The 576716-nt window shown below is 41.2% G+C and overlaps 1 protein-coding gene across 3 annotated transcripts; it reads left to right on the top strand.

Annotated features, from left to right (window-relative positions):
• Nucleotides 1-307615: 307615 nt before the first annotated feature.
• Nucleotides 307616-541433, top strand: lrrn2 (leucine rich repeat neuronal 2). Of its 3 annotated transcripts, XM_008109644.3 has the most exons (3): nt 307616-307755; nt 308142-308231; nt 537958-541433. In XM_008109644.3, exon 3 carries the CDS (start codon nt 538213-538215, stop codon nt 540361-540363), a length of 2151 nt encoding a protein of 716 aa, XP_008107851.2. In that variant the 5' UTR covers nt 307616-307755; nt 308142-308231; nt 537958-538212; the 3' UTR covers nt 540364-541433. The 3 variants fall into 3 exon arrangements, with proteins under 3 accessions (XP_008107851.2, XP_062834603.1, XP_003220412.3); XM_062978533.1 differs by lacking the exon at nt 307616-307755 and having other exon boundaries at nt 307813-308231; XM_003220364.4 differs by lacking the exons at nt 307616-307755; nt 308142-308231 and adding an exon at nt 512891-513006.
• The last annotated feature ends 35283 nt before the right edge of the window (nt 541434-576716 follow it).

The following is a 576716-nucleotide window of genomic DNA, read 5'->3' as shown; positions in this document are numbered from 1 at the left end:
TTACCATTTTGATATACTTGTAGTCAGTGCAGTGATTCCAAAAGCCGGGTCACAGGATATTGTTGGACTACAGCTCTCAGAATCCATGCTATGCTGGTAGGGGCTTTTGGAAATGAAAGTCCAAACGTATTTGAGAACCACTGACTATCTATCTGAACATTAATACTGATTCCAAGATTTCCATAAGATCAAACTAACAGAATGATATCACTCAGTTTCCAATCTTAGCCAAATCTTACGTGAAGCCAGGGAGCAAAGATTTCCTCTTGCTGCCTCAACTTCTGCGAGAACCAAATAGTTTTCATCCTTCAATTCCCCCCCTAAAATGGACTAGCCTTCTTTGCCTAGGCCCCCTATTGGAGTCCATCTGGATAATGGAACAGTACCTAATACAGTTTGATATCACTTTAACTGCTATGGCACAATCATGGGAACTTTACTTTGGTGATACACCTGCACTCTTTGGCAGAGAAGGCTATATATCTTGTAAAACTACAACTCTCATGGTTCTATATCATAGTTAAAGTAATGTCAGACTGCATTAATTCTAAAATAGAGATGCACTTCGCCTCTGCTATATGAAATGATGCTTCACTCTGCTTTCTAGTAGGGCTAGCTCTGCAAATGAGACAAGATGCCTGTCACTTAGCACAGAAGGATAAAAAGTACAGGGTGGCAAGAAGCCCATGCAGTGACATTCAGTTTTCCGTGATCTCCAGCACTTTTAATATCAGCTGCTGGGAGGATAACAGGCAAGCTGCTATTTCACATGACCCCATCTCTTATCAAGTTATCAGTGTAGACAGTACAGAATGACAAGACTGCTTTGATTGTGTGTTCCTTCCTGGCAGGGAGCTGGACTGGATGCCCCTTGTGGCCTCTTTCAATTCTATGAGCCTATGATTCTAAGCTTGAGCCCCAATCAGTTCATTACTGCTAGCTAGCTAGCTCATCAGATCAAATAAAATGGGTTGGTGAGTGAACCTGATGTATTAACATCATTGAGATGGTTTCTCCAAAATTCTGCACACTATTTTTTATTATAGGGAATACCTACTTTGTTCTTGTTACATGCCTTCAAGTTGATTCCAATTTAACATGACAAGATTTACTCAGAAGATAATTGCTCTCATTTGCCTTTTTGGATGAGGTGACTTGTGCCAGATCACAATTAAGGATTTTAATCCTGGTCTTCACAGAGGGCTCATCTACACTGCACTATATGGTTAGTGTAGACTGATATAATGCAAATTAACTGCATTGAACTCATAAGCATACAGTAATCACACAATACAGTTTCAAATTGCAATATATAGCAGTGTAGATGGGGCCAGAATGGAGTCATAGCAATAAAAGTGGCATCAAACTACTCTGAGTAAAATTGACCCTCCACATTTGTGGGTTTAACTTTTGTTCTCCAGTGTGACTCTATGTGCAACATTTCTGGAAACATGTGCTGGAGGACATAGAGATTCCTAGAGAGGTATTCTCTTGTGTAAAAAAACCCCCCACCATGATTTTTATTCCCATTTCCCCACTTTTTACCTGAGCAAATATGGAGGGCTGGTTGTAGTGTAGACTCTCATGACACTTTGATCTTTAAGGCAAATATGACATTACCATTTGTTTTCCATCTTCTGCCTTATCACTGAATTTATTTAATTGGTTAACCTACTGCTCATTAACTTGTTATTGAAGATGGTAGTTTGGGTGATGGTCATGGGATTTACTAGGAGTAGATGTACACAACAATATTAATGCAGTTTGACACCACTATAATTGCCATGGCTCAATGCTATGGAAACATGGGAGTATTTGTTGTACAAGGTCTTTAGCCTTTTCTACCAAAGTGTGGTAGTGCACTACCAAATTACAGCAACCATAGTCACACCATAATAGTCAACATGGTGTCAAACTGCACTAATTGTAGCCATGTAGATTTACCCAAAGAATGGCACGGAAGGTATTACCCTTGGTCCTGGGGCCCCATTTTGTTATTCATCCCTTTGGAAGTGCTATTTTGGTCATTATGAAGTTGCTCCCATCCTGTCTTGACCCCTCCCCCCATGAAACTACTCTTAGCTTATAATACAGTCATTGCTGGTAGATGCTAAGTCTGAGAACTGTCAAGTATGGAATAGCTGTAATACAGTATATTGCCACCAGTCTTTATCGCTCTTTTTTCTGCCTTCACCCTTTTGTCAATATGTACATTGTTCACTAGCCTTTCAAATACCTTGTTTCCTAAAGGTTATTAAAAATTATTCTGAATGTCAATCAGAAATGATATGTGGATTTTTAGTAGAAGACACAGAAGCCCGGCAAGTCAACAATACATGGTTGGCTACAAAGATCAGTCAGTGAATCAAGGGTGGAGAATTCTTCACTACAAATGTTTAGAGTGCCTCTGAGCATATGCAGAACTATGCAAGGGATTTATTTCATGTTCTCTGCCTTCCCTACTCTATTCAGGATCTTCAAAGATAAGTGATAAAGCAGGTTTTTTTGCTACCTTATTTAACAGGGTGTCTTTCTTAGTAGATTTTTTTTAAAAAAATGAAAGCAATCATGAGGGATAGGAGGTGTGCATGGGTTTAAATAAATCATAACCCAGTCAAAATATTAATATATAATATTGTATCCTCTACAATCATAAGCAATAGGAACTAGAATCAAATCAATAGACGAATGGAAGAGAATCGCAATTCATACTCCTCCAAAACGTAGATAGGCATGTTTGTGTATATTGGGAAAAAAGAAAACAGTTAGAAAGAGAGCCTTAAAGGATGACATTCTGTAAGGACAAGTGCTGTTTATGGGCTGAGTGAACAAGTCATTCCCATGTCACTTTCATTCCTGCCTTTCCTTCTTTAGTTGCCACCAAATTCCAGCTCCTCATTTGCTTTACACTTCTCCTTTTGCTGATTTCTGCTGCCTTGCAACAGAGCAATAGGCAAATTTCTTCCAGTCCTATTTCTTCCTCAGTTTAGGCCCTCTTTTCTTAATGAATTTGGCAGAGGAAGGACCACCCACTCTAACAAATTCTAATGTTTCAAAAAAAAATCAATTACTACACTAAAGCATGAGTTTAGCTTTGGTGTTAATTAGGAAATCTAGGATGTTAAGTCATGCCACTAGAATACAGTGCATGGATAGCTTCATGAGTTAATTAGCTTGTGTTCCCACACCCCAACCAACCAAGCTACAGGACTTGCCCTATTAGGCAGACAGACATTGTAGGTCAGGGGTCCAATAATGTATTGGGAAACTGCTCTGGGTACTTCGTGAGTTATCGTTCACTCCCTAAAATAATTTGCTCTCCTCAATGAATGATATTGTCTTATTGGCAATGTTGAAACATGACCGATATATTACTGTACTTGCTTGGCAGAAATATCAGGTAAAGAAATTTCTTGGAGTTGGACATGATGTGATGTAGTGAACTTCTGAAAAGGAATACATCACCTCATAGGCTGGAAACAGAAAGAGGAATTGTACGGACATTCAGAATTTCTGCCAAGGCCATTAAAAAGGAGAATACTCCCACCCCACCCGCCAAACAATCACCATATGGTTTGTATGGTCATTATGTTGGAATGCAGCTTTCATAATTATTCAAAGCAAAGTAGACCAGATCTGACTGAAAAACTCAAACATAAGTTCCACTTTGTGTAGACACACTAAATAAATCAGATCATATTATCCCATTATCCATGGAAAATATGTTATAAGACTCCCTGTGGATACCTGAAATGATGGATAACAGTGAACTCTATATTTTGAGTATGCTTAGACCAGAAGAATATTCTAAAACTGCACTGTAGGGCCAAGAGAGCCTATAGACTCTTCTGGAAGAGGAAAAATGTGGGGGCGGGGGGAGTGAAATCATGGATATCAAATCCATGGATAAGGGGGCATACTGTATTTAATTATGTAATCACATCATTTTATTCAGTGGATATACTGTGCACATATTTAACATAGGCTTTAGACAGGATGTGAGTGACAGCCCACAAATGTTTTTGGACTGCAAACAGCAGTGGTCCTGGCCAATACACACTGATGAGGAAAGCTGGGAGCTGCCATTTTTGCAGCAGCTTCTGAAGGTTGTATGATTCCCAACCCTGATTCAACCAAAAGGACCTCAAGTCAAGTTAGAATAATCCCTCTCATGGGGTGATGACACTTTGACCATGGAACGTTCTTGCTTATGTGGTACCAGGCACTATTGGGGGGGGGGGGGGGGACTTAGCTGCAGATGATGCAAAAGTGCCTGTCAGAAGCCAGAGATGTTCAAAATTTAGACAAACTGAAAAGGTCCTTAAAAGGCAGCAGAGTTGGGAGGGACTACACAGAAAGCAATGAGGTAGACACTAGGATTGAAAAAATCCCTTCTGCAAGAAAACACTGCCAGCATTTCAAAGCCTGTTCTTTTTATTTTGAAAAATCTTCATTCTTAAGGAGAAGTGACAGCAGGTTGGAAAAATTGATACTGCTGCATAACATCATTTTTGCTGTCTATGCAAGGATATCTGTGTGTGTGTGTGTGTGTGTTGCGAATGTCTTCATGTATGGGAAAGCTAGAGCACGATTTCTCTATGCACTGACAAACATGTGGCCAGCACACTAGCCACCCAATTAAGTTACAGGGACTGGCTCCGAAGCCAACAACAGAGTACTGTATAGCTTAATAGAGTACTCTGGAATTACAGTTGTGCACATTCTTCTAATGTGCTATGTTTCTTCACCAAAATGTATTATAAGCCTTTGACATTTATGTATGTATGCCTCAATACAAAATGGACATTTCCATAGATAAATGCAAAACTTGACACATGGATTTTCCATGGCTGGTGTGCCCTGTTATTATCTGTGTGGAATAAGACAATTAGCATGTACTGCATGTGATTGAGAAGGATTGGAAAAAGTATTTTTGGACTACAGCTGTCACATCCTTTCAGCCAGCCTAGTCACTGAGTGTGTGCCATTGGAATGTGTGCTGATTATGGTGTGGCATCCATCCACTCTTGGCAGAGAGTGCTTCATGTGCCATTTTCCCCTCTGAGTTACACATGTCCAGTGATGAAGCTAGGTAATTTTAAATCCTGGACATAATGACATCACAGGGCTCTCTTCTAGATAGCTCACTGCATTCTTCAACTGTGAAACATGTCATTAGATGGCATGTGCACAAAAGATCCATGCTTGTAATTCAATGAGTGCCTTTCCCCAAGGTATAAACAAAAACCAAAGGGGCTGCTGCTCTGCCCATTAAATGGCCCTGGATGGAGAAAGTAAAGAAGGGGTTTGACTGGCCAGCTATCACTGGTTCTCATCTCTCTGCAGTTTGCAACACACACACACACACATACACCGCACAAAGATGGTAACTAAAAGTTATTTCTCTGTCTTTTTGTCTACAAGTGCATGGCAATGTGAGACCACCTTACTTGTTGTTGCTTATTCATTCAGCCACTTCGGACTCCTTGTGACCACATGGACCAGCCCATGCCAGAGCTCCCTATCAACTGTCACCATCCCCAGCTCCTTCAAGGTCAATCCAGTCACTTCAAGGATACCATCCATCCATCTTACCCTTGGTCAGCCCCACCTTACTACTCTGTTGAATCTTACCCACAGCAATGATGGTTTTGGATAGGGTCAAGAGATTGGGGGCCCTTCCACACAACTGAATAAAATCCCACATTATCTGCTTTGAACTGGAATATATGACTGTGTGGACACAGATAACCCAGTTCAAAGCAGATATTGTGAGATTTTCTGTCTTGATATTCTGAGTTATATGGCTGTGTGGAAGAGCTCTGGATAACAGTGTCTTATGGCTCATTCAAAAGAATCATATACATGCCTTTGTCTCTAGCAGGATGCTGGGAGGTCATTTACTGGTATTTTCCTGTTCCCACCATTTCACCTTTTCCAACTACTCTAAAATTCTGAATGTGTTAAAGAAAAATAACAACATAAAAATAAAAATAAAAACGTTGCTCAGAAAGGCTACTTTTGGGGGCTATAAATGCCCATTGTTGATTTTGGGAGGTAGCCCCAAGAAGAACACTTCCAAGCTATAAGGTTGTCACAGTGTTCACTGTGTAGTACAATGAACTGGGAAGGATGCCATTTTACCTCTTTTTAGGTTAACATAATTGGGTCTGGGTTAATCTTTTCCTTTTCCCTCTCTCCTTCTCGCCTCCCTCTGAAACCACTTCATTTCTTTTAAAGCCATCCTGCTTCTTTTCAGTGTGGGCACGGGCTGGGCTGTACACGCACGGTTGCATCTGATACAACCTTTATCAACACCTGCCCCAGCATTCATGGCCTCGGAACTGATTAAAAGTGGCAGCCGATTGTCTCTGAGCAAAGCATGCCATTTCCCTTCCCCTTGCACAAATAGGCGCTTTCACACCTCATTGAATTAGTGGCTGTTGTTTGATGGCGGAGTCTGAAGAGCCCTTGATGGATTGGAAGCTGCCAGAGAGGATGCTGACAATCAGGTCCTGGGCTTTATTTTGTTCCTTATCTTTTTTTGTTTTGTCCCCTATAATTCCTGATCTTTAACAACTAATGTGGCCCTTAACAGTTTCTAAATTCCAGATTGTGCGAGGTATGTTAAATTGCCTGTGCTTCAATTATTGCTGTTTATTATTCACAGCAGAACAAGACCCAGACAGCAAATTGCTTTGTTGATCCTGTGAAGAGAATCGATTCTCATATTCTTAGTACACCTGACATATTTATCATTGGGTTAGAAGCACAGAAAAGATCTCACTTCAGCTGTTAGTAATATAGAGCATCAACCAATATGGGAGAGCCCCTTGGGTTTAGGCTTCTGCTCTGCCTATTCTTGGCACTGAGCTTCCTCCAATATATCTTTCAGGGGTAGATAATCAAAGTAGTAAAAGAGCTCGATGCAATCAACTTGTCCAAGGAAAGATGGAAGGACTGAAACACAATGATTCCATGTTATAGGTTTCCCTGCTGGACACCAGTAGCAGATAAAGCCTTGTGTTGTCGAAGGCTTTCATGGCCGGGATCACAGGGTTGTTGTATGTCTTTCGGGCTGTGTGGCCATGTTCCAGAAGCATTCTCTCCTGACGTTTCGCCCACATCTATGGCAGGCATCATAGATGTGGGCGAAACGTCAGGAGAGAATGCTTCTGGAACATGGCCACACAGCCCGAAAGACATACAACAACCCAGATAAAGCCTTGCTTAGATTACCTTGCAGTAACAAACCTCAGACTACTTGTGTGATTAACTGACTGCAAATTGCTGTCTTGCAAAGGAAGCCCATAGCTCTGAACTAATTGTGAGTTAAGCCAAGCAATAAACAATCTTGTTGTATGTCTTTCGGGGTGTGTGGCCATGTTCTCTTCTGACGTTTCGCCCACATCTATGGCAGGCATCCTCAGAGGCTGTGAGGCATGGATAAACTTCTGAGGATGCCTGCCATAGATGTGGGCAAAACGTCAGGAATGAATACTTCTGAAACATGGCCACACAGCCCGAAAAACATACAACAACCCTGTGATCCCGGCCCTGAAAGCCTTCGACAACACAACAAACAATCTTGTCACATAAGTGGCTAGAGAGAGTACTCTATGGAACTTGTGGACTTGCTATACCCAGGAAACTTTTAACACTCCAAGGTCCCAGTAGGATAACTAAATTCCATGTTGGAACTGCATTTAGAGCTTCAACGCCATTTTAAAAATATTTTGGTTACCTGGGTTTCTGCGGAATCTTACATCCTAGTGAAACATCTTCTGTGCACACTTGAAAGCAATTCTGGAGGGGATTCTTATGCATAACATTCTTGTTTGAAAAGCAATGAAAGAAGACAAAGGCATTGGCTGCACTTATACAAGAATCTCTGAATACCCTGGTCAAAGTTAATAACTCTGAAATAAAAGCAAAACCTGATAGTCTAATTCAGTGGTTCTCAACCTGGGGTCCCAAGATGTTTATCAGCTGTTAGGATTTCTGGGAGGTGAAGGCCAAAAACATCTGGGGACCCTAGGTTGAGAACCACTGGTCTAATTCAACCAAAACATGTTAAAAGTCTCATGGATTTTCATAAGAGAAATAGATGAAAGGATTGGAGGAATGTAGCATTGTATATACTTGAATCTAATGCTCACCTTTTTTTGGCTAAATCACCTTGTCAAAATTAGAGTGTGCATTAGATTTGTGTCATATGGTCATCTTAGTGCTGAGCCAAAATAAAAGGGGAAGTTGCTTCAGGGCACCTGGAACTATTATTTGAGGGATGTCATATGTAATTTAATTGCCATAGCTCAATGCTATGTAATTCTGGGATTTGTAGTTTGTTCAGGCATCTGCCCTCTGGCAGAGAAGGCTCAAGGCCTTATAAAACTACAGCCCCCATGACTCCATAGCATTGAGCCAGGGCAGTTAAAGTGTATTCATTCTACAGCATAGACACACCTTTCAGTTACTGAAAGTTTTGGTCCTGTAACATTTTAGCTTTTAAAGAAGGAATTCTAAGCAGGAAGCAATTGTAATGACCATATTACAAAGGGTACACCTTTTGCTGCTGTGCATTACATTCATCAGGAAATACTTTTTTCAGTTTCAGGGTTCTGAAAACTGAGGTACGCATTAGATTTGATGGCGCATTAGACTTGAGTAAATGTGGGTATATAGTAGTCCTTAGTATCCACTAGGATTTGGTTCTAGGACTCCTGAAGATTCCAAAATCTGTGGATGCTCAAATCTCATGATACACTCAAATCTCATGATACACAATTGCATAGTAAAATGGCATCCCTCATATGGAGGGAGCCTAAAGATATGTGAAATGCCAAGAGGCTACGATAGGGTATGCCCTACAAACAAGAATATTGCTCAGAGCATGGCAAAATCAAGGTATGTTTTTTGAGTTTTCCCCTGAATATTTGCAAACTATAGATGGTTGAATTGGTGGATGTATAACCCATAGATGTAGAAGGCTCATTGTGCCTTAAACAAATAAGAACTGCAGAAAAATTCTTCAGTTTACCAGGAAAATAGTGATGTTTTCACTGCCTATCTAAAACCAGGTATAGATGAAATATATAATACTGAGAAAAGTAAAGGCAATATTTTAGTTAGCAAGATGTAGCACAGCAAAACCGATGGATGAGGATTTATCCACCATGGGTTCATCGGCCAGAAGAGCTCTGACAGCTGGATACACAAAGAATGCATCTATACTGTAGAATTAATGCAGTTTAACACTACTTTAATTGCTATGGCTCAATGCTATGGAATCATGGGAGCTATAGTTTGATGAGGCATCAGTACACTTTAGCAAATAAGGCTAAAGATCTTGTAAAACTGCACCTCCATGATTACATATGATTGAGCCATGGCAATTAAAGTGGTGCCAAACTGTATTTATTCTACATCGTAGATGCATCTTACATTTAAAACAGCATTAAAGACCAATCTCTTCTGGCAGCCCTATCCAGATGGTTTTTAAATTATGAGTTTTAAATTATGAATTGATTGTTTTAATATGTATGCTTTTCAAAGTGATGTTATGCTCTTTTAACTGATTATGTATTTTTAATTGGTGTTCATTTTAAAAACTGTATTATATGCCTATTTGTTGTGTTTTAATCTGTTCCCCGCCTTGTTCCATAGTGAGGAATAATAATGACGCCACACACTTTTTGAGCCACATTTTCTTCAATTCAATGTTTAAAATGTGTCAGCACAAAACAAATGTATATTCCCACTTTGTTGTTGAGAGGAGCCACAAAACAAGTGAAAAAGGACAGTGTGGTTGATCAAAAAGGCACAAAAAATATTCCAATATCACCAATTTTTAACAGACCCTGTAACAAGTCACCATTTATCACAGTTTAATTTTTGTCTGCTACCACAGAAAGTTGCAATAATCAATCTCGAAAATGTGCAAAATGTCTCCAACACTGACTGATCCCTACAAACAAACAAACATCCCAACAAAAACTCACCTTCAACAAAATCTCACTACTGCGGTGAGGATAATTTTCTATTTAATCATGAAAAGATGAACTAAGTCAATATATACACTCCTAAATATATATGAATCAAAACCTTACATAGGGCAGAGATCCATATCAGCCCTCCTGAAGCCTATGAGGTGGGAAAAGGGAAGGTGACAGTTAGGAGTAAGGCAATCCATTAACCCCCCCCCCCAGGGGTTCAATTAGCTCACTGCTAGCTAGCAATGCCCTTGGGTCATTTTTGGCAGCCTCTTCACCAGGGCTTCAGGGAGGACAGGTGTCTACAATTTGCCTTGGATTCTGCAGAACTAATTTTGCCCTGCAATTTGGGATGTATTAGAATCTGCTGCTGTGCATCAAGGAGCTTATTTTGGACTTTCTTGTGGCTTTCTTTAATGTACTGTTACTTCATTTACTCTATGCTGCAGCACACATTGGCAGCATGCATTTTGTAGTCACCGCAGCTTCAATTTGTCTTGAAGTGGCATTAAATGGTCAGTGTAGATAGGGCAACAATCTTCTGGGTTGCCAAAACACAAAGAAAATGGATAGTCAGGTGTTGGATCAGGATCAAGTGAAGTGATTCAAGGGTGGATCTGATCAATTTATTTTTGAAGGTCAAACACCAGACCCTCCAAGAAAGTTTTGGGGTACATCTATGCTAACCACTTGGATTGGATAGGCTACTGTATAATGGGTCAGTGAAGATCTGCCCTTGGTTTAGGTTTACCAACATGTACAATTCTTATTGGCATGCCTTTCTCCCCTTCTGATATCCTGAATTGTATAGAACAGGAATGGAGACTAGATGACTCTCTAAATGTTATGGCATTGCAGCTGTGAGCATTCCTTACTATTGGCTACAGTGACTAATGGTATCTTCAGTTCTGAAACATTTTAGGGTCTCATAGTTTCCACTTCTGCTGTTGTGTCAACATGACCATGTGTGTGTGCATCCTAACAACCCTATAGGGCTTTCTTAGAATTTCATCCCATGGTGGGGGGGGGGGTGTAGAGGAAACTGTTTCACCCCATTTACTCCTGTCTTTCCCTATCTTCTGGGATGGCCACCACATCCTTAGCACGTTGATGCCCGTCTTTCTCTCTCTTTCGCCTACTTTTCTCCTGAAGACAGGTTTAGAGCTCCATTTCCATGTACAATGGAAATGGAGCCCCATGGAGTCCCACCAGAAGTGCCCTTAGGTCATGTGATAGCTTCCATGGGACTCCCGTGGGGCTCTGTTTCCAAAGTGCAATGGAAATGGAGCCCTAAACCCGTGGGAAGAAGTCTTTAGACAAATAATATATGAAAGCAGCTTTGCCTGTTCCTTCTTTGAAGGAACTGGCAAAGGTATTCCTTAGCAGCATCAGTGTCAGGACTAGTGATGAGGATGAAGATGAAGAGATGCTTTGCTCAGCATCTGAGTCAGGGGAAAGCAGAAATTATGAATATGGGCAGCCTTTTGACTAAAAAATGGTGAGCTCCTGAAATAACAGATATTCTGTGCCAGATCCTTGACAACCGGGTATTCATTGGTAGTCTCCTACACAAATAATCAGGGCTGACCCTGCTTAGCTTCCATGATCATACAGAATCTGGGGTGCCTTTAGGATATCTCAACATAACCATAGCAGGTCTCAACATAACCATAGGGATGACTAAAATGTCAACATTATCATAGCAGTGTTACTTGAATTTCATGTCAGCTAGATTGAGACATCCTAAAATAAATAAATAAACAACATTAGAAGCAAAACCGATACATGCATTTCAGTTTGCACAGTTCTTCAGCTGCTGACAGGTTCAGGCAAAGGTCAATATTTTGTTAAGCAGAAAAGAAGCTGGCGACATCCTCTTCTTGTCTCCAGGTATCCTGTCATGGTATTGCCATTAGAGAATTTAAATCAACATGTGAGATGGAGGAAATGAGGGAAGAGAAAAATTGCAAAGGGAGAACAACTTTGGAAAGGAAGAGATTATTTGTTAATGGATCTGGCTGTGCACTGGGGAAAAGACCACCCCAATACCACTATTCAGTCAGTGTAACACACCCACCAGGAACTTCTGATACAAACCCTTAATGAAACATTACAGAGAATAACAGATCATAACGCTGTGGTGTGCACACATATCATTAATGCATAAGGGCAACTGATGCATACACAAGAAGACAAGCAACAAACACAGAGTGAGGATAGACTAACTCACTTGGGCAAGGCACAGCTTCCCTTTCCCATTATTATTACTTGAATGAAAAACAGTTGCAAAACAGTAATCAATCATGTATAACTGTAAGCCAAATGTTACCAATAAAGATTTAATTCACATAGTGTGCATTCGTGTGGTTTTCTACCCATGAACACAAGAATGGTGCGAGGTCATCACTCACAGATTTCAATTATAGATCCCCAGGAATATCACATGCAGTGCAACTAGAACTCACAGGGCCAAAATACTAAAAACATGTTTTGAATAGAGGAAATTAGGATGCTAAACCACACCATCCCACCCACATATCTACTCCAGTGGCAATTCCAAGTGATTGGGAATGGTGGTCTTGAATGGCCACTTGAATCAGCTGTACAGGTCAGGACAACTGACAATTTCCCGCAATATGTCACCCAATGTTCAGAGTGGATATTCAGAAAAACATAGTATATGTCCACCTAATGGCAATGGGGAAAAGTGCTAAATAAATTAATAGAGAAGTATGGATTACAAGCAGGGCCGGCCCAAGGTAATTTTCAAGTGTAAGCGAACAGAATTTTGGCGCCCCCCCAAAACAATCGGATATCGAATTGTTGGCAGTTGTGAGGCTACCCTGAGTCCTCTTCAGGGTGAGAAGGGCGGGACACAAGTATGGGAAATAAATAAATAAATAAATAAAACCAGGACAGTAAAAAAAGAACACTCAAAAACAGGGGAATTCCAGACATGAAACAATCAGGGCCAGCTAACACCACCCAACAAAGATTCCCTCAGGCAGGAAGCAGCCAGCTATGAATATGTGAGGGACATTCAATGCTAATCAAGGTGGCCAACTGCAACATTCACACTTGCCTCAACCTCACAACCTCTGAGGATGCCTGCCATAGATGTGGGTGAAATGTCAGGAGAGAATGCTTCTGGAGCATGGCCAGACAGCCCAGAAAATGCACAGCAACTCAATAATGATAATGATAATTTTATTTCTTACCCGCTCAAGACGGTTGACAACATTGCTAGAACACATAATAATTTAAAAACACTCCGTAAAATATACATATGGAAACATATTTCCATAAAATACACAAAACAAAAAGGAGCCCCGGTAGCGAAGTGTGTTAAAGCACTGAGCTGCTGAACTTGCAGACCGAAAGGTCCCAGGTTCAAATCCCGGGAGCGAAATGAGCGCCCGCTGTTAGCTCCAGCTTTTGCCAACCTAGTAGTTCGAAAACATGCCAATGTGAGTAGATCAATAGGTACCACTTCCGGTGGGAAGGTAACGGTGCTCCATGCAGTCATGCTGGCCACATGACCTTGGAGGTGTCTACGGACAACACTGGCTCTTTGGCTTAGAAATGGAGATGAGCACCAACCCCCAGAGTCAGACATGACTGGACTTAACGTCAGGGGAAACCTTTACCTTTACCTTACACAAAACAAAAATTAGACATAGAGTGGAAGTTTAAACAATATCATGAAAAGGGCGAGAAATCTGCCCCTCTCCATATGGTATGAATCAGGGGTCCCCAAACTAAGGCCCGGGGGCCGAATGCGGCCCATCGAAGCCATTTATCCAGCCCCACGGCACAAGGGCAGAAGGGGGTTGGGCTAAGTAACCCAAGGGGTCTCTTCTTCTCTTACAACCATTATTATTATTATTATTATTATTATTATTATTATTATTATTATTATTAATATTGAGGCTGGGTGGCCATCTATCAGGGATGCTTTGCTTGTGCTTTTGGTGCACAGAGACAGAAGGTAGTTGGACTAAATGGCCCAAGGGGTCTCTTCCAATCCTATTATTATTATTATTATTATTATTATTATTATTATTATTATTATTATTAAGGCTGGGCGGCCATCTATCAGGGATGCTTTGCTTGTGCTTTTGGTGCACACAGGCAGAAGGGGGTTGAACTAAATGGCCCAAGGGGTCTCTTCCAATCCTATTATTATTATTATTATTATTATTATTATTATTATTATTATTATTAAGGCTGGGTGGCCATCTATCAGGGATGCTTTGCTTGTGCTTTTGGTGCACACAGGCAGAAGGGGGTTGAACTAAATGGCCCAAGGGGTCTCTTCCAATCCTATTATTATTATTATTATTATTATTGAGGCTGGGTGGCCATCTATCAGGGATGCTTTGCTTGTGCTTTTGGTGCACACAGGCAGAAGGGGGTTGGACTAAATGGCCCAAGGGGTCTCTTCCAAACCTCTTTCTTCTTCTTCTTCTTCTTCTTCTTCTTCTTCTTCTTCTTCTTCTTCTTCTTCTTCACATTGACGCTGGGTGGTCATCTGTCAGGGGTGCTTTGTTTGTGCTTTCGATGCACAAAGCAGAAGGGGATTGGACTCAATGGCCCAAAGGGTGTCTTCCAACCCTCTTTTTTATTGTTATTGTTATTATTTATTTATTTATTTATTTAGATATTTATTTATTATTGCTCGGTGGCCAACTATAGTCTGGCCCTCCAACGGTCTGAAGGATCGTGAACTGGCCCCCTGTTTAAAAAGTTTGGGGACCCCTGGTATGAATAAAGAAATCCACTGGACTTAACTGGCACTTGTATCTTTATTTCTCCATTGGAAGAAGTGAGGCACCGTGGAATTAACATAGTTTGACTCCACTTTCACTGCCACGGCTCAATGCTATGGAATCCTGGGAGTTATAGTTCGGTGAGGCATCTAAACTATTTGGCAGAGAAGGTTTAAAGACCTTATAAAACTACAATTCCCAGGGTTTCATAGCATTGAGCCATGGCAATGAAATTGGAGTCAAACTGCATTAATTCCAAAGTGCAGCTGCCCTTTGGTGAGATATATGCATCCCTCTGAAGTACACCACTACAATATACACTACAATATACCCTTAGGCCCTTTCTGTATTGCCATATAAAATGCAGGTTATCTGCTTTGAACTGGATTATATGGGAGTGTAGACTCAGATAACCCAGTTCAAGGCAGATAATGTGGATTATCTGCGTTGATAATCTGAATTATATGGTTATGTAGAAGAACCCATACCCTGCCATATAAGATCCAGACTATCTGCTCTGAACTGGATTATATGGCTGTGTAGATGCATATAATCCGGTTCAGTACATATGACCTGGATTATCTGCCTTCATAATCTCAATTATATGGTTATGTAGAAGAACCCATACCCTGCCATATAAAATCCAGACTATCTGCTCTGAACTGGATTATATGGCTGTATGGATGCATGTAATCCGGTTCAGTGCATATGACCTGGATTATCTGCCTTCATAATCTCAATTATATGGTTATGTAGAAGAACCCATACCCTGCCATATAAAATCCAGACTATCTGCTCTGAACTGGATTATATGGCTGTGTGGATGCATATAATCTGGTTCAAAGCAGAAAATGTGGATTATCTGCCTTGATAATCTGTCTTCTATGGCTGTGAAGAAGGGGCCTTAGGAAACTATAAATCCTAGGAGTAGGCCCACATGTTCCAGCTTCTGGAACATGGCCAGGCAGCTGAAAAACCTGCAGCAACCCAGCCTCAGGCCCCTCCATTTCCCCCCTCAGTTGCCAAGTTGGCCCAGGCCTGCCCTGGAGACATGCCTGGCAAAATGCTGGGAACAGGGACGGTGTGATGAACCATGGGCCTTGTAGTCCTGCTCAGGACATTGTAATTCCTGATGAAGATGAAAACTTGGGTTTTTTACCTTCCCAGTCTGAACTGGATTCCTCTCAGCCAGATCTTTCCCAGGCAGATCTGGAAACCTTGCACCTGCAAGAAAGTTGTGCCCCAGAAGTATGTCAAACAACCCCAGAGCCTACTTCTCCCGTGTTCTTGCGCCGGGAGTTTTGTAAACAACAGAGAAGTTTGGATTCAGCTTCGCGCAGGAGTGCGAGGATAGCAGCTAAGAATGTTGCCAATTAACATTGGTTCTCGTGAGAATCTTTAAGGAGTTTAACATCTGGTCTCAGAGTTTAGCTTTCGTTTCTGATTCCCAGAGAATCGCTTTGGTGAGAAAGTTGGACTCTATATAGGTGTTTTGCCCGCGTAGCAACTTCGCGGAGTCAATTCGTCAGCCTACGGAGCGAGTTGTGTCTGGTCAGCGCGCTCCGATTCAAGCCTCGCTTCAGCTCAAGCCTTGCCTTGCTATCCAGCCTTCGCCTTGCTTCCCAGCCTTGTTTACCTACGGACTTTGCCTTGTTTCCCAGGACTAATCCTTGCCTTGTTTCACGGATTTTACCAAGTTATTCCACGGACCTTGTTCTTGTTCTTAGTTACCTTGTTCCACGTTCCAGCCTTGTTTCAAGTATCAAGTTATTTCCTAGCCACGCTCAAGTTTTATGGACTAAAGGACCTTGTCATCTCCCCTCACTTTGCTTGGCAAAGTGAGTGTTTCGGTTATTGGATTACAACTTTGGACCTTAATATTTCTTATTGGACATTGCTTTTTTGGACTAATTCTGACCTTTCCTGAAGGGTCTAATTCTGGACTATTTTCTACACTTGTTTTTATTAACTTTATATATTCCTTCAATAAAGATATTAGTTAGATTCTGGCCTCTGTGTATGGTTATTGGTGCCTCTGCTGCCTGGGTCGTGACAGTTTGACTCCGCCACCCATAAGCACCAACTAACCGAGGCCAGGATGTCTACCGGAGCCGCGCCGGCTGGACAGCCGCTCAGCTACACCATCAGCAAGGACGAAGTGGACCGCATCCGTGACAGACTCAACGCGCAGGATGGAGAAATAAAAGGGTTGAGGGAGCGCGGAGTTCGCCTCCCGGCCATGGCGTTGCCTACCAAGTTTTCTGGAGAAGCTGCTAAGGTTCATGTTTTCCGCCGCCAATGTCAAGCTTATCTAGAGGCCCGTGATGCCGAGTTTCCCCAAGAAGACATCAAGGTGGCGTGGGTCTACAGTCTTCTAGACGGACCAGCGGCTAGCTGGGCGACGGCCCTGTTTGATCAAGCCTCCCCCCACCTAAGTTCAGCACAACGCTTCTTGGATCACCTTAAGGAGACCTGGGGAATCGAGGACAATTTGGAGGCAGCCGGTCACAAACTCCGGCGCCTCCTTCAAGGAGACAGACCCATGTCTCAGTACATAGCCGAGTTCCGCGTGCTGGCCCACAACACCGGCTGGAACGATGTAGCCCTCAGAGGACAATTTCGGGAGGGTCTCAACATTGAAATGCTGGAAGAAATCTCCAAGGTGGATCCTCCCCAGACCCTCGAGGCACTCATTGATCAATGTTTACGGGCTGAAGTCATGATTGCCAACAGGAAACAATGGGTTCGAGGCCAGGGCGGTAGAGCCGGGGCAAAACCCCCCGCTCCCGCCAGTGTTCAGCCACGTCCGGTGTGGAGACCCCCACCGCCAACCCCATACCCTAGAGGAGGCGAGGAGGTGCCGATGCAGTTGGGCAATGTGCGTCCCAGACTAGATGCCGCCGAGAAGGCCCGTCGTCAACGCTTGAACCTCTGCTGGTACTGCGGGAACGGGGGCCACTTCGCCAGAGAGTGCCCAGCCAAAGGGAAGCCTGCCGCCCGTCTTGCGGCGGCGTCCTCCACGGAGTCGAAGGCGTCTGAGCCGACTGGCACACAGCCGGCGGGGGAAGCCAACGACCGGGTGTAGAGAGGCTCGCCAACCCGGTCAAAAAATCCATCCAAGAGCCGCCAACCGGGGTCCTGTTCCTTCTCGTGGTCACATTATGGTCAGCAAAAAGGGGACCCGTCATGATCCACGCCATGATAGACTCTGGAGCTACCAACAATTTCATCGATAGAGAGTATGCCGACTCTCTGGGATTACAATATCATGATTTCAAGAATGCCCGTGTGGTGCAAGCCATAGACGGCCGTCCCCTCAAGACGGGCCCCGTAAGCCAGTGGTCGGAGCCCACCAGGATGTGGATAAGGGAACATATGGAAGAGATTTCCTTCTTTGTTACCGAGGTTCCCCATTTCCCTGTGATTTTGGGAATTCCATGGCTGACACTCCACGACCCTAACATCTCCTGGTCCAACAGAGAACTGCAGTTTGCTTCACCGTACTGCCAAAACCATTGCCTCGTAGCCAAGGTATGCCATGCCACAGACTCCGAGCCCATCATCACCTTGCCAAAGAAGTACTCCGAGTATTGGGATGTATTCAATGAGAAAGAAGCCGAAAAATTACCCCCTCATAGACCTTATGACTGTGCCATTGACCTGGTGGAGGGGGCCCCGATCCCGCGAGGGCATCTCTACTCCCTGACTGAACCAGAGCAAGAAGCTCTCAGGGAATTCTTAGAGACAAACCTTCGCAAGGGGTTCATCAGACCCTCTCAATCCCCAGCCGCCTCCCCAGTGATGTTTGTGAAGAAGAAGTCAGGGGAATTACGCTTGGTGGTGGACTACAGAGCATTGAACAATATCACCAAGCGGAACAGCTATCCCCTGCCCTTAATCTCGGATCTACTGGACCGACTTCGAGGAGCCAAGGTCTACACCAAGCTGGATCTTCGGGGGGCTTATAATTTAGTTCGCATCAGAGAAGGGGACGAGTGGAAGACCGCCTTCCAGACTAAATTCGGATTATTCGAGTCCCGAGTTATGAATTTCGGTTTATGCGGAGCTCCCGCAACGTTCCAGCATTTTGTCAACGATATTTTTCAGGACTATCTAGACAGATTCTTGATAATCTACTTGGACGATTTTTTGGTGTTTTCCAGATCACAATCAGAACATGAGAACCACGTCAAAATGGTGTTGCAACGACTGCGGGATCATGGACTTTATGCCAAGCTAGAAAAATGCGCTTTTGATCTACAAGAGGTAGATTTCCTTGGCTACCGCATCTCGCCTCTAGGGCTTTCCATGGATCCAGCCAAAGTTTCAGCAGTATTGGAATGGCGGGCGCCAACTAACAAGAAGGAGGTGCAGCGTTTCTTGGGGTTCGCGAACTACTACCGCAAGTTCATTCCAGATTTTGCCCGCTGGTCCGACCCCATCACTAGCTGCATCCGTGGAAAGCAGCCTTTCCGCTGGACTGATCAAGCAGAGAAAGGGTTCCAGCAACTGAAGAAACTATTCACCTCCCAGCCAATTCTACAGCACCCAAATCCTGGAACCCCTTTTGTGGTGCAAGCGGACGCCTCTGATGTGGCAATTGGGGCTGTACTCTTACAACCGGTGGGAGATCACCTCCACCCCTGTGCCTTTTATTCTCGTCAACTAACCACACCAGAGAGGAATTACACCATTTGGGAAAAAGAACTACTGGCCATAAAGGCAGCCTTTGAAACTTGGAGACATTGGCTAGAAGGGGCCAAATTCCCCATTGAAGTCCACACTGATCATCGTAATCTAGAACATCTAAGAACTGCCCGCAAACTAAATCAGAGGCAGCAACGTTGGGCTTTATTCTTTGAACGTTTCAACTTCCAGATTCATTATGTGACCCCAGCTCAAACCAAGCAAGCAGACGCCCTGTCACGTAAACCGGAATACGCTGCAGGACGCAAGGAGACCTTTGAATCCCAACTGCTACAACCTGAGAACTTTGCCACGCTTACAGTGGGGAACACCAAATCCAGTCCCATTGGTTCAACTTCCCCTACTCCAGGACCCATCTGTGCTCAAGAAATCAGGGCTAGTCAGCAGGCAGATGCCTGGGCGCAGGACCAACTTCGCCAGGGTCTGCATTTTCCCTTTTCGCTTAAAGATGGGCTGCTCTGCTATAGAAATCATGTTTATATCCCACCCGGACCGGGCAGGGAAAAAGCGCTTCGTCTGTGTCATGACTGCAAACCAGCAGGACACTTCGGACTATTTAAAACCATGCATTTGATCCTAAGAGATTTTTGGTGGCCCAAGATCCGCAAGGATGTGGAAAAATATGTCAACACCTGCCCAGTATGCCAGCGCTCCAAGATACGAAGGGAGAAGCCCTCAGGGCTTTTGCACCCCCTTCCTACCCCATCTCGCCCATGGGAAATAATTTCCGCGGATTTCATCACTGACCTACCACCTTCCTGTGGATTCACCACGATCTTAGTGGTGGTGGACCTATTCACCAAGTTAGCCCATTTCATTCCCTGCGAAGGCCTCCCCACGGCCAAAGAAACTGCGGATCTATTTCTTCAGCATGTTTTCAGACTACATGGATTGCCCAAGAGTTTAGTCACAGACCGTGGATCTCAATTCACCTCTCGTTTTTGGAAGGCACTACAAAAACTATTGGGCATAGACTCTCGCTTATCTTCAGCTCATCATCCCCAAACAGATGGGCAAACGGAACGCACCAATGCCACTTTGGAGCAGTATCTTCGCTGTTATGTAAACTACCAACAGGACAATTGGGCTTCTCTGTTACCACTGTCTGAGTTTGCCTACAATAATGGAGTTCAAGCTTCTACAAAAGAAACGCCGTTCTTTGCAAACTACGGTTTCCATCCACGTTTCTTTCCCCCTGTCATTGAAACTTCAGAAGTTCCCGCAGCAGAGGATTGGCTGCAGGAACTCACAGCGGTGCAACAACTTTTACTCCAGCAACTGGACCAAGCCAAGGAGGACTATAAACGCCACGCTGACAAACACCGCCAGCCGGGCCCCGAAATCAAGGTAGGAGATCGGGTTTTCCTGTCCACTCGCTTTCTGCCCTCCCACCGCCCATGCCGGAAGTTAGATGCCCGCTTCATTGGCCCCTATCCAGTGGTGGCGCAATTAAACCCCGTGACTTTCAAACTCCAACTTCCGCGTTCAATGCGCATTCACCCAGTGGTTCACCGTTCCCTGCTCCTTCCGGCGGATGGTGTGCGTCCTGATACAGACCAACCGGCCCCCCCTCCTGTTTTGATGAATGGGGAGGAGGAGTTCGAGGTTGAGGACATTTTGGATTCTCGCTTTCATCGCCGCCGCCTACAATATCTCATTGACTGGGTGGGTTTTGGGCCTGAGGAACGCTCTTGGGAAGACGCCTCCACAGTCCATGCTCCTGATCTAACCCGTCGCTTCCATCTGACCTATCCCACCAAACCGCGACCTCGCGCCTCGGGGAGAGGACCCCAGTTTGGGAGGGGCCCTGAGGAGGGGGATAGTGTGATGAACCATGGGCCTTGTAGTCCTGCTCAGGACATTGTAATTCCTGATGAAGATGAAAACTTGGGTTTTTTACCTTCCCAGTCTGAACTGGATTCCTCTCAGCCAGATCTTTCCCAGGCAGATCTGGAAACCTTGCACCTGCAAGAAAGTTGTGCCCCAGAAGTATGTCAAACAACCCCAGAGCCTACTTCTCCCGTGTTCTTGCGCCGGGAGTTTTGTAAACAACAGAGAAGTTTGGATTCAGCTTCGCGCAGGAGTGCGAGGATAGCAGCTAAGAATGTTGCCAATTAACATTGGTTCTCGTGAGAATCTTTAAGGAGTTTAACATCTGGTCTCAGAGTTTAGCTTTCGTTTCTGATTCCCAGAGAATCGCTTTGGTGAGAAAGTTGGACTCTATATAGGTGTTTTGCCCGCGTAGCAACTTCGCGGAGTCAATTCGTCAGCCTACGGAGCGAGTTGTGTCTGGTCAGCGCGCTCCGATTCAAGCCTCGCTTCAGCTCAAGCCTTGCCTTGCTATCCAGCCTTCGCCTTGCTTCCCAGCCTTGTTTACCTACGGACTTTGCCTTGTTTCCCAGGACTAATCCTTGCCTTGTTTCACGGATTTTACCAAGTTATTCCACGGACCTTGTTCTTGTTCTTAGTTACCTTGTTCCACGTTCCAGCCTTGTTTCAAGTATCAAGTTATTTCCTAGCCACGCTCAAGTTTTATGGACTAAAGGACCTTGTCATCTCCCCTCACTTTGCTTGGCAAAGTGAGTGTTTCGGTTATTGGATTACAACTTTGGACCTTAATATTTCTTATTGGACATTGCTTTTTTGGACTAATTCTGACCTTTCCTGAAGGGTCTAATTCTGGACTATTTTCTACACTTGTTTTTATTAACTTTATATATTCCTTCAATAAAGATATTAGTTAGATTCTGGCCTCTGTGTATGGTTATTGGTGCCTCTGCTGCCTGGGTCGTGACAGACGGGTTCCTACCTGCCCCGTCTTCATGGCTGAGAGGGTCCCCAAGGAGGTGCATGGCAGGGGCACAGGCCTGCTCGACCTGCCAGAGCTCCTTCCAGCCTCGGAGGGCTGCCGGGCGTTGCGGGAGGAATCCAGGAAGGGTGCAGGTGGAGCAGCAGGCCCAGAGGCCTGGCCTCAGGTCTTGTTCAGGGGCAAGAGGGCTGCAAGGGCGAGAGGGCCGAGTGCGAGAGAGGCGTGAGTGGGCCAAGTGCGAGAGGGGCGTGAGTGGGCCGAGTGAGAGAGATGCGTGAGTGGGCCGAGTGCGAGAGGGGAGTGAGTGGGCCGAGTGCAAGAGGGGTGTGAGTGGGCTGAGTGAGAGAGAGGCGTGAGTGGGCCGAGTGAGAGAGAGGCGCGAGTGGGCCGAGTGCGAGAGAGGCGTGAGTGGGCCGAGTGCGAGAGGGGCGTGAGTGGGCCGAGTGCGAGAGGGGCGTGAGTGGGCCGAGTGCGAGAGAGGCGTGAGTGGGCCGAGTGCGAGAGGGGCGTGAGTGGGCCGAGTGAGAGAGAGGCGCGAGTGGGCCGAGTGAGAGAGAGGTGCGAGTGGGCCGAGTGCGAGAGAGGCGTGAGTGGGCCGAGTGCGAGAGGGGTGTGAGTGGGCCGAGTGAGAGAGAGGCGTGAGTGGGCCGAGTGAGAGAGAGGTGCGAGTGGGCCGAGTGCGAGAGAGGCGTGAGTGGGCCGAGTGCGAGAGGGGTGTGAGTGGGCCGAGTGAGAGAGAGGCGCGAGTGAGAGAGAGGTGCGAGTGGGCCGAGTGCGAGAGAGGCGTGAGTGGGCCGAGTGCAAGAGGGGTGTGAGTGGGCCGAGTGAGAGAGAGGCGCGAGTGGGCCGAGTGAGAGAGAGGCGCGAGTGGGCCGAGTGCAAGAGGGGTGTGAGTGGGCCGAGTGAGAGAGAGGCGCGAGTGGGCCGAGTGAGAGAGAGGTGCGAGTGGGCCGAGTGCGAGAGAGGCGTGAGTGGGCCGAGTGCGAGAGGGGCGTGAGTGGGCCGAGTGAGAGAGATGCGTGAGTGGGCCGAGTGCGAGAGGGGAGTGAGTGGGCCGAGTGAGAGAGAGGCGCGAGTGGGCCGAGTGAGAGAGAGGCGTGAGTGGGCCGAGTGCGAGAGGGGCGTGAGTGGGCCGAGTGAGAGAGATGCGTGAGTGGGCCGAGTGCGAGAGGGGCGTGAGTGGGCCGAGTGCGAGAGGGGAGTGAGTGGGCCGAGTGAGAGAGAGGCGCGAGTGGGCCGAGTGCGAGAGAGGCGTGAGTGGGCCGAGTGCGAGAGAGGCGTGAGTGGGCCGAGTGCGAGAGGGGCGTGAGTGGGCCGAGTGCAAGAGAGGCGTGAGTGGGCCAAGTGCGAGAGGGGCGCGAGTGGGCCGAGTGAGAGAGATGCGTGAGTGGGCCGAGTGCGAGAGGGGCGCGATTGAGCAGAGTGCGAGAGGGCCGCGAGTGGGACGAGTGCGAGAGATGCGCGAGTGGGCCGAGGAGTGCGAGAGGGAGCCTCAACAGCGCCCCCCTTGACGTGCGCCCGAAGCGGCCGCTTAAACGGCCTCCATTGTTGGACCGGCCCTGATTACAAGTTAGCCAATGCATCAAGCTTCAGATGCAAACTGGGTTCAAAGTACAAAAGTCACTTGTACTCAGTTAACTCAACAGAAAAGAGAGGAGATGGTGGAATTTTGCCCTTCTCAGCAGGCTCATTTGTTTTCCCCATCCCCAGGTTTTCCTAAACTCAATACAATTCCTGGCCTTCTATGCTTAAATAAATAATCTATCTATTTACATATTCATTCATTCATTGAATGTATAGCATATCCTTCTTCCCAAATAGGAATTTTCCTCATTAACATTTTTGCCTTCTTTGATTCCTTTATCTTTGCATCAAGTGAAACATTTAATATTCCAATGTGTCATCATTTCACAAGTTCCTCTTTCTTATCTGCCTCTGCCTTGAAACATTCTATTCTTTTCTTTTCTTTTCTCTCTCTGTCACCTTTTTCTTCCCCTGTCTACCTCAGTCTTTTTCTTCCTCTCCCTCAAGGCAACTCCTATCTACTTTCATTTTCTCCCATGTTCCTTAGTCCCGCTCTTTATCTCTTCCAAAGTAGAGTTTGGAAAAATTAAACTACAATTCCCATGTGTTATTTAAAAAGCAGTACTTGCAGAAAAGGTGAGGAGAAAACTGGGTCACTTCTTTTCAGTGCAGAATTTGGGAAACTGAATTTCCAATCAGATAAATATTTCCTAATTTGTTAGACTTTGTCCACACACCTGCCAGTGTGTTACCCTATTTGTAAGTTCTATAAAAGCAATTGGCCAATTTCTGTCCCATGTCAAATGTTCACATTCAGTTCAAGATTGTAGAAGTGGAGTTGCTGATTCTCACAGACATGCATGGAGGGACATGGATGTTCATGTAGATAGATACATATTCTATTGTGCAGACATGTTTGGCTGGACATTCATTTATGGTGTGTAGTCAGTTGCACAGCATTGTCATTCAGCCAAAGGGTTTCACTGTATAAATATGAATGCAGAGATTTATGCAATGCAGTCCCAAAGTAGGATTTTGGCTTTTGTGATCTCAACAGCTATGGTTAATGCTTAACAAATTTTGCTTAATGACATCACTAAGACCCATTTGTTACAATGTCATCTCAGTTAGCCCCCTTTGACATCACTAGAGTCCCATTTCTAGTTCCCAAGTTTCGGCCCTGAAATCTGAGAGTCTGAGATGCTTGAAACCTTGCATCTATACATGGTAGATTTTTGTAAAACCTGGTGCTACTTCAGCCAAAGGCACCATGTTCTGAAAGGAAACTGAAGGTCCACCTACACTGTAGAATTAATACAATGAAACACCACTTTTAACTGCCATGGTTCAATGCTATGGAATGCTGGGAGTTATAGTTTGGTGAGGCACCATCACTGTTTGGCAGAGAAGACTAAAGACCTTGTGAAATTACAACTTACATGATTTCATAGCATTGAGCTATGGCAGTTAAAGTGGTGTCAAACTGCACCCTCTCATTAGGCAGAGTGAGTCAATAACCTCAAGTTATAGATGGTGGAAAGTAGCAGCAAGTTGCTGGAAGAGGCAAGGATCTGCACCATGCTTCCTACCATGTGCATGAGAAGTACTTCTTCATTAATTTTGTAGTGTAAGGAAACAATAAGTAATTTTAGCAATTTTCCTCCCACTGTGAGACAATTTTCAAAAATGGAACAGCTACCGCAGTTCGCAACCTATTTTGTGCAAAATTCACCCATGTCATATTTGCAAAGAAAATAACATTTTCTGCATAAGAAGCAGTGTTCCTGTGAAGAAACCAAGAATTCTGTGATGTTTGCTTTGCAAAAAGACCGCATGTGAATTTTCAATGGAATAAATCGTAATCTGTGAAGATTCTCAATGGTCCAGAATTCTATTCATGAGGATTTCCCAGTCCTTGGGAAATTTATTTCTCAACCATTTTCAAAATGTACTAGGCGTTCCTTCCATCAGTACCCTAAGGCTTTTAGGTACTTTGTAGGATGTTATCATACCATCATATTAGTTCAGTCTGCTTTACTATGTGCAGTGAGAGACTGCAATGTCTTGTTGTTTGCCTCAGGCAGCAAGATGTTTTGAGCTGGCCCTGAAAAGCAATCAATGGATTACCTAGACGCAAACTAGGTCCCCAAATCAATTCCTTTCCAGGGATGCAGGGCATCTTAACCTGTAGATGAGACTGAAATTATCTTTTTTCTTATTTTTCTTTCTTTCTCTTTCTCTCCTACACAGCAAACAGGATTGAATATTTTCCTCCTGCTCCTAAATTGGAAAAAAAAAACCCAACAACAGCAGCAACAGGAACAGCCTAACAATAAATATCTTGGAGGGAAAAAAATAACTGGAGCATCAAAGATAAAAGAACGGCTGTTAAATGAAAATGTTTGGGCAGAAAGGCATTAGACGGTGCTAGTAATTGTTAATTTGTACTCGGTTTGGGCATGGAAGGCCTTTTATTACTTCAAATATGCATTTATTCTGTTTTTCCATTTAGAGAAGTAACATAGAGATGAACTTCTAAACCCCCAAGGTATTGGGTGAAAAAAAGTAAAATAAAATAAGTCCCCTAATGGATTTCAAGCTTCTCTGAGCCCAGCCACCAAGCCACCTTATTTTAAACTGCCTCATTGTAATGGTTAAAACACACACACAAATCCAATCATACTGGCAATTTTCTCAGTAGACGTGCAATTAATTTATTGTGATTAGCAGAAAGCAAGAAACTCATGGCTCCCAGATTCTTGCATATATGTATAGAGATGTCATCCTGAACTAGGCACTTAGGAGGATAGATCAGCCCATAGTGGGGAACTTTTCGCCTCCCAGATGTTGATGAACCCATACTGTCCCCATCCCTCCCAATTGAGCAGTCTGATTTGTGCTAATAACAACAGGAGTTCAAAAACATCAGGAGAGCCATATGTTCCCCAATAATAGCTTATTTCATGTACGCACAGCTGTGTGTATACATGAGAGTGCATATGTACCACATAGCTATAGCAGTTCAATACTACTTCCACTGTTATGATTCCTGTTAAGGCAGTGGTTCCCATCCTGGGTGTCCCCAGGTGTTTTGGCCTACAACTCCCAGAAACCCCAGCCAGCTGTTAGGATTTCTGGGAGTTGAAGGCCAAAACATCTGGGGACCCACAGGTTGAGAATAACGGTGTTAAAGGATCACTAAGAACAAAAACATAAGAAGGATAGAAGATGAAGGAGTCTCAAAGAAAATATTTATTCTAAGCAAATAATGATCATATTTATATATCATACAATATGTGCACATATAGTGCATTTTTTCAATAGGCCTAACTTGAAAAGTTCCAAAGTTTCAAAAACAATCTCAAATCATGTGTTGTCGAAGGCTTTCATGACTGGAATCACAGGGTTATTGTATGTTTTCTGGGCTGTATGGCCATGTTCCAGAAGTATTCTCTCCTGACGTTTCAGCCACATCTATGGCAGGCATCCTCACAACCTCTGAAGATGCCTGCCATAGATGTGGGTGAAATGTCAGGAGAGAATACTCCTGGAGCATGGCCATACAGCCCAGAAAACATACAACAACCTAATCTTAAATTATATTCAGCCATGTATAAAAAGAAACCTAACACCCCTAATGCATCTAGCTTTCCTGTTCTACTCATGATAAAATTGAAAATGGGATCTTCTGATGTTCATTAGGGAAACAAGAAATCTGGACCTCATTGTCCAGCCTATGATCATGGTTGGGCAAAATCATCACAAGTTCAATTTGAACAGAATAAATCCTAAATTGTGTAGTTTTTGAAGACTTTCTTGCAGCAGAAAATTGTTAAGGTTTTGACCGCAGATTGTTTTGGGATGCTTTGGGAAACATCTCGCTCGGAAAAGCAGAATCTGAGAAGAAGCGCTAGATTAGCGGAGAGAGCAAGCGTTAATTAAGCCGGTTCCCTTGAGAGTTTCCCGGGAGGATTGCATCTCGCAAGTTGTTGACTTAGTCCACTTTCCCTTGGGAAAGAGTGTTCAGACACCTGGCTGGAGTGGAGAGTGTAGTCCCATAAAAGTTCTGGGCGCCGACTGACCTTGTGGTGTTCAACGTGTCAGTTGAGGAATTCACATCGACTCTAGTTCTGCAGTGCGCTACTCTCGAGTAGACCGGCATTGCATCTCGTCTCCCTGTCAAGCCTGGACAGCGATTCAGCTTTACCACGACTAATTTTGCCTTGCCTTGTATCCTGGCCTCGGAATTGAACCCTGGAGCTCTTTGACAGATCTTGCTTTAATCCCCACTCAAACAGCCTAAAGGTTTGAGTGTGTTTCAGTTTTTGGATTTAAAACTTTGAACTCTAATACTGGACATCTACTTTCACATTACTGGACTATATTTGACCTTTTCTGAAAGGACTATTGCTGGACTATATACTCTGCTTATTTTTAGTTGTCTCCTTTATTTCCTTAATAAAGATATTAGATTGTTTATTGGCCTCCGTGTCTGGTTCTCAGTGCTCACGCTGGCCTGAGGCGTCACAAATAGCCATTTCACATAGTTACCCATTGTCTTCCAAAGAAAGGTTTTTACTTGCTTCATGAAAGATAACAGGGAGAGAGCCATTCTGATGTCCCTAGGGAGGGCATTCCAGAGCTGGGGAGCCATTGCTGAGAAGACCCTCTTTATTGTTCCCACCAACTGCACCTGAGATGGGGTGGGACCAAGAATAGGGCCTCCCTGACATATTGTAGAGTTCAAGCAAGCTCATATCGGGAGATGTGGTTGGGTATGTAAGTTGGGCCTGAACTGTTCAGGGCTTTAAAGGTTAACACCAGCACCTTGAATTGCACCTGGAAGCAAACTGGTAGCCAGTAGAGCTGCACAACATGAGGGTTGACTGCTCCCTGTATGGCACTCTAGTAAGCAGCCTGGCTGCAGATCTTTGGACCAGCTGAATCTTCTGAATGGTCTTCAAGGGCAGCCCTACATATAGTGCAGTTTCAATTTGTTTGCCTTCATCCAGTCCATTACTGCCACCAGGAACTGGTTTAGGATTGGAATGGCTTCCTTGGAATTAGGTGGAAAAGAGTAGTAGAGTTGTGTATCATTTGGGTAGAGGTGACACCACACTCCAAAACTCTGGATAATTTCACCCAGGAGTTTCATGTAGATGTTAAAGAGCATGGGTGATAGAACAGACCTCTACAGAACCCCACAGGACAAAGGCCAGGGGTTCAAGCAGGAATCCCCCAGCACTACCTTCTGGGACCAGCCCTCTGGGAAAGACTGGAGCCACTGTAAAATAGTACCCTCTAGCCTTATCCTGGCAAGCTGGCCCATAATAGATGATATCAAAATTTCACTATGTCCAAGAGAACCAATAGGGACACACTCCCCGTGATAAGCTTTTTGCGGAAGTCATCTACCAAGGCAATTAAAGCCGTTTCTGTTCCATGGCCAGGCCTGAAGCTGGACTTCATTTCTTCCAAGAATCCCGGGAGCTGCAAGGCCACCATGTGCTCCAGAACCTTGCCCAGAAATGGGAGATTTGATATTGGCTGATAATTATTTAGTTGGGTGGGATCCAGTGATGGCTTTTTTTAGTAATGGCCTCACTACTGCCTCTTTCAGGCTTATTGGAATTTTTCATTCTTTTAGAAAGGTATTTTTCATCACTTTCACCCACTCCACCAGTCCCTCTCTGGCTCATCTAATCAGCCAAAAAAGGGCAAAGGTCCAGAACTTACTTGGTGGGCCTCACATCTCCTAGGATCTTGTTCACATCTTCTATCTGGACAAACTGAAAGAAATCCATCAAAACTGGACAAGCAAAAACCTGAGTCGTATCCATGGAAACTGTATTCAAATTCATGTCCAAGTTGGAATGGATCTGAGTTACTTTATCTGCAAAGTACTGAGCAAAAGCTTCACAGTGAGCTGCCAACTGGTCAGGGATCCCATTTGAAGAATTAGGATTCAAAAGTCCTCTGAGTACACAAAACAGTTCAGCTGAACGGTTCTCTGCAGATGCAATGTTGGCAGCATTATAGATTTTTTGCTGCTTTCATTGCTGCAGAGTAGGCTTTAGTATAAACACTAACCCATGTTCGGTCAGACTCGCTCTGAGTCATTCGCCAGCAGTGCTCTAGTCCCCTCCTCACTCACTTCATCTCTGCCAGCTCCCTGAAATCGACCAGAGCTTTGAGAGGATCACCTACGGAGGTGGCAGGAAACTCCTCAAGAGCCATCAAGAACCCATCTGGGTTCATCAGTCTCCTGGGGTGGACAAACTTAATTGGTCTGCCACCCCTACAGAGGTTAGAAGTTGCAGTGAACTTAAACCAGCTCCATGACAATGGAACTGTAGACAAAAGCAGAGTTAAGGTATCAGTCAAGGCACCACTTTTTTCTGGGGTCATTTGCCCTCAGTACCCTACAACTACAGCAGAGTTAAGGAATCAGTCTTAAGGAACCACTTTTTTGGGCTTGTTTGACCTCAAAATCCTTCAATTACAGCACAACTAAGGCATCAGTCTAAGGAAACCATTTTTTCTGAAGTTGTTTGCTCTCAACACCCTTCCAATGAAGCTGAGTTAAAGCACCCTTTTAAAACACTTATTTCAGTGGGAGCCACACCACCTGAAGAGGAATAGCCATTGTTCAAAAAGGATATAAATTACCTTCTCAGTTCTAAATATTATGGTGAAAGAAAAGATTCTATACTGCCTATCTTGGCTCCTCCTCCCATGATGACACCACTGTTTTTATTTACAAATGGATAAAAAGGGATTCCCATCACATGTTTTGATGTTTTGCTTTTTGTCCAATATAACAGGTTGCATTTTTAATTTAATTATAGATGTTAAGTCATAATTTGTTTTTATATGTTGGGAGGTCAATTTTCCTTATTATGGGTGTATTATTGTTATGTTCGGGCATTGAATGTTTGCATTTTATGTTTGGAATCTGCCCTGAGTCCCTCCAGGGAGATAGAGCAGAATATAAATAATGTATTATTATTATTATTATTATTATTATTATTATTATTATTATTATTATTATTATATGTTAAATTGGGTGTTTTACACATCTCTATGCATGGAATTGAAAAATAAGTTGATTGCAAATTGATTTAGGAATCATGGGAAAACCCCACACCTTAGAAATGGTGAAATACCCACAGTTGAAGCTTGCATCATCTGATGGGCTCTGTGGCTTGCCAATTCTTAAGTAGCTAGAAATGTTGATTTTATTGCATGTGATGAAGTCCCATATGTTCAGAAATGACATGACAGCCCACAATTGCAATAAATAATATTATTTGGGATGAGCTGCAATGAAAGCCTTTGTAACCTCATTTGTAACCTGTAATGCACTTAGAGAATGAAATGAAAGTTTTTCTCCAAACCCAACTTCAATTTCATTTTAATGCCCCTTTCTTTCTCTCTTTCTCTTTCTCTTTCTCTTTCTCTCTCCCCCCCTCTCCTTCCCATTCTATTTTCTACTTACCCCTCTTTTTTCTTTTTCTTCTGGTGCAGAAAAGAGTGGGCTGTGTTAGATACCTGAACATTACAATGAAGGTGCCACAGACTGAATCTGAAGCATGTGCTTTATCTCGATAGGCCGCATTTGATATGGAACAAGAAGGAGAAAAGGTGCAATGCTTCAGCAGAGCAAAAAAAATGTTCTGCATATCCTCAGAAACTCTCAAAACATTTCTGATTAAAAGTTCCATTTCCTTGATTCACTGACTGATCTTTTAGCTATGCACTAGTGCCTGCATGCATGGGGGATCACTGTACTCAAAATGAAATATATCATTCTATATCAACTTATAACAAAAAAAAGCAATTTGTCAGGGCAAAAAGAAAAGCGTGGCTCAGATGAGGGACCAACTGAATTGAAAAAGTTTTCAGATGCTTTAAGGTAGCTATTGCTAACCTTCACATCCCAAGATCTGAGTGAAGTTGAGTGTCTGAGTGCCTGCTTAATATACATAAGTCCCAGTTTTAGTCCCCATAGTTTTTAAGCAGGACCAGGAAAGATTACTCTTTGAAACATGAAGGGAGAGTTATTATCAGTTGGTGAAGATAAAATACAGTATGGTCCCCATATCCATGGGGGATATGTTCCCAGACTTCATGTGGATACATGAAACTGTGAATAATAGTGAATCCTATAATTTTCACTGGGGTGAATGATGGAAGTACCAAGAAGAGGCTTAGTTTGTACCAGACAGCTCTAAACAAATAAGTGAAATCATGTATATTGTTTCCATGGATATGGAGCCGTTCTGTATGTACAAGATGTCCAGATGTTTTTTATACTGGCTTCTTAGATTCCTAAGAAGGCTGTTGTGGCCCAAAACCTGGAAAAATGTACTTTTTTGGTCTAAAACCCTGAGAATACCTCAGAATGTATGGAACCTGGCTGTGCTAGTTGAGGAAAACAAAATTTCCAGACCCCAAGAGCTATGTCATTTTCAAGTAGAACAGTAACAGCAAAGATATACCATCCTGTCCAGAAAGTGTTTTAATAACTAAATTGAGACTTTACATATCCAGATCTGTCTAAGGGCCAGAGCAGAATATATCTGGAATACAAAACTGGGCACAGTAGCCGCATTGACTAAAAACATGAATGTTAATGGGCTTACATGGGAAACTTTTTCAGTGGTGGATAGATTACCAGTTGGGTGCAGTGGTACAAGATGAAGTGATAGTAGTCATCATTACTTTCCCCATACCCCATAGCTATGTTCCCAAGGGAGGCCCACAATTCAGTAATTTCTCATGATCCATGTAACAACCTGTTGGTAGAGCTCTATCAGCTAGATCAGGTATAGGAATTTAAGACACTAGTGAAGACCTATCTCTTCTGGCAGGCCTACCCAAGACAGTTTTAATGATGAATTTTAAACTTCCATTCTATGTCTAATTTTTGTTTTGTGTAGTTTAATATCTATTTTATGGAAATATGCTTTAATATGTGTATTCTACTCAGTTTTTAAAAAATGATTATGTGCTTTGATTATGTGTTTTAGCAATGTTGTAAGCCGCCTCAAGCTGTGAGGAGAGGCAGGTAAAAAATAAAATTGTTGTTATTATTATTATTATTATTATTATTATTATTATTATTATTATTATTATTAAATCCGTTGTGGTAGTTTTCCTTTCCATTAGAAACAAGTCCTTCATAAAACAAATGGTTGCCCATGCAAAAGATATCACAATTGATGTTGCTGGATGTGTTCTAGAAATTTCTGACTTACGGTGATTCTAAAACAAATCTAGCATGTGAGTTTTTGGGCAAGATTTATTCAGACCTTTACTTTCCTTTGAGGTGCAAAGATTATGACTTGTCCAAGGTCACCCTGTGGACTTTCATAGCTGAGTGGGGATTCTCCAAAGTTGCTGTCTAATGCTCAAACCATTACACCGTGCTGGCTGTCACAGCAGGTGAGAGTCAGCATTAATCATATACTGTTGTTGGAAAAGTTAATTTCCGTCCCCACTACAATGAGAACTGCTGCTCAGCAAAAAGAGAAATGTGACGCTGGGAAAAGGAGATGACATTATTATTCTTGTCAGCCAAAATGTCTGGGTGGTTCAACCTTGTGAGCCTTAGATGCACTACAAGTGATGCTCCTGGGGATTGGTAATTGCCGGTCTGTGACTGATGACCTCACATTCTTCTTGTGCATTGTGCTCAAAGGTTGAAAACCATATGAATACATAGTATGTGCATTAATTATTTTCCTCTGTGAGGAAAGCTGGGGAACTGCTGTACAGAGATATCTTACTGATTATCTGGAAATCCTATTCAGTGTTTCCATTAGGGATAGCATTGAAACTATATCTGAATAGCAACAGCTGCTCTTTGGACCTCGGATGTCTCTGAATTGAGCACCAATATGGCGAGATGTTGTGAACATCTTCAAAAGGAGCATTCAGTCCCATCAGGAATAGCAAACAGTTGCTGGGCTGCAAATCCATTTTGATCATGCAGAGAGAGGAAACAATTCTTTTGAGTGAAAGAAGGGAAGAAAAGAAAGTCAATATTAGCCTTTCTTTTATGAAAGAAATCTCCCTATGCAAATGTCAGCCATATGGTTCCAACCTGCCAAAAATCCTAGCACAGCACAATGGTCTTTATAGCTTGGGAGCAAATCCAAGAGAACCTGCTGCAGTGGCAAGGGAAAACTGGAATTATGCAGTAACAATTTCCCCAACAGTTATAGCATTGATTTTGCAAGAGGCATGCCATTTAAGGAACCCTGTTTGTATGAGTTGTTCACTCACAGGGGAATAATAAATTAGCTAGATCAAAAAGAAAAGGCCCACAAAGCTTCCAGTTAGTATTTGGTGGGTGCAATGTCATGGATACAATTGTCCATGATTAAAATGTTTCTTAATGAGAGGAATATATTAAAAGAACAGCATTTAAATCTGGGAATGCCACAGATTTCACATTCTGATGGCATGTACAGTCGTCTTGTAGAATTCACATGAGAAATGGATTTGAAGCTGAGCTGTTCTCAGTGAGTCACACTTCAAAGATTCTCAGGGCTTCCAGAACCAAAGTGAAGCTAAAAGCTCCTGACCAATTTGAAACCCAATATATCTTTATTTTCTCATTACTGGTATTACAGTAGAGTCTCACTTATCCAACATAAACGGGCTGGCAGAACGTTGGATAAGCGAATATGTTGGATAATAAGGAGGGATTAAGGAAAAGCCTATTACACATCAAATTAGGTTATGATTTTACAAATTAAGCACCAAAACGTCATGTTTAACTACAAATCTGACAGAAAAAGTAGTTCAATATGCAGTAATGCTATGTAGTAATTAGTGTATTTACGAATTTAGCACCAAAATATCACCTGAGAGTTACCTGAGAGTCTTAAATATGTGGATGAAAGTGACTCTGCAGATACTATTTACCTGCTTCTCAAAGCTTTTGTCAAAATCCCTAACTCTTGAGTAGGCATAGAAAGAGTATTCATTTTTTTAAAAAAATATTTAAAATGGGTTTCTGGTGTATTAGGAAACTCTGATGTGGATAATCCTAGATAAGTGAGAATCTTTATGGTTCCAATCATAATATGCATGAAAAATGCAAATTTTCCCACAAAAACAAGTTTCTTGCATGGAGTATGCTATTTTTGGCTCAAAAAACCCCCAAAAAACCCCAATGTGGGTTGTTGGGTTTATTTATTTGATTTATTTGATAACTGCAAAGTTCAATGATTTTTTCACAGCAAGGAGGAAAATGATAAATTATTCATTCTTGTCTGTGAGATTAAGATTTAAAGAGAATTTACACCATTTCTCTTGAGCAAATGTAGGTAATCATAGGAGAAGAGGTGAAATTCTCTTTTGGATGTCTGTCTGGTTAAAGGACAGAAATCAGAGAGTGCAAGTAAAATAGAGAGATGAACACAGATGCATCTCTCAGGGATCTGTACTAGAACAAATGCTTTGAAACATTTTCAGAAATAAGATGGAGTTAGAGGCAAACAGTGGCCAAAGGAAACTAAGGGTCTTATCACAAAATAATATATCTCGTCTCTGATGTCTTTTGCATACTGTTTCCCATGGGTCCTTATCACATGGTCCATTTCTTCTATTACCCATAGGCACTTATATGCAAAGAATCTGCAGTGCATACCTTTTATAAGATGGGATTCCAATAATCTTCATTTGTTGTTTATTTCTCTATGTGTGTCAGAGGTGCAGCTTTGGATGTGTGATCGTACATCTAGAATCATAGAATCAGGGAGCCACAAGACAATCCAGTCCAACTCCCTGCCATGCAGGAAAAGCACAATCAAAGCACCCCCAACAAATGGCCATCCAGCCTGTTTAAAGGCCTCTGAAGGAGCCTTCACCACACTCCGAGACAGAGGGTTCCACTGTTGAACCCGTCTTATGCTCAAAATGTTCTTCTTAATGTTCAGGTGGAATTTCTTTTCCTGTAATTTGAACCCATTGCTCTGAATCCTAGTCTCCAGGGAAGTAGAAAACAAGCATCTATAGCTCATCTGTTATGTCCTTTGGGATATGTTTTGGGGGTGGTCTTTTTCTACTGCCTGATTCTCCTTTGTTGAATCTGCTGACAGTACACTTTTAGTGGCAGTCAGAGTAAAGTAATACATATTTTCCACTTTCCCATTATCGATTCCTTTTTTAAAAAGAGGACACACGGGGGACAGGACAGAAAGCAGCACTGGTGACAGAAGGAAAGGTAGAAAGGCTGGCACATGCTCGGGAGACAAGGTGCAGGGGGATAGTTACGGTTACCCCATTTGGAACCCTAACTGAGAAACCTGTAATATAGGGAAACATCAGATGGATTGGGAGGATTAATCTCTGTGCATGTGAAAAGTCAAAACACATTATTTTATTAGATCCGGCAAGGAGAGAAATGCAAGTGTGGTGGGGTTTGTATGTATCCAGTCCCCATCAAGCTTTCAAGAATCACAGGTTGCTTACTTAAAAGGCATTTCCCGTGGTGTGTGTGATAAGATCCTAAATTGTGTAGGATGCTTAAAATGAAAAAAAATACACCAAAGAGCTCCAAAAGGATCTTCCTACATGAGCAAGTGGAATTAAAATAGCAAGTGTAAAGTGATGTACAATCAGGCTAAAACCCCTATCTGCACTTCTGCAGTGATGGGTTCAGGGTTTCAAATAGTGAAAGAAAGGGATTGGTGGTACATAGATGAATGAGAAACTCAATGAAGATGACATCCCTGTGTATGGCTGCTATAAAGAAAGGCAAATTCTATCTTGGGAATTTATCTTGTATATTCTGGAAATGACTGAGAGGTGGTATGATAGTCATTTTCAATCTTTGAAGGTCATGTGGAAAATGGAGCAAGCATTTATCTGCTTCTCTAGAGGGTAGGACCCAAATAGCCGAAATTATATGAAAGGAGATTCTGAATAAGCACTAGAAAGAATGTCCAAATGCTGAGGGATGTTCAGAAATGGAATTGACTGCCTTGAAAAATAGTAAATGAATGTTCATTGGAAGTTCTTAAAGATATGCTGGACAGCCACCTGAGATGTTTTAACTATAGATTCCTACGTTGTCTGGCAGTTAGATGAGATGAGTCATTTCCCACTTGATAGGTTTGTGATTCTAACTTGGACCTCATCTACACTGACTATTTAATGCAGTTTCAAAATGTTATTGAAGAAAGTGGGTTTGTCTGTGCCAATGATTGCATAGGAAATTGTGGAATCAGTTTGAGATCCAGATGGTGATTACCCAAAGCATTAAGAGCTTGTGTATTAAGAGCTTTTTTTAGTGCTTTTGTGTGTGTTTGTTGTCTTGCCATCGCAATTTGAAGCTAGCTTTGAAGTGCATTAAATGGTCAGTGCAGATGAGCCTCAGATGATTTTGAAAGTGGATTCTACACATTAATGAAGGATAAGGCTAGTAATGGCTACTAGATAGTATAGTAATGTATCTCCTGCTAGAGGGTTGTTGTGTGTTTTCTGGGCTGTATGGCCATGTTCCAGAAGTATTCCCTCCTGATGTTTCAGCCACATCTATGGCAGGCATCCTCAGAGGCTGTGAGATCACAACCTTTGAGGATGCCTGCCATAGATGTGGCCGAAATGTCAGGAAAGAATACTTCTGGAACATGGCCATACAGCCCGGAAAACACACAACAACCCTGTGAAAGCCTTCGACAACATATCTGCTGCTAGAGTTTATATAATATGGTTCTGATTTTCAGTTGCTAGGGAACACAAGCAGAAGTATGCTGTTACATCCTTCTATTTAATTGTATTTTTGCTATTGGAATCTTCTTAGCCCATGTGGGAATGAGAATGCAAAACAAGATGGTCCTCAGTTGTGACCTAGCACAGTTCATCCTATATTTTTACACTGATATTATAATAATATAATAAATAATAAAACTTTATTTATACCCCGCCACCATCTCCCCAACGGGGACTCGGGGCAGCTTACATGGGGCCATGCCCAGAACAATACAATATAACAACATATAAAACAACACATCATAACACAATTAAACAATACAATAGATAATAATATACATAATACAGCACAAAATCAGAAAAGCAATAAAAACCAGGGTGGGCCACATGAACATTAAGTTAAATCTCGGGGTGAGAAAGAAATAAGAATAAAAACCATGGGGAACAGGATCATAAGATAGTGGTACAGTCTAGATATTGGAGGGGAGCAACAAAAAAGAAGTATATGACAGTTACTCTCCAAAAGCACAACGGAAGAGCCATGTTTTTAAATCTTTCTTGAAGGCTAGTAATGTGAGGGCTTGCCTAATCTCAATGGGCAGTGAATTCCACAGTTGGGGGGCCACAGAAGAGAAGGCCCTCTCCCTTGTTCCCACAAGGCGGGCCTGAGATATAGGTAGTGGCGACAGGAGAGCCTCCTCTGATGATCGAAGAGATCGGGCAGGTTTATGATAGGAGATACGGTCACGAAGGTAAGTGGGTCCCAAACCGTTTAGGGCTTTATAGGTGATGGTCTGCACCTAGAATTGGGACCGGAAAATGAATGGCAAATGAACGGCATGTGCCCATTACCATGGTTCTCTGCATGGTTTACATAAAAAAAGAAAATGTAATGCAATCCACTCATTCTCAGTGATGCCCTCAAAAAAAAAAATCACAAAGCCAATTCAGTAGAAAGAAAGCACTTATTTATTGGCAGTTATGACAATATAAGTAAGGTAAGGTTTTCCCCTGACATTAAGTCTAGTCAAGTCCAACTCTGGGGGTTGGTGCTCATCTTCATTTCTAAGCCAAAGAGCCCACGTTGTCCGTGGACACCTCCAATATTGCTTCAGTTTTATCTCAGTGCCTATTGCTTGATTACTCATAGATGTATATACAGGATAGCTGAGATGCTTAAATAAATAAGCAGAAGTTTTCAGTGAAATAGCTGATATCTAGGCTGTTTGCACAACAGATGCCTGATACTACAGTGATTTGTGGCTGCTGTTTTAGGAACAAATACTCTATATACTCATGTCTAAGTCTAGAATGTTTAGTTACAAAATCTGTCACAAAATCTGGATTGACTTCTCCATTGACTCATGAGTCAATGTAAGTTTTGTACCTTAATTGATATAACAAAAAGAAACTTTCTCCTTCTCTGAGTAGAGATGTTATAGGTGACAGTTTAGTTCATTCTGGGAGAACCTAGAAGAAGCAGTCCCCCCTCTATTGTCTATGCCACACAATCACGACTTTTGTCCTTTTTGAATGCGTGGCAGAAAAGGGAGATGGATCAGAGCAAAATCCATAATTTTGCCCCCAAACCTCTCCCTCAATTTATATGTGAAGTTGACTTATAAATGAGTATATACTGTAGATAATATAAGGAAAAAGAATTCATCATTATGTCATTTTCCTCTTTCAGTTTATTAGCATGTAGTTTAATACATTTCTTGCGAACCAAAATACATAGATTCCTTTCTACAGCATTGCTTTTGTTCAATTTCTTATTATAACCATTTTCTGAAACTAATTAGCACAATGAGCCAGAGGATTTTAATGTGCTTTCTGCTGCATATAGATGTTTCCCACTGTAGACCTAGTGCATATGAAATATTATAGAGATATAAGTAGTATAATCCAAGTTTCACATACTGTTTTTCAAAGAAGCTACTGAGGTTTTGGTGGATAGATAACAGGCCAAATGTTATTTAGCACAGAAAAAGGGGAGACAGGATAGAAGTGTATATAAAATTATAAAGTGGAAACTTTGTCCTAATATTTTATCTTGGAGTCATCCAGTGAATGTGATTCAATGTGAGATTCAGTACAGACATACAGAAATACTTTTTCAGCCAACAAGAAGCCAAATTGTCGAATTCATTGCCACAAAATACAGTGATATTCACCAACTTATGGCTTTAAAAACAGAAAGAGGATAAGGCCAGTAGGGGTTATGCATCATGGTGATTACATATATCTTCTAGTATATGAAACAATATACCTCTGAATCCAAGCTTCTAGAGTACCATTGCTCTCATGTGCTGCTGTGGTCTCAGGGACACCATGTTGGTCACTGTATGAGCAGAATACTGGATTAGATAGGCCTTTCAACTGACCCAACATTACTCTTCTTAGGCTTTCCAGAGTTAAAGCTTCTTTGCTTTCAAATGAAAGTTTATATTGCCAGTTTCCATAGTAATGTTACTCTTTTGAATATGTAGTGAAGCCTTCCAGATGTTCTAGGCTGCAACTCATGAAATTCCATAAGTTGTCTAACAAATCCAAATGGCACCAGATTTCCTTTATGGGGAGAAGTAAGAGTTGTCTATATTTTAGGATTAACTTGCAGTCATTGGAATCTTAAATGTCTCTACTATTTGGTGTGATAGGCTTGAAATAAATCTTCAAAGACAAAGAAAAGAAAGCATCTATTTGCATTTTTGAGTGCTTTAGTAGGAGATGCTCCCTGTGTGCATTCTTCTCTCACAGCAGGAATGGCATTCTCTTTGATCCAATTCTTGAAATTGTCAACAAAGCAGAGTGCCAACATCTAGGAGGTATCAGGGGGATTGTGGTATAGAGCAACACCCACACTGTCTCGAATCAATCTGCCTTCACAGATTCCCCCATGAGAACACAGACAGCAAGAACATTGTTAAGAATCTTCTGCCACCTGCTTTCCTATGACCAGTAGCAGCCAAAAATCCCATGGATCACTTAGACAATAAACATGATAGTAAACCCTTCAAAAATAATAATGATGATGATGAGTTCTAATGTCCCCTCCAGTTCTGAATAGATGGAAGGGAACTTGTTTTACATTGAGTGGATCAACAATCCAACTAAGAGTTGCTATAAAAAAAAGGAAAAAAAAGAAAACATAGTTCCAAGGAGGAGTAAAGTGGTCTATTCAAGCAACAGATGACAAGTGATACAGCAGAACCAGGGAGTGTTGCGTGCCTTTGTTCCTTATAAGCTAGATGGCTATCCTTGGGAGTGGTGGAAGTGGCTGTCTCATCATTCATGTTGAAAAAAGATTAACAGTCCCTGGCCAGCACTGAATTGGTTTGGGAACCTATTGCTGTGAGGGCAGGAAAGAGGGGAAATAGAGAAGGGCACACACCATGTGTGATAGACCCAAGGCCATGTATGCCATGGTAAGGCCCCTTTCTCTGCAGTAGCTCACAGAGAAGACACATTGAGGGGTGCTCTTCCAGTCCTTTGGGGCAGTGGTTTAGAGAGCTATGGGGTTTATGGGCAGAGGTTTACTTTACTTCTTACTGTAGTTTAAATTATAATATTTAGGGCAGGTGGGAAGAGAAATGGAAGCTCCGTAGAGATGGGATAACAAACAGTTTCCATGCCCCCTGCAAGACAGCAGGCAGGTTTCATTTAATTTACAATTGATGTTACCTAGTGGGAGGAATCAGAAAAGTTCTGTGGAATTGTGTTAAGTTTGAGGTTTTTTTAACAGTGCTGTCTCTATGTTGCATACTTGTGGAAAAGCTGCTTTGATGGCAAGATATGTCACTAGGGCCATGTTCTGCCTCCTATTCATCTATCCTGGTTATTTTGACTTATTGGAATTTTCCTTTTAATATTTTTTTCAGAGTCCACTCTAAGGAATATGCCATGTCAAGTTGTACTTTTGAGGCAGCCTGCGGTTATGGGTTGAGCCTTTGCTGATTTCTCCTTATTGTCCTGGTATGACTCATTTTCATGCTAAATTCAAAGGTAATGGCATGAGTAAGAATGTTTGTTGGTTGTGTTATGAGTAAGAATGTTGTTGGTTGTGTTATGTGATTCAGAACCAGACTCATTAGAAGTTTAAAATGACGCAGTCTGTTACGTAATCAAATAGACCACTGCTGCCAGTTGGCTCCTTAGGTGAGAACTTCCTCAGACCCAAGGTCTTAAGTGCTCTCAGGGCACTTCCACATAGCCATATAACGCAGAATATCAAGACAGATAATCCACAATATCTGCTTTGAACTGGGTTATCTGACTACACACTGCCATATAATCCAGTTCAATGTGGATTTTATACAGCTGTATAGAAGGGGCCTCACAGAGTGGAGACAACTCTGTCAAAGAAAACAATATGGTTGAAAGCCCAGTCCTCATTTTGGATGGAGGGAGGGAGGGAGGGAGGGAGGGAGGGAGGGAGGGAGGGAGGGAGGGAGGGAGGGAGGGAGGGAGAGAGAGAGAGAGAGAGAGAGAGAGAGAGAGAGAGAGAGAGAGAGAGAGAGAGAGAGAGGTATCAATGCTGTTAGAGACTTTACAATTGTTTTAAAAAGCAGGTTCTCCTGAAGGCTTCCAGAAGAGGTGATTCACCCTTTTGGAGGTGTCAGAAAAACAGAGAACATGGAAAGGTTGAAGGGTCACAAAAGCAGTCAAGGGTAGTGCACAAGAGGTCCCAAAGCTGCACTTCATTCTCCCCAGCCTACATGCAATCAGAGGAATTGCTGCATAAGCATATGTGGCTTGTTAATGGGAGGAGGTAGATATCAAATCTTTCCTTCTATGAATTGTAGCCACTGGTACCAGAGCTTGTCTTTTTTCTTCCCTCCTCACTTCCCCTTTCCTTGTCTGTCATGTCTTTCGATTGCAAGCCTGGGGGCAGGGACTGACCTATTGCAAGTTTATATAAGCAATTCTGTGAGCCTTTTCAGCTAAAAAGTCAGGCAAAAAGGCATTAAAGAAAAAAGCAAACCACATGTAGCTTACCTTACCTGAGTCATTTGGAATAAATATTTTTGCAATTCATTGTACAATGTTGATAGTATCCTGAGCTCTCATCGTATACTTTGATCTTAGTGGAACTTGTGGGTGGGTAGATGTTTGGGAGGCTTTTTGGGAGGCACAAGAGTTAAATGGATTTTCAGAATTTTCATGCTTCAGACAGTGTGATATTTCTCCAACAATTCTTGACCATGCTCTGGGAATCACACAGTTCTCCAGACTGACATTTCTAGCATTCTTTACTATTGCCACCAGCTAGGGCTGTTTTGCTAAAGTCCACCACCATGTGGAAGCGTGCATAATTCCCATTCCTGTTCTAGATACAAAGTTAAAATAAAAGAGGTCCATGACCATGAATAACATTTTTTAAAAAAAAAATACCATAACTGGGTAATACTTTTATTAAGAACAAGCAAATGATAGCAAAAGCATGTGAGCTTTTGACCTCTAGATGTAGTGGCTGTAGATGTGACAATCTGTGAACTATAAATGATGAACCAATTACTTTTGTGAGCAGGTGATACTCTGTTCCTCATAGCCCTTCAGGCCATTCTTGCTGCTTCTCTTTCTCTGCCACATTTGTGGCTTGAGTTAAATCTTCAATGAAGCGTGAGATGGTTCATGAATGTAGTCTCTTATGAAACTGTTCCAAACTCTAAAATACAAAGTAAGATGCCCTTCAGACATAATTTGTTCACTTGGCAGGTTGCTCATTTTTTTTCCCAACTGGAGAAGAACTCTTTTACAAAGTTTTCTTGTCCTTCTTTCAAACTTTTTTTGGGATGTAGCTTGTGGATGGTTACTTATATATCACTAAAGAAGATCTATATATCTATATATATGTTTGCATGAGCTAATATAAATGCCAGTTTTTTTAAGTGGACAAGATTGTACATTTTAAAAATGGGCAATTGGAAAACTGATAACATATAGCTGGAAAAATCTATCAAATGGTGAAGTTTTGTAGAAGTACTAGTTTTAGCAGTACAAACTGATAGATCAAACAGACTACCTGAAATTGAGAATTTTCAGGTTTTTTCTTTGTATTTGCAAATTCCTAGGTTTTCTCACTTCTATGTAGTCCTTTTCTAAAATATTCCAATTTTCTTCTCTCCTTTGTGTTCTCCCTCCTCCCATTGCATATGTCATATCCAGCTATCTTGAAACATGTCAGAACTTGATTTTCATCATTTCCACTGAATCTTTTTAAATTAGTCAGGAATTATAATTATTATATGAAAGTGCTTTCACAATAATATTGTAGTTAACCATGAGGATCTTTTTTTCCTTTGGGGCTGAGAGACTGTGACTTGCCAAAGGCTACCCAGTGGGTTTCCATGACTGAGCTCAAGTAAGTTGGGTATAGGCTTGAGGATTTAATTATGGTTTTCTACAGGGTATGTTGCCTTGGGGTGCATCTATACTGCAGAATTAAGGTGGTTTGGTATCACTTTAACTGTCACAGCTCAGTGCTATGAAACTATGGGATTTGTAGTTTTACAAATCCCAGGATTCCATAGCATTGAGATAAGGAAGTTAAAGTGGGGACAAACTGCACTAATTCTACAGTGTACATGCACCCTTAGTCAGTAGAGGCCAAAAAGAGAGGAAAAAATAGAGAGTGCTATAACAACTAAAAGACTAAACGTACTTTGCCCAAACTCTAAGGAAGGATCTTTCTTAAGTCCTCAAAACGTATGCCAAATAAAACTTGGTAGCCTTTTAAGGGAGTGTCATCAGGCACTTTGTCAGCTTTAATTTTGGATGGAAAGCAAAGTTAAGATAAAACTTAGGATCTGCAGAAACAGCCCAGTTTTCACACCTGGTTATCTTCATAGTGTGGTGCTATGGAGAAGTGTGTTCGGATTTTTCTAGTGCTCTCCTTCCTCTCTCTGGGGGACATTTTATTATTCCCTCAGCAGTGCCACAGCAGACTTTGAAATGTAATGCAGTGCAATCAGCGGCAGGACTGGAAGCAAATGGACTCCATCGAGAAAGCAGGGGATGGTGTCTCAGTTAATAAGATAACAATTTAATATGTTTCCCCTTTCCCCCCTATTTCTTAGTCCCCACTTTAAAGAGACTAGCAAATGTTCAGAGTTGCCTTTAAGTAATTTAGTGGAAAGGCTGCTATGATTTCAAATTCCCATCTGCCCTGCTTCCCATCCAGCAATGTTTCTTGTCACCAGCTAACAGCATTTAAAATATTTACAGCCCTGCCTTTGCCCTGGGGAAGGATTCGAATAAATCATCTTTGCTGACGATAAATCAAAAATTAATCTCCCGAAAGCGCAATGCCTGTCCGATACCTCAAATAACAAGCAGCAGAATTTATCAAGTAAATTGGTGCTGGTGTCTCCCCTGTGCCACGGAAGGGTGTAATGGATGGGGTGGAAGGGCAGGCAGCACAACTAAACCAAGGTGCTTAGTTGGGATGAGAAAAATGGCCAGGCATGGAAATTAGCATCATTAAAACGCTGCCTTACATCTCTGCCAACGTAACCTTCATTCATCTCTCCCATTTCAGGAGTCATTTTTCACCATTCTCCATTCCTGATCCCTCCTCTTTGAAATCTTTGCCTTTGCTTTGATTTTAAGGACAGTATGTTATAGCAAACAAAAATATCTTGCTGTCTATCACCCCTCTCATATTATGACAATGCTCAGTAAGAATTAGTTCTCTTTTAAAACAGAGAAAAATTGTCCCAGTTCCCTGGGATTTGTTCCAGAATATTTTGAATCAGACTAACCATAGTGCATTATGGAGTATGTAGTTCCAACTCCATTTCCTTCAAAGACTTCTCAATAAGTCTGTTCCCAGGATGTGTTTTGGCAACTCAGCAGTGTGCTGAAATTGAAGCAATGAGGAAAATTATTTGGCAAAAAGAAAATATTTGCAGATGCAACACACCCTTTGGGAATTGACTTTTCCCACAGAATATGTTATGTTTACTATCTCTTGGTATTGCTGTTGGATGTACATCTCAAGAGATAATTCTAACTAGCTCTCCTAAAAGGGATATGAGCATGTTTTATTTTAGTTTTTAATAGTCCACAAAAATCTCACGCTATTGCAATTCCTTAATCTTTCTAATTATACAGAGCACTGTAGTTTTTGATGCAAAAATAGATACATTGCCAAAGGCTTTCATGGCCGGAATCATTGGGTTGCTGTGAGTCTTTCGGGCTGTACGGCCATGTTGCAGAAGCTTTCTCTCCTGACATTTCACCCACATCTGTGGCAGGCATCCTTAGAGGTTGTGACGTATGACATTTCACCCACATACCTCATAACCTCTGAGGATGCTTGCCACAGATGTTGTCGAAACATCAGGAGAGAAAGCTTCTGGAACATGGCCATACAGCCCGAAAGACTCACAGGAACCCAAAAATAGATACCTCGATGTTGCATGTATGTATATCTTTCTCTAGACTTAGATTCCTTCCAATCGACAAAAAATCAGGAATTCTCATGGCTCAATATTGTTTGGTGAAGTTACTCTAAGTTCTTTTTCACCTGTGTATCCAGAATTAAGTGACAAGATACTTGATGGACTGAAATCTGCCCTTTAGTTCTTGGATCCTTTACAATCCTTTGTCAGCTGATTCAAATTTGTCATTAAATTGTGTAGTATAAATAGTGTGCCTTCTGGAAGCCTTTGTTATATAGCCTAAAAATGGCTCATTTAGAAACATCACAGTCTGAATTGTGGCCTTCGTTTAGGCGAAAACTTTGATTGTCGACACAACTTTGTATGCTTTCTGTGTGTAGCTGCATCAGTTTTTCAGGACTTGCTCCTGAGTATTATCAACCATGGCCATGATGGGATTTGGAAGCATGATATTGTAGTAACTCTGGTCCTTTCAGGGTGATGGGTCCAGGGGATCGTGTATGCAGACTTGCCTATTGAACTTTGAGATAACATAACTTATCGTTTCTCATATTTTTGAAAAAACTACATATCTAGGGATGGTAATTCACAGCCAGAGCCATAGGTACTTCCCGAATCCCTATTTGTTGCCAGTGCCACCACCTAATTTCTTACTAAATTGCCTGCCACCTGCTGGTAAACACCTCTTCTCTTCCATTTTACTTCTTCAGTGGGAACTGGTAAGAAGATTTGGTGGACTTTCTTCCATTTCTCTAAGGTGTGGAAGGATAATTTGGAAATCTTCTGCACCATAGAGTCCTGACTATTGGATTTTGTCAGTAGCTTTGCCAGTTGCTACTACAGTGAGGGCATGCTGTGGTCTGTGTAGGGTTATAGACTAGAAATGTACCCCAAATTCACCTGCCAAAGTTGTCCTCCACAATATCATTAGAGTGCTGGATGCCTGAGCTGCAGCACTGCTATTATAAAGTTGGCCAGAGAACCATGCAGGCAAGTGCCCTTCTTCATTGCTTTCCTCCAACTTCCAAGCCAATGGCAGATTTTTATTTATCTGTGCTTTTACCCTTTCAAATTCCCAGTCAACCACCAATCTTCTCCAATGTTCCAAACACATTCTCCTGTGCTAATGTTACAGGCCACTTACCATAAACCATCTTATATGCTTACATGTCCATTTATGCAGCATCATAAAATACAATACCTTGGTGTAATTCATGTAATACATACACAATAATATTTATACAAACTGTAGAACATCACAGTCACCACCCACAGTACAGGGATGACAAACAGCTCTACATCTCTTCATTGATCTGTAATGCATAATGCATGGATTGCCTTTAAAGATGACTCAAACTTTCAGTTGCAGCAGCAGGTACTCTTGTCAGGGGCTGAATGGTCAGAATATATCTCATGTATTTGGCTGCTTGTTTGTTTCTCAGGCCAATGTAACATTCTAAGAAGTTTGGGACTAGATTATATGTTGGACTGACTGAATCTTTATGTTTGAGTGTTAATATTATCTTCTGAGGCTCCACTTTATTGTTCATCTCTCAATGTTTAGTAAATTTGAGTTCCTAGAGTGAAACTTGGAAAGGGATTTTGTGTCTTTAATGGTTGTGTAGAATAAGGAATTTCAACACAAGTAGCAAGCAATAGGTAAAGGTAAAGGTTTTCCCCTGACATTATGTCTAGTCATGTCCAACTCTGGGGGATGGTGCTCTTCTCCATTTCTGAACTGAAGAGCCCGCGTTGTCCATAGACACCTCTAAGGTCATGTGGCCAGCATGACTGCATGGAGCGCCGTTACCTTCCCACTGTAACGGTACCTATTGATCTACTCACATTTGCATGTTTTCAAACTGCTAGGTCGGCAGAAGTAAGCAAGAAGTAGCAAGCAATATTCACTGAAATTCCCTCTTCTACACAACCATCTTTCTCTAGTTTGTATTCAGTCTACCCTAAGGATTTATCAGTGCTGCCCAGGATTAAGAAAAGTTACTTATTTGGGCTATACTCCCAGAACCCCACAGCAGATATAACTGCTCTTCTAGCCAAGGGATTTGGGTACTGGTACTCTTAACAAGTGACTTCACCAAGCTCTAGTGATGGCACTGCACTTGTGGAATTATCTTCTCTCATAAATATTGTGTATTTAAAAAATAACTTTGAAAACACGTTTATTTCAGTCCTGTTTCTTTTATTGGTTGTGTTTAGATGCTTTATTGCTTATGTTTAAAGAGGGGGTATAATATGGCTTTTAACTTTTTTAAAAATATATGTTTTATTGTGCAATTGTTTTGCTCTCCACTTAACTAGAGCAATTGTGTCGAAACAGTGGATTTATAAATGTTTTTAAAAACTAGGAAGTAAATACATGTTCAACACTGGCATCCCTGCTGAATTTGAAGCATCTTTTCACAGGGTCAGTAACTCGGCAGTGGAAAGCAATTCAGCAGAAGAAGCACTACATTCACACCAACCTCATAAAGAACCCTGAGACAAATCCATGAAGGTAAACAAAGAGTTATTTGGAATGTGGGCATCCAAGCTGCTTACAATTGGGTTGTTGACTACCTTATGATGGAACTGAAAACAGGCTTAAATCTTGCTTTAATTGTTGCACTATAGTACAATATCTAAGCCATGTCAATTAATCGTCCAATTATTTCAAATTTGTCTAGTGTGCAAACTGAAAGATATTTCAGCAAAGACCCTGTTTAGTGCAAGTGTAGCAAGAAGTTTGGATTCTGTACATGAACGAATCAGGATGAAGCAGGCAACAACAATATCCCAGTTGCTGTTCATGGCTCTTCCAACACAGTGCCCAAAAGCTAAGGTTATGCTTTTGGGTCCAGAGACAGTAAGCTCATAAATGGTTAAAATTACAAGGTGTTATTGAAAAACAGGCAAAGCATCAAAGAGAGAATATATGAACTTAGCATGTTTATCCCCTAATGAACCTGTCATGAACTCCCAACTGGAATGATAGCATGTGATGCACCATGGCCAAGTCTGCAGCACCTTTACTGGTCTCAGACTGCAGTGAAGTTCAAATGTAAAGCTGAATTGTCCTGATTTATATAGAAACCTTAATTAATTAACTGCTTTCTTTTACTTAGGAGTCTTATCACCCAGGTGTGTGAAAATGCAACAATTCTGGTACCATTTAATTACTAAAATCAAAATATACCAAAAGTCGGTTGCTGTGAGTTTTCTGGCTGTATGGCCATGTTCCAGAAGCATTTTCTCCTGACGTTTTACCCACATCTATGGCAGCCATCCTGAGAGGTTGTGAGGCCTGTTGAAAACTAGGGGTTTATATATCTGTGGAAAGTCCAGGTTGGGAGAAAGAACTCTTACCTGTTTGAGGCAAGTGAAAAGGTTGCAATTGATCCCCTTGATTAGCATTTAATGGCCTTGCAGATCCCAAACATGGCTGCTTCCTGCCTGGAGCAATCCTTTGTTGGGAGGTGTTAGCTGGACCTGATTGTTTTATGTCTGGATTTCCCTTGTTTTCGCAGTGTTCTTTATTTACTGTCTTGATTTTAGAGTTTTTTAATACTACTAGCCAGATTTTGTTCATTTTCATGGTTTCCTCCTTTCTGTTGCAATTGTCCACATGCTTGTGGGTTTCAGTAGCTTCTCTGCGTAGTCTAACATGCTGCTTGTTAGAGTGGTCCAACATTTCTGTGTTCTCAAATAATATGCTGTGTCCAGGTTGGTTTATCAAGTGCTCTGCTATGGCTGACTTCTCTGGTTGAATGAATCTGCAGTGCCTTTCATGTTCCTTGATCCGTGTTTGGGCATGTTGTGTTTGGTGGTCCCTATGTAGACTTGTCCACTGCTGCATGGTATACAGTAGACTCCTGCAGAGATAAGAGGATCCCTCTTGTCCTTTGCTGAACATAGCATTAGTTGGATTTTCTTCGTGGGTCTGTAGTTCATTTGTAGGTTGTGTTTCTTTATCAGCTTCCCTGCGGTCAGTGGTTCCCTTGATGTATGGTAATCACATTTTTCCTCTGAATAGATCTTTATCTTTTCTCTTGTGGCTTGTTCTTGGTCTTGCAGCTCTTCTGATGTCTGTGGTGGAGTATCCATTGGCCTGTAGAGCCCAGTTTAGGTGGTTCAGTTCACCTTGGAGAAGGTGAGGTTTGCATATTCTTTTTGCATGATCTTTAATTGTGCTTCTTTTTTTACTCAAGTGATGATTGGGGTTTTTATGTAGGTATCTATCCATGTGTGTAGGATTTCTGTAAACTGTGTGGCCCAATTGTTGATTGGGTTTGCGGATGACTGGGACATCTAGAAATGGCAGTTTTCCTTCATTTTCTTTTTCCAAGGTGAATTGGATGTTTGGGTGGATGTTGTTGAATGGTCCAGGAAATTGTTTTGTTCTTCCTTTCCATGGCTCCAAAGCTTTCCCTCCATGGCAAAACATCAGGAGAGAATGCTTTTGGAACATGTCCATACAGCCCAGAAAACTCACAGCAACCCAGTGATACTGGCCATGGAAGCCTTCGATAGCAAATGTCTTCCATAAATAAGCTTTAACTCTTAAGGTCTTTCAGGAAAATTGACAGAATAATTGTGATGCGTCAGACGTATCCCCTCAATATACAAAGCTCTTTGACAAGGTTTTCCCTACAAAGCTAAATGCTATGGAATCATAGGGTTGTAGTTTGGTGGGACACCAGCACTCTTTGGTAAAGATGACTAAATACCTTGTAAAACTATAATGCCAATGATTCCATAGACTTAAGCCATGGCAGTTAAAGTGGTGCCAAAGTCAATTAATTCTAAACTGTAGATGCACCCTGAAATAGCTCATGCACTGTCCCTTGGTTGTTACCTACAGAGGCATTTCTAATATTTTAAGGCCAGATTATGCCAAATCTTGAAATTTCCTTTTCTTTGCTCTTAGATTCTCCTATATTTTTTATGCATTTTGCATATTTCTATATTTCTGTCCTTTGGTTTTACTACTTTGTTTTATAAATAACACCACTGCTTATGTCATCAATGTAACTGGTATAACACCCTTGAATATATTCTTTTTAATTGCTTTGTTACTTGGAGGGACATGATGTTAGCTAGAAAATCAGACATCATTCTGTGTCTTTATGCTGGGCAAATGTTAAGACAGAAGGTTAAGTGAAAACAAAGCTGCTTGAGAGATATTATCTGACAAATGGGAAAATAGCTTGAAGCCTCAGAGGTTGAAAAAGAAACACCTTTCAAAAGGCTGATTTAGGTCAATGAGATTGAGTGAAGATATAAGTGTGTGTATTTGTTGAATGAATGAATGTCTAGGAATCTCAGTGAGACAGATTGCAGTCTGACTAGAAGGCAGAAGAAGGTGATTCCTGCAGGTTGAAGAATAAATTCCAACCCAGAAGTTTATCTCTGAAATATCTGACTCCAAAAACAATCATCACTGGCATTCTCAGAAAATATATTCTGAATAAAGGTGTGAGATTCACATAACCACACTAAAACCATGACATGTACCCTTAATGATAAATGAATAAAACATAACCTACTCAGATGCATTTCAGCATATTGTCATGTCCATGTGTTCTTATCTGCTCAGTCATCTGTAGAGTACTCTTTTCAGATTCCCACCATGCTATTAGATTTTGGTGAAAAATAATATGCAAGATAATATGCATATTTCAACAACCCACACTGATACAAAGTCACTTTTATGCATTAGTATATGCAGAAACTGCCTATTTCTCCTATCTCTTTTACTTGCATCTCTTTCATCATAATCAATTACTTTTAAAAGTAATTCAGTATCCCCCCCCCCCACACACACAAACATCTTAAATTTTAAGCCCAGTGGATATATCCTGTTTAGGTACAGATTTAATTCAGACAAATCAGTGAGACTTGACAAGAATGGTTCCCTTTTCTAACTAAGAAAATATGGTGACAGAAAATTTCATGACAGAATTTGACAACATTTTGACATCTAATGAACTCCACTACCAAAGGAAATAGCACATCTGGATTGAAACTGATGAGTTATCAAGGCAAAGGATCTGAGGAAGACAGAAGAAGCATCTCAGATGGGTCAAAATGATTAGAAGACCTTTCACATGGGACTTAACACTCTCAGCTTCCCCATCTATACATTTTTTTCTCTTTCTCAGGCTGGCCACGTCCTGTGTGAGATTTCTTCTGTGTATTCTGTGGTGGCCGCACAACTCCAGGCATTCTTGGTAGATACCGATTATCTGGATCCGGCACAGTCTGGCTTCAGGCCGGGGCATGGTACCGAGACAGCCTTGGTCGCCTTAGTCGATGATCTACGCTGCGAGCTGGACAGGGGGAGTGTGTCCCTGCTGGTTCTGCTGGACCTCTCAGCGGCCTTCGATACCGTCGATCACGGTATCCTTCTGGGGCGCCTTGCCGGGGTGGGGCTCAGAGGTACTGTTTTGCAGTGGCTCCGGTCCTTCCTGGAGGGTCGGTCCCAGATGGTGTCCTTGGGGGACACCTGCTCGGCCCCACAACCATTGACTTGTGGGGTCCCGCAGGGTTCAGTACTGTCCCCCATGTTGTTTAACATTTACATGAAGCTGCTGGGAGAGATTATCCGGAGTTTCGGGGTGAGGTGTCATCTGTACGCAGATGATGTCCAGCTCTGTCACTCCTTCCCACCTGTCACTAAGGAGGCTGTTCAGGTCCTGAACCGGTGTCTGGCCGCTGTGTCGGACTGGATGAGGGCGAACAGATTGAAACTGAATCCAGACAAGACAGAGGTCCTCCTGGTCAGTCGCAGGGCTGAACAGGGAATAGGGTTACAGCCTGTGCTGGACGGGGTCGCACTCCCCCTGAAGACGCAGGTTCGCAGTCTGGGGGTTCTCCTGGACTCATCGCTGAGCCTGGAACCCCAGGTCTCGGTGGTGGCCAGGGGAGCCTTCGCACAACTAAGACTTGTGCGCCAGCTGCGCCCGTTCCTTGGGAGGTCTGACTTGGCCACGGTGGTCCATGCTCTGGTTACATCCCGTTTGGACTACTGCAACGCTCTCTACGTGGGGTTGCCTCTGAAGATGGTCCGGAAGCTCCAACTAGTACAACGGGCGGCAGCCAGACTAATAACTGGGGCAGCTTACAGGGAGCGTACCACCCCCTTGTTAAGCCAGCTCCACTGGCTGCCGATATGCTACCGAGCCCAATTCAAAGTGCTGGTTTTGACCTATAAAGCCCTAAACGGTTCTGGCCCAATCTACTTGTCCGAACGTATCTCCTCCTATGAGCCAGGAAGATCCCTGAGGTCATCTGGAGAGGCCCTGCTCTCGGTCCCGCCTGCCTCACAAGTGCGGTTGGTGGGAACAAGGGACAGGGCCTTCTCGGTGGTGGCTCCCCGGCTGTGGAACACCCTCCCCAGAGATATACGGCAAGCCCCAACCCTTTTGAGTTTTAGAAAAGCCTTAAAAACATGGCTATGTGCCCAGGCTTTTAACGAATAAATGATAAAGACGACCCAGATTGTTATATGGATAAAGTTGGAGGATACTGGACGAACGGATTTTAAGCATATGTTTTATGTTTTATATTTTATACTGTATTTAATTGGTTGTAATATATTTTTATATGTTGCTGTTTTTAATGATGTATCGGCATCGAATTGTTGCCAATTGTACGCCGCCCTGAGTCCCTCTGGGTGAGAAGGGCGGGATAGAAATATTTGAAATAAATAAATAAATAAATAAATACTTAGGAACATGCTTTGTTATTCTGTTTGTTATGCTGAGGCAAAGATTTCCCTCTTCACCCACCCTCCCTGCCATTGTTAAGGCTGTATTCTTTCTTCATAACTTTCCTCTTTACTTCAGCTTACAACTCCACTAAATCCTTCTCTTTCAATCTCACTCGCCTCTAAAAAATAACTTGCCAATTACCCTTCTCCTGGCCTTATCTGGATTTTTTCCCCATACATCAGAAGCCTAAATGCCTGCTCCCCTTCCTTCCTTCCTTCCACTTCTTTCTAAGTCATTGTTTGTATTTGTCAGGCAAACGCTAAGAATGGGGCAGGTACACGGGGCAAGAAAGAAATAGCTCCAGGACTATTTCTTCCCTGGAGCTGCCCTGGATCCAACACATACCTTGTTGATTCTGGGGCCAGTTTCCAGATGATCTAGCCTGAACAATCAGCAAAGAGGGGGTAGATTGACAGCCTATGTCTTGCTGGTCATGTGAGTGCCTCATTCTGACATCAGGAGATATGACTGTATGATTGCACTAGCCAGGCTCTCATGGGGAGCTTTGCGGCTAGCAAGGAGTGTTGGTGAAATGAAAATGATCCATGCCCTTCCCCTGCACTGATCAGCACAGATAAAGGGTGAAGGTGTGTGTGTCCTGGGGCTTTGCAGCTCTTGCATGTCCTTTGACTTTGCAGGCATCCTGACAGCTGGATTGGGTACAAAGATCTAGGATACCAGCATAAAGGCACAGAATATCTGATTTGCTTTTCAGGAAACTCTGAAGTAGTCCTTCAACTTTGGCTACACCTACACTGCCAAATAATGTAGTGTAAAATCAGATCAGTTTGCATGCATCCACACAACATACCCAGGCTACACCCTGGGTTAAAAAAATACTGGGGAAGATCTGAATCCTGTTCCAGGATTTGGATCTTCCCCCATATTGGGGCAGTGGGGACAGCCATCCTGGTTCCTAATACAGGATTGTATTCCCATACCCTGTTTCCCTTAAAATAAGACATCCCCAGAAAATAAGACCTAGTAGAGGTTTTGCTGAATTGCTAAATATAAGGCCTCCACCAAAAGTAAGACCTAGCAAAGTTTTTGTTTGGAAGCATGCCCGCCTAACAGAACACCAGAGCATGCAGGATCAGTAAATGTACATAGCATAGAGTGTTGTGCATGGAAATATTGGTAATAACAAGAAATTCTTGATAGGATTCATAGTTTGTCTGGTTATGCTGGTTTGTGATGACAACTACTGTACAGTATATAATAAATGTTCATTTTTTGTTCAACAATAAATGTGAATTCTTCTTCATGGAAAAATAAGACATCCCCTGAAAAGAAGACCTAGCGCATCTCTGGGAGCAAAAATTAATATGAGACACTGTCTTATTTTCGGGAAAACATTGTAGCTATCACACGCTCCCTGAGGATAGACAGCCCTGGGAGGTGGGATGGCAGCCCCTTTCTGCCCCTACGCACCCCTATTTCTCTCCCAAAAGAAATTTCCACTTATTGGTGCTCCACACTCTATTTTCTTTTTTGTCATCATTGAGAAAAGTGACTTGAGAGGAAAGGGGGGGGGGCGGGGTAGGTCAATCCTCCTAAGTAACTTTGGCCACAGAATGATGACAAAAGAAGAAATAAATTGTGGAGCATCAATGAGTGGATATTTTGTTTCTTTTTGGATGGGAATTTGGGTGCTGTGGGGGAAGCTTGTATTCTGTCCCTATTCTCAGTCATGATAAAACCAGTTTCAGCACAGCTGGGCTGTGGGGTCAGTGTCCTGCCTTCAAGGCAACTCAGGACATCCTGCCTGGCCATTATGCAGCTTGGAACCCGCATTTTTCTAGTTCGCTCTGAGTGCTTTAGTGCCTGTGTAGAAGGGACCTTTACCTAAAATGATAGAAAGTTGGAATACTCAGCAGAATTCCCCATTTGTGATGAAGACAGCCGGTGTTGAATTAGAAGTGAGTTCAGGTTTTTTATTCATGTAGACAAGCCTAGTCTGTTTGTTTGGGTAGCCAAGCAAAATGATATTGTAGCACTCAGTTGAAATCACAAGAAAGTAAGTGGCATCTTTCTGCAGCAAGCTTCAGGAATTACTTGGCTGCTTCTCATTCTCCCACATCCTGCCCAGACCCTGAATGTCCACCCAGAAAGCAGGTAGATTAAATGTGGGGCTGAGATGTAACTATGCCTGGCAGAATGTTGAGATCCACCAACGCAATGTGGAACCTTGGGCAGTGAGAGCTATAGTCACCACGTGAAAACCTGATCAGGGAATATGGGCAAGGAATCTTTTATGAAATTTATGATGACCACATACTTTTCCAGAGCCCAGTCAAAATCTTCAGGGATTACTAGATAACCTATAGTCATCAGTATGTTCCTGAAGATAAATGGTTTAACCAACACAATACCAAATAGAAACTTTTATGATCTTCCAAATGGGAGTTACATGCAGCAAAGTTCAAACCAAAGAACATTTGCCAGTTTTTGCATCAAGCTGTACATTAGTCAATTATCAATTCAAATCTGCATTTGGCGGGTCCTGAATAAATAGAGGAATCAGAATCCACAACAGCACACTTCAGCATGGAACAGCCTTTAAAAGTAGTGGAGTGCAAGCAGAGCAGGAGCAGCATGGACTGTCTTTTTTATAGCCCTTGACTTAGCTATAAATCACTGACTTCAACTAGTGCTATTATTTCCCGTGCCCTGATTGACTCAGAGCAACTCTTGACAGTATAACTTTGCTCTGTCAGTCAGTGAGCGTTGATCTGTTTATAACCCTAGTAACCTTGAATTGGTGTCTGTGTGTTCTGCTTTTTGTTCTGCTGTTTTCTTTTATTGAAAAAAACATTTGATCCAGCCCATGTTTCATTTTACTGATTCTGCCTTAGGTACTATTACCAGAAAGAAATAAAAGAATACTGATTTAAAAGCAAAGTTGGCTTGCATGAATTCTTTCTTAGGATTGATTATTTTAGAGATCCAGCATGGCGTGGCAGTTTGAACATTGGCCTATGACTCTGGAGACCAGGTTCAATTCTCCACTTGGTCATGGAAACCCACTGGATGTCTCTGGATGAGTCACACATTAAATGCCCCAGAAAAACCTGTGATAGGGTTGCCTTGGGTTGGAAATGACTTAAAAGACACACAACAGGGTAGATGTCAATTCTTCAAGCTGATTCAATTCATGATAAAGCGTGGGCATTTGTACAAATCTGAGAGGAGGGAGAGGGAATATATCACCAAAAAAGTAAAATAAAGAAGAAGCGTTCCATGGATTCATCAGAAAACTAAATGCTGCCTCGGGAAGCAGTATGATTAGAACAAAACACAGAGCCAAATTCTGGTGGTGTGTGTGAGACTGACCTGCCCCCTTTTCAGTATTTCGCTAGGGCAGGCTGTAAACAAGTGGGCTGGAAGCTGTGCTTGGGCCTGCTCTCCCTTCTTGATGTCACTGGGGCTTGTGAAGCTTAGACAGAAGCTCCAGAAGAGTGGATGTGGCCAAGGAGCCCTGGCACTCAGCCATCACCTCTATGGACATGCCTTCTTCTGGCACTGCCACCCACGTGCATGAGGAAGGAGAAGTTGGGTGGTGAAGGATGGACGGGTGCTGCTTTAGGTTCAGGTATCTCCCTGCAAAGAAGAGATCCTCTGTGGCCCGGTTAGCGGGAGAGGGCTGGTTTGGGGAGACAGGAGACAATGTATAGTAGTCATGGGCGATTTCCTAATATCTGCTGGAAAACAAACTTGGCCAAGAGTTCAAAGTCCAACAAATTCCTCGCTTGCCTTGCAGACAATTTTATGTTCCAGAAGATAGAAGATGCAACGAGGAGATCGGCTAGTCTCGATCTCATCCTAACAAACGCAGAAGACCTGATCAATGCAGTTGAAGTAGTCGGATCCTAAGCTGAAACTAAGACAAGTCAAACACACATTCTGGACTTCAGGTGAGCTGACTTCCAAAACATGAAGGAAATACTGGGCGACATTCCATGGACACCAATACTAAAAAAACAAGGGAGTTAAGGATGAATGGGAGTTTTTCAAAAGTGAAATACTCAACGCGCAAATGCAAACAGTACCAACAAAGAAAAGAAGTGAAAAAGGGGAGAAATCACCAAAGGAGAATTCAAATGAATAACCAACTCCTGTAGGGAAAAGGTTTGCAAGGCCAAAGCGCAAAATGAGCTCAGGTTTGCCAGAGACATTAAAAACAACAAAAAAGGCTTTTTTGCTTACGTCGGTAGAAAAAGGAAGAACAAGGAGGTGATAGGGCCTCTGCAAGGAGAAGATGGTGACAGGGGACAGGGAAAAGGCAAAACTACTTAATGCCTTTTTTGCCTCAGTCTTCCCAGAAAAAGAAAGCCATCCTCTCCCTCAGAAACATGGAGTGGACAAAGGATTAGGGGAAATCCAACCCCAAATAACTGATACTACAGACAAACCCAGAACTGGGAGGACGATCCCAGTAATCATCGGGAGAGGGATATATGAGAATGATAGCATGCTGGTCTCTAAAAAGAGACAAAGTCAGCGACAGATTCGGCCTCCATCTGTCCTACATGATATTCCCAAGTATGATAACAAGAACCCCTCTCCTTCGTCCCCTTTGACCTTGCAATTGATCAACGCTAGGTCAGTGGTGAACAAAACCTTCGAGACTTTATTCTTGATCAGAAGACAGATGTGGTATGCATTACAGAAACCTGGATACGAGAAGGAGATAATATTCCCTTGCATGAACTAACACCGTCAGGTTTCCAGATGTTTCAAAGATCTTGAAAGGGGGGTCGAGGAGGGGTGGGGGTGGGAATAGTGGCTGGCGATCATTTCTCCATTAGAACGATTCCTACCCCTGATATTATGGGTATCGAATGTATAAGTTTGACACTGGATATTAGGGATAGTGTGACTATCCTCTTAGTTTATTGGGCCTCTGGGGCCCCAAACGAGAACATCCCCAAGTTATTAGGCCTTGTGGCGGACTGGGCCTTGAAGTTCCCAAGTCTCATTGTATTGGGAGACTTTAATGTACATGCAGATAGGTTGCAGTCTTCTTCGATAGCAAGAGACTAGTACAATCTATGGAAACAATAGGTTTCTCATTAATGGTGACCGGTGCTACTCATCGAGCTGGACACACCCTGGACTTGATTTTTAGTATTGGAATACAAGTGACTTTATCTTCAGTTTTAGAGATTCTTTGGTCTGATCATTACATCCTGAACATTCAAATAAAGAGTTCACCACCACAACGTCCGGAGACTGAACAAATTTTCGTGCGGCTGAGGAAGCTGATGGATCCTATTAGACTTTCGAGTGTCCTTAAAGAACTGGATTACACAGCCGATTCTCTACATGAACGAGTGGAAAATTGGAATAAAAATCTATCAACTGCCTTAGATATAGTTGCCCCTAAATGTGCTTTTCGCCCTCGCCGGAATAGATCTCCGTGGTTCACAGATGCATTACGTCAGCTGAAACTTGAGCGGAAGAGATTAGAACATAAAAGAAACCTGATGAAACATTGAAGTCGGCTCTCGAAACACATCAGAAAATCTACGAAGCAGGCACCTGTGATGCCCCATGGGCCTTGTAGTCCTGTTCCTAGTGCCATCGTGCCATCACCTCCGTACCCTACCAAGCTGCGGCCCCGCGACTCTCGGGGATGGGCCCTGAATGAGGGGGGCCTTGGGAGAGGGGATAGTGTGATGCCCCATGGGCCTTGTAGTCCTGTTCCTAGTGCCATCGTGGCAGATGAAGACGAAAACATGGGGTTTTTGCCGGTTCAACAAGAGCCGGAGTCCTTTCACCTGCCGGATGTTGATGTTTGTCCCCAAGAATTCAGTAAAACAGACCTTGGACATTCCTCGCCTCCGTTCCCTAGAAAAGAATCCTACTGTGCTGACAGAGGAGTCAGGGAACAGAATCGCAGGAGTTTACGGATTGCTGCCAAACAACAGGCTGATTAGACCTGCTTCCCTTGGGAAATTCTAAGGAGTCTTGCATCTGGACAGAGTTGGGTTTCGCTTCTCGTTCTCTAGGGAAAGAGATTGTTGGCGGGAAAACGAGACCCAATATAGGTGTTTGGCGCGGGAGATTCTTTGCGGAGTCAACAGATCAGCTTCAGGAGTGAGATCGTGTGTGGACTTCGTAACCCCAGTTCCTTGCCTCCTGGATCAAGTATTCAAGATTTTGCATCGCTTTGCTTTTAACCACGGACCTTGTTCCAGGATTCACTGGTTACCTTGTACCTAGTCACGGACCTTGTTAAAGAACCAAGTTATATCCAGCCTTGTTCCAGCCTTGTTGTCAAGCTACCTTGGATTCTTAAGACTCTGACATTTCCCCACGCTATTGCTTGGCAATAGTGTGTGTTTCGGTATTGGATAAAGAACTTTGAACTCTAATATCATTTATTGGACTATACATTTTTGAACTATATTTGACCTCATTTGAAAGGTCTGCTTCTGAACTATATTCTTCACTTGTTTTTATTGCTTTTATATATTTCTTTAATAAAGATATTAGATAGAGACTGGCCTCCGTGTATGGTTCTTGGTGCCCAGCTGCCAGGGGTCTGACAGTTTGACTCCGCCCCCCACAGCACCAAGCAACCTAAGGCCAGTATGTCTGTCACACCAGGAGCCGGAGCGGGCGCCCCTACCCCACCACCCAGTTACACCATTTCCCAGGACGAATTCAACCGGATCCGGGACAAACTCTGAGAGCAGGAGGGAGAAATACGGGGCTTGAAGGAACGTGGAGCCCGTCTCCCTGCCCTAGCGCTTTCCGGAGAAGCCTCCAAGGTTCATGTCTTCCGTCGCCAGTGCCAGGCGTACTTAGAAGCCCGCCACGCCGAGTTTGCCCAAGAAGATGTCAAGGTAATGTGGATTTTCAGTCTCCTAAATGGGCCTGCGGCCACTTGGGCGACAGCGTTGTACGATGCGGGTTCCACGCACCTAAACACCGCACAGCAATTCCTAGCCGATCTTCGAAAAACCTGGGGGATCGAGGACGATGAAGAGGCGGCCGGCCACAAACTCCGGTGCCTCTTCCAAGGGGACAGACCGTTGTCCCGGTACATAGCCGAGTTCCGGGTGCTGGCTCAAAACACCGGTTGGAACGATGTAGCCCTCAGGGGACAGTTTCGCGAGGGCCTCAACCTCGAGATGCAGGAAGAAATCTCTAAGGTGGATCCCCCTGGGACTCTTGAAAGACTCATCGCCCAATGTTTACGGGCTGAAATCCTGCTTGCCAATAAGAAACAGTGGCTCCGAGGCCAGAGTGGAAGAGCCGGAGTAAAGCCCTCCACTTCTACCAGTGTCCAGCCTCGTCCAGTATGGAGACCCCCACTGCCAGCCCCAAGCCCCATGGGAAGCGAGGAGGAGCCGATGCAGTTGGGCAACGTGCGCCCCAGGCTGGATGTTGCTGAAAAGGCCTGCCGCCAACGCTTGAATCTGTGCTGGTATTGTGGGAATGGGGGCCACTTCGCCAGGGAGTGCCCAGCCAAGAAGAAGCCCCCCACCCGTCTGGCGGCGGCGGCCTCCACGGAGGCGGAGGCTGCCGAGGCGGCTGGAACAAAGCCGGCGGGGGAAGCCAGCGACCGGGCGTAGAAGGGCTCGCCAACCCGGTCAAAAACTCCACTCAAGAGCCACAAACGGGGGTCCTATTTCTCCTGGTGGTCACACTGTGGTCAGTAAAAAAGGGACCCGTCATGATCCATGCCATGATAGACTCTGGGGAAACAAACAATTTCATCGATAGAGACTATGCTAACTCTCTGGGACTACAATATCATGATTTCAAGAACGCCCGGGTGGTGCAGGCCATAGACGGCCGACCCCTGAAGACAGGTCCAGTAAGCCAATGGGCCGAGCCCACCAGAATGTGGATAAGGGAACACATGGAAGAAATCTCCTTCTTTGTTACCGAGGTTCCTCATTTCCCTGTGATCTTGGGTATCCCGTGGCTGACACTCCATGACCCAAACATCTCCTGGTCCAACAGAGAACTGCAGTTCGCCTCAAGGTATTGCCAAAATCATTGTCTAGTAGCCAAGGTCTGCCATGCCACAGATGCAGAACCCATCATCACCTTGCCCAAGAAATATTCGGACTTTTGGGATGTCTTCAATGAAAAAGAAGCCGAGAAACTACCCCCACATAGACCCTATGACTGTGCCATTGACCTGGTGGAGGGGGCCCCAATTCCACGAGGACACCTCTACTCCCTGACTGAACCAGAGCAGGAAGCTCTCAGGGAGTTTATAGAGTCAAACCTCCGCAAGGGGTTCATCAGACCCTCTCAATCCCCAGCCGCTTCCCCAGTGATGTTTGTGAAAAAGAAGTCAGGGGACCTAGGCTTGGTTGTGGACTATCAGGCACTGAACAACATCACGAAGTGGAACCGCTACCCATTGCCACTGATCTCGGACCTATTGGACCGACTCCGAGGGGCCAAGGTTTACACCAAACTGGATCTTCGCGGGGCTTACAATCTGGTTCGCATAAGAGAGGGGGACGAATGGAAAACCGCCTTCCAGACCAAATTCGGATTATACGAGTCCCTAGTCATGAATTTCGGATTATCTGGAGCCCCCGCAACATTCCAGCATTTTGTCAACGATATTTTCCAAGACTATCTAGATCGGTTCTTGATCATATACTTGGACGACTTTTTGGTGTTCTCGAAATCACAGACGGAACACGACCAGCACGTCAGAATGGTGCTACAACGATTGCGGGATCATGGACTATATGCCAAGTTAGAGAAATGCGCCTTTGATTTGCAAGAGGTAGACTTCCTGGGATACCGCGTCTCGCCACTAGGACTATCCATGGACCCGGCAAAGGTTTCAGCAGTATTGGAATGGCGGGCGCCAACTAACAAAAAGGAAGTACAGCGCTTCTTGGGGTTTGCAAACTACTACCGCAAATTCATCCCAAACTTCGCTCGCTGGTCTGACCCAATCACCAGCTGCATCCGAGGGAAACAGCCTTTCTGCTGGACAGAACAAGCTGAGAAAGGCTTCCAGCAGCTAAAGCAATTATTCACGACCCAGCCAATTCTACAGCACCCTGATCCTAAAACCCCTTTTGTTGTGCAGGCTGATGCCTCTGATGTGGCAATAGGGGCTGTGCTGATGCAACCAGTGGGAGAACATCTCCATCCTTGTGCCTATTACTCACGACAACTAACAGCCCCAGAGAGAAACTATACCATTTGGGTAAAGGAACTCTTAGCCATAAAGGCAGCCTTTGAAAATTGGAGACCTTGGTTAGAAGGGGCCAAATTCCCCATTGAAGTTCATACTGACCATCGGAATTCGGAGCATCTAAGAACCGCACGAAAGCTAAACCAAAGGCAACAACGCTGGGCTTTGTTCTTTGAACGTTTTGACTTCCGGATCCATTATGTGACTCCCGCCTAGACCAAGCAAGCAGATGCCCTATCACGGAAACCAGAGTATGCAGCAGGGCGCAAAGACACCTCAGAATCTTGATTGCTGCAACCCGAGAACTTTGCCACGCTCACAGTGGGAAACACCAAATCCACTTCAATTGAGCCAGCTCCTCCTAATCCAGAATCCCTTTTCACTCAAGAGATTAGGGCCAGTCAACAGACAGATGCCTGGGCTCAAGAACAGATTCACCAAGGACTACGTTTCCCTTTCTCACTCAAGAACGATCTATTATGCTACAGGAACCATGTTTACATCCCTCCAGGCCCCGGCAGAGAAAAGGCACTTCGTTTGTGCCATGACAGCAAGCCGGCCGGACATTTTGGGTTATTTAAAACCATGCACTTAATTCTGCGAGACTTCTGGTGGCCCAAGATTCGCAAAGACGTGGAGAATTATGTCAACACCTGCCCTGTATGCCAGCGTTCCAAGACGCGAAGGGAGAAGCCATCAGGGCTACTGCATCCCCTTCCCACTCCTTCTCGCCCATGGGAGATAATTTCCGTGGATTTTATCACTGATCTACCACCCTCCCTTGGATTCACCACGATTCTAGTAGTGGTAGACCTTTTCACCAAGTTGGCCCATTTCATTCCCTGCGATGGCCTTCCCATGGCCAAAGACACCGCAGATTTATTCGTTCAGCATGTATTCCAACTACATGGATTGCCCAAGAGCTTGGTCACTGACCGTGGATCCCAATTCACCTCTTGTTTTTGGAAAGCCCTGCAAAAACTATTGGGCATAGACTCCCGTTTATCCTCAGCTCATCATCCCCAAACAGATGGACAAACCGAGCGCACCAATGCTACTTTGGAACAATATCCTCGCTGTTATGTAAACTACCAACAGGACAATTGGGCTTCCCTATTACCTCTGTCAGAGTTTGCATACAACAATGGTGTCCAGAATTCAACTAAGGAAACTCCGTTTTTTGCAAATTATGGTTTTCATCCTCGTTTCTTTCCTCCCATCATGGAGACCTCAGTCCCTGCAGCAGAGGATTGGCTACAGGAACTCACAGCGGTGCAAGAGCTCTTGCACCAACAACTTGATCAAGCCAAGGAGGACTACAAACGCCACGCTGACAGCCATCGCCAGCCTGGTCCCGAGATCAAGGTAGGAGATCGGGTTCTGTTGTCCACTCGCTTTTTGCCCTCTCACCGTCCCTGCCGGAAGTTAGATGCCCGTTTCATTGGTCCCTACCCAGTGGTGGCGCAACTTAACCCCGTGACTTTCAAACTCCAACTTCCGCGCTCCATGCGCATTCATCCGGTGTTCCACCGTTCCCTGCTCCTTCCGGCGGATGGTGTATGCCCCGACGCGAGCCGGCCGCCCCCCGCCCCTGTTTTAGTGGACGGAGGGGAGGAATTCGAGGTTCAGGACATTTTGGATTCTCGCTTCCATCGCCGCCGCCTTCAGTATCTCATTGATTGGGTGGGGTTTGGCCCAGAAGAACGCTCCTGGGAAGACGCTTCCACAGTCCACGCCCCTGATTTGGTCCGCCGCTTCCATCAGGCCTACCCTACCAAGCTGCGGCCCCGCGACTCTCGGGGATGGGCCCTGAATGAGGGGGGCCTTGGGAGAGGGGATAGTGTGATGCCCCATGGGCCTTGTAGTCCTGTTCCTAGTGCCATCGTGGCAGATGAAGACGAAAACATGGGGTTTTTGCCGGTTCAACAAGAGCCGGAGTCCTTTCACCTGCCGGATGTTGATGTTTGTCCCCAAGAATTCAGTAAAACAGACCTTGGACATTCCTCGCCTCCGTTCCCTAGAAAAGAATCCTACTGTGCTGACAGAGGAGTCAGGGAACAGAATCGCAGGAGTTTACGGATTGCTGCCAAACAACAGGCTGATTAGACCTGCTTCCCTTGGGAAATTCTAAGGAGTCTTGCATCTGGACAGAGTTGGGTTTCGCTTCTCGTTCTCTAGGGAAAGAGATTGTTGGCGGGAAAACGAGACCCAATATAGGTGTTTGGCGCGGGAGATTCTTTGCGGAGTCAACAGATCAGCTTCAGGAGTGAGATCGTGTGTGGACTTCGTAACCCCAGTTCCTTGCCTCCTGGATCAAGTATTCAAGATTTTGCATCGCTTTGCTTTTAACCACGGACCTTGTTCCAGGATTCACTGGTTACCTTGTACCTAGTCACGGACCTTGTTAAAGAACCAAGTTATATCCAGCCTTGTTCCAGCCTTGTTGTCAAGCTACCTTGGATTCTTAAGACTCTGACATTTCCCCACGCTATTGCTTGGCAATAGTGTGTGTTTCGGTATTGGATAAAGAACTTTGAACTCTAATATCATTTATTGGACTATACATTTTTGAACTATATTTGACCTCATTTGAAAGGTCTGCTTCTGAACTATATTCTTCACTTGTTTTTATTGCTTTTATATATTTCTTTAATAAAGATATTAGATAGAGACTGGCCTCCGTGTATGGTTCTTGGTGCCCAGCTGCCAGGGGTCTGACAGCACCAGAGAGGCCAAAAAGAATATAATTCCTCACTGATAGCTCCCGCCAGATCTCAACCTGCACAAATATTTAAGAATGTTCGTAACATCATAAATCCAACCCACCCAGCCAAAGATATGGCCAGTCAAGATATTACAGAAGAGACCTTTCAGAGCTACTTCATAAATAAGATCAATCTGCTTCGTGAAGGGCTACCTCCCACAGAGGACACATTGAGGAAACTAGAAGCTTTCTGGCCATCTAGTGACAAACCTCTAGAACTTTTTGTGCCATTAGAAATGGAAGATCTGGAAAAGACTCTAGCTGCAGCAAGACCAACTACCTGCTCCCTCGACCCTTGCCCCTTCCGGTTGGTTAAGGAGTGCTGGGAAGTACGAGATCCCTTAAGGAACATAATTAACAGCTCCTTGGAACAAGGAATTTTCCCAGAGTGTCTTAAAGAAGCAGTGGTTCACCCTCTTCTGAAAAAACCAAGTCTAGACGCCACCATACCTAGTAACTACTGTCCAGTTTCAAAACTTCCATTTTTGAGCAAGGTGATTGAACGGACAGTGGCAGGATAGCTACAGCAATTATTAGATGAGACTGTGGGCCTAGACCCCTTTCAATCAGGCTTTTGTCCAGGTCATGGGACAGAGACTGTCTTGGTAGCTATTACTGATGAAATTAATCGTCAGTTAGACCGGGGCAGATTAGCACTATTGGTACTCTTGGACCTTATAGCTGCATTTGACACCGTGGACCATGACTTGCCGATCCATCGATTGGCTATGTCTGGTGTACGAGGTTTAGCTCTTAAATGGTTCAATTCATTTCTCCAGGACCAGAGACAGAGAGTGGAGTGGTTAGGCCAAAGTTCTGACAGCTCCTGCCTTTGCTGTGGAGTTTCCCAGGGTGCTATCCTTTCGCCCCTGTTATTTAACATCTACGTCCGACCACTTGCTGGACTAGTGCGGAGCTTTGGCATAGAGTGCTACCAGTATGCAGATGATACCCAGCTACTCTTGCGTCTCGAACCTGGGACAACCACGATTCCTGAGAACTTTAAGCTGTGTTTGGAAGCAGTGATGAGTTGGCTGCGAGTGAGTAGACTAAAAGTGAATCCCGCAAAAACTGAGATACTCTGGCCCGGCCAGCCACCAGAGTTAATCCAGTCACTGCCTAATTTTGATGGGGAAGTTCTGGTTCCGTCTGCTACTGTTAAAAGCCTTGGGGTTGTTTTGGATTCATCGCTGACAATGGAGGCCCAGATCACTGCCATAAGTAAGCAGGCCTTTTTTCATCTTCACCAGGGAAGGAAATTGGCATCCTACCTTTCGACAGAAACATTGGCAACGGTAATCCATGCAACAATCACCACTAGGTTGGATTATTGTAACGCCTTATATGCCGGCCTTCCGAAGACAAAAACCCAGAAGATCCGAATGGTTCAACATGCTAGCGGGATCATCTATATGCTAGCGGGATCAGGCTGCTAGCGGGATCATCTATAAGATCCCATATTACACTGATTCTGACAACTGCATTGGCTACCAATAGAACATCAGATCTCTTACAAGATACTGATCCTGACATTTAAAGCTCGAAATGGCCAAGGACCATTATATCTTAGGGACCGCCTCATTCCTTTTTTTCCATCAGTGGTCACCTCAATCCTCCCAGGAAAATCTCCTTTACGTACTGGGCCCTAAACGGTTTGGGACCCGCCTACCTTCGTGACCGTATCTCCTATCATAAACCTGCCCGACCTCTCCGATCATCAGGGGAGGCCCTCCTGTCGCCACTACCTATATCTCAGGCTCGCCTTGTAGGAACAAGGGAGAGGGCCTTCTCTGCGGTGGCCCCTCGCTTGTGGAACTCGCTGCCCATTGAAATCAGGCAAGCCCCCACCCTTTTAGCCTTCAGGAAAGATTTAAAAACATGGCTCTTCCGGTGTGCTTTCGGAGAGTAAATGTTCTATGCTACTCCCCCCCGATATTTATCCTCTAGACTGGTTCACTATCTGATGTCCCGTCCCTCGAGGTTTTATTCTGATCCCTTTCTCACCCAGAGTTTTAATTTTTAATCTAGTTTTTAAATGTAGTATTCATGCGGCCCGCTCGTGTTATATTGCTGTTTTGATCTTATGTTGTACTGTTTATTTTATGTAATGTATTATTTAATTGTATTATGTTATGGTTTATTGTATTGTCTTGGGCATGGCCCCATGTAAGCCGCCCCGAGTCCCCGTTGGGGAGATGGTGGCGGGGTATAAATAAAGTTTTATTATTATTATTATTATTAGGGAGGTACACCTGGAAGCTACAAGGCGTAGAGCCTTTTCGACCTATGCTCCAATTCTGTGGAACTCATTGCCTCCATATGTTAGAGCAATGTCGGAGTTGCGACCTTTTGTAAAAGTGCTCAAGACTTGGCTGTTTGGTTATGCATTTAAGTAATTCAGATCTAATTTGCCAAATAGTCACTGTTGAATGTTTTTATGTTGAATGTTTTTATATTGTGGAATGATATTTTAAATTGTAAGTCACTCAGAGCACTCTGGTGGAGAGCGACTAATTAAGAAATAAAGTGAAGTGAAGTGAAGTGAAGAAATGAATTGCAAGTCATTCAGCAATACCTAGCCGCTCTAAACAAATTTAAGTTCCCCAGGGCCAGATCAACTACATCCAAGAGTATTGCAGGAACTAGCGGAAGTTATTTTGGAACCACTGGCAACCATCTTTGAGAGTTCTTGGAGAACAGGAGAAGTCCCAGCAGATTGGAGGAGGGCGAATGTGGTCTCTATCTTCAAGAAGCGAAAAAAGGATGACCCAAACAATTACTGTCCAGTCAGCCTCACGTCAATACCAGGCAAGATGCTTGATAAGACTGTTAAGGAAGTGGTCTGCAAACACTTAGAAACAAATCCAGTCATTGCTAATAGTCAACACCGAGTTACCAAAAACAAGTCATGCCAGACTAATCTGATCTCTTCTTTTGATAGAGCTGGGTAGATGCAGGGAATGCCGTGGATGTAGAGTACCTGGATTTCAGTAAGGCCTTCTCCCCATGACCTTCTGGCAAACAAACTAGTAGAATTTGGGTAGGCAAAACTACGATTAGGTGGATCTGTAATTGGCTAAGGGAATGAACCTAAAGAGTGCTCACCAATACATCTTCTTCATCCTGGAAAGAAGTCACGAGTGGAGTGCCGCAGGGTTCCGTCCTGGGCCCGGCTCTGTTTAACATTTTTATTAACGACTTAGACGAAGGCTTAGAAGATATGATCAACAAGTTTGCAGATGACACCAAACTGGGAGAGATAGCTAATACTCCAGAAGACAGGAGCAGAATTCAAAACAATCTTAACAGATTAGAGAGATGGGCCGAAACTAACAAAATGAAGTTCAACAGGGACAAATGCAAGATACTCCACTTAGGCAGAAAAAAATGGAATGCAAAGATACAGAATGGGGGATGCCTGGCTCGACAGCAGTACATGTGAAAAAGACCTCGGAGTCCTTGTGGACAACAAGTTAAACATGAGCCAACAATGTGATGTGGCAGCTAAAAAGGCCAAAGGGATTTTGGCCTGCATCAATAAGAGCATAGTGTTTAGATTCAGGGAAGTCATGCTACTCCTCTATTTTGCCTTGGTCAGACTACACCTGGAATACTGTGTCCAATTCTGGGCATAGCAATTTAAGGGAGATGTTGATAATCTGGAATGTATCCAGAGGAGGGCGACTAAAATGATCAACGGTCTGGAAAACAAGCCCTATGAGGAGCGGTTTAAAGAGCCAAGCATGTTTAGCCTGAAGAAGAGAAGGCTGAGAGGAGACATGATAACCATGTATAAATATGTGAGGGGAAGTCATAGGGAGGAGGGAGCAAGCTTGTTTTCTGCTTCCCTGGAGACTAGGACGCGGAACAATGGCTTCAAACTACAGGAAAGGAGATTCCACCTGAACATCAGGGAGAACTTCCTCACAGTGAGAGCTGTTTGGCAGTGGAACTCTCTGCCCCAGAGTGTGGTGGAGGCTCCTTCTCTGGAGGCTTTTAAGCAGAAGCTGGATGGCCATCTATCGGGGATGCTTTGAATGCCATTGCCTGCTTCTTGGCAGAGGGTTGGACTGGATGGCCCATGAGGTCTCTCCCAATTCTATTATTCTATGATTCTATGTATTCTATTTCCACTACTGCCCTACATTTTCGGTAGGGACCCACAAGTCTCATCACATGTTCACAATCTCCCTCAATCTTGTGAGGCTTGCAATCCCTATGTAGGGTAGTACCAGAAGCAACAGCAAATATTCAGTGAATAATCAGATTCACTAAAGTGATACCCACAAATGTGGAGGGTCTAATGTACAGTTTATTAATAGCTGAAGGTCCATGAGTTGCCTATCCCTGATGGTAGGTATTAAAATAATAAAATAGGAATTAGTGTTAAACCAGTAACATTAATTCACAGTTAACAGTTTTAAGGTTGTCTGCAATGGTGGTCTTGTGTAGATCACATTGCAGGTGTTAAATCAGAAAATTATGGTAACATTGCATGGATTTCTATAGTTAAATTGACCATGTCCAGGAAAGATTCTAACTGGTGGATCTGTTGAAGGCCAGCCCTAGGCACTCAGAGTGACTGAACCCAACTCTGTTTCTACAAGTAGGAATAGATCTTGTAGTATTTCCAAGTTACGTATCTGCTTCTTCCCAGGGAATGCAATCCAATCCATAGCAAATCCTGAACTCAATGAGCACCTATCCACAGTATTTTCAAGTCATTGTTATTCAGTTTCAGTTTATTAGCTCCCATCCAACCTATTGTTCATTGAGGCACTGGTCCAGCATCTGCATGGTTTCAACTGAACCTGAAATCAAGGAGAGCTGAATGTCATCTGCATTAAACCACTTGTACACCCCTTTCCCTTACACATCCCTCTGCCTCCATAATACATACGCATAAGCTTGCTTCTTGCTTCTACACAAACTGAAATTCAAATAACTGAATCAGTTGTCATTCATATCCTTAATTTGTCTGATGGTGGTTTGTGTGTGAATGCACTTATTGCCGATTAAGAACATCCTGTTTTGATTTAGCTTAATAGACTGAAAGCATTGGCTATAATTAACATAAAGAGTGATTCTTCATTGAAGCTACTAGTGCAAGCAGTCTATGATGCACAGCTCTCAACTGCACAGCTCTCAACATTTCAAGATCTTTCAATTTTACAACAAAGAATCTTCTGTTTTAGGACAGATGACTTTGGCATTAATTTGTTTGCAAACATATGGCATGAAATCATCCACCTACATTTTTGTAATCAGGGAATATCAAATCTGCGTAATTTAATGAAATGAGGCAAAGCCATAGAGTAATCAAATCATTCAGTGAATTTAGACTATTCAATGTAAATAGCATGCAATATGAAATACAAAGTAAAAGAAAAAGACGGACAAGAACATGCAGATTGAAAGCCATCATGTACAGAGAAAAAAAGAACTAGAACCATGGAACGATATACAGCAAAAATTTCCATTTGTAATTCCAACATTAGTACTGTCAATACAGGGGTGAAGTATGCATTTTAAACTTAAGGTAGATCCATGGCCACTCTGTGTATGCTGAAATGGCACTGCGGTGGTCCTGTGAAATGCTCCTGATCACTCCCTTTGGTTGCCATAGCTCAATGGTCTGGAATCCTAGGGGTTTTCATTTGGTGAGGCAACCAGCAGTCTTTGGCAGAGAAGACCTTTTAAAACAATAACTCCCATGATCCCATTGCATTGAGCCATGCAGCTAGTGGTGTCATTAATTCTAATAACTGTATTAATTCTGCAGTGTAGATGGACCCTAAATTGATCTGACCCATCACATAAAAATGTGTCCGAATGGCATCTCTTTAACACTCTAAAAGAGAACATTTTATCCTTTTATGTAATACATTCTAATACTGTCTTTCAGTAAATTTTAAAGAAAAAAAATCCACATTGATCTTAACACATAAAATGACTTTCAATCTGTCTGCCAAATAACTTGTAGTCACTTTTCAGTAACAATATTGTCCGGTCAAAGTCAAATCCTGGTCTTTCTTTTTTGCTTTTTCCCAACTCTCAAAGATCTTCCCAGCTCACAGAACTTACGATTGTCTGCAGCAATGGTATTAGAAGGACTACTTCAAAGCATCTAAAATGTTATGGGTAATCCATCTGGTCCTGGCATCTTCTCTGTAGCAGTTTTATTTATAACAATCACATATTTCTCATACCATAATAGGTGCATTTATAGATCATTTCTGTTGTTTTGTGATCTTGGAAAAACCTGGTTAGTCATATATTCTGCTAATTTCATCTAGAGAAGAGTTAAATCAATGGAACACTCTCTGCTTTTCTCATTATCCACAATCACAACATTAGCTTTTTATATTTTCATAATCATTTTCTTCTCTTTTTCTTTACATGTTTATATGCTAATGGTCTCCCTGTTTTTTCACAAATTCAAAATTTCTTTGCTTTTGTAGATTTCAGCTGTATCTCATTGACCATTAATGCTGATAATTGCCTCTGTAAGCTTTCATCTGTCCATCAATTATAATCTTTAAAAGAGTTTTGTAAAACTAGTTCTCTTTTTAAAATATATCATCCAAAATCAATTGAATCACCTCTTTCCTCTTTTTTAAATATCACTACTACACTGAATAAAACATCCTCTCACAATATGCTTTATTCACATTTCTAACTGCTCTGATGTCAGTTCTCTTATCCAAATTGTCCTCAGAAAATTCTCTGATTTCTTTCATACATTTCTCCACAACCTTTTCATGGTGGTCCATGTCCTGGTTACCTCTAGATTGGATTATTGCAATGCTCTCTACGTGGGGCTGCCCTTAAAAATGGCCCGGAAACTCCAACTGGTCCAGCGTTCGGCAGCCAGAATTCTAAGTGGAATGAATTATAGGGAGCGGTCAATCCCCTTGTTTAAGGAGCTCCATTGGCTGCCGTTTATCTTCCAAGCCTAATTCAAGATGCAGATTATCACCTATAAAGCCCTAAATGGTTCAGGACCCACCTACCTCCATGACCGCATCTCCCCCTATGAACCTGCATGGCCCCTTCGATCGTCGGGGGGAGGCCCTCCTCTCGCTCCTACCACCATCACAATCACGGCTGGTGGGGACGAGGGAGAGGGCCTTCTATGTGGTGGCCCCCCGGCTCTGGAACACATTCCCCAGGGAGATTAGGCAAGCTCCTACCCTTCAAAATTTTAGGAAGAGTCTAAAAACTTGGCTCTTCCAACAAGCCTTTGGTCAATGATCCTTGCCCTCATAACAGGGTGACCACTTTATTCTACTCCTTCTGCTGGAAATAGCTCCTATGTTTACCTCACGCCATGTCCCTTGCCAGTTATAGCAGTTTGGGTTACCTACTTCCTTTTCAGTTGACATTTCTCACTTTATGCACTTTCATTGGCCCAGTACGCTTTTATGAGTCTTCTTAAGTTTTTAACTAATTGTGTAATTTGACGTGATTTTATTATGTTTTATATGGATTTGCTTTTATTTATTTACATCACTTTTACCCCGCCTTTCTCCCCAAGGGGACTCAAAGCGGCTTACAATAAATAGGCAAAAATTCAATGCCTAGAAACAATGTAAAAACAACAATTCATATAAAATAATCTACAGAACAACAATTCATATAAAACAGATACCATTACAAAATAAAATCACATTATATAAAAATTTACTTGGATATATTTTCTATTATTGTAACCACCTGGCCCTGGCCCCATGTAAGCCGCCCCAAGTCCATTCGGGGAGATGGAAGAGGGGTACAAAAATAAAGTTATTATTATTATTTTGAAAAATCAACTCATCAAGTGTACATTGTACTGGAAGCTGATATCTTGTAATACTGTGTTCAAAGTTCTGTCTGCTGTCTCTGGCAGAAGTCTCTTCTAGCTGATGCTAAAAATTTAGCCTGGAATTTTCTACATGACCTAAGCTTATGGTTTCTTACATGTATATGTTGAGCATCAAGGGATCTCTGTTCCCATCAACTACACTGCGGATCATCTTCCTACAGGAGTACCACCATTTTTCCATCTAAAACTGTAGAACTAGACTGATTTTTTATGTACACGGTGACTGATCTTTGTTATTTTTTATGTACATGGTGATTGACCTTTGTTATAAACAGAGATAACAACAACAACAACAACAACAACAACAACAACAACTTTATTTTTGTACCCCGCCTCCATCTCCACTAAGGGACTCAGGATAGCTTACATATGGCTAAAACAATACATAAAATAAACAAACAATACAATACAAAATAAAACCAACAGTATATAAAACAACAATTTGAGCTCCTCTACACTGTCATTAAAATGCAGGCTTACTCCGAGTCTTCTCCTATCTGTCCTCATGATGTTTCTCCACATCTGCTAAATATTGTGTATTAATCAAGTCTTAGGCCCCTTCTACACTGCCATGTAAAATCCAGATTATCTGCTTTTAAATGGATTATATGTCAGTGTAGACTATATCTTTACCTTACCTTTTTACTATGGCAGTGTAGACTCATATAATCCAGTTCAAAGTAGATAATGTGGATTATCTACTTTGATAATCTAGATTACATGGCAGTGTAGAAGGAGCCATAGTCTCATGATACTAAAAGTTGATGGATGCTGTCACAGACAGAACGCCACCAAATAAGGTTCAACACAGTTTATTAAAGTTACAGAACAAAAAATGCCCGTAAGAAACAAAGGACTAGGCAAACACTTGCCTTCAATGTGAAAAGATACAAAAAAGACTCCGCTGGTACTAAAAACGGTTCAAAAGATAAACCGGATTAAACAGGAGTTTAATCCGGGTTGAATCAAAAAATGCTTACTTCAGCCTGGCAATTTAAACAAACAAAAGTTGGTAAACAAAGATTCAATGAAACACAAATAACTGGCAGCAGATTCCTCTCTGCTACTCAAAAGCTACAATTGAGTAACTAAGGTTGTTACTCCTCCATGCAACGAGCGAACTCCGGGTCCAGACACATCAATCAGGGTAGCAGCGGTCAGCAGGGTCCCAATCCGGTCCAAGGTCGAAAGCCAGGTACAGACGTCTTTAGTTCACAAGTTCCACCGATAGCCACAGAAGGGATAGTCCGAGGTCGTAGTCAGTCAGTCAGTCCAGCGTCAATCCAGAGTAGGCAATTAATGTCCGTCAAAAAGACGACGGAGGTCCAAGCTATCAAGATTAAACACAAGTTGCACAGAAAAAGCCCACACAGTTCCTCCCGCCGTCTATGCCCAGTGTCCTTGGTAACTTACGTATTCAGCAAACGAATCACACCCGTCTTCAGGAAGTTCCCCAACAAGAGCCCAAGCGTTCGTCCAGATTACCTTGCCCAACGCAATTAGCCATTGATTCTAGACCCCATTTTATGCCAGTTCATAACTCCTCATCGCTATCAGCTGCTATCCTAATTCCAGGTGCCTCATCATCATCCTCATCAGAGCTAAAACACCTTTGACTACGCCCCACAGCATCCCCAGCTGTGGATCCCGTTCCATCCCTCCAGCCCGTCCACGGGTCCGATCCTGCAACCCGCCAGTCGCCTCCCATGCTAACATTGCCGGTGACACCCAAATCCTCCCTCACACGAGTCCATTCCATGTCATCCTCCTCTGAGCTAACCATCTCTTCCTCCATTCCCTCGGTAAAACCCTCAAAGGAGTCTTCGTCTGTTGGTTCTGCAAATAAGTCCCGGAGCCGTTTCCTTTCGCGCTCCTCAAGAGAGTCTGACTCTCGAGGAGTCTTACGACCTCGTCTCCCAGTATCGGAGCCATAAGGCTCAACCATAACAGATGTTGTGGAGCAAGAGTCCTCAAACATTTTTAGTAGAGGGCCGGTTCATGGTCTCTCAGACTGTTGGGGAGCCAGACTATGATGAAATGGTCCAAAATTAGGATTGCTGTTGTTGTGTGCCTTCAAGGCATTTCAGACTTAGGTCAACCCTAAGTCCAAAGTTTAGGACAGGGGTCAGAGAAATGACCTTTGAGGGTCGCATATGGCCCTTGGGCCTTAGTTTGGGGACCCCTGCTCTAGAGTTTGCTTGAATGTCCAGAGTATCCCCGTGGCTTGGGGCAGTGTGGACAGCAAGACTGGTTCCAATTCAGATGGATTCACTACCCACAAGGGGGCACTGCCACTATTCTTATTTCTCTGAACTCAACAGCATGGGGGAAAGTGGATAGATTTTTTTTTGCTGCCCCAAGCCAGCTGTAATGCTCCTTATAAACTCATGATGCTTCATCACATTAGAGCATGAATTCACTTTAAATCCGGTTTCTGCCTTCTGCAGAATTCTGGGGTTTGCAGTTTGGTGAGGCCCAGGACCTGTCTGGATGTTTAAAGCCCCCTCCCTAAAGTGGATTTAAAGTGGATCCAAGCTCTAGTGTGATGATTGTCATCATGGGCACCCAATGCAGATATCCTTCTTCCTGGACAGGCATGCATCTCTATTGATGCCAGTGCAGAGCATCTGTGACAACCAGGGGTTCACATGGAGCTCTGTAGCCAGCTGGCAGCAGTAATGGCAATATGGATGGTGAGGTGACAGTCTAGCAAGTTTATGTGAACTTGCTCTGTTGGTCCATGTGGATTCCAACCAGCTGCCAAACTGGCCCTGGAATTACTGGCAAATGTAAACATTGCCTGTTTTTCTGATTCTGCACAAACCTAGCAGCATTTGCCTTAGAATGGAGATGTTCACTGAAAGTGTTATGAATATAACTATAATAGTAAAAATCATGTCACTCTTGACTAATTTTATAACATCGTGCTCTGCTTTTGGAGTCTTCCCGCATAAGAAGCCCTATTGGGTTTTATATTTCTACATAAAATCCTCTCAATTTTGGAATATGAATACCAATTCAGTCATTGATTTCTTAAATAACACGTGAGTGCTGATGTACCACAGAGACATTTAAATCTTTGTCACATGTGTGCGAGAATGCATATCTGTATGTTAAAATGAGAAACTGTGTATAATTGTGAGAGGGTGCCAGGGACTGTAATACTGTGGCATTTTCTTCTGATGCTTTTCACAGATGGAGAAAGCTGCCAGATGCTAGGCTGACTACTGAGGAGGAGAAAGCAAATAGTTTTCCAGATCAGTGGAGACTCTAGAAACTCAGGCCCCTTCTACACCGGCCCTATATCCCAGGATCTGATTCCAGATCATTTGCTTATTGATTAGCCTGCAAAAGAGAAGGCTGAGAGGAGACATGATAACCATATGTATAAATATGTGAGGCGAAGTCATAGGGAGGAGGGAGCAAGCTTGTTTTCTGCTGCCCTGGAGACTAGGACACAGAACAATGGCTTCAATCTACAGGAAAGGAGATTCCACCTGAACATCAGGAAGAACTTCCTCACTGTGAGAGCTGTTGTTCAGCAGTGGAACTCTCTGCCCTGAAGTGTGGTGGAGGCTCCTTCTTTTGAGGCTTTTAAACAGAGGCTGAATGGCCATCTGTCAGGGGTGCTTTGAATGTGATTTTCCTGCTTTTTGGTAGGGGATTGGACTGGATGGCCCATGAGTTCTCTTCCAACTCTATGATTCTACACTGCCATATAAAATCCAGATTATCTGCTTTGAACTGGATTATATGGCAGTGTAGACTCATACAATCCAAATCAGATAAAGTGGATCATCTGATTTGATAGAAGGTGGGACAATTCAGCATTAAAAGCTTGTGCTGTAGCTATGGAGGAGAAGGTAATAGAATCATAGAATCGTAGAGTTGGAAGAGACCTCACGGGCCATCCAGTCTAACCCCCCTGCAAGAAGCAGGAAAATCTCATTCAAAGCACCCCCAACAGATGGCCATCCAGCCTCTGCTTAAAAGCCTCCAAAGAAGGAGCCTCCACCACAGGGCAGAGAGTTCCACTGCCGAACAGCTCTCACAGTGAGGAAGTTCTTCCTGATATTCAGGTGGAATCTCCTTTCCTGTAGTTTGAAGCCATTGTTCCACGTCCTAATCTCCAGGGAAGCAGCAAAAAAGCTTGCTCCCTCCTCCCTATGACTCCCTACAGACTGAGTATCGCTTATCCATAATGTTTGGTACCAGAAATGTTTTGGATTTTCGAATTTTTCAGATTTTGAAATATTTGCATATACATAATGAATTATCTTGGAAATGACACTCAAGCCTTAACACAAAATTAATTAAACAATTGCCACTATCTTGCCAGCCATGTGGAAAGTCTGTGGTCATTTCAGATTTTGAAGTACAGGCAATCCCTGAGTTACAGACATACAACTTACAAATGGCTCGTGGTTACACACAGAGGTGGGACAACAGGAAGTGAGAGAAATCTACCCCTTAGAAGCGAAATTCACTCCTGGAAGAGATATCACGGGGAAAAGGTGTCTCCACTGAAACTTTATCACCAATCCTTGTTTCCACTACAAGGCAATTTTTTCAAAATCCAATCATTACAGGGACTGAAAGTGAGGTGAATTCTTCTGAAAAGGGGCACATACAGCAAACAAACATCACAAGGGTGTTAACTCTTCCTTATGCCATCCAAAGCATAAAAAATACATGTTTGGCTGGAGTTACACTAACAAATGTACCTGTTCTGACTTACAAACAATGCAGCTTTAGAACAAACCTACAGAACCTAACTTGTTTATAATTTGGGGACTGTCTGTATTTTGGAATTATCAGCCTGTGTTAATTAGAAGCCAGAGTTAAGAGAAGTTATTTAATTTTTCCCTTATTGGGAAGATATAGAGCGATAAAAAATGTTTATACCAAAGTGGCAAATCAAGAAGAGGATGAGAAAAATAAAAGTGGGGCTTGATAGCAGAATCTTCCCAGAGGTTTGGCTACTAACCTTTAAAAAATTATAGTTGGGTTAGCTTTTTCCATACACTCTTTAAACAAAGCCAAAACATTTGGAGGAAGCCCACTTTCCGCTTCAAAGGGCCTGTCTGACTTCTCTGCTGTCCCAGTAGTGGTGCGTTATCATGTGGGTCTAAACCTGCATAAACTTACTCACCTTCATGGAACTGCCCACATGTAATGTTGGATATGGAAAGAGGTTAATCCTGTGCAGATATACTTATTTAATTTATATGCCACTTTTCTCCCAAAATGGGAGTGCCAAATAAATAAAGGTGGCTTATAAAACATACCCTTCAGGTCTCTGACCTGGCAGTGATAGGGACTGAAATAACAGGAGGGGACTGGGTTGCCTGAGCCTGGGAAGCATGGAATGGCTGTTGGGACACACAAAGCTAAGGCCACATAGAAAGTAGTTGTTGCTATCCACACAGACAGAACACAGGGGATAGCCGAAATCACGCTGCAGTGTTTGGGTTTTCCCCTGTGTTTTTTTTTTTAACCTGGGGTGCAGTAGCATTTAAAGGCTTTCCTCTGGTTAATCCGAATCAGCCCATGTGCATTTTGTAGCTGCCTGTACAACCCCACACTGACTTAAATGCTCACAGTAGATGGGGGTCTATAACTCAGGGCAGTGGAATTATGGCTGGAATTCCCTTTGTGGCCTGAAAGCTATAATATGCTCCTCCCAACCGGGGGGTGAGGTGGGGTGGGTGGAGTCACAGTAATTCGCAGGCTCTCATCAGTTGTCTTTTTTTCTTTCAAGTTCATGAAAAGCAAAATAAGGCATGTATACTTAGTGTTGGAGGGAGCCCCCAGTGGCGCAGTAGGTTAAACACTGTGCTGCTGAACTTGCTGACTGAAAGGTTAGCAGTTTGAATCTGGGGAGCAGGTGAGCTCCTGCTGTGAGCCCCAGCTTCTGCCAACCTAGCAGTTTGAAAACATGCAAATGTGAGTAGATCAATAGTACCACTCTGGCGGGAAGGTAACAGTGCTCCATGCAGTCGGCTCTTTGGCTTAGACTTAATGTCAGGGGAAAACCTTTACCTTTATCTTTACCTTACTTACTGTTGGATTTATACACAATGCAACAGATCATGACAGACCTTTAAATAAAATTAAATAGAAGCATCATAAATAAAGAAAGCAACAATAACAAAAACAACAATATATCCATTAACATTATATTGTGTCATAGTGTTTGTGGGAATGTACAAAATGGGGACTTTTAAACATCTTTAGATGGTCTCATTTATACTTTCCACACAAGAGAATGTTTCTGAGGATGGACTGAAATAAACCCAAAATAATGTTCATGGGAATTCAGGAAATGTTACAAAAGGAGAAGCTGTTATTTTAAAAAATAGGACCTTGAAATTCAAAGTTCACCACAATTATATGAATTAGAAATGACATATTAGTAGTCTTTGCATTTCATAGACAATTATTGTTTCATCCTTACTTGTGCTAAGGAAATGGTTGCATTTCTGTCAAAAGGCAGGAAATGGGAGATAAATGGGGGAGTTATAAGGAAAGGTCAGAAGAGAGGCTTGTAATTCCTGCATAGCATTAATAAATCTGGTTATACAAAGCTTATACTGACACAAGTAATTGATCCATCTAGCCAGAGTAGAATTGTCTACTTTTATATTCGGTAGCTCTCCAAATCCTGTTTGGATTTGGTCTCTACAAGAGCGGAGCTTTGTATTCCTAGGGAGAAAGTTGAGAACACAATAACAAAACAGTGAAAGGTCTGTGTGAAGGCTGGCAACACATTATTGGGTACAGCTGCCATAGATTTGACAAGGCAGAGGCTAAGAATCAGCCATCAGGCATCTTGACTCTGGACTACTTCTTAGAATCGAGCAGGGACTAATAGCAATATTAGCCCAAACATGGTAGTCATTGGTCACACTGACCTTTTGCACCATCTGGGTTAGGATCCCTTATAAGAAAACACTTATCTCCCAAACTGCAGCTTTGCAGCTTGGGAGTGATCCTAGAATCATAATTGAGCCTGGAACCCCAGGTCTCGGCGGTGACTAGGGGAGCTTTTGCACAACTGAGACTTATGTGCCAGTTGCGCCCGTACCTTGGGAAGCCTGACTTGGCCACAGTGGTCCACACTCTGGTTACATCCCGAATAGACTACTGTAACACGCTCAGAAGCTTCAGCTGGTCCAATGGGCAGCAGCCAGGTTGCTCACCGGAGCGGCATAAAGGGAGCACACAACTCCCTTGCTACGCCAGCTCCACTGGCTACCAGTCTGCAACTGAGCACAATTCAAAGTGCTGGCTTTAGCCTATAAAACCCTAAAAGGTTCCAATCCAGTTTACCTGTCTGGATGTATCTCCCCCGATGAATAACCTTGGAGACTAAGTTCATCTGCAGAGGCCCTGCTCTCGGTCCTGCCTGCCTCGCAAGTGTGGCTGGCAGGGACGAGAGACAGGGCCTTCTCAGTGGTGGCCCCTTGGTAGTAGAACTCCCGCCCCAGCGAAATCAGATCAGCCCCCTCCCTTCTAGCCCTCAGAAGGAATGTAAAAACATGGCTTTGGGATCAGGCTTTCAGTAATTAGTATAGTGCAATAATAGACTTGGAATTATGTATAATTGATGACAGAATGGCCTTGGACTATGATTTTTGGATGATGTGATTTTAATTTTGAATTTAAAATTTTTAAATAATTAATATGTATTATTTTTTAAAAAAATTTAATTGTTTTTTAGTCTCTGTATGTATTTTAAGGCATCTAATGGTTGCCACATGTAAGCCACCTTGAGACCCTTTGGGGTAGAGAAAGGCAGGGTAGAAATAAGGTAAATAAATAAATATCTATTTGGGAGGGAGACTTAGGGTCAAGTTAGGGCATTGGATGCTACTGTGTGTTGTGGAGACAGACAGTGAAAGATTTGCAATAAGTCCTGGTTTTCTTGTTAGTGCAGGCAAACCCTGCATATCATATGATACATTGGGCTGATATAATTGATTGGACATTCTAATTATAAACACTCACTATATGTCTTAGTGACTCAGATACCATTTTTAGCAGAGTGAAGTAGCTGGAGGTGGCTTTTTGCTGGGACACTGAGTGCAGCTTTGCCTTAGACTTTTGGGAAATGCATTCAAAAACTGTCATGAAGCTGAATGATGACAGCAATGTTGAGCACTCTGACTAAAAGATTCGTACAAAAATGAAAAGTATGATTAATAGCAACATGAAGTGCAGATGCACAGAAATAAAATAATGAGATTAATGTAACAAGAGTACCTTGGGATACTTCAGACTTTCAGCCTGGCTAGCTTTTATTTGATCTGAGATCTGAGTTTCATTTAAATACTGTTCAGCCTAGATTGCTCTGCTAAATGCCACCATCCTGGGGATTTCTGCTTTGGGAGTTGATCTCCCAAGAAAGAGTGACTTGAGAATGAAGAAATGAGGGAGAAGTGGGCTTACAAATTCCCCAGCTTGTCAGAAAGCAAAGAGCTAAAATTGGTGCCTACCTGACATTCAGAAAGGATCCTGAGGCTGCAGCACAATTACGCTTCAAAATTCATTGATGTTTATCCTGTAGCAATTTTTAGTAATTACCCTGACGGTACCTGACAGGCCCATGTCATCAGCAGGAGGAACAAAGTCGGAGCCAGCTGATGTATTGATATTCCTGGATTGCGACTGCCTGCTTGCTTGTGGTTCCCCCCTTTTTTTCTAAAAGAGCTTTCTCCAGATTGCTTTTACCTTTTTTTGTCTGACCTATGGAAATCGATTTCAGTTCTTTTGTTTATGAATTTGAGACTGGGATAACTATCCTTTTTAAAATTAGTTTAGGCCCATGCCAAGAGAATGACAGGATAGAAATATGTGTATAAATAATTTTCCACAGAATTTCACCATTCCATACAGGAGCCAGATTTTCCAGCTTTCTGTTTGCTTTTATTATAAACAATGATATTGTTATCACACAGACATGGGAGATAGTCTGTTCCCATTGCCTCTAAAGCCCACAAGATATCCTTTTCTGTTAAAATTCAATTTTGATTACTACAGGCATTATATCAAATTGATGTAGTTTCACCCCACTTTAACTGCCATGGCTCAGTGCTATGGAGTCTTGGGAGTTGTAGTTTTATGAGGTCTTTAGCCTTCTCTGACAAAGAAAGCTAGTGCCTCACCAAACATCAAATCCCAGAATTCCATAGTATTGGTCTATGGCAGTTAAGGTAGTGTCAAACAGCATTAGATACACCCCTATCCTCCAGCAACAGCCAATAACGTGTTATAATTGAAGTGTGGCAGAAGCACAACAATTTTGGGTTGCTCTATCTGTCCTTTTGTTATCTACATACATTTCCCATAAATTCAAAGTTCAAGTACATTGTGGTCCCAAAGGCCATGTTCTCAGAAGACCACTTTGATGCAGTGGAAAGGAGAGATCTTGATCCCTATGTGGTCCACATTGAACTGTGATGTTCAAGATGAAGTTGACGGGTCCCTTATTCTTGAGAACATCACAAGATGGCTGTTGCAAGAACAAAGACATATTCCCACATATGCTGTTTATGTCAGAACGAAGTGTAGTTAGAATACAAGTGTGCCTTTTCTTTTTAAAGGCTGTCAAATTAGCTAGCAATCTCTTTCATTTTCAAGAACGTGTCCTTACATCATATGATGGAAGTGAACTGCCAAATTTCTTTCAAACTACATATCAAAAGTCTTGTACTATAGTTAAGACAGTGAGCATGTAACATTTTGACAGTGACTTTAGAGATACATATCTTACTTAAATTCTGGGTCTGTATACATTTAGAGCCAAAGCTTTGTAAACTTATTCATTTGGACTCCAGCTTCCAGAATCACCAAATCATGATCAGCATTGGGTATATCCTGGCTTCAGGATTCTGACAATTATAATTCAAAGCAGTATCATTTTCAAAGTTGTATAGGGCAACATTCAAAAATGTCTGTCACTCAATTGAGTGTCAATGAAGCTGACTGATTTAATCAGTGTGAATGTTGCCGTTTGCTATACAGGGGACACAAGGCAGCTCATAAAGATTAAGCAAGATCAGTACCATAGTAATACAAATGAAAAATACAATGACAAATAATCATATTAAACCTGTTAACTTAAAAAAAACATAGAAAAACAGAATCAAGTTACTAAGAAAACACGCAAATGCAACTAAAGGTCAATATATCTTCCAAAAGGTGAGAGCAGCCTATAAAAGACTTTCTCCCATGTCCTTATCAGATAAGCCTTTGTTTGTGGTGCAACCCAAAGAAAGCACTCCACTGAAAATTTCAAAACTCTAGCAGGTTCGTATAGGGAGGTGCTATCTTTTGGATGGGCTGGATATGTGGATCAGAGCATGAGCAGTATACTGTGCAAAGACCTGGTTGCCTGGTACATCTGTCAAATATCCTTGGCAATTTTTGAAAAAATCTTCATTCTTCATTCAGTGATGCTACTGTCTCCCTTGAAAGGAAACTTAAGTGAGTTGAATTGTTATTGTTGTATGCAGGGCAGGCACACCTGGTAAACTCAAAATGGGCAGAGAGAGTCCCTGTAATGCATTTCCTTTCATTAGGTTGACCTTCCTTTCCCCATCTCTCTTCTATGCAGCCACTGAAGTACAAATACATCACTTGGCCAAGCTGTATACTTCCCTTCTGTCTTGAAGGTGAAGTGAGGGGTTATACTCTAAATTTCCTTTTTGTTAACCAAACCTTCCTGTTCAATTCAATGGACTAGATTTCCCTTTCTTTTTTCCTTCTTTTCTTCCCCATTTAAAAAAACACACACATGTATTTGTGATTGCCCTTGTTCCCCCCTAAACTATATATATGCTGCATGCATACTATCAGCTGGATGCTCCATTATATTGAGTACCTCAATGATTGACTCATTGGGGAATTACATTTTTGTTGGGAAGAGCTTATTTACCGAAGCGACACTCTTGAAGAAGTGGAGTAGTAGATGGAGTGATGGGCAATCATGAACTCATTAAAGCAGATTCATGTTCAGACTAAACCATGAAGCTTATTTCCTGCCTTATCATACGGGACGATATTCGGCGGCAAACAGTGATCTGGGACCAGTCACCCACGGAACAAACCAGCTCCAATAACTCGACTTCATGCCAGCTCCGTGGGTGGAGAGGGGCAGAATACTGTCAGAGATGTGAAAATATGAAGTCACAAAAGGCATTCATGTATCATAGATGAAGCCATGCTTGCTAATGCTTTAGTTGGGTTGGGTTAAAAATCAAAATGGAGTTTTGCTAGTGACCACAAACCTTTCACCGAAATACAAATGTAAAGCTTGTTGCTGAAGTTGGAAGAATATCCTTAAAAATCTAATTTTTTCCTGACAGGAACTTTGAACTAGATAAAATAGTACACTTTTTTGCAGGGTATTATAGTGGGTAGGATGTGACTCTTCTAAGTCTTCTTGGAAGTGGCAATGCAACTCCTTGACCTTTCACTGATGCCCATCCCTGCTGCAAGATGTCTGAATTCAAATATCAAATAGCTCAGAGGAATTTAGTCCATATAACAATCCTAGGGATTTGTCCCTAGTGGATCATAGAGCTTGCAGCCTGAGCCAGGTTTCCCTCTAGAATCCAACTATCAATCGTGAGATGAACCCAGGTGATAGGATGAGGCTGAGGTGCTTTTGTGGGCATAGCAATCATGGTAAGCTTGAAGGTCAAGGCAAATAAAAAGAAAGAATTACTTTGCACTGCCTCTGATCATTTTGGCACTCCATGCAGAGTGAAAACAAATGCTCCAACTGTTCTCTGATGAAAAGTGGAACACCTGTGGCCAGGTACCATGAAGATGTGGTCAAAATGGCAAAAGTGATGAATGAGCTAGGATAAGCTGGAGCAGTTTTCTTTTGCCTGAGGCTCCTGGGAAGGGTTAGTGTCGACCTCCTCCTCTTCTCTTCCCTCCTGCTGAGTGTTCAGTTAACTGAGTGGAGCACTTTGAACACAGTTTGCACTGATGAGCGTAAGCTAAGGATGAAAGGAAAAATGTCAGAAGAGGAGAAAGAGAGTGAAGCATTTTAAAAACAGTTGAAAAAATTGGATTCATTGGGACAGTCTCTTCCAAAATGAAAATGACAGCACTGTTGAGGTAGCAGACTCTTGTTTGGCATGTCAACCCACTTTTTGGAGTGGGTTCTGGGCCAGAGGCAGGCTATAAAGAAATATAATGCTTTGGATTACAGAAATACAGTAAAAAAGTACCTTGCAATTCCCACCCCCACGTAGTATATTTTGTTTTATACAGATTTGACTTTGGGGAACTTTACAGGTCATCTCCTCTGTGTAAGGTAAAACTCTATTTGAGCAAATGTTTTATACTCCATTGTTTCTTTTTAAATAATATCAGTTTGTAAAATATATGTATTTTAAAATATAAAAGTCAAATGAGCAACTTTAGAGAATTTGGGAGTCAATTCACACCAAAAGTTTGTGTTTGTTCGTTTTTTAAAAATTCACTTAAAAAGGCATGGTGCGCTTTTCCATTTTTAATGTTTGTTTATGTATTTTCGAGAGAAGGAGGAATGATAGGATTCCAAGAATAAATGGTGGGGGCTGTATATGGTAAAGGGTCCACATGTTACCCATTGCTGATGTAGTCTGATACAATCTCTTTAAAATACACACCCACACTCTTACACCTCTCTAAATATTGATTGTAGAAAGAAACTAGCAAAAAAAAAAACTTGGCCTAATAAGGCACATTGTCTCTTTTGCTGCTCCGGCTGTCAGAAAAAAAAAAGGATTAAGACTTGAAAGTAATGTACCCTAGATACAAAGGCATACAGAAATATGGATATCTACTCCCTCTGGCAGGATGATTATGTGGTGATATGGGCTAAAGCATTCGACAGCACAAGATGTGAAGGGGCTTTCACCTGCCAAAGGCACCAGAGTCTTTCATATTAGCTATTCCATCAGTAGTTCCAAGTTGGGGTTTTGTGTCTTTGCTCAAGACAGAGAAGATCCAAATCCAAACCAAAGGAACTTCATGTCTGACAACCCCAACTGAGCTTAGCCCTGAGATCAAAGTAACAACTAGCTTAAGGCAATTCCACCCCTTTTTGATGTCTAGCACATTTCTCACATGAAACAGGGCCAGGTCTTGTCACTGCAAGTCAGAGAAGCCTAAAATGACATAAGAAGTTGCTTTTAGATTAATCAGCAGCCTTGACTCTTTCTGCTGGGCTGGGACTGAACCTCCTGTCAGTTCTCGAAACACAAGTAAAGTGTGATACTGGAGGTCACAGGGATCTTTGGAAAGAGAAAAATAAAGCAAAAAGATAGCCTTACCTTTATTAAGTCAACCCCAAAGCCCAAAATACATCATAATAGCTTCTGAAGTTTCACTGGCTTCTTCATCAGGTGAAGCTGTTAAAAACCATATAGGAGAAGAAAAGTGATGACCTTAGAGTCACAGGTCTAGATGTTTCAGATGTTACTTCTGTTGTCAGTTAAAATGATATAAAGCAATGATTCCTAAACTTTGGCCCTCAAGATATTTTGGAGTTCAACTCCCAGAAGCCCTAGCTGACTTGGCAGTCAAGATCAAAGTTTGGGAACCACTGGTCTAGTGGGATATCAGTGCAGATAGAGGCCATTTCTCTTCTTGGCCATATGAGGACCAGGGACAAAGGGTAGTAAATGACAGGCAATAAAATTGCAAATCTATTAGCAACAGCAAAGTAAATTTGTTACTTTAACTTCAGTCTTGAATGCCAAGTGTTAGATGGTTCCTATAACTCACAAGAAATTGGCTTACAAGCACTATAGGATCTGCTACTAATGGATTTGAAGTTCTATTGCCTGTGTTTTATTGTCCCGAATCCCCACAGGGCCAAGAAGGTGAATGGCCTTTCTACCTGCATTGATATCACTCCAAACTATCTTCACTGACAACAGAAGCAATATCTGAGACAAAATGTAGGCCGGTGACTCTAATATTGCAATTTTTCTTCTCTTGTATGGTTTTTAATATCTTTGCCTGTTGAACAAGGCAGTGAAACCTTGAAAGGTTGTGTGACATATTTTGCGCTTTTCAGCTGGTCCAGTAAAAATATCCCTGTTTTGTGGATTTAGTTGCATCTTACTGTGTGGCCAACATGGCTCTCACTGAACATGCTGCATGGAGAAAAGAATGTTTTAAAACTCCATTGCTCTACTAACAATGAGCACGTGCTAGAACACCCTTATGTACTTTTAACTGCTTTGCTAGATCACAGGATTACCAATGACAGGTGAAGATACTACTTTGGTCCATGTGCAGTCTTCACAGAATCAAATGTCTAGAGCTACATTTTGAAGCTGTCACATTCCTGTCAGGTTTACTTAATATAGAATGCAAAATTTTCTTTGATCTGTGCTATTCTTCCATAGAAACAAGGGAGCATCAAATACTGCATAGGTGCAACCCAGAAGAACCCATAATGTAAAAGTTATTTTAGTGTGTGAGTCAGAAAACTAGCTCATTTATTACAAATTCCATGCCCCTTACCCCTACACCAGCATCAAATGCTGTGGATCAGAGGTCTTTTCACACTATAATTATAGCATTTTGGTTCCTATTTAGATCTCCAGCTGAAAGTTCTAAACTGTTCTAATCCCTTAAACTGTAAGTTCCAGGATTCCACAGGATATTGCCATAGTAATTAAAGTTGAATAATAGCGCTACAACTATGTAGGGTGAATTCTCCAATTGGCAGGATCTGAAAATAAATAGGGAAGGTAGTGAATTCAGAAATAGAAGCAAAACAGCAATCATGTTTTTCTCTGCCAAAGTTCAGTTTCCAAGTTGACAAAAGCTGATTTGCTTCAGGAGGAATGCTAGCTCACATCTTTAAGCATCTGGGTGCCTCCCTTTAATCAGTCCAGTCCAGTCTTGAATGCCAAGTCTTAGATGGCCTCTACAACTCACAGCGGATTGGCTCATAAACACTACAGGGCCTAGTCACCATGGCCAATGGTGAAGGATTAAACAGATTGCAGTCTCAAAACTTCTAGAGTTGCTTAGCATGGTATAGAGCAAAGGTTCCCAATCTTTGTTCCTCCAGGTGTTTTTGACTCTAATTCCCCCAAGTCCCAGCCATTTTGACAGTCAAAAACTCTGGGAGCTTACGTCCAAAACATATGGAGGAGCAAAGGTTGGGAAGCACTGCTAGAGGAAAGCAGAGTGCTGCTAGCAAATGATTCAGCCACCACTGGCATATATTTGTGGACTTCAGAAGCTAAAGTAATATATTTAGTAACTAAGTTCAGAAACTGTGGATCACAACCTATAGGACGGCTGAAACACTAGTAAACAAATATAGTGCACCACAGGAGCCCTGCTGGTTCACACTAAAGCTCTATTTAATTCAGTTATTTTCTTTGCACAATGGACAATCAGATGTTCATAGGAAACTCACAAGCAGAACAAACAGTGATACAGACAGTGATACAAGCTCATGAATAATCCACACAATGAGCATGAAACCTCTGAAAGTGGAGGAATGACTGTATTACCACCAGGCAGCAGAAAACACACATTTGGGGTTCCATTTTTCAGTGGCATTTTGGGGGGAGAGAAAGTGTACCATGTATTTTCATTATTAGATTTCTTGCTCATATAGAATGATACTTACAAGGAATACAATTTAGGTAATTTGTTTTTTAAAAAGAAATCTTCACAAGTTAGGTAAAGGTAAAGGTTCCCCCTTGACATTAAGTCTAGTCGAGTCTGACTCTGGGAGGTGATGCTCATCTCCATTTTTAAGCCAAAGAGCCGGCGTTGTCTGTAGATGCCTCCTATGTCATGTGGCCGGCATGACTGCATGGAGCGCTGTTATCTTCCTGCCAAAGTGGTACCTATTGATCTACTCACATTTGCATGTTTTCGAACTGCTAGATTGGCAGACGTTGGGGCTAACAATAGGAGCTCACTCCGTCCTGTGAATTCGAACTGCCAGCCTTCTGGTCAGCAAGTTTTGTAGCTTAACAGTGTAACCCGCTGTGTCACTGCAGCCTCCTTTACTTCACAAGTTTTGTTTTGTTTCTCGGGAAAATGTTACGTCTTTGTTTTATTGTCTAGAATACTTGCAAAGCAGCCTAGATAATCCAAACATATAGATATAATAAATGAGAAGAATAATTACATCAGTGGCAGCATGAAATAGAAGGAAAATACAATATCAAATTAAACCTCCCTGTGCCTCCCCACGCACTATGAGATTTAAAAAGTCTTGGCAAATAAACGAGTCTTTCCCAGTCCCCTTCAGAGATAGTAGAGTTGTGGATTTGGAGAGAGACAACTGAATCATCTTAATAAACAGGTTCATTGGGGCAATAGTGGGAAATCCAACAGTTCTTTGGGTCCTAGAAAGAAGTGAGACAAAAGTCAGAGGTATACAAGAAATAAAATTGAATACTGTCAAAAATGTCATTTCTGTGATTAGTCTCCTACACCCTTTCACATAGAGCTGAAATACTTGGCATGGCACATTATGTTCTATAGTATACCATGCTTCTGTCAGCAGTAGATGGAACCCTGGAGAACTGTAATGTGATATGACATATCCATGTAATAAACTGTTCTAAATAGCATGGGACATTAAAGAATTCACCATGGGGATGCATTTTTCAGAGGCATGTTTCTATAGCAAATGCAATGTGCCCCAGTATTTAAAACACATCTTCTGAAAGGGTATTTGAAAATCCTATTTGGAGAGGGGGCAGGATATAAATAAAGTATATTATTATTATTATTATTATTATTATTATTATTATTATTATTATTATTATTATTATTTTGGACAATAATTGCTTGGTGAATTGCCCCCCTTCTCCTGTGACACAAATTGGGTCTTTCAAATTATCAAATTAAAAGGGGGAATTATAAGATGTTGCATTTTATGATTTTAGCACAGAAATTCCTTTATGCTAAAATGGAAGAATATTAATCTTCAATTTTTTAAAAAATTAGATTTTTGAAACTTTTGAAATGACAAAGTCTGAGAAATTGTTTTTGATCAGACATTTCTATTCTGTATAAAAAAGAAATAACATCATTCATGGGAATTTGAGGTTCAGATACATTGTTTTATTTTTAGCCGAAGTCTAAATTTAATTACGTCATAATGAGAAGTTGATTGTAGTTTTTTCATTGATGTCTTTGACTGATCAGTTGGGAAGTCAAGTTTTAATATGTTTAGGTTTATGTGGGGGGATTTGGCGACAGGAGGGAGAATAGTGATTGTTTGGGGGTTTGTATTTTAGTAATTTCTTTTTTCTGCCCCTGCTCCTTTACTGTAGTGTTTATTTTGCCGTTATTAAAATGCAATAGAAATTCTATGAAAATACAGCTAGGCAGTATCTGTCTTTAGAAAATAGCAGTAATGATTTATGAATTTTATAGATTAATTAGCATGGGAGAAAATATTTCCCTGAATTCTTTTGATCCCATCAACCTTAATTGCATATGTTAAGAAATCTGGTTTCATGATCTGCAATGCTTTGAGAACAGACTTGAATACCAAATGTCAAATTGTTCCTTCCTTCCTAGAACAACCGTTCGTGTACCCAAGTGAATGATCTACCAAATTTTTAAAAAATTGCACAAAGGACTGTTGCCTAAAATTCCTGATAGGAGAGATACGGAATGTGTTTCTGATCTGTTCATTATCTAAAGCACATTGCTTTTACACACCAGTAATATCTCTCAAAACAATCTGTTTTATAGTCATAGAGACTCTTGTGTGCTTTTGCTGGAGCATGCTACCACTTCTCGCAAGGAAGGATCTGTGGATTTTGGAGTACTAATTCATCACTGTCATTAGTTGAGAATTTCAGTTAAGCATCTCTGATCCTCTCCTAAAGCCAAATAAAGAGAAATCTAAACCCTATGATATTATATTTATATTTATATGATAGTCATAAACTGACAGAAGACTTGGGGTGTATATACATGCATCTCCATTAGTATAAGGTAGCATTGCTTCTTGGTCTTTTCATTTCCAACTTAAATTGTGGAGTGATTAATAGAGTTGCACTCTTTCCTACTTTATAGAAGACAATTCATTTTTAATGGACATCCAATTCTTGCCAGGTTTAAAAACATGAGAGGGTAAAGTGACTGCCCCATAGATACATGGCTATTGCTTAGCCACATTTCTTCCTCTTTTGTCAAGGGTTTGCAGAAGGGAGAAGACCTGTACTAACCGCTCTGAGTCCCCCCCCCCCCCCCGGATTCTGGACCAGTGTCTGGCCGCTGTGTTGGCCTGGATGAGGGTGAACAAACTGAGACTTAATCCCGACAAGACAGAGGTCCTCCAGGTCAGTCGTGCGGCCGATCGGGGTATTGGGTAGCAACCTGTGCTTGACGGGGTCGCACTCCCCCTGAAGGCGCAGGTCCGTAGCTTGGGGGTCCTCCTGGATTCGGGGCTGACGCTTGAGGCTCAGGTGTCAGCCGTGGCCGGGAGGGCCTTTGCACAACTAAAACTTGTGCGCCAGCTGCGACCATACCTCGAGAAGTCTGATCTGACCATGGTGGTCCATGCCTTAGTTACCTCTAGACTGGACTATTGCAATGCGCTCTACGTGGGGCTGCCTTTGAAGACGGCCCGGAAATTACAACTAGTACAGCGATCGGCAGCCAGGCTTCTAACTGGAGCGAATTACAGGGCACGTTCAACGCCTCTGTTTAAGGAGCTCCACTGGCTGCCGTTTACTTTCCGGGCCCAATTCAAGGTGCAGGTTATCACCTACAAAGCCCTAAACGGTTTGGGACCCACCTACCTTAGAGACCGCATCTCTCCCTACGAACCCGCATGTTCTCTTCGCTCGTCGGGGGAGGCCCTCCTCTCGCTCCCACCACCCTCGCAGTCACGGTTGGTGAGGACGAGAGAGAGGGCCTTCTCCGTCGTGGCCCCCCGGCTTTGGAACTCGCTTCCTAGAGAGATCAGGCAGGCCCCCACCCTCCTCTCCTTCCGTAGGAGCTTAAAAACCTGGCTCTTTCAAAAGGCCTTTGATACTTAATCTGGTGTTGGACTGATCGATCTGCCCATTTTATAATAGCCTCATTCTTGAGGTGTTGCCAATGCTATATTACACTTTGTCCATTTTAACTGTGAAATTACCTTCCCCATTTCGGCACATTTCGGCACATGTTGCACGTTGCCTGGGTTCTATGAATTAGTCTCCAGTGTTAATATTGTATGTTTTATGTTGATTTTAACGATTGTTTTTACTGTAATTGATGTTTTTATTGGATAACTGTTTTATTGCTGTGTTTTGATATTTGATTGTTTTATCGGGCAAGGCCCCATGTAAGCTGCCCCGAGTCCCTTCGGGGAGATGGGGCGGGGTATAAAAATAAAGTTATTATTATTATATTATTATTATGGGAGGGATATAAATAAAAATTTGATGTTTGTTGTTGCATTCTTAGAGTTTATTGTCCAAATGGCCTAGTTTTCTAGGTCAAATTTGGTTTCATGATAGGAGGCTTCCTGGTCCTAATTTAAAATACAGTAGAGTCTCACTTATCCAACACTCACTTATCCAACGTTCTGGATTATCCAATGCATTTTTGTAGTCAATGTTTTCAATACATCATGATATTTTGGTGCTAAATTCAAAAATACAGTAATTACTACATAGCATTACTGCGTATTGAACTACTTTTTCTGCCAAATTTGTTGTATAACCTGATGTTTTGGTGCTTAATATGTAAAATCATAACTTAATTTGATGTTTAATAGGCTTTTCCTTAATGCCTCCCTATTATCCAACAAATTCGCTTATCCAACATTCTGCTGGCCCATTTATGTTGGATAAGTGAGACTCTACTGTATAACTACACAGCATCTCACCATAGTTGGGGAGATTGTGACCAGGTGTTGAATGTTGGTGGGCAACCCGATGTTTCTTGGTTTCCCTTATTATGGCTCTTTTATCTTTAAAAATAGACTTGAACTGGACTGACATTAAAACAGAGAAGTGTTTTTTTTGACAACCTTTTAAGAATAGGAGTGTTCTATCTAATCTAATCTAATCTAATCTAATCTAATCTAAATCTAAATCTAAATGTAAATGTAAATCCATAATAAAAGTGAAAACCCGTTTGTGTGTATGTGGCACAGGTGTCTGCTTACACATACAGCCTCCGGCCTCCACAAACAGGCTATACTTCCCACTCCTGAGACCAGCAAGTCACTCCTTTGCACTGACATTGAGGTTACAGCGAGCACCATGAACATGTAGCCCAAACCCTGCCAATGTCCTCCCCAAGCACTACGGTCCACCACCCAAGGAATGCTTTCATTTGGGGACCGTTTCATCCTAGATTTTGCTTTTTCTTCCACCACAGGCAGGCACCCCAGGGTCCTCCATTTCTGTGAAATTTGCATGACCCCGCCTACTACCCTTACACCACAGGCAGGCATCCCAGGGTTCTCCATTTCTGTGGAGTTTGCATGACCCCGCCTACTGTCCTTTCCTTTCAAATCTGTCTGCATAACAAACAGAGCAGAACTGAGCTGCAACTACATTTACTGGAGGAGTTTGGGGGATTGACGCCACATGGTGGAAGTTGTAGTTCAGCCCGCACCAAGTCAGACCACTGTGACTCGTACTGGGGGATGTAGAGGAGTTATAGTCCACCTACACCTAGAACACTATGAACCCAAACAGTGATGAGTCTGGACCAAACTTGCCATGCATACCTGATATGCCCACATTTCAATACTGGGGGGTTTGGAGGGCAATTGACCTGGACTTTTGTAAGTTGTACGTACTGGGATTTATAGTTCACCTGCAATGAATGAGCACTCTTAACCCTACCGATGATGGACCAGGGCCAAATTTGGCACACAGAACCCCCATAACCAATAGAACATATTGGACAAGTTTGGGGAAAAGGGAGATATAGTTCACCTACATCCAGAGAAACAGTGACCCCCACCAACAATGCACCAGGACCACACTTCGCACAGAGAATCCTCATGACCAACTGAACACAATGCAGGTGTTTTTGGAAATGGGCTTTTATTTTGGGAGTTGTAGTTCACCTACATCCAAAGACCACTGAACCCACCCAATGACGGATCTGGACCAAACTTGCCACACAGACCCAAAAAGGCCAACTTTGAATACTGGCAGGGTTTGGGAGGATTTACCCACAATTCTGGGAATTGTAGTTCACCCACTCCAAACAGAATAGAAAACATTCAAAGACAAATCATGCCTTTTTCAAATAACCCGGGCATCGCTGGGTCCCCAAGCTAGTATTAAATAAAATAATAGGTCATCCTACTCATGACTTCATAAACATTTTTTTCGTTATTGTTTGTGTTTATTTGGCAAAGGCTTATGAGATTTCTTTTGACAAATCCTTCTATTTCACAAAGCATTGTGATATTAATACAAATAACATCTTCAGATATGAGAGACTCTCTGCATACAATCAGACATACTTAAGTTGGTGAAAAAGAGCCACAACAGTATTTAATTACAGCTGTAGACAAGGACTGTCCCATACATAGATCTGCATCCAAACATTGACAAACCCAACTGTTTATCCATGAGCTAGTGTTGAATCTTCTAGATACGGCATGAAGTTCCTGTTGGGCTATTTCAGCCATGGTTGCTCAGCCATCAGGGATGTGGGGCAGCATTCACCCCTCACTAAGCAAGACCAACTCCAGACTCCCCAATGCCTGGAATACACTGGTCACCTAATCCTGGATCCTCAACCCATGCCAACTGCACCATAAAGTTGTGAGAGATAATTATATATAAATACCTCACAAGTTAAAACTTATACTTAGTCACCCAACTGGAGTAGAAACCACATCTGGGTCACTTTGGCCTGGGTAATTGTTTTCATGCTAGCCAATGGGCATGCAGCAAACAGATACAAACCCATTGGCTGGCCAAATGGATGGCAGCCAATGAGACTTCTCCAGCTATCAAGGGCCCCAGAAGAAGCAAGTTCTGCACTAACCAGAACCTCAAACTCACTACCTGGTGAGTTGGGCTATGCTCCAATTATGCAAGCAAGGAAATATAACATTAAGGTAGCAAATAATATGACCACCATCATTGTACATTACTAGCATGTATTGTGACTTTATAGATGCTACTAGTGGCTGGAAACTGAACAGAGCAACTTTGGGTTTTATGTAAAGTTGCATTACCACTGTGCATAATTAAGCTTCTTGACAGGGAACCCCAGAGTTCAGTAAATGGAACATTTATTTCGCAGTATTACTTTTCATGTTGCTGTGAATTTTCTGAGAAAGAAAGCCATTGTGAAGAAAATGCAGCTGCTTTCACGGTAGGTGCAGGAAGAGTGCCTGTGGGCTGACAGTGCAACATTGCATAAAAATAAGGCTAAATGTAATAGGCTCCTAAAGCAATGACAGCATGCATAAACCACAGAGATGCCCATATTACTCAGTAACTACTGAATAGTCTTGACTTGAAGTTCTGAGCATTCTGATTTCAAATAACAATTTCTGACAGCTTTTTAAAAAAGATACTTAAATATTTTAAAGTGATATCCAGATGGTAGCTTCCTGCTAGGAACACAATGCTGGGGATTGGGAAAGTATCACCATTATTATCATCATCTTATTTATTTATATTCTGACATTTTCCTTAGCCTAAGAACTCAATGTGAAATGTATAACTTACAATACATATATCTAAAATTACCTACTACTGTATTCAAGAAGTTAAAATATACAGTAGATACTGCACTTTTGTGGGGGTTAGGGGTGAGAGTAAAAAAAATTGAATAGAATTTATATATAATAAAAAAAGTCTGCAAAAGTGTAACCCACAGGGCTGACTGTAGTTCAAATATTAATTGAATTAAAAACATGCAATGGAAAAGAAAAACAGTAAGTATAGACAACAGAAAACATTATTAAAGCCCCTTTCCCCATGAACAATCCATTCTTAAAGGTCTTCTCTATCTTGGGTAGAAGATCTACGCTTTTTACCTTATGTCCTTTATGCATAGAATAGTCATTGCAATTTTAGGTTTCCTGATTATGCTTCTTTAACATGATTTCATGAGCTAGGGTTATTCAGTATATTTAAATAGCCCCCATTCTCTGACTCAAGGGATAGCCTGCCCCAAACTCAACTTTGTTATGTAATGCAATTTCAAAGTCATGTAACGTACTGCATTGAACTGCTTTATATGGCAGTGTAGATGGGGCTTTCATCCCTGTCTACAAAAAAGCAGTTCTGGAAAAATTTGACATGGAGTGGCCATGTAGCTATATGAAATTGACTACCTATATGAAAGTGAGCGATGCCTTATTAATTCTCAGGCCCAAGGAATGGAGATCAACATTTACCTTAAGGACAAATAAAGACAGTCAATTCAGACTAACACAAATAAAGAGTAACAGCCTACCAGAGAGCCTAATGTTACAGAATTGTTGTTTTTATTACTCGTCTGCCCCTCTTTCCCCTCAACAGTTTCTGAAAGCAAGAACAAAAAAGCACTTTGAAGGAAAAGCTGTTCCTCTAGTTTCTGCCTATTGATGTGATCATTTCTGTATTGTTTCGGAAAAACAGGCATTTCATTTTAGCAGTGAGGAAGCCAAGGGGAGAATGCCAAATGAAGAATTACTTGATGTTTTTGAATGCAGAAATATTTGCATTTGGCTTTATAATAGTAAAGCAGGGAAAACACAAGGCTATATGAAACAATTTATGCAGGTTTGTAGAAGACCCATATCTGAATAATTAACTACTAAACAAGAGCAAAGTTGTATGAAGTGCTTACTCTTTTGCTCACACAGCACTTTCTCTTGCAATTTTGTCTTGTCTTTTCAATTTTCTTTTCAGTTTCCTTTTAAAAATAGAAAATTAAAAGAACGGATTAGTCAGCATGGTGCAGTGCTTGGGTATTGGGCAAGGAATCTGGAGACCAGGGTTGAAATCCCTGCTTAGCTATCAAAACTCACTAGGTGACCTATTCTGCTTTGGTCAGATCTTACCTGGAATACTGTGTCCAGTTCTGGGCACCACAATTCAAGAAAGAAATTGACAAGCTGGAAGATGTCCAGCGGAGGATGATTAAAATACTAAAAGATCTGTAAACTTCATTTTATGAAGGAGCTTGGAGAAGATAAAGTTAATAGGGGTCAAGATAACCATGTTTAAATGTTTCCCAGGATATCATATTGAAGAGGGAGCAAGCTTATTTTCTGCTGGTCTTGAGACTAGAACATGGAGCACTGATTTCAAAAATGATTCTGCCTAAACTTCCTGAAGGTAAGAGCAGTCTGACAGTGAGATATGCTGCTTCTCCTTCTCAGAGTCGCCTTCTCTGGAGGTTGTTAAACAGAGGCTTAGTGACAATCTATTGTGTATTCCTGCATGACAGATGATCAAAGGCGGTTCACCCGTTAGGCCAACTGGGTGGTTGCCGAAGGTGCCATGTTCTGGGGGGCGCAGTTGAGGTGCCTCTTGTGGCACCTTCAAGTAGAGCAGCTTCTTGTCTTTTTTTCTTTTCCCCCCTCCCCGCTGGGAGGGGGAATGCCCTCCCGCATGCGTCCATGCATGCATGCATGCACATGCACCCCCGCCTCCTCCTCCCAGACTCGCTGGAGGAGGGAGGCGCCCTCTGAGGGACAACAAGAGAGACCTTCACTGGCGGACAATGGCAAGGTAGGGATGCCACTGGCGCGAGAAGGAGATGGGGACGGGACTGGCTGGAAGTGGGCCGAGCCAGGCCCCTAGGCCCTATGGTGGCCCAGCAGGGCAATCGTAGGGCCTAAGGGCCTGGCGCTGCCCACTCCCAGCTGGCCCCGCCCCTTCCTCCTCCTCGCACCGCAGCGTCCCTACCTTGCCATTGTCTGCACCGGGCTTCATAGGAGGAGGAGGAGGAGGGGGCGGGGCGGCTTGGGGGGTGCCAAAATTCTGTTCGCCTACACATGAAAATTACCTAGGGCTGGCCCTGCAGATGATGCAACTAAATAGCCATTGTAATCTCTTCCACCTTTATTATTCTGTGACTTAAAGCAAGTCACACTGCCTCAGAGGAAGACCATGTCAAACCCTCTCTGAACATTTTTTTTCAAGAAAACCCTGTGGGTCACTATTACAGGTGACTTGAACACCTGTAATGCTAAAACTGCACATAAGGTGGATGTCATGGAAGCCCCACACTGAACAGCCAAAGGTCTGATGTTGGGTCGGTAACTGCATTTGGATGAACATGATTCATAGGAGATTTATAACTATGTTCAGATTGGCATTGTTACACAGCTCTCTTCTGACCTTGATACTCAATGAGCAAAGGTCTAACTTATTTGCACAGTTTTGCACCAAAAAATTGGGCCAGAGAACTCATTATCCAAAGAAGCCATGGCTAAGGCTAAAGCTTTACTGATATTAAAAGAGAGAGCAGAAACCTTTTTAAATCAGAAGATTCAGAAAAGTGAAGATATAGTCAAAGGTACACCATTTCTTAGAACTTTGAAAGAATTGATAGTTACAATTTGTACAGATATCAGCTATTGAATTCCCATACTAATAGTTCAGAGACTGCTTTGAGTTATGTACATAGTATTTGTTTTATTGTTTCTTATGATCTACTTTATTCTATCTTCAGTCCAACATGTAAAAAGAGTTCAAAACCAGCCTTTTGTCAAGCAAAAGAAGGAAAGAAAAATCTTTCTTTAAAAATAATGATGTGAAGCGTTTTTCCTTTAAATGATTTATGACAAAATCTGGAATCTGAAGACTTCTCTAGGCCAAATATTTAAACTAGGGATATGTTTTAAATGTGCTACAAATGACCCCCTCCCAATTTTTGTATTCCAAATCCCCTGAAACTGTTGAATTCAATGTACACTGGTGAAATTTGGTGTCAGAAATAATTTAAACAACTTTGGCCCTAAAAATAACATGTGCAGAAAGCAAAGTTCTCCTTTAAAATGGGGAACATCATTACTTAAAGTTTTGCTTTAAGAAGGAGTCAGGTTTTCTCCCTCTACTTTGAAAGTATTTGTTAAAGTATTGACACAGTAGAAGATTGAATCTAAGTCACTTCCATGTGGCAGTGGCATTTATATGAACCTTGAACAGTACAACACCCCTTATCTGCAGGCATATGTTCCAAGATATGTTCTTCATGGATTTCTGAAACTGTGGACAATAGTGATCCCTCTATTTTGAATATACCTGGGCCACTAATATACCAGGAAATCACACTGGGCCATATAGAGAGGCCAATAAACAATTCCTGGACTGTGGGTGAGAACTTCATTCCATGTGAGAAGTAAAGTGTGAGGGGAAGCCATAGGGAGGAGGGAGCAAGCTTATTTTCTGCTGCCCTGCAGACTAGGACACGGAACAATGGCTTCAAACTACAGGAAAGGAGATTCCACCTGAACATCAGGAAGAACTTCTTCACTGTGAGGGCTGTTCGGCAGTGGAACTCTCTCCCCCGGACTGTGGTGGAGGCTCCTTCTTTGGAGGCTTTTAAGCAAAGGCTGGATGGCCATCTGTCGGGGGTGCTTTGAATGCGATTTCCTGTTTCTTAGCGGGGGGTTGGACTAGATGGCCCATGAGGTCTCTTCCAACTCTACTATTCTATGATTCTATGATTCTAAAGTGTTGGGGATTGTTTTTTTTCCCTTAAGCTTCGCAATACCCCATTTGGAAATTAAACAATGATTTTCTTATCCCCATCACACATTTTCCTTCATTCAGCTTTCTTTTCAAATTATCCATTTGCTTTCCTATCACACAGGAGACATATTTCTCCTCGCACTGTCACCTCACCCGTTTTTTTTTTCTTGAAAAAATTCTCTGTTTGTTCTCATGGAAGTACTTTTTAATATGAAATCATTAAATGAGATTCTTCTATATTATAATTTTTCTTTATAAGTTCAGCTGCCTCTCAATTCAAAAGGTAACTCTATTGAATGTGTTGTTGAAAGCTTTCATGGCCAGAATCACAGGGTTGTTGTGTGTTTTCTGGGCTGTATGGCTATGTTCCAGAAACATTCTCTCCTGACGTTTCACCCATATTTATGGCAGGCATTCTCAGAGGGTGTGAGGTATATACCTCATAACTTCTGAGGATGCCTACCATAGATGTGGGTGAAACGTCAGGAGATAATGCTTCTGGAACATGGCCATACAGACCGGAAAACACACAACAACCCTGTGATTCTGGCTTTTGAAATTCTACAATCAATGCCTGGCACACAAACAGATTCCCAGAGCATGGAGGAAAATTAAGATAATTGCCATCTTAAAACCTGGTAAAGATGCCTCCAATGCCAGGAACTATTGACCAATCTCCCTCTTATGTCATCTATATAAAGTCTATGAGAGGATGCTATTAAATCGACTAGGACCTGTTATCGAACCCAAGCTTATTGCACAACAAGCAGGTTCAGACCAGGGAAAAACTGTACAGGTCAAATTCTTCATCTGACTGAACATATCGAGGAAGGCTACGAGAAAGGCTGCATTACGGGAACAGTTTTTGTGGACCTTACGGCAGCCTATGACACGGTGCAACATAGAAAAATGCTGCATAAAGTCTACCATATCACCCGGGACTTTGACTTTACAAAAACTGTCCAGACCCTCTTAGAAAACCGCAGCTTCTATGTGGAGTTTCAGGGCCAGAAAAGCAGATGGAGGAGGCAAAAGAATGGTTTACCCCAAGGCAGTGTTCTTGCACCAACCTTATTTAACATCTTCACGAACGATCAGCCACTACCACCACTCACAAAGAGCTTTATATATGCTGATGACCTTGGCCTTACAACACAAGCAAAAGATTTTGAAACAGTTGAAAAGCAACTCACCAATGCCTTGAAAGATCTCTCCAGCTACTACAAAGAGAACCACCTGAAGCCTAACCCTGCCAAGACACAAGTGTGTGCTTTCCACCTACGTAACCGCGAAGCCAACAGGAAACTGAAAGTTACTTGGGAAGGCCAAGAGCTCGAACACTGTTTCCATCCTATATACCTTGGTGTCACCTTAGATCGAACACTAACATATAGGAAACACTGCATGAACACCAAGCACAAAGTAGCTGCATGCAATAACATCCTGCGGAAACTGACTGGCAGCGCATGGGGAGCAGACCCACAAGTAATAAGAACGTCAGCCCTGGCCTTGTCTTTCTCAACTGCTGAGTATGCCTGTCCTGTTTGGCACAAGTCTGCCCATGCAAAGCAGGTGGACATAGCACTGAATGAAACATGCAGAATCATCACGGGATGCCTTAAACCTACACCTGTTGATAAACTCTACAAGTTAGCTGGCATTGCCCCTCCTGACGTGCGACGGGAAGTTGCTGCTAACAGTGAGAGAAAAAAGGTCGAACATTGTGAAAGCCACCCACTGCATGGCTATCAGCCTCCTTCCACCAGACTCAAATCAAGGAAGGGCTTCATGAGAACCACCACTCCTCTTGATGTTCCTCCAGCAGCAGCAAGGGTGTCTCTCTGGGCAGCTAAACCTGGCAATTCTAACTGGATGCCCCCCCAAGAGGGTCTTCCTCCAGGGGCAAACCAGGAATGGGCAACTTGGAAGTCCCTGAACAGACTCAGAAGTGGAGTGGGCAGATCAAAAGACAACTTGGCAAGGTGGGACTACCTGGAGGAATCCTCCACCTTGTGTGACTGTGGAGCTGAACAAACAACTCAGCATATGTATGCTTGCCCACAATGCCCTGCCTCATGTACGGAGGAGGAGTTGTTTAAAGCTACAGACAATGCGGTTGCTGTTGCCTGCTTTTGGTCCAAAACTATTTAGTTGCTTGTGATTTCTTTTCTTTTTTATTTTATTTCCATTATTTGAAATGTATTTGCTGTACCAATGCTTTTGACACGAAATAAATAAATAGCCCGGAAAACACACAACAGCCCTGTAACTATTGAATTTACATTGATAAAAAACATAACTATTCTTTTCTCCTTGATCCCAAAAAGATTACAGCAGAAGAAAAGAATCTATACTGCCCATCTCAGTTCCACCCTCAATGATATCATCTTTATATTTACAAGCAGGCAATGGGGAATTCCCATCACATGTTAAATGTAATATTTTTATCTGTCTCAACACTGGGAATTTAAGATGAAGTCAATTGCCAATTGACTTGGGAGTCATTGGGAAAAACATTTAGAAACGGCAAAATACCTGAAACCCACGGTACAAGCTTGCATCATGTAAAGGGCTCCATCAGTAGCCATTTCTTAAATGTGTAGAAACTCTGATTTTACTGCATGTGATGAAGTCCTAAGTGAAAATATGGATATTAAATCTGTGACTAAAGTGATTGTACTGCATCTGTATATTAATACAAAGAAGCATTAAACATATTGACTGAGTGAGTTCCAGTTCTGTGGAATTTTCCAAGCTCAGCAACTGATAATCCATGGATGGGGAATCCACATTCTCTTTTGCATTAAGACAGATATCACGAATTCAAAGAGAATTCAAAGGACATGAAGTGCAGGCGTCCAAGTGCAAATATGTGTCCACATTGACTGTATGCATGCCTCTTTCTGAAAGTGATTCACTCTTTCTCCTGTACCGTACTGAATGTCCCCTATTTTAAAAGTGGCTTAGCTATGCCCTAATTTACAGCTGGTCACTGCATGAAAACATGAATTATTTCCCATCTATTCTTAACTATATTCAGGCCATTTTGTTGCATTATAAATCACTTTCCTTCACATAGACTAGACTAGAATGGAAAAAAATACAATGGGCCCTTGAAAATTTTACCTTGAAAACCTCACCATTGCATCTCCCAGGCTATGCAATTCCCTTTTGCAAGGTTTCCATCCACAGACACACACACAAACCCAGTTTCCACCAGCTAGACATGCAGACATTTTAATTCTTTGAATTATAGAGCAGGTATGTATGTGTGCGTGTGAAATACTGTGCTGTATTTTTCTTATTTTACTGTAGATTATGTTTTAACTGCTTTTAACTATTTTTATATATGACTATTTAATTATTTTAAAATTTTGGAAACTAATGTTTAAACTTAACATGTTTTAAATTAATGTAAACTGCACTAAATTTCATATGTGACTCAGTGCCTTATATTATTTTATGTTTTTATTCAATTTGAAACCTTCTCCAGTCAGTTTCATGAAGTAGCTGATTGTTGACACTCTTTATCACACACCCGTGCCATTTTTAGCTTTAAGAGTGACATTTGCACTGCTTTTTTTTCTGCATAAATCAATGGCAGAATTACCCTTCCCAGTAGGCTCAGGCAAAAGCAAAGTGCCGCAGCCTACCTAGTTCCTGTGCTCTTCCTCATTAATAAGATCTTGATCACACTGGTATTGCTTGGCCACAAGGGTCTTGGTTTTCACCTGTGAAAAGTTGGAGAACATGCTATATGAACCAAGGGACAGGCCAATTCTCTCAGCCACTATAATCTAAGATGTCTTTTCACACACATAACCCTTAAGCCTTCCTCTCCCTAGTGAAGGTATCAATGTCCATTTCATTAAAAATACTCTGTACTGCATATTTATTGTCGGTGAGCACAAGCTGGATCTAATTAGCAAAGTTAATTACTGCTCTACTGCAAAGTATGGAGTATGAGGAGAAAGACATGTACATTTGAGAGAGAATAAGAGACATGAAAGATAAAAAGCCTATAAAAATAGGAGCTGGCTTGTTCTCCCTTATTTATGTGTGACATGGTATTGAATATCAGCAGCTCGAGACAGGCGCCCCACCTGGGGATCTGACGCAGACCTTCAGGGGAAATATCTATTACACAGACAAATCCTTTCATTCTCCTCTAGCTCCATCAAAGGAGTGAGCGCTCCTGCTGGGAACCCATAAAAATATTTCATTCCTTTCTGTATTAACCAGGCTATACCCAACCAGAATACTTTCTTCCAGGGCTAATTGCTAAAATTAAAAGAGCCAGAGCTCAAAGCAGGCTGGAAATCATACTCCCTGGAAATCTGCCTCTCTAATTATATGTTTCTGTGAGACTGAGGCCCCTTCTACAATGCTATATAAAATCCAGATTATCTGCTTTGAACTGGATTGTATGGCAGTGTAGACTCATATAATCCAGTTCAAAGCAGAAAATTTGGATTATCTGCTTTAATAATCTGGATTATATGGCAATGTAGAAAGGGCCTGAGAGACAAGGGATGAGGGGTGAGGAGAGAGCTATTGAAATTAGTAAGGTAAAGTTACTTTGTGTATGCTCAGAGACATTATGTACTTTGTTTAGAATATTATTGCACATTTTTTCTGAGCCGGGCTTCAGAATTGAGTAAATATAAATAACTAGCTGTGCCCGGACACGCATTGCTGTGGCGAAGTATGGTGGTATGGGAAATAAAGTATTAAGGAATTGGTGGTAGTTAAGGTAAAGGGTCCCCTGGGCTGAGTGGGTTGCTAGGAGACCAAGTGAGCGGAGCTTAGCCTTCTAACTGGCAGCAATTGGATAAAAACAATTATTCCTCTCCCTCTAATTAGGACTTTATTTTTCTTTTCTTTTTGTTGTATCAACCTAGAGGCATGGATGAGGGGTTGTGCTGTCAATTTTTGAGGTTGTGGGGTGTTTACTTTTGTTGTTTTGTCCGCTGCCGTGATGCCATCACTCTTTTATATATATAGATAGGGCTGTGTGATCAATGAAAAAAAGTCTCAATATTCATTACTAAATTGGGGAGGAGGCAAATCGTTTTTGAAAGTGTTTCTGAAATTATGGACCTAACATTTTTTTGTAACTATAATGAAGTAACAAATGTTTTGTTGCCTTTTTTGTTAAGTAATTGAGCAAGTGGGGAAGCTTCAGGGGCTCATTTCTCTCTCATTTAGAGCTATCGTGATGAAATTTGCTGTAATTTTACCACACATTTTCCACTGTTAGTCTAAGTTTCAGAATGTTACATTCATCCACTAATTTGGGGGGAATTTAGAATTTTTTTACAAACAATATTTGTTTTTTAAAAAACTACAAGCGCTATCTACTTTAATTTTATGCACAATGCACAAGATAACCAGGGCATCAATCCCCCCAAGTTTCAGAAAGATTCACACATCAACCAATTTTTAAAAGTTTAGACAAAAAACATTTAGCTCCCCAAAAAGCCACAACAGCAATCTCCTTAAATATCTAACTGTTTATCTATATGACACACAATTAAACATAGAACTTCAACTTAGCACAGATTATGTGCTCTTATGTACTTACTTTAGTCCTCTTTGCATATTCAATAATTTTATTTATTACCATTAGATTGACTAAATGGTTGGCTGATGCAGCCCTCTTTGAGGCTTTCTGATGCTGAGCACTGCATTCTGGGAAATGTGGTTTAGGACAGGGCCTTTTGAATTCTCTGCCACAGGGAGCCTCGCCGCCCCCAACTACATTTCCCAGAATACTGTGTTCTCAGTCTCCTGCCCAGTTCAGCTAGTCCCGCCCCAGCTGTCCATCCTTATAGCAACTATCAAGCAGCCTGGGTCTTAATTTAAACACTAGCAATGGCTTCTTTGGGTTTGCCAGAGTTGTTTATACTAAAAATTAAACTGACCTTAGGAGGCTTCTGAATGTTATATGATTGGAACGGCTTTTGGATTATGATTTTGCTCTTGCCCTTCTTTTTAGCTGTTCTTTGGCGCACTCGACCATCCCCGATAACATGATCCACACCGCTAAAACATCTGGATCATCTCTATGCAGGCAATGGAATTCTTAGATTTGTAGCTTTGTGGGACATTACCCCTCTCTGTTAGATAATCTGGTGCACAACAAAATACAAATTCCAGAATCCCATTGGATGGAGCTGTGGCAGTTAAACTGGTATCAATACAGGACAGCATTTGAGCATTATATGCTCTTCTTTCCCTGATAAAGAAGGTGGAGGTATTTTCAAGCAATTATCCATGTTTTCCTTTTACAACTGGGATACATTAGGAGAACTAAGTAAATTACTCTATTCACCTTGCATTGTTATGGCTTATGGTCACACAATAGAAAAGCAAGAAAGGTGTAATGAACAATAGCACATCCTGCCAAACAGTAAGTATATAAAGGGTGAGACCCTATTTCACACTTATAGTGAAAATCTGTACTCATTCAATCACACAATGGTTGTGCTATGCCATTGTTCTACAGAATATTGCCATAGTGAACCAATTATATATCTGACAATGGGTGGGTCCAAGACCCAATATGATGTAGTGATGTGCATAGTGGACTACAATTCTGGAGACCAGGATTTGAATCCTGGAAAAACCTTGGGTGTGAATAAAATGGAATATTGAAAGCACTAATAAATGGTTACCGTATCATCAAATAATGAATAATTGTATGGCTGGGGTGCTATTGATTAGTCTCCACTAGAGCAGACCCATTGAATCAATAACTGAATGGTGAATCAACATGTAAGTAAATTCAATAGCTCTATTCTGATTTAGACTAAAAAATCTGATTTAGGCTTTTGTAGAAAGGTTATATTTGTGAAACTTTACTTTATGTAACCAATAATGCAATACAGCCATTTCACATAAGAATGACACTAATACAATTTGAGCAAGAGTATCTGACACATAGCAAATAGTTAGAGATAAGGTACAATGATTAGAGAGAAAGATACAACCTATAGGTACAATTTTTATATAAAAATAGTTTACTTTCAAGACTTCTAGTTGCAAACATTCTGGACAATAGTAAATGGCACAACAAGCACAGTCAAATTATTAATGCATTAATGCTAAAAGATATTGCAATCCAAGTCTCATAGCAATGTGAAAGTAAGTAGAAATGGGCAACCTTCTTTCAGGGCATATCCAGACAGCCCCTTAGAAGTGAGAGCTCCCACTTCTTCAAGTAGGGCATCCAGATGATGTCCCACAGAAAAGCGATTGTATTCGCCCCAATGCAGGAATTAATGCTTTGTGGTGAATTAATTTGATAGTGGGTTCAAGGCGTGCCTTCTTGAAAGGTGCGGGTGGAACCAACTATTTCCACTGTCTGTTCTGGACTGGACTTCTGTTCTGGACTTCTGAGAGGGAAGTCCAGACAGCAGTCTCGTATTTTTCTGGGCTAAATCAGCCCAGAAAATGGTGAGGACACCAACCCCCTCCCCAAACTCCCCCCAAACCCCTGTAAAAAATGAAAATAACTTATTGGGCCAGCATTTCCTTGCTGCTGGCCCTCTCCTGGTGCTTAGGAATGATGCACCGGGAGAAAGGGGGGAAGGAGGAAAATTGCTTCTGCCCCCCCCCTTCTGCTGGTGCATTATTCCTAAGTGCCAGGAGAGTGTTTTGGGGAGGTTTGGGGAGGGGGTGGGGGCTGTCTGCCTGTTCTCCTGGTAAGTACCGGGGGACATGTAGACAATGCCCATGGAAAACGTGGACTTTTGGGGTGGTGTTTGCCCTGACCCAGGTTTTTTAAACCCGGGTCGATGCAGACTTTACCCCTATCTGAAACCACCCTCCAGCTAAATTTAGGTTTAGGTTGGAAATTACAAACAAAAATTGAGAATGTGTGTCTTAAAGATGCCCCATGTAAAATCAAAATAATCACTCCTTTTGTAAGTACCTAGACTATCTTACATTATACTAGTAACATTGGTGCTAACAGTGGCCATAGCAGCATTCCTCTATCCCTTCTCACCAGAGTCAATCCAAGGCAATTTTCCACCTATGACAGAGCAGCAAATAACACCCTTCTGCAAACCCAAGCAAAAGTGCATAATGCCAAGGCCAATCAAGTAATTTTTGCACAAGTGAAAGAAGCCCATATTCCTAAATTCATTTACAATGATACAAAATTGACAAATTAAATAAGTAAGAACGTATTCCCTTTTTATGAGATTGAAGATTTATTACCCATGAGAACTGTTTCACAGGGGCCCCTTTTACACAACCATATAAAATCCAGAGTATCTGCTTTGAACTTAATTACATGGCAATGTATACTAGTGGTTTTCAACCTGTGGGTCCCCAGATGTTTTGGCCTTCAACTGCCAGATATCCTAACAGCTGGTAAACTGGCTGGGATTTCTGGGAGTTGTAGGCCGAAATACCTGGGGACCCACAGGTTGAGAACCACTGGTGTAGACTCATATAATCCAATTCAAAGCAGACAATGTAGATTATCTACTTTGCTAATCTGGATTATATGACAGGGTAGAAGGGGGCAGGGACAGCCCTTCCTACCTCCTCCCCTTATTTAATGCCAGGATAATAAGAAGTTTGGAGCTTTCTCTGTACAATGAAAAAAAAGTACAACTTCCCTGATCCAAGTAGGAAATTATAGTGTTGAGATTTTCAAAATTAAATCAGCCACCACATGCTCTTCCCGCCCACACACACTTTGTAACTCTAACCTTTTATTGTAAAAGGTGAGGGGGTTCTTAAAACATGCTATGTTAAATTTCTTAAACATTCTTAGCAATTAATTACAAATTTTCTCATATTTGTGGAATATGTAGGGAATTAAAGTGATCTTGAACTGAGGAAAGATGAATTTGTTCCTAATTAGAAGTTGCCAAAATATGTATGCCAAGCAATGGAATTATGAAACTGGAAAACCATTATAATGATGGATAACTCCATTCCCTCCCACCATCATAGTATTAACATTGTTTGTTTACAGATCGTAATAGGCCAGTCAATCAAATAGGTCGGTTTAAAACAAACAACTAACCAAAAAACCAACAGCGATGCCAAAACTGTGTGAAACAGATGCGCACACTGCAACACATTATAGGGCTCTTGGATGTTACAGCGGAGACTCACTTTTCCATAAATTTTAAATAGTAGGCAATGTATGAAAACTTGCTGTGTGGTTTGAAGCCCCATTGTTCCTTATGGCTCTTGCGTTAGTGGCGGCAGTGTCCCACCATGTTGCTGACCCAGTTAACCCACAGAACACCACCAGAAGTCACCCTATGCCATCTGATGGGTGGCTTGGGGCTCCATGGGTGAATACCTTTGCTGTTCTAGGGGGAGAAGAATCAGAGGCCCCTTCTACACTGCCAGATAATCCTGGTTATCACAACAGAAAATCCACACCATCTGATTTGAACTGGATTATCTTAGTCTGCACTACCATGTAATCCAGCTCAAAGCAGATAATGTGGATTTTACACAGCTGTGTAGAAGGGCCCCGAGAAAGACAATCCCAGTCTCATTGGATACCAAAGAATCTTACCCAGAATGATAAAGAATTTAGACATCTTAAAACTACTTAGTAAAACTGCAAAGATTGAAGCAGTTCCTGGCTCATAAACACGCTTTGCTTTCTCTAGGGTAAAGTAATTTGCCTTTTGCTGAGTACAGAGAATTCCATTTTTAAAAGTCTTTAATTTTTCCTCCTTCCAACAGATCAAACATATCTTTTGCCTTTGGCTTATGCCTCTTCTGTGTAGCATGTAAGAACCATATTGCTGCTTCTCCTTTTTCTCCCTAGGCAGTAATAACCTAAAGGTTTGTTTTTAGCTAGTTTGACAGGTTTTTAAAAGGTGGAGAAGATTTTGGGTGGAATATCTCTCAAAAGATATTACATCCTTTGTGGGGGCAGGCTGGCCATGTATGGTTATCTTGTATTTTTTTTAAAGTAGCTACATAATTTTATATGTTAAATGAAGAACTGTTTCAAACCATTTACTTCATATTTCGCTTCCCTAGTTTACCTATCTCCAAAATGCTCCATCAGCATATGCCTCTGAATGGAAAGATGCTTTTGCAAGTTTACTGTGGCAGCATTTCCACAAACAGGCATTGAAAATGCAGAGCTGAGAGCCTGCCAAGCCTGAGATTCTGGTCATTTCAACTCCAGGAGAATTGTCTGCTTTCTGCTATTGCTTTTTTGAGCTTTTATGTTGTTTAAAGAACACCTCCACCTCCCTAGCAGACAGGGCAGCTCTAGGCTGTAAATGAAAGATAAGCAAAAGTGTTAATGTATCTGTGGAGGGGTGGTTTCTCAACTGGTACAAGTCAATACAGTATAGCAGAAATGGATTGATCTGGGGGTAGATTTGTCCCTTACTATATTACAAATGGTGTGCTTCCTTGCCAACACAACTATAGTGTTTGAGCAGTTTGTCCCTTGCTTGTTTAGTTCTCCAAACTAAACAGTGCTTCAATATGCTAGAAAAAATCCTATGAATTTTTTTAGCTTGCAGAGCACACTAGACTTGGAATGTTTGTGTACATAGAATTAGTTCTTTTGCAGTATAAAATACTGGGATAATGTGAATATTCTAGTACCGGAAATGTAATTTATTTATTTACTTCATTTATATCTGACCCATCTCACCCCAAAGGGGACTTAGAGCGGCCTTACAGATAGGCAGTAATTTGATGCCATAAACATAGTAAAGGTAAAGATTTCCCCTTGACTTTAAGTCTAGTCATGTTGGACTCTGCAGTTTGATGCTGATCTCCATTTCTAAGCTGAAGAGCCGGCATTTTCCATGGATGCCTCCAAGGTCATGTGGCCAGCATGACTGCATGGAGTACCCTTACCTTCCTGTGGCACCTATTAATCTACTCACATTTTGATGTTTTCAAACTGCTAGGTTGGCAGAAGCTGGGGCTAACAGCAAGAGCTCACACCGCTCCCCGGATTCAAACCACCAACCTTTTGGTCAGGAAGTTCAGCAGCTCAGCGGTTTACCCTGCTGTGCCACTAGGGCTTTTCCATAAACATACATGCGGTAAAATAAATACATGCATTAAAACTATTTTTTTAAAACATATTAATATTAAAACCGATTATTAAAATCACACAGTCCAAAATCATGATTCAGGGCCATTCCATTTGTCATTTCACTATGTAACAGTAAATATCAAAGGAAAAAATCCCCTCTGCAGATTGAAAAACTTAGGTGCCAACAGTTTAACTGGCACCCATGTGGCTGAGCAACATCAGTGTGGCTAAAATGGCAGAAGTTATGAATAAGGAAGAACATACAAGATAGGAAAGGCCACAACAGTCTGCTTTCACCTGAACCTGTTGGGAAGTCAAGTTAATTGAGTGAAAACTGCTTTTGCACATTAAATTCAGTTAGCAGCAACTGAAGTAAGCTGAGAACAAAGGAAGAAAGTGGGGGTTGGATAGGAAAGCTGGCATATTTTTAAAGCAGCTTGAAAATGGGACAGTGGAGTACGGAGATTGCCCCTGCAAAATCCGGACAGTTGGAGGGTATGTAGTATATGCATGGCAGGGGTCTCCAGGACAGAAGCTAATACCTTTTCATGATTAAATAATTATATGGGAGCAAACTCTGCATGCTCATTTTTTTCTCTCAAATAAATGTTTTATGGTATCATTAGCCACTATCCAGTCTTCCTTTATTATGCCGTGGAGCCATTTTAGTCAATCAGATGTTAGCAAATGAATGGTATCATTAGCCACTATTGAGTCTGCCTTCATTATACCATGGAGCCATCTTGTCAATCAGATGTTCGCATATGAATGACTATTCAGTTCTGGGCCTAGACCCCAAAGTCCCCACTAATGGGAATTCTACCCTCACTTTGCAGATATTATGCATACCTGCAGCCTCATGCATAAAGCATTTTTAGGAAAATGCAGACTAATGGCTGGCTTTTTCCAGCACTGCACTATTAGCATGGATGGTTCCATTTAATGCTGTCGTTTGTCAGTCATTCCCGCTCAGCTGAACCTGATTCACATGTGTCTTTTTAAAAATGTTATCTATCTTATGCAGAAAACAGCCTCCTGGTGGAAGGATAATAACCTCTAGAAGAATTAAACTTTTCTTAGTGTGAAGTGCTGTTGATTAGCCCAAAGGGTTCTGATGGAAGTGGAAGAGCACAGTATGAGACAATCTTGATGCCTGCTGTCCTGGGCCCTGCCAAGAGGGCAGCTAATGCTTTGCTACAATTGTCTGTCAATGGGTTTTTTTTTTGACAGTGCTATAGATCTTTTCTTGCAGGTCCTCAGGGACTTCTCAATAACATGGGGGGGGGGATGAAGGCTTATCTATATACAGGCAGTCCCCAAGTTATGAGCAAGATAGATTCTGTAGGTTTGTTCTTAGGTTCAATTTGTTTACAAGTTGGAACAGGTGCATTTTTAAGTGTCACTCCAGTGTTTCTTTTGCTATTTGTGCCCCTGTTCAGAAGATTTCACTTTACTTTCTATCTGTGTAATAATTGGATTTGGAAAAAGTTGGCTTGTTGTGGAAACAAGTGAGAAAGCTTCAGTGGAGACACCTTTTCCCCAAGATAACTCTTTTAGGAGTGAATTTCCTTTCCTAGGGGTAGTTATCTCCCACTTCCTGTTGTCTCACCCCATTCTTAACTGTGAGTTGTTTGTAAATTCAATGTTTGTAACTGAGGGACTGCCTGTCCTCAGAATCTTTTCCTATAAAATGCCTAATATATTTTATTTAATCAATTTATATGCCACTTAACACTTCTAAAATGTCATGGTATCTCAAAAAAGTGATTTGTTTAATCATGCCTTGTTTTCTAGGTTTGCTACTGAAAAAGAGTTCAAAATGCAATCCAGTCCAAGCCCAATTTAAGGATAAAGATCTTTAGAAAGGGAGAGCAAGAACAACAATGACCTTGTCACATGGTCGGCAGTGGCGGCGGTCTTCTTAAGGGTGAGGCATGGAGCCGTCTCCTTGCCGGCCGTCAGGACAATCACATGGAGTGAAGTGAGGAGTGCGTGTCGTGAACGCAGCTTCCCCCAATGGATCTGGCAACATGGTAGGCTTCCTGTGTTGTCAGACACAAACCAGCTTCATGAGGGGAAGCCAGATACACTATGCATGCTCCTAGCTTCCCTCCATGTGATTGGCTTGTCGGCTGGTGAAACAACCACCCCATGCCTTGCCCTTAAGACCACTGCCGCTTCCACCAGCTGCGTGACAAGGTCTGAAGAAATATTGCATTTTACCAGTTTGTGTTTCATAATGTTTAAATTATTCAAAGACCTTCTAAGGGTTATTATAATGAAAAGAAATAGGCCTGAAACATAGAAGTTATTTGGAAACCACAGATGACAGGAATCAGAAGAAGGCTTTTTCTGTGTAGCCCTTTTTCCTCCATGTTAGTGATTGGTTGAGTGGAGCTCTGAGAAATATGATTTGAGGGAGAAACTACTGTGAGCTTATTTGGTTGTGGAAAAATCTCTTCTTTTGAATGGTAAGCACGGATATTTAATCTAAACACATTTTCAGCAGTTGCAGCCTGTTATTTAGAGATCAACAATTTATTTCTTTTTGTAAATAGTTTTCTTGGCAAATGCCTTAGCTAATATCTTCAATAAATAAATAGCTTTATTCATCTTGTCTCTGTAGATGATGTCAGTCCCACCCCTTTGTCATAGAAACCACACAAAACAACTGAGCATTGTCTTTTAGATAGTGATGACTAAAGGTTTATAGCAACCTTGTGGCAGGGATTACCTAGGATGCAGTGCTTTAAAAAGTCACAGAGGAGAATATTTGTCTACATTCTATTCGATGTCTAGTAGTGGGATAACCCATATCAATGTTCTTTACATAGGAATCCCTCAGTACTAATTTCTGGATTTGGTCCTGTAAATAGGAAGAGAACCACAGTAAAGAGGAAGAGAACTACTCCCATTTGAAATAGCTAGTCCAGTAAGATACAAGATCAATGTTACTGAAAGATTCTGAGAGATCTGGGAAAGCCATCTGGTTAGCATTCACCCTGTTTTCCTCATAGTTGGTTGTCAGTCAGAGAACCAACATTGTCTTGTAACTATATGAAACCCTGAAATGAAATCAGAAAGAAAAGGGTCCAGATAATCTATTCTTCCAATAATATATGCAGTTACCCAGCCACCAATGCTGAAATACCTGTTCCCCAATGGGGACATTAGTGACTGAGTTAGTTCTCACATGTTTCTAGGTCTAGAGAAGTCCTCTTCAGGAGCAGATGCACCTCCATCTCCTTCAGCAGACTTTCCTCCTGACCAGAGCCGGCCCTAGGTATTTTTCAAGTGTAGGCGAACAGAATTTTGGCGCCCCCCCAAACCAATCACTGAAAAATAAAAGCGTTGGATAAGCGAAAATGTTGGATAATAAGGAAGTATAAAGGAAAAGCCTATAAAACATCAAATTACATTATGATTTTAAAAATTAAGCACCAAAACATCATGTTTTACAACAAATCAATAGAAAAAGCAGTTCAATACATGGTAATGTTATGTAGGAATTACTATATTTGCAAATTTAGCACTAAACATTGAACAGGGATATAGGGCAGTGTGGACTTAGATAACCCAGATAGCCCTCAGTATTAAAAAAAAAACCTCTAAAATCAGGACAATAAATAAAGAACAACACTCTGAAAACAGAAGAAATCCAGACAGTAAACAATCAGGGACAGCTAACTCCTCCCAAAAAAAGATTCTCCCAGGCAAGAAGAAGCCAGGCCTTGAAGCCACAGGGCCATTAAATGCTAATCAAGGTGATTAATTACAACATTCACACCTGCTTCAAAGAAAAGTTCTTTCTCCCACCCTGGACCTTCTACAGATATATAAACCCCACATACCTAGCTTCCAAGTTCCTACAGACCTCACAATCTCTGAAGGCCCCAAAGGTGGGCTTGCGTGGTGCGAAGGTGGGTCTGCGCTGGCCGGAAGGCCCAGCGCGGCCGCTGGAAGGCCCGAAAGAGAAGGAGGTGGAGAGTGGTGCCCTCCTCCCAGGACGATGGTGCCCCCGGGATGATGGCGCCACAGGCAAATGCCTATTTTGCCTTATGGTTGGACCGCCTCTGCTCCTGACTTAATGAGATAATTTCTACCCTCTGGACTTCCCTGATCAATCCACCCTGGCTAGATCTTATTAACCAAGATGGAGAAAGCTCATGCTTCTATGTAGCACAGCAGCCATATACCTCAACACATTAGAACTGAACATAACATTTGTCTTTTCTTCTTGGTGATGGATTTCTTATGATCTCAGACTGCAATAGTCTCTCATAACACATTTTAGGGGTTGTTCTGACTTGAATAAACTACTTTGAGCAATCTGCAAGAGCCAACCTACTCAAACTAAAAGAACGTTAATGAGAGATTCCTAGCTTGCTCTGATTTATACCTTGAATGCTCCTCAGATTAACCAGGCAGAGTCACAGAGGGAAATGGGGCAATTTGCTCTCCATGCTAACTTGTGGGACTTTAGTAAGCAAATTCTGAACAGGGAATGAAGAGAGTCGTTAGACTCCTTCATTTCTAAAACAGGAAACACTGTGAAGAATCAAGAGCTTTTTGTGCCACATGCCTTTCTCTGGGATGGCAGTAAAAGGCCAGATATTATTCTTTGGGGGGAAGGATTTGACCCTCTAACCTTACCCCTGCTTGCTGATCTGTGTTTAGAACATGTTGCATGATTCCTTAGACACTAATCTTGGCTTCTCCATTTCCATTTCCTTCCCCAACTAATTTAGCTTTCATTGAATATTCTAGCTATACACATTAGCCTGGTGGTCTGCAGTTGTGGAAACATACCAGTAATAAACTCCTAATTAAGCCAATAATCTTGAATCTTCTGATGAAATCCATATGCCCTCCCATGTCTCTGGCCAGTTTCTCACACCCAGCAAAGTTAAGGATAGAGAGCAATCCTTGAGCAATGGTTCCCAATTTTTGGGCCTCCAGGTGTTTTGGACTTCAACTCCCAGAAATCCCAGCCAGTTTACCAGGTGTTAGGAACTGTGGGAGCTGAAGTCCAAAACACCTAGAAGCCCAAAGGTTGGGAACTACTGCCCTAGAGGTTGTGGCACTTCAGAGGACAATTGTTTGAAACAAGTAAGTTTTCTGTTGGGATGACTGCCCCATTTCACTGCCTCCCCTTCCCCCTGAGATGTCAGATTTGATGGAAAGACTATATTTCCAAAATGTTTTAAAGTGTCCCTGCAGACATTTAGTTCCCATTCCTGACCAGAGCAGGCTAACCCAGCAAGTTCCCTCTACTGGAACACACAGCACACTTGAATATAGTACTAAATGTTCCATTGTCATTTGTAATTGCTGGCCTGAACATTCATTAGTCTTCCTACAAATGAGACTTCCTCAGAGAGGCACGAGCTCATAGAATCATAGAATAGTAGAGTTGGAAGAGACCTCATGGGCCATCCAGTCCAACCCCCTGCCAAGAAGCAGGAAATCGCATTCAAAGCACCCCCGACAGATGGCCATCCAGTAGAGTCTGAGTTCCAGTAGAGTTCCAGTAGAGGGAACTTGCTGGGATGGTGCCAAATCTTAGCCATGCCATGATTCCGGATAAGAAGGAGCCTCCACCACAGTCCGGGGCAGAGAGTTCCACTGCCAAACAGCTCTCACAGTGAGGAAGTTCTTCCTGATGTTCAGGTGGAATCTCCTTTCCTGTAGCTTGAAGCAATTGTACTGTGTCCTAGTCTCCAGTGCAGAAGAAAACAAACTTGTTCCCTCCTCCCTATGACTCAGCCCTGGAAAGCTGGACTGCTGCAGAGAAGGACTATTCTATAGACTATTTGTCTATAGAATGTCATAAGGGTCACTGATGAGAAACTCAATATAGTTTCCATTTTAATCAAGAGTAATAAATATTAAAACTAAATGCTTACAAGGATCCATTAGCCTGCAAAGCACTTCACTGTGCTGATTATGCTGATTAGCTCTCAACACAATAGCCTTTCAGAAAAGCAGATAGAATAAAACTTGGATTCCTCTTCTAAAGACAGAAATGAGCCTATGGTGCCAAATCTTAGCAATGCCATGATTCAGGTAATAAGGACGTACTGTTAGTGAGAAAGATGTCTGGCACATGTGTCCATAGAAAGGGATCAAAGTCCCTTAACTAAAAAGATCAGGGTGGATCCTGAGTATCTAGGTCCCATATTGCAAGTGGAAATTGAACAAAGCTTGTATTATCCTAAAAGAATTTGGTGGTGGAAAATAGATACCTTAATTAGGGATTCAGTCCTAAGTAGGGAAAGCTTGTACAGTAGGGTCTCACTTATCCAACATAAATGGGCCAGCAAAATGCAAGATAAGTGAAAATGTTGGATAATAAGGAGGGATTAAGGAACAGCATATTAAATGTCAAATTATGTTATGTTTTACAAATAAAGCACCAAAACATCATGTTGTGACTGCGCCTTCGGGGATTATGGTTGATGGGGATGGAATTCGAAGAGGAAGAAAAAACCCTCGTGATGAGGGTTCACTGGAGGAGTTGCGCAGGAAGCGACTTAGAGAGCTATATGGGGGATCTTCTGAGGAAGATTCAGATGGGGAGATGGATGCTGAGGAACAGGTGGTGGCTGGGGAAGCGGGCACTGAATGGGCACAGCCACCGGAGATGTCTGGGGATTTGGGGTCTATGGATACTTCTGAACCTGGGGTTTCTGCAGGAGCTGATCCCAATTGGGATGCTTGGAGCAGGGAGGATGGTTCTTTAAGTGTTCATGGGGCTAAGTGTGGGCAGGATGATTGGGACTCCAACGAATTGCTAGGTACTCCAGATCCACGAGCTCTAGCTGTGTGGAGCTCAGACTCTGAGTAGATTTGGGACACCTGGTGTTTGGGTGTGAGTGTTTGGTCACCCAGGAGGAAGGGGAATAAAATGGGAATGTTTGGCCACTGCACTTTGCGTGTGGCAAGGTGTTGCTGAGGCGCCATTGGGATCTCTGTGTTTCCATGAAGACTGGACTTGGACTATGATTTGAATCTGCTGTTATCACCTAGCTTGGCTCTCGCTGTGTCTTATCGTGGACCTGTTTTGGATGACTGCACCCTCTTCAGACTTTGGACCGGAATTTGACCTTGCTACTGCCTTCGCAGTGTGATTGATGACTACTATCGGCTTTTGACTCCTGGCTTGCTCTTTGGACACCGCTGTTATCTCCTGACCTGACCTTGGAATCCCAGACGACGTCTTTTCACCATCCTTTTGGAGCCTTCGGCTTTATCCACATTGTGGAAGCAGTCTACTGCATTCTTAGTTTGTTTGTTTGTTTCCTGACCAATTTGGTGTTTTCTTTTGGGAACTGTTCCTTTGAAAACTACAGAGCCGGCTGGCAGGGCTTGGACTCAGAAAGTGCAGTTTGCACTAAGTTTGTTTAGCTTTGTTTTTACCTGCTTGTGTTGCTGAATTATATTTTTGTTTGAACTGCTCTTGAAGCACTGATAGTGAAGTGTTTCAAAGTTTTTTCTGTGTTAACATTACTTTTTGGCTTATCTGCTGAATAAACTCTATTTTTGTTCGCTAATTGGCGTCTGACTCTTGACACATCATGTTTGAAATCCAAAACACGTGGAAGACCAGAATTGGGAACACACTGTAGAATAACTATCTCTAGAATCCCATATTGAGCATAGAGGAACGGCAACACTGGAAAACCAAAGTTTGCTAAACATTTGATATTGGCCATTTGTCTCCAGAATCTCATCTGGAGCTGGGTGGCTCTGTGTTGGGAGGGCTTGGCATGTGCTTTCCAGCCTAGCATAATGGGGCTGGACTGGATAACCTCTTAAGGGAGGGGGTCTCTTGTGTTTCTAAGAGTCCATGCATCTAATTATCCTTGCTTGGGTTGAAAGGGAAGGAGGAGGAGAAGGCCAGAAGTGCAAGTTGCTGCAAGGCTGTCAGAGGTAAAAGAGGGAGGAGGAGGAAAAAGAAGAAGAAGAGAGAGTGTGTGGGGGAGAAAAAGGAAGGGAGAGAGAGAAAGGTTCTGAAGCAAAGTGTGTGTGTGTGTGTGTGTGCAGAAAGAAAGGGGGGGGGGTCCTCCACCCACCCGGCCAGGTATGTTGATGACAGAAGGCAGCCAGCTTCCCCCCCCCCCCCCCGGCTCGCCAGCCCCGGCTCAGCCTCGTCATGCCCCCTGCAGCCCTTTCTCAAGCACGGACCCTCTGCCTTGGCTTCTCTCCCCTCCCCCAATTCTTCCTTTTAATCGCGAGCCCTTTTCCCCCTGGAAACAAGGCTGGGTTGGAGAGATGTCTCCAAAGCAGGAGAGTGGGGCTCTGCGTGCGCCAAGAGCAGAGAGAGAGAGAGAGGAGAGCCATCCTGTTTCCTTTTTCCCCCTCCTCCCTCCCTTGCATACAAATGGCCTCCCATCAGGATGATTCACCCCTTCCCTCCTTTCCCTTCTTTTTGGAGATGCACTTTCCTCCTCCTCCCAGTTTTTTCACATGAGAAAGAGAGCCACCGGCTCTGTGATGCCCCATGGGCCTTGTAGTCCTGTTCCTAGTACTATCGTGGCAGATGAAGATGAAAACATGGGGTTTTCGCCGGTTCAACAAGAGCCGGAGTCCTTTCACCTGCCGGATGTTGATGTTTGTCCTCAAGAATTCAGTAAAACAGACCTTGGGCATTCCTCCCCTCCGTTTCCCAGGAGGGAATCTTACTCTAGAGACAGAGGAGTCAGAGAAGCAAATCGGAGGAGTTTACGGATCGCTGCCAAACAACAGGCTGATTAGGCCTGCTTCCCTTGGGAAATTCTAAGGAGTCTTGCATCTGGACAGAGTTGGGTTTCGCTTCTCGTTCTCTAGGGAAAGAGATTGTTGGCGGGAAAACGAGACCCAATATAGGTGTTTGGCGCGGGAGATTCTTTGCGGAGTCAACAGATCAGCTTCAGGAGTGAGATCGTGTGTGGACTTCGTAACCCCAGTTCCTTGCCTCCCGGATCAAGTATTCAAGAATTTGCATCGCCTTGCTTTTAACCACGGACCTAGTTCCAGGATTCACTGGTTACCTTGTACCTAGTCACGGACCTTGTTAAGAACCAAGTTATATCCAGCCTTGTTCCAGCCTTGTTGTCAAGCTACCTTGGACTCTAAGACTCTGACATTTCCCCACACTATTGCTTGGCAATAGTGTGTGTTTCGGTATTGGATAAAGAACTTTGAACTTTAATATCATTTATTGGACTATACATTTTTGGACTATATTTGACCTCATTTGAAAGGTCTGCTTCTGAACTATATTCTTCACTTGTTTTTATTGCTTTTATACATTTCCTTAATAAAGATATTAGATAAAGACTGGCCTCCGTGTATGGTTCTTGGTGCCCAGCTGCCAGGGGTCTGACAGGCTCTCACCTTGGATTGAATACAGGACACATATCCAGAGACGGTCCACTGCTGAGGTCAATTAAGCGGCCATTGTACCCGGGGGCGCTGTTGAGTGGTGGCAGTGGTGGGGCTGCACGGGACAAGGCGGAGGAGGAAGGAGACCCCTTGGTACCAAAACCCAGAATCCTCAGGGATGAGGGAAGGAAGAAAAGAGGGCCCAACGCACACACACGCCGCTCACCTCTTCCTCCTCTTCTCTCTCCTTGAAAGGCCTTCCCCTCCTCCACTGGAAGTGAGCTCACAGGGAAAGGCGTCGCCCAGTACCTCCCCTTTCAGCCTTCCCCGCCCCTCTAGGAAGTGTAGGCCTCCCCCTCTTGCTGGCTTCCGCCTGAACTATGACGGGTGCATGCAGGATACCCATAGAGAGGTGGGGAAGGCTCAAAGGGGAGGTACTGGGCGATGCCTCTCCCTGTGAGCTCACTTCCGGTGGAGGAGGGGGAGGCCTTTCGAGGAGAGAGAAGAGGAGGAAGAGCTGAGGGGTGTGTGTGTGTGTGTGTGTGTGTTGGGCCCTCCTTTCCCCCCTCCCTTAGGATCCCGGGCTTTGGCACCAAGGGGCCTCCTTCCTCCTCTGCCTCAGCCTGTGCGGCCCCTCTGCCTGGGCTCTTCCTTTGCTCGCAGGCCCGATACCGCCTCTCCCGGAAGCCCTGCGGCCTGCTCTCACCTCCATGCCCATGGCGGCACTGCCGTCGCCACCACCACTGCAAGTATTTTTCAACAATTTGTTTGGGGGGTGGGGGCGTAAATATTCAGAGGGGGGGGCACCAAATTTCTGGTCGCCTACTCCCAAAAATTACCTTGGGATGGCTCTAAACATATCAAACTGTGCAATGTTTCTAATCAGCCACATGATGGTGTTGGTTAATACAGAATGTCGGATAAGCAAGACTCTACTGTATTTCCAGCACCAAGAAAATAATTTTTTTAATTTGGACTGTAAGTTTGATAGAGAAGCTTATTATTTATTTAAATATATATACTCTGCTTTGTAGCCAAAGATCTCTGGAAAGAGTACAGGATATAAAACAACAATTTTCAACAGCTTGAAACTATTTACAATTTAGTGCTCGCATTATCCACTACAGCAGAAAACCTAAGATCAAGTTGTGGTCACGGGGTCTGTCATGCACACACAGAGGCTTTTACTTTTCTTTTCTTTTTTGTTGAGCCTCAGTTGTCTCTTTTTAGAATGGGTTTAGTTCCTTTTTGTATAGTTTTCTATGGGAGGGAACCTTAATTAGACCTTGGCCCTTTAAGAACCCCCCCCCCCCCAAGGCATGGCTTGCAGTCGTTTTCAACAATTACTTTGCAGTTAGTCATTCTGATGGTGCCAAGGAGCCTAGAGTAATATTTTCCATATCAAAGGTGGAGGAAACAATATTTAAGACTTGGAGAAACAAGTTTGAATAATTGAGGAACCAAGTCTACAGCTTGAAAGAAAAAAAGAGACTGAAACAGGAGGTGCTGACAGAAGTCAAATCCAGACAAAAGACACAAAAAAGAGACTAGAAAGAGGAATTCTTCAGAAGAAATTGAAAGAAACCCAGTTAGGTTCTAAATTTCTATCTATTTCATCAAGTAGTCATCTGTTGGTCAGGCCCTAGGAAGATTTAGGATGCTGCTTTTCAATACAATTAAATTCCTTTTTTGTTTACTGTTACACCTTTTGTTGTGAGTTTCCAAATATTTGGTGAAGTCCCATGATTTAACCTGGTATACAAATGAGGAAGGATCTGTTTCAATGATTTTCCAAGTGTTCTTATTTTATCAATTCCAGCTGCATTAGCTCCATGTCTACATCCCCCTGTAAGTGCTGCTCTGGATCTTCCAAAGTCTTCATGGCTGGGGACCAGGGTACATGAAGAAATACCTGTCACAATATATACTGATGCATTGAACATACTTTTTCATGAGGGTGGGGAACACCAATCTGATAAACCTGATTTTGACTTCCATGTAGGTGAATGCGACTTTCAAGATACACTGGGAAGCTGCCTTATATTAAATTATGCCATTGGTTCATCCAGTTCACCCAATAGCAGCTCTACAGTGTTTGTACAGCAATTTTTTTATTGACTAACCTGAAGTTATAATGCCAGGGATTGAAACTCAGATTCCTTGCATAAAAAATACATACTCTGTCACTCAACTACAATGGAAAGGTGAATTGAAGAAAATGGACAGTAACTGTTATGATCATTAGCTTCTTCTTGCCATTGTGCTGTTCTAGTAGTGGGTTATATCAAGATCTAGAGAAAGAGACATTTCACCAAGTTGCATGATACAATAACACAAATGTAGCAATATGAACTTCAATATAATTTCTATACAGCTCACAGAACACATTTTTGTTTCCAAATTAATTACAACTAGTCAAGTGATGAGATTCAATTCCCGAGGAAGGAAGGCTGTATTTTATCAATCAAGAATGTACCCCTAAGAAATGAATTTGAGTATGGCACAACAGGAATTTAGAACATAGTGATGAATAGTATGCATGCACTGAATCCTACTATGCAAAGGGTCTTGCTTTACTGTTACATAGCATTGCCATAATAGTTAAATGCTCTTTAGGTAGCCTTATTCCTCAAGAGCAGCAGTTCTCAAACTGTGCTCAGCAGAGCCTTTAGGGTTCCATGTAGCAAATTGAGGGGTTTCATGCTTCCCTCCTCTTCCCCCCTCCAAGTGCACCTGGCTGGAAGCCTCTGCTGCTGAAAGCGACCCCTCAGCATGCGGAACAGGGAGAGAGAGAGAGACAAGGACAGAGAGAAGGAGGGAGAGAGGCAGGCAGGCAGGCAGGCAGAGCGAAAGGAAGGAAGGAAGGAAGGAAGGAAGGAAGGAAGGAAGGAAGGAAGGAAGGAAGGAAGGAAGGAAGGAAGGAAGGAAGGAAGGAAGGAAGGAAAAGGAAGGAAGGAAGGAAGGAAGGAAGGAAGGAAGGAAGGAAGGAAGGAAGGAAGGAAGGAAGGAAGGAAGGAAGGAAGGCAGTAGGCAGACAGAAAGAGAGAGAGCCAGGCAGGACGCAGATGTATGCCCTAGGGAAGGCACCAGGCCATATGGAGGTTCGTGGAAATGCATTGCTTCAGTGGTGCAAAAAAGGTTAAAACCCAGAAGGGCAGTTTGCTGTCCAGATCCTTTTCCCTTCACCCCCTTGCCTCCCAGACCATTATTGTTGTTGTTGTTGTTGTTGTTGTTGTTGTTGTTGTTGTTACTGTTGTTATTATTATTAATATTATTACAGCATTATATATTTATTTATTTACTCTATTTATATCTTGCCTTTCTCTACCCTGAAGGGGACTCAAGGCGACTTACACGTGGCAACCATTCAATGCCATTAATACATAAAAATTGATCTTAAAATAGATTGAGTTAAAAATTAGTACATATTAACATTTTAAAACATTATATTCAAGATAAACATTATATTCAAGATATTTGCCATGATTCAATGCTATGAAATATACAAATAATTCAGATAATTGCCATGATTCAATGCTATGAAATATACAAAGACTGAATGGCCATCTGTTGGGGATGCTTTGATTTGTGCTTTTTCTGCATGGCAGAAGGGGGTTGGACTGGATGGCACCTGGAATTGTTCCTATTATTGTTTTTGTTGTTGTTGCTGCTGCTGTTATTGTTACAAAGGCTGGATGGCCATCTGTTAGGATGCTTTTATTTGTGCTTTTCATGCATGGGAGAAAGGAGTTGAACTGGATGGCCCCGGGAGGTGCTACTACTACGTCTACTACTTCTACTACTACTAGCAGGGGTCTTCCACTGTTGAGTTAATGTTGGTTAAAATGGTTCCTCATTTTAAATATTATATTGTTCTTTATTTCTTTTCTTTCTTTCGTTTGCACTACAAACAAGATAACTTCAGTGTGCATAGGAATTTGTTCAAGCCTTTTTGAATTAGTTCACACAAACATTCTCCATTCATCTGCTACTGGCCCAGTCCAGCTATCAAATTTTAAAATGCAATGTGATCCCTGTGTCCAAAAGTTGGCTCATTCCTGATACAGTAGAGTCTCACTTATCCAACATTCTGGATTATCCAATGCATTTTTGTAGTCAATGTTTTCAATACATTGTGATATTTTGGTGCTAAATTCGTAAATACAATAATTACTACATAGCATTAATGTGTAATGAACTACTTTTTCAGACAAATTTGTTGTATAACATGATGTTTTGGTGCTTAATTTGTAAAATCATAACCGAATTTGATGTTTAATAGGCTTTTTCTTAATCTCTCCTTATTATCCAACATATTCGCTTATCCAACATTCTGCCGGCCTGTTTATGTTGAATAAGTGAGACTCTACTCTGTGTGTGTGTGTGTGTGTGTGTGTGTGTGTATGTGTGTGTGTGTGTGTATACATATATACACACACACACACACACACACACACAATGTTTTTTCTGTGTCAGGAGTGACTTGAGAAACTGCAAATTGCTTTTGATGTGAGAGAATTAGCTGTCTGCAAGGACGTTGCCCAGGGGATGCCCAAATGTTTCATGTTTTACCATCCTTATTGGAGCCTTGTCTCATGTCCCATATATAATGTATAATATAATATATAAACATTTATTAGGGCTCCATGAGACTATAAGCATTCTGCTGATAAGTTTCCAGTCCCAATTCAAGGTGCAGGTTGTCACCTACAAAGCCTTAAACGGTTTGGGACCTGCTTATCTTCAAGATTGCATCCTGTGATACTCTAGGCTGCGTGAGCACCGGAAACCAAACACCGAAGCCAATAAACAATCTAATATCTTTATTAAGGAGTTAAAGGAATAAAACAAAAATAAGCAGAATATATAGTTCAACAATAGACCTTCTGGGAAAGGTCAAAAATAGTCCAGAATTATAAGGTCCAATGTCCAGTATTAGAGTTTAAAGATAATAATCCAGTAAACCGAAACACACTCAAACTTCCAAGCAGTTTGAGTGGGGAATAATCCAGGTCTTTTGCAAGAGTCTCAAGAGTCAGTCCAAGGCAAGGAGTTCAAGGCAAGGCAAGGAAACAAGGCAAGACAAGACTGGAAGTAGTGGATCCAAACGTGGTCCAAACTTGGCTAGAAGGCGAGGCGCTGTGCCCAGTCTACTCGAGAGTAGAGCACCACAAGGACTGACACGTTGAGACCACGCTGGCTGGCCAGTGCACAGAACTTTTAAGGGACTTCAAATCTCCGTTTCAACAGGTGTCCAACACTTTTCCCAGGGGAAAAACTGACTAGATACACCATCTTCGCCAGATGCAAGCCTCCCTGGAAATTCTCAAGGGAAACGGTTTAATCAGCATTCTCTCTGGCAGCTAATCTCGCGCTTCTCCTCCGACTGGCCTTCTCTGAGCGGCTCGATTCCCAAAACAGCCTCCTTTGAAAAGGAGGGGAAACTCTGGGAACGGACTCGGCTTCAAGGGCTTTTTTAATGAGCTCTGGGCTTGAATTGTCAACAGAGAGCATCTGGAAGGAAGCGGACTCTTGCTGAGTCGGCAAAAATCCTAAATCCTCATTGCTCTGGTCCGCAACCAACACAGGGTCATGACCCGAAGGTCTCTGTGTCATCACACATCCTCCCCTACAAACCCACACAGGCTCTAAGATCTGCTGGGGAGGCCCTTCTCTCGCTTCTGCCTCTGTCCCAAGGGTGGTTGGTGGGGATGAGGGAGAGGGCCTTCTCCGTGATGGCCCTCCAGCTTTGGAACTCTCTCCCTACGGAGATTAGAATGGCACCCAGCCTGTCCACCTTTCGTAAAGACCTGAAAATGTGGATGTTCCATTGTGCCTTTGATTAAGAAGTTTCACTAGATTGTTGGCCGCCAACTATAACTCTTTATCAGCTACTGCACTTTATCACTGTCCCTTGTCCTACAGGTCTAATATTTTAACTGACACTGTCCTTTTAGCCCTAATTTATTATTGCCCCTGCGCCTTTCAACCAGCCATGCCCAGAAGTTCTATACACAAGCTCCTACCCTCTGAATTCCAGCAATTATTACTGTCCAGGCTTTTGATTGTTGATGATGCTGTTTTATGTTGTTTTATGTGGATATAATGTTAATTTTACTGATTTATATTTTTAATCTATGTTGATTGGGCTTGTCCCCATGTGAGCCACCCCGAGTCCCTTTGGGGAGATGGAGGCAGCATATAAAAAAAGTAGTAGTAGTAGTTGTTGTTGTTGTTGTTATCCTTACCTCTAACATGCCAAAGCTGTCACTGTTTGATTTTCAATGAATAGCCTTTTTCTCAGGTTCTTTTGTGAGTATTGTATTCCCCTATATCTAATGTTTACAAGGGAAGGTTATCCAGAATCTACCTGCTGGGTTTGTTTTTTGATATCTCTCCAAATCTCTAGATGTTTGGAGACTTAACCCTGTGTAAAAGTTACAGAGTCACCCTAATCATTTGGTACAACCATCTTGTGACTGCAACCTTAAATAGACTTAAAGTAAGCTCCACTAACACAGCAAGGTTTACTTTGGCATAAGATTGTCCTGTATGTTTTCTTTCATATATTGATTCTTTGGCCTTCAGATTTATTTCATTTCATTCTGCTGCCCTGTTTTATCCTGTATTTTAAACTGTAATTGTGTTTTTAACTGGCTGCCATTTTTATCTGATTATATTGTGACATTGATTACTTGTTTGGAAATTAGTTACTTTTAAAATAGTTGTGATGCCTTGGCACTTTTTAATGGAAATATAGGCTAGCTAAAGCAACATAAAATCTATCAATGGTTCTTAGGCCTGAATACCATAATTATTAGCTGTACTAACTAGAGAATATGGCAATCTTAAACTAATGAAACCAGGGGACCAATAGAAGCTGTTGGGTTCCGTGTTATTGGAGTAGAGGTCTTTTACTCCGTATTTTAAAAGAACTACCCAACCAAGAGGTTGAATCTCATTACCAAATAGTTTAGAACCTTGGATAGCTCCAACTTCAGTGAAAAACACAGAGGGATTTACCACTCATTGACATGTAAGCTACCGGTTACCACTGATAGGGACAAAAATTGCTGCCTTTGTAAAAAGCCAATGTCTATATTGCCTTCAATTCAAATAGTATCCTCCAGTGTCACACTTTTTGCATCAGGAACTCCTTTGAATTGGAGGATACAAGCAGGTGGCTCTGTATTGGAATGTAATTTGCCTGTTTTTCAAATTGACAGATGAGGTGGCTAAAGAAAGGCATTTCCTTCTGCACTTGCTCAGTTCTTCTTTCCTGTTTCTGCCTATCATCCCATGTTATCCAATCGATATAACCATGCAGCCGGAAATAGCTGATTAGCACTAAAAGTAGAGGCAGCAAGCAGAAAATCTCCCCAGAGAAATTACAAAGAATGACAAAGATAAGGTCTAAGAAGGACCCTCGGTGCTTTGAGATAATGTTTTTTTCTTCTTCTTCCACTGGGCATGAGTGCAGAAACGGATAAAAAAACACACAAAGTTTTTTTCCTAGAAGAAATATGGTTCTGTTGCTGTTCTTCTCTACTGTAAAATTGCTGTATTTCAGTGGCTTTAGATTTGCAAAAGGGATAGAAAGAAAAATTTTAAAAAATGTAAAAATAGTTGAAACAGATTTCTTGAGTGTCAGGAAACCCTGGCAGGGAGAGTCTTATGCCAGAATCTTCACAGATTGGGGCTTATTCTTCATGAAAATGCATGTTGGTGTTTTTTGTGTGTGTATGTCTGTGTTTTTTGCTGAAAACATTTCTGTGTGGACAGTACATTTTTTGCACATAATAGATCCCAAACTATGACTAAAGAACTGTGCAGATTTAAGGACTTTCTTGCAATGAAGAGAAAATTTGTAACATCATTTCTTCTTGTCTATGAAAATGGAATTTACAAATATGTGAATCTGTCAAGTCATGACAAGCAGAAGAAACTTGTATATGTTCAATGCATAGCATATTGGTATATACTCTTGACTAAAGCCTTACTGGTCCAAACCAGTTCTAAAATGGATTTTAAAAATAGAAAAGAGAAAAGAAATGGAGCAGAAGCCAAATGTCTGAATGACTTCAAAAATAATCTGGACAGCTACCTGCTGGGGATACTTTAGCAAGATCTTCTATTAAACTGAGGATTGAATTTATGGGCCTACGAGGCCCATTCCAACTCCATGTTCTATGAAGACTTTTTTTTTCCAACTGCTTTTTGTTAAAGCAGTGAACAAATTAGTTGGGGAATTCTGGGAGTTGTTGTGCAAAAAGTAATTTCCCCAAACTTTGCTCCATCCCCATCACTTAGTATAATGCCTTAAATGTCTTGAAGTTTCATTCAAACTAGAATGTTGGCATATTATAACTTCTGGGCATGTGAAGAATCCTAAAAGGGAAAAAAAAAATCTCTCACTGTATGAAAGGTACTTTTATTTTCTCACTGAGTAACTGCCAGCTTTCTCTTACATTTGAGAGATTACAGAGCAGTAGTACATCAAATTAAAGGGTTTGGCTTCCTGACAAACTTGTGTTCTAACATTTTGCATTTTAGATTTTGGTCTCCATACCTTTTATTTAACTAACACATTTTAAGCACGTCCCATTAAATGTAAAGTCGGAATTTAGAAACTAGGCTTAAACCATAATAACATAAATATGCATTCAATGCAGAGCCCAGATTTTCTATAGTTATTTGCTGAATGTTCAGTGACAACTTGGGTTTCTTTCTGTGTATAATAGGAATAGACAACCTTTGTGCACTTTCCATCCACTGCTTAGTCCCTGGACACTTGGAGAGCTGCACAGACATCCAGACATGTCAAAAGCAAACAAAATTCCCAGAAATGTGGAGGCAGTTTTTTTATTATAAAAAATTAGTAATTTTTAAAAATGAAATGATTGTAGGGTCTTTTTGTTGCTACTGTATGCCTTCAAGTCATTGCTACTGGTGGCTTCCAAGAAAAGCAATTGCCCACTCATCAATGAAATAACAAGACCAGACAACTGTGTTGGGATGAATATGGGCCACCTTTATTAAATTGTTACATATTTAAACTTTCTTCATGAACTGCAACCAGCTAAGAGTGGGGGTTTGAGCTTGATGCTGTGTAAGCTGAGTCAGTGGCCATCCAAGACCCACTCCTCAGCTGACTTGGGTGAGACATTTGAGTTCCCTGTAAACTCATCATGAGCCATAACCAGGGCAATTGCTTAGGGAAGCTGCATAGAGTATTCAAACCCCAAGTTAAGAGATTGCAGGGATTAGAATTCTGACGTAGCTCCAATATCATTTCTGTTCACTGTCACTTTGGTTGAATGAACTGACTGGTGGGGGTTCCTGTTCCTGGCCTTCACCAAAAGGGGTGCCTTAGGTGCACACTGAGATGTAAAGTATCCCCATATTCTGCATTACAACCTATTTAATGGCTCCATCTAATGCCAATTACCCATCAGCCTCAACAGTTTAGGGTTGATAAAGAGGGAAAAATTCCTACTTGGCCCCGTAGCAACCCCTTGGTACACTGCTGTAAGGTGGGAGGGTGGGCCAGTGCTAGGAGCTGAGAGGAGCATGTGCCTATATGTTGCACCCCACCTCCAGAACTTAGTCTCATTCATTGGGGTGGGCAAATAGCCTTCCCTACCCAGCATGGCTGGAAGAGGAAATCCAATTCACTGCTGATTTCGTTTTGCCAGAAAAATTAGTTTTGGGAGAGTTACAGGATTAGGGTCACACAAATAGGTGTGTTTCTGTGTGTGTAAACAGCTACACTGCCACGTTTTACCCAGATTTATAATATAATATTTGAGACAGTCTTCAGCATGTCCCAGGTGTAGAGCTTCCCCTCACCCAAAACAGTGTCTTTCTCATCTCCTAGGCAACCAGTTTATAATACGTCTCCGAGCAATTGCAAAGAAGGCAGATAAGATAAGGGGCTCATGTTCTGTAGCAATCAGATGATGCCCGGCTGTAACTGAATGCCTTTGCTGTTAAATTTAAACAGAGAAGTAGGGAGGGATAATTGTGTTTCTTTGGAAAGGTTATGGAAAAGGCAGCTTGGTACATTGAAAGTTAACAGGGTTCAGGGATCTAAGTACATAGATGTTATGCCCATCCTTGGTAACCACTATGTTTCTTTCAGCCTCTTACTCTCTCTGTGTGCAGCTTGGTTATGCATTATATAAGATGGGAGTATCCAATTATCTAGGACCAATGGGCTGTGAGTGCCTTAAGCAAAGAAAATCCCCATGTACTACAGAACTAAGTGTCAGTCAGTTGTTCTGGTCCTTGACTTTGGTGCCTTGGTTAAAGGTTGTTTTTTTTCTCGAATGCATATCAAAGAGCGCAGCAAGAAGTCTACACCTGGCCACTTTCTGAAGTCTCCTGCTCATAGACAAGACACACTCTTCTGCTGGTGTTCTTAGCAAGGGTGTTAATACAACTATCCCCCTGTGCTTCCAGATAAATGCATAAGTGTGCAATATGTGCTCCAAATGTCATTTTCTGTTGCATAAGGATATAATTTTCTGAGACTGGAGAAAATCTCTCACGAGACACCCAAAGCTGGTAGGAGAAAACTGCTGTAGTCCATGGTGTCCTCAGCTAGAGGACAAAATACACTGTTATAAATTTGACATTCCAGTCTTACAAATGGCAATAACGCCTATGAACAGGGGGATGGCTGAAGCATTTCTACTTATAAATTCTACTTTGACCAAAAAGCCTCCCATCTTACAAATCATTGACAGTTCCCTGCCCCTGGATTACAATCTGAATAATAGGGCTGTGCACATCTGTTTTTCAAAATGGGCTCTGGCTGTTTCGATTGTTTTGACTCTTTTGGCCACCTGTAAAAGCATGGATGCTGTTACCATAATTTTTTCCAGTCACAACAGATCGCATGGTTGCCAGAAATGGCTGCCTTCAGTTTCTTTCAGCTACACGTGGACTGCAGGTGGAGTACAAAGAGGGAGGCAGCCATACATGCACACGTTTCCTTGTGAGACTGTGAGCCCTGCTGCTTGCTTGAGCCAATCAGAAGAAAAAAAAAAACCACTCACATGCTAGATGTTTTTATCTTAGTGCCTTCACTGCTCTTAGGATCTTGCTTTTGGATTCAGTTCTAGTCTTTTCATTTGATAATTTCATGTATGGGCTGTGAAAGAGTATTTGGGGGGTTTAAATATTGGGGTGGTTTACTGAAGGGAGTCCCCACAAGGAGAATTCAATTCCTCCTCAGGTCTAGTTGAAGGATATTAGAGGAAAGGATCCCAGAAAAAGTGGTTTCTTAGGCCTGATGCCTTAACCCAGGTCTAGCTGAAGGGAACTAGGATGCCAGAAACAGTAGTTTCCTAAGCCCAATGCCTTGACCCAGGGCTAACTGAAGGAGATTAAAGGAAAGGGCACCATAAGCAGTGGTTTCTTAAGCCTGATGCCCTAAAAATGATGGAATGGGGAACTTTGTAAGTTCCCGATTGCTGCCAATAGGACGGATCTTCTTGGATCTTTTGGCTGCCAAACCAAAAAAAAACAAAAAAAAACAGATTTTTTCCCTCTGCCGAATTCAGGAGGCTCCCAAATAATGGATTGGGGAGGGGGAGACTGGACCACCAAAATCAGGACACTGAAAACGGCACGGGGTTTAACCAAATTGCACACCCATACTAAATAAGACACAATGCATAAGGAGAAGAAAGTGGTAGGGGCGGGAATTAACACCAGCAGATGATTGGAGGAATCATAGAGAGGAAGGACCTCTCATGAACCATTGGAGCAAAGGCATGGTGGAGCTGTGTCTAACCACTCTTCCCTCCCTCAGAGGTCAGAGAAAAAGCAGTTGGAAGATGGAAAATAGCAAGTAACACAGGTATTTAACCCCATATTAATGAAAGACTGCTGATAAGCAAGATAATGTGTCCCCAGGAATCAGTAAACATACAAAGTTGGGCTTTTATTTGTTTTTTTACAAAATGTTTTGGATGAAAACTAAATGCTGTCCTATCATAGGAAGGATTTTTGGCAGTTATTTGCAGGGTTGATACATCCATCCCTCGCAGCAATGCCTATTTTGTTTTTGTTTTTTCATTCAGTGATCTTCTGTCCATCCTTTCCATTCTGATCCTATTGTTGAAGACAGAGTTTCTCAAACTGCTCTTGCAGATGTTTTGCACTTCAGCTTTTATAATTCCTAACAGCTGGTAAACTGGCTGGGATTTCTGGGAGCTGAAGTCCAAAACATCTGGACTTGCACAGTTTGAGAAACACTGATTTAAGGAAAGGGACGAATCATATGTATATAAATAAACTGAGTTTGGTTAAGTATCAATATAATCCTTATGTCAGTTGCTTTGAATATGGGGAAAAGTAGGATAAAAATGGTTGGGAACTTATTTTTAAATAACATTTTAGAAAGTTGCTATTTTATCTTTATTTGTTTATTTTGTTGTTTAAATGTATGTTTTGAAATATTGTTAATGCTTTTGATAGTTTCATACATTTTCATGATAAACTTGTATCTCCTTTTATCTATATTGTACGTTTTAAATCTTGAGTTGCCATGACTCAATTCCACTTGAAAAGTCAAAATATAAAGTGAATTAATGTATGAATAAATATAATGTGCAAATAAAATATAACAATCTTTCTGGAGGAAAATTCATTTCCTCCCCCATTTTGCTAGGCATGGGATGTATACTTAGGCATTGTCTCTGAACTGAGTATTGGGAGACTGACATAAATAGCACAGCACAGTTGGACTCCACACGTGCATTCATTGGTCATTATAGAATGGAGTATAGTTTTTTTAAATTAAGGTAACAATATGCTTTATTTTACCAGCTGTTTGAAGTCATTACCTGATTAAAAGACTGCACATCCAAGTCCAAGTCCAGCCTAATCATAAATGCAGATAAGAAGGGATTGCAGGGGACTCAAAGTTGTCCATCAATAGCAGTGGGAAAGCAGGTTCAGCAGGTCGCAGTCTTCCCCACTGCAGTGGGAAGCATTGTATTTCTAGCTGCACTATATTGATTAGTTTGCAACCTCTGTGCTTATGAATCAGTTTGTGTGTGCGCGTGTGCCATGTTTGCTGGGGATTCTGGAAGTCATAGTCAAAAAGATAATGTTTCCAAACTTTACTGCCCTCAGGCGACATTTCAAACAATTTCTGCAGTAAGTCCAGTATTATGTTTCCTTATAACTGCAAGCATGCCCATTGATCCCATGCCTGATATTGTGTGGATAACTCAAGTGACCTGTTGCTGAAAATCTGAAAGATCCCCAGTAATCTATAGTGACCCAGTTGACTATTGAACAAGCCAGGTGACCTAGTTGACTACTTGTTCAGTAATATGTTTAACTGAGGCCTAGATATTAGACTTCACTGCTCAGTGGTTCGGTGTAGACACAGCTTTGCATCTAAGTATCTAAAGAAGCAAGGGATCAATCACAAATCAATATTTTCATTGCTAGCAGCTCTCTTTCTTTGGCTCTGTGTAAGGTGAAAGGCATCAGAGTTACACAGTGGGGAAAGTTATCACACATACGTGTGCCTTCAATTATTGCTATATGATGGCTTTGCCAGGGTTCCTATGTGTGATATATAACTCATCCTCTTTGTTTATAATGTGAAGCTTCTGAAAACATAAATGCAACTTATCAAAGAGTCAGAGTGCTTGAGTATTCTAAATGGATTTTGCTTGGCCAAACATAAATTGCTGGGGTAGGGCTGTTACTGATAAAACACTCAGCTAGCTATAATTTGTGGGCTGCTAAGTGCAAGAGCCTGATTATTCAGAGATGATGGTTGGGCTGTCTGTTAAAGCAAAAGTTCATTTTTACCAGATTAGTATATAAGGCCATTAAGAGCATGACAATTCATGAGTTTTCTTCTGGATTGGATCCTGAAGAAATATAAATCAGAACAATGGTGCGAAAATCTACAGAGATGCACGTCTACTACCCTGTAATGAGGATCACACTTTGATCATTTCTATGCATGCTTGACTTTTGCCCAAGCTCCTAGACCCAGCATACATACTCTGGCTTGCCCTTTACAGTAATGATGGTAGATAATGAAGAAACAGCAACAATTAGCAATCAATTACTTGACCACATAAAAGCCAGGCAGTAAAACGATTCCATTTTGCAAGTGATATAAGTAATGAAAAGAAAATACACACACACATGCATACCCACCCACGGATAAATCCAAACCCATTCAATTTATTTTGCTGTTTTACTGGAATCCAATTAACAAATGAAGACAATTAGTCAAAAGTTTCTTTTAAATCCTTTAGTTATTAATAGTGTAGTTAGGTCACACACTGAGGCCATGAGGCAGCACAGCAATCATTCTGATCAATCACATGCATAAAACTGTCAGAAGTGTTGTAACTCAATCCAGTGAAGCCTTTGAAAGGATGACCTTTGTTTAAAATAATGTAAACGTTACTGCCAGTCATGGCTATCCATGAGAATTTTTCCAAAGGAGGGCAAAACTTCCTGGTGGTTTGTTAGCATAACTTCTTCATGTAGTGCCTGCTGTTACAAGACACTGGAGGAGGAAGGTAAAGTAAAGGTTTCCCCTGACGTTAAGTCCAGTCATGTCCTACTCTGGGGGTTGGTGCTCATCTCCATTTCTAAGCCGAAGAGCCGGCGTTGTCCATAGACACCTCCAAGGTCATGTAGCCGGAATGGCTGCATGGAGCGCTGTTACCTTCCTGTCAGAGCGGTACCTATTGATCTACTCACATTTGCATGTTTTCAAACTGGTAGGTTGGCAGAAGCTGGAACTAACAGCGGGCGCTCATTCCGCTCCCTGGATTCGAACCTGCGACCTTTCGGTCTGCAAGTTCAGCAGCTCAGCGCTTTAACACACTGCGCCACTAGTGGCCTCTGGTGAAGGAGGAAAGAATATTAGAAAAAGCTGAAAAATTGTCAAGACATGTTTTTCATATGCCAGGAAACTCTGATGGAAGAGAATGAGGATGGAGTTGAGACCCCCACTCTTCCCTCTCTCTATATTCCCCCCCCCCCCCAACACACACACACTCTGCTTGTAACTGTGAACTCCAGTAACCTCTCCCTTAAGCAATTCCAGACATTGTATCTATACCCTATATGCCAGCCAGAGATGGGTCATCATCCTTGGACAGAGAACTTTCCTGGATCCCAGCAGAAGACCATTCGCTTACAGCCCCACAATTTCATTTTGGAAGTCTCGGGCTACCTGCGGGACAAAAATCCATGACAAAACTATGATTATGATACCATCACCAAGTCTACATCTTGGACACTGTCTCTTTGTCCCCTGGCATGAGGAGATGTCTGGGCAACAACACCCATTGTGGACAGTGATAGCTACAAAATCCAGTCAGATCGGCTTTTGGACATTCCTTTGTTTGTGTCAGACCCCTGGCAGCGAGGGCACCAAGAACCATACACGGAGGCCAATCTCTATCTAATATCTTTATTAATAAAATGTATAAAAGCAATAAAAACAAGTGACGAATATAGTTCAGAGGCAGACCTTTCAAATGAGGTCAAATATAGTCCAAAAATATATTGTCCAATAAATGATATTAGAGTTCAAAGTTTTTATCCAATACCGAAACACACACTATTGCCAAGCAATGGTGTGGGGAAATGTCTGAGTTAGGAGTCCAAGGTAGCTTGACAACAAGGCTGGAAACAAGGCTGGATACAAGTCTGGATACAAGGCAAACAGTGATTCTTAGAACAAGGTCCGTGGTTAAAAGCAAGGCGAGGCAAGTCTTGAATACTTAATCCGGGAAGCAAGGAACTGGGGTTACGAAGTCCACACACGATCTTACTCCTGAAGCTGCTCCGTTGACTCCGCAAAGATTCTCCCGCGTCAAGCACCTATATTGGGGTCTCGTTTTCCCGCCAACAATCTCTTTCCCTAGAGAACGAGAAGCGAAACCCAACTCTATCCAGATGCAAGACTCCTTAGAATTTCCCAAGGGAAGCAGGTCTAATCAGCCTGTTGTTTGGCAGCAATCCGTAAACTCCTGCGATTCTGTTCCCTGACTCCTCTGTCAGCACAGTAGGATTCTTTTCTAGGGAACGGAGGCGAGGAATGTCCAAGGTCTGTTTTACTGAATTCTTGGGGACAAACATCAACAGGTGAAAGGACTCCGGCTCTTGTTGAACCGGCAAAAACCCCATGTTTTCGTCTTCATCTTCCACGATGGCACTAGGAACAGGACTACAAGGCCCATGAGGCATCACAGTTTGCTACATTCCGTCACCACACACTCAGGGGTGGTCATGGCCCCCAAGACTCCCTCCCTTCTTCAGATATAATCTGCCAGCTGATTGGAGCTTTCCAGGCTTCTCTGACCAGCTGGGAGGAAATTCCCAGCTACGTCACCAGCGCCTTCACCAATCAGAGCAGGAGCTGGCTCGGCCCCCCTCCCAGCCAGTCAGAGGCCCAAGAAGGCACCTGTCGGCAGGGCCGTAGCCAGAAAAATTTTTTGTGAGGGGTTTTGAAAATTTCGGGTGTGGGGGGGAGGGTTGAACCCCTAACACCCCCCCCCCCCGGCTACAGGCCTGTTAATATCTGCTTGAGAGAGTGCCTGGAGGGACTCTTAATTTTTTTTCATAGACTTAACATGGGGATTTGGTTAACCAGTTGAAATTCATGAGTAAACCGGGTTTTTTTAATCTGAAAAAATTCAGGGGGGGGGTTGAACCCCTAAACCAACCCCCCCCCCCGGCTACAGGCCTGCCTGTCAGCATCGCTGGCCAATCAGGAAAGAGGGAGGGAGATCTCGAAATGGGATAATGTCAATGAATAGAAACTTCTGTGTATAAAGATGTCTGCTTGTAAATACATTTTACACTTGTACCCTTCTAGCACCCATCCTGTAGAAGTGTCCCTTTCGTGCAAATTGAATAAAGCCTTTGATGTCTGCTTTCATCATAGTAGAGTCGTTGATTCCTGATTTCTGATTCTATCCCTGCTAGCTAGCTCACCAGGTGTCACTCGGGACTTCAGAGAACTACAAATTCCTGCATCATATGGAGAAGCAGAATGGTTTTTAATTCGCAAGGAAGTCAGGTTGCATGTTATCACTCCATCTGTTTAACATACATTGAATATGCCATATGTAAAGCAGAACTAGACTCAAAGAAGTAGACATGAAAATTGATGGAATATACATTCACAATTTAAGATGTGCAGATGACACCATCATATTAGCAAAAATGGCAAAGAGTATGCGAGACCTGAGCGGGGCTGTTGGTGATGGGGTGACTTGGGGGTCTCTCATTCCTGGGGTGAACATAGGTCTAAGTCGACTTGGTTGCAGTTAACAACAAAGTCCCAAAGTACAAGAAACCTTTGAAAATTCTGACATTTTTGAAGACTTTCTTGCAGCATGAAGAACAATGCTAAAATTGGTCATAGTTTCATTTGAGAATGAAATTCGTGCACAGCAAAATAAATATAACAGAGGGCAATTTTCCATGGCAGACTATCAGTGGCTGCTTATATATCTGAGAAGTATATAACACTATGTAACAAAATTTTTCTGGTTTTGGTTTTAAAGTGTTATTTCCTTTTTAATTGTGTGATACTTACTTTGAAAAAGAGGTCTAGAGGGGAAAACATATGATAGTAGCTTTCTTTGTGAATAGATTGAGATAGACTGGAGGTCACCGATCTTACCTTCCCCTTTTTTCTCCCCCTATTTTTATTTTTTCATTTTTTCTCTTTTTAAATAAAAGAATGTATAAAAAGAGGGAGTGCAGATAAAAGCAATGTTGCATGGAAATGAAGTATGTATAAATATGAGCACCAATGGAAACTAAAAGTAAGCAAGATATTGTAAAGTTGAGACAATAAAACATTGCACTAAAAAGAAAGTAGTTGTTATACTCCAGAAATTTTGTTTTTGTAATTTTGTAATTTTCCTTAATGAAATATGTCACTTTAACCTTTCAATGTGCAGACCACAAAAACAAAGTTTTTGCAATTTAATAAAACTTTGTCCATGTTTCTAGAACCAATTAGGAAATGACATTTATAACAAAAATTATGTTACATAGTGTCATAATTAATTTGATCTGTCTGGATTTAAATGTTTGCAGTTTCTCATTTAAAAAAGAGCGAAGTGGAAAAGATCACAAATACCTGTCACTGTGTTACAGTTTGGTGGGGGTGTGTACATAGAGACTACTGCTTAATTACACCTTCAATAAACTCTTTGATTTCTGACTTTTTATACAATGGAGCAGCAAAGATTTCTAAATGGCAAGATCAACACAAGAGGTATAAAAATAACCAAGCAGTTACTTCTTCAGATTAAAGAAGTGTCAATGATTGTGTGAGTTAACTTAAAATCTAAATAGCCATTCAAATACTGCAGAAGAAGGCTATTGTTCAGAAAACAAATGGGCAGAATAGAAGAATTTACTTCACATCCTACTTTCTATAGGGACTAGAGAGTTTCTTTTAAAAAGATTAGTCCTGTGAATCTTGGAGTTACAGGCTATCAAAGGGTAAGATGACTGTTTCCTTGCCATCCCCCTTGTGGATACCCACAGTTGCAGTGAAATCGGGTTCAATAAATGAAGCAGTACAATAAATAAAGCCTACAATAACATTCCTCCTGCTGTTCACAATGTAAAAAGTGGAAATTCACTGGAGGGGGGAGGCTTTGCAAGCAAATCTATTACTACTAGAGACATACCAAAACCATGATCTTACATCTCCAAACATATATTTCAAGATTATCGTTGTAGTTCTGAGCATTCAAATCCTGTTAAATTTACAGAGGCAGGATCATTAGATCAGAGCAAGCAGCATTTGTCAGAATTGCTTGATGGGCCACGGAGTCGCACCTTTCCTCTCCAGGGCAGAGAGTCTGAGTCTAACAACCAGATTCTTCAGGCATGGTTTCAAATATTACTCTAGGCCTCTTGCTGATCTAAATGTGTGAATCTGAACTATGTACAGTAAAATAAATAATCCAGGATTTGGGGACATGAGGTTCACCTCTATCTCCATGCTCCTAGTTGCAAGTAGAATATGATGTAAGAGAGAGCCAGAGATCCCACATTGTGCTTACATAAGGTAAATCTACAATTATGTAGTGAAAACCCAGCATCAGACTCAGGGAATGGGCCTCTATTAATAGTGATGGCAAGTGTCCAGAATTCTTCTTTCATTGGCCTTTTTGTTTCTCCCTAACAGGACATTATCGGAGAAAACTTTTAGCCTGGCTGCCAAAAGAAGCATGCATATCAAAGAAAGGCTTTGATGTTGATGCCACTGACAGCTTTGACCACAGCAAATAAAAGCAAGATATATATCTCATCTAATGGTGAGACATCATCCCAGTCTTATGCCAAAGCTTACCTCCTCTGAAAATCTTGAGAAATGGTCCTTGCTTTGGGAATGAGAGGAAGAAGACTTGGGATTCAATTCCAAATTCAAGTGAAAATGTTCACAGAAATAATTTTGGATAAATTTACACACACATGTGGTTTTCTTACAATTGGGAGGTTACATTTATTACCATCCAGCAGAAAAGGAAATTGGGCTAACATGTTTGTGAACCACTGTCTTACACAATACTTGTTTTTTAATGCAATGTGATCTGTATATATTCCTCTGAGTGAATAAATGGGAATATTAAATTAATTCATTGTAATTTATTCCTATTGTTGAGGCCTTGTTACAGAAATAATTGATGGATTTCATGTTTCTGCCTATTAACAAAGTGTCATATTTCCTTCGTGCAAATACATTTATAGCAGTTTTTAGTCTTATCTGAATGTTTCCCTACAATTACATCAGATGAACAGAAAGGTTATGTTCAGAAGCATTTTCTGCTTTTCTGGTGCTCAAGGTAGACTGATACCAGATGAACATCACACAAACAAAAGTATTTGTGTGGTGGTAGTAGCTGGGATTGTTACCACTGGCACTGCAGCCTTTCTTACACAACCCATTGTACCAAAGATCCTAAGCTTATACATCCCTTATTGTATACATCTGGTATCAAAGATCTGTATATATAAATATTGTATTTTTATCACTTGCATGCTATTAGTTAATTCCGTCCACACATGAGATTTGAAATAGAAATAGATATCAAGCTGACCTGAGTTCCAGCGTTGAGAAAAAAGAGGGATGATGATAATGGCAATGATGATGATCATGACCATCTCTACCACTATTTTGTGGTTTGTATTATCACCATGCAGACTCCAGGATTTCTTATGTAATCATCCGAATTCAACATATAAATCCCATTGGTACAAAGGGTCAACTAGTTGGGATCAAGAGTGGATTTCTGACCTTTATCTTCTCTGTGTCTGACAGAAAACCAAAACAGATGTATTACCTTCAGTTTAGGTTGGATGGGTTAGAACAACTGGACAACCTGTCACTTCAGGACTGTACTCTAGTCCTAAGTGCAATTTCAAAAGTTTTCTTTAAGCAATTACTTCAAATTCCTGGAAAGATGTATCTATCTTTCCCAATGCAGCCCAATGTCAAGGAAAGAAATAAGGGAATGTCAGGGAGAGATATAGCTAATCCATACTGGCTTTTTGGACCTGTTCTCCAGTGGCAAGAAATGCCCAACAGATTACTTCCAAGGGGATATAGTCCCAATTGAGGCTGTAAGGAAAACCTCTGTTCTTGTTTAGAGAAATAATGGAGAACAGAAATGATGGATGTTATCTCACATAGAGTGGAATGAACCCAAAGAATCATTCTAATACAATCCTCTGCAGAAATCTTTAAAGCAGGTTTCATCTTTGACCATTTAACCTCTGTTTAAAAGACACTCCTAAAATCTAATTTGAAAGCTTCTTAAACTCTAGTTTGAAGTCACTTTGTTGTATCTGGTTAAAATTAACCAATTTATCATGGTCAAATGACACAGTAAACTATGGATAATCAAAAAATGAAGCAACATGGGATATTAGGAACACTAATGATATAGTACTCTATTATAACCACAGCTGGAAAAAATGTATGTTTTACACAACAAACCCTGTTAGTATAGAGTGTAACCCCCTGCTCCCCAACTCTGGTTATGACTACTGCTGAAATTATCCACTGATATGAAGCTACACATGTTGTGGGCAAAACCATTTTGGTGTTGTTATGCACCTTCAGATCAACACCAACGTATGACATTCTTATCCAATATTGCAATACTTATTTAAAGGAGGCTGAGAGATGTGATGTACTCAAGGTTATCCAAAGGGTTACATCTGGGGACCCACAGGTTGAGAACCACTGGTATATAGTAAGAGCTGAGCATCCATGGATTTTGGTATCCATGAGTTGGTCCTGGAGCCAACCCCCAGTTGATACCAAGGGTGCACTGTAGCCATGTTAATAGGCCACACATCAAGGCTAACCCTAATGACTATAGGCAACTTTTGGAGAATTACTGGAGGTATCCAGTCGTATGATTTCTGTCACTTACTAACCCAAGGCACAGCCCCTCCAATGCTACCAGTCGGCTGTCATGCTTTGCAGCATTTGTTAGCTCATGTCGCTGGCAGCTGCAGCTGCCGTTTTAATACAACATTTTCCTGGGCTTTCTTGCCTACTCCAGCCACAGAAAGAGACAAAATTTACATTTCCAATTCACAGGCAATTCAGTCCATTAGGTTTAACAAGTGAATGAACTTCATATGTAACCTACAGCAAGCATCAGCTCCGTGGCTATTCATTTTAACTGATTGCCTCGTTTGCTACATCTAGAAGACCCTAGCGTGGCCATGGCAACTGGTTTTGCTTAAATGCAGCTGAACAGTGGAGTTAATTTTAGATTAGAGGAGGAGGAGGCTGGGAAACCGAGGGGAAGCTACAGCAGTGACTTTCCCTCTTTAAAGGAGTGGATTCTCTCTCTGCCCATTTATTTGCAGATGGTTACAGAATGGCATGAAGCTAGAGACACGCATACATACTGCCATATTACACATCGCAGCTGTAATGCATATGCTCTTCCGATGCACAAGCCTACAAGCTTATATCAGAAGTAGTAGATCGGGATTTGCTGGTAGAACTCCAATGATCTTCATCTGAATGGCAAGGATTTGTGAGACCCCATTGTTTATTTAACAACATTATCAACAAAGCAGCCTATCTAGAAATCATAAATATATGGCTGAAATGAAGAAAGCTTGTAGTAAACAGGAGTGCATCTATGTGATGAAGGACTGAATCTACAGTTCTGTTATTTAATTAATGGATCAATCCATCAAATAATTAATTTTAAAGTTCTTGCTAATTAAAAACAAATTCCCGGAGTTGGTTAATTTTTCTGTCTTTTGTACTAGGCTCCAATCAGTGAATCTGAGGGCTCTAATTAAAAACATTCCAAGTATAAAGTAGATCCATCCCAGAGCTCAGCATCACAAAATATAAGGCATCTGGATGCAGAAGACCCCTATAAATGAAAGCAAAAACAGAGTTAGGGGAGATTTCTCTGATCATTTCCAACTGCATTACCTGTAGGACAGAGGTTGGAATCCTGAAGTTCACAAACAACATGTGAGTCCCAGTGTCATATTTGCAACTCATGGTCCTCCAAAATCCGCAGTGAAATGTGGTGGCGATAGTGATTTAAAAAGCCAGTCTCCTATTTTGGAAGCCTCCAGGGACAGTTATTCACTTTTTAAGCATGTTTCAGCCCTCCCAAACCATGAAACTTAGCGTTGCAGAAAGTGTTTTCCCCAAACCAAAGGTGTATTTCTGTTTTGTTTTTCCAGTGCTCTTTGTGGGTGCTGGGTGCGAAACGTGTTTCCCAGACCCTTAAAATATGGCTGCTACTACTGTAGGTTCATTGAATCACAATAAACAGAGGGGGAACTACATATAATGTCAACCTGGTAGGAGCGATAGTAGCTGTTTGAAAATTACAAGAAGTCAAAGTGGAAGTTCGTGTAGGGAGAGTTTAATGAGGTGCACCTCATATGTGTACACATACATGTTCCTCCAAACAAAACCAGAAATTTAAGTTACATACTTACCTATTGGAAGAGTCACACATTTCAGAGTAGCTTGTTTGGTAAATTTGTCTGAAAAGGAGTGTGTGTTAGCCTCCATTTAAATGTTACTTGGAAGTTGAGTAGGACTTAGCAAAGCATGGCAATTATGGTTATCTGAGTTCAGCACCATAGTAGAGAATAGCTGTTGTTTTGTGTAACATCCACCATTGCTGAGATCACTATAAATCAGAATATTTAGAAGTTTAACCTACTTTCAGGACTGAGTTCAGGACCCAATGATTTTTCCCAGGTGATTCCCTGCTCCCTTAGCAGCATCGGTTCTATGCAATGTGTGGAGACTTCTAATGGGTTAATATGAGTCAGTCAGCCTTGCTGGATTGGACCAGGGTGGTAGCATTTTTCCAAGTGGAAAAAGATGTCCAAGCTGTGCAAGAATGAGAGGGCTTTGAAGAAACAGCTTTTTTTCCCTTGGGAAACCTCTTAATGGACACACAGCTACAGGGTTCTTGGAGGCAAGGAAAGCAGGCAAATGGGATGGTGGCGTGAGAAACATAGTCATTTTGTGTGGCAGCTGAAAGCAATAAGGAACATTTTCCAGAGCAGCATGGGACCTGGTTCAGCTAAAGGCAACAGAACTTTCCTCCTTTGTTTTAATGGTCAGGGTGCTTCACTTGGCAATGGTTTCTGACCTGTTTGATAGTGATTTTGAACATATGAATATCTGATGAAAATTTTTTACACAAGATTTCACATTTGGTATATCATTATCATTTTATTTCAAATTCATCAATTATGCAATAGATGCCAAAAACAACAAGGAAATAATGATGCTACCATGAAAGATAAAAATTTATGCAGCATAGCTGGGCCTTGGGCCTACTTCTAGACTGCTAGGGTCGAGATTGTACCAAATTCATACCCTCTCTCAACTACCCTAAACCTATATTTCAAAAGAGCCAACTAACTATAGCCAGATGGACTATTATAGCTTGAGGTAATAGTTTGCCGATTTAATTGCCCAGTGGGGAATTAGCAGGCCACAGACACTGTGAGGAAATGTAATTGATGAATATCACTAGGAATGCCATGTGGCCTACTAGTTTTGTAGCTGCTGCTTCTAGCTGCTATCATTAACTATCTCACAGTGAGAGAAGAGGTTATTTCCCCTCTCTTTACCATGAGGCCTCCAAAGGCCTCCAACTGTTAACCAGTGTTCATCAGTGATGACCACTTATGAGAGTCTATTCCATGTTATTTCATACCAATAGCTGAAATAGGCAGGCTGTTTCTCACAATGATCACTAAGAGACCTAAGAGAAGGCTGAAGTAGGATCTGTGGAAAACAGTTGAGTGTTCTCAACAAACATGATCATTTTAGTCCTTGCCACCTAACTACAGATCAAGAAGAACAATCTGAGTCCCGTCAGATATGGTTGAGATACAGCTCTCATTAGCCTTAGAAAGAGCAGCTAGTCATGAAGAACCATGGGAGCATCAGTCTAGCAACATGTGAAAAGTTGCCCAACTATGTTCTAGATCAGAGTTCTCAACCAGGGATGTTTTTGGTCTTCAACTCCCAGAAATCCTAACAGCTGGTAAACTGGCTGGGATGTCTGGGAGATGTAGGCCAAAAACATCTGGGGACCCTAGGTTGAGAACGACTATTCTAGATAGTTTGTGAACATGTAAAGAACAAATTCTGGTTCAGATCCCTGAGAACTCAGTGTTTATATCTTTCCATTGGGATAACTTACTGTTCTTTGACTACCTACTGATTCACAAGAGAAGCAATCTTTTTATTTCATGAGTGCTAAGTTCACTCAGTTGCCTTTGGTGAAGGATTTTCAGAAGGGCTTTTTGAAAGTCCAGACATAGTATGTATCACATTACTTTGGTCTATAAGCTTTCTGACACTTTCAGAGAACTCTACAAAGTAGGAAAGGAATTGCATTTGTAGACATTACATTTATTCTTCAACAATTTTCTTTATATGCTAGATAATTCTATCTTTAATAAAGCTTTTCATTAATGTACCCCCCAAAATATGTTAACCGTGATTTCCTAAATTTCTTCTTGGTCTTTTTTAAAAAACCAACAATTTGTGTTACATTGGCTGGTTTCCAGTCTTGTAACATGAAATAGACCTTAGAGAACTTGTTACACATTTTTGTAAGATAGATAATTTTATATCTGAATTCTTCAAAAATCCGTAAATAGATAATACCTAGACCCAATGGTTTGTTAGATTTTATTTAGCTAATATTATCTATAATTTATTTAGAATGTCAGGATTTGTTGCTGTTCTTTGCCTCTACTCTCTAGAAAGTGGAATGTTGAAGATGACAAACATGTGCATCCTGCCCCCCCTGCAAGCAAAGAATAAGAGATAAAAATGAAGAGCATACTGCAAAAATGTTTAAGATCAGGACTAAATATGCTTATGCTCTTTTTCTTATAACAGAGGCAAAAAATGGCTAGAGAGGCAATTGGAACATTCAACGACAAAGTTAAAGGTGCTAATGGAAGATCAGAAGATTTCAGAAAAGTTAAATGAATTCTTGCATCCTTCTGTACTGTGGAAGATACAGGGCAGATCAGATATCCATTCCTCAACTCATTTCCTGAGGAAGACTTGGTGAAACACTGAGGCACATAGTGTTCCTTAAGTTGGTGGTCCTTTTCCAGATCTTTAGTATGTATTATAATTTAGTTTCTATTATCATAGCTTTTAATAACCCTCAAGTCTTCTGTAAACATTTAAACCTTTCAATTTACCCTTTCAACTTCCTTTGTATCAGTCCCTTGGTGGAGTAGTGGGTTAAAGCCTTGTGACTTGAAGGTTGGGCTGCTGATCTGCAAGCTGCCAGGTTCGAATCCCACCCGGGGAGAGCGCGGATGAGCTCCCTCTATCAGCTCCAGCTCCATGCAGGGACATGAGAGAAGCCTCCCACAAGGATGGTAAAAAACATCAAAACATCTGGGCGTCCCTTGGGCAACGTCCTTGCAGACGGCCAATTCTCCAGAAGCGACTTGCAGTTTCTCAAGTTGCTCCTGACACACACACAAAAAAGTAACTTGGTTTTTGCAAAGTTTTTTTTGAAGTCAACTGTAACTATGTTTGACTTTCTTTTTTCCAATTTGGTGGTCCATTTTATCTTATTTATTCTATGTCTCGAATTGGTTTTTACTGTTATTGTATTGCACCTGTACTCGTGTTTGATTTTATTGTATTTTACCTATTTGAATATGTTGTTTTTATCTGTTTTACTTTGTTTTATTGCTTTTGGGCTTCGCCCTGTGTTAGCCGCCCCGAGTCCCTAGGAGGAGATGGAGGTGGGATAGAAAAATAAAGTTATTATTATTATTATTTCTTGGCAATTTCCTGCTCACACATAGATTGAATTATGAAGCACTCTATTATTTCTAAATTGTGTAACAATAATTACATCTCTTTTCAGAGTATGTGCACAATATAGATGAAAAATCCAGCACTTTGGCTATTTATATCATCAGCTGTTCCAGGACATGGCTGTTTAGATTTTTAGAAATTTGCCTTTTAATGGCAAGAATGTGCATCTGTATGAGGGCAACTGAACTCAATCACTTCTATAATCCCATTTTCTTTTAATGTTTTCATCTCAAGACCATCATCACTTACATAGGAGTTGGTGATACAATAGTAGCCATGCCAAATTTATTTGGTATTGTCACCAGCAGTATGTGTTTTGCTGTATCTATACTTTCATAGGTCCCAATATTATCACGAAAAGACATTTCTCTCTATGTACACTTCTACAAATAGCCATATATAAGCAGTTCATCTCTGATACACAGCTAAGGCAGTTGCCTGTATCTAAAAGCTGTTCTGATCAGGGCAATGTGCTGGGTTGACTGATTTGGGGGGGAAACTCCACCAAGCAGGACCTTACAGACTATTTTTTAAAACAAACAAACAAACAAACAATTAACCAGTGTAGCTCCAAAAAGGGAAGATACCATGTCAAGGACAAGTTGATTTTGTGGCAAAACAATTATTTCTTTTTTAAGAAGTCAGAACAAAAAAAGCTGTGGAAAGTGAAACCCAACAGAACAAACTGTGTTCAATAGAAGCTATTTCTGAAAGCAAAAAGTGGGAAGAAATGATACAGGTGCTCATTTTTCTACCATTTTACTACACCATCATATATAATGGGACTTGAGTAGATGTTGCTGCCCATAAGTGGCCTCAGAACCAAACCTCAGTGGATACTCACTCTCACTTGGTGCCAATCCCAAGTTTTTAACCCAAAACCCCAAAAACCTTATAAGAAACAGCAAAGGAGGTCTAATACTAGCTGCACTTCCCTGAAACATGGAATCCGTATCCTCCAGACCAGGGGTTCTCAAACCTTTTCAGCTGCAGAGCCCTTTTGAAAGCAAATGTTTCTCATGGAGCTCCACAAAATGTTTATATATAATATTATATTTTATATATATATATATATATATATATGGCATAGGAAAACTTTTTGACACAGGGGCCGCATTGCATTTTAAAATTTGACAGACGGGCCAGGCCAGTGGCAGATGGGTGGAGAGTGTTTGTGTGAACCAACTGGAAAAAAAACATGTACAAATTGCTATGCATACTGTTTGTAAGTGCAAACAAGAAAGAAAAGAAGAGAAAGAACAATATTTGAAATGAAGAACCATTTTAATCAACATAAACATAACAGTATTTCAGTGGAAGACCCCAGGGGTCATCCTGTCCAACCCTCTTCTGCCATGAAGTTAAAGCACAATCAAAGCACCCCCAGATGATAGCCATCCAGCCTATAATAATAATAATAATAATAATAATAATAATAATAATAATAATAATAATAATAATAATGTGTTGTCGAAGGCTTTCATGGCCGGGATCACAGGGTTGTTGTATGTCTTTCGGGCTGTGTGGCCATGTTACAGAAGTATTCAGGAGAGAATACTTCTGGAACATGGCCACACAGCCCGAAAGACATACAACAACCCAATAATAATAATAATAATAATAATAATAATAATAATAATAATAATAATAATAATAATACAGTAGAGTCTCACTCATCCAACATAAACGGGCCGGCAGAACGTTGCATAAGCGAATATGTTGGACAATAAGGAGAGATTAAGGAGAAGCCTATTAAACATCAGATTAGGTTATGATTTTACAAATTAAGCACCAAAACATCATGTTATATAACAAATTTGACAGAAAAAGTAGTTCAATATGCAGTAATGCTATGTAGTAATTACTGTATTTACGAATTTAGCATCAAAATATCATGATGTATTGAAAACATTGACTACAAAAATGCATTAGATAATCCAGAACGTTGGATAAGCGAATGTTGGATAAGTGAGACTCTACTGTAATAATAGATCTGGGTGGCAAGCTTCCTTTCCAGGGCTTAACTCTGCCAAAATGCTGCCTCTCCATGAACCTCCATGCAGCGTATAGGCTCCTCACACTGAGCCTTTAAGTTCCTTCCCGCCTTCCCAAGAGGACATGCCTGTCTCCTGCCTGCCTCTCTCTCTTTCTGCCTGCCTGCTACCTGCCCTTCCTTCCTTCCTTCCTTCCTTCCTTCCTTCCTTCCTTCCTTCCTTCCTTCCTTCCTTCCTTCCTTCCTTCCTTCCTTCCTTCTTTCCATCTCTCTCTGTCTGTCTGCCTGCCCTCCCTCCCTCTCTCTCTCTCTCTTTGCCTCTTCTGCATGGCGGGGGGGCACTTTTGGTGCTGGGCACTTCAGCGGTGAGAGCTACCATGTGGGTACGCTTGGAGAGGGGAAAGAGGGGGAGGAGGAGGGAAACTCAAAGCCCTTCAATTTACTTCTTAGAGCCCTAAGGGCTCCACAGAGCACAGTTTGAGAAGCACTGCTCCAGACCTTTCAAGACAGGAGGTTGTCTCAGGCAATACACTAAAACTCTTTTTGCAGTTCGGTTTTAAGGAGCTGTTCAATGTACCACAGAAATCACCAAGGACATTTCATTTAATGGGACAGAAAGAGTGAAATAGCAAGCTATGAGTTAATCACCTCTGTATGTGATAGTTTGCTTTAGATTTATTTTACCTTATTACCTCAGAGGTAGGTTATACTGAGCCAGATTTCCTTATCCTGGCACTGTATTTACAGGAATACTGGCCCTAGTTAACATTAAACTGCCCCATTTAACATGATACTCTTCACAAGGATGCTTCTGAATTCTTAATGAAAGATACCCACCGGATCCTTTTCTTTCTTTCCTGTAAGATGACAAAGATGATGGGGAAATAGGGAAGGAAAGGGAATTCACAATTTCTGTAAGCATAGACAAAGATATTGACTTCAGAAAAGAATAACAGTGTATCCAGCCTCCCTGAGGCAGTTCTGCTGATATATCTCATTTGTAAACTCTGGCTCCCAAGTCATGAATGTCTTTCCTGTTGCTACCAATGTTTTCAAATATCAAAATGTGTGGTGTCCAAAGTAACCCCTGCTATCCAGCTTTTGCGCACATTCATCAATTTACTTTCATCATGACTTAAAGCTTTTTCCTATAATGAAATTTCCTCTGGAAGGACCCAGCCTTGCCAGTTTATCACACTCTCTAGGTATGCAGATCTCTTGGCTAATAAAACCTTATGTCTGGGTTTGAGTTTAACATTGTACCTAGAATTTCCAGAGGTGGATTTCTATACATATTTAGAATACAGTATGGCACAGAGTTCACTGGAGCTTCAAAATTTACTTTTTAATACAACCCAGCATCCCCTAGGTATTATGGCCAGTTACTGTTCTGTCTGAGGATTCTGGGAGTCAAAACTAGTAATTTCCTCAATCTTAGGTGTTTGGGAGGACAGACAGGAAATGTTTTTGGCTCCAAGTGACTCATGTGTTGGCAAGTAATGGAATAAAGTCTCTGTCACTCTCTCTTTCTCGTGAAATACTATGTGTATTTTATCATCAGGAGCATATTTAAAATATTCAACTGTAGAAAAATTATTGATACGAGTATTTTATTTCAATAACATGTATGAATAATATATAATGGACACATTCCTGAATTCCATATTATTTATAAGTGTGTCAAAAATAATTTTAATATAAATGTGTGTGTGTGTGTGTGTGTGTGTATCTTCCCCCACTGGCACAGAAGGTTAAACCACTGAGCTGTTGAACTTGCTGACCGAAAGGTTGGAGGTTCGAATCCAGTGAGTGGGGTGAATTCCTGCTGTTAGCCCCAGCTTCTGCCAACCTTGCAGTTTGAAAATATGCAAATGTGAGTAGATCAATAGGACCTTTCCATCAGGAAGGTAACGGCACTCCATGCAGTCATGCTGGCCACATGACCTTGGAGGTGTCTAAAGACAACACCGGCTCTTTGGCTTAGAAATGGAGATGAGCATCAACCCCCAGAGTTGGACTCGACTAGATTTAATGTCAGGAGAAATCCTTTACCATATGACTAATTAAAATTAGAAAAAGTCAATTTTTAAAAAACGACAAAAGCCTCCTCCTACAGGCCATTAATAAGATATGTGCAGTGTGAATCTTGATACATTACATGCATTATGTTTCTGCTGCTTGTGAAACATCCTTATCTCTTCTCTTCTCTCTCTCTCTCTCTCTCTCTCTCTCTCTCTCTCTCTCTATATATATATATATATATATATATATATATATATATATATATATCACATTGGATTAAGCAGAGGGAGCAGAGAAGGGACTATTGAATGCTGGGGTTATCAAAGATCAATTTTAAATATGAAAGTATCCATTCTGAAGAGGTAAGTGGATATGGAAAACAGTAACTGAACTCAACTGAATTTGTAGCCTCAGATTCTTCCCTGCTTTTGCATAGCTCTACATTGCTTCTTGCCTAATTATGTTTTCCTCCTTCCTATCTCTTTCTTCCCCACATCTACCTTTATGCTTGTCTGCATAAGAACTTCAGAACAGAAGTTTTTTTTTACAGAAGATGCTAAGGTTTTTTTTTTATAAAGAAATTGGATGGCTACTGCCTCTTTTGGATAGAGTTTTCTTTTCTTTTCATTTTAATAGATGCAGAGAAACCTATTGAGATTGATTAGCCAACATTGTGAATTGTAATTTTTCTTAATGCTATTAAAGAAAAGCATTGACCATTTGTGCAAGAGAGTTTGGACGGATGCCAAGATTGTGCATAATGAATTCAGAGGATTAATCTCATTAGTTTTCTGCCTTCCCCCTCCTGTTGCTACCCGTCTGAAGACAAAGCACAGATGCAAACCAACAAAACAGCCTGATACTGACTGGATTGGATCTGATATCTCAGAAACCTTCCTTCCTGTGCTGTCAGATAACAGTATGACTCAGAGCACAGTGGTAGGTGAACAAAACAATGGCAAGACTATCTGAGAGTCTGTGTGTGCAGTTCAAAAGCTGATCGCTGAAAGGTATAGAAGAAAAGGAGTACAATAATTTATAGGAGCACTATAAATGGGTAAGCATGGGAGTTACATGCAAGTGCATAGACTGGGATCACATGGAAACAACATCTGAAAGCACAGGCAACTATTAGGAACTCCCATGAAAAATTAGGCTGAGGCAATATGGGGGATGTCTTATGATCACAGTTTTGGCTGGATCCAGGATGCTGGAGTGGAGATCATCATTCGTTGTGGAGGAATGTCATAGTAGGCTGTGAGTCATGCTCTGAAATGACATTCTCAAATGTGCAACCAGCAGGACTGAGAGTGAAGAAGCAGGCTGCTTTACAGAAATTGTAATGTAGCCTTCCATTTTTAATATCAAGATGGCCAGCAAAGGGCAAGGCTGAAGTAGTCAACAATAATAATCGTGACTCTTTGAGAGAAAGAGAAGTGGATTGTCTGGGGAAGGGTAATCTTTGGGATATTCAAGTGCTTGTCTGCACAATGGGTTTTTTCCTGATTGTTTTTGAAAGACTGGAAAATATTTCAATTTGAAAACAAATTTCAAAAACTTACATGCCTTTCTGATGAAGAATCGGTGGAGTTTTGGGGGGAGCACAAAACCATTATTTCTTTTTCATGAGAAACGTGTGTCTGGAAACAGGTGGGAACATATTAAAAGGTCCTTTTGTGCACTTAAAAAAAAATCATGAACCCCCCCCCCCCCCCGGTAATCTGGTCTTTAAAAATGCTATTCAATAACCTCAACTCTAGCTTCCAAAATAGGTCCAGCACATTGGACTTACATCCAGAATGAATTGGCTGCACTACTGAAATGGGAGCTACTAGTCAATGCTGAAGACAAGAAAGTAGAAAACGAAGTGAAACTGAAAATTAAAAGAGAAAGGAATCAAGCAGAACTGAAGAACAACAACATGCATACCATAATTTTTATTAGTAATTGTATTACTGCAATACAATTTCCTTTCCTGATCTAAGAGGTGCATGCTTTGTAACATAAGCATGCACCTCTTAGATCAGGAAAGGAAATTGTATTGCAGTTCCAACTATTTAAGATAGAACAAGGAAGATGGAAACAAAACAATAAAATAAGAAGAGCCAAAAAGCAGAAAATCAAGAAGCGGAAATTCAGTCGCTCTTGAAGGAGTAAACAGTGAAGAGTTCAGTACAACCCCCTGCCAAGAAACAGAAAAATTGCATTCAAAGCACCCCCGACAGATGGCTACCCAGCCTCTGTTTAAAAGCCTCCAAAGAAGGAGCAGAATAAAAGAAAAATAAGATTGTTTCATAGAAATACTCTTTCAGCATATTCCTTCATATATATCTCTACTTGGGCTTAAGCCACACAATGCCCAGTGAATTCTCTTCCCCTGTATAGGTTTAGAATCACAGCCTTAAGGTTACTTCTCTGTGCTAATAAGGCAGGAATGAAGGGGTAGGAGGAAATGGCCATATAAGGAGGTACGAGCAGGCCAGGAACACAGCAGATGGGTTATCACATGGTTTCCCTGAAATCATGTGTTTTGAGAGAAACGAAAGTAATGAAGAAATGTAATACTGCACCACAAATATGCACCAATGGTTTGATATGTGGGCGGTCGTAAACTGAACCCACTGAATTGTATAAATAGACACTCGACCCTGTCTGCGGGGTTCTCCCTTTTCAGCATCTAGTTGTGCGTGGGATGAACCTCTGCAGCTGCAGGAACTCTAGTAAACTGCTTTCTTTGGAAGAAAAAGAAAAAACCTCCAGTTGTCTGTCTCCTACTTCCACTGCGTCCGCACAAGACACACGACAAGCTGAGAAAAGGGGAAGTCTGGTTTCCGCTACATTTTCTGGTGACCCCGACGTGATTCCACAATAAGACGGGCCAGGAGATCGGAGACGGATCCCGTTGGCGGGACGGTCCCAACTCGGCGGTGGGGGCCAGAGGCAACTACCGTGAGACGAGAAGGGGCCCCTGAATATTGTAAGACCGGCTGCGGTACTTGCCTCTGATGCCAACGCCGGCCGACGGTGGGAGCCGCAACGACAGCGAGGTTCCAAAGAAACCAGGCAGGGAAAAGGATCCAGGGAAAAAGTCCAGGGGCGAAGGTTGGTCCGACGTCTACAGCAATCTGGCAAGTATAGTGGTTAAATGAGACACTAAGGGAACAGCGCCGGGAGGGACACAAAGGTTCCCAGGGAGATAAAAGGGGTTCTGTCTTGTGATTCCTGACACACACCGTTAAGTGTCCAGGTGCCCAGTCCAAGGCAGTCCCTTCTATTAGGCAGGATGGGAGGCAGTGGGTTCAAATCCACCACCCCATTACAGTGTATGTTAGACAATTTCGGCTCAGTTGCAAGTAGAGCCGTAGAAGGAATTCCCCAGAGAACAAGACTTGTGAGGGTGCCCCAAGACCAAGTCATGCAGGGCTCATGAGGAGTCGCAACTCCCGGGGAAAGGAAAAAAAAAACTGTTTGATTTCTTTGTCATGTGTGGGGAATAATGAGTTTCAAGTTCTGCATGTTTCGTGGTAATATTGAAGTGAAAATGAAAAATGAGTCTATAGATTTACACAAAAAATGTTGAGCACAAATATCTAGAAATGTTTTATTACGGTTGAAAAAATCTGATTCGAAGAGGGTCTGTGTTAGTTTGCTTTTGCTGACAAGCTGCAGAGAGGCGAGAAAAAGGGAGGGAGGCTGTTAAAGTGGCTCAGAAAGTTTTCCTTGTTATTTCTGAGAAACAAAAGCTGTTTTCTTAAAAAGTTTTCTTTTGCACCTGGGCCTCATGCCAAAAAGATAGTGGGAGAATCTTGGCAGACAGTCCAAGGTAAAAAACTCCCTGTCATTCTGGTTAAACTCAGGCGAAATGCCCAGAGAAAGATAATGGAATTCCAGTGGACAGCCAAGGTCAATGAAAGCCGCTGTGAACTAGTGAAGTTTTAAAAATGTAATGTGAATTTAAAAAAAAAAGAAAAAGAAAGAAAGAAAATGATGATGTAAATGTGTATATATATATATATATATATATATATATATATATATATATAATATTTTGGGGTTCTGTCTTTCACCTGGATCTTAAATCCTTGCTTTGGACTTATTTTGGGACAACTGGGTGAGAATGTTTCATGAGCTGAGAGAGAGTGTGTGATTTTATCTAAACAACTAACCACTAATCAGAATTCCTGTGGACCTTGTGTGAATGAGATGTATGTGTTGAATTCAAAATGCATAAAGAGTTATAAACAATGTTAGTAGATTTGTTCAGAAGCAATTCGGAAGCTGTAGATATTTTTTTTTTGGAAAAAAAAATGGTCTTAGGCTTGAAAAAAAAAATCCTTGTTTTGAAAGAACAATGCTTCAGTGTTTTTAGAGAACATGGTGATACAACAGATAAGAGCTGGACATCTGCCCAGAAATTGAATCTCAAGGAAAAAAAAAATGAGCCTGAACAAGTGTACTTTTGAAAACTCAAGCCTCTGTGGGCTACTCCCCCTTTTTCCTGTTCTACAGATTTTAAACCCCTTACAGGTTATAGGGAAATGTTGGAGGTTCTTTTTTTTTTTTTGCAGCACTTTGGAATACAGGTGATCTTGGTGAGTCAAGAAGAAGGAGAAGGAATGTGAATGAATGTTTTGGAAAGGAGAGGACAAGGAGAGGACTTTGTATGGAAAACTGTCACAAGTTGGCAGTGCAAAAAAATAAATAAATATATATTTATTTTTGGAAAAAAAAAATTGATCCCATATTCCTGACACAGAAGGATTAAGAACTGACATTGATTTTTAAATTTTTGATTGACATTTTATTCAAAAAGGGAGCTAGTGCCCAAGTGATAAAAAGTTATCCTTTTGAGAACCAAAGACATGATATAATTGGCTGCATCTCATGTTGCTTCATAATAATTTTGTGAGATTTGGATTCTGAACTTTGTGATTTTGGCCCAACTCTTTCTAAAGGTTACGGAAAGGAAGGACTAGGACTTTTGTAAACGGGACATTAGATCATGCAAATAGGGGCATTTTTTCCATCGCCCCCAGCCTGGATTTTGCCAGATTTGAGAAGCGGCAGGAGGCTTTTCAACGTGTGTTACTAACAAATTTTGAGTTGTTCAACGAGTCGGTGTAAAAGGGGAATTGAGTAAGTTTAACACTGCAGCAGGACTGGAGTGGAAGATTGCATTGCAGCAAGTGGATACACGATTGTTAAATCGTTTGCGGAAAGGAAAAGAAAAAGATGCGGAGAAGAAAGATTTTGTTGGATTTCAAGACAGATGAGTGTGTTGTCAAAGGCACAACCTCTGAGGAGGCCTGCCTTGGATGTGAGCGAAACGACTAGAGAGAGTGCTTCAAGAGCCATACAGCCTGGAAGGATGAGTATTTCCCTCCCCTTCTTTTCCCTCTCATTGTTTTTTGCTACAGGTCCTGAACTCCTGTATGGGATAAACCCAGAAGTCTATGAGACATGTTTATTGAGAGGCCTGGGAGGGCCTATAGGTGTTGCTGAGTGTTAAGGCTGTGATGGAGTGTGGCATCAGGCTGGAGGCTGTAAGGGCTGACCAACTCAACAACATACAATTTTCTATTTTGACCCAACTCTCCTGGATAGGACCTTTTGTAATGGGACATTGCAAATAATTCGGATTTTTGACGGATTTGAGAGACAATGAGGGACTTTTTCATATGCCATCTAACAACCTTGCTTTTTAAGCCAAAAGGAGGATATAGCACGGAGACAATGTGACAAAGAATAAAATAAGTTAACCATTGCAGCAGGACCAGAGTAAAAAGGATTACTGCAGATCGCGAAAGAAGGCCCATGGAGGAATCATTTCTCAAGAGGCCATGGAGGGGTCGTTTGGGAGCTGAATAGTGGCCTACCTGCCCCACCCGTGGAGAGACAAGGGATTTCAACAAGATTGGCTGAGACAAAAGTGATGCCGAACAGGATGATCGACAGATGGGTAATCCGTTCCCCCTCCCCCATTCTCTCTCACTGTCTTCCTGCTTTTTTTTCAGCTTTTTTTGGACTCCTGTTCCTAAATTGGAGATCCATAAGGCATTGTTACTGAGAGGCCTGTTTTCCAAAATGGAGATCCATAAGGCATTATTACTGGAAGGCCTGTTTTGGAATCCAAAACCCGTAGGAGTTTAAGTCCACCCCACGCCACACATACTGGGTATGACAGCTAAAGCCCTGTGAGAGATGGAGATTTTCTTTACAGACTTTTCTTTACACAGAGACAATTCTTGGAGTGGACAAAGAGACTTTCTTCAAATTAACTGAACATTATTCCTTTGATCAAGGAAGAGGAAACACACCCCCAGTTTGACTTTATGCCAAAGACTGAAAAGACCTGAAAGTTGGACATGCATGTGAATGGCCACCTCTGGCCATAGCAACAAATCCATCATCGGAAGAAGAATATTTTTAATCCTCATGTGTTGTTTACCTCTGGTGATGAAACTATGTACAAATGCTATTCTGCGCTCATTTTCCACTGAAAAGATAGCTTGGCTGCAAGCTAGAAGGGATTGGAGGGACCCATAAGTCTGCTCATTTAGTTTGCTTCAGCTTTTGTATACACGCTTCGCAAAAAAAAAAATGGGGGAATAAGGCAGGAATGAAGGGGTAGGAGGAAATGGCCATATAAGGAGGTACGAGCAGGCCAGGAACACAGCAGATGGGTTATCACATGGTTTCCCTGAAATCATGTGTTTTGAGAGAAACGAAAGTAATGAAGAAATGTAATACTGCACCACAAATATGCACCAATGGTTTGATATGTGGGCGGTCGTAAACTGAACCCACTGAATTGTATAAATAGACACTCGACCCTGTCTGCGGGGTTCTCCCTTTTCAGCATCTAGTTGTGCGTGGGATGAACCTCTGCAGCTGCAGGAACTCTAGTAAACTGCTTTCTTTGGAAGAAAAAGAAAAAACCTCCAGTTGTCTGTCTCCTACTTCCACTGCGTCCGCACAAGACACACGACAAGCTGAGAAAAGGGGAAGTCTGGTTTCCGCTACACTAAAACCATCCTGGATGGCTGACCGCAGCCATGAGAGCTAGTTAAGTGACAATAAATGATGAATTCTGAAAATCCTTCCAGCGTTAAGCAGGACTGTGCCTGTGAACTTGTACAAGCCCTCCTTTCATCTGTATCTATGGAGCTGGTCAAAGGCCAGTGCATTCTCACAGCAGGTGGTTCTTAAACCCTGTAGCTGTGGTCATGCCTCTCTGGTTAGTTGATGAAGCTCAGTACTGTCATAGACATCCAAAGCATATGCTTGCACAGTGCTGTCCAAGTTACTCTGTGAAAAACTTGAGGATTTCCCTGGGAGCCCAACAGGCTGCCTGGCATTTGCAGGCATGGGTGAGAACAAGCGGAAGCAGCAAGGAAGGTTTTCCTTTCGCCGACACAATGTGACAGCCTCGTCTCATTAGTGGCACTTCATTCAGTGGCTGTTGTGTCATAGCCCATTAGTATTTGTTGTCATCTGTAGGAGGAGAGAATGACTAATGTGAAATGGCTCTTGGATCATTATAGGGAGAGAGCAGAGGAGGCTGATACTAGTATTTGTTTTTCCTTTTCAAGAAAGAGATTAGTTTTCTGGACAGCTATTCCTGATTTGGGGGATACCAACGGAGAGTCACCATCTAGGAATGCCAAGCACAGCCTGTTCATTGATTCCTTCATAGGTTTCAGAAGATGCCAAGGCTATAAAAATATGGTCTAAGGAACAGGTTTCAAGGACAACAAGAAGAAACAGGTCACTAATTTAGATTATATTTGATTATTCTTGGTTTTAGATTAAATTTAAAAATGCAGATACTGAAAGGGAGGAAAGACGTTGTATCTTTTCCTCTCACCTTCCTAGCTACTGCAGAGGTTTCTGCAATGACCTTAATTTCTCAAGTTTAAACAACAATCTTGTAATGTTTGGAGAGTTTAGGCAGAGGTGGAGAAACGTTTTCGTTCCCTTGTCCCTTGCACTTCTGGCAAGGAAATAAATGCTGGGGTCCCTAAACTAAGGTCCATGGGCAAATTGTGGTCCTCCAAGGTCATTTACCTGGCTCCACCCTAACTTTTAGACTTTGAGTCACCCTAGGTCTGAAACGACTTGAAGGCACACAACAACAGCAATCTTAATTAACGTGACAATCTCATCAGCCAAAAGCAGGCTCACACTTCCCATCAAAATACTGGTTATTCTAATAACCCTGTCCAACATGCTGAATCTATTTTAGGAATAAGTTAGCAACTTCCAAGTATGGAATTAAACAAAAAATGGATTCATTTCCTTCTATGGAGCTATTTGTCTCATATGCTGTTCTTTTGACCATTGTTATGGAATAAAATGTCATCAATTACACTTATGTTTACTATCTCATCCATCTAATATTTTGCACCTTATTGTCATAAATACCATCTGCATAAATCATTGACAAGACTGGGCATGCATTTATTATACAAATATAGGAAATCAAAGTGGCTTATTCAAGGAAGTAAGGCACAGATGTGAATGGACATTGCATTTGTTCCTGACAAAGAATGAAACTGAAGACTGGACAATGACAAATTATATAAGCTTCAATAATGTAGATGGACAATGAAAAGGTCTTGATTTGAGCTGCCCTTGCTCACCACTTTTATTCTTGTTGTTTTCCTAGCTGTTCAAAGAATTTTGCTGTTGGGCAGATCTGCACCTGCTATGTGCCATTCAATTGTGTCCTCTGGTAATGAATTTCAACCTATACATGTCACCTGCAGGCAGCATCATGTTACCCTCACATAATTGTATGTGACAAACCTCAGCAGTGCACCCTATAAATATTTATGAAGTGTAGAAATGGAGAAACAATGGAGCAAATTCCTTATACTGTTCAGGGATAAAGGAGATCCTTGTATGGTATATATAATTTCTCAATGGACGGAGCAGACCTCCCTAGAATTAGGCACTAACTCTAATAATATTTTATAGGAACAGAAGGTTTTTCCCCTTTTCAGAAAACTATCTTGGGCTAATATTCTACTTGTTTTTATTTATCTGTGATGGTGGCAATCATTTTCCTGGAGCTTCTTCTAATGAAAGCATAAAGATATGCTATCTTCCATGTACTTCCAACAACTTTGTTTTTCCATGGATCTGCTTCTATAATGCCTGGAGGAAAAATCTGAATAAATTGAGATGCCCTTGACTAAAATGAAATTGCCCTCCTTTGGAAACCGAACCATCTTACAACTGAGTGAAATCAGTTATTGAAAACAGGTAAGGACAATGTGTCATAAAAGCAAAGGAGTTAAATTCTCAGAATAAACAAGCTAAAAGGGATGGTTGTGTGTTCCATTAGGAATAGTATCATATAGTTTTGATGTGTAGGAATCATTCAAAGCATTTTCCTACATTAAAATAGCCTACTATGTCACATAAATAAGACAAGCTTAGAAACCTAGTTGATGCAGATAGATATTTATATTAAAAATAATTTCTCTATATGAAACAGTTCAAAGAAATGGCTGCCTAGGTAAATACAAAGATGGTATAGTATACATCGAGAATGATCATATTGTCTCAATTAAACATGTCTGAACCAGAATTCAATCAAACATGGATGAGTTCAGACAACTTACTCCTTGAACTGCTGAGACTTGGAAAGATGGCTGAACCCCCCCCCCCCAACACACATGCAAACTCTCTTTCTTTTTAGAATGTGGAACATGGTTCCTACTGTCCATTTAAGATAGAGATATGGTGTTAACTTGATTTAAGAGTTTAATTTGTTCCATGACTGAGCTGTTAACTGAAATTACTCTTACATCAAAGCAAATTTCCCTATTGAAATGCACCAAAATGCTATTAATCCGTTCCAGCCTCCTGAAACCCCCCAATTTTCAAATGTTTTCAAATAAGAAAATGTACTTTATAAATAACAAATAATGTATAAATGCACATAACAATAAAAAGGAAATAACTTATGGTAGAAGCACAAAGTTTTGGCAGGGAAGCACAAAGCGAAGAGGCAGAAGCATCATTTCCTTCATATTGTACTCATGCTAGCCTCCCTTCCTCCCTCTCTTGCTCTCTCCCCCTCTTCATGAAGTCAATCATACCAGAAATAAAAACCACACAAAATCAACTAATCCAAAGTTCCTCAAAGCAGACAAGAGAAAAGTGGACTACCATCTTCCAAAGTGGACAAGAGTACAAAGCATGGAAGCATGAGCAGGGAGAAGGCTCTAAAGCCCTGTTACTCTCATGCTAGTGCTCCCTCTTATGCTAGTGCTCTCTCAAGTGCTAGCTCAAAACGTTGCTCTTATGTCAAAGCAAAACCCAGGCCGAGGGACAGCTCTTAACTCAAAATGCTCTTAAGTTGGGATGCTCTTAAAGAGAGGTTCCACTGTATATTTTTGTAGTAACATTTCTCTACATTGTCTAGGATTGTCCTTCTTATTAATGGTGGTTGTTCTTTTTCTGTGTATTTCACAGAGAAGAAAAGCTTTAATCATCATGCAAGCAGCAGACAGATCTATGATATTTGTCTGCAGTAGTGAAGGAGTTGCAATTTGTTGTGGGTAGCTGGAAGATATCAACCATTTTCAATTTCCATTCATGAACTATGGTCATGGGGCACTTCAGAAATTTTAAAATGGAACTCCCAAGTTTAAACAAAAACCTGCCACAACAAAAGACAGATACCATCAAGGTTGTTGTTGGGGCTGAGCAATGGGAGAAGGTATGTCCTGAACTGGAACAAGTGATGTGGACAAACATTTGAAGATGGCCCGTGCAGACACTCAATTCAATATTTGCACTGTTCTTTATTCAGTATCTCAGTCTGAAATCTTGCAAGCTCAATCAACCTAAAATATAGGTAAAAGGGCCTGATGACAAAATCATGAACAGTAGAAACTATACTTGGTAATAAGACAGTAAAAGTGTCCTATTTCCAATCAAACAAATTTATTCAGAATAAAGCATTAAACATTTGAACTGAGATGTTTTATAGAATATACATAAAGAAAGGCTGGCATATGATCAATCAGTCACTTAGCCACAAATACATATTGTACTTGTAGTGAAATGACTGATAGATCATAACTTACCCTAAGTGCCACACATTAGCCTTTCACTCCAGAAATTGACTCGTTAGTTCAGGTCAGCTCTAGCTTACAGGGACATGAGAGAAGCTTCCCAGCTAACACATCCCGTTGTCCCCGAGGCACATGACCAATTCTTTCACACCACAAGTGACTTGCTGTATGTTCTCAAGTTGCTTCTGACACGATAAAAAAGCAAAAGATTTGGCCCTTTTCTTTTTATTCAAAATAGAGGTTGTAGTACTGTATTATCGTGGAAAATGCATTTGGTTCTTTGTTCAAAGTGTACATACATATTATTTGGAAATAAAAAAACTAGACCAGGAGATGTCTTGTTAACTGCCATCAAGGTGACTTTGACTTATGGTGATTCTGTGTATGAGAGATCTCCAAGTCACCCTTTTCTAAACAGCCCTACTCAGTTTTTGCACACTTAGTGCCAAAGTTATCCTGCTTTATAGGACTTGAAAACTTTTGCAGTGAAAAGATCCTAAAACATAAAGGACTCAGTTTGGGAACATCTTGTGGGGCTGCAGAAAGAAAGCTTAAGATCAGACTGATACATCCATGGACAGTTATGAATGGTTGTGGATATACCGGCTTGGGGATTCTGGGATCTGTATTACAAAAAAAAAAATGCTTCTGCAGAATCCTAAATTGTTTCAAAGGGGTTTTTTTTGTCCTAAGTGTTACTGTCCTTTCCATGGCAATTATCAAGAAATAAGCTTGCTTGTGTAGGTACACTTGAAGTATGCTCAATGTTCAGGGAACTAGTCTATTGTGTGGTGAAAAATAAGGCTAAGGAGCCAGTAATATAAATGGGCTGCCAATGGGACATTGATTAACTGGCACTTTTCAGCCACGGAGATGGTAATCCACTAATTGCTTCGTCTTTCTTAGGGGCATAATGTCAGGCTGGGTGGAGCTAAATTTTTCAAGCATATGCTTTATTTCCAAGGAAAATACACTGACTCTTTATTAAAAAGCATGGTGCTATTTTAGCATAGCAAGTGAAAGCAGCCTAAAGAGGACTCCTGCAGACTGAATTATTGATGTTTTACATTAATCTGCACAGAAATGGATGGAGTTGTTTACTAACAATAGGGTCTTTCCTTTTGTTTCCCATGCTATGTTTGAGGGTTCTAGAATTCAATCCTGGTTACTATCACTCAACTTGAGGAGTGGTAAGTGCTAAGAATAACACAGTAATAGCAATGATGGTATACCATTTATATGCACTGTATTTTTACAAAGTAGCTCACAGAAAAAACAGCTCTGCATCTCTAAAGAGTTTGTAATGTAATATTTAATATTGAGGTAGTGCAACCAAGGAAGGAAAGAAAGAAAGAAAAAAAGAAAGAAAGAGAGAACAGGAGGGAGAAAAAATGCATTCAGCCCAATTTTCAGCTTACAGGCATAGTCTCTAAATAGGGTAAGTACTTTTAAAAGCATTGAAGAAAGAGGTTTGACACTACTTCCTTATGGAATGAGTCCTAGTTCTCCTGAGTGTGTAAGAGTAGGCAGATAGCTTGAGTTCAGGTTGTGGCCACTGACTAAGAGCTGTTTCATAACAGAGAAGCCTTATATTATTTATTATTATTTATTTACAGCATTTATATTCCGCCCTTCTCACCCCGAAGGGGACTCAGGGCGGATCACATTACACATATAGGCAAACATTCAATGCCTTTTAACATAGAACAAAGACAAGACAAACATAGACTCCGAGCGGGCCTCGAACTCATGACAACCTGGTCAGAGTGATTCATTGCAGTGATTCATTGCAGCTGCTCTCAAGCATGCACCACTGCCCGAGCCCATTAGATGGTAATAGTAGAGTTCTTTTTCTTGGATGCACATAGGCAGCGCCCTGGCACACCGCTGCAGACAATCAATGACCAGGAAGAATGTGCTGCAGCAGGAGGTCTCTGGGTGCCATTGCACACTGGCAGAAGGAAGCACTGCCATTATCCATAGGAATGGAGGTAGGAAGTGTGCCCGAGTGGAGAATAGTGCTCTGCAGCCACTTGAACAGTGTCTTGGCCACAGTTGTTAGAAATCACATTAAATTCTTTAAAGAAAATTATACATTACGACAATGGATTTGAAGGAAGAGGTGGAGGTGTAGCTTTTCTACTGAATCATGTATAAGAACAGTGTTCCCTCACTACTTCGTGGTTCACTTTTCACGGATTCGCTGTTTTGCGGTTTTTCAATAAACTCTAAAAGACTATTATAAATCATAAAAAATTACAATTTACAGCCTAAGGAAGGGAGGAAGGACAAGCCAAAGGGAGAGAAAAGGAGCCCAAGCAGCAACGGGAGAAGGAGGCGATTTATCAACACACAATTTGTTGATAAAGAGTTAAAATAGTGTATAACTACTAAAATAATGTATAAATATTAAAATAAATATAGTGTCCCTACTTCGCAGATTTTCACTTATTGCGGGTGGTCCTAGAACCTAACCCCAGCGATAAGTGAGGGAACACTTTAGTAACAATGAAGAAAAGGTGGAGATATCTGAAAGATATTTATTTATTTATTTATTTACAACATTTATACCCCACCCTTCTCACCCAAGGGGACTCAGGGTGGCTTACAAAACAGGGTGCTTACACAGCAGTGAGAAATATATCAATGTGTGCAAGCAATAAGGGACTCCTGGCATGTGGGCTGTATGAAACCTGACATGGAGAAGTCTTTAATAAGTGGGCAGGTCCTTAGAATCATAGAACCAAAGAGTTGGAAGAGAATACAAGTCGAAATCCCTGTAATGCAGGAATGCAAAATGAAAGCACTCCTGAAAGTTATGCATCCAACCTCTATCAACCTCTACCATCCTCTAAGACACTCTTCTTGTTCAGACAGATTGCTGCACCCCAAGGCAGCGTGAGCACTGGAAACCACACAGAGACCAATAATAATATAATATCTTTATTAAAACAATAATAAATTCAGGAATGAATAAGTGGAAAGTATGAGAGAGGAATAGTCCTTTATAAAAAGGTATGAATTAGTCCAAAGAATTGAGGAGAAATGGTCAATATTATTGCCCAAAGTCCAGAAACCGAAACACACTCAAAACTGTTGGAAAGTTCTTGAGCGGGGAAAACAACAAGAAAGCAAGAGTGAATAACAAGGTCCAAAGTCACTAGGAAGTCTTTGATATCAAGGCAGAAACGAGACGAAGCTAAAATCAATCTTGATTCAGGAACAAGGCAAGGAAGTGAATTTACTCTGGTTCTAATTGGGAGTCGTGGCTTGGCTTGACCGCCAGGAGCAGGAAACTTGGCTTGGTGAAATCAGGAGACTAGAGTAGGTGAACTGTTCTCAGGATATCACTACGTTGACACCGCAAAGTGTTTGCAGTGCAAGACCCTTTTATGGAACGAAGATAAGATCCCAACCAAGGGAAACCAAACTCCCCAAAGGTTCCCAAGGGAATCTTCTTATCCACAATACCCTCACGATGCCAAGCGGTTACTCCTTCGAAGCCCTTTTTTTTCTGATATCTGGCGATGCAGAAACTCCCTTTGGTTGAAGGGCACGTTCTCAGGGGAAATCTGGACATCTGGTTCAGCCATGGGAGTAATATCTCCAGTATCTCTTCCAATTAAGGAAGCATCTGAACTATCAGCAGCCGGCAGCTGTAACTGAAAGGAGCTCTGCGGACTGGGCAAAAGGTCAGAATAAGGTTCATCCTGGTCAAAGTTCATTTCTGAATCAGGTTCAGAAACCAAAGGTGGCTGGGGTATGACACAGATGCTCCTTAGCTGATTAATTTTCTCCTCTGGAAAGATGAAAGCTGGATATTTGAAGAACCACACCTCTTGTTATGAACTGATCAGAACAGGGTGGCAAGTCAATTGTTTGAATAGCTGTCAAATCTCTATAAATGTCTTTGCATGTATTCATTGCATGTATGTCTGATTTGAGAGTACAGACTCTCCTGGCATCCACTTTGGCTCAGATCCTTGCTCTCACCCTGCCATGTCTTACTTTGGATTGCAGCCTAGGCATGCTAGGAACCTGAGCCCACAGTTCAGCAGAGTTGAAATCACGCATCCACATCATTGTCACCATCACCACCACCACCACCATCATCATCATTATCATTGTTATTATTTCAGGAAGTACCATCCCAAGTTACCTGGGATGTCTTGAAGCATCAGGTGTTTTCTTCCAGCTTTTCCCAACAGAATGAGATGCCTATTGTATTGGCACATTTTTCTGGTAAGGACAATTGACATAAACAACAGTTATCTTTGGGGCATTGATTAGCATTTCCTGACTAATTTAGAAGAGGGACCTAACCGCACCTTTGCACTATATGGTGGGTTGATGATGGTCGTAGTGGGTTCTTCTTTCTCCACCTCACAGTCTAGAAACTATACAGTCTATTAATGAAGAAGGGGATTTCAATGGACTACAGCTCCCAGAATCCCACAGTCAACATGGCCAGTTTCCCATTCATCGTCTCTGGGAAAGAGAGATAAGATTCAGTTTTCCCCTATTTCATTTAAGTAAATTCCTTTTACCAAAAATCATTCATTTCTTGTTTACAATCTAGAGAACTAGTCTCTTGGCAGGAATAATGGTGAAACAGCCAGATCTCAAGCAGTCATCACTGTCTATTCACCACCACTAATCCTCAGTTTGTTCATACAAGTGTTTGCTGTGGAAGCCTAAGTCCAAGGATTAGCAAAAACTCATATGACCTGTGGGTTCGATACAAAGCCAGCCAAGATAGCTTTTAAAAAAATTAGAATGTATGATTTCTTGTTGGATAGGTCACTAGTAGAAAAGCTGTTAGAAAGATTCTCCTGAAAATTACTTCAAATGCCAGATATGTTAGTATGGGGACAGACAGATAACAACGGCTTTCAATCCATGAAAGAAAAATGCAGCAACATTTGTCTAGAGAATTATACAGTGTGGTGCCTTTGGTTAACTCTAAGTATGTTTTGAAGGAACCTACATTAGCTTTTATAAAGGCTGCTGGAGGCACTGTATTTACTGTCCTTATGCAATAAGCTAATGGTTTTTCCATTTCACCAAGGCCTCAAAAAGAAGGATAAAAAAATATTCATTTGCCACCACATCCACCTACCTGGGCTGCGGTGGCACAACAGGTTAAATAGCTAAGCTGCAGAACTTGAAAGTCGGCGGTTTGAATCCGTGGGATGGGGTGAGGTCCCGTTGTTAGCCCCAGCTACTGCCAACCTAGCAGTTTGAAAACATGCAAATGTGAGTAGATCAATAGGTACCACTTCGGCAGGAAGGTAACGGTGCTCCATGCAGTCATGCTGGCCACATGTCCTAGGAGGCATCTATGGACAATGCCAGCTCTTTGGCTTAGAAATGGAGATGTGCACCATCCTCCAGAGTTGGACTCAACTAGACTTAATGTCAAGGAGAAACCTTTACCTTTTTCCACCTACTCAAAAAGGTGGTTTTGTTCTCTGAAAAGCCCAAAAGCTTCAATCTGTTTCACAGTGAGGTGTAATAGAAGGAACTCCAGTGTCTGTACCAGTTCCCAGGATACCCAGCACCAGTTACCAGGCATAATGAGAGAGATCTCCTCAGAGGGAGGCATTTGGCAGTCTCTCTGCAATGACTACTGTTAAAAATGTTCATTGCTGCTTTGCTACATCTCAAATGCCCAAAATGATGGGTTCATTGCATTCTTTGGTTACCCCACATTGCTCCTGTATGCCACTTGTTCCAAGAAAGATGGTGTGGAAGCAGGAAAGGCTTTTAATTTTTTTCTGACTTGGGAAAAGGAGAGGAAATGGGATGAGAACATCAAGAGACACTTCTTTTCTCTGCCTTTGCACTGGATCCCTAATGAAAGTAGGTTTCTCTCCTTGTGCTTCTCTCCCCCCCTCCCCTTTCCAGGCCTCCTTCACTCTTCACAGAGCTCATTGATTCCACATTATCATCATCATCTATTTCCAGCACTGAGACAGTTTTTACATCATTTTTAAAAACTTATACAGAGGTATATATGATAAACGAAAGCAATAGAGTGGTGAAGAGAAAGAAGAAACAAAAGAAAAGTAACCTTCGGGCAACAAGAGCAACAGCAGTCTGCACTATTGCCTTATTGACAAAGTCTATAGAGAAGAGATATAGTAGTCATGGGCGATTTCAATTATTCCGATATCTGCTGGAAAACAAACTCAGCCAAGAGTACAAAGTCCAACAAATTTCTCACTTGCCTTGCAGACAATTTTATGGTCCAGAAGGTAGAAGAGGCAACAAGAGGATCAGCAACTCTTGATCTAATCTTAACAAATGTGGAAGACCTGATCAACACAGTTGAAGTGGTTGGATCCTTAGGGGCAAGTGACCATGTGCTCCTGGAGTTTGCAATACAAAGGAATGCTGAAACTAAGACAAGTCAAACACGCATTCTCGACTTTAAGAGAGCTGACTTCCAAAAAATGAAGGAATTACTGAGCGGCATTCCATGGACGCCAATATTAAAAAACAAGGGAGTTAAGGATGGATGGGAGTTTTTCAAAAGTGAAATACTCAAGGCGCAAATGCAAACAGTGCCAACAAAGAAGAAAAATAAGACAAGTGCAAAGAAGCCAGAATGGGTGTCCAAAGAACTTCTAACTGAGCTAAAGCTCAAAAGTGACATGCACAAGAAGTGGAAAAGGGGAGAAATCACCAAAGAAGAATTCAAACGTATAGCCAACACCTGTAGGGAAAAGGTTCGCAAGGCTAAAGCACAAAATGAGCTCAGGCTTGCCAGGGACATAAAAAAGAACAAAAAAGGCTTTTTTGCTTACGTTGGTAGAAAAAGGAAGAAAAAGGAGGTGATAGGGCCTCTGCAAGGAGAAGATGGAGTGATGGCGACAGGGGACAGGGAAAAGGCAGAACTGCTCAATGCCTTCTTTGCCTCGGTCTTCTCACAAAAAGAAAGCCATCTTCAACCTCAGCAACATGGAATGGGCGAAGGATTGGGGGAAATCCAACCCCAAATAGGGAAACAAGCTGTCCAGGAACACCTGGCCACTCTAAACGAATTCAAGTCCCCAGGGCCAGATCAGCTACATCCAAGAGTATTGAAGGAATTAGCGGAAGTTATTTCAGAACCACTGGCAATTATCTTCGAGAGTTCTTGGAGAACGGGAGAAGTCCCAGCAGATTGGAGGAGGGCGAATGTGGTCCCTATCTTCAAGAAGGGAAGAAAGAACGATCCAAACAATTACCGTCCGGTCAGCCTCACATCAATACCAGGCAAGATTCTGGAAAAGATAATCAAGGAAGTGGTCTGCGAACACTTAGAAACAAATGCGGTCATTGCTAATAGTCAACACGGATTTACCAAAAACAAGTCATGCCAGACTAATCTGATCTCTTTTTTCGATAGAGTTACGAGTTGGGTCGATACAGGGAATGCTGTGGATGTAGCCTACCTGGATTTCAGTAAGGCCTTCGACAAAGTCCCCCATGACCTTCTGGCAAATAAACTAGTAAAATGTGGGCTAGACAAAACTACGGTTAGGTGGATCTGCAATTGGCTAAGCGAACGAACCCAAAGGGTGCTCACCAATGCGTCATCTTCATCATGGAAAGAAGTGACAAGTGGAGTGCCGCATGGCTCCGTCCTGGGCCAGGTTCTGTTCAACATCTTTATTAATGACTTAGACGAAGGGTTAGAAGGCACGATCATCAAGTTTGCAGACGACAGAAAACTGGGAGGGATAGCTAACACTCCAGAAGACAGGAGCAGAATTCAAAACGATCTTGACAGACTAGAGAAATGGGCCGAAACTAACAAAATGAAGTTCAACAGGGACGAATGCAAGATACTTCAGTTCGGCAGAAAAAATGGAAATCAAAGATACAGAATGGGGGACGCCTGGCTTGACAGCAGTGTGTGCGAAAAAGACCTTGGAGTCTTCGTGGACAACAAGTTAAACATGAGCCAACAATGTGATGCAGCAGCTAAAAAAGCCAACGGGATTCTGGCCTGCATCAATAGGGGTATAGCGTCTAGATCCAGGGAAGTCATGCTCCCCCTCTATTCTGCCTTGGTCAGACCACACCTGGAATACTGTGTCCAATTCTGGGCACCACAGTTGAAGGGAGATGTTGACAAGCTGGAAAGCGTCCAGAGGAGGGCGACTAAAATGATTAAGGGCCTGGAGAACAAGCCCTATGAGGAGCGGCTTAAAGAGCTTGGCATGTTTAGCCTGCAGAAGAGAAGGCTGAGAGGAGACATGATAGCCATGTACAAATACGTGAAGGGAAGTCATAGGGAGGAGGGAGCAAGCTTGTTTTCTGCTGCCCTGCAGACTAGGACACGGAACAATGGCTTCAAACTACAGGAAAGGAGATTCCACCTGAACATCAGGAAGAACTTCCTCACTGTGAGGGCTGTTCGACAGTGGAACTCTCTCCCCCGGGCTGTGGTGGAGGCTCCTTCCTTGGAGGCTTTTAAGCAGAGGCTGGATGGCCATCTGTCAGGGGTGCTTTAAATGCGATTTCCTGCTTCTTGGCAGGGGGTTGGACTGGATGGCCCATGAGGTCTCTTCCAACTCTACAATTCTATGATTCTATGATTCTATTGGCAATGTATTCGTAATTTGTTGTGGCTAACAGTTATGAACGCATGCATTAGGCTTTGGTAGCTATCCTTGCTGTTTAACTAACGTTATTGCTATCTAAAAATCCTAAAATTAATTTATTTTATTTCTATCTCTCCATATATTTTTCTTTACTTTTTCTTTCTGAATGATGGTGTACTTGCCCATCTGAATTTGGTAATTCATTAATGAGAGAACACACTTGCTTTGCTTCGCATGCTGGTGGAGGTGAAGTCATAGTTATGTATTATGATGTTTCATAGATGAAAAACAAATCATTTTCCAGCATGTGGTTAAAATGACAAAAGTTGTAAATGAGGAAGAACATATGAGTTAGGAGAGGGTGCAGCGGTTTGCTTTTGCCTGGGTTTGTTTGTAAGTCGGAACAGGTACATTTTTACTTAGCTTTGGATAGCATAGGGAAAGGGTTAGCACCCCCATGGTATTTGATTTGCTGTTCAAAAGATTTCACCTCACTTTAGGTTCCTATGATAATTAGATTTTGAAAAGTTTGGCTTCTTTTGGAAACAAGGATTGGTGAAAAAGCTTCAGTTGAGACACTTTTTCCCCATGATAACTTTTTCAGGAGTGAATTTCCCTTCCGAGAGGTAGACTTCTCTCACTTCCTGTTGTCTCACCCCTCTTCTTGACTAGGAGCTGTGTGCAAATCAGAAGTTTGCAAGCCACGGACTTCCTATATTCTATCCCCTTTCCTCCTCTACTGAATTCTTGAGTATACATTACACTTGCATTTTGTACTTATTTTTCAGCAATTGAAGCCAAGGTCAAAGAAGGAAGGTAGGAGGAGGAGAATGAAACTCAGACATTTTAAAAGCAGTTGGAAAAATGGGACAACTGAGGATTAACTGTGACTGTTCCTGCTAAATTGGGACAAGTGCATGGTATATAATTGGCTGGAACATAAGATGGGTCCTTCTCCGTACTTGTGCCCAGACGATGGAAATCCTGATCTTGGAAGGCATTGTTAGTCACTAGTCCCGCTCTTGATCTTCCCTCATTTGTTTGAAGACAATTTTGCTCCATGAGGCTTTTTATCTCTGCTGCACTGAATTTTTTTAATACTGGTTTAGTAAATGTGTCTACTCATTTCTATTCATTTCTGCTTCCACTATGTTCATTTTGTTTTGTTGTTTTAAATCCATCATTAAATTTAATCTGTAATTTTATTGTTGTAAGTTTCCCCACATATTAGAATTGTAATGGAAGGGTGGGATGTTCTCTACTTTAAATGAGCAAACAAGCCACTTATTGATGCATTGTTTGTATTTTTAAGATGCCTATAAAATAAGGACTCTCAGTGTCGGACAATTATTTTAAAATAGGACAGTAATACAGTATATTAGAATCATTTAAATGCAGAACAGTACAAAGCCAGCACATTTTTTTTTAAAAAAACACACAATTGCAAAAACAGATGCCAACATGATATGCATACAACCTGAAGCCAACCCAATAAAATATAATTTAAAAACCAATTATAAACAACTATAAACAATTATAAGTGTTCGCACCTGGTGAATTTGATTGTGGAAAAGGTTCTACAGCTGGGGAATGGCTGCCACCAAGAAATCCTTCTGTCTAGCAGCCACACTTTGAGTTTCAGAACAATGAAAGACTTGGAGCTTATTAGGTTATGGGAGAAAGTTTCATTCAAGCCCCTCTATTCCAAACCACAATGAGGATTATATGACAAAATCAGTACTTCCAATTGGACCCTGAACAGGTGAGACAAGATTTGCTGACTCCAGATTAAGCTACTGTTTTTGCATATCAGGCAACATTTGTAGCCAAAGGAGCAGGCTAGGATGAGTTGTTCAACCTAAGATGGAAATATTAAATGTAGCATTGTGGAGAAGCTATTTCTTGCATAAAATGACAATGGCTGGCTACTATGGTGTACAGACATTTCAGATGGATTGTTACAAGTCATTTTTTAAAACAAACAAACAAACTGAGCCTGTTCTTCTGTGATTGCTACAGAAGGGAAAATAAATTTTATTTATTTATTTATTTGATATCCTATTTTAATCCCATATGAAACTCAATTAATAGTTTTGTACAGAGTCATTTGTAGTTTTGTACAGAGTGATTTTAATACAGATTACAAAAAAAGAAAACATCGCATGAAAAAGAGAGTATTTTTCTACTTAGTATTGGAATTCCTGTGGAGGTTGGTGGATTCCTGGAATGCTGCCTTGGGATGTAGGAAGACATCCTTCCTCACTGAAGGATTAATAATATTGTATTAATATTAATTCTATACTTATTCACAAGTTGATCTATGGAAGAGCTGCAGTTGAAAACTCCCTCAACAACAATCCATTATATAAAAGGCAGTTTGATAGTCATATATATTAACAAATCATCAATCCTTAAATGAAGACCTTCAATAAATTTTCTATATTCATAAGGGCAGGGTGTTTATTCCCTGTGGGATTGGCAAATGTGAAAAGTGTGGCCCCACTTTGTACCCATTTAGAGCTTTTCTGCAGGTGAGCTTTTCTCAGACTGCTGTTTGGTCTGCAGCTCACCCAAACCTTGAGATTGCATTTTATCCACCTACATGTTTTGAAGTAATCAATACTTAAATGCTGCCAAATGAGCTCTTGTTCATTTTGATATGCTTCAGAGCTGACCATGGTACTAAATTAGCATCTAGTTAGACATCCCTCGGGGCAGGAGAAGATCAATCAGTTGGGAAGGAGCATTGTTCAAGCAATTGATCAGGTACAGAATGTCAAGTTTAAAAGTGAAAAAGAAACGAATAGGGATTTTCCCTCAGGATGTGCAAAATGTTCATATTTCTGATGTCCCTGACAAACCTTGCAAGAGCAGGTCGGCAGTCAGAATTACTTTGTCTATTTTTTAAAATAATTTTTGGCCTTATTCTGCTCCATCTTTACCATCTCTTTACATATGGTATTAATGAGCTTTATTCTCCTGGACTGTTCCTTATCTCCTCTGCTGTGCTTATTCAGGTGTAATTGTTCATGCTCCACCTTTCCTGCATGCTTCCATCACATGTTATTGCCACTGAGCAAGAATCCTCTCATTTTTGCCTTGGGGGAAAACAGAACACTTCAGAAATCATGATGTACCCAGACAACTTATTTCAACATCTTGCATAGCCTCCAAACTGTGCTGCCAGCTTCAATATAGGTTAAGGTTCCTCTCCCTTAACGGAAAGAAAAATGTTGGTAACCCAAGTTTGTTTGTTTAGCAACAATAGTAGGGACAGCTGAATCTATGGAACTTCACAAGTGTATCAATTGTAATATGTCCTCTTTGACTGATTCCCCTAAATTAAAAAATTCTAAAGCGAGCATTTGTTACCAGGTATGTGACTGCTCGGCTTTCTGCTTTTAGAAGGAGAAAAGTGGCTGGTATGCTATAAGATGCCCAGGTACAACAGCCAGGCCTCTTGGCCCTTGCTCCGCTCATCTCTTATTTTTTTATTTATTTACAGTATTTATATTCCACCCTTCTCACCCCGAAGGGGACTAGGACGGATCACATTGCACATATAAGACAAACATTCAGTGCCATAACATAGAACAGAGACAGAGACAGATGCAGGCATGGGCTGGCCTCGAACTCATGACCTCTTGGTCAGAGTGATTTGTTGCAGCTGGCTGCTAACCAGCCTGCACCACAGCCCGGCCTCTTGTCTCTTGTCCTCTGACTGGACCCCAATGCTCTTGTTTCTTCATGATCCTCCAAGTTCCAACAGCCAAACGGGGGCATTATGGCACACAACAGAAAACTGTCAATTCATGCTCTATAGTTGCCAGGCAATGTGGATCAATCAAAAGATTATTCACCTCTTAAGAATTCTATAAAAAGGAGGAAATATTATTTTAAAGAGTAACCAGTTCCCAAGAGAAGCTTGTAATAAATGGACCAAAGATGAAATGACTTTTTAAAGAGTTTGCTGATTAATGAACAGTAACTACACTTAGTCCTCCACATTTACAAGTTTAACTTCTGTGGAGCTAATTATTTGCAAATTTGATGAATGCGTTCCCTGTAGAAATCTTAAGGTCCTCCAGTTTTTCTATGGACAACCTCTGTCAGAAGTTAATCATAGAGACACTCTGGAGGACCTAGAGATGTTTAGAGTGATTTTCCCTCAGATTTTTAAAAAATAGCTTTTTATTCAGTTTGTCCGTTTTGATGGGGAGTCTTGTGTCCTTAACCCTAGCAAAAGCAGAGAGATTACTGTAGCGACAATTTCAAAGAGCACGATGCTGCCTCTACTTATACAAACAGTTTTGATTATCACTATATACTAGTGATATACATATTTTACTACATACATATATTTTACAAATGTGTGCATACCTGCTATATAACATACTAGCTGTGCCTGGCCACGCGTTGCTGTGGCTTAGTTTAGTGGTGTTGGTCAGTCTACATTAGGTTGTATTTATGCTGTGACCTCCACCTTCTTTATACTCACATTAGTAGTAGTATTTGAAATCTGTTACCTTCTTCAATTTTTGTGTTGATTGATAATTGCTTGAGATCCCTGTTGTCTTTGGTTTGTTGTTAATTGTAATGTCTGATTCTGCTGAGTGCGGTTTATATTTTTATTGTGGTACAATAGTCTTTTTTGTTTTGCTTGTGTAGGTGTTTATTATTGTTGTAGTGGTCATGAAGGCTGGATAAGTTAGATGCTACTCTATTGTTTTTTGGAGGCCCAGTGTAGCACTGACTGGCCTCTCAGCCTCAGTGCCTGGCTGTTTCTTGCCTGTGATGGTGTTGATTCTTGTTGTTGTTGTTGTTGTCGTCATTGTTATTATTGTAATTGTTTTTTTGAAGGCCAAGTGTGAATGTAGGGATTGGGGAGGTGGATGAGTTGTGTTGTCAAATTTTGTATTTGTTATAGTCACAATGCGTTGTTGTGAGTTTTGTGGGTCCAGATTGTGGTTTTGTGGTGTGGTTGTGTTGTTACAACTGAGAGGCAAGGCTTTTGTGTTGTGTTGCCAAGTTTTGTATTTCTGGGGCGTTTAGTTGTGTGCCAAGTTTTGTATTTCTGGGGCCTTTAGTTGTGTTGTTATAGTCACGATGCATTGTTGTGAGTTTTGTGGGTCCGGATTGTCGTTTTGTGGTGTGGTTGTGTTGTTACAATCGGGAGGGAAGGCTTTTGTGTTGTGTTGCCAAGTTTCGTATTTCTGGGGCATTTAGTTGTGTTGTTATAGTCATGATGCGTTGTTGTGAGTTTTGTGGGTCCGGTGTGGTTTTGTGGGTTCGGTGTGGTTTTGTGGTGTGGTTGTGTTGTTACAACCGGGAGGCAAGGTTTTTGCATTGTGTTGTCAAGTTTTATATTTCTGGGGCATTTAATTGTGTGCCAAGTTTCGTATTTCTGGGGTGTTTAGTTGTGTTGTTATAGTCACGATGCGTTGTTGTGAGTTCTATGGGTCCGGATTGTGGTTTTGTGGTGTGGTTGTGTTGTTACAACCTGGAGGGAAGGCTTTTGCGTTGTGTTGCCAAGTTTCATATTTCTGGGGCGTTTAGTTGTGTTGTTATCGCATGATGCGTTGTTGTGAGTTTTGTGGGTCTGCATTGTGGTTTTGTGGTGTGGTTGTGTTGTTGTAACCTGGAGGCAAGCCTTTTGCATTGTGTTGCCAAATTTCGTATTTCTGGGATGTTTAGTTTTATTGTTATAGTCACTGCGCAAACAACTTTATCATTTTATATATATAGAAGGTTGCTCCTTCTCCACTGAGGATTGATGGCATTTGGAGTGTGCCCATGTCCAGTTCCATGCTCAGTTAGGGACCAGTATACCAGACCCAGTCCTGGAACTCATCCTCTCCTATTGCTTTTGCCCAATGGGGTGATAACATGGGGCAAGGAGATTCAAGTTCCTTCCTTGTGCAATGTTATTCAAAGTAATATGCTGGTGTAACTGAGGTTTACACAATCATATCACTAACAGGGTATGTGACTTGATTTAATCAAGTCTTATGCCAGCAGTGGTATCACAGATGTATTTATGTACAGATGTGATTCTTCTCCTCTTGTCCACTTTTAAATTGCACTGCATAAAATGAAAGATTTTTGAGCCTGTACCCCCTCTGTATATTCCACATTCAAGACAAGTAGAATATGTCAAAAGTTGATAATGCACACCTTACTCATGAACAAGCAAGGAATTTTCCCATCAATGTATCTTTTAATCTGACATGATAAGTATTTAAATGTTCCTCACACAGAGTCAGGATAATTATTGTACCATATGTATTTGGATAATTACACACTGTAGAAGAAAGGGACAAGTTCTTTCTTTTGAGGACAGCTATGTAAGTTGTGAACATTTACAATGCTGATCCTACCTACTCCAAAGAAACTTCCAGACGGAAATCATATTAAAGCAAAAAGATTTGAATTATATCTTAGAAAGTATACTCAGCAGTAAGTGTCATTTAGTCTGATGGGGTTTATTCTCTCCATTCTCTTATGTAGCTATAGGATTGCATTTGCAGTTTCAACATCTGGGCTTCTTCCATCCTTTCCAACAACAGAAAAACAGAGATCAAGCAAGATGTTTATAATTATGTGTCTTCTATCTCATATTTTCAACTTATTTGGACTGAGAATGGACAGAATATGGAAAAATTGTATTTTTTGGAATTACAGCTCTCAGTATTCCCAGACACAATCAGCAGTAAGGGGTTTTGGTAATGGAGCAAAATATCACTTTTGTAAACATTGGGATTGGAATCATCACAAAAGCCGGAGAACCCAGCATTGATTGCTGTTCAAAACAAATTGATATTTAGTAGTGACAGAATGATGGGCGGCGGCGGCGGGGGGGAAGGGGGAGGTGGAAAGGTTAACAAAAGGCAGATAACCATTGGACATCTTAGGACAATTTTTGTTACCCTAGACACAGAAAAATGAAACCTAGGATTAGAAGGAGCACACTGGATCATCAAATTCAAGCCACTGCTCAATACAGGATCTCCAGTTAATGCATCCCAGTAGGTAGCTATTCAGATTCTTGTTTGAAGATGTCCAGTGAAGGAAAACTCGCCACCTTTCTAGGCAATTGGTTCCATTGACAAACATGTCTTATTGTCATAATGTTTCTTCTAATGTTTAATCTAATTCTACACTCCTGCAATTTAAAATCATTAAACTTGATTCTATCCTCCAGGGCAGCAGAGAGCAAGCCTACACTCTCCTCTTTGTGACAGCCTTTTATTAGCCACATCACCCTTGGTCCTCATGAAGCTAGTTATACCCAATTACTTCAACCTTTCAACATATGTTTTGTTTCCTGAAGCTGCTCAAACTTGTATATATATATATTTCTTAAAATGAAACACCCAGAACTGGACACAGCACTCCAGAGAAGTGTTGACAGACCTTCAAGTGGGTATTACCAACTCTAGTTCTCAAAGTTCTCATGGCAAAAATTTATTTTGACAAAACATTTCTTTGCTTTGCTCTGATATTGTGTCTAACCCTTGCAACTGTTTTTTGCAGTGGTAATTTTGCTAGATGCATTGCACATCCCAACATAAAGATGGGAGGATATAAATCTAGCAGACAAAGGAATAAAGAGAATATGTGACTAGGAGGAATGATAGATAGAGTGTTTAAAATCTGCATGGGCAAGTAACTCTTGTACATTTATTTATGTTCCTATGATCTCCTAGGCACAGCAGGATACACCTCTGCAGAATAGCTTTTGAGTATTTCAGTAACAGTACATGCTTGCCGCATAAGAGAAATCATCAGCAGAGCCAAACGTGCCACAAGTTAAGGCCAACTGGGAATCCCTGTTCTAAGAAGGCATCACAGCAGGTACAGTATATGTGTGTTGGGGGGAGGGTGTGTGCTCAAAATGAACACACATATATCACTGCAATATCAGCAAGGTTTTATCACAGGAGAAAATAAGTCTCAAGAAACCTCTTTTAAGAACATATGCAACCTAAGTTCTTTTTAAAAACAGCAATGATGAGCTTCCTGAATTTGAGTGGTGGAGATGGGGAATTTATTACATCTACAAGAATTTGCCTTTCCATTCCAGTTGTCCTTCTGACTCCATATTTCTACCATTGCAATAACTTAAAACTTCAGTCAAGCTTTTAGAAATAAGAGTTGAAGCGCCCCAGAAAAAGGGGACAGGAAGGGTTACCAAATATGAACACAACTACAAGAGTTTTAGGCTTTTCAATGTTATTATTTTGAGGGGGACTACAGAAGAAGCAGAGATATTTCAGCTTGTTGTGAGAGGTGTAACCCACAAGATCAGGGGAGGAATTGGCCCTTGCATCCTATGGAGTTGCCCACCACAAATATAGCTTGACAATTGTAATACCCTCTTCTAATCTGATAAGGAAGCTAAATTGTATGGATAAAATACTAAATAGTCCTCTATGAACTGCAAATCCAGAGAATATAGGCATGGCAGTGAAAAGGGAATTATAGAGCTATAACCACGTAGTGTGAAAGGACCCAAGGTTCTTATTGCCCTGGCTTCCTTTGGTTTTTTAGTTTTAAACAGGACTTGGAAGGGCAACCTTTCCGATTCCTGCTTAAAGTTAAGAAAGGATACATTTCAATTGGGATTATCCTCAATAAAGCAGAACATATGGCTTTCCTAAGCCAATGACAGGCTTTGTTGGATCCATTTTCTATGATTGCACCAAATTATCCCACAACAAACCATCAACCCTCTTTGATTCTTTTAAAATGTATTTAAATTATATGTTGACTGGATGGACTGAAAATGACATAAACATCTAATGGTGCATTAGAAGAGGTGGCAGCATTTGGGGAGGTGGCTTAGCTGGGTTGCCATGCAGATGGGAGAACAATGTGCAGAGCTGTTATTCATGAGGGATTGTGAATGCAAAGGAAACATCTTGGAAATTGTTTCTGTCTTGTTCTCTCGAAGTGTTTTGTAACGAGTGTTGCAAGCCATGAAATTTTCAATACTACAATGATTCTGCCATTTCATTTTTCATGGTGTGACTCTATGAATTAGATGCCTGAATACGTAATGACAGCTTGAGCTAAAAGAAACCCATGACTGCATGATAAGCTGTCTGTCCTGAAGTCCTGAACTTACCAGGAGTCTAACGTAAATTATTTCGTTAGAGATGCTTACAAATAGTAGCACAATAGAGGTTCTTGCCCATTTCAGAGACAGAAATGCTACTGAAATTCAGAGGAGATTATTAGGAATTTGAATTTACTCAGCATTTGTATGGTTCTCAGGTGAAACACCATCACTCTGCACCCACTGAAGAAAAAGTTATTTTCAGGGCTAAAAGTTATTTTCAGGGCTGGGTCTCAGTCAGTTAAGAGTTTATTTGGGTCCTTTGTATGTTTGATCTATGGCCTGGGTTAGTCTCAACTCACATTCTGCAAAAAGCAAGTTGATGTCTTTGGTGTGTGCGCGCGCACTGCACAGCACAGATCCCCCCTTCCAATTAGGGAGCATATGCATGCAGAATTGCCACATAGTATTTCTCTCACACTGGTGTTTGTGTATGTGTGTGTGGGGGGGGGGGGGGAGGGAGGGGTATGATCCCGAACAAGGACAAATGAGAGGTGCCAGGTACAAAGGTGTTTCCATCTGGGGGCAATTGTGGGCGACTGGGGGCTGCCTTGCTTGGAGATCCTCTGTTGCAGCTGCTCCCCACATCCATATTCCCCATCAGCTGCTTTCCTTTCTCCTCCAGAGGACTAAATTCCTTTCCAGGCTCCTTCCCAAAGGTCAACTGCAAAGAAAATAGCCAGACTCCCACCACCTTGCCTCCAGAGTGAAGAAAGAGCCTCACCTGGGAGTCAGTTGAACCACAATCTTTTTTTTAGTAGACACATTTAAGATTGTGAGATACAAAGCAGCAATAATACGTGAGGGAGTGAACAAATTAGCCAAAGATAAGACTGCTTGAGATACAAATAAGCACATTACTAATGGATAATTTGATGAGATACTTGAATCTGCCTATATGCACACACACAAAAGCCAATGGGATTTTGGCCTGCAGAAATAGGAGTAAAGTGTCTAGAACCAGGGAAGTCATGCTACCCCTCTATTCTGCCTTGGTCAGACAACACCTGGAATACTGTGTCCTATTCTGGGCACTGCAGTTGAAGGGAGATGTTGACAAGCTGGAAAGTATTCAGAGGAAGGTGACTAAAATGACCAAGGGTCTGCAGAACAAGCCCTATGAGGAGCGGCTTGAAGAGCTGAGCATGTTTAGCCTGCTGAGAAGGCTGAGAGGAGATATGATAGCCATGTATACATATGTGAGGGGAAGTCATAGGGAGGAGGGAGCAAGCTTGTTTTCTGCTGCCCTGGAGACTAGGACACAGAACAATGGCTTTAAACTACAGGAAAGGAGATTCCACCTGAACATTAGGAAGACCTCCCTCACCGTGAGAGCTGTTCAGCAGTGCAACTCTCTGCCCTGGAGTGTGGTGGAGACTCCTTCTTTGAAGGCTTTTAAACAGAGGCTGGATAGTCATCTGTTGGGGGTGCTTTGAATGTGATTTTCCTGCTTCTTGGCAGGGGGTTGGACTGGATGGCCCATGCGGTTTCTTCCAACTCTACTATTCTATGATTCTATGATTCTATGGTGTGCCAGTCAGCTTTCATATGATATCTATGATTCCCAGGTAATTGCCACCCAGAATATCTGAATGGCACCTTATTGGCCAGGCTGTGGCACAGATGGTTAGTAGCCAGCTGCAATAAATCATTACTCACTGAGAGGTGATGAGATCGAAGCCCAGGTTGGAATGAGTTCCCGACCATTTAATAGCCTGTCTCACTGTTGACCTAAGCAACTTGAAAGATAATTGCATCTCTCTAGTAGAAAATGTAGGTACCACTTTATGCGGGTAGGCTAATTTAACTAATTTACGATGCCATAAAAACTTCCATCAGCATGCAGAAAGGAATGAGGAAGTACTCCATCAAGGACTCAGTGTTACAAGTGGACAGCTTCTCCTGTGGCCGGAATCGAGCATACGCTCATGAAGTCAGAAGCTGGAAAATGTTAAATTGCTTCTGTGTCTGTCTATATGTCGTATGTCTAATGACACTGAATGTTTGCCATGTATATGTGCATTGTGATCCACCCTGAGTCCCCTTCAGGGTAAGAAGAGCAGAATATAAATACTGTAAATAAATAATTAATAAAATAATAAATGTGGTTAGGTTGATCTATCTATGTGGAAGCACTCAGATCTCAATGAATCTTGACCACACTTTGGGGATATTTAGATCTGGATTCAGCAAGATCCAACCTGTAGCACATATCAATTCAATGTGACCAAAGAAAAACTCAAAGGCAAGGGGAAAAGGAAAAGAATAACCATGAAAACCAGGAAGAATGGCAGTTCTGCTATAATGGTACTTCCAAGAAATCTTTACAAAGCTATTGTCTGTGCAGAGCCTAGAACTCTGGAGGGACTAAGGATTTCTGTGTACTCTAGCCATGTGAAACTAAGGACAAGTACATCTGATGCCTTCCTGCAGGCTATGTATGCAGCCCTGATTGATTCCTTTCAACCTGTAATTATTTTAGCTGCATTTGTTTTCATGCTGTGTGTGCGTTTCTCTCTCAGTCAGATGAATGCTTATTTCTGTGCCTTTAAAACTACTTTGGCTATGGTGGGGAGAATGAAAGAGTCACCTAGGCTCCTTCAATGCATCAGCAGGCAGGAGACAAAGAGACCACAGGAAACAAGCTTTAGCGCGAGTAGATTGTATTTTGTTAATTCTCACCTCTTTCACAATCACTCTCCTCTCTTTCAAGTGCATCCTCTTTAAAATTTGATTTAGAGTCCTAGTTTTTATTTTGTACATTTTGTTTCCTGTTTTTGTCCCTTCTATTCAACTACTATTTGTCCACATATTTGTCCACAGTAACCACAACAGAGACCATTCCAGAACTTTTATGCTACCTGAGGCAAAAAAAAACAAAAAACAAGGAGATGATAGAAGAGTGTCCATCATTTACAGACAGACATCTAGCTAGCTAAGAAGGCACAAATTAGGCCCAGTGGCACACAACTCCTTCTCCAAAAAATTTTCTTTTGACTCTTAACAACTAAGATAACTGCCTCTCTGTACAGAATGATAGATCTGCTCTAGCTGACACTGGCTTTGGGCATACAAAAATGTGAATAGAGTTGTATTAAAGTCAGTAAGAGAGGGGAATTGTATATCTTGCAGGCCAGGCATGGGTAAACCTCAGCCCTCCAGGAGTTTTGGACTTCAACTCCCACAATTCCTAACTACCAGTAAGCTGACTGGGATTTCTGGGAGTTGAAGCCCAAAATACCTGGAGAGCCAAAGTTTGCCCATGCCTGTTGTAGCCTGTACAGAACCCTTGGAGGAGTCTTGCATGGCCCTTATACCCCTCACTGACTCTCCCAAGCCCATATTTTATGAAAAAGAAGCATTTTACAACCAAAACCCAAGCAAAAATACCTTTTGCAAACAAAAAATTGCTGTTTTGTAAGATTTTCTCTCCAAGAACAAGGGCCTCCCTCCAAACAGGCCATTCAATTGTGAAAAATGCAATGCGATTTCTGGTTGCCCGAGATGGCCCTCCAGAGCTTTGAAGGAGCCAGAAATAGGCTGGAGTGGCCCTTCAGGCTCCTGAACATGACCTCTGTCAAGATGCCCTGACAAGCTATATCACATATTACTCATTCTGCTTACATCCTAGCTGGCTATTGTCTGTCTTCTTAATTTCTTGTCAGAATGAATAGTCTTCCAGAGTTCTGAACCTGTATATTTTTTTGTACGCAAACACTTTTTATTCTTTTAGTCTTAGTAATATTTTCCCCTCTATCATGCCTATTTGAGTTCTTTCCCAGCTACTTTCAAAAACAAATAAGCCCTTTCAGATATATTCCATTTTCCTATGTGGTGAATGGCCTTGTTTTGGCAGGCACTCTCATCTCAGCACATATGGACTTTTTTTTACCTCTCTGCCCACTTTGTGCCTTTCAGGTGGTCTTTTGAAAACATTTGGGAATGTGAGACTGCCATATCTACATCTACAAGTTGCTGACTCTGGTATAAAACAGAGTTTCTACTTGTGCACATCTTCATTGCTTTAGCACTTACTCCCTCATGAACCATTGCTTAAATAATGTTGAAGGCATACTCCAATCATTATAAAAGTAACTGACAAGTTAAGAATTACACAATGAAAGGATTGAAATGATCCTTGTTAATTACAATTGTAATATAATATACAGTAGAGTCTCACTTATCCAACACTCGCTTATCCAACATTCTGGATTATCCAACGCATTTTTGGAGTCAATGTTTTCAATATATCGTGATATTTTGGTGCTAAATTCATAAATACAGTAATTACTACATAGCATTACTGCATATAGAACTACTTTTTCTGCCAAATTTGTTGTCTAACATGATGTTTTGGTGCTTAATTTGTAAAATCATAACCTAATTTGATGTTTAATAGGCTTTTCCTTAATGCCTCCTTATTATCCAACATATTTGCTTATCCAACATTCTGCCGACCCGTTTATGTTGGATAAGTGAGACTCTACTGTAATTATAATTTTGTTCTTGGAAGAAGGAGTAGGACTAGAAACAACAGGAGGAGGAGGAGGAGGAGGAGGAGAAAGAAGAAGAGGAAGGGGAGAAGAGGAAGAAGAACAAGAAAATGAGGCAGCAAAGGAGGAAAAGAAAATGGGGCATATGTTCCGATAAAATTTCCAGTCATTCTATAAGACTATAATTATTCCATTTTACATTTTACAGGAGTCAGTAGTCCCTGAAACATTGTTCAATTAGTTTGCACATCACTCCTTTATTACCCCAAGTAGGTGCTAAGGCAATGAAGAGATCTTCCTTTATTCCTTTCTCTGACAATCTTACTTTCTCATTCTCTCTCTCTCAGTCTCATGTTTGGTGCATATTGAAAATCGAGCACAATAATAATAACACAGTATAATAACAGCTGTTGTTTTCTTCACATACAGATGAATCTGACATTTCATAAATCCAGAAAGAAGGAATCACTTAATTTGGGGAGGGAAGTGCTTAGGAGGAACCCCCTTCAGTTTTTCTATTCACCCAACATCTTTGATTGTATTCCTCATTTTTTTTCTCTTCTGGAAAAGCAAGGGCTGAAATGCATTCATTTCTTTGAAAGCCAATTGAAACCACTGTGCCATAGTAAAATCCCTCAGCAGTGCCTGCAGCTATGCAGCATATGGAAGGTGGCTCATGAGATAACAACCCTATTACTGCTTCATGGCTGCTGTGGTCCCGTGAGCCAAGAAAGTCTCCTGCCAGCTTTCCGACTTTCTGTTCCCATAATGAAGGCAAGGCACTTTCCCAGTACCTTGCTGCATGCCAGGCAATCTACCAGAGCCAGGACAATCAGGATTCAAAGGAGCAGATGTCAGTCTGAAACAATGAACTACTAAAGGGGTAGGTATGTCAGCTCATACATCTGTATCTACAACATGTGTTGTATCAATCTCTCAAGCAACCAGAAGCTACATTTATCCAACATCTATTAATACTCATGGGTTCCAGTTAACCAAGGGCGCTTCCAGACAGCACCAAAATCCGTTCCAAAGAGGGTTTTAAAAATCTGCATTAGTGTGGATTCCCATCCGCATGCCCCCCCCAACCCCGGGTTTTCCAAGGGGAGGGGGTAGCTAAATTCCAGCTAAAATGGCCTGCAGCCACCCCAAAGCCCCCTAAATATCCCCCTAAAATTAAATAAAACTTGCCTGGCCACCATAATGTTCTTCCTCATGCCCTCCTTGCCCCATTCTTCCCAGTCTCCTGGTGAGTTTTTTCCTCAGCTAGGAGGGCGTGAGGAGGAACATTATGGTGGCCAGGAAAATTTTACTTTATTTTAAGGGAGAAATTTGGGGTTTGGAGGGAGGTGGTGGTTGCCCTCTCAATATTTCGGGCTCCAGGAGCCAAAAAACCCCAAGATAGCTGTGTGGATTGGGCCCGGGAATCGTGTGATGCTATTCCTAGACCCAGTCCACACAGGGCCCACATCTGGTAAGACCTTAAGATCTGGATCTCATCAGGTATTTAATTAATTTGGAACAAACCAGGGAAACCCTTAATTAAATACCTAGTTTGTTCCAAATTAATTCATTTTTATCCGAGGCATCGTTTCAACGCCTCTGGTAAAAACCCAGACAGGTCCCAGAATATGGGCCTGTCTGAATGGACACTGAGAGTCTATTAAATTATGTTTTTTTTATGCCTGATCTCAAAATCCCTCCAATCAGCAAGGAGATTCAGGAAGTTGTTGTCCCAATAGGATCTTTCCTAATCCAATTCAATTGAAAATGTTGTGTGTGACTATGTGTGATTGCAAATATGTTCATGGGTATATAGTCATATGATTCTTCTACTTTGCCCTTTGTTGAATGCCTAATATGCATGAATGCCCACTGCACATTTTCAAAAGGGAGAGTAATAAGTAGAAGGTGCCAAAGCTGAAGCCTGACATAAGAAGCCTCTGGTCCCTGATGTTTGTGGGTGGACTGCTGCTACTCAGAGTTTCAGGCAAGGCATACCTTTATTGTTACTTCTAAAGCCTAGAACTGATATTAGATATGGGATCTAGTTGAGAACTAGCTCAGAAAAAGCTTGACTATAAACAGCTATAGTGGATTGTTAGAATCTACTACAGTTGTTTATGATGAATTCTAGCAACCTAGAATCCCACTGGGCTAACATAAAAATAGTTGTGCTTTCACAAACATTGTTTAAATAGATTTCTTAGTACAATCAATTATTTCATACAGCAATCTCTCTCATTTTTGACTTGTTGAATGATGAGCTGTGGCACCTGTTGCACAACCAGTTACATAATGTAATGTAACTTTGCTGACAAATATCTATCCTACCCTAAAAGTTTATGGGATATTGACTGAAAGTTCCACCATTCAAAGTGCTGGTTGTAATTTATTGTCGTGTATGGCTTAGGTCTTTAATATCTAAAAGGGTAGTCTCTCTCTATATGAACCTATAGAAGTCTCAAGATCCTTCAAGGAGAGCTTTCTCTTGGTCTCACCAATGTCATTCGCCTTCTGATGAGGACACAGGAAGATCTCCTTTGATAGCTGCTCACAGGTTGTGGAATTCCCCTTCACAAAAGGATGGACTGGCTTCCTCTCTGCATTTTTTTGCCACCAAGTAAACATATTTTTATTTAAGCAGATACTTGATGGTTAATTGGGTGCAGAAGGATCTTTCTATTGGAAATCTTTATCTTTATTGTTATGTGCTGTGTTTTTTTCTGTATTGATATGTTTTAAATGATTTTATACTTTTTAAATTAATAGTGTTTTAATACGACACATCTTGCAACTTGTTTAATCATCAGATTTTAAGCTCTCTCTTGTTGGAAGCCACCTTGGATTCAATGCTAGAAAAAATGTGGAATAAAGACAAAAAATAAATAAACAGTATCCTTTTGGTTGAAGTACTTGAGCAGATGCCACTAGGAAGCCTAGAAACATGACATTAAAGCAAAGGCTTTTCTTTGCTATTGTGCCACTGCAACTAAATAACATATTGCCAGAATGATGTATGAGCCAACATGGGTGGTAGTTTGAGCTTTGCACTACAATTCTGGAAAACAGAGTGTGTACCCCTTGGGCAAGTAACACTCCCTTAGCTTCAGAGGAAGGCAAAGACAAATCTTGCCAAGAAGACCCCATGACAGTTCATCTTAGGTAGGTATAAGACAGGACCCTTCCACACAGCCCTATATCCCAGAATATCAAGGCAGAAAATCCCACAATATCTGCACTGAGCTAGGTTATCTGAGTCCACACTGCCATATATTCCAGTTCAAAGCAGATAATGTGGGTTTTTTGAGCTGTGTGGAAGGGGTCCCAGAAATGACTTGAAAGCACATAACAACATAATATTGCCTCTGAACTACAACCAATACAATAAATTGGCATTGATAGAGCCACATTATTTGAAATGGCCTCATCCTCATCAATTCATTATGTATCATGTGCATAAGCACTTGCTTTTGTCTGATAACCAGTACATTTTATTGGACTGAATCTTCTACTCCTGGTTCAGGTTTCTTGGTATAGATATAGTGGTTTAATTTCCAGTGACACCCTTTCTTCAAGGGGAAGCTGACATTGCTACAAAAGTTATCTGCACCCATTTTCACTACCTTTTCTTCATTGAGGAGTAGAAGAGGAGCTTGTGGCATTCCAAAAATGATAACACTGTGCAACTCAATTTTTGTTGGGTTATAAATGTCATTTCCTAATTGGTTCTATCATAAAAAACATGGAAAAGGTTTATTAAACTGCAAAACCTTGAAAGGTTAAAAATGGCAACCACAAAAATGAAGTTTCTGGAGTATAGCAAATAGAGGTGTGCAATTTGGCCAAAAGGGATGCCGTTTCAGGGTCCATTGTTGGCTGACCCCTCATTCTGTTTACCAGGAAGTTACTCGAATCAGAAAACGTGTTGCCATTTTCATTCAGCAAAGATTTGGCCCATTGGCTACAATGGGAAACATTAAAGGCTCAATCCTCAGTCATTTTAAGGCTTATCTGCATGAAACCTACCCTCAGTTTTAGACCCCATTTACAACTGCAGGCTTTCCAAGTTTCAAAATAATTCACCAATTTACTGATTTAAAAAAATTATTTTAAGTTTTAACCACAACATTTTTAAAGACAAGCCACAAGAGAGGGTTCTGGGAATTGTAGTTGCTGGTTGTGTCCATTCTCAGCCAATCAGAGCATGAACACAACCAGTCTTTTTACTGGCTGAGAAACATACAGAGAGAAAAACTTCAACTCCCATCATGCTCCGAGAGGAACTCAGAGACTTTTCAATGTCTGCTCTATGCAAGTGCTGCTGGGGAAGCGAGTTCCCAGCAGGGCCCTCTCTGGAGGAGGAACCTAGGAAACTTTCCAAAAAGCAATGTAGTGACACTGCTACTGCTGGGAGAGGGAGAAAAAAGATGCAGCAACAATCCCATCCTCTCCAGGAGCCCTGCGGCAGCCTCTGCCTCAGGTATATTGCAGACTTAACTCGATCCTCTCTGTAGCTCTCTTAATCCATTTTGCTGAGCCTTTCGGCTCGCTCCTCCATGTTCTGTTTTTGGAGATTATATGAAATGGACAAATATTACAAATCAGTTTTGTTCAAACTGATTTGGGCCCAAGCCTAATAACAACTACTTTCAAAGTAAGTACCACACAATTAAACTGGAAATAACACTTTCAAACCAGGAACAGAAAATGTTTCAAATTTTGTTACATAGTGTAATACCCTGCTCTTGTGAGTAATGGTAGTAATGAATGCCATTGTTGGTACCTTTTTGTTTTGTTTATAAAAGAGCTATATTTCTATGTGGTTTAGGAGATACCTCTTTCTATATATTGACATCATGGTGACCTCCATGTTGGGGGTGTAATGGATCTACTCTGGGTTATATTACAGATTTTACAGAAGCCACCCATGGTGCTAAACATATGGTGAGGAAGGGTTTGTAATTCCGCATCTTGGATAGCTTGTTAAAAGGCTCAAATAAACTAAAAATTGATTCACTTCAAAAACGGAGTCACTGTCACTGATGAAAACTGCACTTCTGTGTTTGAATTTGACTTTATGTCACCCTTTCCTTGTCCTTTAGGAGGTTATCATTCCCCACCTCAACTCCACCTTCTACAACTCCTCTTTCTCCTTGGGGATCCTGGCAATAATTCCACCTAGGGACAAACCCTACATCTCAGTGAATCCAGACAGCATTAAAAAACAAAGCCATAAATCAGGGGGCTGAACAGCCTGCTCGGCAATGACAAGCCCACCAGGAATTTCTGCAGGGTCTCAGCACTGACAGATGGTGATAAATAGCTCAGGGAACCTGTTCCTACCACCACCACAAGCCAGCCTACCTGGCAATTATCATATCCTCCTCACTTTGAGAGCACAGTATGGTAAGGAGACTCTGAAGTGGTGGTGATGTAAAGCAAGGCTATTATGCTAGCTGATAATAAAATTCAGATTCATACCTCTGCTTTTCAATGTTTGAAATTCAGAAAGAGGCCAAGGCTGTTGTTATAATACATAATAATCAATATGATGATGGAAATAAATAATAGCAAATAATTGCAAATAACATTATAGCAAGTGAACATATTACTCAAGGCTAAAACCATTTGGAGTTTGGAATCTTTTTGTTTGTTGTTAACTGCCATCTAGTTGTCTTTAATGTGGTAACCCTATGAATGCAAGAGCTTCAAGTTACATTATCATCAACAGCCTACCAAGGCTTGCATATTCAAAACTGTGGCTTTCTTGATTGAGTCCACCCAACAGTAATGTCTTTTTCTCTGTTCCTACTGTCTTCCGCTTTACCAGGCATTATTGTCTTGGCATGGGCATTCTTAACTTTAGGTTCAACTAGTTCCTTCGTAGCTGCCCTTCCAATTCCTAGGACTTTAACACAACAGCCTGCTCTCTCACCACAACTGTTTTGATGTAGAGAATGGAAAGAAAATTCAATATTGCACCTCTCTGTATTAACACAATGGCATTTATTTATTGTGTCAGAAGCGAATTGAGAATACAGTTATAATGTATAAATCATAAACAAAGTTTTAAAACTTGACATTATACTAAATTTCCTTTGACCAGAAGCTGGCCATGTCAAGTGCCTCTGGTGTCACTGTAAGAAGGACCTCTATTGTGCTTGTGGCGGGGCACAGACTGCATTGTAGTAGGTGCTCTGTGGTTTGTTCTGCTCCACATTTGCATATTGTGTACTCCACTTTGAAGCCCCATTTCTTAAGACTGGCTCTGCATCTCATGGTACCAGAGCACAGTCTGTTCAGCACCTTCCAAGTTGCCCAGTCTTCTGTGTGCCCAGGAGGGAGTTTCTCATCCAGTATCAGCCACTGATTGAGGTTCCAGATTTTAGTCTGCCACTTTTGGAATCTTACGTGCTGAGGTGTTCCTGCGAATATCTCTGTAGAACTTTAAAAACTATTTCTTGAGTAATACATTGGCATGCTGGCTGATATCTGAACAGAGGATGGGCCAGAAATGTCAATGCCTTGCTCCTTTCTTGACTGGCTGCTACGTCCTGGCAGATATCAGGTGGTGCAGTATTGGATAGACAGTATAATTTCTCCAGTGGTGTAGGGCGTAGACATCCTGTGATGATGCGGCATATCTCATTAAGAGCCACATCCACATTTTTAATGTGTTGGGATGGATTCCACACTGGACATGCATATTCAGCAGCAGAGTAGCAAAGTGCAAGGGCAGATCTCTTCACTGTGTCTGGTTGTGATGCCCACATTATGCTTTCGTATGATACAGTAGAGTCTCACTTATCCAACATAAACGGGCCGGCAGAACGTTGGATAAGTGAATATGTTGGATAATAAGGAGGGATTAAGGAAAAGCCTATTAAACATCAAATTAGGTTATGATTTTACAAATTAAGCATCAAAACATCATATTATACAACAAATTTGACCGAAAAAGTAGTTCAATACGCAGTAATGCTATGTAGTAATTAATGTATTTATGAATTTAGCACCAAAATATCACGATGTATTGAAAACATTGACTGCAAAAATGCGTTGGATAATCCAGAACGTTGGATAAGTGAGACTCTACTGTATTATTTCTAGCACCCACTTTTTCTTGATATTCAAGCAGTGTCTCTTGTAAGTCAGAGCACAGTGCAGGATAACTCCCAGATATTTTGGTGTGCTGCAGTGCTCTAGTGGGATTCCTTCTCAGGTAATCCTCAGAGCTCGAGATGCCTGTCTGTTCTTAAGATGAAATGCACACATCTGCATTATAGATGGATTAGGGATCCGCTGGTTTTCCCTGTAATCGGTAGTAAGAGCACCTAAAACTTCAGAGAGCTTCTGTTCAACCATTTCAAAGCTCCTTGCTTGAGCGATTATGGCACTATCATCAGCATAGATGAAACTCTCTGTCCCTTCTGATAGTGCCTGATCATTTGCATAAATGTTAAACATTGATGTCGTAAGCACACTTCCCTGAGGTTGGCCATTCTTCTCTTTGCCATCTGCTTCTTTGACCCTGGAACTCAACAAAAAAGCTCCTGTTTTGTAGCAGATTTCCTATGAAGTGGGTAAGGTTCTAATCCTTTGTGGTATTATGAATTTTTCTCAGGAGGAGGCAATGACCATAAGCTGCTGACAGGTCTACAAAAAAACAGCTTCTGTGATCTGTTTTGGACATCTGTCTTCTACAGAGCCTTCATAGCTCTGACCACCTACTCAGCACTGCTTTCACATTTTATCCTTTTTAAATTTTAATTTTATCACAACTTTGCAACTAAGGAAATATGAAAAAAGCAGAAATACAATAGGGGGGAAAGAAAAACTGTCTGTTTGGAAATAATGAGGGGAAAGAACAAGAGGGAGAGAAGAGAGGAATCATGGCCACTGTCTCAATGTGACTAGAAGATCAGAAAAGAATGACGAGGCCTGCTGCACTAAAATAAGTAATGGAAAGGGGGCAGAATAGAGAGCCACTGATGGGTTTTACTCAGAAACAAAAATGAAGTAATGAAGTAGAGCCCAAGTGCCAGCAGGATGCACACAATGTTATGTGATAAATACCAGCTACAGACTTGCTTACCCTGCTGCATTTCTGGTTTGCCAGTCTTTTATTATGAAGTTCCGAATTATATACTGATTTTTTGACTGCAATCTTCATTCTGATTAATGACTGAGAAGCCAAAGTAGGGAAAATCTTGAACTATTTCAATGTTTTCATTGTCTGCTTTAAAGTTAAGTAAATCACCTGTGTTCATTATTATGTTTTCTTAATGTTCAGCTATTCATTTGTGTTTGTGCATTTTTCCTTGGTTTTCTTCAATAACTGTTCCAAGTCTTTGCTATTTTCTGCTAGTATGTCATCTGCATATCTTAAATTGCTGATGTTCCTTCCCTACAGATTCACACCTTCTTCCTCTGAGTAGAATCCTGTTATCCCTACAATACATTAAATGTACAAGTTAAATAGAGTGATTAAATGCAGTCTTGTCTGACCCCTTTAATAACTAAAAACCATTCAGTTTCTCCAAATTCTGTTCTGCTGTTAGCCTCTTGTCCTCAGAACAGGTTGCACATGGACACAATAAATGTTGTGGAACAGCTATTTCTTTTCTAGCAGCTGGCAAGTATTTGAAACCTTTATAGGTTCTTTCCCCCCAACATGTTTCCCATCTTTACAGCTACATGATAGGCAGCAAGTAAACCAGTGATCTGTTGATTTTTTTAATGCAGGAGTGTGAACATTTCATTTGGGTCCTTAAAAGAAAAAATGCTTACATTTACCAGATTCTTCAGAATTGACACAAAGGAACCGAAGCAGCAAGCTGCTCTGGCCTCATTTCTCCTTGGCCTGGTGTTAGTGGTCTTTTTAGTGTCTTGAGCGAGGCTGCAGACATCCTCTAAGGAGGTGGTATCAGCTAACTTTGTATGGCTAGTTCAGCAGATGGGTTTTGGCAGGTCTGGTGTTACTTGAATTGTTTTCCCCTCCCCCAGTCGCCTTTCTCTCGGCTTTTGTTTAACTAAGTATGATAGGTTGTGGAAACTGACAATTGAATTACCCGGAACTGCAGACTCTGTCAGTCTCTATTAAGTCTACAGATTGAAAAAAAAGCAGGTTCAACAGATGCAGCTTAGCAGTCTGTGTTATGACAAGAGGGAAATCTAATGCAACTCTTTCACCCACAGAGGAATTGCATGCTCCCAGCAGGAGAAGTACATTGCACATCACCAAACTGCTTTTCACATTACTGTGCTGTGGCAACTGGAAGGAGTGGGACTCAGTGACACACTGGACTAGGTGTCACCAGCTCGATACCCTGAATCTGGCTTACAGGGAAACAGCTGGACTCCCTCTCCAAATCTTTGTCCCTGTGCTCCCCCATTGAGAAGGTATTTCTTTGTGCTATAGTTCCAGGCTGGAAAATCTGCTGGAAGAATGTCTCTATGCAAGCATTGAACCCTACTATACTCATCAAGGGATGGAAAATGCAAAGGAAGCGGTAATTGCCATATTTTTTCAGTCTTATGGCTCCTCTGGAGTGGATTGTCCATCCTCAGAGCCTGCCCCCTTTTTTCCACTTCTCAAGGCAGAGTGAAGAATCTCAGAGTGAGAATGCTGCCTTGAAAAGTGGATGTATATATTTTTTTCAAATTCTTTAGATTTTGGTTGGAATTGTATACTTTGAACTTAAATGCTTAAACAGAAGTCCTCAAACTTTTCAAGCAGAAGGCTGAATCACAGTCCATCAGTGTGTGTGTGTGGGGAGAGTTGGTGGGGGGACGGACGGACTATACACATGAATGTCACATTGAGACATTGTAATGCAAAAAACATGAAAAAATACCATATTTAAAGTTAAGAGCAATTTTAATCAGTTACTAGCATTTCAATGGGATGTGTGTGCCTGCTTTCGATTGATGAGATGATGATGATGATGATTCTTACCTGCCTCTCCCTGTGGCTCGAGGCAAAAACATTGCAAAAATTCAACAAATATACATATTTCTATGAAAGATTCACATTAAAACTGCATTAAAATGCATATTAAAGTACACAAAACAGACATCAAACAAAGGACACAAGTTTAAATTTCATAGTTAAAAACTGTCTGGGTAGGCCTGGCAGAAGAGATGTGTCTTTAGATGCTTTCTAAATTCTGACAGCTGATCTAGCTGTCAGAGGTCTACTGGCAGGTCATTCCAGAGTCTTGGGGCAGCCAGAGGATCTAAGTGTTTGGGCAGATAGTACGGGAGAAGGCGATTCTGAAAGTAACTTGGACCCAAACCATGTAGGTCAAATTAATTAGAATTATTGTTGTGTGCCTTCAAGTCATTTCAGACTTAGGGTGACCCCAAGTATAAAGTTTAGGGCGGGGGCCAGGTAAATGACCCTGGAGGGAGGGACGCATCCGGTCCATGAGTCTTCATTTAGGCATAACTGTTTAATAACACAACACCACCAGGAACCCCCTCCTTTGATATCATAAGGGATTGGCTCCAAAATCTCAGGGCCTAGGCTCAATATAGCATCCCCCTAAATGTGAGCTGCACCTGGAACATTCATTTCTGGTTTTCTGAAATGGCTGCTTTGGTCCTTAAAAGACAGGTACAAAAACTACATTACCAGTTAGACTTAAAATGGAAAATTACCACAGAAGAGAATTTATTTGCAGTGGAAGTGGGGAGGAATACTATTGACCTTGTCATATTTCACATGGCCTGCAGACCATACAGTTCCTGCTCTTTCGGTATATCCTGCCTCCCCAATGCTCTCTCTGATGTAACTATTGCAAGCAATTGATCACAGATTTAGCTTAATTGTTATCTGCCATTTCAGACTAAAACCTTAGCTGGCCTTGACTCTCAATTGCTCTGGCCTTGCTACTTGTGATTCTCTAACTATATCCGTTCTGATAATGCTGTCAGCATTGCCCTTAGACTACTAATTACCTTTTTATACTTACAAGTCCAAGCCCCAACTCTCATCTCAACAAATGTTTCAGAGAGGCATTGTACATCTGGGGCTATGAAACTTACAATTGAGCTGCTACCTTTACCTGATGAGTCAAATTTTATTCGTATCTCAATGCTGTTGCAATGTTAACAGGTTTAGCACATTATAGCAAAAATGACCGGCATAAAAATATATTAATAGTGGTAGCTAAAACCATCACATATAAAAAATAGCCCCAGTACTGAAATAAATATAAGACTTTATCACACGAGGCAGACAAGCTGACATTGCAGGTCCCTATAGCACAGTGCCATGTACATCCCGCTATGGGTCTGTTTACTCTTCATTATAATCTCGTCACTTACTATTGATGGGAAGCTCTCTAAGAGTTCCCAGTCCCTCAGTCTTTCCATCACCTACTTTGAGATCCATTCCACAAATCAGCAGTAAAATGATATCTAGTGGTGGGATTATCCCCCTATCTCCCATCCTTCTAGTTATTCCAAAGCTGTCCATTTTGTGTTTATTTCATATTGCATAGTTATACTTACTTTTTTTCAATTGCACTAAAATAAAATAAATATGTAACAGCAGTAATGTGGGAAGAAAGGGTTACGAGGGTATTTTGAAGGATAATTGCAAGGCCACTAATTATCAAATTGGTCTATATATCCACTCTCAATGATAGTGTAACTGCAATGTCCATGCCTGCTTTAATTCAAAGATGAAATTTCATATTAAAACCTAGGACTTGATTGCAGCCAATATGTTAATTGCAGTCCTATTTTTGCAGTTTTTAGTATGAGTGCAGAATTATAGTCTACAAAGAGGAAATCTTCATAATAATTGGCTAACTGCTTTGGTTGAGACAGCAATAATGGGGCAATTAACTCTTTACGTTACTCTCCAACCAAGAAACAAAATAACAAAACACGTGCCATAGTTTCAATCTTTCCATCTCCCCATACACACACCTAATTCTGAAATTGAATTTTCCTGTTTTGGCTCTAACAAACTACTTAGAAGGGCTCTTTGAAATATGTGCTTGAGAAAGCTTTCTTATATTTAGAATGTGTTAAATACTGTGAATAAAAGTGAATCAGAAAAACAATATTGACTCAGGCCTGACCAAAGGCTCCATTTTGTCACTACAGACAAATTACTTTGGACTTCAACAACTACTGTTTCAGTATTTCCTTCACTTCAATCATATTTAATCAGACTGGTTGTTCAAGTGAAACACCTAGCAAATATAATCTCATATTAGCAGTTTTCAGCTAGCTGCAGTTGGTGATTTATTTATTTTTTTCCTTTTGCACAACATTCTGCAATTGCACAATATCCTTCCTTTGAACAACTTTCTTTGCTAATTTTAGGAAAACGTGGGACATAAATCAAACAAGTTTTTTCTGTGCTATAGGTTTATAGCTGAAGGATCTCAGTAGCTTATTGTAGTCATCCTATGTAATATTAACATATATATAATAACTGCTTATGAAAATAGAAATTTTATTTGGTGCTGATAAGATTCAGTAAAAGGCATTTTCAAGGCTAAATCTAAAATGTTACCTAAATCTAAAATCTAAAATCTAACCTATAATTTCTGCTGTTAACTCAATGCACAATTTCCATGTATGTTGATGTTTTAAATGAAATAGTAAGTGATTCTGGTTGCAGATGTATCTCATGTCTTTGTTACTTCAGAATGGTGAGTCTACACAGAGTTTTGCAACAGTATCATCATCGTCTTTATCTATCCTTTTCTCTAGAATACATTTCTAATTTTACATGAGTTGTTTTACATGCTTACTGGATCTATATATGGTGCTGAACTATTTTAAGAGTAGGGTTCAGCATTGTGGACAGGTGTGGTGCTGTGGTTTGAGCATTGAACTGATGCTGGAGACCAAGGTTTAAATCCCTGCTCAGTTACAGAAACTAATTGAGTGACCTTAGGTAAGACACACTTTCTCAGCCACAGAAAAAGGCAAAGGCAAGCCCTAATTCCTTGCCATGAAAACTCCATGATATGTTCATCTTAGGCTCATTATAATACAGAAATGACTTGAAGGCACTTTTTAAAAAAAGTGTGGATTCACTGCTCTATAGCAATGAAGACAATTGACCCCTCTGCCTACATGTTAACTTATGTGCCGTCGAAATCTAGCCTGATAAATGTTCCTGATCCTTTTGTTGTCGACCGCACTTTGGGGGATCGGGCCCTTAAGGAGAGACCCGACCCGGTCCTGAGGGAACGGACCTTGGCGAAGCCAAAAGGAGAATATAAGCCGCAATACAACCTGAAGCCTGAAATGAAGAAGGTCCGCCAAGTTGAAGGAAAATCCGCCAAGGAGTTTTTATTGAGCAATTCAGCTGAAAAGGACGCTAATAGCGATCATTCAATCTACTAGCGTAACATATGTTTCAAATAAAGCCATATTTATACAATGTTTCGGTCTGACAGCCCTTTGAATTTCCCGCCCCGCTCCCCCGCCCATCTGATCGCGGATAGGCTGAGAGGTTGAACGAGGCGGGCTTTCGTTTCCCGCTTTGCTCTGCTGGCCCAATGGGGAGCCGCTTTTTGTCCCCCCTCGGGCCAATCAGAGAGGAGGAGGCGGGAGCTATTGAAACAATGAAGTGACCGGATAGATTAATCCTGACCCGGCCGATTTCTAAAGGAATTAATGGCACCCATCAAGGGTGTCCGGGGTCCTGTCACGTTCACAGATTTTAGATATGCCTTGGGGTGTCAGACGGGAAGTGGTGATGGGTGGTGATGAGCCGTCATTGACGGCCCCACAGGGTGCCTTCCTGCGGCGTCCTGGCCTGGGATATGACAATGTTTGCCTTGGGGGTGAGTCACCTCTAGGAAATTGGGTGACTCGCCCTATATTGTCCATGCGATCGGAATGAGATTGGATTAAACTGTGGCAGATTATCCTTTTGTTTTTGGGAAGGGAGGTCTGGGTCATAGGGCTAGAGTTCATGTTGGGGTCATAATATTTCCCATTTGATTTCATGATTTGGCAATTATATGGGATAGAATGAAAATTAAAATAAAGTTGGAACATAAACCCTGCTGGGAAGAATACATATTTTCCAGGGATCCCAAAGAGTACAAATACATATAGGCAGATAGATAGATTTCAAGGAAATAAAGGAGAATCCATAAAGGTGGGTGACATTGCATAAAGGGGAATCATGAATGATATAAGCAATAGAAAACATTTGATACAACATCTGGGGAGAAGTGGAGTTCTGGCAGCATGATTTCACAATTCATGAAGTTAGCCCAATGGTTAGAAGTTCATACAACAGCGAGTCATGAGAGTGTCCAAGTACATAGAATATGAAAATTCATGGATACATGAGGAAAAAGAGTTCATCTGTGATGGGAGGAATTCGTAGAGATGGCATGGGGAAAGGGGCACATGTGGGTAGCAGTCTTTGGAAGTATAGGATTTCATAAGTCCAGGGGTAGGTCTGGGGAAGAGTGTTCTTCTTCTTCATAAAATCATGAAAGTATGAGTGACATGTGGAGGGCACCCGTCCGGGCACCCCCTGGCAGCTGTAGAGAGGGTAAGGGTTCTTGGAGGACTATGTTTCCCCAGCGAGAGAGCGATCCCCCCCATCCCCAGTTCACAGAAAGGGGCTAGGGATCTCTTAAAACCATTCCGCAGGCCGCGGGGAGAGGAAAGTCCGGGATAAGGCAGCAGTTTGGCTTGAAAGGAGCCGTCGGTCCCGTTTGACAGTCAGCTGTTGAGGTGCCGAAAACTGGACCGATTCCGGTTCTGCTGGTTGTCTTCGAGTCAGGAGCCTTAGAAAGGGTTAGGTCTAAAAGAGGAGCGTTCTAGGGGTAATTTTGATAGAGATATGAGCCAATTTATATCGTCCGCCATGTTAATCTATGGCGGAGAACCTCAGCCGGAGTTAAAGGGACGCGAGAGAGAGAGAAATTGCAGGCAAAGGAAGGAGTCAGAAAAAGATACAAAATAACCAGATAGAGAGTGTTATTGTTAAAATAAATGCTACTTTTATTGGGGGATTTTGTTACATAGTTCAGGGAAGGGGAAAGTGAAATAAAAAAAGATCTCTTAATAATAGTCTGCTGCGGTCCCGTTCCGTTCCTTTGGTGAGCAATCCACGGAACTCTCCGCTGCGTTTTCAAATCAATTTGAAAGCTGGGGTGACGGTCATCACTTTGGGAGGGGGAGGGGTGAAGTATCAATAAGTTCACATCTTCAGTTCACACTTCTCTATGTCCATACAAGGGTCATACAGACATTTAGCTGCTAGTCACCACCAGTTCCCTGCTGTGAAGTCAATTAAGTGTATAATGTGAAGCCTCAAGCAATCCCCCCTGCTGATCCTCTTGGGTGCAATACCACCTGAATCAAGAGGCCTTCAAAACACAAGAAGCCTGAGGGTTTTTTCTGATTTTTGCATTAGTATGCAAATCATAACATTGCCTTGCCAGGAAGGTGTACAGACTATGAAGGGACTTTTATTTATGTGAATGCTTCCATCAGTGATCAGGCTTGTTTTCTCTTCATGTCCAAACCATTGATGTTTTTGGCTGTTTGCCAATGCAGCTTAGTTACAACAAGCAGCGAGGAGTAGGGCTGTGCTTGGATCCATTTTTCAAAATGGGCTCTGGCTGTTTGGACTGTTTTGGCTGTTTCAGCCACCTCTAACGGCACAGGTGCTGCTGACATTTTTTCCCAGCTGCTGAAAAAGACTGCTTTCTGTTTCTTTCAGCTACATATGGAGTGCGAAGAGGCAGCTGTGAGCCCGCATGGGTTTCCCTGTGAGGCTGTGAGCCCTACTGCCTTCCTGAGCCAATCAGAATAAGAAAGCTGCTCATGTGCTCTGTGTTCTCTCTCAGTACCTTGGCAATTTTATTTATTTTTCTTAGTTTAATATATTTCATTCCTTCTTTTTTTGCTATTTCATTAGGGAAGTGAGGGTGGGCATGTGTTTGGGGGCTGTGAAAGGGCATGGGGTGTTTGTTTAAATATTGGGGTGGTTTACTGAAGGGAGATGATACCCTGACTGCCTTGAATCTCCACAGGGAGAATTTTTAGGAGATTTCTCCTGGAATAGAACAAGCTCAAAAAAAAAAAAAGAATTTAGATTTGGTTTCAGAGGTTATTGTCAATGGCTTTCTTCTGAGTGTGATGGGAGGCATCGTGAAGATCCAACCCATGTATTAGCCCTCTCTATTAAATGGAGATTAAGATTGGATCTTAGAGTACTAATTCAAATGGCAAATGAGTACTTGGAAGAAAGATGCCAAAGCCCACCTGGCTATCTGTCTTTATTGTTGTTGCTATTGTGTGCCTTCATTTTGTTTCCAATTTATGGTGATCCTAAGGTGAACTTAACATGAGGTTTTCTGGGGTCGACAGTGTGTGACTTACTCAAGTGACTCAATGGGTTTTCATGGCTGCACAGGAAATCAAATCCAGATCTCCAGAGTCAAAGTCTGCTGCTCAAATTACTACACTACACTGGCTCTCTGTCCCCACCCCCAAAAGAACCCCATTAGTTACTTGTTAAAAGTGTTGATGACCTTTACTTCTAATGGAAAAGAAAGATTAAACATGATAGAAAGGATGCAGAAGTGTTTATGCATAACAAAATGGAGTGATTTTTTTCATGTCAGGAACAATTTGAGAATTGACTGTCTGCAAGTACATTGCCTAGGAGCCTGGATAGAATCATAGAATCATAGAATAGTAGAGTTGGAAGAGACCTCAAGGGCCATCTAGTCCAACCCCCCGCTAAGAAGCAGGAAATCGCATTCAAAGCACCCCCGACAGATGGCCATCCAGCCTCTGCTTAAAAGCTTCCAAAGAAGGAGCCTCCACCACATTCCGGGGGAGAGAGTTCCACTGCCGAACAGCCCTCACAGTGAGGAAGTTCTTCCTGATGTTCAGGTGGAATCTCCTTTCCTGTAGTTTGAAGCCATTGTTCCGTGTCCTAGTCTGCAGGGCAGCAGAAAATAAGCTTGCTCCCTCCTCCCTATGACTTCCCCTCACATATTTGTACATGGCTATCATGTCTCCTCTCAGCCTTCTCTTCTGCAGGCTAAACATGCCCAGCTCTTTAAGCCTCTCCTCATAGGGCTTGTTCTCCAGACCCTTAATCATTTTAGTCGCCCTCCTCTGGACGCTTTCCAGCTTGTCAGCATCTCCCTTCATCTGCGGTGCCCAAAACTGGACACAGTATTCCAGATGTGGTCTGACCAAGGCAGAATAGAGGGGGAGCATGACTTCCCTGGATCTAGACGTTATTCCCCTATTGATGCAGGCCAAAATCCCATTGGCTTTTTTAGCTGCCGCATCACAATGTAGGCTCATGTTTAACTTGTTGTCCACGAGGACTCCAAGATCTTTTTCGCACACACTGCTGTCAAGCCAGGTGTCCCCCATTCTGTATCTTTGATTTCCATTTTTTCTGCCGAAGTGAAGTATCTTGCATTTGTCCCTGTTGAACTTCATTTTGTTAGTTTTGGCCCATCTCTCTAGTCTGTCAAGATCGTTTTGAATTCTGCTCCTGTCTTCTGGAGTGTTAGCTATCCCTCCGAGTTTGGTGTCATCTGCAAACTTGATGATCGTGCCTTCTAACCCTTCGTCTAAGTCGTTAATAAAGATGTTGAACAGAACCGGGCCCAGGACGGAGCCCTGCGGCACTCCACTTGTCACTTCTTTCCATGATGAAGACGACGCATTGGTGAGCACCCTTTGGGTTCGTTCGCTTAGCCAATTACAGATCCACCTAACCGTAGTTTTGTCTAGTCCACATTTTACTAGTTTGTTTGCCAGAAGGTCGTGGGGGACTTTGTCGAAGGCCATACTGAAATCTAGATATGCTACATCCACGGCATTCCCTGTATCGACCCAACTCGTAACTCTATCGAAAAAAGAGATCAGATTAGTCTGGCATGACTTGTTTTTGGTAAATCCGTGTTGACTATTAGCAATGACCGCATTTGTTTCTAAGTGTTTGCAGACCACTTCCTTAATGATCTTTTCCAGAATCTTGCCTGGTATTGATGTGAGGCTGACCGGACGGTAATTGTTTGGGTCGTTCTTTTTTCCCTTCTTGAAGATAGGGACCACATTCGCCCTCCTCCAATCTGCTGGGACTTCTCCTGTTCTCCAAGAACTCTCGAAGATGATTGCCAGTGGTTCTGAAATAACTTCCGCTAGTTCCTTCAATACTCTTGGATGTAGCTGATCTGGCCCTGGCGACTTGAATTCGTTTAGAGTGGCCAGGTGTTCCTGGACAACTTGTTTCCCTATTTGGGGTTGGATTTCCCCCAATCCTTCGTCCATTCCATGTTGCTGAGGTTGAAGATGGCTTTCTTTTTGTGAGAAGACCGAGGCAAAGAAGGCATTAAGCAGTTCTGCCTTTTCCCTATCCCCTGTCACCATCACCCCATCTTCTCCTTGCAGTGGCCCTATCGCCTCCTTTTTCTTCCTTTTTCTACCAACGTAAGCAAAAAAGCCTTTTTTGTTGTTTTTTATGTCCCTGGCAAGCCTGAGCTCATTTTGCGCTTTAGCCTTGCGAACCTTTTCCCTACAGGAGTTGGCTATACGTTTGAATTCTTCTTTGGTGATTTCTCCCCTTTTCCACTTCTTGTGCATGTCACTTTTGAGCTTTAGCTCAGTTAGAAGTTCTTTGGACATCCATTCTGGCTTCTTTGCATTTGTCTTATTTTTCTTCTTTGTTGGCACTGTTTGCATTTGCGCCTTGAGTATTTCACTTTTGAAAAACTCCCATCCATCCTTAACTCCCTTGTTTTTTAATATCGGCGTCCATGGAATGCCGCTCAGTAATTCCTTCATTTTTTGGAAGTCAGCTCTCTTAAAGTCCAGAATGCGTGTTTGACTTGTCTTAGTTTCAGCATTCCTTTGTATTGCAAACTGCAGGAGCACATGGTCACTTGCCCCTAAGGATCCAACCACTTCAACTGTATTGATCAGGTCTTCCACATTTGTTAAGATTAGATCAAGAGTTGCTGATCCCCTTGTTGCCTCTTCTACCTTCTGGACCATAAAATTATCTGCAAGGCAAGTGAGGAATTTGTTGGACTTTGTACTCTTGGCTGAGTTTGTTTTCCAGCAGATATCGGGATAATTGAAATCGCCCATGACTACTATATCTCTTCTTTGTGCCTGTTTGGTCAGCTGTTGACAGAAGGCTTCATCAAGTCCTTCATCTTGACTCGGGGGTCTGTAGTAGACACCCACGACAAGATCTTTTTGAGTCCCGGTTCCCTTGATTCTTATCCAGATGCTTTCAAGCTGGTTTCCCGGATTACAGTCTTGCATTTCTTCTGCAACGTAACTGTTTTTGACATATAAAGCTACTCCCCCTCCTCTCCCCTTTGTTCTATTTCTGTGAAAGAGGTTATAGCCCTCAATGGTTAAATTCCAGTGATGGGAGTCATCCCACCAGGTTTCAGTGATGCCTATGACATCGTATGTGTGGTGCTGTGCTAGGAGTTGGAGTTCGTCTTGCTTATTTCCCATGCTCCGAGCATTAGTGTAAAGACATGTAAGCCCCTGTGACCTCCCCTCGAACTGTTTATTTGGGATTATTGTGCTCTCTGTACTTGGTCCTTGCTGTGTTTGTGCAGCCCTCCGTTTAGCCTTTCGGCGGTTCCCTGTGGTCGTGGGTAATATAGTGTTCGCCAGGCTGTTGTTCCCCTCCCCCAGTGGATTTAGTTTAAAGTGCGCCTGATGAGGTTTGTGAGTCTGTGTGCAAAAAGATGTTTTCCTACTTGTGTGAGATGCACCCCATCGCTTGCCAGTAGTCCATCCTCTTGGAAGAGTAGACCATGGTCAAGGAAGCCAAAATGCTCCTCTTGACACCATTTTCTGAGCCAGTTATTGACCTGTACTATTTTTCCGGCCCTTGTAGAGCCATGTCCTACAACGGGGAGGAGGGATGAAAAGATCACATGTACATTATACAGTTTTAGCTTTGTTCCCAGAGCTCGAAAATCATTTGTGATCTTTTGAAAAGTATGCCTAGCGGTGTCATTGGTACCTACATGAATCAACATAAGGTGGGGAGGGTGATGGGGCTTTAGGAGCCTGCTGAGCCTCTGAGTGATATGGTGTATTTTTGCCCCCGGGAGGCAGCATGTTTCTCGAGCCATCCCATCCGGTCTGGAAATGATGGCTTCCGTTCCTCTAAGGAGGGAGTCACCTACTACCAAGACCTGTTTCCTTTGAGGATTGACAGGGTCCCTTTTGTGCAAGACAGTGTGTATGTCCCCTGAAGAGTGTTCCTGTTGAAGTGAATCATGTAGGTGTAAAGTGTTGTCCTCCTCCTCAACATCCCCAGTGCATTCATCAATGACAATCCATTGAGATACATCCGAGAGCCCATTACTCTCCCAAGGATGTTCCTGTTGCTCCTGGTCTATGATTGGGGATGGAGCATTTGCATGATTACATAAGTGTGACTGTGGTGATGCACTGTCCCTGTCAGGGCTATCCCCTGCGCATTGATCCAGGATGGTCCACTGAGTGGTATCTAAGAAACTGTGGTCCTCCACAAGATGTGTTTCCTGATTGTATGTTAATGATGTAAGAATTTCAAATCTGTTGTGTAAATGCAGCTGAGCAGAGGAGTTCTGTGGAGGCTGCCTGGTCCTGCGTCTCCTTCTATGGGTGACCTCCTTCCAAGCCTGAGGGTTGTCTACCTTTGAGTTGATCTCCCCATAAGGTTCCTGATCATGGTCTTGGTGGTGTTGGTGTGATGCAGGCTGCTGATCTACAGCAGCGTGTTGTGCAGTGTCCAAGAAGAGCTCGAGTGCCTGAATGTCCTTAAGGGTCTTAATACGGTGCTCGAGCTGTTGGATCCTCTGCTCCATCAGAGTCATCTGTTTGCATTTGGAGCAGATGTAGTTGTCTAGTTTTTGTGTGAAAAAGCGGAACATGCGACAGCTGGTGCATGTGATGGGAATGTTTTGCTTTTGTTGCATCTCTTGGTGAGCGTGGTGGCCAAGTGGGATCTTTGTACAGTTAAGTAATATGCACGCACTTTATTGCACAGACTGCAATAAACCACGTCTTTGTGTATTTGTTTATGTTGCTTTGTTTCCTGTATGTACTGCAAAGGATAGGTAGTAAAGGTGCCTTTTCGCAAATAAAGCTTTCCCAGAAACTCAATTAACAGGGGACAATGCCTGCTGTCAATCAACTTAAGTACCTGGCTCTCTTTCAACACAACAGTCACACAACAGTTAGACTTTGACCACAGGAGCCAAGCCCAAACTCAGTTTAAAATCTTAGCCAAATCTTAGCCAAATCCTACCTGAAGCCAGGGAGCAAAAATGTCCTCCTGCTGCCTCTGCTTCTGCGAGAACCAACTGCCCTTCTGGGATCAGGCTCTGGCAGAAACTCACACTGGCAAATAAAGCTTTCCCAGAAACTCAATTAACAGGGGACAATGCCTGCTGTCAATCAACTTAAGTACCTGGCTCTCTTTCAACACAACAGTCACACAACAGTTAGACTTTGACCACAGGAGCCAAGCCCAAACTCAGTTTAAAATCTTAGCCAAATCTTAGCCAAATCCTACCTGAAGCCAGGGAGCAAAAATGTCCTCCTGCTGCCTCTGCTTCTGCGAGAACCAACTGCCCTTCTGGGATCAGGCTCTGGCAGAAACTCACACTGGCAAATAAAGCTTTCCCAGAAACTCAATTAACAGGGGACAATGCCTGCTGTCAATCAACTTAAGTACCTGGCTCTCTTTCAACACAACAGTCACACAACAGTTAGACTTTGACCACAGGAGCCAAGCCCAAACTCAGTTTAAAATCTTAGCCAAATCTTAGCCAAATCCTACCTGAAGCCAGGGAGCAAAAATGTCCTCCTGCTGCTTCTGCTTCTGCGAGAACCAGTTTTTTGTTTTTTTAAAAAATGTTTTTACCATCCTTGTGGGAATCTTCTCTCATGTCTCCGCATGGGACTGAGTTGATAGAGGATGCTCATCTGCGCTCTCCCCGGGTTGGATTCAAACTGGCAACCTTTAAGTCAGCAACTCAGTCTTCAAGTCATCAGTCCTGCTGGCACAAGGGTTTAACCCACTGCACCACCAGGGGCCCTAATGGAGTGATGTGAAACAGAACACTGCCATGTCTGCTTTTTATGTAAAAGATCAGTCTACAAAACTGCGCATGTTGCCATTTTATTACAGCAAGTCCTTGATTGTGTATCTAAAAAGAAAGAATATTATTTTTTCTCATCAACAATTTCATCTCTATATGTGTTGAAGTAGATAGGAAAACCTTGTAGTGGGTTATCTATTAATCTGACCAGGACTTTAGGAAAAGTGGCATGCCTTTTTACAGTACCTGGGTCCTTGCCTAGAGGCTGGTGAAAGATGACAGATTATTTTTTAGCCCGAAAGAATTTTAATACCTGTGAAATTAAATCTTCTCCAATATAACGATTGCAAATATGACTCACTTTATAATATGTATGCCTCTTTTGCAGAAATCGGTACTGTCCGTATTGCTTCATGAAAACCTAAAATTAGATGTGGAGAATGTGTGGCTCTAATCCTGAAAAAGTGACATCTGGCTATGCAGAAAGCAAGGCTCTGTAGTCTGTACCCAGACGTGATGGCTTACAAAATCATTTTGCACACTCACCCAAAAGTTCACCTAAAGACTTGCTTCCAGGAAGTGGAGTTGTAGGTGAGGATAACTGTATTATTTAAAGAAATAAATGGTGGTGCTTCGTGAAGAGAAACAGAAGAACCATCAGCCCACTAACTCTTTTGATTCAGGAAAATGGCATCTGTTTGTAAAGACTTTGACCTCATGTGCCATTGAGTCCAGTCCTGCTCAGTGCAGGATCTCTTGTTAATGCATCCCAGTAGTCATACACCCCCTTTTAGAAGATGTTAAAGAAGGAGCCTCCACCACCTCTCTAGGCACTTGGTTCTATTACCAAAGCACTCTTACTATCAAGAAGTTCCTTCTAATGTTCAATTGAAATCTACTCTCCTGTGACTTAAAACCACTGGACCTAGTCCTATCCTTTGGGGCAACAGAGAACAGGCCTGCTTTTTCCTCTCAGTAATAATTTTGGTGGTATTTAATGTATGCAACCATCTCCCATGTGATAAGGTCCTTTGGCTAAATATGCCCAGCTCCTACTTATCGTTCTTGTTATCTTACTATGAAACTGTTCCAACTTGTCTATACAGTATTTTTCTTGAAATAAGATACCTAGATAGATGAGACTTGATCAAGACAGAATATAGTGGGGCTGTTATTTTCTTCGTCATGCTTCTGTTAATGCAGGCTAAAATAGCATTCACTTTCTTTGTGCAGCATCACACTGCTGGCTCAACTTAAAGTCAATAATAACCCCAAGGTCATTTTCACAATTAGTATTACTTTGTCATGTATTCCACATCCTACACCTGTGAATCTGGTTTTGTGGCCTAAATGTAGAATTTTGCATTTGTCTCTTTGTGAATTTCATTTTAATAATTTGTGCCTAATTTTGTACTTTATGCAGACCCTTTTGTATTTTGTTCCTATCTTCCAATACGTTTTCAGCTCTTCCCAGCAATGTGTCATCTGAAATCTTGATAAGGACTCCTCTATCCCAGACATGGGCAGACTTCAGCCTCTGTGTTTTGAACTTCAACTCCCAGAAATCCCAGCCAGCTTACCGACTGTTAGGAATTGTGAGAGTTGAAGCCCAAAACACCTGGACGACCAAAGTTTGCCCATGCCTGCTCAATCCTGTGATCTAAGTCATTAATAAAAGTGTTGAAGAGTAATGGTCTAAGACAGAATTCTGAAGCACTGCACGTGAGACCAGTTTGAACTTCCTTCCGATTTGAAGTGTATTGCTGGCAACTTTTTTCCAAACATCCGGAGCCATCCGATGTGTTTCCATTGATTCCAAATTTATGCAATTTCCTTATCAAATTATTATGGGGGGCCTTATCAAATTCTTTGCTGAAAAACAAATGAATCACACACAGCATTCCCACCAGCTACTAATCAACTGACCAGATAGATAGATCTATCTATCTCAGATTACTTTGATAGAATTTGTTCTTGACAAACTCATGCTGGCTCTGATTATTGCACTGTCATCAAGATACTTGCAGACCGACTCCTGCCTAATCCATTCAAACATTTTTCCATTGTACTTAGATCATTGTCACTGGTCTTAGATCAGGAGTTCTTAATCATTTTTCCCCATGGACCTCTTTGCCAGTCGGATGAAAACCATGGACCCCTTCTCAGAATGTAGCTGCAGATAGTTTTATGACACTCAAAATTAGATTTTTCAAATTTTACATTTTACAAAGATAATAAATTGATATTTTTCAATTCAAGCTCATAGACCTCCTAAAATCTTTCCATGAATCACAAGGGAACCCTGTCTTACATCTTTAGGGGTCTTTTAAAAAGGAAAAGACAGCATTTGCCCTTCTCCAATCCTTTAGCACTTTATCTGTTCTCCAAGTTTTTTTTAATGATGGCAAGTGTTACAGAGAATACATCAGTGAGTTCCTTCAGTATGTTGGGATGCCGTTTGTTTGGCCCTACAGATCTGACTTCATGTAGGTAGCTACATTACTACTAACTAATACTTTATTAATCTTGATTTGTAATCACTTGTTATCCAATTTTTCTGCAAGAATGAGGCAGCCTCATCTTGCTTGTCTCAATTGCAATTTGGGACTGAAAGAGTAGTTACAAGAAGTGCGCATAAGTTATTGTAAGCTGCTTCCACACACGATCTTCATCTAAATATTTAAAAGAAGCAAATCTTTAGCAAAATGTGTCTGAAGCAATACTGTAAATATCAGATTTTTTTATATAAGGAGCGACTTGAGAAATTGCAAGTCACTTCTGGTGTGAGAGAATTGGCTGTCTACAATGGTGTTGTCCAGGGGACGCCCGGGTGTTTGATGTTTTACCATCTTTGTGGGAGGCTTCTCTTATATCCCCACATAGGGAACTGGAGCTGACAGAGAGAGCTCACCCACTTTCCCCGGATTTGAACCACCTACTTATAGGTCAGCAGTCCTGCCGGCACAAGGGTTTAACCCATTGTGTCACCGGGGGCTCCTATCAGATGGTTTAATTGCTCCATTTACAGGGCAGCATAGTAAATAACCATCTCCCACTAACACTATTCTTTTTTCGAGGTAGGATCTCTTGGTCACATATTCAGGAAAAAGATGTGAAGACTGTTTTACTGCAGTTACTTGGCCACTTTAATATGACAAATCATCAGTTGTCCAATCTCCTTCTGCAGGTATTTCTTGACTTCTAAAGGTTTGAATTAATGGGTGCAGCAACATGGCATACCCTTTAAAAACATTTGCAACCTTTCTTGATGCATATGATAAATTATTTTACGTATTTTTAATAAGTGATGCATCTTTTTACTGATCTTATGACTTACTGCAATTATAAATTATGCTTCTGGAACAATGCAAACTACAAATGTATGAGACAGTGAACTGAAATACTGGCAGGAAAATTTAATTCATTTCTGAATAAATATGGGCATAAATAGTGTAGGCTGGTAAAAGAAAAAGTACAAAGGGATCACGGAAACAACTCAAGAGGCAAGATGAAGGAAGCTCAAACAGAAAACAATGCTGTTGATTTGGCTTTCCAATGCTTTGTGGACTTTTTACCACAGAATGGGGGTGGGCTGACAGAATGGTTCTATATTGCTATACACCCTTAAATTGTACCACCCATAAGAGTGTGCAGCTGTATAGAGCAAAAACAGTAGGATTAAATCTTGTCATCGGATCAATTAAAGAGCAAGAATTGTGTGCGGGGGTGTAGGTATCATTACTATATTACTATATGTTACATGATAAAGTTTATCCCAACACAATAAAGATTCTGTCCTCCTGCACATATCTTATAAAAAATATTGAGAGAAACATGCACTAAAATAATAATAATATGAATTATGTCTGATATCACAATTTTAGTATAAAGTTGTTCTCCTAAGTACTTTGCTTTTTTGCTTACAGGCAGTACCCAGGTTTTGAACAAGATAGGTTCTGTAGGTTTGTTCTTAAGTTGAATTTGTTTGTAAGTCAGAAAAGAAACATTTTAACGTGTAACTCCAGCCATATATATATGTATGTATGTATGTGTGTGTGTGTGTGTGTGTGTGTATATATATATATATATATATATATATATATATATATATATATATATAGAGAGAGAGAGAGAGAGAGAGAGAGACAGAGACAGAGACAGAGACAGAGAGAGAAATAGAGAGAGAGACAGAGAGAGACCCATTCTGACAGGCCTTAAAACCAAGATCTGTCTGGGTTTTTACCGGGGCGTCTAAACCTTGGTTATTCTGAATTTATTAAATACCCTATTGTATCCGGGCATTCTGGTAAGACCCAGGTCTAACGTGGTATTGGGTCTGTGGTGACTCATGCTCATGGTAGTGCCAGGACTACGCGAAACTACCTCCATTTGCCATTCCGAACCTTTTGGGCTCCTGGAGCCCAAAGGTCTGGGATGGCGCCCAACCCCTCCTCCCCCATCCCCAAAATAACCCTTAAATCTTTAAGTTTACACAGTCACCATTATGGTGGTCTTTGTGTCCTCCTGGCACCAGGAGATGGGGAGATGAGAAGGAAAATTGCTCCTCCCCTCTCTCCCCCTCCCCCTTCCCATTGCGTCATTTCTTCATGCCAGGAGGACTTAAGGAGCACTATTATGACGGCTGGCTGAGTTTTTAAAAAAAGTTTTAAGAGTTGTTTTGGGGTGGTTGCATGCTATTCCGGTAGTTACTTGGAAAGGTTCACAGGAAAGCCTGTTTTTTGGCAGGATGGGGGGTGGATATGGGAATCTGCACCAAAGAAGGTTTCTTAAACTCACTTTGGCGCAGATTTTGGCACTGTCAGGAAGTGTCCTATATTAGCTTTAGATAGCATAGGGAAGGGTTAAAACTTCTGTGGTGTTTCTTTTGCTGTTTGTGCCCCTATTCAGAAGATTTCACCTCACTTTCTGTCTCTATGATAATTGGATTTTGAAAATATTTGCTTATTGTGGAAACAAGGAGTTTTGATAAAGCTTCAGCTTTCCCCATGGTAACCCTTTCAGGAGTGAATTTCGCTTCCTAGGGGTAGATTTCTTTCACTTTGTATTATCTCAGCCCTGTTCTTAATTATGAGTCATTTGTATGTCGGATGTTTGTAACTCGGGGACTGCCTGTACCCTTCTTTTGTCTAGAAGGCTGCAGGAGGGAGGTGGGCTCACACTGTTGAATGTTTGTCCATAGCAGCAATGTCCCATTGAAGCAAAGTCAGCTCTCATAGGGAAGAATTCAAATTATGATTTTCCTTGACCTTGTCTTTTCTGTATAAAAGAACATCTGGGCCTATTTTTTTTCTTGACCATACTTGACCCAGTGGGATTTACCTACACATAATTTTGCCATTCAACAATTAATTTAGGGACTTGCTGTAGTTGTGACCAACTAGAAGGCACAACTTCAAGCTTCACTCAAGGCAGCACAAGGGGAAACATCTAGGATATCAGCAAGAATTGGATGATAAGGCATCATCACATCTACCAACTTAAACATCCTAGAATGCTTGTCAGGCAGTTGAGGAAAAGATGGGCATACAGCCCATCACATGACATCCCTCAACTTCTGGCAGAGGCCCCACCCCCAACAGGCGAGGAAGCATCCTAGGATACTTCCTCAACACAGGAAGGCACCTGCCAACACACACCGGCCATTTCGCCATGTTTGCTGACCAAACGGCACTGGGGGGAGGGCGATGACAACGACGTGTGATAAGGTCCTTAGTTAATCCAAAAGAGAGATACCAGTAAAAGGCTGTGCCATGAAGAACCTCATAGAAAGTTAGCTCTTTTGGATGTGAAAAAATGAGAAGGAGCAGGCAAGAATCAGAGAGTTGGATGGGTCTTTCCATAGCTACAAATTCCAAGTGTGTCAGGCATACTGCAGAGTGAAACAAACGTAACCTCTTCTTCATGGTTTCAGATTTCCCCTGTGTATGTTTAGAAAGGCCACCTATCTGAAACATTAAGCAAATAAGAAGCTGATTTCCCTCTTCAGTTTTACACCTGCCTTCCTTTTTAATGACACAGGGTCAAAATTTCACTTCAATTTAGTTTTGATGAGAATATATAATGTTTCAAATTCATATTTTTGGAAAAGCGAAACTGAGAGATCTGTTATTATTATTATTATTATTATTATTATTATTATTATTATTATTATTATTATTTGCTGTATCTTTTTCAAAAAGGGAATACAGTAGAGTCTCACGTATCCAACGTTCTGGATTATCCAACGCAATATTTGAAATAAATTTTTCTAGTCAGTGTTTTCAATACATCGTGATATTTTGGTGCTAAATTCGTAAATACAGTAATTACTACATAGCATTACTGCGTATTGAACTACTTTTTCTGTCAAATTTGTTGTATAACATGATGTTTGGGTGCTTAATTTGTAAAATCATAACCTATTTTGATGTTTAATAGGCTTTTTCTTAATCTCTCTTTATTATCCAACATATTCGCTTATCCAACGTTCTGCCGGCCCGTTTACATTGGATAAGTGAGACTCTACTGTACTTAAAATCAAACACAAGAGGGAAAACACTGTGTTTATGTGTATGGGGCTGGGGCTAGGGCGTTTATAAAATCATTTGTGACTTATGAAGTTGGCTAGGGAAGAAAGAAAGAAGATTCAAAACTCAATAAGACGTGATGACAACAGATATATTAACATGTCAAGGACAACTTTAATGAACAAATGCCAGGAACTGCAATCCAGACTTACTGCCAGTGCCCTGCAAAATACTGCCAGTGACCACATGAATGTCACTAATTAAATGTCATTTAAATCTCTTGCCATGTTTCAAAAAAGACTTCTTTGACGTTTCCTGACAAATGGGATACTGAACGTCTTTCCTCTTGGGTGTGTTTTTCTTACACAGTGCCAAAATCCCACTGAATCAGTGAGAACTAATTCTCAATAGACTTACTGTATTTAGAATCTAGTCAGTGGGAACTTCTTGGTCAATACTTATTAAAGTTGATGCAGGGCTTTTTTTGGTGGTGGCATATGGAAGAGCTTTTTGTTAAGGCTTCAATTATTCCAACTCTTTTGTCTTCCAGGCACTGGTTAAAAACGTGTATACTACAGAAGCTTTCTAGTTTGGAACTACCATGGAGGCTTTGCTGGAATAAGCAAAGCTTAGATCTTCTCCTTCTCCTCTTCATCTTTTTCAGTATCTACAATATTGCATGTAAGGAATTTAGTACAAATGGGAAAGTTTATTTATTTACAGTATTTATATTCCACCCTTCTCACCCCAAACGGGACTCAGGGTAAATCACAGAACATACATATGTGGCAAACATTCAATGCTGTTGATATACTGACAAGACAGACAATTGTACATGGATGGAAGTATATACAGGCTTTCCCCGTCTTCGGCATCTTGCAGGCTTGTGCTTGGTTCAGGCCCCTGGCCGGGGGGGGGGGGGGGTGTGCTGCTGTTGCTCCATCTCCCTTGATCAAATTGCCTGCCTTTTTCTGGCATTTCCTTATGGGTGCCTTAAAATACCTCCCTGCTTTTAAGCGGTACCTATTTATCTACTCACATTTTGCTTTCAGGTCACTAAGTAGGCAGAAGCTGGGCTAAAGTCCAGGAGCTCACCCTGACCCAAGCTTCAAACTGTCAGTCTTTTGACTGACAAGATTTACTGCAGCTGCTGTGCTAAAAGTCATTATTTTTAATTATTTCCCTGCAGTGAGTTCTCTTTCAGGTAGGTGGGGGCAGAAATCAAATGAAAGGATGATGATGAGGATGAGGATGACAGAGTGAGAGTAATACTGCCATCCTATATCCTTTCAGTGAAATGATGGTGTTAAGAAATAGGGAGTATGGCTGCTTTTTAAGAGCCAATGAAAAAAGGATGAATAAGCTAAGCAAAATGCTGCTTTTGTGAACTTTTCCCACTACTCAAGCAAAGTATGTTAATTTTGAGAAAATTGGACAATAGCATGGATAACCTATGTGTGAAGAGCACTGTTATGGTTTATTGATTATGTTATGGAAGGTGTGCAGAGATCTTCCATTCTCTGTAGTGGTGAGTCACATTATGGTGTGCCAAGCACTAACGACACATGACTGTGGAGAAAGAGTCAAAATACTCCAATGTGCCAAAATCCTATTGTGACATGTCTTATCTATTTATATCAACATTAAATTTCTGTCAGTTTTTTCTGCTTTTCTGCATTTTTCACATCGTGAAAATGATGGAACAAATGTTCACAACATTTGAAGAAGGTCTCAAGAATAGACTATATCATGTATATCAAATTCACCTTGGGAAGGCCCTGCAGATTTGCAGAGTCCCAAATTGTTTTTTTTATTCTTACAGAATTCCTAGTAGTGCATTTGACAGCTGATTGAGAGATGCATATTCTCGCAAGAGTGACTAACACTGATGTGTAAAGCGAGAAGCACTGGAGTAGCCAAATGAGAGGTCTTCATTCTACACAGCAATAAAAATTAATAATAATAATAATAATAATAATAATAATAATAATAATAATTTTATTCTTATATCCCGCCCCATCTCCCCGGAGGGACTCGGGGCGGCTTACATGGGGCCATGCCCAGACACGACAGCACAAATCAGATAAAACATTAAACCGAGCAGTAAAACTTCAACATGATTAAAAACAGTCATAAAAGTCAATATACACAATAATATTAAAATCCCGATTTGGGTCAAAAGATCCAGGCCAAGGTGCAAAGCAATATCAAGTTATCAGGGAGGGATAATTATACAGCAGGTGTAATACTTAAAGTGCTGAATGAATCCTAAAAACAATCCAGAGGGTCTACTGCTTAATAGGTAAATAACATGATCCCACAAGGATAATTAACATTGATTCTGTTGAGTACTTCTGGGTACCACAGTGAGTTCTTAGGGAACAATGTTATTAATGGAAGTTTTTACTATTAAGTGAATCAACAGCAGGCACATAGGCTCTGGATTTTAAAGAGAATGCATCCAATAAGAAATATACCAAAAATATTAAAGAGAAAGAGGTATGTAATGTGGTTCATGGGTGATGGCTTGGGTACTGCCAAATAGGTGTCCATCATACATGTGCAACTGCATTTTCCTACACAGCCAAACAAACTGTACCAAAGACTGGAGGGGGAAAAACAGATAATGGCTGAGTCATCTTTGTGATTAAAAGGGTACTTCTTCTCTCATGAAGATGTGATGGCAGGATGCCAGTGAACACAGTCTCTGTGCCTGCTTGAGGGAGCATTCCTGGGAGGAATTAAGAGCTGAATATTAGCTTCAGGGATGGAACTTAATTAGCAGATTCAACAGAGATTCCAATTAAATAAAATAGCAGCCAGAGCAGAGTTTGCTTGCCTCATGGTTTTTCCAGGGACGTGGAGCGGGGACAGCAGCCCTGATCTAGAGTCCTGAAAGGCCTCTGATAAGAGTTCGTAATGCCAGCCAGGAAAGAAAGGCTAATGGGATTACGAAGTCTAGGGCTGCCTATACTCTGAGCCAGGGGTGATGATTAATGAAGGATCTATTTTGCTTAGGAAGGCAGCCTGCAGCTGAAGGTTTGCAGAAGAATAAGTCTGGAGGGTTGTCACTACAATCTCTGCTGGGAAAGCTGTGGAAACATTTTTTAAAACCACAGCTTAAACCCAGAGGCTGCTGTGAGAAAAATGTGCCAGCTGTGTAGCCTCTACATTTCAGCATAAAAGAAGACTGTGAACAAAGAGCGATTTTCAGGGTTGCTATCACAGGTAAACCTGCTTAGGCATATCTTGAAATTCATGGCCAAGATCCAATTCAACATAGCAGGGTGAAGACATTGTGTGTGTGTACTGTTGGAAGCAGCAATGATGGTGACAGTTTGTGTTGTGCTTTGGACTGGCAGCCTCTCAGCCATTCCAGTGGTCATTCCTCTCATGGGAGAAGGAATTATGCTATATGCTGTTACTCCATGGAAAACCGCTTGCATAAAGGGATATTGGATACTTTTTTATGTATGCAACCAGGTGTCATATCTAACAACATTGGTGTCATTCCTAATAGAAGTTTAGCCCCCATTTGTCAAATCTGAGGACCCCCCAATCCATTTAAAATGTAATCCGTATGCAAACATACTTGGCAAAGATTCCTCAAATTAGAATTAAAATAATTCTTAAATCCACCCACCTGCCTCTCCCTCTTTCCCCTCTCCTACTAGTCTTACTAGGAAAAGGAAGCATTTCAACATCTAAATTCCACCTTGGAACCTTATGTGGTTATAGTCATACTCTCTGGATTTATTTGGTTTCCAGGCGAAATACTGCATGGATCTTATCTGCCCATTGCTTTAGCCAGGAACCAAGCTTTGTTACTCCTCTTTTTTCCTCCTCTGGCCATGCTGTGTGGGGAATCTGGGAGTTGTTGTCCAAAACAGTAATGGTTTTGTGATCGAGGTGACCACCCTCCCCCCCAGGACTTTGTAAAAGATAGTTCAAAAATCAAGACTTTATGTTCTATATTCCATATATTTATAGTAGAAGGTGATTGAGACTTTTTACTGGAGTTTACTGTGGATTATCCCTGCACTCTGAGGCAAGAGATAACAACTTCATGAATTGTAAAATCATGCTGCTAAAACTCCACTTTTATGAATTTCCATATTGGGTTCCCCAGATGTTATGAACTTCGTACTTATCAAATGTTTTTCAATTGTTTATATCACTCATGATTCCCCTTTATGCAATGTAACTCACTTTTATGGATTCTCCCTTATTTCCATGAAATCTATCTGTCTGCCTATATGTATTTGTACTCTTTAGGATCCCCGGAAAATATGCATTTTTCCCAGCTGGGTTTATGTTCCAACTTTATTTTAATTTTCATTCTATTTCATATAATTGTCAAATCATGAAATCAAATGGGAAATATTTTGACCCCAACATGAACCCCTGCTCCTATGACCCAGGCTTCCTTTCCCAAAAACAAAAGGATAATCTGCCACAGCTTAACCCAATCTAATTCAGATTGCATGGACAATATAAGGCTTGAGTCACCAAATTCGGAGTATAGTCCTAAAGGTGATTCAGCCCCCAGAGCAAACATTGTCATATCCCAGGAAATTCCAGGACACCTCAGGAAGGTGCCCAGTGGAGCCTGTCAATTTTGGCTCATCAACACCCATCACCACTTCCCCTCTGACACCCCAAGGCATATCTAAAATCTGTGAACGTGACAGGAACCCGGACATCCTTGATGGGTGCCATTAATTCCTTTAGAAATCGGCCAGGGCAGGAATTAATCTGATATTTCCTGCCCTGGCACTTCATTGTTTCAATAGCTCCCGCCTCCTCCTCTCTGATTGGCCCGAGTGGGGACAAAAAGCGGCTCCCCATTGGGCTAGCAGAGCAAGGCGGGAAACGAAAGCCCACCTCGTTCAGCCTTCTAGCCTATCCGCGATCAGATGGGCGGGGGAGCGGGGCGGGAAATTCAAGGGGCTGTCAGACTGAAACATTGTATAAATATGGCTTTATTTTGGATATATGGTACGCTAGTAGACTGAATGATCGCTACTAGTGTCCTTTTCAGCTGAATCGCTCAATAAAGACTCCTTGGCAGATTTTCCTTCAACTTTGGCGGACCTTCTTCATTTCGGCTCCAGGTTGTATTACGGCTCATATTCTCCTATTGGCTCCGCCAAGGTCCGTTCTCTCAGGACCGGATCGGCTCTCTCCTTAAGGGGCCCGATCCCCCTAAAACGCGGTCGACAACAGTTTCGAGCTCTACAGCTGGTGCCTGCGAATGCCATCTGAAAGCAGCCAGCTTCTCTCCTCCTACTTCTTTCCCATACATGGAAGAAGTCAAAGGAATTAAGTGCTTTTTGCTTCCTTGCTTCTCCCCGTTTCCAATATGGAGAAAAGCAGATAGTTTTCTGAGCTGAAGATGAACTTTTCAGAGAAAATGTAGGCTGTAATTTACTGAGCATTACAAGCTGGATAACTTCATATTATAAAAGCAGACACAGTTTCTGCACCTACAGATTTAACCATCCTTGAAAATATTTTTAAATGTCCAAAGGCAAAGCTTGATTTGATTTTGCCATTACTGTGTCATTGTATATAATCCCCCTCGATGGATTGTCACCTTGTCATGGTGAGGGAGCTTGCATGCTCCAATGAACCTGTGGGTATAACCAATGGAGTCATGCACTCTGGGGGGGGGGGAGAGAAGGAGAGGTTCCAGACCATGCACAATCTGAAGACCTCAATGGTGAATCAGGCGGAAGATAACATGGTACATGTTACAACAGCTGTGTTGAAGAAGGCTGCAGCAGATTGAGAAGCCACCGTCATCTTGTTAAGCACACCACTGGTTGGGACCCTCACTCTGTGTGTTGATCAACTGTACACAGACCTCCACACATTTAAAAAACTCACGCGCAGGCGTCTTCCAAGAACTTGGAAGGTCATCATACTCGGACAATGAGGGATCGCCTAAGTAATTGTATATAATGGCATTTGAGCATCCATGGATCGATATCATGGAATCAAACTTCAGTAAAAAAATACTGGCAGCATTGTCATTTTATATAGAACTCAGTATTATTTCTATGAATAATAATAAAAGACCAGTATTCACAAATGAAGCATTTTCTGAATGCTTCAGGGGAAGGGCAAAGAGCAACATGCTATTCCATGTGACTGATTCCTAGCTTTCAACTGTTTAACATCTGAAACAATTTTTGGTCCTTTTCCGTCTTCTTCTTAAAAATTCAGTAGTTCAAACAATCACATAACTTATGTTTGTGAAAGGAGCACTACAGCAACCATGAGACCAAATACAGCTAATCAATTAAAATTATAATTAAGATTTTTAAAAATAGTAAAAAAAGTCATGTGGGGCAAAATTCTTCTAAAATATTAGCTTGAATTTTTAAATGAATAACATATTCAGCAATATGCAGAGATGGATCTCAAGGAGATGCTAGGTTAAACCAGAGCCAAAGAAACAGAAACATGGACCAAGTGACTGCACAAAATTAGGGCAAGACGAGGTAGTCTTTTAAAAATTCTCAACATCTTTAGGTTTAGAGAGGTATTGAGACAGAATAACCCTTGGCTAGCTTGCCCAGCTAGGATTGCCCTATAAGTGAGTCTGGAAATGTGGCAGAAGACAAGGCAAGCTAAGATAGATTTTAATACCTGAGATGGTTACTCAATTGATATACAATTCACAGGTATTTCTGTAGACCTGTTAGATAGATGCATTGTACTTTAGTTACCTTTTGTAACAGATTTCCTGCCCTTTATTGTGTATTTGTGAACACATTAACACTATTGTTCCTGCCAACACCAATTTAGTTGGTGCTCTACATGAAAGGAAGAACAATGAGCTCTATCCCTCCCTTCCAAAATCTCTTTCAGAGAAGAAAGACTTATCTCTATAGCCGGTAGACATTAGAGATGGGATTTTGGGAATTACCTTGTTCTGTTTTGTGTCCTGGCTTTTGTCGAGGCCCTGATCTGTTTTCATCTGACCTCCCAAAATCAGGAGGTCAGACATTTTGTTTTGTTTTTGTTTTGTTTCATTTTTTTTTCAGATGGGGGGAGGTGCCAGCCAAGGCCACAGCACTAGCCAGCGCCACTCAAATGCCTGGTAAGGAGCCGGGCAAAGGGAGACTGGGGGGGAGGGGCAGGACAGCCCCGACACCCCCAACATCCCCCCCAACCAGGCCTGTGTGCATAGGCTCAAAGCCTGTACCCATAGTCCCAGGTGCCCAGGCCTACGGGTGCAGGCTTTGGGCCGTTCCTAGCCATGCCTCTCAGGACCTACACCTGATCGATCTGAAAGGCAGGCTTGGAGCTGATATCGGCTCCCATCTGCCTTTCATTTCGCATCAGTTTTAGTTTCGTTGAGGGTCTTTCTGTTTTGTGCCATCTGAATGGACGATACGAAACAGAAACACGAATGAAACATATGAGACCTATACCACACACATCTCTAGTAGACATGCATTTCCTGTTTCTGATTCTAATCGGTGACCTCCGTATTCATTGCAACCGATCAATCTATCATTCAAAACTCTATTTGTATCTTGCCCCCACTCCCTGTGAGGACTCAGGGCGGCTAACAACATGAAATAATAAGCAAAGCAATTGGGCAGTATAAACATTCAATCATAAAATAAATTATCATAGAGTCAATAAAGCACAATTACACAAACCTCATTAAAACAATAAAACAAGGTTTAAAGCCATGTCCAAAGTTAAAAGCCATATCCAGAAGTATAAGCCATATCTGGTAAAGCAGTCTTTATTTAACAAGACAGATTTTCAGATTAGGCTCTTCATGTGCCTGGGATCAGTTTTTAATAGCTTTTTGAAAGAGGGCAGCGAAGGGGCCATTCTAATTGCCTTTGGAAGAGAGTTCTAGCGGCAGGGGCAACTGCAGAGAAGGCCCTCTTTTTCGTCCCCCCGCAACCGGGCTTGAGATGGGAGTGGGATCAAGAAGAGGTCAAGAAGGAAATGATGGTCAGCAAAAATAACTATCTCAAAAACATTACTTTCTCCTCCTCTCTCTAGTTTTAAACCAAGCAGTGTTTCAGCAGTTTTAAATGCATCACTCATATTGTGGATTATTTTAGGAGTCTGTAGGTTAGGGAATTTTCCTTTCATATGGAAATGAAAACAGTACAGATTCTCATGGAGCTTTTAAAAGCATGTGCGGTGTTTGTTTATGGGGGAGGGGTGGGCTATATATTGCTATGCAGGATCCTTGTCCTCCCGTCTTACTCTCTCTTTTGCTTTCTTTCTCACAGCAAACATTTTATTGAAAAAGCAATAACTGATGCAAATATAGCATACATGGCAAACCAAGTACTTGAATGTTAAAAACAAAGGGAAACAAGACATTCCATACACTTTCTCCACCTGCCTGCCTATCTCCAGTGTAGCCTCCAGGTCCTATAAGTTTATTTTCAATCCTCGTTTTTCTAATTTTTGTATTCTCTTAGCAGATTTCTAGGGCAGACAGCTACAAGGTAACATCAATTCATGCCTTACCTTGTCTCCATCGCTGAAGAAAGGGCACTACAGAAATGTCAGAAGGGAGAACTCTTGAAGGAAGGTTTGATTCACTTTAAAAAGAGGCCGCAAAAATGCTGGTAGAAGTATGCAAGCTCATAAAGAAATTTTTAAAACCCCACAGAGGCTTTTTTCTGACTAAAATTAATGGCTGGCAATGGCATTCAATATTGCAGTTACAGATTTGTAAACTCATACTCAAACTCATATTCATAGCGGCTCTGTATTCAGTAAGACTCCATAGTCATACTGTTAAGCTATGCATATGCTCCATGCCTGCATAACCTGCAGCCCACCAGATGTTTGGGCCTCCAACTCCCAGAATCTCTAGCCAGCTTGTCCAATGGCTAGGAATTCTCGGAGCCAACACCTGGAAGGCCATAGGTTGTGCAAGCCTGAATGTTCCTTCCCAGTCCACTTTAGCACCCAGTAGCCTGCTGGCTATCGAGGCACAAGGAAGATGTATTATTGAAGGCTTTCACGGCCAGAATCACTGGAGTGTTGTGTGGTTTCTGGGCTGTATGGCTATGTAAATCCTCTGAAGATAACAGTCGCAGATACAGGAGAAACATCAGGATAAAATAAACACAGCCATACATCAACCACAGAAACCACACAACACTACAAGGAAGATGTTTCCAGCTTCCTTCCATCAGCTAGTGAGGCTGCACTAAGAACGTGCAACAGGGGTTCTGTTCTGATTATAATATTGGTGAATATTATTATTATCTAGGGTGTACACTGAGCCATGTATATTTGCATATTAATTTTCTCATGTTTTTCCTAAGTGTATATTTTCCTCAGTGTACATTTCAAGCCACACTGCAATTGTATTGATTTGACATACTTTATTGGGAATGTAAAAGATTGCCCTTGAAAAAGCTGATAAATGTTTATAAGGTTTGCATTTTGCTCTTTTTTGGTTTGTCATTCCATATCTCCAATTTTGTGATTTTTTTTCGAAGATCATGCAACTTCTGGAGACTCCAGATGATCGAAACAACACTCTAGACCTGCTGCAGTTATCCATTCTTCTAAACCTGGTGGAATATATTGTTTTGTATTCTAAAATATCAGTTCACTGCAAAAATACAGCTTCAAAAACACTCATATAGACTTAAAACAGGCTTCTCCTAGGCCTTCAACCAATGAATTGCAAATCCTGGCATTGCCATCTTTTATATGTTTCTTTTCTTCCCCTGTAATAAGAATGAATAAAGTCAGTAACAAATAGATTCCCATTATACAGTATTTTGTTTATTTCTCTTCTGTTGTTTCTTGCTGCCAAGCCTCGGTTCAACCCCAGGAGAATTGCAGAATGCCATAACTCTGAATGTGTAGCTGGATTCCAAGTCAGCCTTTATTGTCTTAGACATTTCTATGCCCTTTTCTTGCTCTGAATGGATACTACGAGTGATAGACTAGTTAGAAGAAAAGTGTTTTATGCCTCAATTATCTGAGCATGAAAGAGATGTGATCTGATAATAGACAACTGAGATAATCTAATTATCATGGTAACTTGCCTCTTTTCCAACTGGAAAGGTTTTGCTGACATATTTTTGAGGAATTGATCTGAAATTGTTATCTACAGCAGAGCACTTACAAACGCTATAGTAAAAAACAATATCCAAGACTCCTGTGCTCCATTGTAGTGATCACTCAAATCTGAATCTTCTTGGTAAGCCTAACTTTAGTTGACCCATTTAATCAACTGTTGATTAATTGAACAATTCTCACTGATTCAATGGCTTTACTCTAATTGGGACTACTTTTAGGATTTAGAACATTGTCCTCATATTTGTACTAGTAATCCACTTTGGAAATAGGGAAGCCAGGCATGTGATATGGATTGAATAGGGGCACTTTATATATTTAACTGTTGCTCCAAGGCAGCAACTATCTAGTATGGGATTATACTGAGGCAGGAGTCCCTTCCCAACCTCCCACCCCTTAGGGAGGCACCTAAGTCCAGGGCCCATTTCCAATAGGCTGGGTTGCTCCCTGGCCTTATTGTTGGGGGGCATTTGAAGGAATATCTCTAAGACCAAGTGAGGATGTTCTGCAGTTAGACTCCAAGGATAACCTCCCACACCATCATCTCAACCCCACGACCCAAGTGAGCAGTTATGGAGACCTCCTTAACGACCAAACGTTGCTTGATGATACTGATTATACTTCATTTTCTTTCTTCTTCCAATACAGTAGAGTCTCACTTATCCAACATAAATGGGCTGGCAGAACGTTGGATAAGCGAATATGTTGGATAATAAGGAGAGATTAAGGAAAAGCCTATTAAACATCAAATTAGGTTATAATTTTACAAGTTAAGCACCAGAACATCATGTTATACAACAAATTTGACAGAAAAAGTAGTTCAATACGCAGTAATGCTATGTAGTAATTACTGTATTTACGAATTTAGCACCAAAATATCATGATATATTGAAAACATTGACTACAAAAATGTGTTGGATAATCCAGAACGTTGGATAAGCGAGTGTTGGATAAGTGAGACTCTACTGTATATGCCATATAGTTGCCTGTTTAAGGTCACAACCAATGCCAATTTCACTTGTCTCCAAGCTTCAATGCTGCATAGGCAAAAAGAAAATTAAAAAATGGGGAGAAAATTCCTGCTTAGCTCAAAACTTATGTTAATCAGAATGCAAGCTGGTGAACTGATTATCTGGAACCAAGGAAAAAGTAATGGGGCAAAGTGAACTTACATGCTCTTCCTCCCATTTCTACTTCATGGTGCACAATACTTCAGCTTTCTGCTGGCTCCCTTTCCATCCAGAGTAAGCAATGGCTGCCCCTCCCAGGATATGTATGCTTACTATTATGGGGCTGCATGGTTTCCCAGCACCTTAGGTGACAGAACTATATCAAGTATTCATCAAATCCATTTCTCATGATCTAAGACAGCATGAGTGCTAATATTATTTCATGTGCCTTACCCGAGGCAATCCCAGAAATTTTACGGCAGCTTTGCAGAGTCAAGATGAGTGCTTGGTTTTTTTTGTTTTTGTTTTGATTTGCTAATCAGATTTGTAGGCTTATATACAAGCAGCCAGCAGGGATTTCAAAATGACCCTAAAACAGTACCAGAGTTCAGTAAGCCCACACTCTTTTCATCAATAACAGGCAACTAAACCAGGCACCATAACTGTTCATTCTCTTTTCTGTAGATATACATTTCAGATACAATTCCATGTACAATCTAGGGAACTGGGGACCATAGCTTTCTTTTAACTAATTGCCCAGTAATTATTGTCAACAACCTCCATGTTTTACTATGCTTTTGGGGCTTGTCTGATCTAGCTGTATATCCCACAGTGTAAGAGAAGTTGTTTTTGGATGTCTATGTGATGGCCAGAGACTTCTGGTCCTTATTGCATGGTAGTTTAGCCCTGTGTTTAGGTAAGCTGGGGGATATTTTGGACTTTGGGTGAAACTATGGAGTACCCTGTGCTTTCGGTACAATCTGGACAGCACAACCAAATGTGATGCGAACTGGTTCAATGTTCACATGGGATACCACCACTTACAAGGAAGTTAAGATGACTGTCCACCCTGCCAAAATTGGCTACAGCCCAGGTAGTCCATGCAGTATTACCTTGCTGTCGTCAGGTGTCAAACATGGATTGTGTGGACACCTCCAAAGCCTTCAATTTTTTTATCTGTACTGGCCCCACAATAACCAGCCAGTGCAGATGAGCCCTACAAGAAAAATATGATAGAAACCAATAGACATTTCAGTGTGTGTAATCTTGCAAGCTTCTTCTTTAAACACACACACATACCACAATTTCTGTTATATTTCTATTATTTTTTTGTATTAAATACAGGTCGAATATATTTTATCTAAAGTGTGAAGAAGAAGAAGCGGTTTGAATTTTGGATTTTGGAATACAGTAGAGTCTCACTTATCCAACATAAACGGGCCGGCAGAACGTTGGATAAGCGAATATGTTGGATAATAAGGAGAGATTAAGAAAAAGCCTATTAAACATCAAATTAGGTTATGATTTTACAAATTAAGCACCAAAACATCATGTTATACAACAAATTTGACAGAAAAATTAGTTCAATATGCAGTAATGCTATGTAGTAATTACTGTATTTACAAATTTGGCACCAAAATATCACGATGTATTGAAAACATTGACTACAAAACTGCGTTGGATAATCCAGAACGTTGGATAAGTGAGTGTTGGATAAGTGAGACTCTACTGTATATGCATATATATAATAAGGAATCTTGTAAATGGGACCCAAGTGTAAACAGAAATTTCATTTGTTTCATATACACATTGTACTCACAGACTGAAGGTAGTTTCATACGAAATCTTTTAAATAAATGTGTACATAAAAGCAAAATTGTCATCATCTCAGCTACCTACATGGAAAATTTGAGATTTTGGAATATTTTGGATTTTGGTTTACTGGATATAGGATGCTCAACCTGTACTAATAAATATTTTAAAAACATGAGAATAAAGTTAGAAATACATCGCCTCTTCTTAAAAATTACTCCCTCTAACCGATTACTCATTAAATGCCCCTTTGAATGGAAAAGACTTTATCTGCTGGCAAAATGAGAGCAGAGAGGGACCTAGATGAGCCTTCTGTGGAAGGGAATTCCAGAGAGTGGGAGCAGCCACCAAGAAGGCTCTCTACCATGTCCTCACCAGACAACCCTATGATGCTGGTGGGACCTAAAGAAAGCCCTTCCCTGAGAATGTTAAATCTGAAGATTTATTGATCTGATTGAATTTGTTTTCTGACTTTATGTCAAAAGTGGGGCTTGTTGCCTATAATGAAACAGAACAAATACAATTAAAACAAAAAAGGAATAAGGCGTAAAAATTGAAACAATTTTTAAATGCACCACTAAAAACAATACAGCACCCACACAGTGAAAAGACTGCTCACACCATGTAAGCACAATGATATTGGCAGGCTTCTTAAACTAAAGTGTCATGGCTACTTTCTTTAGATGTGTTGGAACTTTGCCTTTCAATAATAGCATTGTTTTAATGTTTTGAATCTAAATTGTACTGTTTTAATATAGGCTAATGTCTTATAGAAGGTAGGCATTTTGCCACATTGTTTCCTGAAAGTCTCCAAGCAGTGTCCCTGGGGATCTTCCACACAGACATATAATGCAGAATATCAAGGCAGATAATCCACAATATCTGTTTTGAACTGGATTATCTGAGTCCACACTGCCAAATAATCCAGTTCAATGTGGATTTTATACAGCAGTGTGGAAAGGGCCTGAATTTAAATTTCAGGAAACATATTTTTTAGAATTCTTTTTCTTATTACTGTATTATTATTGTTAGGAGCCCCTGGTGGCACAGTGGATTAACCCCTTGTGCCAGCAGACTGCTTACTTGAAGGTTGGGTTGCTGACTTGAAGGTTGCCAGTTTGAATCCAACCCGGGGAGAGAACGGATGAGCTCCCTCTATCAGCTCCAGCTCCATGTGGACATGAAAGAAGCCTTCTGCAAGGATGGTAAAAACATCAAAATATCTGGGCGTCCCCTGGACAGCGTCCTTGCAGGCAGCCAATTCTCTCACACCAAAAGTGACTTGCAGTTACTCAAGTTGCTCTTGACATGAAAAATTATTATTATTATTATTATTATTATTATTATTATTATTATTATTATTATTATTATTATTATTATAAAAGAGGAAAACATCTGGACAAAATTATTTTGACAAACCTAAATTTTATTTTTATTTTTTGTGGGGTGTTTTGCTAACAAAATGTTGACAGAAAATCTGTGGGATTTATAGTTTAGTGAGGCACTTGCGGAGAAGGCTAAAGACCTTGTAAAACTACAACTCTCATAGCATTGAGCCATGACAGTTAAAGTGGTGTCAAATTATATAAATTCTATAGGGTAGATGCATCTTTAAGTTACCTGAAATCTGTACTTTCATTTGGTATTTAGATAAACCATAGACTTACTAATAGCTGCTTCCTCATGTCATTAATTTCAACCTTGCATGTCATTAAGTTCAACTATTTTGCACGCATACTGTAAAATTTTGTACTCTATACCATATAGTTAATGCCATTTGACAACACTTTAACTGCTATGGCTCAGTGCTGTGTAAACATGAGAGTTGAATTTTTGCAATGTATTTAGCCTTCTCTGCCAGAGAATGCTGGTGCTTCACCAAATTACAAATCCTAGGATCCCATAGTATTGAGCTATGACAGTTAAAGTAGTGTCAACCTGCATTAATTTTACAATGTAGATGCACCCTTCATCCCAGGGAGTGCTGTGTTCCTTCATTGTGCAAATAATATCCACAGCAAATAGCATACAAAAAAAACCCCAAGTTTATCTTGCCCTGAGGCAGCAGCCCCAGACAAAGCTAATGCACACTTACAACCTATTGATTTCAATGAGATTTGGGTGAACATAACTTGCAAAATGGATTGCAGCCTCGTCCAATAAAAATGACTGCCCTACCCTGAAAGACACCGCTGGCTTGATTTCCATAGCAGTCCTCTAATTGAATTTGGGTCTGACAATAAAATAATATTAATAAAAAAGGACTGTTAAAGTGAAAGCATTGAAGTTATGACTATATCAGGCCGTTAAATCACATTAAAAAACAAACAAACAGTACACGAATGTTGTGCTCTTATAAAGAGTTTATTTCCCCTCCCTGTGCCAATTGCCTGCTCATAAATTTGATGAGGGGAAGGAGAGGGATATAAAACTTCTGCAATGCAAAGCATCTCCGGTTAAAAGAAAACATGCCAACACCCAAAGAGCTGTGGCACTCAGTTTATACAGAACTCTGTGTTCCCTCCGCAATTCTCCACCCTGGTGACTTTCTCTCCCTCTCAAGATGTTTGTAAAGAGGAAGAAAGGAGGAGACACATCCACTTACTTTCTCAGGAGAGTGGGGACAAAGTAGGATATAGATTACTTCTTGGAGATTCATCAAACAATAGCTACCTATGTATCTTAGAGTAAAGGCACTGCTTTATGGCCAACTTTCAAGGTTGCTGCAAAAAAATTAACAAAATAAAGCACATGTATGGGAACATTTCACCCTTATCCCTGGCTCCCTAATCTGTTTCTTCATGATATCAGACAACGTGAGCACAAGAGCTCCCAGTCCAGCACTGTTTTGTGTTTCATGCTGCATTTAATTTTTTTTTAAAAAAAACCTATTTTACATAAGGAAGGCTAAGCAAAGGAAGATGAACACTTTTGAACTGTGGTTTTGGAGGAAAATTCTGAGAGTGCCCTGGATCGCAAGAAGATCCAACCAGTCCATCCTCCAGGAAGATACTTCACTTCGGCAGAAAAAATGGAATGCAAAGATACAGAATGGGGGACGCCTGGCTCGACAGCAGTATGTGTGAAAAAGATCTTGGAGTCCTTGTGGACAACAAGTTAAACATGAGCCAGCAATGTGATGCGGCTGCTAAGAAAGCCAACGGGATTTTGGCCTGCATCAATAGGGGTATAGCATCTAGATCCAGGGAGGTCATGCTCCCCCTCTATTCTGCCTTGGTCAGACCACACCTGGAATACTGCGTCCAATTCTGGGCACCGCAGTTGAAGGGAGATGTTGACAAGCTGGAAAGCGTCCAGAGGAGGGCAACTAAAGTGATCAAAGGTCTGGAGAACAAGCCCTATGAGGAGCGGCTTAAAGAACTGGGCATGTTTAGCCTGCAGAAGAGAAGGCTAAGAGGAGACATGATAGCCATGTACAAATATGTGAGGGGAAGTCATAGGGAGGAGGGAACAAGCTTGTTTTCTGCTGCCCTGCAGACTAGGACGCGGAACAATGGCTTCAAACTACAGGAAAGGAGATTCCACCTGAACATCAGGAAGAACTTCCTCACTGTGAGGGCTGTTTGGCAGTGGAACTCTCTCTCCCGGACTGTGGTGGAGGCTCCTTCCTTGGAGGCTTTTAAGCAGAGGCTGGATAGCCATCTGTCGGGGGTGCTTTGAATGCGATTTCCTGCTTCTTGGCAGGGGGTTGGACTGGATGGCCCATGAGGTCTCTTCCAACTCTACTATTCTATGATTCTATGATTCTATGAAATAATGCCTGGCTACTCACTGGAGGGAAGGATATTAGAAGCAAAGCTGAAGGACTTTGGACACATAATGAGAAGACAGGAAACCTTTGAGAAGATAATGATGCTGGGGAAAATGGAAGGAAAAAAGAAGAAAGGCCAACCAGGGGCAAGATGAATGGATGGTATCCTTGAAGTGACTGGCTTGACCTTGATGGAGCTGGGGGTGGCGATGGGCTGGTCCATGAGGTCATGAAGAGTCGGAAGTGGCTGAACAAATAAACAACAAACTTTACATAAAAATTAACTAACACATAGAGAAAACAATAGAGAAAAACAGACTGCAAATTGCACATTACAAAGCACAAAAATTACTCACGGTAAAAGACAATGACTAACAAACTAGGAGAAATTGGAAAAAAATACATTATTCAACTTTGGTTTTTTTGCAGCTACCTTTTTAACACTGTATCAACCTTACTATATAATACCTGTAATTTACATTTTGTCTATATAATGAATCATATTAATTAGTAAAAATAGCAATAATCAAAACATGCTTATTTTCTTTCAAAAAACCAGTCAGAGGTTTCCAGTGTTTTAAAAATCTTAACGATCTTTAAAAATTGCAATACTAAATCACGTTTTAGTATCAATTTCTTAGTAGTTGGTATATTGTTCTTCTAGTTCTCAGCAAATAGTGTTCTTGCAGTGGTTGCCATGAATTAGAATATTCTTCCAGGGCTTTTTTCTAAAGTTTAGCCACCATTTCCAAAAAAGAAAAGCTCTAATCTAATATTAGTGTTGTTGCTTTTTGTATCATGCCATGTACTGATGCATCTTGTTTTTTTAGCTGTTTCATATGATGAAAATTCCATATTAGATGATCCTTTATACATCTTAGATCATTATCTGGTGTCATATACTAATGTAATGATACATCATTTTCTCCTTGAGATCAGAACATAACTTAAATGCTTGGCTACAAAATAGCATCTGCCCCCAGAATCCCTTACTGAGCATGCATAAAGAGCAAAGGAGATACAGGGGGAGAAATAGAGGAGCCTTCCATATCAGTTATTATCAGCTTTTAAAAGAAATAAAAGCATTGATCTGTTAGTTTATCCACCAAAATGGAAATTGTAAGAAAAAAGGAAGGAAGGGTTTTTTTTTTTTTGCAGAAAGCTTTCAAGTGATCTCTAGAAGATTCATCATTATTTTGCTTACTTGTGTAACACTTATCTGACTCACTTGTTTATTTCACATGTGCACATTGTTAGTTTTGAATAAAGAGTTTGCTGAAACCTGTTGGAATGCTCTACTTTTTGAGGTAAAGGAACCTATTCTTATTCTTTCCCTATTATTTCTGCCCCGGGTACCAAATTTTCTATTAAAGAAGTTATGCCAGGAAACTCACCTACTTCATTAGTGGAGATATATTTGGATTTGTGTGAAAGTGATGATGATGACCATAGTGATGATAAAACAATAACTAAAATAAACATGCTCCTAATTCATCAGTTCTGTTCTGATTATGTTCTTTTGTGTTATTAAGCTGGCCATCCTATGAATGTGAGACCTCCAAGATTCAGGTATCTGGTCCATATCAACAAACCAGATCTGGCAGTTATAATTTCAATCAAAAGCAGACATTTTGTGAAGCTAATGTACCCTAATTTCTTAATTCTTCTGAAACTTTGTTCAAAAGCCACATAAATCCTTACAAAATTAAATCTCCTACCCATAAAGAGTAATTCACAGGAATAAAGAGTCTATTTTCAGTAGATTCACTCATGTATATTTATTTATTTACATTATTATTATGTTTATTTATAACCCATTTTTTCTCTCCACAAGAGACTCAAAGTGGATGGTATGTGACACATGCTATTTTTTGCTTATGGAGTTGTCTGAAGTGTTGATTTACTGTTGAACAATTGATTCAATGGCTCTTCTATAGATGAGACTAATTGGATTAAATATATGAACTGTAACAAAACTTTTGCTGCAGAGAAGGGCAGAAAGATGTAGTGACACCGTCTAAACATTGTCAGCTCAGATGCTGCTTTAGAGGCCTATAGTTCCCCAAAGTACCATGAAATGGTGAAGCAGTATAAAAATTTTATAGGCTATCATCAATTGGAGTTAGACATTTGTTTTAAATCATTATAAATGCTACCAAACAAGGAGATGTGTCTGAAAGAACACAAAAGGCAGGTTGAGCTGATGCCAGAAGATCAACCCATTTTCAAACTTGTTTTCAAAAAGATGATCCCATTGCCCAAAGGGTTCACATTGTTGAGTTCTCCTCTCTGTAATATACAGTGTTGGAAGCAAAAAGACATCAAAACTTACACAACATAAAAAAAACGACAGAGGGAGTTTACAGAACATCCCTGCCCCTTTCTTTCACCTCTCTGTTTGTTTCTTTGATCTATGCACTCTGAGCTTTTTTGCTTTCTTCCTGTCTGCAGAGTTCGCTTCTCCCATCTTCCAAAAAGTCCATTTGTCTTTTATGAGCTTTGTTTGGGAAGGGAGTATCCACCAAGGCTCCTGCTTCAGGATGACTTACATCCATATAAGGAAGACAGCTTTCATGGTTCTTTTACTAAAAATTTAGATAATCTTCTTTTCTCTAATTCCTTTTCCATCTAAGATGATTTTCCTGAAACAATAAATGATGTTTTCCTTTTGTAACCATATAAGGTATCCTATTTTTTTGTCTGTTTTCTACTGCAAGCTCATATTGCCCTGGTTAAATACCAAATATTCCAACATAAATTGCACCCACTCACAGTGCCATTCTCCTTCCCTAGTGGATGCTCTTATTGATGGCACAAACAATGAAGGCACTAATATTCCAGCATAAACTACACTTTTTCCCTGTGGGGGAAAAGGGAAAAAGGACTTAAGGATGGCTGTCAGAACCCTGGCAGCAGAGCACCAATAACCATACACAGAGGCCAGTCTCTATCTAATATCTTTATTAAAGAAATATATAAAATCAATAAAAACAAGTGAAGAATATAGTTCAGAAGCAGACCTTTCAAATGAGGTCAAATATAGTCCAAAAATGTATTGTCCAATAAATGATATTAGAGTTCAAAGCTTTAATCCACTTGACCGAAACACACACTTTGCCAAGCAATAGTGTGGGGAAATAGCAGAGTCCTAGAGTCCAATGAAGCTTGACAACAAGGCTGGAAATAAACTTGATTCTTGACTAGATCCATGACTGGAGACAAGGCAAAACATGAAGCATGAAGCAGGGTTCGTGGTAAAACCGCGAGGCAGGGCAAGGCTTGAAGCTTGATCCGGGAAGCAAGGAACTGGGATTACGAAGTCCACACACGATCTCTCTCCTGAAGCTGATCAATTGACTCCACAAAGAATCCCTCGCGCCAAACACCTATATTGGGTCTCCCGCCAACAGAACTCTTTCCCTAGAGAGCGAGAAGCGAAACCCAACTCTGTCCAGATGTGTGACTCCTTAGAATTTCCCAAGGGAAGCAGGCCTAATCAGCCATTTGTTTGGCAGCGATGCGTAAACTCCTCCGTTGAGCTTCTCTGACTCCACTTTCTCTGGAATAAGATTCTTTCCTGGGAAACGGAGGGGAGTTCTGCCCAAGGCCTGTTTGGCTGAATTCTTGAGGGCAAACATCAACATCCTGCAGGTGAAGGGACTCCGGCTCTTGCTGAACCAGCGAAAACCCCATGTTTTCCTCTTCGTCTGCCACAATAGTACTAGGAACAGGACTACAAGGCCCATGAGTCCTCACAATGGCAGAGTTGCAATCATGTGTTGTGTGATTTCAGATACTATAAGGACTGCAAGTTTGGAGCCCAGCATGTCAAGCTCCCAGAGGATCGAATGAGACACACATGGGATGAAGGCAAAGGCTTTTTTAGCCTATGGTCAAAAGAGGATATCATCAGACTCTGCCTTCCAAAGACTGACATAAGTACAATTGCAAACATATAGATTTATTTATAGCACTTTGACAGCTATTCAAAACAAAGAGGCTTTGCCACGTTTGCTGTCAATTGGTCCAAAATGGTGCCAGCTAGGATCTGCTCCCTGATAGGTCCAGGAGTGCCACCTGCCACCTGTGCTGATTGACTCTAGTCATGGAAATATAATATGTCATTTGACAGATTTGAAGTGTAGTGGCTGTTCTTGATTCGCCCAGGGAAGGGGTGTGTGAAGAACAGGGCTGTCTTGGAAGTAATGGGATTTGACGGCCCTGTGCCTGCCTGGCTGAAATAGGACAATGGGATTTAATACAGTGGATGCAAAGGATGTAGGCACACTGTGAATAGGATTTCCTGGGAGGGGTCTGATCTGGCAGTCAGAATAAGGAAACATTCCCAGGAAAACATTAAGATAAAATCTGGAAAGAACTCTGTGGCTCTTCCCAAACCCATTATGTACTCTGTATATCTCTCAGGGCATTGTGAAAGAAGTATGGTAACTAAATGTTTGGGCAATCTCTGAGGTGTGAGGTGTGTGTAGTGCTCATGCAACATTTAAGTGAGTTCCTTGAAGGCTTGCCTGGAACTAGGGAAAAGGTCATCACAGGCTCCTTTGTTGGTTCCTCCTATGGAGCCACAAATTCTGAGATTCATTGTTTCAGGTCTGGTGTTCAACAGCATACAGCCTGCTTGCCCTGATTTACTCAAACCTAGCTGTGAAGCACTGAAAAGTGGTGCATGCTTTTAGGAGTACTACATTTGATTTCTTGGAACCAGGGAAAGCCTTAGCTGTTCTGCTGCCTGAGCCAAGAAACAAAATACCTCCCGCTATGGCCTCTAATACAGACAGACACCATTTCCACTAGTGGAGGACGACAATAGTTTTTAATGTGTTTGTTTCTTGGCAAAGATGGAAAATGAAGTGAAAGTTGCAACACTCATACTCTTTCATTTGTTTGAGAAAATGAAAAGAAAAAGTTGTATCCGTTTCTTTTTTTCTTGTTATTGAATATCTAAGGGAATCTAATTTGGCTCAGTGGCAGATAATGCTTTTCCTGCCTGGGGGAAGGACCTTTTGTGGGCCAGATGCAGAACCCCAAAATGATTCCAGGTTAATGGTTTCCATGTTGTTGGGATGGTGAATCATCTCTAGATGGCTATTTGAACTTTAAAGTAACTATCAAATGCCTCAATCTATTTTGGAGAAAGGGCTCAGTATCTGGGAGCATTATTTTAACAGACTAATGCCCATAGTGGATTCACCACTCCAGTGACATCAAAGCCACAAGTTATTTCAAGTTAGACAAGTTGCTAAAGAATTTGCTAATTAAACTCCCAAAATTTCATATAGTAAAAGGTATCCCAACAGAATTTCAGGTCCCAGAACCTTTACAGGTTTTTATGTCAACAACCGTATACTATCTAGAACAAAACCAACCAACAAACTGGAAGGCCAGGAATGTGTTTCAGATTGTGTGCTGATTTGTACCTGTTGACAGTTGACTGGCCATGTTCAAGAATTTCTGCCCTGTCTTTAAGATTGGTTCCGTATAGTCTGATTAATTTCATGCCAGTAATCTGATCTAGACATTATCAAAGCATAAATACTGTCACGGTGCAGATCTATGTCTTCTAACAGTGACAATAACTGGCATTTTAGCTTGAGCTGACAGAAAGCTTTCTGAATCACAGCTGTTACCTGGGGTTTCAGGAACAGTGCCAGGTTAAGAAGCATCACCAAACTACAAAACTGTTCCCTTACAGAGAATAGAACTAAGGTATGTGTACACAGTGGCAAGTATCCTGTGAATGACTTCAGGCCTCCTTTGGACATGAAACAGAGGTCTATTTTCTTGCTATTGCACTCAGTCCAAAAACATACCATGGCTGGCATCTTTCAAGCACCAGGAAGAATTGTGCTGCTCCTTCTTATCAGAAGAAGAGGGAAGGCAATTAAAATTTTGAGGATTTGGCTACTTTTAGCTCCTAGAGGAAGGAAAGGGCAGATGCATTTGAGAATGCATCCTTATTTCTTCTCCCAACTAAGCTGCTTCTCTATAGAACTTCACTCTTTGTCCTTCTTCCCTATCTTCCCCTAGGTTTCCTCTAGGATTTGTCAGCTCCAGGCATATGGGATGAGTTGGGACATAATGTTCACTTGCAAGATCTTCATGAACGTATGTTTAAAGCAGGAATGGCCAATTTCGGAGACCTAAGAAGGCTTTGGCTGCACAGGAGACCTTGGAGGGTTGCATCTGCTCCTGCAAAATAAACAAGGAAGCAAACAAAATTATCCCCAAAACACTTCAGTGGAGGCATTTTCACTTTGCTTTTGGTTTCAAAAACAAAAACAAGGAAATATCCTGGGCCTCATAGAATGTGGTGGAAATGCATCTCACACACATCTGGTAAACAGTTTAGAGCATTTTGAGGCCAAAATCCTTCTTTTGGAAAAAATGAAAAAAATATTTTTGATCCCTGGTACATTTGGAAATATTCTGAAGCAAAACTTTTTTTAAAATACATTTTTAAAGATTTCTGGGGCATGCAGCTTAAGCACTACACTTTGCCCACTCTTGGTACACCAGAATGCTTTTTCTCCCCAACCCTATTTCTCTGAAGGATGCTTGCTTCCCCAAGGACCAAGTAGGCTTTATTTCTATTTTTTTAAAAATAAATTTCTTACCACAACAATCTTGGTGAGGTTCCTGGAAAATACAGTCTGTTCAAGCATCCTTCAAGATGGCTCAGATAATACAACACAGTAGACTGCCCTACACTGTCAACAATATCCAGCCAATAAACTCCTTCCATAAGGAGCATCTTAAGAAAAGAGACAAAAAGTTTAGATAAGTGATATGAGCACTTGTGCAACAAAACTGGAAACAAACTAAGAAAGGTGCAAACATAGCATGTGAAAATGTACTTCCTTCCCTAAGAAGTGTTTCCCCCCAAACACTAACAATATGATTATTAACAGGTCTGATATGTACACTCCTATTTCCCATTACATTCTCTCTCCTTTTTTTCAAGTGAAAGATACATGTTATTAACAAATATACAATCCTATTCACAGCTATTCAGAAGCAATGTTTGGGAAAGTTTTGGAAGTTAGGGATATTTTTTAAAACATCAAAAGCTGTGGTTGTAGTCCTAAAATGTAATTTTTCTAAGCTCTCCAGTCAACTTAGAACAGTAGTCTTTCTACAGTATTTTATAAAGAATGGGCAGGGGTGGACAGAGGGTATGTCTGAATGTCCTGTTATATTGCTTAGTGATCTTCAGTAAGCCGGAGAAAGTTTCTGGATTTTAACTACTATTACTATATCTGCATTGGACTGCTTGAATGAAATATGTCTTTAGTAATCAGTAGGCTTGCTCAGATAATTCGTTTTCCCCGTTAACCGTTATTAATTCGTTATTTTCGTTTGTTTTGAAGCAATTTTGAAGCATTGGTTGTCACACGTCTGGATATTGCGGTTTCGAATCGCGAGAGGCCGTTTTTCGTTATGTCGTCGTTTTTTTCGTTAGGAAAAAAAAGCTTTTGCAAAGCACCCAAACTCCCACCATTCAGGCCCTTCCCTTTTGCCCCTCAGCAAAAGGGGCGTCATGGGCTCAGCCAATGGGAGGGGGCGAGGGGGAAGGAGGCCAAGGAGGAGGAGGAAGACGGAGGGGGGAAATGGCCGCCGCCGCCTCGCCTCAGCAGCTGATAATAATTTATTATTATTACCTCCCAAGGGTGATCTCCCAATAGCCTACCGAGGAAGGACTGGGCCAGGTTTCTGTCTTCGGGAGGGAGGCTCTCGCGTGTCAGCGCCCAGGAAGGCGAGGCCCGCACGTCGGAAAGGAGGCGCGTCCACGTGTCTTTCCTTTCTTCTTCCAGGAGGGAAGGAGGGGGAGAGGGAGGTCCCCCCTTGGTTGCCCTCTTTCCCTCCCGAAGTGGCTCTTGAAAATGGGGCGCTTTTCCCCTTCCCCTCCCGCCCTTCCCGCGACCTTCCCCAAGGTCTCCCCCGAAGAGCCCACCGACCTTTCCTTTCCTTCGGGCGGCGTCCTCTCCTCCTCCTCCTCGGAAGCCTTGCGGGGAGGATGGGGCTGGGAGGGAGGGAGGGAGGGTCGCTTAGGAGGCGGAAGGCGAAGGCGGGCGAGGGGCGCGGGCGGCGCTGCTCATGCCTCCCTCACTGCCTGCCTCTGCTTCTCCCTCTGCCGCCCCCTCCTCCGCTTCCTCCGCCTCCTCCTCGCAAGGCGCATCCAGGCGGGCGGAGGCGGCGGATCGAGACCCCTTCCCCTCTGCTTCGTCCTCCTCCGGCGGCTGTCCTCCCTTCGCTCGCTCGCCCTTCCCTGCCTGCCAGGCCTGATACTCAGAGGTTTTGACGTCTGTGCGAAGCTAGGCAAGTGGGGTTTATATATCTGTGGAAGGTCCAGGGTGGGAGAAAGAACTCTTGTCTGTGGGAGGCAAGTGTGAATGTTGCAATTGGTCACCTTGATTAGCATTGAATAGCCTTGCAGCTTCAAAGCCTGGCTGCTTCCTACCTGGGGGAATCCTTTGTTGGGAGGTATTAGCTGGCCCTGATTGTTTCCTGTCTGGAATTCCCATTTTCTGGGTGTTTCTGGGAAGGTAATGGCACTCCATGTAGTCATGCCGGCCACATGACCTTGGAGGTGTCTATGGACAACACTGGCTCTTGGGCTTAGAAATGGAGATGAGCACCAACCCCCAGAGTCAGACATGACTGAACTTAACGTCAAGGGATACCTTTACCTTTACCTATACACACACACACATTATGCAGGGACTATATATTATATATATACACAGACAGTATATATCACACACACACCAATTTAACAAAGTTTCAGCCACAAAAACAAAGTTTCTGAAGTAGAACAATGACTTTCACAGTAAAGACAACCCAATTTAACAGGAAATAAGACTTTCAAACCAGGAACAGATTTCTGCAATTATTAAAAAATGGTTTATTATAAAAGCTATGAAAATTCGCCAAAAATCAGAGGATAAGGGAAACGTTCCAAATTTTGGTGAGCTATCAGTTTTAAATGTGTTCTACCACTGTACCAAGTTGGAAGAAGATCACTCAAAAAATGAGGGTGGGAGAGTCCTGTAAAGTCCTCTCCCTCTGTGCTGTTTTTGGGAATTGCGCATGCGCGTCCGCCATTAACGAATTAATTTAGAAAATAACGAATTTTCATTAATTTCGAAAATTTTTGGGGGCCAAATTCGTAAATAGCAACAAAAACGAAAAACTGCCCCCTCTAGTTTTGAAACGAGTTTAGAATCAAATTTTTCATGGATCGATCAAGCCTAGTAATCAGGAATGAAAGCTTAGTGAGCTCAATTCCATATGGAACTGAACGTAATTTCTCAAGGTGTATCTGTACCATTTATAACAGAATCCTTTTGCTTCCATTCTTCAGAATTCTAAAACATTTAGTTTCATTCAAAACTAAGAATTCTCTGCTAGAAAGCTCTAGTACATGTGTAAAGTAAACCATCTGCAAATCTTCCAATTCCCCAGAGTGGGACTATGATGGTTAAAGTTGTATGAAAAGTATAACACAGACACTTTGTTCTTTAATTCTATATCTTTTGCGGTGGTCTCGGATTGATGGATTTTGATGTTATAGTAAAAGAAAAAGGAGATTAAAAAGAAAGGTTTAGATACAGATTTGATGATCAAGACATATTAAATACAAACAATTTTATCTGTAGATTACATATAGCTGTCTTTTTATGCTATCAATATGTGGTAAGGTGTAGTAACCTGAATTTTTCTCCAGGATTTTGGGAGTTCAAGGCAGAAATCATCACTGAGGGTCCACCTACACCAGGTATGGGCAAACTTTGGCCCTCCAAGTGTTTTGGACTTCAACTCCCACAATTCCTAACAGCCTGGTAGGCTGTTAGGAATTGTGGGAGTTGAAGTCCAAAATGCGTGGAGGGCCAAAGTTTTCCCATGTCTGATCTACACAACCTAAAGTCTGTTCCTCTGTATCCACAGGTTCTGCATTCATATAAGTATAAAAATAGTAATGTTAAAATCGCACACATGAACTATCTTATAATAGTCCCACAAGATTCCTAGAAGTACCTTTTTAAGTTGTGCTTCCCAGAGGTAGAATGCATGACTGATTTGTTAATAGCATCTTCTCATTGCACTCTGTTGTAAATCTCAATTAGAGTAGACCCATAGAATCAATGGGATTTACATATGTGGAGTTTAATCATGTATTCAGATAACCAAATAAGCAGTTACCACAGCCTGTGATGTTCATATACAGTAAGCGTGTGAACATAAATTAGTCAGTCATAAATACTTTTTTAATCATTATGTATTTCAGCTGTTTTTAAATTGCATCCAACAACATATGGAAGTTTATTGCAATACAAACACAATTGCTTCAAAATACAATAAATAAACTTCATATTTCAAGAAATCTGTCATATACCTCTCTTAACCATAGTTGTCAACTTCATCATAAAAGCTATCTTCCAAACTCTACAGAACTGCTAATCAATTGAGGGAGTGATCACTTTTATCCAGTTGGGTGCAATAGATGTTCTGCCTGCTTTATTTATTTCAAAACACCCCTCTGTGCTTTTCATACCACCTTTCAAGGCAAAGCTTTGGAATGGAAAATGTAAAACAATAAAATGTGCAATACAACCACATAAAACATTTAAAGTAAGGCCAACACGAAACCTAAAGAATAAGAATAGGTAATTACCGTATATACTCGAGTACAAGCTGACCCGAATAAAAGCCGAGGCACACAATTTTACCACGAAAACTGGGAAAACGTATTGACTCGAGTATAAGCCAAGGGTGGGAAATGCAGCAGCTACTGGTAAAATGTAAAATGTTTTAAAATGGCAATTTTTTTCTGGACACCAAGTAAGATATTTGAAATTCCCTGTATACCCACAGGCTTAACATTCAAGGACATTCATACTGAGATTTTAACAAGCTGCCTAGGTGCCTGAGTGATCTGCTAAATAGAGACTAAGAGCAGGCAGGAGGGAATCTAAGATAGTGGTTCTCAACCTGTGGGTCTCCAGATGTTTTGGCCTTCAACTCCCAGAAATCCTAACAGCTGGTAAACTGGCTGGAATTTCTGGGAGTTGTAGGCCAAAACACCTGGGGACCCTTCCACACAGGGTCCTTCCACACAGCCATATAACCCAGAATATCAAGGCAAATAATCCACAATATCTGCTTTGAACTGGGTTATCTGAATCCACACTGCCATATAATCCAGTTCAATGTGGATGTTATACAGTTGTGTGGACGGGGCCTGAGTCTACACTGGCAGATAATCTGGGATAAACAGATAATCCTAAAGTATAGGGCAGTGTAGATTTAGCCTGAGAAGGAAAGATGCAGACAAACTCCCAATGAAGCCCAAGGGAACATTTCTAGCCTCGTCAGAAGCACCAAACCTTAGCTGAGCTCCAACCCTCTGGAAGTTACTCATGGGCTCTTTTAAAATCCAAGCCAAAAAACAAAGGCTGAAATGGATGGCTGCCCTTGGAAAGAAAAAAAAGGCTTTCCCTGTTTGAAGGTGCTTCAGCTGAAAGGGGAACGGAGAGGCGCCACTTGCATAGAAAGGGTCCCAAATGCTGTGGAAGTTATGGGGAGGGGGGTGAGAGAGAAGGAGCCTTCAAACTCTTCAAGCAGGCCCAATAAAAAAGCTTTATTTTTATCATTGACTGTTTAGTAAGAGAAATAAAGGGGTAGAGCTGGGTTCTACTTTGAAGTAAATGAGGGAATTAAAGGGAAGGACTGGGTTTTACTTTGTCCCCAATCCGGAGTGGCCAATACCAGAAAGGGTCCCAAATGCTGCAGAAGGTATTGGGGGGGGGGGAGAGAAGGAGTCTTCAAACTCATCAAGCAGCTCCACCGACTGGGAACAGATCTGCAGCCCTGGCAGCAGTGGCTCCCAATCCAGAGCTGAGCCTGGAGGGGAACGAGGTCACATACAAACCCCGCCGCCCGAGGAAGGTGCACACAGGCAAGGGAGGAGGGAAAAGCGGTGGGGGGCTTTTTCCCTGGCCTCACTCTACTCTGAATAAGGGGAAGCGGGAGGCCTTTCATCTTCTTATTCCTCTTCCTCCTCCCTCCTCCTCCTCCTCCTCCTCCTCCTCCTTCGCCCTGCGTGTGCTTTCCTCAGTGGCAGAAGAGGAAGCTGTGGTGGAGGGTTTTCTCCATGGCCTCACTCCCCTCTGAAGAAGGGGAAACGTGAGGCTGTTCCTCCTCTCTCATCCCACATAAACCTTCCGCACCTTCCTCACCTTCCTTGGCGGCAGCCAAGGAGGAAGCCTCAGTGGATGCTGGGGGTGGGCAGCTTTACATTTTTGCTTGCACAACAGGAGACTGCTCACCTGCCTGCCAGCCAAGGCATGATAATAATAAAGGTTCTTTCTCATGTGGATGCAGGGATTTCTCCACGGCCACGCTCCCTCCAAGCTTGGAGGAGGGAAAGGCACACACCGGGGCGAGATAGGGGAGCTGGGGTGATGTGAGGTGAGGGTCTTTGTGGGATGGTGTGGGGAAATGGCTCTTCTTGCTACCTGCCAGGACCCTCACACAAATATAAGCCGAGGGGGACTTTTTCAGCCTGAAAAGGGGGCTGAAAAACTCGGCTTATACTCAAGTATATACGGTATCTGTACATTTAAATTGAACTGAGTGGTCCTTAATGTAGGAAAACCTGTGCACAGCCAGGAAGGGAAAGATGTGCAGACAAAATTCTACAGGGTTGGAGCCACTGTAAAAAAAAAAAAAAGAGCTCTTCTTCATGTGACTATTAACCCAATGGATCTTACTGATATCGAGCTAGGATTTGGGGGTTCCCTTCCTTGGAACAGGTACAAGTTCGGCCAAGGTACATCTTGGCAAGGGGGAGTCGCTAAAGATCAAGTTTCCCCGCTTCAATGATCTCACCCTCAGACATGAAGAAAGAAGACCGAGTTTTTATTCAGTTCAGCTGAAAATGATGACACCTGCGATCGTTTGTCAGGGAGCCATAATCCCCATTACATTCAGCAGTTTTTATAAGCAAAATGACAGTTGGGAGGGATTCAAACTTCCCACCTGCTTCCCCCTCCCTTCCTAGCTCTGATTTGCTCTCAGCCAGACCGCACGAAATCCTGGCCAATCAGAAGGCTCCCTACGGTCCGACCTCTCTGCCAATCAGAGACGAGGGGGCGGTCTGAGCTGCGGACAATAGGTGGCTGAGCGGATTAAATGAGTCAATGGGTATCCCGAGAGCTCAGCCTATGCTCTCAAGGTGCTTCTGAATGGGGGTAACCTGCATATGTGTCTGACAGGCTTGTCTGATACCGGGAACCTGTTGTGCAAACTTTACTTTTGAAATTAACCCAGTCCATTGACAAAAGGCTGAATAATCTGAACCTTCCTGTCGGGTGTGCAAATGAAATGTCAACAAAAGGTGGGCGATCTCCCCACTTGATGGTCTGCTCCGAGGTCAAGCAAGGGAATGGTCCAATTTTTATTGTCCATGCAAGATAAGCATCTGAAAGTCCCTTAGGGCAGGAAGCCCAGCCATCCGGTTCACGTAGCAAAGGCAAATCCTGGTCACTTCTTATAATTCTTAATATAATATATATTTTATAATAGGAAAGGGAAAAGGGACATGCAGGACTACACAGGGAAGTCCACAGGATCATACCACCAGCCCCCACCCAGTCATTGGTTCAGTTCATTGTCTTTGCAGAGAAATATGAAATTAAAAGAAATATGGGCTTTTAATGGATATTCGCAGGGGAGGGGGGGCATATGGTCAAAGCCAGCGTGGAAGGGTCTCCGCAGTGGGGACAGATAGCCCAAGGCATTAGAGGACTTCTGGATGACCCTCCCTCTGTGCCTGCATGCAGTCCGATCCTCTGCAGTTTGAGTTTCATTGAGAAAAGCAGCCCGCACCGAGGGAATCTCCGGTTTTGACAATCAGCTGTTTTCCTTTATTAAACTGGACCAATCTTGGCGCTAGTGGTGGCCCCAAGACCAGGGGGTCAGAAAAGTTATTAAAATAGAAAATGGACATGCTACATGCAGTTTTGGGAAAGTTATGACTCAAAATGTGCGCCCACCATGTTAGGTAATAGCAGTTCCGTTCTGGAGGGAAAAGAGAGAGGGAGGGAGTCAGGAAAGAGATACAAGATAACCACTATGAGAAAGCTGAGCTAGAAGGAAGTGATACTTTTTATTTAGGGATTTGATACATTGTCAGGGGTTAGTAGAAAGGGTTCTTTAAGCTGCTGCTGAGACATTTTTCATTTCTTTTTTTCCCGATTCCAGCATTGTTCCTGCAGCTCTGTGGAACTCCCTGCTACAGGTCAGATTAGGTTGAGTGCAGATGGCCACTGGTCGACCACATTTCCATTAGTGAACATCAGTATGTCGTAAGGTGTAGTAACATATCTCCTCCTATGAGCCGTCCCACAGATTAAGATCTTCAATTGAGGCCCTGCTCTCAGTCCTGCTGCCGTCACAGGTTGACGAGGATGAGACACGGGGCTTTTTAGGTAGTGGTTCTGCAGCTGTGAAACTCCTTGCCAAGGGATATTAGGGAAGCCCCCTCACTCATGTCTTTTAGGGAGCAGCTGAAGACCTGGATGTGGGCCCAAGCTTTTGGGCCATCCTAGGATATGGGTTATATGACCTGATGGATTCGTTAGATTAATGTGAAGTTGAACACAGACTGGCTCTGACTTTTGACTCAATTCTACTGGCCCTGTTGTAATGGTCACATGGTGTTTTACTGTTTTAATTGTACCTGATATCTGTTTTTAAGTGTGTTTTATGACTGTTTGGTTTTACTACATTTTATATTATATATGGCATTTAATTTTGCCATTGTGTCAGACTGCTCTGGGTCCCCCTGGGGGAGAAGAGCAGTATATAAATTAAAGAAATTAATAAACATGTGCGCTGGATCAAAAACAAAAGCCTGAATCCTATTGCTAATCTCAGCTAGAATACACCTGTTGAGTCAAGGGGATCTGCATATATGTCTACTAACCCTTTAACTATTGATTTAATAGGTCTAGTTTATTTGTGAATAAAATTTAGGTGAAGAATAAAGCAAACATGTAAACTATGGCTCCTAAGTATCATCTTTTCCTTTTCTGTCATGTCTTAATTAGATTGTAAGCCTGAAGGTAGAGAACTGTTTTGTTGTTCTTTTACATGTAATGTGCTATGTGCGGTGATGGCAAAAATAACAACAACAGCAACAACGATATCATCTTCAGAAGTTGCACATGCATTCCTAAACACTTGATTATCTAACAAACAGATATAGGACAGAATATGGAGATACAGTTTAAGTCCAATTCTAGCCAGAGCAGAAGCCTGGCGGAGAAGGTGGTGATTATAGGAGCAAAAATGTTCCTGACTCAGTATCAAAAAGCCTCCAGAAGTTCCGTCCCCATGGCTGAGCTTAGGTTCTCTGAAGGTTTTTAGAGCCACATGACATAATTACAACAAGACTGCAGAGACACTGCTTGCAGAGAGTTGTAAGCTTGTCCAGCTTTCTCCTTAAATCTATAGTTCCCACTCTGCTGAACAAGTTATTGGTACATTACAGAGAAACTCTCCTGCTGATCTTGAGTAAATGTTGACCTGCAAGGGCTAGGAAGCAAGCCAGGAGTGCGTCCAAAGAGAGAGCACAGGTGGAAGAGACGTAGGCACAACAGGGCTTTTAAAATACCTGTTTACTGTGATTGACGGAAGTACGTTTATAAGCCTGGGCAGATCTGGCCTGATAGTATTTTACACAGCCAATTTTTCTCAGTGTCACTGCCAAGAGGGGGAGGCTTATCGACCCTTGGCTTAAAAGCAGCCACATTGGGAGCCCAGAATGCCAGGGGTAAAGTATGGCAGCTCTGCCAGGGGCATGAAGGTGACCATAATTCAGGAGTATGCGGGGCCAAGGTGAGTTATGACTCTGTCCTACACAAGTGACAAGCCTGCAATCATTTACTTGGTGCTGCCGGCAGGTGATTCGGTTTATTCTTCACAGGGGAAAAGGAGGGGAGATTAGGCCTTGCTCGAGGAGCAAAAGGACTTTTGCAGCCGCTTCTATTTATTATCCTCTTTCCCCCAACGTGCCGCTGCTTCTTATTTCATTAAATCAATAAAAAACATAACAAGATTTCTGCATGTGAATAGCAATGAGATTTGTCTTTGAGATGGTTTAAAAGCTTCTGAATTCATATGTCTTGGCTCTGCCTGGGCTTGTATTGAGGACAGGCAGAATTCCCTAGAAAATGCCTGTGAGAAAAAGGATCAGGGCTATGTCACTCTCTGTGTAAATAATCCCCCATTTCTCAGGTGCAGTTGACTATTATTCAAGAGACTTATGCACTACTTCAATTGTATTATGGTAGCTCTGGAAAGGAAATCAGGGAGCCTGTGTGCTATACACAGACTGGTTTCAAAAGAATGAGATCAATCTAGTTTTGAGCCCTGAGAGTCAATTTAACAATAGCACTGGGAGTACTTGAAAGATCAATAAGACAGGTCACAAAGAGGGTGGGTTTCAGGGTGGCCAGGGGTCTGTGAGGGAGGAAAAGATAGAGCTTCCTGTAGCTAGAGGTGGGGATGGTAGGAGATACATATTCTTTGCTCAGTATCAAGGACTTCCATGGACGCTTCCAGACAAGGCTTAAATCCGCTTCAGAGTTGGTCAAAGAAACCCGCTCTGAAGTGAGTTTAAGTCCCCACGCCATTCCCAAAGACCGGTAAGACTTTTCTAACTTTTAAGGCTTTGGGGGGGGGGGATTGGGAAGGGGGTGGATGCCCTCTTCACTTCTTCAAGTTCATGGGGCCTGAAAAAGTGAATTGGGTTGTGGGGACAGACTACTGGGGCTGTTTCCATAGTCCCAGGAATCGATCCCCACAGGGCTTATACCCCAGGAAGGCCCAGGTCCAATGGGTACCTCTTTAATTTGGGACAAAGCAGGGTTTTCCTCTTTTACCTTTTACCTGGATGCCTCAGGTAAAAGTCCAACAGGGCCTGCATTTTGGGCCCTGTCTGGAAGGGCCCCATAAGTTTGATTTCCACAGCTTCTCTGTAAGTTCTCTGTAGGTTTTAGAGCTACAGAACAAAATTGCAAGCTTACAGAGACATCTGGGGAATATAGCTCTTTGTTTGTAAGCAACATCAGTTTGAATTGTGAGTCTCAAGACAAAGAACCATAAGAAGTCAGCAGACCAGGGATCTTGAAGATGTTCACCTGGTAATAGTCAACACATTATGTTGTGGAACATTGGGACGATGAAACACGATGCTTCTAAAACAGGTTCTGCTGTTTCAAACACCTTTTGCTTATGTAATCCAGATGTGCCTAGCCCTTCTTCTTATCACACCAAGGCTTTTTGAATGTTCTTTGGAAACTTTATAACAATTGTAGCAATATAACTCCTCCCAATCCATGCAATTGCCCCTTTTTAATGTGAGAATTATGGAGCTCTAAGAGTTCAGAGACTCAAAGCTGTGCACCTCTGTATTTCTGGATTTTCAAAATACTGAAGCACCATTCATAAGCACACTTAAAATATTAATTAAAAATAAATGAGCATTTTGCAATTTAAAGACTTCTCCTATTATATTTATCCTGCAAGAGGGAGGTGTAGATTTTACTTTGAAAGCTTTTGTAATGAGGCAAAACTATGCATGACTAAGACGTTCTGCAAAATATTATTGCCTTTCAAGAAAAAGAAGTGTTTAACTAAGAGGGGCTATACATATTAGAGGTTTGGTGCAGTCATAGAGCTGAAACTTCCTTCATTTTTTTAAAATGAAGTAAGCAGAGATTATTAGGGAGAAAGGGTTAACTTTTTGCTTTCCAACCAAGAGAAGGAAAACCCACAACATGTCCACAGTAGACGGTGTTGCCCTCAAAACTCACTGCTGAAGCAGTTTCACAGTACTGCATGGCAGACACTTTAGAAAACTAAATTCAGAAGTCTGAAAATAGAACTAAATATAACTTCAACCTGACTTGAAAACTGGTTTACAATGTATTTAGGACGTCATGTGGTTTTAAGTTTTTCATTCATGTCTAAAAAGCCTCTAATGCAGCTTACAGCCTTTTGTGGCAATGTCTTTGGGATGGATCTGCATTCAGCTGAAGGGAAAAGAGCTTACTAAAGTAAACTTCCTTACCCCATTCTCCACAATGATACAGGAATGCTATACATTGCTGTTGCACAGAAGCCAGAGTCTTGAATCACTTTTAATTTCTGGATTTTGAAATATTCACTTTCCTGCCTTTCTCTTAAGATCCTAGAAAATGGTGAACACTTCAGCTAGAGTAAGGTCTTGACTTACCAGCTGAAATCCATGTAAAACATTTAACCTTGCTGGATTATGACCAGTTTCATTAATTCACAACAGCACTGGCAAACTTGGTTAAGTGTGAGCCATATTCTTTTACTCTCCTTGCCCAGCATTGATGATTTTAGGTAAAAACAGATATTGGGAGAATTAATCATGAGCCTCATATAACTTAAACAATTAGTTCCCAAGAGAGCAAGAGAATATGATGTGTATATTTTCTCCTCAGGAGTTAAAACAAGTTTCATTGTTACTGAGTGGGTTGATGGTGCAAACTGAATTTCTCTCTTGATTCACATCTCGTCTCTGACTGACTAAGGGCAAAGGTTTGGACAAATCATCATCTCTCAACTCTGGTTTTCAACTTATTCTATGAGGAAAAGTAATTGCTAGTTTCATCTGTTGTCTGGAGGATGATTCAACTGAAGGTTTTGAATCATTATGATGCAGCAGTCCTCTTGATGACTTATGCTATTATACCCAGCAGTTATACAACCTTATCTCCTTTCCCAGATGTTGCACAAGGATATAACCAGTACCTTCTGTAAAGGTTTTTCACAAGTTATTCAATGGCTACCAGATGGTATCTGATGAAGCTCCGTCTCCCTCCCACCAACCCAAATGACCACTGATTGGCTGCAAGGGTGCATTGGAAGAGCTCTCTCATGCCATTGCACATCTAGCAGCTGTCACCCTTCTGCATGAGTATGTTGGCAGAATTTTACTTTACTGGCTTGCACCCAGCCAGCCTTCTTTGATAGGGTACAGGCAGTTGGAGCATCTGAAAAGCAGTCATTTCCAGCTTCCAAGCATGCATATATTGTGTTTACATGAACTGGATTCTCCACACATTAGATTACCTTACATGATAATCTATAGCCAGAGGGAATTCGAGAAGTCATCAAAACAAGTAACTTTTCCAAGCTATATGGTTTACACATACATTTCTACATGTATTTGTGTGTGGATCTGTATGTGCACCAGCGTTTGAAACTCCCTTAGGGAAGTTAACCAATCCCCCCGCACCTGCGGAGCTGGGCGTGGGGAAAGTCCCTATCCACTTCCCTCTGGAAGGGAGACTCGCTGGAGGCAGGGCTTCCTGAAAGGAGCCTGCCCCTCCTCACTCGCTTCAAGGACGTTGACCCACCCACCCACCATTAACAGTATAACTGTTCTGTCACACGCTGGGCCTGTGACTGACTGTCTGTTATATAGGACATACGCTTTACGCCCAGCGGGAAGCCAGGGGCCTAAAGAAGGGTCGTCGAGGAATTTTCCTGAAAAGATGGCCTTGAAGTCTTTAAAGAAATAACCAAGTCTTTATTGACGAACAAATAATAAATCTTCAAGGAGTCTTGTCCCACAGGACAGGCGATAGGCTTTGAATAACTGTGAAAACCCTCTTATAACCCCTCCCAGGCTATCTGTTATCTGGGCCTAGCTAGTCTGGGACCCACTGCCAACTCCAAGTGCGTCTGGTTGTTGAGTGGACCTACCAGCCAATGGCTTGCAGATGTTTCTGTGCTGTTGTTCTGTATCCTCGGACGGTCAATATCCCTGGGGTTCTTTAACCTTGGTGCTCTTTATCCCTGGTGGTCTTTATCCCTGGTATTCTTTATCCCTGGAGGTCTTTATCCCCGATGGTCTTTATCCCTGGTATTCTTGAAATAGGAAGCCTTTTACGGGACGAGCTGGTTTATGTCCTACAGCTGAGCTTCCTAAAAGAGACTAACTTAAAAATGGCTCCTTCCCTCCCAGAGCCCTGAACAGGGGGCGGAACCAAACTTAATGGTGATTGACAGGTGGCCTGTCCTATGGCTGCAAACATTTGCAGCAAGAAAGTAAAATAGAAGGTTCTGGTACAGCTGTACCAGCACACTCCTGGCCTAGATTTCTTAATGATGAGAAATCTACACTAAAACATTAACAAACCAATTTGGTAATGAACTGATTATACGTTCAACAACAACACAATATCACAAATTGGTCTGTGTAAAACAGAAACATTGCCATTTTGGCACACTCTTAGTTTTACCTTCCTTACCAATCCGTCCGGACTTGGCAAGGTCTCTACAACTCTGGCCAAAGGCCACTTGAAACGAGGTAAGGATTTGTCTTTGAGAAGTTCAACGTCGCCAACTTTGGTGTTGGTTTTAGTGTCTTCCCCACTTTCTGTGACTCTGGAGCTGAGCCAAGTACTCTGCCTTCCAGCATCTCCAAAACTGGTTGGCAAAAGTTTGAGTTTGCTTCCAAAGTGCTCTGTAAGATGCTTCAGGAACAGGATACATAATCTCCTGCCATTCAGATGCCTTTGAGTTCGAATGGATGCAGGAGTGAGAAGCTGTGGGTTGTCCGAATCTGTGGTGATGGGCACCAATGGACGGCTATTTACAATGGCTATCACCTCTGCGATCAAGGTGACCAAAACATCGTGGGTCAAATATTTACAGTTCAAAAACATAGCGTCCAGTATCTTTCTACACAAATCAATCATACGTTCCCACACCCTCCCCATGTGAAACGCATGTGGTACATTAAATAGCCGTGTAACCTTTTCTGAACTCAAATAGCTGTTGACACTGGGGTCCTTGGCAAACTTAAAAACACAGTCTAACTCTTTGGTAGCCCCAACAAAATTTGTGCTGCAATTGGACCTGATTGTCTTAACCGGTCCCCTGATTGAAATATCAGTTTCTCTCCTAATTATCTGAGCTATTTGGATGGCTAGCACGGCTGCACACAGTTCTAACCTAGGGATAGTGGTATTAGATGGAGCAATTTTGACCTTGGCCATAACAAAACCTAAAGCGCAAGAACTAGAGTCTCTTTGTCTTGCATAAGCCACAGCTGCAGTGGCTTTCTCTGAAGTGTCACAGAAAATGTGGAGTTCGGTGTGCAAATTCTGCAAAGGGCTCCTGACCATAAATTGGTGCGGGATACTCAACTTGTGTAGATCTTGAGCCTGGGCGTCTTCAAACCATAAAAACTTAAAAAACTTTCTATGCTCCGGTGTGACCAGGAACACATAAAACATTTTAAAGATTTCAGTGATGACTGCATACTTTGATTCCCTGAATCTTAGTATGACTCCAATAAGGCTGTTCAGAAGATCTGGTCCCTTCAAGAGCACATTGTTCAATGAGATGTCCTTGCATTTGGAACTGGCGTCAAACACAATGCGCACCTTTTCCGGCTTCTGAGGGTGAGTAACCTTATGGAATGGAAGGAACCAAGACTCTTCTCTGTCTGAGCCAGGGCTGGATGGCTCAGCATACCTTGCTGTGAACATGTTGTCCATAAATTGAATGATTTGCTGCTTGGTCTTGGGATCACGCTGCATCTTGCGTCTCAAAGACTGCAGTCTCCTCTCTGCCACCTGTCTGTTGGAAGGTAGCGTAGGCTGGTCTGCTTTGAAGGGTAAAGGGGCTATCCAATTCCCTTCCTCACTAAGGCTGACCTCGGAGTTCATGATGTTCAGGAACGTTTGCTTGTTTCGGGAGATTGCTGTGTTCTCGTCATCCCGGGATACGTCGCTGATGGATGAGAACTCAGATGAAACTCCTTGGCAGCAGACAGAGATGTGACTGAGGCAACTCTGCATGAGGGTGACTCTGCCACAGCTGAGAGTGTTTGGCTGATCTGGACACAAAGAAGATGGAGGATGCATTCTGTCGACACATACAGGTCCCTGTATGGTCCATCCTAAAGGAGTCTTCTGTGCCAAGGGTGCACCAGGAGGACCTCTCTTTTCAGCCCGGACGCTCATCAGGCTTGGGCAGTTGGATCCGATGAGCAGGACGATGTCGATGCCCGGCTCAAAGGGAGGAATGAGGTCCTGTAGTCCTTTCAGGTGAGGATGCGCTTGCACCACTTCTCTGGTAGCAATCTGGTCCTTATTTCGTGGGATGGACGCACACTCAATAAGGTCAGGTAACTCAAAATGAATGTCTTTGCCACATGGCGAAATGATAAATCCAGAAGCAACACGGCCCTGTCTTCTTTGTTTGCCCGTACAAGTAGAAATACAATAGTCAATAGTCTTTGATTGCCCTTTGAAGAAGCTGAAGAAGTCAGGGGTGGCCAGTGAACTGTCACTTTGGTTGTCAAGGGCCACGTACATTCTCTTCTTCATCCATGGCTTGCTGGCGGGATAGACATCTGCCAAACAGATGCGGTGGCAAATCCTAGTTTTCTTTGGGCTGCCGCACAGCTGGGTGCAGGCCACAGAGGGTGCCTCAGTGCCCAATGAAGGTCCAGCCGAATCTTCTGGATGCACTTCTGGGGTGCGTTGACTGGTTGCTCCGCTCTTGGCCTTGAGGGGCACAAAATCCTTATCATGCATCGCTGAGCAATGTCTGATGGATTGACATACCTCGCATTTTACCTTTTCTTTGCATGACTTTGATTGGTGAGGGGTAGCACCACAGCACCTGAAGCAGATCCTGGATTTTTTGAGGATCTCGACTTTGTCTGCGTGAGGCTTTCTGGCAAACTCTCTGCAGTCGGCCAAACTGTGGGGCTTTGCATGCAGTGGGCACAAGACATCCTTAGAAGTCGTCTTGGCGTCAGCTGGAGATGGGCTAGTTTCTGTGGACTTGACAACGATGTTTCTTTTGGTGCCACTGTCCTTTGCAGGTTCCTTGGGCTCTTTGATGGGCCTATCTGTCCTTGGAGCCCCATAAAGAGTTGGAAATCCTGTCTGTGGGTCATTAAATTGCATGGCGGCATTTGTAACAAAATCCACAAGATGAGTGAATGGTGGGTAGACCTGATGATTGGCCTGCTTGTATCTGAAGACCTCCCTGCCCCATTCCTCCTGCAAGAAAAAGGGCAGTCTTTGAGTGATGGCAGTTTGGGACAAGTGCTGGTCCAGGCAGGCAAACCCTGGAAGCTGTGGGTTTCCCTTAGCTGACTGGAGCTCAACCAATAAGTCTGATAGGTCCCAAAGCTGTTCAAAGTCCTTAGGTTTGAGCACCGGGAACTTATGAAGTCTGTCCATCAGGGAGGCTTCAATTTGGGTGCTGGACCCGTAACGCTGGTTAAGCCTTGTCCATGCAGTGTCCAGTGCTCTTTCTGGTTGGTCGATGAGGGCTGAGAAGATTCTTCTCACCTGGTGGGCTGATGTTGGACCAAGCCACGCAACCATAAGAGTTAGTTCCTCCTCAGAAGTGAGTCCTAAATTCTGTATGGCACGCTGAAAGGTCTTCTTCCAAAGTAGGAAATCTTCTGGCCTGTCAGAGAATTTCTCCACACCTTTGTCCCTCAAATCCTTCTTCGGGTTCCTGAACAGAGACTCGAGCTGTGACTGAGGAATCTGAAGAAACGGAAGGGGTCTTTGGTCAGGGGTAAAGGTGAAGTTCTTCTCAAACCTAGAAAGTCCCTTCAGAGGAACATCTGTGATCTCAGGTATGGGCGAAACCCTAGTTTCTATTGGCCTCGCAACCTGAGTTGGTGGCTGTGGGCTCCTGGCCCTGGATTCTTCGACCTGCCTGCGTGGCATGATGACGCTGTCCACCTGCACCAGCTTGTCTTGGAAGCCAACGTGGGCTGGCAGAAGAGGTGTGGTTGGTGGTGTTGGTAAACGGTTGACGTTTTCCTGAGACAACTCTCCTTGCAGAGCCTTCGCCAGGATGTTGGCACGGACCCTTTTCTGAGCTGCCTCCTGTTGAATGCGTGTGAGCTTTAACTTTGCTTCTAATTCAGTTTGAGCCTGCTCGAAGTTCAGGCTTAGCTCTGCTGCTGCTGCCTCAGCTTCCGCCTCGAGGATCTTCTCCTGCAGCTCCATGCGCTTGGCTTCCTTGTTGTAGAAGGCCGCCATCGATGAGGAGCTGCTCCTTGAAACAGAAGATCCAGGCGCAGAGTCATGTCTGCTGCCAAACTTCTTGCTGGGGTGGCTGTGTTTGCTATGGGCAGACATGCCTCCCTGACTATCCTTCAAACTTAAGGCCTGTAGGGAATGTTTAAGGAGCTCGGGGCTCGCGCTACGGGTGGGAGAAGCTTGATCATCCCTTTCCCTTCTGGGGGAGGGGCTGAAGTCAGCTACATGAAACAGGTGTGCATAACTAGATTCCCTATGCTTAACACTATTTAAAAACTGTAGAGCTCTAAGATCTGATTCCTGGCTGTTTATTTTGCCAAGCACCTGGATGATGCTATCCACTAGGGCTCTCCATTCGTTAACCAGAACCTTGAGATTAGCCCTGATACATTGAGACTCCCTAGCGTCTTTAGAACCTTCTAGTTGACCATCAAGGTTAACAATAGAAAGCCAGATGCTTTCAGCCTTATTTGTCAGCTGAGCCTCTTCTAGCAAAAGCAGGTCTAAAGCCTTTTGGGTAGGATGAATTGAACCCTGAGATCTCAAACTATAAGCTTTTCCCTCTGATTTTGCAGAGCCTAGAGTATGAGCCATAATCACAAATTAAGCAAACAAAATGGCAGTGCAGTTACAAAGCACACTCAAAACTTATTACTTTAAAGCAAGAAATAAGAACACAGCAATAAATCAGTTACAAACAAACTCCTGCAAGCACCAAGGAGTTTGCAAAACCCCTTTTGCAGGCACCTGGTAGATGAAGTAGTGCAGACTTAGTCCTGATGCTACTGGAACAAAATGTTGCAATTTGCTGTGGAAAGCTTGCTTCTGCAGAGCGAATGTAGCAAATGCTGTGCAGGACTTGCTTCAAAAAGGGCGGGAAAGGCTTGCTTCTGTTGCTGGATCAAAATGTTGCAAACTGTTGTGGAAGGCTTGCTTTTGCAGAGGCTGCTGCAAATGTAGCAAACTTGGAAAAAAGGAGGAATGCACCGGCCCCTCCCTTCTGGTCACATGGGCTGCCTTCCAAGATGGCCGAAAATGCAGGGACACATTCACATGGATGCTTGGTATGGAGGCTTGGAATGGTCCTGAACTGGCTCCCTTATGCACTGTCTTTTAGCTTTTTCAAGTCCTTTACTTTACTCCCGGGTGGCAGAAGCCACCAGCTCCCTATTTCAATGTTCTGTCACACGCTGGGCCTGTGACTGACTGTCTGTTATATAGGACATACGCTTTACGCCCAGCGGGAAGCCAGGGGCCTAAAGAAGGGTCGTCGAGGAATTTTCCTGAAAAGATGGCCTTGAAGTCTTTAAAGAAATAACCAAGTCTTTATTGACGAACAAATAATAAATCTTCAAGGAGTCTTGTCCCACAGGACAGGCGATAGGCTTTGAATAACTGTGAAAACCCTCTTATAACCCCTCCCAGGCTATCTGTTATCTGGGCCTAGCTAGTCTGGGACCCACTGCCAACTCCAAGTGCATCTGGTTGTTGAGTGGACCTACCAGCCAATGGCTTGCAGATGTTTCTGTGCTGTTGTTCTGTATCCTCGGACGGTCAATATCCCTGGGGTTCTTTAACCTTGGTGCTCTTTATCCCTGGTGGTCTTTATCCCTGGTATTCTTTATCCCTGGAGGTCTTTATCCCCGATGGTCTTTATCCCTGGTATTCTTGAAATAGGAAGCCTTTTACGGGACGAGCTGGTTTATGTCCTACAGCTGAGCTTCCTAAAAGAGACTAACTTAAAAATGGCTCCTTCCCTCCCAGAGCCCTGAACAGGGGGCGGAACCAAACTTAATGGTGATTGACAGGTGGCCTGTCCTATGGCTGCAAACATTTGCAGCAAGAAAGTAAAATAGAAGGTTCTGGTACAGCTGTACCAGCACAATAACAGTCTGGTCGCCTAACGGGGCCAGGTAGGAATTTTTCCCTCTTATGTTCTAGGAGGGTTTTTCACCTACCCTATACTGTTTAAAATGGCAAATTGGGAGGTACAGTCATTTAAATAGGTTGTAGCGAAAACTGTAAGGGACTGATCTTCAGTGTATACCCAAGGCACCTCATTTTGTATGTAGGCCAAAAGCAGAAACCCTTGCCTAGGGTTCAAGCAACCCAGGCGAGGGGGAAGTATTATGGCCTAGGAACGAGAGACTATGACCTCAATTTATCCTTGGGGCAAAACTCTCCACCACATTTCCCTTTAGGTCACCCAGGTTTCGTTTAAGCCGTGGACCTGGTGTTTCGCTCAAATGCAGCCAAAGGGTAGGTCGGGAAGGACCACCACCTGGGCTTTATGCCTCACCACAATTTCAGGAAGCACTTTAGAGTTAGCTTCAAATTGCAAGTTATAAAGATTTAATTAGGTAACATTTAATAAAGTTGCCCAGTTTTAAACCCAAACATGTTGTATTGACTCTTTATTTCTGTGGGTTAGATGACAATGAGCCAAGGGCACATAGGATACTTGAGAACCCTTAGAGTAGGTTGCTCTTCAAAAGACCATCAGATTTATATTTGTAAACCAGATACACGCTCCATTGAGAGAAACAAAATGATATGAAAATTGCTAAACTCAATATATGTGCAACCTTGATTTTAAAAGAAAAAATACAGCTGCTGCTCTGCAAAGATAATCCTTTAACCCTTTATTCTCAGAGAATAGGTTCTGGATCATTTCACTCTAGCGAAATCACAAAAATCGCTGAACTAGCAGAGAAAATAAATTAGTGCTGTCTCAGCTAAAATCACACGCAATTTAAACCTGGATCAGAGTGTACTTGTCCATGCAGAGATAGCATCTCAAAAATGACATGCATTAGTCATTTGCTGCTGTTAGCAGTCTGAATAACACAGTGCATTTGTTCTCCTGAAAGCAGTGCAAATGATTTCGAGCCTGGCAAGAAGGAAGATTTTTCCACTCCATGTTTAATGCAAGGCTTGCCTATAGTGTGTGGGAACTGATGGGGAATGATGAAAAAGGGTCCATGTTCCATTGTTTCCAATTACATCTGAAATATCACTGGCAAATATTAGACATTTCTAAGGATCTGAATCATATATCCCATTGTTTTTGTAGGAACCTTAACATAAAGGCTAGAATCTTGTTGACGGCTTGACATTAGTGTGAGGAATACAGTTACTGGGCATTTCATCTGTCTAGGGATGTTTATAATGCATAATCATGACTGTATATTTTAGTTTGCTTAATGGCCTATACATGCTAGTACCATAGGCCTGTATTTCTCTGTTTTATGTGTAATCCTTAAGAAACACCCATTTAGCAAATTGTAAGGCAATGGCAGGCTTGGTGCTAGTAAAAGGTGTTTTTCACTGAAAAGAGGAATGTCTTGCCTTTCTTAGCTTGGGGGCAGGGGTGAGGGGATAACACTTCCTTACAACAGGTAAACATCACTATAGCTTCAAGAAATCCAATTTTATTTGGCTCCATCTATTGGATTTTTTTTGGTTTATTTTAATCTCAGAAAAGGGGAGGCTGAGAAGTATTGTGGCCCATATGCACAAGTCTGACATCCTGTGCATATTCAGGGGCATAAAGGTGCGTCAATATTCAGCAGCAACATAAGAACACTTGTTTTTTTATTGTTCTTATTGCTTCCTTTTCCTCTCTGTAATACAGCTATAGTGTCTATCCATTTTGACTTATTTCAGTGTGTGTGTGTGTGTGTGTGTGTGTGTGTATATATATATATATATATATATATATATATATATATATATATATAGAAGTTTTACCTTATAAGATAGAGTAAATTAACATTGAAAGAGTGAGAACATTTGATTGTATAGAAAGTGGGAAAACTGAGATTTAAAAAGGATCAAAAAGGGAGAGAGAGAAAACCAAAAATCAAAAACAAAGCTAAAATGTCCATATTTATATAAAAATCAATGATAGAAATAAACCAGCAGGGCTATAACATGAACTGGTTTGAATATGCACAAATACACTAACAATATCAAAAAGATGTGCATACAGGATTTGAAGAAGAAAAGACAGACCTCAATAAGATACTTCAATCAAGAAATAAACAACTATCTAAGCTTTACAGTCTCCTGTTAAAATTACACACAGAAGATGAATATATCAAGGAGTGTATGGTAAAATGAGCTAAAAACATTGGTCGCTCGATTAGCATAGATGAATGGGAATACCTCTGGAAAGTAAAAATAAAAATTTTCAGAAGCTATTCCCTTCTAGAAAATTTCTACAAAATGTTTTATCAAGCTTATATGACACCTGTTAAATTAGCCAAAATACAGACACAATTAAAAAACACTTGCTGGAAATGTAAACAAGCAACAGGATCATTTTTCCACATGTGGTGGACTTGTAAGAAGGCAAAAAACTTTTGGATTAAGATTCATAAAACCACTGAAAAAATACTAAAGCTAAAAATACCCATGCACCCAGAAATATTCCTACTAGGAATAACAGACACATCACTGCTGAAGCCACATGATAAACTCTTCACTTTGATGACAACGGCTGCGAGAATAGTTTATGCACGAGCCTAGAAATTGGAGGAAACACCAGAAATGGAGGAATGGATCGTGAAAGTGATGGAGGTGGCTGAGATGGACATTCTGACAGGGTATCTCCAGTCAAAAGACCCTTCTGAGTTTAGGAAAGTCTGGGATCCCTTCAAAAGGTTTTTAGAAGGAAAGACCATTTCAACGTGGGGGTTTCAAATTTGACTATTATAAATTTTAATTTTCACCACTTGTTTAACTTCCTTCTGTTAAAAAAAAAAGGTCATGATGAAGAAAAAAAAGAACTACAGTTCACAATTGCTGGTGGCTTGTGAACAGGTTGTGAAACAGTGAGCTTTTTGCTTTTGCTTTTTGGTGTATTTCTTTGCCAAGTACTTTGCATTTTTATATCGCCATTTGTTCAGATTTTTTTTCTTTTTTTATATATAAATTTCAGTATATCTTTAAACCATGCAAGGATCCAGTGTGCCACAATATTACAAAAGGATATCTATTATTTATGGGTCAATGCACAGGAGATATCCAGTGCCTCCACATGTAATTCCTTTTCCACTTTGGAAACTCGATACCTTTTGGTTGTAGTTCTGCCCCTGGCAATTGCTTGGAAGCAGAGGTATACCCAAGTGGTGTGTTCTTGCTCTTGGACACCTGGGGAGAAAGGAACAGTATTTGTCCTTTCTTCCCTAGGCAAGCAGAAGCAACCAAATAACTGGACATATCTTCACGCTCAGTAAATGTTCAGTGGTAGAGCTGCATTAGGGAACTATCTGGCTGCCCTGGCACACCTGGAGAAAAACAAGCATCCTTGATTCATTTGGCTTTGTGTTATTATATAGTATTTGTAGTCAAAGACATTCAGAAGTGATTTCCAAGTGCTTCCTTCTGTGCAGAAACTAACAGAGTTAGCTAAGATGCCACTGCTGTTGTCTCTGAGAGATCCTCCCTGAAAGTGCCACCTCCCACTGCTGCTGCTACCCAGTAGCAGTTTGGCACATTTAAGTCTGGCTCCTCAGCAGGTGCCTGTCTGACTTGGCACTGATGCTATCAGCATAATCTGTTGCCTCATAGAAGAATTCAGTCCCACCACCACCAAAAGTCAGTGCCATGTTGGAAAAGTCAAAGCTTGCTGAAGTGTGGAATCCTAAAACTTTAATGGTTACAACATTAGAGGTTTGGCATAGCATAGGGCAGCTGATCCAAACCTAGAAAAAATGGAACCATAAAACATACAGTTGGAAGAGACTACATGGGCCACCCAGTTCAACCCCCTGCCATGCAGGAAAAGCACAATCAAAGTACCCCCAACAGATGGCCATCCAGCCTGTTTAAAAGTCTCCAAAGAAGAAGCCTTCACCAGACTCGGAGGTAGAGAGTTCTACTGCTGAACAGCTCTCATGGTCAATAACTTTTCCTTTCCTGTAATTTGAACCCATTACTATGGGTCCTAATCTCCAGGGCAGCAGAAAACAAGCCCTCTTCCTTATGACAGCGTTTCAAATATTTAAATAGGGCTATCATGTTTCCTCTCAACCTTCTGTGGGCCCTTATCTAAGCCGATCCTTATAGGGCATGGTTTCCAGACCTTTAATCATTTTAGTCACCCTCTCCTGGATGCCTTCCAACTTGTCAATATCCTTCTTGAATTGTGGTGCCCAGAACTTGACACAGCATTCCATATGAGACCTGACAAAAGCCAAATAGAGAGGAACCATGACTTCCCTATACTCCTGTTGATGCAGTCCAAAATCCCATTGGCTTTTTAAACTGCTGCATGACATTATTAGCTCATGTTCAACTTGTTGTCTACTAAGACACCAAGATCTTTATCCCATGTACTGTTGTTGAGCCAGATTTTACCTATCCTGTATCTGTTTTTTTCCTTTTTTTTTCACCCTAAAATGTAGTATCCTACATCTTTCCTTGTTAAAATTTTGATGGTTTTGGCCCAAATTTCTAATCTATTAAGGTCATTAAGATCTGTTAAAGATAATTTGTTAAGGAAGATCTGCCTACTAGCCAATGAAACCCAACTCTTCCTAGCCCAGTTACTGGAGTTAATAATTGGAAGGCAAAATAAAATAGCATAAACCAAAGGAGCATAAGACACAGAGTCCTTTTCCGTAATGCCTGTTGTATGCATTGGGGAAAGGTTTATGTTCCCCAAATGGACTGCCAAAGGAACTCTTCCATCATCTGCCCAGAAGAATCCATGTTCTCTATTCAGCTGGTGTGGTTTGTCAGCAGGGTGGATATCATGAAAAAAAAATCAAAATCTATACAGGGCTTTATGAACTGAAATGCCTCCATGAATAGGTGCCATGTCTCTGTTTTACTTGCTGGGGCGCTAATAAGGACCCAGATGAAGCTGAGACATATGTATTTGGAAAGATAAGCCAGATGAGTGATTCAGTCTGTGGAAGACCTAAAATTTGAGGTGACAAGGTGAGAAATAACAGCCCAGCAAAGCACAAAATGATGTTGCATGAACAGTGAACTCATCATGAGATCCTGATTCTCCCACAGTAACTGTCTATCTACTGGACAATAGCTAGACAGAAAGTAAATGATATCTTACAGGGAGCTGGTTTCAGTTTTATTTGAAATTGTAAGAAAGAAAAAACATCTCATATCTGACTATGAATGATTTTCAGTCCAGGCATGCAAAAGAGCTATAATGTAAAATGGAGATTACAAATAAATTTCCGAAATCACAATATGGAGCACTTGATATCCAAAGAAGGAATGAGAACTTCTTCCTGACAAAGACAGTTAAGAAAATGAAATCAGCACACAAACAAGGACAGGCTTTATTTCAGCAGCAAGAAACACACAATCCTGTAGGTGTTACTGAACTATAGCTCCTTTCAGTCTTGTCTAGTTTAGCCAGTGGTGAGGGTTGATGAAGTTATAATCCAATCATTTATCAAAGGTTCTCCATCCTTGCTTTAATTCAAGAAAGGTTACAGGAGGTCTAAATCCAAGCTATTTGATTTTGATGGAGAATGCAGTTTTAAGTATTTGGGAACCCTTGCTGATATTGTAATAGTTATTGATGGATTTTTCAACAGTAGTTCATCTCCATTCAGCTCTCTGCATAAAGTTTGCTCACCCAGCTGTGTTTGAAACAAGGTCACCACCAAGCCAGTGACACTTGATCAATAGACTTTGGCTAGGAAAAACAGAGCCCTTGGCAACATTCATTGGATGGTCCCCAATGCTATAACACACAGTTGGAATACTCTCTGGTTCACAGCATCTGCTGATGATGGCAAGAAAATGACATGCACGGCCAATGCAAATAGCTGCCAATAGTGGATTTGTTGCACCAGATCAAAGAAACTCCCCATCTGGCCTAGAAGTCCTAGATCAAAATTTAAAAAATAAAGCACACATGGTGCTATACAACTTTTTAAATCTATAAAGCAAAGCCCAGTGCATTCTATCCCTTGCTCAATAAACAACCCTGCAACAACAGGGAGAGTAATTTCATATTTTATTCCAATGGATTGGATCAGGAAGAAGACAGGCAGTCATGATTCATGAAGATATTCACAATACTCCAACAGTTTATTCCCCTTTTCTTGGATATAGCAATTTGGATGTTCTTGTCACAGGGAGTACATAGACTCCAAAGAGTAAAACAGATTATAACTCATAAAAGGACAATCACTCATGACTCGCCACTTCATCACATGTACTAAATTTCACTGACTGCTACATTTAAAATCCAGGAAGCCACTGCTTCCATCACATTCGTTTGGCTTCAAGTGTAGAAAAGAGCATTCCTTGTGTATTTTTAAGCGTGGTGGGCAGCAGTCATTTTAAGTGTTTCAGAAGGTGGTGGGGAACTGGATTTTTTGAAATCATCTGGAAGTTTTCTGTAATATAGTGTCCTTCACTGAAAATGTGAGAAGGGAAGTTGTGGGAGGAGCTAAACCATTCACCCTGGTCAGGAAGAGTTCCACAGACTTTACATTTTCCTCACAGAGCAAGTTGCCAAAACAATTTCTTGCTTTTTAAAAAGCCTTTTCAGGTCCCTCCCTCTCTTCCAGAGGGGGAAGGGGGAGGAGGGAGGAAGGCACCCGAGAGAGAGAGGGGGGGGGGATAGCCCTTCTGCTTCAAAGCCTGGCTGCAATAATGCTATCAAGCAAGTATCCAGGTCTTTGGGATTCAGAAGCTGGATTTCATTTCGCCCACATCTGTGGCAGGCGTCCTCAGAGGCAAGTGGGATTGTTGCAATTGTCACATCAAGATAAAATTCCTTGGAAATAAGGCCCACTGAGTTCCATTAAACTCTAAACTCTTTCAGGGCTGTCTGGGCATGTTCCAGAAGCATGATCTCATTATTATCAGAGGCAAGTGGGAATTTAGCAATTGGCCACCTTGGTTAGGATTGAATAACCTTGCAGTTTCAAAGCCTGGCTGCAATTCTGCAATTATCCATATATCCAGATCTTTGGGATTCAGAAGCTGGATTATATGGCAATGCTGATGGGGCCCTAGATAATGACACTTCAAGATAAAATTCTTTGGAAATAAGGCCCATTGAATTCAATTAAACTCTAGAGCCTTTCAGAGCTGTCTAGGCAGTGTTCCAGAAGCATTATCTCATTATTATCAGAGGCAAGAGGGAATGTTGCAACTAGCCACCTTGATTGGCATTGAATAGCCTTGTAGCTTCAAAGCCTGGCTCCAATTACGCTATGATGCAAGTATCCCCTAGTAATTTGTTTGTATATGATTTTGAAAGATTTATACAGTGTATAATGTTTTGTTCCCAGAGCACATAAAATTATATTACAGTTTCCCCCCCTTCCCTCATGCCAGAAATAACACTGAAATACCTAATTCCTCTTATTCCTATCTTTCTTTCTTACTTATTTCCTCCTCTCTTTTAGACAGCATCCCAAAGGGACAAACTGAGTATGCTCAGAAACTTTTCAGCTCTCACGTTAATTCAGAGCAAGGCTGAGATTTCAAGGAGAGGAGAATTTCTTTGAACAAATAATATGGGGGGAGGGAAGGTGGGCGGGGCGTCAGATCTGTAATGTGGTGAGGTTTTTGTACAAGATCTGGCGGATGAATGGCACAAGCATTTTGCACAGTTTTAATTTTGTTTATTGTATATTATGATACTATTTAAATGTTTTAACTGTTTTAATGTTATTTTATTGTATATTGGTGTGTTGGCATTAATTGCCATTTTTGTAAGCCTCCCTGAGTCCCTTCGGGTGAGAAGGGCGGGGTAGAAATGATAGAAATAAATAAATAAATGTACTCAAAGACTGCAGAGAATACACTAAGTTGCATGGAAGTGTGGTGAAGATAAGGAATTAATTGAAGTTTCTGACACTTTTCAAAGGCAGCCCCATGCATTACAGTAGCCCAACCAGGATGTAACCAAAGCATATACCACTATGGCCAGATCTGACCTTTCTAGGAATGGGTGCAGTTGGTGCACTAGCTTTAATTGTGCAAAGACACTCCTTGTTGGGTAATCTAAGCAATCATGCATGCATTTTCAATGTGGGATGGTTTATGCAGTTAGTTTTGTTTGTTGCTTAGTAACTTGAGCCAAGCTGCATTCCAAAGCTGATGGCACCATTTTAAGGGTTGTAGAGCAAAGTGTGGAGTCTTTGGTCATTATCACTTAGAAGACATTCCTGGTTGCCAAAACAAACCTATAATTGCACATAAAAGATCTAGAAATTTAAGAGATCTTATGATCCATTCAGAATACAACTCTCCTACTACATTCCATAAACCTACCACTAAGGGTCACACTAGCTGTGGCCACTGCAACTGTTGTCAACAATCACTTAAGGGCAAAATATACTCTCATCCAACACTTAAAATTAATATAACATTGCAACATTTGACAACATGTTCTACTGATAATGTAGTGTACGTACTACAATGCCCATGTAAATTACTTTATATCGGAATAACTACCAGACCCCTTAAAACTAGGATAAGCGAACATCGTTCACGCATAAGAAATGGGTCCACTGACTCTTCACTGTATGTACACTTTAACGAAAAAGCCCATATGTACTATAGCTTTAATTTTTGCGCTTTGGAAAAAGTATTGCCCAGACCAAATGCAGATGTAAAAAAACTTCTTCTACAAAGAGAATCCTTTTGGATTTTTAAACTACAAACACTATTTCCTCAGGGGCTAAATGACAGAATCGAATACACCTGTTTTCTGTAATATGTTCCTTACTTAAGAGGCATCCTGGAAATCTTTCATTTGCTCGTTATAGAACTCCACTTCAAACAGAGCCGGTATCATGGATAAGAATGTGAGTAGAGAGGTGTGTTTTTATTATATTGTTTATCATAACCTTTCCTTAGTAACGTTAATATGGGAGTTTCATATATCTATTGTGTATGTTATTTTTACTCCTTTATTTAGCATACTGAGTACAACTTGATTAAAACACAACACCCGAGGAAGTGAAAACGAAACAAGGGGAACATCCCGGGGAGACCTTGTTGTGTGTATATCATTTCCTGGCATTGCTATCTACACGAAGAATTCCTTTGAACGTGTATCATTTCTTGGCATTGCAAACCAAAAGAAGAATTCCTTTGAACATAAAAACTATTATTTTGGAGACTGAAAAACTTTACTTCAAGTGATAATGACCAAAGACTCCACGCAACTCCAGGAAACATATTGACTGGTTGTCTCTTTATGTCCTTCAATAATATATAGTGTTAAGATTATAACATGAAATTGTACCATTGTGGATGATATTTTGAAAACTATTATTTTGATGAGAAATACTCTAATATAGAGCTGTTAGAATATTGATTTGTATTATAATTTGTGGGAATTTGTAAGTGTATATACACATACACTTTGCTCTACATTATTATAGATATTGTGCATTATTCACCATTTTAAGGGTTGCATATGTGAAGTGAAAAAAGGGGAGTATCCTTTTTGGGGACACACAGGAAGTGATGTACACCTTTAGAATTTGGGGCATAAAAAGGGGAGACTCTCTTCCTGTTCCCTCTCTTTCTGCTCTTCCTGTTTTTTCTTGATCCAGCCGTACCATGCTGATGTTACTTCTTTCATAAGAGATATGTAGTATCCTCAACTGTATTCTTTTTGGAACTAAGATGTTTTTACCTGTATGACCATCATCATACAACATTGTGAGTAAACATATTTTTACTATTTTACTTTTGATGTCTCTGATGCTTGTTTTATGCGCATGACTCTTTAAAGGGAAAGAGAGGCTGGCTATTTTGCTTTTTCTCACCTCTGCTCACATAAACCTCTAGTCTTCTGTGTTTTTGCTACTCTGCACCAATATCTAACCATATTGGTATCATAATCCTAACAGGTTATGAATATATTCCTAATATTCCTTGTCTCTGCTGATACCTGGGCCTCCAGGTTCAGAGCTGAATCCAGAGTACCCCCAAGCTGTGAGTCTGCCTTTCAACTGACCAGGAGTACCTCTGTCTTGTCTGGATTAATCTCCATTGCCATAGCCCACTTTTTAAGTCATGTAGCCACCCTTCAACATGGTCATTTTATGTTGGGGGGGGGGGGTTTGGGACAGGATTACTGGGGATGCCTGCAGCTATTTTCCTGTAGTGATCCACATTACAATAGGCATCTGCAGTAACATTTCAGGGGGTCCTTGGAAGAACCCTGCAGGTGATATCCAGCTTCAGGAGATGAGCTATATAGGTCTCTGCTGATTTCCTCATGTAGTCCAACAACATAGAAATGACCATGTGGGAGGATGGTAGTGATGCTAGAAAGTGTGTTTTAGGAAGAATTTAGGTCATTTTGTGGTAAGTGAAATAACTGATACCTCCACAGCCACCAAAAAGGTAATTGAAAAAAGTGTAAGTTGGACTTGTGCTATCATAACTGATGAATAGGATGCAAGATATGTGTTACATTGGAAAGAGATGAACAATGATGAAAGCGATGCAAATCAAACAGAAGGGACTAGAAACCTTTTTTGTAGATATCAGTGTACATTAAGTGCTTTTGTATTAGTAAGAGAATGCATATTGTTTCAGCTAATGTGGAAAAAATCAGGGGAAAGTCCCCTGCAGTTGATGAAGTGGAAGAGACCACCTGACCTATTAAAATGCAAGAAGAATCAGATGAGACAGATTCTTATTTCACTTTTTATAAGTCATATTACTTAGCTCTTTGTTTCTCATAGCCTTAGTTCTAAATGGTTTGCATACATGCCTGTGGAAAAACTGGACCTCAAATCCCTCAACTGCATCAAAGCTTTCTAGTCAATTAGAAGAGAAGTGCAGTCATATCAAGCCAGGGAGGCTTCTATAGTGCCTTGAAATCATTCATATTTTTCTAACTCAATATTTCATTATCTAAGCAGCATGAGGCTGCTCTTGAGGGATTGCAAATTGACAGTATATCCAGAGAAGGTGCTAGTCTCTTCTTGGAAATTGAGGGTTGTCAATGAAGCTACTTTTGTTCTAAGAAAAACAGTTGGCTGCCATGGCTACAAAAGTAACATAATCTTTAGTTTTTGATAGAAAGTTATGAAATCACTTTTTCATACTAGTAATAGAACTTAAAATTTTAAAAGAAAATGATGTTGGGCAGACAACTGGACTTAGAATTTTGTAATTGCCAGAAATTATGATGACAATTAGGGTATTTGTATGCCAGTTTCTCTCTTAACAGAAACAGTGCTAAAAACAATGCAATATCTATATATATAAAAGAGTGATGGCATCAGGGCAGCGGACAAAACAACAAAACTACAGGCCCCCCAACCTCGAAATTTGACAACACAACTCATCATCCACGCCTCTAGGTTGATACAACAAAAAGAAAAGAAAAATAAAGTCCTAATTAGAGGGAGAGGAATAATTGTTTTTATCCAATTGCTGTCAGTTAGAGGGCTAAGCTCCGCCCACTTGGTCTCCTAGCAATGCACTCAGCCCAGGGGACAGGCACAAGAGTTTGGAGAGACCCCTAAGGGCCATCCAGCCCAACCCTTTCTACTATGCAGCAGGACATAATCCAAGCATTCCCAACACATGGACAACATATAAATACTATACGATACTAAACAGGGACATAGACCCCCTCTACCCTCACCACTTTCACAGTACACAAACAACCAAATGCATACTAAACATAAAGACAACCATACAACAGACATTCAATACCACCACTACCTCAACAAGTTCTCACCAACACCACCAGACAATGCCACAGCAACGCGTGGCCGGGCATAGCTAGTACAATATAAAATCTAAATGCTATTAAGTCTGAATCTGAATCCTTGAATCATAATGGTACTAAATTAAGGCTGATCCAATCTGGGATAACTGGGTCTACTGAATTTGAATAGTTCAAATGGGGGAAAATTCAGTTTGGAAGTCCATCCAAATTTGCAAAATTATCCATATTCTGGTCAGAAAGAACTCCAGGTTTCATTATCAGTGTGAAAGTCAGAGAAAGTGAAACTGGCAAATATTTCCTATCCCTAGCTGTACTCAAACAAGCTTTCTGTCAATTTCATCAGCTATGAGGCTTCACACCTTCCTGCAGAGCAGAGACCTTTCTATAGTAATGCTTGCCTTCACATCACTTATAGGATGAATTAGAACAGTGCACTCCCTTGTATGGATGGCTTGAAAGCTACAGCTAGTATATGTACCTAGTCCCTTTTACTTCTTGGTGTGGGGAACTTGAAGTATTTTAACCAGTTTTGGAGCTGCTGCAACTGCTACATTGGCTAGGACAGTGGTTGGCCTACCGCCCCCTTTCCAGAAAAAATATTACTCAGCGCCCCCTGGAAACGGGGCGTGGCTTAGAGGGGTGGGCGTGGTTCCTGCTCAAGAGGGTGGAGCTGAGCCTCTCCCAGTGCAAGCTGCAGGGCTGGGATGGGGAGGTGGGCGGGGCCACAAATGGGAGGCCAGGACTGGGATGGGCGGAGTTACGAGCTCTGAGGCAGGGCTGAGCTTCTATCCCTGTCCTGCGGCACCTGCCAGGACACAGGGGCAGGGCTAGAGGAGGGGGTGGGGCCTCTTCCCAAGTGCCTGATGGGGCTGGACCTCTATACCCCGCCCCCGTGTTCTAACAATAATAATAATAATAATAATAATAATAATAAATTTTAATTTTGTATCCTACTCTATCTCTCCGAAGCGACTCGGGGTGGCTCACAACAGGGACAAACCCGAAACAACGACGCAACATATTTGACAAAAACTTAAAACGTTTCAATGATACACAAAATAAAATAATGGACAATACATTAAAATCCAAGCAGATAAAATCAGAGTATTTTAAAACAAGCGCCTCAGGGGAGGTGTTATATCTCAGCTGCCTTTGGGTGCTGAACCTGGTTCAGAAATGAACTTTGACCAGGATGAAGCTTAATCTGACATTTCACTCAGTTCTCCTCCAAGTTCTTTCCAATTACAGACCCCAGATGTGGATAGCTCCGAGGCTTCCTTAATTGGGAGAGATACTGATAACATTACTCCCGTGGAAGAACCAGATGTTTCAAGCTCCCCAGGGAATGTATCCTTTAACAGAAGACAGTTTTTGCAGCAACAAAGATCCCAGACACAGCAGCTTTGCAGGAGTCAACGATTAGCATCTAGAGGGGATACTGGATAGCAGATTGCTTTGGGAACCTTTGGGGAGTTGGGTTCCCTTCACTGTTATTAGATCTAACTTCTATAAAAGTGTCTTGCACTGTGAGCTAGTTGTGGTGTCAACGCAGTGACTTCACTGTTTCCAGTTCTCTGATTTTCAAGCCGGGTCTCCTGGTTCCTGGCGGTCAAGCCGAGCCGTGACTCCTGTTTTAATCCGGAGTGAATTCATGTCCTTGCCTTGTTCCTGAATCCAGATTGCTTTTAGCTTCGTCTTTTGCCTGCCTTGAAATCCAAGACTTTCTAGTGACTTTGGACTTTGTTATTTACTCCTGTTTTCTTGTTGTTTCCCTGCTCAAAAACTTTTCAACAGTTTTGAGCGTGTTTCGGTTTCTGGACTTTGGACAATAATATTGGACATATCTCTTCAATGCTTTGGACTAATTCATACCATTCCTTAAAGGACTATTGCTCACTCATCCTTTCCACTTATTCTTTCCTGAATTTATTATTGTTTTAATAAAGATATTATATGTTTATTGGTCTCTGTTTGGTTTCCAGTGTTCAAGCTGCCTTGGGGTGCAACAGGCTCTTGGGAAGACCCCACCCCCGCCCCTAGCCCTGTCCTTTAGTCCTAAAAGGCCTCTCAGAAGAGATACAGAGGATCAGCCCTGTCTCGGGCTCTTGAAAGGAGGCCCCGCCCCTTCCCTAACTCCACCCTCTGTGTCCCAACAAGCGCCTCAGGAGAGGTATAGATTCTCAGCCCTGTCTCAGGCTCTTGGGAAGAAGCCACGCCCACTCCTCTAGCTCCGCCCCCTGTGTGTCCTAACAGGCACCTCAGGTGCTCAGCCCTGTCTCCAGCACTTGGGAAGAGGCCCCACCCCTCCTCTGGCCCCACCACCGTGTCCTAATAGGTGCCATCACCACCCCCTGGATCACTCCAGTGCCCACCGGGGGGGGGGGGGGCGGTAGCGCCCACTTTGGGAATCACTGGGCTAGGACATGCCCAATTTGTGTTAGAGAGCCTAACCTGGCAGATCAAATAACTGCAACCAGATTTTGTAAATCTTTCACCCAGCTTTCCCAACCTTTGGAATACTATCTTTCCCATCAACACTTTGACTTGTTCACTTTGACTTGAGACACTGCAGGTAGCCTGTGTAAAGGTCTTTTTAAAGCATTGAGTGTTTTATTGTGCAAGGAAGTCTGATAAGCAGTAATTCAACTGGACATAACACGAGCAGATGTTTTGCAAGGAATCCCTTTTCTCTCCCTAGTCACAGCTCTCAGCAGAGTTCATATCGACAGTGATTCTAGCTGGTTGAACTGTTTTGTAAAGAAATATTCCCATGGAAATGCTCCTGCTGCCTATGAGTGACCATTCTCTATGTGTTTTTCATGGCATTTCATCCATTGACATTTAGAAGATGCAGAAAAAAATTAACTCATGACAGTTAGATAAGTGACTTCCCATGTTACCATCCAGACTCTTACAAACTGCCAAAAAAAAGGAAAAAAAGAAGAGGAAATCTATTACTAGATAATAAAAAAGACCAAATTTGAATAAAATTGATACAAGTTTAAAATTGATACATGTTTATAGTCATGGTGGCTGATGAATGGTGGGAGTTGCAGCCCAAAACATTTGGGGGACACAGATTAGAGAAGAATGTGCGAAAGTTTCAGTCATTTATGTGAGAATGAATGGGTGCAGTCTGTAGTGCAGATCTATGTAAAGGGAGAGTAGGAATTACACAGCACTCCAGATGTTGGGAGATGACAATATTCTGAAATTCTAGGCCCCTTCTACACTTCCATATAATCCAGATTATCAAAGCAGATAATTCATATTATCTGCTTCGAAATTGACTATTTGTATCTACACTGCCATATAAATCCTTACTTTACTTACTTACATATTTAGGCAATCCCTCATTGTCCTAGGATGATTGTCTTCCAAGTGTAGTGTTTTGGCGGTGGGTACATAGGTGACTGTGGAGCCCTATTCTTCACCCACATGTTCTTCCACAGTGAAGACATCGGTTTCCAGATGCAAGACAGTCCCGGTCAGGGTTGGCTTGATACGTCTTCTTCTTGGCACATTTCTCCCTTTTGCCCTCCAGTTGAACCTCTTCAAATTCCACAGCACTACTGGTCACAGCTGACCTTCAGCTACAGCGCTCAAGGTCCAGGGCTTCCCAGTTCTCTGTATCTATGCCACAGTTTTTAAGGTTGGTTTTAAGCCCATCTTTAAATCTCTTTTCCTGTCCACCAACATCATGTTTCCCATTCTTGAGTTTCAGAGACGGTGATCAGGCATTTGGCCAGTCCAGCGGAGTTGATGGCATAGGAGCATCGCTTCAATGCTGGTGGTCTTTGCTTCTTCCAGTATGCTGACATTTGTCCATCTGTCTTCCCAAGAGATTTTCAGGATTCTTTGGAGGCAACACTGATAAAATCATTCCTGGAGTTGAGTGTGATGTCTATAGATGGTCCATGTTTCACAGGCATATAGCAGGGTTGGCAGGACAATAGCTTTATAAACAAGCACCTTGGTCTCCCTAAGGATGTCCTGATCCTCAAACACTCTCTGCTTCATTCTGAAAAATGCTGCACGCGCAGAGCTCAGGCAGTGTTGTATTTCAGTGTCAATGTTCACTTTTGTGGAGAGGTGGATGCCAAAGTAGCGAAAATGGTCTGCATTTTCTGGTGTTACCCATTAAATCTGTATTTCTGGCATTGCAGAAGGATTGGCTGGTGCCTACTGGAAGAGCACTTTGGTTTTCTCGATGTTCAGTGAAAGGCTGAGTGTCTCATATGCTTTTGCAAAGATGTTTGGAGTGGCTTGTAGATTTTCTTCTGAATGCGCACAGACTACATTATCATCGGCATATTGGAGTTCTATAACAGATGTCGTTGTGACCTTGGTTTTGGCTTTCAGTCTGCAGAGGTTAAATAGCTTGCCATCGGTCCGATAGATTATTTCTACTCCAGTGGGAAACTTCCCATCAACAAGATGAAGTATCATAGTTTGACACCTGATTCCACCTGAAATGGTTCAGTTTGGGAGCCATTGCTGTCCAAGTCTGTTGCCGTCATGTCATTGTGGAGGCCATATAATCCTCTGCCATATAATCCAGTTCAAAGCAGATGATCTGGATTTTATACAGCTATGTAGAAGGGGCCTTAGTCAGCCTAGCCCATTGGTTCCCAACCTTTGGGCCTCCAGGTGTTTTAGACTTCAGTTCCCACCATTCCTAATAGCTGGTAAACTGGCTGTGATTTCTGGGAGTTGAAATCCAAAACAACTGGAGGCTCAAAGGCTGGGAACTATTGGTGCAGCCAGTGTTGCAAAGTGCTGGGGACAGGAATCTAAGAACATCTGGAGTGTCAGGTGATTCATTCTCCTGATGTAAATGAAAACATGTGAATAGTAAGAGACCATTTCTTACATGGATGCAAGGATTTGTTTTGAACCATTGATAGCCTATAGCCCATGATAATTTATATTAGTTGCTATGTAACCTTGATGTCCCTGCATCCTCAAGATTGGTACCTTGCACTCAATTTTGTCCAATTTTTAATTGGTATCTCTTTTCATCAGATTTGAGCTATACAACACTTGGTAAGGTGGTAAAAATCTCCCCTCTCAGTCCAGTCTTAGATATGGGAAAAACCTCCCAGTTATGCTCCAAGTAACTTTGACATAATCAACAGCAAATGTAATCTAAAATATTCAAAATGAATCTAGAAACAAGATGGGTTCTGGAATACAATTTAGTTTTCATTCCAGCACCTAAAACAACCTCAGCAAGATAACTATGTCATTTTATTTGTCAAAATAAAATGGCATATTTTTGAATAATATGTCAAAATTCAGCAGATGTTGATCCTAAACCGAATCCAGTCTATTTCAAAATACAGTGTGGGCTAAAACTGTCCAGCTACAAGCCTATGCCTGGTTATTTCTTAATCTCACATGTGAAAGCAGATACTCCAAATGGCCAAGAATGAGAAAATTCATATCTCTTGAAGCAGATGTGGTACTATTTCAAGCCAGACACAGACTTACCTGGATTCATTTAAAGATGGATCTAACCACAAACTGAGAGAACTCATTCAATTGATAGTGTGGTTTGGTGAGTGAAAGGGTAGGAGAAAGAAAGACTACCAGATGGCATAAGGTTGCATTCCATAGTCTCAAACCTATCCAGAGGAATAGGGAAAGAAGTCATTGTTGCTGTTTCTGCTGCTGCTGTTGCTGCATTTGGGAGAGAACTAAACATGCTGAGTATATCTGTACATGACAGTTTGTACCTCTGACGTTCAGGGAACAAGAGGAGACCAGAGGAATAGAGGATACAAAATATAAATTGGAGAGAGAGGGTGGGGGTGGGGGGCGAGCAGTGCCTGAAGGATGTAGCAAGACATAAAAACTTGTGGATTTAACAGTTTTGGCAACTTACAGAGACCTTGTGAAGGGATTAAGGGGAAGCTCTCTGTTTCACTACTTTTCCAAGGGTTTAAATGTGTGGTTTAATTGAAGTTTGTCCTGGAAATGGAACAGTACTGATTGTGCTCAGAGAAAAGAGACCTCTTGTCCACCCACGGGGTTCAAAGCAATCAAGGCTGAGAATTTCAAAGGAACAACTTCTCATTGTATTATATGGCAGTATGGATAGGCCCTAAAACTAACATCAAGATCTCCCGTATATTGATTGGTGTTGTTGAATGAAACCTACTGGTAATTTCCAAATGAAATCTTCCCTATCTACCTGAGCATTCTTGGTGACTATCATTTATACAATGTTTCTCAAGCTAAAAATCCCAGAAAGCATAAATGCACTGGCTAGTGCACTAAAGATATATTTTCTACCCCACAGTTGAAGCTTGCCTCATGTGATGGGCACCATTGGTGGCAGTTTCTTAAGTGTGTAGAAAGTAAACTGCTTATTTATTGCTATTTGAGTCAAAAAGAAAGCCAAGCCATCCAAAGCTGCAAGAGGAAGTGAGAATTTAGATCACCAATCTGTCTCTCTCAGAAGCCTACTCGCAACAGAGAAATGGAAGCCCAGCTTGGGTAAAAGACACCTTATGACTTTCTTCTGTTATGATTGGCTCAATAGGCAGGGCTCATAGATAAATCTTGTGTGAATGTATAGCTGCCTCTCCACAATCCACATGTAGCCAAAGAAAACAGAGAGCAGTCTTTTTCAGCAGCCATGTGGTCTGTTGCGGATGGAAAAAAAATGGTGACGGAGCCTGTGCTGTTACGGCTGGCCGAAGGGGCCAACCAGCCGAACCAGTCGGAGCCTGTTTGTAAAAATGAAAATGTGCACAACCCTAGTCAACACAAATAGCCATATCGAGTTATGCTGCTTGCATTAATATACATATGCAAACATAAGTTGTTTTTTTGCTAGCATATGTCACCAGAATCATGATGATAATTTTATTTCTTACCCCCCTCTACTAGGGGCTCGAGGCAGGTTAGAACTGGGTCTTATGTTAGATGCTGGGTTTTATGTTAGAGGAAATCACTTGAGCAAATGTGCACAATATCCATCTGCTAGGCGAAGTGTGGACAAATGGATGTATATTAGGAGAAATGCACTCAAAGATATGTGTACAAATTTTGCGTTGATACTGAGGGGAGAAATCACAAACCGGTGTGCAGCCATTGCAATCCTAGTTTACAGAACAAGCTTCAGTTTTAAAAATTTAACTAATTTTCATTATTCATTGCCATCATTCTTAAGTAACTTATTGCATGACTTTAAATTAATTGTTACATTGTGTTACTTCCAATAAAGGAAATGGCTTAGAAGGGGATTCTTTCAAAATACTTGTTCTCAGTTGGAACTGGCTGCATTCCCAGCTTCCATGACTTCATTGGTTATAACTGATAGTTTTGACCATTATGTGGTGAACTTTATTAGTGGTAAAGAAGTGCCAGAGCTAAGAGGGAGCCATGAAGAGAGTTCCATCTTGCCTCTATACATCAGCTGGAGGCCACTCCCTGCAATAACATGCTATGCTAGATATTTTATATATATATATATATATATATATATATATATATATATATATATATACACACATACATACACACACAATAATATATAATAATTATAACATATTGTATATACATATTATATTCATGATATTATATTGTAATACGATATAATACTAATAATACAATATAATAATATTAATTATATATTATATTTTACATGTAATATTACTAATAATATTACAATATATTGGTAATTTATTACCAGTATTGTACTAATAATATAATATTGTATGTAAATTTAATTTGTAAGCCGCTCTGAGTCCCCTTCGGGGTGAGAAGGGCGGCATATAAATGTAGCAAATAAATAAATAAATAAATAAATAAATAAAAATAAATAAAGAATGCAGCTGGCAAACTATAGCAGAGAAAGTATTTCAGTCCTTTAGAATTGGAGTCCAGCATCCCCTTAAAGCAAAGGACAGAACTGGGCCTAAAACAACTAATTCCACCCACTATCCAATTCTCTGTGGCTGGCTAAAGTGATCTTGGGTCAAGGCCCTGTGGAAGATAGATTCTCAAGAATTATAGTGCAGAAGAAAACAAAGGAAATAGAAGTATGTGGGTGTGACTCATCCCCCATTTCAATTGCTATGAAAACAGTATAAGAAAAAGAAAAGTTCACACACCCCACCTCTCTCGGTACATTTCATGCTCTAGATCTTTTCTCAACATTGCACAGTCAAACTTAAGTGAAACTATCTGTCAGGGTCTACCAAATACAATTTAAGCCTTTCTGTGCCACCAGCTGCTGTTAACATTTGGTTAACAAGGACTCAAAAACCCATTTATCTGGTGGCACAGGCAATGTTCACTACAATGCCCCTCAAGCATTCCTAACAGACATAATGGGCAAATGTGGCTCTCTGCAACAATAAGTAACAATGCTATCAGTTGTTGTGTTACTTTCACAATAACTTGGTCATGCTCTTGTTATCTCCAAAAGTAACATGTTATCAGTAACATTATTATTTGTAACACATTACTGCCAAGCTCTGGTGGGAGCGAATGAACTTAATATAGGAAACAAGAGGAACTGTGCAGAATTGAAGCTGCCAGGCTTGTCCATCCCTAATCCTCACATATGGTTATCAGTCGTTATCAGACATTTCTTATATAACCTGACCAAAGCTGTAACACAGTGATATGCACAGTTTTCCAAATTGGATTTTGATTTTCCAGAGTGGGTTTGCACTCCGGGGATTTTTGCCTTCTGACATCTGCCTGCTCTATGGAATGAATAGTGTAAAAGAGTTCATAGGATAGGCCCAGAGTGGCAACTATCATCATGTGGTTGCTTAATACTAATGAAAAGGTCATGTAATTCTGCTTTCCTCTCAGGGGAACACTAGTACCTTTGAGCAGTGTTAAGTAGTGATATAGTTCAGCAAGAGTTTGAAAAGTCCTTGTAAACACGAGATAAAGAGGTCCAGCTATTCTGTTGCTGCTTTTCTCGTTCAGTTTGCTGTCTCTCTTTCATCTTCTTCTAAGCCCAGCTTCCTCCAAAAGAGACCTGCAGAATAGCTTTTATCACTTTTATGGCTTACCTAGATATTAGGCTAGAGCAAATTTTTCGTTATTTCATTAAATTCGTTAAAAATTCGTTTCGTAAGCAATTTTGAATTAATATTGAACCATCTGCTCACTGCCCTTACAAATATTACGAATTTGAATAATAAAAGTACCTTTTTTCGTTTGTTTCTGATGTCTTCGGATGAAGCTGTAGCCCCTCTGAGAGGAGAAGCCATGTTGGCATGCCTCTCAGTCAATCAGAGCGGAAGAGGGAGGGAGGGAGAGGCATGGACATCGATCTGCTAGCATTTAAAAAAAATGTTGCTTCAAAAATCCCCAAAAATCAGTGGATGGGTCAAACATTATGAAACTTGATAGGCAAAGAGTACTTAATTTTTGCTTCCATTCTGGCAAATTTCATCATAATAGCTTTCATAATGCAGGAGAACGAAGCCTCTGAATATTGACCATTAATGAAGCAATTCGCCATAACGAGAGAAAAAACTCCATTTCCCAGAAGCCTTAGCAAGCCAATCAAAGTGGAAGGAAGAAGGACAGGGAGGCATGGCTATCGATCTGCTAACATTTTAAAAAAATGTTGCTTCAGAAATCCCCAAAAATCAGTGGATGGGTCAAACATTATGAAACTTGATAGACAAAGAGTACTTAATTTTTACTTCCATTCTGGCAAATTTCATCATAATAGCTTTCATAATGCAGGAGAACGAAGCCTCTGAATATTGACCATTAATGAAGCAATTCGCCATAACGAGAGAAAAAACTCCAATTCCCAGAAGCCTTAGCAAGCCAATCAAAGTGGAAGGAAGAAGGACAGGGAGGTGTGGCTATCGATCTGCTAACATTTTAAAAAAATGTTGCTTCAGAAATCCCCAAAAATCAGTGGATGGGTCAAACATTATGAAACTAGATAGGCTAAGAGTACTTAATTTTTGCTTCCATTCTGGCAAATTTCATCATAATAGCTTTCAAAATGCAGGAGAAGGAAGCCTCTGAATATTGACCATTTATAAAAGCATTGGGCTGAAGCAAACGTTTCTCCAATAGTACTATGCCCACTTGCAAACTACAATTCCCAGGTGTTCCAGGCCCTCTCTCCTCTTAACATTCCCCACCCCCTTTTGTCCTCACTTAGAATCATAGCGTCATTGAACAGTAGAGTTGGAAGAGACCTCGTGGGCCATCCAGCCCAACCCCTTCTGCCAGGCAGGAAGACACCATCCAATCCCTCCCAACAGATGGCCATCCAGCCTCTGCTTAAAAGCCTCCAAAGAAGAAACCTCCACCACAGCCCGGGGAGAGAGTTCCACAGCTGAACAGCTCACAGTGAGGAAGTTCTTCCTAATGTTCAGGTGAAATCTCCTTTCCTGTAGTTTAAAGCCATTGTTCAGTGTCCTAGTCTGCAGGGCAGCAGAAAACAAGCTTGCTCCCTCCTCTCTATGACTTCCCCTCACATATTATACATCATGTCTCCTCTCAGCCTTCTTTTCTGCAGGCTAAACATGCCCAGTTCTTCAAGCCACTCCTTATAGGGCTTGTTCTCCAGACCCTAGATCATTTTAGTTGCCCTCCTCTGACCATCTTGACCAAACTTTCATACAGTATGTGAATTCTTGGAAGGTATGAGAAGTTTAGAGAGAAGGAGGGAGGAAGAGGTTTGAATTTTGGACTCCAATTGTGGCATGATTCCCCACTCTGCCACCCACTTGGGCAAGTCACACACTCTCAGCCCAGAAAAGCCAATGGAACAGGAAATAGCACTTTCAAACCAGGAACTAATTTCCTTATTCAGAGGCTGATGGCCATCTGTCAGGAAGGATTTGATGGTGTACTATGATTTCTGTTCCTGGGTGATAAATGTCATTTCCTAATTGGTTCTGTCATAGAAACATGGCAAAATCTATGACACTGCCTGAACTTTGTGCAAGCGACATGGATGGAACATATTATGGTTTGGTCCACCAATTTAACAAAGTTTCAGCCACAAAAACAAAGTTTCTGAAGTAGAACAATGACTTTCACAGTAAAGACAACCCAATGAAACAGGAAATAAGACTTTCAAACCAGGAACAGATTTCTGCAATTATTAAAAAATGGTTTATTATAAAAGCTATGAAAATTCGCCAAAAATCAGAGGATAAGGGAAATGTTCCAAGTTTTGGTGAGCTATCAGTGTTAAATGTGTTCTACCACTGTACCAAGTTTGAAGAAGATCACTCAAAAAATGAGGGCGGGAGAGTCCTGCAAAATTTCCCCTCGTGCTGTTTTTTTTTGGCCACTGCGCATGCGCGTCCGCCATTAACGAATTAATTTAGAAAATAACGAATTTTCATTAATTTCGAATTTTTTGGGGGGCAAAATTCGGAAATGACATCAGAAACGAAACGCTGGCGCCCCCTACTTTTGAAACGAGTTTAGAATCAATTTTTTCATGGATCGCTCAAGCCTACTAGATATCTACACCCGGCAGGATAGTCTGAAGTAAATCTGACCCAGAAAAGCCCCAGATCGATTACATTTGTCCTGAATTCAGGGGTATTGTCCAAATTGACTGGGACCACAGTAGTAGTAGTAGTAGTAGTAGTAATAATAATAATTATAATGATAATAATAATTACGCTTGGAAAATGTTTGACTTGTGATTCTGTGATACGAAATCCAGCATATATATCTTGTTTGCTGTGTCATACTCTGTCTTTGTGTCAACAACAACAACAACAACAAGCTTTATTTATATCCTGCCACCTCTCCCTAGGGCTATCATCTTCTTCATTTTACCATGTTCCTAGTTGGCCAGAGAGCTCTGTCCAAGTGCCACTCCAGCCATTTGTGAAAATATCAGAACAGGATGTCCACATGAGCAGCAAGAATGAGTGGGTCGATCTCATCTCCTTCTTGCAAATTGCATCCCATTCTGACATCACAGGCATGACAGGCAATGGCCAGGCACTCAGACAGAGTTCTGTGGCCAGCTAGGAGCAGTAGCAGTGATGACACAGACAGAAGCCACCCCTTTCCCTTTGCAGATCAATTGAAGGAAAGGGTGATTGGTGGTCCTAAAGGGGCTCAATCCAGTCATCCAGATTGCCCTAAGGCTCCAGGTTACTCTAGAGTTTCAAGCAAAGTCTGATTAAAGTAAGTAAGCAAACAAACAAACAAAAAACAGGATAGTCACTGGAGGCAACTGTGTGTTGTGAAGATGGCCAGTGGTGCATCGCTACAGGCCTGTGTGGACAAATTACCCAAGAAGGTTCACATATGATTAAAAAATTAGTAGTAAAATAATTAAACACAAATAAGCTACCAATAACATCAATACCTTAAACATTAAAACTATGACAAAAACTATTAAAAGACCATGGAATCCATTCAAGATATTTTCATGCACAATAAATATTATTACCTTTTTTAAAAGTAAGAAAAGTTTCAAAGCTCTTTAAAGAAACATATTTTCAAAAAGCAGTCCTCCTCCTCTTCTTCCCATATCCCCTATATAAAGAACATTATTATATCTTATCAGAACTAACTGTCCTCCCATGTTTGCTAACTTATGGCAAACCATCAGTACATGATATCACACACACACACACACACACACACACACACACATGAACATTTCTAATACTACATACATAAATAACTATTACAAATCAAAGCAGCAGAAATTTCTGGGCCAGGAAATGACTTACAGACAGAAGAGCAGATTATACATCAAGGTTGACTTTTTAATACCCTAAGTAAATGTTGTTCGGCTGGGGCGGGGTGTGTGTGTGCAAAGACTGAATTCAAGGGCACATGGAAGTGTCTGGGAAAAAAGACTGTCAGAAAACTCTGAGAGATTTGTTTGAAGTGGAAGATGGTCAGATTCCTTTTTTATCTTCTGGAAACTTTTTTCTCTCTGGAACAGAACAACTGGTCAACTTTTCTCTTTGGAACTGCTCTAGGGTCAAAATCAGGTTAATTCAGCCTTGAACGAGACAAAAGAAACTGCTGTTATTTCTGTTAGTATGATTTTCCACTTACCCCACCTTATCTCCTCTCTGTCATTTCCAATGACCACTGCAAGCCTGGTACATTTCCTTCTCTCCTTGTTTCTCACTTTGTACAACCAGAGATGCTTGACAGAGGATAGCAAGGCAGCCATGTGAAGTGAAGAAAGTGTGCCAAATTGAGGTGCAAGGTAAGGCAGTGCTGGGACACATCATGGAGCAAGGGAAGAAATATGAGATGACAACCTTCCAGGAAGAGTGGCACACAATTCACTGTACCACATGTGCCACCACCTCAGGTTGCTATCACTCAGCTTGATGGCATGAAGGAGCAAGAGTGCCAAGAAAAAGAATCATTGCCTGACTTCCCATTCACTTGTTTTCTCCCTGGCATATTTCTGGGGAAACACCTCTGAGTATTCCTTGCCTAAGAAAACCTGTTAGTGCATGGGCAACTTGAAAGCACATTCACACACATGCAAAGTGAAAGCAGTAAGGAAATGCAAGAGCAGTAGGGGATTACAATGGGAACAAAGAGGAGGGGGCAAAACAATGGGTTTCATGCATGAAAGTAAATCTAAACCTGGAGCTGACAATGCCAGCCTTTGCTTTACGTTTAACCTGCCTGGCCAAATTAAGTCAAGAAAGTAACATGTGCAGGATTACCACCTCTTATGTACCACGGGTGTGAGTGCTCCTAACTTAAATCTCCACCCCACATACAATATCATTTTTCTTCTCCTGTCTGATTACAGCTCAAAAAATCTGATCTGTACCCTTATTGGAGCAATATTCTTCTTCACACATCACAAAGTTAAACAGTGAAGAGTTACAGTAGCAATGACCAAATTTAGAAGGCTTCAAATTACACTATGTAACAAAATTTGAAATATTTTCTGTTCCTGGTTTGAAAGCATTATTTCCTTATTAATTGTGCAATACTTACTTTGAAAGTAGTTCTTATTCTCCAGAAACTTTGTTTTTGTGGCTGCCATAAACTGTGTTGAATTGGTTGGGACTCTATGAGATATTCATTGAAATTCTATAGCAAAATGTGCTGCCGAATGTCCTGTAAAAACATTTTTAGTAAACCTTTTCTATGTTTTAATGATAGAACCAATTAGGAAATGACATTTATACCTTAGGAACAAAAATCATGTTACATAGTGATAATAATTAATATATAATTAAACGGTGAGCATATACATATATAGCTCTGGTTACTAGTCATAACCATTATGTGTGCTACATCCAGAGATCAATTCAATATGTTTTTGAATTTCAGTTGCTAGGAAAAAAATTGGTTAGGTGCAAGTAATTTGTAACATTGTCACAATTGCATACACAACTGTATATTATTATTTTTACCTCATATAGCATTTTATCTTTTACAGTTCTATACATCTATTACTTATACCTATCCATTTCCCCCCTCTGTCTTCCTCCTCCCTCTGGGGACAGATGTGACTCTACTCATTGATTTATATTATTTGTTTGATCATAAAGATTTTTTGATTCAGTTCCTTATATTTTTCTTTCCCTTTCGCTCTGGCTATCAGCTCTTTCTACTTCAACTCCTAGTTCTCCTTTGGATGACCATTCATATATTTTGTCCTCCTTTCAGTTATGTAGTCTTGGAGCATATACTCTAATAAATATTTGAACTGTTTTTTAAATTCCCATTTCCCGTCATCTTTCCATCCTATGGCAACTGTTGCTTGGATAGCTGCTATCATATATTTTGCAATTTCAATTTGGTCTTTATTCCTCCCATTACCTTCAATTTGTTGAGTAAATAATTGTTTTTTGTTTAAATGAATTTTTCTTTTTAATAATTCTTTCATCTCATCCTTAATCTTTTTGTAGAAATTTTGTAACTTTAGAGAATCCCATCACATATGATTGGCAATAAAGTTTTGATGGTTTTTTAAAATGTGGGCCAGTTGGTGTGAAGTTTGATATCATTTTGTCAATATTTTACGTTGTGTTTCCTTAATCCTTAAATGTTTAATTTTCTTAATTGCTCTTATGCAATTCTCAATCTCATTCTCTTTACAATTTAATTCATCTTTCCATACCTCAATCAAAGTGTGTTTCATGCTGTATTTTTTCCAATTATTATTTATATATAAATACCCCACTTCCTTTCAGTTGCTTGTGGGTCTGCCATGGGCAACATGTTAACCATGGTAGGGAACTGGATGATGAACTAGATAGACATAGGTCATGCCCAGCTTTTCATAAGTTTTATGTTCATGGTTGCACATCTTGTGATCCACTCTGCCAAAAACTGTCTATAGCAGTCATGTATGGTAACCTTAACTCAGTAACTTTGCTTTTCTGAGAAAAATAGTAGGGAATTTGCCATGTAGCTGTGGACTGTATTTCATTTGATGGATCTATGTTGAAAACCTCTGTGCTCCAATATTACTATTTTCACAGGACAGAAGAATGGATTGAATAATCTTTTTCCAGACCTTGGCTAAAAGAGGAGGAGGAGGAGGGAGGAAGGAGGAGGAGAAGAAGGGGAGGGGGAGAAGGAGAGAGCAAAGAGGGGGAGGGAGGGAGGGAGGGAGGGAGGAAGTGTTATCAAGCCATGCTACCCCCCTCCCAGATAGATTTATAGTTCATCAAGAGACTCCAAGCAAATTATTGTTTCTTTTTTATTAAAAACCTTTTCTGGAGGTCTGGAGTTACAAATTTTTGAAGCTTTAGAGCAGGTGTCCCCAAACTAAGGCCCGGGGGCCGGATGCGGCCCTCCAAGGTCATTTACCTGGCCCCTGCCCTCAGTTTTATAATATAATATTTTTATATCAGTTTTAATAATATAATATATTGTATATACATATAATATTGATAATAATATTATCATGTTATACAATATAATACTAATAATACCATATAATAATATTAATTATATGTTATATATTACATATAATATTACAGTATAGTGGTATAGTTCACTATGATGATATATAATGCTAATATTGTGCTATGCTAATAATATAATATATTGCATGTACATACAGCTGCTCTGAGTCCCCTTCGGGGTGAGAAGGGCGGGATATAAATGTAGTAAATAAATGTAGTAAATGAATAAATAAATAATTTTTGACTTAGGCTCGCACAAAGTTTGATATGACTTGAAGGCACAACAACAACAACAATCCTAATTAACTTGACTATCTCATTGGTTAGAAGCAGGCCCACACTTCCCATTGAAATCATGATAGGCTTATGTTGGTTAAAATTGTTTTCATTTTTAAATATTGTATTGTTCTTTCATTGTTGTTTTGTATTACAAATAAGACATTTGCAGTGTGCATAGGAATTTGTTGGATTTTTTTTTTCAAATGATAATTCGGCCCCTCAACAGTCTGAAGGATTGTGGACCGGCCCTCTGCTTTAAAAGTTTGAGGACCCCTGCTTTAGAGGATCAAGAGCAGACCTAGCAGTAGCTGTACCCTACAAACTCTATCAATTCTAAACCCTTTAATAAATTGTATCAATTTGATGATTTTGTGTAACTTGTATCTCTTATGTATTGTGGATTGTATCAATTCCCTACATAAAGTATATAAACTGTTTCTAAATATATGTATCAAAATGTAACTTGAAGACAGCCACCTCTCCTTGACCCAGTTTGGGAAGGGGACAGTGACAAAGATCCCTCCAGCCATTACCCAAGCCAGATAACTATCAAACCCATTGTGTAGATATATAGATAGATGATCTTCTTTCTAACAACAAAACCTCAGGGTGTTTGTCCATTTAACCTGAGAACATGTGTAGACTTATCCAGATATGTTTTAATGCAACCATAGATCCCCTGTATAAGTAGTATGTACTTCACCATTGACCCAAATGAGGATACTGTTGTGGGCAAACTCTGCATTTTACAGGGTTATCTGGACTGGTGTGGTTACTTGCAAGCTATTTAAAGTGTTAAGGCACTTTAGAAAACAGGGATGGGCAACATGAGGCATGAAGCCCATGGTTTAACTTCAAAAGACCCCTGGAGTTAAACTCTGGCAAAGGTAATCCCCAGGTAGTCTATAAAGCAGGAAAGAAAAGGTAACAGAAAGAGAAAGCAAAAGAGATAACCTACCCACTTCGAGTTTTGGCTTCACTCACTGCTGACTTCAACATAAATAGATGGGCTATAAAGTAATGTGGCTCTAAATTAAATAAGGATTTGGCCATTCACATAATAATAATAATACTGACAATTTAAAGGTCAGAGCAAAGCATGGATAAACAGATATCCCCCTCTGATTCTCATTGTTTCTTTCTTCTTTAAAGAATGCTCATTGTTTATTTCTTCTTCAAAGAAAGAAAACAAGTTTTGTTAAATCTATTGAAACATTAAAATTCTAGCAAATATGCTAATTACTTTCTTTAAGAAGAAGTGGGTTGGCATGCTAAATGAAATTAGTAGAAATCTTATGACAGAAATCTTAATTACAAATTGTTTTCAGTTCAGTCTTCTGATGTGAGGGGGAAAGACATTTCAGGACTGGAATTGTTCTGCTATACTGGGCACGGAGGATTTCCACTAGAGGGAGCTTTCTGCTACAGTATACTGCTCTTTTCTAGATTGCACAAGCTCATCCTTTCTTCAAAATAAACTCATAAGTGTGCTAGTTCATTAACTCATTGAGCATTTGTGCTGCTTCCTGACACTATCAACATAAAAACCTTACTGTATTTTGGAAATTATAGTTTAAATCTGAGTATACTCTCTGGAGTTCTGTATGTTCTTCCTTTTGGAGAGTACATATGCAAACTCACAGGCAAGCCTTCCAAGAGATAATTACATTAGGGGTTGTTCTATCATTGGGCAGAATATGGTAGCTGCCTCAGGCAGCAGATATTAGAATGGGGGAAAGGATCGTGAAGCAATTAGAGCACAGCTCAGGCTTTGTATCTCAGGATCAGCTTGCTAGTAATCATGACATTTTTAAAAACTCTGGTTTTGTGGAATGTTCAATAAAGAAATCCTGTATAAAGAAATTGGGGGAATCCAGTGAGTCATGCTAACTCTATATTTGATTGTGATTGTGCAACTGCCCTTCTTTATCCATGTGATTTTACAGGAGGTCTAGCTGATATTTTCCATTTGTAATCTTCCCATGTTTCCCCTCTGCACTCTGGTTTTGTGGTCAAATGTCTCCAAATTCATTGTGTGTGTGTGTGGGGGGGGGGGGGTAAATTTAGGACAATAATGCTAAAGGAGATTCCACGTGAACATTAGGAAGAACTTCCTAACTGTGAGAGCTGTTCAGCAGTAGAACTCTCTCCCCTGGACTGTGGTAGAGGCTCCTTTGAAGGCTTTTAAACAGATGCTGAATGGCCATCTGTCGGGGATGCTTTGAATGCAATTTTCCTGCTTCTTGGCAGAGGATTGGACTGGATGGCCCATGAGGTCACTTACAACTCTATGATTCTATGATGCTATGCCTACCATATATTTCTTTATAAATGGAATGGAGTTTCAGAGTTAAGCCACACACATACAAACACACTGAGGGAAATTCTCACCCATTCCAAATTTACACAGGGTTCTTTGTTGTGGTATATTGAAATCATTTATCCTTCAACACCCTGTGTAGCATTGCCTTCTGACGCAGAATGGGATACTGATTTGAGGGCCAATCTAGATATAAAAGCAGCAGGTTCACACATTTAAGTCTCAAGAAGTTAGTACATTAAACAGGTTGAGAAGGGATAGTGAGTACAGGTGTGCATCCCCTTGGACCATGTGACCTATGTTTCTTGATCTATTCTGCTATTTTTTTTCCATACCCATGCTCCAATTCAGGAAATGAGTAGGAGGAAGGTATGGGAGGTAGGAGGAGATCTGCAAAGAATGGCAACTGGGACAGAGATTGACTTATTTGTTAAAATGGCTATATCTAGCAGTACCACACTTGCTGTATATGTTCAGCAGAACTACTACCATGCTTAATTCACCACCAATCATAATACTTTTAAATTTAAGAATATTTGATAATAAGTTTAATATCACAATAAATCATATGATTCATATTACAGAATTGTAAAGATGGAACATTAATATATTAAATGACTTTTACTACTTGGATGAAATAATGGTACAGGGATGGAAGCATTGCATTGGTGTGTTGCTGATGACAAAAGGACTGTGAACATAAGGAGAGGAAGAAGTCAGTAGCTAGGCTTCAGGGAATATGCAGGCACAGATCTTTATGATCTGAACTAATACAGATTAAACATTTTTAAAATGAATGCTCTATATAGAAAAAGGGAGAAATGCTATGACTTGTGATGCTACTAAATGTAGCTTTTACTGCTCGGTTGCATTCCTCATTCATGGAATTGTACATTAGGTCCAACTGACTTTTCTTTTTGTAACCTTCCCATATACCCCACTGTTTTGTTTGCTTTATTAAGTAGGAAACAGCTGCACAAAGGCTTTTCACTGCTAGCTCTGAAGGCTCCCTGCCTAAAAGCATCTAAAATGATAAGCATGATTTCAGTCCTACACAACTGATTATGAATACTGAATACTGATCCATTACAAACAGCATCAAAGTTACTTCACTGAAAGGATGACTTCTTGTAGATACAGAATAGATCGCTGCATTAAAAAAAGTAATCCTTGACTTTTTCTTGGATTGACATTTCCCATGATTGCACATGTGCTTATGTTTCCATCTCTTGTTAAATTCCTTCTCTTCCTCATCTTTCTGTGAACTTATCTCTCTGAGTCCCCATTGCCTCTTTGTTTACCTCCAGTTTGGACCTAAGTATTCTTTCAGACCCAGTGACATCACCAGCAGGGTGGGCCACTACAGGTAACTTCATCAGAGGAGGTGTCGCAACCATGGGGGTTAGGAGAGAGATGGGCAAGGCGGGAGGCAAAGCAAGCCATGTAATGCTGAACATGTGTCATGTTTCTTCATCTCACTGAGGACTGGCAAGGGGAGAGCTTTGTCCTTTCCTATCAGCTGAATTTCTTTACAGCAGTTCAACTCACTCTTGCCCCTTCCCTTGTGTGTGCTCCATGAAGTCCCTCTAAGTCCCTCCCTAATTTCCCAGACATTTACACAAAATGTTTCCTTTTTTTACCTTCCCCTTCTTCACCCCCTATTTGCTTTCCATAACATTTTTTTTTAAAAAAAAAAAACCAAGCCACTTCAGTTTTACTGTCTAACCAATCTCCCCTTCCTTACCATCCCACCTGACTGCAACCTGGCAGCTGAAGAGACTTTTAACTCCAGGAACAGCCACGTGCATTTTTCCTACTGTATGCCAAATCTCATGCTTGTGAAGGTAAATATGGGCTTAATTTGCTATTTTGATTGCCTAGACACACATATCATGCTACTAAATACATTTTGGATTTCTGGACCTTTCCCTGTTCTTTTCCTTCCCTCTTGCCACACTCTGATCCTACCGAGGTACCTGGGCAACATCAGGAGCACGGAACTGGCCAGAATACGTGTATGTGCACTACTTACTTCACTTCACTTCACTTTATTTCTTAATTAGTCACTCTCCACCAGAGTGCTCCGAGCGACTTACAATTTAAAATATCATTCCACAATATAAAAACATTCAACATAAAACATTCATTTATGTCTGTAGAAGGGGAGGAGGGTGCAGATACTTGAAGATTCTGGTATTTTGTGGTATAGTCTGATACAGTAGGAGGTCTTGAATTGTCATACTGGATGACTCCACTGGCTACACCTGGGTGCACACTACACAGTAGAGCGATACAGTTTGATCCCACTTTAAATATATTGGCTCCATTCTATGTTGAAAGAGATCACTAGGACCATCCAGTCCAACTCCATTCTGTCGTGCAGGAATGCACAATCATAGCATTCCTGGCAGAGGGCCATCCAGCCTCTGTTTAAAAACCTCCTGAGAAGATTCCACCACACTCTGAGGCATCATGTTCCACTGTCAAACAGCTCTTCCCATCAGGCAATTCTTCCTAAGGTTTAGATGGAATATCTTTTACTATAGTTTGAATCTGTTGTTCCATGTATTAGCTCTGGAATAGCAGAAAACAAGCTTGCCCCCTCCTCAGCATGACATCATTTCAAATATTTAAACCTGGCTATTTAGTCCACTCTTTATCTTCTCTTCTCCAGGCCAAACTTACCCAGATCCCTAAGCCCCTTTTATCAGTTTGGCCATCCTCCTTCAGAGATGTTTCACCTCATCAAGATACTTCCCAAATTCTGGTGCCTAGAACTGGAATCCTGGTATTTGTATTTAAGGAAGGTTTTTAGAATCCTCTGAATCTCTTTAACTACAGCACTAGATCTCTCTAGCTAGGAATTCCAAGTCTCTCATTAAACTACAAATCCCAAGATTCTATATGATGCAACTGTGGTAGTTCCCACTGCTCTAACTTTGTGGAATAAATGCATTTGAGGCATATGACAAACCCTGCTTTAGTGGTGTAGTCATCATACATATGCTTGCATGCAACTATGCTAAAGTCAAGATGCATAGGTTTTATAATCAGTTTTTTAAATTCTTGGGAAAGTTGTCAAATGCCAAAGAACTCTATACGTATATGTTCTAATATCTGGGCAAAAGCTTGGAAGCCTATTTCAACAGAAATAAATATTAAAACATCTAAGGGCAGAGTCAAGGATACTCAACCACTTCTAAGTTTCCTTTTCTTTTGTGAGAAAAAACCAATCTCCTAATCATAAATTTGTCTCATAATTAGTCAAGTTTGAATTGTAATGTTTGAACAGTTGGAGATAGTAATGCTTGAACTTCTAGCTTCTACCTAAGAACATGAATTCCACAGTTTAGGGAACACTTGAAAGGTTTGCTGTTAGATACATAACTACTTTCATTTATTCTTCCATCTCTTTGGGTGCTCGAGAGACTGTAAACCTTGCTGTGTTTGAAATGGGCTTGTACCTGAAACTCAGCATGCAGCCTAGTCCTTTTGCAAATGATTAGAACAGCACCAAATCAGGTTGTAGTCACAGCAGATTTTGGGTCAGTATAGCTACAAGGTAATGATAACCTTTTGTCCCCAATGAACGGATTGGAGTTAATGCAAAAGATGGCACTGATCAAGTTTCAATCAGGGCTGTACTCCTGAACAGACTTCTCAACAGCAATACACGGTGGTGGTTTGAGATATTCATGCCAGTGCATGAAGAATCCGCATTTGGTTGTAATCTAAATATTACAGGAGTTATTTTAATTAAGAATCCTATCAGAGTTAGGGTCCTCCCCCTGGATAGCTCTTTTTAAATAAAGCTAAAGTTCTGGATGAATTTACTCTCCCAGTACTCTCCCAGGATACACCTACACTGTAGAATTAATGCTGTTTGACACTACTTTAATTGCCATGGCTCAATGCTATTGGGAGCTGTAGTTTTAGTAGGCCTTTGGTCTTCTTTCCAAACTCTGCCATACTTCATCAAAATATACAACTCGTAGGATTCCATAGCATTGATCCATGGCAGTTAAAATGGAGTCAAACTGCATTAATTCTGCAGTGTTAATTCACCCCCCCTCCCCCATGACATAGAAATATCAGCCACTACTGGTAACATGAGCAAAACACATGGGCAAAAGTATGTCCATGTGTCCTTGTATGTGTGTTTGCATGGGTTCTACAGAGCAACCCCCCTTTACAGCAATGCTACAATGGAGCTCACATGATCAACACGTGGGCCTCTTCACATGACACAGTTATAGCACTATGACCCCACTTTAACTGGCATGGTGACATCCAATGAATCCTAGGGTTAGCGGTTTGGTGACGTACTATAGCTGTCTGGCACAGAATTCTAAATGTCCCTTCCTAAACTGCAAATACCAGGATTCCATAGCATAATGAAATCATTATGCTATAATTGTGTAGTGTGAAAGGGTCTCTAGGGGTTCTTGAACAGCATTAATGTCAACATCATTACAACCAACTCTCCTCTCTGTTTTCCCTGAGAATAGCTGGTCTTCACATCAGCTGGTGATTTCCTAGAGATTTTGCTAGCAACAATATATCTTGTGAGCTACCATTGTTGTAATATCAGTTAATATTAATTAACTGAAGTTTATTCCGAATAACCAACAAAATCTATTGCTTTTCCAGAGCTTGGAAAATATCCAATTTTTTAAAATCTAGAACTCTCAAAATCCTCCAGCTAGTGTGTGTTGGTCATATTCGCATTCTTCATTTCCACTTTCCACTGAGATTTAATGGATTAGCAAGGCACAAAGTCTCCAGTAACTCTGACATTCTTGGAGTTGCAGTCCAAAAAGAAAAACTTCTAAGCTTTGAGCTTTGCAAAAGACTGTTTACTAGTTTGAAGAAAAACTGCTAGAACTGGTTTGGATTAAAACAGCCACTGTATTATTGGACTCTCCTTGGGGTGCTGTCTATGGCAATTTTTATGAAAAGTTCATGTACTTCAAAAGTTATCACCATTGCCCTTCCTGCCACACACAAAGCAGGGGTTCCCATTTCGACAGTCCTTTGGGAACAACCAGAGGGGACAAAAATATTTGCCTATCTTTAAGTGGTCATCTGACAAGGTGGCTGGGGGGGGGGGGGCTGCTTTCTTCGCTTGTTGTGGTTTACGCTATCCTTTTAAGGAGCTGTGGCAACCACTTTAAATCATGCAATCTCCAGCACAAAGGCCCAGCATGGTACTTCCATCTCTTTTGGCAAGTGTTTTGTCAGAAGACAGGTGAGTTTCCCAATCAAAGCAGCAAAGTACCGGTACATTTTATTTCCAGAATTTATACCCCGCCCTTCTCACCTGGGGGGACTCAGGGCAGCTTACACAGTTGGCAACATTTAATGCCAAGAACATAATAATAAAACAAAAAACAGTACATATAATCAATTAAAACTATAAAAATACATTATAAAAATTAAAACATAAGTAAATTAGATCCATTTGTCTAAAAACCTCATGCTTCAGCCTTCAATCGGACCATGTCGACGTTATCATATTACTCGTTAAAAGCTTGTGCACACAGCCATGTTTTCACAGCCTTTCTAAAACCCAGAAGAGTTGGGGCTTGTTGGATATTTGTGGGGAGGGTGTTCCACAGCCGGGGAGCCACCACTGAGAAGGCCCTGTCCCTCGTTCCCACCAGCCGCGCCTGCGAGGCAGGTGGGACCGAGAGCAGGGCCTCTCCAGATGATCTTAGGGATCTAGCTGGCTTATATGAGGAGATACGTTCGGATAAGTAAATTGGGCCAGAACCGTTTAGGGCTTTATAGGTCAAGACCAGCACTTTGAATTGGGCTCGGTAGCATATCGGCAGCCAGTGGAGCTGGCTTAGCAGGGGGGTGGTACGCTCCCTGTATGCCGCCCCAGTTATAAGCCTGGCTGCTGCCCGTTGTACTAGTTGGAGCTTCCGGGCCATCTTCAAAGGCAACCCCACGTAGAGAGTGTTGCAGTAATCCAAACAAGCTGTAACCAGAGCATGGACCACCGTGGCCAAGTCAGACCTCCCAAGGAACGGGCGCAGCTGGCGCACAAGTCTCAGTTGCGCGAATGCTCCCCTGGCTACCGCCGAGACCTGGGGCTCCAGGCTCAGCGATGAGTCCAGGATCACACCCAGACTGCGAACCTGCGTCTTCAGGGGGAGTGCGACCCCGTCCAACACAGGCTGTAACCCTATTCCCTGTTCAGCCTTACGACTGACCAGGAGGACCTCTATCTTGTCTGGATTCAATTTCAATTTGTTGGCCCTCATCCAGTCCGACACAGCGGCCAGACACCGGTTCAGGACCTGAACAGCCTCTTTAGTGACAGGTGGGAAGGAGTGACAGAGCTGGACATCATCTGCGTACAGATGACACCGAACCCCGAAACTCCGGATGATCTCTCCCAGCGGCTTCATGTAGATGTTAAACAACATGGGGGACAGTACTGACCCCTGTGGGACCCCACAAGACAATGGTTGTGGGGTCGAGCAGGTGTCCCCCAATGACACCATCTGGGAACGACCCTCCAGGAAGGACCGGAGCCACTGCAAAACAGTACCTCCCAGACCCATCCCGGCAAGGCGCCCCAGAAGGATACCGTGGTCGACGGTATCGAAGGCCGCTGAGAGGTCCAGCAGAACCAGCAGGGACACACTCCCCCTGTCCAGTTCCCGGCGTAGATCATCAACGAAGGCGACCAAGGCTGTCTCGGTACCATGTCCCGGCCTGAAACCAGGCTGCGCCGGATCTAGAAAATCAGTATCAACCAAGAATGCCTGGAGTTGTGTGGCCACCACACGTTCCACGACCTTGCCCAAAAAGGGAAGATTGGAAATAGGCCGAAAGTTCTCCAATTGAGTGGGGTCCAGTGATGGCTTCTTCAACAGCGGTTTGATCACAGTCAGTTTGAGGCTCACTGGAAAAATGCCTTCCCGAAGGGAGGCATTCACCACCACCTTCACCCACTCGGCCAACCCCCCTCTGGCTTCTCTCACCAGCCAGGATGGGCAGGGGTCTAGGATGCATGTGGTAGCCCTCACCTCTGCAAGCACCTTGTCCACATCCTTGAGCTCAACCAATTGAAAAGAATCCATCAAAATGGGACAAGCAGGTGCTCGTGTTACATCCTCGGAAGCTGCCGTTAATATGGTGTCAAAGCCAGAACGGATCAAAGCGACTTTGTCCGCAAAGAACCGAGCAAATGCTTCACAGCGGGCTGCCGAGTTATCAGGGATCCCGTCTTGAGGGACGGGATATAACAAACCTCTGACAACTCGGAACAGCTCCGCCGGACGGTTCTTTGCAGACGCAATATTAGCTGCAAAGAAAACGTTCTTTGCAGCATCTATTGCCGCGGCGTATGCCCTAAGATAGGAACACAGCCGTGTTTGGTTTGGCCCGCTCGGCTCCGAACGCCACATGCCCTCTAGTTCCCTCTTCTTTCGCTTCATCGCTGCCAGCTCCTCAGTGAACCAAGGAGATGGTTTAGCTCGGGTACTCGAGAGGGGACTTCCGGAGTGATCGTGTCTATTGCCCTAGTCGCCTCCTTGTTCCAGAGAGTGACCAGAGCATCGACAGAATCACCAGCCAAGGTGGCGGGAAACTCCTCAAGAGCCGTCAGGAATCTGTCCGGATCCATAAGCCTCCTGGGGCGGACCATTTTGGGTCCTCCACCCCTGCGGAGGTTGGGGGGCGCAGTGATTCTAAACCTGATCAGGTGATGGTCGGTCCATGGCAAAGGAGCGATGGTGAGCTCCTCCACACCGCCACCTTCCTCCCCTCCCTGGCAGAAAACCAAGTCAAGTGTGTGCCCTGCTCTGTGGGTAGGGCCAGATACTAACTGGGACAGCCCCATGGTTACAATGGCGGCCATGAAGTCCTGAGCTGCACCAGAAGGAGTGGTCTCGGCATGGACAATGAGCCGTTGGGACTCCAACGCCAGGCCAGAGACCATCCCTGCTAGCTCAGGCAGGGAGACTGTAGTGCAGCGGGGTGGTCGGTACACTAACAGAATCCCTAAACTGTCCCGGCCCCCTACCTTCAGATGAGCACACTCAAACAAGGTAGACTGCGGGATGGGGCACCTGGTCAGGGGGATGGACTCCTTATAGACCACTGCAACCCCTCCTCCCCTGCCTCCAGATCTTGGTTGATGCTGCACAGCATAACCTGGTGGACAAAGCTGGGTGAGATTGACACCCCCAGCCTCATCCAACCAGATCTCCGTTATGCATGCCAGGTCTGCCTGCTCATCCAGGATAAGATCCTGGATGATTGCAGCTTTACCATTGACAGACCTGGCGTTCAGCAGCACCACCTTCAGATCGGAGGACCTGCCACCTTGGGCACCCAAATTTACTGTGTCAGGAGGCCGTTTTAAATCTACATTTAATACATTTTCCCACTAGGGAAGCACTACCTTGTGAATTGCCAACTTTTGTGGGGGGGGGGGGGAGCCCCATGGAAATTCTGCTCAGTCCTAATTATATTTCATGTTTAATAGCACATTCAATCCAGGGATTGAGGAAATTACTCTTTGGGCCAATTACACTAGGATACTGGCTGGATTCTACGTACTTTGCTTTAAAAAGAAATAACAATAACTTGTCCAATGCCATGACAAACTACACTAGGTCTTCCAGATTTGCAATTCAAATTTTGCAGATTTGATTGATATGGTCTCTCTCAGAATCTCTAGGTCCTCCACTGCAATGAAAGTTGACTGTATTGTCACACTGGTGGATCTAGAAATTCTTAGAAATATGTTCCCTCCCCTCAGATTAAAAAAAGTGTTTGTTTTTTTAAAAAAGCTGTTTCTTCACTTTTATGGGGGAAGAATCTTTTGCCCTCAATCCCCACATAATTAGAGAAGCTGTTGTATAGCTGTTTCCTGTTTTCTATTTCTGAAGAACTGAGCCTTCATGTAAGGCAGTGGTTCTCAACCTGTGGGTCCCCAGGTGTTTTGGCCTACAACTCCCAGAAATCCCAGTCAGTTTACCAGCTGTTAGGATTTTTGGGAGTTGAGGGCCAAAACATCTGGGGATCCACAGGTTGAGAACCACTAATGTAAAGTGTTCTGAGCAGCTGACCCAATCACTCTTAGGGACCTAAAGGTCTCTAGAAGTCAATGATCCCAGCACTAGACAATGCCTTGTCAAAACAAGGTTGACCCGTTTCTTAATTCTATGCATCCCCTTCCTCTTCAAAGAAGGAGGAAGGAGGAGGAGGAAAATACTGTTTGTCAGTACTTGCAAATGTCAGGGGAGAATGATGAGTCTGCTCTTCTTTCTCATCTGAGATATTGGGAGGAGAAGCGAAACCACAAAGGGAATCTTTACCATCTCTACCCAGTAATCTCAGAAAATAGGAATTGTCTTCAAGACAGCAATCAAGGTATCCAAGGGCATGGTTTAGCAGGAAGGGAAGGGCTCCTGGAGAGTTTCGGTTACAGGACAATCTGATGTTTCTGTTTCCTGGGATAAGAGAGAATCAGTTAGTGCTGTAGCAAATAGCTATGTTAGGTGTTAGGTAAGGATCAGTGATTTAATAAGATGTATGGAACCAATAGCAGAGAATGGAGAAAATGAATAGGACTTACATTCAGTAAAAAACAAAAAAACAAATGGGACCAAGTGAAGACTAGATCCAATAAAACAACTCCTAGCGTTTCATGTAGCTATTTATGTTGACTTCTGAAATTAGAAGCAAGCAGATACTCTGATTAATATCAAAGGATGTGAAGGCTGTTTTTATTTTATTTTATCTCTATCCTGACTTTTCTCCAGGTTGCAACAAGACTAATCCAAACAGAATGCTCTAATGTTTTCGTAAAAAAAGGTAAAGGTTTCCCCTGACGCTAAGTCCAGTCGTGACCGATTCTGGGGGTTGGTGCTCATCTCCATACCTAAGCCAAAGAGCCGGCGTTGTCCATAGACATCTCCAAGGTCATGTGGCCAGCATGACTACATGGAGCACCGTTACCTTCCTGCCGGAGTGGTACCTTTTGATCTACTCACATTTGCATGTTTTCGAACTGCTAGGTTGGCAGGAGCTGCGGCTAACAGCGGGCGCTCATTCCGCTCCCAGGATTTGACCCTGGGACCTACGAAATATTTGTTTTCGTAGGCAACAAATATTTCAAACTATTGTGAGATCTTCATTCTCACAGTATTAATACTGATTTGTCACCAAACCACTTTCTGTCAGATCTCGTAACAACCTTTTTGTAGCAGGGCCTATTTGAGTTGATATTCCACAAAGTGCTAACATATTTTCCACAAATCTCTGTGATGCAGTGCACCATTAAGCAAAACTTTCTTATATGAGAATGAGTAAATCTTCATGTGATGACATCAGGGTACAAACATCATGACAACCTGTGACTACAGGCAAAACTGTATGCAGAACTATATCTGAACACTTAAATTTGCAGTGAAAGATAGAAACTCATGTTGAACTGCTAAAATTTTGATCTGGGAAACTGATTAACTGTGTGTTAGGCTGTGTGTGAGAATGAGATTTAGGAAAACAGAATTTCTGATAGCGAATGATTCACACACTGCTCTTTTTGCTATCACTTGTCTCTTCTTTACAACTACTGCATCTGACAATAAATTTATCTAACTTTATTTTATATGAAACAGTCAATACCCATTGACTTTGCAGTGATTTCATATTTGCTGATCTGGAATTATGACACATGGTCAAAATATACTTAATTAGGATGCTGTTGCATGTTGGAACAGAAACATTTTCCAGGATGCATAAGCTGAAGTCAATATTCTAAAATACTTGCTAACAAAAATCAAATGAAAATGAAATCAATATATATTTACTTTATCATTAAAGAAAATAGTTGTACACAGTGTTTCTGGATCCATGAATAAATAAGACCTTTAGCTACAATGTTACTGGTGATCTTTAAAGGCAGAGAACAGCCACTTTTTTGAGATTTTCACCAGAATAGTAATCTAGATACATGCACATTTAGAGGTTACACTCAAGGTTGTATTTAGAAATCTACTCAGTTGATTCAAAGGCCAGAAACTTTTGATGAGAAAGCACTTTAAAAACCTCTCCAGGATTCCTGACCTAGCGAAGTAGCAAGCAGTTTTAGGTGTACCGCCTTTTTAAAAAATAGTGCTGCATTGCACATAATGAGACTTACTTCTGCGTAAATAGGCACAACTACAGTAAGGATTCAGCTATGTTAGGAAAACAGAGGTTTTGGTAAAATGAACATGTTAAGTGGGGAAGACGTGAAGAGGCATTCTGCTGGTTTCTCCCTATTCTTCCCACCCAACTTCCCTCCTTATGCTGGACCCATTCTAATGGGCAAAAAGTCCTAACTGTTGCTATTGTCACTGGTTTAAGGTTCCTCTGATCCTCATGCCCATATATATCATAATAAAAAAACCAACAGATATCTGTCACTGCTAGCATGTCAATAAATGGTGAATTTGCTCCAGGTTTTAGTGCAACCTATCTAATGTGTTGAAGCTTTTGAAGGGATTGGCTTCAGCAGTTTTGTTAACTCTTTTAAAGTTCAGACTAATAGCAAGACTCTCTGTATTCAGTGACTCGCTGGCAAAAAACCTCTCACCTGCTCTTTGCTGAAAGATTGCCCTTTTCCATGTCAAGTCATTCACAATTCCATCTACCCAGATATGCCCTTTTTGGAAGCAGAAGGGAATGCATACTAAACTAGGCTGTTGAGACAACTCCAGTCTCTTAAAGCTAGTATATTTAGGATTTTAAACTTGTTTGGGAGAATGTTTTGCAGATTGTGTGAGAGTCTGTCCCTTCTCCAAAATTGTCGACAGCATCAGAAAGCCTCTATATCCGGCATGGGCAAACTTTGGCCCTTGAGATGTTTTGAACTTCAACTCCCACAATTCCTAACAGCCAAAAAACCTGGAGGGCTGAAGTTTGCCCATGCCTGCTCTATATAAGTAAAAGCTTTTGCCTTCTGCATGCAAGCACTCATCCCACTCAAGTATCTAGGGAGCAGTTTTAACTAGTAAAATATGGATACATAATTCCTCTTTTGGTAAGAAGTTTCAGGGCACAGCATTACAAGGGTTTTGCAAAATTCCAGCATCCCATTTAAAGTGAAGTCATAGTAATAAAGTATTCAAAATAATATTGTTCTTTCTCCTTAATGCAAAACCAAGGCATCTGAATGTGTGAATAACCAACCCTTCTGAACTCCATGCAAAGCAATGGCTGCAAAAACAACAGCTACAAATTTGATTTCCCCCCTAAATGATGCACATCCATCCATCCATCCATCCATCCATCCATCCATATATTTTCTTACTAAACATCTCAGTTTGATGTCTGGAGGATTTTTTTTAAAAAATGGGATTTAAATTCTGAAAGCCATTCATATTTAGAAAGGCATTTAAATTAACACACATGGAAACTGAATTAAAAATAATCTAGCCACTTGCTTACAACTGTTCCACCAAATGCAGCCGTTAGAAACATCCATTGAAACTAGGCTTATGAACTTTATCAGTCGGGAACAATGTGCTGCAACACATCACCAACAAAATCAGGTCACTGCATTCACTCCCCCTCACTCTCTTAATGCACGTGTGTTCTGTTTCCTTCTTCCCTAGTTCACTGCTCCAGGCAAGTTGTTAAGAATGAAAGGAAACCTAGTTGCCATCTACAATCTGATGTGTGACAAGGAAATACAAAACTAGAAACCAGTGGCTATTATTAGTCACAGTTGGTGCTTCCAGAATCCAAGACATTTATGGCTCCAGCAGCTGTTACTGAGAAAACTGCGGACTTCCATTGACATTTCGCAGAACAGATCAGGGCCAATTAAAGTAGGATGAGAATTGGACTTCAAATCTGACTCACCCTTAATAATTCTACTTCCAATTCCATTCCAAATTCAGGTTTCATAATGAGGTTGTAAACATCATCTTGTCCAGACCAGAATCAGATTCCTATGAAAGTTTACCACTTTGTGTTGCAAAGCCAGGGAAAAGTCAAAAGTTGTTTCTAGCCCCCATTTTATACAGGGGGTATATAATTCTGGGCTAAACAATAGATACTTTTGACTGATTCTTTCAAAAACTAGAGTATACAGAGAACAGCATTGTGGGCATGCATGCTGATTTGTGATTTTATCCAGCTGATTTGAGAGAAAGTTTTAAAGGACTGCTAAAAACAGAATGCTAGCTGATGCTGTCAAAATTATGTCAGCCATTGTGTTAGTATTTGGAGCTGACTTTGAGAGCTAGTTGACAGCCCAGCATTTCTCAGCAGGAACTTTCTACCTCAATCTATACAATTCGGATCCTCTCTCAGCAAAAGAAGGCTCTTAAACAAAATCTAGAATTTTGGCAGTAACAGTCTTATATATCTCAGCAAATATTTAGCTGTCAGGAAAGAGAATTGTTTTTTTGTTTTTTTGTCTTCTGTACAGGGCCAGCTCTAGACATTTTGCTCCCTGGGGCACATCAGCCCACATGCGTAACAGACAACACAAATAGAGATGCTTAGTACCCAAAGACAGTCAAGTCATTTTGGAACTGGAGGCAAAATGTCTGAGAAGTCCACAATCCCATGAATGACAGCAAGAATATCAAAAGTAGTAAATAACAATTTGCTGCCCATTCATTTTACCTGCCTTTCTGTATAATGGCAGAACTAGCATTACCTGAGTGATCATTCATTGGGCTAATTGAGGACATACAGCTCAAAAGTCTGATATTATTTATATCTCCAGATAAAGGATTGGATCAATGGTGCTATGATATAATTTCAGGTGTTTAGCAGGCTCTGGCAATCATAGCTCAGGCTAATATATATGGGGAGGAGCAGGCCTTGGAAAAGCCATGGAGTAAGCAAACTTTGCCATGGGCCGAGTTCAAAGGGCGATACATTGGAAAACAGGTATTTTGTTTCCTTTACAATTTTTGTGTACCAAGCAGATTTTTGGTGCTGATCACATAAATAACTTCAAAATTGTCACATCACTTAAGGTATTTGAGAAACAGCCAATTTTGTTTTACAATTATTGCAAAATTTTGAAACATTTTCTTGCTTGACAGTAACTTGCATGATTTTTTAAATTGCTCATATCTTTGACAACCATAACCAACATTACAGTATATAACATGTAACAGAGGCTCAGTCTTTTTAAATACCACAATAATAAATTTCTGATAGTGTAGAAATTTGCTTGGGCATGCCAGAGGCATGGACACTAGAGGATGAGAAAGTAGGCGATGATGGTGATCAGATGCAGATGGAAGCTGATGCTGTTCCTGACTTTGTGCCATCAACATCCAGCAATCCTCATTTAATATCTCAGGCAGAGCTGAATGATCTGGTCAGAGATTTGGGTTTGTCGAAGAGCCATGCAGAGCTACTTGGATCAAGGCTGCAAAGATGGACTCTTTTGTCATCCGGTATGAAAATCTCAAAATTTCTCATGATGAAGATTTGACAGAATATTTTAGCAAGCTGACAGTCTAACCTTTTGCTGTGACAGCAACAGATTTTTTTTGTGTTTTCAGATGCAACCATGACCCAACAAAATGGTGAGGAAGTTCTTCTTCCTAATGTTCAGGTGGAATCTCCTTTACTTTGTTTGAAGCCATTACTTTGGGTCCTGGTCTCCAAGGTAGTAGAAAACATGCCACTCCCTCACCCCTTATAAAATTCTTTCAAATATTTAAACATGACTATCATGACTCCTCTCAACCTTATCTTCTGCAGGTTGAACATACCCAACTCTTTAAGCTGCTTTTCAAAGGGCATAGTTTTTTGAGATCTTTTATCATTGTAGTTGCCCTCCTATGGACATGTTCCGGCTTGTCAATATCCCTCTTGAATTGTGATGTCCAGAATTGGACACGGTATTCCAGGTGAGATCTGACCAAAGCAGAACAGAAGGGTAACATTATCTCCTTTGATCTAGACACTATACTTATTTTAATGTAGCATCAAATCCCATTGGCTACACGCATTCTTTTAGCTGCATGTCTGGTTCAGCCACCTCTGCTGCAGCACCTTACAATGACTGAAAAATATGTTCTCTCTAGGCATTTCTAGGTCTTCTAACACAATTCTACAGTGAACTTTGAAAATGTGCAATTTTTATTCACAATCAAGTTTTTCACTTTTGTGGGAATTATTGTGTCCCTAATCCCTATGTAAATTGTGGGCTGACTGTAGTTTGAAATTCCAAGGGAATTTATTGTGTCACTGGTATGAAAGACATAAGTTGCCAATGATGATCTGTATGTGTGATTTTAAAAAACTGGGTTCATAAAGTATTCAAGGAGCTTCTCTAAACTAATGGGTGGCTCCCCTTTAGGTCTAGCTCTTGCCAGTAACAAAAGAAGGGAGAGCTGCATGCATGTCCATGAAAGCATTTTGATGAAGCATTGAAGGAGCTTCTATAAGTTCTAGCTTTTGTCAATAAGCAAAGGGGAGAGAGCTAACTCATATTAGCAGATTTGACAGTTATGAAAAGTCAGAAATTATAGTGTTATTAGGAACATTGCTAGTGGTAATAGGAGCTGTGGCAATGATTGTGGTGGTGTGACTGATCTGTTACTATACCAGAAAAGATATGAGGTGTTCAAGATTTTCATATGGCTTGGTATGTTCTGCACCATGGATAGGAAGAGGAAACCTTTATGCCTCAGACAAAAGGAGTGTCAGCCTGTTTTTGAATTGCCAAATTATTCATGATGTATTTCTTCTTTCAACTTGAGATTGATCCTTTTGCTTCATCAGTAGTCAAGGCAGCTTCATTTCTTTGAGCTCTGTATAAAGGTACATGATGTATATTGACAATTGAGCCCCACTATCTTTTGGCATATCTATGGGGCTCCTGTAGTTGGTTTCCCTATATTTCCCTTTGCAGAGCTCAGGATAATAAGTTTAAAAACTAATTTTAAACACCATCATTGGAAAGAGGAAGGGCATCAATGTGTTGTCATTAATATTGGTAAAATTGGTGTTCTGAGCTATGCTCAATAAAGATGACTTGTAAGCAGACTTTTAGGTAGAGAGATGTCTCCTGCCATATTCTGAACAAGAGGCCAGGAAGGGGTAATGTTTATTTACAACATTTATACCTCGCCCTTCTCACCCGAGGGGACTCAGGGCGGCTTACAAAAATTGGCAAAATTTAATGCCTAAAGAATACAATCATAAAAGCAAAACAATACATATAGATCCGTTAATGACATTGTTAAAATACATTATAAAAACCTTTAAATCATATATATAATTAATGTTCTCCTCTGGATCCTTGGTCATCTTGGAAGAAGACAATTCTCAACTTAAAAGTGGACGTCTTATGAAATCCACACACACACACACACAAAACTAGGATGGAAATGATCTCATTGTTGCATTCAGGAGAACAATCAGTGGTTAAACATCTTGTTTACTTCTAATAAACACAAGATCTTTTGAAATTGGCTCAGTCTTGAATTGTCAAAGACCTGTGCACAGAATCTCTGTAAATGCAACTGCTTATCATCTCATAGTCAAAGGCAATCCATAGTCATTCACAGCAAGCAGTCAAATAAGGGCAAAGCATATGAATAGTCCAGAGATCTTTCCAAGGGTCAAAGCCAAGCAATCTTATCAATTCAAGTCGTACTCCAAAACCATAGTCCTGTCACCAAAGCCAAAGTTCCATCCAAGAGTTCGCCAACAGATATTCAGACTGTAGCAGTTCCACAAACATCGCTCCTAGCAAACTGTCAGCTCCAGCCTCCAGCTATTTATGCCACTTTCCCTCCTCTGAGCCAACAGATTATATCTCCTCAGTTGGATGGCATCAGTTCTTAATTGCAGCCTAGCTGGAATGCTTAACTCCTGATCCGTTTCCTGGAGCTCTTGATCCTGCCCTAACTCTTTGTCCCTTCTTCCCTGAGACCCCTGGTCCTGCTCTGTAGGGGTAGATTCCTCAGTGTCAGGCTGCTCAGGTTGCTACACTCTGCCAGCCCCCGACTCACATGGTGGGTGAAGCAGCCCTTCATCCTTGTCCTTATCACTAGGCCTGACAGGAACACCTATATTTATCTTGATTGGCTTTGTTCCATGTGACATGATGGCTCCCAAGTTAAGAACAGGTTAAATATGTGCAGAGGGGTAAAGCAAAGAGGAAGAAGACCTTCAAACACAGAGAGAGCTTTCCACAGAGGCCCCATAGAATCAAAGAGAAATCCCTGGTGTTCAAGGGATATTCTCACAGGGACAAAACAAAGGCAGAGATTCCAGAGGGATAGCCCCCACAAATTCCAGAGAGATTGCACAGAAGAGAGAAGCCCCACAGAAGCAGGAGCAGCAGAAGTCTCCAAAGTTCCCCTTATCCAGAACCTGCTTCCCTTTATTTGAACTTTTCTTCACATTAGAGTGAAAAAAACTGTATGTATGTTAATCTCAAGACTTTTTCAGTTTAGCTGCAACATTCATAGCTTCCTTAGGGCCCTTCCACACAGCCATGTAACCCAGAATATCAAGGCAGAAAATCCCACAATATCTACTTTGAACTGGGTTATCTGAGTCCACACTGCCATATATTCCAGTTCAAAGCAGAAAATGTGGGCTTTTATTCAGCTGTGTGTAAGGGGCCTTATATTGGTCAAAAGTAGGGGTTTTTTTAGCAATAGCCTTTTGTGCTGCTTTCTTTTTCTCTCTTCTTAATAAAGAAATAACTTTTTTGTGTTACTTGACTTCTTTTCCTTTTTGGAGTCACTTATCTGTTTTTAAGGCTTTAACTTCAAAGATCCTACAGCGAGTACCTGGGGGAGCTTTCCCCCCAAACCAGTCAACCTCAACATTAATCTATTCAATTGATATTTATTTTGTTGCATTAATGATTAATCAAATAAATAAACAAAAAATTACTTTAAAGACATTGTGAATTGATTGATTGATTGATTGATTGATTATATAGCCTGGCTTTGTCCTAGGATGGGGTTCAAGGATCTTTGATTCCTACGCATCTTTGATTCCTACTTTTTCCACTGACTGTCACATATTGTTACTGGCACCCTTATTTATAAATTGCTAGCCTCATGCTCACATTTCAGAATGCATTAGAATAGAAATTTTACAGTCTGATCTGTTCCTGGGGATGGTGAGATTTTAGTTTTACCCATCTGGAAACCACCAGGTTGAAAAAGACAGCCCTAAAGCATGGGATTCAATTAAGTTTTGTCATATCTGCATCTCTCCTTTTGTCTTTCTATGCGTTCTTACCGCTGGCAACATAATCTTCACTCATGATTGAAACATAATGGACTGTTTGTCTGTATTGGAAAAGGTGAATAAGGAACAATGTGTTCATTCCAGTTAGAGGAGAGTGAAGGTCAGCAGAAAGTGGTTGCATAGATCAGTCATTGAATCAAGGCTGAGGAATTCTTAATCAGAAGCATTTTAAACACTTCTAAACACATTTTCTCTGTACTATTGAATAACTGCACCATCTATCTCCCAAACAAAAAGGATGAATTAGCACCATAAGTACTTACATTTAACCAATTATTTTCAAAAACAATGATAAAAAGTGCCATTGTCAAACAAAAGAACAGTTCAATCCTTCTTGGAGGATGCCAAGATATAACTAGCTACATTCATTTGAAAGCTCTGCTCTTTGGTGACATTATGCTTTTAGAACTCTAGCAAAACACACCTCCACATGCGTACATGCACCTTGACACACAAACACCAGCCTCTACTCCTACACTAAAGTATACTCAAATCCACCAGCAATCTCTACTGAGAACACAGTTTACCAGTTTAATAAGTAACTCTTTGGCTTATGAATCCTAGAATTCTCTGGCTAAGAGATCCTAGGACCCCTATCTGCCTCCCCACACAGTTTACTTGCCGCTAAGGAATAGCCCAGTGGCGAAGTGTGTTAAAGCACTGAGCTGCTGAATTTGCAGACCGAAAGGTCCCAGGTTCAAATTCTGGGAGCGGCGTGAGTGCCCACTGTTAGCTCCAGCTTCTGCCAACCTAGCAGTTCGAAAACATGCCAATGTGAGTAGATTAATAGGTACCACTCTGGCGGGAAGGTAACGGCGCTCCATGCAGTCATGCCAGCCACATGAACTTGGAGGAGTCTACGGACAACTCCGGCTCTTCGGCTTAGAAATGGAGATGAGCACCAACCCCCAGAGTCAGACATGACTGGTCTTAACGTCAAGGGAAACCTTTACCTTTACCTTTAAGGAACAGTTACCTCTGATCACCATTACCCTTCCCAGGGAACTGGAAGAACCGTTGGGGAAAATATGTGGAGCTCTACTTCACATAATAGGAGAGGCCAGAGGGGCTTGAACCCCTGAAGAAAAGGTTGGGAGAATATACACTTGCCCACAAAATAACCTGACAAAAGTGGACCACCAACATGCCAAGGTAGTTTGAGGCTCATCATGTATTATCAGTTAGAACTGTGCTAAATGATCTGAAAAATATTTTCATTGAGCCCTCAGGAATATCAAAATACAGAAAGTCTATACTATTCACACATCTGCAGGAGAGCATGAAGAGAAGGAGGGCATTCCTAAGTAGACATTGTGCTTGTAGCAGTCTTCATACTTAAAGATGTTTAAATGATAATGGAGGAGAAAAGTCATTTTCCCTTCCCTTGAAAGTGTCTGCAAGTAGTCAAAATTAAAAATAACTTGTGTGCCAATGTGGAATACCCCCCCCCCCCCCCACACACACACATACCCCAACAGGTATGGAGTTCCTGGTCCCATTATCTTTGAGGGCTTCAGGGAAGCTATCTTAAGGTTGTTTTTATATTGCCAATTGAATAAAAAAAAATCTGCATTTAAAATTCATTGCAGAATTTTAAACTTCATGGCATAGTGCTAGGCTAAGTTAAGGTAGCATTACAGGCAGATGTCTGAGGGAATTCAGAGAGATGTAGATGGAAAGAGATCAACCTGCAGCCACTGTTCTGCTCCACTCCTTTCCCTAAATATTCAGTATACTTTTCTTTTCATAAAGTAAAATAATCAGTCTTCTGCAACTTTGGTCTCTTTAAAACTCAAGTCCCATTATCATAGAGCACTGGCCATACTAGCTAGAGCTCACAGGAGTCCTACCACCTTGTCACACATGGGAGCCTCCTCCCATCTGCCCATGCCATTTTACCAGGAATTGTGGTAAAATAACAGGAGTGAGGGCCAACTCTGTCACCCCATGCACCACTCTAGCATGGCGATGCTTCCCCCATCACATGGGAGGGGCATTGCACAAAGAGGACAAAAGTGTGTTGGCCTCCATGTTTGGGGAGAAGCCTCCAAGGATGCTTCCACCCCATTTGGGGTTGGGGCCTCTGCCGGAAGGCACTCAACATCATGTGATGGCTGGCATGGGGCTCCATCCCTGAAGAAGGCTCAAAGCGTTCTGGGATGCTTATTTTAGTAAGTGTGATGAGGTTCCTGATCTAAACTCAAAGTCTGGAAAAGCTACATTCCAGGACCACATCTCCAAGAATCCCTTAGACATGGGACCATAAAACCTCTCCAGGCCTAGATCCAGGTTGGGGAAAGCAGTTCTAAACTAAAAAGCAGACATTATTTTCTCCGGCTGCTCAAAAAGAATCACATTTGCTCTTGACAAGTTAAAGCAAATGCAGTGCCATAAAAGGTATGTGCAAGGGAAAGCATGGGCAAAGGAAAAGCTCACAGCTTTTTGTGGCCCTTAACACTGCCAGACTCACCATTTACTTTTTTTCATTGTTGCCAACTCCAGGACGTAAAACTATATAAAAATATGTGAGGGGAAGTCATAGGGAGGAGGAAACAAGCTAGTTTTCTGCTGCCCTGGAGACTAGGATATGGAATAATGGCTTCAAACTAAAGGAAAGGAGATTCCACCTGAACATTAGGAAGAACTTCCTCACTGTGAGAGTTGTTCGGTAGTGGAACTCTCTGCCCCAGAGTGTGGTGGAGGCTCCTTCTTTGGAGGCTTTTAAGCAGAGACTGGATGGCCATCTGTCAGGGGTGCTTTGAATGTGATTTTCCTGCTTCTTGGCAGGGGGTTGGAGTGGATGACCCATGAGGTCTCTTCCAATGCTATGATTCTATTATTCTATTTATCCACTGGCCTCACCACAATTGCCTATTCCAGCTTTAGGAACTTTTTAAACAAATTGGCCCAAGATCTTGAAATATTATTTTATTTAACACTGTGTGCATGTGTCTTCAAGTCACCTGTTGACATAGTGATTCTAGTGATTCTAGTGATTCATAGTTTTCTTAGGCAAGGAGTGCTTTTGCCATTTCATTCCTCTGAAATATAGTCTGCAACACCCAGTATTCCTAGGTGGTCTCCCATCCAAGTACTAACAAGTGCTGACCATTCTTCTCTTTTCCAAGATCAGACTGGAGCTGGTGCCTTGCGGGTATTTATATAGAAATAGGCAACGTTGATCATATTATGCTGCTTCTAGCTTAAGTTAGGTCCTTGGCTGTTCTGCATTTCTTCCTCCCCATTGGTGGAATACGTTAGGTTTGGTAACTTCAAAGGATTTTGCCTGAAGGCCCAGAGGTGGCAGTCTCTGTAGAAAGGCAGCTGCCTTTTGTGAAGCCTGTCAGTTTCACCAGCATCCCCATCCCAACTCTGCTCTCACTTCTGCTGTCTGCTGTCTGCTCTTCGCCCTGCCTGCTTCCCCCTCCTCTCTCTCTCTCTCTCTCTCTCTCTCTCTCTCTCTCTCTCTCTCTCTCACACACACACACACACACACACACACACACACACTTTTTGTTTACCACACAGAGCTTGTTGGTGCCTTGGGAGCTACGTGGCAAGGCAGGCAGAAGCTGATTCAGGTGGGTGGCACATTGCAGTGAGAAGGCTCCAGCTAGAGGGAGGAGTGAGGGAATCTCGAAGGGGAGGAGGTGAGCGTGGTGTGGTGGTGGAGGCGGTGGGAGCTGCTGAAAGGAAAGGAGAGGCAAGTGTGGATGTGTCTGTGATAGCAAATGAGATGTGAGCAGGGAAAGGAAGGAGAGTCTTTCTCTGCTGCTTCTGCTGCTGCTTCCTTCCAAGAACTAGCTTTCTGAAAAAGAGAGGGACAGAGCAAGAGAGATAAGGAAGGGAAGAGAGAATAAAGGCAGGGACTGTTCTGCCATCATCTCCTTAGTACTGAATGTTCCTGAGCTTCGTCTGGGCCACAGAACCAACACCCCCTTTGCCTCCTTCTGTCTATCAACTCCAGGCATTAGCCAGAGACAGATGTGTGTGCAGCAAGGCAGCAAGATAATAGACAAATAACGCTGGCTCTGGGAGAAGAGAGGAGAGTCCAAGGGTAAGTTCAGCTCTGTTATTCATCAGCTGTGGCAGTAGAAGGGGCAAAGGGGACTCTCCAATGCAGATAAAGGAGCTGTATTTGATACCCTTTCTTCCTCTTTTCCTCTCTCCCCTCTCTTTTTCATCAGAAGCTGAATGCTAAGAAAAGAGTGTTGTATGAAGCTGGTTGGTGGAAACTATCAGGATCTTTCTATTTTGGATGCTCAGTAGAAGGGAGGGAAAATGTGAAAGGGGGAAGGATACTACATCAGCTGGGAAAAATTATGGGTGACTGACAAGAAAGTTCAGTTGTGAAGCTCCAGACTAGCTGGCTAAATTTGAACTGAAATACATATAGGTTATATTCTTATTATTCTTGCAGCATAAAGAAATCCAGGTGTGCTATTCCCCCATCTGAGGAGATGAGGCTAAACTCTTGATGTCTGGTGCCGAAAGATCAGAACAGAAGCACCTATCCAGATTATGATATGGTTTCCTTTTATGTTTAACTTGGATAGCAGGTTGTGCAGATCTTGCTTGTAGTCATTATCAATCCTTCAAATTTATCCAAGGATGCTACTACTTGTTAACCATCCTAATTAACCCTTCATGTCACAGATAAACCATTGGATCAGCTAAGGCATTAGATAGGAGGAAGATGTATTGGTGAATGTAGTCTAGCCTATCACCTTCCATCCCTGCCCTACAAGGCGAATGCAGCTGGCAGAAATGAGAGGGTTCAGCTCAGAATCCCAAGTAGATGAAGGAGAAAACAAAACAAACAGGAAGCGGTGAGCCAGACAAGTGAGCTCTGAAAGGAAAAGTGCTAAGGACGAACGGTGCATTAGGAAAGAGATTCCTGCTTTGCAAGGCTTATCAGTTTATTCAGACAAGCCAAAAAAACAACCACAATCCTACCTTTCATCCTCCATGCCACCAGCCCTTTAAAACCTTTATAATGCCAGATGATGGTTTTCTATCATCATCTTTAGTTTGCAGAAGGCAAGAGCTGGACCAGCTTGAGAAAAACAGATCTGGGCTGGCCAGCAGGCTGAATGAGTGAACATCAAGGGGTTGGCTCTGCTGATGGAACAAGGAAAAAGTCTTGAAGGAGGTGGCTGTCTGGTCCTTATTTTTCTTAGGGAAATGAAGTGATAAAAATGATTTCATGTTTGTCCTTACAGCATCTAATATCCCTCTGTTCAGTCTCCCTTTTCATTCCCTTCCTGTTTTCTCACAATTCCTTCCCTTGGTTTTGATCAATTGTGCCTCTGATCTGCACTGCAACCCATCATGTTAATCCTGTGCAGTGTAGCATAGTGTAGCTGGCTAGGCAAGGCAGAGGGAGTTTAACAACATGAGCTTTCACAAATAACAGATCTGTGAGAACCTGTATTTCCTTCATTTGAATCATGCAGTTCTCTCCTCATGGCTGTGAAGCTAACCCCTCCCTAGTAACTGGGTAGGAGTTCTCACTAAAGGGAATGGGAGGGAGAGGTCAGTGGAAAATGAATTTGTTGTCTTAAAACATAATACTTTGAACAAAAAAAACAACAGGGTGCCCCCCTTTGTTCTTTGTTTTGCATACCTCTGTCTTCCAGTTTTTCATCCTTTGTGTAACTCCACAAAATGTCAACAAAAAAGCATCTTGATGGAGGTCCAGAAAAATTCTCCCTCAGTATTTCCAATCCATGTTTCTGACATAATGTTGATGTCTGGTCAAAGGAAAGTAGAACATAGGGTTTAAGAATGAAAAGGTGCAACTGAAGTTCTGCATGAGTTTTCCTTCATTGCCTTTCTTACTTTGTGTGTATAGGGGGTGTGTGCCACCTTTGTTTATGTATATAGAAAAGTGGTTTCACATTTAATATTTTAATTTTCCATATGATGTTTCTAAAGCTGGATCACTGCTGAGGAGATTATCAGCACAGCTGGAATACACATTTCACATCTGGGGTTGGAGAGGTCCATCTAAATGTCTTCTAATCCACTCCCACCTTGTGGATCTGATCTTTATGGGGTTCTGCTATGCACAACCATCACCTTTGCAATTGTGATGTCTTTCAGAGCTTCATAGATGTTCTTTAAAGAAAAGGCTTGTCAGAGCTTTGGCAGCTGTGTCTTTTTCATGGGGGTGGGGGGGGTACATGAGACTCTGTGTTTATTTTCAGTTCCAGCATAATGACTTCCATCTTCTTCTTATGGGTGAAGACCAGGAGGTATCTATGAATCATTGCTGAAATCCATGGATATTTTGAGGATGAAGAGACTAAATTTCAGGTTGTGGGCAAAAGGAAATCAGAAGGAAACCCAAACTAAGATAGACACATTTTGAACAGAAATCTCACTCCCCTACCCTCTCATCCCTTGTATGTGTAAAGCTATGGGTACCTTTAATTTTAGTGACCATAATTTGCAAGCTTAAAAAAAGGGTGTTTGCCCTTGGGAGCAGGAGACTTCTGTGCTTTGTTCAGTATCCACTGAGAAGGCAGGCACGTAACATGGTGATAAGCAAGCAGGGTGGATGCTGCAGTTTTTAGGTTCTTAATGGTTTTTTTCATTAGGAGGAATTAATTCTGTTCAAAATCATTACCTGTAGAAGAAATTGTATGGACGTGAAAACTGGCTCCCTGACATGGACAGCATTTCTGCTTCTTCTATCAGAAGTTTCAGTAAGCAGAATCCATGACTGAACTCAGTTAGGATCAGAAAATAAGCTTTCCATCAAACATCCGCCAAGGGCTTTCTGCTTGTCTTCCCAGTTTATGGGTCAAAATATCTTCTGATTACCAAATTGACCCTTTGCCTTCCCACTGTTAACACATGGAAATACATTGCACTAGGACTGGTGTCACAGCTCACCCTGGGGAAACCACCCCTGTTCAGTTGACCTAGTTCCACACTGTTCTGTAGCCTTATATTGTAGGCAGTGACACTTAACACTAGTTTAGCATCAGTATTAATAGCAAGTGTGAAACACTTGCCATTTTACATTAATACAAAATGACAGCACGTGAAGCTACTGTGCTCCTGGAAGATAATATACATTTACTTCTGAAGCAGGAACAGCCTAGTAGGAGATAACTACCAAAATTGCCTTATTTTCATTGGATCAGCATTCATTTTTTTTTTTACATTATTACATAGAGCCTAATTATTGATTTTCACATGTGTTAGCTATAAAAAGAGAGATACAGAATGTTATCAGTCACCAAATATGATAGTACTCTGTAAAATATATGTTGGATATGTTGTTTGGATATGTTGTTTGAAACAACTCAGCATCAAAATGGAAGGTTTTAGTATGATTGGTGTAGTTTGAGAGTATATGAAGAGACAACACAAGCAGAAGGTATTGATTGAGCGGTTGTTTGTTGCGCTCATTGTACAAGCTCTGAGCTTTACCTCTGAGATCAGAGTTTACCTTCAGGCAAAACCCAAAAATAACTAGATTGTTGTGTTGCTGGACCCCAAGGACTCCAGGAAGTAAAGTTGTGGTGATAATGTAAAAACTAGCTAATGAAGATACACCAGTTTTGTAATCCTCGAAGACTGGCCAGCCCTGGGCTATGTAATTTAGCAAAGCTGCCACACCATTTTCAAATATCCTCGTTTATAGAACATGCATCTGCGTGTTTAACCAGCTCACATACCTGCAAGTAAACCTTGAAACAACACTGTACAATGGATGTATTATCCCCATATTATAAGAGACTAAGGATCATCTAAGCACCTTGTAACATTACTTTGGATTATTGCCCTCTCAACTAATATGATCACTGAAGGCCTCAGCAAGGTTCATGTCTTTTAAAATGTGCCCAGAGTAAGTTCTGAACTTAGATACATTGGCTGGTGAGAATTAGAAGTTTCAGAAAATAAAACACTTAAGTTAAAAAAAAATGCAAGTTTCTTATAAGCCTGTGCAAATGCAGCCATGACTTCCTTTTGCCACCCAAACTGGTTTTGGTAGGAAAGTCTTGGTGTTGGTTCTCCACTGATGCTGTGCCAAGAATTCATGGGAAATATTTCTCAAGGTCCCTGATGGTGCTATTGGGATGTCTGGACCCATAGGAGCTCTACCACCCATGAACCCAAGACACTTCTGAAGTGCTAGAGCTTGGCTGTAGCAAAAGGACTTCCTTTTACAAGGTCTCACTAGTAAGGGATAGAAAGAATGCCGATGTATCAAGCTTAGGTTTAGCTCAAGAACCTTCTCAGATTTGATGGCAAAAGCCCATGGAATCCAACAAAAAAGTTAATTCAGTCTGTAATGCTAAAGTTTGAAAAAAAAACTGCTCCTGAAACATTTCTACAAAAGACCACTATTCATCTTTATGTTTTACAGTATATACTGGCATCTCTCCTCATCTGAAGATAAAAGAATATTGCCAACATACACCAGAGTGGTGGTGGTGATATTGTTAGTTTCTATATTTTTTTTTTCCAGTTTGTTGTCAGATAGTCTGTTGGGCTTGTATTTTGTAGTGTTATTCTTTTTGACTTTATGAATGAGGGAGATGAATCTTGCTCTAAATCCATATGTTCCTTTTAGTGAGAAAACCCATAGAGTGTAAGCTTAAGGCTAATACCTGGGTATTCAGTTCTGTCCAACAAAGAATTATATGTTGCTTGAGCAATTCCCTACTGCTAAGGATGGCTCAGTAAAAGGTGACACCTCTCTTTCCTGCATAAGCTTATAGATCTCACCAGTATGAGCTTGGTGAAAATATTCTCCGGTGAATGTGTCTTTGAGAATTGTATTTTTTCAAAGATCAAGAACAAATAGCTTCCCCTCTTTTTGTTCCTGTTGGTTAAAAGGTAAAGATAAAGGTTTCCCCTGATGTTAAGTCCAGTCATGACCGACTCTGGGGGTTGGTGCTCATCTCCATTTCTAAGCCGAAGAGCCGGCGTTGTCCATAGACATTTCCAAGGTCATGTGGCCGGCATGACTGCATGGAGCTCCGTTACCTTCCTGCTGGAGCGGTACCGATTAATCTACTCACATTTGCATGTTTTCAAACTGCTAGGTTGGCAGGAGCTGGGGCTAACAGCGAGCGCTCATTCCACTCCCAGGATTTGAACCTGGCACCTTTTGGTCTGCAAGTTCAGCAGCTCAGCACTTTAACTCACTGTGCCACCAGGGGGCCCCTGTTGGTTATCTCACTGTATAGCAGTGCAAGAATTATGCTGAGAAATATGGAGATTGTTGAGCCCTATTAAAGGTGGAGTAGTGATATACCATAATGTCTTATGAACTTGATTCACTGAGATCCAGACATGAGGAAAGAGGACCATTTAAACAAGTAATGTGCTCTTCTACAGCTAGATCAATTGAAGGGCTGTGCACACGTTGTAACTGTATGTGTTCAGTGAATGTACATACAGAGGAGAGCAGGGCTATATCTCCCACTAGCCTTGCTTCCTATCCCGTTACTGTCCATGTGTACATGAGGTACACATTGTGCCATGTGCACATTATTGTAATCCAACTATGGAATAGCTTCCCTGTGGAGATGTGACTGACACTAACATGACAAATTGTTTTGGTACCAGCTCAAACATTCTTTGTTTACCGAGGTTTTCCATTGTATTTGCTGTCTCCTCTGTTTTCATGAAGACAGGTTTTTATTGTACTTGTATTTTTTTAAATCTGGTCTGTGCACTACTCTGCTGTCTGTCAAAAGGAAAGGCAGTTGAAATATACATTAATAAGGCATACTTAAATTACATCAGTATATAGCCTCTGTCCCATGGTTCAATCCCATCCAAAAAGCAGTATTCCAATCTATATGGAGAGAGCCTGCCTGTGTGTGTCTTATTTGTATGCACAAGCCCTGTTCACATTGCCCTGAACATATGGAGGGCTAAAAGGATAGTGTGGACATCGTTAAGGATGGAGGTCCTATCTTTAAAAGTGCCAATATCAGTGGTTCTTGAGACATTTGATGTGAAGGATTACTCCCCCTTCCCATAACTGGGATCAGCACTATATTTGTGTACATTGATTATAATGATTTCTTTCTTTCCTGGAAACTTTCTGTGGACTGCTAGACAATAGCTTGTAGGCCAGCACCACTTCACAGACTACCACTTTTGGTGACATTGTACTAGATATTTTTGCATTGAACATAAAGATCTGCAGAGGGCTTTGTGACTACATTTAGGTGAACACAGTTACACAACTCGCATGATAGGGAGCTTTAAGGCATAGCTCTTAATCAAAGGAACTCAGTAAATGCATTTGGCTGAATCTGACTGCAATGTCCTCTCTACATCTTCAAAATCTGCAAAGGTGTCTAAGGGTGCCAGGTTCATGGAGAGATCTGGAGAGCAGAGCCTATAGCCACATCTATTTGTTTAGCCTTACTTGTATTCAGGTGCCTTTCAGAAAGGATTAGAGTCTTTTTTGCATGCTATACTCTATATACCTAAGTCTCTTGCTCCATCAAGTACATTCAGTTTATAGTGTCATGATGTGTGGGAAGGGTTTTGTCATGTATGTTTATACACATTATTCCTTTCAGAGGTTGGAAAATATAGGTTTTAGAACTATAGGTCACCAGGATCCCCGGCCATTACATAAAACCTAAGGAATTGTAGTCCAAGATTGGCAGCTTTTATGAGCTCTGGTAAATTTATGTTATGAACTGTAAAAATCTCTGAAAGTAAAGCAACACTATACTCATTGGAAAAGAAATCAGGTATTTTACTACTGCTTTAACAGTCATGCATTTGACATTGTGATATGTGCAGAAAAAGCCAATTAGTTCACTTCTTGAAATTTAAGTTACACTAAACAAAAGTGTGTTCTTCCTGGGATGCGTTCTCTTAAAATCTTTCTTTGTTCTACAAGTGCTTTTGCTTCCTTTGGTGTACCCTTAGGAATATCTGAAGTTACAACAGGGTTTATCTTATGTTCAACCCATTTTTCCCTACGATTACATCAAAGGCTTCCCTGGAAAAACTGTTTCATCCTGCTCTCTGCTGTGTTTCTTTTCAAAGGCATGTTTCACATCAAGTAACTGGTTACTATATGACATCTATTTTTGTATATACATCTGCATGTCTGAGCCAACCACCCCCAGTGACTGGGTAAGAGTCTACTTTGTAATACAGATTTGAAGATACCAAAGAGACATCTGGAGTAAGTCAGCTCTAAAACAACAAAATACCTGTAGGGAATTTCAAGTCTTGCTTCCACAGTGATCGCCATACCGTAACATTATAGTGGCAGGCTAAAAGGAATCATAGCTGGACTGTGTTTTCCTGTAGCTAAAAAGTCTTTTCTGCCAAAATGAATCCTCAAATGATAGTATTTGTGTAAGTATCAGACCTCTTGAAATCACTTACAACATGCATAGTCATTAGGATTAACATTTTGTTCCTTTGTTCCTTAACATTGTTTTTCCTGTACTTAAATAAATGCTTTCCTGGTTCACTAATTATTTTGTGGTTGTGCGGTTCTACTATAAATTGTTCAGCTTTTGTGCCTTTGCTATTTTGGTCTAAGCTACTGGAACAAGTGGTAGAATCTTTCAGACGTAAAGCTTGCTAGCCATAAATTAGTATCCAGTAACTCATGCACAAAACTCTCAAGTTTTCTCAAGTTCCTGGTAAACTGAATAAATAATCAGTTTACAATAAATAAATTGTGCAGAAACAGCTGGGTTTTCAGAATGTGGTTTTGGAAGAACTTAGAAAAGTTTCATTTGGGGTTTACAGTTCTCACAGTCCCCTAGCCAGCATGACTACTGGCCATGATGGCTGGTGGATACTGAGAGAGGTATCCCCCAAATTAACTTTTCCAAGCTATCGTTTCAGTACCACCAGCAAATTAGGGTCAACCTTTTCCAGTACAGATGTGCTTGACTATAACACATATCTCCAGCAAGGTCAACCAGAGCAAGGACTTGGTATAATGGAATCTGTAGTACAGTGCATTTGAGGGGTAACAACTTGGGGACGGCTAACTTTGAGGAACAGATTTCCTTCTTAACCCACATTATCATTCATATAGATGAGGCATGGGCAAACTAAGGCCCAGGGGGCCGAATGCGGCCCCTGAGGCACTTACCTCGGGTCCTCCTCATTTACCCTGTCCTCTCGGCATAAGGACAAAGTGATCCGCAGCAGCTGAGAGCCATCTGGAGCACTCTCAGCCACCGCATGTCTCGTCCTCCTCCCGGCATAAGGATAGTGTGTGTGGCCCCATCCTTATGCTGGGAGGACTGCTCAAGGAAGGCACATGGTGGCTGAGAGTCCTCCAGAGTACTCTGAACCACTGCCTGTCTTGCCTTCTTCCTGTCATAATGCCAAGAGGACAGCCCAAGGATCAGGGAGGAGGATCAGGGCAGTCACTATTTGTCCCATCTTCCTCCTGGCATAAGGATAGGGCAAGCAGCCCCGTCCTTATACTGTGAAGACAAACTGAGGATGACCCAGGTCCTGCCCTGGCCCCACCCTCTCTTGGGCCTTACCCCTCATGGGCCTGCTCCCACACAGTGTGTGAACAGCCCTCCCAGCCAGACCCACAATGTGGCCCCAAGGCAAAAAAGTTTGCCCATGCCTGATATAGATAGACATGAAGCAAAATTTTTAAAACCCTGTCACTCAAAAATTCCAGATCTAGGATGACATCTAAAATTAACCCAAATCCCACATATACTGTTTGAGGAATCATAATATCTATCCCACATAACCAGAGATTATGTTCTAGGAAACAGCTCTAGATGTTTGAAAAGTTATCATTTGAGGGTTACAACTGCCAGAATCTGGGAACTGTATTACAAAAAGGTAATGTCTGCAAACTTTAGGCTACACAAATGCCACTACTGTGGCTGGCAGACATGGCCATATAACAGATGGAGAATGATGCTGTGATTTTCCAGAGACATTGCTGTACTTTTAGTAGAGCATCATCAGAATCCCATTGAGTTTTCTGTGGAGTTATGTAGAGGCTTCTTATATTTTGGTGAGATAAGGGAGCTCTAAGACCTGACTTATCTTTGTGGGTAGAAGCAGGAGAGGAATTTATGTGAGCTAAGGGATGCAGTTGGGAATCATGAAATGAGCATAAGAAAGGGGATAAATTTTAGACAGCATCATGGAAATAACAGTTTGACAGTAAGATCTGTTAGCCTATAATAATATCCTGCTGCTTTTGGAATTTAAAACTGTATTGAAAGTGATTAATTCTTAGCTGGAGGGCCAGGAGAACCTCATTCAAGGTAACAGGTTGCTGCTTGTACACTGAATTGAGTGATATCATAACCAAATAATATTGTTGAATAATATTGTTCACTAGCTCAGATAAAAAAACCCTCCCCATCTAGATCTTGAAATGCTCTTCTTTTGAAATATAATTCTGAATATTACAATCTGAAATGTTCACATATCTGTTTCTCTGCCCATCTATGAGTTGTTTGCGCTACTCAATAGCTTTAAATATAATTTAGATTTTTCAGGCAATAGTTTGTGGGAGAAATGCATTTACTGAAAGAAAACCCAATACTTCTTTCATTGCAAATCTGAAAACAATCTGGAGAAATTAACTAGCAAGGACCTTTCCAGTAGAATTTTCTGCTAAATTCTAACTGTCATAAGGAATGTCTACAATTATAATAAGGTCTATAAATTCAGCACAGTTTGGGAGGGAAATGCAGTTTGGAAAAACAAAATACCCTCCGCCTGGTTTAGCTATCTTTCTGGACTTATAAACAATATATTGCAAAATACAACCAGTTATAAAGGCTTGCCAAAAATGGTATTTGGGTGTATAAGTAATTCCAGCTTTAACCACCATATGGCAGTTATATCGCCTTCTGTATGCCATTGCTATGTAATTCAATTTACCAGGCAACAAAGTTGTTTTGTAGCCATTCTAGACAACCTAGTGGAAGAAGAAGAGCTGCAATTTCACAATTAAACTGAAAATACAGCTGCTGTTATTTGTGGGTCTCAGGGAACACTTGACATACAATTTCTGCTGTTATGTCTACTATCATAATCATATATGCTGCTCAAAGAAACATCTTGTAATATTAATAGGCATCAGTTTTGATAAATAATTCAATGAATAGCTACCTAAGGAAAACATGTATAGAATAGGTTGTGAAGGCGGGCAGTCTGGCGCCAAATGAGACAGTAGGATAGAAAGAGTGCTGAAAGACATAGCTACTAGCCAAAAAATTAAGAAGAATTCACTTTACACAAGAGATATACCTATCTGTCCTGCTCACTTCAAAGGATCAGTCTGAACGCAGATCAGAGATAACTGCTCTCAAATCCAATCTTTATTGAAGAATACATGACTTTGGAAAAGTCAGGAATGACCCAATGTTTACATACAACTATTTTTATAACTTTTGATGCTACGTAACACCACACGTAAATATCATCATCAAGTCCCACCCCCAATATCACATTACTACCATTTTCACACACTAGACCAATTATAATTGTTTATACTTTCAGCCCCAAGTTCCCAGGCATATTCTATCTTCTTCTGCCAGGTGCTTCTGGGATTGTTTATGTTATGACTCCCAGTTACAGGGCTGAATTACCAAAGCCCTGTAACTGGGTTCCATGACATGGTGCCCTCCTTTTCTTCGTCCTCCTCTTCGGTTCTTCTTTCATCACAAGTCTGAAACAAAACAATAATTCTATGTGTCCATTTTGTCCAAAGTACCCATATATTTTTTCAGTAAGCTACGATGGAATACAGGGTGTACTTTCCCTAAACTTTTTGGCAATGCCAACTGGAAAGTCACCTCGTTGATAACACCCTGTATTCTAAATGGTCCAATATATTTAGGGCCCAATTTTTTCGAAGGTAGCCCCAGTTTGATGTTTTGGGTACTTAGCCACACTAAATCTCCTTTCTCCAATTTATCACCTTCCACCCTCTTTCTGTCTGCGAATACTTTATACTTTTTATGTGCTTCTTTTAAGGATGCAGTCACTTGACTCCAGCATTCCATCATTTGCGCTTTCCATTTCCCTGCCTCTGTTCCCTCATTCTCTGTCCATCTTGGCAGCTGGGGCAGAGGCTGTATTTCATACCCGTAAACTACTTCAAAGGGGGTTTTATTTGTTGCTGAATGTATAGTCGAATTAAAAGCTAGTTCTGCAAAAGCCAACCACCGAGACCAGTCATTTTGTCTCATGTTAGAGTACATTCGAAGGAACTGCCCAAGTGTCTGCTGAGTACGTTCTACCGCCCCATTTGTCATGGGGTGAAAAGCAGAACTTAAACTCCTTTCTGCTCCTAGCATTTCCAGGAATTTTTCCCAAAATTTTGCTGTGAATTGTACTCCTCTGTCACTGACCACTCTACTGGGACATCCATGCAGTTTGTAAATGTGGTTTATGTACAATTCAGCTAGTTTCTCGGCTGATGGTAGTTTCGTTAGTGCTATAAAGTGGGCCTGTTTAGAAAACAGGTCCAATACTGTCCAAATATAACGATGTCCTTTGCTAACCGGTAGTTCCCCCACAAAGTCCATAGCTACACATTCCCAAGGTCTGGTAGGTTCTGCTACTGTTTGTAATAATCCCATTGGCTTCCCTCCTCTCGATTTATTTCTGGCACAATCATCACATTGAACAACATGATTTTTTATGTCCTTCCTCATTCCTGGCCACCAGCAATGTTTTGCTATTGCTTTTGTTGTTTTTGTAATTCCTGTATGACCAGCACTCTGGTTATTGTGAAAACGATGCAAAATCTTGATCCTTAATGTTGCTGGGATATACAGTTTCTTGTTCACAAACCAAAATCCCCCCTTCTGCTCCCCCTGTTCTGCATTGGATGCGATCCATTGGTCTCCTTCATAAGACTGTTTCAGCTCGTTTCCCCAATTATCTTTTCCGTCGAGTTCAACCATAGCAGTGTTCTCCTTTTGGGTTTGTGCTCTTGTCCTGACAGCTAAGCCCCATTGTTTATCAGAGAATATTGTTCCCTCTTTTGCTGTGGGTATTCCTTCGTGTTGAGGCATGCGTGAAAGAGCATCTGCCAAGACATTCTGCTTCCCTTGAAAAAACTTTAATTGGAAATCGAACCTGCTGAAGTATTGTGCCCATCTAATCTGTTTGGGGGACAATTTTCGAGGGGACTTTAAATACTGGAGGTTCTTATGGTCAGACCAAATTTCAAATGGGATTCCGCTTCCTTCGAGAAAGTGTCGCCAGCATTCTAAGGCTTTTAATATGGCTAGTGCCTCTTTTTCCCATATCGGCCAACACTTTTCAGTTTCGCTGAACTTCCGGGACAAATATCCACAGGGTTTTAAGTTCCCATTTTGATCCTTTTGCAATAGTACTGCCCCATACGCACAGTCTGAGGCATCGCAATGGATTATGAAAGGGCTCCTGATATCGGGGTGTTTTAGAATGGGTCCTTCTGTGAAGCATTCTTTTAGGGTTTCAAATGCCTTTTGGCATTCTGGCGTCCAACTTAGTTTGGCGCCAGGAGCTTTTACTTTTGCTGTCTCTCCTTTCCCTTTTGTTTTTAAAAGTTCAGTAAGGGGTGCGGTTATTTGCGCGAAGCCTTTTATGAAGGATCTATAAAAATTTGCAAACCCCAGAAACGATTGCAATTGCCTCCTTGTTTGAGGCACTCCCCATTCTTTTACATCTGATACTTTAGCTGGATCCATAGCTAACCCTTCTGGAGATATCCGATACCCCAGAAAGTCAATTTGAGTTTTATTAAATTCACATTTGGACAGTTTTGCGTACAGCTTTGCTTCTCTTAGTCTCTGCAAAACTTCCCGGACCAATTTCACGTGCTTTTCCTTATCTTCAGTCACAATCAAGATATCATCAAGAAATATGAATACCCCTCTGTACAACAATGGGTGCAGTATTTCATTTATAAGCTGCATAAAGCACCCGCCTCCATTTTTTAATCCGAAAGGCAAAATTTTATATTCAAAATGGCCGAATGCGCAGGAAAATGCAGTTTTCCAAGTATCCTCCGGTTTGATCCTTAATTTATGATATGCTTCAATTAAATCAAGTTTAGTAAATATGCTCCCTTTTTTCAATACGGTAATTAAATCCTTTACTAAGGGCATAGGGTATTTATTGTCCTTAGTAATTGCATTTAAATTTCGATAATCAATGCACAATCTTAGGGAGTTGTCTTTCTTTCTCCTGAATAACACTGGGGCCCCGAGAGGAGAATTGGATGGCTTAATGAAGCCCCGCGCCAGGTTTTTATCAATGTATTTCCTCAATTCCTCCTTCTCCTGCACAGACATGGGATACACTTTTGGTTTTGGTAAGTTTGCTCCTGGGGTTATTTCAATTTCTACTTCTATATTCCTTTTGGGAGGTAATTTACTTGCCTCTTTCTGATTGAACACATCCACAAAGTCTCTGTATTCAGGTGGCAACAGCTGTGGGTCTATTTCACCTTCTTCATCTCCCTCGTCCTCCTCTTCTGCAATCTTGCTTATCTCCCATTGCGTCTGCTGTTCTTTAAATGCTAGGCTCTTTCCTCTCCAATCTACTTCGGGATTTGCCTGTTCGAGCCATGGTATCCCTAATATTACGTGGTATGTGGCAATAGGGGCTATCACAAAGGATATTCTTCCTTCCCATTTGCCTATTTTACATGGGACCTCCCGTATTTCCTTTGTAGATACTTCCCCAGTAGCAACTGATCCGTCTAGCTGCGAAAACGCAATTGGGGAGTCAAGCGCCATCTGCTGGCATTTCAACGCTCCTGCTAACTCTGGAGTTATAATATTCCTGGAACAACCACAATCCACAAATGCCTTGCAGGTGGCCCGATTCTCTAGCCCCGAGAGGCAGATTGGCACTACTATCATGCGTTTGTCCCGACTCACCAATTTTTCTGAAGATTCTGGGGCTTGCACCTCCTCCTCCGCACGCCTCCCGGTTGCTGGCTTGGGCTTTGAGGGTTTTGGCGGCCCCCCCTTCCGGGCCCAGCATTCTGCTGCTCGATGGCCCGTCTTCCCACATACAAAGCATCCCTGTTTAGGTTTGTTGTCATCTCCTCTGGAGGGAATCCCCGGTCTCCCTCCGGGTCCTTCCTGCTTCCTCGTTTCTCCTCGACCTCTCGCCACCGGTCTTTGCTGGCCGCCGCTGCTCCTGAAGCGCTTTACTTGGGCCAGGGTGGATTCAATGCGCCCCGCTAGTTGAATCCATCCCTGTAACGTTTCGGGGTCATCTCTGTGCGCTGCCCAGCTGAAAACCTCGGGGCGTAGTCCCTCTTTAAATATTTCCACTTTGGTTACTTCGGACCACTCTGGCACCCTTTCCGCGAGGTTGAGGAATTCCTCTGCGTACTCGGGCACCGTTTTGTCCCTCTGCTTTATTCCTTTAAGCTGGTCTCGAGCTCTCAATTGCTCTAGCCGGTCTCTGAACCGGTTTTCCAGTGCGGCGAGGAAGCGGGGCACTGACCTCAGGCATGGGTCCTGTCTGGCATGTAGTTGCACATACCAGCTGGCCGCTCCTCTCTTTAGTGTGTTGCCGATGGCCCGAACCCTGCTTGCTTCGGAGGGGAATGTGTGTGCATTGTCTTCCATGTATCCCCTGATGCTAATTAGAAAAAAGTTCAGTTCAGCTGATTCCCCTCCGTATTCTAGCTTGAGATCTTCCCTTCTTGGCATCCATTCGGCGGCCCGTTGATGCTGTCTGGGAGGCATGGGGAAGGGTTGCATCGGGTTTCCTTGGATGGCCCCTTGGAACACGCCGCGCCCCACTCCGGTGGTCATTCTGCGCGGCTCCCGAAATCCTGCCGCCGCTGTCGGCCCTTCCCCCCATCCGCATACTGGCCTCGCTGTAGCCCCCGCATCTCGCCTTTCCTCGTCGTACGGCACATCCTCCTCCTCTTCCTGGATCTCCTGCTCCTCTCCGCCTTCGTCAGCTAATCCACTGGACCCGATCCCTGGCCCCAGTGGTCTTTCTACTCCGACGCCCATTCGGGGGGTTGGGAGCTCTGTTGGGGTTGGCGGCCTCAGAATTCCCCGAGCTTGCTGGCGCTCCACTTCGCGCGCCATTCTGTCCCGGAACTCCAGCTCTTGCCAATATTCCTCGTCTCCCTCGTCCCTTGCCACCGCGGGACTCTGCGTTGAAGCTCGCTGTCCCCTCTGGCTCCAATCGCCTCCTTTGCCTGGCTCTCTCTCGGCGCCATATCGGATGTGCTCTTTTTGGAGATTCTCTTCCAATATTGGCACTATTCTCCCCACGGTATCCGACAGCCTGGATAAATGAGTTTCCAGGATGGATAACCGCAGGGCCACGGTCTCCGGCGTGCTTCCTCCAGATCCCCAACTGGTTTCTGCCGCCGCCGGAACGCCTCTTCCCCCTCTGGGAATCCTCTGGGTCACGCCGTCCGGCTTGGGGTACCCCGTGGAGGAAGCTATGGCTTGCAATGTCTCTTCTGCCAACGGCCGAGCTCCCAGCGAAGGCCCCTTTGCTCCGTCATGGCTTTGATCTCCTTCCCTGCTCATTATCACTTCACTGCAAATTTGCAGGAGGGTGAGAACGGGATTCCTGACTTAATTGTCCTGCTCACTTCAAAGGATCAGTCTGAACGCAGATCAGAGATAACTGCTCTCAAATCCAATCTTTATTGAAGAATACATGACTTTGGAAAAGTCAGGAATGACCCAATGTTTACATACAACTATTTTTATAACTTTTGATGCTACGTAACACCACACGTAAATATCATCATCAAGTCCCACCCCCAATATCACATTACTACCATTTTCACACACTAGACCAATTATAATTGTTTATACTTTCAGCCCCAAGTTCCCAGGCATATTCTATCTTCTTCTGCCAGGTGCTTCTGGGATTGTTTATGTTATGACTCCCAGTTACAGGGCTGAATTACCAAAGCCCTGTAACTGGGTTCCATGACACCTATCAACTGGCAGTTTGAAATTATTACTGAGAGAGATGATGGATTGCTTCATAATTTTCTTGGGACACAAAGATGGTAAAAGTGAACTTCTTTCATAAAAAAGAGAGATTATTTCTTACTGTCAGAAAGTATATTGCTCTGAATTTCTACATCTCTGCCCATTGCTTATGACAATATTATGATGCCGATATTATGTTGTCCCTAACCGCATTTATTTATTTATTTATTTATGATACTTTTACTCCGCCTTTCTCACCCCAGAGGGGACTCAAGGCGGCTTCACAGTGTGGCAATAATTCAATGCCTTTAAAAACAAGTACAAAATAGTTATTTAAATAATAATAATAATAAACATTAGAATACAACTAAAACATAATTAAAACAATAAACATTTAACTCTGACAACAGAGTAAATCATGTGATCCAAGAGCGTGGTCCAGGCCGTTCCATTGGTCATTTCCTTATCTTCATATCTATTGCTGCACCAACTTTCCGAAAGCTTGGTCAAAGAGCCATGTTTTAACTTTCTTGTGGAAGATCAAAAGGAAGGGGACTGATCTAATCTCCCTGGGGAGAGAGTTCCACAGCCAAGGGGCCACGACCAAGAAGGCCTTGTCTCTCGTCCCCGCCAATTGTGTCTGCAAAGAAGGCAGGACCGAGAGCAGGGCGTCCCCAGATGATCTCAAGACTCTGAGATGGTTGATAGATGGTTGCCGTACCCAAGCACTAATCCATATTTAAGAGAAACCACTGAACTACAGGATCAAAACCAATATAATTTTCATCCACTTCCTAGTTTTATCAGTGAGTAACTAAATACCACTGTTCGGTATTCAAGTAATAAGGAAACCATGCAATCCAGAAGTATCTTAACATACATACACAGGTAGCTAACTAGGGGTGCATCTATACTGTACAATTAATGCATTTTTACGAAAATTTAACTGCCATGGCTCAATGCTGTCAGTTCCTGAGATCTGCAGTTTTACAAGGTCTACCCAGATGTTTTTGGCCTTCAGCTCCCAGAAATCCTAACAGCTGGTAAACTGGCTGGGATTTCTGGGCGTTGTAGGCCAAAAACATCTGGGGACCCCAGGTTGAGAACCACTTCTCTGCTCAAGAGGGCTGGTACCTCATCAAGTCCCAGGATTCCATACCATTGAGCCATGGCAGCTGAAGAGGTGTCAAGCTGCATTAATTCTACAGCGTAGATGCACCCTAGGTAACTAAACACACACATGCACACATCACATATAATAATAATAATAGTAATAATACTGATGATGATGATGTTCCAAGAAGATTATTTCTTTGAAACAATTGTGACATAGTAGCCACTAGCCGGTATAACATTATGATCATCACCTAGTGTGAATCATTCTGTCTCCAGCCAGTCTTCTTAACCTTGCTCTTTTAGATCATGTGGGGATTTGGCCTGCAGATACCTAAGGCCATACCACTGGGGCTAACTAATTAATTCCCTCCATGTAGGAGCTTGCTGCAGCCAATTGCTTTTGCAATCTAGTCCCTGTGCCTGGGAGCACAATGGAGATCTATGTCTCGCTTGGACTCTCTTTGCAATGAGGTGTGAGCCACTGGTGCATTGATTGATGATATCTTCTTCTGCCTTGTTCTGTGGGCAGGATGTGCCAGCAGCCACTTTTGCTCTTTCTGCTGGGTGGGCTTTTGAAAATGAAATTATTGTTTCCTGGGAAATAACTTTCCTTTCTCTGCAAATTATCCGTTTACCAGTCACCAACACATTTAGAAAGAAAATCCCAAAAAGATGTGTGTGTGCGCATGTGTATACCAAGCTTTTGCGCTATAGCATGCCATGGCAAAAATCAAATTTGCAACATGCTTGATGAGATCAAGCCCAGTGTTGCAATTTAAGGGGATAATCTAAGCCTTCATGTCCTACCCCCTGTTTACAAGCCTTATTAAAATGAACAGAAATTTCACAAAGAGCTGCAGTGGATGGGATTGTGCCACCAGTGTTTATAGGTTTTTCAGATAGGCACTTTTTGGGAGATAAATGGTCATTTCTCTCAATGGATACCATATTCTGCTTGCTCTTCACCTTTACTGTGACTGCTATCTACATTCAATTGGGGGCAGCAGTGGCAGATCACTAACAAAAGAATCCCTCTCCATTATCTAGCTGTGATGCCATTTCTCTTAATGGTCTTATGCCCAGTGAGACAGTTGTAGGTTATATTTGTGAAGCACCTAGCTAATATTTCTCTTTTCTCTCTGCCACTATATACTTTACTAGGGATGTAATCATAGGGCCCTCCAAATGTTGGTGAACTGCAACTCCCAACATTTCTTACTATGGGCTATGTTGCCGGGAGATATGAGCTATAGTTCAGCAACATTTAGAGGGCCACATAATATGCAGTTTGATTTTACAATTATTTCAGAGTTGGGGGGGGGGGTCCCCTCAAAAACACTTTTTTTGTACTAAAAAATAACAGCAGCACAAAACAGCCCAAATTCCAAATTCTTTCATTCTTGGCATTCCAGTAGAAAATTTAAAAACAAAAATGTACAAGCACTCAGGAACTTGAAATCTACTTACTTTTGATTATAGCTGCAATAATCTATCCACCTGCCTGGGAGTATACCTCATTTAACTCAATGGGATTTTCACCGGAATAGATAAGTAGAAATCCATTAAAATCTCCACTGTTCATTCTTTCATTCTTTGTCATTCCCTAATTTATCTGGAAACTCTTTTCATATTTTAATCACTTCTTGAAGGACAAGCTCTTAGGCAGCTCTGCAGTATCCTTAGATATTTCTACACCTGATCTGAGGACAATTCTCCTTCTTTCTATGGTCTAGCCTGTTGCCTCATCCCTACACTGTAGGCCATTTTGAACTTGGTTTATGCCTCTTCCTTACCCTCATGTCTTTTATTTTTCTTCCTATGCAATAGAGTACAAGAAGCAGGGGAGGAAAAGCCATTTAGAAATCCCGAAGCAGTTCCAGGGCATCAATCAGTTTATAGGCAGTGAAATATACGTGCAGGTCTGGAGACTGTTGATGGGGTAGAGTATTTTGTGGTAAATATATTTATTGCAGGTTGTGTAAAAGGCTGTTCCAATGAGTGGTTTTTAGTAAGGCCATAAATGGTCAAGAAATTGTTCTGATTGCATCATGGCGCTGCTTGAACAGAGAGAGGCCAGTTTACTTGGAGCAGATAATAACAGAAGAGGGTGAGACTTGCCCAAGGTCAGGCACAAAATGTAATGAGCATTTCTCAACACGAATGATCCAGGGTTGTTTTGGGGTTTTTTTTGGGGGGGGGGAGAATACAATTGTTTATGTGTATTACTTTCGGGGGGGGGGGGGTTGCCACTGCCTTCCTCAAAGACTTAGGGCCCTTCCACATAGCCATATAACCCAGAATATCAAGGCAAATAATCCACAATATCTGCTTTATCTGGATTATCTGAGTCTACACTGCTATATAATCCAGTTAAATGTGGATTTTATACAGATGTGTGGAAGGGACCTAAGAGAGTGTTATCTACCCATGACCCTCCAGTAGATTTCTATGGCTAAATGCCTATTTGAATACAGCTTTCCCAGGTTTTTAGTCAAACACACAAATCACTATACCATGCTAGCTCTTGGATATTACTTATGGTGGCTATATAGTAACCTCAAGTATTGGGGGCACTATGGTTCTGAATGGAGCCCCCAGTGGCACACCAGGTTAAACCACTGAGCTGCTGAACTTCCTGATCAAAAGGTCGGCAGTTTGACCAGGTCGGGGAGCGATGTAAGCTCCCGCTGTTAGCCCCAGCTTCTGCTAACCTAACAGTTCAAAAACATGCAAATATGAGTAGATCAAAAGGTAATGCTTCGGTGGGAAGATAACAGCGCTCCATGCAGTAAAACTGGCCACATGACCTTGGAGGTGTCTATGGACAATGCCCGCTCTTCTGCTTAGAAATGGAGATGAACACCAACCCCCAGAGTCAGACACAAGTAGACTTAATGTGATGGGAAAACCTTTACCTTTACTATGCTTCTGAATATCACTTTCTACAGAGGAAGGTCAGGCAGTTCCTGCATTGATGCACTTATCATTGAAGCATTTGCTTGGCCACTGTGAAAGCAGAATGTAGGACTAGATACACCATTCTCAGGCAGAAGGAGCATGTGCATAGCAAGTTGTTGAATGAATGGGATATTAGTTGTGGTGCTGATGAAGATGAAGATGAGAATGACAGTATTTCTGCCTGTCTCCCATTTATCCTCCAGTTAGTTTCTGAGAGTGTGCAAGGCTTTTACTCCTCCTTATTTCATGCTCACAAGAACCCAGTGAGTTAGCACAGCATGCAATCAACTAGCCTATGATCACCCAGTGAAATTCAGTGGGTAATTTCACCTGGATTTCCCAAATTTCGGCCTATCATTTTAACCTTAGCTGCATATTGTTTTCTTGGGTTCCTTTTCTGAAGGCCCAGAAAAGGAAACGTCTAAAGAGCACATGAACCATATTTTCACATGATATATAATTCATCTGAAATACTCTCATCACAGTTTCTGAGTTTTCTGCTTGAGAAATGATAACAGCCTGGTCTCCAATTTTGCATTCCTACACATAAAATGGAAGAAGCTATTTCTTCTGTCCAGGTTTTGGATAAAGCATTTGTTATGGCACCTTCCATCCCCTTCTTTACAGTTTTGAGGTCTGCTTTGCACACAACAATTTTCATACATGAGACTCATCACTCTTGTATAAAACAAGAGGTCCAGCAGAAATACCCTATCTTTAGTAAAATAACACCTGTGTCCATTTTATCAAGCACATCCACAGTTAGAAGCCATAGTCAATTAAGCTTTGTGGCTGAGAATCAGAAATCCATTATATTACAGTATTTTCTTTTTTAAAATGCAACACAATCCAAAAAGAGCTGCCCAAATAATATAATAAATTCAGCTCTAGTGGTTTGTTTTATATTCATAAAATATTTCATTGCATTTTAGTTGAGAGAATCTGTATACTTGAAAAAACTTGAATGAAAGTGGAAACCCATACTGAGTGTTGAACCATTTTCCCTATCAGTGATGTGCTGATATCTAAATGGTAAAAGCAGCATCATATATGCCCCTAATAATTTATTTAAAGTGAATTATTCAGGAGTTCTATTTGGTATTAATGCCAGTTTTTGCATCTAGCACCTTCTATATTTTAAATACCTAGAATGTCAAGTGACCCCATGGAGACTCCAGTGATCCCCATTAGAATCAATAACCTTTCTCTGTTATATTATGAAGTAATATTTAGCATAGATTATCACTGACACAACTTTCTTCACCAAAATTATACTCTGTGAAATTATACTCTATATACTGATGCCTCATTATATCAGAGTGACTTTGTTCGTCTTCTTTCATTTTCCTTATATTTGAGTTGAATCAGTACTAAAAGTTCAAAGACATGACACAAAATTGTTCTGTTCCCTAGAGAACTATATGCATCTCTGTAAAATTCAGTAATAGCAGCTTGATTTTAACCATCTTAATTGCTGACCATTTTTATTTTTAAAGAAAAGAAAGAGGAGCATTTCTGATTTGTAGTCTAGTGAGCTGTGGGTTCTGCTCAAACAGGTTTTGCTTGAACAACTATAGGATATTCATATCCCTTTGCATTGCTAAGATTTCCATCTTTCACACCATATCCTACTCAAATGACAAAATAACTTCCAACATACAAGAGAATATTAAGATGGAAATGAGCTGAGCATTTACAGTCAGCTAACCTATGTTCATCCCCCCCCCCCCCCGTTTTTGACTGATCAACATGTAATATCCATGCAAAATATATTTTAAACAAGGAAAGAGGTGGGTCTGATTGCTTTGACTTTTATCCTGGAAATTTCCATTTGTCAAGCTTCATTCACTCACAGGAAATCCTAGTTCAATCCATTTGGTGAAGGAGGATACTCAAGAAATCAAATTAGCATAACATGTTAAAAATATGAAATCAACCTTCTAAGCAGGAAACAGAACTGATATGCTTTGAGAAAGATGTAGGATACTTCAATTGAACCACCATCAAATAACCCAGGATTACGGAGCTGGAAGTTACCACAAAGGCCATCAAATCCCAGCCTGCCATGCAATCAAAGCACTCCTGAAGGATGACCATTCTGCCTATGTTTCAAAACTTCCAGAGAAGGAGACTCTACCACACTTTGAGATCATGTATCCCTCTGTCAAACAGTTCTTACCCTCAGGAAGCCCTTCCTAATATTTAAGTGGAATCTCTATTCTTATAGTTTTAATCTATTGCTCCATGTCTTAGGGTGAAGCTACATGGTAGAATTAATGCAGTTTTACATCACTTAACTGCCATGGCTCAATGTTATGTTTATAGTTGATGGCACACCAGCACTCCTTGGCAAAAAAGTTAGACCTTGTAAAACTACAGATATCAGGATTCCATAGCCTCAAGCCATAGCAGTTAAAGTGGTATCCAATGGACTTAATTCTACATAGATGCACCCCTACTACCTTGTCACATGACTGCCAAAAAAGGCAGACGTCACTTCACTTCACTGCAGGATGTGGGGAAGCCGCTACCCCATGCCCATCACCTGGCTCCTCTGGCTGTTGATGGGGGAAAGTGTGGTGTATACATGGTGTGCACATGGTGCACACATGAAGCGCATGGCTTCCCTCCCCCCCATTAAAGTCAATGGCAACACAGAAAGCTTTCTGTTTTGCTTAAGCAGCAAGCCAGTTCCTCCCCCTTTCACCCACAGAGCTGGCATGACATCGTATGATGGGAGCAGGTCAGCTTCATGTCATCAATTTTATCCCATGTGACAAGGTTGTGAGTCTCTGAAGTGGTAGAAAGCAGTGTGCTCCATCTTCATTATGGCATCCTTTCACATATTTAAACACGACTATCATTTCTTAACTTTCTCTTCTCCAAGCTAAACCTACCTCTGACCCTAATTCACTCCTCATGGGGGTTGGTTTCCAGACTTTATACTATTTTGATCACCTTTCTCTGGACACGTTCCAGCTTGTCAATATCTTTCTTGAATTGTAATGTCCAGAACTGGACACAGTATTCTAGGTAAAGTCTGACCAAAGCAGAATAGTGTGGTACAATTACTTCCTTTGATCTGCCGTCTAGATCTGTAGTTCTAGACACTATACTACTATTGACACACTTGATTTAATAAGACTTGCAGCACATGTTTCATAGGTAAAGAGGGTAAATCGGGGCCTTAGAAGTTGTTGTCTCAATTAGATGCTGAAGGCGCAAGCTGAAAATGCTGTGGAGGGCTGTTACCTTCATTCCATGTGAGATTTCTAGCTATATTTTGCTGGCTACTGTTTAAAAAAGAATACAAGGCTCAATAGCTCTTTAATCTGATCCAGCAAGACTCTTATCATCACATGCAGGACTGCTAGGCATTATTGGACACTTTCTGCAACCAATAACAATTGAGGTTGAGGACATTGTCATCTCCTGAAACTTCTTAACTCAGCTGCAGTAGCAGCTATTCCTGCTTTTCCTTTTGGGCACTCTCAGAGGTAACTGATGAGTTCAATGTAAGTGAATCCCCTTTTATTTATTTTTTTATTTATTTATTTACAGTATTTATATTCTGCCCTTCTCACCTTGAAGGGGACTTAGGGAGGATCACAATGCGCATATACATTTCAAACATTCAATGCCATTAGACATATGACATATACAGACAGACACAGGGGCAATTTAACATTCCAGCTTTTGGATATAACCTGAGCTTCAAACCATTGATCTGAGGTGTTGGTCCTTATTTGGGGGACCAAGCTCAGCGTGTAGCATTGCTCCTTTAAAGCCTGGGCTCAAACCCAGAGAAAATTCATTGACTGGGTGCTACCGAGTTCCACAGGTCACTGCTTCTTCAACTCCTTTCTCTGAGCATGCAAGGACAGATTAGGGTGAAGAGACATCATTCATCATTAGTTAATTGTAGTAGGAAAGTGAAGGCAAGCGAATGAGAAATGGAACACTAGCAAGGAAAAGAGAACAAGGCTGGGGGAGGGAGAGAACCAGTGGGAGTGGGATAGGCGGGGGATTTAGAGGGGAAACAGATGTCCACTTTCTGACCTGTGCATACTGTTTCCAATCTGCTTTGGAGCCTTGCACCCCCAGATTCCAAATTACCTCTGAGATATGAAAAGAAAATTAGGTTCAGCTGCATGTTATGTATTTAGCACAGTGTGTGGTTTAGTCCTCTGGCCAAGCAGGTTCACAGTTTAGAGTAAGCTGCTAAAAGGCTAGTAAGCAGGAATTAAGGCACCTGTCACAAATGCTCTGCTGGGCCACTACTGTGTTAGCAAATTAGAACATAAAAAGCAGTAGCTCATGGATGTTTCCTGTAGTCTTGAGAATTCCAGAGAGACTATCTAAAGTTGTGGGCTGGGGAATTATTTTATTAGCAAATATCCCATTTTGAATATTGAACTAATGGAAATCAAATTATTAAATTAACAAATATTGAATGAACAGTTATGAGAAGCTCTGACAGTACATTTTTAAACTGGGTGAGAATCTTGTATATAATGTTCAAGTGGCTTTTTGCTCTTTCAGCTTTAGAGGGAAACTCTGGAGTTGTTGTGTGGAGTTGTTGTCCCACCCTGGACTTTCCACAGATAGATAAACCTTATCCTGCTTAGTTTTTTTTTCTAATATACCTCACAACCTCTGAGGATGCCTGCCACCGATGTGGGCAAAACGTGAGGAGAGAATACTTCTGGAACATGGCCATAAAGCTCAAAAACACACACAACAACCCTGTGATTCCGGCCATGAAAGCCTTCGACAACATGTTGTGTTTACAGTTGGTTCATATATAAAATGCACCCAAATGTCTGTGCTTGCACAATGTTTACTGTGTGCTTAAATAGAGGATTTTGCTGATAGTTCAAGGGAAATATGGTAGTTGATATAATAACCCTAAACATATCCAATTTCTACAGTCTGAAGAGGAATAACTAAGAATATTAAGATATATTTCTGTGCAAATGTGCTTCAACATTATTGGGAAAGCATTCACAGTAAACAAGAAGCAAACATTTATGTTAAGTGTCTATATTTATACACCTGTATATATCTTGATCAGAGCTTGGAAAAGTTACCACCAGTCAGTAAAGGCAGAAATAGCAGTAACAACAAAAACAGCAACTATCCAAAGCTCTGTGCTTGATCCACAGTCCAAGAAAACAGGGAAATAAGAAACACTTTCCCCAAAGGTGTTACCAGAATAAGACAATACGGACAGCCAGATGGAGAGCATAATAGATCTCAAATCATGCAATAAATTCATCGGTTTTGAACAAACTTTTATTTCAGGGTGTTTATCAAACGGAGGACAAAAGAGAAATCAGAAAGCTGTTTACTAAGAAGCTGAAGCTTCAGTCCTAAATATATTTTCTGGGATCTCAGGTCCATTCTATTTAGTGAGACTTATATTAGAGTAAACCCACATAGGATTATTTTATTAATATAGGCAACTGATCAAAGGGATAGCTGTGAAAATTTTATATTGATTTTGCTTCAGTAGCCTAACTCAGAGAAAATACATGTGTTGGTAAACTTATGTAAGCATTACTCATCTGTCTGTCTAGGTTATCATCTGGGTTGGGAGCAGAACAAGTCATAATACATAAGTAATCCCGGGTTGATTCTGAAATGATACACAAGGCAAGCTGATCATCTCTTCAAAATGAAGAATGGCAGGGCTGGCACTATGATTTGCAAGGCTTCAGGTGGAAGAGGGACATTGACAGAAATCCTTTGCCTTATTTTGCTGACACAGCTTATGGGCTATCCAGATCCCATGCTTGCTCAGTGAGAAACAGTGCTGGTTGGGAGATAACCACCAGCTACCTATCATCTGCCTGGTTGACCAACAAGCAGCTAGTCACAGTGATGATGAAAAGGAGACTGCATTAACTGCTGGTGATAATAGGTAAAGTTAAAGGTTTTCCCCTGATATTAAGTCCACTTATGTCCGATTCTGAGGGTTGGTGCTCATCTCCATTTCTAAGCTGAAGAGCCACCGTTGTCCATAGACACCTCCAAGGTGATGTGGCTGGCATGACTACATGGAGTGCTGTTACCTTCCTTCTGGAGCAGTACTTATTGATCTACTCATATTTTTCATGTTTCCAAATGGCTAGGTTGGCAGAAGCTGGGGCTGTCAAAAGTAAAAATGTACTGTAAGAGCTTCTCATAACTGTTCATTCAATATTTGTTAATTTAATAATGTGATTTCCATTAGTTCAATATTCAAAATGGGATATTTGCTAATAAAATAATTTCCCAGCCCACAACTTTAGATAGTCTCTCTGGAGTTCTCAAGACTACAGGAAACATCAATGAGCTATTGCTTTTTATGTTCTGATTTGCTAACACGGTAGTGGCCCAGCAGAGCATTTGTGACAGGTGCCTTAATTCCTGCTTACTAGCCTTTTAGCAGCTTACTCTAAACTGTGAACCTGCTTGGCCAGAGGACTAAACCACACACTGTGCTAAATACAGCAGGTGCTCACTCCACTCCCCAGATTCGAATCTGCGACTTTTTGGTCCTCAAGTTCAGCAGCTCAGCACTTTAACACGCTGTGCTGTGCCACCGGGGCTCCTCGCTGGTGATGATAGAATCACTGAATTATGTAGTTAGAAGAGAACTCTAGGGCCATCAGGTTGAACTCCCTGCAAAGCAGGAATCAAGACACCCCCAACAAATGGCCATCCAGATGCTGCTTAAAAACCATCATTGAATGACACTTTACCACACTACAAGGCAGCATATTCCATTATCAAATAGTTCGTCTGCTCAATGACACTGAGGAGAAAGTTTATTCATTTGTGTCAAGTTGTAAAAAAAGGTTTTCCCCTGATGTTAAGTCCAGTCGTGACCGACTCTGGGGGTTCGTGCTCATCTCCATTTCTAAGCTGAAGAGCTGGCATTGTCCATAGACGCATCCAAGGTCATATGGCTGGCATGACTGCATAGAGCGCTGTTACCTTCCCGCTGGAACGGTACCTATTGATCTACTCACATTTGCATGTTTTCGAACTGCTAGGTTGGCAGGAGATGGAGCTAACAGCAGGCGCTCATTCCGCTCCCAGGATTTGAACCTGGCACCTTTTGGTCTGCAAGTTCAGCAGCTCAGCGCTTTAATGCACTGTGCCACCAGGGGCCCCGTGTCAAGTTGTACTACTTGGTAAATGAAGGAGCGGCCCCACTGATGATGTCTTCTCAAAATCTAGCACAACTATTAGAGAATGATTTCTTCACTAATTGGCAGAGGGGAAGCATTCTTGCTTGGCACAATAGGAGTAACTCATCTTCTCTCCCCCACCCCCACCATCATTCCCTCCATGGCAAAACACATTGAGGCAAAGTGTGACCCTCTTGTTTATGTTAACCTGTCACCTTCTGTCAACTCTTTCCTTTCACTGTTTGGAGCAATAACTGATGTCATCCTTTCTCAAGCCCTGATATATTGTTTAATTTCTAACTACAAACCTGAAAACAAAAAGCTAAATGATTAAAATTAAAATACAACATTTATGGACAGGTTAGTTGGGAACTGGGCTTTTTTACCCACATGGACCTTTTTCTCTAGTGTGGTATCTTCCCATTGTGCTCACTCATACTAAGAGAAAAAAATAAGTAGACAAGTGTAACTTAAAGATGACAGGAGCAAAGGAAATAAGCCTACCCCATTCATTCATATGGTTCCCAATACTCCACTCCACACTGACATCCTTTACAGAAGAAATGGGAAAATCTGGAAGTGGCACAGACTAATATTTCAACTCAGGCCTCTGTCCCTAGCAAACCATACTATTGTACCAAATGCAACCAGAAGTATGTTGATTTCAGCCAAGTTGTAGCCTTCTTGGGGGGTGGGGGTTGAAAGGGGGAAAAATGCTACAGAGAAGCTTTGAATGCTGCAATTTGGGGTTCCAAGTTCTTCATGTGGCCCATGAGTCACACTTTGAACACACCTGATTTACATGTATTCTCATATATAGATCCATAATGAAGACTGGACCAAGATACTGGTATTTTGTGTGGCTCCTCCATTCCATATCCAGTAGCGGCTTCTGGTTTTCATGTCAGTGGAGCGTTGACTCCATTTCATTTTTAGTCCACACTTAGAAGTAACTATTCAAGGCATGGGGAAAATAAGTTTGAGTCCTTGGATAGCTCCTTTTAAGTCTAGACAAAACACTATCAGGAATTTCCCACCTCACTGACATCAAAGTCACCAATGCACAACTGTCCATATACACAAGCTAGTACCTGAAGTTTACTTCAGCACTGAAAACAGTATTGTTTCCTCCAGCACACATGGGGACCAGAGGCTAGCCCAGGAAACACAATACTGGCTATATGGCAAACACAGTCAACCCCTGATCCTTAAGGAGATTTCCAAATTCCAGTTCTCCAGGTATCTTGGACTCCTATCTTATCCAATAATCAGGGATTCTGGGAGCTGAAGTCCAAAACACCTGGAAGACTAGAGTTTGGAAAACACTGGTCTAATGGTAGGATTACTTCAAAGGGCCCGAGAAAATTGTGTTCATGGTTGCATATGATTGTCTTCCAGAGGCAGAGTCTTGGCAAAGAATTCGGAAATGATGGTGAAGACCTGTTCTGGAACTACATGTTCTTACACTTGAGAACATAGATTTCCAGATAGAAGGTGGTGATGAGAAAAGTTTGCTTGATGCGCCTTCCTCTTGCCATGTTTCTTTCTTTCTCCCTGTATTCATGCCTCTTCAAAATCCATACCACCATTGGTAACAGATGTCCTCCAGTTACCACACTTGAGAAGTTTGTATTACATTACTGACTGGAGGACTCTAAAATCCAGGCTAGTCATTGACAGTGGTGACTATTTAGCTTGCTTAGCTGAAAAATGTTTTGCCATGCTTTGCACGTTCAAAGAATAGGACAACATTTCCTTGCAATCGCCCCTTGACACCATCTAAAGGTTGAGTGGTTCCAAATGCCTGCTGAGCAAACTGTCTAAATTACTTTGGAGAGTCATCTTCCAGAGCTGAGATCTTCAACTGTGTCTTCCTTTTCATTGAGCAACAGTTTTAACCAGACAAAACTGGGTTTTAGTAAAGCTCTCCAGATACATTTAGGCCATTCTAATGTTGCTTTGATTCCAGATAATTTATTGGCACACAGTATCCCTTGCTCTCCTTGTGCACCCCAATGTTCCACAGAAAAATTCGTGATCACTAGCTTGACCTTGTTTTTATTGTCTCCTTGTTTTATTTTGTAATGGATATTATTTAATGTATTGCTTATTGTATTGTGTTGTGCTGTTCTTTTATATGCTGTTTACATTGTATTGTTTTGGGCATGGCCCCATGTAAGCCGCCCCGAGTCCCCGTTGGGGAGATGGTGGCGGGATATAAATAAAGTTTTATTATTATTATTATTATTATTATTATTATTATTATTATTATTATTATTGACTGAATTTGTCCTTTTTCTTTAGCAAATGCTGAATTTCCTCCCATGCCATTTTCTGTTACAAAATTAAATTGAGTTATCAAGAACTGTTTATGTTTAATAACTTATACCCAAAGTCTCCCGTTTTCTCCTGCTCTGATTATGCACCAGTGCCAGTGAAACTCTCTCCATGACATGTGAAAAATGTGACCATTATTTCGTCACTGACACAAAACACCAGGAAAGCTGAATGAGGATTGTACTTTCAAAGAAGTACTATAAAAATACATTTTCCTTTATATATGTATAAAAATTAGTAGAAATAAAGTGATAGATTTGGGCAGCAGCTGACTGAGGTGTGAGTGACATAGAATAATAACATAATTTAATTATTTTTCTGGTAAAATTTCCTTTCCTTTTTTTTTCATACTTCGGTATCCTATTTCAAATGCCATCTCATATGACACAGACATTTCCTTATAATGCACTCCCACTTCACATCATAACTTAGTAATATATATTTGAATGTTAGTGCCTATCTTTCAATATGAGCTCTCTTTTTTAAGCTTTTGCAGACCTTTATTAAATATGTTAAATATTAAACATATGTGCTTGATGTATTTGGCACATCCTCAGCCTTGGGCTCATGCTGGAGAAAAATTCCAAAATTACTCCAGATCTTGCTTTCAGCAATCAGGGGTTTTGCAGAGATTACACTTGCAGTCTGCACAAAATATAAAAAGCACAAAAGAAAAAAAATTAGCATCTCAGACTCATACCAGAGTTAAGATCTCTCAAGGGAGCTGTATTTGGAGCAGACTCATCATGCTGAGAGAACAAGAATGTAGTAAAATCCTGAGAACAGAGGAATCTTTCACATCTCTGTTCCATTGCCAAGCATCCTGTGAAAGCTGTAAACACATCTGGGGACCTGGCTGATGGTGGGTCAGTGTGAACCAGCTGTATGGTCATAGCTTCACAATTTCTGTTGAACCCTAAGAAAGTGTGGAACAATTTTGACCAGGCAAATGCTTTATTGAGTAATAACTTAATTCCTTTTTTCAGTGTTACTGTAACCTTTTAGTTACTAAGTCTCAATAAATAGTATATTCTCAATAAATAGTCTCAATAAATAGTATAGTCTCAATAAATAGTAGATGAGGATTAGGAAATGAATCTAATACCAGTTCATATTATTGTCATGTCCTGTGCTATGCTGTGCTGTGCTGTTAGTATAAAGGCAATAATTATCTTGACTTGCAGCATGTTTTTGAAAGTAACTAGACTTATTATTCTAGTTATATTTTGAAGAATTGTAATTATAATTGCAATTCCCTACTGTTCGGCATTAAAAGGGTAACTGTAACCAGTACTCTGAAAGTATCTGTCCAAACTCTGAGCAAACCTCTTTACGTATATGTGGGTAGCATAGTGGCTTAAAGCAAAGATTTTCTGATTTAGTTTTCAGTTCAGCTCATTTCATTTTAGGATGAAGTCCTTCAATGGTCCAAACCATTCCATCTTAGCATCCTTGCCTTTACATAATGGGCTAAATTCTATTTTTAATCCCTATCACAATAAGAGCCTTGAATCAATAGAATTTGCATAAATGTTGACTGAACAAGTTGTCATTGAATCTCTGCCAATTGGAGATTTGTTGTTATGTGCCTTCATGTTGATTCTGACTTTGACAACTCTATCGTAGGGTTTTCTTGGCAAGATTTATTTAGAGGAAGTTTGCCATTACCTTCCTACTAGCAGAGAGAGTGTATCTTGCCCAAGGCAGAGAAAGTGTAACTTGCCTAAGGTCATCTAGGGGATTTCCATTGCTGAGTGGACATTTGAACCCTGGACTCCCAGGTTCCCAGTCCAATATTCAAACCACTACACCCACATTAACAGCCAGCCAGTATTGAGATGAATTGTCTGGGTTTCTATATGGATTACAGACACAATGTATGTGAAGCAGTTTAAGCACAAAGAGGAAATTGGTATATGAAAATTCTAAGGATTAGTTTTGTTCTTTTTGAGTCATTATCTTTTGTGAATAAGATTTTTTGAAATATGTAAACCCACAAGAATTGACATTTTCTCTCCATCATTTGTTAGCAGGTTATAAAACAATAGAATTTTATGACAGATACCATATTGCACATATATCTCTGTGTGGGCATGTTGTGCATGCATAAAGAAAGAATAAAGATGTTCATTTCAGCAGGTAGGTATCAGTAGGAAACTACTAAAATAACACTTCAGTTAGTGCCAACAAATAAAAATATTACATCTTTGGTATCAAAAAATTAGGATTAGGGATACTGAAAGGCTTAAACACCTGTGGAAACTTTCATACTTATTGATAGTGTAAGAATATAGCAGATATAAAATGAGCAACTGTGCCACCCAATCCCAACAAACCAAAACTACATAAAATTCATCCCTCGTGTTTTTATCACATACTCTTGTATGTGTAGATAGTGCTCCAGAATGTACAGCAGTGAGGTAGAGTTGTGTTATTATTGTGTGCTTTTAAGTCAATTAAGATTTATGGTACCCCTAAGATGAATGGGGGAGGGGGTGGCTAAATTTGGTCAGGAAGACAAGAGGGCTTGCCTTTCCTGAGAGGCTGAAAGAGTGTGACTTGTCCAAAGTCATGCAGCGAGTTTTCATGACTAGGCAGGAATGTGAAATCTGGTCTTCTTGTATCCAAGTCCAACATTCAAACCACTACATCATGCTCAAGGTAGAGCAGGAGATGTTGAAACTGTTCATCAGTTGGGCATCCCCATAACCTAGCATTTTGATGAACATATTATTCTTATTGCGGCTACTGTTCTTCCATTACAATATGACCTCCCACTATCAATGGATATAGTATTCACAGTTTCACTTATTCATGTTACAGATAAACATTCCCTCCTCCCCCAAAATGTTTGTAGGCCTCTCTTGATCCTCCGGTATGATTTTATGGTATAGTAAAAATATAGAGTTTGCTATTGTCTGCAATTTCAGGAATCCATAGTAGTCTTGGATGATATCACCTATGGATATGGGATCATCTCATACTGTAATTTTGTCTTCTTCATCTTGGCTACCTTGTAACAAGGAAAATCAACAACAACGCCCACTGCTATAGACTGCAGGATTGCTGGAGGGGAAACAGCCTAAAGAAAACTATGAACTCTGTGTGGCCACAGCTTCAAATTAAGGTGTTTAACATTTGCATCTTAATTGTGTGACATAATTATCAGTTCTTTTAAAATTTTAGGAATTCAGTATGAAAGACATTTGAAGGAAATGTTTAAAACACAACTAATTATATACAATATATCTAGAAAAAGAACTCCAAATGGGCTACAAAGAAAAAAAGTGGTGCTCAATAGGAATTAATAACAACCTGGGGTTGATGTTCTTGAATGCCATATGCAACATGCAAAAACCAACTGTGTGTTGCCTACCTTTTGGTAGGAGGAGGTTGAAATTGATGTGTATGGCTCCAGACAGCATACACAGAGTGTAATGCCTGTAATTTCTCACAGGAGATGGATGAAAGGGCAATGTCACCTCCTGTTAAGCAACCAAAGAGGAGGGTGTAAGACAATCTACTTGGCAGCTCAGGGAACCAGTTCCTCATGGTGTAAATCAGCATAAGGTTCCATTTCAAGAATGACTGAAGCTAATGGTGCTCTTTTTCTTCCCCTCCTAGAATCATAGAATCATAGAATAGTAGAGTTGGAAGAGACCACATGGGCCATCCAGTCCAACCCCCTGCTAAGAAGCAGGAAATCGCATTCAAAGCACCCCCGACAGATGGCCATCCAGCCTCTGCTTAAAAGCCTCCAAAGAAGGAGCCTCCACCACGGCCCCGGGGAGAGAGTTCCACTGTCGAAAAGCTCTCACAGTGAGGAAGTTCTTCCTGATGTTCAAGTGGAATCTCCTTTCCTGTAGTTTGAAGCCATTGTTCCGTGTCCTAGTCTGCAGGGCAGCAGAAAACAAGCTTGCTCCCTCCTCCCTTTGACTTCCCTTCACGTATTTGTACATGGCTATCATGTCTCCTCTCAGCCTTCTCTTCTGCAGGCTAAACATGCCCAGCTCTTTAAGCCGCTCCTCATAGGGCTTGTTCTCCAGACCCTTAATCATTTTAGTCGCCCTCCTCTGGACGCTTTCCAGCTTGTCAACATCTCCCTTCAACTGTGGTGCCCAAAATTGGACACAGTATTCCAGGTGTGGTCTGACCAAGGCAGAATAGAGGGGGAGCATAACTTCCCTGGATCTAGACGCTATTCCCCTATTGATGCAGGCCAGAATCCCATTGGCTTTTTTAGCAGCCGCATCACATTGTTGGCTCATGTTTAACTTGTTGTCCACAAGGACTCCAAGGTCTTTTTCGCACACACTGCTGTCAAGCCAGGCGTCCCCCATTCTGTATCTTTGATTTCCATTTTTTCTGCCGAAGTGAAGTATCTTGCATTTGTCCCTGTTGAACTTCATTTTGTTAGTTTCGGCCCATCTCTCTAGTCTGTCAAGATCGTTTTGAATTCTGCTCCTGTCTTCTGGAGTGTTAGCTATCCCTCCCAGTTTTGTGTCATCTGCAAACTTGATGATCGTGCCTTCTAACCCTTCGTCTAAGTCGTTAATAAAGATGTTGAACAGAACCGGGCCCAGGACGTAGCCCTGCGGCACTCCACTTGTCACTTCTTTCCGTGATGAAGATGACGCATTGGTGAGCACCCTTTGGGTTCGTTCGCTTAGCCAATTACAGATCCACCTAACCGTAGTTTTGTCTAGCCCACATTTTACTAGTTTGTTTGCCAGAAGGTCGTGGGGGACTTTGTCGAAGGCCTTACTGAAATCCAGGTACACTACATCCACGGCATTCCCTGTATCGACCCAACTCGTAACTCTATCGAAAAAAGAGATCAGATTAGTCTGGCATGACTTGTTTTTGGTAAATCCGTGTTGACTATTAGCAATGACCGCATTTGTTTCTAAGTGTTCGCAGACCACTTCCTTAATGATCTTTTCCAGAATTTTGCCTGGTATTGATGTGAGGCTGACCGGACGGTAATTGTTTGGGTCGTTCTTTTTTCCCTTCTTGAAGATAGGGACCACATTCGCCCTCCTCCAATCTTCTGGGACTTCTCCCGTTCTCCAAGAACTCTCGAAGATAATTGCCAGTGGTTCTGAAATAACTTCCTGTAAAAATAGAAGCATACGGTGTGCATGCCTGTGGGGCAAACCACAGAAAAATTTGGTTATGCAGGAAGAGGCATTAAGCCTTTAATAATGTTTTGGGAAAAGGAAGGCAGACTTAAATGTCTATGGATTCTAATAGCGAGAATCAAAATGTTGCAAGTTCCTCGTCTGTACATTTCTAACAAATGAAGAGAATTCATGGCAATACTGTTGGATAAAATGGAATATTGAATGAGCAGGGATTAAAAAAATTAGGAGTATGTTAATGAACCTTTGAGTTCCTTGAGCTGATGGAACAATGACATGTTATATTTCATAGATTTATACTACTGTTTGAGCATTTCTGATATAAAATGTTTGGGACCAGAAATCTTCCACATTTCAGTTCCCGCACCCCATCCCCACCTGTATTTTGGAACACTTGAATATACATTATGAGATGTCTTGGAGCTGGGCTTAAGTTATGTTTCATACATATATAGCCTAAAAGTAATATTCTACACAATATTTGTAATAATTTTGTGCATGAGACAAAAATGTCACTATCTCAGTGACCCATGTAGATAACTTTGGATTTTGTAGTATTTTGAATGTTAGGATTACAAATAGGAATGCTCAACCTGTATTGATTTGTATCATTTCTTTAAAGACTGGAGGCTTAAGAAACTTGGAACTCAACTGTTGTGTCAATATAGCTACTGCACATATGGTGAGGTTAGACTACTGCTCACACAAAGAGAGAAAACAATCTCACAAAGGAGTTGTGATATTATTCAGTTAAACCACTTTGGACATGCAGAACAAGTGCTGCTGATATTTGAACCAGTCTTAGTTTTATACAAAAGGTACAGCAAATTTTAGGATCTTCATTGAGTTTTGTTGCCTATCAAGTGCTATCAGAACTGTTAGTTTTTTTCAACTGCAAATAGCTCAGGGAAGCTGTGTGAGGCTTCATTTTATCTCAGCAGTGACAGCTGGATTCTGAGATTTCTGTTTCTGGTGATTACTAAAATGAGTTATTTTATTTTATTTTTCAAGTGTTCTGGGTAGTTCATCACCAGGCATGGGATATCACAGAAGGGAAGTTAGAAAAGGAAAGGCAATCCTTTTTTGAAAATCATCTTCCCCACCTGGAGAGAAAAGTCACTTTAATTTGGTACTTAAGCAGGAAAACAAAAAAAATCTGAAAAGATGAAGTAAACAAAAATTACAGCTTTCTGGAGTGTTTCTTCAAATGAAATAACAGAGCAGATAGTTCATTCTCTACTAGAAATCAGAGTTCAGAACAGAGACAACAGAAACTGTTCATAATTGGACTAGGAAATAATGGCAGTTGATGTATAACTATAGCAGACTGAGGTTCTTATGAAACCGTAGTGCTCTCCTGACTCTGGTACCAGTTTTCCACTGGAAAATTAAATTAGTGCTTCATGACTGCCTAAGCCAAGAAGAGCTTTACAGGCCAACAAGACACATCCCTCAGGGGTAGTATCCCGAGCCTATTAAACTCAGTGGCTAGTGCTGGATCGTTTTCATGCCATGTGATTTTCTTCCAAAGTATAGCTGATCAATTGATATAGTTTGACAATGTCAGGGCAGAACAGGGAGGTTTTCTAACAGTGGAAAGAAAGCCTTAAAACATAGGTGGCTCACCAAATGTTTTATGATGGAAGGTGGGTGCCTGTTCATTGGCTATCAAATCCAATGAAGGAGTAAATAATAATAATAATAATAATAATAATAATAATCATCATCATCATCATCATCATCTCTCCCGGGGGGGGGGGAGAGACTCAGAGAGGGGGTAAAGTGGCTAAGGAAAGAAGCTGCAGCTTTATTTTAAGCCATCCATTACAGAAAAAAAAACTCACAGTGCAAAGCTAGGCTAGTTTTATTTCCGAGTAGATGCATGAGATTAATTATACAGAAAAAAATTTTTGGCTTTCATGATTAATGCTTTTTGGCAGTATTGGCATAACATGTGCTTTTGTATGTTTTCTGTGACTTTATATGGAGTTGTGATAGAATGCTCAATAAAGCTATTTATTAAAAAATACTACAAATTAAATTTCATAGAGATTAAGATAGCTGGATTATAGATGAGCAGATTTTGGGTCATTAGAAACTACTTCACCTTTCAATACTGCTCTCTCTAAGCATTCACAGAAAACCCGGACAGCATGGTCAATAGGAATTGTATTCCATCAGATCCAAAGCATCAGAGATTGCATACTCTGGTTTAAAATTAAATCTGAATAGATTTTAGAGGCGCAAAAGGGAAAACAGATATTGGCCAGCATCTCATCACTGACTTATGCCTTCATAAATTACATAATGCATGCAGAGCATAATGGTCATATTCAAGTGACAGTGGTGTAAACAGAGCTGCACATTTTGGATCATTGGGCATGTGGCTGCACCTTAAAGCATGTATATATAATTTCAAAATGGGTTGTCATACTCATTCACCATTGGTCCACATATGCTGTATTTCGCTGATATTCATCACTGTGAGAGCTGTTCGACAGTGGAACTCTCTCCGTGGTGGAGGCTCCTTCTTTGGAGGCTTTTAAGCAGAGGCTGGATGGCCATCTGTCGGGGGTGCTTTGAATGCGATTTCCTGCTTCTTAGCAGGGGGTTGGACTGGATGGCCCATGTGGTCTCTTCCAACTCTACTATTCTATGATTCTATGATTCTATGATATGTCACAGATGAAAACTGGGGGGACATATGGACAAGCAATGTCTGAATCTGAGGAAGAAGGAAAAAAATATTAGCAAAGAAGAACATACAAGCTAGGAGATGGTGCAGCAGTTTGTTTTTACTTGAATCTACCAGGAAGGACAAGATTTTGCCCCTCCTTCCTTCTCCTTGCTGTAGTTGGGTCCTTTGAACTCAGTTTGCAGCAATTGGAGAGGCTCAAGGGGAGAATGAGGACACACACATAAAAATTGACAGCACACATACAACCCATGGGCCACTACTGCTTTTTTGAGGTCAAAGTCTACCTTGTCATTGGATTGTGGCAAGAGGATAACTGCCAACTGGGAGTCCCATTTTAATATACCTCTATATATACAATAATGCTTTATATTACAATTATAGCATAAATAGGGTAGAAAATTCAGAGCCAGCTTCCTGGAAAAACATGGCATCTCATGTTAGAAAAGCAGGTTGGCATTTTAAGGCCTGTGATTCCAATAGAGTCAGCTGTATCTACCCATTATCTCTTGACTGGAACTATTAAGACTTCCTTTCTTCCGCTCTTTGTAGTTCAGTTCAGTGGTGAATGTTTTATTCTCTCAAGAAATGTTGCAAAATGCAGTATTTTATATAGCAATGCCAAAATAATAGAAATATTTCCCATCTAGATATTCTGGCTTTGTCTTCATTTTAGAATGCTTCTTATACCAGTTTGTTTTGGCCATACTTTCATTGACCTCTAGCCTGTCTGGATGGTAATTTCCTAGTCATCTTTTTTTTTTCCTGGGGAGCGGACTATACTATGTCTTGCTCTCATTCCCCTGGCTCCTCCTTCATCATCAGGTTCCAAATGGTAAGAGTCAAGACAGTTTAATTTAAAATAAAGTGGAAGTGAATTTGCTGAGAATAAATAGAACTCCTCACCCATGAAGGGCAATTCCATCTCTTTCACTCGAAGAAAGGATCTTCATAATTCACTCTGGCTGCAGGGAGGGGACTGGTGGTGGTGGGGGGGGGGGATGAGTAATTTGGTGATTTTCAGTAGACGATCCTTCCCTTGCAGGTAGAAAGTGAGCAATCTCCTCTGACAGTCTAGTCCAGGCCAAAACATTTAAATTGGCTATCATGGCATGGAGGAGGTGCACCTTTCTAAAAGTCAAAGATGCATTAGCAAGCCCCACATCTGGACATCATTTTTGTGAGAAGAGTATTCTTACTAAGAATTTCACAAGGAAAGTCCTTCATGAGCTTTTGAGGGATACCAGCAGCTTACTGAGATGAGATATAGAGAAGCCTCACCACCACAATAATTATTTGGCTATGTTGGCTAGGACTATTAGGAGAACGTCTAGAGGACCATTTATTACCCAATCCTAATGGGCAGATGGACTTATGGTCTTTCAGATGTTTTTCAGCCCCAGCTATCATACCAATGGTTAGGATTGATGGCAGCTGCAGTCCAAAACCATTTGAAGAGCTACAGAATAGTCTCCAGCTTTGCCTTTGCTATTCTTCTCTGAGCTCTTAAGCTTGGGCCTAAGGGTGTTCTTTATTACAATCCTTAGCTGCTAAGTCCAAATGCCAGGTTTCATAACAAACACAAATGTTAGGATGACACTTTTACTTTTTCTAAGTAGGATACTAAAAGCCCTCAGAAACTTGCAATATTCTGTCTGGTGTTCAGGAGTATCTGACTTTTGTTCATGTTGTTTATTTGTTCAGTTGCTTCCAACTCTTTGTGACCTCATGGACCAGCCCACCCCTGTCTGCCATCGCCACACTCAACTCCTTCAAGGTCATACATGCCATGTAAAAGGAAACACTTGGTCTGTGCCGGATGTCTGTGCTAGATACAAATATTTATGCAAGTACAGAAAGATAGGATGGAAACAATAAGTAGGTGAAACCAATATGTTTGGTTGTCTCAATTGACATTCAAAAAAGTATTTTAAAAAACCCAACCAATATTCCCAGAAGCCCTCTTCATCTTGGGGTAATTTTTTTAATTTTTTTATTACATTCCAACAATAAACAAAATTTTAGCGTTGCATGTCTTATTTCAATATACATAATGCCAAAAGTAACTAATGCTTAAATGACATTTTAAATGATCCTTTGGAATGTAACACCCACCCCCCTCCCTTCCCCGTTCCCCCTCCCCCCTGGATCAGCAATTCAATATATTATCATTGTATCATTTTAACTGTGTGGAATGCCTGGTTCAAGGTGGTGTATCTTTTGTCTCCAGCTATTTTGTTAATTAGGACTGACCATTTCCTGAACCAGTCAGGTTCTTTTAGACTTTTTGTATATTTTCTTTTCCTTTGATTAATGAAATCATTGATTATATATTCTGATATATAAGACCACCAAGTTTTTACGTCCCATTTTGTCTCATCCCTCCATCCTTGGGCTATTGTGGCTTGTAATCTTGGGGTAAAATTGAACCATTTTTATGCATTCTGGATTCTTTGTGTGCCCAATATTGCACTGTTTTACTTGTTCAGTCCAGATGTGACCTTTTCTGCTTTGTTTTATTAACTACTAAATTTTATTCATCCTTTTTATCATGGGTGTTATTGCAAAATGCTCTTTCCCATACCACCTACACACCACTTTTACCCTGCCTATATGATTCCAATGTCCTCTTTCCTCCATCCAATGGATTGGTGGCAAAAGAGAAGGAATTTTGGTTGTGGTTGCTGCAGTAGTTTCTATGGCTACATCTACTGACACCCAGTTTATTTTGTACCTCATGCTATACACATCCTGCTTTGAATTGGGGTTGGGATTAATGACTCTCATACGAGGATCTGTAGAGACAGTTGGTAGCAGCACACCAGCTTGCTGGGCTCAGAAAAGGCAACTTCCAACCCCTCTTTGGAATATGGAACCAGTTAATGTCATGTTTAAGCATACCTAAATGGCAGCAAAGCTTTTCTGACATCATGACATCACTCTGACACACTTCTAAACTGTCAACCAGCCAGCATTTCCCTTTATTTGCTGTTGCCCTTGCTTTGGCATTTTGGTCTACTGCCTCATATACTCTCTCTTTTCAAAGACTCTCCACTGGACACTATGTATGAACACTATGCATTGCAGCTTTTGATTGAGCTGTTGTCAGGGGCAAAATGTGGATATTGCCACCCTAAAGAAGCATTCTGCCTCCCCATGAAATGTTCCTTCTATCCCACATTAACATTGCAAGACCTTCAGATGACATATTAGAAATACAATGTAGCCATCCAAGGAAAAGAGGAAGGCAAATTTACCAAGGGAATTAGAACACAACAAATGTTAGAGATCTAGGTGTGAATGATTTTGACCATCTCACTCTCTGCATTACTGCCCTTTACTCTGCAGAGATTTAATTAGTAGTTAATTGGGGATAAACCTATCTCTTACCACTATTCATGTTTAATAGAGGGATAAAATATAAAGACTCAAAACTCACAAGTGTTGGAAGTTTAACATCTCTATTGTGAAGAAATGGAGGAGGGCCTGGAGAAGCAGCAAATCTTTTTTATGTACATCATAGCTACCATGCAGCTACTATATTTGAACCCCGTCCCTGAACAAAAATCACAAACAAATGCCAGAATATCATGCAAAAACCCATTAATAGTTTTATTCCATGATGTGAGAACATGGATCATCACAGGGAATAATCCAAGTTGGAACCAGTTTTATGGGGGGAGGGGGAGTAAAAAAAATGACATGAAATGAGGTCTACAGAAGAATAAACGTATCTGTTTCTCCCTTCAAATATTTTTGCTACTATGTTTCAGGTCCCCTTTATTAGAACATTCTTTCTCAAATCTGTCTCTGGCTTTAAGCATGTTTTTGAGATCTGCTGTTGGCTTGTGACTTAACCATCGCAATCTGCTTCACTCTAGTTTTAGATGTATTATCGAAATGCCCTTTCCAATGTTCTTTGCTAAGTCTTCTTATTTCATGTTTCACAAATGAAGTTAAATATGGTGATCGGAAAATGGTTAAAATATTAGAGAGGCAAGGCAGTGCAGAACATGGGAATGAAACATGAGGGTGTCACCCTCATCCTCAGTTCATTTTGACATTGCAGAAATGCACATTTTTTAATGCACTAGTATATTTAGGGAGGGGCCAAAACCTAATGGTAGAACACATACTTTACATACAGAGGTCTTTATTTCTTGGCACCCTGTTAAAAGTAACTTAGAGAATAGATGAAGAGAAATGTCGGTGCTTGAAACCTGAAGACCACATTGTTCGTCAGAATGCTGAACACTGGGAGCAGGTGGACAAAGAGTCTGACCTGGTTTAATATTGCTTCTTGAAAGGTGTTTAAACACTGTCTTAGGTTTATGCTCTTGACCTAGATTAAACTTTGAAAGAATTTGGCATCACACAAAGTCAGTACAAACCAGTATAAACCTGGAGAAGCAATAGGAACTGCTTGTAACAGCAGTATAGGCACAAGAATAATGTTGCTTGTAAAAAGCAAAGAGACACCCCCAGAAAGTGTGCAAATTAGGAGCAACTAGGTATTGTGAAGACCTCTTTCCTTTGGCTTCACTGCATTTCTCTGAATCCTGTTTTCTTCCCATCCTTGTTTTACACCATTCTGTGATACTTTCTGTTTGTGATCTTTTTGGAAATGCATGCATATTTTAAAAATATTTTCCCTAATGCGTGTAATTTTTTATGGTCATTGCATCAGATACACATTTTCCCCATTGACAAAAAGGTTTTTGTACATATGAAACATTCAGATTTGTTGTTTCAGAGCATTTTTTAAAAATGTAACATACTCTATCATCCATAATTGTCTGGGGTGGTAGGGAGCAGAAACTGATGCGATTGACAAGGGTAGCAGCATGCTGGGTTTTTTTCCTTGTCTGTCAATCAGAAGAAGAAAGGCAATAACATTGCTTTCTGCAAAGTTGGTCTCTTCCTCTCAGCATCTCAGTCTGTGTCTTTGTGGTGTTTGCAGGAGAGAGACAAAAATATGTGTTTGGAAGTCCGTTCTGTTTCTGTGTGTTTCTTAAAACTTAAATTTATAGTAGCTTTTGGATAATTCTGTTTGTTTCTGTCCCTTCATATTCAGTCTATAATCTTCCTCTGTTGAAATTATCCAACCCCAAACTGCAGCCCCGTTCTTTTGGCACCAGCAGAATTCTGGGAAATGTAGTTTGGGAAGGTGACGACCTCTCTAGCAGAGTATTCAAAAGGCCCCACCTAAACTACATTTCTCAGAATTCTGCTCACACCAGAAAAATGGGGCTGCCCACATTAAAGCCCAAATGTAGATTAATCACATGTGCTTAAATTTGAAAACTTTTTAAAATCAGTGGATAGACTGATTGCTTTGAGACTTGTCAGGTTTGCTGCTTTGCTCATGTTGTCTCACTGTGCCACAATTTGAGGGATACCTCTTGTATTTTTTAAAAAATACTTTTAATTGACATTTTTCAAAAAAAATCCCTAGAAACCAGTAGCTGAACTAATCTTTCTTAACCTTTGCAGGATTGATGCCCTGCTTATATTGTTTCATTGTGCAGAAATTCAAGGTGATACCTCTTGTAGTTTAAAAAAAAATGTAAAAACTTTTTTAAAAATTCTAAAAAGCAGTGGATGACTGAAACATTCTGAAAGATGACAAAGAAACGATTTGACATTTTCCCCCCATTGCTGCTAATGGAACAAATCTTAACAAAGCAATTACAAAGCTTCAGAGATTCAGAATCAGAACGGGACCCTCTGAATCTTTATGAAACGAAGGGCCATGCAAATCTCTAAAATGAATTATTAATTGGATTCTAGCCATTTGGTGCACCTCTGGTGTCTCATTTCATGCAAAACTTTATTTCTCTGAAACAGCATCAGGAAGCTTTGCAGATATCTGAATTCTTGAGAAGAGGTCTGTAGCTTCTTGATGCAACTGATTAGCACTATGAAACGGCTACTTCGGTTAAGTCTGTTGAATCTAATGACATTGTTTTCCATCCATAGGATCAACTTGAGCAAGATTATACCTCCCCTTCCCCGTGCCTTGCAATTCCTTCTATCTTTCTCTTCCCAGCCACCCCCGTTGCTACCTTTTGAGGCTCTGAGTTGCTGTGCCTTGCAATTATGAGGGAGCTGCTGCACTTCCCATCCTATCCATGAAAAACACATGTCAAAGTTAATAAGCAGCTGACATTTCAGACATGCCCCAGTACATGCCTTCATGCTGCAACCTCCGAGACGACAAGGGAGGTTGATTGACATCCTTGTGGTCCCCCTCCCTTGTGAGGCCCTGTCCAGCAAAACCAAATTGTCAACTTGCCTTCCTTGTTCCTTGATTAATGCCACAAGTTCCCTTTCAGCCTGGTGTATTTCAACTCCCACCTCCAATGCTCCCCACCCCTCCGTGTCACCCCCAGCAACCCGTGGCATAATAATTGGGAGCTGCACTTCTCTTTCTATCTCCTGCGCACACCTGAGGAACGAGAGAACACAGCCCCCAGAACATCGCCTGAAAGCTGTAAATGTCAGTTTCTATGGCAACCCCACATTTTTCTTGTGCTTCCTAATGACTTATTGGCATTTGTTGTAATTTACAGCTTTTTGGCAGCTGGAGATTGGCTTGTCTCTCTGTGTCTTTTTCTTTCTCTCCCCCCATCACTCCGCAACCCAAATCCCTTTAATGTTAGACACACTAATTAAGCAGGGCTATGAAAAGAACACAGCAAAGCCCCTCATCTCAACCCTAGTTAAGCCTACTCTCACCCTCCGGAGCACTAAAAGCTTCCTCTTTTGAATGGACACCTCTTTTCACTGCACTTTCTGAGTCAAATAAATAGCCAAGAATTTACTATTCCACTCATGCTATTAAATCGTTGCTTATTTCTTTCCTGTCAGACTAAGGTTGAGGTGGGCAGGATATCTTCATGAGGAATATCACTTTGAATTGCTACCAGTTTTGGCAAGCTCTAGCTTGGCAAATGCAACAGTAGCAAACAAGGGTATAAAATGGTGTGCTAAGTATGACTTAGCAGTACAGTAAGGATCCCCATATTGATAGGGGATACATTCCAGGAACTCCTGAGAACAACTGAAACAGGAGATAATACAGCGAACCCTATATTTTGAGTATACTTGGGTTGGAATTGCACTGGCGGATCTGGAGAGGCCCACAAACACTTCTGGGGGGCTGTTTTTAGAGCAAAAGCATTGAGAAGGAGGTCATACCATACTGGTCTATCAGGCAGAGCTGATACATGGAAAATGTAGGCAATTTTGAGCAAGGCTTTGCTAGGAAGATTTATAGGGTGCACATAGATTGAAATATCTATCAAGAGGTCAGCTATGTGAAAATTCAGCATCTTGACTTGTACACTATTTTCTTAATTTCTTTCTTTTTAATTGCTCAAATCCCATCCTTCCAAAGTACATTCTTCACAGGGTAGACTTCTGTTATTGTCCCCATAGTGGTTGACAGGTGACTAGAAGGCACATAACCACAAACAGGTCACTAAGAGGATGGCAGCCATGGCATTAAATGGAGGTCTTTTTAAATATGATAACATTTATAACTCTGCCATATTTTAGTGTGAAAAAGCACTACATCATTCAGGTATGATAGAAGTTGATGTCGCATCACCATTGCTGCTGTATGCTAAATGTACCAGCTCTGTATGTTTGTATATATGAAAGGGGGCAGAGAAAACATTTCCTCCGTTGCCTCAAGCAGAAACATGGTTTAATATCTTCTAGGAAATGGAGCAATGTTTTCACTGCTTACATTCAAATAATAACCAACAAGGATTCGGCACATTCACCCATCCAGATACATAGAGAGAAAGATAAACCACACACATACAATTTTGCAAATGCTTCTCACCCTTGCCTCAGAGCATAGCCTTGCCCTTTGTCACTCAAGACGGAGGGAAGGGCCAAAGGAGGCAGCCACTCTGAAACCCCTGTGGCTCTAATTGCAGAAGCAGCTGCCTCAATGATAATACTGTCTCTTGGCTGTGGCAAACAGCAGGAGAGAGCCTGCCGATTCTGGGTGGGGAGAGGAGGGAAGAGCTGGGGAGGGCAGAGCCTCTTGCCAACAGATGTTTGTGACTTCAACGCAGCATGGCAAGAGAGCAGAGTTTGAAAGACAAGTCAAGCCAGCCATGCATAGAGGGAAAGGGAAGGCATCAAGGGTGCTGCCCAAATGCCTCGGGCACAGTGTTCTCAAAAGGTTTTGCTCCCACTTAGCTATTAATGGCAGCCTGATGCTCGGCAGCCTGCCTTTCACTACCGGATATGAGCTCCTGCTATGTGAAATCGATCACAAACATCAAAGTACTTCATTTCCAGAAATATTGGAGATGTGCAAGGGAAGGGGTGGAGACTTAATTTTGATTTTTTTTAAAATGCATGCAGAAATATATTCTGTTTGTTTATCAAAACTGAGTGGTGACTGTAACTTTATGAGCACTAACAACTCTAATACTGTCAGCATGCAAATGTTTGCCTGTGGATCATAAGTCCACATTTAAGCTTTTATGTCTGTAGTGGTAGAGTGCAGGCCCATGGCCAGAAAAAAAAGGGGGGGGGGGGGGGTTGAAACATTTTTAGTGAATCATGAAGAGTAGGTCCATAACAGAAAACAATTTAAATTATATGATTCATTATATATTTCATATAGACTTAATTAAATAAAATTTCTATTTTAGTTACAAAGTTTCAAGTCTTTAAAAAACTGAAAATGACTCTTAATTGGTAATTTATGGTTATAAAAGAATACCACAATGTCTGTTGGAAACAACAACAACCACAACAACATGTGCCAAGTGACCTCCAAATGTTGTTGGACTGAGGCCCATTTCTGTATGCTATGCAGGAAACAGGCTAAAATAGATGGGATAAAAGAGTTACTTCATGGAACTACAATTCTCAGTCTCCCAGTCTGTATGGTCACAAACATGGTAGACTGTGGAAGCTGTGATGGAAATCACTAGAGAAAACAAACTTGGGAATCAGAGCTTCTTGAGCTCTGCTGAATTCTTGCAGTAGTGCAGAAGCTGCTACAGGTGGGATCTGTAAGAATACATTGAAACATACAGGTTCACTTATAGAAGGAAGAGTGCAATATAAGTGTGATATTATAGGTTGAGGCACAAGGAGATTCTTTCCAGACAATAATATATCAGTGTGGATAATCTTAATTATGAGTCATTAGAAATTTGGTAATGTTTGAAGGGACTCACTCACATGACACAGTTATTGCACCATTATTCCACTTCAACTGCTATGATACCATCCTATGGAATCCTGGGATTTGTTGAGTGACTAGCATTCCCTGGCTGGGAATTCTAAATGCCAATTCTAAAACTGCAAACCTCATAAGATAAATCATGGCAGTTAAAATAGAATATTAACATAACAATTGCATTGTGTGGTTGGGACCCAGGTCTCTGTACTTAATATTGGTATATACATTGGAAAGACTTTTTACATTGATAGACATAAAAATGTAGAGCTCCCTGTAATTTCTTGTAGCCTTTGATATTTGACAATTGGACAACTAATATATTTTGAAGCAATCCTGTTCTTGGGAAGGGGAACAGAGCAAATCAAGAAAGATGACACACGTGTCCCAGTTATAAAAGAGGGAATCTGTTCCGTGGTAGCTAATGGCTGTCATGTCACTAGCATGGTGAATGCAATTCACATTTAGTCAGAACTTGAAAGGAGTGACCCAAGATGCTAAACCTATTTAGTGGATAGAATTCAGCACTCTGGATAGCTCCCTGACATGGAAGTAGAACATTTGTCCATCATAACTTATTCACTCTCACCTCTCTAATGACAGCAAGGCAATGGACAGAGTTTGGGAACTTTTTTTGGACTACAGTTCCCTGGATTCCCCAACTAAGATATAGTTCAGAAAATAAGATTTTCTTTATATTATGGAGAGGAATGTATCATATTCATACTGGGAGAAGATTTGAGTCTACCAAAACATCTTTCCCTCAGCATGTTCCCAACAGCAGAAAAGACAACACCAACTCAAGCTGTGGTTGTGAATTCTTACAATGGGTTTTTTTTATCAGAGAAACAGGAAAGTAAGGAGAAGGAGAAGGAGAAAGAAGAAAAGGAAGAACAGGAGAAGAATGAAGAAGAAATGGAGGAGCAGGAGGAGGAAAGTGAGAAAGTAGAAAAGGAGAAAGAAGGAAAGCTGCTCTTCACCAACTTTTGATGTACCCACCCAGCATGTATGGACAGGGCAAAGGATATATGGTTTTATCTTCTCAACCACGGGTGGCCTCCCTAGCATCTTAGCAACATTTAATCCAATCTACTGCTTAAATCATGTCATAGGAATTCATCTAGTACTTTTTGCCTCAAGGTCAACACCTTTTTATTTGAAGCAGAAACCATGCAGCCCTCAAAATATTCTTCATCCCTAGCTGGCATAAATCAATTCGAGCTATGGTCCAACAACATCTCAAAGCTCAGATGACCTCCATCCCTGATGCATACATTCTTTTATAGGAAGAGCTTACTACCCCCATACTAGTGAATCATTTAGCTCACCGTCATCGGAATTTACCTTCAAAAACATAACAAAATCCTCCACTTACCACTCAGACCACTGAATTTGAATCTGAGAAGTCAGTGCTGCTAAATTACATGCTCCCCTTCTCTTTTCAACCTCAATTTTGCCTTGTTCAGTTTAATCCATGCTCACATATCCTGAGTGATCTGCTTCCCTCCTTACTATCGGGTTTATGTCACTATTAGTAAAGGCAAGATGTATGACATTCCAATGTTCCCAATGGGATTTCTCATCATCTGATGGCAAATAGAGATTATTAGACATTACAAATTACACAGGCTGAATGTCTTGTCCAAACAGCTCAATGTTTAGCAATGGGGCAAGACTTTTGCAAAGAGACTACTGTCTTTTCCTACGCCCATCAGAATGTTTTTCTGAAAAATGTTTTTCAGTATGCAACCTCCCCCCCCCCCCAAAAAAAATCCCCTAATTCCTATCTGTTAGAGCGTTACCTTCCTTTGGAACATTTATAACTAGAGTTACTGAATTGAAACTCTAAAAAGTAGGATTTTATCCTGCTAAATGTATTTGCATTTGATTTTGTCAGTAGTCGAATCTGTCTCTTTGGCTAAGGGGATTGTTACATTCAGTAAGCTACCTTTTATTCATATTTAATTGGCTGCATATATACAATGATATTCCTTTGGTGATGGAAAATTATTTGATCCACCTAAGGTCTCTCTCTGTGGAATGGGAAAAGAAACAGTTTTACTTGATTCCAACACACAACTCCATCTAACTTAATTTATTGAGTTGAGGACACTTTGGAAGAACATAGGAGGTAATGTGATGTGAAACTTTGAGTGGGGAGACAACATTTGTGAAAGTGCAGAGGCTGGCCATAAGTTGCTCTCTTATATTAAATAGATAGCATTATAGCTTGGGATCAAGATAATTGGGACAGAGCTTTGGAAACATTGTGGGGTTGTAGATTAAAAAAAAAAGAATCCCCCAAATCCACCAGCACCACCAGCAATGGCTGAGGAATTCTTAAAAACATAACTTTCATGATATCTGATCTAAAGGGCCATTTGCCATCATATACCATATATACTCGAGTATAAGCCGACCCTAATATAAGCCAAGGAACCTAATTTTACCACAAAAAACTGGGATAACTTATTGACCCAAGTATAAGCCAAGGGTGGGAAATACAGCAGCTACTGGTAAATTTCAAAATAAAAATAGATACCAATAAAATTACATTAATCGAGGCTAGGTTAAATGTTTTTTAATATTTAGCATATTTCAAAGAAAAAAACAATAAACTAGCTCTATAAGTGGAAAAGTAGGGTCAACACAAACAATATGGTATCAACAACAACAACAACAATAATAATAATATTTTCATTTTTATTCCACCCTATATCCCCATGAGGACACAGGCCAGCTGCCAACATAATAACAGGCAAACATTCAATGCCTATATAAACAATGCAGAGCTAGATATAGATCTATAATTATATATACTAATTTCACATATGCATTTCCCCCTGAAACGTTTGCAAATCCTCTGTGTGTGTGTGTGTGTGTGTGTGTGTGCATTTCCGCTGCAATATTTGCAAGCCCTATATATCTATATTCATATCTATCGAGACATCTCTCTTTATAGAGATAATTACAGTATATCTATATAGGATTTACAGATACTTGCAAACAAGTGAGGGGGACATTCATATATAAAATTAACGTGCATATATATATATATATGTGTGTGTGTGTGTGTGTGTGTGTGTGTGTGTGTGTGAATAAAGATATACAGGTACCTGGGTCTATATGTATTTAGGATTTACAAAACCTGCAGACATATGAGGGGAAATTCATATATAAAATTAATGCGGATAGATAGATAGATAGAGATATATAGGTACATAGGGATTGCAAAGTATTGCAGGGAGAAATGCCTATATATCTGTAGTTTAACAAATATTTCAGGGGGAAATGCTTTTATAAGATTAATGGATATATATTTTTTTCTTCCTGACTTGCAAGGGCATCTTTCTCTTTTCAAAACATTCCCTTGGTTAAGAGCAAGGGAGGCTTTGGAAAACACACTGATAAGGGAGGGTAAAAGAGCAATATATAATATATTGCAAGCAATGGCCTCCAGCCTCCATTGCTCGGCCTTGACCTTGACCCCATTATAAGCTGAGGGAGGCTTTTTCAGCTCAAACAAAGTGCTGAAAAACTAGGCTTATATTTGAGTATATGCGGTATATTTAATAGAGGCTATAATCCAGGTAGTCAGGCATCTGATGTTCAGTGGTTAGCTAGGGGGGAAAGGGCCTTCTCAAAGTTGGCAACCCAGTGGCAAAATGATATCAGAGAGGATGCCCTCTTGGTCTTACTTTGGTGTAACTCTGGTGCAAAAGACCCCTTCTCAGGCATTTGAATCTTCTGCATATTGCTGTTTAGCTTATTCTCATTTGTTTTAATACCTCTGACTTTGTTTATATATTGTTCTTTTATAGTCTCATTTGCGGTGTTCTTGCTTTAATGCTTTTGCTTTCATTTGTTTTATTGTTTCTTTCATTTAACTCCTCTGAAGCTACCTTGGGAAAGTGTTGAAGAATGGGTTATAAATCAAACAATCAAGTAAAGTGAAATAAGATATCGCTAAAAGATGTACCCTGGTTAAAACCAGAGCAAAATCCCTATTCTGTGAGCAGGGCTGGCCCTAGGTAGTTTTCAAGTGTAAGCAAACAGAATTTTGGTGCCCCCCCCCCCAAACCAATCACTGAAAAATAAAAGCATTGGATAAGCGAAAATGTTGGATAATAAGGAGGGATTAAGGAAAAGCCTATTATACATCAAATTACATTATGATTTTACAAATTAAGCACCAAAACATCATGTTTACAACAAATCAACAGACAAAGCAGTTCAATACATGGTAATGTTATGTAGGAATTACTATATTTGCGAATTTAGCACCAAACATTGAACTGGGATGTAGGACAGTGTGGACTCAGATAACCCAGTTCAAAGCAGATATTGTGGGTTATTCTGTTTTGATATTCTGTGTTATATGGCTGTGTGGAAGAGCCCTGAGTGTCCTTCCACACAGCCATATAACCCAGAATATCAAGGTAGATAATTCACATTATCTGCTTTGAACTGGATTACATGGCAGTGTGGACTCAGATAACCCAGTTCAAAGCAGATATTGTGGGTTATTCTGCCTTGATATTCTGGGTTATATGGCTGTGTGGAAGAGCCCTGAGGGTTCTTCCACACAGCCATATAACCCAGAATATCAAGGCAGATAATCCACAAGTATGTTTCAGTCTACTTGGAATACATGAAGTGTGTTTAAGAACTGGTCCAAGAGTCCAGAAGAGCCTTGACTCCCCATATGACCATCATCCCACTTTCTTTGCTAGTTAACTTGAACCCAGTATGCTTTATTATGCCAATTGTTAGCCTTAGATCAGGCATTAGGCAAACTTCGGCCTTCCAGGTGTTTTGGATTCCAACTCTCACAATTCCTAACAGCCTACCAGCTGTTAGGAATTGTGGGAGTTGCAGTCCAAACACCCGGAGGGCCAAAGTTTGCCCCACACCTGCCATAGGTAGTTGAGCAAATAGTTTTCATGGTTGCCCCTCTCTTTTAGAAATTATGGGAGTTGAAGTCCAAAACAACCAGAGGGCAGAAGTCTGCCTATGCCTGCTGTAAAGTAAACAAATGCAACTTGGCAGCACTTTTAACTGCCATGACTCAATGCTACAAAATCCTGGGAGTTTCAGAAGGTCTTCAGGCTGGTGACTCCCTCCCTCAAGCCCAGGTATCTGAAGCAACCATTCAGAAGGCCACACCTCAGTCCTCCCCGGGAGCGCTTGGAGAGCTCCTTCAACCCCCTCCCGAACCCCCTTCCCGCCCCGAGTCCTGGCTTATGGCGCTGAGGAGTTGAGTGAGAACTTGGGGCTGCTGCAGGAAGCGCCACAGGTCAAAGGGGCTGCCCGCCTTGGCCACTCCATAGGCACCCCCGTCACCCTGGCCCCCGCTTTCCACGCCGCTGCCCTCCATTCCTCGCCAGCGCTGGGAGCAAGCTGCGGCCGCCATGCCCGAACTTGAGTGGCCTCCTCCTCAGGCCACGCCCCCAGGGAGGAGACTTCAACTCTCAATAGCCTCACTGATTTGGCTGATGCTCGGGGTTGGTGGGAACTGGAGTCCAAAACACCTGGGTCACCACCGAAGCTTGGGAAGCGCTTGAAGGAAGTGACTCCGCGCCTCTGCTTTAAAGTGAAGGCACCTCAGTGCCACTTTTAACTGCCATGGTGGCCCGGCTGCCACAGAGGCCAGGCCAGGCCAGGCCATGGCCGCAGAGGCAGGAAGGCCATGTCTGGGTGGAGGTGCCTCAATGGCACCCCCTAGGCATGGCGCCCCCTAGAGGATGGCGCCATCAGCAACCTCATACTTTGCCTAATGGTTGAACCGCCCCTGTCTGTGAGTTAACTCCTATTGAGATATTTAATGCAAAGCAAAGAGATTAACCAGGAAGAAGCTCCCAGCTAGGTAAATAGGGAGTAACATACACAGGGTCTCAAAACATCTCATCAAAACCTGCCCCATTTTTTCTTATTATGTCCTTTCTAACCACATTGACATCAGAAGCCCTAAAGGGGGAAAAAGATTTCTTTCTTCACTTTAAAAGAGGGGCAACTAAGAGCTCCACAAGTTCACGGCTTACATGACATAAGTCTCCCTACCACTGAAGTAGATGAGGAAGGAACATGAGCTTCATAGGCTTCACATGGCTTCCAGGGCTATTTTGTAGTTCCTTAAGTCCCCATCATGTCCTAGATTTTTACAAAAGAGCAAAAAAGCATCCTGATACTGCCAAACCCCTGGGATTTGCAGTTTATGGAGAGCTATTGAGAATTCTCAGCCATAAAACTTCAGTGCCTCAACCAGTGGAATAATAGTGTGAAGGGTCCCTTGAAAGAACAAAAAATTCCCCAGTCATGAACAAATGATTCTGAATAAATGCAAACCTTGACAAACTTAATCAGACTGAAAAAATATGCAATCTATTACTCCATCTCCTACAATGACCAGCCATATTGCCTGGGGGAAGCAAGAAAAATATTGTTCTCTCACCAGCATAAAGAGATATTTGCATTGTACTTCATATGTACTTGGAAGCTCTTGACATCTAATAGAGGCACTAAGGCCAAGCAGTGGGTTGAGGTTAGGTGCTGATGGTATGTGCCTATGTTTTCCCACAGGTAAAAAGAACACTGTGTTGTAGTATCCTTTTTACCAGGACCACTCCTACCATTTGGCGGGATGAGGCAGCTTCCTCAAGAAAGCTATTGTGGTATCACAAAAGGGCATTAGCTCATTAATTTTCTATTTCACTTTTCCTGTTGAGGTTGGGGAGAGGAGCATGTGGTCTTCTTTATCTTGTATACTAAAATAACTTTTCTGAAATTTAGATGTATTCCTTGACTTGAATTGTGATGGTGGGTCCATTTGCTACACTGCTTCAGCAAGCAGAATGCCTTGAGCCAGCCTTGCTCTTGATACTGAGCTTTTCTTCCTGAATTATGAGCATGTTTTCAATCCGTCACTTGCAAGTCTATCATTAAAGCCAAAAGCTGCTTGTGCTATATGAAGGTTTCAACCATGCTTTCCATCCATTGCCAATGGAGAAACCTCAGTGGAATCTGAAAGAGCACCTGAGATTTCTTTGTAATTAATGATTAGCTGGATTTCAAATTGCTTACACAAGATCATATTGCCACTGTCCTAACCTTGCTTATGATTAAGCCAAGGAAGCTTAATTCTCATTGCCACTGTTCAGTCCTCTCTTTGCATCCATAATGATCCTTCAGCTGATTCCTTGCTTTGCCAGTTATTAAACTGTTGGCAGGTTTTATGCAGAAGCTACTTCTCCATCAGGATGACCCACCATATTTTATGAGAGCCTTTTCTAAGAAGGGCTTCCCAGACACATTGGAATACATGGCCTATCATTCTCAAACAGCAGGGCCACCAGCTACTTCAAAAAATCTCCCTGGAAGTTGGATCCATTTCCTTGCCCTGGCTTTCTTTTCTAGTTATACAGATGTGCTAAGAGAGGTTTTAATTTTTAAACATGTTTCTCTTGCTTGGACAAACATCCTCCATTAAAAACAAGCCTTAGAGAGATCCTCCTTTCTTGACCTTACTTTGTTGCTATATTCTGTCTTAGAGATATGTCCTGCCTGGGGCAACACTGCTTTGAATTGAAAATACTGTTTTCAGCATCAGCTGTCATGGAAGAGATAATGTTCCATCGCTATTTTGATTTTAATTACTAATGGCCAGTGGAAGTAGAAAGGAAAATTTATTTTATGCTTAATAATCATTTTCTCCACCTACTTCCAAAAGAGGAAAACTTTGAGAACTTTGATTTATTCAAAGACTGACATTAATGTACCTCATCATTTGAATATTTTTTCCTAAAATATCTCTGGGTAGGAGGAAGAATCATTATCTAGCTTTTTTAGTATTAACAGCAGAAATGAACCACACATAGAGCTCCCCCTTATCTGTTCACAGTTTGATTTTCATTTAGTCCAGGTATTTTTCAGAAAGATCCAGAAAGACAGGGATGTAGTTTTTTTTACTAATTTAATTATCAAAGTAAGCAACAAGTAGTTAAGAATTTTTTTCACTTACTATGAGAAAGTCTTTGAAAATTGCACAGTCTTCAAAGACTATTCAAAATTCAGGATTTATGGAAAACATGGGAAATGCTGTAGTGGGCAACTTATTCTTTGCAAAATTTACCAAACCCTCCCCCTGCTTGTTCACATCAGTACCTGAAGCTTTCCTTAAACACCAGTATTGAAACTATAAAGATAATTGGATAGAAATTTCTATTAAAGAATGGGACTTTCCACCACCAGCAAAACTGGGGGAGGAGAGTGATTTGCCCCAAGGAGAGACATGCAGTTCCAGTTGGAACTAGTTAAAGGGGGCTTGGCTGATCTAGGGATCAGCCAGCCACCTCAACTTCAGTCCTTTTTGGACCTTCAGCTCACCACGCCTGCCCATATAACAGTATAGATAAGTTGTCGCCGTAAGGGAGCGGATAGGAATTTTTTCCATCCTATGTTCTAGGGGTTTTTGGGTTTTTTTGCCTACCCTATACTGTCCTCAGGGGCAAATTGGGATGGTGTGGCAGTTAAATAGGCTTCACCAGAAATTTTATAGGGGAATATACAATCTGGCATACACCTAGGGCATCACCCCCTTTGGGGTGAAGGACATAAGCTAAAGCACTCATCTGGTATCCATCTTGAACAGGTGAGGTGAAATGAAATGCCCTTGGAATGTGGAGAGTTTGGCCTCAACAACTTTGAGGGAGGCTTCTCTGACACGTTCCCCTTAAAGGTTGCTCGGGTTTAGGTTATCTGGGGACCAGGTGTTTTCGCCCTTATCAGCCAAGGGGTAGGTCGGGTAAGGACACTACCTCGGCTGGGTTTTTCCACCAGATCCTCCACCAGAATAGAGTTACATTCAGTTTCATAGTTAAATAGGTAACAATTGATATAGTTGCCCATATTTAAACCCATTTCACTTGTGTTCTCTCGTTATTTCGGGGATTGGTAGACAAATGATATTTATTTTATTTCATTTTTTTTAAAGTGAGAACATTTGACCTTGTATAATAAAGAATGCAAGAGAATAATCTAACACACAATCTTTTCAGTATTTGGCTCTCCCTTGAAAGTTTGAGTATAGTCTTTGTGTATCAAGTTACTGCTGAATTAAGATTGGCACCCCTTTTTCTTAAAGGCCAGTACAACAATGGCATCTTCATAACAGACAAGTATAACACACTCATAAGCTCATGCTACTCTATTTGTTAAATGGTTGAAAATCCTGCTCGGTTTATATTTTTATAAAATTCACCTATATTTGCAATTGTCCTCATGAATTTGAAGCAGAGAATTTTAAATTTTAAATAACTTAAATGTTGATGAAAGTAAAACAGTCAGATTTACCTATCCTTTTCACATATGTAAGCCATCATTGCATTGCATGAGGCTATCCACCTAATTTTTATTTAGGGCTTCATTACTTAACCTTCCCACATGTCAATTAACATTTACTCCATTGAGGGAAGCAACAGAAATATTCAGAAAAATAAACTCCAGCTTATTTTTTAATTTTAATCAAAAAATTTCCAGGCATAAATAATGAGTTAGGCTTACAGTAAATTCCAGTACATCTCAAGTTTTTATTCTTGCATGTTTCCTTGGTTTATGTCTTAGTTTAGGACCATGCACTAAATGATGCCCTGTGGGGAGCTATAATCTGTTATAAGTGGTTACATTAAATTTTTTTAATCAGCAATCTACACATTTCAAAAAAAAAAAGAGTGGAAAAAGATGCCATTTAATAGTAAGAGTAAACTGTTATATCACCTAGAGGGCCTACCTACCCCTTGAATTGAAAACCCATTGCTGTTGCATCACTGCCAATGGATGAGACTGAACGTTGAGCGTGCAAGTGAGGACTTAACAATAGGTTAGGAAGAGTGAGCAGAAACTCCTTTGCAGCCCCTGAATGCTACCTCTCTCTAAGGACTGAAAGAGTGTTTCAGCTCTGCTTCTTCAGAGCATCTACTAATCTGTAACTAATAGGGTTTAGGAAGAAAAGTCTCCTTGAAATGGATTATCTAGCCATTCTTTTTATTTTCTCTTAGACATATAATTATGCTGAAGTAACAGGGCTAGAGACACAATGTGCTATCCTTACTTTCCAATCACTTCATGAGATTAAATAAAAACTGAGATGATCTTCTTTAACATGACATTTCTCATGATAAGAGTATACTTCAAGAAGGCACCATGAACAAACTACTCTAATGAGGTCTGGTGGAAAGGTTAGTCCCAGACTTTTAATATGTTTTAAGCCACTCATTTGTTGTTATGATTCACACATTTCTATCTATTATGAACTTTTATTTTTGAAATATCCAAGCATTGACAGATGCTGAGAGGACAGTTCACTATATTCATCACATTGCATATCTATAACTAGGCAGCCACTCTTTTTCTTCCTTAAAGATATTGTGCTTCTGCTTGCCCTGTCTATTTGCTATTTTTCTGGGTAATAAATAGCCATATAAGTAACCCATTCCACTGACATGTATGGCAGGTGAAGTGAAAATAAAGTATGTTCTTTTCTGTATCTTTCCTCACTTTTCAGGTTTAAAAAGTATATTTGTTTAAGTCTACCTAGACACACATACACACACACATACAAGATAATAATGATGACAGTGATGTCCCATGAGTGTACTTTAGAGAGGTGTCATAAAGATTGTGATAATGTGTGTCAAATGTTTTACACACTTCAACACCATGCAAATTTCAAGTATATTATTTATTTGTTTTTCTCTTTGTTTGTTTAATTTAAATATTCTGTACAACTAAAAACATTAATACATTAGCCAGAAATGCAATTAAAGCATTATTAATAGTAGCAATAGTAGTATATTCTTAACAAGACCAATAGATCTGCGGTTTGGATCCAGGGAGTGGGGTGAGCTCCCATCTGTCAGCTCTAGCTCCCCATGCAGGGATATAAGAGAAGCCTCCCACAGGATGGTAAAACATCAAACATCTAGGTGTCATCTGGGCAACATCCTTGCAGATGGCTAATTCTCTCACACCAAAAGTGACTTGAAGTTTCTCAAGTCGCTCCTGACACACATAAAAAAGACCAATAACTGCAGGTATTACCAATTACAAAGACAATAATAAAATACTTTAAATTAGAAAACACTAAAATATTGTGAAAATAGTCAGATTCTATTAAACAAAACAGTACATAAAATTAATGCATAAATAATAAAACACCAAACTAAACAAGGACTATGCTATACAGAAAAATGGTATTAATAGTTGACTAGAGCAAACAGTTCTGTTAATCTTTTGCATTTAATCCTGCTTCCAATGTCTCGTTTTGGGACTTTACTCTTGAAATGGATGTGCTGCCTAAAAAATAGCCAAATATGCTCATTTTGTAATGTCAGAAAGATCAGGTGCAAACATGACAGTTGTGTCTAGCAGAGCTCTCTGGACTCTGAGTAGAAGCACATAAGGGTCTCCAAAGTTCATGTTTAATCCTATTCATTTTTGACCTTCCTGGCCTTCTAAAAGCTGTTTCTACAGCATTTCTGGTCATATACTGAACCTTTTAAAATGGGAGCAGGGAAAAGAGACAGCAGGCTTCTTCCCACATGTCTTGCAAGTCTGATAATATAATTTTCATGGCACCGTAATAGTATTACCTATCATACTAAACAATGGAAACAACTATAGCTGGAACGTAAACTCTGATCCTGGACACAAAAATAACATGTACTATCTGTCATTAATCACAAAAAGACCAAAAAGCAGATGTAGCTGTAGCTGTTAATACTTGGAAAGATGGTTAATACCTACAGCTACTTTATTTGTCCTGAATGTTATGCCCATAGAGTCATATGGTCAATCAGAAGTATTTATCAAAACTACACAAAAAGAAAGCTCTTTAAAAGTTTGGGTTGGCTCCAAAGTGGCCCTCCTATGAATGGAAGTTCCCTTCTGTTTAAAGAAGGCATTAGGATTCAGCAGAAACTCTATGGTGGCAGATGGAGATGAGTGGACAAAAACCAAAATCACAAGTCGAACACTTCCCAAGTGATGTATTTTTGGATGATGCGTGCAGATCCCAGTAAGGTGGCCTTTTGCAGTTGACAGATCGTAATTTTGTCAATGTGTATTGTTTCCAAATGTCGACTGAGATCTTTTGGCAGTGTGCCGATTACCACCTGGTTATTATTATTATTATTATTATTATTATTATTATTATTATTATTATTATTATTATTATTGACACAATGACATAGTAAGACACAGAGAACAAGATAGATATGCTGGATTTCGTGTCACAAAATCACAAGTCGAACACTTTCCAAACGTTTAGGACTGTGTGATGCATTTTTGGAAGATATGCTCAGATCTCAGTAGGATGGCCTTTTGCAGTTGACAGATCGTAATTTTGTCAATGTCTATTGTTTCCAAATGCCAGCTGAGATCTTTTGGCACTGTACCCAATGTGCCGATCACCACCGGGACCACCTGTATTGGTTTCTGCCAGAATCTTTGAAGTTTGATCTTGAAGTCCTGATAGCGGCTGAGTTTTTCCTGTTGTTTTTCATCAATTCGACTGTCACCTGGTGTGGCGACATCAATAATCCAAACCTTTTTCTTTTCCACAACTGTGATGTCTGGTGTGTTGTGTTCCAGAACTTTGTCAGTCTGGATTCAAAAGTCCCACAGTATCTTTGCATCTTCATTTTCCATGACCTTTGCAGGTTTGTGATCCCACCAGTTCTTTACTGCTGGGAGGTGGTACTTGAGGCATACGTTCCAATGAATCATTTGGGCCACATAATTGTGCCTCTGTTTGTAGTCAGTCTGTGCGATTTTCTTACAGGAGCTGAGGATATGATCAATTGTTTCATCAGCTTCCTTGCACAGTCTGCATTGTGGGTCGTCAGCTGGTTTTTCGATCTTGGCCTTAATTGCATTTGTCCTGATGGCTTGCTCCTGGGCTGCAAGGATCAGGCCTTCTGTCTCCTTCTTCAGTGTCCCATTCATGAGCCATAGCCAGGTCTTCTCCTTATTAGCTTTTCCTTCAATTTATCAAGGAACTTTCCATGCAATGGTTTGTCAGAAGTAACTTGAGAAACTGCAAGTCACTTTTGGTGTAAGAGAACTGGCCGTCTGCAAGGACGTTGCCCAGGGGATGCCTGGATGTTTTGATGTTTTTACCATCCTTGTGGGAGGCTTCTCTCATGTCCCTGCATGGACCTGGAACTGGTAAAGGGAGCTCATCTGCGCTCACCTCGGGTTGGATTGGAACCAGCAACCTTTGGGTCAGCAACCCAACCTTCAAGTCATCAGTCCTGCCGGCACAAGGGTTTAACCCACTGCACCACCGGGGGCTCCTAACTATTATTATTTATACCCCACTTTATCTCTCCTGAAGGAGACTCAAAGTGGCTTAACAAAAAGCATCAGCATATAATTTAAAATATACAAATATGCAAACATTAAAACAAAATTAAATATAAACAATATTAAAAATTCCCCATTAAAACCCAATTTAAACATGTTCAAAGTTAAAAACTACAGCACCCCCTTGTTGTAGAGCAATTTAGAGCCGCATTGAATAGTGAGATCCAAGCTGTGGGTTAGACCAGGTGAGAATAGAAGCCAATAATTTCCAGAATATAACTCACCGAGTTGAAGCAGAAGCCACCGAAGAATTTTATTAAATTTCAGCTGAAAGTGATGCCAGCCTGCGACAGTTCACCAAAAATAGACTGGGATACATAACATAGCAAAGCATGCACTTTTATACAGTTTACATGTTCAAAATTCTCACCGCCCCTGGCTGGACCCAGCCTTGCTGTGATTGGCAGGGATTCCCTGGAGAGGTGGGAGCTTGACACACCTCGGCCAATGAGAGCGCTGCCTGCCTTCGATGCAAATTCTCCCTCTGTCCAATGATGAAAGAAGGGCTGGCAGGTCTCTGAACAATGGAGGAGGCAATCGCTGATGATGGGATGAGGTGATTCAGAATCCAAGGAGAGGAAGATGGCATTGTTTTGAGACAGTTCCATTCATGAAAGATAATTAAAATGTCCAAAGGTTGCTCAATTTCCTAAATGGTCTGGCTTTTGCCCTCCAAAGTTTAAGAAAGGGCCCATGGAGTATTTCATATGGTGATCATGGTAAACCTACTGAAAGAACATGAGCCTGGGGCAAGCCAGTTACACCCTGGTCGAGGCATGTTTGGCCAGAGTTCACAGCAAGGTCACTTTGCTTCAATTTGATACAGTAGAGTCTCACATATACAAGCTAAACGGGCCGGGAGAACCTTGGATAAGCAAATATCTTGGATAATAAGGAGAGATTAAGGAAAAGCCTATTAAACATCAAATTAGGTTATGATTTTACAAATTAGGCACCAAAACACGTTATACAACAAATTTGACAGAAAAAGTAGTTCAATGCGCAGTAATGTTATGTTGTAATTACTGTATTTACGAATTTAGCACCAAAATATCACGATACATTGAAAACATTGACTACAAAAATGGGTTGGGGGGGGGTCACCTTCAATCACATTCTGACTAGATCTCTAAAACCATAATCTTTAAAAGCCTGTCTGAATAAAAAGGTTTTCCCACTATGGTTGTTCTCATTCTGTTCCAAAAAAGGTAAGAACTACCTGTTGGTTCTCTTGGACATCTCAGCGGCTTTCGATACCATCGATCATGGTATCCTTCTGGGACGACTCTCCGGGATGGGTCTCGGGGGCACGGTTTTGTCGTGGCTCCGATCCTTCCTGGAGGGTCGATCCCAGATGGTGAAGCTGGGAGATGCCTGCTCGGACCCCTGGCCTTTGAGCTGTGGGGTCTCGCAAGGTTCTACTCTGTCTCCCATGCTCTTTAACATCTACATGAAACTGCTGGGAGAGGTCATCCGGAGTTTTGGAGTTGGGTGTCACCTCTATGCAGATGACACACAACTCTACTACTCCTTTCCACCTAATTCCAAGGAGGCCTCTCGGGTGCTGGACGAGCGCCTGGCCGCTGTGTCTATCTGGATGAGGAGGAACAAGCTGAAGATCAATCCCAACAAGACAGAGGTCCTCCTGGTCGATTGTAAACCTGAACGGGGTATAGGGTGGCAACCTGTGCTGGACAGGGTTACACTCCCCCTGAAGCCACAGGTCTGCAGTTTGGGAGTCCTCCTGGATTCATCACTTACGCTCGAGGCCCAGGCGTCGGCAGTGTCTGGGAGGGCCTTCGCACAATTGAGACTTGTGCACCAACTGCGACCGTACCTCGCGAAGGCTGATCTGGCCGGGGTGGTCCATGCCTTGGTCACCTCCAGACTGGACTACTGTAATGCGCTCTACATGGGGCTGCCCTTGGAAACGGCTCGGAAGTTCTAACTGGTCCAACGAGTGGCAGCCAGGATGTTAACTGGGGCCCCTTACAGAGAGAGGTCAACCCTCCTGTTCAAGGAGCTCCACTGGCTGCCATTTATTTTCCGAGCCCAATTTAAGGTGCAGGTGCTTACCTACAAAGCCCTGAACAGTTTGGGACCATCCTACCTCCGTGACCACATCTCTGTCTACGAATGCACGCGTTCACTTCGGTCATCTGGAGAGGCCCTGCTCGTGATCCCGCCTGCGTCGCAAGCGCGGTTGGTGGGGACACGAGACAGGGCCTTCTCCGTGGTGGCCCCCCGACTCTGGAACACCCTCCCCAAGGATCTCAGACAGGCCCCTACATTGGCAGTCTTCAGAAAGAACTTGAAGACCTGGCTGTTTCAATGTGCCTTCCCAGATTGATAGGAAATCTCCAATACCAAGTCCCATACGCACTTTATTAGAATTAAGATCGCATATCGCACTCTGCACTTGCCCTATAAGCCTTATATATCACCTGTCACATCAGCACTTTTAATCTTGTACCCATTACTCTGGCCCGGCCCAGTTCTATTGTGTTTTAGCGTTATTGCTTGTGGTTTATACTGTTTTAATTCTTTTAATTTGCCTTTGTTTGTATTGTTATATTGTGTGTTGAGGCCTTGGCCTTTGTAAGCCACATCGAGTCCTTCGGGAGATGCTAGCGGGGTACAAATAAAGTTTAATAATAATAATAATAAGAAGAAGAAGAAGAAGAAGAAGAAGAACTCTGTTTCAATCCCCTCTTGATAGGAATTTATCAAAATTTGCAAATGTCTTCTTATTTGGAATAAAAAGAATTTAAGATTTTTTTTAAAAAAAAATTGAATATGAAAGAAACAAAAATTCATACAACCATCCTTCCAGGCAGAGGAATATTAGTGCATTATATCTTAAACATCCTCATTTTGAAGCCTTATTCCAGAGGTCCCCAAACTAAGGCCCGCAGGCTGGGTGCAACTCTCCAAGGTCATTAGCCCAGCCGCCTCTCTAAACTTCAGACTTAGGGTCGCCCTAAGTCTGAAATGAGTTGAAGGCACACAACAACAATCCTAATTAACTTGCATATCTCATCAGCCAAAAGCAGGCCCACACTTCCTATTGAAATACTGGTAAGTTTATGTTGGTTAAAATTGTTCTTCATTTCAAATATTGTTCTTTCATGTTCAAATAAGATATGTGTAGTGTGCAAAGTTATTTGTTCTCCCCCCTCCCCAAACTATAGTCCACCCCGGCATTCCATGCAGTCATGCTGGCCACATGACCTTGGAGGTGTCTACGGACAACACCGGCTCTTCAGCTTAGAAATGGAGATGAGCACCAACCCCCAGAGTTGGACACGACTGGACTTAACATCAGGGGAAACCTTTACTTTTACCTATAGTCCACCCCACACCCCATGAACTGGCCATCAGCTTTAAAAGTTTGGAACCCCCTGCCCTGTGCATTCAGTCAATCCTATTTGTATGGAATTGGGGTTGTTTAAGTTTCTTCAATTTCTAAGAAAAAGAGTTGGAAGGTTTTTTTCTTTTTTTAAAAAGTGGAGAAAATGAAATAGATTTTCCATCCTCCACTAGAACCCCTTCAACTCTCCAGAGCATCTCTTCAGTATGTGTACCTGTTGATTGTCATTCCCACAACTTTCTAGCTCATCCACGTGGGTCATTTCATCCCATGCAAATCACATGTTGTTCTGCAACTGTTCTTCTTGGGTTCAAGAAGAGGAAATGATATCCCTTTTCCCAGATCATGTCATCATGTTTGGGTTCTGGATCATTACACTGCTTTCAGGTTCAAAAGCATATATTCACTCTGCCTATAAGACACACACCCTCCTATTTCCAAAATGGCAATGCTCAGAGGGTCCCACCCTGCCAGCCATGCCTGCTCAGCTTGCCAGCCTGCAGCAGGAGTTATTCATCATTCCTGTCGTCTCACTAGCTAAAAAGCCAAGTTGGGGAAGCTGTTTGGGCTGATACAACAGAAAATGCTTTGGAGGTTAGGCAAGCCATGATACATATTACTATGACAATCAGTCTTCCTGCTTTGGGGCAGTCAGGATCATAACTTATGCAGCTATGATACAGGTCTAAAGTAGAATTCAGCCTAGCAGCACTACGTATTTTATCAGTGGAAATAAAATTTCACATCATTGGACAAGGCTCTGCATATTATAAAATCTCTTGAGCAAGAAAAGCCCCACATATTTCTAAACTATATCAAATGTGTTGTATTTTATCTGATGGATTTCACAGTATGTATAGTTTATATTAATCAGTACGTTTTTAAAAGTATCATATCTGGCACTACAATTTCTGGGTTAACCCCCCCCCCCTCACACACACACACACACACACTGTGAACCCCCAAATCCAGTATTCAGAATCAAAATATAGTAATATAATGTTAGTCTTAACAACTAGTAATCCTCAACTGCATGTGGTCCTTTAATTAAGTATTTCTTGACTTCCATTCCCCTTTCCTTCCTTCACATTGGGGACTTTTGAATGCCCCCCCCCCTTCTCATTACATAGAAGGAAAGAAATACCACTATGCTAACATTAGCAAACGATCATGACAAAAGGTGAGACAATGAAATTAATGCATCATTAAAAACATGTGAGATATTCCTGATACATCATTCTCTATCTATACCATCTATGTACCCATCCATCCATCTTAACCGCCCTGAGTCCCTTTGGGGAGAAAGAACAGTCTACAAATAAAATTATTATTATTATTATTATTATTATTATTATTATTATTATTATTATTATTATCTGTTTCTCTACAAGAGGTTCTTACACCTGTAGGTACAAGATAAATCCCATATTTGCACATTCTAATCTGATTTTATTTACCCACACTTTCTGTGCTGACTGGAATGTAGTTATTCATTGGCTTTCGTGTTTTCCAAAAGCTCTAGTGTTGTTCCTGACTAAGAAACACATATCCAATGTATGTATGTATGTATATTAAAAGGACAATTTATAAAGAAAATATCTTTATAATTGAGTATTTTCAGAGGTAAATATATTTGGAAAGCTGCATTTTAAATATTGATTTAAAGATAGATGCTGTGTGTCTGTTTGTATGTAATACATTTGTAAATATATAGTTAAATGCAAAGTGTGAGAGAATGTGTAAATCTGAACAAAATAATGAAGCTGAGTGGATATGTTCATTGTTTCTGGTTCTTTTTGCATAAGATTACCTACCCATCATGCAAAATTGCTAAAAAAAGTTCAAAATTAACTGATCCATTTAGTTCTGGGTTGAGGATACACAATTCTCATTCACATCACGTTGAGGCAATTTAAATAAAAGACAGTCTACCCCTGACCATAAGAAAAGATTTCTGGGTAATACTGGAGACTTGGGGCACAGTCCTGGTTGTTAAATTAGAGAGAAAATAGCAGGACCATGGACAGTTCTAAGTTGACGGCTTTCTCTTTTTTTCTGTGTCAGGAGCGACTTGAGAAACTGCAAGTCGCTTCTGCTGTGAAAAAATTGGCCTTCTGCAAGGATGTTGCCCAGGGAAGCCCAGGTGGTTGATTTTTTTTACCATCCTGTGGGAGGCTTCTCTTATGTCCCTGCATGGGAAGCTGGAGCTGACAGACGGAAGCTCACCATGCTCCCCGGATTCGAACCGCTGGCCTTTCGGTCAGCAGTCCTGCCAGTTTAACCCATTGAGCCACTGGGGGCTCCTTAGTTGACTGCTAACAACAACAAAAAATAGTTGACTGATAACAAAAGCTGCTTTAATAAGGTCTCCAGCAGAGGTCTTTTCATCACTGTTTTTAATACACTTAAATGCTACCTGATAGTTTCATTTGGAGATATCAGCTCTTGAACATAAGATCTTCTGCAATCAAATCATTTGCTCTACTGCTGATCCAGTTCGCATTGCCACTTCAAGCTGGTTTCCTCTTGCACTTTGCAGATATGCTAATAAACTGAGCGTGGGTTGGCAGCACTTGAAATCTGTGGATGGAATACTGACATCTATGTTATTACATTAAATACCAAAGGAAAATCCAGAAGGATCTGTCATTTAAGTGCACAAATCTCTGATAATTAGCAACTGGGGGGGGGGGGGAGGCTGCCACAACGGAAGTACCTCATGTTAGAACATCTAATGTGCTTCCACATTTGCAGCTGTGCTCCAGTTAGAACAGAAAGCACCCAGAGAAGAAATATGTATTGCGTGGAACTCAGGGATAGCCTCATCTATTTATACTCAGTAAATGAACACTTGTCAAATCCCTGAGTCCTCCAACTATTAATGGCAACTCTGCTATTCCATCTGGAAACATGATGTAAAAATAACCACTGGATAGAGGTGTCGTAAAATTTGATTGAGAAGCATGCAACTAAAATCTTGAATGCAAACTGACAGCTGGTACTAAGGAACAAAACCGGGAACTGGGAAATCACAGCCAGATATTTGAAATGCTGGCAGAACCCATTTTAAAAGACACCCTCATATGTTATTTTCCCTATGAATGCACAGCAGTACTTTTAAAGTAACATTTTTAACAACAGCAACAACAACAACAACAACAACAACAACAACAACAACAACAACACTTTTAAAAGGTTGGTGTGAGTGCAGCAGGAAAGAGTCTTAGATCTATGCCATTGCCTATGTTCCCAGCCTCTGGCTCCCTAGATGTTTTAAATTTCATTTCTCATTGACTATATTGGATAGGGCTACTGCAAGTTGAAATCAACTGATCTATCAAAACTTGAGAAACACAAATTTAGGTGTTCTGGTCAAGACAAATTTTCAATGATGCTGCATTGTGTTTCAGTATCCTTTCATCATACAAGATTGAACTCAATGATGGAAGAAAATGGGAAATGATTGCACCCCACACCCCTTTCTGCTACCTTTAATTCCAGCAGCTTTTAAAATTCTTTCACCAGAAAGGAGATACTATCCACTTTGGTAGTTCATTTTCCTTGCATGTAGGCAGCCCTGCCATATCCAGCTTGCCATCATTTTTAAGTCTTCTCCTATTCATCTCTTCCTTGCATTCCTCAATAGGAAACAAAAATCTCAACAGAACTGTTAGCACACAGACAGGTCAAAAAATGTAGAGTGCCATCTTATTCTTTTGTGTCAATTTCTAAACTTTTTATCATGAATTCTGAGATACACTATCCTATGTCAGTAAACATTGCAATGTGAGCAGGTTCAAGTATGTTGTGGGATATTGAATAAATGCAAACTCTTCTTAAAATGTTCATTGATTGAACCTGTTTCGCATCATTATTTTTGTGTCATATCAAAATGAGGGTGTGAAAAGTTTCTTTTACCAAACCTTGCCAATAGCAGTGTACCAGTCCTGCTTTTGTGACTGTTAACATTCCTCATCATTAGCTATGCTGGCTAAGGCTGATGCAAACTGCAGTCCAGCAACATCTGTAAGGCCACACAATTCTCACTTGTGCTCTATATTATGCCGTCTGTCACATGTTTTTATGGCAGAGTCAAATATATGAGTGCACAAATTGACTCCCTTGTCTCTTCTGACTTTAAAACCTATGCAATGTGGAGGCTGCCCTGTTGGTAGCCAAACTAGCAAAGCAGTGTATGCCTAGCAATGAAAGCCATCAATTGTATCCAGTATATTAATAATAGAACATTCATCCTATGACATGCTTCAAGATCACAAGATCACAATGTAGGGAAAGACAAATGCTGTTTAATTCATTCACTTTTAAAATTTTCTCTCTTTTTCTCCCACTGATTAAAACCACAACCAGTTCCTCAATTTGGCTGCTGCCCTGCTCAATATAGCTCTTTCTTAAAAGAGTTAATCTCAGCGCTGAATGAAGAAATATTCATGGAAAGAAAAATACCAGAGAGCTTTATGCAGTGAAGAGAACAAGCTAGGATTATGCCATGCACATGCAGAATAGTATTATTTGAGGAAAAACACAAGTTAAAGGATCTCTTAAAACTGTTCACAGCTTATATGAAGTAAGCTAACAGCATTTTGGGGTCACTTCTTGTATTTTTCATGCCATTTATCACAAATGGCATTGTATTCTATTAACACATGCCTGAAGTATAGAATATCGATTTAGGAGACCATCTCACAATAAAGACTGCAAATGGTCTTCTAAGCAACCTGTTCCAATTCATCAGGCATAGCTTAAACCAATTTCCTATTCTAGACAGCATTATCAGAAGATATTATTCTCAGGTCCCAACCTGTTAATCTGTGAAAATTGTTCTTTGAAGTAAATGTTCATACAGCTGTTGCTAATGCCCAGAATTCCACATTGGTGTTCTGGTGTGCAAATATGGTAGATATTAATCAGTTGTGTTAATCAGCCTTTGTATGCCATTATTACACAACTGAATCTGCCTCTGTACTATCAAATGAAAAACTTAAGTGGTACTACCAGTAATTTCAGCAAGAGTAGACAGATATCCATTGGTTGACAATAGAGGTTTGTGAAATGGCAGAAACCTGTTCTTTTTGATACTGTTTTTGTTTTGAATTTCAGGTCATTCCCTCCACCCCCATTCTGTTTTTGGGAAGATTCTTCCTAAAAAGGAAACAGAACTCCAGATCCCGAATTACGAATCTGAATGGCTCCCCTTCTAATCTCCCGGAGTCTTACCAGAAACAGAACCGGTGGGCGAGCGGGGGTGGGGACGACCTGAAAACAGAATAGACCTGAAAAAATAGAACTGATCTCTGCTGTTTTGCACACCCTTAGTTGACAACGCACCTTTGCATGAGCAAAGTTATAACATGCATAATTTCATTTCAATAACCCTGAATGGAATACAGACATTGAACTCTGGACAAAATGTATGCTATGCGTGATAAGATAATCTAATAAAACTATGCCAGGCTCTGGTATACAGTGCCTTCAAGGGTGGTGGAGTTTCCATCTTTGGATGTTTTTTAAACAGAGATTGACTGATTGGATTGCGTTGACTGTGTATTCTTGCATGGAAAGGGTTGGATTAGATGGTCTCTTCCAATCCTATGTTTCTTTGATTCTAAGCAATTACTAGATGCAAGAGACACAATGTAAGTATCAAAGCCACAAGACTTGATAGCTCGCTTCTGGGCATTTTGGACTGCACCAGATGTGTAGCCCTTTCATCACAGCCAGTAATCTCAGTGGGGAAAAAACCAAGGGAAAATTAATTTTCCAATAACTGTTTTAATATAAATATGTTGAGAAAAGCTACTGCTGGTTTTCTTGCCTGTGGGGAAATGCCTCGTCTTTAGCTAGCACCAGCAATGATTGAAAAAGAGTAATTCCAGCTCAGTTTCTCTAGCTGAAAATTTAGTGGTAAGAGGCAACTGTCAAGGATACATTCCAAAGTTATTGGGTGAAATGGTAGACTAGAACTATGGGAGGAAAAAATTAGAGCCAAGTTTGAGTAATGCAGTCAGGATTTCATAGAGTCCTCCTGCTGATCCCAAAAGGAACAGTGATCTCTCTTGCCCTCTTAGTGCACTTTAAGGACTTACTTCAAAGAGCTAGGAATGTTGCCGAGGCAGTTTCATTGGCATCACAAAGGGTTTCAGAAGAGGGCTAGAGGAAGAAAGTCATGTTTTAACTGGAGACCAAAGCACACCGCTGGATATCAGCTTGAAGTTACTTAGAGAGAAGATGTTGTGATGAACACTATGCAGTTTATTTGCAGTCATCTCTCTGGCTATATTCAATACTCATGGGAAGCATTTATAGAGCTAAAAACAGCATAGGGATGTAGCTCCTACTCAGCTATGGAGCTCTGTCCAAGTGCTTGTCCATCACTTGCCATGTCTGTGGTGTCGGAAGGGGTGCTCACATGACCAGAAAGGAGGAGAGATCAAGCACCTCTCTTTCACTGGTCATGCCAGTGCCCCATTCTGTCATTAGCAGACATGACTGCGGTAACCAGGTGCTCAGACATGAATTCCATAGACAGTTGGTGGCAGCTCAGCAATGACGTTGCAGTACCAACCAATATGGACAATGGCCATGCTGAATCTGGAGCCTCTCCCATAGATTTAGATAAGCCCCTAGTTAAAAATTCCAGGAAATGTTATACTAGTCTCTATGCAAATTAGAAATCATAACTATCATTCCCATTTCTGAGACAAAAAATGATATATATAGGCAGTTGTTGGTGTTTAATTAAAACATCAACCTGAAAAACAACATAGAGAAAGTATTTTTAAATATTCAGCCAAAGCCTTCCTCTGGGTAATCCAGTCCCCAAAAAACTTGAGGGGAAGAGGAAGACAGAAAAAAAGACAGAAAGAGAAAAAGTCCATTCCCCAAAAAACTGAAGGGGCAAACCTCTGAAGATCATGTTCTCTTCCCTTCCCATACATGTTGAAAAATTTAACTGAAATATATTGTTAAATGTAGGCACTTTACTGTCTAAAATGGAGAAAATGATGCCTCTCATTCCACATGCAGAGTCAAAGAATCTACAAGTGATCCCTTCCTCAACAATGTCTTGGTGGCAGAAACCAATGTATGAAAATTAGCTAAGTAATTAAGTCAGAAAAAGGACAGCTTATTTAAACTTATTTTTGCATTTCACTGATGGAGTTAAGTTGGAATTTCACCAACATTGTTTCTCTAAAATAAGATTGTTAAATTATTCATTAATTAAATGAGAGACAGTACTAAAAAGAGCCAGTTTTACACTAATTAGTTGATTCTTTACCAAAAGCTTCTTGGAATTTTGTAAAACTACTCCTTGCTTTTTGTTAGTCCCTGAGGGTGGGGATTTATAAAGCTTAGGTCACAAGACTCAAATCACTTACTGAAGAGTAGTTCCTGTGGGATTAATTGGATTAAGTTGCTTTAGGGGTTAGCAGATTCAGTATCTTTCACATTTCTAAAAATAATAAAGGATCCACATTACACAAAAGAGAACTATTTGTACCTATAAAGCACTTGAATGCCTGTGGAAAAAAGGAATATCTTCAGTGCACAATTTCAGACTAATTTCTCTTCTGGTTCACAAAACCTTATATCAAAGATTGAAAGTAATCAAGTATCTTGAGTCACTAAAATTTAAATCTACAAGAATATTTTAGGATTTCCCAAAGTTGAGATTAATAATAACTGAGATGGGTTTATACAAACAGAATTAGTTCTTTTTAATTTAATTTACTTAAACTGAAAAGTACAATTAATCCATAGACCACATTTATTAAACTAAACTAAATTCAAATGTACTATTAAACTTAAATGTGCTACAAAAGGTATTTTAGATGTATTCCTGATTGTAAAATAAATATGTGGTCATACTATTGGACTATGAGCCCACGGTGGCACAGAGGGTTAAACCACTGAGCTGCTGAACTTGTTGACCAAAAGGTAGATGGTTTGAATCCGGCAGGGTGAGCTCCTGCTGTTAGCCCCAGTTTCTGCCAACCTAGCAGTTCAAAAACATGCAAATGTGAGTAGATCAACAGGTACCGCTCCAGCAGGAAGGTAACCGTGCCCCATGGAGTCATGCTGGCCACATGACCTTGGAGGTCATGGCCGGCTCTTCAGCTTTGAAATAGAGATGAGCGCCAACTCCCAGAGTCAGACATGACTAGACTTAATGTCAGGGGAAAACCTTTACCTTACCTATTATTGTACTGAGTTTTAGAAGATACAGATTTATATAGCTTTGATACTTACAGGATTTCCTTGAGATAGTCATAAAATCATAGAATCATAGATTTGGAATAGACCTCATGGGCCATCCGGTTCAACCACCTGCCAAGAAGCAGGAAAATCGCATTCGAATCACCTCCCACAGATGGCTATCCAGCCTCTGCTTAAAAGCCTCCAAAGAAGGAGCCTTCACCACACTCCAGGGCAGAGAGTTCCACTGCTGAACAGCTTTCACAGTGAGGAAGTTCTTCCTAATGTTCAGGTGGAGTCTCCTTTCCTGTAGTTTAAAGCCATTGTTCTGTGTCCTAGTCTCCAGGCCTATGACTTCCCCTCATACATGGCTATCTCAGCCTTCTCTTCTGCAGGCTAAACATGCCCCGTTCTTAAAGCCACTCTTCATAAGGTTAGTTCTCCAAACCTTTGATCATGTTAGTCGCCCTCCTCTGGACACATTCCAGCTTGTCAACATCTTCCTTTAATTGCAGTAACCAGAATTGGACACAGTATTCTAGGTGTGGTCTGACCAAGGCAGAATAGAGGGTTAGCATGACTTCCCTGGATCTAGACACTATACTTCTATTTATGCAGATCAAAATCCCATTGGCTTTTTTAGCCGCTACATCACATTGTTGGCTTATGTTTAACTTGTTGTCCATGAGGACTCCAACATTCTTTTCACACATACTGCTGTTCAGCCAGGCGTCCCCCATTCTGTATCTTTGCATTTCATTTTTTCTGCCTAAGTGGAATATCTTGCATTTGTCCCTGTTGAATTTCATTTAGTCAGTTTCGGCCCATCTCTGTAATCTGTTAAGATCATTTTAAATTTTGCTCCTATCTTGTGGAGTATTAGCTATCCCTCCCAATTTAGTGTCGTCTGTAAATTTGATGATTATGCCTTCTAACCTTTCATCTAACTTATTAATAAAGATGTTAAACAGAAGCGGGCCGATGACAGAACCCTGTGGCACTCCACTTGTCACTTCTTTCCAGGATGAAGAAGTGTTGGTGAGCACCCTTTGGGTTTGTTCACTTAACCAATTACAGATCCACCTAACCATACTTTTGCCTAGCCCACATTTGACTAGTTTGTTTGCTAGAAGGTATGGGGTTACTCTTTTACTCACTCTCTCACTCTTTCTCTCTCAGCCTGACCTACTTCACAAGATTGTTGTCAAAGTAAAGAGAAGGAGAATTATGCACATTGCTTTGAGCTCACTAGAGAAAAAATATTGTCTCCCAAAAAAGGATTTTACTCCTACAAAGCAACTTTAAAGGGGATTTCAGTACAGCAATGCTTGAAAATAAAGCTGCCTCCAACTAATTAAAGATTTAAAATTCTACATAACAAGTTAAGAAATAACATATGAATATGTGCCTAATTAATTCTTCACCATCAGATGCTTACATACAAGAAATAGAATGTTTGTTTATTTTATTTAGCTCATGATCATTTGATTAAGTTCAAGGTTAAAAGTTTTCAAATCACCAAGTAGTCTGTATAGTGGTATGAGCATTAGAGATGGACTTTGGAAACCATGGATAGATTTCTTACTCAGTCATGAAACTCACTGGATTACTTTAGGCAAATCACACTGTCTCAGCCTTTGTCAGATACAGATTCTCTCAGTTCACTTCGAGGAAATAAAGCTTTATTTAAGAAAACAGAGGCAAGAAGTTCATTTACTATTTACAAATACTCATAATATTTACATGTTTATAGGTAATATAATTCAAAAATGTTGTGATTCATTTTCCCATTAGTCAAAATGCAGTATACATTATACTTTTCACAGTCTTTTACCTCATTGGCCAGATAAGCAAAATACTTTTGGGTCCCACTCTCTGTCTTGGCTCGAGTGTGAGAAACAAGTTCCATAACTCAACCTAAACAATATAAGATCACACTCCTAACTAATGAAGTTTGGCTGTACCCGCCTGCTACTAAGTGTTCCACTAAGCAACATCAAGCATTACTCATCATGACCATATATCAGCATTAAAACATGTCTTATCAAATGTTTGACTACAATGTAGTGTAATATAAGCATATAATATCTGATATATTATTGTAATAAACAGTGTAATACAGAATGAAGTGCATGTGTGTATACACACACACACCATATGTGATCATACAGTAGTCTCACTTATACAACACAAACGGGCCACCAGAAGGTTGGATAAGCAAAAATGTTGAATAATAAGGAGGGATTAAGGAAAAGCCTATTAAACATCAAATTACATTGTGATTTTACAAATTAAGCACCAAAACATCATGTTTTACAACAAGTCGACAGAAAAAGCAGTTCAATACTGCCTCCGGGTGGGAGGCAGACTGCATTGGATAATACAGAACGTCGGATGAGTGAAGGTTGGATAAGCGAAACTCTACTGTACATAACAAAGGCATTAGACCCTAAGATAGCATGACAGGCCTAAGGATAAGATCCTCACAGTCTCAAAAGAAGGCAATGGCAAACCTCTCCTGAACAAATCTTGCCAAGAAAATCCTGTGATAGGTTTGCCCTTCCACACTGCCCCTTTATCCCAAGATCTGATGCCAGATTATCTGTTTATCCCAGGTTATCTGGCAGTGGGGACTCATATATCCCAGTTTAAAGCAGATAATTTGGAATCAGCTCCTGGGATAAAGGGCAGTGTGGAAGAGCCCTTAGTGTTGCCATAGGCTGGAAATGAATCACACACAACAGCAACATCATCTAAGAATGGGTTGCTCTTCTTTGCATCCAAATGATCCTGTTGTTTTCGGCACGAAACACCACATAGAGGCTTCTTGCTCTTCCATGAAACTGAATGTTTGAGTTCTTAACTGTTTTGTTGTTGCTAGAATCCATATAGGAATAAATAAGCTAGAGAAAATATGAATGTAAAGATGATATTAAAGTGGAGCATGAGGAAGGAAAAAAGTAAAGCCTGACACATTTACCATGGGGATCGGTGAGCAACAGGATTTTCAAAAATCCCCACAGATATTTCCTTCTCACCAAAACTCAAAACAAAGATGGTGGGGAAGAGTGAAAGGAATAAAATCATGGGTGGGAATGTTTTCTTTCATTCTGATAAGGTAGAATAATGTAGATGTAACCCTCAATTTAAAATTAACTGCTAAAACCGTCTCTTGTCAACGTAATTGAAATCATTTTTAAAAAAGCTCATCAATGATTAACTTAATATGTCAAACACTATCCCATTAACTTCTCAATTTCTGGGTCTTACAAACATTCAGTAGCAGCAGGCTGGTTTAAAGAGTTGGAGGCAAGCTGTGAGCCACAAAGCTCTGGTTCACAAAACCTTATCTCAAAAACACATCTTGAGTCACTAACATTTAGAATTTTTCAAGTTGCACCCCACTGCCCAGCACCAATTGTTTAAGGCAGTAGCCTCAATCTGATTAATACTAGACTGCAGCTTTTGGCAAATACAGCAGCAACAATACTGAGAAATGGTTACAGATCCAGAAAATCCTATCAGTCCAAGAGATAATAAGTACAATCTAGAATAATAATCTTGGTTAGCAGACCTTTTGTGCATGTTCTCTATTAGGATTGAAACTGTTATCTGCATCCAGAAGTCCTTTAACTGCTTGAGTGGGTCATTTATCTCTTTGTTTAAAAACCATCATAACCAATAGTCCCATTGCTACTTGATATGGTTGTATCTTTAGCTAGTGATTTACTACAACACTTACTATAAACCCTATGTGGTAAATATAAAGAGAAATTGCTTGAATGCTATTTTCCTTAATATGCTACCTGCCTTTTCCCTCCCTCTTCCATATTTTCCCACTTTTATTTTTAAAACCAATCCAACAAAAATGATATGTTGCCGCAAGAGGCATCAGAAAACAACAACCACATGAAAATTGGTCCGGAGTTAGTCTGGGAAAATCAAGGAAGTGGGGAAATACTTGGCAGAAACCTTTAACAAACCAAAGCAATTATTTGTATTGATGCTGCTGCACAAAACCATTGTTTATATTTATTCAGCATTCCACAGCACACTTGAACCTGCTTGCATTGCAGTGTTCACTGACACAGAGTAGTGTATCCCAGAATTCATGATAAATTTTTAGAAATTGACACAAAGGAATAAAATGGCACTCTACATTTTTGACCAGTGTGTGCTGTTAACAGTTCTGTTGGAATTTCTGTTGCCTATTGTTCACAAAAGAAATGCATTTTTTGACTTTAAAATGTAATACTTCTCATTGTGAATGGCAATTCCCTTTTATGTTTTACTCGGCCTGGCCGGTAATGTATGGATCAGAATCACAGCCTGCTAGCTCAAAGGAGTTTAATTTCCTCAGCAGGGTTCAATGCCAATACACCTGGGATTGAGAACAATTAATTTTCCAAATCTGCAGAGCGATCAACTTCCGAGAGAAACAATTAGCTGGCCACAAATTGTAATTGTCATCTCATTTCTAATTCTAATTTGGGCTAATGGAGGCTAAATGGCTCTGCCTCATTCCCCCTCTCCGCCCTCCTGTCGCACCCTACCTCACCAACCCATGCCTTCTTCAAGCCATCTCCCTTGCATTTTTATCCAGAAGCAAACAGGGCAGATGCTTTTCTTCTTAGGAATACAGTAAATGCTAAGCCAAGCTGGAGTGCATCACCATTAATTCCCATTGTAGCCTGGTTGTTTTCAAATATCATTTCCAATAAAGGTTTCATTTAAGGGAATTGACTGCTAGCATCGACATACTCTACTTTGTCACAGTTTGTTAGGTCTGCCGGCTTGCCCTGCCATTTCAGTGGAGGGGGTGGGTGCATTGTCACTTAATCTTCATCTCCCTAATATAATGGTTTTCCCCTTTTCTAACTTTGACTCACTACCTGCTTTCTTGTGCATCTCTTGCTCTCTGCAGTACCTTTTGGATTCAGCTAGAGTTTCTAATGAATTCATAGTCTCATGCTAAATTGCTTTTCAGTATGGGATTTAATTTAGATTGAAGAAGGCACTTGTTAGATATTGAATACCAACTAACCCTTCAATGTAATATCTGTTGGACATCCTGTTATGGCAGTGCAAATGGGGCTGAACAGAGCCAGATGCATTTGGGGACTTTTGAAAAACCAGCCAGGAATCGGAATTCATAACAGATGTATTATGTATGCTGACTGGAATTTGGAAACCCATGTGTCCAATGGTTACTGGCCCATCCATGCAAAAAAGGCAGGTATAAATGCACAATTACATTGATATCGTGGGTGGGATTAGAATGAAATCAGATATAACAATTATCATATTGGCCATCAGGCTTCAAAGAGCTTAGTGCAGAAATTGTGATTAATGCACAGATATTCAGACAAAGGTATTTCTAAAGCATTGGAAGGGAAGACCACTAAATTGGGAAACATTCACAAATTTCAATTTATTAGTAGAGATCTAGCCTAGGACAACAGTGTCTTAGTGTACTATGTACATTGATAGGCTAGGTTTCATTACAACAACAAAAAACCCTTTGCTAAGAGACTCTACCTTCAACTGTGCCAAATTTCCTAAAAGCAGAAAAGTGAATTTAAAACAGAAAACTGTGGGAGGTATGTTTCAAACCTATTTCCTCATAAGTCTTGAGGAAGGCAGAAAATTATGCCCCATTGTGTTTTCATCCTCCACATATTGAAATTAGTGCTGTGCAAATTCTGCTTAATTCACTTCCATTTATCTTCAATTTTGCTATTATTCCTTGGGATCATTCACTGAACTTTTTCTTTGCAGAAAGAGACATAGAAAGAGAAAATGAAAGAATTAAAGAAATTCAATAATCAGTTATATCAAAAAGGCAGTGGATCAAGATCTCCCATCAATGATCTACCAGTGCTTTCTAAAACAATATGAGGATTCTGCTAGATATTAGTAGCTTCTTTCTTCCAAATAAACATGGTTAGAATTGGAAACCAGACTGCAAACCATCATGTCACTTTCATCCTTAAACCCTGGTGCTATGGGTGCAAAGTATTAATCATGATGATGTGCCCACATTTTCCTTTTCAAACAAATAGAGTTGGTCTTAATGTTAAGCAATGTTAAGAAGTCACCTCATATGGCAGATGCTAGTATATGTGGAACTGGTAGCAACAATAGACTATTCTGGCAGCAGTGGACTATTCTGCCCCATTGAAAATGGGAGTTGTACACAGCAGGCACACTGCTGCCCTCACATGAGGTAGAAGATGCCTTCTTACTCCCAGTGCCAATGTAAGATTCAGATTTATTTATTTATTTATTAAATAATCTGTTCCGGTCACCCACCCTCAGATGGACACATTCGAACAAGGTTGACTGCGGGATGGGGCACCTGGTCAGAGGGATGGAATCCTTGTAGACCACTGCGACACCGCCTCCCCATCCTCCGGATCGGGAGGACAGAGCTGGGTGAGATTGACCCCACCCGCCTCGTCCAACCAGGTCTCCGTTATGTGCGCCAGGTCTGCTCGCTTCTCCAAGATGAGATCCTGGATGATTGCAGTTTTTCTGTTTGTAGACCCGGCATTCAGCAACACCACCTTCAGTCCGGAGGAACCGCTAGCCTGGGTATCCAAGTTTACCATATCAGGAGGCCATTTTAAATCTATGAAAAATCCCATCCTCTCCCTAGGCCGAATTAATTTTGGCCTCCCTTTCCCATATCTCCCCCTCCCCAGATGTTAGTATTACTCCTGCAATATAGAAAGCAACAGAACATCTTTTTTCTTCTGGCACAAAGTGTTTAGACCAGCCTCACAAATAAATTTCATCAGCTTTGTGACATTTCCATAAAGCAAAATTTATCTGTGGCATCTCGTAGATGAGGGATGGGCAACTGTGGCTCCTCAAATATAGGAAACATTTGGCTCAGCCTCAAGATAGATACAATAGGCAATACAGTGACTACAAATTAGCATGGACCCTAATAGAAATTTGGGGCAGTTGTTGGTTATGAGTATGAGAGCATATACACTGTTGAATGAATGTCGTTTGACACCACTTTATCTGCTATGGCTCAATGATATGGAATGCTGGGAGTTGCAATTTGGTGAGGCACAAGCACTCCTTGGAAGAGGAGACTAAAGATCTTGTCAAACTACAATTCCCATGATTCTATAGCATTGGGGGATGGCATTTAATGTGATGTCAAACTACATTAATTTTATAGTGTAGATGGTTAGTAGCCAGATGCAATAAATCACGACTGGCCGAGAGGTCATGAGTTCAAACCAGCCTGGGTTGGATTGAGTGCCCGACCAATAAAAAATAGGCTAGCTTGTTGTTGACCTAAGCAACCCAAAATATAGTTGCATCTATCAAGTAGGAAATGTTGGGGAGGCTAATTTAACTAATTTATGACACCATAAAAATAGTCCAGCAGCGTGTGGAAGAATGAGGAAGTATTCCATTAAGGACTTGGTGTCACAGTGGATGATGAAGCAGCAGCTTCCCCTTTGGCTGGAATTGAGCATACTCTCATGAATCCAGAAGCTGAAAAATGTTAAATTGCCCCTGTGTCTTTGTCTCTGTCTGTATGTCGTATGTCTAATGACATTGAATGTTTGCCATCTATTTGTACATTGTGATCCACTCTGAATCCCCTTCGGGATGAGAAGGGCGGAATATAAATACTGTAAATAAATAAAATAATAAAAAAAATTTGGCTTAAGTACCATGGCCAGTTCCCCAATACACAGAACTGTAGTAGGTAACAGCCCCAAAGAACAGTGTTGTATACTGTATTCCAAATAAAACATGAATGTTATGAATTTCTGTTGGACCTCTGATAACCAATAGCTCATTATCATGACAATCCTGCAATTCAGCTTATTTTAGTATAGGTTCCATACCAAGAGCATTGCAATAGCAAGTACTTCTTTGCTAATTAGGCCTTATTTCTTTCCCTTGTGTCTATTGAAGTAGTTCTTTCTCTATTCAAGCTAACAAGAGGTTATCTCTTTGGTTCATGTGATTAGGCTTTCAGGCTCTGCAAGTCCCCAGTGTAGTGGCCAAGCATCCCTCCAAGCGATTTTTTAAAGAGGCTTAATTGATTGCCAATTAATCTAAATTGGTTGATATTCAAGTAAGTTCAGATGTGTCACTGAGAGAGAAAGGAGAGGATCATCCTACCTTTTTCAGAGCTAAAGAATGGCCTCTGACCTAAAGATATCCTTTTATGAAGTTTCTTCTGTAAAACAAAATCCAGAGTATTCCATAGGTAGATGAATCTATACCTTCATAACTTAATACTGCTCATACCAATTCCCTACAGGTTTGTTTTGAGCAGTAGAAGTTAGGAGAAACTGGCCAATGAAGGATGCCCCTATGTAGAAAGCAGCCAGGCTTGCAAGCATCAAGGCTATTCGGTGCTGTTCAACCTGGCCAACCAAGATTTCCCCTAGATAGAAAACCCTCCAGTTTGGAAGCCACAAGGTTACTCCGTCCCATTCAACTTGCCCAAGGAAGGATGCCCCTATATAGAAAGCAGCCAGGCTTTGAAGCAGTGAGGTTATTCAGTGCAATTCAAACTGGCCAAAAAACCATTCCCCTAGAACGCAAGTACGCAGCCTTCCAAGCAGCAAGCCTATTCCATTGTATTCCAGCTCACCAAACAAGGATTCGCATAAGAAGAAAACGGCCAGGCTTTGAAGCTGCAAGGCTATTCACTGCTATTCCACCTGGTCAACAAATGATTCCCATAAACCACAGCAACGTGTGGCTGGCCACAGCTAGTGTGTGTGTGTGTGTGTGTGTGTGTATTCAATACACATGTTATAAAAAGCAATATCTTGTGGACCAGGAATCCTGGCTCAACATTGAAATCAGGGCTGCACACTGGCTCCTAGTTCTCATCAGAACCTGATTTGATGGTGTCCTAATTCAGTTTGGATTAAACTCACACCTAAACTGATTCACTTGAGATGTTGAGTCAGAAACAGTATTTAGAAACCTGAACCTTTGGGTCTTGGAAGTTATAACTTTGGAGTGTTCTTATAAAACCTTGAGACATGATAGGAGCAAATAACCCCTGCCAAAAGGCAGGCAGTTAACTCCAGGCATCTTGATACTACCCTGTGATACAGAAAGAAAGAAAGAATAGTTTAGAAGCATGCACAATTATTTGAGTACTTGGACATGCCAGTTCATGCGGTTTTGTGCACTCTAGTGTCTATCGACCTCATCATACAGGGCTAGAATCAGCGGCATATGCCAATGTATCCCTGGGCACCCATGGAGCCAGCCGGCTCCCATCAGACGACGTCATGCTGGTTCCATAAGTGAAGGAGAGCAGAACTGGCATGCCACCACAGCAACATGGAAGACTTCCCATATTGCCATAATCTGTAGGGGGAAGCCACATACTTCATGCGTACTCACGCTTCCCCTCACGTGATTGCCCTTCCGGTAATGTTGGCAATGAGAGGCGTGGGGCGCCAGATGCACTTACTTACTTACTTAGGCAATCCCTCGTAGTTCGAGGATGATGGTCCTCCATTTCTGTTGTCTTGATGATGGATCCGTAGATGGCTGAAGAGATCTATTCTTGATCTGCCTGTTCTCCCACAGTGAGGATATCGGTTTCCAGGTGGAAGGCAGTCTCGGTCAGGGTTGGCTTGACGGGACTTCCTCTTGGAACGTTTAATAATAATAATAATAATAATAATAATAATAATAATAATACTTTATTTATACCCTGCCACCATCTCCCCAACGGGGACTCGGGGCAGCTTACATGGGGCCATGCCCAAAACCATACAATATGACAAAATATAAAACAACATATCATAACACAATTTAACAATACAATAAATAATAACATACATTACAATCCAAAATTCAGAAAAAGCAATAAAAACCAGGGCAGGCCACATGAACACTAAATTAAAACTTGGTGAAAAAGACATATAATAAAACCATGTTTCTCCCTTAAGCCCTCCATTCATGCCTCTTCAAACTCCACAGCACTACTGGTCACAGCTGACCTCCAATTAGAGTGCTCAAGAGCCAGGGCTTTCCAGTTTTCAGTGTCTATGCCACAGTTTTTAAGGTTGGCTTTAAGCCCATCTTTAAATTTCTTTTCCTGCCCACCAACGTTTCCTGTTCTTGAGTTCGGAGTAGAGTAGCTGCTTTGGGATACGGTGATCGGGCATTCAGACGTGGCCAGTCCAGTGGAGTTGATGGAGTAGGAGCATCGCTTCAATGCTGGTAGACTTTGCTTCCTCAAGTACGCTGACATTTGTCCGCCTGTCTTCCCAAGAGATTTGCAGGATTTTTCTGAGGCAACGCTGATGGAAACGCTCCTAAGCCTCTCAGCAAAGCAGAGTGCTGCCGCCTCCTTCTGCCGGTTGTCTGATGAGGTCACTAGAATCATGTCTGTGGCTTCTGCAACAGTGTGTGTGTGCTTGGTGGAGTGAAAGAGAGCAAAAGGAAAGAGAACAGTTCCATACAGGAACAGCCCTGCTATAGTATTGGAAGTACTACGGGAAAGCCATTAACAGATCTATTGAGAGCTCAAGGTTCAGAGTTCAAGCAAAGATGCATTGATGACTGCAGCTAAGGAGCACATTTTTGAGAGGCAGCCCAGTGGGTAGGAAGAGATCTTCTATAATTCACCAAATCTAGAGAAGCAGCACAACGTGTGAGAGAGAACTACATACACACAGTTCAGTGACCTCTGGCCATTTCTTCCTCCATTAGCATCGTGATTAGAAGGCTTTAATGAGATTCTTATTCCAGATGAAATAATAGATATGTCACTTAGAAACATCTAGCTCCTCTCTTCCCTTACCCCATCAAGTACTTATATGTGGCAGTTGGGGACATATTATTTGGTCCACCATCCATTCACCCACTTATGTGCACACATACATAATTTTAATTCATTCAAATGATTTTGACAAGGCCATTCTGACAGAGAGCAGAGTTGGGTTGGTCTGCACTTTGGACTGAATTTGAATTGTTCTAAATCACATCAATTTGCTTAGATTTAGGAATTTGACTGAAGTAATAATATGACTCTAGTGTAGTGATTCTCAACCTGTGGGTCCCCAGATGTTTTGGCCTTCAACTTCCAAAAATCCTAACAGCTGGTAAACTAGCTGGAATTGAAAACCACTCCCCTAATTGATCTTCAAGTATCCATGTAAAGCCCTAAGATAGCTAGCAACAGGGGGATATGCAAAAGGGGGCCTGGAACAGTAAGTTACTGGTTATTTTGCAACATTTCTTCTGGCATTTTTGCTTCATCGCCCCCTTTTTAGGGTTCTAAAAGTCCCATATCAGCTTATTAAAGATATGGGTGAAAAATATGGCAAATGGCGCAAGTTTCTCCCCTGAAGATTTGGGGGAGCCTATTGGCAACCCCCCCCCCCTAATCTTTTGTGGGATGGTGGCATGGGGATCCCTGGGGAACTTAAAAAAACTTTCTTTGGAGTTAGTACAATGGTTTTATGTTTCAGCTGAAGTTTATTTTCCAGGAGCAAGGCAGTAAAAATTGACTCTCCATTTTCAAAACTAGAAAAACAAATTCTTTTCTCTTGCATTTGGCATACAAGGAAGCAACTTTAGAATGTTTGAAAAAATCAACTGCATAATAACACCAAAAGAGAACAAATTCTAGCATTTTTCCAGTAACTGCAGCCAAAACAACAGCAACAGCCTACAAATTTGCTGTTGTAGGGCATGACCATGAATCTGCTTTTGCCATGCTCCATTTTGTCTTTAAAACTTAGCTTTCGGTACACATTTCAGGAGCATTCCAAGTGAAGTATATGTTGCTTCCATTATATAAGCCAAATTCACGGAAGTTACAAACTAGCTTATTAAATCTCCAGGGTGATATTGCTATCCTAGTTGACTTCCTGCATCAAAATTGCAAAGAAGATGAAAATACTGAAGATTGTTTAACAATGACTGAAGCTATTTCCAACTCAGTGTTCGGGTTTTCCATTGCGGTACAATGTATAGTTGGTGTCATTATGTTGTGATTTAAGTTTAATATTGTCTATACAATTCTCCTTCAGTTGATTCTTCTACTGATAGCTTTAAGATAACTTTTCTATTTCAGTCCTGACAGAATCATTTGCTTCTATCCCCAACTACTCATACCAAAATTTCCACTGGTTGTTGGTGATTTGAAGTTGGTAATTTAGCACAGTGCAGCAATGGAGCAATGTACTTTGGAAACATCTTCTCTACTGTGGCACTTTGTCTTGGTCTGCACCTACCTTATATAATGAATGCATTTTGATGTTATTTTAAATTCCATGATTCGGTGCTATGAAATCCTTGCATTTGTTGTTTGGTGGGGCACCATCACTCTTTAGCAAAGAAGGCTAAAGATCTTGTTAAGCTACAACTCCTTTGAATTAATAGCAGTGGGCCATGGAAGTTAAAGTGCTGTCAGACTGCATTAATTCTACAGTGTAGATACTGTAGATCCTTAGAAACATTATTGGCACTGATGTTCACTTTATTCCAGCACTAATTAAAACATGGCTTTCAACTAAAGCCTTAAAACCTAACATTATCCAAATTTGTATATGTGAATGGTTTTAAATTTTCTTAAATTGTTTTAGCTGGTTTTAAAAGCAATTATGTCAAATTGTTTAATATGGAATTAAGTAGCAAAAAGGAAGATTGAAATAAGTAAGATTTTTGCTGTCTGGGAAACTCCTTATTGCTTCTTCATTGAAACATATTCAACAAACTCCTGTGCGTTGTGGATGTATGCTATCTACTCACATCTCTAAGATACGTTTCTAGATTACTAGAGTTCTCACATAGTCTCCTCCTATATGTCTTTCAGCACATCCATATTTTGTTCAGTGCAATATAGTGCAAAAGTGATGAACTGTAGTAGTGCTGTTCCAGTATCATCCTTGGAGAAAGATCACTCTCACTCACACCTATGCAGTCTAAGACAGACTCATTCAGTGGATTTTGCTCCAAAGAAAACAACACAGGAATAATCTTGCTAGTATACCACTTTTAACATTATAACCCTAGGGAAAACATAATTAAAATCTCAGTACAAAAAGAGTCGGAGAAGATCAACACTAATATACACTCACTAATCAACCATCAGAACATTAGAGAAGGAAAACTTCCTCACCTTTTCACATCTTAACTAAATGTGTGGGTATTGATCTCTCCAAGTACAAGAGTCAACTGCTTTATCACCATACAGAGTTTTTATAAAAATTAAAACATTTAAAAGAAGCACTAAATGGAGTTGGAGGATAGGAAAGGAAACTGGGGAGGAGGCTGAAAATATCCTGGTAATTGTAAAGAGGTTGAACACATCACCTATGATTGTTACGATTCATATGATTACTAAAGATTTCTATTTCGTTTTTTGAAAAGCTCATCCTTTGGGTAAGAATTTTTGAACAGAAAGGAAGAACAAGACTGGCAAGATATCACTTGGATCTTTTAAAATAAGCAAGACTGGTGTTATAATAGCATATTACTTTTTAATTTACAAGCAGGAAATACTGTAACAAATACTGAGCTTCCTGGCTAATTTTCCCCATTTGGAAGACCCTTAAAAATCTTTGTAGGCTAGCCATGCAGACTCTCAAAATGTGTGCCCTACAAAATTAAAACTAATCAATCAGACATTAGACTCTTTAGCTAATCACATTCATTCCTTGTTTTCTTTGCTCTTTCAAAGGTAAATATATGAAATTGAATGAAACTCATTTGGTAATTTGAACAGGTCTTTCTTGATCGCATTTATGTGTTTTCTCTTTATACTACCCGACTAGCAATAAGTTGGGGGATCATAAAAAATTCAAAACAATCAGCAAAAACAGCAAGAGAGTTGATTTCACTATTAAAATGTTAACATATGAAGATATTTAAAAGGCAGCCATAAAACTGGATAATAAATTCAACAAATTAAAGATTAAGGCTACAGCAAAAGAGGACGGATTTAGTCTGGTCCCCAAAAGTATGTAAAAGATATACCAGAAAGGACTCTCTAGGGAGGGATTTTCACAGACAGGTGGATGCAGAAACATTTCCTTTTCTAGAAACTGTTTATTATTGTGGGTGATGGCACCTCAAAAAGAGCTTGCAGGGGAAATCCTAAAAATAAAACTATTATAATAACTACTTGTCTTCTATGAACCTTTTATAAATTGCTTTGAACTAATTTAATGCAGAAAAGAAGTCTGCAAATAGCCAATGATCTGTAGATTCTCACGTGGCACTTCTAATTGTATATATATAGGCTCATAATTCATATTGAAGAGCATTCTCTCCTGACATTTCACCCACATCTATGGCAGGCATCCTCAGAGGTTGAGGGGTCTGCTGGAAATGAAGTAAATGAGGTTTATATATCTGTGGAATATCCATGGTGGGGGAAAGAACTCTTGTCTGCTTGAGGCACATGTGAACGTTGTAATTTGCCACCTCGATTTACGTTTTCTTTCTTTATCCCACTCTGGATATTCCACAGATATATGAACCTCATTTACTTTGTTTCCAACAGACCCCTCAATCTCTGAGGATGCCTGCCATAGATGTGGGCAAAACATCAGGAGAGAATGCTTCTGGAACATGGCCATACAGCCTGGAAAACTCACAACTACCCAGTGATTCCGGCCATGAAAGCCTTCAACAACATAATGCTGATGCTTCATCAACTATAATACCCATGATTCCATAGCATTGACCCATGTCAGTTAAAGTGGTGCCAAACTGCATTAATTCCATAGAATAAATGCTTCCAGTCATTTGTAGCTTTACTGTAGAATTTAGAGCTGTGGTATTATAAATGCCATTACTGGGGAATAAGCTCTATTGACCATGAAGGGTCTGAGTTCTGAATCAACTGATACAGGTTTGAGCTCCTAGTCAGTTTGTTATTCTTGGAATGACTCACTTAAATCAGGTTTTATTCTTAATACTTCTCTGGGATATATTTTTCCTTTTCTAACACAATGAACTGCCTCTATTCAACAGATCATTTCTGAGGTCAACATTTCTGACCCTGTCCAAATGATCTCACTCTTTCTATTTTGTTTGTTTGGCTTCCTCAAATATCTTTGCAAGTTTGCACAGTCCCCAGAACCATCTGCATGGAGCACAGTGCTGACAGCAGCCCACTCCTTTTTCCAAAAACCAGTTCTATACTTGACATGTGTTCAATTAGCAATAGTGCGGCACATCCTTGAAATTAGCTAAATCAAAGCTACATTGTTTACTTGCTAGTGCTAAAGGCTCAGGAGCCATCAGGCAGAAAAGCCAAGCTCTTCCTCTGGGAATACACTGTGATTTGAATACAGGGTGTTGTTATGACTCATAAGAGGTGATTTCAGAAGCCCAACTTTCCAGCTGCTATTATCTATAGTCGTAATCAGAGTGCTTCATTCATCAAGGTTTTGATGAATCAGCAAACTAAGCTTAGGCTTTAAAAAGGTCCTGAATGAATCGATGAAACATCACTGTGTTCTTTCTTCTGTGGTACAGAGTATAAACCCAACAGCTACACAACAGATATTGTAAGAAACACTTACCACAAAAGTAGGTCCCCTATATACATTCTTCTCTTCACATAATTTAGAAAATGTATAAAATCAGGATTAATTACTCATGGGCCTTTGCTACTGCATAGCATACCTGTAGAGTAATCTATAGAGATGTCAGTTGTATGCTGTTTGCTGCATACATGCACATAAAATGTGACTTTTATGCAGAATAAGTCCCTAAGTGCAGCATTTTCTGTTCTGGACACAACATTATTTTCTGCACAGAAAGTGCTGTTTTCTGCTCTCTCACAAACTGATGTGAACTTTGTGCTGAATAAATCCCGAACTGTGAATAGTCTGAAAACTGCCCAGTTTTTAAAAGGTTTTCTTGTAGCAGGATAAAAATTGCTAACATTATTCATTGTTTCCTTTGGGAATGAATCTAGTGAAGAATTGGATCTCAACAGACACTCTAGAAATGCTGCAAAATCAGGCTGCTATCAGCTGCTCAGTTCTTTCTATTATCGAAGGCTTTCACAGCCGGAATCATTGGAGTACTGTGTAGTTTCTGGGCTGTATGGTTGTATTCTAGCAGCATTTTCTCCTGATGTTTCACCTGCATCAGTGGCTGGCATTTTAGGGAAGATGCCAATGATAGATGCACACAAATGTCAGGAGAAAATGCTGCTAGATCACAGCCATACAGCCCAGAAACCACACAACACTGCTGCTCAGTTCTTTGTTACACATTTCTTTATGTGAGCAATCATTCTATAGGTAAGACATTTGCTGTATGCTTAAGAGTAAAAGGTTTTAGGTCATTTGTTGAAGAACTAGTAGGGAAAACCAGTCCAATGGAGTGGAGATAGACAAGTAGTTCATGCCAGAAAATAGGACAGTAGTAAGTGAATATAGGCAAATCTGTGAGGTTGAATGCCTTGGATAGACTAGTACAAAAATAGAGGTTCTATTATACCCTTGATCTCAAACAGCAATAGCTTAATCTACCAGTAATTTCACCAGTAAAACAATTCACTTCTAAAGGATCTATACTGCATTCAATTTCACTAAGTCGGCAGTACAGACAGCAAAGAAGTACTCTCCTGCCAAAGTCACTATTAGAATAAACTACTGATCCTTTCAGAGCATAGATATAAACACATGCAAGTACCTTTTACAAGGATGTAGATAATACCATGGATTGCTCAGCTAATATCTCATTAGCAAAGGAAATTAGCTTTGACTGAAAGGCATTTTAAAGGTAAAGGTACAGGTGATTTGCTGGAGTAAATCACCCCCTGAGAATCCGTCCCTGAGCCTATCCATTCAATTCTGCTGCTTGAGTGAATTCTCTTTAGTCTCTCTGCCACAATGAATGTTAACACTCTGCGGGCACTGGCACAAAAGGGTCCTTCACAAAGGGAAATTGGATGATATTTCTGCCATCCAGCAAATGAGGATATCTTTGCCTGTCATTTCTATGGTGGATATTCATTCTGAGCACAGATTCTTGAAATTTACCTGCTTTATCTTTTCAGGTGCTTTATTAAAAATACTGTTGGGATTCTTGCTTTCATAAACCCATAAAGGCACATCTGAAAGCCTCCTCAGGCAATCATCACCTTTCTTTTTCTTTCTTTTCTGTGAATGGTTTGAATAGCTGCTAAGTGTTCGTTCACAATGAATATTATTGTTTGCCTTTGGGGAAAACAATATTTTATCAGCTTTCACAATGCCATCTATTCTTCTAGACAATTCCTTTCGTGATGCTCATCTCCACAAAAGTTACCAGTTCCCATTATTTTATTACCAGCCTCAGGATTTGGGGGTCTTGAAGGGAATTTCAGCTGGTCCTAAAATTGTTCCATAAGTATCGTTGCTGGTTTAAAAATCTATTAATGTTATGGGTTTTAAAAAAAAATTAAAAAAATCTGATGAGGGGAGGCAAATATTAAATACAGGTTGAATATCCTTTATCGAAAAATGCTTGGGATCAAAAGTGTTTTGGATTTCAGGGGTTTTTTTCTCCAGAATTTGAAATGTCTTTATTTGCATGTACATATATAATGAGATTTCTTGTGGATAAGACCGAATTCTAAACATGAAATTCATTTACATTTTAAATGCACCTTATACACATAACCTGAAGGTAATTTTATATATCTTATTTGTAATAATTCCATGCATGAAACAATGTTTGTTTACATTCAATTACCAGAAAGCAGGGGTGTCACTATTTTAGCCACCCAGGTGAACTATTTCGGTTTTTGGATTATTCCAGATTTCAATATTCCAGAAAAGGGAAGCTAAACCTGTATAATTTAGAGATTGTATGAATAATGAATGATTTGACTGAGTGGTGTGAAACATTCATAAATAAAAAAACACAGAACATAATTCAACAGTGGATTTCTAGTGGAAGAAGGAATCCAGGGGAATCTAGAGGTTTCTATTTTAATTTTTTTGCTCGTACAACCATAGTCTCCAAAACCAGTTCTGAAGGCCTGAGAAAGGGTTACCAAGGACAAAATGGGTGAGAGAAGGTAACAACATTTCCATTGTTACCACCAGCCTCTGCCATCTCAAGATTGGATTTAGCTCATTAGAGTAATGGTTTAAGTTAGGTAATGGAATTTTGTGAAGGTTTATACTGAAATAATTTGTACAGTGTTCAGTGCCAGTGACGTTTCCACCCCAGATTTTGGAATACCTCCATTTCCATACACACACACACACACACACACACACACACACACACACACATATATATATATACATATATATATATGTGTGTGTGTGTGTGTGTGTGTGTGTGTGTGTATAAAAGCTGTGGCCAGCCATGTGTTGCTGTGACAAAGTGTGGTGTATGGGAAATGAAGTATTAAGGAATTGGTGGTAGTTAATATATGTTATTTCCTAAAGCTTGTGAATATACAATATTTCTGGTTGTTCCTTTTTTTTGTCTGTTGGAGGCAAGCATGAATGCTGCAGTTAGCCAGAATGATTAGCATGTAATGACCTTTCAGCTTCAATGGCTACTTCCTCCCTGGGGGAACCTTTTGTTGGGAGGTGTTAGCTGGCCCTGATAGTTTCATGCCTGGAATTCCCCTGTTTTCAGAGGGTTGTTCTTTATTTATTATTCTGACTTTAGAGTTTTTAATACTTGGAACCAGATTGTGTTCATTTTCATGATTCACAGCAACATAATAACAACAACAACAACAACAACTACTACTACTACTACTACTACTCTGGTAATACATACTACTTTTTTCCCTCCTCGGCGTCCTCATTGGGGGAATCCTTTGTTGGGATGTGTTAGCTGGTCCTGATTGTTTCCTGTCTGAAATTCCCCTGTTTTTAGAGTGTTGTTCTTTATTTAGTGTCCTGATTTTAGAGATTATATTGTTCTATTTTATTATGCCACAGTCATTTTTATATATTATATTTATAATCTTATATTATTTGCTTTGTACTGGATTATATGAGGTCACTTCCACACAACTGTATAAAATCCACATTGAACTGGATTATATGGTAGATACTGTGGACTATCTGCCTTGGCTTTCTGGGGTATATAGCTGTGTGGAAGGCCCTTGAATCTACACTGCCATATAATCCAGTTCAAATCAGATAATCCGTATTATATAGGCAGTGTGGAAGAGGTCTAAGTGAACCCTTCAGCCATTGTGGCTGAGGGGGTTGCTAGGACATGAAATGAGTGAGACCTAAAGAGGGCAGCCAGGGGGAAAACGGCTCTTTCTCGTCCTCTGTAATTTAGACTTTATTTTTCTAGTTTTTTTATTGAAAAACATAGATTGGACGACTATGACTTTTTTGGCCAAATTTGGTGTGTGTTGGTTCAGTGGTTTTGTTTACTCCATGGGGAAAATGCACATTACATTTATACACACACACACACACACACACACAATGAGATATCTTGTTGATGGGACCCAAGTCTAAACATGAAATTCATCTTTTTCTTTCATATGTGCCATATTCATATATCCTGAGGGTAACTTTGCACACAATATTTGCAATAAATGCCCTGTTGTGGAGGCGGTCATCCTCCTGCCCACCATTGTGCCTGGGGGGGGGCTCTCTCTTTCCAGTAACCCCATGTGCGGGCTTGCTTCATGCTGCACAACTGGCCAGTCAATCATAAGTGGTTCCTGCTCTTCCAATTGCTTGGACTGGCCATTGTCCTGATCCACCAGCAGCCTACTTAAGGCTGCACTGGCCTACTCTCTGCCAGTGTGCCTTCAGCTGTCCGAGCCTGCCCACACTTCTTGCATGTCTTGGTTTTGTAGTTATGTTAAGAGTTTGGCTCTTGTCACAACTTGCAGACAGTTGGCATGGGTCCCGGATCCGGCTTGCTTACCTCCACCCCTATTGGAGGGGGGGAGTGCCCAGTGGTTTTGCAGGGATGCGGTGGTAACGGTGTTACAGTATTGTGCCAGTTGGAAACAGCTGCACCCCCTGGGCTGTCCGATCCCTGACCCAGGACCCATGTATGGCAGTCATTACGGTTTCTCATCTGTAATCAATAAACAAGTTGTGGCCTTTTGTTACCCCAACACTGTTTGTCATTCTTGGGTCTGTGATGGGAGGTAGGTAATAATCACCCATGCCCATGCAAATGTGTATTTTAAATAAAGTTCATGTACACTGAACCATTAGAAAGCAATAGTGAAGTAGATTTTTGCATACTGGAATTTGTTTCTTATTGCTTTACTTTGCTTTTGCCTCAGTGTCTTTGACCTTTAAATATGGCCCCACCTAAGTAAAAAGAAGAATAGTAGACTTTTAAAAAATCTAATGAAAATGAATACAGTTGTGAATAAGAGATAAAATAAAAGGGAAATAATGTTATGGTTTGTGTACTATAATTATTTTGTTTGCCTCTTGACTTAAGCACATTCATTCTCACATTCAATTTCTTCTGTATAATCTCAAATTGCTTTTCATGTTATTTTTACTAGCACTAAAACTGCTAATTGATGAACTGGCACACATAATCAATTCATTCATTAGTCACAAATTAAAATGTGAGTGTTAATTGGATTTTAAATAGAGCTGTCCCTTAAAATGGTGGCTGGTGTTGATGGCATTGTTGTAAACAATTACATACATTGCCCCACATAAGCAATATATTAACAATGATATTTTTGAAATATTATTTAATTTATTTAAGCAAGGAAAAAGGTTACCATCAACAAATATAATCGAATTAAGCCCACCAGATTGTTTATAGAATTCCTAGTGGATAAGTCATCATTTTAATTGATTGATTAACCAATCAAATTTGAATATTTCCATGTATTAACAAAAATTCAAGCAATGTTATTTTGGACAGTTGATTAGGTGCTATTTTTAAAAAATAATAGAATAGACCCATTTTGTTCTTCTTTGATTGAAAATAGATCCAACTAACTTGAAATGGAAAATATTCTCTAGTAAGGATATACTGTGTATACTGTGTACCCTGCAAAATTATTTTTCATAGTATCTTTTAAATATGATTCTTCCCTTACATTCCATTTCTATAACGAATCAAACTTAAGAAGACTTTTAAAAAAATGTACACAGCAACCTTAACACATCTCCAAACCAATGATTAAATGGATAATCAACTCAATTTTCAATTGCTTCTTCTGATAATTAAAGTAATTAAATCCTCAAGCCCTTCTTCAAACATATTGAATTGTCATTTTTTTAAAAAAAAAACTTGTCAATCAGTCAATAATTAAAACTAGATGACTAGCAAATCTTGAATGATATGCAATCCTAAGAGTAAATTTTTCTTTGAACTAATTGCATTTTTGCCTCATATTAGGGTTGCGTGGGCATGTGCAACTACCTGCCTCCTGCCATAGACCCGAGAATGACAAACTCAGTATTGGGATAACAAAAGGCCACAACTTGTTTATTGATTACAGATGAGAAATAGGGTTAGCTGCCATGATTGGGTCCTGGATCAGGAATTGGGCAGCCCACTGCTAACCGATACCAATTTACCATGCCAGGTTGTGCAGCTGTTTCAAACCGACACAATACCCAGATGCCATTACCACTTCACCCCATTTCCCAACACCCAATTTTCTTGATTATGTCCACCAGAACCCCTCTATAGCAGCTGTAGTAGCTGCTCCGATCCTGAACGAGTGCTGCTCAAATTCAGCATATGCTTGGCCAAAGTCCTTAAAGGATCTTCGGAAGATGGCCATGAATTGGTATCTTGCCAAGGGGTTCCCATCTTGGTGAACAAACAGCAAGGCTGGGCCTTGGGTACGCAGGAACCGGGCTAGAGCTGCCCTGTTTCCAACCTGCGGATGTTGAGTGTAACCCACTTTCCGCCCTGGTCAGTTTTGGATTTTCTTACATGGAGATTGAGCTTGCTGCTCTGAACACAAACATCCTCAAACTGCAATGCCCTGTTTGATCTGTCAGACTCGGAACTGGTGGCTACCACTTCCCCAACCTGAGGGCCCCAAAAAAGGCAGTTGTGAAAGCCGCAGAGAACAAATAACCTTGTAGTAAGAACTGCAGATCCTCTTGAATGCTGAAATGAGCTGTCTGAAGATACCATATAGGAGGGGCTGCCTCACATCCTGACACTTTGGTGCCTGCCTGCTCCATCCTTTTAAGAGTTTCCAGATCCGTAAGGCTTCATAAGAGTCTCCAAAGCCCACAGCCTTGCTGAAGGAGGTGATCCCCACCAGCTGAAGCCTCATGGCATGGTTGGAAGCATTTGACCTCCTCAGATGCACTAGGAAATGCATAACACCTTCCATCACCAGCCAGTTGCTACCATAACCTGCATCCAACCTGAATTTAGTGAACCTGGTCATGACTGAGAGGTAGGCCCTCATAGTTGCTGGGGGAGGGCTTGCATGAGTCCTCACCAGGTTTCCTCTCCTCTCCAAGACAGTCTGGCCACTCGGCCTCTGATTTACCTTTGATGCTGGGCCCCACCTCAGGTAGGTAACCCTAACAGTTAGCCCTAACAGGGAGGATGCTGCCGTAGCTGAAGCTGACATGCCTAGACTTTCTGGTAAGCCTGGCTACAGCTTCAAATAGCCCTTATAAGGGTTGGTGATGGGGCAAATGTCCGTGAAGCATGTGGCTGTCCCTGAAGAAGGGCCGGAGGTAGGCCTGTGAGGGCAGCAGCTGTGGACAAGCCACCTGGGGGAGCTCTTCTTACCTCTCACTGCCCGGTGTCTCTCCAGCTGGCAGCCAGCGGGGGCGTCACACCACTCGCCTCATGCTGCTCATGGACTGCTTGCCACTACTTTGCCTTGTAGACAGGGATAAGGAAAAGCACTACACTGCTCGCTCAAGGTCCCTTGCCACTGCTTCTCACTGCCGCTGCTTGCTGCCGCTACTGCCATTGCTGCGCATCTTGATATCAGCTAAGCATTCCCAAGGGGGCCTCCGCCAACAGCCGAAGGTGCCCTGGCAGGGAGCGGGCCGGCACAGCCTTAAGAAGGTTTCTGGCAGCTTGGGGTGATGCCTGATGCAGCCAATCAAGGGGCAGGGCAGGACCTGCCTTTGATTAGCTGGCTGGCCATGTGGCGTAATGCAAGCCCATGTAGGGGGCTCCTGGGAAGAAGGAGCCCCCGGGAGAATGCCCACCACCACAACATCCCTCCCTGGTCAGTTAGGTAGAGCATTTTGAGTGATTTAGTCTTCCCGTCTTCTCCTTTTTGCAACTAGAACATAGTCTTTTGAGTAACAGTACTGTATGCCAGCTGGACTTATTCTGTGTTTGTCTAGCAATCTTGTGCGATGCATTTTCCGAATGAAATATATGTGGAGAGAAGGAATAAAATCTGACCTTTCAAGAGTGCTTAGTAAGATATGTAGCATAAGTTGCCCTGGCAGCAAACATATGGTTGTGCAGAACTGGCAAGATTATTTTGTACCTGTTACCTACACCTTCAAATCGTATTATACTGTGTAATAGAAGCAACAGCACAGAAGCCTAACCTCTTTCCTCCCACTATCATTAGCAGAGTTGTCCTTTAAGCGTGGAGTATTCAAATTTAGAAAAGAAAGGGGGACCTAGTACTGCTTTTTCAATTAAAAAATCTTTGTTGAGATGTTTTGCAAATCTTATGGAAAATGCAAGAGGGAGGGGTGTGGAATAAGAGGCAAAAAAGGAAAAGAGAAGACTGGGAGAGGACTGTAAAAGGAATGGATGGGGGCATGGTTTTTAAAGTTATTATTTTTATTATTTATTTTTATCCTGCCTTCCTGCTGATGCAGGAATTCAAGTTGGTTAACAATAAATAAAAAACAATTCAAATACATTGAAATAAAAATTAAAAAACAATTAACAATTTATAATTTTAAAATAATTAACATTAAATATTAAGTGCTTTCTTTGAAATCACTTTGTTGCTGGGATTTTTTCATTTACTTCATCAAAGCAATTTCTGTGAGACAACAGGATAGTATAACAGCATCTGATACTGTTATAGCACTATTATTCCACTTTAACTGTCATGGCAACACTACATGGAATTCTGGGATTTGCATATTAGGGAGGGGCTTGGGCCTCCTTAAAATACAAACTCCAGAATTCCACAGGTTGTAGCATCATTTAAAGTGGAATAATAGAGGTACAACAGCATAGTATAATGCCATCTCATACTTGTATGCTGCCATTTTATTGTGATGGATAAAAGAAGTGGGTGGGGATAGTAAGGAAGGATTACGCTGACCATTCCTACACTATGAAAAGACCCTTCCCACTATGAAAAGAATTGCATCTGTTAAAGAGGCTGAGGACAAACTAGTGATTTGTTATAGGAAGAAAGCTTCATAATGCACAAGTCCAAACCCCTGCCATGCAGGAAAAGCACATCAAAGTACATCTGACAGATTTCCATCCAGCCTCTGTTTAAATGCCTCCAAGGAAAGAGCTTCCACCACATTCTGAGGCAGAGAGTTCCACTGCTGAACAGCTCTTACTGTCAGGAAGTTCTTCCTAATGTTCAGGTGGAATCTCCTTTCCTGTAATTTGAACCCATTGCTCCTAGTTTTAGTCTTTAGGACACCAGAAAACAAGCCAGCTCACTCTTCCTTATGACAGCCTTTCAAATATTTAAACATAGCTATCATGTCTTCTGCAGGCTAAACATACACAGCTCTTTAAGATGCTCCTCATAGGACATGGTCTCTAGATCTTTGATCATTTGAGTCGCCCTCCTCTTGACACCTTCCAGCTTGTCAGTATCTCTGCAGGATTTCAGGGCATCCAATTTTTTGGATGACGGTCCAGAGAGCACTGTGATTCATTGTGTCAAATTCCTTTGCAAGGTGAATGGATACTATGTTGATTTTGTTCCCTGCATTTTTCTTGGAGCTGTCATTCAGTGAAGTTCATATCCACTGGAAGATGTCTTCTGAAATAGGTAGAAGGTGGTTTGCAAGGATTCTTGTGAGGATTTTCCCAGTAGAGGTTAGATGATCATTTCCAGTCTGTTTTCCCCCCTTTTTGAAAAGGGTGATGTTGGTGGCATCTTTGAAGTCTGCTGGGATTTTCTTGGTCACCAACACTTTCTCAATGAGCTGGTGGAGTTGCTGTGTCAGGCCTCACTGAAATCAAGATATGCTACATCCACAGCATTCCCTGTATCTACCCAGCTTGTAACTCTATCAAAAAAGAGATTAGTCTGGCAGGACTTTTTTGGGGGGGAAATCCATGTTGACTTTTTAGTAATCATAGCATTCCTTTCTAAGCGACTGCAGGTTGCCTCCTTAATGATCTGTTCCAGAATCTTTTCTGGTATTGATGTCAAGCTGACTTGTTCCGTCCCCCAGGACGATGGTTTGCCTTACCTATTGGTCGTTTGTTTGTTTTCCCTCCTTTACATTTTGTTTCAGCCTCTGGCTGCAAAGGCCCAGGAAAAGTGGCTTGGAGTTTGCAAGAGCTGGCTGCAGTCTTCTTTGCAATGATTGGTCAAAGAGTACAACATCTTAGGACCGCCCTTTTTTACCAGGGTCTAGTCTCCATTTTGGAGCCTCATTTTGGCTATAGTCTTCCAACGTGCTGCAGCTGTGCAAAGCTAACTGGGACAAATCATCCTCAAAACCAGGCCAATCTAAGCCTATCCAAATTAGATAAGAATTGAATTATACTGATCTGGAATAGAAAATCTAATTAGAGGAGCAAGGTTATTCCGTCGCTTCTAGAACTAATCTTTGCTGTAAAGATAGGGAAGGAAAGAGTTTCTCCTTCTATTATAGACAGCATGATTAGGGTGTAGTGGTTTTATAATCACCTTTGCCTTCTGGAACCAGGGATAATTCTGTAACTAAAACCTATAGAAATTTGTTTCATTTTCTGTAACTTTAAGATCTGTGCCAAGTTTACAACTTTGCATGAATAAACATCCTTTTTTGTTGAAGTTTTCCAGACACAGTCGTTCAATATTTTTAGGACAGCTTATAGGGATTTGCAGTTCGCCCGGATAAAGGACGGCACGTTTCAGCTTTATAGTTTTTTTTTATTGTCTGGCGGACGGCACATGACTGGATGGTAATGGTTTGGGTCCTCCTTTTTCCCCCCTTCTTGAAGATAGGGACATTTGCCATCCTCTAGTCTGCTGGACTGTTCTCCAAGAATTCTCAAAGATTATTGCCAGTGATTCTGAAATGACTTCTCATTCTTTCAATAATCTTGGATGTAGTTCAAGAGTACCATTCAAATGTTTCTTTAAAAGTAACCAGAAGCAATTTTTTTTCCAAAAATGTGAAGTTGCTTTGAAAATGTTTAATTGTATTGGTAACTATTTGTTTAATCATTTACACAATAACTATAACTAGTACTTTTTTCAAATGTGATATTCCAAGCTGTGTCTAAATCTCCTACATTATCCATTGTTCTTCTTCCGCATTAAAAATGTCATTGCCTTCTGAGGATGACTAGGCCAAGATCACCTAGAGAGTTTCATGGCTAACTAGAGATTTTAATATCCCTTTCTCTGGATGCATCTACATTGTTAAATTAATGTAGTTGCGCTTCACTTTAACTTCCACGGCTCAATGTTATAGAATCTTCAGATTTGTAGTTTGGTGAGACACCAGCACTCTTTGGCAAAAAAAAAAAAAAAGGCGTAAGATCTTAGAACTGCATTGAACAGTGGCAGTTAAAGTGGAGGAAAATTACATTAATTCTACACTGTCAATGCATTATGTGGTATGTTTGTTTCTTAGATATAAGACCAGAAGAATAAAAGATGCATCTTAGTAACATACATGTTATTTCTAATATATATAATTTTAGAAACATTTTTCCTCATTTTTATACAGCTATCATTCAATCATTGTTCTCATGCAGCTGCCATGAAAGTGGGCAACTTGTACTCTAAGTGATTCCACTATCACCTCCAAATTTGATAGTTATAGCAAACCATCTCATCTGGCTACAAAACAGATTTTGATGTTGCATTTTAAACACAGAATGGCTCATTTCTTAACTACACTGTTGTTCTAACAGCTCAGTTAAGAATGAGAAAAATGGCAGTAATAACAGACAACCGGATGCCAAGAGTGTCTGCTCTATTCCCCCTGGGTCTGAGTTTCATTTTTTAAAAAGCACAATAGAATAAATTCATCAAGAATGTGAATTAGATATGAATGCATGCCCGTGTGAGAGAGAAATGTGTGTGTATGTGCACGTGTCTAAAAAATTAAAACAGGAAAATTAGGCTGAGACAGATCAGACTAGAATGGAGATGAGGGATATCAATGAATAGTTCACAATGTTAATATTAAAAGTTTTTAATTATGCTTATACATATAAGCTCCCTAAGGTTTTGCTATAGTTATGATTTCACAAAAAAACCCTTTGCTTACCCTTTTCCTCAAAAGTAACTAAAGTTACTTAAAAGAAACTATGTGAGTGCCATGAGCTGCTGCCCTGAGGAACAGAACAAATTCTCTTCTCATCTGCCCCATTGACACCCCAATGAAGCATGAGGCATACCTGAACTATGAGATATTCCTACACTATTTAGTGAAACCACACAATATAATTTTAATAGTAACTTACAGTTCTAGAAAGGTTGATCCTCTAAATTACAATGACACTGTAAAGTAATTATACTTAAGTTACCAGGAACCAGTCATTGCTATGAATTAGTTATTTCCAGGCTCTGCGAATATGTGAAGGAATTTGAACAAGAAAGGAAGGTGGTTCCAATCTCACCTTCTCACTAGCATGAACCCCCCCCCCAAAAAAAACAAAAAAACAAAAAAAAAAAACAGGCACACACATTACTCCAGAACCAATGTGACCCTATGGATTGGAAAAACAGATTTTACACCATTTTTAATCTTGTAGTTAAATGGTTCATACTGTTTTTGTTCTTTTCTTCTATGCTTTTTAATAACCCCTGCCTATTTCTCCTGTCAGTGTGCCTGTCTATGTTGTGTGCCCAACACTATCCATGTCTATGTCCCACACAGTGGTATAAAACCCACATTGAACTGGATTATATGGCAGTGTGGACTCAGATAATCCAGTTCAAAATAGATATTGTGGATTATTTGCTGTGTGGAAGGGCCCTATATCAGCAGACTTCTATGCCAGTGAGGGCTGTGGGTCCTATGTCAAGGGTTAATGCACCCATTCCTGGAGTGCATATACACTGTAGAATTAATGCAGTTTGACACCATTTTAACTGCAGTGACTTAATGCTATGGAACCATTGAAGCTGTCACTTTAAAAGGTCTTTAACCTTTTCTGCCAATGAGTACTGGTGCCTCATCAGACAACAAGTCCCATGATTTTATAATATTGAGCTATAACAGTTAAAATAGCATCACTGTGCAAGTGCTAAGTTAGCTTTAAAGGAACTATCCAAAGTACTGAACCTATCCAAAAAAATTATTTATTTATTTAAGAAATTTCTATACTGCCTTTGTCCAGGTGGATCCAAGGCAGCTTACATAATTTTAAAAACATTGTAACATAAAACCATCAGCTAAAAAACAAACAGCATAATCTATGCTATAAACAATAAAGTTAAAAAAAGGAAATAGCGTTCAGCCCTTTGTAGACCTCTTTTAAAGCGTGGCTCTACCTGCAGTGAATTCATTGCATCACTCACATGGGACCCACCAGCTGCCACTGTTCAATGGTTAACTGATTATCACGGCCATATTTGTGACTCAGCCCATCCATTCCAGGGTCCAGGTGACAAGAGCCTGAGTAGTGGATTTAAAACACCATGTTTATGATGTTGTCATAGAAATATACATTTTGTTTGCTAAAGTGAAAACAAGGGTAAACATTTATTTAAAAAAGAATGACCTTTGTCTCAGAGAATCATTTTGAAGCGCTTAATTGCTCTTCAAGGGCATTGTTCAGTTGATCCTACCATTCTCCCCTGACATAATTTGCTCGAAAACTATACGGGGAACGTTCCTTCAGAGTATGGGTGAGTGGAAGCTAGATAGTAAGAGAAAGCTTCATATCTCACTTTGTGGGAGAGTCAAAGGATGAAGAGAACACATTAAAATAAAGCATTGTTAACAATAATGAATATCTTCTTGAACCCAAGCTCTGCATGAGATATTACCCAGAACACATGGGTGCAGCTGAAAATGTGAGTTGTACATATGTCTGTGCCCTCAATCTGTAAAATGTTAGTGTCATCGCTTTTCTACGCTTCTGAGATCAACAGGTGATGTAAAACACTGTCATGTTGCAATGTCATGAATGTAGTTTGCTATATGTTGAGGAGGCAAAAGGGGGTGAGAACATGTTTTCCATTTACAGTAACTGATTTATGATAGTGTTTAGGATAGCATCTAGTTTTGACAAGTTAAATGAAATATGTGATGTCTTTCTTTCATCATACAGATTTCTGTTTTGTATGAATTTTAATATCTCTCTATAGGTGATGATCACTTGTGGTCTTGTATGATTGTCTTCCAAGGGTAGAGTCTTAGCAATGGGTTCATAAGTGACTGTGGAGACCTATTCTGGATCCACAAGGTCTTTCACAATGAGGATATAGATTTCCAGATGGGAGTTGGTCACAATAAGGGTTTATCCCTTTCATCCTCTATTCATGACTCCTCAAAATCCATAACACTATTGGTAACAGCTGACCTCCAGTTAGAACACTCGAGGGCCAGGCTTCCCAGTTCTGGGTGTTTATTCCATATCTCTAAAGCTTTAAGCCCATCTTTAAGCTCATTTTTGCCCAATTTTGCCACTTTGATTCACAAAAAGGACAGGGCCTGCTGTGAGCCATCACATGACATTTGGCAGGGCTTGCCCACATTCTTCCCAAGGAGGGGAAGTGCTGCAAAGCGATTCCCCCACCACTATGGGGAGGAAAGTGTATTTTGGGTAGCTCCGATGAAGCTACTCCACTTTCCTCTCCTTTTCTCCATATGATGGCAGTAAGGGCAGTGGGCCAATGTGTGTTGCTGCGCATTACCATCCTTTCTCTCATCTCATGGGGACAGGGTGTCAACACACCATGTCTCATCCCCATCATGTGATGGGGTAAGGAGAAAGAGTGTGTGGGGTTCAACCCTGTGTGCCTTCCCTTTCACCAGCTATTGCCATGTAAAGAGGTCATAAATCTCTACTGTTGTCTATTGACATACTCCAGAAGACAGGAGCAGAATCCAAAACGATCGTAACAGATTAAGATGGGCTGAAACTAACAAAATGAAGTTCAACAGGGACAAATGCAAGATACTCTGCTTGGGCAGAAAAATGAAATGCAAAGATACAGAATGGGGGACGCCTGACTCGAAAGCAGTACATGTGAAAAAGATCTTGGAGTCCTTGTGGACAACAAGTTAAACATGAGCCTACAATGTGATGTGGCAGCAAAAAAAAAAAAAGCCAATGGGATTTTGGCCTGGATCAATAGGATTATAGTGTCTAGATCCAGGGAAGTCTTGCTACCCCTCTCTTCTGCCTTGGTCAGACCACACCTGAAATACTGTGTCCAATTCTGGGCACCACAATTGAAGGAAGATGTTGACAAGCTGGAAAGTGTCCAGAGGAGGGCAACTAAAATTATCAAGGGTCTAGAGAACAAGCCCTATGAAGAGCGGTTTAAAGAGCTGGGCAAGTTAGCCTGCAGAAGAGAAGGCTGAGAGGAGACAGGATGGCCATGTATAAAATATGTGAAGGGAAGTCATAGGGAGGAGGGAGAAAGCTTGTTTTCCGCTGCCCTGGAGGCAAGGACATGGAATAATGGCTTCAAACTACAGGAAAGGAAATTCCACCTGAACATTAGGAAGAACTTCCTGACTGTGAGAGCTCTTTGGCACTGGAACTCTCTGCCCCGGAGTGTGGTGGAGGCTCCTTCTTTGGAGGCTTTTAAGCAGAGGTTGGATGGCCACCTGTCGGGGATGCTTTGAATGTCATCTTCCTGCTTCTTGGCAGGGGGTTGGACTGGATGGCCCATGAGGTCTCTTCCAACTCTATAATTCTAAGATTCTATGATTCTAAGCTTTCCATTTCTGAATTGAGAATAAAGTAACTGCTTGGGGAGAAAGTGATTGGACATTCAGACAATGTGAAAACCATTAAGCTACCATAGGATCTTTATAGACTTAGTGGAACATTGGAAGCCACTTTGCTGTGATAACATAAAAAAACTGTATTCATTCAGTTACAATTGGCTTTAGCCTATGTGGATTCTCCTATCGTTCAATCTTTCCTTTGATGCTCATCATGTTAATTGGCTAAAATCCAATGCTGGACTTCACTACTTCCACCAAATTGATACAGTCTCCTTCTCTGGCAACACTCTACACACCCTAACTTCTGGAGCAGGTTTGAGTGCTACCAGAGCCACTATAGGAGTGATAAAGAAAGAAACTGGGATTTTGTTTGCACTGTGTACTGAAGTATACCATTGAGTTTGGGGTATAGAATTAAAGTATTTGTTATGAATGCAGTTTAGCCACTCACTATTTCTTCCAAGTACTGTGACATGCTAAGATGTGTGTGTGTGTTTTCTAGCTGAGAATCCTCTGTACTCCTTCCTTTTAAAATCCATGGTAATAAATACTGAGTAATCCTGATAGGAATTGATAGATCAAAGCACTGTACAAGGTTGTTGCTTGTTTTGCTTGTTTGTTTTCGCAAAAAGTTATTGCTCCCTGTTGAACCTGCCCAGTTAACTAGCCAGAAGGGCTCATCATCTCCTTATTTGCAATGCCATAAAGAACACAACATTTCTATTGCTATTTGGAATACCTAGAGGAACAGGGCTGTTTAATTGGGAGAGCTCAGCAAGCAAGCAGCTAGTGTCCTGAATGCTGACTCTGCATCATTTCTCAAGCCGCAGATTTGATTTCCCCTTCCTCCCTTCCCCCATAAGCAGATAGGCTTTTAAAATAACATTAATTGAAGTATGATTATGATGGGGAAATATCACAGCTGGACACAGAAATGTTAACCAGCCCTTTCTCTTATGCTGTGATCTTCCTTCCCTAAATCCCTACACACACATGCAAATTAGGCTCACACAAATCTTTTCAAAGCTGCTAGAGGGATGATTATGAGCTAGGGGTAAATAGCAGCTACTGTGTGAGTCTCTGTTGTGCTAGCATATATCAAAGGCATTGGCCCTGTAGAAGGATTCCTCCTGGTACTTCAAAAAACATGTCCTTGATGTTTCGTGGTTGATCTGACCTGCAGGACATACAGCATGGCATCTGCAGAATAGCCTTTGTTTCCCTGTCAAATAACCACTACAGGTGAGATACAGGGTCCTGTTTCTATAGTGAATTCTTGAACAGTTAGTAAACTCATGAACAGACAGGACTTGGCATACACAGTCACTTCTGTTTACAATGCCACTTACTTGGAGATGCTGTGATATATTGTATGCATAAAAAATTATAGTCGGAAAATCTTATTTTTCTATCCTCAATGACAGTCCCATCAATTCCTATGGCAGCTAGTTAAAAATATGATACAGTCAAGTGGAATCAGTCCCTGTAAGTTTGGTATTTATTATCATACCCTCTTTTATAGGACACTAGCTGTGCTCGGCCACGCATTGCTGTGGCAAAGTGGTGGTGGTATTGGTTAAAAATTGTTGTGTAATTTTTATTTGACGTTATTTGTATTTTTTAATTAATTTTATTGTAAGTTATCTTTTTATTTATTATATTTTATTATTTTTTTGTATTTTTTAAAGTTATTTTCTGTTATTATAGTATTTTATTGTATTTTTTTAGTGTTTTTTATTTTTTTTATTTGGTTGCTAGGAGACCAAGTTGGAGGAGCTTAGCCTTCTAACTGGCAGCAATTGGATAAAAGCAATTATTCCTCTCTCTCTCTAATTAGGACTTTATTTTTCTTTTCTTTTTGATGTATCAACCTAGAGCCGTGAATGATGGGTTGTGTCGTCAAATTTCGAGGTTGGGGGGCCTGTAGTTTTGTTGTTTTGTGGGTCGCCGTGATGCCATCACTCTTTTATATATATAGATGTATGTGTGCATGTCTGCATTTATGCTGCCATCGACTTTTGGTGGCCCCATGAATTTCACAGGATTGTTTTAAGAAATTCTCAGAGGTAATTTTGCCAGTTCCTTTTACTTAAATATAGCTTACAGCACCTAGTATCGATTGGAGATCTTCCATCCAAAGACTAACTAGGGCTGGTCTTGCTTAGCCTCCAAAATCATATAGGATCCTGTTTAGACACTATCAGACCATTTCATAGGAACAATTTTCACTCTTCTGAAGGAACAGACAAGCTTGTAAATTGCAGGTCGTAGTCCCATTTCACATGTTAAAAAATTTATTACATTTTTACAAACCCTTTCCCTGAGTATATGTCTTTTGTGGATTGTTTTCTCTAATGCATTTTTGTATCTGGTTTTTCTAAAATACTATTTTTGATTTGCACTTTTTTCTTAGATAACTGTTTAATGAAATCAAGAGAAGTTTAAAAAATACACAGGAAAGATGAATTCTGGCTTTTATATTAGTTTGGAAATGAAAATTAGGTTGGTTCATACTGAAATGAAAATGATTTCAAATTTACCCGCATCTATCCTAGGTTGTATCCACATTACCAAAAAATAGAAGTTTCATTAATTGCCACGGCTCAATGCTTTAGAATTCTGGGATTTGTTGTTATGTAAGCTATTTCCCCTCCAGTCAGAGAGCTCTGGTGCACAATAAAGGATGGAGCCATGACAATTAAAGTGGTGTTAAACTGCTATAATTCCACAGTGTGGATAGCCAACTAGATTTTGTCATTGGTGGCTGCTACATCTAGCATAGCCTAGCTATGCAAATGGGCTATTAAAATTCCAGTAGGCTATTCTGACTCCGTTTCAAAAGGAAAATGAAGGTTGGTTGCAAAAAAAGCTTTTATCCTAGATTTTCATTAAACTAGCATTCTCATATTCTAACTCTTGGCCAGATTTCTCTCTAGAGGGACAGTGAAATATTGGAGTATTACTTTGCCTAATTAATTCATTTATTTATAGGAGCAATCAAGGGTGGGGGAAAGACATGGAGGATCACAATAATGCAGGGTCCTTCCACCCTCAAGGTCTCAGAGCACTTTAGAAACATTAATGAACCCACTCCAAAAGTGCCCCAAGGGAGACATAAATGTTACTAAAACAACTTTATCATGAGAGAAATAGGCACAGTTGCCACCTGCCTGGTTTATTATTTCAGTTTGGCCTAGATACAGACAGTAGGCCATTTTATATTTACATAAATTAAAGACTGAAATTTAATGAATACATGAAGTGACTTTTTTACAAAGATTATAAATAGCATCAGTGTATTTTCTGTCCCCTTTAGCATAGGTAGGAGTCAAAATCTAGTCAAGTGCAAGGTAACTACAACTTGGCACCCGGCCAGCAAATGCAGCAGCACAAACGGAGATGTTATTATTAGGATCCCAAAGGCCAAGTCACAAAAGCCAGAAGAAAAAGGCAAAGAAAGGAAAAGAGACAAGAAATGCAGGCAAAGGACAAGGCAAGGACAAGAACACAGTGGGAGGAAGAGAAGGTTCAAAATAGTAATGGAAAGGAACATGTTGCAGTATTCCAGCCAGCAATCCTATTGCTCAAGCACTTTGAATAGAATTGTTTTTACAATGTTTTTACGTCATATGATGTGAACAAATCTGGGAATTCCTGGACAGTTCACAAGATATTTACATTTTAATACAATTTCCTGTGCAGATAATCCCTGAGAAAGGAAAGAAATTACATTGTTATTAGAGATAGGAAACGTTAGTTTTTTACTGGCAATGCCCAGAATCCATGGCCAGTATCACTGGATTTCTCCGCACAGCTGCGCACATGTTTCTGGATGAGTCTAGAGTTAGGACAAGAGTGCAAGTGCCCACTAACTGAGAAGAGCTCTTTGCAGAACCTAGTCATCACAGAAATCTCCTCTAGATTCTCAGGGTTGGGGGTATAAATCTATTTTCAGTGGCATTTTCCACTGGAAGTTACCATTGAGATAGTTGAACTGGATGGCTCACAAGATCTCTTCCAACTCTATGATTCTAGTTCATTTCTAAGGCAGCCTTAGGTCCATTGGAACTAAAGAGTCTTGATTCTCTTCTGAGCGTCTATGATTGCTTCCTTGTGCGAGCTTCAGATCACAAGAGGCATATTCTCTTGTTGGGGCCAATGAAAATGTTACTGGTACAGTGAGAAGGATGTGTTATTTCACCCATGTGAAAACATGCACAATAACCATTCCAATCAAGATACACCAGCCAAGTGTTCTAAGTCACATGGTAGTCAGTCATGTCACTCTTTTTTTCTCTCCAATTACTACTTCAGATTGCTCTGTTTAGGTATATTGGTTCCACAGTTCATCCATAGCCAACCTCAACCTGTGCTGGATGTTCCACATGAGAGTGAAAATCCATCATACATATATTTAGATTGGTGGTAGACAAAGTATGGTCTCCAGGCAGTTTCCTGTGCTGTTTCGGGGCTCCAGTGCCTTTTAGGGAGAAAATAATGAAAAATATTTCATTTTGCCCTCAAATATTTTCTATGGGTCATGGAGGCACTTTGATCACATTCCCCAATAGAAAGCAACTTGGAAATGGTTTGTGTGCTGCTTCCTGTTTTAAAAAAAAGAAAAAGAAAGAAGTTCTCTCCTAGTTATAAAATAGACCAGGGGAAGCAAACAACTTGACAAAAATGCTCCTCCATGACCCCAACATTTTACAAAGGTATATAAATAGTCTATGCTGCTGGATTGAGATGCAAAACATATTGTTTTCCAATCCATCATGCAAAAAGTCATAAGACAGCAATGTAAGATAGAACTTGAATCTTATGATAGCCCTCTTCCACTACTAAGTAAGACCATACCTCTATATTACATCAAATTACATTAGAAAAATATTAAACCTGTCCCATGCAGTGACAACTGAAATGCATTATAGTTATAGTACAGGTACCAGGGAAGAATTAGCTGGAAGTAATTTAGTCTAAGGACCTCATCACATTGATGGTGTCAATTTGCCAGCCTCTATGGCGAATCTGAGGGTCAGCAGGGCAATAATTGCACCTTGCCTCACTGGCAGTGATGCTTTTTTCCTAATGGAACATGGGGAAGCTCCCGTGTTGCCTTTCTCAAAATCGTAGGATGCTTGTGCCCTGGTTGAGCCACAGAGTCCTATCGGAAGTGAGCCTGCATTGTCCGATGGACAGTGTGGGGACAAGGTGTCCTAGGATACTAAAAATTGATCATGTGATGAAGTCCTAGGTACCTTAAAGGCACCAGATCCTGTCTAATCATGGCAAAATAGATCCAGCTCTGGTTAGTTGTTGGATGAGAAATCACTAATGAATGTCAGTGCAGTAAATTATACTTCAGAAGAAGGAACTAAAAAAACTACCTCTATGTAATTCCTGCTTAAGAAAACTCTCAGAAATGTATGGCGTCACCATAAGTTCTGAGGAGACTTGAAAGCATGTATATATACACACACACACAAGCAGTAACTTGTACTGTTCGCTGTGCCTATTAATGTACGTAGGAATGAATATTTTAAAATAAATATGTAGTTCTGAAAGCAACAGATTCAGAGAAGTGCCATGGTTCATTTTCTATGTACCATCTTTTTCAGAATGTGTCTTCTAACAAAGCTTTTCCTGTGGGATATTTAGTTGTTTTCCCTTTCTTCAGATTTAGAAAACATCAAATTGTTTTGTTGCTATGGTGGAACCCTATAAAAAGATAATATAAAGGTGACAGCTGTTTCCCATTTACATCCCAGTTTGTATCTGGTTTTCTTTTTATGTTAAGGTCCTTTTAAAAATGACATCTCTATTAAAACAGCTCATTTGGAAACGTCAGGTCTGCTTCTGATAAGTCATCAGTCATGGTGATTGGTGCTGACAGACGCCCTGTAATAGTGCTGTGGTATCTAATATACTATACTGCAGTCTTTTGTAATATCATATTATTTACTTTATTGAGCCTGGCATGAAATCTGTCCTGGAGGGAAATGAAGAATGGAGGAGATAAAGTTAACCCCTGAAAGGGTTTACAGAAATAGATTAAAACAATACAATTAACTTTAAAATAACAATAAAAACAACAATAAAAACAGACATAGCCCCGAATTTTTCACTCATCGAAAGCTTGTCATTAATGACCAACAAGACCCTTAAAATTTACCTTTTCAACTGAAGGGTTCCTAAGACACTGCAGTTCAGGGAAATGGCGAATGATATCTGCAATGCTCTTCCAGTTGTGGAGTGCCTTGAGACAAGCAGTTGCATCAGGATCCCACAGAGTTTCTCCAGCTGCCTTGACACACCCATTAACCAAGAAAGCACTGCAGATGTCATTTCCAAGCACCTTCATCTGCAGCACCTTATAAAAGCGTTGGTCAGGATGCTGCCAGTTTGAAAAATAAATACATTTTGGAGGATGGGGTTACATCAGATGTACCTACAATGATGGAACATAATTGCATATATGTTTTGCAATGCAGTGATCTTGGCCATTGTTTCCAGAAGCGTACATATATATATAAATTCATGCCAAATATATACAAAAAGCATTGTTTATAGGATTACATTTTTTTCTTTAAAAAATAGTGTTTTCCACAAAAAGCATGTATGCTTCTGGAAACAGTATTTTTGTGTGCAAAATGAATTTTTATCTGAACAATATTTTTCCACATTAAAAAACCTTTACAATTAGAGTAAGAAACCTTTTTAGACACTAACACAGACTAACTTCTTGTTGTTCTTTGCCTTCAAATAATTTCTGGCTTCTGGTTACTTTAACTTCTTCAGAAGGACATTGCCATTACCTTCTTCTGAGGCTAAGACAGTGTGACTTGCCCTTAGTCACCCATGATTTTCATGGTTGAGCTGGGATTTGAGCTATAGCTCCCAAATCTCCAGAGTCCTAACCCAACACTTAAATTACTTCACAGAAATAGAATACAATGAATGATAGGTCATATTCCATAGAAGCTAATTAAGGTAATCATGCCAATAGATAAAGAGGAATTGTTCAGATGTGTACAAAAATATGTATAGAAACATCTAATGGGAAAATCATATAACACTAAGATTTTTAAAGTCATCATGGGGGGGGGGTCTGAGTTCAAAAAACAGGTCACATTCAAGATGTGAACACAAAATAGAACTTTTTAAATGGTCCCATTTGTGTAAGAAAAGTGATAAAAACATAACCATTATTTTATTGCTCCTAGCTCTGCTTCCACTGGTAACTCTGAAACCAGCAGAACATGAGATCTTTGATTAAATATGAAAGAAAACAACTCAGAATTTATACAATCGGGTCATAATTCCTAAAGTATTCATCTTAGATGAATACCAAGTGTTAACTTTGATTAGCTTATGAAGTCCTGAAATCCCATTAAGCTGGAGATGCTATAAGACCTGCTTGAAGAAATGTTGACATTTGAAGACCCAGCTGACCAGGAAGACTGCCTCTAAGTGGAATGCATACAACATTACTGACAGGTCTTTAAATGAGATTTTAAAAAGACCCAACCCACACACAGACTAGATGGCAAACTTGTGCTGTTTAATTCAAAAGAAGAAAAGGCACATCTGGTAATAAATTACTAGGAAGTAAACCATCTTCAATAGAAAAACAAAAGAGCTGTCTCTGTAAACAAAATGTTGTGTCAGAACTTCACTAGCTGTAAAGAAAGAAACTATCCAGAATGTGAAATACAATTGAAAGTGAGGTGCAGTGGGAATGGCCATTGCCTAGCTCATTTGGCAATATGGTAGAGCTGACGTCCCTTAGCACTTCAGAGGAAGAGACCCAGAACAGGAAGTTTATGGAAGTATCACAGTAGGGAAAGCACTAGGAAAGGTTATTTCATCAGGGCATGAAGCTGAAGCTTAATAGTGATCAGCCTCCCACCAAAGAAAGAGGCATACATACATATATGGTGGTTGGGACATGAAGACAATAGACCATGAATAGGAGATGGTGATAGCAATGCCCATTGTTGGGGTGCCTTGTCTGCCAAAAGAATGGAGTTAAAGAAGATTGCATTAGTAATAATTAAGAGAAAGTCATGAAAGGTTGAGAAATGGTTGCCCCAACTCTCAGTCAAAAAAGGAACAAATACTACACTTGAAAATAATTTTTGAATGAAATAGACCAACATCTTCTAGGCAGTATGGCCAAAGTCATGTTAGCTGAAGGATTCTGGAACCTACAGAGGCTCTGCTTCAAGCACTAGTTCAAAAGATAACTGTTCCAAGACCAGAATGATATTCCTTGCAAAATGTTGTATTGTATTTTTTTTTATAAAAAAAAAAATCCTATGAGCCATGTAAAGATCACAGCTGAGAGCAGGTGATAGGACTGGGCTTTCTGGGTTACATTTCAAATTGTCTTTTAAAAATTATATATGATGGATTTGAGCAACATTGAACCACTTCACCTTCTCTACTTTCTATCAAAGTCAAAGCTTCTTAAATTGTGGATCAGGATCCCATTTGGAATTCCCTTATTGAAACTGGGGATCATGAAAAAAATGTAGCTTTTCACCTAGTGGCTATTTGAGATATTCACAGAGAGCCCACATAGTAAATTCTGCCATTTGAGGCTGCAGACCAAAGCATGTCAGCATGAAATGAAAAATGTTGAAGATGCTCTATGTCCTGCAATATTATTTATTTATTTATTTATTCAAAACATTTATATTCTGCCTTTCTCACACCAAAGGGGACCCAGGGTGGAGCACAACATATATATGGCAAACATTCAATACCTGAACATAAAATAAACTATAAATATACATAAACAGTAAAAACAAAAACAATTATCTCCACTTTAAAATCAGTTATTTAAAAACCATCTCAAATCAGCCATACCGAATCCTGTCAGTAGGGTGATAATACTGTAATATAATAATAACTTTATTTTTGTATGCCGCCACCATCTCCCCGAAGGGACTCGGAGCGGATTACATGGGGACAAGCCCAATCAGTCACATTTACGTAATAAAATACAATTTAAAACACAAATATCAACTAGAAATAGATTAAACATACCATAGTTAAAATAAGGTAGAGGTAAAGGTTTCCCCTGACATTAAGTCCAGTCGTGACTGACTCTGGGGGTTGGTGCTCATCTCCATTTCTAGGCCAAAGAGCCGGCGTTGTCCATAGACATCTCCAAGGTCATGTGGCCGGCATGACTGCATAGCGTGCCATTACCTTCCCAACGGAGCGGTACCTATTGATCTACTCACATTTGCATGTTTTCGAACTGCTAGGTTGGCAGGAGCTGGGGCTAACAGCAGGCACTCATTCCGCTCCCGGGATTTGAACCTGGCATCTTTTGGTCCGCAAGTTCAGCAGCTCAGCACTTGAACACACCGTGCCACCAGGGGCCCCATAGTTTTTTTTTATATAGCTAAAATAACATAACTATAAAAACATTAAAAGTAATTTACAATCATCTGTGAGCCTTTAGAAGGTCTCATCCTAGGGCATAATGGGTGACTAACAACTCATCAAAGTTAGAACTGACATATAAATCAAAGTAGAAATACATGGGGTAGGCAGTAGGTAGGGAAAAAGTCCTGAGATAAAAAACAACTTTAAGGTGGAAAGGCCAATTTCAATATGAATAGGGGCCAGGTTGTAAGGGCTTGTCTAATCGAATGCACGGCAGAACATCCATGTTTTTAATTGTTTTTGGAAGACAGCGAGGGTAGGTGCTAACCTAATCTCTCTGGGGAGGGAATTCCAGAGCCGGGGAGCCACCACAAAGAAGGCCCTCTCCCACATCCCCACCAACCGCACTTGCAAAGGGGGAGGAAGCGAGAGAAGAGCCTCTTCAGAAGATCTTAGAGATCACACAGGTTCATAGGGGGAGATGCGGTCACAAAGATAGGCGGGTCCTGAACCGTTTAGGGCTTTATAGGTAATAACCTGCAGCTTGAATTGGGACTGGAAACTTAGGGTGACAGTTATTGCACTGTCCCAAAGGCTTGGTCCCACATTCAAGTTTTTACCATCTTTCTGAAGGACAGAAGGGAGAGGGGGGGCTGATATAATCTCAACAGGGAGGGAGTTCCATAGCCAAGGGGCAATCACTGAAAAGGCCTTCTCTTTCGTCCCCGCCAATCACGCCTGTGGTGGTGGTGAGACCAAGAGCAGCACAAAAAGGGCCAAAAGAAGAAAAAGTTTAAAAAGCCCTAATCTAGATGTCTGCCCCTACCTGCACATCATTCCTTTGTGTAAAAAGAGGGGGAGCGGCTGAAATGTGGCATTAAGAATTTGACCAATGCCTTGGATTTATTTATTTATTTATTTATTTATTTATTTGAAATTGCATTTTGGGAGTTTTATCACAGATTACATGAGAAGGGATGCAGCCATTACATTCATACTGTTGATTTTGAAAAGATTCACAGCCTATTTCAGTTGTCAAAAATGGTCCATAACTCTCAGCTATTGCCTTGTTGCTAAAGATCACCTTCCCCTTGTAACTTCATTCGTTCCTGAGCCCATTATTAAATTGCTCGATAAACTAAATCTATTTGGACTGGCTCTTGATACCGTTTAGCTGGAAATATATTTATAACATCATGTTTATTCAAGATTATTTTTATTGGACATGCATTCCGCATTTTAGTGTTGTAACTCACTTTGAGCCATAGATTTAGAGGAGGAGAAAGAAGAAGAGTACAGTACTGCCACCATTTGTGTTATTTGACAAGATACAGAAGAATTATCTTCTTTGTCTTTAAGAGAAGACAAACCGTGTACATTGAACTGATAAAGGGAGGGGCAACATTTCACTTGACACAGTACCAAAAGGCATGCCAAGCTCTGGCGCTGGAGTTGGAAGCCTGGTGGATATCGAATTCTCTGATGCCAGAATAACAGTCCCAGAATGCACCTGTGCCATCATGCTGGCAGGCTTGAACTTATGGTTCTGTTGCCATTTGTCAAGCTGTGAGTGGAATCGTAAAACACAGGTGGGGTGCTATGTTCTTGCAGTTCCCACATTAGTTTGTGGCTGATGTGGGAAAAAGATTAGACCCCTGAGAAGAGGAATATCTAAATTCAGCACATAAATCCACTTCTCCTCTCTTCTTTGCAGGACTGGGAACAAATCCAATCTTAAAAGGCAGGACAAACTGTTCATAAAAGGACAGATGCAGTTACTATGTTGGGATGTGAAATCAGTGTATTATTTGCTCAACAGCTGAGCTCATGTTAGTGGCTTTTCCTGCTCCATTGCAAGAGCTGAAGGGAGGCAACAAATTTCGTATATTACAGTATGATCTTGATCACAGGTCTGTGTGTACAGTATTGAAATTTCATATTTTACATCTTGAAGACATGCCTTCTCCCTTTTAAATAATGCTGCCCAATTTAAGTTTCAGTGTAAAAGTGAAAAAAAAACTTCCTTTTGAGATACAAATGTGTAAATGACCATTCTAGGCCAAGAGTGAAAGATGATAAAGAGAAGCAAGATAATCAATGATAAAAGATTACCTATCAAAAATCCACTATGGAATCTGCATGTGATCAAGGGTGGGTTTGCTTCTAATTACAATTTTCAATTCAAATGCATTTGAAGTCACGGCAGCTGTAACCTGACCTCAAAATATAAAGATATGGACTCCAAAATTGTGGGGAGGAGGAAATGTTGTTTCCTAGTAGATGTGTTTAGATTTAAAATGTATGTGTTGGCCTCAGGCAAACACTCCCAATGCACCAAGGAAACAAAACAATTTAAGAGTACAAAACTTCATGTACAGGCTCGAAGGAAATACTGGTTGTACTTTTGAAGCAGGGGGAATTAAATATCCTGTCTCCTGGACTGGAGCAAGGCATTATTTTCCCTATTAAGATACATCAGTTGAGATCCTATATTGCCTACATAGTAATACGAAATGTTTAACAAAGTAACATCTCCTGGCCTAACCATCCCAAACCTACCTGGAGAGCCAGCAGCTGCACTGAGTAATGGAGGCAGGATCTTCTGCACAGCAGCATGTGGTTTCCAGTTTCCTCTTCCCAGTGAGAAGTCTCTAACAATCAGAAGCCAAACCCCTGACATGATTTCTTGTCATAGCTTAAATCTGCAGATACAATTCACAATGCTGGCCCAAGGCTCATAACATTTATCCAGCACCTGTGGCACAAAATAATAATACAGTAGAGTCTCACTTACCCAATGTTCTGGATTATCCAATGCATTTTTGTAGTCAATGATTTCAAAACATCGTGATATTTTGGTGCTAAATTCGTAAATACAGTAATTACTATATAGCATTACTGCGTATTGAACTACTTTTTCTGTCAAATTTGTTATACAACATGATGTTTTGGTGCTTAATTTGTAAAATCATAACCTAATTTGATGTTTAATAGGCTTTTCCTTAATCCCTCCTTATTAACCAACATATTCACTTATCCAACGTTCTGCCAGCCCGTTTATGTTGGATAAGTGAGACTCTACTGTAATAATAATCATCATCATCATCACCATCATCATCATCATCATAATTATCCTGCTTTTTCTCTCCACAAAGAAACTCAAAGCGGCTTACATGTACAAATATGTGAAGGGAAGTCATAGGGAGGAGGGAGCACGCTTGTTTTCTGCTGCCCTGCAGACTAGGACACGGAACAATGGCTTCAAACTACAGGAAAGGAGATTCCACCTGAACATCAGGAAGAACTTTCTCACTGTGAGGGCTGTTCGGCAGTTGAACTCTGCCCCGGAGTGTGGTGGAGGCTCCTTCTTTGGAGGCTTTTAAGCAGAGGCTGGATGGCCATCTGTCAGGGATGCTTTGAATGAGATTTTCCTGCTTCTTGCAGGGGGTTGGACTGGATGGCCCATGAGGTCTCTTACAACTCTACGATTCTATGATTCTATGATTCTATGAAAAACATGTCAATACAATTTAAAATATACAAATATTCAAATATTAAATATCATTAGTATTAAAAACAATTCAATTAAAATCCATAGAAACATATTCAAAACTAAAAACTACAGCAGACCCTAATTGATCTTTAAAATCTTATTTAAAAGCCATCTAGGGGGCCCTAGTGGCACAGTGTGTTCTGCATGCACAGAGTTCTGCATCACACAGTTCAGTTCTATCTCAGCTTCTTTCTACCTATGTATTACATAGAAAAAAATGAAACAAGTAGAAACTGGGGAGCATCCAATGGAAATCCCATGATTTCCAACAAGATACTATTGTGTATTAGTAGAAGTAATCTATAAATAAACAACATCTTTTAATCATCTGGATATTGCCCTTGTTCCTTCTGCAACATAGAAAAGATAGAAGTAATTTGTCTTCCAAACTGTGACTGAACATAAGAAAATAATATAGGACATTTTTGGATTCTGTGTGAATAGTCATATTGATTGGACAGATTATGTTTATAAGCTTTTATCATTATGTATCTTTATAAATGTGAGAAGACACTGTGTTCAGAACTATCCATACAAACATCTAAGAACAGTTTAATTTAAGAAGCTAAGAAGGAGTCAGAATAATTATATTGAGGCCTCTTCTTATTTATTTACAATATTTATGGGGCCATATTTTAAAGGAAAATATTATTTTCCCATATAGAAACTTTCAGCATAACATGAATAAATATTGAAACCTCTAAACTTATGACTGATACAAAATAAGAAATAGCAAAAATAAAAACATGGAGTGTATTTAGACTGGTAAGAACAGTAAAGTCAAATGAACAAGTATGACTATGTTAGCATCATACATATGATGAATTACTCAAATTTTGCTAATCAGTTCTGCCTAATTTGAGGTGCACGTGTGTAATTCCTCTGTAATAATAATAAACTGTACAGTGGGTCATTGGTTTCTGCTGGATTTTTTTTCTTGTAGGACCCTTCCATTAGCTAGGCAAAAGTAAAGGTTTCTCCTTGACATTAACTCTAGTTATGTCCGACTTTGGAGGGAGGTGCTCATCTCCATTTCTAAGCCGAAGAGCAGGCGTTGTCCATAGACACCTCCAAGGTCATGTAGCCGGCATGACTCCATGGAGAGCCATTACCTTCCTGCCAGAGGGGTTCCTATTTATCTACACACATTTGCATATTTTTGAACTCATAGGTTGGCTAACAGCAGGAGCTGGGGCTAAGAGCAGGAGCTCACCCTGCTCCCCGGATCCAAACTGCCAACCTTTCAGTCAGCAAGTTCAGCAGCTCAGTGATTTAACCCACTGAGCCACCGTGGGCTCCATCTCCATTGGCTATGGATACCAAAATCAGTAGACACTGAAGTCCCATTATATGCAGTGGCAGAGCTTGAGGACGTTCCTTATATAAATGGCAAAACCAAGGTTTGCTTTTGAGAATTTGTTTTTGAATATTTTTAAAGCCATGGACTATTGACTTTGTGGATGCAGAATCTGTGGATAGAGAGGACTGACTGTCTAGCCAGTGAACTGTGTACTTTGTCCAGGTCCTGAGCACTCCCTTGGCCCTGAGTCCTGCAGGATCAGACCTTGCCTTGAACTATATTTCCTGCTAATTCTCATCCCATATGCAGCTTTTCCTTATCAATTCAAGTGTAGCGATTTGTTCTGTCACAGAAACAACCCAAGGCCATGAATCTCATCAGGGTTGCAGCCTTATCTGTCAGCTCCAAGTATGATAGACAGCATTCGTTATTCCCAGTGGGGCTGTTGAGCCTCCCACTTAGTTCAGATGAACCTTGTACTATGTGGCACTTTCTGATTGCCTGAAATATATATATAAGAATCTGTGGCCCTTGGGATAGTGATGCATCACACACCCTTTCAACCTCTTAGCACCATCCTAAATTTCTTGTTCCTTGAAAAATACAACCTTATAAATCCTTGCCCTTTTGTAGTCTAATCTCATTCCATTTTAATGTGTTAGCTTGACTTACATTTTATAGATCCTGTTTCCTAATGTTTTGATATAACACATTGCTTTTTGGACACCACCTTGAGCTGTAAAGACTGGTGTAATAAAAATCCAGAGAGTAGATCAAAAACAAAAAGTATATGGATTAAAGGACAGGTCATAAAGGACAAAACTGTGGCTGATAGCTATTTGTTGATATATTTTGGGAGTTGCATAACATACAGCTTCTATCAATTGTGTCCACCTTCTGACTTGTTTGTACAGTGTTCCCTCACTACTTTTCGCTGATTCGCTGTTTCGCGGTTTTTCAATAAACTCTAAAAGACTATTATAAATCATTAAACATTACAATTTACAGCCTAAGGAAGGGAGGAAGGAGAAGCCGAAGGGGGAGAAAAGGAGCCCAAGCAGCAATGCGAGGAGAAGGAGACGATTTATCAACACACAATTGGTTGATAAAGACTTAAAATAGTGTATAACTACTAAAATAATGTATAAATATTAAAATAAATATAGCGTCCCTACTTCACGGATTTTCACTTATTGCGGGTGGTTCTGGAATGTAACCCCTGCAAAAAGTGAGGGAACACTGTATATCAAAGGGTGTATCTACAATGTAGAACTAATGCAGTTTGACACCACTTTTACTGCCTAAATGCTATGGAGCCATGAGAGTCATAGTTTTACAAGGTCTTAGTCCACTCTGCCAAAGAATTATGTTGCATCACAAAACTACAAAGCCCAGGATTCCATAGCATTAAGAGAAGTGGAGTCAAACTATGTTATTTCTACAGTATAGAACAGATGCATCACAAGATGCATCAGAAGTGAAATGTGATGTGTTATCTGTTGATGTGTTTTTCCACTGCAGCCCCTCTTTGAAGTGTTCTACAATATCTATGGTCATTATGACTATGCGTTGGTATGGCTAGTTCACACATCACTTTCAACACATGGTGGCAATTTTATGTATGATCCTGCAATACAATTAGGAGTGTAAAGCATATTGGAAAATTTCTTGTCCTTGATGAGAAAACGTGTGAAGATCTATTCCACTTTTAAAAAACAAAACAAACAAACTATCAATCACTGGATTTTTCTCCTCTACACAAGAGCAAAGAGATTCAGCAATTTTTCTTCAGTAGCAGCTTTGGTAGCAAAAAGAAGGAAGAGGACAGAGTTGACTCTGCACATAAAACCTTGAAGATTTATGCATAAAATGTTGGCTTTTGTATACAAGACATTGTTTTGTGCATAAACCATTTGATTTTGTACAAATGGATATTTTATGTGCAAAATATTGGATTTTGTGCAGAAAGGGGATTTTTATGCAAAATAGATATGCTGAAATTTTGGGTTAAAATCCTCACAAAAATATATCCAGAAAAATGCATAATTTTACATGTAATCTTGTCTAGCTGGGAGAATGTTTCAAAATTTTTAATTCTTACATGCGAAAAGGAAATATATAGAGATATAAATCTCTAACCACAACAGAGAATCATCAAATGGCCAACCTCTTGTTTTCTAGTAGATGTCATTTACAGTTCTATAGAGAAACATAGTAATTTGTAAATGACCCAGTTCAGCCTCAATGTTTGACTTAAATTTCAAAATTCCTTCCTTCTATAGACAGAGCTACTGTCATGGTTACCATTATGCTCCCCAAGATCCCATTGCTTTCTGTTGTTGGGCTCATCCCTGGATCAAATACCAGATTGCAACAAGGGAAGAATCACTTCTCTGGGGAGGAACTACTTGGGTGCAACAATTCTCATGTCACCAAATATGAAAAAATACAGAGCTCTAAATCCAATGTTGTGCTTATAGAAAAATGCTGATTGGAAAGTATGTCTTTTAAAAAAACCTAATCCATTTTTAATTGCAACTGTTTCTTTTTAAAAAGATAATCTCTTGTTTGTATTTATTACAATGTTTTAAAAAGTAACTTAGTTTGTTATTCATGATGTGGCTCATTGCCTTTAGTTACCTTTTCATTACCTTGTACAGACTGAGCATCCCTTATCTGGAATTCCAAAATCCAAAATACTAAAAAATCCAAAACCATCCATGGATGACTGAAATAATGACACCTTTACTTGTGATGGTTCAACATACAAACTTAGTTTTATGCATAACATTATTCAAAATATTGTATATCAAATTACCTTGGGCAATGTATTTAAGGTGTATATAAAGCATGAATTTTGTGTTAAGATTTGGGTCCCACCTCCAAGATATCTGTGTGTGTGTGTGTATGAGAGGGGGGGGAGAGGGAGAGAGGGAAAAAGAGAGAGAGAGAGAGAGAGAGAGAGATATTAAAAATTAAAATAGCTGAAATCCAAAGTATTTCTGGTGCCAATTATTTCAGATTATAAGTAATACACAACCTGTATATTACTTTTTGACACCTTATAAGGTTTTCTTTCAGAGCTTGCAAAGGGATTTTTTCTGTGATGAAATCTAAATTATTTGAATATTTAGTGACTGTGAGTTTCACCCCTGTGTTTAGTGTGCAGTGATGTGAATGTTACTATTTTAATTTAACATTTCTATGTCTGTGTAAAATCTGAACTTTCACAAGAGTGCCTCAATGTTGATTAATTTTTGTTAACATTGAATATAGCAACTAGGAACATCTCAATAGGAGTCAGAAACAGGAACCTGGAGAACTCAGGCACAGCTTTTGTTGAAGTTTGGTTTGGACTGGGCTCTCTTGCACATTGGATGGTTTTATCCATTCTCTCTGTTCTCCTAACATGCTGAAAAAGCCATTATGGTGTGTCTGTCAATGGTAGTTCTTTCCTACAATCTCTAATCTTCATCTTAGAATGCTTGTTTGCTCTCATTAAACTGTGTCTGATCTGTGAAATATCCTTCTTATTAGTTGGAACTGGCAGGCCCATCTGGGATTCAAGTCTGCTCTACTTTCAAAAGAAGGAACTCAAACGCAAGCCAATATTCACTTTGTTCAGTTCTCAGAGCACTGGGGAGTGCTTGGGTGCAGGGATATACTATAGCCTCTGAATGTATCATTTTTTCTTCAAATCCTTCTTATTCAGATCAAGGCATGTTCATGCATCAATTTCCTATGCTCATCAGTGAGCACAAGAGCCACAATGTGGGATGTGACCTAGATAAAGCAAGCACCATTTTAATCCACTCTCAAAAGGAGTGTGGGAGGCTCGCCATAAGTAGAGCCCTTGTTGCTCTTTAAGGTAAGTTGACTCACATGGATAAATCTGGGATAATAACCTGCACACATAGCATAAGAATAGCAATCCCACTTATATAAATCTGCTATTTTGACCAGGTCCACAAAAATGTTTCAGTTTTCATGGAAAAGGGTTCTACTGTTCAGAGCCGTCCTTAGGTAATTTTGTGTAGTAGGCAAAGGTAATTTTGGCGCCCCCTCCCAGCACGGGGAGCGGGGCCATGTGGTTGGGGCTGGGCCTTCCTACCGTAGCCTGGCTGGGCCTTCCTACCGTAGCCTGGCTGGGCCTTCCTGCCACGCAGCCTGGCCCCCACCCCCTGCATGGCCCCGCCCCCCGTTGGAAGGCCCAGAAAGGAGGAGAAGGAGGCGGGGGTGGCTCCATCCTCCTGGGGCCTCGATGGCACCCCCAGGACAATGGCGCCACAGGCAAAAGCCTACCTCGCCTGGCGGTTGGACCGCCTCTGCTACTGTTGTCCATATTGTGTTACTCTACCCATTCTGTCGTGGAGTGCCTAGCTGAGCAGCTCACAAGAAGATTCTTTTCCCATATACATAGTCTGTCCCAAAAATAATGATTTTATTTTTTAATTAAATATACATGCAGTTAGCATTTATCCCCTTGAAAATAAGGTTCTTGTGATTGAATCCAGCAAATCCAGCATCACTGCTACTATTCTTAGCAGTGAAGGAAGTCTTCACTTGAGATGTTGTTCAAAGCCCTCAACTGTCCTAAAACGATGCTCTTTGAGGTTGGTTTTGACCTTGAGGTAAGAAATTGCTCTGAGCCAAGTCAGGACTGCACGGTAGAGGGATAAGTGTTCAAAACAGCTTTCACATGATGAGCCACATTGTTCTCAGTTCTTGAAGCTGAAAGACATTGTCCCAGACTCCTCTGCATTTTCACACAAAGACAAGACCCAAAATCTACTACGTACACATTTTGGTAACATAGCAACTGCTACAAAGGTGCAAACTCAACCGAGGAAGGTCAAACCGGATGCCTGAGTTTCCTCTCAATCTGCCTCAAACCCCACTTCCCCTTTCTGGCCCTTCTTTTTTGAGACAGACCATGCAACCTGCCTGTACTGTAAATACTTTACTAGAATGGATTTTCCTACTCAATTCACAGGAAATCACAAGTAATTTTTTTTTTGGGGGGGGGGGGGAGCATTTGTACCCTAAACAGATAAATATGGGGACAGCCAAAAACAATGTAGCAGCATAAAGTTATACAGGCAGTGGGGATCTAGAATAAATATTGATTGTGTGCAAAGAATGTGGCTTCATTTGTAAAAGACCATGAGTAATAATTATTTGTGAAGCAAGGAATTAATGACAAATATATCTAGTTTTTTCATACTGTTACAAATAAATATTCCTCAATAATCAAATATTTTCAGCACAAGGAAAATGTGATTTTACTTAACACACAGGAGAATGTTAACAAAAGCATTTCACACATAGACAAAAAAAACTTTATTGTATTTTTTGGGGATTATATTGATTTACCTGACTAATGGCCCTGACCTGACTAATCCAAGAAGCACAATTTGCCCTAAAAAAATACATTACAGATTTAGGATACATAGTCATCTTAGTCTGGAATACCAGTATGGAAGGGATTGCTTCAAGATCCCTTTGCTACAGAATCCTCTTGCATTACAATGCTGAAATCTATTTCTACTTCTAAAGAATAATCTCTAGTTCACTTAGTTCACTGTTGGCACAGTTTCTACATTCTAGAATTAATGCAGTTTGACACCATTTTAACTATCTTGGCTTAGGGCTTAATCACACTGAGGTCCTGAATCTGGGGGGAAACAGAAGCATCTGTGGGGCAGTGAGACAAATCTGGTGGGTAGCATGGGAACATGTCATCCTGTGCTCTGCACCACTCGCATTGCTCTTTTCTCCATCCCACAGAGGGAAACATCACCACCCAGCTCCCCCCCGCCCCATTCTTTCCCCATTCTATCGAATGAGAACACAGGAAGCTTCCTGTATTCTCAGTGCTCCATCAGAGGACACAGTTCATGGATGGGGACCCACCAGGAGTAGCTGTGTGTCATCTGATGGGATCTGGCGCATTCCATCCAAGAACTGTGCTTGAAGTGTCCTACCACATCTCATGTGATAAAGTCGTGAATGTTATGGAACCATGGGAGTTGTCATTTTACAAAATGTTTAGTCTTCTCTGCCCAAGAGTACTATTACCTCACCAAACTACAACTCCCAGGATTCCATAGCATTCGGCCATTGTGGTAAAGTGGTGTCAAACTGCCTTATTTCTACAATTTCAAGGCATATTTAGTAAGATGTATGCAGGACAGAACTTGCATATAAACAGCTGTTTTCTCTTTTAGTTGACGATAAAGCAGAATTCTTTGCTAAGAGTTTCTGAAAAGTTGACCAAAGCATTTCTGTTGCAACCAGCTATCATTTAATTCTCTAACGTGGCATTGCTGTTTTGATTATTGTGTTTGAGACTGTAATTTTACAGGGTTATTATTATTTCTTTTATTATTTTATTGTAAACGTCTTCAACTAACTTTGTTAGCCTTCTACAGTGACATAAAATACTGCATTATATGCACATATTGAATGTATTTTTGTTACCATCCTGTGAAGTGGTCTGGCATGGACAGATGGGAATCAGCACAACAGAAAGCATACTTCCAGGGCTCATTATCTCTCTCTCCATGTTTCTACTTGCCTGCCTATTTATAAACTGAAGAAGTCAATGACATTATTTGTATGCTTTCTTGATAAGGTAAAAATTCTTGAGAATCAGTTTTAGGATAATATTCTCAGGAATATCTTCCAATCTGAGAATTTTGTTAAATTACATTTTAAACCATTATTAAACATCAACAACAATTATTAAATGGCAGTTTTACTATTTATTAATGTGCTTCTTCAATGCAACTGTCATAAAAGCTTTCAAGCATTAAAATGAAACTTGAACCATATATTTGCTCTTTTTTCCAAAACTTTTCATCACATTATGTTCTTTCTGATTGGACTGTCAGGAAGCAGCATGTCAAAATGATAGATTCATACTCTGAAGGATTCAGGAAATTTGCTAATTTGGGTTGATCAGATTCAAGTAATGTGATTTCATTTAACAACAGGATTGATTGCTTCGTGTAATTTTTATCCCTGTAGCCAAGTACATTTGAGGAAAGAACTGTTAAAATAGAACATTTAAAATTATTTAAAATGTTCAATTAAAATTATTTTAATTTTAAAAAACAATTCAATTAAAAATACTATTATAAACAGTACTGGACTCTATTCAAGTCATTTTTAAAATTAAAAAAACCCTTTCATTTCTCAAAAACATGTTAGAAACAAACATTTTGACCAGCTGGCAAGAGGACAACAAGGAGGAAGTCAGCCTAGTCTCACTAGGAAAGGAGTTTGAGGTCATTGGGGCAGCCACCAAGCCTTGTTGCATTTCTCCTGATGACCTCCAGTCAAATGTCCAAACATTTGATTAGCACAACTCATGGGTTTTACTTTCCATTTTAAGAAGGAAAACCTTGACATCCATAAAATGGGCAAAAATAGCTCAAATTTATGTCCACAGCTGAAGGGAAGGAGAGAAAAATAAGTACAGAGCAATGGTTATAGTGTCTGCCCACAAAACATCAGCATTCTTTTTCTTAAAATGCTCAAAGCAAGACTGGCCAAATCTGGTCCTCAGTAATATAGATCTTCAGACTCTGTGCAGTCCTCCTCTGAGTGATTGCTATAGTTTGCTGCCTTTTGTTGTAACAACTGCAAAGGTGATGGAATGAGCCTTCGAACACTTATTTGGTCCTGGGCATCTGATAGAAAGGAACTAGAGGATTTTTGACAGTATGATCTGTTATTGAGGGATTGTTGCTTTATTTTACAGTGGCTAGAATTCACTTGGATAGGTAAAAATGCGCAACCTAGAGGGATGCATTCATGACTGTTTTGTATTTATGATCTCTACACATTCTGTACTTTAGTCCCCCAATTCTCATTCACTGAGTAGCAGATACTGCAGTCAGTGGAGGTCTGTTTCCCTATCAATTGGAAAACAGAAGGGTGATGTTTCCACTCCCTCTTGCATAAAGGATTTCTGGTGCAAGGGGGGATTGTGACAGGGATAGAGAATAATAATGGGAGGAGGAGAAAACATCATTCCGCTGCTTTACAAAGGCCCATCCAGACAGGGCCCAAAACGCATGAGCTCACACACTTTTACCAGAGGCATCCAAATGACACCTCCATTAAAGGCGAATTAATTCGGGATAAAGCAGGAAATCCTGCTTTGTCCCAAATTAATTAGGTACTGGATTAGACCCGGATCTTCCTGAAAGACCCGGGTCTAATCCAGTATGGTCCTTGTGTGGACTGCCCCCTCCGAAGTCCTGGAACTTCTGAGGGGGCAGTCCACACAGCCCTCTCACATTTTCTGGGCTGAATCAGCCTGGAAAACCCAGAGGGCTGTAACCCCCTCCCCAAAACCCCTCAAAAACCCCTTAAAATAAAATAACTTACCCGGCCACCACTCCCCCTTCTCTGGAGCTCCCCTGGCGCAGAAAAATTATGTGCCATAAGAAGGGGTGTGTAGAGTAAGATCACTCCTTGCTCTCCCCTTCTCCAGAGGTCCAGAGAAGCGGTAATGGTGGTTGGGTAAGTTATTTTATTTTTAAGGAGTTTTTAAGGCGTTTTGCTGAGGAGGTTAGAGTGCCTGGATGTTCCCCATAGGGTTCTGGGAGAGCATCTAGACATCTACCACCAAAAGCACAGGCTTTGTGGCCTGGTGTGGTGGCAGAAGGCTGCCCAAACCCGGGTTTTTTAATTCTGGGTTGATGTGGACTTCTTCCCTGTGTGGAACCAGCCTAAGTGACAGGGGAACAGATCCCCTTTCAGTTGCAATGGCTGCTACCTGATAAGTGAGAACTGAGTAGGTTGAGCAAGGGTTCTCTGTGGAGTTTTATAACTGTAATGGTTATGCATCCATAACTGCCCAAGTGAATTTGAACTCTTGTTTTATTGTTTATGAATATTTTATTAATTCTTGAAAAATTATTCCAGGACTTTTGACTAATTCAACACCTGACAAATAAGATTATCTTGCTACTTCATGCATTTCTTGTTATCTAATTATGCACTAAACAATGTAAGAGTCACATTCATGTCTTTTTGGACTCTGGCCATGCCTACCGCTGGTGGGAAGATGCTGATAGTTTTGACCTAAGAAAAGACTAAAGAGCAAAAGGATTTTGCCCATTTCCGCACCTAGCCTACGAAATAAGCAGCCAATTCTGTTCTGTTATAAACAGCTGGAACACAAAAGAGTAGCATTCATGCCTTTGCAACTAAATTGGGTTATTAAAGGATTGCCTTTTAATTAGCAAGTCTTGGGCTGATAGCTAGCTTAACATTGTTTAAATTCATTGTGGGCCCTCTGCTTGTGAAGCCCTGGATTAGGATACATCCTTTTTGGCCACCCATTTAGACTCCTTAGGCTTGAATCATGTTAGTGAGTTATACCAGCATAAATGGTCAGTTGCAGAAATATTTGTACTTTCTGCTGTATAAGGAGGTCTTGGTAGACCACACAACCTCAGAATTATACCCAGGATACTATTATTTCACGCTGGCTTTCAACTGCGTCCTGGCCTTCTGATGTTCTTCCTCACCTAACATACCATCAGTGATCAAATGCTGTGACATGGGAAAAAACACAAAATGACAGGAGAGGCCCAAAAAGATATGTTACTTTGCTCTCTCCCAACACCACCTGCTGTTTAAACATCCCTTACTGCTTCTCTGGCTCCAGTTAACCCACCATTATTTGTACCAGCCCAGCATCAGATTCATGGGAAACATCAATAGGCTATGAAGATCAGGTTTTCAAATAAGTCACCCTGCAAAAAATGAACCACCTTTTCAGAGCTCTCATACAAGAGTGTGATATTTTTAAAATGGCTGAGACACTAACTTTATGATCCAAGAATTAAAGTAATTAAAGTTTGATGCACAAAGAGATTTTTCAGAATCTGACAATCCATCATACATTGAAAAATACAAAATTTTCTTCCAGAAGAAAAGCTAATGGCAAATTACATGCAATAAAAGCATCATCTAGATGTAGGTGAAAGCAAGTTATATGGTTTTTTTGTGACCAGCTATAAAAAAGTCCTCGTCAGCATAGAAACATGTACCCATCTTTAAATTCCCCACTTTGAGATGAAAGACACCATAGAAAATCCAACCTTGTTAGAAAGCCATGAACAAAATATGTTCAGATTGGGTTTCTTTTTAAAATAAAGTGATCATGGACAAATAATCTTTTTTGGAATATGAATTAAACAAAGTTCCAAATATATTTCAAAAATCCCAAATTGGACATCACAGCAGAAAGTATTCCACAAATTACAGTACAAATATACATCCTTGTCAACATATAAAAGCCTACTGAAAACAGGGAGTAATAAGAAACTATTAAAATCCCTATCAGAACTCCAAAGCCACGGGCACTCAATCTCCTGGTTCCAATATTTCCAAATTCATCTGTGATGGCAAGATGATCAAAAAGTGGGTATTTAAGAAGCAGAAGCAGAATTAGATTTATAACTACAAAATACTGGAGACAACAAACAATGCCAACAGTGTAAGAAAGAAAAACAAAGCTTATGGAACTCTCCGAAATTGACAAGCTGTCCAGATGACTACAGAATCAGGAGGCAAATACTTTTTTAAAAAAAAAGATTAGGAACTGTTACTGTCTACTTGGAAAATCTAAAAATAACAAAGACTGGCTTCTTAAATTGAATAAAGTACATTGAATTGACAAAGGATTCAAGTTGAACAACAATTGTTGGAAAGAATTTTCCTACATTATTGAGAACACAAGGTGGAGTTGCCTCTACCTATGAACATCATGTTACCTATAATAATAATAATAATAATAATAATAATAATAATAATAATAATAATAATAATAATAATAATAATGATAATAAAGACCAGTTATTGATTGACAAAATGATTCTGGAGAATTGTAAAAGCTGAAAAGCTAATATTCACATGACGTGGATTGACTACAAAAAGTCCTTTGACTCACTCCCACACAGCTGGATCATCAAGTGCCTGGACGCCATCGGGATTTGTAAAAACGTTGGCACCTTCATTGAAAACATGATGGAGCACTGGAAAACTGAACTGTTTGTTGGAAATGAAAGCTATGGACTTGTTAACATCAGAAGAGGAATTTTCCAGGGAGATTCATTGTCCCCTCTGCTTTTAATTATTTTCATGCCACGATCCCTCTGTCAACAATCTTACAAAAAACAAATCTCGGCTATCAAACATCTAAGAAATCTCTCAAAATTTCACATCTGATGTACATGGATGACGTGAAGCTGTATGGGAAAACGGAAACTGAAATCCAGTCTCTGACCAACACTGTCCGAATTTTTAGCACTGATATCAGCTTGGAGTTTGGTTTGGACAAATGTTCGACAGTGGCATTGAAGAAAGGAAAAATCATTGAAAGTGAGGGCATAAATATGCCTAATGGCTAAACAATAAAGTGTCACCAGCCAGAGGCCTATAAATATCTGGGCATACTACAGCTGGACAACATCAAGCATGAACATGTGAAAACTGTGGTCAGCAAAGAATACACACAAAGGGTCAGAAAAATTCTCAAAAGCAAGCTCAATGGAGGCAACACCATCAAGGCCATAAACACCTGGGCCATACCTGTCATAAGGTATACTGCTGGCATTATAAAATGGACACAGGCGGAACTGGACAATTTGGACAGAAAAACAAGAAAACTCATGACCATTCATCATTCACTGTACCCTCGCAGTGATGTTGACCGGCTATATCTGCCTAGAAGATCAGGTGGCAGAGGACTCTTACAAGTAAAAGAAGGAGTCAAAGAAGAAGAACATGCCCTGGCAGAATATGTAAATCAAAGTGAAGAACCTGCTTTGATTGAAGTCAAAAATCAGAAACTCCTCAAAGCACAGCAGACAAAAAAAACAGTACAAGAAAACCGCACTACAAACTAGAGCTGACAGCTGGCACAACAAAACATTGCATGGAAAGTTCCTTGACAAAATTGAAGGAAAAGCTGATAAGGAGAAGACCTGGCTCCGGCTCACAAATGGGACCCTGAAGAAGGAGACAGAAGGCCTGATCCTTGCAGCCCAGGAGCAAGCCATCAGAACAAATGCAATTAAGGCCAAGATCGAAAAATCAGCTGATGACCCAAAACGCAGACTGTGCAAGGAAACCGACGAAACCATTGATCATATCCTCAGCTGCTGTAAGAAAATTGCACAGACAGACTACAAACAGAGGCACAACTATGTGGCCCAAATGATTCATTGGAACTTATGCCTCAAGTACCACCTGCCAGCAGCAAAGAACTGGTGGGATCACAAACTTGCAAAAGTATTGGAAAATGAGCACGCAAAGATACTGTGGGACTTCTGAATCCAGACTGACAAAGTTCTGGAACACAACACACCAGACATCACAGTTGTGGAAAAGAAAAAGGTTTGGATCATTGATGTCGCCATCCCAGGTGACAGTCGCATTGACGAAAAACAACAGGAAAACCTCAGCTGCTATCAGGACCTAAAGATTGAACTTCAAAGACTCTGGCAGAAACCAGCGCAGGTGGTCCCGGTGGTGATCGGCACATTGGGTGCCGTGCCAAAAGATCTCAGCCAGCATTTGGAAACAATAGACATTGACAAAATCACGATCTGCCAACTGCAAAAGGCCACGCTGCTGGGATCTGCACGCATCATCCCAAAATACATCACACAGTCCTAGACACTTGGGAAGTGTTCGACTTGTGATTTTGTGATACGAAATCCAGCATATCTATCTTGTTCTCTGTGTCATAATAAAATAATAATAATAGCTTTATTTTTGAAGGGAGTCGGGGCGGCTTACATGGCTTCTTTTCTATTCCTTATTTTTTGTAAATAGAATATACTGAAAATAAACAATATTAAAAAAGACAAATTCCAAATATAGAAACAACCTATAACATTTACAAAGAAGTGCCAGCTCTAACCAAACTTTTTCCCAAAAAGGGCACTAAGATGTTTCCACTCATCCATAGAAATAGAGCTAGATCCAGGGTGTCCTATAGCGAGCTGTACTGAAAATGCCAAGTGTTATTATTATTATATCTTCTGAAAGGGACGCAAAGCAGCTTATCATAAAAGCATTAGTACACAATTTAAAATATACAAATATACAAACATTAAAACAGAATTAAATATAAATTAAAAATTCACAGGTAAAAACCATTCAAACATATTCAATGCATATCTAAGTTAAAACCACCTCCTGACTTGATCTAAAAAACCTTTTTGGGAAATGAAACTGGCATTTGTGGTGAAGCAAGACAGAGAGGGGGGTGCTTTATATGCAAAGCTTCTAACAAGCTGTGGAATGGTAGCCTGTACCTGGCTTTGAACACTCCATTATAGTCTTGAAAAAACTATTTGGGGGGGGGGGGGGGGTTCTGTGAGGGAAGGCATAGCCAATGAAAAATGATGTAAATGGCCATTCCACAGTGCCCTTAATGGGAATGAGCAACAGCGGATTTCCAAATCTAGTATCCATATCCATCAATCCTAGTCAGCAAAGCCATTTAGTGAAGTGATGATCTACTGCAGTGTTCTCAATCTGTGGATCCCCAGGTGTTTGGCCTACAACTCCCAGAAATCCCAGCCAGTTTATCATCTGTTAGGATTTCTGGGAGTTGAAGGCCAAAAACATCTGGGGACACCAGATTGAGAACCTCTGGTCTACGGTGTCCATATGTTATCCTTGATTTCACAGACCCTCCCTAAATTGTATGTGTAAAATTGTCAGCCATGTCCTAAATGCCAGACAGGAAAAGTAATGCGGTCAGTTGTATGTCAAATGCCTCACTTCTTACATCAGGGGGAAAGAGAACCATTAACCTGTATTCTTTTGGGCTGCTGTTGTTGGTAGTTGCTGTTATGTGCCTTGGCTCCAGCCTGTGGTGACCCCATACTGTGATGACTCATGGCCCATGTAGTCCTGTTCCTAGTACTGTTGTGACAGATGAAGAGGAAAACTTGGGTTTCCCACCGTTTCTGCCGGATTTGGAGCCCTTGCAGCTGCAGGATGTTTGCCCACAAGAAGTCAGCCAAACAAGCCTTGAGCAGAAATCTCCCCCATTTTCTCGCCGGATTTATTATAATCAAGATAGAAGCGCTCGGGAGGCGACTCGCCGGAGCGCCAGGATAGCTGCCAGACAATTAGATGATTAAGTCTGTTTCCCTTGGGAAAGTTTAAGGAGTCCTGCATCTGGACACAGCATAGGTTTCGTTCTTGTTCCCCAGAGAAAGTGTTCTTTGGCGGGAAAACAAGATCCTATATAGGTGTTTGGCCGCAAAGGAATCCTTGCGGAGTCAATTCGTCAGCTCCGGGAGTAGATTGTGTGTGGACTACGCTACTCCAGTTTCCAGGACCTTGCTCTCGTTCCAGCCCTGCCTTGTTCCCCGGACCTCGCCACGGATTTCGCCACGGACCCTGTTCTTGCTCCTCGCTTCTTGTTGCCTTGGATCAAGCCTTGTTTGCCAAGAATCTAGTTTGCTCCCCAGCCTTGCATTAAGCTCCATGGACTAAAGGACCTTGTCATTTCCCCTCACTTTGCTTGGCAAAGTGTGTGTTTAGGTTATTGGATTACAACTTTGGACCTTAATATTTCATATTGGACATTGTTTTCCTGGACTATATTTGACCTTTCCTGAAAGGCCTACTTCTGAACTATATTCTACACTTGTTTTTATTAACTTTATATATTTCCTTAATAAAGATATTAGTTAGATTCTGGTCTCTGCGCATGGTTATTGGTGCTCTGCAGCCTGGGTCCTGACAGTTTGACTCCGCCGCCTTAAGCACCAATTAACCTAGGCCAGAATGTCTACTGGAACCGGGGCGGAAGCCCAACCACTCAGCTACACCATCTCCAAGGATGAAGTGGACAGAATCCAAGATACACTCCATACGCAGGAGGGAGAAATACGGGGCTTGAAGGAACGCGGAGCCCGTCTCCCTGCCCTGGCGCTACCAACCAAGTTTTCTGGAGAAGCTTCCAAGGTTCATGTTTTCCGTCGCCAATGCCAGGCATACCTAGAAGCCCAACATGCCGAATTTCCCCAAGAAGACATCAAGGTGGCGTGGATTTACAGTCTCCTAGACGGGCCAGCAGCCAATTGGGCGACGGCGCTGTTTGATGAAGCCTCCCCACACCTAAGTTCCGCGCAAAACTTCCTGAATCACCTTAAGGCGACTTGGGGGATCGAGGACAATTTAGAGGCGGCCGGCCACAAACTCCGGCGCCTTCTCCAAGGGGACAGGCCCTTGTCCCAGTACATAGCCGAGTTCCGAGTGCTGGCCCAAAACACCGGTTGGAATGATGTAGCCCTCAGAGGACAGTTTCGGGAGGGTCTCAACATCGAGATATTGGAAGAAATCTCCAAGGTGGATCCTCCAAACTCTCTTGAAAGACTTATTGACCAATGTTTACGAGCCGAAGTCATGCTTGCCAACAGAAAACAGTGGCTCCGAGGCCAGAGTGGAAGAGCTGGAGCAAAACCTCCCGCTCCCGCCGGCATCCAGCCACGTCCAATGTGGAGACCCCTGCCACCAGCCCCATACCCCAGAGAAAGCGAGGAGGTGCCGATGCAGTTGGGCAATGTGCGTCCCAGATTAGATGTTGCCGAGAAGGCCCGCCGCCAACGTTTAAACCTCTGTTGGTACTGCGGAAACGGGGGCCACTTTGCCCGAGAGTGTCCAGCCAAAAGAAAGCCCGCCGCTCGTTTGGCGGCGGCGTCCTCCGTGGAGACGGAGATGGCCGAGGCGGCTGGCGCAAAGCCGGCAGGGGAAGCCAGCGACCGGGCGTAGAGAGGCTCGCCAACCCGGTCAGAAACCCCACTCAAGAGCCGCCAACCGGGGTCCTATTTCTCCTAGTGGTCACCTTGTGGTCAGCGAAAAAAGGACCCGTCATGATCCATGCCATGATAGACTCAGGAGCAACAAACAATTTCATCGATAGAGAGTATGCCGACTCTCTGGGATTACAATATCACTATTTCAAGAACGCCCGGGTGGTGCAAGCCATAGATGGCTGCCCCCTAAAGACAGGTCCAGTAAGCCAATGGTCTGAACCCACCAGAATGTGGATAAGGGAACACATGGAAGAGATTTCCTTTTTTGTTACCGAGGTTCCTCACTTCCCTGTGATTTTGGGAATCCCATGGCTGACACTCCACGACCCCAGCATCTCTTGGACCAACAGAGAACTGCAGTTTGCTTCTAAATATTGCCAAAACCATTGTCTTGTAGCCAAGGTCTGCCATGCCACAGACGCTGAATCCATCATCACCTTGCCCAAGAAATACTCAGACTTTTGGGATGTTTTCAATGAAAAGGAAGCCGAGAAACTACCCCCGCATAGGCCTTATGATTGTGCCATTGACTTGGTGGAGGGGGCCCCGATCCCGTGAGGACACCTCTACTCCCTGACTGAACCAGAGCAAGAAGCTCTCAGGGAGTTCATAGAGTCAAATCTTCGCAAGGGATTCATCAGACCCTCTCAATCCCCAGCTGCTTCCCCGGTGATGTTTGTGAAAAAGAAGTCAGGGGACCTACGCTTGGTTGTGGACTATAGAGCATTGAATAATATCACGAAGCGGAACCGCTATCCCCTGCCTTTGATCTCGGACCTATTAGACCGGCTTCGAGGGGCCAAGGTTTACACCAAGCTGGATCTTCGGGGGGCTTACAATCTAGTTCGCATCAGGGAGGGGGACGAGTGGAAAACCGCCTTCCAGACCAAATTCGGATTATTCGAGTCCCTAGTCATGAATTATGGTTTATGTGGAGCTCCCGCAACGTTCCAGCACTTTGTCAACGATATCTTTCAGGACTATCTAGATCGGTTCTTGATCATCTACTTGGACGATTTTTTGGTGTTTTCTAGATCACAATCAGAACATGAGAAGCACGTCAAAATGGTGTTACAATGTTTGCGGGATCATGGACTATATGCCAAGTTGGAAAAATGCGCCTTTGATCTTGAAGAGGTTGATTTCCTGGGATACCGTGTCTCGCCACAAGGGCTCTCCATGGACCCGGCAAAGGTTTCAGCAGTATTGGAATGGCGGGCGCCAACCAACAAGAAAGAGGTGCAATGTTTCTTGGGGTTCGCGAACTACTACCGCAAGTTCATTCCAGACTTTGCCCGCTGGTCTGACCCAATCACCAGCTGCATCCGTGGGAAACAGCCTTTCCGCTGGACGGAGCAAGCAGAGAAAGGGTTCCAGCAACTAAAGAAATTATTCACGTCCCAGCCAATTCTACAGCACCCTGATCCTAAAACCCCTTTTGTTGTGCAGGCTGACGCCTCCGATGTGGCAATTGGGGCTGTACTCTTGCAACCAGTGGGAGAACATCTTCATCCATGTGCCTTTTACTCCCGTCAACTAACAGCCCCAGAGAGAAATTACACTATTTGGGAGAAGGAACTTTTGGCCATAAAAGCAGCCTTTGAAAATTGGAGACATTGGTTAGAAGGGGCCAAATTTCCCATTGAGGTCCATACTGACCATCGTAATTTAGAGCATCTAAGAACTGCCCGCAAGTTAAATCAGAGGCAGCAGCACTGGGCTTTATTCTTTGAGCGTTTTGACTTCCAGATCCATTATGTAACCCCAGCTCAGACCAAGCAAGCAGATGCTCTATCACAGAAACCAGAGTATGCTGCAGGGCGCAGAGAGACCTTTGAATCCCAATTGCTGCAGCCCGAGAACTTTGCCACGCTCACAGTGGGAAACACCAAATCCACTCCAATTGAATCAACTCCCTCTACTCCAGGGCCCCTTTGCGCTCAGGAAATTAGAGCCAGTCAACAGGCGGATGCCTGGGCTCAAGATCAAATTCGTCAAGGACTACGTTTCCCTTTCTCACTTAAGGATGGATTACTATGCTACAGAAATCATGTCTACATCCCTCCAGGACCAGGCAGAGAAAAGGCTCTTCGCCTGTGTCATGACTGCAAGCCAGCAGGGCATTTTGGACTATTTAAAACCATGCATTTGATCCTAAGAGATTTCTGGTGGCCCAAGATCCGCAAGGATGTGGAAAAATATGTCAATACCTGCCCGGTATGCCAGCGTTCCAAGACAAGAAGGGAGAAGCCCTCAGGGCTACTGCATCCCCTTCCTACTCCATCTCGTCCATGGGAAATAATTTCTGCGGATTTTATCACTGACCTACCACGTTCCCTTGGATTCACCATGATCCTAGTGGTGGTGGACCTTTTTACCAAATTGGCCCATTTCATTCCCTGCGATGGCCTCCCCACGGCCAAAGAGACTGCAGATTTATTCCTTCAGCATGTTTTCAGACTACATGGATTGCCCAAGAGTTTAGTCACTGACCGTGGATCTCAATTCACCTCTCGTTTCTGGAAGGCACTACAAAAACTATTGGGCATAGACTCTTGTTTATCTTCAGCTCACCATCCTCAAACGGATGGGCAAACTGAACGCACCAATGCCACTTTGGAACAATACCTTCGCTGTTATGTAAACTATCAGCAGGACAATTGGGCTTCCCTGTTATCTCTGTCAGAGTTTGCCTACAACAATGGTGTCCAGGCTTCAACTAAGGAAACCCCGTTCTTTGCAAACTACGGCTTCCATCCACGTTTCTTTCCTCCTGTCATTGAAACCTCAGAAGTCCCCGCAGCGGAGGACTGGCTACAAGAACTCACAGCGGTGCAACAACTATTGCTCCAGCAACTGGACCAAGCCAAGGAGGACTATAAACGCCACGCTGACAGTCATCGCCAGCCGGGCCCCGAGATCAAGGTAGGAGATCGGGTTCTTTTGTCCACTCGCTTTTTGCCCTCCCACCGTCCCTGCCGGAAGCTAGATGCCCGTTTCATTGGTCCTTATCCAGTGGTGGCGCAACTTAACCCCGTGACTTTCAAACTTCAACTTCCGCGCTCTATGCGCATTCATCCAGTGTTTCATCACTCCCTGCTCCTTCCGGCGGATAGTGTACGCCCCGATGCAGACCGGCCGGCCCCCACTCCTGTTTTGGTGGATGGGGAGGAGGAATTCGAGGTTCAGGACATTTTGGATTCTCGCTTCCACCGCCGCCGCCTTCAGTATCTCATTGACTGGGTGGGTTTTGGCCCCGAAGAACGCTCTTGGGAAGACGCTTCCGCAGTCCATGCCCCCGATTTAGTCCGCCGCTTCCATCAGGCCTACCCTGCCAAGCCGCGGCCCCGCACCTCAGGAAGAGGGCCCATTTTTGAGGGGGGCCTTGAGGAGGGGGATAGTGTGATGACTCATGGGCCATGTAGTCCTGTTCCTAGTACTGTTGTGACAGATGAAGAGGAAAACTTGGGTTTCCCACCGTTTCTGCCGGATTTGGAGCCCTTGCAGCTGCAGGATGTTTGCCCACAAGAAGTCAGCCAAACAAGCCTTGAGCAGAAATCTCCCCCATTTTCTCGCCGGATTTATTATAATCAAGATAGAAGCGCTCGGGAGGCGACTCACCGGAGCGCCAGGATAGCTGCCAGACAATTAGATGATTAAGTCTGTTTCCCTTGGGAAAGTTTAAGGAGTCCTGCATCTGGACACAGCATAGGTTTCGTTCTTGTTCCCCAGAGAAAGTGTTCTTTGGCGGGAAAACAAGATCCTATATAGGTGTTTGGCCGCAAAGGAATCCTTGCGGAGTCAATTCGTCAGCTCCGGGAGTAGATTGTGTGTGGACTACGCTACTCCAGTTTCCAGGACCTTGCTCTCGTTCCAGCCCTGCCTTGTTCCCCGGACCTCGCCACGGATTTCGCCACGGACCCTGTTCTTGCTCCTCGCTTCTTGTTGCCTTGGATCAAGCCTTGTTTGCCAAGAATCTAGTTTGCTCCCCAGCCTTGCATTAAGCTCCATGGACTAAAGGACCTTGTCATTTCCCCTCACTTTGCTTGGCAAAGTGTGTGTTTAGGTTATTGGATTACAACTTTGGACCTTAATATTTCATATTGGACATTGTTTTCCTGGACTATATTTGACCTTTCCTGAAAGGTCTACTTCTGAACTATATTCTACACTTGTTTTTATTAACTTTATATATTTTCTTAATAAAGATATTAATTAGATTCTGGTCTCTGCGCATGGTTATTGGTGCTCTGCAGCCTGGGTCCTGACACATACTAGCATTGTCTTGGCATGATCTATTTGAAGGATGCTTGCCATTGCTTCCTCTGATACTAAAAGCTGGATCTAGACTGCAGTATTAATTAAGTTTGATAGCACCTTAGCTGCAATGCCTCAATGCTATGGAATCCTGGGATTCGTAGTCTGGTGAGGCACCACCACTCTTTGGCAGAGAAGGCTAAAGACGCTGTAAAATTGCAGCTCCCATGATTCCATGTCATTGAGACATGGCAAGTAAAGTGATGTCAAACTGCATTAATTCTCCAGTGTAGATGCACCCTAAGAGAGTGTGACTTTCCCAAGGTCATCCAGTAGGTTTCCATAGCTGTCCACCATTCAACAATACTGCTCACTGAGCTGACGACTTTTCAGCTATTGTCATGCAACATTTCAGTGGTAAAATGGCAGTCCTCTGCACTTATATAAAAAGAGGTCAGCTTCAGCTGGCCTATCAATCCCAAATTTTTCTGAGAGAATGCTATTATATTGTAAACTGACAATACTTCTGAAATAATGCTACATCCTTTCCCTTCTAGAAGGAACTCCCATGCAAAAATGAAAAGATACCAGACTCTTGTTTTCTCAATAGTTCCTTACCTGACTTTTAAAGAACCAACACAAAATGAGTCACAAATGTTGGTTCAACACTAATGCAGGCCCCTTGGGAGATACAGCAAACTGTGGTAACCAAGGAACCAAAAGCAGAAGGTTATGGATTATATTTCAAGCACCAATTCAATAAAGTTACTTAGGACATGGATTTCACTCTCTTTGTGAAACTCACCTTCCATGTACAATGAACAAATATATTCATCTAAAATTTCCTTTCCCCCTGACCAGGCCCGTAGCCAGGATTTTGATTCGGGGGGGGGGGGGGGGCTGAGTCTGTGTGAGAGAGGATCTACCCTAGCAAACCTTTTGTATCGTTATCCCAATACCCCCATGCATATGGGATATATTGAGCATGGTGATCAGATCATGATATGAATAAACATAACAGTTTAAATAATAAATGTAAGGCCTTCTCGCCGACCACCCTGAGAATTTGGGGGGGGGGGGGGCTGAAGCCCCTCAAGCCCCCCCCCCCCCCCCCCCCGGCTACATGCCTGTGCCCTGACCTTTATCTGAGTGTCTCACAGTCTTTAATGCATCATGTTCTCTGATTTGCAGCAAAATTTGGCAGGACCATTATCTAAACCATATTATAAATGATGCTGAGTGACTTCAGCCTGAGGCACCATGAACAGAGAATAATGGGTCCAAGTGCCAAAGCCAGCTGCCCACTAGACTTTGCCTTCCCTACTTGTTTGCAGAGTCCTCCTTTCCCTGGTTAACAAAAGAATCACTGTATTTTCTAAGTCATTTATTTAAAAAGATGTTGGGTGTGTGCAATAAGTCCTGACAGCTAAGACAAATGCTCTTGGCAATCAGCTGCTAAGACCAGCAGCCTCAGCCCTCTTAACCTTTGATTATTAATACCTCAATGTAACCAGTCACCTCTGAAAGAAGGGGAAATGAAAACCACTCACCAGGTGTCAGCTGCTATTACTAGGAGAGTAAATATTTCTAAAGCTGCCTAAAAACCCTAAAGGCATCAAATCCTATCTGATCTTGGAAGCTAAGCAGGGTCAGCTCTGGTTAATACTTAATGGGAAATTGCCAAGGAATACCAGGTGCTGCAGGCTACATTTCAGAGGAAGGCACTGGCAAACCCATTTCTGTGTATTCCTTCACGAAGGGCCCGGGCTGTGGCGCAGGCGGGAGAGCAAGCCAGCTGCAATTAACTGCAATGAATCACTCTGACCAGGAGGTCATGACTTCGAGGCCTGCTCGGAGCCTATGTTTGTTTGTCTTTGTTCTATGTTAAAAGGCATTGAATGTTTGCCTATATGTGTAATGTGATCCGCCCTGAGTCCCCTTCGGGGTGAGAAGGGCAGAATATAAATGCTGTAAATAAATAAATTAGAAAATCTTATACAATTTACCGAGTTTCCGTAAGTTGACAGGCAACTTGAAGGCACACACATATTTCTAAAGCAACCATCTCAAGCTGATACCTTCCTCCTGCCTTTTTGCTGTAGTTGGGCTAGGAAAATTAGAAGAATAGAAAATCAATTGCTAGAAGAAAAAAGGGAATCAATTGACCAAGTGGTCTATCTGTCTACCTGCATCCCTGGACCTATGTTGGGGCAAAAAATGTGAAGGTTTTTTTTAATAATAATAACAATAATAATAATAATAATAATAATAATAATAATAATAATAATAATAATAATAATCACAAAATGATGTACAGGTGGAAGAAACTGCAACAGACAACTAGTCTAGCCATATAGCTTCTGAGGCAGTCTATTCCTCTGTTGAACACCCCTGATCATCAGAAGGTTATTCCTAATATTAAGTTGTAATCTATTTTTTATTATTTTAATCTGATTTTGAATTATGTCCAGGGGCTTGTCTACACTGGCTGTATACACTGCAATGAGTGAGAAGTCACTCCTGGATGTCTACATGGTGTGCAGGGAAACCCCCTTCTTATTATGGCAACAGAAGCAGGGAAAAGGATAGTCCAGCTGGACCAAATCAGGTGTGGTTCAGGCAAAGCTCCAACGCCAGTTTGGAGAATTTCTGTTCCAGATCCACAATAACATGTTAGTGTACACAAGCCCATAGTCTCTGGGGTAGAAATAAAAGAACAGCAGGATTCAAAATCCTTCACAGAGGTGGCTTGGCAAGGACCCTGTTGCTTAGACTCAAATAAAATAGATCCAGTGGCTTAGGTGTTGAATGGTGAACCAGCATTTAGGCAAACCCCACTGATTCTATCTTTCTGCTCTTGAGTCTACCATTAGGGCTCAGATTATTTTTTACTGGAAATGTCCTCTGAAGAGCAATCTAGTCCAGGTCTAGTTTAAAGATAGACAACTTGGAAAACAAGAGTTTTGATATTATTCATCAGCATTAAGCATAAAGGTTGAGCAGACATACAAGTCAGTTACTTAGAGCTTTCCTTACAAATGAGAGATATATTGCATTTCTATTTAAGTACTAGTAATTATTTCTAAATTCAGAACTATACTTATACCTCAGCATCTGCTAACTGTATACTAATCTACTTGTTTTTGGTAAAAGTATAAATAGTCAACCTATTCCTCCATCTAGCCTTATGGGTAGAAGCACTTATTTTTCATTTCTGGAAGAATCTTATTTCCCTGATGGCCATCTCTTCCAGCTGCAAGTCCAATGCAACAATAAAACACCATGTGCAGCACCTTTTAGCAAATGCCTCTGATAACATTGATGAAATGTGATACTCTATTTCTTCTTCTTCTATCATTTTGAGATTTGTTTTCAAAATGATTTTTCAATGTTTTCTTACTGATTTGTATGCTTTTGTTACTATGATAGAGTCTGAGCACATCCTAGTATAACACTCCAGGGAAAAGGAATGCCTATTAGACTGTTATCTTTTACAGTCATCTTAGAAGCAGATGCCCTGAATTCAATTTTGAAAAATCAGACTCTCTGGTTTTTTGTTTCTGTGTCAGGAGCAACTTGAGAAACTTCAAGTCACTTCTGGTGTGAGAGAACCGTCTGCAAGGACGTTGCCCAGAGGATACCCAGATGTTTGATGTTTTACCATCATGTGGGAGGCTTCTCTCATGTCCCTGCACGGGGAGCTGGAGCTGACAGAGAGAACTCGCCCGCCCTCCCCAAATTCGAACTGCTGATCTATCGGTCACAAAATGTTGTTGTGTTGCATACATTTCATTTTTGTAAGTTCAGGTAGAGGTTGTTTCAACAAAGCTGTTTTACACATGTGTGAGTTTGCATGCAGGAAGTCCTGTTAATTTATTTTCTGAACTTTTCATTGCCCAACAAATCTGAAGTGACCTCCCTCCATGTTTTTCAAAAGCCAGCATCCATACTCTCAAAATGTTCCAATTTAACAAATAATTTTCTGTTTTCAAAATGACTCTTCCAATTTCACTCTTTGTTTTAAGCTTACATCAATTGATGTAAAACTGGCTTCAAGTGCAAAAGTAGTTTGTACTCAACTTAGCAAAGAGATAAGGAGACAAGATAATGCAATCTTTCCATTTCTAGTAGACATGGATAAAAGCAAATTGCTGCATCCTCTCCTGCTTCCTTTGTCATTCCTCATTAATATGTTTTGCCATCTTGACCACAATGGGAAGTTGCTTAGCCTCATATGTCCTGCCTTTCATCTGTGAAATGTTGGCGGGTATGTCTCCTTTCCTATTAAAAATATCTCTCTCTAAAGAAGCACTCTTGGATCTTTCCAACAAATCATCCTATACTGCAGTTGGCCAAGTCCCCTGTCATCCCACCATAAGTTGGCCTTCGATGAGCAGTCCATGAAGAGCTCATTAAGTAAGACTGAGAGGCATTTTTGAGGCCGTTCAGGGCTGTCTTTGAATTATTCAGCATATTGTTAGACAGCATGGCCTTCAGGAGGAATTTCATTATAAAGACCAAGGAAGTTTGTTTCCACCTGACATATTTGGCTTCCAAGTTGCTCTAGAAGGAAAGTTCCACATGTCCATAACAGGATTCATTCCACTGCAAAGCAGGACTTGAGAACACAGTCCTGTAAGGACATCCATGCTTTAAAGAAACATGTAAATAAGTCCTTTTTTGAAGTCCCATTTGCATTGTCTTCAAGCACTTCCACCTAGATTAAGATTAATAGTTTTCTCTGCTAGTTAACTCTCACATATTCATTTACATAGTTTGAGAATACAAATGGTATCCAGACAGAAAAGCTGCCTGTGTTCAATGCTTGTATCAAGGCAATTATATTGCCCACCCTGCTGCACAAGTAAAAGAAACATAGGCCCATAGGCACAGCAGCAACTGCCTCCATTCATTGTTTCTTTGACTCTCTAGTTAGCATCAGTGAAAACTGGGCCTGTGACAAAGAGCATCTGATGGCAGACTGAACAGCAGCTGAAGCTTTGCCCTGTGCCATCCCCAGCATGCGTAGAATTGGCAATCTGGCAACAGGCCTCAGCACTCAGCCTCCTGAGACCTCTTTCCTCCATGCTGAACTCTCTCAATCCAAGCCTTTCCTTCTGGCTTTGGATATTCAAAGCCTCCAAAGCCAGAACCACAGCTAATCAGAGATGCCCATGGGGCAATTGAAGAGAAAGAGATATACTCCCAAATTGTGCATTAGGGAAGATGTTGTTGCTATAGCTACAGCTGCCTGGGCAGCCTGCAGGACAGCATGGACCTAAATTGGGGAAGGACTGCTGGCAACAGAAGAGACAAGGTAAGGGACACAATGAGTTGAATGAAGGCAGGAATGATGAGACTTATATACCTTCATCATAACCCTTAAATAGAATATTCTAAGGACTTCTGAAATCATTATTTTCAAAACAGTCACATTTCTTAGCATTTGAACACAGAAAGCTTTGCAGCACATTTGCAGGGAATTTACAGTGAGCTATAAAGAAAATCTCCCAGAAGATGAAGTATGTGAATTTTCCCTCTGTGTCTTATTAATAAAAAATTATTCTCCCAATGCAAACATTAAAAATGTGATTATATCATAATAAATATATGACACACACTAGCATCCCTATTTCCTAAAGTTTGTTTTCTCTAGTACTGAAACTCTTCCTGTAAAACTAAATGGTGGGAGATTGAAGACAGAGAAAATTAAGTATTGTTCCACACATTGCACTAAACTATAAATCAATGTCACAGGATATAGATATGGCTGCCAACAGAGGCGGTTCAACCACCAGGCCAACTAGGCAGTTGCCTGTGGTGCCATCTTGTTGAGGGCGCCATCGAGGCAACTCTGGTCTCCTGTGGCCTTTCTCCACAAGGTATTGAACTGCTTTTTCTGTTGATTTGTTGTAAAACATGATGTTTTAGTGCTTAATTTGTAAAATATTAATGTAATTTGATGTTTAATAGGCTTTTCCTTAATCCCTCCTTATTATCAAACATTTTTGCTTATCCAACACTTTTATTTTTCAGTGAATGGTTGGGGGGGGGGGGGCGCCAAAATTCTGTTCGCCTACACTTGAAAAATACCTAGGGCCGGCTCTGGCTGCCAACTTGAACAGCTTTGATAGCTGATTACTTAAATTCATGAAAATGGTATGGCCTCCTGACCAGGGTAGCTTTGTATGACCTCAAATATTAGTGGCCAAGTGCCTCTGTACATCAGTTGCTGGGGAATGTGAGATGGAAGATGCCATCGTGTCTTGTTGGTGGGCTTTCCATAAGCAACTAGTGGGCCACTTTGTGAACACAATGTTGCAATAGAGAGATCTTTAATCTGATCCAATATATGTGTTTTTTTTTTAAAAAAGAATAGAATAATGATTATCATGAAGTGGTCAGAGTATATCTATCCTCACACCCTTCAACTCTCCTGCTTTCTAGTACCAACTGAATAGTTGTGTTGGGTAGGGACTGGAATCAGCTGAATCCTGTAGAAGGAGAGTAGGAAGAGGGTACATGGGGCAGAGTTTCACTAGGGTGGAACTCTACACTCTTATATCCTCTTGTAGAACTCTCAGTGATTGCTATATATTTTACATTATATCCCATATCTTCTATGAGCTCAAGGTGGAGAACATAGCCCTTTTCTCCTTCCTCCTTCAGTGGAATATGTTGTCATCGTGTGTGGTGGAGTCTCCTCCTCTGGAGGTTTTAAACAGAGGCTGGATTGACATCTGTTGGGAGCACTTTGACTATTCTTGCAAATCAGTGGACTGGATTTGATAGCCCTTTTGATTTTTTCCAATTTTAGGATTTTAAGATTGTCAGCTATGTCACTCTGAGAGAGACCACCAAGGTGAGATTTGTGGTTCAATGGAGCTTGGTCTTTACATTCACAAGTCTAAGTCCAATCCTGTGACCACTGTACCACCACACTAGCCATAAATGTTCTGCAAGCAAAATGCTATTGGGCTATACATGAAACATGAGAGGAGTATAGCTTTAAAAAATAGCTGATAGATGGAAATATGGGAGGGAGGGAGGGATTATAACTTACCTGCTTTTATTTGACAGATAGAAAGAACAACCTGTCCCCATCTCTGTGTCCCCCACATTTCTCTCATGTGTGTGAAAGGAGACCCCACTTCAATTTGCTTCTCTCAAGAGCTAAGGGAGATATTAAACCTTCTTTACCACATACTCTGTGCCTCATCTGTCATCTCACTGCATCTGTCACAGGAAGCCAAATGTGAATTTTATTTGGAGAAAGGAAAGGTTTTCCTTGGTCTGACAGATGCACTGGGGAGTTTTGATCGGTTCCCTGTGCAAAAAGGAGGCTGTCAAATCTCTCTAGGCTTTATTGGTGGCATTATCATAAACAGCGTCCTTTGCCTATTAAAGGGTCACCGAGATACTTTCCCTGTCGTGTTGTTTCACAGCCAGAGCTGACAGCTCAGCATCCATGCAGTGAGACCAACCTGAGAATTAAAATATCAGGGAACAAGAAAGAAAAGCGTTTGCATCTGGAAATCAATAACTGGAGGTTCTTATCTCTAACTTGATAATGGGAGGTGGGGTTGGAAGGGTTGTTTCAAATGACATATTTTTTGTATCTGTGCTCCACACTTTGTCAAGCAGTGAGTGTTTCAGAGTCACTGCTCCTGGAGAAAGCTTCCTTTGGATGAGTGAACCCAGGAGATGCATGATTATGATCCTGTTGATTAAAATGGCTATGCCAGGGTAAATGTTAGTGGCATGGGTGCAGTGGCAGTGCTAATATGTCCACAGACACTGCAGCAGTGAGGATGAGGGGGATATAAATTCATCATTTCTAAGACAGAAGGTGGAGCTGCAAGTTCCTGACATTTGCCAGCTCCTGGCAGGGCAGTGGGGAAAAAATATGAACCTTCTTTCACCAATGGTGGACATGTGGGAAAATCAAAGAATTTTGGAAGACAATTCACAAAATGACACAAAAGATGATAGGAACCAAATTCAAATTAAAACCAGAAACGTACCTACTAGGATTCTCAAACTCAATATTAAAGAAAAATTATGACAGAATACTATTTTACATTAGCACTGCGGCTAGACTGTGGCGCAGGCAGGCTGTGGCGCAGGCAGGAGAGCAAGCCAGCTGCAATTAACTGCAATGAATCACTCTGACCAGGAAGTCATGAGTTCGAGGCCCGATCGGAGCCTATGTTTGTTTGTCTTTGTTCTATGTTAAAAGGCATTGAATGTTTGCCTATATGTGTAATGTGATCCGCCCTGAGTCCCCTTCGGGGTGAGAAGGGCAGAAAATAAATGCTGTAAATAAATAAGAATAAATAGACTGACCTTAGCAAGAGTTTGGAAAAGAAAAGAACCTCCGAATTCGAAAGATTGGCTAACCAAAATATAGGACATTATACAAATGGACATTTTGACACAAAAAATAAGAGAAGGGAAAAATAAGACTGATTGGACAAATGTTATAAAATTCCCGAGAAAAAGAAAAATGGATCTTACGATAAATCTGTCTTGTATATAGAAGTGAACTAATGAGAGGATTTTCTCTTATATACCCCTGCTACTGCTGCATGCCACTGCAAACAGTGCCCTGTGGTTCCGTAAGAGCCTTATGCTGCTGTAAACCATCAAAAAGAGTCTAGCTTTAGTGTCTTTGTCATATTTGTTTAGAGATTTCCAAGCAGACAATAAGCAAAGGAAAACAGATACTCCTATAAGACAGATCCCCACAATGCAACCTAGTTGCATGAGACTCCAGAACTACAACTGATCATCTTGTTCATTCTCCAGTTTTCCCTCAGCAACCTCTCTGCCTATTTCCATTAAGGCAGAGGATCACCACATTTTCTCTGATAGGTGAACGTCAAAGAGTATTTCCTAAGTTTTCCAACAAAATTTATAAGATTTCTCTTTGCCTATGACATTTTGCAGATAATTATCCAAATATTTCCTTCCCACCTTTCCCCCTTTAGTTAAAGGGCACCATTTCCCCTATCCCCAGTATCTAAGGATAATTTCATATGGCTGTATTTCTGAAGCCTCCCAAATAGTTATTTTCACAGCTGCAGTTTTAAATACATTTTGTTAATGGTACAGTTTATACATTTCTCAAAAATAAGTAAAAACAACCAAAAGCATGAAAAACAATTTAATTCATGCAATTTGAAACAATGTTAAGTTTTTCAGTTAAAAACAGCAAGGAGGGGGTTAGGTTTAGCATTCAAAGTAAAGGAATTCCACTAAAGTTACCAAGGAGGAGTGTTTTAAACTTCAGCTCCCAGAATCTTTCTGTTTAAGGAATTCAGAGAGCTTCAATCAATATGGTCTTCTCCTGTTGTTGTCATTTTTTATTTTCCTTTTTGCAAAAAGCACTTTTCTAGGAAAATCTCTATACTGGTGTAGTACAAAGCTGGTCCAAATTATTTAACTGTCTGAGGTGGAATAGTAGTAATCAAAATGTGTGGGCCATGGCTTCAAGTCTTCTGTTGACATGATTTTTTTAAGGCAATAAATACACAAGAGGTAGTTTGCCATAGCCTTCCTCTGATATATAGCTTATAGCCTTGATATTCCTTTGTTGTCTCCCATGTGAATACTAACCAGGTCTAATTCAGCTTAGTTTCCAAGATCTGGTGCCTTCAGGATATTTGGGCAATAGAATTATCCATCAAGGTACAGCCATGTCATTTTGACACATGAAGTAAGTATCTTGGCATTGGTTTCATCCCTCAACCCAAACCATAAAAACAAAATAACAATTTGATACCCTTAACTGACATCCCCAATCTGTTGCAACCATCTTTTGTAATTGTAGTCAGAAATATTTGGAGCTTTGTTTTCCCATGGACTACTTGACTACTGACCAAATAGCAGCTACAGTGTACAGGACAGTAAGACTCCTATAATCACAGCACCATGCCTGAATTCATTACCAGCACCTGTGCCCAGAGGAGCGCGACTAAAATGATCAAGAGTCTGGAGAACAAGTCCTATCAGGAGCAGCTTAAAGAGCTGGGCATGTTTAGCCTGCAGAAGATTAGGCTGAGAGGACACATGATAGCCATGTATAAATATGTGATGAGAAGTCATAGGGAAGAGGGAACAAGCTTGTTTTCTGCTGCCCTGGAGACTAGGACATGGAACAATGGCTTCAAACTACAGGAAAGGAGATTCCACCTGAACATTAGGGAGAACTTTCTCACTGTGAGAGCTGTTCAGCAGTGGAACTCTCTGCCCCAGAGTGTGGTGGAGGCTCCTTTTTTGGAGGCTTTTAAGCAGAGGCTGGATGGCCATCTATCAGGGATGATTTGAATGTGATTTTCCTGCTTCTTGGTAGGGGGTTGGATTAGATGGCCAATGAGGCCTCTTCCAACTCTATTATTCTATTATTTGAATTGGTATCTCTAGGAACTGGCTCACTTTTCCAAGCAATTCTATTGTATGCTTCCCCTTGGGGACATCACAGAGTTACCCTAGAGGCCCTAACAAATTCCTAGATCTTCCAGGGTGACTCTATGGTATGCCAGGACTTGATCTCAAGTAATTTAATGGCACTTTCAGGTAATCACAGTCCAGCTGGGAACTGTAGATACATTCCTGAAGGTCTTGCTGTACAGTTCTGAACTTGTTTAATGTAATTCTTCATATTTTCAAACCTTCTGGATACACCTGAAATGATGCTTTAGTTCTGATCCACATATTCTTTTGAAATAATTCTCTTTATAAATATAAATTTCCCTGTACTCTGATAAAAGCTTGTGTTCATATATAGTTGTCATCCGTTTATACATTTTTATTAACATAGAATATCTTCCTCCCAGCATTTCTAGAGTTTTGCAATTGGCAGTCAATCATGGGTGCCACATGGGTGCCATTGCAAGTATTAGTTGCATATTTGGCACATCATAGAAATCTGTATCTATCATAGTAAAGACTGAAGGAAGAGAATCATAGAATTAAAGTGCGAATTTCATATGTCATGGCATTACTACTGAAACAGGAAACTCATTTTCCACAAGGCTACGCATAAGGAGAATCTGGTCATAATAATTTTTAATCTGCCTTTTATTTTATTTTTTTAAAAAAACATGGTAATATGTACAGTGGTACTAGTAACTTCAATATCACTGTGGTGGCCAATTTGTTCCAGATTTCAGTCTGGTCTTGGAGCTATTCAAGGTATTAAACTCATTTTGGGTTCAGTGTTCAGAACTTTGAATTTCTTTTACACTGTTGTCAAGTTGACTTCAATTTATGGCAACCCCATGAATGAGAGAGATTGATCTGAAATGGTGTAGTGAAGGACTAGGGTTTGAATCCACACTGGGTGACCTTGGGCAAGTCACAATATCTCATCCTCAGAAGGAAGCAAAGGCAAACCCTATGTGAACAAGACTTGCCAAGATAATTTCAGGATAAGATCAGTTTGGGTTCTTCATAATTAAGAAATGACTTGAAGGCACACAACAATTATAAATTAGAGACCATCAAGATCCCCAGTCATCACTTGCCCTGTTCAGGTCTTGAGGACTTAAAGGACCTCATGATATAGAGGCCCTTAAGCAGGAGGACAGCAGGGGAATTTGTGGGCAGTGGGACGAATCTGTGGGGCAGTGTTGGAAATCCATCTGTCCTTAGCTTGATCTTGTGCTGTCTCCAACTTACTCTATGGGAACATGAGTTCTCGGGGCTGCTGCTTAGCATGCTGCCAAGACGCAGTGTGCACAAAGCTGGCATGGAGCCCTGCCACAAGTAGCCTTGCATCATGTGATGGGCTCCATCCTGGCTGTGTCTTGGCAGCATCCTAGGATGGGCAAAAAGCCCATGTGATGAGGTCCAAAGTTGTGGCTTCCTTGATTAAATCTATCCATCTGTAATACAATCTTCATCTTTTTCTATTGTTTTCTACCTCAGCAAGCATCATTGTCTTTTCTAGTGAGTAATGTTGTTTCATGATATGTCCAAAGTACGACATTCGCAGTTTAGTCATCTTAGGAACAATTCAGGCTTAATTTGGTCTAAGGCCCATTTATTGGGGGTTTGTACCATTCATGGCATCGACAGAATTTTCCTTCAGCACCACATTTCAAATGAGTTGATTTTCTTCCTATCAGCTTTCTTCTTTTTATAACCATAGAGAGACATTGGTACTATGATGGCATAGGTAATCTTGACTTTGACATTAAGTAATACACTTGGAGATCTTGTTTAATTCCTTCATAGCTGCCTTTTCATGTCCTAGTCTTTTTTTTCTGATTTCTTGACTGTAGACTCCATTTTATTTAATACTTGTCAAGGTATGAAAAATGCCGAAGTCTTCACCATCAAATTTAAAGGTATGTAAATTATTTGTGACAGAATAAGTGTGGTGTAATGGTATGAGTGTTAAACTGTGATTCTGGTGACCAGGATTCAAATCTCCACTTAGACATGGAAATCCATTGGGTGACCTTGGCCAGTCACAGCCTCTCCACCTCAGAAGAAAGCAAAGGAAACCCTAGTGTAAGAAAATCTTGCCAAGAAAACCCCATGAAAGGGCCACCATGAACTAGAAGTGACTTGAATACTCAAAACAACAAAATATTTGTTTCTTAATGTTCAGTTGTTATTCTGATTTTATGCTTTCATCCTTCACCTTCTTCAATAGTCTTTGGTATTTTCTGTAGGTAATGTGATATGATCAGCATATCTTAATCTACTGGTATTCCTTTCTCCAATTTGAATGGATCCTTTAAAATGCAGGCTAAAATCTAGAGCAGATTTACTGCCCTGTTGACCTGGAAGCCACTAGCCACCACTGGTGGATAGGCAGACTTTAGAAAACTTTCCTTTCTGGACCACAGTGCATAGTTTCCCTAGCCAGCATGGCCAGTGGGTAGAAGTGGGTAGGTGGTAGAATCTGTGAGCCATAGTCTAGAAAAGTAACTTTTCAAAGTTCTGCCTCTATTGGCTATTTCTGTTCTTATTGATCATGTTGAAATCACAGAGAACTTGATATAAAATCTCTATGTAAAACTTAGAAAGGGCACTTTGTCTTCTTTCTATTTATTCCCCTCACTTCAGATTCCTTTTTTCAACAGTGAAGGAAAGAGGGCATCCCAGGAGGGCCCTTGCTTCCTTTCCAGCCCAGCAGTCTTTCTATTGGAAGGCTTTTGCTAGTTATGTTCCCATTTATAAATATCTAAACCCTCATGGTGCCACCAATACTAGAAAGCAGGCATTATATTCTGTGGCAGAAGTAAGCTGCTTTGGAATTCATGTCTTATCAGAACTCAGCCATCTGTAAAGCTTTTAAAACGCAATGTGATGTAATCTGTTGCAGCCTAATTCTTTATTTTATTGTATTTATTTTAAAAGACAGGCAGATCTGACGGGAAAAGTATAATTTTAATATGCAGTGAAAAAGAAATGCCCATTATGGTTGCCAATTCAGCATCATCCCAAGCCCTGAAGCTGACTAGAGGTGGTTCAGATGGATGTTCTTAAGCATTATACATAAACTACCACCAACAATTGCTCACAACTTGTCATTCAAATGCAGGGAAAAAAAAGAAGGAAGGAGCAAAAGGGAGAACATATTTCCTTGTTTGGAAATGAAGGCAAAAATCTTAGTTAATGGTGCTTTTCCCAAAACTAGGTGAGATGTTAAGGAGCATTTAATTTTGCCTACTTGCTTCTGGCCAGTCGATGGGTGCATAGCAGAGTGGAAGGTGACCCTGGCAAGGAAGGAAGAAATTAGTATATATACATAGACACACCCCCCCCCCACCCGCCTGCAAGAGGGAATTTGCAAGCTGCAGCTACAAATCAATTAAGCCTTGAAAACTCTTGCAAGCTGCTGCTCTATTACCTGGCATGAAGATTTGCACGCAGTTCGTTTCTTTTGCCAGAGATGAGCCCATCAAAATTGGAGAATTTGCACCTTCACCTGCTGCCTGGTGATGACATGTGAAAGCTGGAGATTCAAAAGCCAGGTCTTTTGAACTCTATTATTATCCAACCTTTTATTTAATTATGCAATTAACTAATTAGGTATCCCACATTTTCACATTTGACACCTGCTGCTCCATCTCCTCATTTCCCTTTTTGCAAGACTGAAAAATGCAGTTTTCCCACACTGGTCTCCTGGTTTTAGTTCCCAAAGAGAAAGAAAGGTTCCCAGGATTCTTTGCACAGAAAATGGACAGAGTCACACATGGTTATCCATGTGTAATGATCTGAGGCTTCTCTCATTTTCAAACATTTTTGTGCTTTCCTAACACATTGCATGGGCAACTGAACTCACAGCTGTACAAAGCAATGTCTTTCTTTGACTTGTACTAAGAGATAAAAGCAGATGGCACAAGGTCTCCAGCATTCCCCACATAAGGATCTGCTTATATTAAGAGCACATTCTCATAATCACTCCAAGTCATGCTATTCCACACATATAAAAATGGGCTCAGTTCCAAAAGGGTTCTCTTCCAGTTTGAGTCAGGTGAATTTTCCCAGTTCTGTAAACTAGGAAAACACAATAGATGATAGCTTTATGTATCGTCTGTCCATCCATCTTTCTATCATCTATCTACCATCTATTTATATTTTATCTGTCATATATCTGTTTCCATGTGTCTAGGTCTCCTTTAAAGGCAGGCAAAGACACCTACATTGGACATCCGTTTTTGTCTTTTTGGCCAAAGCTTGACCAGAAGTTGCAACAACTGGAATTCCAATAGCATTTAAAGGCATGAGTTATTGTAATTTTGTTGCTTTTAGAGCCCTTCAGGAATAGTTCACTCATATGTTTACTTCTGGGATAGTTTTGTACCATAAAATGGGGAAATTTTATGGGGTTTGAAATTTCTCCACACCTGTTTCAGAACATAAGAACAGTTTTAGAGAGAGACTGAAGGTTTGAATAGAGACAGGAGCCCAAAAATGTCTTTGCTTTCAAAAATATATGTAATCTATAACAAATAATAAGGCTACCCTATTGTATGTCTTCTCTATACAGCCCAAAGGAGAGGGAGGACCAAGCCACAGGCAATACAAAGATATAGGGAGAAATAATAGAGTAGTTTTTCTAAGGGCCAGCTATAGAGAAAGAGAGAGGCTTGATTTCTAAGCAGAGAAGGGAAGCCCAACAATTTCTTTCCTTTGAAGAATATTTCTTTTTTTAAAAAAAAACCAATAGGAGGAAGAAGGGGGTTTTACACAAATAATAAAGATGAAAAGCCCCACATGCGCTGCCCAGCCAAATCTATCCCTACCACTTCAAAAATCCCAGCCCCTTCCCTTCAAAGATTTTTTTTAAAAAAATATGCTAAGCAGCCAGGCAAAAATAAAACCCAAATCTATGCCCAGTGCCCTCACCAGGGCAAGGCAGCCAGCTCACCAGCACCCAGAAGCAGCAGCAGGAAAGGACGTGACAGCAATGGCCATCGCTTTAGAGGCAGTCCCCCCCAATATACCCTCCCTGTCCAGTCCATGTCACTGTTTCCTTGGCCTCCCATTAGCCAAGGATCACCTCCTGCCATCTCATCCTCTGACACATGAGGAAGAGGTTTGCAGGAGTAGATGCCACATGGCTCAAAAATGAAAGCAAAGCACAGCGTCTGTGCAGCTTTCTCTTTCGTGTTGCCTTTTGTTTTGTCCAAAAATGGCGTCTTTCATTTCGTGCATCCAAATGGATGATATGAAATGAATACATAAATGAAACAGATGAAACAAATACTGCGCACAACACTATTTGGAATAAATAAGATGTTACATTACATTTGGTGGAATATGATAGGTATCTTTTGGGAGAGACTTCCCCAGATTTCAGGGAACTACAATAAGGGTCCTGATTTTATGCCTTCCACAACTAGAAGGCATAAAATTATAGAAACAATCCAGTGCAGTTATCATGAACCAGAAAACAATGCAGATAAATAAGTGCATGATTGTGCTCATTTTGCCAACCAAGAAGTGGGAACTAGGAAGACAGTATGGCTGAGAATCTGTATAAAGCTGGAAAAGCATAAAGTGTTGTCACTGTAGAATTTGCTGCTGGAGGAAGACAGAGGTTAGCCAGCAAGCACAAGGGAGCTTTCCCATTGCCAATCACTGACTATTTGGGTTGTAGCAGAGCAATTCCTAAGCTTGGTTAAAACTTGACCCACCCATATAACCTTTATCATAAAGCTCCAACAGAACTATGGCCATGTACAGTTTTTACTGCCAAGCATCATGGTGAATATTAGAAACAACTTTGCTCCATCTTAGGGTGCATCTATGCTGTAGAATTAATACTGTTTGACACCTCTTTAACTGCCCTGGCTCAATGCTATGGAATTGCAGCAGTTGTAGTTTTACAAGTTCTTTGGCCTTCTATGTCAAAGTGTGTTGGTGCCTCACCATATTAGAAATCCTAGGATTCTGTAGTATTGGGCCATGGCAATTAAAAGTGGTATCAAACTGCACTAATTCTACAGTGTAGATGTACCCCATGATAGCTTTTTTCTGCTGCTGCTGCTGCTTAGTAATTTCCTCTCCAAAATGAAATCATACTTTCTTTGTTGATCATCTCCACCTCTAGCCTTTCCATTTCCTTAGTAGTCTATGGGTACCAGATAGCCTTGTTGACTAAAGGTTCTTCCAAACAGGCCTTTCATGCGAGACCTGTCTTGCTTTTACCGAAGGCATCCAAACAATGTTTCCAGTAAAGATGAATTAATGTGGAGTTAATTGGGTTCTACTGGTTTACTCTGCATGAATTAAAAACCTCAACAAATACTGAAAGGCCCAGATTTGCTGGGCCTGTGGGGACTGACTTTCTGGACTGCGTCTGCAGTCCCAGGGGTCATTCTCCACAGCCATACCACTTCTTCGTGTCCAAAAAGCCTGGAGGAGTGGGATGGCACCCACTCCCTCACACCCATCCCCTCATTTGGGCCCTAAAACTTACCAGAGAGGCTTACCGGGCAACACAAGCCTCTCCCTACAGTCCTCCTGGTGTGAAAAATGGCATGTCAGAAGGTGGGGGGTTAGGAAGGGATTTTCCCCCTCTCCCCTCCTGATGCACCATTTCTCCTGCCAGGAGGACTGTAGGGAGAGGCAAGCCTCTACGGTAAATTTTGGGGCTCAAATGGGGGACTAGAGGGGGATGGATGCCATCTGCCAAGGGAAAGCCTGAGCTTTGGATGCAGGGTAGAGACTCAAATCCAGGGAAAAGTGGATTATTTTAATCTGCTTCCTCCTGAATTTTGGTATAGTCTAGAAGGGCCCTGAGTATGAAATATATTAAATGGTTGGTGAGATTTCCAAGATTACCAAAAGCAAATAAAATATTTATCAGTCCTTTGATGGTGGTGATGAGGGGAGGGGGGGAGGGGGGGAAGGGGCAAGAGCATGAAGAATAGCAGCAGCAATAACAACAACACTTAAAGAAAGGCCAAGAGACAACAAATCAGTCAATCCAGATGCTGGTTGTACTTGCTGACTGTTTAAGAATTCCACAAGATACCTAGGTACAGCCAGTTGTGGCTGTTTTCTGAACAGCCCCCCCCCCCCCCAACTCCCAAATCCTTTTTTGGCATCTTTAAAGTAAACAGAATTAGTAATATCAGGTTTGCTACATGGAGAAACAGAGACCAACAAAGAGCATCACACGGTATCAAGTTCAGGAGATGTAATGAAAAAATGGCAAGACATTAAGTGTTTAAAACAAATAGGGCTCAAACATAAAAAGTATGTAAATGTATGCTTTCAGCCTATTTACTCTTGCTTTCTTTTAAGTCAGGTTAGACCCAGCAGGCACTCTGGCACATACTTTTTCCATTTGGGAAAAAGAAATCAGTCAAAGCAGAATACTAAAAGGTACCAGTTCTGAAGTTGCAAAAATGCACATGAATGAAGCATGCATAGAAATATGATGGCACATGCAGAATGCATGCTCACAACTTTTGTATTACTGTCCTACCTTTCTCTTCCCCAAATTGGGAGAGTCCCCAAAGTTCATCTCCCAAACATGTACTGACTTCAAATTTTTAAGGCATAAAAACACAGTACCAATATCAAAACAAAAACATCAAAATCAGCATAAAACCTCAAACACCCAAACCAGAGACCAATGATGCTGAGCAGGGCATTTTCCCTAAAGGAATAGAGTGGCCAAATGTATGGAAGAATGTTTGCAGCTAATGCTGAGGGAAGGATGCTCCAGAGCACCACTTGGAAAAGTTTCTTTTGGGGACTACAACTCTTTCTCACACACACACACAAACACACACACACCACAGCATGACCAGTTGCCAAGATGGCTAGGAGATTGTGGAAATACAAAACAGTAAACACTCCACTCCCAAGATCAAGCAAAGATATAAAGCAATGAAATCTAAATACAGTTCTATTGCAGTGGTTCTCAATCTGTGGGTCCCCAGGTGTTTTGACCTACAACTCCTACAAATCCCAGCCAGTTTACCAGCTGTTAGGATTTCTGGGAGTTGAAGGCCAAAACATCTGGGGACCCACTGGTGGAGAAACACTGATCTATTGGTGTAATTTGCTTCTAGATCTCTTGGTATTTATGAATGGCAATTTCAACATTTCAATTCCTAAATGATAACCATGGAAATCCTTCACCACCTCTAATATAAACTTAATGAATTACATAATGAATTATACCATAACAACCCTGCAGGGTAGGATAAACTAAAAGAGAATTGTTATCGCAAGGCATAGATTGAGCCCCATGTCTAACTGCCACTTTGAATACTGATCTTCCTGGACAATCCTAGATTTCATCCAGTAGGAGTAGCTAATAATACCATGGTTACTATGGTTGGCGACTGTTAGTGAGTTTCGATTTGGGGTTGGATGCTATTAGTATGCTGATGAGATTCAGCTCTACTTCTTGTCACTAGAGTCAATTGGGGCTGTGCAGGTGTTAGACTTGTACCGAAATACTATAATAGTCTGGATAAGGGTCAGTAAACTGAAGGTGGATCCTGATAAGATGGAGAGTTTGTGGATTTGTGGTTCTCAGGTCTAGGAATTTGGGAATATACCTGCCTTGGCTGGAATACCCTCACTCACATAAGTCATGTATGGATCCCTATTTATGTCTGCAATTGTTTCCCCTTACTGTAACAGCACAGGGTCTATCTATTTGCAACTTGAGCAACACTAAAACCAAATCTAATTCAGGTAAGGAAGGGTCAGTATTGTTACAGTGGTCGCTCTGCTGACTAATGAAACCTTGACACTCAGCACATCCATCTATTAGTACTGTCAACCTCATTGTGATTGCACATTCATTTCTCAGGCAGCTGTAACAGCTAGAAGTCTAGCTGAATACAGTCTCCTTCATTAAGTTAATATTATAAATGAAAAAAGCTGAACTCAGCTATGAATCTGCAGTTGCCACGGCAGCTCCATTAAGCCTGTACCCTTTTGCATATTTACTTGGAAACAGGTTTTCATCGAGATCAGAAGAGCTTCAGGCAAATTCACATGACTCCAACAACCCTTGCTAGACAGCATAGATCAAAGCCTGGACCTGCAGTTATGAGTGAATGTCAAAAGCCAAGCTCTGCTAACTCCATTTCTTGACCTTGGCATTCATATAACCAGCTCAGCTTTGGACGTGATGCTTAAAAGTCATGGTTTTCAATAGAAATAGTGTAGTAGAATATTCTTATTTTAAATTGCCCTCATGTCCCAGGCCATCCTAGTTCCACAGACAAATGTCAAAACTCTATAGTCCAGGTTTCATAGCTGTCAGGATGGAACTTTACATGGCTAAAGCTTATTTTGGGAATCAGCAGGAGGTCTGTGAGTTGTGCAATATGTATTCTGTGAAAGCTTAGTATAAAAATGCAAAGGAGGGCCAATGTTATATTGTATTCAGGGGCATACTGTAGAGCAGGGGTCCCCAAACTAAGGCCCGGGGGCCACATGCGGCCCATTGAAGCAATTTATCCGGCCCCTGAGGTGGCAGCTCTCTCCTCCTCCTCCGAGGAAGGTGCATGCGGTGCGGGGTAGGAGGGAAAGGAGGACACCTTTCCTGTCTCTTCCCTTGCCTGGTGCATGCCTTCCAAAGCTTTACTTGTTTATAATGGTATTTTAATTATTATTTAATAATTAATTTTTAAGGGGTGCTTTGCTAGTACTTTTGGTGCACAAAGGCAGAAGGTGGTTGAACTAAATGGCCCAAGGGGTCTCTTCCAACCCTCTTTATTATTTTTATTATGATTATGATTAACATGGAGGCTGTATTTATTCCTAGTTTGTTTTTTTTACTTCAAAATAAGATATGTGCAGTGTGCACTGCATAGGAATTTGTTCATAGTTTTTTTTATAGTCCGGCCCTCCAACAATCTGAGGGACCATGAACTGGCCCCCTGTTTAAAAAGTTTGGGGACCCCTGCAGTAGAGGACTAGAAAGGCACTTTGTGGAGCTTTGGTGAAGTGAGACAAGAAAATTGCCCTTATATATTCAACTGCCGGGAAACCCAGTTCAGAACGCCTTCAAAGACATGTTACCCAGATCACTCTAAAAATCATCTTACAATACTACACTATGTTGAAAATAAGGATGAATTTATAATGTTTAGGCTGTAATCTTGTCTTGATCCTAAATCTGAAGCGTGAATATACTCTTTGTAAAAGTGAAAGGAATCTAATGTGTGTTCAGATCAGAAGTCCACATTAGCTCATCATCTATGGAGAGCCTACAAGTAAAATGTGAGTATATTACCCTCAGTTTTGGAAGCCTATTCACAATTTCAGATTTTTCTATTTAAAAATTGCATGTGATTGTTTTGCGTGGGAGGAAATCATTTTTTGTATGTAACATTGTTTTTTCTGTGAAGAAAATAATATCTCCATGCAGAAAGCCTGTTTTCTTTGCAGGAAATCATATTTCCATGCAGAGAAGTTATTTTCTGTCCAAAACAACTGCTTGTGCATTTTGCACTAAATAGTCTCAAATTGTAAAGATTCTTATAACACAGAATTCATCTTGCCGGCATTTCTCAATGATTGAAAAAAAATATTCTTGATGGTTTTTCAGAAATGTTTAAATATTACTTCCATCCTTAATGTTTTAATATTGATATATTGTGTTTTATATGTTATGTGGTACCATTGTGTGCTATTTGTGAGCCACCCCAAGTCCCTATGGGAGATAGGTATGAATAAATTATTATTATTATTATTATTATTATTATTATTATTATTATTATTATTATGACACAGCAAACAAGATAGATATGCTGGATTTCGTATCACAAAATCACAAGTCGAACACTTCCCAAGTGTCTAGGACTATGTGATGTACTTTTGGATGATGCGTGCAGATCCCAGTAGGGTGGCCTTTTGCAGTTGGCAGATCGTAATTTTGTCAATGTCTATTGTTTCCAAATGCTGGCTGAGATCTTTTGGCACGGCACCCAATGTGCCGATCACCACCGGGACCACCTGTACTAGTTTCTGCCAGAGTCTTTGAAGCGGTCCTGATAACAGCTGAGTTTTTCCTGTTGTTTTTCATCAATGCGACTGTCACCTGGGATAGCAAAATCAATGATCCAAACGTTTTTCTTTTCTACAACTGTGATATCTGGTGTATTGTGTTCCAGAACTTTGTCATTCTGGATTCGGAAGTCCCACAGTATCTTTGCGTGCTCCTTTTCCAATACTTTTGCAGGTTTGTAACCCCACCAGTTCTTTGCTGCTGGGACATGGTACTTGAGGCATAAGTTCCAATGAATCATTTGGGCCACATAGTTGTGCCTCTGTTTGTAGTCTGTCTGTGTGATTTTCTTACAGCAGCTGAGGATATGATCAATGGTTTTGTCAGCTTCCTTGCACAGTCTGCATTTTGGGTCATCAGCTGATTTTTTTGGCCTTAATTGCATTTGTTCTGATGGCTTGCTCCTGGGCTGCAAGGATCAGGCCTTCTGTCTCCTTCTTCAGGGTCCCATTTGTGAGCCAGAGCCAGGTCTTCTCCTTATCAGCTTTTCCTTCAATTTTGTCAAGGAACTTTCCATGCAATGTTTTGTTGTGCCAGCTGTCAGCTCTAGTTTGTAGTGCGGTTTTCTTGTACTGGTTTTTTGTCTGCTGTGCTTTGAGGAGTTTCTGATTTTTGACTTCAATCAAAGCAGGTTCTTCACTTTGATTTACATATTCTGCCAGGGCATGTTCTTCTTCTTTGACTCCTTCTTTTACTTGTAAGAGTCCTCTGCCACCTGATCTTCTAGGCAGATATAGCCGGTCAACATCACTGCGAGGGTACAGTGAATGATGAATGGTCATGAGTTTTCTTGTTTTTCTGTCCAAATTGTCCAGTTCCGCCTGTGTCCATTTTATAATGCCAGCAGTATACCTTATGACAGGTATGGCCCAGGTGTTTATGGCCTTGATGGTGTTGCCTCCATTGAGCTTGCTTTTGAGAATTTTTCTGACCCTTTGTGTGTATTCTTTGCTGACCACAGTTTTCACATGTTCATGCTTGATGTTGTAGTATACCCAGATATTTATAGGCCTCTGGCTGGTGACACTTTATTGTTTAGCCATTAGGCATATTTATGCCCTCACTTTCAATGATTTTTCCTTTCTTCAATGCCACTGTCGAACATTTGTCCAAACCAAACTCCAAACTGATATCAGTGCTAAAAATTCGGACAGTGTTAGTCAGAGACTGGATTTCAGTTTCCGTTTTCCCATACAGCTTCAGGTCATCCATGTATGTCAGATGCGAAATTTTGAGAGATTTCTTAGATGTTTGATAGCCGAGATTTGTTTTTTGTAAGATTGTTGACAGAGGGATCATGGCATGAAAATAATGAAAAGCAGAGGGGACAATGAGTCTCTCTGGAAAATTCCTCTTCTGATGTTGACAAGTCCATAGCTTTCATTTCCAACAAACAGTTCAGTTTTCCAGTGCTCCATCATGTTTTCAATGAAGGTGCCAACATTTTTACTAATCCGATGGCTTCCAGGCACTTGATGATCCAGCTGTGTGGGAGTGAGTCAAAGGCCTTTTTGTAGTCAATCCACGACATGTGAATATTAGCTTTTCAGCTTTTACAGTTCTCCAGAATCATTTTGTCAATTAATAACTGGTCTTTTGTGCCCCTACTTTTCAGTTTGTTGCCTTTCTGTTCATCTGGCAAGATGTTTTTTTCTTTGAGATAATCTTGAATTTTGTCAGCTATGATCCCAGTCAGTAGTTTAAACACAGTGGGCAGACACGTTATTGGCCTGTAGTTTCCTGGTGCTGCTCCTTTTGCTGGATCCTTTTGTATCAGGTATGTTCTTCCAGTTGTTAACCATTCACTGATACTTCCTTTCTGCAGCATCTCATTGAATTGTTGGGCCATTTTTCCATGCAAACTAATCAGATGTTTGAGCCAAAATCCATGAAGTAGATCACTACCAGGCGATGTCCAGTTCTTGACTTTTTGCACTCGTTTGCTGAACATTTCAGTTGTTACTTCCATCTGTTCCATTTTGTTCTGTGAGAATTTTCCTTCAGACTCCTTTATCCACCCAGCGTTTTTGTTGTAGCTATTATTATTTTCCCAAAGCTCTTTCCAGAACTTCGTTGTTGCAGTTTTCTCTGGCTTTATGGTTACTGTGTCTGTTGTTTGGTTCAGATTCTGGTAGAACCATCTTTGGTCTGATTGAAACAGTTGATTTTGTCTGTACTGGATGATTCTGGCTTCATATCTTTCAATTTTTCTGGCTGTTGCTGTAATTTGTTCTTTCACAATTTCCAAAGCTTCTTCAATTTTTCTGGTGTTCAGCCAGTACTTTATGATCAGGTATTGCTTGATTTTGTTATTCTTCAGTTTCCTCTCTTTCATATTTTTCACGTTACTTGCATTTGATCTAAGTTTCTTGATTTTCAACTCTAGCCTGACCTTCCACTTTGGTTTTCCAGTCGATTTTCTTTGAGGCTGCCTTGGTTGTAGGAGCCCAAGCTCTTCTGTTACTATCACTGCTGCACTGTAGGCATATTGGTTTGTTTGTTCAATTGATGTTATTTGGACAGTGGAGAATACTGTATTCACATCTTTCATGAGAGGCGCCAGGTGTTTCTTGGGCACTGTTTTTAGAGTTGGGAGCCACTTTCTTATTGCATTTGCTGCAGCATGAGCCATGATCTTATCCTTGAGCTCTCGTTGTCTTGCTGTCAAGGTTCCTGGTCGTTCAACAGGTGTTTCAAGTGCTGGTTCTTCAAATTCTTGCAAAAGCTCCACACTTTCTTCTGGTTCAATCTGTTCCACCATTCCAAGTGTTGCTGGAGTCTCTGCTGCTGTCTGTGCTGTAGTCTGATGGTAATTTGCTTTGCAGATTTTCTGGATTTCTTCGAGTTCAACTTCACTGAACACTTTGTTTCTGATTATGTCTTCGTTGGTCAGCCAGTCGGAGTTCTGTTATCTGTGAGTCAGGGTACTCTTGTTTCCATAGCTGATGCATCCTTTTTTGGTAGCTGTGCTTTTGAGGTTCAGAGTTGTAATAGCATTTCATAACTGTGCGGTTTTCTGGCATTGTATATTTCTGCCATTTCTGTGACTGTTCATTTGTATTTTGATTCCGTAGCCCACTTGTCGATGGATGTCCAGAATCAGCAGCATCCACCGTGTTCCTTTTTATCCTGGGTGACGACTGAGTCAGTATAGACTTTGTTTTGGTTTGATTCTCCATAATGCTAATGGGTTAGGTACTCTTAGTTTTGCTCCTCAGATGAGGCCTCTCTGGCTTGGTTGGACCTGCCGGTAGTTACACTACCACCAGCACAGCCCTCAGTCATCATTGGAGCAGTTAAGCCCCCCCACCAAGGTGGCACCTGCGGGGGGGATTATTATTATTATTATTATTATTATTATTATTATTATTATTATTATTATCATTAATGTTGATCAGAGAGGACCATGCATACAGAGCCGGCCTAGGTATTTTTCAAGTGTAGGCGAACAGAATTTTGGCGCTCCCCCCCAAACCAATCACTGAAAAATAAAAGCGTTGGATAAGCAAAAATGTTGGATAATAAGGAGGAATTAAGGAAAAGCCTATTAAACATCAAATTACATTAAGATTTTACAAATTAAGCACCAAAACATCATGTTTTACAACAAATCAACAGAAAAGCAGTCTCGACTGCGCCCCCGTATGTTTTGCGTCTGAAGCGACCGCTTAATTCGCCTCATTGTTGGACCGGCTCTGCATGCATACCTCATCATATGGAGGCTGAGAAGTGTCTTGTCTCTGCTTCTTTGTCCTGCAGGCACACTGTAGGCATAGAGTCCACCAGAGCCCATCAGATGATACTTCCAGTAGGGCTTTGCTGGGCTCCGTGGTGGCAGTATGCCGGCATCACAGAGACACTGAGCCCTGAATAGTAGGGAATTGATCCTTGACTATGGCTACAATTTTACACCAGAATTGTACATGTTTCAAGAAGTTTTCCTTCTTGGTGAAGAGCCTCCAATTGATGGATACAAAGCCTTCTTCCAGGAATGTCATGGACAGGTATGACTTGTATTTTCTGATGGTTTCTTTCCTCTCATCACCATGGACTTATCACATATAAGATTGGGTGGCTTTTCTTTGGCATAGCAGCAGTGCCTCCCCCCTTCCCCGGCTGCTAGCTATAATTATTGTGCCCTTAATCTTATACCAATGATCACAGCCCTTGTCCTCCCACACTATTGCAAGTAGCAGAAAGCTTTTATCCATCTGTTGCTCACTTACTCAATTATGTTTAGTCACTTTTACTATCTGGCTAGACTTGTTTGATGAAGAGCATGAAAGGGAGATAGGACTCTGGCATTTGGGATTCATGTCCATATATTTTCAATCATATGCAATAAGCTCACGTTGCATTCAACAGTTCACCTCTCACCTCGACATACTCAGGGAGGGGATTAAAACCTGGAAATGCCAGCAAACTTTCTCATAGACATAAGAATTCCCTCACCACTAATTTTCCTAATATAGAATTAATATTGCAGAAAACCATTGCTTAACAAAAAAATTTCTTTCCTTCAATTCTAATGTTTGTTTTTGGGCTTTGCATGAAACTATTTTTAAATTTTATTTTTTATTGTTTTCTTCTTTACACTCCCCTTGTATTTAAGTCATTAATCCTCTCTGTGTATATAATGTATACTTACATTATATAATGTAAAGCTTGAGTGGTCAAAAACCAAACAACTCAAAAGAGATCTGGGAAGGTGCATTCCAACCCTCACACCAACCTAGAAAAGAGCATTCCCAAGTTCTCTTTCCAAGGAGGAGTGAAATGAAAGCTAACTCTTCTTCTAGGTGGGTATTTTTGATAATTTTTCTAGATATAGCTCCTCCCATTCTTCCTTCTGGCTCTATATTTTGTGTGGTTGCAAGTTATGAGAATTTTCTGAAATGAAAAAGGAAGTCATTATTGCTAATTGGAACAGAGTCATTGTTGTTCTTAACAACCAGCTCCAAGCAGAGTGGTATCATCAAATTGCCACTGCACTGACTGATTCTATGAGGATGTCCCAAGCCCCTCCTCTCCCCTCTTTGGTTTCTTTGAAACATTACAGAAAGGGATATGGATGAAAGAGGCGTAGCCATTTCTGCTTTTAAACAAAACAGTGAGATTACAAGGATTCATAGTGCAATGGAATTTAATAAAATGCCTCGAAAGTGACAACTTTATTTTTGTTGTTGTTGCCAGCTTCTTAATTAAATTGCCTAATGCTGTTTGTGATCACAGCACAAACTCCTGTGTTTAAAGACCATGGTGTTGCCATGGTGCTCACCCAGTGGATGGTGTGAGGCTGTGACAAAGCATACAGATTAGGAAAGCTAGCATTGCTGCAGGAGATTTGGTTGCCACGTTACAAAGGGAGATCTGGCACATTGGTTTTACAGCCCAGTAAAGCCTTAGCTGTGCTGTGCTTTTTCACTGCCCGTTTTGCTACTTCTGCAAATAACTTTCAAGATATCAATATCCCTATTGTACAGGTTGGAAAGCAAAGGAAATAACAGGCAAGAAATCTGCCATAGCCCCAGCTATTGACAAGATTTGAGAAGGGAGGATCACTTTCCCTTTCGTAATAGAATAAAATGGGAAAAGTCAACATTTTCTCTTCATAAAATGACTTCTTCTACAATCAAGACTGACATAATATCCAGTCTTCATCACATGTGTTTGCATATGTCTTAAAGTTTCCTGTTGACCTATGGCAACTGCGTGACTTTCATAGGGGTTTCTTAGACAGAGAATACTCAAATGTGATCTTGCCAATTCCTTCGTATTCAGTTACTAACCAGGGACAACACTGCTTAACATCTTAGATCAAACAGGCTCTGGTGCTGCTAGAATGCCTTAGGCATGCATATGCACAAGTAAGTTGCAAAGTTCAATGTGTTTACTTTGAAAAAATGATTCACATTTTTCCCTATCTAAGCATTATTATTTTATTTCTCCAATTGCCAGGTGCCATCGATTGTAAGATGCACCTCAAATTCAGTACCACCACTGCCAACAAAAAGATATAAAATAAACCTGTGATTCTAAATTGCATGCCATTTATATAGGAAAAAGTGTGTCTTTAAATTGAAGAAATGTACTTATGTACTTAGCAAACATTAAATACGGGTAGATTCAAAACTAACATCATGGATGACCAGACACATTTGGAAATGTGTCTTCAATCATTCCTCCCTTTTTTTAACAGATGCAAAGTGAGCTATTGGAAAGGCTTGGCCCAACTGGTGAATATCTCCAGTTCTATGAAATGCCAAAAGAACACAGTAACATTTCAGAAACTGGAGCTATAGCTTTTCAGAGGTGGAGGCAATCAAGATGGGAAAATATTTGAGTCATACTCGGTTTCTCAGACCATAAGTATAAGTGTTCTGTTTGTTTACAGAATGACTAGGTTGGGCATATAATTACTGCAGGTAGGCATATTCAGTAAAGTCTGGCAGAGCCTGCCCTCTTTCACTGCCCTCAACACCACAGAAGACTCTTCTTGGCTTTGAAGAGGAAGGGTGTAAGAATAGATGGTGGTGAGAGGAGGAAGGGAGTTGTATCTCTCACCTAGGTTGCCAAGCAACAGCCATCATGTAAGGAGAGCTCTCTTTCTTTCCTCCTTTTTGGCACTTAACATGCATAACATGCACTTGCCAGCCATTTCTAGTGTCATGAACATTTCATGGAATTTAATTCTTGTTTGCATACAGTGCACTAAACAAGGCTGTTTGAAATTACTGCTTCGATGCCCTTTCAAATACCTGAACACAATTCTTAGAGGACATCATTTACTCTGGAGTTGTCTCATGGACTTCAGGTCCTAATCAAAGCAAATTTATCTCCAAACAAGTGTAATTGCAGCATTACTATGGACCCCATTTTGCTCACTCATATGAGGGTGAACTTAAAACCTAAACAGGGGAGGGAGCACTTACTGAATGCTTTAAGCATTTAAGAATGATTCCATGGAAAGTTTGTCACTGAAATAATGAAGGACTTTGAAAGTTACATGTAAGGTAGGATTTTTACATGCTACAAGCATCTACAGATCCATAAGTGGAAACACAATATTTTGGCATGTGATCTGTCCCATTTCTCCAGCATTCGAATCCTATGTCCTGTTGGATGTGCAGTTCCAGTCATTTAGGATCTCAGTTTTCATTTCAAAACCAGAATAATCTTGGATATAAAACCAGATTTGGCAGTATTTTTGAAGCCAAAGTGCAGAGGTTGACTATGATGATGGTTCATGTTGGTTCATGTAGGAACCAACAATACAGTAAAGCATAGTCTTCAAAAGATCAGAAAGGATTTTGAAGCTCTCGGAAGAAAGCTAAAAGATCTTAATGTACAGGTGGTCTTTTCATCTCCTCCCCATTTTACAACATGGCCTGTGAAGAGTGAGAAAAATAGTAGAGGTGAATAACTGGCTTCACAGATGGTGTCAGGAAGAACTATTTGGCTTCCTGGACCATGGTCTGCTCTTCCAGAAAGATGGCCTACCGGCACGGGATAAGCTACACCTCACAGAAGTAGGAAGGATTGTTTTTGCTCAGAGATTGGTAATCCTGATCAGGCGGACTTTAAACTAGGTTGCATGGAGGAGAGTGACATTATGCTTGGGAACAGTAGTTTATCAAGGCCCAGAGTGAACAGACAAAAGGCTAAAGAGAGGTTTGGACAAACACAAGTACCAAGCAGTGAGGGGACAATAATCTCAAATAAACAGCTAGGGGGAATGTTCCACGGGCTTAGATGTCTTTGCACAAGCCAGACAGAAGAACTGGATGAAGCCTTCCTTGACCATATGATCAAACTTGCAGAAAGAAGAGATATAGTAATAATTGAGGACTTCAACCACTCTGATATATGTTGGGAAACAAACTTTGCCAAGAGTGCAAAGTCTAACAAATTCCTCATTGCCTAACAGACAATTTATTGTCCAGAAGGGAGAAGAGGCAACAAGGGGATCTGCTATTCTGAATCCAATACAGGAAACTAAGACAAGTCAAACATGTATTCTAGACTTTAGGAAGGCTGACTTCAGGAAATTTGATGAAATACTGAGAGTGAATCCATGGACAAGAATACTAAAAGAGAAGGAAGTTAATGATGGATGTGAGTTTCTTAAAAGCAAGATACTGAAGGCACAATTGCAATCAGTGCCAGCAAGGGAAAAAAAAATAGGAGAAGTGTAAAACAACCAGAATGGATGTCCAAAAAACGTTTAACTGAGCTAAGATTTAAAAAAGACATGCACAAAAATTGGAAAAGGGAGGAGTTCACCAAAGAGGAATTCAAACAAATAAGCAACATATAGGGGGAAAGGTTCTTAAAGCTAACACACAAAATGAACTCAGGCTTGCCAGAGAGATCAAAATCAGTAAAAATGTTCTTTGGTTAAGTCAGTATAAAAAAGAAGAAAAAGGAAATGGTAGGGCCTCTGCATGGAGAAGGTAGTGAAATCCTAACAGGGGATAGGGAAAAGGCAGAGCTGCCTTCTTTGCCTCAGTCTTCTCCCAAAAGGAGATTGGTGTTCAACCTGAGCAATACAGAGTGGATGAGGTACTAGGGGAAATGCAACCCAAAACAATAATCTTTGAGAATCTGTGGAGAATAGAAGTCCCAGCAGACTGGAAGAGGGGAAATGTACTGTCCCTATCCTCAAGAAGAGGAAAAAGAAGACCCAAACAATTACCGTCCAGACAGCCTGACATCAATATCAGGAAAGATTCTGGAGCAGATCATTAAAGGGGCAGTCTACAGTCGCTTAGATAGGAATGCTGTGATTACTAAAAGTCAACATGGATTCCTCAAAAACAAGTCATGCCAGACTAACCTTATCTCTTTCTTTTTTTTTTGATAGAGTTACAAGCTTGGTAGATGCAGGGAATGCTGTAGATGTATCATATCTCAATTTCAGTAAGGCCTTCGACAAAGTTCCCCATGCCTTTCTTTCAAGCAAACTAGTCAAATGTGGGCTAGGCAACACTACTATTAAGTGGATCTGAAATTGGTTAAGCGGCCTAACTTAAAAGGTACTTACCAATGGTTGCTCTTCATCCTGGAAAGAAGTGACTAGTGGAGTGCCACAGGATTTGATCCTGGGCCCAATACTGTTCAATATCTTTGTAAATGACTTGGATGAAGTTTTAGAGGGCGTGCTTATCAAGTTTTCAGATGACACCAAACTAGGAGGGATGGCTAATATTCCAGAGGACAGGATCAGAATTCTAAATGACCTTAACAGATTAGAGGGCCGGGCCAAAAATAACAAAATGAATTTGAACAAGGACAAATATAAGATACTTCACTTAGGCAGAAAAAATGCAATGCAAAGACACAGGATGGATGATGCCTGGCTCGACAACAGTATATTTGAAAAAGATCTGGATGTCTTTGTGGACAACAAGTTGAACATGAGTCAACAATGTGATGCAGCAGCTAAAAAAGGCAATGGGATTTTGGGCTACATCAAAAGGAGTATAGTGTCTAGGTAGAGGGAAGTCATGGTGATTAATTGATTTGTATATTTTGTGTACTTATGTTCATTATTGTATTATGTCTACTTGTTGTATGGTTTTAAGTTGTATGGTTTCCTTGCTATGTTGGAAACTGCCCTAAGTCCCTTGAGGAGACAGGCGGTATATATAAAAAAGTTTTATTATTTTATTATTATGGTGCCTTTGTATTCTGTTTTGGTTAGGCCACACTTGGAATACTGTGTGTAATTCTGGGCACCACAGTTCAAAAGAGATATTGAAAAACTGGTGTCCAGAAAAGGGCAACTGAAATGATCAAAGGTCTAGAGACCATGCCCTATGGGGAGTGTTTAGCCTGCAGAAGAGAAGGTTGAGAGGAGATATGATAGCCATGTATAAATGTGTGAAAAGGTGTCACAAGGAAGAGGGAGAAGATTTGTTTTCTGCTGTCCTTGAAACTAGGACTTGGAGCAATGGGTTCAAATTATAGGAAAGGAGATTCCACCTGAACATTTCTGATCATACGAGCTGTTCAACAACAGAACTCTCTGCCTCGGCATGTGGTGGAAGCTCCTTCCTTGGAAACTTTTAAACAGCGGCTGGATGGCCATCTGTCATGGATACTTTGATTGTGCTTTTCCTGCATGGCAGGGGTTGGACTAGATGGCCCATGTGGTCCCTTCCAACTCTATAATTCAATAAAAGAGACTTTTTAGTTGTAACCCTCTGCTACTAAAATGCTCTCCCTAGAAAGATTAATTGGATGCTTAAGGGTGTATCTACAGTTTGAAACCATTCTAACTGCCATGACTCAATGCTATGGAATTATAGGAGTTGTAGTTTTACACATTCTCTAGTCTTATCTTCCAAAAGTACTAGTGCCTCACCAAACTACAAATCCCAGAATTCCATACCATTGAGCCATGGCAGCTAAAGTGATGTCAAACTGCATTAATGTTACCATTTAGAGGCACCCTTAAAGTCTCTCGATATGATACTAATATTGTATCTCTGCTTTTATAGAGCTAAGACATATTTTAGTTTGTGTGATGACCTTGTAAGGTGGCTGCCCACACAATGATTGCTGTCTAGTTTAATTCAAGATCATGTTCTTTGCTTGGATTTTAGTGTTATGTTGTTTCAGATTTCATTGTCTAGGTTTATAATTTAAATCAGACTGGACAATGGACAGTTACTACCCACCCATGGCAGAGGGCTGCAGCACTGCATTTCCAGCTGATAAAATGCTGAAAATGTAAGCAGAGTACCTTATGTAGCACTATGATTCTACTTTAAATGACATAGGATTTAGAGTTTAGTTAGGGGCATTTAGAGTTCTTAGTGAGATGGATTTAGTGCCACCCTAAGCTACAAAATCTAGGATTCCATAAAATGTGTTTATACCAGTTAAAATGGAATCATAGTGGTATAATTGTACAGTGTGAAAGGGCTTCAGGAAGCCGAGTTCTCTTTTGCATTTCCTATATTTTCAGCTTATTTTGGAATATTTTGGAGTTAAGGACAGGGGACGATGGATTGGTGGATTGTATAAATAATGGCATAGAGTATCTGCCTTTTTGTGGAAGGGGGAAGAATATTTGGGCATTTTTCTGCCCAGAAGAAGATGGTGGTCCAGTGGCTCAGTGTATGTGTGGGGAAGATTTGAGGAACTGAGGCTACATGTGAGTAGTACATGACACTTTCCTTATCCCTCTTTAAAACTCTTTTAATTTGATCAATTATGTGTCTCCCAGAGCTTAACACTAACAAAATGCTTAGTTAACTATACAATTCCAAGAACTGGTTGATTTTTTTTCAGGCAAGGTCAGGGAGTGGAGGGAGGAGACAGAGTGGTTTACATTGCATCTACCTCTGATTGCATTGTATAAGAAGCAGAAGTAGAATAAATTATGCATTTTCTATTTTTGCATAATTTATATGTGTGATGGAATTTATCTGTCTATGATGATGAATTTGGAGTAAGTTGAATTAGGGCTTTGATTGCATTTAAATGTGTGTGTGCATGTATATCTGTGTAGCACACAAACACACATACTGATGTAAAACACACTCAACCATGATTATAATTCATTCTTTCCTAATGACTGAATGGGCCAGAAAAAAAAATAGTGAGACTCTGACCAAAATGCCATGTAATTCTCTCAAAATCACAGTTTGTATACAGCATATACAAGCAGCTTCCATCATCCCTGCCCTTTTCACAGACCACCTTAAAGGTATAGCCACACTGAAGGACTATAGCAGTTTAACACCACTTGAACTACCATGACTCAATGCTATAGGATTATGGGATTTGTAGTTTGTAGAGCTGCCTGACAGAAAAGGCGACATATTTTCACAAAACTACGGTTAAGGCAGGCTTTCCTTTAAATATTCCTGGCCTTGTTTCCCAATGAAGATCAGGGTGCCTTTTGGAACAGCCAGGTGTACCACACAGAACAAAGAAAATGGTAGCAATATTTATACAGCTCACAGACAATCACACAGAAACACATTAACATTCTTTTCTTCTAAGCCCACCTCCTCCCAGTTCCACCTCCTGCTTGTCCTTCCCAATTCCCGCGCTGAGCATGCCCAAGATCCCTCAGACGGAGTCCTATTGTTTATTCAGAGTTTGCAACTGTCTTAACTTTATCTGTTACTTCCCCAGCTGAATTTAGCCTTGATTTGAATGAGTCCTGAATGTCCCTTTGTAAAGTTGACTGGTCACTCTTAACTTTTTCCTCCTCCCTTCTCTTTTGTGTTGCTGAACCACATTTCAAAATGACCATTTAATAGAGAGATTATCCTTCTAACAATTATTAAAAATTATATTTCAGCCAGGTGCATCTTCTTCACTACAAATCCCAGAATTCTACAACATTGAGCCACGGCAGTAAAAATGTTGTCAAACTGTAATGATTCTGCAGTATGGTTATACTGAAAATTAAAAGATGTTCAGACCAAGCCTATTTAGCTATGATGGAGGTATTGTCTACAGTTCTACACTACCTTCAGCCAAGTCTTAACATTTCATCCAGTCTGAAAAATGTGTAGATTGGATGCAGCATTACTTTATAATATATCTCCCATGATGTTCAACTCTGTTAATGATATTTGAAGAACCCGTGACTGCTAACTTCATTTGTTGATTGGTTGGTTTAGCTGTCTCCCAATGTGGGGCCCAATGCAGATTAGAACAAAACACAGATAAAAACCAATCATAATAATTACAAATTAAAAACCATTACAAGCATAACATATACATGCATTTAGAAGCTTTTAAGTATAACAATGTCAAAAGTATAGCATAGACTCACATCTCTCACCATTCTGCTTTCTGCAGCAACCAATTAATAGCCAAATATCTGTCTAAATTTTTAAGTCCTTCCTACTAGTAGAAGGAAAGTGGAGAGGGGACCAGCCCAGACTCCTGTAAAAGGGAGTTCCAGGACCTGGAAGCAGCCACCAAGAAGAATGTCCTCATGAAACATATGTGTGATTATTGGGGGTGAATGAGAGAAAGTGTTCTCCTGAAGATCTCAAAACTCTGACAGTCTCATTGGGAGATACCAACTGTTAAACAGTCTAGACTTCAGTTGTAGTTGTTTTTAAAGTCATAGCAAACACTCTGAATTACTTTCAGAGACCAGTAGCCAAAGACACAATTGTGCTAGTCTGGAATATCAGGATCCAAAGGGATTTTGCGACACCTTAGAGACTAACTGAGAGAACAAAGGTGGTAACATCTGAGGAATTTCATCTATGAAAACTTATACTACCAACTTGATTCTCTCAGTTAGTCTCTAAGGAGCTGCAAGATCCTTTTGTATATGTGAAGCTCTTGTAACAGGGTTCATTGGGGCTTACATCTTCTTAGCATTTATCTTCTCTACTCTGGAGACTTCCCCATTGATTCAAGGTGATGCTAGCTGTATTTTCAACGTGTTTAGGGTAAACTCCAATAAAAACACAGGAAATTTTCAGGTTAGCCAATTTTTCCATCCTGCACAGTATTCTCTGTCTAGAGAGCTCTCCATGATCACAGACCAAGCCAGAGAAGTATTTTCCATCAACTGCTGCCTGATTTTTTGAATGAAAAGCTAGATATTAGGTCTGGGACCATCTCATGCAAACATGTGTTGTGCAATTGACTGTTGGTCAAAAGATTCAACTGTGATCCCTGGTTGAACCCTTAGTGTACTGCAATTCTGCTGTTCTACACGATTTCTGAACCATCAGTGTATTTCAGATAGACTGACACATGAAAAATACCCTTCATATTAAATGGAGGGGGGGGGGGGGCAAAAGTGTAATTTCCACAAAGATAATGCTCCTGTCAGTGTTAACCACAAGTGGTTCATCCCAAGTACAGTAAAGTGAGCGGGGGGGGGGGGGGCATTAAGAACATTAATTCAAGATTAACTGCTAGGGAAATGGGCATTCCAACTATCCCAAATAGAACAGAACATGGAAAGAATATGGGGATAAATTCTGCCTGGAATTTAAAATTCACAATTCAATAACTGTCTTTCTCAGCCGGTAGCAGTTTTGCCTTGAACTTTTTATTTGTTCCTTTTGTATACTTGTCCTGTGTAAGAAGAACACAAAATTTGATCTAGTGGGATTTTCCTTCAATTTGTACGCTGATCTTTCACATAGAGAAGATTACAGGGCTAAAAAGAAACCAGGCTCAAAGTCCAAGAGGCAAGCCGTTCAGTAGATCTTTTTAGATATCTTTTCTATCATCACTCACTGCCTGCATTTGCTGTTTTGCAATCTAGCACTGCAAAATAGTGGTGCAGAGTATTAGTCCACTCTTGGTGAAAGTTGGGAGTTTTTATATCCCTGGAACAGCTAATCCACTTTGAGACCTGGAATACTTTTAAACCAGTGATCTAAGATACTGGACCATATTCCCAAAATAGGCCCAGCGCCTAGGATAGCTCCTTTAAATGTCTACAGTGGATTCATCAGCTCATTGATGCATTAGCAGATACTGTCAACCCTATAAATTAGGCATGCCAAACTCGGAAAATCAGTATTCGAAGACATGGGGCATGTGGTTAAAAATGCTTTTGTTTAATCATGCCTTCCACTGATGTTTCTGGAACTGAAGCAAACATAATGTATTGTAAGAGCCTTTTCTACAGCTGCCCCTAGATTGTGGAATGACCTTCCAGAAGGAATTTGACAGCTGAGTACACTATCTGAATTTAAAACAGCAGTAAAGACCTGTCTCTTTCAGCAGGCTGATCCAGATGAGTTTTAAATTATGATTTTAAAATTATGGACTAGCTATTTTAATCTGTGTTGATTGTATTTGGGTTTTTTATATATGTTGTTCCTTGCCTTAATCCATGGGAGAGGTAGATAAGAAATTATCACCACTATCACCATGTAAATTGCCAGGAGGCTAGGAAGTGAAGAGGCATTGATATTTTGTATACATTTTGTTTGAAGAAAATGTTGAACAGAGGAAGACACACTGGCCACTGAAGAGGATTGGTAGTTGAACATGTTTTGCTTATTTTTAAATGAAATATCGGATTTGACCTTGGGCCATCTTTTTTTATTCAACAAATTATTTATATCCTTTGGACTTTCTCCAACATTGTTATTTATGGATTGGACTGTCTGGTGTTAATTTGAATAATTGATTATTTTACAGATTTATTGTATTTATTAAATGTTTTACATACATATTTTTTATAGTTATAGCCTAATTCTTTCTGTTTATCTTTGGTTACTTCAATGAGTTAGGCTTTATTCTTTCTTTTTATCTTGTTTTGTCTGAAGCTAGCCAGCACAGTCTGGTGATGCCAGCCACAGATGTTAGAACAAATCTTGCAAGTTTTTAACAGGAAAAGATTGAACGAAATCTTTGTATAGCTTTTTCAAGAGAAATATCCTGGCATAGACTTCTCTACATTCTCTGAGGGCATCTATACTGTTTAATTAATGCAGTTTGAGACCATTTTAACTGCCAAGGCCTTTAGAATGCTGATGCTGCAATAAATTACAAATCCCTAGATTCATAGCATTGAGACATGGCAGTTAAAGTGGCATCAAACTGCACTAATTCTAAAGTGTAAATGCACCATCTGTGTTCTCAATCTCATATCACCCTGTTCAGAACTTATTTTTCCATTTCACCCCTATTGAAGATGTGCTGTTAAGGTCTGCTGGAAATTACATTCTGATAACACCCAAAGGAGCATAAGATCCCACTCATGTTCTAGATGTTATTTGATTATAATTCCCATGACCTCAGCTATTGGCTGTATTAGCTAGGAGCTGCAGTTCAGCAATATTTAAGGGAAGCAGAGGAACATCATCCTTGGCATAAAACAATGGTTCTCATCCTGTGGATCCCCAGATGTTTTGGCCTTCAACTCCCAGAAATCCTAACCGCTGGTAAACTGGCTGGGATTTCTGGGAGTTGTAGGCCAAAACATCTGGGGACCCACAGATTGACAACAATGACCTAATCTAAAACAGGGTTTCCCAAAAAATGTATACACCCTTAAACAGCTTATAGTACCAGCTATGCTGATTTTTTCAAGAGAAAGTAAATACATTTATATTGAAGAATAAATGTTGTAATAATTGTTTAATCACCATTACAAATTCCATTTTATATTACTATTTTATACAAAGTGTTTGAATTGCTGTATAGCAATGTGATGCTTGTAGTGTTGAGGCATAGAGCTGCAAACCTCTCTTAAGGTTTATTACGTAATTTCATGACATTTCTCTACTTTGCCATTGAATGTTAGTCATTTTTCCGTTGGAAACCTCTCTGAGTCCCCTCGGGGGAGATAGGGCTGGTTACAAATAATGATGATGATGATGATGATGATGACGATGATGATGACGACGACGACGACTACTACTACTACTACTACTACTGGAATCTTTAATGCTGCTAAAAGTCTACCCATTTTTGAGTCTTCAAAAATTTGATCTGAAAAACAGGCAGCCCCTTCACGGACATATACAGAGTGTCTACTCTGTATATGTCCGTGAAGGGGCTGCCTGTTTTTCAGATCAAATGATGTCCCTCACATCATGGGCTACTGCATGCTTAAAACATTCCTCTAGTGGACCATAAAAGAAAATGGAGTGTGCTATGTTGGCTTCTATTCTGGAGTTTTTGTTTTGTTATTAATTTTCCAAACAAATAATGAATGTCCCCCATGTGTTTTCTAGTCGACACAAATGGTTACTACCATTAAGCATTCTGAAAGCATGTTTTCAAAAATGATTATATTATTACTTTGAATCAGTTAATTAGTCCATTACTGTAAAAGCACAGTAGTTAATCACATTTCTTAAATCTGCAGTTTATTGTCAGTTTGCATTTGAAAAACAATTTATCAATGGTCCCTTCACCCCAATCCTGCTCTACACTGATATTAAAGGAAGTTTACATCATCATTTCATCCAAAGCTGTCTTTGCTCTTTGATTCAAGGGTAATTTGAATAATATGTTTCTGTTATGTTCTTAGGTTCCATAAGAGTCATATTGGATCAGGCCTCTCCCAATTAGCACTCTCGTTATTTATTCATTTTTATTGATTGATTACAATATTTTTTCATGAAATGTCAGGGTGGCAAACAGATAAAAATGTAAACAATTTAAACAACCCCAAATTAAAATCAATAAAGAATTTAAACAAGATAAAAACATACTAAACAATTCAAGGAAATTAAAAGAGCTTTAAAGGGCTAAAAGGGTTAAATCACTGTATACATTTAGAAGTAAATTATGCTTCAGAGACTTTAATAGAAAGTCATTTCTAGACCTGGTATCAAAGAAGTCAATGTTGACACCAGTCAGGCCTCCAAGACCTTCTGCCATGTCCTCTTCCATCATATTATTCCAGTATTGAGACACAGGGGAGGACCAAATCACCAGATTTCAGTCCTTGGCAGATATATATATATATAAAACCAAAGAATCCTAGGATTGAAAGGGATCTCAGGGGCTATACAGAGATACACTGTTGAGGCAATCCAGCCTCTGTTTAAAAACCTCCAAAGAGGAGTCCATCATCTTCCAAGTCATTCAATGTGCATGGAGAAGTTCACATATAAGACATAAATGCTTTCATGCTCATGCTTTCCAGTAACTAGTATTAAGGATCATTCTGTCTCTAATACTAGAGATAATACTCATTCTGAGTAATTGCTATTGGTAGCTTTTATCAGATACTTGAAGTGTGAGAGTGATATAGAAATTGGTAAGTAATATACGAAGTAATAAGTTGCAGTTATATTTGCAAAGTAAAATTACATCATAATGTTAAATACTGTAGTAACTTCCCAACTTACTGAAAGAAACTAAACATGCATACATAAGTAGCATATCCACTAATCTAATATAAAATAACTAAACTTTCCATGTTTTGGCATGTTCTTCCCACAGTAATTACTAGGCATGGGCAAATTCATCGGAATCGTCATAAATTGGAATAAAATTGTATCTATTTTGGGTTCCAAATGGGGTTCTGAGGTGGTTTGGCACTTCAGAATTGACCTTCCAATTTGAAGCATTGGAGCCCATTTATTTAATGGCCTCAGAATACCTTTGGATATATGAGAAAGCATTTTTAATTCAACCAAACTTTGTTTGCAGGGAGGAGCAGCCTAGCCTGGGCTTGCCTCCTTGCCCAATCAGTGCTGATTATTATAACATAGTAGAGTCTTGGCAGAAAGGGATGAGCGTTTTCTCTCCTGGCTATCATTGGGCTTAATAACAGCCTCATAGAAAGAAACCAAACCCTGAGCATTTTCTCTCCTGGTTAGCAACAGGCTTAATAACAGCCTCATAGAAAGAAACTGAGTGTTTTCTCTCCTGGCTAGCATTGGGCTTAATAACAGCCCCATAGAAAGAAACCAAGCTCTGAGCGTTTTTCTCTCTCCTGGCTAGCAACCCATAGAAAGAAACCAAGCCCTGAGCATTTTCTCTCCTGGCTAGCATCGGGCTTAATAACAGCTCCATAGAAAGAAACCAAGCCCTGTGTCTTTTCTCTCCTGGCTAGCATCGGGCTTAATAACAGCCCCATAGGAAGAAACCAAACCCTGAGCATTTTCTCTCCTGGTTATCATCGGGCTTAATAACAGCCCCATAGAAAGAAACCAAGCTCTGAGCGTTTTTCTCTCCTGGCTAGCAACAGGCTTAAAAGCCCCATAGAAACCAAGCCCGGTGCTGGAAGAGAGTTTTCCCTCCTGGCTAGCACCAGGACCATTTTGAGACAGCATGGTGTAGTGTACTGGTTTGAGAGTTGGACTACGATTGTGGCTTGATTCCCCAATCAGCCATGGAAACCCACTGGGTGATCTTGGGCAAGTCACACACTCTCAGCCCTAGAAAATCCAATGAAACAGTAAATAACACTTTCAAACCAGGAACAGATTTCCTTATTCAGAGGCTGATGTCCATCTGTCAGGAGTGATTTGATGGTGTGCTATAATTTCTGTTCCCGGTTAATAAATGTCATTTCCTAATTGGTTCTGTCGTAAAAACATGGCAAAACTTTATTACACTGCCAAAACTTTGTCTTTGCGCAAAGGACATTGTTCTATAAAAAATAGCACGTTATGGTTTGTTGAGTCTCTCTCCAACAATTCAACAAAGTTTCAGCCACAAAAACAAAATTTCTGAAGTAGAACAATGACTTTCAAAGTAAAGACAACCCAATAAAACAGGAAATAACACTTTCAAACCAGGAACAGATTTTTGGTATTATTTTTTTAAAAATTGAAACTTCGCTGAAAATCTGAGGATAAGTCAAATGTTCTTAAATTTGGTGAGCTAACAGTGGTAAATTTGTTCTACCACTGTAGCAAGTTTCATTAGGATAGCTCACAAAATGAGGGAGAGAGAAGCCCTTCAAGTTTCCCCATTGACAATAATGTTTTCCTTCATGCGCATGCGCATCTGCCTTTAACGAGGTACATACGAAAATTCAGAAGTTTTGAACTTTTTGCCTTCAAAATTCAGAAATGACTTTAGAAACGAAGCACCAGCGCCCCCTACTTTCGAAGAGAGTTTAGAACCATTTTTTTCATGGATCGCACATGCCTAGTAATTACTATGTAACACGACTCTTGTTCCTGGGTTATAAATGTCATTTCTTAATTGGTTCTATCATTTAAAAAAACATGGGAAAAGTTTATTAAATTGCAAAAACATTGTTTTTGTGAGGCAACCTGCGTCACATTTTGCTATAGTTTTTCAAATAATATCAGGTCTCAACCAATTCAACATAGTTTGTAGGAGCCACAAAAATGGAGTTTCTGGAGTATAACAACTACTTTCAAAGTAAGTACCACACAGTTAAACAGGAATAATACTTTAAAACCAGGAACAGAAAAACTTTTGTTACATAGTATTATGGGACCACTATAAATTTAAATTAAAGTTCCACTTACAATGCAAAGGGAAGGACTCTGTTCCACACAACTAAAAAGTAAATTGCATTGTTATGTGTTATATGGTTGATACTGGTGAATTAATTACAAGTAGGTACTTATTTGTTACTAGGTGAAGTCAAACTCTGGGCCTGAGCTTCTAAATGATGGGGCACTATGTATATATAAATTCCTGCATATTCACTGCATGTCACATTACAGGTATCATAGGAAGGACTAATGTATGTATGCATGATATGGGGGAAAGCATAATTTGGACTACGAACATTTCTACATACTATAGTATTCCCCATAGAAAAGCCTTGAAATTATGTTGTAACTGAGAATTTCATACAGTGGGCCCTTGCTATCTGCTGCGTTTTGGTTCCTGGGACCCTTGTGGATACCAAAACCTGTTGATGCTCAAGTGCTATACAGTGGCACAGTAAAATGAAGTTCATTATATAAAATGGTAAAATCAAAGTTGTCTTTTGGGATTTTAAAAAAAATATTTTCAAGTTGGTAGAATCCATGTATACAGAATCCATGAATATAGAGAGCTGGTTGAATTCACCTACCAAAAATTCAAGCAGCAAAGTTGCAGAATGGTAACACAAAACAACCACATGATCATTTTCTCTATATTTATATTCACTTTTAACCAATTGAGATCTGTTTCCTTTTGTGTGGAAAGGGTTTGGTTAAATTATTTTCCCAGGGAACCAATGCACTCATTGGTGAAGGCCTCATTTTGTCCCAATATAGGGTGCGAATTTCAGCACAGCTGTTCCCAGGTTATGGTGACTGACCTCCCACCCGTCCCTGCTGTCGCCTAATCTCTTGCAAAGGGAACACAAGCTGCTCCTTTTTCCACTTACATCTGTCAAGCATTAGTGAGAAAAAGTTGGACTAAAGTTAATAAAGTCCATTACCTGTTCTCTTGTTACCTTCAGTTGAGATGGTAGCTCAGTGATCATAACTGAAGCTTACAAATCCCTTACTGAGCATAATATTAGACATAAATGTATATAGGAAATCATGTATGCATATAGGAAAAATTAGTGGTGATTCTGTTGTCTCTACCCTCAAGCTCATTGTCCATATTTTAACACATCCAAGCACACCTTTTCTAAGGTACAGGTGAAAACATCCAGTATTACAGCCAAAACAAAGAAAAAGCACCTGCAAAAAGAAAATGCTGGGGTATTATCCATGGAAAGAAAAGGGTTAAATTCTTATCATCCACCCAGGCCCATTTAATACTCAACCCTCTTCACATATGATTAAGTCAATCCCACATTTAAACATATTAAACCCTCCCCGAGATTTCTAGTTTTGGTAAAAAAGAAAAGAAAAGAAAAGAAAGTCTCTGGCATAAAGTGCAACGAAAGCAATGTTACTGTGATTTTGTGGCACCCAAATGTACAACACATATCCTATTTGTTTTTCTATGGATATCAATGCACAATGAACTGCATCAGCTTTCTTTTAATCTGCTCATCTCTCCCTCCCTCCCTTCTTTCCATTCACTGTGTGGGTTGGTGAATGGGGATCATTTTAATAGACAGGACTGATTTAGATTTGGATGTTGAATCAATTGCACAAATGAAAAGTAGATTTTCCATGGAAAATATTTGCTTCTGAGACGGTGGAAGGGCAAGTCTTCATCTTGCACTTTATAGGGCACATAACAGTGTGCATATGGGTATTACCTTATATTATAAATGTGAAGTAGCTATTTGATACTTTGAATATGTCCACTCAATGTCATATGTTGGTGCAACAAAGGGCTACAGCAGCATATGTATTTGGAGGGACAGTTGTACAACAGTTTTCCTTGTACAACAGTTTTCTATGTTTGCACATTGCCTCAACACACTAGCAGCCTCTGAATACCCCGAGGGCTTTGAGGGTCTTCCATTTTGCCATCACACTCCATCCCAGATCTCTTGTGTAACTATGGACAGATTTACTAGCATTAAACTGAATCTCACCTATGGTTTGGGACATTTTGGTCAACAATGTGTGATGTTAAGAATTGTCAAGATTTCTTACAACATTGTATCTGGCAGTATTCTACTTATAATTGTTGAAGTCGTAGTGTGAAGACAACTAGGTTTAACAAAGACCAATTGAATTTTTGCTGAACACAGGAGGAGGCAAAAAAATCTGACTTTCATTACTGAGTAGAACAAAAACTGCTGTATAATTACACCACTTCTATACCATTGCAAAAACTACCTGTATGGGAGACTCGCCTTATGATGGGTGACAAGTACATTTTGCAGCATTTTTTTTTAAAAAAAATAACAAAATGTGCTGTGTTTTTCTTATTTGGGATGCAATGACCTTGGGGTTTGTCATTTTCTTTTCTATTTGGCCTACATGTGGCTCAAAAACAGATTAATCTATTGAGGCTTAGGAGCTTGAGTACTTTACAAGTTTGTGTTTCCATCCTTGGGTATGTCACTAGGGTTGAGTTGCAGCTGCCACCTCTTTTGCTCTGGGAGTCCCCTCATTTGTAACTTCTGTATGGCAGGAAAATCCAAAATGATCCTTCCCTTTCAGAAAATAGATGTATCTTTCGGATTTGGCCAGAAAGGATAACTGAAAATTTCATTTCATGTCAGAAGAATTTATCAGCATTCACAAAATGTATGTTTATGGTAGAAAAACCTTAAAAATTCAAGCACAAATGAAAGCAAAATGAACAGATTTTCCTAACTAATCTAAGGATAAGAAAAATTAATACCTATTTACAACTCACACTCCCCTCCTCCCAGAATGGTTTAATATATCTCTGCCTTATATTTCTTCCATTCCATTTTCTTCATTGCAAATCATCTTGTTTTAATTTGATTTTCTCTTCCACTTTCTCTTTTTCTTTTCCTGCAATCTCTCTGTTTTTATTCCAACTGCTTTGTGTGGCTATGACTAGAAACATCTTCCAAGCAATGGGGAGTTTTTCTTTTTATTCCGTTTTATCAATATATCCTTGTCTAGAGTGTAAAAGATATCAATAGTGGCTCAATTGTAATTGCAATTAATTTATGCTATTTGAATATTATTGATTTGAACAAGCAGCTATTTAAATCTTTCTCCACTGAGTTACAATTCTTATACATTCCTGAAGAGTATCTAGATAAAAACAACTCGTGATCTATAACAAGTTGTTGAAATGCTGCCATCTTGTGTTTTTGTGGCAGGGCTCCTTAGGTTTCATTCAGGTTTGGGTTGCAATGACCCAGTGAAAGTGAAAAAAGAAACCCAAAAATTTAAAAACGTATTTTTTAAAATCTGAAAGAACACCTCTCCAGGAATCTCTAGGTCCTCCATCTTGATTCTATATTCAACTTCCAGCAGACATTGACCACATAATTGCATAGGAGGACCTGGAGATTTCTAGAGAGAGATTCCATTTAAAGTTAATCATGGACTCTCACTGGAGGACCTGGTAATAACATTTAATCAAATCCATGAACAATCAAATCTATAAAAGTCAAATCCATAAATTTGGAGGACCAACTGTAATGGGCAGCAATTTATTTTCCATCAGTGTACCTTCCTGCCCAGGAAAGTTGTATTTGCAGGGTGTCGCTTTAACAACATAGATATCATACCAGACATAGTCTTAAGAATGAAAGAGGTGCTGTATTATAGGTTTTGGATTGTTGGGTTGGTTGAATTTGTGGTTCAAGCTACCAATCATTCATATTGCTAATGGGTTCCTGGAATGGGTTTTCTTTCCAGATTGGTGCCACAGTTCCATACCCTGGGCTTCTATCACTCACCTTGCTTTTTGACCCAGATCCTTCATTGGATCTGGTATTCTAGCCCCAAAGGGACCACTGTATTGGACAAGTGAATTGGATTTAGACTGGTAATGCATGATTGGTTTTCCTCATTCATTCTTAAATGAAAATATATCCAGACAGACATCCAGGGATAAAAACAGTAAATATTTGTTGTATAGTATATGAGTTTAAATGTCTAGCACGTGAGTGCGCAGACAATAAAATATAATCCCTTAGTTAAGGAAAGTAGCACTTTTTTCTAAACTCTTTAAGCACTCTCATCTCCCATCAAGCTGAAATCTCTGTTGTGACCTTATCCATGCCTAGCTCTAATCATTTCTGTATTCCTAACTTGCCCTACAAAAAGGTTATACACTTCTGTCTTCCCTCTGTCCCCATCTCCACTTCTAACCGACTTTAACAAATAGTTCAGCAGACAGACCACTACCTTTATATGTTTCCAATAGGCCCTTCCATTCCCAAGGTTGTGATTGGCTGGATTTACTCAATCCTGAGTCCCCTCAGGTGAGAAGGGCGGGGTAGAAATGTTGTAAATAAATAAATCCATGGACGTTTATAGTTCAGCCCTTCTTCACAGTAATCTCTGTCAATTCACAATCTCATAGCTTCTCCCGTCTCAGAGGTTGGTTTGAGGATAAACATCAGAGGAGGGAACCACATATGAGAAGCCTTTTGGAAAACAAATGGGAATAAACATAACAAGACATTAAGTATATAAAGGCAAGACACATCTAAGATTGTGGGATCAAATTATGTTGTTGTCATTGTTTTTCAGTTTTATTATTTGTAATTTTAAAAATGCCATAGGGGCATTTTAATTGTGAGGCACCCATTTTCTTGCAAGGCAAACATAGCTGAGTAGGAGGCAGAGCCGTCCTTAGGTAATTTTCTGGAGTAGTCAAATGGAATTTTTGCACACACCCCCGGGAGGCAGGGCCGTGTGGGGCGGGAAGCATGGCCACGCAGGGCGGGAGGCATGGCCGCATGGGGCGGGAAGGAAGACGTTCCTGGGCACTTTGCTGAAGAGAAAAGCGGTGCCCGCTTCTCTCTTCAGGAAAGCGCCCAGGAATGTTTGCCTTCTTACTAGGAAGATGTTACAAGGCACTTTGCTGAGGAGAAAAGCTGCGCCCGCTTCTCTCTTCAGCAAAGCGCCAAGGAATGCTTGCCTTCTCACTAGGAAGACGTTCCTGGGTGCTTTGCTGAGGAGAAAAGCGGTGCCCGCTTCTTTCTTCAGCAAAGCGCCCAGGAACATTTGCCTTCTCGCTAGGAAGATGTTCCTGGGCACTTTGCTGAGGAGAAAAGCGGCGCCCGCTTCTTTCTTCAGCAAAGTACCCAGGAACGTTTGCCTTCTCGCTAGGAAGACGTTCCTGGGTGCTTTGCTGAGGAGAAAAGCAGCGCCCGCTTCTTTCTTTAGCAAAGCGCCCAGGAACGTTCGCCTTCTCTGAGGCGTGGTCAGGCCGCGCAGGAGGCGTGTCCAGGCCGCGCAGGCCAGGAGGAAGGGCCAGGCCGTGCGGGCCACATGGCAGCAAGGTCCGTCCCAAAGGTAAAGGAGGTGGGGGTGGCGCCACCCTCCCGGGGGCCTTGACAGCAGCCCCAGGATGATGGCACCACAGGCAAATGCCTAGATTGCCTGGCAGTTGGATCGCCTCTGGTAGTAGGAGTCAGGAATGGGGACTGGCAATTTCCATGCCAGGGAGGCTGCAAATATGCCCCAGGTTCAGTCTGAATTTAAAGGAATTATCCAATGTGCTTAATGTAACTTGGTAGGATGGAGCCAACTACCTTACAGAATTCTTTTAAGTTTGATCTAAATTCCAGGGGAGATCCCACTACTCCACTTACATGGAAGCCATTGGCTACCACTGACAAGACCCCAGGCTTTATTTCTCTACCACTGGCAGTTAGGTTACAGAGACAGAAAAAAAAAACCTCAATTGGAGACCTTTGAGAATATGCCTGTCAGAATATGTAGTATTGGTTGAGGAACCAATATTCTGATTCAGTTGAGGGCAAATTCATTTTTTTTCTCCTTGCATGCCATACCATAAGGAAAAGATATCTGAAAAGAGCATAATATCAAGCCCCAGAGTATTGCTGTCAGAAATCAGAAACAACCTCCCGGAGAATTAGGGTCAAGGGAAGGACTTTATTAATTGGCATTATTAACCTGCAGCTCAACTAGAGACTTTACAAATTATCACTAAATAATTTTGCCAATGGCCCTTCAAGATGAGTAGTTTGCAATTGCCACACAGCCACACTATCATCTGCCTGGGGTACCAAGCACAACCAATTGGGTCATTAATTACAGACCAGAACACGGCTGGAGTTGAATGCTTTTTCGCATTAACATCCAACCCAAACGTTTACAGCAGGGTGTTATTCACTGATCCTGAACTCAATTTATTAGGTTTAGGCATTGTGGGGAAAAGGCATAAAAGAAGGAGAAAGCTGCTGGCCTATAATCTCAAAGCTTTTCGATTGCTGTACTGCAGAAAGTGCAGAAAAGAATGTAAAGATCAGTATATTTCTAGCCAGGGCTGTGCTGAATATCTTCCAGCTTGATTTTTCAGAGGCAGAATTTGATTTCCAGAAGCTAAGAAATCCTCTCCTTCACCCCTTTCCCCTCCATTTAAGTGGGTAAATATTAATTTAAAAATCCATTGTTTCCCAGGCGGCGGCTGCTGCTATGTCAGTGCCCTGCTTGGCATTTCTCCCTCTTCTCATCAGTCAAATAGGGATCATATGGTGAATGGATTAATGTCCTGACATTACACAGCCAATCAGATTTTCTTAGGTGATGGTGAAAGCAAAGGACAACTGAATACAAGGTCAAATCAATCAAGTCCTTTTTGGTTGACACATACATTGGTGATGCCACTCAGTATGACAGGGGTTTCCAAACTAAGGCCTGTGGGCCGAATGTGACCCTCCAAGGTCATTTACCTGGCCCCCCGCTCTCAGTTTTAGACTTAGGCTGGCCCAAAGTCTGAAATGGCTTGAAGGCACACAACAGCAACCATCCTAATTACTTGACTATCTCATTAGCCAGAAGCATGCTCACACTTTGTTCCGTCCCCCAGGACGATGGTTTGCCTTACCTACTGGTCGTTTGTTTGTTTTCCCTCCTTTGCATTTTGTTTGAGCCTCTGGCTGCAAAAGCCTAGGAAAAGTGGCTTGGAATCTGCAATAGCTGGCTGCAGTTTTCTTTGCAGTGATTGGTCAAAGAGTGCAACATCTTAGGACCGCCCTTTTTACCAGGGTCTAGTCTCCATTTTGGAGCTTCATTCTGGCTATTGTCTTCCAACGTGCTGGAGCTGTGCAAGGCTAACTGGGACAAATCATCCTCAAAACCAGGCCAATCTAAGCCTATCCAAATTAGATAAGTATTGAATTATATTGATCTGGAATAGGAAATCTAGTTAGAGGAGCAAAGTTATTCCATCGCTTCTAGAACTAATCTTTGCTGTAAAGATAGGGAAGGAAAGAGTTTCTCCTTCTAATATAGGCAGCGTGATTAGGGTATAGTGGTTTTATAATCACTTTTGCCTTCTGGAACCAGGGATAATTCTGTGACTAAAACCTATAGAAATTTGTTTCATTTTCTGCAACTTTAAGATCTGTGCCAGGTTTACAACCTTGTATGAATAAACATTCTTTTTTTGAAGTTATCCAGACTCAGTCGTTCAATATCTATAGGACAGCTTATAGGGATTTGCAGTTCGCCCGGATAAAGGACAGCACGTTTCAGTTTTATAGTTTTTTATTGTCCGGCGGACGGCACAGTTTTGAGGTCGATCAGCGGTTTTTCCGCTTCAGCTAGCTTGCACGGCTTTATAGTTTTTTATAGTTTAGGAAGTTTTAGTATAGGCTGCGGCTTTTCCGCCTGAGCTCAGTCTGCATACCTAAAGACTCTACCAGCGTCTGAGGCAGTGGAGCCCGCTCTCAGACCTGAAGGAGTCAAATAGTGGGGCTCTATTTCCTTGCTATTTGGCTCGCGTGTGCGCACGTGGCCCAGTGGCTTTCTGGGTTTGCACAGGCTGTGCAGTTCCCAGCAACGTCCAGGGCTCCCTCGGCGGTAGACCTCGAGCCGCGGAGCACCAGCGACAGTTCTTTGGCTGGCTCTGAGGCGTGAAGCCCACCAGAACCAGGCTAGAACCTGGACAGGCCTGGCAACGCTGCTGCGAGTTCGGCCGGAGCACTCGGCCGGCTTCGACCTGCCTCATGGTCCGGCGGTGGTGACCTGCCTCATCGTCCTGCGGTGGTGACCTGCCTCATGGTCCGGCGGTGGTGACCTGCCTCATCGTCCTGCGGTGGTGACCTGCCTCATCGTCCTGCGGTGGTGACCTGCCTCATCGTCCTGCGGTGGTGACCTGCCTCATTGACCTGCGGCGGTGACCTGCCTCATCGTCCTGCGGTGGTGACCTGCCTCATTGACCTGCGGCGGTGACCTGCCTCATCGTCCTGCGGTGGTGACCTGCCTCATCGTCCTGCGGTGGTGACCTGCCTCATCGTCCTGCGGTGGTGACCTGCCTCATCGTCCTGCGGTGGTGACCTGCCTCATTGACCTGCGGCGGTGACCTGCCTCATCGTCCTGCGGTGGTGACCTGCCTCATCGTCCTGCGGTGGTGACCTGCCTCATCGTCCTGCGGTGGTGACCTGCTTCATCGACCTGCGGTGGTGACCTCCCTTCACAGCGGGGAGGAGGCGTCTCTTCTCTCCTCCTTTCCAAAGCCAGCCTCGGTGCTCCTTCGGCGGCAGGCCTCGAGCCGCAGAGCACGAGGTGCTTGAAAATTTGGCGAAGTCGCCATTTTGGCAGTTTACGTCACTCGGGCAAGGGAGGTATCAAGTGGCAAGTTGCTGTCAGTTGACATTTTGCAGCTTGCCCACCAAAGTCTGGCGCCAAAGGTCACTATCTTTGTAAAGTATAGTTACTTAGTGATATATATTGCTATGGTTAAGTGCTGTGAATTGTATTATATATTGAATTTGCTTTTATTGTAAATTTACTTGCAGGTATATTGCATTTGCCTTTGTTGTAAATTTACTTGCTATTAAGAATACATAATGTCTATGCAATTTCAAGATGATACAAATGGTATATCTCCTTCTGAGGCTGAAATTAGGAATGAAAGGCCCCAAAGGATAAAGCACCCTTCAGCCAAGATGCTAGCCCATCTAATAGATGAAAAGGAGCTCCTCCATGTGAGGTTAGGTTCGGCATGGGAGCGCATTGTAACATTAATGGGCAGAATAGAGAGCTTGGGTATTACAAGGGTGCCATCCATATTACAGACAGACCTTGAAGAGACCTTCGGTCTTTGGAGGGGTTTGGTGTCTAAGATAGTCCAGGTCCTCGAGCGCATTAACGCCAAGGATTCAGAGTTAGAAATAGTGAGTGTTTTAGCTGACACTAATGAGAAAGAAAATAGGGTGAGGGCAATCCTAGCTTCCTTATGCAGCCATGAGACCAATCTTTTAAAATCACCTGCTGTGGCACTTAGTCTTAAGTCCAACCGCTCTAGTCAGGTATCTAAACTAAGGGAGCGTGCATCGTCTAAACACAGCCACTCTAGCAAGTCTTCTGCTGCTGGGAGTGCCATCTCTTCCCTAGCTGCCTTGCACATTAAGGAGGCTGCACGTCTGGAGCTGCAGAGTAAAGTGGCGGGGGCGGAGGCTGATGCTAAGGCAGCTGATCTCACCCTTCCCTTTAAAGAAGAAGAGCAACGACTGCAAATAGAACAGGCCCATAGACGAAGCGAAATGCAAATAGAACAGGCCCATAGACAAAGCGAAATGCAAATAGAACAGGCTCGTATAGAGATGCTTAGAATAAAGATGGATGCCGCAGCCAAAAGGGTAAGGGCTGAGACTTTGGCCAAAGCCCTAATTGAGCCACTCACAGAAGAAAATGTAAGCCAGTTACCAATACAGGATCCTTCTGCCAAAGTGTTTGCGCACCTTGGCAGCATGAACAGCCAGTTTTCGGATGAGGAACAGGAAGACTTCTCTCCTTACCCAGAGCAGGGCCCCAAAGTCACTTTTGAGTTTCCTGCAGAGCAGAGCGTCATAGCGGGGAGCTCACCCTTGCTCGAGCTACCTGTGCCTCCTGCTAAAACCCTAGGTCAGTCAATCAGGGCCTCAAGGCCGAGTGCTAGTTGGCCCCTACAGACAGCTGCACAGGGAGCCATCGATTCGTCAGTGGTCGATGTCATCCCTCCAAGAGGCCAAAGGTTGACGCAAGGTGCACGGTGGGAGTCCACTCCACAACAGCAAACTCCTCAATTGTTCCCTTCGACGCCAGAGTCCCAGCTTGTCTCCATCATCAGAAGCCCCAGAAGAGATCTTAAGGACAAGGGTGTCGAAAAGTTTTCGGACAAGCCTGAGGAATTTCTTCTCTGGAAGGCCACCTTCCAGAGAGCAATCAGAGACTTAAAGTTATTGCCTGAGGAAGAACTGACTCTTCTGGCTGCATGGTTGGGCCCAGCCTCATCCTCACAAGTTAAGAAGATCTACGCAGCCCACGTAGCCGATCCCGACAAAGCCCTGGAAAAGGCCTGGGCCAGGTTGCAGCAGAGGTATGGGGCCAGCACAGAGATTGAAGCATCTCTTATGGACAAGCTCCAAAGGTTCCCAGCTTTAAAACTCAAAGACTTCAAACTCTTGTGGGACCTCAGCGATCTCCTTACGGAATTAGAGTCGGCCAAGGAGAATCCAGAACTGCCCGGTTTGAGGTGCCTCGATCAGCACCTGTCCCAGAGGCAGATCTTGACCAAGCTGCCCTTCACTTTGCAAGAATGCTGGGGACAGGAGGTCTTCAACTACAAGGAGGCCCACTCCCAGGCATACCCTCCATTTTCTCATTTGGTCCAGTTCATCACCAGGGCAGCCAGAGAAAGGAATGATCCACAGACGGGCCTCCCCACCTTATACCAAGGGACCCAGCCAGAGAAGGCACCTGAAGTGGACAAGAAACCACCTAGAGAGGCCAATAGACCTGTCAGCGTAAAGGCAGTCGAAACTCAACACAAGACTGACGAACCCAGGTCGGAGGTAAAGGAGTTGCTTTGCCCTATTCACCAAAAGCCTCACAGCTTGGCCAACTGCAGGGAGTTTAGTAGAAAGACATACAAAGAAAGGCAACAGCTAGTTCAAAAGCAGGGAATCTGCTTTAGATGCTGTGGAGCAACTCCACACTTTGCATCCAACTGCAAAGAAAACATCAAGTGTGAGAAATGCAACAGCCTCAAGCATTGCACCGCAATGCACAACTCCAATATCATCTCCCACCCCAAAGAGAACGCTTCACCAAAAGAAAAGTCAGCAGTCGAAGACACCGACAAGCCAGCCGCACCAGAGATGCAGGTGGAAGTTTCAGCAGTCGCCTGTACAGAGCTGTGTTCTGACTCGCACCAGTACAGAGTTTGTCATCCTATCTGCCTAGCGGATGTATATCCAGCCAAGAGCCCTTGGCTTAGAAAGAGACTCTATGTGGCCCTGGATTCACAGAGCGACGCCTCCCTGGCTACTCCAGAGTTCTTCCGCATGTTTGACCTTAAAACCAAGATGGTCGACTACACTATGACTACGTGTGCAGGAAAAAAGAAGTTGCAGGGTCGCATAGCATCTGGCTTTGTTGTCTCCTCTTGCGACCAGAAGAGACAGTTCAAGTTGCCAGACCTGATTGAGTGTTCCTCCATCCCTCGGAACAAAAAACAAATTGTAACTAGAGAAGTTGTGGAGGCTCATCCACATTTGCGACGGTTAAAGAATGCCATACCAGCCTTTCAGCCAGATGTGGACATTGCCCTTTTGCTTGGTGCGGACTGTCCGAACTTGTTCTATGTGAACGACCAAGTTAAGGGACCTCCAGGGGCGCCCATTGCTCAGCTGCTACCACTAGGCTGGACAGTTACAGGCCCAGTGTGCATAAACAAGATGCACCCACCATCGTCGTTGGACTCCAATCAAGCACAGGTGCTTAAAGGTGGACGTCCTACACTTGTGCGCAGTTGCCTAAGTCACATCTCAGTCTACTGCCAAGCAATAACTCCAGAGTATTCCTCCATCTTCAAAGTCTCTGAGAGAGACGAAGCCACAGCGCTCTCGAAAGATGAGCAAAGGTTTTCGGACATTATGAATGCTCAAGTCTCACGAAGTGCAGAGGTGAAAGCCTGCAAATCAACCACAGAAATCAAGATGGGCCAAAGATCTTGCCTGGAACCACACCGTTTTGAACGTTTTTCGGAGTGGCACAGTCTTCTTAGAGCAGTTGCTAGGCTTATACATCGTTTAGCTTGCAAAGATAGTGAGCCTTTACAGGTCCAGGATATGATAAAGGCTAAGAGCGTCATATTCAAGTCAGTACAGAGATCTGCTTTCAAGCAGGAAATAGCTAGGCTAGAGCAAGGGCTCAACATCCCTAATCAAAGTCTTCTAAATGAGTTAAACCCATTTTTAGACAAGGAGGGTATTTTGAGAGTTGGAGGAAGGTTAGCCAAAGCTAAACTCAAAGTGTGTATAAAGAACCCCATCATTGTACCCCCCAATAGCCATATTGCTTTGCTGTTGGTTCGTCACTACCATGAGAAAATCCATCATCAAGGTAGAACTCTGACTGAGGCGACCCTTAGAAATGAAGGCCTGTGGGTGGTAAATGCTAAAAGTTTGGTCAGCAGTGTTATTTTTAAGTGTGTCAAATGTCGGCGACTCAGACGTAACTGTCAGAGTCAGCTGATGGCTGAGTTACTTCAGGACAGGACTTTGACAGACCCCCCCCTTTTCCCATGTGGGAATCGATGTGTTTGGTCCTTGGGAGGTTGTCACTAGGAAAACCAGGGGTGGTGTTGTAAATAACAAAAGATGGGCGGGTTTGTTTACTTGTTTGTCAAAACGAACTGTCTATATAGAGGTTGCAGAGGGAATGGACACTTCATCATTCATAAACGCATTGAAAAGGTTCATAGCCCTCAGAGGGCCAATTAAGTTAATTTGGTCGGACTGTGGCACCAATTTTGCATGTGCAGACCTTAGCCAACCACTTCTGGAAGAGGTGGAAGGCCGAATACTTAAGCCAGCTTCCAACCAGAAGACTCTGGCAAACCCCAGAGGACAATTTCAAGGTGGGAAACCTTGTGTTGCTAAAGGACAAAGACTTGCCCCGCTATGCCTGGCCTATGGGCATTACACTAAAGACCTTTCCTTGCCCTGACGGTAAGGTTAGAAAAGTTCAGGTAAAGACTCATAGTAAGGACAAAATGTCTGTCCTGGACAGACCAACCAGCAATCTCGTGTTGCCTGTCCAAAGTGTGTAAGTTTTATACTGTTTTATTGTTGTGTATACAAAGGTGTTTGTATGTTTTTGATTGGTAAATTCCCACATCCTGGGAATTTAGCGGGGAGTGTTCCGTCCCCCAGGACGATGGTTTGCCTTACCTACTGGTCGTTTGTTTGTTTTCCCTCCTTTGCATTTTGTTTGAGCCTCTGGCTGCAAAAGCCTAGGAAAAGTGGCTTGGAATCTGCAATAGCTGGCTGCAGTTTTCTTTGCAGTGATTGGTCAAAGAGTGCAACATCTTAGGACCGCCCTTTTTACCAGGGTCTAGTCTCCATTTTGGAGCTTCATTCTGGCTATTGTCTTCCAACGTGCTGGAGCTGTGCAAGGCTAACTGGGACAAATCATCCTCAAAACCAGGCCAATCTAAGCCTATCCAAATTAGATAAGTATTGAATTATATTGATCTGGAATAGGAAATCTAGTTAGAGGAGCAAAGTTATTCCATCGCTTCTAGAACTAATCTTTGCTGTAAAGATAGGGAAGGAAAGAGTTTCTCCTTCTAATATAGGCAGCGTGATTAGGGTATAGTGGTTTTATAATCACTTTTGCCTTCTGGAACCAGGGATAATTCTGTGACTAAAACCTATAGAAATTTGTTTCATTTTCTGCAACTTTAAGATCTGTGCCAGGTTTACAACCTTGTATGAATAAACATTCTTTTTTTGAAGTTATCCAGACTCAGTCGTTCAATATCTATAGGACAGCTTATAGGGATTTGCAGTTCGCCCGGATAAAGGACAGCACGTTTCAGTTTTATAGTTTTTTATTGTCCGGCGGACGGCACACACTTCCCATTGAAATCCTGATAGGTTTATGTTGGTTAATTTTTGTATTGTTTTTTCGTTGTTGTTGTTGTTGTTGTTTTGGTTTTTGCACTACAAATAAGACATGTGCAGTGTGCATAGGAATTTGTTCGTTTTTTTTCTTTCAAATGATAATTCAGCCCCTCAACAGTCTGAAGGATTGTGGACCAGCCCTCTGCTTAAAAAGTTTGAGGAACCCAAATTCACCTCAATTAGCAAGTTGATATTGTCATTATAAGCTTTATTCACTAGATGGCAGTGTGCTTAGTTTTATTGGGTTTGAGATGGGAGTTTCCCTTACCTGTTTTGTTTTGTTTTTAAGGGAGAGCTCCCCGGGTCTAGCTCTCAGACTAGTGGGCTTTCTGCATAAGCCATAACATGGTGCCTGAAATCAAGTTTTAAAAACAAACTAAAAAATGGCTCTTTGTGCCATTGATTATCCAGAGGCAAAGTTTGCAAATTGAAATATTTGCTTCCTTTCACCTGCTTTGGAGGTCAAATAGAAGGGAGAAATGTTGTGATGAAGTTCACTCCTTTGTGCTAGAATGAAGAAGCCAGTGAGTTTGCAGATCCTCAAACTTTGCCAATGAAGGCCACAAACACAATGAACAGGCTGTTCTAGCCAGTTTTAATGACCAACTCCCTCACAAGGAAATACAATCCAAACAGAAAGCCTGCATTTTCCCCCAAATGGCTGAGAAGCCAAGAAAACTTGTTGAATCATTTGTTAGATCTTGTATGAAAAGGCACAATGCTGTGGCTTTGCTGATGAAGAGAACCACCTTAGAGCTAAATTGCTGCTTAGAATTCAAGACAGAGGATTTTCTAAATAGATGCAGCTAATAGAGGCCTTAACCCTTCACAAAGCCAAGGCGATTTCAACTGATCAAAGCCCACAACAGGAAGCAAGGAGAACTTGGGGTGAATGTTTTGGAGGAGGTAACCTTCACTCCACAGAGGGAGGGAGGGAGGGGGAGGGGGAGAGGGAGAGGGAGAGGGAGAGAGAGAGAGAGAGAGAGAGAGCAATCCAGCCATTTTAAAGACACAATGTAGCAAAAAAAGCCAATCCTTTCTGGCAGCAATGTTACTACACAGAATAGCAGTCACTCTAGTTAGGTTATTCAGAAGACTTGCAGATCTGTAACTGTTTGAAAGGCTATCAAATACATGATCGAACAGCTTTCATTTACTGATCCTCAGAGGGCAGGAAACAAACTGATGGGTCCAAATTAAATCAAGGAAGCATTCAACTAAACATTAAGAACTAAGGTAAAAGCAGTCAGACAATGGATCAGACTACAGCAGGAGGAAGTATGTCTCTTTTTGTTTAAGGATTTCAAAGCAAAAACCGGATTGCTAGGTCTCAGAGAGTGGAACAGACAGCCTTTTATATCTCTTCCAGGTCCTACATATCTGTGGTTTAGAAATAGTCGAATATCTATATCATTCGTATTGCATAGATGGTCATTCATTTAAATGTTGTTGCATTAAATCAGCAGTGGAAAACTGTGATCCTCCTGGTGATATTGGACTACAGCTGCTATCAGTTAGAAAGAATAATGGTGAGAGATGTTTGGATGTGCAGTCTTACTACAACTCTAATCTAATTACAACAGCTTGTCTACCTTACTTTAAACAAAATTTAAAGTGCAAGTTTGGTGTTAGGAAATGACATTTAGTTTATTTATTTATTTATTTATTTATCATGTCAGAAGCAAATTGAGAATACAGTTATAATGTGTGGATAAGCCACAAACAAAGTTAACAACCTGGCATTATAATGGATTTCCTTTGACCAGAAGCTGGCCACTTCGGGTGCCTCTCAATGTTTTGTCTTTGTTCGAACTGGACACAGTTGTATCTGGATGAAAAGGGGCGATAAGTCTAGCTTCATAATTTCATTTTAATGTTCCATGACAATCAGTGATTAAAGAAAACAAAATGGAAAGTACTTTTATAAAGGTAATTTTTCACAGAAAGAAATTAGAAGTGATATCGCCTCCAGATGTTATTTGATTTACTCATAAATGATCAGGAATCAATGGGTAACCAAGTTTACGAATGACACTATCTTGAGGGTGATGAATATCCAAATGGAATATGAAAAACTTCCAAATGATCCTGTTTTCCACGTTAAGGTGTTTGGAAAATAATGTATGAGAATCACAGTAATGCAAACTGCAGGGAAACATCAAAGTTAAACATTTGGTTTAAGGTCGTATGAGCAGACTTGTGCACCTGGTGCTATTGTATAGGAATGTGCACTTGACATTGTACATAGATACAAATGCATATTTGGCTGTACATTCAGTTGCACATTTGGTATCTTAGTTCAGTTGCACAGTGATGCTATTCGACACAATGGTTGTGCAGCACAATTAATGCATAATTCCACAAGTGGAAATTTATACTATGTAAACTAATATAGAATTGTGGCAGGAATCTCCACCACATGATTTTTCTAAGTGCAATAATGGACTTGCAGCATGGTGGGAGCCCAAGGTGGTGCAGTGGGTTAAACCCTTGTACTGGCAGACTACTGATTTGAAGGTTGGTTTGCTGACCTAAAAATTGCTGGTTTGAATACAACCCAGGAAGACAATGAATGAACTCCAGCTCCATGTGGGGACATAAGAGAAGCCTCCCACAAGGATGATAAAACATCAAACATCTGGGCATCCCCTGGGCAATGTCCTTGCAGACGGCCAATTTTCTTACACCAGAAGTGACTTGCAGTTTCTCAATTAGCTCCTGACACAAATAAAACAAGCATTGTGGGATACTCATCACTCCAGAGGCCCAAAATTATTTTGCACATTGTTAGAGAAATCAGCCTTTAATGAAATTCATGCCAGAGGCTATTGAAGTATCAGTGTAAAACAAGTGGATTTTTAGCCACAGGTTTCTGGCTCCATCCCATCATCCCTCTTTCTGTTTTTCATTGCTTCCTTTGATCTGGCAACTGCCTTTGTTATGCATCAAATGCTGCCTTTACAAAATAATAATAATAATAATAATGCTCCTACTAAAATGCTTGCAAGACATCGCAGTCTCTGATGTTTTATTCGAACGTTGGTTGTTCTGTCCAGTTCTGAGTAATGTTGCTGTTCCTCGGACCAGCCAGCCAGCACTTTTAGAGTCATGAAAGTGACAGGCCTTTGCAGTGAGAGAGTGAGCTGGAAGAGAGGTTGGGGAGCAGCAAGCACCCAGCAGGGAGGGGGAGATGAGGTGGGATAGCCTGAGACTCAGCTGCAGCCATTTATCTCCCGAAGCTGGGCTATTAGACAGATGACAGAGGGAGAGAGGCAGCCAGCTCAGGCACTGAAACTTAGGCTGTTTCCAGTTGGTGATTTATCTCCCAGCTTCATCTGGCAAACTTGCTGATGGAAGGACTCTTCCTTTCTCTGCGCCTCATCAGTTCTCATTCTCATTGCATTCTCTCCCCCCGCCCAGTCTGTGGGAAAAGGCTTCTGGTTTCTTTTCATTTAATCTCTCTCTCTCTCTCTCTCTCTCTCTCTCTCTCTCTCTCTCTCTCTCTCTCTCTCTCTCTCTCTCTCTCTCTCTCTCATAGCTATTCAGTTTCTTCAGGCAGTCTAAAAAAGATAATATTTTGGGTGGGTGTTTTCTCAAGCCTGTTGTACAATTGCAACTATCATCTGGACAGACTGAACCACACATTTAAAAATCAGCAGGCACAGATTTAAAGTACTTACTCTGTCATTCAACTAACAACCTTTGGGGCTTGAGGACCCCACAGGAGACTCTTTTACGGATATGTCCTCCTTAAAAAGAGAGAGAGAGAGAGATCTGGATAACCCTCCTTCCTTGTTAGAAGTAGGATGCCTTCTCTCCAGTAGGAATCCTGCTACTTATATCTGTTTCCTTCTTCCAGTAAGAGGTATTTGGTGTTGGAATTGTCAGAGTATTTATTTGTTTTATAACTGACTTTTCTTTCAAAGCAGTTTACAGTGCAAATTAAAACAAAGTCACTAAAACTATAGCTGGTATCATATTGGTATATTACAACAGCATAAATTGAATTTACAGTATTTTAACTCACTATTTTTCATTGTTTCAGAAATTGGAATTCTGTTTTGACCATGCAATGAGCAAAATTGCCCCTCAAAACCCAATTTGAAAACAGAGCAGTCCCACACCCAACATAGACATATCCATGTTGTTACAGGTGAAAGTGATACAGCAGGAATGTTTACAGATATTTTATCTGCACGGCCCCCCTTAGGACACCAGAAGTTCTTACATGAGGTGTGATGTGGATGATCCATAATAGGACTTCCTTTTGGGGTGGGTTCAAAATAAAAATCAGGGTGGAGAATGACTAATCCTAACTGTTGCCACACAAGCTCTTTGCTCAACTCAAATCATTCCAAAATCTGCAATAAACCATAGAGAGGGGAAGGAACAGCATAGGTATCCTGTCAGTTCCTGTCGGATATAGTGACAGGAAAATGAGATAAATCATTTCATTTGTGTCATTGTGACCTGGATCCAACTCAATTCAACTAGGAAAAATGCCTTGTTTATTTTCCACATCAGTACTGGTTTAACCCTAGCTGATACAAAAACTTCTGCATGACAGGAAAACATGGCTCATACAGCATACCCTCTGTTGATCCCACAATGTGTTTTGCAAAGCTTCTCACAAGTGGTGCCCAGGAGTTCCATGTTTGGATAAGCAAGACCAATGTAGAAGTGCTAAAACATAGGCCCAGATCAGAAGCAGCTGCTGATCTCTGTGACAATGGCAGTGGAGAATCCATGCTGAGCTTTAGGACTTTTATCTCACTAACTCATTGTTCCACTACACTTGTATTAGCATAGATAGTTGATCCATACCATGTTGAGCACCTTCAATATCAAACCTGTCTTCAGATTGCTATTGCACTAATTCGCAATTCTGTGGTCTTGCGATCATATTTCCACACACCTTTGTAACTCCACCTCCCTTCACTACTACAGTTCCCTTTATTTTATTTTTAGTTCAATTACACAATTTCAGCATTTACAAACAAAAAAGTCAAAGGCAAATATAAAAGAAAAGTAAAAAGTTTGGGGATAGAGAGGGAGAGGAGGATAATTCCACCCCTTAATATTAATGCCAGCATGATGGAACAGACGTAGAAAAGACCCATTGAACCAAGGTAAATTATGGGAATGTTGTAGGACTGGGAGTTGTTGACAGATTTTACTTGTTAATAGACAGGGACAGAGGAATGACGGAGGGGAAACAAACCTGTAATGGGATGCACATGGTGTTGTGTCCCGCTGCAGTGCCGGTTTGCCTGCTTCCTGTGATACAGTCCTTAGTCTGGACTTTAAGGAGCAATACAAGGCATTGAATGTTATTACACAAATAGGACCAGCACCTTGGAGGGCTCCTTTATGATTCAAACGGAGTCACAGTCTGCATTAACTGCCCCATTGGCATGAAGCCATCCCTAGTTCTGATATGTTTGTCAGCTTTGGATCCCAGCACAGACTCAACAATTCCCTTTTAAGCACAGGGGCAGGGCAGTCTATATACATATTTACGGTTCTGGAAAAGCGGCGGCTCTAAAAAAAGCCATATGGTATCATTAAGGAAGTAATTGATGGTGGGCACAGAAAAGTAAGACTCAGCATAAGCAGTGATATCGGGGGAGCTTGTATGTGTCTGTGTGTGCTTCAATACCTCTGAGATCTGTTTTTGATTATCCTTTTTCTCATGTTAAGTGTTTCCCTTGAGGGACGGAGCTTGCAGCCTTCACAGATTTGCATCTTCCTGTTCAGATCAAATATGCTACTTGTCCCCATATGAGCTCTTTTTCCAGCATATTGTATTTCCCATATCTCCCCCCGTCCCACCAGTAGTAACAGCACTATCATCTTGAGCTGCTGAGCCTTTCTGCTTAGAAGGCCTTTTACATAAACTCTTCTTCACCTGAATTCAACCATAGCAATCTGCGGCTCCCATCATACAATGGAGGAGAGTTTGGCTTTCCTGCCCAACAGGCCTCCTCCAAGGTCACAGCCTTGTTGTTAAAACCATATGCCATTTTTGCAACTAGGACTGGGTATACATTTGCACATGAAAGTGCTAGAGTCAGAGCTATTCCTGAAGGCATTAGATGCAACAGAATGGTTTTAACTGAGTGCTGGAGCCATTAAAAGGCAAAATATACACATGAGGATATTTTGGTCCATGAGGAAACTAGTAATATTGAATAGAGACTCTTCCACACTGATGTCACTTCACACAATTTAATCCCGTGTAAAGGGTGGTCCAAAAATCACATATGATCATGTGTGTGTTTGGATAGATAGGTAGATAGATAGGTAGATAGATAGATAGATAGATAGATAGATAGATAGATAGATAGATAGATAGATAGATAGATAGACAGATGATGCTTTGGTACTTGACCCCATTTGCAAGATTTGATTTTTCACACATCATGTAAATGTGTTTCCTATGTTTACAGGATATGATGTTATGGTATTGTATATTAAAAACAAAAGTAAAGGACTCATTAAATGTTGAAACCCTTCTGTGACTTTTGACCCACTCTATCTTTGCCAGTTGTCATCTCTGCATTACTTCTCCGATACTGGCCTCTTTGTTGTGATTTTCGAGGGATCTGGAAAGACTTTCAAAACCTGAGGTATAATTTCTTGAGGCAGCCTTATAGTTTGAGATGCAATTACACTCCTTTCTGGTTTTTTGTTGTTGTTATTGTTGTTATATTACTATAGTACAAAAGTACCATTTCACTGATCCACTAATTTACTGATGGAAGGATGAAAGGATGAAAGTGTTGGTGTTCCACTATGGCTCAGAATTTAAAAGAAACTCACTCACAAGTGGGAGTGAAATGTTGCAAATGGTCCTGGAAAATGGCAGGAAATATTCGGACATAACAGACACTTATTTTGGATAAAAATGACCCAAGAACTATAGCAATGAATTCCACAACGTCCTGGCACATTTGCCCCATCTAGAGAGACACAAGGACAGGTTTTAGAGGACAAACAAGTAGTTTGAATAAGTACAATATTAATATTTTAAAAGGCCTAAATAGCTTGTTTAATTTCCTTTGATCAACTTGATCACAGAAAGGCAGCAGTGACACTTTTGTCTAGCTAATATGATGAGCATCTTGAGATCTCTGCCCACAGACATGTGCAAGAAAGATTACATTCAGAATTTCAGAAACCTGAGCAGATATTTTAAAGTTTTGTAGTCATAGATTCAAACTCAGGACATACTAGGTGAACAGAGAAGTGAACTACATGTAACACTGGGTGCATAGATATTACTAAATTATATTTCAGTTATGCAACTCCCAGCCAGTTTCCTAAAAGATAGACAGGATGCAATTTTGCTACATTCACCATGCCCAAATCCCAGTAAGTAGCATCAAGTTTATTGGAGGAGACAGTAGTGAGAAGCCCTCAGATAGAATGACAGTTTTCCTCAGGAAAACCTTGCCAGAGTTACAAAACCCTAGTTACTTACAATTACTCCATCTATTCAATAATTTAAGACATAATTAAGTTGCATTCTGGTTGCAACTTAAAAAAATAATTTCATTCCTTTTGCAGTGCAATTGTGATAATGATTTTTAAACTCATGTTTTGCCTTATTAAATGTTGAAGCAATCCTATCACATGATTCTCCTTGCAGCTTGTGTTTTGGCCTTTGCTAGTGTCATGTGCTGTGTTGCAGGGGATGTGAGGAAAATGCCTTTTATGCTACAAGCCAGTAGTTTATCAAATTCAGATTTTAAGTAACTAAAAATAATTGTTCTAGTTATTTCTAAGAAATAGGAAAGAAAAATGATTTTTAAAACTCTTAATTATTCTGGTGACTGTTTTGTGAGTAGAACTATAAATGTAATTTGTTACTTTTAAAGTTGAACACTTCACTATGCAAAATGGAGATGCAGGTGAATGGCAGCAGTGACAAGAAATTGAAAGGAATAGTTTGCATCAAATAAATGTACATAGGAATGAGTAGGTGGATGAACTTTGCTAAATTTGAGCCCAAAAATTGAATTATTCCTCTTCAATGGTCCTTGGGGGTGTTGAGCTTTGTAGTATATCTCTTGTCTGGACTGTCAATATCATGTAAACCTATTGGCTGAGATGTTCACACAGGACACATTGTGATCTGGATTGCTTTTTAGATTGTGCATGTGGGCTGAAAAAATGTGGGTTGCCTTACAGCAAAAGTCAGATGGAATGGTATTATGATTCCAAGGCATGAGGTAGAAAATCCCAGATTGCTTTTCTCGACCATGTCCAGTTAAAAAAGTTATCAGGAAACAGAAACAAAAACAACTCTGTTTGAAGCTACTGCCTGTCCGAGTAGACAATACTGATTTAGAGGAAGCAGCAGAAGGCAAATTCATTTTGTTCTTTCTACGGATTTTTTTTTCGTGTCAGGAACGACTTGAGAAACTGCAAGTCGCTTCCGGTTTGAGAAAACTGGCTGTCAGCAAGGACATTGTTTTGATGTTTTACCATCCTCATAGGCTTCTTTCATGTCCCCACATGGTGAGCTGGAGTTGACAGAGGGAGCTCATCCACACTATCTCCAGATTTGAACTGGCAACCTTCAGGTCAGCAGTCCTGCCGGCACAAAGGTTTCACCCATTGCACCTCCGGATGAGTCATAAAGAAAGGTATTTGAAACATGCTGTCCCCTCTTTGGGTCAGGCATCAAGAAAGACCACCCAGAAAATCAAGAGAACAAAATTGGGGTCATAAAAATGTAATCATCATTATTACACTGCTGCTGAATATGAGACTTTACAAATTGTGTTTTGTCAGTAGCTCTTCAGAGTAAGTAGTTTGCAGCAGAAGAAAAAGTCCTAAAAGATGTGATGCTACTACTGGACTGTCAATTCTTCAATCTTCTATGCCTCATCAGGCACAGAATGGCAGTGTAGGTGGATTCAGGGTATCTAGAGTAGTTTGTGTTGGGAGTACTTTGGATACTCCAGAAAAAGAAGTTGATACCAACCTTGGCAGTGACCAAAGGTATACATGCAAAGGCATAAAGTTAACATGTCTGCATTTACCAGTAATAGGGTGTTAGCCTATATATGTAACTAATAATGATAACATCATGATAACGTAATGCTGATAAGGGGGAAAGAGTGGGGGAAGAAAAGCTTTGGGGTAAGCAAGTATTAGCACTAAGAAAAATATGAGAACATTGGTGCTATGAATGAGCAGAAAGGCTTCACAGAATGGCCGCAGACACTGAGTGGGACTGAGGGGAACAGGGCAGAGGAGATTTCCTTACTATCTCTGGGCACATTGTTGTTAAAGTCCTGCATCATAACAACTACGAGCAGAATTAGGCAAGTCCTGGAGGCACAAACTGCTGAGTCTCAGCTGACAGCAGCTCATTACCAAGAGATACAACAGGCCTTTACATTTCCAACATGCATCACGTGGCTCCAGCATTGAATTTCCAGTCACATAGCAAGTGATTTTTTTTCTCCCTCGCAGACTCCCGCATTCAGCACCGTCGGCCGAATCTTTTGAACTGAAGATCATAATAATAAAAAACTCTTGAAACCCTGAATCTGAGCCCACGCTTCCCTGAACAGAAGCAGCAACAGATTGCAGGCAACATGCAGCAAATGCGTGAGCTACACGGGAGCTAATGAGGAGGTGTCCTTTCAGCACACCATTGCCAACTGAGAGCTTTGTCCAGCTCCTGTTGGAATCTGTCCATTGATTTTAATGACAGCAGGAGCCAACCCTCAAACCGAAATAATAGCTTGTTTTCCCCTCTACCTCTTTTATCTCAAAGGAGCCTTGCAGGTTTTTGCAGACTGGTTCCACGTGTGTTGTCTCAAATGCAAATGTTGCTTGGGTCCACCAGCCATGGGAGTTTTAACTCTATTTTGCAAAATAGTGAGAAAACCAATTTGTAAATGTCCTTTTCACAGTGGTGGAAATTGGATCTTAATGATGAAGGTTAACTAGAACAATATAATTAACCACTGTGAAAAAGCCTTTGCGGATTTTGTTAAGGACCATATGAGCAACTAGAATCATTAAAAGAAACAGAATTTATCACCACCATTAGAAAGAGCTTGGCTTCATTCAACACAGAAAAAAGGAGACTGGGAAGAAGACATTATAACAGACTACAATCTTATCAAACGTAGAAGCATAAGAGAGAAAGAAGAGCTATTTAAATCAAATAATAGCAGTGGGAGGAAGCTTTATGGCTACAAATTGGGTATTAACAAGTTTTAGTTTGGAAAGTGCAGAGGTTTTTTAAAAGTCTTTTATATATCTTCATAAGATGCACCTTTGAGTTTAATGGAGTTTCTCAACATTCACTAAAGAACTGATTCTGAATGCCAGGAGACCAGACCGCAAGCACAGTAGAAATCCATTTATTCAGGCAGAATAAAGTATTGCTTTGCTGTCATGTTATGAAATTGAGGTAAACTATGCCCTGATGTATACCTGGTTATGCATAACGTCCACAAATACACAATTAGGAAAAAGGCCAGACTTTAAATGTTAGCCTATTTGCTTCAATGTTTGTTTATTATTCTTTTTTTTCTTATTGTATACTATCATTCATCCACTGAGCATAAGACCATGTGTGTGTCTCTCCTGCCCCATTTCATCTTCACAATAATAACTCCCTGTGAAGCAGATCCAGTAGAGAAATAATGAATGACTCTATGGATTTCATGGCTCACTAGAGATTCAAAGCTAAACTGCAGCCCAGACTAGACCAGAACAAGTCATGACTCTCTTGGGGATGTCTCTATGATTGAAGTTAGCCATACACACCTCATCATGAAAGCAGTTAACCACACCCCCAGGGATATGATAGCTGTACAGAAAGCAGGACCAAAGGATGTATGAAAGACTGTGACTCTCTCAAACACAAACAAGATGGTTCTAGAGAGGGCAGAAAGGGAGGACAGAGCTCCAGAACCAGGAAAGGAATCTACTTTGCTGGAACCACAAATTTGTGGTTCTTCCTGAAATCTCATTGACTGGTCGTGACTCTGTGAAGTTATTGTATATCTCAGCAGAAGCCTTTGGTCCTTTGGATTACAACTGCTATAATCATTTAGCATTGGCCAGTAGGGACTGCTGTTGCCTATTATGTTAGTTGGAAATGAATCCACTCTGGGGTTTAGTTAGACCAGCAGTTCCCAAACTTTGGTCTTCCAGATATTTTGAATTTCAGCTTCCTTAATCCCTGAACATCAGTCAAGTTGGCTGTGACCTGAAGAAGCTGAAGTTCAAAAGACTTTGGAGATAAAACTTTGGGAGCCACTAAGTCAAGACATTTTTAAGAGTGTGGAATCTTTTCTGTAAGATAAGCAATTTGGATGGCACCTTTAAATGTAAGCCTAAAATCTAAAGCACATCCACTATCCCATACATGCAAGGCACTCTTGAATGAACTAGTTGCTTGTAGTTGACATTTGAAACATCTGAACTTCAAAAGTTTCCCACCAGTTTTAGCTGATCATTTCTAGTGTATTGGGTTGACTACCAGAGAGCTTTGTCGCTGAAAATTCCTTTTTCTGCTCTCTGTAGAAGTTGTAATGCCTTCTGTCTCCAGTGTTTTATCCTGATTAATCCATCTGCTGGATTTAACTCAAGCAGCAGGTACATTCCCGTTACAAATAAATGCTAATTCCACAACACCAAGGGAACATTCAAACATGCAACTGCCCCCACTTGGAATAACCTAGCAATATTAGCATCAGTATGATTATGCCATGATTTTGCCTCTGTGATAACCGTTATTTTATAGAAAATATTCACACTGTCATATCACCTCCTTGTTCCAAAAAGTCATACATTAACACAGAGTTTAGAAATTCTATGAGTTGTTAGATTTAAGTTCATTTTTTGAAAATTTAATAAATATTTAGCAAAAAAAATCTTACTTTTTTGTATTGCAGTTTTCAGAACCACCAAAAGCTGGGAGATCTAGGATTTGTAGTCCAAACAGAGAGTCATTTCAGCTCTTCCTTAATACAGGTCATGGAATGATCACAGCACATACAAACCAATGCAGTTGTACAGTTCTACATGTAAAATCTGTTGTTATCATTATAATTTTCCTTTAAGACTAAAAATGGAAACAATATGGCTATTGTTATAAAGGAGACTCAGGAGCTATTGCTATGGCTTTTTTTTTTAGACTTGCACATCCGTGAAAATTGCTCCTAGATTCAGCAATCATGGTTGTGATTTATGGCAATCTCCAGATAAGTATTCACTTCATTACTGCTAAATGCACTGCTGCTTTAAGAAAATCCTTTCAAATCAAAATGAGCAGACCATTCACCTATGAAAACTTCTGTGTAACAGAAATGCCGGAGTTTAAAGGCTTGGATTTACATTTCACAGTCATTCCCCAGGGAATAAGAAGTAAGAGAGCATGGACCAGTTTCATCCAGTGTCATGAAGTTTAGCTGATGGATAATTTCGATCTCAGTGAGTAGCTAATAATATTTATTCACCTTTGAGATATGCTGAAAGACCTGTGGGTAGAGAAGAGGAAAAGCCTATTAAAATTATATTTCTTTCTCCCTCTTCCCCCCAACTGCAAAAAATATTAAGATTGTTCAATTCCTTCTTAAACATTTGAAATGAATATTCTAACTCAGCATAGTTTATTTCCTTTCCCTGTACACTGAAATACATCCCAATGGCTGGGACATTAAAGCACACTCATAAATGTCTCATCTGGTTCTTCCTGCTCAAAAGGGGCTCCCCGTTTCCCCTCCCTGAAGCCAGACTGTGGTGCAATGCAATAAAACAGCAAATGACTTTGCATGCTACCTCCTGGCATCATTGGCTTCTAATTAAGAAATAATGAGGCAGACTCCATTCTAGACTGCGGAACTAATAAATGACGACCAACAGGTCCCCTGCCCCAGCTTTATTTCAACAACGGAAATAATCCTGCCCAGCTCAGTGCTCCCATTTGCATAGGGCAGATTTTTGTAAGTGGGAAGAAGATACTCATTATCTCTGTCGAGGTTGGGAAGGAAGCAGGAACAGAATGGACTCTCTCAGCATGAATTCTCTCTATGCTTATGCCCTCTACCCTGTGTACAAAGCACACAGGCTACTGATTGTCCTCCTGATTCTAATATCGAAGTAGTCTGACTCGGCTTGCAGATCTTAACAATTTGTGTTCATTCTTACGGTCTTGTTCATTCTTGTTGTTACAATTCCTATGACTGAAGGAAGCCAGAATTGTGGGGTGGAGTTTGGTTATATGTCTGTTTCATCACCTCTGGATGAGTAGTTATTATCTTTCACAGATAACAGCCCATATTTCTCAACTTTCAGCACTTTTACAGTGGTGTGGCTGAATGTGGGTTGAATGGTGAGGAATGTACAGAGAGAGGAACATAGATCCATAGAGTTGGAAGAGACCATAAGGCTAGTCTACACATTCCAACCACCCACCATGCAGAGATACACAACCAAAGCATTTTTGTCCCTAAACCAATGTAAATTGGAGGTTCCATTCAACTGAAGTATCTAATGCCTCATGGTCATGCCCCAGCAGGCTTAAAATGTGCTGAGATACTGGATCAAGGCCAGCTGAAGCTTCTTTCTTCAATACAGTATTAAATCTTTACCATTATCTCTGCCCTGTCCAGAAATTCACCTAAATCACACTGTTATTGTGACATTTCTTGAGCTGAGGATGCTGAGGATTCCTTTAGGAGAATCTGTATGTGTTGTTTGCTTGCCATCTCTGGACACATATTTTTCTAGATGTCAGACCTTTAAAAATCTCATAGGAGCAAAAGCAATTCAGAGGAGGAGAAGCGCAGAAGGAAATTAGTAGGTAGGGAAACAGTTAAACATCCTCACTCCCACATCCCCACTGAAAAATCACCTCTTTCTGAAACTTCTTCCCCATAAAGAAGAAACCAAGTGGGTGGGGGATATTTCTAATATGTAATTACACACTGGGATGTTTTTTTAAAGAGAGTTAGAGATAAATTCACATAGGATTCTTCTATCAACAGCTATTAGCTGTCATAAGGAAACCCTGAAGGCAGTAGATCTTGGAATGCAGGTGCTAAAAAACCAAAAACAGGGAAGTGCTAGCAAACTTCCCAGAGGCGTGTCTACATACTATTGCAAACAGAATACTAGACTAGATGGATATTTAGCTCAATCTGTCAGGACTCCTATTTTGAAACTGGCAGCCAGTCCCAGAGGGCAGGGAGATATGCCTGGGGGAAGTTGCAGATTGATTTGAGTAGCATTTCCCCTTCTGTTCAGTCTTATTCTGCTGTCACTTGGCGTAACCAACTCATGTGGTTTTATTCCTTCCTTCCTTCCATCCTTCCTTCCTTCATATGCTGAAAAACACTGTTAATATTGGCATTCACCAAGAAAGGAAAACAGTGTTCTAACTAGAATATTGTTGATTTTCATTTTAATACTAATTCGCCATATTCACTCTTCCCAAAACTATTAATCAAAATATATTTATATAGTTATATAGTCAGTCCTCCACATTTACAAGTTTAACTTTTTTTGGATTTGAAGATTCATAAATGTGATTTATATGGTCTCTCTGGGAATCACTAGGTCCTGCAGTATAGTTTCACGGTTAATTTCCACTGGAGGTTGGCCATGGGGATGTGTTGGAATGTCTAGAAGTTCCTAAGGAGAACATTTTTCTTGGCATGTGTAGGTCCTCCCAACCTCCAGTGGGAGGCTGACCATTACAGAATACTGGGGACCTGGATATTCTCAGAGAGGTGTTCTCACAGGTTTTTTAATTCATAATTTTTACACTTTCATGGGGGTCCTGTGCCTCATGTGAATGTGGAGTGCTGACTGTATAGCAATAGTTCACTGTCCCACATGTTGTAATTCAATTTGCAAATAAAAGCTGTGCATAGAAGTCTATATAATAGGGGAAAGTTCACACTACACACACACGAAATCTCCTGTTTGTCAGGTCCTATTAGTGGTATATGTAGACATTACCCCTCCATATATCTGTTTAGGGTAGTTGTGGAATGTAAAATTACATAGGGTTCCAGACAGCATGGAAACCACTATGAACATACAGTCTGACTGTGATTCAGAGAATGAGTAGGAATTGGGAAAATTGGTCAGAAAGGATGTACTGATGCTGTGCCCATGCCATGGATGTACAATCCCAATCGACATGCACTTGATAAACATTTTTCTGGGATAAATTTGTGAATTAGGTCTATAAACACACAATGTTTTATTTTTGTACATTTGCAATATAATATTCATGAGATGGATTTTCATTTTCCCCCTCTTGCAATTTCAATCCACTAAATGTTTTATAAACATTTAAAAACACAACCTGTTGTTTTCTATACCAGCAAAATAAATCACCCAGACCATGGCTTGGCCTTAAATGTAAAACCTATCATCTCTGTTTTATGTATTCAATAATAAAGTGAAGATACTAAGCAGATAGTGTCTCTCCTCCAGCCTCTCTGGGTCTCACATACCACAAGTGGGTTCCACCAGGAGAATTATTGTCATCACTTTCTAGGGTTACATTGCCATTTTATAGCTCTGCTGAGGACCAATACTCCCTGCACACCTTATATTTTGACAACAGAATCATTGGACTAAAATGGTGGGGACAAAGGTCACACTATAGAAGGAAACAGTAACATCTAGCTTTAGGATGTGGAGCACAAAGGGCAATAATGTTTTTCTGGCACTGAAGTTAGAGAGATCCGTTTATTCTTCCTCTACATGTTTTCTTCCTTATGCTGGATGAAATTGCTGTGCAAAATTTTAGCTGCTAGCCATAACTGCTGTGGTGTCCCTAGCTTGCAGACAGTCACATTCTAGAAGGTCTGAGCATTGATGGATCACCGGAGCCCTGTATTGTGCTTTATGCATTTCTTTGTGTTGGTCTGAACCCTGAAGAACATATGGCTGGCCTAATGGATTCTAACTTTGATAAACTCCTTTCGTCTTGTGAGAAGATAAACTGCAGAGAGGGGGAGGGGGAGAGACAAAGAGAGAGAGAAAAAGGAGAGGGAGTAGGTGAGTCAGAAACCTTACAAATGCATACAGGAAGAACTCTGTAGTCTGTTTACAAAGCTTTTGCTTTCTCTACTGACAAATACTCTGCAGAGGCTTGCTGCCAATTGACCTTGTGCAATACTTTAGTTGGCATCTATTCAACTGCCAGGGACTATTTTCCTAGCATTTCTCTTTTTGTCACTGTTACCAATGGCTAAGGTATCGTTATACTTGAAAATGTTCTCCCTCCATCATAGTAAGAAAGGGGCAGAGGAGCATGTAAAAGATGGAAGACTTGGGATGCAGAAGGGCATGTGGAAAACACAGATTGGCAATAGGGAATGAGATATCATCAATATAGAACTTGACAGGGGTAATAAAGACCTCTCCTGGTGATAAAATAATGCCAAGTTGAGACAATTTGAGAATAGAAGAGAAACTAGGAATTTAGCTAGAGCAACTCCTCAAAGATGAAGACAATTATAGTGTAATAGATTTCCTTTCACACTCCTCAGCTTGCCATGAGTATGGGAACAAAGAATCATGCATGGTCTTTAGGTCCATTTTTGACTCAGAAGCTCAAAATCTGGTAATGAGGAAAAGAGCAAATATGGTAGGGCAGTATATTCTCTACCCAGCCCTCACCTCTTGCCAATGGATTTGGCCCTGAAGCAACTCGTATTGTTAGTGATGGCTGGTGACTTCCAAGTCAATGAGAGGGTGAATCTACCTTGGGTTTTGAACTTTAAAGGCGTTATTCCAAGAGATTCAACCAAAAATTCAGATCAGCTTCTTGGTAAGTTCCTTAGATAACTTTATTGTCTTAGGGTCCTTCCACACAGCCATATAACCCAGAATATCAAGACAGAAAATCCCATTGCTTTTAATTGGGTTGTCTGAATCCACACTGCCATATATTCCAGTTCAGAGCAGAAAAATGTGGGATTTTATTTAGCTGTGTGAAAGGGGCCTTTCTTGTAGGATAACTACCAGCTACCACCAATGCTTGTCTTGCTCTGTTTCACTAAGGAGGTAACAATGAAGAGATCAGATTGGTTAAGGTGGAGAATGAACCAATCTGTTTGATTCTGCTCAGACTTTAATTATTGCAACGCAAAATTCATTTTGTTCCATTTCTGTGGCAATTGGCTTTAAAACAACAACATTATGTCTCCATTTTGTATATGCTGTTTCCCAATAAATAGATTTCCAACAGCAACTTCCTTAATAGAATGGTTGAGATCCTGTATTTTACTGGTGGAACATAAATGTCTGCCAGGCATAGCTTTGTTTCTTCCCTTCTTGCTCTTCTGGCATCAGTATGCCCTCCATGCCATTTAGTTGTTGGGGGTAGGGAGGATGGTAGGAGACTGCCACCAACATTGAGTTCTCTGAATATGGTTGCATGAAGAAAACTACTTTGCCAAAGATGTATGAAGGTTTTCCTAGAAGTCCAGGAAGGTTGTGAGGGTGCACTGTACTGGCTTAAATGCCTCTTTCTCAGGCATATATTTACATGAGACTTCTTTCAGATGTTCCACTCCAAAGCCTAGGCTCCTTTTTTGCCTTTCGTCATAGCATACAAAGCTTTTAGCTGCTCTAAGAAAGTGACTGTCCAACCATTTTCTTTCTGTAATTAATATACATAAATGCCATACTGCTATGTCTGGCTATATTACAAATCAGACAGGCAGAAACATAAGGAGCTTAAAGGGAACTAACCAAAGATTTATCAATGCTTCTGATGTTCAGAGCAAGCAAGGCCTTTCAGGAATGGGAGAGAAATGTTCCAAGTTTTTAGTAGCCTCCAATATATAGTGCTTGGACACTCTCACAAGTTTCAGTTGTCTACATCATTGATGCTTTCCTCTAGCCCAGTACGACTGACGACTAGCCCATCCAGTTACAGTCAGCCTGTCATATCTACAGATTCTGTTTTTATGGATTCAGTCATCCATGGCTTGAAAATGTTTTTTTTAAAAAAAAAATCCAGAAAGCAAACCTTGAATTGCCATTTTATATAAAGGACACTATTTTGCTATACCATTGTATACAATGGGTCTTGAGCACTCTCAGATGTATGTGCATGTGTGGAACCTACCCCAGCAGGTACCAAGGGCCCACTATATATGCGCCAGCTGTGATATATTTAACCAGAAAGTGTTTGCTTTTTCTTGATACAACTGCAAGACATGTGCACCTTTAACATGTGATTCTGTAAACTAGGCCCAGTCCCAGCATATGACAACATCAGCAAATGGATTCCAATGGATTCCACTATTACGACTTCATCACACAGGCCACTGGAATCACCACACTTCATGGCGTATCCGGCAACCATCCTCGGGGTGTGTGGGGAACCTGTTGCCCCATGCCTTGCATCGCCCAGCTCGACAGGAAGCTGATTTCATGTGAGGAAGCGTAAACCATGTAGCTTCCCACCATTGCTTCCTGTGCATCACAGGAAGCCTCCCATGTTGCTGCCATACCGGCATATGCCATGGAGCCCCACTGGAAGTTCATCTGCATTGTCAGATGGGAGCTAGCAGGCTCCATGAATCATCTAGGGCTCAACCAGCATACACCACCAGAAAAAGCCCGATCTGATGAGGTCATAACACTAAATGCTCCCATAGATTCCACGAGCACTGAACCTAGTCTGCTACAGTCCTTAGCATTGCTTTCAGCACAGCTGTTTTTATTCTTTCACTGTTCAGTACCATATGTACTGTGTTGCATTGTCAAGGAATTAATTCTTTAAATCATAGAACTGAAAGAGGACCTCCCCCTCCCAACAATTCAGTTTAATTCCCTGCTAGTACAAGACTTCTTTGCTCAAAGATGACCCACTAATCTCTGTTCAAAAACTTCTAGTGAAGTGACACTCCACCTCCTTTAAAGGTGATCTGCTCCATGAACAAACAAATTTTACCATCTGGAAGTTCTCCTTAATGTTAATTGGCAATCTCCCTGCTTATCATACAAAATGATTCATTTGGATTCTATCCTCCAGAGTATCTGAAAACAATTTCGCTCCACCTTCCACATGACAGGCCTTCCGATTTTTAAAAATGGCAACTGTTTGCCCCATCTGCCCAACAAGAGAACAGATCCCATTGTTGGAATGTTGGTCCAATTTTGAGACACTAAAAAAATAGTCTACTTTCTAGCTTCAGGTTACATGGGGCCCTTTTCCACAGATTCAATATCCACTGTTTCTCTTACCCGTGCTCTAAAAAGTATCCACCCCCCTGGAAGTGTTTATGGACCTCTCTGGGCTGGCCAGTGTGATTCTATGGCATGCTTCCAGACCAAATATAGTCAAAGGAAGAATTCACTATTATCCATGGCTTTACATATCCACATAGAGTCTTGCAATGTATCCCTCATGGATAAGGAGGTCATGCTAATCTTTAGACGCGATTCCAAATAAATTCACAATAATCCAACAGCCATGCAAAGCTTTATTTTCCCTGACCTGGAAGTCATTGAAAGTGAACTCTAAACTAAAGTAACTGCATCATAGGCCCACAGTTCCAATAGAACATCTTCCTCTTCCGCCTTATACACAGAGAGGGGATGAACAGTCACAGAAATGAGACTTTGCTCCATGATGATCGGGTGGGAACTGGCTGGTTTTCAAATGATAAAAGCCTTGCTGGCTTCTATGCTTTTTCTGCCAGAGCTGCTGAACAAATGCTTATCCAATCAATTTAAAGCAGGAGAAAGAGAGAATTCAAAGTGCTGCCATTTGGTGCTTTGTTGCCTGTTGAAGCACACATTCAATAAGCCTTTTCCTAGGGGTATTTTCATGGTAGCACACATAACAAAGAACAGAAATGTAGTTCCAAGAGACTAACACTGCCTTACATATCAAGACCTTAGGACAAAAGCCAGTGAGAACAAGAAGAAGAATGGGCAAAATAAGAGTCCTAGCCTCTCATCTGAGGGATGCACTCTTTCCAGGACTAGACTGTGCCTCTTCCTCCCTTCCAGGGTCTTTCATCCATCCTGCCAGGGCCAGGCTCAAAATATTTCACTGCTTGATACAAAGGAGTAGATTGTGTCCCTGCCACCAGTCCACAGACAGTAGGCAACTAGCTGATTCTTACTGGAGTCATGGTGATGGGATAGAATAAGTCTGCTTAAATGAAGTAACACTTTCAGGTGCATAGGTTATTTGGTAGATATTATGAATCCATCCCAAACTGACTTTGTATTTTCTTCCTCTAAATATTAGCAATGTGCTCTGTAGATCACTCTTAAAAAGGTTGATGCAAACAAAATTCCAACTACTTTAAATAGCTCCACATGACAAACCAGTCCCACATGAAGGGGCAGTAACTGAATTGTGGAGTTTTCTCTATGCCACTGCAAACACCTAACATATGAGAAAGATCTTGGAATCTTCGTGGACAACAAATTGAACATGAGTCAACAGTGTGATGCAGCATCTAAAAAAGCCAATGGAATTTTGAGCTGCATCAAAAGGAGTATAGTGTCTAGACTGAGGGAAGTCATGGTGCCTTTGTGTTCTGCTTTGGCTAACCTCTCCTGGAATACTGTGTCCAATTCTGGGCACCACAGTTCGAAATAGATATTGATAAGCTGAAATCTCTGTCTCAGAGCATGGTGGAAGCTCCTTAACTGGAAACTTCTAAACAGAAGCTGTCAGGGATACTGTTGTAGCCCAGCCTGGGATTGGGCTCATTCAGCCAGTGATTGTCCCTGCACCAGCTTTGCCAGAGGACTCTGGGTTTGGGCCTGAAATACAGCCAGTTTTTCCAGAGGACTCTGAGTTTGGGCCTGAGTTGCAGCCAGAGTCTGTCCCAGTGGATTCTGGGACCAGAGACAGAATGGTTATAAGCAGGCATTTTGAATCACATTCCTCCCAGCAGTCAAGGCCAGATCACCAAGTGTCAGATGGACATTCTAGTTTAGAGAAGGATAATGAGTTTGACAGGAGAGCAGCGATAACTCACTGGAGGAGGGAAAGAGAATGTTTGCAAAGAAGCAAACAGTTGTTTTTGAAGCACTCTAATGGGTAGTTTTCTCATGAGAGCAAGACCTTGGGTTTTCCTTAAAATGCCTTGTTTTTCTCAGCCACAGCCAGAGGTGGCAACTTTGCTTATTCAAGAAAGGATCTTTGCTCCATGTTCCTGTATCTTTTGCTTCAAGTATCAGCCTTGCTGTGAATCCAGTGGAATATTCCAGTGACTTAGCTGTTTGAAGTTTATTCCAATCAAGACGTTTGCCTTGGGTTTCATCGTTGACTTTATACCTTGGAATTATTCCTGCATTCAAGTCTTGTTTTCCTGTGCCTTGTTTGTGGATCATCATTGACTCCACGCCTGGAACTACCTTGGAATTAATCCTGCACTCCAGTCTTGGTTTCCTGTGATTATCCTTGATTCATGTCTTGGGAAATAATCCAGTTTTGGATTATGCTCTTTGAAGGTTTTTATAGCCTCTTGTCTCATGAACTTTAGGGCCCTTGCTGTTTTGGATTTAAACCTAATTTACTGACTCTGAACTATATTTTGCTTTTATTTGCTTATAATCATCAATAAACAACTTGCTTGCTTATATTCTGGGGCTTCTATGCAGCCTAGAGATGCAACAGATACTTTGATTGTGCTTTTCCTGCATGGCAGGGGGTTGGACTAGATGGTCCATGTGGTCTCTTCCAACTCTGTTATTCTATGATTCTATGAACATCTTTTGTTTGATTATAGATTTATGATTGTGTGGAATAAATTCACCTTATCAATATGGAGAATATCTGCAGGCTTTGCGGACTTGACAGGTGGATCAGGTCCAATTTGGCCACACAAAACACTATTGCCATCACCCTTTCCCTACTCTATCAGCACAGGGAAGGGAATGAGTCACCTTGGTGTTGCCACTACTGCTCCTTGTAAGCCAAGGAGCTCCCTGTGACTGCCTGGGTAACACTGACTGTTGTATCCGTTGAGGTCAGAATGGAGCATCCACCTGATTAGCAAGAAGGAGGATTCACTCTACCTCCTCCTTGCTGATCACATGGATACCCTGTTATGATCTCAGGAGATATGACAGGTGGCATCAAGGCACTCACAGGGAGCTCCGTGGCCAGTGGGGAGGAGCAGCAGCAACTACAACATGTGGACAAGGAGAAAGGTCAGCAAGGGGAGGGACTGACCTAAGTGGACACATGACCCTGGAGTCAGCTGATACATACTGGATCTGAGGCAGCTCTGGGACACTAATGCCCCCAAAAACATGCCCCATGTAGACACATGCTAAAATTACAGCTTTAATTGGATGAAGGGTCTACTATACACATTTCAGGTTACATCTGTGACTTAGAGGACAAAGAAGCAACTAGTAGCTCATCCACCAATTTTGAAAACATAACACCAAGTAGCAGGGCCTTGGCCAAAGGGGGGGGGGGGGTTAAGGGTTCAACCCCTCCCCCAAGGGTTCAACCCTCCCCCAAACCTGGTTTAGTAATGAATTTTAACTGGTTAACCAATTTATGAGTAAACCTGTTTTTTTTTTAACCTGACACATTTTGTGACCGGGGGTGTGAATTTTTAAACCTCCTCCCCCATCTGGCTACGGCCCTTGCAAGTAGTTAATGAGCTCTGCCTCTAGCCTTCAGACAAAACACACAGATCTTTCATCCAGGTACTTAAGCAGTGCCTCTTTGTCAGCAGCAAGACAAAATGGAGAATCCATGCAATCAGTGGGGGGCAAATCAGTTTTAATAATTGGTTCAAAATGGGGTTTCAATTTGAGACAGAATAAGCTCTTCATCAGGGGAAAATTAGCTCAAAAGAGATTTCTATTCATAAGCATGGCTAACTAGTTCCTGCAAAAAAGTACCCTTTGTGTTGGCAGGTTGGATGTGTTCAGCCATCTTGTTCTGTTACTTGCCTTTGAAAATCCCTTTCTTGGCCGATTTCTCTCATCTTTCCTTACAGTTTTTCTTTCTATAACAGTTCCACTTTAGGGGTCTTTTCCCCATTCTCAAATCTTGGAACCGAATAAAGCAGATGGGGCGTGGCAGGTGGGTAGAGGTTCACAAGCTGCAAATGGAAAAAGATGCAATTTCCAATCTTTCATTCTAGCACTATGTTCTATAATGCTGAACCTAAATCTCAGCTTGCTGTCAGGGATTGCCTATTGATCCTGGACTGGGAATGCAAACAAATTTATTTCACTGAGCAAATAAGGCTGAACAGAGAAGTGGCTGCTTTTGTAAAAAAATCTCCCATTCAGCCAAGGTGTGACTCGGGGATGGGGAACCTGTAGTCTTTCAGATGTTATTGGACTGAAACTGCCATGATCCTTGACCCTCAGGCCCCTTCACACAGCCATATAACCCAGAATATCAAGGCAGATAATCCACAATATCTGCTTTGAACGGGGTTATCTGAGTCCACACTGCCATATGATGTAATTCAGTGTGGATTTTATACAGCTGTGTGGAGGGGGCCTCAGTCACATAAGTTGCCCTTCATGGGAATCACTGATTCCCCATCCTCAAAATAAAGTGGACTTGCTGCTCAACAGCTGTAAGTTCACTCAATGCATAGCTAAATTCACAGCAGAAACAATGCATCCAACTGTTAATGCAGGTCAAGGGAACATGGGATTTACTCCTGGATTTGTCCCACATGTCTACATGTCCAACAGACCCATCACTGTGGCATTTGGCAGTAAGAGGTTTGCTAGCAGTGTTGCATTTTTTGTGGTGTTACACCAGTGTGCCCAGCCATATGACCAGAAATGGAACATCAGAAGCAAGACTCTGGGATGGAGGTAGTTGATGGTGGTGGTGGCAGCAGCACATGTGATTGGTCAAAGGCCTCTAGGGATGTTCCTGAATTGGAGCAGCAGATTAAAGCACCCATATGCTTTAATACAGCTTTATCCAGGAAATGTAGACATATCCTTTGAGACTACAAATGGATATTGGTAAATTAACTCACACTATCAGCACAGGCAGATTTGAATTGTGAATTGAGAAGTAAAGTGTGGGAATCTTACAGTATGACTCCATCTTCTCTTTGTAGCAACAACTTGTTGCCAGAATTTTCTTTTTCATCCCTCCAGTACTTTCTTTCATAGAATCACAGAATCATAGAGTTGGAAGACACCACATGGGCCATCTAGTCCAACCCCCTTCCATGCAGGAAAAGCACAATCAAAGTACTCCTGACAGATGACCATCCAGCCTGTTTAAAAAACCTTCAAGGAAGGAGCTTCCACTACACTCTAGCATACGATGACATGGGAGAATCCATTCTGGGCTGATTCTGTATATTACAAGAATGCCACTGAGCTCTGTTTATTTCATAAGCTGTGCTTTTCATAATTGAGAACATTATTTAAACTGAAGACATGTTTGTTGTAGCAAGCATAAACATTATGCCAATGTTTTCACAGCAATTCAGATGACTGTAGAAGTACAGAATAGTGCAAGGACTTTTCAAACACCCATGTGCATCTTGGAGAAATCTGGTTGGCCTGATGAACAAAAACATATAGTGGCAGTAAAGTCTTCAACAAAACTTTAAAGAAAAGGCTTTGAGCAAAGACAAGCTGGGTGCTCCCTTGGTTCCAGTCTAGGGAGCTTCTGCCTTTAACTTCAGTTCCATTGATAAAGATGCAGGTTGCATATAATGAAAAATATATATTTATGCTAAAATTGCAGTTACTAACAGACTCACTTTCTATAGAAAGCTTTAGTGTTATCCTGCTCAATAGTGACAAATTTTTATGGATTGCTTTCCTGAGAGCCAATACAATTGATCTCCTTGCATCATCTTATACTTGGCCCCTTTACATCATTCCCTTTCTTTAAAAAAAAAAGCTATTGGTCACCTTCCCCCCAGATTAATTGGGGTAACCTCACCCTTTACCCCTCTATCACAGTCCCAACCCAGCCATTTCAGCCCTAAACCTACTGTATTAGTAAGTATGGAGAAAGAAACACACAGTACATGCCCTGAGACAGCTGCATGTGACTCAGGGATTCCATTTTTCTTCAATCCACTGCTTGAAATAGCTTAGGTTTTCTTGATAATAATCTTCCTATATATATACTAGTCCAAGCATTGAGATCTACCAGTGAGATTTATCCTCCTTTTTGTCCTATCATTTTGTATTTGAGGACATAGGAGAGAGGCCTTCTCTACTATGGTAACCTAATTGTCGAATGTTCTCTTTTTGGAGGCCCAGTCAGCACTTACACTGGCCTCTTTCGGTGCCACAATAAAATATGGATTTTATTTTGAAGCTTTCAGCACCAAGGTAACATTTGAGTTTTTAACCATTGTTACGGCTATGGCTTTTTTTTAAATTTCAATTTTATTTTATTATGTTGAATGGTTTCAAACTATTTTATAATTGTTTAATTTTTTTAAAAAAAATTGTTTGTACCTCATCTTGAGATCTCCAGTAGTGGGGAGATATATAAATATTTTAATATATAAAATAAAATAAAACAGTTTGGGGCATTACATTTAAATAAAATGTTTTGTAGCCAAGATTTGCTTGTTTTCCCCCTTTTCCTCCTCATACTTTCACCTGCTCATGCTTTCATTAGATTGTAAGTTTCAGTCCGTCTTTGTACATACTATATTCCACCTCTCTCAGAAGTGTAAGGCTGATCAGTGTTGATCCCATCCCTTGAGTGAATGTGTGCAGCCTACAAAGTAACCGCAACAACTGCCCATAGCAAAGGGTGCCTTTTAGCATTTTAATCTTGAATACATCCAAGATCAGACCTTTGAATCTCATGTGGAAGCTCCCCATCATCATGTAGGCTGCACAAAAAAGGAGGCCTGAAGCTAGCTAGAGGGCTGTGTCATGATAACTGACTGCATGGTTCATTCCTGCTTCTCATCTTCTTTGTAAATTCAGGGGTGGCTTGCACTTTCTCTTCACTGTACAATAAAGAATGTGTTTGAGAGTAAAATGTTGTATGTATATAATCCATAAGCAGTGTCTTCAAAACACCTGTCATGTGTTAAAGCCTCAGACAATTTCCTAGTGAGATGACAGAATGCACTACTAATGGATTTAGCTGCCCTTCTTCTGCAAACGGTTGTGTTCCCCTGCTGTGACCGGCTAGAAGGAAGCATTGGATTAAACTTCATTGAAATTTGTGGAATACATTTTAATTACCTTTTGAAGTGTTTTCAAATGATGTGATCTTCTGCATCTTTTAAAGCTAGAAAGAGTAAAACTAACCTACAGTGTTTAGATTCAGATGTTTGACACTTCAGGCATTCTTCTTTAGGGAAATCCTCCCAATGCCTACCTACAAAATGACCCCCATATCCACGAGGCATACATTCCTGGACTTTACATGGATATATGAAACTGCAGATAACAGTGATGCCTGTTATCTTCAATAGGATGAGCAGTAGAGATACTGAGAAGAATGTGTAGCTTGTACAAAAAACCTGAATTGAATAACTGAATAAGTGAAACCATGTATATGGTTTCTGCAGATGTGGGGGTCATGGTGTATATTATCAGGTTTTGGCTTCTTAGAAAGAAGCATGGGTATGGATGAAACAAGACACTTGTTTTTTTCCTACAAATTAGGTGGAAAGGGGAATTTTGGATGATGGTAGAGCTTCTCAGAAAGGTTTATGGGTAGGGATGGAATAAGCTTCTGTTTTTCTTCTGCAAACTGTGCTGCAATCTCTATCTCTCTTCCTCTCCCCCTCTTGTTCAACAGTTACTGGTACAGATTCCCATTATCTTTTCCACTGATTACCATAAGTGGACGTTAATTGCAAAAGATAAACATCAATGAAACATGGGGCATGGATTTAAACAAAAGGCAAGAATTCCAGAAACAAAGAGTTCAAAACTAGAACAGTAGAGACTGAGAAGAATGTGCAGTCAAGATCCTGGGGCATCACAGCTTGGAAGAGTTACTTTTTGAAGTGAAGCTCCAAGAATTTTCCATCCAACACAGCCAGTGGCCATCTTAGCTGTGATATAATGAGAGCTGTACTTTTTCAACTTTTCAGAGCTCTGAGCACAACATAATAATGGAAGAATTCCCAGATCTGCCAATAGACGACTGTTTAGGAATGGTTCTGATTTTTACACATTGAGTGTCATGCTGGGAACCAACTGCAGGAAAGGGATATTGCCTTTATGCCCTCTTTGTGCCTACAAAGAGGAGGCACAGGGATGAGTGCACATGACGAATCATTGATTTAATTGTGCAGAGTTCTTCTTATGTCAGAGATGAAGTGAAGCACAGAGATTGTGCAAAAAAGCTGATGTCTTTTACATCATCTGAAATACTATACTGTACTTTGTTTTAGTGCAGTTCACACATTTGTTTGCAATTACTTAATTGCTGTGATATCAAGTTTTTTTTCATGTCAGGAACAACCTGAGTCGCTTCTGGTGTGATATCAAGTGATGAATAGCCATGTATAAACTAGCTTTCCATTTACTGCTTAACTGGGGAAAACACAGGAACCTGTATGCACACCAGGAATGTAAATATTTGCATTCTTCCTTCTTATAGACAAGATTGAATAGAATGTGCACTGTTCTCTTCGATGTACACATATTTTTTTTTTGCAGAAACATTGTTTTATGCCTGAAAATATGGGTTTTGTAAAGGAAATAGCTGTTGGTAGGTGTCATTGGATTCTTATGCAGTAGCTCAGGCCCCACAACAGCAGAATGATTAAATAAAAAGGTGTAGTTGTTTTATAGAAATTACATTAAATTATATTTAGAAACTATTAGGAAAACATCCAGCTGATATTTGAAACAGTAACATATAAGAAGTTCCCTTAAGACGTTGAGCCATGGATCAAGTTTGGGTTACCTCAAGATGCATCTACACTGGAGAATTAATGCAGTTTGACACCAGTATGACTACCATGGGTCAAGGCTATGGAATCACAGAAGTTGGAGTATTACAAAGTCTTTAACCTTCTCTGCCAAGGATTACTGGTACAAATTACAGATCCCAGGATTCCATATCATTGAGCCATGGCTGTTAAACTGGTGTCAAACTGCATTCATTCTGCAGTGTATATGCACTCATAGTTTCCTTTGGAATATTTAATTCTCACTCTTTAATGTGACTTAAAACATTTTGCAGATGGTGCCAGGGCATTTCAATCAAGTATAAGAACACTTTTCTCCAGAGAACAAGAAACTTTCCTTCTTCTAGCTACAGGTGCCACAGAGCAGTTGAGGTCTCCTGACTAGTAAGTATTATCAGAGCTCTAGAAAGCAAGCCCTGGTGGGATATAAACTCCACTTTCAAGGTACCTCTTTATCTCAGCCCTAGTAAGAAGAAAACCAACTTCTTGTTTTGAAGATCTAGTGAGCCCTAGAAATTCTAGAGTTCCATGTATACACCTATATTTGATATCAGCAGTGTTTTTGTTTTTGTTCAGTTACACGTGATCCTCTTAAGTCGGGAAGGCCTGATTCACTCATGTCAAGACATACATGGAACTCTAGTTCTCCTAGGACTCACTAGATCTTCAAAGCAAAAAGTTGGTTTTCTTCTTTCTAGGACTGAGACAAAGAGGTACCTGGAAAATGGGGTTTATATCCCACCAGGGCTTACTCACTAGCTATGGTAATGCTCACTCAGATCAGGACTTGAGTGTGTTGGGCCTTCCAAAGAAAATGAGAAAAATGATGATGAAGACGAAGAGGAAGAGGAGGATAATAACAACAAAAAGAACAACAATAACAACATATATGAATAAACTAGAACTGGGTTTTATAAAGCAGCCGCATTAAAAAAATTAAAATACAAGTTTGAAGAATTCTAACAAGGAGCACCAATGCTCTTTTTGGACGTGTTCCTCACTGACATTGCAAACTTTTCTTCTATATTCTTTTTCTATTATTGATCACTCCTTTAAAATTGTCAGGAAAATCATTAGCATTTTCCCCATATTTCCTCTTCATTTTCATTGTGCAAACCATTTTGTGCAAAACAACCCAGATCTGGAGGACGACGACAAGTTTCAGCACAATGTTTGTACAAAACACTTTTTACAAAAACAGTGTCCAAGATTCAGCATTGAGAAACATAGCAATGGAGACATAGCTATGACATCTCCCAAAGCTACCTTCAAAATCCTATCATTGACATTTCACAGGTCCCATACCATACTTCTATTTCTGAAGCATTGGAGAGCAGGGTGGTGCGTAATGATGCATCTATGAGGCATGCTTTCAATATGCTACAAAGACCCCAGTGGAGTCCAATCAAAATCCTGTCACAGCTGTCTGTCTCAGCATGCCCTGAAACCAGGAGAGAGCTGGAATTGACATTATTCGCTGGGACATTCTACAGTACCTTAGAAATGGCTGTGTCGGGAGATGTGAGGCTTCAAAGTGGGCTACTGGGGACACTTTTCATCATTGTAATCATACAACAACCGTAATCATAAAATGGAATACTTAAAATGTCATAAGTCAGGTTTGTAACATCACAATTATTGAAAAGCATGCCAGCCAATGGTTATTACAGAAAGAGAATTTTTGGAAAATGCAAAAGAAAAGCCATCAGAAATGCACAAAACCTCTTACAATCTTATCTACAGGACAGAAAATTCCTGAAATGTTTCATTCTTATCTGTGAGAATAATAAGCCAATATTTGCATGCTCACTATCATGTGCAAAGCAGCAGGTCCCTCTGCTCACCTATTGTTGAAATATTGCTTAAATCAGAGCTCTTCTCTTTTTGAAAATATCTAGATTTTAAGGTTTTTTAAATGAAGCACACTACATTTCAATATTTTCTTTGTCATGAAAGAAGCATAAGAATGTTGGTGCCTTCACTGCAAAGCAAATTTTAACTAGATAGATAGATAGATATACACTTCCTACTTCCTGGACTCTAAGTGGTAAGAAATGCTAGGTTTTGATTTCTTTGGTTGAGAGAAAACTAGAGATGGATTCTTTGAAATATGCAAAGAACAAACATGCTGCAGTAAACAGATGGCAAACAATTGCAAATTCAGTATCAGATTCCCAAATGTGGCTGCCAGTTCCCAATCTGAATTCCAGTATTCCACTTAACTCTATGCTTCCACTTTCCTCCTTTTTCTCTCCATCCAAACTCTAATTCCACAAGAAAAGTATTTGTGATACATTGGTGCTGTGCAGTGGTGTCATGTAGTTAGTTTATTTATTATGTATTTATTTCTCACATTTATATCCCACCCTTCTCACCCGAAGGGACTCAGGGCGGCTTACAACAGTGGCAACAATTATATGCCCATACAAACCAATATAAAACAGCACATAAAACAGTTAAAACTATTAAAATACATTATGAATTAAAAATATACATTTCAAACATAAAATCAGATCCGTTCTTCCTCATGCTTTGTCCATAGTTCAGTAGTTACACCAGCATTTGCAGAAGAAAGGACTGAATGTATGAATGAATGTATGCCTTCAAGTCACCTGTCAACTCATGAATTTCATAGGGTTTTCCTAGGCAAGGAACACTCAGATTGCTGTTTTCATTGTATTCTGTTACTCTTATTGTTTTCTGTTATCTACCTTGAATTGTATAAAGGAAAGTTAAGGTCTAAACATTTAAAATAATAAAGTTACTTGGCAGAATGCTTTGGTATTAGAATATGATACCTAGGTATGGAGAACTTCAAAAGGTTTCTTTATGTACAGCCAGGCTCAATAAACATAAAGCCAGGATATGTATTTCCATTCCATAGTAGGGAAATGTGGGGGGCAGCTTTACCTCCTGAATCTGCACTTAACAGACAGCTCATAACCCATTCCAAAAAGACAATGGTCGAAAATGGGCAATAATTGCAGCTGGAGCTTTATGCAATAGCTCTATAAAAATAAACCACACAGTACCATGGAACTCAGTTCAAAGGTGTTTACAAGAATAGAGATGAGCCTCCGGCCTCCTACTGATTATCCCTGCAGCTCCTCTATTAGGTAAAATTGCTAAATCTATACCAAGCATTGACCAGTCCATATGCCTCGTGTGGCTATTAACAGAAAAGAACAGACAAGGAATCAGTAATGATGAGTGATAAACACAAAATGATTAATTAGAACTGACACCCAGAGCTGTTATTCTGCACACTTACTTGGCAAGATGTTGCACCTGACTGCTGCAGAAAAGCTACTAGTGTGATTTCAACACTATCAGAGCTCCATATTGGGTCACTGGAACTAGAATCGTCATTTGATAAATTGTCAACACAAATGAACATTTGGAGTCTGAGTATAGCATCCCAAGAAGACTTATCTACCAGAATTCCCATGATAGATACCAATAATAGAAGAGGGTGACATGACTACACTAACCCTTCCCACACTACCTGCGAGAGATCAGTCCTGCCATTGCCTATACCAGTGGGTCTCAACTTGTGGTCCCCAGATGTTTTTGGACTTCAACTCCCAGAAATCCTAACAGCTGGTAAACTGGCTGGGATTTCTGGGAGTTGTAGGCCAAAAACATATGGGGACCCCAGGTTGAGAAGCACTGGCCTATACTGTTATCATTCGCTCATTCATTCATATCCTGCCTTTTTCCCAAGAATGAGATTCAGGAGGGTTTATAGCAATTAAAGCAACCACAAATAAAAATACAAGTAGATAAAATATGGAAACACAGATTGTGTTCACTCTGTATAATTATAATGGTTTGACCCCATTTTAACATCCATGACTCAATTCTCTGGATTCTTGGATTTGTGGGTTAGAGTTCTGTTTCAAAGAGCTCTAATCTTACAGATCAGGGGACTGGACTAGAGGATTCTGAGGACCTTACTAAACTATAAATACTAGGAATTGATACAGTGGAACCATAGTAGCTGAAGTAGTATCAAATGGCAATAAATATGTAGTGTGGATAAACCCAGTAAAATTTATAAACATTTTAAAATATACATTGAAGGATGATGATATTAATGGCAATGGCGATGATGAACAACTCTTTATTCAAAGCCCTTGAACTTGTTTTTCAAAAAGGCAGCTGATGGAAGGAGAGCAACCAGGAAACCAAACTGGCCTCCTTAGGAAGGACATCTTAGAGCTCTAATGGTCAGATCCTTGCTTGGAAACATCTCCATTTTTAAAAAAGGAAAATAATGACTAATCATTAGAATGACCATAAAAATGTAGCTCTTCGGAGACTAAAAGAGAGAAAGAAGTAGGTAGCATAAATTTTCATACACTTTGGTCTAGGAAAGCTTATGCTATAAACTTCTTTCTTTCCTTTCATTTCAAAGGTGCTATAAAATCTTCTTGCATACTTGTCCAGACAAATACAGTGATGTCTTTGAATTTTACAACCACAGGTTAGCCTTTTTATTTTAAAAATGAGGTCCCAAATTGTTTCTCCATGTACCTTGAGAATAAATACCACATCTAATTTATGCATTATGTTTTGATGATGTCTTTCATCACATTTCACGCTTCTAATCCCAAATGAAAACATCAGATCTTGGAAAGTTATTTTCAAAGCTAGGTTTGATGTTGACTGTTTTTCAAAGCAGCTCATTTATTGTTGTTGCATGTTGTTTTATGAGTAAGGTGCTAGTAATATTTTGATAATATGTTAATTTTAAATTATTTCAAAAGATAAAATAGCCCAAAGCCCTACAAGATAAGTCCTGTTTTAGAAGTAACATATTTTGGTATACCAAAAATTTATGATGTCATTTGTTATTAGATTATATCAGAAAAAGAATATTGTTAGGCTCTTGTTACCTCTACAATAACATAGTCTACATCTGTTTACATATAATACATTGCTCCAAGCTTTGGTGATTCCAAGGAACACACAATTCCTTTGTTGCCACAGCTGTATTGACTGCTTGTTTCCTGACAAAATCTAAAGTACTGGTTATGACCTTTATGACCCTATAATGCTCAGGTCAAGATTATTAGAAAGCATATATCCTCCCATAGGAACTTGACTGTGTTTGGAGGTCTTCTGGAGAGGGCCTTCTCTCTGTCTTCACACCTCTCAAACTCTCTTCCCAGCAAAGTTAAAATGGTACTATCTTTGCTATCTTTCTACAGGCAAACAGATACTTCCTTTTCTCTTGGATAGGCCAAAGGGAAAAAAGCTTGCCTAATGTGCTGGATTTTCTATTTGCTCTTTTCCTTTTAATGGTTTGTATTTTTAACAAGTTTTTTGAGTACTTCTCCTTAGTTACCCCATGTATATTTAAAAAGGCCAAAAGTCAAAATCAAAATCAGATTATGATAAGCAAAACAAAACTATCAATTATAAATAAGCTTAAGCATGTGACTTGTCGCATATCATACACTCTCGGTGTACAAGGCCATGATTTTCCAGGGTCTATTGTCATTAAATATAATGTGTTCATTCACATACCCACACTCACATACAACTTTCTTTTAAGGAGTGTCTGAGTAAAGATTATATGCTATTGCTTTGCTGTGGTGCATGCACCAAAATTGATCCTTTGCATTTATGCCTCTGCTTTCTGCAAGGTCTTTGGTTTTTATTATACAATCTCCCATAGGAACTGCACTGAAGAAAGGATGGGTTATATTGATTTTTTCATTCTTCATGACGAACCTTCATTTTTCTTTTCTCACTCTATGAAGTGTTTTTTTTCTTCCATAAATCTATTAGGACACGACATAACAATAAATTTCCTTCTTTAAATTTAGTTTTTCTTCTTTTTCTTCTTTCTTTAAGGCAAGAAAGTAATCTGGGGCACAGTATCTCAATAAAACTGAAGATTATTATCTTCAGTATGACCATGCTAGGTGTTATATAGTAGAATATTTTGCACAACCATCAACACCCCAATTTCAGGGTAATAGGCTATCCATCGGGTTTTTCCTTGATATGCTAGTTTTCTACATCTGTGCATGTATATATATCTATCTACTTCTAAAGCTGAGAGTGGCATGTTCCAGGGTTTTAAGAGCCATTTTACTGGCTGGATGAACTCCAGGCAACAGAACAGCCCCTCCACATAAATCCCAAATGCCAGTTTGGAAAACAACATTCCTAAGTTGTTGTTATGTGTGTGTATTTTGTTTTAAAAAATACAATTTTCTAAGTGGGAGCTCACTTCATTTTAAAGGCAAATCATGGTTCCCAAAGGCTTCAAGAATCACAGTTCTCATTTTTGAACAAACAAAATGGACACAGGCTCTTGGGTGGGATCCTGGAAGTATATGACTTTATAGTAACATTCATGCACCTCTGTTATTGAGGAGTCATCTAAAATGTCTGGTTGCTTCATGGGAAAGACAAATTACTCACCTCTTCCTTATTGCAGCAGTTGAACTTTATTTCAACCAGAAGGGCAGGCTAGAGTTTCCCACCACAGCTGAGGACAGTCAACTTCCCTAGACATATTTCACAGCTCTGTCCTGAGGCTATAATAGAGGCAATGGCCTGGGGCATTTTCACACTACACAATTCTAGTGTAGATTTCACTCTGTCATGGCCACAACCTATGCGAACCTGGGTCTACAGCTTAGTGAGGCACTACAGTTCTCTGACTGAGAATGCTAAATACCTGTGACTATAAACTGCAAACAGAGCTAGCGTGGTGTAGTGGTTTAAACACTGGACTATGACTCTGAAGACCATGGTTTGACTCTCTACTCAGTCATAGAAGCCCACTGATTGACCTTGGTCAAGACACATTCTCTCAGCCTCAGAGGAAGACAAAGGCAAAAACCAAATTTTGTTAAGAAAACTTGTGATGGGTTCACCTTAGGGTCGCTATATGTCAAAAAAAAGGCACACATGATCGTCATCATTATCAACAACAGCACCCTGCAAATCCAGGATTCAATAGATTGGAACCATTGTAGTTAAAATGGTTAATTACAGCACTATAATTCAGAAGTGTGAAAGAGTCCCTAGACAACTGAAGATGAAATATCAAGGTCAGGAAGCTGACACGGCTCACCAGCCTCCTGCCTTCCCAGTCCCAGGACAGGAACCATTCATTTTCTCAGGGCCCATCTCCCCAACCAGCTCTACTGCATGTAGTTCATGCCTGATTTTGTCTGGACAGTATTTTCTAACTCAAAGACTGCTGCCAGCAGATAACAGTATTAACACATTGAAGCAGCCAGCAATAATCCCCACATGAGTTTTACAGCCTATTCACAAGTGAAACTAAGGGCTCATTTGTGCCTGGAATGTGTCTCTTGTGAAGGTCATTAATGTGGATTAGAAAATGGGGAAGAGTCATTTTACATCAGGCTCATTCTGCCTTCCTTCTCCAGGAATGTGTTATGCAAGAATTCCAGTGTGTGTGTGTGTCCCCACCTCCCTCTCTCTATCTCTCTCTCAGACTACATTAACCTATGAGGCTGCCTATAGAACCCTTCTCTATTATCTGTATTTCAGCAAGGTGCATCTGTGTGAGAGCATGAACACATATACATGAACATTTATACGGGCAAATCTTCTCAGTAGCTGAGGCAATGTGTATTATTTATGTGTATTATTCCTTCCTTTATGGTCTACAAATCAACTACGCCTAGATTTCACTAGAGTCTGCAAGAGATTTTTCAAATTTAAGATACTACTTATACATTTTTTACTATTCTTTCCATTTAGACATTCCAGGAAAGTATGATAAAAGACACTTAGGACCTCATCATATTGAGGTCCAAAGAGCAGGCGATAGTAGGGGGATTTGTCAGGTAGCGTGGTGAATCCAGTGGGCAATGGGGGAAACTGTCAACCCGTGCCCCACATCAGATGCATCCAGTGCTGCAAAGGAGATAGATAGTAAAGTTAGAGACACAATTCCATTCAACGACCTGCCTGCATGTTTGGATTCTACTTTAATATCATTTTGTGTTATTTCTGAACTAATGCAGTGATCAAGCACAACAGTTATTTGCCCCCATGCTTAGCCTACTTTTCAGTTTAACAACCATTTTTAAAGGGGAGGGGGACTATCAAGATCTGAATTAACATTCCCCCAATACCTAAACGTCCAGGGCTTCTCACTGAATCATGCACTCATTGGTCTCTTTTTAGACTCATATACAGTGAGTCCTTTATATCCACAGAGGTTTGGTTCCAGGACCCCATATAGATATCAAAAACCATGAGTGCTCAAGTTCCATTATGGCCAAATGGCAAAATTAAGGCTTGCTTTTGGGGCAGGGGGATGGATATTTTCAAGATGTGAATGATTGCCTTCATGCATATCAAGAACCAAATGTATACAGAAATTTAGCCTTAAGCATACGTATAGCTATATAGATTGTACTATCTCTGAAACCATTTGAAGCAGTATTCTATGTGAGACAGCCAATTATTGGGCCTGCTCCCTTCTTGCCTTTTTCTGCATATTAGAATGCTGTACACAGTTCTCATCACCAAACCTCAAAGAGCTAGGAAAGGTGAGAGGAAGTACAGCTGAATGATCAAGGGACTAGAGCAGTTACCTTTTGGGAAAAGATGTTAATATTTCAATCTGTTTAGCTGATAGGGGAAAGCTAAATATGATAGAGGTCTATATATTAATGCACAATGAAGAAAAAGTAGATGAGGAACATTTTTCTGCCTCTCTCATAAGGGGTCACCCAGTGGATGTAAATGTTCATAAATTCTGAACACACAAGAGTAAACCATAGAATTCACTTCCATAAGATACAGGGTTGTTGTTTTTTCACATCAGGAGCGACTTGAGAAACTGCAAGTTGCTTCTGGTGTGAGAGAATTGGCCGTCTGCAAGGACGTTGCCCAGGGGACGCCCAGATGTCTTGATGTTTTTACCATCCTTGTGGGGGGCTTCTCTCATGTTCCTGCATGGAGCTGGAGCTGATAGAGGGAGCTCATCCACACTCTCCCCGGGTTGGATTCGAACATGGCAGCTTTCAGGTCAGCAACCCAACCTTCAAATCACAAGGCTTTAACCCACTACGCCATCAGGGGCTCCATAAGATACAGTGACTTGCCACTGACTTGAATAACTTCAAAAAGGGATTAGAGCATTCATGGAAGACAGGATTCCCAATTGCTGCATATTACTTTTGTTCAGCTGACTGTTCAGTTCTTTTTCACTTTCTGCAGTGGGATCTAATAGTATTGATTTGTAGACTATGGTGCCTGAAAATTATTTCTTAAGACTTCAATTTCATTTGTAATGTCCATGAGTGAACAGAGTAAGGAGTAAGACCGAAATGTTTCCAAAGACCGGATGCTTCTTTGGCCAAATGTATTGGAGCAGTTGTCACACAATGTAAAGGCATAACAGAAGTCCTACCAGACCTGAGCTCTGTGGTCATGAACTCTAAGGCATCTGTAATGCTGTCCCGCTATGCTTTGACCTGTATGTTTTCTCACCCAAAATTCTTTGTTTCATCTTTTTCAGGTGAAACCTTAAGAGGCAGCTTTGACAATGAAAGCAAGAGAAAGAATAAATCACCTATGGAGAAAGAAAAGGAGGAGCTCTGAACAGACAAAGTAATGCTGCTTGACTCATTATGACCTTTTCAGCTGAGGAACCCTCCTACTGCAGCACAACACATTCTCTTAGCAACTGTAGAAGCATCTAAGGGTGGCAGGGCAAGGGGCTGCTTGCTGTCTGTCTTACCCTTCTCTGTACTTTGTCCATGTTGAGTTCCAAATGTGTCCTGTAAAGGCTTTGACTTTGCATGGAAGTTGGACTTGGCAGTTAAAAATGAGACACTTCCAACTGAACTTGCTTCTCATCTGTATGGCAACCACTGCTGCAATTCCTGTTGTGCCCTGGAAGGTCAGATGCCCACTGCAGTGCGCCTGCCAGATCAGGCCATGGTACACACCCAGGTCTGCATACAGAGAAGCAACCACAGTTGACTGTAATGATTTGTTCATCTCCACAGTGCCTGAAAACTTGCCAGAGGGGACACAAATCCTTCTCTTGCAAAGCAACAATATTGTCAGGGTTGAGCAAAGTGAGTTGGATTATCTGAGAAACCTGACAGAGCTAGATCTGTCACAAAACAGCTTCTCTGACATTTTGGATTTCAGCCTGAAGAACATGCCTCAGCTGCTGAGTCTTCACCTGGAAGAGAATCAGCTGACTGAACTGCCTGATAACAGCTTCACAGGCCTGGCCAATCTCCAAGAGCTTTATCTTAACCACAATCAAATACGTAGGATCTCACCTCAAGCTTTTGCAGGCCTTGTAAACCTGCTTCGACTCCATCTGAACTCCAATTTCTTAAGAACAGTTGACAACCGCTGGTTTCAATTTCTGCCCAGTCTGGAGATTCTCATGATTGGAGGCAACAAAGTGGATGCCATTTTGGATATGAATTTCCGATCTCTATCAAATCTGAGGAGCCTTGTTCTGGCTGGAATGTACCTTAAGGAGATTTCAGATTATGCATTAGTAGGCCTAAAAAGTCTGGAGAGCTTGTCTTTCTATGACAACAAGCTGGTCAATGTCCCTAAGCGAGCACTGCAGCAGGTTCCTGGTCTTAAATTCTTGGATCTTAACAAAAACCCACTTCAGAGGATTAAGCAAAGTGACTTCACCAACATGTTGCACCTCAAGGAATTGGGACTCAATAATATGGAGGAGCTGGTTTCCATTGACAAGTTTGCCTTGATCAACCTGCCTGAATTGACAAAACTGGATGTGACCAATAATCCTAAACTGTCTTATATCCACTCCAGTGCTTTCCACCACCTGCCCCAGATGGAGACCCTTATGCTCAACAATAATGCCCTCAGTGCTTTACATAAGCAGACACTAGAATCCCTCCCCAATCTGCAGGAAATCAGCATTCACAGCAATCCAATCCGCTGTGACTGTGTCATCCGTTGGGTCAATAGTACTGAAAATCGCATAAGATTCATTGAGCCACAATCTACATTATGCGCTGAACCTCCAGATCTAAAGACAAAGCATATCCGGGATGTCCCTTTCAGGGAAATGGCTGATAGGTGTCTGCCCCTCATCTCTGACAAAAGTTTTCCTTCTCATTTAGAGGTAATGGATGGTGATGATCTGTCTCTCCACTGCAGGGCTCTAGCTGAACCAGAACCAGAAATATATTGGGTCACCCCATCAGGCTTCAAGCTGATGCCCTATTCAGAAGATGGCAAATATAGAGTGTACCCTGAGGGAACATTGGAGATCCACAAAATTACAGTGCAAGAGGCTGGGCTCTACACGTGTATGGCTCAAAATCTCATAGGTGCTGACACCAAGAGCATCAGCCTAATGGTCAACAATTCTTTTCCTGTCAGTGAGGACAGGCTTGAGCTGTTAGTGAAGGAAGTCCAGGCCTACCACATTCTGGTTACCTGGAGACCTCATCTCAACACAGTTTCTTCTAACCTCACATGGTCCAGCTTTGATCCTAGTTTGGACATGACAAATGTGGCCCGGATTCCCACAGGCACTCATATGTACAACATCACACGGCTGCACCACAGTACAGAATACTGGGCTTGCCTTCACGTAGCTTTTGTAGACTTGCAAAGCAAGGTAGCCTGTGTCAATGCCAGGACTAAAGAGGTACCATACCAGCACTTGGAAAGGAGGCAGGGTGTTCTAATAGTCCTGTCTCTTTGTCTTTTGCTGCTGACTGTTAGCCTTATAGGCAACTATGGCTTGGGCTCTTTCAAGCCACAAGGTGGGAGCCAGGGGCCCTGCAAATCATGGAAAACAAGCTCATCCTCAGTTCGGGTTGTGTATCCAACTTATCTCAAACACTGGGATCAAGGAAGAAAGGGTGAGACTCTCTTAGCTGTGGAAGTACAAGCAACACCACTGGACTCTTGAAACGTGTTGGTTGATATTTCCCCCCAGGAGAGTGGACAAGATCTGGAGGATTTTTTAAAAAAAAATACCAAATATAAAGGGGGGAACATGGTCAACCACAAAAAAAAAACATGGAGGATGCAGACTACAAAGGCCTAGTGTATCTCTTATCCACCCAAATCACCAGTTTGGCCAAACATTATCCTTTATGCCAAGAAAGACAATCCATTTTTATGAAAAGGAAGTTCTTACAAAAACAGGCAGCATCCCAAGTAGATAGCATGAGCGGAGAGCTCCAAGCCTTGTATCTCAAAGTCCTTCTCCTCATACTCAACCCATGGATCCTGTGGCAACATTCTGTTACAAATATACATTTTGCTCAGCAAACGTCTGGTCCTTTGGAAATACAAAAAGGCCTTCCCTCTGGGGGTTTCTTTGTGTGTACATGTGTATTGCCATCAAGATCTTAAACCGAACCCAGTCTGCTTCTTCTGGCAAACTGTGTGGTTTTCTTCCTGAGGACCACCTCAAAAGAGGCATATCTGAAGGGAAGGCAATCTTATCAGACTCGGGAATCAAATAGCAGTGATCCTCAAACCAAGGAATGCATCTTTGATTCAATTAGCAACATCAATTAGCAGACATGGATTGGATTTCAACCCAGAAGCTTAATTTCAAGGCTATTTTGTAAACTTTTGTGAATAATGTTTAAAAATGAGGAGGGAGGTGAAGAAAAACCTGCTTTTCTGTTGTTGTTTTTTGTAAAAAAAAATGAAAGAAAGTAAGTAAGAAAGAAAAAAACCATAGCAAGAAAGCTTTATGCTAGGTCAGCATTGCTTCAGCTAGATGGTGGCTGTGGGGGGAGGATATGGGGGGATCATCTTTGATGCAAGAAAGTTTCAAAGAATACAGATTTCTTTGGTTGGAAGTGGCTGATCTCCATACTGCATAAATCAAATCATCCCGGGAGACCAAACCAAGTGGAGTGGGCCAAGGGTTGAGGAAAGGGGGAAGAGGATAAATATTCCATTTTCTAACTCTGTCATCGCCTCTTTGTCTCTGATAAGCCAATTAAAACTGCAAATGAATTATATGTGTGTACAGCATGCTTTTCCTCCAGACATCCTCTTCCTTGGTTCCACAGAATCAAAAGTGCAGCAATGGTAATGACATGCCAGGAAGGAAACTTCCATACCCTTCACAGCAGGTATGATACCAGAGAGAGGAAGAATAGGGCATAGGTCAGTTCCTCTCTGTGCTAAAACTCCTAGAATCTATCAGCCAATATGAAATTTTGGAATTGTATTCCAAAATATAAACCTCTCCCATCTTTGTAATCAAGGTCCAATGTCTCTGAGGTGAATACCATACTAGGAAATAGCTGGTGACTAATCAGGTGCTCCCATCAGAGCCATTGACATCAACTGGATATGCTAGGAGAAATTGAAGAACTTGCCCAGGGCTGAATCAGCCATTCTTTTGCCTATGGTGGCATTTTGGAATATGTAATACAGTACTTATATATTGTTGGATTGCAACATCAATCCACTTTAAGGCAGCATTACCAATAGTGATGGATTATGGGAATGCATTCCAAAACCTATCCAACACCACAAGTTGCCCTCTTCTGGTCTACTAGTTAAGGTATGGGTGAAAAGAAGGTCTATGGTAAGCGTGAGGAATATTTGGTGTACAATCCACACAATCCATACTGGGTGATGCTCATTGTAGCTTTGAACAATATTTCACATCATAAGGCATGCTGATGGAAATATAAAGCAAAACATCTTCAGAGCCAAAAAAAAAAAAAAAAACACCACACTCCAATCTGCTGGTAAGTACCTACAATAGATTTGCAAGAATTTCTTATTTCCAGTATTTCACATCAGCAACAAAATGACTTTCTGTTCCTGTGAAGCTCTAAATTATACTGCTAAAGTGAAGAATGCTTGGAACAACCAGAAGTTTATTTTGTATGGTAGTTTTGATGATTAAAATAATGGTACAAAATTCTTTAGTTCTGAATGTACATATCTGTTGCATCAGGCATTACTAAATTCTGCCCAAGGTTAGAGGTTTGGTTTTTTTTTTTTTTTGGTTTTTTTAAAGGTAGAGCTCGGACTTCAGAAACAAAGTCATCACTTGGCAGTGCCATATTCCACATCCCTTTTTCCAGGTTGGGAAACTGACGGCCAAAGCACTTGCGACAGGCCACTTTTTTGTAGTACAGCACTAGACCTCTAGCAGAACTGGCATTACTGCTGCTGTTGTTGTTGTTGTTGTTGTTGTTGTTGTTGTTACTACTACTACTACTATTGGCCAGATGTGGAAAACCACAGATCATTTTTAAAGGAAGAAGATAGCTACTTCAAGATTGGGTTAATCTTTAGCCCAGAGACATCTTGTTTTATTCAAAACACAGAGAAAGAGACAAAAATAAAGTAATATCTGCACATATATCCCATTCATATATTTTTCCGCAAACATTTCTAACGGATTTCTTGTCATTTCATTGAGACTCCATCCATCCCGAATATGTAGATGATGCTCTCAACTTAAATCTTTCCAGTTTGGATGAGTAATCAGCTAGAACAGGTTACAACACCAGGGAACAGAAACCATATCCCTGCCCAGTGCCCACTAGACAGGTGCTTAAACAAGAACTGTCAGTTTCATTTTAATTCCTACCATTTCAGGATGAATTTGACTGCATCTTAAAGATATTAAATTGTCTCTAACTGATGCTATACTTTGCTGATTTTTAAAGAGCAGGGGGATTAAACCCATCTGGATCATGAATATAAAGGCATTTTCTTCAACAGAGAATAGTTGAATCATGTATTTTAAAGAATAATCTAGTTACAGAAAAACATAGCCAGTGACAGCGTTTGCATATTTCTTGTTTTTGTCTGCCTTCCAGTCATTTTTGAGTTACAGGGTTTTCTTGTCAAAATATATTTGGAGAAGGTGCACTTTAACATTCCACTGAGAGAGTGCAACTTGGCCAAGATTACTCAGTGGGTTTCCACAGCTGGTTTCCAACGTCATATTTCAACACCACTATGTGTATCAAGATGGGGATCAAATGGGAGGCAGATTTAATAACAAAGAGATGCTATTGCACAGGATTGAGGACATTAATGTGGTTTTGTAGACAAACATTGCCCAGGGCTTTTCCTTCTCTGAATCTCATTTCTACAAGGATTACAAAGCCCACTCTTGCAAGCCTATAACAGTTTTATTAATTAAAAAAACTAAAGTGGCTGCAGGGAAATTTCAGCCAGTTTTCAACAAGTTGTTATCTAATGTGGAATATGCTGCATTAGCAAGTTTACAAAGCCCAAAGGCTAATGGATAAGACATGCCAGAACACTACAAAACATGATGCTGCCAACTCCCCTTAGAAGGAACGCCCTTGGTCCTTGAACTTGATCAGAGAGAAGACGCAAAACCAACAAGAGGAAATTTCCCTCATGATGTTTGTAAGCCCACTGCAAGTGACAACAGCAAACAACTCAGCATTCCTCAGAATGTATAGTAGAAAGGCTGTCATTAAAAATTAAACTGACATGGGGTATGCAGTCCCAGCTGTAGCAATTTGCTAGCCTTGGCAATGTAAGCTGTAAGGGTGGATTCAGAGGAACGTGAGTGTTGCGGCAGTTGTCAATCAGCTTAACATGGAGGTGCCTGCAGCAACACAGAAAGCCAATATTTTTCTTTTTCATTGTTTATTTACTACTCTACAGCCAGTACAATTTCCACCATCTTGCCACAAACTACAGCCAATCTGAGTTATCATGTTGGTTTTTAAGCAGACGGCAGGAAAAAAATGGTGTTTTAAATGTTCCAAAAATAATATAAGAATAAATATGTGTGTGCCATCTGGGTGATTGGTGGTTACACAAAATGGCTCATTGATCTGCAGTTTGCAGATATATTTCAGTAGTACCCACATATCTACACTCTGTAGATGTATCTTACATTTTACTCAGATATTTATATACCATGAGGTGATAAAAAGAGATACCACTGCAGACAGGATTGTTTACATTTTATCTCATTGTCCACACCTGTGTACACATTGTTGTACTTCTGCCACAAGTGACTCATTAGAGGAACAAATTCATAATTATTTCGTTAAGTTACCTATTTCTATAGTCAAAGTGAAAGTTCTCCCTTCTTTCAAGATCTTGAAACATCACCAAAATGTATTTTGAGATCCACAGTATAGCATGAGGTTGTATGGAAGGATACAATTTATCTGTAAATTGTGTTTCCTGCCCTGGTTATCTGTTTTCTCCTGTTTACAGTTAGTTCTTGTTATGGAGACAGAGGGCAGAATACAAAAACTGATAAAGTGTAATAAGAAGTAGAAATGAAACAAAGCCACAATTGAGAAGAAAAGTGAATAATAAAATCTATTTAGCTGTATCATGAAATCTGACTGGTTGCAGAAATTCAGATCCAGACTTTTCCACTGACTGCTTTGGAAAACAGTGACTAAAAGGTTAAATTGGCATAAATCCATAAAACTAGTCTTTCAAATGGGATCTTGGCAGAGTCTGGATGCTTAATCACACAGACAGCACAAGCACAGAACATAAATATCCACTCATAATCAATCTCCATCTGAATACCAAAAATATCAAAGTTCATTATATAGCTTCACACAAATTGGCATTACAGACATAATAAATTCTACCAACCAAATATCACCCTAATTTTGAATTCTGTTAGCATTGCTATTTGCTACAGCTTGGTCACACCTTTGTTCCCCCACTACTAGTCTTTTGGAAATGAAATGGCCACTTTACCCATCTTTATTTATTGAGACAGCATGTGCAGAATCTGTACTGTCTGATGCAAATTTCTCTGCTTGACTCCCACTTGGTAAAATAAAAGAATTTGTTTAGTGTTATTCAACTTCCAGAAGCACTACCTATGCAATCTCCGAGTTTTAAAGAGATCCCACTTAGGTCTACTCAATAGTTGTGAAAAAAATCTTCTAGCCTTTTCTTATTTATTCATTTATTTACAACATTTATATTCCGCCCTTCTCACCCCGAAAGGTACTCAGAGTGGCTTACATGGGTGGCATTATTCCATGCCCAAACAACAACAACAATTAAAAGCAATTAAACAACAATTTAAAAAAATGTTTAAACAACATATGTAAACATTGGACAACTATTATACATAGATCCAAAGCCAGATAATCAGATAAAATATTCATCAATCCAAAGCCATCTATATTGCATAGATAATTATGTTGGGCCAAATGCTTGTGCCCAAAGTCAAGTTTTCACTTGTTTGCCAAATGACAGGAGGGAAGGACCAGTCTAATCCCACTAGGGAGGGCGTTTCACAGCATCTTTGTCTCTCTCTTAGTCCCTGTGCTTCTTTTAGGTTCTCCTGCGACAAACTATGTTCTTTTCTTTCGCCATTGTATTCAGAGAAAGGTGTGGTTCCTTTTTATCATAAGAGTTAAGATGCAGTTCGTACACTGACCAGTTAATAAGTAGACCCAAGGGTTGATTTTTCAATGAGAATTTCTAGACTTCTACACAAATATATGCAATACTACCTATTTATGGTACTTCACTGTTGCTGTTATTTTAAAAGTAATTCTAGGTTAGGACAACTGCTGCTTTCCCTCTCAGTCTAATCCAGTGTGTAGAAGGAAACAAATACAGTATACATAGCTCCTTCAGTGGCTACTTTGACCATCCCTTCATGTAGAGATACCAAATGACATACATAGCTGTACAGTTCAATAACGGTGGGCAAAAAAATTTAACTAAACTGGAAAGTGATACAATTATTGCCTGTGCACACTGAACTAAAGTGAATTGGGTGGCACGTGTGAGAACTGCTCCAAGGTATGCAAGTAGAGATAGAATTTCAAGTGAGTGAGAAGAAGTCACAAACACTTTCATTCCATACTTTGGCCAGGACTTAAGGAGATATTTCATACCATCAGTCTATAACTCTGTATACTTTAACAAGCCAAAACAAAGGTGCAGTTTTCCCTTTCATAGTCACAAAAATATATGTCCCAAGTAATGCACATCTCCATCTAGGAATAGAATTATCATCACATTTCCATCTCCTTTTCTTCTTCCTCATGTCTATATACAGGTTAGAAAAATTGTTTGTTTGTTTGTTCACTTCTACAGTCAAAATTCTCCAACAAGTATAGCCTATGGCCATACTAGCTGGGGAATTTTGGCAGTTGTGGTCTAAAAGGTAACTCTTCCAAGCTCTGGTCTAATTTAGAATTTAACCTGGAGCACATAAAACTGTAATTGTTACTTTCCTTAGCAGTCAGCCAGCTTCTGGCATAAAGAATATAAAATTGCCAGGGAATGAAGATAAAGTCTGGAGCTTTTGTTGTTCAGTGTGCGAGGGGGGATTACACTTAAAGTTAAGCATTTGCTGCTGCAAGTCTGCTTTTTGTGGCAGAAAGCAAGCTTCTTTGTGAGCTGTCCTCTGTAAACACAGCTGTATTTAGCTGGGGAGACATTTTCTCAACAGTTGATGCTGGGGAATGCAATATAATTCCTCAAGCTCTTGTTTTTAGGGGCATTCCTGATAGCTTTTGAACACTTGCTCTTGGCAGACTTGGTGTCATTGAGCACAGTATTTAATCTTCTGTTTAAATTTAATCATGTGCTTTAGCTCCATTGAGTAAATGGGGCTTAATTCCCATGTTTAAATTAAATGCATGCTTAAGTAACTTCCTAAATGAGGGCTGCTGTCATCCCAAAGCAAAGGTTCTTTGATCTACAGTACCCTTTCAAAGAAGTTACTCAGGGGCATATGTGGAGGATCAGCATCTTCATTTTCTCCTTTATGCCATTTAATGCTGTATTCCCAAACCATGCAATTCTAAAATATTGTGCCAAGTCTTTGCTGAATATATGGAATATTTGAGCAGAAAAGCACACTGTCCTTTGCTTTGAGGGGCTGGCTTATACAACATTTTATATCAGAGATAGGCTACACAGTACACTCCAGATGTTGTTTGACGACAAATCATATAATCCTTCAGAACATGGAAACATTATTTTCTGTACTACAATCCCCCAGTCAACATGACTAGTGATTGTGTGTGGGTAAGGAGATACTGATAATTTGTTGGTCAAAAAGTATTTTCTCCAAGCACTGTAACCACCATCATTGACTTTGCTGTCTGAAGCTAGCAGGAATTGAGATCATGAGTTCTACAACACCATGATTTCTTAGAGAAAAATCAATACAGTAAGGAGAAGGGGTTAGAAACCAGAACAAATGGCAGGCAATGACTGCTTATGGTCCTTCAGTGGGAAAGGCAGAATTCTTCCCCCTCTCCGTCTCTACATAGCAGCGCACAATGGGAGGTTTCCCATTTTTCCATAGGGAAAGTTGGGTTGAGCTGGCTTACTGAAGCTTCCCCCTGTATGATGAGATGGTGGAAAACTGAGACGATACAGGGTGACAAGTCCCCACGCCTTCTAGGTGGGTGCCACCAGAATCACCATGCTCAACGACGATACTCGGCGATTCCAGCAGCAAGTGTGAAGAGGTGGCTAGACTCAATCCTCCTAGGAATCTGTCAGAGACCACTTGCAGAAATGGATTTACCATCTTATTGTTCACCATCCATCATATACACATACATGCACATTCATTCATATCTCCATTCAGCCACTACACAAAACCACTTCAGTCTGAAGATCCAGCAGAATGGAAAAGGACAAATGATGTCTCAATTTAAAAGACAGGAGGAAAAGATCCAAAATGATTACTGTCAATCAGCCTGACATACAAAAAAAAAGATTCTGGAGCACATTGTTAAACAGACAGTCTGCAAGTACAGGCAGTTACAAACTTTTGACTTACAAATGACTCATAGTTAAGAACAGGGGTGAGACAACAGAAAGTGAGAGAAATCTACCCCTCCAAAGGGAAATTCACTCCTGGAAGAGTTATCATGGGCAAGAGGTGTCTCCACTGAAGCTTTATCACAAATCTTTGTTTCCACAACAAGCCATTTTTTTTCAAAATCCAATTATCACAGAAAGTAGGTGAAATCTTCTGAACAGGTGCACAGACAGGAAAACGCAGAGAGAGGGGGGGGGGAGAGAGGGAGGGAGAGAGCGAGAGAGTGAGAGAGAGAGAGAGAGAGAGAGAGAGAGAGAGAGAGAGAGAGAGAGAGAGAGAGAGAGAGACTTTAAAATGTACCTGTTCTGAACTACATACAAATTCAACTTAAGAACAAAGCTACAGGACCTATCTTGTGGGTAACTTGGAGACTGCCTATATTTAGAAAGCAATGTTGAGATAATGGGTTTCTCAAAAACAAATAATGCCAGATGAATAATTTATCTCTCTGGTTTTTTTTACAGAGGTACAAGCTCAAACAAAAAGGTTAAGATGTGACATGATAGCCATGTTTAAATATTGGAAAGGATGTCATATTGAAATTGGAGCCAACTTGTTTTCTGTTGCTCCAGAGGCTAGAACCTGAAGCAACGAATCCAAATTAAAGAAAAATAGAGTTCACCTGATCATTAAGAACTTCCTAATGGTAACTGCTTTCCAACAGTGGAATGTACTTCCATTACATTTGGTAAAGTCTTTTCTGGAGGTTGTTACACAGAGGGTGGGTAGTCATCTGTCAGGAGTGTTCTGATTGTGTATTTCAGCATGAAAGGAGATTGTCTTTTTGATCTCCTTTAACCCTATGATCCTATCATTTATACTTTAGGATATGAGTGTATATCAAGGCTATGCCACATATCCATGTCCCTGATGAAAGACATGGTCAGGAAAACACAAATATAGAAAAATACTACTAGTCACCAAGAAGGTGAGTTGAACACAACTAAGGGCGCTTCCAGACAGCCCTAAAGCCCATGTTGAAACAGGTTAAAGTAATCCACTTTGGCATGGGTTCCAGTCCCCACTTCCCAACCCAAACACAGGCTTTCCTGGGGTGGGGGCAGCTACATGCCACCCTGAGTCAAATCAGGATGGCATGAAGCCACCCTAAAGCCCACATTTACCCACTAAAATTTAGCAAAAAGGTCACTGGCTGTCATGAAGCCTCTCCTCGCATCCTCCTGGTGCAACTAAATGATAGGTGAAGAGATGGGAGAGGTGAAGAGGAAAATCCCTCCTCTACCCCCCCCCCCCCCCGGCCGCAATCTCTTTACACATCATTTTCTCGCATCCTCACAGGTGTGAGATGGCTATGGGGACTCACCCCCAGTGTTGGGAAATGCGACCTCGGAAGTCAGTTCCCACAGGCCCAATATCTCATTAGACCCGGGCCTTTCAGGAAGGCTTGGATCTAATAAGGTATTTAATTAATTCGTAATAAATCAAGCTTTGCAGTTTAACCAAGGAAAGCTTGGTTTATTTCAAATTAATTTGTTTTTACTGAAGGTATCATTTGGACGCCTCCATAGAATCATAGAATCATAGAATAGTAAAGTTGGAAGAGACTTCATGGGCCATCCAGTCCAACCCCCCTGCCAAGTAGCAGGAAATCACATTCAAAGCACCCCTGACAGATGGCCATCCAGCCCCTGCTTAAAAGCCTCCAAAGAAGGAGCCTCCACCACAGTCCAGGGCAGAGAGTTCCACTGCTGAACAGCCCTCACAGTGAGGAAGTTCTTCCTGATGTTCAGGTGGAATCTCCTTTTCTGTAGTTTGAAGCCATTGTTCCGTGTCCTAGTCTCCAGGGCAGCAGAAAACAAGCTTGCTCCCTCCTCCCTATGACTTCCCTTCACGTATTTGTACATGGCTATCATGTCTCCTCTCAGACTTCTCTTTTGCAGGTTAAACATGCCCAGTTCTTGAAGCCGCTCCTCATAGGGCTTGTTCTCCAGACCCTTGATCATTTTAGTTGCCCTCCTCTGGACGCTTTCCAGCTTGTCAACTTCAATTGCAGTGCCCAGAATTGGACACAGTATTCCAGGTGAGGTCTGACCAAGGCAGAATAGAGGGGGAGCATGACTTCCCTGGATCTAGACACTATACCCCTATTGATGCAGGCCAGAATCCCATTGGCTTTTTTAGCAGCCACATCACATTGTAGGCTCATGTTTAACTTTTTGTCCATGAGGACTCCAAGATGTTTTGCTGTCGAGCCAGGCATCGTCCCCCATTCTGTATCTTTGCATTCCATTTTTTTCTGCCGAAGTATCTTGCATTTGTCCCTGTTGAACTTCATTTTGTTAGTTTCGGCCCATCTCTCTAGTCTGTTAAGATCCTTTTGAATTCTGCTCCTGTCTTCTGGAGTGTTGACTATCCCTCCCAGTTTGGGGTCATCTGCAAACTTGATGATCATGCCTTCTAACCCTTCGTCTAAGTCGTTAATAAAGATATTGAACAGAACCGGGCCCAGGATGGAAACCTAAGGCACTCAACTCACAACTTCTTTCAAAGATGAAGAAGACACATTGGTGAGCACCCTTTGGGTTCGTTCGCTTAGCCAATTACAGATCCACCTAACCGTAGTTTTGCCTAGCCCACATTTGACTAACGTCTTTGCCAGAAGGTCATGGGGACCTTGTCGAAGGCCTTACTGAAATCCAGGTACGCTACATCCACGGCATTCCCTGCATCTACCCAGCTTGTAACTTTATATAAAAAAAAAGAGATCAGATCAGTCTGGTATGATTTGTTTTTGGTAAATCCGTGTTGACTATTAGCAATGACCGCATTTGTTTCTAAGTGTTTGCAGACCACTTCCTTAATGATCTTTTCCAGAATCTTGCCTGGTATCGACGTGAGGCTAACCGGATGGTAATTGTTTGGGTCGTCCTTTTTTCCCTTCTTGAAGATAGGGACCACATTTGCCCTCCTCCAATCTGCTGGGACTTCTCCCGTTCTCCAAGAACTCTCAAAAATGATTGCTAGCGCTTCCTAAATAACCTCCGCTAGTTCCTTCATTATTCTTGGGTGTAATTGATCCGGCCCTGGAGACTTGAATTCATTTAGAGCAGCCAGGTATTCCTGGACAACTTCTTTCCCTATTTGGGATTGGATTTCCCCCAATCCTTCATCCACTCCATGTTGCTGAGGTTGAGGCTGGCTTTCTTTTTGTGAGAGGACTGAGGCAAAGAAGGCATTAAATAGTTCTGCCTTTTCTCTATCCCCTGTCAGAATTTCCCCATCTTCTCCTCGCAGAGGCCCTATTGCCTCTTTGTTCTTTCTTTTCCTACCGACGTAAGCAAAGAAGCCCTTTTTATTGTTTTTAATGTCTCTGGCAAGCCTGAGCTTGTTTTGCGCTTTAGCCTTGCAAACCTTTTCCCTACAGGAGTTGGCTATTCGTTTGAATTCTTCTTTGGTGATTTCTCCCTTTTTCCACTTCTTGTGCGTGTCTCTTTTGAGTCTGAGCCCAGTTAGAAGTTCTTTGGACATCCATTCTGGCTTCTTTGCACTTGTCTTGTTTTTATTCTTTGTTGGCACTGTTTTCATTTGCGCCTTGAGTATTTCACTTTTGAAAACTCCCATCCATCCTTGACTCCCTTGTCTTTTAGTATTGGCGTCCATGGAATGCCACTCAGTATTTCCTTCATTTTTTGGAAGTCAGCTCTCCTAAAGTCCAGAATGTGGGTTTGACTTGTTTTCGTTTCGGCCTTCCTTTGCATTGCAAACTGGAGGAGCACATGGTCACTTGCCCCTAAGGATCCGACCACTTTGACTGTATTGATCAGGTCCTCTGCATTTGTTAGGATGAGGTCAAGAGTAGCCAATCCCCTTGTTGCCTCTTCTACCTTCTGGACCATAAAATTGTCTGCAAGGCAAGTGAGGAATTTGTTGGACTTTGTACTCTTGGCTGAGTTTGGGGCTTTAGGAGCCTGGAGATACTCTGAGTGACATGGTGCATTTTTGCTCCTGGGAGGCAGCATGTTTCTCGAGCCATCCCATCCTGTCTGGAAATGATGGCTTCCGTTCCTCTAAGGAGGGAGTCGCCAACTATCAAGACCTGTTTCCTTTGAGGATTGACAGGGTCTCTTTTGTGCAAGATACTGTGTAGGTCCGCTGAAAAGTGTTCCTGTTGAAGTGGATTGTGTAGGTGTAAAGTGTTGTCCTCCTACTCAACATCCCCAGTGCATTTGTCAATGACAATCCATTCAGATGCATCAAAGAGCCCATCCCTCTCCCAAGGATGTTCCTGTTGTTCCTGGTCTATGATTGGGGATGGAACATCTAAACGATTGTGTAAGTGGCTATCCCCCACCCATTGATCAAGAGTGGCCTACTGAGCAGTATCTAAGTAACTGTGGTCCTCCACAAGATGTGTTTCCTGATCAGATATTAGTGGTGTAAGAATTTGGAATCTGTTTTGTAATCAAGCTGAGACTTGCTTTGGATTTGCTTTGTGAGGACGGGGGGATTTTCAGCCACTCCATTTTGTAACCCATGCCATAAAAATAGTGCATATGGTTGGACAGAAAGATACATAAAGCCTACATAGGGGATAGCTGTCTGTGGTGGGTGGTCTGGAACAGAGGTTCTCAAACTGTGCTCCATGGAGCCCTTGGGGCTCCATGAGTGATAGTCAGGGAACTCTACATGCTGCTTTATGTCTCCTCCTCTTTCCTCCTCATCTTCCTCCTAATAAATGCAGGGAAATCAAAGTTTGGAGCTGCTGAAACAGCCCAGCAACACCTTCCCGAGACACAGACCCTTTCACTCCCATCTCCCTCATTGTCCACACACTTTTCTTGCCACCCAGACCCTTCCCTCTCCTGCACCCTCACCTTCTCTTCTCCCAAAATCCTATTTTCCTCAATGAGTGATTTGATTGTGCTTTTTCTGCATGGTAGAAGGGAGTTGAACTGGGTGGCCCCTGGGATTGTTCCTTTTACTATTATTATTACTACTCCTACTACTACTATTGCTACGGAAGTTGGATTGCTATCTGCCAGGGGCGCTTTGTGCTTTACCTACGTGGTAGAAGGGGATTGGACTGGATGGCCCCTGTGGTCTTCCACTGAAAAACTGATAAGTCTATGTTGGTTAAAATTGTTCTTAATTTTAAATATTGTATTATTCTTTCTTTCCTTTTTTGCACTACGAATGAGATATAGGAATTTGTTCATTTTTCTTTCAATGAGTTCAAACAAACACCCATCTGCCCCTGGCCCGACTCATCTGTCAAATTGTAAAACACAATGTGGCCCGTGTCTAAAGGTTGGCCATGCCTGATATATATATATATAAACATTTCTTGGGGCTCCATGAGAAACCTTTGCTTCAAAAAGAGCTCTGTGACTAAAAATGTTTGAGAACCCCTGGCCTGGAAAGATGCTCACAATTAATATTTTGGGGGAAAAAATACCAAGGAATGCTGGCTGTTTTTGAACATTGTGGGAAAATCAACATGGCAGAAACCTGCCTAAGAATGATATATGCTGGTTGGATACACTGCAAAACAGTAAAATACTATTTTCTCTTTTGGAAAGGAAACCACAATGAAAATGCAAAGAAAATCACACAATATAGCTAGACAAACTGTATATGTGGCAACATGCAGGCAGGAGGAGAGCTAGCAGGACCAGCCTGAATCATTTTGCAGCCTAAGGCAAAGGACAAGATGGTCCCTGCGATAGTCATTGCTTGAGCAAACATACAGTCTTGCATTCATGCTCTAATGCTTCCACAATGTTCAGCCAAATTCCAGTATGGATTGCTTGGGTCATTGTGTAGCTGATGTTTAATCAGAAGTACATATCTGCAGGTAACTTGTCCTTGTGTGACTGTGCGTGTATATATAGAGAGAGGGGGGGGCGAGGGAGAGAGCTTCATATCTGCCTTGCTTAGTCTTAAAACATAGAGAGATGTATACTCCATCAATGGACAAGGCAAGTATACACAAAAAAATCATCATCATCACCATCATCATCACCATCATCATCATGCTGCTGCTACTATCAACAAAATTGCAGATTGTTTTTGCAAAGGAGGAAAGAATGAGAAAGCTGGTGCTGACTGGGAAGATTGACTAATTATACCCTCTTAGAAGGAAAATTCTAAATCCTCCCAAAAGAGTGTTTTTAAAAGTTCATGAAATAGCACAGACCTGAGCAAATTATTTATTCATGATATTTATATAACCTTTAAAAAATCTCTATGCAGTTATAATCAAAATCATGTCCTGTTCATTGTAATATATCACAATTAAAGTTTTAAAGTGCCATAAATGTAATGATTACATACTGTAAATTAATTACTTTGGATATGTCATGAGAAGAAACCACTCAGCAGAAAATTGCAATACAAACAATAATATACAAAAAAGCAAAGGAAATAATTGTCTTAGCCAAAGAGAATGCAAAACTCTATCATTTCCCACCCCACCCCCAGATCATGTAGGGAAAACATCAATATTCTATTAAGACAACCAATAAGGCCTCCAGTGAAAATCTCAGGGTTGGACATGTATGAGGGGAAGTAGTCTGCTCAATACCGTTTTCCTGAGTTCTTTAGGATTAAAAACAAAACCATAAACCTAGCTTCGTAGTTACTAAGCCATAAAGATTCAATCCACCATTAGCAATATCTTAGATATTATCTGTTACTGACTTGTTTCATTAAAATATTTGTATTTTACTTACTTAGGTGATCCCTCGTAGTTTGAGGATGATGGTCCTCCAGGTGTAGTGTCTTGGCAGTGGATGCGTAGGTGACTGTGGAGACCTATCCTTGACTCGCATGTTCTTCCGTAGTGAAGACATCGGTTTCCAGATGGAAGGCAGTCCCAGTCAGGGTTAGCTTGGCATGCCTTCCTCTTGGTACATTTCTCCCTTAAGCCCTTCATTCGTGTTTCTTCAAATTCTGCAGCACTGCTAGTCACAACTGACCTTCAGTTAGAGTGCTCAAGGGCCAGAGCTTCCCAGTTCTCGGTGTCTATGCCACAGTTTTTAAGGTTGGCTTTTAGCCAATCTTTAAATCTCTTTTCCTGCCCACCAACATTACGTTTCCCATTCTTGAGTTGGGAGTATAGTAACTGCTTTGAGAAATGGTGATCAACAACATGGCCAGTTCAGCGGAGTTGATGGCGTAGGGGCATCACTTCAATGCTGGTGGTCTTTGCTTCTTCCAGCACACTGACATTGGTCTGCCTGTCTTCCCAAGAGATTTGCAGGATTTTTTGGAGGCAACACTGATGGAATCTTTCCAGGAGTTGAGTGCGACGTCTGTAGACAGTCCATGTTTCACAGATGTATAGCAGGGTAGGGAGGACAATAGCTTTATAAACAATCACTTTGGTGTCCCTATGGATGTCCCGATCCTCAAACACTCTCTGCTTCATTTGGAGAAATGTGAGAAATGCTGCACTTGAAGCATTGAAATACAGTGTGTTATCGAAGGCTTTCATGGCCGGGATCACAGGATTGTTGTATGTCTTTCGGGCTGTGTGGCCATATTCCAGAAGTATTCTCTCCTGACGTTTCGCCCACATCTATGGCAGGCATCCTCAGAGGCTGTGAGGCATGGAAATACAGTGTTGTATTCCAGCATTAATGTTGACTTTTGTGGAGAGGTGGCTGCCAAGGTAGCAGACGTGGTTAACATTTTCTAGTGTCACACCATTAAGCTGTATTCCTGGCATTGCAGAGGGATTGCCTGGTGCCTGCTGGAAAAGCACTTTGGTTTTCTCGATGTTCAATGAGAGACCAAGCTTCTCGTATGCTTCTGCAAAGGTTTTTAGAGTGGCTTGTAGATCTTCTGAGTGCACACCGACTATTGTCATCAGCATATTGGAGTTCTATAACATGTTGTTGTGACCTTGGTTGTGGCTTTCAGTCTGCTGAGGTTAAATAGCTTGCCATCTGTCTGATAGATGATTTCTACTCTGGTGGGAAGTTTCCCATCAACAAGATGAAGTATCATAGCCATGAATATGGAAAATAAGGTTGGGGTAATAACTCATCCCTGTTCGACACCTGATTCCATTTTAAATGGGTCACTTTGGGAACCATTGCTGTCCAAGACTGTTGCCATCATGTCATTGTGGAGGAGCCACAGGATGTTCACAAAATTTTCAGGACACCCGATTTTTTGGAGGATGGTCCAGAGAGCACTGCAATTCACTGTGTCAAATGACTTTGCAAGGTCAATGAATGCCATGTATGTTGATTTTGTTCCCTCCATTTTTCTTGGAGCTGTTGTGCAGTGAAGATCATGTCCATTGTTCCTCTGGAGGGGCGGAAGCCATTCTGGGAGCATGTCTTCTGAGACAAGAAGAAGGCAGGTTGCAAGGATTCTTGTGAGGATTTTTCCAGTGGGGGTTAGAAGAGAGAGATACCGCGATAGTTTCCACAGTCTGTTCTATCTCCTTTTTTGAAAAGGGTGATGATGGGGACATTCTTGAAATCTGCTGGGATTCTCTCATTCACCCACACTTTTTCAATGAGCTGGTGGAGTTGTTGTATCAGTTCAGGACCACCCTCTTTAAAGTATTTGTGTCCTATCATATATCCAAAGATGTCATGGCAGAATACAATCTATCTGCAAAACAAATGGAATGCCTGCATTCTCTAAGACAACTGAGTCATGACTGCAGGTATATTGAACTAAAAGCAATTTTTAGAGAAGTGCATAACCATAACCTCACAGGCATACCTTGTGGGACTCCTGTGGCCAAGCAACATAGTGTTTGGGGGAGGGATTGGGGGGGGGGGGGTGAGACGGTACCAACAAACTAGAAGAGACCATAACAGTTTATTTTTACCTGGGGAGGCAAGATTCCCTGACATGAGGAATCTTTCCTTCTTCCATTTCCAGTGGTCACAGAAATGGAAGAGGTCTCCAGACCTATGAGCTTCTAAAACGAAAGCCCTGGTGAAGTATAAATCCCACCTATCAAGGTCCTAGAAAGAAGAACGGCATTTTTTGTCTAGGAGATCTAATGGGTCCAAGCACATAGGATGCCTAATTCATGGCACAGGAAAGGCAGAAATCATGTGTTTTTCTTTTTTTACAATTTACCTTCAGACTATATGAAAGCACATTAGAAAATCTACTCCTTCAGGTGATGAAAGAAATCAGTTTGTCATGGCACCCTCTTTTTTCAGCTGCATTTGAGATCTTTGGTTTTTTTAATTGGCCATGGGGAGGTAACTTTGGTATTAATTTACTGATTAAATTCCTGTGGAACGTATTGTATATACATGGATAAATGTAGATATTTTAGTCAAAACATCACCACCCCAAAACTTGGATCAGCTTATCCAAGGGTCAATGTAAGTACTGTACCTTAACTCTTATAAAAAATGGAACCATTCTCTTCCCTGAGTCAAGTGATGAAAATGGGAGGTTAGTCCACCTGACTTAGTCTATTCCCTTCATTGCAGTGTCATGTCTAGCCTTTTTGAATGCTTGGGCAGGAAAATTCGTAGTAGTGACCACGGCCAGTGGTAGGTGCCCCCTGGGGTAGTGCTGGCGCTTTCCCCTCTCTGTAGAATGATCTTCAACATACCCATGGGTCATATTAAAAACCAAAAAAACTAGCCCCAAACATGTCCTGTCAATTTATAAACTAATATATATGGCATATCCCACTTCTAAAATAGAACATGTTTTTAGGAAACACATATTCTTTTAACATCTGATTGACACTCACATATGGCCATTTTATGTTTTTTGAAGTGGCTTTCAGGTTCATCTAGATGCCAAAGTAAGAAAAGCCACAAATCAGTGAAACTCCCATTAAAGTCAGCCTAGCCTTCCACCCCATGAATCACTACCTTGAAGGTGGCTCTGGGATAACATCACTAATCAGGAGGGAATAGGCAGAGAGCAAACTGCACGCTGTGAATTATAAAGGCTGCAAAATTTTATAGGGCCTGCTTATTGGGACTTATGGGCCACTGTACAACTCTTGTGAAGGAAACAGTATTAGGAGGGGTATAATTTTGACTGCCAGGCATAAGTCATTTCCAGATATTGTCTCATGAGGATGAGATGAAATGGTTTTCTATACCTGGCTTGTCTTCTTTTTCTTTATGTTATTTTCAAAAGCCTACCAGTGGTGAGGCAGATGTAGCAAGTGATGCTACTTGCGGATACTAACTTGAGCCACGGTCCCTATAGCTAGCTATAAGTGGACTATCCCATCAGTAGTGCTGATGAGTTCCATTTAGGTGATTTTATAAAAAGCAGAATTTTTAATTTATATTAATGGGGCATGATTTTAAAAGGAGAAAGGTGTTCCTTCCTTCTGGAACACTTGTAAACCCTTTGTCATTAGACCACCAAGACCACTGGGCCAGATCTCCTATATGCTAACCTGAACTCCAGAAGAGCCAGCTTTAAGGCTACGTTCAATCCAGAATATGGGAGGAGAAAATTAATTTGTTTCTCCTGTCAGGTCCATCTGAAAAATAAACACTTCTCAATCATTGCTATTGCTAGCTTATTGGATACATTCTGCCTTTTCTATGACTCTATGATTCTGGCTGATGAAGATACAGGACAAGAATTTACATATGGTTCAATTGAACCAATTGCATACAGCTTCCAAGAATCATGAAGTGGTTTCCATGTAAGCTTGACTCTTGCTGCATCTTTTTTTTTCAAGTAAATGGAAGGCAAAAGATTTACTTGATCTACTCATTCAGATTTACTGATCTACTCATTCTACTCATTAGATTTGAACCTAATCCACCACCACAATATTACACAGATATCCATTTATAAGCAGATGAGCCATGCTGAATCAGTTCAAATGTCAATCTACATAGCATTCTGTTTCCACAGTGGCCAGTAAGATGTCCATAGGTAAGAGAGGAGAAAAACAGTATCTGCTCATGCCTAGCTCTTCTTATTTTCCTTTGAAAATATCAAGGTAATATTTTGGGGGGAAACCTTAAGAAAAACCAGATATAACCACAACCAATGCTAAACATTACTTCTTTCTGAGAAAATAGAACTATTTGAATATATAACAATAAATTTTAGGTTAAGTTTGTTCTCCTTCCACCTTTAGAAGGCCATGTTTAAATCATGTTCCTTCCTAAACACTACATTCAGAAACCAAGTTGAGTGAATACCTTGACTGAGATGCTTTCTTGTTGCTGTATAGAGGCAGTGTTACATTATAGAAAAGGCTATGGGGATTGTTGATCACCTGAGCATACTATGTACTTCACTTCTGCAAGTTGGTCCTATAGGTTGCCCCTTCCAATAAACTCTTTCCAAGACAACTATGAAAAATTATGAAAGGTGAAAAACTAAAAGGTACCCAGAAGTGCTCATTAATCTAGACACCTGCAATGAGATTTCATAAGTGAAAGATTAAAAGTCAGCTTACAAAATCATTTTGAAAAGAAAATTCGCCATTTAAGACAGGGCTGGGAAGGAGATTGCTCCCCAGCTGCTGTTGGACGGGCGCTCTCAAGTCTCTAACCACCACAGCCAGTGATGAAAGACAATGAAAGTTGTTCTTGACAAGGTGAATGGCACTCCATCTGCAGTTTAGTTTTCTGCACCTTCTATGACATCATGAGCCACATATTTAATATATAGGGTTTTTTCTCTGTGAGTCTTCCCTGGTTGAATATTCTTCAGCATCCACTGACTCAGGAGGGGGCAGATTAAATCTTAGCTTATTTTATTCCCACAAGCAAGAATGATTTCCAGCTTTTCTCCCCACTGCATAGAATTGTCACAGTTTTTGTATATATTGGAACTTTTTTACTCTGATACAACTATGCTGAATGAAGAGTATATATGTGAAGGCAATGTCTGCTTACCCTGTGTGATATTGCTGCTAGGTTTGAATCAATTTTGTGTCACTGAGATATTTGTAGACCAAGGTGCTATAACTTAACATGGAGTCAGAAAAGCAGCTTTGAGCCACAATCTAAGGCCCTTCCATATATCCATATAACCCATAATAACCTTCCACCTGGAAACTGATACCCACACTGGGGAAGAACATGCAGGTCAAGAATAGGGTTCCACAGTCACCTACCTATCCACTGCTAAGACACTACACTAGGAAGGCCATCATACTCGGACAATGAGGGATCACCTAAGTAAGTAAGTAAGTAAGTAAGTAAGTAAGTAAGTAAGTAAGTAAGCAAAGTAAGTATAACCCATAACATCAAAGCATATAATCCACAATATCTGCTTGGAACTGGATTATCTGAGGCCACACTGCCATATAATCCAATTCAATGTTGATTTTATATAGCTATGTGGAAGGGGCCAACGCCATGATTTCTTTTCCTGTTGACTCAGTAGCCTTGGAAAGCAAAAATTCTCATACATACATAGTTCTCATACATTCTTTCAGTATTTTATGCTTTAGCTCTTCATAATCCTGTGGTCCATCTGAATCAAAATCTAAGGATTTTATCACACAAAGCCACTATTCCACAGCAATGGCACGACCATAAATAACAAATAGTGGGTTAGGGGAATAATCACAGAGAGGAGGCAGACCAGCGGCAGAATGTGAATGGCGTCATGTGATACGGGCTGTCACCAAAGGTGACAGTCCTGCTTCAATGCCAGTTTGCCTGCCTCATGTTATAAAATCCTATGAATCTCTGTCCAGATTAGTCTATATAAAACAGGTCTGAACAGAAGATGCACAGAACTGGGGGTATGCCATGCAAATATTTTTGTCTATCAAAATGATTATAATTTAAGTTTAACACTGAACATGAAGATGCAATAACATAATATTGTTATTTGTGGGAGCAATTAGTGATTTCTGCTGTTATTCCACATGGGTTGGTAGTGGGCCATGGGATCATGCTGAATTGATGGTCATAGATTCAACTGTATGACTAAAATGTTGATGGCAATGATCACATCAAATTACAGACATGGGTCTACCAGTGCATTTTGTGTGATGTCTTGGAAGTCAACTGTACATTAATACACATTTGACTAACTGAACTAGTTCTTGGCCTATTGAGGGGAAGTATATTTCACTTACACAACAGAGAAAGTTTCTGTTTTGGCCTGGAACAATTTGAGAGAAATCACTGAATTATTGAAACTCCAGTATTTTCAAAGAGCCAGGACCAACTATGGGCTGAAGTCATTTGGTCATCGTCATATGCATATGTTCAATTTTTCATAGGTCAATGAAATCAGAATGTAGTGTACACTGTGGTGGACACATAGACAATTGAGTGCTATCTTTTCACACTCAAAATAATCACCCCAGATGGAAAAAAATTATAGTGGTATCTTTCTCTTTACAATGTGAAAAATGGTTGAGGGCAGTAGGGTTATGTTAGGCAGCCCATTCTCCATCACAGTTATTTCACTGAAACACTGAAGAAAAAATGCATGTTGCTGTTTGGTCCCAGGAAACTAAAAGTATTTAATGATATATCCCCAAATATATGACTGCAGTTGGGATTGCTGATTGGGTAAATTAATTCTTCACTTGCCAACACAGAATCACATTTCCCAAAAAATACAGCATAGTTCAGACACAGGTTAATGCACCTGATGCAAGAAGTATGGGTGAATTTCCACATGTAGTGCTATGTTGAAGATTAGAAAGCTCATGTTCACAAGAGTTCCTTATGACCTTAAAATCTCAGGAAAATATATAAGGGGAAGTTTTATGCTGTAGTAAGTCTTTCTCGAGTTAAATAACAGGAAAGTTAAAAAAACAGATGGAGCAAGGAAATGATTTATCTGAAAAAGCAAAAAAAAGGTTCTTTGCTTATGGTTTCATTTTCAATATGAAAGGTTGGTTGAATGAGTGTATTCTATTCCCCACCTTGAGGTGTCATTCTCTCATGTAACCTGGAAGATTTCCGTTGCTGTCATTACACTTGACAACTATTACATAGGGGATAAAGTCTAGCACATAAGGCATTTGCTTGGCATCTTCTGCTCTTTGCCTCCCCACCCTCTTCTTTCTTGGGTGAAAGAGCATTGTAGATTTCATTCACAACTTAATAGCTTCTGGAAAATTGAGTCAAGGACACTCTGCCAGATTCTATTTTAAGTGCCGTAGTCCCCTCCCCACACACTTGCTGCTGAACCTTTCTTTTGCACAAGAAATAATGTTAGTTTTCAGAACCTGCAATCAAGGGAGGCTTGGCTGCTGCCATATTGCCCTGAGCACTATTTAGACTAAAGAGAGGAAGTCTATACAGCAAAAAGAATGTGTATGTGGGGGGGGATTACTGGTAGAAAGGCTGGATGAAATTGAAAGGAGAACTTTAGAAGACTGATTCGGCTATAATTAGACTTCACTAAATCTTACTGAAAGTAATGGGACCACCTTTATTGGGGTTGAAGTTCTTTCCACATGGCATAGAAACATACAATGGTCAAGACCCTACATTGTGCAGCAGCATAAGGATTTTATTGCATAAGGCAGACAAACTGGCATTAGTGGCAGTACCTATTAAACAACACAGTGTGCATCCTGCTGGCAGTCTACCCCCATCCTTACCTATTAACAGGTAAAGCATCTCAATAGGTTCCAATCCTGCAATGTTCTTTTCATGCTGGTGCGATAGACCGCTTCTAGTTTTGTGCTCGCATACTGGCAATAAAGTCATGTCAGCAGGCAGGATTCTCCTCCTCTCCTCCCCCTCCCTCACTATTCCCAAAAAGGCTGTTACCTTTTATTTCACATTTTAATTTATATTTGTTATTTTGACTTTTATTTTTAAATGCTGGTGTTGTACAATTTTGCTAAAACTAAAAATGACAATAATAAATCAAGGAATAGCAGTATTGCAAGAAGGCAGTTATTGGTGTGTGTAGGGAAATTATTGCAGGATCATGAATTGCCAAATCAGCACACTAAGCTGGAATTCCAGAATGACACCTTCACCAAGTTCATACATAAAGGTAAGGTAGACTTACATTTGTGTAGGTCTGTAATAGTATGCTGATCATCAAATGGTAAATCCCACTGATTCAATAGCCATAATTTAACTGGGACAAAAATTGGATTATATTAAAGAAAGGAAGCCATGGTCCTTAGTTTGTAAAATCTGAGCATGTTAGTTGATGACTGGGGATCTACGGGATCTCTTATTCATAGGTGCAACATAAGTGGAAGGTAATTACAATTAACAAGAGTTATGAAAAGCTACTAAAATTTAAAGTTTATTTGAAAGACCTTATCTCCCCATATGTACGTGCTCAAGTCTGACAAATTTGGAGGAAGACCTTTCTGTCTATCCCATCATCCTTTCGGGCTCATTTACAGAGGACACAGGAGATAAATTTCTTGGTAGATGGTCTTAGGCTACAGATCTCTTTCACAAGAGAGGCTTTGTTGGTCCCATCTCTTGTCATTTTCACTGACAGGCTAAGACCATCTTATTTAACTAAGCTTTCAGTATTTGTTTGTAGTAAAAGGATGTGCAAGGTTTTAAAATATAATACTAATGTCTTAAAAGTAATATTTGTATTGAATGACTTGTTTAATGCAGGTTTAACATTTATACCAGTTGTAGGTTTTCTATTTTAAGGTACAATATGACCCCCCCCCCTCCATTTCATCTCACACACACACACACACACACACACACATAGCTAAAACTGTGAACAATAGAAACTCTATATTTTGATTATACTTTGGCTAGAAGCTTCCCATAGAATCACACTAGACCAACAAAATCTTCTGGGGGTAATACTTTTTGGACCATGGATACCAAATCTGTGGAAAAGGAGGTCATAGTGTATATTCTAAGGTACTTTGGATCTCACTTTGTAATAAAGGTAGGTTATAAAGGTAGGTTGTTTCTACTATACTGAGTTTTTGCTGGCCAAATCATTGTGCCAAGTGTTTGTTTATGTTTTATGTTAATATGATTTTAATGGTTTTAATTTATAGTTATATGTCATTGTTGTGGATGTGATTTGTTTGTATGTTGGCATTGAAACTTGCCATTATTTGATGTACACCACTTTTAATCTCCCATGGGTGAGAAAAGTGGTTTATAAATGCAGTAAATAAATAAATAAAATAAGGAAACAACATTTATTTAAGTGGCTCATCTGGGGTACATCTGTACCGCAGAACTGGGGCAGTTTGACATCACTTTGAAGTTTGGTGGGGGACTAGCATTCTTTGACAGAGAAAGCTAAAGGCCTTGTAAAACTCCAACTCCAACAATTCCATAGCATTGAACCATGACAAGTAAAGTGGTGTCAAACAGCCTTACTTCTATGGTGTAGATGCACCCTTGGATTGTTCCCCTCCTCAGCCAGGAAGGCCATGAGTGGAATGACTTAACCAATCTCACAAGCATGCTAGCAATGTTATGTTCTTTTAACGGCCTTTTGCTTTTTGATAACAATTTTCTTTCCTCTTTCCCTCCTGGGTCATGATTGTGTTTTCCCATTAATGTTATACTGTGGTTATAGGAATACTTTTGTTCATTTATTTCATTAACTTTCACACATTTGTCATTAAGATAGCTTTTTCTCCATTCCCATTGCCAGCTAGAACAAAGAGGACCATCAAAGAGCATGATCCAATTAAAAAGACACCAGTACCTTTAAGTGGGCAGTTGCCTATTAAATTCATGCCTGTCAGGACTACAAAAGCAGAAAAAGAAATACAGGCGTCATTTACTGAGCTATGAGGTGGGGAAGGCAGTATAACTACATCCCACCTCAAGCCTCATGCTTCCAATTTGTAATGAACCGTTTTATGAATTTCAGTTCTCATCCATGGATTTTTCATTAACCACTTCTCCAAACTCAGGTTTAGCTCATCATAACACACACTCCAGTGAGAATCAGAACATAGACAATGGCCAAGAGTTAATAGAAGATATACTGTATTTTATTATACATTGCAAAAATTAAGCTCTTTTGATATAGTCTTATAATTTCTGGAGAGGCGATGGGATGCATTATTTGGCACAAACAAATAAAAGACAAAGAAGAATGAGCAAAGAGATCAGCTTAGAATAGGTGCCCATATGATCCAATGATGTCTACCATGACTGCAGGTGATAGTTTGTTTTCCATCATTCTTTTAAATAGAGTGGCCAGTGATTGAAACAATAACATCTGATATCCAAAACATATGGCCTACTCTGAAGTAATCTGTAAGTAATACATTTCAGAAGTTCAAAATTTGTTGATATCAGAGTCTGGAAATATTTTGGTTTTGTTACTCTCAGAATCCCCAAGATGACAGAACCAGTGATCATGCCAGTTGGAGTTTCCGGAAGCTGTATTCCAAAAAGTAATTTTCTACATTCTAGCTGTTGCCCATATAAGAATGTCTGGGGGCATACTAAAAATGACTCTTTGGATATGTACAATGAGATCCATTCATTAATTCAGACTGAGAAATTAGACCAGATCTGTGAGATACCCCGAGTCAGATATCCCAAAATACAGTTCCATAGCAAAAAGATGAAATTTCTAGTATTATGTAAAATAGCCAGGCAGGAAAATTCTGGTTTGTTAGTAATATCACTGGGTATACACTTAAATCTGGAGCGAATGAAGGAGGTTTAGATAAACCAGCTAACTCCAACCCAGTGCCTTCCAGATGTGTTCAATTACACTCCAATCATTTTTGGGCAGCAAAGGAAAAGTAGTAAAAATGACTCTCCTAACTTCTGTTTATTACTATGCCCTTTGTTGTGCCCGTTGGTGTTTCTATATTTTTAGTAGCTCTACAACAGTGAGAAAGGAAAGAGATATGCAACTGTAGTGTTGGAAGGCATCACAAACGTTATTCATGACCTCATCACCTGGGGATTTTTTTAGCATTCTAGAACACTTCCCTGCCAGTCCAGCAACAGATGGGCATGCTACCCATTACACGACATCACTGGACTTCCAGTGGAGGCCACGCACACAACTGGAGTGGAAGCGTTATACAACGCTTCCCTCAAAGCACTGGAGACTTCCCGTGTTGTGCTGGTTCCAGTGGAGCCAGCATGAATCCGTGCTGCTTTGGCGATGCTTCCCCGTGTGATGGGGGAAGTGTCGCTGCAACAAAGCAGCATGTGAGGCAACAGAGTTGCTCCTCATCCCTGCCATTCACCATAGAGGCTGGTGAATCAATGTGTGTGTGTGGCGGGGGGGGGGGGGCAGTCCCCCATGTGATAAGGTCCTAGTCAAACCCCTGATCATCCAAGAATCCATGTTGGAAACATTTCTGACAGATATCCAATGTGACTTCAAATGAAGGAAATTATTAAACAAATGAAGATAACTCATTTCAATATTACTCTCACCATTAGTAAGTACTTTGCAATATTTAGGCACATTTTCCTTTTACGTAATTTGCATCCATTGGAGCAACAGAAAACAAGCTTATTCCATCTTCCATCTCACAGCCCTTCAGATATTTGAAAATGGCTATTGTATGCACATCCATCTTCTCTTCTACAATCCCATTAGGAAGAGAAGAAGATACTTTATTTACTAAGCCAGAGCATTGTTCCATTTAGATTAGTATTATCTATATACCCCAGCCGCAACTTTTCACAGTTTCAAGCAGAAGTCTTTGCCAACCATAACTGTATAGCTGTATGTTTTCTGTCACTAAATTTGGTTCTTTTCCTGCACATTGTTGCTCTGGCAGGAGAATTTGTGCCCAGTGGACATCTCCCACTCAGACAACAATTAAAAGGAATAATCTTCAGAGCCCAACTTTGATAATATGAACTTCCCAGCCATGTGAAAGGACCAGATTGTCTTGAAAAGGGAATTAATACATTTTCTGCATATTTTGCTTTGGGACAGATAAGGTTTTTCAGAACTTTGGAAGTAAACCTCCTGCAGCCTGGTATCCTCCAGTAGCACTGCTACCGGTATACAACTCCTGCACGGGCTGGCCCGTGTGCTGGAGAATGGGACTTGTAGTCCATTACATCTGACTAGTACAAAACTGGATAAGGGGCTGCTATTGATTTGTGCTGGCAGATGTAAACAGTGTGTAAAAGCAATACATCTAGCTGGCAATAGATACTGTATTCAGGTGCAAAGATCATGGTGGTGGAGAAAGGAATTTTTATGGCATGATCAGGAAATAATTGTTTCCCACTATTTCTCCTCTGTGGAATAAATCAAGCCAAGAATTATGTTTTTCCTTGGTGTTGTACACTTTCATTCTCTGCAAAACTTTCTTCATTCAAAGATGAAGTGAACGGGGAAAATATTCTGATTATGTATGCCTTCAATAGACTCCAACATATGGTGGTCTTATCCTTTATTGGAAAAATTTATTCAGAGGGGGATTTCTACTGTCTTCCTCTTAAACAGAAAAAGTGTGACTTGCCCAGGGCATCAGGTGGTTTTCCATGGTTGATTGTGGAGTTGAACCTTGGTCTCTCAGATCCCTAGTCCAGCACTCAAACCACTATGCCATGTTGGCTTGAACAGGAAGATGCCTTGCTCTAAAACAGAGGGATAATCCTCCCAATCCCCAACATGTGTTGCGAAAAGACGAGGAGTGACAGAAGTCATGCCATTTGACCATGTCAGGTCTGCTAAGAAAACCCTGTGAGTTGCCATAGGCCAAAAATTACTTGAATATATGGTCAAATTTAGAGCTATGGACTGTGGCTATGCCTTGCGAGCATTATGCTAACAGCCCAATGTTTCAGATTAAAGAATACATTTCCCAGGATGAAGACAAGCAACAGAGGCTTTATGATGATCTGACCATAAAGGATGAAAATATGACTAGTGCCAAAAATACAAGCACAAAACATGAATACAGACAACATGGATTTTTAAGCAGTTCATTTTCTATTCTAGCTCCCTGCTCTGCCCACTTTCCTCCCTGATTGGCCAGCAGAGAGGCCATCCTGAATCAGCACTCTGATTGGCTGGCACTCTGGTGATGTCACTGCTTCCAGGTGGGGTTTCTCCAGCAGAGGGAGGAGATGGAGGAGGATCGGCCCAGGGCGGCAATCAGTGGTTGAGGGGGTGGCTCTCCTGGAAGGGGGTGAGCCCCAGGAAGGCCATGTCCATATCTGGAGGGCTTAGGGGGCTTCTGGTTAGCAGAATAGTCCAGCTTTGGCCGCTAAAGGTGGGGTTGTGACAGTCAGGTGGCTGGGGTGCCTGAAACAAAGGGCCCAGACTTGGATGTATATTGTGAGTCCTTGGTGATGAGGAATCGTTCTGGGGAAAGGCAGGGTGAAACAAAGATGATGATCCCTTGTGATCAAGCTTTGGATGTCAAATAAAGGAATTCCAATTAGAATAAATACTTTGAGTTCTTGTTTTTTTGGCTAGAAATCTCTCAGTCTCTCAGTTTAGACAATCAGTTGAGCAAGTATGGCCAGCGATAGCAGATATCGCTGATGCTTCTGTTCAGTGTTTGATGTTTTGTTTTATGTCTGATACGTGTTGCTTTTTTATTTAATTTTAATTGTTAAGTCATCATTTGTTTTTATTTGTTGGATTGTCAATTTTTGTTATTATGGGTGTATTGTTGTTGTGTTCGGGCATTGAATGTTTGCCTTTTATGTTTGGAATCTGACCTGAGTCCTTCCAGGGAGATAGGGGAAAATATAAATAAAGTATTATTATCACTACTATTATATCATTTAATATATATTTTAATATATTATACAATATATTTTTGGTATGCACATATAGAAGGGCAGGTCAATCTGCCGGTGTTGTCCTTTACTGGAATTGTAAGAATTCTGTGGAAAAGAGGGAAAAATCTCATTTTACTTTGGTGCCCTTGGAGAATTATAAATCTCTGGGGTGAGGGTGTGTTGTTCAACAACAAAAGCATAGCAGGGAGAACAAAAAGAACTTCCCCCACCAAAATGTTCAAAATGTTGCCAAATGATAATCTTGTTTGAATTTGGACTCTTTGCTGGGACTATGTCTTCTGTTGACCAGCTATCAGGAGTAAGGCCTCCTCTTGAGCTGTCTCAGCAGTCAATATATCCCCATCCTAAACATTTCTGCAGCATAGCAAATCATAGGATAAGTAGATAAACAATATTACATGTGCAGAGCAGAGAATTTGGAGGAAGGGATTTTAAAAAATGCATCTAAGCCAATTTGATATGTCCATATAACTCCTCCAGCAGCTTTTCTCCAGTTAAGGTAGGCCACAAGGTTACTCAAATTGCCCACATTGCAGACATAAATCCATACCGGGACCGGGCTGTGGCGGGGGCCGGGCTGTGGCGCAGCTGTTGAGCAGCTGCCTTAAATCACTCTGACCATGAGTTCATGAGTTCGAGGCCAGCCCGTGGCGGGGTGAGCACCCGTCAATTAAAAATAAAAAAAATAGCCCCTGCTCGTTGCTGACCTAGCAACCCGAAAGATAGTTGCATCTATCAAGTAGGAGATAAGGTACCACTTATAAAGTGGGGAGGCAAGATTAACTAATTTACGACCTGGAATGAGGAAGTGCCGTCAGTGTGGATGATGAAGCAGCTGCTCCCCCCTGTGGCCAGAATCGAACATCCCCTCAGAAGAAGGTTAACTTGCCTCTGCGTGTGTCTCTCAGTCTCTATTTGATGTGTTTATGGGCATTGAATGTTTGCCCTATGTGTGTTATAATGTGATCCGCCCTGAGTCCCCTTCGGGGTGAGAAGGGCGGAATATAAATACTAGGCTTGAGCGATCCACGAAAAAATTGATTCTAAACCCGTTTCAAAACTAGAGGGGGGTAGCGTTTCGTTTCTGAAGTCAGTTCCGAATTTTGTGCCAAAAAAAATTCGAAATTAACGAAAATTCGTTATCTTCAAAATTAATTCGTTAATGGCGGACGCGCATGCGCAGTGGCCCAAAAACAGCCCAAGAGGGGGGGGAGTTCGGGGGCTCTCCTGCACTCATTTTTTCACCTATACTGTTCAAATTTGGTACAGTGGGAGAACACAATCCACCCTGCTTGTTCGCTAAATTACAGAGCGTTTGCCATTTCCTAAGATTTATTGCGCAATTTTATAGTTCATATATTTACCAATTGCAAAAAATCTGTTCCTGCTTTTGAATTGTTATTTCCTGTTCAATAGGGGTTCCTTCACTGTGAAAGTCCTTCTTCTACTTGTGTAACATTGTTTCAGTGCCCGTAAATCTGTCAAAATGTTAGGGCATTGGGGGCCATTGGCCAAGAGACACATTGTGCTGCCTGCCACAATGCGCAATGACTTTCCCCAGGCATCCATATTGGAGGCCATTATACCCCAGTGGTCAAGCCCCTCCCCTCCCAAGAAATGTAAGATTTCTGCGACGTTGGTTTGATGTATCACCTGATGGCAAAATGGGGGCTTGGATCCCACTCCCCTGGGGAGCCAGCCACTGTGGGCCGGCTCCCACCCCCGCCCCTTTCCCCAAAGCAGCAGGGCATGGGCTTAAACTGCGGAAGTAGACATGGGGGGCATGGATCCCACACCCCTGCCCCTTTCCCTAAAGCAGTAGGGCGGGGGCTCAGCTGCAGAGATACACATGAGGGTTTGGATCCATTAAAAGCACTGGCAGGGGGAGTGGGAAAAATTGCAGCCAAAAGAAAGAAGAAATCAACGTGGTGATCCGAACCGCAATGGCCAAGATGGAGAAAAAAGCAGAAAGAAATAATCCCCGTGGGGATCCGATCCCCAATGTCTATCTCAGCAGCAAAGACCCCACCCTGCGCCGGAACGCATCCCCTACAGAGAGAGAGAGAGAGAAAAAAAACCAGACGACACCGGCCCAAAGGAAGGATTTGGGCAAAATAGCACAAATGTGTGCGGAGGGACAGCTGCGAGAGAAGAGAGATGCGATGCATCGTGGGAAACTCGACCACGTAGGCCGAGAGGCAGCAGAAAGAAAAGAAAGAAAAAAGCCGCAGGCAGCAAAGAACACACCCTGAGCCGGCCACAGTTGGCCGGAACGCATCCCCTACAGAGAGAGAGAGAGAGAAAAAACCAGACGACCCCGGCCCAAAGGAAGGATTTGGGCAAAATAGCACAAACGTGTGCGGAGGGACAGCTGCGAGAGAAGAGAGATGCGATGCATCGTGGGAAACTCGACCACGTAGGCCGAGAGGCAGCAGAAAGAAAAGAAAGAAAAAAGCCGCAGGCAGCAAAGAACACACCCTGAGCCGGCCACAGTTGGCCGGAACGCATCCCCTACAGAGAGAGAGAGAGAGAAAAAAAACCAGACGACGCCGGCCCAAAGGAAGGATTTGGGCAAAATAGCACAAACGTGTGCGGAGAGACAGCTGCGAGAGAAGAGAGATGCGATGCATCGTGGGAAACTCGACCACGTAGGCCGAGAGGCAGCAGAAAGAAAAGAAAGAAAAAAGCCGCAGGCAGCAAAGAACACACCCTGAGCCGGCCACAGTTGGCCGGAATGCATCCCCTACAGAGAGAGAGAGAGAGAGAAAAAACCAGACGACCCCAGCCCAAAGGAAGGATTTGGGCAAAATAGCACAAACGTGTACGGAGAGACAGCTGCGAGAGAAGAGAGATGCGATGCATCGTGGGAAACTCGACCACGTAGGCCGAGAGGCAGCAGAAAGAAAAGAAAGAAAAAAGCCGCAGGCAGCAAAGAACACACCCTGAGCCGGCCACAGTTGGCCGGAACGCATCCCCTACAGAGAGAGAGAGAGAGAGAAAAAACCAGACGACCCCGGCCCAAAGGAAGGATTTGGGCAAAATAGCACAAACGTGTGCGGAGAGACAGCTGCGAGAGAAGAGAGATGCGATGCATCGTTAGAAACTCGACCACGTAGGCCGAGAGGCAGCAGAAAGAAAAGAAAGAAAAAAGGCCGCAGGCAGCAAAGAACACACCCTGAGCCGGCCACAGTTGGCCGGAACGCATCCCCTACAGAGAGAGAGAGAGAGAAAAAAAACCAGACGACACCGGCCCAAAGGAAGGATTTGGGCAAAATAGCACAAACGTGTGCGGAGAGACAGCTGCGAGAGAAGAGAGATGCGATGCATCGTGGGAAACTCGACCACGTAGGCCGAGAGGCAGCAGAAAGAAAAGAAAGAAAAAAGCCGCAGGCAGCAAAGAACACACCCTGAGCCGGCCACAGTTGGCCGGAACGCATCACCTACAGAGAGAGAGAGAGAGAGAAAAAACCAGACGACCCCGGCCCAAAGGAAGGATTTGGGCAAAATAGCACAAACGTGTGCGGAGAGACAGCTGCGAGAGAAGAGAGATGCGATGCATCGTTGGAAACTCGACCACGTAGGCCGAGAGGCAGCAGAAAGAAAAGAAAGAAAAAAGGCCGCAGGCAGCAAAGAACACACCCTGAGCCGGCCAAAGTTGGCCGGAACGCATCCCTGAGAGACCGGCCCGGCCCACCCACAAAGTTTACTGCTTTAGCGACCTTAGCATCTACCCACGCCACCACCCCACCACCCAAGGGGAAGGTGGTGTCGCCTTTTGGGAAGCTACTTAAAAGGGGTCCCAAGCCCCACTGCCCAGAGGGGCCGGCCACCGTTGGCCGGCCCCACGCCACCTCCCCACCACCCAAGGGGAAGGGCGTGTATTCTCCACGTCTGCTAGTGAACTGTGGGCCCAAGCCCCACTGCCCAGGGGGGCCGGCCACCGTTGGCCGGCCCCACGCCACCTCCCCACCACCCAAGGGGAAGGGCGTGTATTCTTCATGTCTGCTAGTGAACTGTGGGCCCAAGCCCCACTGCCCAGGGGGGCCGGCCACCGTTGGCCGGCCCCACGCCACCTCGCCACCACCCAAGGGGAAGGGCGTGTATTCTCCACGTCTGCTAGTGAAAGGTGGGCCCAAGCCCCACTGACTAATGTGTCAACCAGACCAGAGCAACAAAGTCTGTAGCCGCCACAAAGGCACACTCCCTGACAGCAAACCGTCAGCGGCCCTGGCCGCACCCTTACCGGGTGGACACAAGCTAGCTGGCAGTCCACAGGGTAGTCGTGGCCACCATCATATCAATAATGATTGTAATAATAACAACAGTAAAATCTTTATTTTTATTACCCGCCCCATCTTCCCGGAGGGACTCTGAGCGGCTTCCATGGGGCGTGCCCGTCAACAATACAATGTGAACAATTAAACCCCAAAATTTTATATATATTAAAGGAAATGTTGCATCAATAACACATAAAATAAAAAAGCTGTCACAGTCAGCATACAGCATTACCTGCTTAAAAAACAGAGGTGTAAAAACACGGCTCTGGGCCGAGGGCTGAATACTTCCACATAGATGAGGTAGTTTGAGAGTTAAAAATCAATAAAGTGCGAAATACTCTTGGCCTGGAAACCAATTCTTCATCTGGCAGCGATCCACCCCATAGTCCTCGAAGGCTTTTTGGAACTGGAAGGTTTTACGGCTCTGATGTAAGGTTAATGTTTCTATGGCGTTGAACTAGAGGGAAGACTTGTGTGTGTGTCTGGTGTTATTAAAGTTCTCTAGCAGCTGATCTGGAAAGAGGGAAATGACTTCTGTTGGTATACATTTTCAGTAAAGTTGTGGATGTAAAATAATGAAATATATTGTCTTTATGGAGTAGAAATGAATCCAAAGAACTAAAACATAGCACAACTGTGGAAACAAAAGAAACCATGAAGACATAACTCATTGCTTTCAACAGCAATACAGAGTTTCTGAGAGGTTTTTTCTCTACTTATGGGTCTGCGGAAGATTAGCATCACATACCTTCTGTGTCTTATCCTCTCAGACACATGCATAGAGATAAAACTTGTGGCAGGCAATGGCTGGGATCCATTAAAAAAAGGTTTATCCCTGCCATTGTGGGATTTCACTTATCCCATATTTTAAAAGCATTGTAAAGGGGTGGGAGATAAATAAAATGTTTTCGTTATCCTAAACGACAAGAGGCTTCGGCCAGGGTGTCCCACCTTTAACGATGGCTGTGTTAAAAAATTTGGCTTGTAAACCACCTTTTGTATCATCCGTCAAAACACAGTCCTCATTTTCGAATACCAAACGCAAAGAATTGTCCTGGACTGCTTCAGCAAAAGTGTTGGAAAAGTGCACCTGATACTTTTGCACAGCAGACATTTTTGCAATTACCGTAATATTTTATGATGTCAAGACATAAAATTATTTTATTACTTTCATTAAAAAGAAATTAATTCTAAATTATGTTTTTTCATTTTGTCCTCATGTTGCTTGGGCCACTGCCCCAAGTAATCCGCACCGAGTCCACGCAGGGAGATGTTGGCGGGAAATATTAAATTTTGTAATCATTTAACTTTGATCGTTTTATATACTCTCTGAGAGTCCTCCTCGCTTCGAAGGGATTTCTTGATATTCCAGGACCGGGAGTTTGGCCTCGAGGAAGAGTATTCTCAGATAGGTCACTCGGCAAGCTGCTGAAAGGGGTCACACCATCGTCGGCCATGTTGAATACTCTATTCAAAGCCTTGAACTGCTAGGAGGATAATAAATGGAATGTGCTGGGTTATTTGGGAATTCCAAGTCACATAGTCTGTCCCACGGAAAGTGTTAGTTGACATGCTGGGAACAGAAAACGGATCAACCGCCGTTTTCATGCTTGGGAACGGGTTGCGGCAGGGCCGCAGAAGTTCAGCCTCTGGAATCATCTAGCCATTTGTCTGGAACATTAAATGCGACATGCTTGGCTAGAGGACCTGTAGGCAGGATTTGAAATATATGGAAGGCACGTTTACAACCTATGGTATGAGATAACAGTCTGCTGGCTGAAAGAGAGTAGGGGCAGAGGAGCCTTCTCTCAAAGGTGAAAGAAGAAATGACCAAAGCTGGGTTGAAAGAGAAGGAAGCCAAAGGGAACCACAGAGATGTATAACTGTCAACAACATGGATTGGATGTGGAGGGTTTGACAGACGTTTAATTTATTCTTGCGACATTTCACTGTAGGTGTGGACTGTGGCCTGCAAGTTAGTAGAGGTTTTGCAGAGCTATGTCCACACTAGACAAAAAAAGAAAAGAGACTTCATGCAAACATTGGAGGACCGCATACTGGCATTGTCATCACAATGCCGTAGTCCAGAAACCTGTGGATGTGAGAGCTTGACCGTAAGGAAGGCAGAGCGTGGGAAAAATGGCACTTTTGAAAAGAATTGCTTTTTGAAAAACAAGACAGTGCCTGGGAGTGTAAGAAGATCCAACTGGTCCATCCTCCATGTTTTATTGCCCGTCCGATTCAAGGAGGTAGTGAAATTACAGGCATAGCATCAGGATGGCATGGACTTGAAGGAAATGACGCCGTTGATGTCCGACAGGAAATTCTTTTGTGAATCCGTCCGAGAGTTCTCCATAGATCGTAGAAGACTACAAGTCTTAGCTCTGAGTGTAAGACTTTCTGCGGTGTGATTCCACCCTCTTCTATCGTCCTACCAACACACAGAACCTGCGCCCAGAGGTCACTAGCAGCCGCAAAGGCACACGCCCTGACGGGCAAACGGCACCGTCCTCGGGCGCGGACAGAGGGCGAGGGGACCCTAAGGCGTCCGTCCCTCGGCAACAGCGTCGACAACCGCCTCTCAAGGCGATGGGACAGTGGAAGAAGAAAATTTTGAAAAGTGGTGGACAAGGCCGAGGTGTCCAGCTATCTGCGGTGTGATTCCACCCTCTTCTATCGTCGTACCAACAAACCAGCAAAAAACAGTTCCCACGCCACAGAACCTGCGCCCACAAGTCACTAGCAGCCGCAAAGGAACACGCCCTGACGGGCAAACGGCAGTGTCCGTGTGCGCGGCCAGAGGGCGAGGGAACCCTAAGGCGGCCGTCCCACGGCCACTGCGTCGACCACACCCGCTCAAGGCGATGGGACAGTGAAAGAAAACAAATTAGAGAAATGGTGTCCAAGGCCGAGGTGTTCCACTTTCTGCGGTGATTCCACCCTCTTCTATCGTCCCTGCCAACAAGCCAGCAAACTGAAGTTCCCACGCCACAGAACCTGCGCCCAGAGGTCACTAGCAGCCGCAAAGGCACACGCCCTGACGGGCAAACGGCACCGTCCGCATGCGCGGCAAGAGTGCGGGGGGACCAAAAGGCGGCCGTCCCGCGGCCACAGCGTCGAGTACACTGCCTTTAAAGGCGATGGGAAAGTGGAAGAAGAAAATTTTGAAAAGTGGTGGACAAGGCCGAGGTGTCCCGCTTTCTGCGGTGCGGTGATTCCACCCTTTTCTATCGTCGCTGCCAACATGCCAGCAAATTGAAGTTCCCACGCCACAGAACCTGCGCCCAGAGGTCACTAGCAGCCGCAAAGGCACACGCCCTGACGGGCAAACGGCACCGTCCGCGTGCGCGGCCAGAGTGCGGGGGGACCAAAAGGCGGCCGTCCCGCGGCCACAGCGTCGAGTACACTGCCTTTAAAGGCGATGGGAAAGTGGAAGAAGAAAATTTTGAAAAGTGGTGGACAAGGCCGAGGTGTCCTGCTTTCTGCGTTGCCGTGATTCCACCCTCTTCTATCGTCCCTGCCAACAAGCCAGCAAATTGAAGTTCCCACG

This window comes from Anolis carolinensis, chromosome 4 (genome assembly GCF_035594765.1).
Source record: "Anolis carolinensis isolate JA03-04 chromosome 4, rAnoCar3.1.pri, whole genome shotgun sequence".
In the NCBI taxonomy this organism is placed as follows: Eukaryota; Metazoa; Chordata; class Lepidosauria; order Squamata; family Dactyloidae; genus Anolis; species Anolis carolinensis.
Note: the sequence above shows the minus strand (reverse complement) of the source record. Positions and strands in the feature narration are given on the sequence as shown.

What these genes read in the sequence shown, in the direction of transcription:
- lrrn2 (XM_008109644.3), top strand. Translation starts at nt 538,213, where the DNA reads ATGTGTCCTGTAAAGGCTTTGACTTTGCATGGAAGTTGGACTTGGCAG.